The 474,041-nt window shown below is 35.3% G+C and overlaps 9 protein-coding genes and 1 long non-coding RNA gene across 12 annotated transcripts; 6 read left to right on the plus strand and 4 right to left on the minus strand.

Annotated features, from left to right (window-relative positions):
• Window positions 1-10,173: 10,173 nt before the first annotated feature.
• LOC120632479 (serine/arginine repetitive matrix protein 1) lies at window positions 10,174-256,721 on the minus strand. 2 transcript variants are annotated; one of them, XM_039902263.1, is made up of 8 exons: window positions 256,330-256,721; window positions 250,862-250,997; window positions 47,969-48,064; window positions 21,733-22,159; window positions 15,922-17,985; window positions 15,272-15,416; window positions 14,901-15,020; window positions 10,174-14,748 (listed from the first exon to the last, which is right to left on the minus strand). In XM_039902263.1, the coding sequence occupies exons 1-8, from the start codon at window positions 256,716-256,718 to the stop codon at window positions 14,562-14,564; spliced, it is 3,564 nt and encodes a 1,187-aa protein (XP_039758197.1). In that variant the 5' UTR covers window positions 256,719-256,721; the 3' UTR covers window positions 10,174-14,561. The 2 variants fall into 2 exon arrangements, with proteins under 2 accessions (XP_039758197.1, XP_039758198.1); XM_039902264.1 differs by lacking the exons at window positions 47,969-48,064; window positions 250,862-250,997; window positions 256,330-256,721 and adding an exon at window positions 31,214-31,559.
• Window positions 125,465-126,985, minus strand: LOC120632481. Its single transcript, XR_005659145.1, has 3 exons — window positions 126,790-126,985; window positions 125,799-125,853; window positions 125,465-125,521 (listed from the first exon to the last, which is right to left on the minus strand). It is a non-coding gene; the product is annotated as an uncharacterized LOC120632481 (long non-coding RNA).
• Window positions 213,972-219,709, plus strand: LOC120632480 (uncharacterized protein DDB_G0283357-like). The gene is made up of 5 exons (XM_039902265.1): window positions 213,972-213,980; window positions 214,464-214,680; window positions 214,813-215,338; window positions 216,742-216,954; window positions 219,445-219,709. Exons 1-5 carry the CDS (start codon window positions 213,972-213,974, stop codon window positions 219,707-219,709), a joined length of 1,230 nt encoding a protein of 409 aa, XP_039758199.1.
• A 3,567-nt stretch (window positions 256,722-260,288) lies between the features above and the next one.
• LOC120632636 lies at window positions 260,289-263,276 on the plus strand. Its single transcript, XM_039902583.1, has 2 exons — window positions 260,289-260,523; window positions 262,294-263,276. The coding sequence occupies exons 1-2, from the start codon at window positions 260,304-260,306 to the stop codon at window positions 262,806-262,808; spliced, it is 735 nt and encodes a 244-aa protein (XP_039758517.1). The 5' UTR covers window positions 260,289-260,303; the 3' UTR covers window positions 262,809-263,276.
• A 69-nt stretch (window positions 263,277-263,345) lies between these two features.
• Window positions 263,346-265,714, minus strand: LOC120632706 (tyrosine--tRNA ligase, cytoplasmic). Its single transcript, XM_039902680.1, has 2 exons — window positions 265,539-265,714; window positions 263,346-265,416 (listed from the first exon to the last, which is right to left on the minus strand). Exon 2 carries the CDS (start codon window positions 265,401-265,403, stop codon window positions 263,829-263,831), a length of 1,575 nt encoding a protein of 524 aa, XP_039758614.1. The 5' UTR covers window positions 265,404-265,416; window positions 265,539-265,714; the 3' UTR covers window positions 263,346-263,828.
• A 3,057-nt stretch (window positions 265,715-268,771) lies between these two features.
• On the plus strand, window positions 268,772-355,560 carry LOC120632751 (RNA polymerase II elongation factor ELL). The gene is made up of 13 exons (XM_039902741.1): window positions 268,772-269,110; window positions 295,530-295,577; window positions 323,506-323,604; window positions 327,014-327,165; window positions 327,894-328,448; window positions 331,935-332,005; window positions 332,878-333,034; window positions 334,288-334,520; window positions 338,946-339,065; window positions 342,592-342,682; window positions 343,619-343,790; window positions 346,602-346,739; window positions 347,410-355,560. The coding sequence occupies exons 1-13, from the start codon at window positions 268,976-268,978 to the stop codon at window positions 347,461-347,463; spliced, it is 2,025 nt and encodes a 674-aa protein (XP_039758675.1). The 5' UTR covers window positions 268,772-268,975; the 3' UTR covers window positions 347,464-355,560.
• Window positions 355,561-358,874: 3,314 nt separating this feature from the next.
• On the plus strand, window positions 358,875-370,611 carry LOC120632658 (SURP and G-patch domain-containing protein 1-like). 2 transcript variants are annotated; one of them, XM_039902606.1, is made up of 13 exons: window positions 358,875-359,155; window positions 360,813-361,073; window positions 361,158-362,326; window positions 363,434-363,584; window positions 364,323-364,511; window positions 365,370-365,560; window positions 366,173-366,330; window positions 366,743-366,849; window positions 367,629-367,739; window positions 368,042-368,130; window positions 368,433-368,517; window positions 369,381-369,510; window positions 370,470-370,611. In XM_039902606.1, exons 1-13 carry the CDS (start codon window positions 358,992-358,994, stop codon window positions 370,494-370,496), a joined length of 2,832 nt encoding a protein of 943 aa, XP_039758540.1. In that variant the 5' UTR covers window positions 358,875-358,991; the 3' UTR covers window positions 370,497-370,611. The 2 variants fall into 2 exon arrangements, with proteins under 2 accessions (XP_039758540.1, XP_039758541.1); XM_039902607.1 differs by having other exon boundaries at window positions 363,467-363,584.
• Window positions 370,612-374,266: 3,655 nt separating this feature from the next.
• Window positions 374,267-388,779, plus strand: LOC120632660. Its single transcript, XM_039902609.1, has 4 exons — window positions 374,267-374,502; window positions 376,305-376,429; window positions 378,460-378,553; window positions 388,668-388,779. The coding sequence occupies exons 1-4, from the start codon at window positions 374,375-374,377 to the stop codon at window positions 388,777-388,779; spliced, it is 459 nt and encodes a 152-aa protein (XP_039758543.1). The 5' UTR covers window positions 374,267-374,374.
• A 22,463-nt stretch (window positions 388,780-411,242) lies between these two features.
• Window positions 411,243-467,690, plus strand: LOC120632878 (membrane-anchored lipid-binding protein YSP2-like). The gene is made up of 10 exons (XM_039902917.1): window positions 411,243-411,552; window positions 411,739-411,799; window positions 433,206-433,316; window positions 451,557-451,717; window positions 453,857-453,960; window positions 460,570-460,767; window positions 462,152-462,284; window positions 462,898-463,058; window positions 464,013-464,132; window positions 465,017-467,690. Exons 1-10 carry the CDS (start codon window positions 411,243-411,245, stop codon window positions 465,116-465,118), a joined length of 1,461 nt encoding a protein of 486 aa, XP_039758851.1. The 3' UTR covers window positions 465,119-467,690.
• On the minus strand, window positions 424,845-427,549 carry LOC120632659. The gene is made up of 5 exons (XM_039902608.1): window positions 427,493-427,549; window positions 427,004-427,174; window positions 426,797-426,878; window positions 426,035-426,152; window positions 424,845-424,929 (listed from the first exon to the last, which is right to left on the minus strand). The coding sequence occupies exons 1-5, from the start codon at window positions 427,547-427,549 to the stop codon at window positions 424,890-424,892; spliced, it is 468 nt and encodes a 155-aa protein (XP_039758542.1). The 3' UTR covers window positions 424,845-424,889.
• Window positions 467,691-474,041: the final 6,351 nt, after the last annotated feature.

The raw sequence follows: 474,041 nt of genomic DNA on the forward strand, positions 1-474,041 counted from the left end.
ATATACCATTAGGTGAGATGCAGTCAAGGGCTAGCTTGTAGAGGAATAAAAAAAGGAGAGATGTATCATAAAACTTAAACTCCTCGCTAGTCAAATGTCAGTTGATAGGCTTTGAAGTTTCTTACTTAATAAGTCTTATTTAAGGCGGAATACTGTAGACACTATGGGTATATGTTTTAACGAAATTTATGCAAATATATGGAAGGCCCACGAAAAGAGGTTACGGAAATAAAACACCTTACCTGAACGAAGTAGGTCATACTTCGTTTGTTGGATCGATAGTTTTTACCAAACTTTGTCCGACCAGGGTAGTACTTACTATGATTAGCAATATCTACTTTATTTTACTTCAAGAGTGCTAATGCCAAACTTTTAGGCAAATAGAGAATGACCAAACGCGATTATATTATGATACTAGCTGACCCGCGCAACTTCGTCTGCACAAAAACATTTATTACAGGTTTTAATATCTTAAAAAGACCTAGAAACTAATTGCAGCGCTACTGACAAATTTTACCAGGTCCAGTTTTGTTTCCAAACTATATTCATCCATACATCCATCCTCACAAACTTTCGCATTTAAAATAGGTATTAGTAGGATGATACGCATGCCTTCGATCGTTGTCCCATATGCCTTGCCACTTGCTGTTATTTGTGAATCAATGTCCTTTAAATTCGACAATAGTCATCAGATCTTTATTAAAATTAGACGATAATTACATTCTTAAAAGTAGGTTTAGCGGAGCTATAAAGAAAAATTGATATTAAATTTCTTCCCATTTCCCGAAGGAAACTTATTGTTTATCGGGATAAAAAGTATCCTATATGTTGACCCGGAATATCAGCTACCACTATACCGAATTGTATATAAATCCCTTCAGTAGTTTTCACGTGATGCCCGAACAGACAGAAAGACAGACAGACAGACAAAAATTAAATAAAAATCTGTTTTGGACTCAGTATCCTTTATAAAGCAACCCCCGGTCAAAATTTTCAAAAAATATTAAATGTACAGAAATCTTCCAGTTACAGTTTTATTATAAGTATAGATATAATGATACGCAATTATATTTATAAATACTAGCTGTTGACTAAGAATTCATTTGCGTTTTTTTACATTAAAAAAAATCCTATGCAAGCAAGCTATCTAAAAAAAACTTAATGAAGAACGGTTTAGCTCTGAAGCCCCTGTACTGGTACTGTATTTTTCAGGATAAAAAGTTACATAATTGTGTCAATTTCCAGAAAACAAGTTATAAATGTGCCTATGTTCATCAAGTGAGGTGCAGTGGTTGCGCCGAACATGGATAACAAACAAACAAATAGACAAACACTCTTTTACGTTTTTTTTTTAATACTAGTAATTAAATACTACTTTTAATTACACCTGACTCGAAGTTAAAAAACACGAACGGCTTATTCTTCTCGACCCGGAGAATCTGGGTAAGACTGTCGCGCGTTGATGGTTTTTAAAGTAGGTCCAATGGAGTAAGTTCCAAAAATAATCACCAAAGTTGAACAAGATACCGGTTCATTATAAATATTTAAAATAATGTATTTTATGAACAAGTAGGGTTATAGATCGCGCAGTAGGTACTTCAGTAACTAATATATATATACAGCACGCAAATCTTACAAAAATTCAGTTCATTTTTATCTTGTACTTAATTAAAAATAGAAATGTGTGTATTGGTGAGTTAAGACTAAATACTCTGTTTGAAAGTTCCCTAAATTAAAGTCGGCCTTGCCTTGAGATTTTTTTTTTATAACTTACTTGTTTAATTGCACGAAATAAGATTACCTACATATTTGATAAATAATTTACAGATTCCAAATGAAAACTGTCTTGATGATTGATGCTTAATTTCCTCTTCAGAACGTGACTAAAGAGAGGTCTGCAGTCATTTCAACAAATTATTTCTTATGTAACTGAAACCACAACGGTACTATTGGTAGGTGTATTTTTGTATGGAAGCTAATGGTATAGCCAATCAAACCACGGAGGGGACGAAAAATTGCTTGTTAATAGAAAATGTTTTATTAAGGAATATAGACTTACTGCCTCGAGTTTAGAAAGATCGATGAAACTAATTAATAAGAGAGCTGATATAGAGGAACTAGTACTTGTTCGGTACAGACGCTTTTATAATAATATAATAATAATCTTTTTTTCAGGCATAGCCCATTAAACCACAAAAATTACAAAATTAGAAACAGAATTAACAAATTAGAATACAGGCTAATAACAAATTAAGATTAAAATACAATAGAATTAAGATGGCATGTTAAAATAAAATTAAAAATTAATACTTAAATATCAAATTTCAAATTTAAAATAAATCCTTCCCTGCAGATTTTTCTGCCGATTCCCGCCATTTTATTTCAAATATCTAATTCTATATTATGAATAGGAGCTGATAGCCTGTAACATTATGTCGGAACACTGAACTAAATGCGTTCGCCAGTGCCAGTCAAACTACTAATTTTTTCGATGCTCGGTCGACATACCTTCTATAAAATCTCTGAAACTTAAGACCAAAGCTGAAACATCCTATTACCACGTTATATCTCGATATACCCTTAACAAGCAAATAATATGGCATACATGCGCCAATGCAGACGATAAACAAAAGTACTCCGGAAACAAAAGCCAAGCCTATCAGGGCATTGTTATACGGCGAGGATTTTTATCCGCCCTGTATTTTATGTCATGTATTTCTACGTATGTTCTTGTTTCGCTGACTGTTTTAGGGAAGTATCCTTCTTACACGCACTTTTGGTGATTAATGAACTTATGTATCTCCTTTATGCAGTAAATTAAATAGCTATCTAGTCTAGGTAGCTATTTAATTTACTGCATAAAGGAGACAATCGTTTTGTATGGAGAATAGGCCCAACAATAATTATGACGTATATAAATGAATCTTATGTTGATTTGTTCTTTACGATCTCTTTATTACGATGGTATACCATACTTTTACCTCGTCTTACCGGAGTACTGAAAAATCAACACGAAAGAATTTGAACCTAAAACCTCACTAGAGATTTTATGGTAAATAGGTAATAGATTAATTAAAATAAAGCATTGTACTGCTGCAGCGTTGATCTATGCATTTTTATAAGATATTTCATATAAATACGTTAAAACATGCAAAATCATTGATTTCACATTTTACAATTTCTAAACAAACGTGAAGTTGGCCGTCTCATAAGTGTCAAGTGTCAGTGACATAGACAGACTTAACGTCGATTCCGTTTATGATTAATTCAATCTGTCTTATAATTGATGTTATAAATAGAATTAAAAACAATTTCTTGGATTCTATGGCATCTGCTTTTACGCATTTAAAGCCGATATTTTTCAACAATGACGTAAATAGCTAAATTAATTTTATTTTCAAATTGTACACGATACGATACACGTTTTTTTGCATATTTATATATGAAATTGACCGAATCAGAATAATAAGCGGCAAAACAATCAGTACTTTTGTGTATCATTTTACAAATAATCAATCTCAACTTATTTTTATTGCACTCATTTTTCAATGATCTGGGGAGTAAAATTAATTATTTCATATCATTTTCCGTCGGTTGAAAAATCAGCCCTTGAATAACTAATTTTATTTGCAAAATAATTTTGTTTGATTTTTGTTTGTTTGTTTAGATTTAAAAATACTCGTGTTAAGACTTTATCTAACAACTTCTTTTACGTAAAGACTTTATTATATTCCAATACACTACGTTATTCTTAACGAAATAAATTACATTATCTTACCTCTACCCGCATTTTAAGTCCGCTTTTAGGTTCCCACTTCTGAAATTAATTTTCATTTTTCCATTTTTGGACCCAAAATCAACCCTTACACTATCCTTACGTTATCCTACTCTTTATTATTGTTTATAAAACAAGCAACGTTAATTAACCTTCTTATGGTAAACATTTAAATTAAGCTTTAGCCGTGTAAGGATTAAACAAAATTTTTAACAAAACATGTGCATGAATTAAAATATTATCCACTTACCGAGGGTAGGATAACATAATGCTACAAATGGTTGGGAAGAGATTATGCTAACTAAAGAGTATGTAAGCTGGTTAACTTAATTTGGGATGTTAGGTAAATTAGTAGGTAAAGTTAGGCGGATTTCGCATTGACTATCCTTCAGTATATTTTTCATCTGATGTTAGGTTATTCGAGAAAATCATAGTACCTATGAAATTCACATTCATAGTTTTAACGACCTCACAGGAGCAATGATGAGTGATGTCTTTGGAGAGAAAAAAACATCATGGTTTAAAAAAAACCGTAATATCCACCCTCGTTACTTCAGAATATGTTAAAGCATTGGTCCCCGGTGGGATAAAGGAAAACAGAATAATAAAGTAAGGTAAGTTAAGTACGTATCAATAAAAACTGACATATAACCAACTAAGAAATATTTTATTCCTAACTTATCCCAGGCATAATTCGAACCCAAAATCTTTTAATTTTCACACCGCCTCGCTAGACAGTTCATCAAAGCTCGCAAACATTTCAGTACGTTTTAATAGGCTGAGCTAATTTTTTAAATGCCACTCGATTTTTAAAATACTCTTATAATTGTAAACGAGCCAGTAGATGATGTTCTCAGTATCAATGTTGTTATTACAATTTTGTTTTTAATGTGTTTTAAATTTTAACCCATTTCATACAAATTTCATTAAAATAATATTGAGCACACTACAAGCCACGATCTTTCGGTCACGTGGCAGGCGTCTTGTTCTGGCGTCTTTGTAAACCTATTGGGATAGGTTTACAAAGAACACAGTTCACAGTTTCAATGTATCCAATAATGAAACTAGAAATACGGGTAACGAAACCTTTCAAATCGAAAGCAAATTACCTAATCGAACAGCTATAGGTCAGAGCCAATTTCATTTAAACGGAGCCCTGTCAACAGATCGTGATGAGGGTTTTGTATGAAGGTGTTTTTTTGGTAAACAATTTTAATTAAACACAGAGGCTGGTGGATGATTCGATGTTAAAATCATGAGAATAAACGGTATGAAGGATCCATGTACTAGCGTTTATCCTTCAAAGCTGTTCAGAGACCCTAGTTACCTAATATTACTTTGGATTAACGTAAATCTGTTGTAAGAAGCTGTCATGTTTTGACGCTTCGAGAAAAGACGTACCGCCAAACTGTTTGGCGTTCCAGTATTATGCCGCATAAAAACCATCAAAAATCAGGATTCAATACCTTTCCATAATCTGCATCGTCTTGCCTACTCGAGATTGCAGCCAAGCGATAACATAAAAATGTTAATATAACTATAAATATACAAAAGAGAATTAATCCCTTTTGTTTTTCCGATTAATTAATAGAGTGTGCTTCTATTTGGCGCCGTAGATAAATAGAAAAGTTTTTCCGATGCACTCACTCATTGTAGACAATGGACGCTACAAATTGCGCTGTCACGTGGTTTCGCTCCCAATGAGTTTGTCGGTTAGTTAGTGAATTGAATTGAACCGCACTGAACATCTAGGGCGGAATTTCATTTACTAGAACATCTGTTCGAATTGCTGTGACCCTTGTACGTAGAAAGTGGTATTTATCAAACTCCGTACTTACGACAGCACGTTAAGCCCTCAGTCCTGGCTATTGTTCCTAAGCCGGATTTGACACGAAATTGAACGGAATAGTAATACATAATCAGGCGTTACTTTGCAGAATTCCATGATATATTATGAAAATAAAGCTTGATTTGCTATACCTACTCCTAGCAAGAGAATCTGTATGTTCTTATTTATAATTTCTTCAATTTTTACACTCCACACTAAACAGATCTTCGGCAATGTACCCTCTACTAACGTTTCGCTTCAAAACCAGAGCATTCTCAGGAAATGTTGATTTTCCAATGAATAATTGTTGTTTGACTTAACAAATTGAATAAATTATAAATTACACATACAACCATACAGATTCTCCTGCTTTTCGCGGAGCATAGCAGATTGAGCTTCATTTTCATCATACAAAATATACACAAAACATGTTTATTGTTTGTGACCGCAAAACTAAACACCAAATAAATGTTTTACAATAACTTACCTACTTAATTTACTGGTAAAAAAAGGGCAAAACTCTTTTGAAGTACTCATAAGCTCCTTTATATTCACTCTAGGCGTAATAGATAAATATGTTTTCGTCAAACTAACAGATGACATGGCATGACATGGTTTTATAAAGAAAGGTTATTATCATTATTAATACAACCGTCAACATTATAAATGATTTTTTTTAGTTTTTAATTAAATATAGTTTCCGGGGTAGAACCCTGAGGAAGTGAAGAAATCGTGGAAAATTAAACTGTGAAGATTTGTCTGCAATGAGTATTCACTGCTTAACCTAGGTCTATGTAATTTTCGCACACCGCCTGTGTCCAGCGGCGACTCTAAGCAAACTGCTTGATGTCGTATTTCCACCTAGTGGTACTCTAACTTAAGATTTTTTTTATTATAGATCATATAGCCTAACACTTTAAAAAATCATTTTAGCCCTATGTTGTTAGAGCTATATTTAGCAGGATTGGTGCAAAAAAATACGACTGAACGAGCTTCCGAATCAAATCTACTATACTAAGTCCTGTACAGACATCCATAAATTTTGTTAGCGATTCCAATTTATAACAGTTCGTTTCCGAAAGTTCAGAATTTTGCCTCATACGGATATTATATGCAAACATGGATTTTTGTAATAAAAGAGGAAATATCTGTGTTCAACAAATTCGGATTTCATCATATCCGAATACTGAAATCCGGGATTTGTATTGGTTTCAGCTTAACTAGCAACTTGTGTATGGAACGAGCGAATGTTGGAAACGTATCTCGAAAGCCATTTGACAGTTGTAACTTATTACAACTGTCAAATGGCTTTCGAGATACGCTTATAAGCTATAAGCTTTAAACCCACAGATTCCGGTGTGGAGCTGGACCGCAGGCGTTTATGTTTACCTTTATGCGTGTTATCATATTAGCCTAGAGCAGTCCACTACCCTCTCAAGGGGAGGGTTGCCCATTATCACCACACTGAGCAGACGGGTCGGTTGTTTCAGCCAGAGGACACTGCTGCCCAATCTCCGTTATATTATCTTAGTCGGCTCATACGTCACCTGCAACGCTTAAGGTGACTACTGTATTCTGATCTGCCATCATCACACCGTTTTAAGTCTAATATAGATTTTAACCCGAGATGCCAACTCATATGGGGCCTATAGAACGTCGAACTATGTTTTTCTATAAATACGAGCTATTGCCTGTGACTTGGCCCTCTATTTCCGTTGTTTAAAATTCTACTTCAACGGATCATCAGGATAATAGCACAGTCTCAATTAATCCTGGAACGTGGTCGAAGTCTCAGACCAAACAATAAGTAGAGAGAATTTGTAAGTTATCTACTAGTAGGTAATAAAGGTTTTTGAAACTCACTGTTACGTCCATAAGGATTTTAAGCCATGAGCGTTTCAAGCTTTGCCATTAAATAATTATTTTATAAAAACTTAAATATATATTTAAAAAAAAAACCACAATGTATGTTGCGTTAGCGTCATTTCTAACACGTTCCGCTTAATCAAAATGTAGCCTCCGTTCTGAATAGGAAACTGAACAAATTTTATTGGCGCCACTCATGCCCGTCTAAGCTACAACTGAAAAAAAACTCTGAACATAACAGAGGCACTCTGTTAACAGATTAAATTAAATTATTAACGCCATACCACAGGTAATAAATTGCCTTTCATTTTCCTAACCAAATCTTCGACTAACAGAGGAAGTTTATCTTCTTGATGTTTGACACCTCATGGAGCTGATCTAAGAGTTATTATAACTAATAAAACGAGGGAGTTTATTTCTATTTATTCCACAACTGCAGTCGATTATATCCAAATAAATAATTATTTAAAATCAAATAATTATGTTTGAGTGTTTTTATTTGATGTGTAATTCACAAAAACTCGCGACCTACTATTCAAGCATCATACATTATTCGCAAAATCAACTGCAGAAATGTGTTTTTCATCAGGTTAAACTACCTTTGTACAAAGGTATTATACATTTGTTCATTGCACCATTTTAATTTTAAAAACTGAAAGTAGACTATTATATAAAACTTTGCAATTGGGTTAAATTTAATTTCAGTTTTTTCTTTATACTAGGACCTTCTTATATCTTGATTAGAGGCACATCCGAATTTAAATACATAGCTATCTCCATCGCCCACTGTCAGTCAGTTTTTCTATGAAGCCCAATTTCACCGAGCATGTATCGGAGCCATATTCAATATATATATATATATTGAACTTTAAATTGAAACAATATATATATATGAATACCACTTTGCGCACTTTAGGTATATATAAGTTTAAGTAGACTTCAGGCACGGAACAATTTTGGGCTTATGTGAGCTAGATTCTGCGACCTTTTTCGAAATTGGACCTAATTCTAGCTAGCCACACACTTACAAAACGGTCAAAATAATTTTTAATAATAGGATTAAAAACAACTGAACTACTTTCATTTATTAATGTACTGTAAATCATTAGTTACGGTTGCAACTTATGCGCATGAGATGGATGAAAGCAGTTAAATAAACAATCCCATTGTTTATTTTACTAGCCCACTTCAAGGTACGGGTCTCTTCTCAGAATGAGAAGGGTTTAGGCCCTATTCCACCATGCTAGCCAACGGATTGGTAGACTTTTACGAAAGTTATAGACATCGATGGTTATGGAGAACTCTCAGCCACGGAGTTTTCCTCTCGATGTTTTCCTTCGCGGTTAAAACAAATCACGTCTCAGTTGTTTAAATTACAAGAAAGAAAATCTTTGGTCTTTGGAAATGCTTTATTAAATATAGGTAACTACGTAGAAAAAAAGAGTACTCCAGCAGTCTCGTATCAGTTTCGTATGATTTGCATTAAACATCACACAACTACATCTCACGGAAGCGGATCAAACTAACTTAAAATCGTGAGAAGCACCATCAGCGCATTCCGGATTTCAAGGCTGAGTCATGTTGCAAACCTACGTTTCCGTCTTAGTTCCGTGGGCAAGTGATAGATGGCGCTGACAACTTTTGTTTACTTCTTTGTACCTTCGGTATTATTAGGTCCATCTGTACCGATAAGATACAATTAAATAAAAAGCAATATGATACATTGTGTAAAGTAAATAAATAATAAATTTAATTATGAGCAGCGGATTATTATAAAGATACTAATAATTAATAAAATATGGTCGATTCTATATCATTATAATATCTTATTGACTTTGGATGTGTTGATACTAGATAGCATAAGCCTCCAGACAAAAGCATGGATCCGCCAAATTGCAGCAGGTTGCAATAGCGTTTTATTCCTACCTATTACGTTGTTATTTTTATTTATTCTTTGGACGCAACGGATATTGCTGGCTCTCTTGTTGCCTATAACTGTAACATGTCGATAAAGCTACACCGAGGTGTGTAAATATGCAAAAAAAGTCGCGTATAAGTTGCTATAATAAATAGTGTTTAAAAAAATGTTAATAAACTAACACACACATCGTAACACTCCGTTTAAAATTAAAAGATTTTAAGAAATAATCTTCTTTCGAGTACGTCTTTGTTTTTTTTTCCTTTAGATATTTAGATGCACTGCATCTTTAAAAATTGTGAATTCATAATATTATAATGTGGACATACATAAAACCTTAATTACTCGTAGTATTGTAAAGCGTTTCGTGATGTGTCGGATTGATGGAATCCACACACCTTTTGATAACATTATGGAAAACTCTCAGGTACCCCACGATGTTTTCCTTTACCGTTGAAGAAGCAAGTTATATTAATTACTTAAAACGAACTTAACTTAAAAAAGTTAAAGTTGCTGGATTCAAACTCGGCCCCCCGAAAGGTAAGACGAGCTCCTACCCACTAAGCTATCAGCGCTTCAGTCGTGTCGGGTATTTTGATGTTAATACCAATGCATGTTCGATATACTTCAGTATTGAATGAGACTCATACAACGCAAAGATACCTTACGGTGTCTCAGTCGTTATCACTATGTTATATCTTGCAGTCAGCGCCCAAGAGAGCACATTATTTTTAAAAGGGGTAAAGGGTAAGTCACATCATTCAAAATAAAATAAATATTTTTTTTTTAAGTTTTTTTTTTATTTCGTCATCCATTTCAAACTACACCTTCAAAAATTATAATTGATTATAACTACGATAAGCTATAATTTTACCTAACTTACGACTTCAACCTACGTCGTTTCTTGAAAAAATTTTGACACTTCAAAAACTTCCAACAGGAATTTATTATCCTACCTTCCATTATGCACTTACTACTTTAAATACATAGGTAGTTCATACACGAACAAGTTAAAGACAAATGAAAACTATCCACTTTCTTCGATTGTAACGTCTTATCAAAGTATTTTTTGCCGCCGCAAAATTCTTTAAGTGAGAATTAAATGTTCAAACTTTGATCCGGAGATTTTGTATTGCTAATGCCCGATGTTTATAATCAATATAATAGAAAATCTTCAGAGCAAAGGAAATTTGGTTTTTTATTACTTTATCCTGATAAGGATGGCTTTACCAACTTAATCAACTATTTGATCAAAAGATTTTTGATTAGATTGAATATTAACTTCAAGTCTTTGTCGTTTAATTTCGGGTGTTAATATTACAAAATATTACAATCTGAGTCCTAATCTTGTTCGTATACATACTACTCATACTTAGTGGTAAAACATTATATTAAATTATGTATTAAAAATTAGTTGCACGCTTGCTGAAGCTGCTCGCGGTGGTTTAGTACGTACAAGTAAAAGTCTCACATACAATGAAATTCGCTCGTTCCATACACAACTACGTTCATTATCCCTAATGTGTCTAAATAGTAACAAAATAAATCTGTCATTAAACATAATTTTAAGTCTCAAACATCGTTAGTTTTCAAAATCAGGTACAAATTAATCGAAATTAAGTCTAAGGTAACTGAAGCATCCAGGGGAAGAAATATGAGATCACGTTATATGGTGCTAATTTGATGTTAAACAAATCGCTAAATAGTTATTAGAGTAACGATATCTTCTTAAGTTAATAATTGGTTTCCACAGTGCGTTGACAAGATAGTACAACGCTCTTTCAATGCGTCAACTTGTTTCATTTTTATCAACTATTAGCAAGATTGTTTTTAATTTACCATTAATCTGGTTTGTCGCAATACTAATGGTAGAGTTAGTTGTTTTTAACTATTTATTCAGCTCCTGTTACGAATATAGCTTAGGAAACATAAATACGTCAAATATTGGCTCAAGTGCGCCGACTTTGGGGGTAGTATTTACTGTCACATTTTGCTATATCTACTACTGGTGGTGTCAAGTAGGAGCCCAGAGAAGGCCAATAAGTAATCTTAGTCAATCTTGTTTACAATATTCCTTGTAGCAAGACATTAAACTAGTTTTATAACGATTTAGAGATTTGAGTAGAGCCAAATTAGCACCATTTTCAACATTCAAGTGTCATCTGGATATACAATTTTTATCAATAAAGCGTTATTCCGCATAAGATTTCACAATTACATACTATAATTTTTGGCGTTTTTATTTCATATCAAACTAAATCACAGAAAAAACTATAAACATAAATAGCTGACAACCATCCACCTGCCACTTTATTTTAATACCTTAAATGCAATTATTATTGCCTAAAATTTACATGAATGAAATAAGATGCACTATCAGACGCAATAAACTAAAATAATTTACGCAAACATATTTTAGTTTGTTTAAAACTATTGCGTTGCTCGTTCTATTTAATATGAACGAAATGTATTCAACATTTCTTACTTATATACTTAACTGGCAATATCTTGAATTTTTTGCGGCCTTTTAATGAATGTTAGTTGTACATCTTAAGAAGATTTACCTAAACCCGCATTTACAAACATTACAGTGATAAGTGTCAGAATACGTGTCCCACGATCTTTCAATAATCATATTTGTGGAACCTTACTGTCAAACTTAATAGTGATTAATGTGAACACAAGTTACTTCGGCGTGTCATAAATGATATTGTCTGAAAAATGTAGAGGTTAAAAATTAAGTGACAGTGTTGGATAAAACTTATCTATGGATTAATTATAAATACCAGGGGTCCATAAACACTTTTTAATTCTACTTAATTCTAATATAACAAAAAATATAAATAAGTCAATGTGAATGTTACATAACATGTGCATTCTTTTTCTATGATCTTAATTATTTGCCGTGACATATTATAACATCGGTACCTACAATAAAGTTGAAGTGTTCTCTACGCTTTTACATAATATAAATACAGTATGAAAGCCGTATCAAAAAATGGTTTCCTAAGTAACTAATAAATATTTTCTAAGTCCCTTACTTATGACAAATTGTAAAATCGTTTTTGATATAAAACTTAAAGTGCAGGCCAAGACTGCATTTTCACGTGATAGTTGCTGTTACCAAGCAAGTGTTGCCTTATGGTTATGTATGAGATGAAATATCATAACCAACAAAAAAAATACATAGTTAATTATATAAATACGTATCAAAACTGACACAAAACTACTATCATACAATAATATGGCAATAACCCGCATCTTCTATGCCAATAATGGTTAGAGAAATGCATTTTGTAGCGTCAACTTTGAAGTCATAAATTACAATATTAAGTGTGCTACGATTGGAGCATCATAAGGGCGCCGAAATAAGTTTTGTACCTTCTATTTATTAAGTAAATTGAAATCGTTAACGTTTTACACCAAAAACGACTTTTAATTTTTATTACAGTTTGAAGAACAACTTTCAACTATTTCATAGACAATGTGGTTGTACTCTGTACTTACTCTAAGCTCAAGATTTAAAAATCTAACGTTTATCTATGGTGCGAAATGAAGTACATTCTTAATTCTATTGTAGCTATATGTAGAAAATACCTAAATAGAGAGACCATTTATATGGGAGTGCCACAATTCATGTCACCAGTTTGGTACCTATTTAAATCGATACAATTTTCGTGACTGAATTAGTCGATGAGTCATAATGGTGATGTAAAGGAAAATAAACTCTCACGCTACACAAATAAGGTCTATGTATTAACAGCCATTCGTGCGATATCGGTGTTCACTCACAAAATTGTTATATTTAACGTAACGAACATTTTTAGTACATTCGACCTCGTTCGTAAAGTAACATTAAATTTGTTATCGAAGTTCATTGCGGAGTTACGTCCTCTGAGAATTTATTTTCGGGTTTTATACAAAAGAAAATTATGGCGAATACCTGTCCATCTCATTACCTACCATTGTGACCCATTTATCTGGATAACGGCGAGATGCATTAAATTAAAATCATATCCAGACAAGACATATTATTTAAATAACCTAATATACTGGCATTACACATGTAGAAAGAACGGTTTTAAAATAAAAACTGTAAATAACCAAAGCGTTGTCTTTAGGCCATTAGAAATACAGCTGCTAAAATAAATAAACCTAACTTACATGTAAACGCGTTCTAATCGATATGGGTGCGTTTGGCGGACCGTATCGTGCTGATGACATAATAAAATGAACACGTTATCAATCATTAATCTGATTGGTCTATTACAAGTCTCCACTCCGGTCCACTCGTCCTCACTTCTGTGGAAACGCACTCAAATGCTGCCTTACTTTATCTAATTGGCCCTTTTGACCTTTCATATTTATTATGTATGTATCATATCGTCATTTGCGTCACTATCACTATATTAAGTATATTATTTACTGAATTAATTAGTCCATGATTAAATGAATGAGTAAACATAACTACTGTGATAGAAAAATCATGATTATTTTGAATAATAATATGATGCTTTAATTGAATAATGATCATTAATCACATACATTATTTACTATACATCAATAAAGGTGGCTGCGGTTTGGGACTAGCATAAATAATAGGGCAGACCCCAAAACTACATTTTAAAGAAGTCTCGGGAAAGATCTACATTCAAAGTAATGCTCATTTTTTTTTATGATATCTTGGTTTAACTTTCTTCCTTTCTTGCGGAGTGTTTTCACCTCATTATGCTTAACATATACTCCAGTCATTCTCCTGACTATCCTAATAAATTAAGGAGCCCGCCCTACGCGTTGCATGACGCAATCTTCTGAGCATACAATTTTTGCAAGCCCCGTAGCAAATAATTGCTACGTATACGTTTATTCTATAGCTCTTTGGTATTATTCACTGGTTACTAAATCTATACACATACGATAAATAACTGCTGCTATATTTACGCTTAAGTATCAAAGAAATTACTTGACACAAAACTTATAGTTGATTGTGTCTTAACTTATATACATTTCTCGATATACAAAAATTGATCTTATTGCACTGTACTAACAACCATTAGTACTATGAATGTATATCTCGATACACCGGCCCGAATGCCACGAAGCGCACAAAGCTTCGAAGCTAAAAGAACACGATCGGCTCTTAGATTTGTTCCAAATCATGGTGCCCGAAGTATTCAAAGCATCACAGCTGGCAGTGGTGTTGAGAGAGCCATGTGTTCCGCGCCGCGTACTGGGAGCCTCTGTGCGGTGACGTAATGTTTCATGAGAGCGGGTACTGTAGGAAAAGCGGTTGCTGCTCCTCCTAGTGTGTAGCCGTCGACTCCACGGCATACTCGCATGTGCATAAAGCCACGGGTAGATCTGAAAGAGGCGAAAATAATTTAAAGACACAAATAAGAATCTAATGTTTTAATTTAAAAAAATCAATACTTCTTACCATATTTTAAAAGAATAATAAAAAACAGCTACAATGCATCTAATGTTAAACATAATATTAATATCATATAACTCACTTCAAGCTAAGCGAGTAGTCGTGCTTCGCGGATTCGCTGTTTCTCACTAGAAATGCACCCTCTTCCGCATCTCTAAGTAAACCCTCAGCTTCCAAGCGCGTTAACGTTCCATGATACCACCTAAAATAAAAGAAAACTTAATTACAACTACGAATATTAATCAACAAAATGACTTAAAATATTTTTTTTAAGAATATATTAATTGTTAAAACGATAAATCATTATTTAATATGCACTAAGCTGTTTTTATGAAACAGCTTACCTCAAGAATCACAAATCTTTCCAAACAATATGTGTAAGCATACTCAATCATAAACTTCTACATCGCAGAAAGTTTGCAAAGTTAACAGAAGTTTTTAGTTATTACTTACCCTTGTCGGTCAAGTGGAAGGGAAGCATCAACCAAGTCCCGTGGCGGCGCGATAGGCCCTAAGTTCAAATGAAGTCCCTTGGCAGCACCGGAACCAATGTTGCCACCATCAAAATTCAAAGTCAATTTTTCACGATGTTTTGTACCTGTAAAGAACAAAAAATAATTTAAATCTCCACAAAATGTTTAAAACTTAGTTTATTTTCATAAAAAATCTGGTCGGGTAAAAATATTTTAGATCAGTCATGTTAAAGCCAATTAAATGTCAAGTTCTGTGATCTTCGTTTAACCCAATGGTACGGTTACAAATTGCTTGGCACATACGGGAAAAAGTTGCTACAAAAAGCACTCAAGCAAATTAAATATTAGGAGGGCGTCGGAACAGTTTACGTAGAGCAATCTGAAGTCATACGTCTTAATCGGCATAATTTGGTAGCAGTCACTTCGAATTCAAAGATTCGAAGAGACACACCCTCCGGAGATTTCTTTCTTATAAGATTGACATGTAAATCCTTTGGACATAATAGACTCTGACATAATTCTCTCAGGAGTAAACTGAACTGTGATTTTGATTCAAGTGTATTATAATTGCTTTTATATCATATATGTTTCTCTTAAGTTATTTAATCGTTAAAAAGTACGATCACTCACCTTGATTTAAATCTTGCACGCTTTGGCTCGAGGAAGCATTAGAAATAGCCTCTCCAAAATCTTTATTAAGTTGCAAGGATTGTCCACGTAATTTGCGTCGTAATTTAGGCATATCAAAAGGCAAAGATCTTAGATCTACTTCTGCCTCGGCCCGCCTCCTACGCAACTTTGGCATGTCAAATGGAAGATCAGATAGATCAACAGCATCATCTTTACGTTCTTCTTCTGCATTACTGTTTTTAAAATTAATAAACGCATTTCGCGAATCCACTCCCTCTCTAGAATGAATTGATATACCACTATCTGATCCTTGAATTTCAGTGTCACCTGGCGTTGAATGTCTAAATGTCAGATTTAGTAAATTTCTATTTTGTAAAGCGCGTCTTTTAGGTTTAGGCAAAATTTCAACCGTAGTTTGGATCGTGGTATTTCCAGTTTCCACATCTTCTGGAGATACTTTCTGAGAATTATTATTTTTGTTGTTATCAGATGTTTCCGAAGCTGGCTCTTGGGAAGATTTATCTGATATAGGGCTTAAAATATGTAGTTTAGTCGTATGATGTCCAAACCCCGACAACTGCATATGATGATGTGATTTAATAAATGGCACATTTCCGGAATCCGAGCTATGAGAACTTAACGATGACGAATGACGACTTTCTGAACTACTGCTACTTCTATCTCCTTCACTGTTACTGCTTCGTAGTGATTCCATACTGCCACCACTACTACTGGTCGCCATACTCTCAGTACTCGAATATTTACGTCGCGGGCGAGCGACGCCGGGCCTGCCTTTAAACTCCATTATAGGGCCGACCCCCTTGGGCCCCTTATACCGATTCATTTCAGGTGTATCAGAATCGGAAGTGGGTCGACCCTTAATCTCTAAAAAAATACCGTCCTTAGATTGTGCTCTTTCATCATCACCATCACGAGATTCGTGGCTAGAATCTCTTAAACGTTGTCCGACGTCAAGTTCAGTTGAAACCGAAGCTTTCACATCTGTCATGCTTGCATCGCTGCTAGTTGGCGTGTCGCGGGCCCGAAGCGATTTAACTGGAAGTCGCAAATCTTTCAGTCGGGGATGTGCCGGCTGTGTCTGAGGTAAATTTGGAGCACTTTTAATACTATTCATTGCCGATCCATCTTTTTGTTGAAATTTTGTTGGCAAAGGCGCTGTTGATGGTGGAGAAGGAGTGTAGCCACGTAATGGCAACTGAGACGTAGATGTTCTATCTTCTTCTTCAATATGCACTTTCTCTAACTCCTCAGATAACGCTGATGGATTAGTTTCATTTTCTTTCTTTTGGCGTATGGTAGGAATCTTAGAGCGCCGTACGCTATCAGTTTTCATAGTCACCTTACGGCGCCCTTTATAATCTGGTTCGCTACGTTCGACGGCCTCAAAGGCGGACGATGCGGAAGAGAAAGTCTTGCGTTCTTCAGCTTGTAATAAAGCTGGATGATTACTAACCCGATCAAAATCATCTAAGTCATCATCGGAACGGACAATTTTACAGTCAAAGGCCGTTTCGTATATCTGTCGCGTAGTCATTTCTTGTGGCCAGCGTGGCAGCGGCGCTGGCACGTAAAAGACGCTACGAGAAGATCTATGCTCCTCTACATCTTCGGGCGCGGCGCATGCGCAGCCGGCCGCGTCGCGCCCTCGGCGCCTTGGCGGCATCCACGCGCTCTCACCCGACGATGATGATGATCGCTCTAACTCACGAAAGCCATCTTCCGCCACTGAAAATCTTTTAGGCAGATTCGGTCTTGGTGCCACGTGAGGTGCGTCAAGGCTTGCCGATTTTCTATACCGAGGTCCGCGGGAAGAAGAAGTCGAGGAAACTGTCGGAGCCGATGGGGCTGGTGGAGGTGGAGCAGTTTTAAACAAGTCGCCGTAATAATATGGACTTGGATTCCTTCGAGGAGCGTTAGCGTATCGTGGATCGGAGCGACCACTATCTGGTGAATGTAAGGATGGCGCAGTTGCAAAGGGATCGAATTCCCCAAACTCGTCTTCCTCACCCTCAGTTGACGATGATCTGTCTTCTGATGATGTTTCTAGAACAAAAAGAACATTATAACTAAAATGTAGTACATTTTATTCGAAATGGTATCTATTATACGAGGCTGAATAAGAGTAATAAAATAATATACAACTAATATACTAAGATGTTTAAAGTGATACTAAGAATAATAAGCCGTCGAGGTATTATTGAAGGACTTTTAGAAGATAAAATGAAAGCAACGAGCTAGAAGCAGGTTCGCGACCGTTCCATAAGTCTGGGGTCGCAGTTAGTCTCAAGTGGCGTCGTTTAAACGAGCGTCCGGATTGTACTTTCACGATCCTTCAAGAACGAAGTCGATCGTAAAGAATGACGAAATCTTGCCCTATTATTTTTTTTTAAATGGCTAAGTATGAGCGATATATTTTTATTCAAGAACATCCTTCAAACTTTCCAGAGACAAACTCGTATTTGATTCGTTTTTAAATTGAAGTTCTCGTCTGTGGCGCAGGCGAATTTATTTCTCAAGGGATTTGGTTTGCCTTACGGTTTATCGTAAACTAAAATTTATACTTAGATAGCACCGAAGTATAAAAATGAATCATTGAGTAACTAAACTCCTAAAATTTGAATTGGAAATATTAAAACAGTTTGAAATGTACGAGTATTACATTTATGATAAAATAATTAAGGTTGCATTTATTAACTTTATCATGTTAACTGGAGTACCCTTACCACGGTAAGGTTAATGAATGCGATAAATCCCCTTTAACTTGCACATACGAAGGCAACACGAAGGCACGTAGAAATACCCTAATGAGAATTCCTTGCTTTGCACAACAAAGGCATCTTTCTGAATGCATGTTGAGCACAAAAAAGTCTGGTTTCAAAGTTCTCGAGTAGAAACAGATACGTATAAGCCTATGTTTAACAGCAATGACTATAATTTCGTCCTTGTCCAACGACCGCCGAGTAGCCTAGCCAAGTAATGTTTTAAATTAACTATTTGTTATAATCATCATTATTCCTTTAACTCCTAAATGTAGTCGCTTATTAACCTGGCAAGATAACTCCCGAGTCTCAATGGTTGATGCAAGGAGCTATGCTACGAGTACCTCTGTGCGATCAAATCATAAATGAGAAGAAGCGTAGCAGAACAGTTCCGGGCAATAGTTGCGAAGACAAGCAGACTGGGGTAATCAACAAAACAGCTCTATATTCAGCGGTTCCCATGGCATCTAGCATGTCTTAAGCGCTGGATGGCATTCATGCAGTCAGTTCATTCCTTAACGTTATTTAGACGTTTACAGTATCTCTTATATTCTTTAAGGTTTGCCTGGAAGAGATTGCTTTACGAATAAGTTCAAAGGCGGTCTTCTCGGCATTCCAATATTTGTATAAATTTTTTAAATGCTCATTTGTGTTGTTTCTTTTTTGTTTGCAATAAAGGATTTATTTATCGATCTATCTATCTTTCAACTGCCTATAAAAAAATCTAAACACCGTACATTAATACATAAAGACAAAAATAATGAGTTCGGCCTTAATTAACAATGTGCATACTGCAGTTAGGTACTTAGATTTATTGATTTCTTCGAATTTTAGTATGGATTATATCTAAAGGGTAACAATGGTGTGAACATTTAAAATAATTTAACGTTCATGTAACTCGAAACTGTAATCATACTTATAATTGTTCAGCAAGTACAAGAAGAGTGAAAATTGTCCATTAGCGCGGGGGTTGTAAAGTGACGTCATTAAGTGACGTAATTGCTTTTCCGCGTGGACGGACATGAGCCCCTACGAGTCGAATTTGTTGAATTGCCGCGATTAACGTGCTAAATGTCTTTCTAAAAACGTTTGAAGTAACGCGAGAGGTGATGGTTTAGAGCGAAGCATTTTTATAATCTAACAGACCACTATAAGATGTCAAAAGAAAATACAATAGCTCTATTACCGCAGTATTTAAGAGCAGGAGCAACCATGATATGTTTACAATTATTTCTAGCTCAATAAGTAAGAACTTAGTTGGCTATATAATATGGCTATATAATGTGATTATAGTATCAAATATTAGGTAAATTCAATAATTAGTCAAGAATCATAATATGCAAATTCATAATTTGTTAAATATTACCTAAAGTCGCGGTATATTGATATGCAATACAATTCAATTTCGTATTTTTATGTAAAGTTACATTAAAACCGTTTCCGTAGTTATTAAGACACGAACGTAATGTGTATGTATACTTATGAACACTGAAGTTGGTTGGAGCATATAAGTTAAGAAAGAAGGCTAAATTAACTAAAGAATGTACAACCATGAACTTACTCAATATCGGTATAACACAAAGCAATCAGTGTAAAATGTCAAAGTATCTCCATAGACAAACGCCATCGTTATCAAAAGCCTCTGCTTATAATGTCGGGACATTTTTTCCAGTCTAGACGGACGAACTAACGGAAAAAAGGCTGATTAAAATTTCCATTGTTGGTGAAGCCTAGCGCAGCTTTTATTAACTACTCTACAGCCTAATTGTGGACACTCGATATGATTCCTAGATCAAGTATGTTCTAGTCATTACCTACCTACTAGTTATTTATGTTCTCGAATGGATTTATTTAATAAAAGCGTTATAGTAAGACGAAGACAATCGAATCTTTAATCGAATAGTGCATAGGCATCAACTTTTAAATAAATGTGTTCTTCTAATCCATAAAATAATAGCAATATTAATTAATTATCTATGGGTTTGAGAGTTAAGTCTTAGTTTAAAATAAGAATCCTTGATAACAAGCTGACACTGTCAAATAAAATTTCAGATCAAAATATATTCTATAAACATACCATAAATAATATTATAAATAATATTATATTTAATAATATAATTAATATTATATTTAATAATATTATTTTTTTAATTTCAAATTTATTCCTGTATTCTGTTCAGCGACATTTCCCGAGTAGATAGTATCGAACAAGTGTACTGATAGCCTGTACTTGAAGTGAACTGAAATTGATAAGGCAAAGCCTATTTTTCTAAATTCGAATTACTTTATTATCATTATAGCGTTTTAATTCACAGTGAACGTCTATTATATGAGTAGTTGAAAGCCGCGCATGACATGGTTTACTTTTTTAAAAATAAAAACTTGAACGAGTTAATTAACCCGCCTCAAGAATGTGTGTAACGAGGAAAGGCGTACATGTTTTTTTCTTTTCATAGCCGTTGGAAACGGACAGGACTAGATACAGTATCTAGCGAGAACAATGCTTTAACAAGTCTCTCAGGCGATTGTTGTGGGAGAAAAGAGGCCTTGTGCGTACTTCGGAGATGAATCTCAACGATGTACTTAGGTCTAACGAAAGAGTAACGTAAACATAAAAACTAAGACGTTTCTTCTATGTCTTTCCGGTAAATTTTTCTGTTTGGCAAATAATTATATGCTCAGAAAGCTTATGATGAATTAAAAATCATAGTTGTAATAATCAACATTTCAACCTATGGACGTCCACTACTGGATATAGGTGTTTGGCAAAGACTTCTGCACTCCACGGCCCAGTGCCACATGTACCCAGCAACCTGCCATTCGTCTAATGTTGTCTGTCCATTTAGTAAGGGGTCTGCAACTTTTGGTACATCCATGGAGTTTTACAGAATTGAGTGCGAAGGAATCCAGCTGTGTAACACAAGAACGGTTCGATTCATTCTGCTGATATTTTATCATAGAATTGTTCGTTTTTACCCCTCATTGACATGAAAAGGGTATATATTAACCATAGACAATAGAAGTAACTTACCTGATTCGTAATAAGGTTGTGATCTGTGCCTGGATTGTCTCTCTTGCGGAAGAGGTGCAGAAGGAGCGGGCTCAGGCGGTGATTCAGCCGAGCCTTCAGGAGCACTCTCGGGGCTACGTCTGGATACTTCAGGGACGGATAAATCGAAGTCAGTCCGCCTCGCTGATTCGTAATCCGCACGTCGGCGTGCCGACTCCGCGTCAAATGCGGGTTTTCTTCCCGAGTCAGCGTCGTACTCTCGCCCAAAGTACCTTTTCGACTCGTATTCGTACGGACGTCTCGACTCAAAGTCGTAGTTCTGACGTCTTGACTCGTATCGCCATCTGGATGACTCAGGTGAACGTCTGGGCTCCCGCGAGCGGCGGTTGCGCTGTGGGGAGCGGCGGGCTGTGTCACGAGGTGTGCAATATGCCTCTATGAACTCAACCTGTAACAAAAAAACCTTATTATAGCTATGATGGAGAATATATACTGTAGAATAAGAAAACCATAGCTATTTGAAACAGAACTAATTAGTTAAACTTCATTTTATGTCTAACAGCTGGGCACACGCCCTATCTTTAATAGAGAAAGATTAAAGAGAGGAATTTAGAGTTAGACTTTCCATGATGCTCTAGTGTGGGTCGGTGGACTTTGAGAATATTATTATTAAGATTCTTCTAGACACGAGAATACATTAAATCCGATAAACTCTGGAATGCTGTACTTGAAATTTATATACCGAAGAACCCAGGAATTGAAAGCGCGGAAAATTAAAAGTTTTGAGTTATCTTAATGCAAAATTTCATGAGATTTGCTTAGCCGTGCATAGGTAACCAAGCCCTACTTTGGAATCCCCCGAAAACTTTGGTGATTTTTAATGTTAAAAACTATTATGTGTGGCAAGCTAACCGATGTACATGAGCTTTGGTAGATATACCAAATATTATATAGATCAGTCTAGTGTTAAAGCCGAACGTAGCAAACACACGGACATTAATAATAATTATTAGTATGGACATGAAACGAAATTCACTATAGCACAACGTTACAAGTTAGCCCTTGAATGCAATGTCACCTGGTAGTAAGTGATGATGCAGTCTAAGATGGTAGCGGCCTAACCTTTGAGGGAGTATGGTAGTCATATCCCTAATTGTTTTCCACGCGACATCGCACCGGAACGCTAAATCGCTTAGTGGCACGTCTTTGTCGGTATAAGCCACGGCCAAAGCCTAACACCAGACGAATCCAGAAGTTATTAATTTTCAAATTTTCCCTGCCGGGATCGAACCCGGGACCTCCTACTTAAACTCATAGTGCTCAAAATCATTCAAACTTAGTTAAAGCAAGCCCGGGTGCACGGTACAACGCGCATACGGAACAAGGGCTACCGCATACCAAACTAACTATTAGTATTAAATGTAAAAGAAGCCCTTCATCATGAAGGTCGATTATGTGGCAGAGTAAAGTGGTAATAAAATGCAGCGGTCACATATCCGGAGGCCGTAACGGTCGGTTAGGCGTTCTTTCCCCTCGGAGGGGTGTCATTACCGCGGACCGTTTCTGTTTATGAGGAAGGGCATAAAGAATATTATGAGATATTGTACTTGCATTGACGATGCGATGAGGTGATAACACTTCAAGGGACCCGCACAAATTTAGTTCGCAATGGCAATCTTTTATTGTCGGACGGGTTTATTCGTATGCTAAACTTTTTGACATTAAAACTCCACAGTACCCACTTTTATTCAAGCCACACGTATACAAGTAGGACTAAAAAAGTTGGACGGAATTTTAAGCGTGTTGTAATTAAAAGCCAGTAACTGAGGCCGCGTTTCTACTTTAAACTATAAAATAAACATCAACTTTTGTTTATTTTTTTTGGAGTTTACATTAATAATTAAGAACAACACATATACAATAAAAACAAGTTGAAACGTTATTATATTCAGGGTACGTATAAAAACCACAAAGCGGACGTTCATCCAGATCATTCCTACAAGTTCCATTAACATTCTAGAGATTTCTGTTTTTTTTTTCCTTTAAATGTTAACAAGCTACTACAACCCTCTCGAGCATAAACTCATCCATAATCAAGATCAGCGAAATGTGACACATATGTATATATTATGTATTTTTATCTTAAATAAACAGGTTTAATTTTTTTAGTGCGTAATAAATACTTACTATAGCCCAACGAACAAGCTACATTGCGGATAACCTTAATAAGATGAAGGTGGTTTCAGGCTATTAGAGACAGTGATGAGTTCCCACTTCCGCGCCTCCGGTCATAGAGGGTCCTAAGCTCTCATTAGGGGAATTTAAGATCCACGAGCATTCAATCTGTAGAGCTGTTTACGTAACTGCACAAGTTCAGTGAACGACATCGATGCGTAATCTGATTACAACACCATAAAAATACCTACTTTGTTACGACTTGCGTCGATACATTTTAAACGAATTCAAGAATTATTTAATGTATTGTTGTCTTAATAATTGATTGCAAGTTTCGCATTTGGCTACAAATCCTTTGTAACCAAAATAACCTTCGAGCACCAAATCGACAACAGCGACTCGATTTTAATTCAAATATCGATATTTTTATTTATACAACGTGTTACCGAATTACGAAATAAATTTGAAGGATGCATAAGTATATTTCATAAGAAATCACCCTGTAAAGCATATTTATTTTTCCAAAATAAAGGAATTCAAAATATTTTATGTGTTTACGTATGACAACCCTAATAAAGATAAAAGACCGACACGCACTTAATAACTACGCTACGAACTACAACTGTAGGAGTTGAATTCTCAAAAACTATTAGTTTTTCGGTTATATAGATAGTCTCAAAGATATTACATAATGTACCTTTCAAGCCTGTGAAATAATTTTTCATCTCAACGTTGTATAATGAGATAATATAAAGCAAAGTATTTTATTATTTTTGTGAAAATAGTAGATATAAAGCTCCATTCATCGTATGAACTATCAATAAACAATTGAATTAATGTCACATGATATAAAGTTCATATTTCAATACTTTACTTGAAGTTGAATCGTAACAAACCTTCAATTCAAAGCGGACCGTTTGAAATGTTCAACATATAAATGTATTAAATAAAAAAAAAAGGTCATTGATAAGCTACTAATCCTGATAACATTAACTTAAAGAAGTAGATTTATATACAGCACGCTACCTAGGAAGTATCTTAGTAGGTATATGACAATAGGGGACTACTACGGGACTATACTAACCGGTTTCTCTGCCGGCATCGTACCGTAACGCTAAATCGCTAGGCGAATCGGCATTGTCTATTTAGAAGGGTATAGCTGCTACTGAGTCTTCCATTCAAATAACTAACTGAGTCATGTTAGAATAAAAGAGCCAGCGTATCGAAGTCACGGATGGAACAAAACATAATAATGATATATTCCTAACTAGCAATGCTTGCGTGGCATGAAATAAGAACCAACTAAAAATGGGGGTTTTTCTAGATAAAAAGTATACTTAATATATATAAGTTTATAACAAAATTCGTTTAGCCGCTCATAATATTTATTTAACAAAATAACTCGTTCCTCTCACTCATTGGGGTTTAGGATATAAAGTAAACAATATTATACATACCTTCCGATTACAAGAAATAAGTAGGTATTAATAAAAATGTATCCCATACACCGATTTACCACCGATACTGATTGTTAACCGATTTTTTATAATCAATACTGAAGGAGGATTTCATTAATTTAGTATCATTAACATTAACAATGACGTGCGCAGCTGCCCAAACATACAATACATTTTTGAGACAAAATGTGTAACTTAACGCCTCAAACTAGTTCTGTGCAAAAGTCACGTTAATGCATTTTTTGTAACAAAATAAATAAATACAGGTTAGAGAATTAACAAAAGAACACTTCCGTTTTTGAATTAGATGCAATATACGAGTATATCATACTCTGGATATTTTTTTAAATTATACCAGACTGTAACTGGACCGCGATCGACTCTATAATATGCATCATCCCTTCGCGTAATGACGTCGAGAGGGTGACTTTATAAATAAAATAAAAGGATTGCAAACCGGTTTTGAAGCTGCCCCGGGGCCAGTCTTTATTCAAACTTTAACCATTTAGCTAGGGCTCACTCCGGGATAACCATCTATAAATATAACAAAGCAGGACACTAAAATAAATTTAGTATTTACACTATAGCAATGAAGTCACTGACTGAGCTAACATGATTTCATAAACTAGTACTCGTCCAATTTATTATTGCCACATCAAAGTTGCGCTTTACCTAAGGGATTCCCAGTGACAAATTGGTGTGCAACATTGTAGCATAAAATAGTAAGTAAACTTAAAAAACTATTTTGTGTAAAATAGTGATTATTTGTGAATGATTCACTTTAACGGTGCCAATTAAAAATGGAACTGCATCTTAACCTAAAATTATCAAATCAAGAATAGATTTTTATTTACGACTGTTGTCTTAATTGTAACGTAAAGCCGCCTACCGTGTACCGTGGTGAAATAAGTTACTAGAAAGCTAGTCTATTTCTATCGAAATAAAATAATAAAAGCAATATTCTGCTATCTACGCACGTATGGCAAGCATTAATCGTACCGGGGATGGTAGAGATATTTTGTTTTTACCCAATCATACAAAACGAGTGATAACAATATACAGATTCCAAGTTTTAGAAATCATCCCCAAGCCACTAGTTACGTTTGAATTTACGTTGTGTTAATTAAAAACTGGTCTATTTTGCCGCCTCCGGAACGGCCAATACACCATTTAAAGCAGGACTATTCTGGCCAAAGTAGAAAGATTGGTAACTCTATGTCAGCCTCATCTGGTGCATTGTTTAACGATTCCTTCCAACGCATGAAAATTTATTTACATAATTAAACATTGGCCGCGCCACCCTCGTTTTGATTTGCGATGTCTACGAGATTTTCTCTATTTGCATATTTTGTTTTGTCGCTTAATTAGAACCCTTTGTAAACCTTCCGTTCGGAAAATTATGAAAATTCTTTAATCGTTTATTTGGCTCGAAATTCTATCTCTTAATTTGAATGAACGGCATTGATTGCATCTTTTTATGCACCAAAAATAATAAAAAAAACAAATCGCTAAATTTTAAAACAATGCTATTAAGCTAGGTATCCTTAAGATTGTAAAAAATGTTTTAAAAGATAAGGTGTCCTTGTGTTCAATTTTTTGATACTAACTAAATATTATGTTTTATTTTTCGTAACTGATTCATCCACTTGATATATTATTTATCTTTCCTTATCTGTGGAGATATATAGATAAATCAATAAGTACATATGATAATCTTCTGTAACTTGAGTATCCCTAAATGAATTCTGAAATATTAATATATATATCAAACACGGCGTTTTTTTTCTTAACATTTTATTCTCCCTTCAATTATTCAAGACTTTTTTTATCTAAAACTAGCTGTCCCGGCGAACTTTGTACCGCGCATCATATTTTTTTTGATGAATGTTATTATTTTAATACTTATTATCCTATTCCGGTCTAAGAGGAATCCAAAAAATCAAATATCATAAAAATTGGTCCAGCCGTTCTTGAGTTATAAATGGTGTAACTGACTTTTTATATCAACTCAGACGGGAACGCTGTCGAACGGGATAAACAGTATCCTATGTCCGCCTCCTGGCTCTAAGCTACCCACCTAACAATTTTCAGCCATATCGGTACAGCCGTTCTTGAGTTATAAGTAGTGTAACTAACACGACTTTCTTTTATATATATAGATATAAAAGAATAGTTCTTAATTGTAATCCACGTTTACAACATTGATCGATGTATACTTATAACTTCATGAGTCGTCTAAAACCGATTATTTTTTATACTTAAAAGGGCTAAGGCTTAACATAGCTAAGCATATGCCATTTATATTTGTGTTTGCTGTACCATCCAACACTATGCTAAGCATAAGTCTGATATATTAATTATTATTCCTGTGGAAAGTTCGGTATTAAAGGATACATGAAAGTTCTTATAAAAAATGCAATTTAAGAGTTTTGTTTTAGTAATAACATCGGAAGCAAAAGAAGTGTTTCGGTTAAGTAACTCTACAACTATTAAGTAACTTTTTTTTTCAGCACGTTAATAGTACATTTTTTTAAATAATAGGTAAGAACACTGTATAAAATAATGTGTAATAATGTAAGAGTTACCTGTATATTTATTCGATACGTTTTATTAACGAATTCAAATCATTGACGCTATTGAATCGGAAGGGGGATAGTTGAAAAGGGGTCGGATTGAATCTGTTCAAGCACACATGTTCACTGCTGACCATTCATCAATTGTATGTAATAATGGGGGAATAAACAGCTTGCATAGAGTGCTAGTTAGGTTAGGTCAATGTAAATATAACTATAAAATAACTGTATTTTAATCGTATTTATAATTCCAACCTGTGAAATATTAATTATTTTTTTTTAAATATTTTATATAATGGTCAATAACTATAAGTTACTGGTGGGCACAGGCGTCGTACTAATAAAAAATGTGCAAGTGTGTTATTTGTTTGTTTGTCCTACCTTTACGCCCTAACTGATCAATCAATCATTATGATGTTTAGCATGGAGTTAGTTAAAAGGACGGAGAGTAACATATATACTACTTTTTATTCCAGGACAACAAACGGTTCCCTCGGGATTTGTTAAAAACCGTTATTAATGCGGACGAAGAACGCGGGCAACCGCTAGTTGACAACAATGATGATGGTACGGGGAAACGGATGCCAGTCTCATTTCTCCTGGATACTGAGAGATACCTACGTGAAGGAAAACAATAAGTGCAGCAACAGCAGAAAGCATGGTCGCTGTGCAATAGGTGCAGTGGACAGCGACCCTGCTTTCTGAGAACAATGCTGTGGGTTCGATTCCCACATCTAGAAAATGTTTGTGTGACGAATGTCAATATTTTTAGTGTCTGGATGTTTGCATAGTTTAAGTATTTATGTATATTATTCATAAAAAAAATTCATCATATGTCATCATCACTAAATAACATCATAGCAATGATGCATTCTAGTATTTCCTACTGTTCAAGGAATCTTGTGTACAAAAAACTTATTGATGAATCATCATCATTGTCCATATGAGATTTGTTTACAAACAAATTAGCGTTGATTAACAATATTTGGTGTTGCAAAAACTTGTTTTCAAAACATTCGCGTTATACTCAGTTAAGTTTTAAAAATCAACAATTGGCTAGGAGTTGTCCATTTCATAGAGCTTAAGGTATAGTTAAATTTCAAGATTCAATGTCTGTAGAAATAACTTGTGATGGTTTGTATCGTTTTTACCGTCCACAATTGCCGCAGTCGATCCTATATTGCGTACCTCTGTCTAGTCACGTTCTGCAAACCAGAGTTTGCAAACAGGTTCCATTCAACTGAGTTACTGTCTTTTATTTATTTTTACTTTCATAAGTCCAGTGGACGTGCTTTTCAATTATGACTCGTTCTTGGCTCGAACCACTAATATTTATTGTGTATTTTCCCAATGTATTCTACGTTTAACGACACACAATTTTATTGTGATATCTCATTGTAAAACTAGAAGTTCTAAATTATCATGAAGATGAACTTAGAAAAGTCCATTGAGTCGGCGAACTAACGTGGCTAAATTAGACGCAATTGTTGCAAATGACACAACAAGCGAGGAAGCGAAATAAGCTTAATTACTAAGTTGCCAGTCCAAATCGCCTTGAGGGCCGAGGGTCTTCTTAAGTAGATCCTTACAAATGTTTCAATGAAGGGAGCAATTATGGAATAAATTTTCGACGCTTTCTTCAAAAGGACATCGCACTCTAAATGTTAGTTGAATCATTATTACATTTTATTTGATTCACAAATCATTGCCATATTTATCCGAATGGAAATTTTATACGAAATTGTTTCTGCGGTTGCAATATCTAATATTATAACGTTCTTACAAAGAAAACAAAAACCATGCCTAAGTAAATAAGTACACAGGCATAGTTCAAGGAACATACACGAAACGGATATATAATGACAGAAACAGAGCTGTTCATAACGATTACTTAAAATAAAAGTACACTGTACAACAGCGATATTGAACTCTAAAAGAAAAAAAGCATACTTCGTAATACAGAGTTGATATTTTCAGACATTATGTTTTCCGTACTTTAAAAATTGTATGTGAAGATTCTTGAACTTTTATTGCCTTAGCCAAATGCAAACCAAATTTCTGTAAGTGCAGGGAACTCACTTTATTTTCCGTTTGAAAAGATTGCGTCTATTGAACGAGCAAACTTTGCTCTCTGAACTTGTAACTAAGTTAAGTCAACCTCGGGGATCGCTGGAGGCTCCTAATCAATATCTACTACCGTTTCGATTTAATCTTACACTTCTCCTGATACATAGCTAGTGGGTACAAAACACTGCATGAAATTCTCCAAACAATACCTAGCTATACTGCTATATATATGACTTGAAACTTGCTTATCTTCACTAGATTTTATTTACGTTTCATTACAATTGCATGATTTGCATTATTTCTATGAATGAGGAAAAATACAGATATGTTATTGAGTAATGCGAACTAGGTTGAATTCTGTGATACTTGTTCAATTGTTAGATTAACTTTGTATATTATCAGCTGCTAATATCATGATGCGCTAAACTAATCATCAAACTGTACCTATTCTAGATCTTAGTTTTACTAATTATTTTCGATTTAATATTTTGTTGACGATCAAACACTGATTAGTAAAACAAAACTTTGAATTAGGTAGCGTAGTCTAGGTTCTCTTACACAAATAATCTTGAAACAGCTATGTTTGTAAATGTATTATAATAAAGGTAACTATGGTTAGACGTATTGTATATTGGCATTCCCTGATGGCGTACCTACAGTACGAAGTACGATGGCGTACCTATATAGGAAAATTGTTGCACTGTAATGTCTCTAGAAAAACTCGAGCTGATTCTTGTTTTGTTCGAGGAATATAATATGCATTATAGATACCTTCTGTAGATAGTACCTAATTATACTTAATTTGTTTTTCTGTCATACTCATGTTGTGTGTAGAATTTTTTATTTTTTTTGAATGAGCGCTATCTGAGTTTTAATAACGAGTCTCTATATAGCTACTCCATATTGTTCGAATACCGTTGAGTGACCAAGGTAACATAAGTACCTGCCAAACGGTAGATACGTTTGCATAGATTTATGTTATGCAAATGCCATCACACTCAGCAAAATATTTGTGATTCATCATGATACACTGCAAAAGTACAAATCACTGTGTACATAGTCTGGCTTCCTCGTTTTAAATTTACCTATCCAAGTGGTTACATAAGTACTTTCTACGATAACTATCATCGTAATCGTAGTTAATATTGTTGTCCTTTTATTAAACTTCTTCCTTGAATTGAAACAACAATGAATTAGAGTAAGTAATTGATTTGTTTTTATTCAACTCACCACATGCACCACCAAAATCCATTGGGCAATTTGTTTCATTTTCGACATAAGTTTCTTGTTAGACGGCATTGTCACTATCACTTAGTGTAAAGGTATGTAAGGAATTCACAAATAGCACAGAACGATCATCAACTTTATCGACCGTTTCACTAGTGACACGCACACACACATAAACTAAACTAGGACTAAGTACACTTTCACACTAACTTGTTCTATACACACTTAATGTTTTTTGTAGTTCCTTATCCAATAAATTCTTGTTTATGTCTAGGCGTTTGGCAGTAAAAACCTGCGATATAAACGCCTAAAACGGAACGGTTGCCTACTCGACGAGTCCAACTGGAGACTGACAACACTGCTCAAACACTATACGCGAATGTGTAAAACGGTGACTCATCGCCCCGCATACTGTTTACCGAGGCTTGAGTCATCGCGCGGTGGAATAAACCATTTAGCGTTACAGCGCTGAGTGGGGCCATCGTTTCGAATACAAGGTAACATGTACATACTTTCTAAAGCGCTAGAGTGCTTTCTTGTTTGAACCCGACTCCATTAATACCTCGATTCCGCACGTGTCCTTAGGCGCATTACTCAACTGTAAACTTTATTTATAACGCACAAAGCCTAATTTAGAATGTTTTATATTTAGGTGGGTTCCAAACGTAAACTTTCGCGTTAAATTTTCGACTTGTTATGTTAGATTACGAGTTACGACTTCGACTAGGTCGAATGCCGTTTTGAGGTCGTTTACGCAGTAGAGACCGCAGTAACAGAACCTGAGAGATAAATGGAAACGCGATTAATATTGCTCGATGAGGAATGCCTTAGCCTTTGAATGCATAATTAAAATACCTATTTGCTAACCGGATTACAAATAGATCCTACAACAACGAGTTTCAAAAGTTTTTTTGTAGACTTGTATAACGCTACTGTTTAATACAAATAGTGCCCTAAAAGTTCAATACACATACAATATAGGTATTACTTCTTTGCTCTTATAGGCTCCCTTTTTTGAATTTTCTCAAAAACGGCTTTAAGTGGGTTTAAAATTCTATCTTTACAACTATGTTTAATATAATGAACTAGCCGTTCTTCGTACGCCTTTATAACGGTTTTTTACAACTCCCTTACGAAACGCTAATTTTCCTGGGATAAAAAGTAGCCTCTCCGCCTAATACCCTCCTTTTATTACTCTCCGTCCTTTGGTTTGGTCGTGGTTGTGTTAGTTAGGAAGTGAGGACCAACTATCATACCGGTTTATTAGATTAGTGCGATTTAAGGCTAGTTACCACCCTACCGACAAAGACGCGCCGCTAAACGATGTCGCGTAGAAACCAATGGGGAGTATGGGTTTAATTAAAACAACTGCCATATTCCTAACGTACAGCATCATTACTTAGGATGCAAACTATATCTGTGCCAAATTTCAGCGATTGAGCCGAGCATCATATCTAGTTAACAAATAAAAATACACACAGTATAGATTGGATATAAATATGTGGATACGCTTTATATATCTTGTTTACCTAACCTAAATAAAATATGGTTTCACTCCTAAAAGAACCACTACCCACTGATCTCTAAAAGAAGATAGTGGGCTGACGTTGGAGATGATCTGAGTCCCCGGGTGAATGCTCTTAAAATTTTACCGATGACGCCATTTTTTGACGAAAGAATACTACTAAGTATCTTTAGGTGCTAAACCGACAAAGTATAAGGTCTAGTGTTTAGTACGTATACTGTCGTATATTCACTGCATAGTAATTAAATGTACGGAGTGCTTCGAAATTAATTTAACTTAAATTAATTATAAATAAGTAAATGACAACAAATCGCTATCTAGCCCCAAAGTTATAATAGTAAGCTTAGTGTTATGGGTACTAAGATGACTGGTGAATAGTTTTATAAATAATATACATAAATACTTATAATATACAGATAAACACCGAGACACTGAAAAAAGATCATGCTCAACAGCTCAATAGTAGTAGATTAGTCTATACAAAGGAACAAATAAGAAATCATTGAGTTTTTACAATTTATTTGATATATTTTCCTGTTAGATCTCAATTCATTCGAAGGCAACGTCTACAACCACCAACTTCATATGAATCTTGGCTACATTTTTGTTTTTTATGCGATCCAATTAAAACGATTCAGTAAAATTTTATCCACAGAAGAAAAGTCAAAATTACGAGTACCTTATTATTATTATTCATGAAACATGATCGTTAACTATGGGCCTCATAAGAAGGCTCAGAGTCACTCAGCGGGCGATGGAGAGAGCTATGCTCGGAGTATCACTACCCGATCGAATCAGAAATGTGGAGATTCGTAGAAGTACCAGAGTTACCGACATAGCTCAACGAGTCGCGAAGCTGAAGTGGCAATGGGCCGGGCACATAGTTCGGAGAAAGGATGGACGGTGGGGTCCCAAGGTGCTGGAATGGCAGCCACGAACTGGTAAGCGCAGAGTTGGTCGACCCCCAACGAGGTGGACAGACGATATTAAGCGCGTCGCAGGTAGCCGCTGGATCCAAGCGGCACAGAACCGTGGAATTTGGAACTCCGTACAAAAGACCTATGTCCAGCAGTGGACGTCTATTGGTTGATATGATGATGATGATGATTTTAATTCAAAATTGCTTAAAAATATATACTTAGACATTACCTACTATGTGTTTGGTTATTTTAATTACAAATATAATAATACTGATATTCGATTACCAAGTGCGACCTAAATAAAGGACGACGTTCAATTTAACCCGTACTCTATCTTTGTCAACCTATTAGAATTTTCAATCAAACGCTTCTATAGCTGGACACTTCGTTGGGCTAAAAAAAATTCTACACATGACACGACAAACATGGGTGACCAAAAATCCAAAGTCTCCCACCTAATGAATGCTAGTTGATAAGAAAATAATTTAAACATTATCCAAAAAAATATATCATTCCCACAAATGTAAACATGGACAAGACACTGAGTCATGTACCTACTGCTTGCCTGTATTTATGTAACTACGCCGTTAGATATAAGTATCTACTTAATGAGTTGGTACTAGTTAAATACGTAGATTAAATTCAAAAATACAGTCACCACTGATAACAAACAATATGACACACACTTGATATCGTATTCATATTTAAAAAAACACTAACTACTTGTTAAATAGCAATATAGCAACTAAATTGATCTAAATGTAATATAAAACTCGACAGATATACTCGTACATCTGTCGAGTTTTATATTATATGTTTTACATTATATTTATTTATATATATTATCATTATCAACCGTCCCGCTATAGGATATGGGTCTCCCGGAATACGCTACCCAAATGTGGATTGGTAGACTTCACACGCCTTTGAGACCATTCTTTGGAACTCGCAGGCATGAAGGTTTGCTTACGCTGTTTTCCGATTACGTTAATGAGAGTGATGTTCAAATAACTTCAAGAAGTAAGAGGTGCTGGAGACCAAATTAGGTCCTCTTAAAAGGGTGGCTGGAGTGTTAACCAATAGATTCTCACTGCTCTGTATACGCTCTTATGTTATACCTACCTTATAATAACAGCAGTGCCGCCAACATGAACTGGTGAAGCATGGTAGGTCCAAGTTCTCAATCCCTCTCTCTTTTAAGAGAGCCTGAACGGCTAGAATGGGCAGGAGACCATTATCTCCCCGAGGAAAGGATAAAAATGTATCTTCTCCCACAGCTTTATCAACTGTCAGATCACTGGCGCCCGAGTGGAAATAATATCACAATAATATATGTGTAATAACAAACAGGAGTAAACGTCTCCTATTCCATGTTCTCGTGCTTTAACAGGTGGACACGTTAATTACATTCCTTTTCGGGGGATATAATCAGGGGATATATTTTTTATCTCCTGCCTATGCTAGCCCTACTGTGCCCAACAGTGTGATATTAATAGGCTTAAAGAGCGCGGGATTCTTTTCCCTATCCAAGACATACCAAAGGTTCCGCCTGGGCCATAAGTTCTGCGGGCGCCTTTGGGGTGAGCTGCGGTCGCTGATGCGAAAATAACTGCCTTGGAATCTCACACCGGCAAGGACAACTGCATCCTGAATGGACTCAGTGATTTAACAATACTTTCTCAAAATTTTCAAATAATGAAATTAATAATTATCCTACTAAACATACAAACATACATAATATTATAAATGTGAAAGTATGGATGTTTATTACTCAATCACGCAAAAACGGCTGAACGGGTTTGGTTGAAATTTGGCATGCATGTAGCCTTTGATATGAAAAAGAACATAGGCTACCTTTTATTCCGATTCCTTAAGTAGTTTCCGAGGGAAAATTGAAAATTGTTTACGAGCTGAGACTCGGGCAGTAAGCTTTGAAATTTAGTATGCATGTCACCTATGCTATGGGAAAGGACATGTACTTTATATACCGACCTCTCAAATAGTTGCCGTCATAAGATTAAAAATTGTTAGCGATAGAAGTTTAATTCCAAAGTCTACGCAGACGAAGTCGCGGACAGAAGCTAGTAAGCACATAAAATATGACAATGTGAGAAAACTACATCAAAATTAATAAAAATAAAAAGATATCCCACTAAGGTCACCTTGATATTATGTCTGGGCATAGACCGGAATACTAATCTAGAGAATTCAACAATTTGTACCTACCTAAAGTTCAAAAATGAGTCACACGCTCCTGTATTACCCGCTGGGTCATATGGGTGAACTCACGTGGAACAGTGACTCATTTTTGGGCGCAGGTGTTGTGTTTGACGTTATGTGAAACCGTAACGTCAAACAGCCAATGCTGTTAAGATAGGGGGATGCAAACTGGGTCCACAAGGATCAAAGAATAAACGTTATAAATAGAGGGTAGTTATTACACTTCACTCTTACAAAGGCCTTACAAAACTAATTTGCAAGTTTTATACAAAATCATGGGATTTTACTGTTTATATTATTTAACAATTTTTTGCTTAAAACTGTCAACACATCAGCTGGGTTTACATTTACGTTTAAATTTGGTCACCCGGTCTAACTATAACAGAAAAATTTTTTTTTTAGATTTTTTTTATTATGAAAAATAAAAAATGAAACGAAAATTAAAACAATCCATGAGATAGATAAAATAAAAGGCTATTAAAGGTTTATGACTGCGATAAAGGCTATACCATTATGAGTACCAATTAAAGCTGATATTTCAATTGTAATTTTCTTTTTTGAGGAATAACGACTTTTATCCACTGAAAAAAAATTTGCTCTTTATCTTACATAATACATTTTTTGAAGTATGATCTCCATTCAAGTTCAAAAGAACCAACATCCGCCTTTTTTAAACAATAAGTGAGTAAGTAATAATCATTCTTACGTGCTTTTAACGCCAATACAAAAGGGTTTATCTTGAAATTTCAAGAACAATACACAATAATTACACTAAAGGTGTTACTAAAACTAAAACCAGCTTAGAATTCGTATATTGTTCACTATAACGGAAACAACTTATCGGAAGCTAGTGTCAAGTTCAAAGGATTATACGAAAATACCATAAACCTTAAGGCATCATAAAAATATGCTCGTGGATGACGCATCATTTTTAAGTGATGCGAACTTGGTTAATGACGCACTATTTGCCAATGAATAGTAGGTATGGTTGTACCACTAAGCCTTGGCACAAATACAAGGGCTTTCCTTTAAATCATTGATGACTTGGAAACCGCAATAACTCATACTCTGAAGGTCAATAGTTCAATTAAATAGAAATGTATTGAAAACATGACGAATGGCCTTACTTAACACTAAAGGCACCTTTACACTTAAGATATACGAAGTTACTGGAGTTGCTGGTATAATTTAACGTGTAGCTGTGCAAGGAAAATGAAGAGCCAAGCTGTGCAGTTCGTTAGAAGTAGTAGTACGAGTAGCAGACCATAGAACAGTTTAACCGATGTGCGACTAGGAAGTAGTAATACTTTAATATGGTTGACGCTCTTGTTCTGGAAGTATAATCATTATTTTAAGAACGTCAAAGTAAGTAATGTGAAACTGTACACTTATTATATTAATGTCTTAAGTGGTAGTGGTGAAGGAGCGTTAGTTCAATGTTATTTTATCAAACAGGCCGCCTTTTAGTTTATCTCTACTTATAATTTGTTCTACTTTTGTGCAACAACAAAGCAACGTAATGACGGGATTTTTTTGGCGCCTTGCAAGCTGATATATTTGAACTTAGTGAAATGATTGTTCAATTAGTTCATGGAATAATGCACGGATTTTATGGGATAGATCTAAAGAACCATTATTTTAACACCTTTTGCATACTAACGGCTGAAGTAAATTTGATGAAATGTGGTATTATAAGATATTTTTGGTCATATTGCTTACGTACCTCATGTGACTGACAACCAAACCTTAACCAACCTTCAGACCGAGACACAGCAATGCTTGCTTGCTTGCTTGCAATGCAGAATGTTTTATAAAAAGTTCTACTACTGTTAAAACCGTCCGTATCGAGCGTTCCGGTCTGAAGGGCGTGATTGCCGGTTAACGTGTAGTTAGATACAGGCAAATAAGGCTTTGAGGCGAAGCGGTGATAGTTCAGTGGGTAGTACCTCGACTTCACTTTAGGGGGGGCGAGTTCGAATCGCAGCACGCACCTCTAACTTTTAAATAACTAAGTTGTTTGTGTTTTAAAACAATGAAAACACCACTTGCTTCAACGGTGAAGGAAAACATCGTGAGGAAACCTGCATACCTGAGAGTTCTCCATAATTTTCTCAAAGGTGTGTGAAGTCCACCAATCCTCACTGGGCCTGCGTGGAGACCCGTGCCCTGTAGTGGGCCAGTAGGGTTGATATGATCATGACGATAATGATGATATGAGGCTTCACAGTTACGCCTCAGGCTTATGGACACGATTGCGGCACGTAAAGTTCGTATTTCTGCATGCTCCGCGAAGTTTGCTCTGTTTATAAGTGATGATTTTCCATTTTCCATCAAACCTTGAATTATTACCTACTATAAAAAACTCAATGTTTTAGTTTTCTTTAATTATACAGTACCAGTGAAACTTGTCCAACTGTGACATATGCCTATATAAAAACAATGTTTACAAGCATTTATTGTTTAATAAACAAGTTCTAATAAATATGACACACCCCCTTGCATTGTTTTCGTATGACGCAGCTTGTCAGGGATGAAGCCTGAGTCACATCCTGACTCATTGGGGGGTCACACGTAATAATTTGATGATTAATTTCAATGACTTATTGCATTGTAATTGTTAATTGTGTAATGAGCCGTTAGAAATTATAAGTACGAATGACTTAAGCAAGTTCCAACTGAGATACACCCTCGTTAATGACTTTAAATAATTAAGTTGATTGAGCTGTTATAATATGATTCTTAAGATAATTTTACAAATGCATAAGTTTAAACAATATGTTAAAACGCATCTCATGCAGCGAGGTTACTAAACAATAAATGAATTTCTTAAAGACATGGTAGCTTAAAAGCATCCGACTCTGCTTTCATCAGTTACAAGATAGAAAAATGAATTATTTCATTTGTTGCTATTGGAAAAGAGCAACTGCAAAGTTTCTTGCCGGCTTCTCCTGCTGAATAAGCCTACTAAGACTTTTGAAGTTATTTTTTAGTTTGAAATGTTTTATACTGGACAATTTATGTAACATTATGTAAATTTAATTTGATATTTGTTGGTAGTGTACCTAAATTATGATTTAAGCCACACAGATATGTCATACCATACATCTTTTACGACCTAACTATTAGGGCTATGGTTTCAAAGTGGGAGGTCCCTAGTTCGATCATGTCATAGTCATGTCTGGTGTGAAGGCTTCCGCCGTCCTACCGTTAACGACGTGTCTGCCGACAAGTGCTTTTGTGTAGTGTATGGTGCCACATATAAAACAATTAATATAACCACCATTACAATTTCATTCGAATTTCATACAGAATATTCGGAAATAATACACGATACGGTTTTTTTTATTTTCTTCAACGAGCAACCATTTGCAATTCTTGAATATTTTTTTTATAAATAAATGCTTAACGACAGTTATAATGATAAGACAAATAGCAGAGAACAATAATCTATATTTATAAATTATAAAATAAATTATTTAGCAGGCTGGCATAATACTGTAATAGTCAGTTAGTCAATAACTTATTTCTTTTTAATTTCATTCTAATTTGGGTTTAACGGTGTATGGTCACCATTCCAGCACCATAGAATTAAATTACCGAAGCCTATTAATGTTTATGCATTTATAGAATAAATCCTATTACTATTAGTATTCTTAATCCATGATTATTTGAACATTGCCATAAATAGAGAATCTTCTATGAACACAATGACTTCGTGTGGCAGGACATGTATTGATGTCATTATAGGCAGCATTCTTAGATACTTAATGACTCAGAGAGTTTAAAAAGGATACGTTTAAGTCACTGTGAACGACTGACCGAGTTCGTTGCTCAGATAAATGTTCTTATAAGCATTAAGGGTGTGTTTACACGAATAACATCCGCAGCAAAATCAAAGGAAAAAAATATATGCATAGAAACATACGCTACGTACGCTCAATTAGTACCGTATTAAAAAGTTGACTCATTATGCTCGTTACACATATGCCACTGGTGTCCACTACGCATCAACTATATACTGCTCAACCCAACAATAATATAGATTCTAAAACGCGACAACGAAGGCGTTGTAGGTCAAAAGCAACGTTAAAAACTACTACTTGAATGTTACGTGTGTTATGTGTAATTTTTACCCGATTAAATGGACAATTAATATTATGCAGCCTAATAATTAGTGTAAACGTAGCAAATCCGAAAAATACTGACTATAGTACGCCGACTATTATGTAAAATATTAATGATGGTTTTAAGTCAGAATTCCCAGGTTCTATTTCCAGCAAGGGCAATTTGTCTAGTCTGCTGGGAAGCTTAGGTCGTGGCTACTTACCATCCAACTGACAAGTACTTGTGGCTAAGCGTATAAATTCGTGTACGATGTCGCGTAGAAACAGATTAGAGGCATGGGTTTAATATAACTGCCATACGCTCTAAATCTCGGTACCGTGTGGTGACGGCAGATCAGACATTCGTCACCAACCCTCCTCTTACCGTGGGTGTCGTGGGGAATATAAAAGGAACGGGTTGCAGCGTTCTCTGTGCTAATACTACCATCGACTCATGATCAACAATGCACCGTTTGCCCAGCATGGTAATTATGTTCAAACTCTTCTATTCCGAGAGGCCGTTAGTTCAGCAGTTGACGGTTATAGACTTTTGACGACTTCCTAACATCCTAACACCTAACATCTCCAATGTTAGACTAAACCATCACTTACTAAGCAGTTAAGGGCTAACTTGATGTGGAATAAAAAAAAAGTATTAGTAGGTATATTTATTGCCGTATTTTACTAGAATGCTTGTAGCATGTAGTAGTGGATCCAATCATTAATTTAATTTATTCAGAAAACAAATATCTTGACATCGTTCTTGAAATAAATTTACTTCTAACGTTAATACCTCTAACAGGGATGAAAATACGAAATGTATTTTTGATCTATAAGTAGAATTAAGTGAAAACTAATAAATTAATTATACTAGATTGATGAGTATTTAAGTAATGTTGCCATGAAGTTATAGGACTTCTTCACGGTTGATTTACTTTAATTGATATGCCCCTTCATTGAACTTAATTAGATGGAATTAAGAAATTTATCATTGTTATTTTGATATTCTTATTTCGTTAAGACAACGATCCAAGTTATGACTTCATGGCTTTGAAAACAAAAGTTGCTGCTTCTGCCTGCATGCTGATGCAAGCAATGTGAATGGTTTGTTTTTATAGAAAACCCTCGCCTATAACATGCCGGGAACATCCGAGGCATAGGTATTACGCCTCATTGTGAACTGTATGTGTCTGTAAATAAACTGTAACAATTAAACATTAACAAATATTGTAAGAGAAGAACACTGTCGCAGAATAATGGGTTGACCTTCGAATATGATCAATTTAGAAAAGAAAACAATTGTTTTTATATCACTAATACTCCAATCTCTTTATTTCTTAAATATCCTAATTATAATTATACTGAACAGCTAGTGACTCTTAAATGTAATTAGTTAGAAAGGTTAGTAGTTGTAACCAATTAGTAAAAAAATGCTTTATAATGGAAATAATTATGTATGTAGGAATTCAATAGACACTAATACAGTAATTTACCGTGTATGGAAAACAACAAATCCGCTTTCTCCATCTTTACCATCGTTCTATTTCTCCCCTTTTAATTAAGGCATAGTCATAATATATATTAGATATACAGGCACGTTTTTAGCGTATGATTGTATGATTGTTTGTCAATCATCATCTTCATCATGTCAACCAATCGACGTCCACTGCTGGACATAGGTCTTTTGTAGGGAGTTCCACAATACACGGTCCTGGGCAGCTTGCCTCCAGCGGCTCACAGCGTCTCGCCTGATGTCATCTGTCCACCTCGTTAGGAGCCGACCTGCGCTGCGCTTACCGGTGCGGGGTCGCCATTCCAGCACCTTAAGACCCCAACATCTATCGGTTCTCCGAGCTGTTTGTCAATAGGTGTGGTTAAGTACAAATTATTCGATGTCTGAAAGTGGATGAACATTGAGCAAGATTACATTCAATATATACAAACATACAAGACAAGGTAAATAAAAGCGTGATAAATACAGGATTGTACCTTATCTATACACAGCTATGCCAACATACTTAGATAGTATAATAGCTTACATAATAATTTATGTTAATTGTTTATTTTTCCACTAAAGTGTATCACTATCCTTACGCGAGTTGAATGACTCTGTGACTCATTCTTTAGCAACACTCCTATGTACGCTCTTAGAAAGGTCATCGCGAACCTTTTGAATGGACTTGGTACATCAATTTATCATATGTGAGCGCCGCACCAGCTTTAGCATCTTACTTTGCCCGCATTTAACTTTTTTTCCACAACTGCTCCTAGTCTTTAGTATATTTTTGAATTTGAACATGAAGCCAACTAGTACCTACCCAGTTCTTTATTAAAATTCATAGATTCGAACTTTTTTTTAAATATTTGTAATTGATGGAACAAGTAGATGGGCCACCTGATGGTAAATGGACAACTATCGCCGAAAAACGAAGCATTAGTAGGACATGCAGGCATCAACCTTAGGCCCGGTTGCCGGTATTATTATAGGTATCTGAGGCTTACCTCAGATACCGGTAATAAAACCGGCAATCGGGCCCTTCAAGCCGGAACACAGCATTGCAACAATGCTACTTAACGATAGATAAAAGCTCTGCTACTGCTCATAAACTATTAAATATCCCAATGCCAACATTTCCCAAATAAACATTGTAAAATCCTTTGAACCTCAAAGTAAATCTAAAGTCAAACCTAGTGGTGTGCTAAGAGTCTTACTTCCGACCAATAATACCGAGACACTTGCTCAAGACTCACAAACTAGCGCTTTATCGTCCTTGCCTTAAGAAGGTACGAGGACGAGAATTTTTAAGGAAAATCCTCACAAACAAACATATTGCTGTCCACGGTTTCGTTATAAGTATGAATTGCAATTTAATTAATCATTAAAAACATGTCAGTAAAACTGTGGGGCAACACGTTTCGAAAGAGCCTGCGAATACTTTGGCATTTATCTTCCATGGCACTTACAAAATGTGTTAATATAACTTGAGTGTTTTTGGTTTTGAAAAGGTCATGGATGGTCAATTTATTAATCTAAAGTCTCCTGATTGCCAAGTTATGGTATGGTCACATAAAATAGCCCATGTAGCCAACCTTAAGTCCTTCATCGTCATGCTGTTGGTGTCCCACCGCTAAGCACAGGCCTCCTGTCGCATAGGAGATAAAGATATATTAATATAACTTGAGTGTTTTGGTTTTTAAAGGTCATGGATGATCAATTTATTAAGCTAAAGTCTCCTCATTTATTATTGCCAAGTTATTGTATGGTGACATCAAATAGCACATGTAACCAGCCTAAATACCCCTCGTGTCTCATATAAGAGAGGGAATGAGAGCTTTGAATCTCCACAATTCTCCATGCCTTACATTGCATCTTTGAACATCCGTGTCACCCTTTTTAAGGAGTACATTTAAAAGAAACTCTTTCTCAGCAGATACAGTAAACCAAACCTACGTAATCAATGTTGATATCCCTAACTTCTAAAAACTGGGACCGATGTTCAGTTTTTTTACCCCTTTCCGGGTAGATTTTTGAACTAAAGTAGCCTATGTTGTGTGTATAATATTCTCTGTTTATAAAATCCCGTCAAAGTCAGTCTAACCCATTTGGACTTTAGCCGGAACCAACCCATACTAAATGTGATACATTTTTCCTTGTTATATACTTTCTTGAGCATTCAGTAAAAGCTGTTAATTTAAATTAGATAATTCTGGCTAGTGATGTGAGTACATTAAGCTTCTCAATTTTTCCTTTTCTCTCATATAGGCTTTAGGAAAAGAGCTTGGCAGGTAAATCGAACAATATAGCAAAGGCTACTTCTCTTTCACCAATATCGGTTTTAAAAAATGTTTTCAGTATTATGTGTGTTTGGCAAAATAGCTAAGAGGAAGACAGTGACTTCCCTTCACAAACGGAAATTACCCGATGATCATATCTATCGCCTAGTGGTTAAAACTCCGGCAATCTTTCCGAGGGACTAACTTTTCAGAGTTATGTATATATACTAGCGGACCCCAGCGCCATCTGTCGGGTTGATTTGTGAATCTAAACCATCCAGGGTGCCACCCAATTGCATACCAAAATATTCATTCAAATCGGTCCAGCCGTTTAGGGGGATTTCAGTGACATACACAGGCACACAAGAAATATATATAAAGAAGATATATATTATATAAAATAACCAAACACCGAAGGCAAGAGACCGAGTAATGGGTTGATAATGTTGATGCTGATGATGCCTATCTGTTTAAAAAAAACATCTATGTTCAATGAAATACGACAAATTTGTAAGTACAAAAAATATGAGTTATTTACGATCTTGACGTATTTCATTCTATCATTATTTTTATAGAGTGGTGTGTGTTTTATAAGAAGGTTATCATAATTGAACTTGGACCTTTGTTTTTATCTCCATGTACTCGTCGTTCAACGGGTGATGGAGTAAGCTGTGCTCTGAGTTTCTCTGCGTGATCAAATCAGAAATGAAAAGATCTGTGGAAGAACCGGAATAATCGAATAGCTCAACGAGTTGTTAAGCTGAAGCGGCAATGGGTGATACAGATTGTTCGTTTGGGTCCCAAGTGTAGTCCCAAGTACGCTTTCCAGTACAATCCTGTAAAGCGCGGCGTTAGTAGATATTCTTAGACAGAGAATTGCAGGAAACCGCTGAACACAGGTGGTATAATACCGTCGTGTGTCGAAATCACTCCAAGTTACCTATGTCTTACAATTGAACATGGAATTTTTCGGTCTCATCTCATCTTTATGCCAATATTTCAAGCTCACATGTCTTCTCCTCCAACTGACGAGTCAGCCCCCTATCTACTCCTGTACTCCATTTTTTTATTATTATAAAGATTCAGATCGTATAATATGTTATTTCCATACATACGTTTAAAAATTCAAGAAATATTTAACGGATTGATTGGAATTAAAGGTGTTTAAATAAAACGAAAGTCCAATAACTGAACTGCGGGACAGCTGCGGACTATATGTTTTTTTTTTTCCCACATTGGATTTATTGTGACGTCACATACCCCTAAAAACTTGGGTCGCAAAAAAATTTCACCCACAATAGTGAAAATTTTTTTATACAAACATACATACATGAACTGTTAAACACATAACCCACCTGTGGTGAGAAACAAACGGATGTACGAATGTTGGTTTCTTATAGCCTGCGAAGAACATCTAAATTACCCGGTCAATACAAACCATGTCATGAATTCCACGTGGAATTCGCGGATATTAAAAATATTCAGTCGAAATATTTCCGGTTAGTAATAATAGTTACTTATTTTATTTTTATATATATATTTAATGACGTCTTTGTGTTATTTAACTATATGAGTAGGTGTTTAGATTATAATTATTAATATCTTCAATCGTTTAATCAATTAAGTAGATAGCTGATAAGCCAAAGAAGTAAAAATAAAAGAAGTGTTTATTATCTAGATTAAGTTATTATTAAGGTAGGTAATAAAATAAGATTATTGGTAGTTTTAGAGTTTCGTGATATAAGATTGAAAAAAATATTTTGTCTATAGGAAACAAAATTGTAATTAATTGCAATCCTAAGATATATTACAAAGTACGTTTACTTCTTTGTTCTTCTTTCACGTCCTAACTGAGCAACTAAACAATATTATTGTTAGCAGTTTCTAGCATATCTTTTCCACTATAGAAATCCTCAAGGCTTTTTCATATTGTATATATAAGATAAGTATAATTTATACACAAACACTCGACTTACTAGAAATAGTCATGAACTAGTGAAAAATAAATAAACTGCATACCTATCGTCTGCAAAAGGCATAGAAGTAATTTATGGGGTTCAGGTTCATTTTGGACCTGCCAATGTATAATTTTAAAGAATGTTTTAAAACACATTTAATACAGCGAGGTTACTAAAATTCAATTGATGAATTTCCGAATGACAAGATTACTTGGAAGCACTCCTCTCCGCTTTCATCTCTTGCTAGTCAGAAAATGCTGATTTTGGACTTCTCCAATTGCCCTCTTTCTCCAAAAAATAAAATAGAAAAGAGAATTCCTCTCTCCAAAAGAGAATCCCTTGTTCTTCAGCAATTGAAAATACTTTAACTGAAATGAATTTTGAATTTAATGGGCATGTTAAATTACCTGACTACAGTTAGATCACTTTCTATGTCAGACAAACCTAACTATAACTACAGTCTAAACGTTCCATGTTCTAACGTAAGTATGTGTCATATTATACACTTTAACCGAGATAATGAAAGATAATGTATGATTCACATACTTATCAGTATCTATTGCAATATGATTGTAAAACCAATAAATCGGGCAACAGACAAGGTCAGTACTCTAAGTGCAATAAAACGAGAGCAAATTACAAAACGGAGTAAGTGCGATGTTTTATTGTAACCCTCGTACTTCGGAGGAAACAATTGATGGGAAAAATTAGCCCATATAATATGCTTAGATCTCGTTCAAATATTAAAAATATATATATATAATAAATGCTTTAATTTCAGGCCAAATATCCATACAATCGTGCCGTGTGTTGACAGAAAATCAGAATGTAGTTGTCACCCACCCATGCCCTCGCTCTTCGCACGTGCTCGAAAAATGGGCAACTCAGGGAATATAACGTCCTCCATGCTACTACTACCCGTCTGCCCAGCGTGGTGATTATGAAACAAATTCTCCCATTGGAGAAGGCCTCTACTCCAGTAGTGGACTGTTATAGGATGATGTCTGTCTATTATTTCTAATTTCATCACATATTATTTTTTTTCATGTAAACCTACCTACCCTCATTTTTATTTTTATTTCTTGTTATGGAAGAGCAGTGTCTTTTGACACAGGGGGAGTGATACTAGCCTTAAAAGAAGGCTCCAGCCATTAGCGTTGACAGTAATTTTATTTACCCAAACAAACTATTTTTATGATGACATTTAGGTCATCATAAAAATAGTTAGGCTTATAATAAAATTTTCGACTTCGTGACACAGTTTTCGTGACATTATATTCGATTTGGTGTTACATACATAGGGACGTTTCGGACGGACGGACGTACAAGATGGTATTTCAATCGATTTGAATTTATAATTAATTAATAACGAAAATACTACTTTTGTAGCACAGGACTATAAAAACCTTTGATTTTTATGGTTCCGTAGACGAGAAGGACCCTTTTCATTCGTCATTCAGTCCGTCCGTGGCTTAACTCAGAGACTCCTAGTTCTACTAGGCTGTAATTTGGAAATTAAACATATTTATCACGTTGACAAAGTACTAAAATAAAATATTGATAATTAAGTATTTAAGGTAACCGTAAAAATATTTTTTTATATTGTATGTGTGTTGTGGGTGTCTTTGAGTGGGTATTTCCATTGTAAGTTGCTTATAGATTTTTTTGATTCATTGATTCGTTTGCAAAAATATTAAGGTAAGCTAAAAGTTGTAATTTTAGTTTGGAAATTTGTTTAGTTTAAAAAGTCAAGCGTCCTGTTAGCTGAATGAGTTGTTTTCAATAAAGTATATTTAACAATTGTAAAATGAAATTTTGCTGTTTTAACGTAGGCTTAACCAGTTAACGAGTAATATATATTACTCGTTAACTTGTTATTTATTTGATCAACTTATAAATGTGCATGCGTGCGTGCTTAGACTGGTGGGCGGCTTTGGCCGTGGCTAGTTACCACCCTACTGACAAAGACGTGCCGCTAAGCGATTCAGCATTCCGGTGCGAGAGGTCGCGTAGAAACGCATTAGGGGTATGATTACCATACTCCCTAACAGCCCGCTACCATCGTATACTGCATCATCACTGACTACCACGTGAGATTGCAGTCAACGGCTAACGAGTACTGGAATAAAAAACGGTAAAGGCGTCTCTTATGTAATAACGTAGGTATTATGACGGGCAACTACGGAACCCTGCTCGGTGCGTAGCTTGTTACGCACTCGAACTGTTTTGTAATTAGATAGATAAAGGTGTATGCTTACTTTTGGTGCGGATATCTCGTGAAATGAACTAGGCCTGGGTGCCGGTCCAGCTGCCACGCAGTCGACTGGAACGCTGTAGTCTGCACAAAGGGCAGCCTGTAACAAGAAAAACCACTTATTAATATTAAAAATGTGAATGTTTGTATGATTGGACGTATAATACTCCTCCACGACACAATGTCCACAGTGTAGTTTTTTGTTGTTATTATTGTATTTATGATATGTTAAAGTATATATTAGTTTATTATTATTTATTTCTTTAATATTTATTATATTATGTATTATTTTATTTGTGTAATCTAGTTCATGTATTAGTATGTATTTTTTTATATGCACAACCTGCAGTCTGTTATCCTTTTGTTTTCCTTATCCTAAGGTTGCCTGGAAGAGATCGCTGGGAAGCAATAAGGCTGCCTTTTGTGTGTATGTTCCTGCTTTTGTCTGTTTTTTTTATTCTTCTTCTGTATTTTTTTTGTGTGCAAATAAAGAGTATAAATAAATAATAAAAACATGTCCAAACTGATTTAGCTGAAATTCGAAATGGACATATCTTATGTAAGTACCTTTAATAAACACATAGGTTACATTTCATCCCAGAAAATGTATAAGTTCCCGTCGGTAATGTATAACTATAACACGTAGTCGAACTAGCAGGCCGAAATTTGCATTTTTATATGCTAGAACGAATAATAGGTACTTATTAGTTAGTAACTGTAAATGTGCTGTTAACTAATCTTTTAATCTATGTCTAAATAAATATAAATCGCCTTGTTAGTCTATTCAAAGTCAAAGTCAAAAATATCTTTATTCAAGTATGGGCCATAGGTGGCACTTTTATTGGTTATCATTGTCGATTAAAGATTTCAATTTATTGTGTTTACTCCTTTATGTTCATAAAAATGCAATAGGTTTAACAAAGAAATCGTACACGAAACAATACAATTTAGAAGCAAGTAAACTGTCAGAGGCACAGACATTAGATCCCTGACAAATGTATCAAATAAACACGTCCATCCGTTCTATTTCCTGGCGTAATATATCACTGGAAAGGGACGCTGTAAATATCTGCAATAATTGGTTGCGAAGTACCGTCAGTATTCAATTTAAAGAGTAAAACAAACAAATCGAGTACGAGCATCGCTCGGAACCAATAAAAGCGTGGGGCATAAAGGGAATCGCCCCTGGTACAAGAAGTCGAAATTAATTGGGCGCAATTATCTTTTTGTTTTGCCCCAAAATTAAACTCTCTGCTATTAATTATACCCTGGTACCTAATTTAGTATTTAATAATTTCGCATTCCGACTTTTCACCAGTATCACCACTGCCCAGCATTCTTGCTTTTAGAAGAGAGGATATTAAAGCTTAGACCAACCACGCTGGTTCAATGCTGATGAGCACTCTTACCCGTAGACTGGAACTACGAATTTCTTTAAAAAAAAAAATCGACGTAAAAAAAATTTCCCTTAAACCTCGTGATTGCGATCAAGAAACTAACCAGGGATTCACTGCATTATTGATTTCTCGATTGGTGTGATGAGTGATTTAGAGATGAATAAAACTCACTCAAGCTCTGGATAAATACTGAATACTTATTGAATAAACTTTCCTTTATATATTTATTGGATTCTTAATACATCCTATAAGTAATAGGTCTTTTTCGTTCCTTTTTTCTGACTGCCATGACAATTTATGGTAAAAAGAGTATGATGAATGTAGTTATAATTGAAATTAAAAATAATTAACACCGACATTGACTTTTAACTAACACAGAGTCCTCTTATGGCACAAGTCAATATTTCAAGGGATTACTTTACCCTGCGCTATGGATTAATAGAGGTCTTTCTACCACCAAACCGCGAGGTATCGGAGGGGCCTGCAAAATTGCGATTAGGAAAACCACATTATTGCATATTAAAGAAGACGAATATTAAAAAGACAGTTCTGATATTTTTTATTTTATATAGTAGGTTCTAACGATTATATAGTTATTACACACTAATAACTATATAATCGTTAGAACCTACTATATAAAATAAACAATATCAGAACTTTATATATCCAAACTATAGAAAAAATAAAATATTATATTCGTTAGAAAAGTCTAATATAAGCTTATAGACGCTGGACACTAAAACAAGGCAAAGTCTTAAAAATAAAGTCGCATTAGCACCCGTGATTAAGTAAACAATGCCTAACAAGTTACATTGTTGATGTACCGAGTGCAGTCAACAGCCTATTACTCAAGATATTGAACACGTCACCTTCAACAGTTCAATGTACCATAAAGGTTCTGTACCACTGCTGCATACGAACATGGCACGCATGCGTAACTCAAGTTTAAGAAGTCATAATAAATTAACAGACAAACAAGTAAAGAAACCTGCCAAACTTAATAATATAGTCTTTTAGGAATCAGACACAATAGTTATTTTATTGTGTAAACGTCATCATCAGCATCATCACTTCAACCGATTGGCGTTCACTGTTAGACGTAGGTCTTTCGTAGGGAGTTCCAAAATCCGTGACCCTGGGCCGCTTGTTTCAAGTGTCTCCCAGCGATAGGTTTTATGTCGTTAGTCCACCTCGTTGACCGTCCTATTGGGAAAATTTAATTTTGATAATTTCGGTAAGAGTCAAACGAGTCGATTTCATATTTGGAATGAAATATGCTTAAATATGTTGGTGGGATAACCAGAAATAAGCTACGCACGAGTATGTGCTTCTGTGCCGCGTATAAATCAGCCGAATGCTACAGATTTTGCAACAATGGAACGGTGCCTTTACGCTTAAGTTTACCTGCTTAATTAGAATTGAATTAGTATCATTTGTGATGACGCGTAGCATATCTCAATATGATTTAGGACTCTAGTTGCTTGTATAAGGTCGGTTTAAATGAAGTGCTTGTAATTACATATTTTACTGCTTATTGACATTATCTTAAATAAAAGGCTGCTCAAACCGGCAGATGTCTACAATGAATCATCGAAATGCTAATAAAATATTAATACAATTCTTTTGTATGCTGCCAATTGTTCAATTAAACTACGACTTAAAAAATACTTGTATTACATATTTTATGCACTGTTTGTACTATGATATTCAACAGCAGAAGTTGACTTTATTTGTTTTATAAATTTTCCAAACGTGAACACCTGGAAACAATACCAAAATTATAATGTTATATTAAATATGAAAAAGTACAAATGTATACAACTTAAGTTTTATATACCACTGGTGGGTATCTCTAGGTAATATTTCAAATTTGATTGGTTTTAATACTCTAGCCATATAAAAATATAAATTTTAATACTGTATTGACACAGGCAATCGTATTAAGTACGTATTCGAGTATTTAGTGTGTTTTTCGAGTGAAGCAGTGATTAATTTCGTCGCCACCGCACCTATTCTCTCGCTCGCGCTATAAGGATGTTTCTTATATAACAAATTCACATTGTATAGCTATTTTAATATAACAATTTTTTTAAGCTCTTCACTGTTCATGAGTAAAATTAACTTAAGAAAAGCGAGTTTGAAAACACGTAGCGTTTCAAATCCTTTGAGACCGCCCCTGCATAGATTTTGTCAATATGGTGCAAGTCGATCGCTGATGTTATGAGAGCCGCATAGTTCTGATATTGAGTTATGCAGACGGGGTGCAGATGATGGCCTCACATATTAAACGTCTAGCCGTTTATAGTTTATTCTTAGTCACCGCCGATATTATCATAAGTATGTAATCACTGGCGGAAAATATCTTAGCTCGCAAAATTTATTGCAAAAATCATGCTCCAAATTACGCCTTTGTCAAGTTGCAGTACCTATATTATATGCATAGTTTAATACGAAAGATAATGTTTTTGTAAAAATTATCGTACCTATTGCAAATATTTTAACACTTTACAATAGGTTTTATAAAATCATCATTATCATCGGTCCATAATTCGCTACTGCTAGGCATATAGATGCCTCATTTTTCTTTGGAGAGACAGATCAAGATTTTAAACCTACCGAGCTTCTTTTTTAATTGCTATTTCTCCCTAAATTAGCCCCAAATAAATGCGAATGGTATCATCAGCGTCACTTCTGACACTGACGACTAATACAGTGTCCCGTCTCGTAATGTTAAGTAAATCAAATAAATAAGTTTCATCAAGTAAACCTAACAGCAACATTTGCCATCATGATTTAGCCCAATCAAATTACAGTCTAAATAATTGCAAAACAATTTTGAAATGGCTAAACAATTTTTATAAAGAATTCACAGATAAAGTGGGTAAATTGTACCTTACACTTTTCGTGGCAATACCAAAGATTGTGCCAAAATACATTTACGCTTTCTTTATAATACTTTTATAAATAAAAAAATATATTCACTTTGCGCCAAGTTTTCAAATAAATCATCCTTATTACGAACAAAATATAAAACTCGAGATCGCAGACTATAACAAGAGAAAACTTTGAGAGACGATGAAAGGAAGCCGCTCAAATCTCAGCAGCTGGAGCCTAATAAAGGCATTTAATAAGAACGAAAAAAAATCCCTTTATCTCCCAGTTATCATGTCTAAAGAACTTCGGTGTCTCCCAAGCAATTCTTCGAGATTTCTTTCATAGTAAATAATCAAGTTTTCCCCACAAAAGGCACGTATTCATGGTCCTTTATATCGGGCCTCCCCTACAATCAGATTATCATAAGTCACAGATCAACGGAGCGTGGAGATAAAATTAACGGTGACAAAGGGAACGTTAATTGTTTTATCAACTCTACAGTTCACTGCGTATGCGACGAGGTCTGTGTGTAATTTTTGATAGGTTGTGCTTGAATTTATCTTCAAAGGATGAGTCACAATAAAAATCTTCTTATCACGTTAAGATTTAAAGCTTTTGTTTCTGCAATTAATTTTCGTCTAATTTTTACATAAGTATATACGTTAACCAAAGTAAACAATGTACAGAAGTTGCGATTGTATATATGATAGATAATAAAAAACTTTTCTTACCGAACCTTCCTCTTGAGATCAAAACTTTTATTTTATTTATTTATTTATTTATTATTTATGTACCATAAATTGTGATTGTGAACATAAGATACATGAAGTGTACAAAGGAAAGCTTATCTCTATAAGAGATCTCTTCCAGCTACCCCAGGATGTGAGTAAGATGATTTAATTGTGGTATAGGTCAAATAAAGGCACAATATACTTCATAACTACTAAGTATATTTAATATATCTAAATAATAACAAAATTCTACATACTAATACAATAACATTTGAATATACTATATATACAAAATACATAAAAATAATATAATAAATATTTATATAATATAAATATAAATATATATCTATAATAAGTAAACAGTGATAAATATTATACTTTTATAGTATAGCAAAAGTTTAGTTGAATAAACAATTACATGGTGATTTAAGGTCAAATGTAGTCGTGAACTCGTAGCTACATATCGTACGATTAGTAAAAGATGGGAACGTTTTTGTAGGTTACGTTTATAATAACACTGACAGAGATAGCCCAGTAGGTAAAACTTCGGATCCCGTTTCAGAGAAGTCGAGTTCACTCCACGACATGCAAGAAACTTTTAAGCAGAGAGCCAGCCGATTCCGCTCGAGAAGTCGCTCCAGTGCGGTTATCATATCCCTTATTTATCTATTCAACACTCCACTGGAATCACATACGCCCATGAGAATACCAATGTTTGCACTGCACAAGTTGCTTAAATATCAAGGCATATGGTACTGGTTACCCTTTCCGCAACCTAGCTTAACAATCGTTGATACTGATAAGCCAATCTCTCTCTTAGAAAAAAATCTAGGGTATCTTTTTAGAAGATTTAATACAAAGAAGGTATTGCCAAGGCCAAGAATTTTCGAAATGACAGTTTGCGCCGAGTGGATTTAGGAATCATTAACCTTAATGTTCAATGTAACCCAGCGAACGTTGCAGCCCGATCGACTTCACAAAGTTAGTATTCACAAGTCTTATCGCTTTTTCCGCGCCATTATAACATCACAGCCACCCAGCCATAAATCAAAAAGCTGTCCGCGTCAGCCGCAGAGCTAAATCAATGACATCAAAGGTTATACGCCGAACAAAATATCACGGTCACTCATCTAGCTTTATGGTTCCCCGTGAAGAGCGTTTAAATAACCAAAGCCTTCTTACCTCAACAGCGGATCAGATAAGAATAATAGATTAAACGAGTATTACACGTGGATAACTTAACTGTTCCTAATGAGATTAGTATTATCTTTACAGTAATAAAAAAATGCACCTTTTATTCAACCGACTTTATAAAAGGAGGGTGTTCTCAATATGACTGTATGTGTTTTTTTGTATATTCGCTAAGCGATTATTCCGTCAGTTATAGTCGGTTTTTGACGCTTTTATTTTTTTGATATGTCATACCTGAGAGGTGGTCCCATTTTAATTTGGTAAAGATCAATTGGGGGGAACGTGGAGAAGTCGACGGAACTTATCAATTAATATGGGGCATATAACTATTTGAGTATTTTTTAATGTAAATTGAGCATTTTCTTTCCAAATCCGTTTCATCGTCCATTTGGTCACATGAAACTGATGATGTAGACCTCGGATGGCCACCGAAACTAAAGAATGCTAAGTATTACACAGGTTACGCTTCCTTTGCGGTATCAAATAGATAAGCAATTTATGCTTATAATAAAAACGAAGCTGATGATGAAGTGCCGGGAGAATTCCTCAAATGTAAATCACTGCCATAGTTTTTACTAACATCACACGCAAAATTAAAATCTTACGAATCCTGTCACTTTATTAGGTACGCGTCGCGTAGCGTACGTACTATGCGTGTGTCGGTCTTTCGTTTTCAATAGGATTTTCATAGGTAAACACTTTTAAATTAGTTTTTATAGAAAAATAAATATGGTTCTTTTGATTTAATATTTTTACAGAGTGATTCCTTATGAAATATACTCATGCATCCTTCAACTTTCGGTATTCGGTATATTTATATAATTATACATATTCGTATAATAGGGAACCGTATACAAAGTATATTTATAATTAGTAACTTTGTATAAAATATTTATTTCTTGGTTTTTATTGATTATAACTCCATTTTTTGGTGTAATTTTTTTTGTAGTTGTTGAAAGTGTACTTCACTTTTACGTTATGTGCCTCCTGGTTTCACCTTCGATAACTAAGCGGCTTAGTGAAATATTGTATTTGAGAATAAACTTCTTCAATGAACGTGCAATCTAACTCAAATGTATTTTTTTTAAATCGACTGATATGTCCTGGAAGAGAAAGGTAATTCAAGCATACAAATAAACGAACAAACTCTACATTGTTTTTATAATATTTAAAAAGTATAGAGGTTTTGTTTTATTTCACTACTGCAATTTGGACAAGTTGGACCTTTACTGCAATCTCCAGGTACCAGGATGGTAGCGGGCCGTTAGGTGTATGGAAGTTTATAAGCCATACGATCAATTTGTTTCCACTCGACATTGTACCGGAACACTTTGACCAGCACCATATCAGACCAAGGAAAAATCTAAATTTATAAATTCCCTGCTGTGGCTCGAACCCTGGACCTCCCACTTATAAGACCGCAGAGCACACCGCTGTACCAACAAGGAGGTCATCAAAAGTTTACAGTTTCATTTTAGAAAATAACATTAACTTTTACAACACCTAGGTCACTAACAAAGCTATTTTCCGAAACTAAAGCTTGATTGAAACATTCCCCAAACACACACCATCGTTAATCCAAAGCAACATAAGTCATGTCTGCACCCGTCGCCACGTGCCGCTAGCTTTGTTGTGTTTATCGTCTGTACAGTCTACATACCTGCTACGGAAACTTGCATATTCACAACAATAATTTATTTATTTCAAATAATTAGGCCTAATATGTATTTATTTATTCTTTAAAACAATTGTTTTATAAATATAACCTAAAATAAACTATTTAAAACTAAATAAAATCTAAAACGTCCTCGAAACCACCGCGGCGAGGCACAGTTCCTAAGATGCTGGCAGCATTGCCCCTTTGGATGGCCAAACTAATTCGTTGGTCAAGGTAACTGCCCGCTCTAGGATCACCGGTAGACTCGATAACCCTTTTCGATAATTCTTTAAAAAGGGCTCTTGCCTCCCCACGGTCCCAATGTTTGAAATAATTGTATGAATTTTCGATTCAATAGTATAGTATAGTCAATTGTGGATGAGTGAAAAAAAAAAATGGGGTTAACGTTTGACGGGACCAACAGAAATTCAGAGTTTTTTTTTTTAAATAGTTATAATAACCAAGCAGATGGTCCACTTGAAGGTGACTGAATAACCATCTCCTATAAACACAGAAAGAGTTTGCAGGGCATGAATGACATGCTAGACAATGCCACCATGGATTGGTGGACTCCACACGTCTTTGAGACCATCATAGTTAACTCTCAGGCATGCAGGTTTCCTCAAGATGTTTTCCTTCACCGTTAAAGTTTAAGTTATATTGTAATAGGTTAAAACGCACTAAGTTTCTACCTTATTTAGAAAACTTAATGGTCCTGGGATGCGAACTCGGCTTCCCAAAAATGAAACCGAAGTCCTAACCACTAGACTATCATAAAAACCTCTACTACTATTCAAAGCATTCAGTACTTTTCTTCATTACCAAGCAATAACCGTCAAAGTAAGACCTATGTAGATTCTATATTATAGTTGCTGTTATAGGTAGTAAAATATAACCCTTTGCACGCGGAAATTCCAATAAACGTCCACAAACTTGGGGATAAGCAAACACAGTGATATAAGCCCAGTTTCAACATAGATGTCATGTATAGGTACGTGTACACAGCGCTTAGTTTGTAGTCAGACGGCCTACGCCAAATGCTGTAGATGTGCCATCATATTGAAATGATTATATTTGTGACGGTTTTATGACATAATTTTCAATGTTGGAAATCGACAACTACAATAAAATTGATTAATATCAATAAATATGTGTTATTCCTTTTATTAGAAATAATCAAATAAGACTTAAACTGTAACTACAAAAACTAAATAGTAGTTTTATGGTATAAAAACTACCATTTTATGGTATAAAAACTACCATTTCGTTGGGTACCATAAATGGCTCAATAAAGAATATTACTATAATATAGGAAGAAGATGATGACGATGATGATACTAGTACATACATAGGTGTATTCAAAGTGCATTCAAACCAAAGGTTGCACTTGAAACATGTTTGCAACATGCACGCTCATTGTAGACCGCTTAACATTGTAATCCATTTAAAGCATTATTCAATCATGATCCGCAAAGATACGTTTGAATTTAGTAATTTCAATTCGAAAATAGGCTTTATTGACAAGGTGTTAAGTGTATTAAATGTCCAAAATAGGTGATTCTATGAGTTTTGTCCTTATGCGGTATGGTTTACATTATACGGAAATTGGGAGTGCTGCGGTCGGACCTTGGTTAGTATTATATTCGTGTAGCACATTACGCAAACGAAATTTAGATAAAGCTGTATATAAAATACTTTTTTTATAATCGGAGACCAGGGTCTTAGCCTTTTTCTGTTCAGAGACTTCCTATGACACGCTTAATTGATCCACCCTGTAATATATAACCAAAAATATATTCAACTGGAAAAATAACAATAATATAAAACTTTCTATATTATAAGTACCGCACCCTTATAATATCATTATATTATAAAGGTGCGATACTTTTAATATATATTTTAATTATATAACAAAAATTTAATCCATCGTGGCTACTATACGGATGGTGGATGAATTTTAATGACAAGGTTACTTGAAACAGGCCAAACAGCTTTCATCTCACAGCAAGATAGAAAAGTTATAGTTAAATTGTCAATTTCGTTGGCAAAAAGCAAGCGGTTGAGTCACTACATATAGATAGACTTGACAATTTATACGTGTCTATAAGGTAGGCCTACTTGAAACAAATTAATTTTTAATTTCAATGTATACACTTTCATCCTGGTTGCTTTTTGTACTGTCAAATTAACGTCGACACGGATGGTCGATGCATATATGTTTTGATTGTGAATACACCAGAGGAAAACTTAGAAGGTGGAAAAATCCGGCGTGGCGCTGGGATTAATTTGCTATAAAGAATGCGTTTTTAAAGGCTTGATGGCGGGAGATGAAAAAATTCATTGAGAATACAAACACTGCACAGCAAAATGTCTTAAATTTTGAAGAACATTGTCAGTCTGGCAGTGCTTGTATACTCATTTGCGAGTGAACAGGTCACAACATATCAATAAATATTATTGACAGTCTGTCAGACTGTAACTACCTCATAATTACATAGTGGGTTCAGGATATATCTACCTAATAGTTATCTAAATCTAATCTCCGTTAATGGAAGGGCGTCCAGTGTATCGGTAGGGCGGTTAATTAAATTTCAGAGCGTCTAGTATTCCAGCTATTCAACTCCACGTTTCAGATAACTACGTAGGTAGTCGTAACATTGTAGTGTGAAGGTATAAAATAATTTATACCTACGTACAAAAAGTTCATATGCGATCATCTAGTTAACACACAGGTTAAACTGACAAGGTAATTGCTGAAGTATCATTAGGCTGGTGTAAGCGCTAAAATTTTCATTAAGTAATAATTTGTAATAATAAAATAAAATGTATTATTTCAATATTTAAAAACAAAGCTTCATAAGTGAGAATAATATAGTGGCAAGAAAAATATTCACCTAACTGAAACCATTAGCTGGTTTTAGCAGATATTATGATGACGACTAAACTCGCATCGATCGCAGTTTTAGTCCTTGAATTATATACGTGGGTAGGTAGGTATACCAGAATTTTAGCAGCTGCTACCAAGGTCTGAAAAAACATTTTTTTCAGTCCTATATCTAAAAGATACATGATTAAAAAACTTTCACTCGAATATTTTCTAAGAGTATTACAATATGGTTAAAAATTTTATTCTTCTTTTTTAAATATTAAAAAATATGTAGCTACCTATGTGTTGAATGCCAATGAATAAAATATATGCATAGTGTAAAACCATTGTACCAAGCATAAGGCAAGAAGATCAACAGTAAAAATGGTAATGTAAATAAAATTTAACGATAAAAGTCACGACCCAATCTAAGCATTTATTATACACTTAAAGAGCTTTATTCAGGAGCTACAGTATGAATCAGAGACATGTCCAAAGGGTAACGAGTGGAAACAACTTTAATTTCCGTTAAATTAACATTTCGAATGTCGCCAAGGCAGGAAGCAGAGCGTCCTTTGCATTAATACAAAACCTTTGTGGAGTACCTTTACCAAACTTGGTTTACAATTGACACTGCTGAAATGTATCCGCATTACGGTTTTATATACTTGTTTATACTACAGAATGTTATGTTACAGTTGATACTGTTTTTGATTAGTGGTTAGCATGTTCGTATACGGATCGCAAGTTTGACAATTTTTGGATGTTATGATTTTCTGTTAATAAATTTTTAGTGTGTACGTTACGTTAAATTATCACTTACGAGTACATGTGATAATAAACGTGTTAGATCGTTAACTCCTTTTGGAGGACTGTCGTTGTTTTTGCTCTGAATCCTTCACTTCTATGAGAAAGGTGATCTTTGCTCTGCGGGGCCTCTATCCTGCCACCGCGTGCGTTTTTAGTATTTTGCCATAAGTTAGAATCTCTGCGGTTTTAAAATTAGTTTATGTTTCTCTCCAGCCCAAAAACAATGTTCATACAAAAAATGAAAAGAAACTACATAATATTTACTGTCATACATATATGTAAAATTAAAGATTTGTACTTCAATATTGACCCGCCAAACCGCACTGGGCCAGCGCGGTGGATTACAGCCGGAATACCTTCTCATTGTAGCTGTAGACTTGTAACTTGTATTGGGTTTGTAATGGGTTGATATGATGACGATGATGATGACATCAGTATTAATTAAAATGGGTGACAGAGATGGCTCAGTACGTATAGTAACAACCTAAAAAGCACAGCAATGGTTTTCAGCCAGTCCCCTTATCTTTACCAGCTTCGAACTACCGTGACTATAAAATAAAAACAAAGAAACTAAACGAACAATAACTCAGAAGCAAAAAAAAACAAAAGTGAGATAAACACTAACTCAAAAATCGCAAGTATCTTGGAAGGACATCATCAAACACTTCAAAAAGTCCCTCTGTTGTCGAGTGAAAGAAATACAAATCAACAGACACAACTGTACCCACATTCTTTTATACATCACAATAATGATTAATTTTTTCGTTTCAAATAAGTACACTAATGAGTTAGCAAATGAGCGTGTTTCTTGTTTAAAATAAATGTGCTACAAACGAAACTGACATGCGAACTCTATTTCAAATTCAATAGGTGTTCGTACTGTGACTCATAGTTATACGGTAAAAGGTGAGCTCTTTTTATGTTTTCCCGCTAATTAAAATAACGTAAGTTAATTAATTATTAAGTTCTCATTTATCAGGGTAAACTGAAAAGCAGAAAGGAAGAGCCTAAAGATTTTTATTAGATTAAACGTTTTAAAATAAAACTAATACCAGTTATATAGTGATATAATAGTGATGTAGATAATGTAATTAAATTTAAAAAAAACAGTTCATTCTGGTAAAGTATGAATTACTAGCCATACTTTTCTAGAATGTACCTGCTTAATTTTTTTCATCACACAACTCTCGATAAGACCAAAAAAAATAATGAGGAGCGTAAAATTTCTGTCATAACAGTCAACATAAATTTATAAACTCAGGTTAAACTACATAATACAATTTTTTATAGTTCAACTTAAAGTTATATTTACCTGATTAACAAATGTAATCTTAAGTTAATGAAATGAACTACTGTACAAATCAAAAGAAATTCTCTATTTTATGATTTCCATCAACGTGTCACAACAACACTCTGTCCGATTCATTTGTTTCACATTCATTTTAACTAAGAGACACGCTCATTTGCCAACTCATTAGCAACTTCTAAGTCTACATCGAACAAAAGTACGGAGCGTCCGTCTCATTTCTACTTATTTAATCGCACCGCATCGGGTATTCTGAACTCCCTTCACCGCAGACCACATTCAATCGAGTCGTGCGTAACCCTAACCTCAGACATCGGGAACCCTTCAGTAGGGTTGCTAAATATTTTGAGAGAATCTACATATCTTTAAACAGGAGCATGAAACATATTTATCTCATGCAATGCTATCCAGCGGTGATTGGGTAGGAGCTCGACTTCACTTTCGGGAGGCCAAGTTCGAATCCCAGCACGCACCTCTCAACTTTTCTAAATTGGAGTTTGAATATTGGAGTTGAATATTGGAGTTTTTTTAAGTAATTAAAATATCACTTGCTTCAATGGCGAACGAAAACATCGCGAGGAAACCTCTGCCTGAGAGTTCTACATAATGTTCTCAAAGGTATGTGGAGTCCACCAATTCGCATTGGGCCAGCGTGGTGGACTACGGCCGTAACCCTTTCTCATTGTGGGATGAGACGTGTTCTGTAGTGGGCCGGTAATGGGGTGAAGTGATGAACCAAGGCTTATTTTTAAAATAATTTACTACTCGCTATTTCTGATTTTATTTTGGTGGAGCCAAGTCAGTAACCCAGTTACAGACTCGGGAATTATGACTTTTTAGATCTGAATTAAATAAACTTTAAGCATTTAACCTCGGAAAACAAATTTTTTGTCCTAAATCTAGTTGATGACCGATTGGTGTTCCATTACAGGTACATTTTATTTTCTGGGAATGGAATTACTTTTACTTTTTGATACGTGGGTTGTTCCTGTTCTCATTTAAGCCGTCGATCCATAATTCCTGAATAGTTACTTCACATTCACTAATATCAGTTACCTAAGCCTGACAACTCGCATGAAAGCAGATCGGCCGGAGTAAGCTCTATATCTCATTTATTCAATAAGGAGGTTGTTACCAGCAAGTGATTTACGTGGAAGATAATAATAATAGCCTTGATTTTTTTTTCACTCTACAACGTAAAACTTGATCCAAAACCTTAATAAAATGAGTAAATAATCAATTTTGTAGAGGGGATAGATTGTTGGTATAAAAGTTAATACTGGTTTAATACACTTTTATAAAAGCGTATTTTGACTTCTATCTTTTGTACGTCGAAAAATTAAATTACATTTTAATGAGTTTCAAATACCAGGAACGCATAAAAAAAGAGTGTCATGAAAAAAAGCCCCGTTGATTGACAACCCTGCCGTTCAATCGAACAATCCGAATGGTTTTAATTTCGCAACTGCTGAGAACAGCACAATGTATTAAGGAGATAATACTGAATCTTTATAGTGTATTGTATGGAGTGCTTCCAACCGGCAGACATTCACTAAACGGGAAGTTATATTGTGCGGTGTTCAATAGAGGAAGTATCGATTTAAATTGCTGGCATGCTTCGATATAAGATATACCTTGTTTAGCTAGAGTGAATCATATTGAAAGTTAGTCTCCATATCTTGTTGCAAACTTATAAGAACTTATTTATGGTTCACGAAACAATTTATAAACATATTGGCAACCTTCCTGGGGCAGCGGTGGGCGCTGTGGTTTTAAGTGAAAGGTCCCGGGTTCATTGCCCGGCAGGGGTAATTTGGGAACTTATATTTTCCGGATCTTCTCTGGTCGGGTGGGAGGCTTAGGCCAAAGGACAAAGACGTGCTGCTTAGCGATTTAGCGTTCCGGTATTAGAGGTATGGGTTAAATATACTGCTTTACCACCTTACACGTAAGCCGGTCACCATCGTAGACTGCATCATTACTTTCCACCAGGTGAGATAAAAGAGGGTGACTAAAAATTACCTACCTTAAACCACTAAAGTAAAAGTAACAGTTCTTTCAAATTATGAATGTGTGTCATTACGGCTTAAAACTCAGGATAATTTCCAATATTTATTCAACAATGAAACTACCGATTTTGGGATTCAGCGCTAAATAACTTGAAACTTTGACAAGTCAATGGATTGACCGGTATTCTCTGCTGTCTTTCAAGCATCTCTAGCTGGAATTTGTAAACCTTGAACAATCTAAGTTGAAGAGTACATTACTTAGAGGGATGAATTCAAGTTAACATAATTCCAATAAGCATTATAACCTCTTTTGATTAGTAAACAGTTTTAATCGACCTGAAATTTGTTCTTCGACCATTGTACTAAATTGTCATTATTTATCTACTGTATTCAAATGGAAAATAATTTTAATGACCTTACTCAAAAGGTGTCATCTTTTGGTACTAGATTCTAGATTCTAGATACTATTATTATAAAAATAGTCAAAAACTTTATGACTCTACGAAGCGTAGGATTCAAATTCTAAAGGGTGAGATTGAGTCCAACGAACTCTCGTATTTCAGTCCACCCCTTATGCCTTTGATATTGAGGTTATTATATTTTGTATTTTTTTTTCATCCCTTAATACTTGTGGGAACCACTTACGCACTTCACTTCACTTTTGCAGATGAAGGAACGAGATAAACTGTGAAAAATTATCCACATCATCCGACGACTTAAAAGTACCACTGGTAGCTTTATATTTTTCATAGCTCCAAGCGATGGGGCTGTAAGGGGCTCGCGTTACATGCATTTATCAACTTGATGGGCCACTAGTCGATATCAGAGGTACTGATTTATTACTGTCAGTAAGTGCCCATCGCGCGTTTATGTGGTGTGAAATATGGCGTCAGATCTGCTGGTGTAGAAAAATATTGTACGAGCCAGCATTCATGTAGATATAATGGACGAATATTCGAGCGGAAAAAGCCGGGTTTTATTTCAATAAAATATTTTGTTTTGTAAAATAAATATACTAGGGCTTTACTGCAATCACACTGGAGTGTCTTGTCAATAAGAGGCACTCTATCGATTTCATACACAAATTACTTAACGTTAACGCGATCGAATAAGTAGATAAACGTAGGTAAGAAAATATCCCAGATGCATGATGACGCAGTCCATGGTAACGCACTACAAGTTTGCCTATAAATCTAGAAGATATGCAATCTTGTTTTGAAGATATTTGGTAGGTTAATTTTTAAAGGGCAACCGCTTGTAAGGAAGTGTAATAAAATAAAATCACCACGTACAACCACATATCACCGTAGTATATATATTACGATGGTTGTTCATGACAGGACCTTTGGACTGAATGCGTGTCACAGTCTGCTAAAGAAATCCATCATGACAGGGACTAAAGAAAACAAACATTAGAACAATCCGCGTCAAATTCACTCCATGCGTCGTGCATGGTGCGTTTCGTTTTTTTTCGCCATGCTTTATTTGAGCCCCATGCAGGGATCTCGTAAGCACCCCGTACGCAGTAGACTGTTAAGGTTAACCCTTCACCGTTTGTTGGCATACGAGTGCGCGTTGGTTATGCGTTTGGTATTTATTAGGCCCGCTCATGCCCTTTTATCAACTGGCAGGTAAACATTATAAATAGTATAAAAAAGCGGTTGAAGTACGCAAATCTCTTTTGATAAAAGGGTTAGGGGTCTTTTATTGGTTACAAAGGAACCTTCTTATACAGATGGGATTGAGTTTAAAAAAGTGTTCACCGGTCGTTTATATCGGACCGCATATTATGTTAAGGAAATAAATAAATTAAATTTTTTAATTATTAGATTGTTAGTTTGTGAGATAAATTTATTCAGCTAAGAGAGTCAATTTAAAGTTCGTCACTATCCACGGGCACATAGTACGGCACGTTCCTCTCAGAAAGAGATTGGTTAAAGTCATTGCACACCACACTGGTCCAATGCGCATTGGTAGACTTTGAGACCGTTATGGAGAACTCTCCGGCATGCAGGTTTCCTCACGATATTTTTCCTTTACTGTTAAAGTAAGATTTTTATGTTTATATTATAAACGTTCATAACCCTGAATATAACAAAACGGCCCCCCGTAAAGGGAGACCATGAAGCTTAAAGTAAAGAAACTAAATTTTTGTTTTTTTTTTTCATTGTAAAGTTTTTTAACATTTTCGAGTATTATTTATCGACGCTACGTCAACTGTTAGCGGGAAGTAAGATTTTGCGCGTTTCCGCCAACTATATATGAATGGCCTTCTTCTTAGAATCGCCTAGCTTCCAAACTGGTTTCACAGCATTGTGGCGATTTATGAGGCAGGCAAGTTTCTTCATAGTATCTTGACTCATACAACATCCGCATTTAAATTTAGTTATTTTGACTGAGGAATTTGCTAAAGGTTCTATCGCAGCTCGAACGTATATTTGAATTATTCGAGAATTATCGAAATAGAAAAGCTATTTACCCAAGCCAATATAAAAAAAAAACATATTAACTTGGCTTAGCAGTTTCAGCTCGTTCATATTGCTTACAAAAAAAAAAACGCTAATCGATTTCCAAAACCAATGTAGGTAATATCCTATTCTCTCTTTAACAAACTCAAGTCAAACTCAAATATTTCTTCTTCGCTTTTGCGTTTTTTTGCCTTCTACGAGTATGTCATACATAGGCACAAATTGTGTTGCCAAATTAGTTTTGTAGAGTAGCCTTATAAAGGGCGTATTTATTTCACAAATATGAAATCAAGTTCCCCTAATTGATTCAGATCAAAAGTTAAAAGATTTGCTTACTTCTGCTTAAACATGTATTTTTTCTTGTAGTTAAACATGTAGATTTCTTTTTGATAAACTTGTTTTCTTTTATTATGTGCAATTAATGTTTTTAAACTATCTTTGTTAGATAAAGTGTCATATTTCCGTATAACCATAGAACCATTTCAATTTAGACAAGAAGTTTGTTAAATTAAATATTTCAAGAAAAATAATATATCCCCAAAATTAATGGATGCAAAGCTGGGGTGTTAAGACGCTTCTGATGTAAAATGATGTAAACCCACAACTTCCGACTTTTCAAAAGTTATTTATGTTAACAGGCTAACAATGTAGCTAAATTAAGTTCTCCGAAGACGAACTTGATGTGACAGATTAAAAGCTACTTTTCGAGAGTGTTGGCGAAAAAAACCGAAGTGACAACAGGGACGTGACAATAGCAGTCAACGTCATTTCCAGGCATCCATTGTGGTGGCATGAAGAGCTGTAGATCACTGCGAGTTGAAAAGACTACAAACAAAGAGACTGACACCTTATACAAGCTTGTACACAGCTTCATTTGTAGATGTGACATCTGCGACATTGTCTTTTGGAACCGAGAAAAGTTCGCATTTCTATGATTAGAGCCTCTCTGTTGATCCTATGATTACCCTGATGGGATAGAAATGTGTTTGCGTCTGCATTTGACAGTATTATTCTCGTTGACGTATTTCATAGTAAAATTCTAATATCTGAATCAAAAGTGTTTTTTTTGAATCATTTTTAACTTGAATTAAAGTAAGTGACTTGTTAACATTTTAGCAGATTATTAATTTATTGGTCTGCCCGTACAGAGTTGCAGTACGGATACATTCATTTTTAGGGTTCCGTTACAAATATATTAATAATTAAAATTAGTGTATTACCTAGTCATAACACCATTTAACTTAGTTTTTTTGCACAATAGGCAGAATTCTAATTTTAAAATGGGGTTAATGGGATAATAATTCAAAAAGACTATGGATTATTCAATCCATAGTCTTGATATGAATGAAATAATATATATTTTTATTTAAAACCCAACGTGAAAAACTGAGAAATAACACCATCCGTTGTGTATAAGTACTTACATTACAGGCAAATTGTCAAAACGATATCTGTAACTAGTATAGTTTAAAAAACAGCAATAACTCTTAAGAAATAAAGTTTATTATTTAGTAGTTGGTTAGGTATTTTCGGTGGAGTTATTATTTAAATATCTATTTTTATGTTACCTTCAATGTACAGAACCTTCGGTGCTCGAACGCTACTCGCACTTGCCTGTTTTTAGTTATTAATTTGAGTTCGCCTGTCTGGGACTTTGTTAATCGCGTTACCCTTAATAGTGCAGCCACGATCGCGGTTGTTTTCATCATAAGATGAAATTATTTCTAACTTGCTTTCCTCATTCCTGGAATTAATTGTCGGGGGAATTGTTACGCAGTTGAAATGAAATTGCTTCTGATTCGGCAACTTTTCAACTCTACATTTCCTAATATAAACTGTGGGTAAAGTTCATTCATGAGAATGTGACGTTAAATATAATAAATATTAATGTTTATTCTACGACACGGCGACTTTCTGTTGTGTATTTCAAATAATTACGTAACAATTTTAATTATATTTACGTATTGCTTTCCTTATTTAAACTAAAATCTATTCGTATTTTCGTTAATTAACTCTTTTTGTTTATTCCACTACACGTTATATCTTGAGTGCAATCTTACCTGGTGGTAGTGATGATGCAGTCTAAGATGGTAACGGGCTAACCTGTTAGGAGTATAGAAGTGATATGAAACCTTCACCCCCAGTCAGTTTCTGCGGTATCGTACCGGAACGCTAAATAGCTTAGCGGCGCGTCTTTGCCGATAGGGTGGCAACTAACCACGGCCGAAGCCTCCCACCAGACTAGACCAGAGCAATCAGAAATTATAATTTCTTGAATTGTGCCTACAAGGAATCGAATACTAATTAAAAACCGTCTTAATGACGACCTGTGCGATGTTGCGTAGAAACCGATTAGGGGTATGGCTTCCATACTCCCTAACAGGTTAGCCCGTTACCATTTTAGACTGCATCATCACTACCACTAGGTGAGATTGCACTCAAGGGATAACTTGTAGTGGAATGAAAAAAAGTAGAAGTGTTCAAAGAACTCAATAATTGTTTACAGCTGCATACTTCACGATTTAAGAGTGATTTATACTAGACCGTGGCCTTAACGAGTACAGGACATAGTTCGTACAGGACGGATCTTGATACGGACGAGACACGGATCCAACATGTAAGGAACATTTTATATGAAGCGCTAGGTTATATTGTATGTGCAAGGTATGGCCGAGCCTAGCACTTGACGTGGACGCCGCACGGTGAAGCATAAACCGCGTAATATAAAGTATTCGCTTTGTTAGAGGTCCGTGTCTCGTCTATATCCCGTACTGGACACGGCTCGTTCAAGGCACGGTCTAGCATAAATCATCCTTTTCCAATCAACCATATTTATCTATTATATGGCGAATAATTGTATTCAATAAAAAAATCATTCAATATTCAATTATATTATAATTTGAGTCACACTAAATTAAACAAAAAGGATTTAATTATTGTAAATATTTATCATGTTTCAGTCACTATTCATACATATTTACATTAGCGATGACGCAAGTGGCCACTACGTACCTATAAGTTACCAAACGAACTATTCAGCATTTTCCAAATAGAATTTAAAAAAAGTATGTAATCCAAAACGAAGTTATATTAGTCAATGTAAATAAAATTGGTAAATAGTTCTTGATTGATGATTTGATGATTTTAGGACTTCGGGTTCAATTTCAGAGGGGCCCGAGTTCACACTCCGGCCTGGCATGAGAGGTGTTACCATAGGTACTACTTTTCCAAGTCACATGCGTTTTTAGAAATTAAATATCACTTGCTTTAACGGTGGAGGAAAACATCATGTGAAGTTCGCCTATGCATACTTGGCCAACGCTATGTATCGGACTGCGGCCCAAACCCTTTTCATTCTAGGAGGAGATCCGAACCCTGCAGCAGGCCAGTAATTGGTTGCTAATAAAAAAAACTAAGCGTATTTATCATTCACACAGTCATTAGGACTGCAATATATGTCTACAATAATATTTTTTTTTTCTCGTAATATAATTGTATGATAAAAAGAAAAAACCTTGCGAATGTGTACTTAAAAATAGGGTTAATACTTAAGCTAAAACCTAAAGAATGCTATTATATAAATGATCTTATCGTAGGAACAACCTAAAACCACGATTAGTACGAAGTTAAAAATGTATCAACAATGTTATTTTTTTTTTTTAATCTCTTTTAAAGATTTGTGTCACTTAAGTGACTATGTAGCTCTAGTGGGTCTACAATTACTACCTTACAAACTAACTTATTCTACATTAATCTTAAATCTATTATATAAATATTTCGCGGCCTCAGAATAGGGGTTTGAATCAACAATGTTTGTAATCACCGAGAAGTCTAGTTCCAAATAATAATGTAACATTTTAAGTCCTTAGGCGAAATAATAGCGCGTAAAGGTCTATTAAAGCAATTAGATTTTTGTCTCGTACGTACAGACTTTTGAATGGGATGCAGGAAAACGATTATGCTCAGACGAAAGTGGAAAGTGGGGAAACACTTATAGAGCCAATTGCACACATGTTGGTTCCCTGGCTACTCCTCCTTTTACTTAAATAGCTATGAAGATAATGCTTTTTTTCTGTACCCTTCATCGACCCTAAAGTTTTTTACAAAAGTTCTGCATTATGTCATTAAAACTGTATATCTATCCAATACGAGCACGAATTTGAGACATTTGGTACTCTATGAATTTACATCGATTATTCTAGTTTTATTTTATGAAGTAGACTGTTAATTGATATTGTGTCATGTACATTATACGTTACATTACATAGGCCTGTGTGTGTGTGTGTGTGTGTTACATTTACATTTTTTTTTAGATATTATGAAACTCTTTAAGAAAATTTAATCAATATCAATGAGATAAGCCAAAGTTATTGACATGATAAAATAAGTTTAATAAAATCCTTTTCAGCCATTGTTTTTATTACATGGAAATCTTGTTATAAACAGAGATTGCTTAAGTCAACAATTAGCCTGTAATGAGTTAGTCCTAGAGGAAGGGAGGTTGTCCCAAGCAGCAGTTGCCTTATAACAACATTTATATGTTCTTATAGCAAAAAGCATTTCCGCAATTAAAGCGTCCCGTATCGCGTGTGTTTTCCAAAAAAGCGTCGTCGGCAGTTGTTAACGGCGTCGGCTGGATTACGGAAAATAAAATATATTTCGCCGACTGTTCCACCAATTTGGCGGCGTGTAGCGGTGCCAGCCAATTCGCTCCTGTGTCGCCCCGTATGGGACAAGGTAGCGTTAATTGAAAACGTTTTTCGTGTAATACCACCTTCACGGCCCTATTGCTAATGAAACGATATATCACTGATAGCTTAGTGCTTCTGTGGTCCGTTTAATTTTTAGTTGGGAATATTCCACGTAAGTTTCGTAATTAGCAACCTCAAAGGAAATGGTCGTGTAAAGAGTTCAGTTTTATTTTGAATGATTCTGAAATACAATGGTTAAAGGTTGCCTCGCAGAGATCGCTACTAAACGATAAGGCCGCCTTTCGTATTGCTTCTGTCTGTGTTTTTTTTATTCCTCTTCCGTATTTTTGTGTGCAAATAAAGAGTATAAATAAATTAAAAAAAAATGGTTTTATTGTTTTACGTAACACTTATAATGTTATTATGGCATTGATAAAGTTATAGGACTTGACCAATTGTCATGGGAGGGGCCGTTTATCTTTGGTTTAACCCTATCACCGCGTATGTAGCAAGGCACATACGGGTTAAACCAAAGATAAGTGTTTTATTTATTATATCTTTTATTGGTTTACTTTTATTAATAAGGAATATTATTAGCACTAGCTATATGGTACGTATACTTAATTTGATGATGATTATGACCGCAAATATTACAATAGAGCTTGAAGCAGACTTAAATTCAAACCTCTTTTTGAAAGAGGACTTACAAACAAGAAATTAAATTTTATATATAGATCTAGAAATTAAAAGTTATATATTCTGCATCAATGATGAGCAGAATGCGCGGAAGCTCCAACAATATTTTGAAAATATTAACCAATGAATGGCAAAATCTTATGGAGCACTGGGTTGGTACACACTCACACACCAAGTGCTCAAGAGAGTATTTACCTTAGTTAGGAGATCCCTGTTTTGTTATTATTTATAGTTTGGCCAATTTAAGTTTATAATATCGCAAATAAGATAATTGTTATTGTTGTAGCTATGGATTTTTATCTGAATTAAACGTTATTATTATTATATATAAAAGTCTTTTATTAGTATAAAATTCCCATTGCTGGACATATGCCTCAAAATGTATAAGGATTGTGAGCATATACCACACTGCAACGCGAGTTGCCGCGACAACATATAACATAATTATAGTTACCGCGGAGAATGACTATTTAATGTCCTCTTTGAGACAAGGCGGTGGAACTACGTTTACTCCTAAGTCTAGGCAAGCTGAAAATTCCACAAGACAGAAAACTTCAATAAGTAACTTTACTTTTTGCGCTTGACCTCTAACTACTATATTTTTGCATATGTGCCTATATATACATTAATACTATATATATATATATTTAGTATATATATATATATAATACATATACCTATACAATGAATATCAATAATACATATATAATTAGGTATAACCAGTAAGCTAAATTTATTTATGTTATGCCAGATAATCCAAAGGCGTTTAGTGTTACGACACATTTTGATAGCAGCTTGTAACAGTGCTTGTATAACTAACCAAGCCTGTCACCTAAAGGTTTATACAAATACGATATTTTCATTGGATAACTTCCTTGGAAAGTTATTTTAGTTGTTGTTGAGTAGCTCTTGGGTTTATATTTGTAGTTATTGTACCAAGCCTTTGTGGTTTTACACTGTTAGAAATTAATATTAGAAAAGATTTTGTGATATGTTCTACATTTTTTTTTTAATTCTCAACAATATTATTATGGAAGTAGATTCACAAGTCTTATTTACTGTTAAAGGAAAATCTAGTTCAGAATTAAGCATTTCCCATAACTTATATTAATATACCATTGTTATTTTTAACACGTAATTCATTTATAAATAACTATTTACCTACAGATGAATCCAGCTTTACTATAAATCGTGTATTCAACTTTGGTACACCGCACGCAGAATATCGTTATAGGCAATTTGCCAGCGTGGGTGGATATTGTTAGGTACTCTTTCATCTTCTCTTCATCCGTTAGGCAATTTCTCGTATGTGAACGGAAAAATGGGCTATTTTACGCGCCGGCAATAAGGAATGCATACGTATGTCTGTATAGGAATGTTTGATCAGTTGGCTGATTAAGCGGATGACTGGCAAAATGTTTTCTATATGGTATTATTATATACGAGATTTACTATGTATGATTTACTATTACACGGAAACCGTACACTTTTCCGGACTTTAAAGTCTATCTGCATTTCTAGACTACAGTCTAGCTCTATTTCACCCGTATCCGTTTGACCGCTCTGGTGTGATTGAGTACCAAACATGGATCCATCCAAACTGTCGCATTGACAGTTTGGATGGATCCATGTTTGGCGACAGTTTGCGACTCTCTAATCTATATTTAATATTTTGAATGCATAATATTAAATATAGATAAGAGAGTATAGATTATTTTAGAGGTCGCCAAATTTCGTCAAATTATCTTAGTTCTTTCACATCTGTTTTATGTAAAAGAAAACCTCATACTAAAAATGCAAGTTTAATTTTTTAATATTATTCTAAGCTGCTCAAGGGCTAATTTCAGTGTTCGGTTTGGAATCCAAGATTTAAATAAACCAGATTTTTCTTTTAGTTCAATCTTTTGCGTAAACTATTTGGCGTGCTAGATTCGGTTGAGTTCCAATGGCCAAATCGGACCGCCGGTTAAGAGTTATAATGTATAGTCTAATGGCAACAACAATTTAAATAATTACCTCAAGTAAATGATTGTCAATTTATATTCTACTACAAGTTAGCCGTTGCCAGCAATATCACCTGCAATGATGCATACTACGATGGTAGCGGTAATATGTTAGGAGTATGGTAGTTATAAACCTATAGCCATCGATGATTAATTTAAAAAATACCGCCGCTACCGGGCACGGATCTCCTACCACAATGAAAAGGGGTTAAGGCCGTAGTCCAGCACGCCAGCGTAGTGCGAATTGAGAGCATAATGGAGAACTTTCAGGCATACAGGTTTCCTCACGATGTTTTCCTTCACCATTAAACCAAGTGATACAATTGCTTTAAAAGCGTATAACTTAGAAAAGTTAGAGGTACGTGATGGGTTTCGATCTCACCCTCCCCCAATTGAAGTTGAAGTTCTTTCTACCTACTGAGCTATCACACATTGTCCAATTCTCTGATTAATTATTTTATTAATAAGCTCACTGCTTCAATTAATCATATTTTTTATACAAATATAATCGTACATATTATTAATTAACAAATTAATCCAATAATAAATACAATTACTCCAATCAATGAAGATGATGGATGAATATAAACTCTAAACAACACAGATGAAGATGTTACGCTGGTCTGGGCGAGATTCAAAAATAGACAAGGTTAGAAACGATATCCGTGGAAGTTTTAAAGTAGCTAAAATACACGAAAAACTTATCAAAATCCGCTTACTCGGTACGGTCATATGATGAGGCGAGATGATGACCATGTGACTAAAAGAGTCAGAAATATACGGGAAGGAAAAACAGGCCGTAGACGTCAATCAATAACATGGCTAAAAACAATTAAAAATGACATAATCGCGAGCAACACAACAGAAGAGACAACCCACCACCGCACTGTGTGACGCAGGAATACTAGGAAGACTGACCCGAAATGAATTGGGATAATAGCCAGGAGAAAGAAGAAGAATATATATTTTTGGTGGTAAGTGTAGTCTAAGATGGTAGCGGGCTAACCTGTTTGTGTTTGGTAGTCATACCCCTAATCGGTTTTTACGCGAAATCGCATGGGAACACAAAAACGCTTAGCGGCACGTCTTTGTAGGCAAGGTGGTAAATAGCCACGGCCAAAGCCTCCCAGCAGACCAGACCCGAAAAACCTCTTGCTTAAATTCACAGCGCTCACCGTTGCGCCAGGAAGGTCGAGTATATATTAATCCAATGTACAAACAGTCGTAATTCCTTTGCTAGAAGTGGGTACAAGAGTATTTATAACGTAAATCTCCCCGAGATTAGGCCCAACGATCTCAAGGATTTAATTTCGTTCCTTAGACTATAAAAGCTTCAAAATATACTGCAGCTATCCAGACACAAGTCATTGAAATGCACGAGATATCTATGAAATGTACACATGTAAAGGCTCACATACGGTTAAGTGTTTTTCACGATCCAGACGCACTTGGCAGAAAATTGATATAAACCTGTACTGGGACCGTACTCGGTTTGTTCAGGTGACGAGTATCACTTTTTTACACGGATACCACTCTTATGATAATGGAGTAGAGTCGAAATTAGATTGACGAATAATAATAGCAGCCGGAAAAATCACCCTGCAGTAAAGCTTAAGGCCAGCTTCACACGCAAATTTACTTGAAATATACATATAATTTTTGAACAAGTGCGTGTTATGGAAATCTAAAGAAATATTTATAAAATAATGTTTTAAGGCAGCAAACTAAATTGAAAGTATTCGAAATATAAGCTATAAAAATCTTACTGGTGCTCTTCGTTGAAGAAGCATAACACTAAAGTAAACGCATGAATGGCCACTGTATTGAAAAAACTACAAAGGACCTATATTCAGCTGTAGACGTCAATCGGTGAAATTGCTGATGATTGTAAAGCTGTATTCAATATCATAAACAAATGGCGGACCATATAAAATTCTCGAACCTTTTAACCTAAGTTGTCATTGATTTCGTTAAGGATACCATTATGGCAAGTGTAAGCAAATTTTAAATTCTCAATAGTGTTTTAATATCATTTTCATAAACTATTTTTTTTGTATATAGTGGAGTGACCTATCAGTCCAAATATGACAACGTGAGTAAAATATACCATTGTTCACTCTTTTTGAATTCATCATCAAGATTTTAAAATATAGGTACAATAAGTAATAGTACTGAGTGTAAAAATATTATAAGACTAGCTGGTGCCTGCGTTCTTCGTCTGTATTTATAAAGGATTTTTAGGAATTCGTTTGATTTATTGAGATAAAAAGTAGCCTTGGTTACTCTTAACCGTTTTAATCAACTCTATGCCAAAAATAGAGTTAATTGGTTGCTATAAATTGTTGTTAGGAAATATAATAAAAAAACTAAGTCTGCTAAATATACTTGGTCAACACGTAGCCATGTGTATTTATTTGAATACCACGATAGACATTTGACAAGTTCAAAAAAAAAACAAAAAATAACAATTATTTCAAAACATTCATATTGTTTGACAAACAAAACAAGTTGTGTAACAGCCCTTATACTTGTAAGAAATGGTGTTTACTTGCATGCTTTAAATATTAAAGTAATGTCTGCTCAGACCACATTAATCAAGCAAGAAAGAAGAGAGAACATGTATGTAGGTACAAAATTATCATTTGCAACTCTTAATAGAAGCTGGAGTTTTGTTTTTTAGCTTGTAACTAACTTAGGTACTTCAAGTTCATTTCCAGATTAATTACGACTGCACTCGTTGGTCCTGTGTTAAGATCATTGATAACGGATCAATATAGATTTTATTTTTATTTTTATTTCAAGAAATTTGTAGTACTTGCTCGGGTGTTAGTAATAAGTGGGCATTCACTGAATTAGGATCGCCCTTTGTGTGAGTTCCGCTGGATTTTTGTTTAAATATATAGACAGGTGCTCAACAATCACACCTAATGGTAAGTAATGATGCAGCCTAAGATGAGGTGCGCTTGCCTAGAAGATGCCTATTCACTTTTGATTTGAAGGTACCCAGATTATAAGTATCGGGGAAGACGGAAGATGGGAGGGCATTTCAGGCCTTTGCGGTACGGATCAGAAAGGAAGAAGCAAGAAAGATATTAACACAGACAGAAACGAAGAAGGATATTATGGGTCATACAACAACAGCGCGGCTGCAGAGCTGAGGCGGGGCGCTTTATGAATTTAACAGAGCCGCGCTGCTATCACGAAGTGTATAAAGGCTAATTTGAGTGCACACTTACTCTTATTGCTTGACTAGTTGTACTCGTGTGTACGATATCCCTACATTCCTTCTAATGTTATAAATGTGGAAGTTGCTGCGTACATCTTTACTTACTTATCATAATTTATAATAATAGCAGACTATATGAGATAAAGAACATTAGGTAGGAATAAGAACATTCATATGAAATTAAAATCTAAATCGATTTAACAACTAATTTCTAGTTAGATGGGCTATATAAAAGTTTGTTTAATTTTTCTGAATGGATAACAACTATTATTATTTACGCAATAAATCCCGTCAATCTTATCCAAAACATTCCAAAACATTGAATTGACGTACAAAAATAATTATTTAAATCGGCTATAATTTGTCGGAGTTATAGTATAAATCGTCAAACACTTTCATCCCCTCTCCCAAAGGAACCGAGCTTAATATCGGGATAAAAAGTCTCCTATATTACTTCTGACACTTTCAAGAATATGTATACAAAGTTTCATGAGGATCGGTTAAGTAGTTTTTGCGTGAAAGCGTAACAAACAAACTAACATTCACATTTATGATATTAGTAAGGATAAGGATATGGATAGGGATAGCAGTACTAAATTCAATCTGCCATCTGAAGATTTTAGATAACGATTGATTATTAACATCGGACGGAAAAAAAGGAATAAACCGCAAACCTTTCGCGACTATATTATATCTAGTGGTCGCTCGCATTTTTTTTCCGCGTTTATGGTAGGTTTTTTTAATCCCGTGAAAACAGTTTGTTTAACTGGGATAAAAAGTAATCAATGTTACTCTCAGTCGTTTTAACTAACTTCACCAAAAATCAAGTTGATCGGTTGCTTAATTATGGTGTGAAGAAAGGACAAACAAACAAACAAACACACTCACACATTTATTACTTTATTAAGACTAAGTGATATGTATGGAAGTATGGATTAAGAAAAAGGATTACGATGCATTTATATGGATTTCAATTTGCCAACAACTGGGTACTATCTATTTCAAAACCCACAAAACAATTAATCCGGCTTGAAGGAGCATAATTGAATACGTATTCCCAAAGATCAGAATTCTGTACGCACGAAGAGAAACGTCCAAAGTAACGAAGACAAATCAAAGTCTCGGTGACCTGATGGGCACGGCACGGATGGACACCCTTCTAAGACACGAGACAGAAAGCCATTAAGTCGAGATAGTGGTATTTATCTTTGTGTCCCCCATCTAAGGTGAGGTGACGTAGATGTTTCCCATTAAGGGATAGTGGTCCTGTAAATAAATTTTGTTTTTAGCTATTCTACTGGAATGTGATTTTTGTTTTTTTTTGCTGTACTTCATTGATTTTTTTTTTTAAATTGATCCTAATCAGAACCAAGAAGCATAAAATTATATTTGCGAAATTTTGTTTAGCGAACGATAGAAATATTGATTGGGCGAATTTTTTACCAAGTGAGCGACTGTAAAATCCGAAGTGATAAATAAAGTTCTCCAAAAACGTGTACTTTCGTTGTTTCCGAGTGTTACTTATACTTGTATCTAATGTTAGGTAAGGTCAGGTTAGAATGTTAGAACATGGCCACAATATATTCCCTCACTTAGTATTTAAGTAAGCCATATTCAGTTATTGCGATACCATTAAAATACATTCATATTTGGTTGCCTACCTCAATGGTTACAACAATATCATCCATATATTATATTGAATCGTGCTACACCGATTCAAATATTATGTTTTATATGTAAAATAAATTATGTTAGGTCAGATTTCTTAACAATATGTATAACCCGATTCCTATGGTAACAACCTCTATCGATTATAATTATGCTATATGTATGTATTCCGGATGATCGCAATAGTTAGTAATAGTTATTTTCATACTAACATTTTTGTTTGTTGGGAAAAAGAAGTTTCATAAGACCTGGGAAACGTTTTCACGGTAAGGATCCTTATATAACAAGCAAGCGCTTTCCTTTCCTTCCCAGACGGTGTAACAACAAACATCTTACTTACGCGTAATTACTCCGCCTCATTGTCTACGGCTATGTGTTAATCATTGTTCTTGAAAAAGCCTTAACTAGCAACTGCTTACGCGTTGTTTTAAGTCATCATTCGTCTGGACTCATTTAAAGGCGCTTGTGAATTTCTTTGTACCTACCGATGTGACGAGTTTTAAACAGTTTGTAACCCCCATGAAAACATTGTAAAAGTTGAACGTGTCTGAGTGTGTGTGTGTGTGTGTGTCGTTTTTTTTTTCTTGAAAGGTGATTTAGTCCGAAATGCTATTTGTAATGCAAAACGGGCAAAGATGGCCGCCACCGCAAAATTGTGAAATTAAATTGAGAGTAGTAGACAATCCTATACTGATCACCTCTTACTTTTTAACGTTTAGTAATGTCTAACAGTTTACTTTTGGGTTAGTTTAAATAGAATAAAAAAAAAATTATTGCCATAGGGCAAGGACTTTATGATATTACTATCATAAAGTTATATATTAGTTAATCTGTATGCAAAATTCTTATTCATCGCTCTGTAATCATGATGCCTGTGGCGATAGCTTTGTTCCGCATTGTTCGGAAATGCGTTAGAGTAAAAAACCCGAACGGGGTCGAAACTAGTACGACAAACGAAGATCGCCTTACTAGTTTATATATATCACTAGCAAAAATGGCTCGATTGAAAATCAAACCCTTATAAGATGAGCTTTTGTATGTCTGGCTTTTGGTACGTTCGTGTCTCACCCCCTTTTTCATAGAATACCAGTTAATTTTAAGTCCAATGTGCAAACGTGAGTAATTTCCTAAAATAGTTAAGCCGCCAAGGTGCGTGCTAACTTCGCGTGTTTGGAACGCTAAATTCTACCCTAGGCCCTATTTCTTTTACTCAAGTGTATGCAAATGGCCGGGTGCTATTTATGAAAAACTACGCCATAGTGTTTCCAAGGAATTACTAGTAATCCTGATAAGGGATATGAATCACTGTGGTATTATTAATAGCCGTAAAAGGCAATCATAAGAACTTGGTAGGTAAATCGTTATTTATTTACTTTTTATTTATATGAATACTGCAAGGTAATGAAATTAGTGGTGAAAGTTTTGGTACAAGGAGGTATTGCATTTTTAGCTGTAGGTAAATGCTTCGATATTTTCAAAAAAGGCTATTCATTATTAAACTCATCTTACAAACTATTAAGTTTGCTCAGAACTTGGGCCTTAGAGAGAACGTTTAGCCGTGAGGTCCCAGGATTCATCAATTACAACTGGTCGTTTCATGCGAGTTCATTACCTAAGCCCACCGACATACATCAAAGCAGCGTGGTGAGTTTAAGTACTATATCTCTCTCCAATGAGCGGTGGGGCATAAATAGGCTGTTGATGATATTCAACTGCATGGATTATGACACAAAACTAAAATATCAGCTATAAAACCGAAATAAATGTTCCAAATTCAATACATGACTTCATGAGTCATCGCTGGAAACGACCTTCCAAGGTAAACGACGCCTTTTGCATAATATCGATCGTTCCCGCCAAGTATTTACTATCAAAGCCAGTATAATTTTAGAATGTACTATTAACTTTGATGACTTAGACGTGCCGCGTACACATATAACGAAAGATTTTTTGTGAATACAAGTTTATATATATTTATTAGGTACTCATTCAATTCAAATTCCGACATTCTTTAGTCATGTAGGCCAATGACAGGCGTTATAAAGCTTTCATACCTATTTATTAATATAAATACTACTATGTTATTTACTTTGATAAGTTCATTACTTTATGGGTATAAAGGATATAGGTTCATGACATTATTAAAAAATCAAATTTATTCTATTTTTATTTCAAGAAGGCCTAGTTTATAAGCACATTTGGAATGTCGGTCTGTTTGTAGTGACAGTACCTATGACAATACTCACTTAGCCATCTAGCCCCAAAGTAAGCCTAGCTTGTGTTATGATTACTAAGACGACTGATGAATGTTTTTATGAATAATATACATAAATAATTATAACATGAACACCAAGACACTGAAAAATATTCATTTTCATCACACAAGCATTTTCCAGTTGTGGGAATCGAACCCACATTCCTGTACTCAGAAAGCAGGGTAAATAGTTAGCGAACAAGCCAGCAGTAGAGTCAAGTAAAGTTATTACTTAGTGATGGTAACTTATTACTTTATTGCCGCCCATGAACGTCTACATTGCCAATGTGTTTCCGGCATTTAAGGATTTGATTATAACTCCATATTGAAATTGGAAAAACCGCAGATGAAAATGGTGCTTCATCGTCATCATCATTATAGCAAACCATTACCGGCCAACTACAGGGCACGGGTCTCCTTCAACATTGAGAAGGGGTTACGGCCGTAGTCCATCATTTGCTTGCTAAGATTTAAATAATTATAGTTACAATACAGAAAATGAACTCCTTATTTAACTTAAACATAGACCAACCATGTTGCATAGTAGGTTTGCAACATTATAAACACGAAACACAAACTGCAAACATCAAGTTGCAACCAGCAAACGGAATTCATAGTTTATGTGAACAGAATTAAGCTCCACGTTCTAGTTAACCGAGCAAACAATGTATTCAAAGCAACAAGACGTGATTCAACGACCTTCTGCAAGTTAAAAATGGTCAGGTTTGTATAAATGCTTCCAGCCCTTGAGTCATGCAACGAAGAATGAATAAGCGTATACAAGTGAGCTGCGGTTATAACCCTTACGACCTTGGTATATATTTCCTTGCATTTTATCGATACTTTCTCTCTTTAACCCCCGACGCAAAAACGACGTGGTGCTATAAGTTGGTCGTGTGTGTGTCGGTCTGTGGCATCGTATTTCCCTAACGGATTAACCGATTTTGATTTTGGTTTTTTTTTTTATTTTAAAGGTGAATTTGCCGAGAGCGTTCTTATTAGCTAAATTTGTTGAAAATCGGCGCAAGGTGGCCAATGGTAAATAAAGGCATCAAATTAAAACAGTGAACATTTTTAAATTTGTCACAAATTTCAATTACAAGATGACCGCGACCACAAAATGGTGAATTACATGTGTTTTTCTAAACTCCCTCCATATTGGTATCAAATGAAAGGACTTGACTAGTAGAGTAATGTGTACTAAAAAGAGAGTCAGGGGTTTTTATTCGAGACGCGCTACTCTGATTGTTGAACCGAGAAGGTCCTCGCCTCTTGGTCTGTTCTTGCCATTTCTTTATAAATCTGCTTGATTTTTATTCTGCTAGAAGAGGTTTATTTCTTTTGAAGGTTACGTCATAAAAACTGATAAAACCATGTGAAGTTAGCTAAAAGTAGCCACATCGCCGTGTCCAAGTCGGTCTTTCGGCTAAAGGTAATTCCATGGCCAGCTCTAAGTCGGACAGTTAAAAGACATTCGTCGGCAATCACTTAGGCATTTTGGACGAAAAGGTATAAAGGTACCAAGCTTCCCTAACGCTGCCTATCCGAGTTGGATTAGACAAGTTCAAAAGTGGCAAAAGGCCGTGGCATTTGGACATTCTTGCAAAATTCCAAAGCAGAACAGGTGTATAGCAGAGGACGTCCATCGGTTGTGATGATAATAATACTAGTTCAATTTGCTAGAATTTATCAGTAGTAATTGTTTTGACTTAATACAATATAATAATGAGAGTGTGCATTGAAAGCCGAAAATAAAAACTTTTTGCCTTTAAACCTACTTCAAAAGCTTTTCATTGTACAAAGTAGTTTTATCGCAAACTGCGAAGTTCATTTTCATTATTTTGTATAGACTAAGCTAGAATTTACGTTAATGTATGAGACAGGTTGCGGCATGACCTACAAAAGCCTTACTATTTTCCCCTTATATGCACTAATGAAGTTAATTAAGTCACCCATACGATTAAGTATACTACCACGCAACCATAGTCCCCCTGGATACTATCCCTGCTTCCCTACTTAATATTATAAATGTCAATGTAAGTTTGTTTGTTACGCTTTCACGCAAAAACTACTTAACCGATCCTCATGAAGTTGTAGAAGTAATATAGGATACTTTTTGTCCCGACATTAAGCTCGGTTCCTCTGGGAGAGGGGATGAAAGTGTTTGACGACTTTACACCATAACTCCGACAAATTATAACCGATTTAAATAATTATTTTTTTACTATAGAGGTTATAATATGTGTTTAATTTTGCCAAAACTTTGTGAAGATCTGATGAATGTGGTTGGAGATAGAGGACAGCAAGGCCTTGCTTAACAAAAGGTCTTGCCCAAAATCTTTTGTTAAGCAAGGCCTTATAAAAATACAATATTTATTTATTTCAAGAAATCCAATTTAAATGTATTGTTTATAATTCCTATTTATGAAAAACTTACATACAAAACCATTAACTGAAGTGTGAAAAAGTGGAAGTGGATATTTATTTAAACTTAACTCAACAAATAGCATTTGCCAAAAATGACCAAACATGACCAAGTGCCAGCATTACGAAGAACAAAGCTATGACACATCTTGACGGATGAACACAGATTTTTCTTCAATGAGTGTCATTATATGTAAATTCTTGAATCACGACACCGGATGCATCTTTAAAGAAGCGACTGCGTTAATATTCAGAAGGGTTCTAAGAAACACGCCCCAAAAAGAGTTCTAAGTAACTATGACTTTGATTTAACACGAAATGTATACTGATATATTTTAACGGAAACGTCGGTCCAACGGTTACCATACCGTCTGAGTCACTTACCAATGCTTCTGAGTCTGTACCTCCAAGCCCGGAATTAATCATAAACTAATACAGCTTGATCTCTAAGGAGTCTCTGCGTGAGAAACGTATCAATTGCCTAAAGCCCTTCGTACACCTTTACGAATTGACGCCAACTCCGCTCAAATTAGGGCATCGAAAAATGAGCGATAAATGTGAGCGTGTGGATGTTTGTTGCTCAATCACGCAAAAACTACTGACCGGATGGATAAAATTTGGCACGCATGTAGTTTTTGACATGGAAAAGAACATAGGCTTTTTTTATCCGGATTCCCGAGGAAAAATGAAATTTGTTAACGAGCGAAGCTTTAGCCCCAATTCTGAAGTCCACGCAGAAGAAGTACAAAATAAGACTATGCTCAGACAAAATGTATATTATTTTAATACCGGTTTGCGCAGAGCGTGCTTAACCCCTGTTTACAGAATTGCTCATATTTAACAAACGTAAGTATTTGCTTTTCGATATCTGATTAATGTTGGGTAAATATTTACAATCACTGTAATGAGTTTGTTGTACCGATTTACAATAACTACAATATTGGAAACTAGAAGCGCCCGTAGATACATTTGGAATTCCTTGTTTAACATCGAGATATTTAAGGAATAATTTGGTAATTTAATTTATTTTTATATTATTCCACTACAAGTTGGCCTTTGATTGCAATTTCACCTGGTTGTAAGCAATGAGTCTGCATAATCTTGTTTGTAGTTTACGCGGTATCGTACCGGATTTGATAATTGTTTGGCGGCTAGTCTTTGTAGGTAAGGGAAAATTACTGCGTTAGGCAGAAGCTGCTACTATAGGAATCAAAAGAACATTCAGAAATTATAAATTTACAAATTGTTTTCCCATGAATCGAACATGGTACCTCCTACTTATGAGATCACAGCGGTGATCGTTGTGGTCTCATAAGTGCGTGCACCAGGAATGTCCTCAGATATTACAGTATTCTTGTGTTTTTCTGTCAAGAAACTTCCAGTAGCTACTGGCCGCTGGTTAGGAAAGTAGCGTTATACAGCCACGTTCCTAAAAGAGCATGTAATTCCAGTAATTAGCACTAACTTGTAACAATAATCGTTAAAACCCGCATTGGTGAGTAACCCGTGTAAGGTCTGAACCTTAAACCCACTTCTTGAGAGAAAAATCTTTCCGAAATTTATTGTTCTAGTGTCTGTAGAGTACCACCAGTACGGAAGTCTTTGTATCCTCCGAAGGTTAAAACAAATCATTAAAAAATAGCATCGCATAACGTATAACGTAAATCTCAACAACGTATTGAAGGCTTAAATCACAAACAACTATATTGCTATCGCGCATTTACATATTTGATACCATATAGAAATAATTTACTCTGAACAAATACAGACGAGAGCGTATCATTTATCGTTCACGTTATCATTCTCGTGCTCACATACTTCACAAAAGAAAATAAATTAATTGTACGAGTAGCCTCGAAGCATTTCCCTACAGACAATACAAAAAAAAACACTTCATTTCGTGATCTCGGGATATAAATACGGCAAAAATTTCCCATTCATCATCTGTAAAATATTCTGATCCGCGGATTTATGAGCATTATTCCGTTTCAGTACAGTTTTGATAGCACACAAAATTCTGTGCAACTTCGTTGTTTAAAAGGTGTGTAAATAAATGAGTTTTTATACATATTTATAGCCCAGCTTCGCAATAAGTTCTTATGATATTCAGGTTAAGTTTCACCTTTGTTTTACAACAAACAATATCACTTTTGTACGGGTCCTCTGTACATTACGCTGATCGCTGACTAGGTACACTGCGTACTTTTATTGTACGTATATTTCGAAAATTAAATTTAACATTTTTCTACGAGTTCCACATATAGCATTTACAACTTTGAATCAAACAATTTACTAATCACATCTCTAGGATTAATAAATATTTTTTGATTTTATTATAATACAAGGCATAAATCAGTATAAGTCACTGTTTCAGTTTAAATATATAATATACTTCTTAGATTGAACATAAAATATTTAAGGCTTCATCTAAAATTCTTATGCAAGGTTTACGAGTTCACACTCGATAAAAATCCAGAACCGTAAACCCATTCCCTCCGAACAAGCGGGCGCGTCCATTGAAACTAATGCGATGTCACATCTATCCAATTATTTTATAAATGTGACGTCACCGATTTGCGCAGCTGAAAGAATACTCTAATGAGCAATACAACGGTAGTTTATAACTTAATTTTTTTTTTATTTCTTGCTGAAGTTTTTTTATGTGCAACATCTATTATATCGGCTTTGCAGTAAAATTGACACATATGCCGTCATGCTATGATGCTCTCTGATGACGTCATACCCCTGGCACGCTCTTGACTCCGTTTCATGTCTTCCGGCTGCTCCATGACTGCCAACTTTTTTTCACCACAGGTAAGCCCTTGATTGCAATTTCACCAAGTGAGCAGGGAGAATGATGACGCAATTTTTGACGGTAGCGGGCTAGCTGTTAGGGGTATAGCAGTTATATTACACCCCTAATCCTTTTCGGTTCTACGCGACATCGTACCGTAACGCAAAATAACTTGGCAGCACATCTTTGTCGTCATGGTGGTAAATAGCCAGGATAAAGTAGGCTTTATCCTGGCTTACCTATTGTCTGGTGGTAGGCCACCAGACAATAGGTCAGACAAAAGCTGAATCTCAAATTGTGAATATTCCATGTGACCTCGTGTCACATCGCGACTTTTGGGAAAAACCAATCAACTTGAATAATTACAAAAGCATCATCCGAAGGACGATTTGCGCACTTTTAGTCCTGCCTTCTCGATACCCACACTACACAATGTCACAATGTCGATAATAAATGTGGAGTGTCGAAAAAAATCCTAAATAAGGATGCTTTTTGATGAATATATTACTTAAAAGCTTATCGCTCCGTAAGAAAAACTCACTAACTAACTTTCCTGTGGGTTTTCTGTCTTCCAAAACAGTTGTAGAGTCACTACAACACGATTCTTAAGTGCTAACATCCTATAACTCTCCACTGACGGATTTAATTCCTTTCCCGGTGGAAGGGTTTGACCATAAACTCGACGCTGGGCAGACGGGTTGCTAATCTCAGTAGCAAGTGGTAATTAATACCTAGTAGCACAAAGGACGCTGTTATATTCTCTTAATTTATATTTTCTTTTTGTTAATTTTAAAACTAAAGATACACCAACCATAATATTATGTATTTATCGTTGACTTACCCAGGAACCAAATAACATCACACGCATATAAAACCGCTATCATTTTTATGAGTCCAACTTAAATCGGATCAAATTACTTCCACTCGGACAAAACACGGCAGTTCGCGTGTGGAACGATCCCGTCTTTAGTCCCGTGACCGCTGCCGGCCAGCTTCTCAGGGGAGTCCCCGGACCATCTTTAGATTGAGTCACGCAATATTAAGATATACCTACAGATAGATAGTCATCATTTCAAGTCCTGCTTCTGGTAAGATTGGAACTTTAGGGATTAGAATATTTTGAAAATATTAACCAATAAATGGGAAAATCCCTTTATGGAGCTCTGGGTTGGTACACACTCACACGACAAGTTCTGAAGAGGGTACTTACCTTAGTTAGGAGATTCCTAATTCCTATTTATTATTTAAAGGTTTGGCCAATTTTAGTTTATAATATAGAAAATAAGATAACTGTTATTCTTGTAGCAATGGATTTTTATCTGAATTAAAATGTATTATTATTAGACGGTTAAAGAGGCAAGGCAAGCAGGAAGAATGTTCTACGTAGCAAGCTAACAATCTTATTTCACGAACCACTCTGTAAAGAACACAAAAAAAAAATTAAAGCATGTTTTCATGCAACGATCATATTAAAATGTGTCCTAAATTTCGTCGTCATCATAATTATCAGTGTCATTAACATACCAGTATAAGAACCTTGTAAAATATTGAAGCTTCAGTAACCCGAAGCTCTGTAGGTTCAACGTAAATCTTAGAGATCGAAAGCTTATATAGGTAATATCACTATATGCGCAGCGCGATGCAGACCCAGCGTTAGACTCCTCTGCCATGCTCGCGCAGATTTTCTGTTATTTCCAGTGGAAAATGAACCAACTTAAACTTCTGCTTCTCGTATTCCTATTCAAATGGAGATTGAAATTATTTATGATATTTTTTTATTTTTTCTATCAGCTGATAAAATAGGACTGAGCACAAGCACCAAAGAGTCAGTGTACCATAAAGTGAGGGTCTAGGTGTATGCCCACCACACTGCTCCAATGTGGGTTAACGGGCTTTAACGGCTATAAGAATAACCTTGACCGACGGTTGAACAAATAAATTTCCTGCAACAGAGAATTTCTCAACAGATTCCTGGGTCGAGTCAAACCTAATCGTTTTGGCTCGACCCAGGAATCAAACTGAAGACCTCCTGACCTGTCAAATATGACCAACGACGCAGGCAATAGAATCAATTATTCATCATTCTCAGCCATGTAGTATCCCACTGGTGGGCACAGATCTCTCTCATAGTAGAAACGACTTCCTACGACTTCAATAATTATAAGTTCGATGCATACGAGAGAGCAGCTTCCAAGCTAAATGGTTTTAAATGTTTGGTATCTCAGATTAAATCAAAGTTATTCGTGTTTATATGTTTTGTTTGTGCGCTAGGTATTTAGTAGATACGACGCATTGAAGTATGTAGTTAGAAATAAAATATGCGAGATAAATAAATGCACCGGCGGCGTTTAAAAAATTACAACCGCAGTTGTATAGTTTAGCTGTATATTCGAGGCAATATAAGAGTGTGCTAATCTCGCCTTAGTCGAAATTCATTGTTTCAATTAGATAGATAGATAGATAAATTCATTATTGCACACAATTAAGGGATAAACTTATAGTTATTAGTTAGTTATAGTAATTAGGTATAGTTGTATAAGTTTCGCCCACAATCTGGTCCGCATTTGTTATTGTAGCTTATTCAAATGGGTACCTTTTGTTTTCTAGAAAATTCTTTGATCGTCTCCAGGATGCAAGCTCTCACCAGGTACGATATAGCTGTTAAGCCATGTGTAACAAAAGCTATTGTTTTAAATCCTGCGGTACACGGAACGTTACCTGCAGGGTTATCTTAACTAGCATCAGGGAAAAAAGTACCCTATGTCCATCTCCAGGATGCAAACTTGACCTATATATGTGCCAAATTTATTCAATACAAACAACAAGAATTCAAATTAAAAAAACATTTTTAGTCTGGATTAAAAATTCAATATCTACTAATAATAGTGAAAATTACTATGAATCCAAGAAACAAAACACTTACTTTTCCGTATATTGTATATTTTACAGTGCCATATATTTTAAAAACCAAAGGACTTTCCTCGCAAAACTTGCATCCATCCTAGATTACGAGTCAAATCGAAAGTTTAATAGAATAGAGTAATAAATTAGTTTTGAAACGAAAATTCCCGCCAAGTATTATCCGACTACTTAATCTACCACCAATTCCGTGTAATAAACGATCGCGTGAGATACCCCCGTTTCTCCATTCTTGCACTTGCAATGTAAGGGTCATCCCAAAATTGCAAGTTAATCGCCGTATATTACGTCTATAAATCATTAAGATGTTACCCGTAAGTAAGTTGTAAGATAAATAAGTGGAAAAGGAAATAGGACCGCATTTTATCGGCCGTGTGCAAATATGAATCATTACAAATAAATATAATCAATTACATACTTTCCAGAAGAGATTAATAATTTAATTATTTATTTGATTATCTCTAAAATATAATTTTTATTAATACATAACTATAACCTAAAATAAACTATTTAAAAACTAAATAAAATCTAAAACGTCCTCGAAACCACCGCAGCGAGGCACAGTTCCTAAGATGCTGGCAGCATTGCCCCTCTGGATGGCCAAACTAATTCGTTGATTAATAATTGTATTAGATGGGGAAAAATCTAACTGCTACAACTGGAATAGGTCCTGTATCAGTTCCGTAAATTTGATGTGCACGTTTGCAAGCTACGTTCGTGCCATTCTTCCAAATTCTTGTAAACCTTCTTTCAAATTTCAATAGCACACAGGTATTAAAGTTAAAGCTAAAAAAGGGGGGGCCATTAAAAAAGACATTTAATTATCAAAATAAATATTAAAACAATTTCTCCTAGTCTAGTTAAATCTTTTACTTTGTATCTCGCGTGGTTTGCGACTCCACAGACTAAAAATTTTAAAATTGCTCTCCAATATTTCAATATCGCTTCCGAAAAGTCTGCCAAGATCTTAAATTAACATCAGAGACGTCTGAACCAATTTCACAAAGACTTAGTGACTGGTACTTACGGAACAAAAAATAAAGCTGATGAGTCATTATGAACGGAGAATAAACATATCGAAAGCAAACATGAGTTGCTAAGTTTAGCGTATTTGCATAATAAAATTCCAGTGTCACATTTGCGTCAAGAGACGGACACGTGTTCGCCTGAAGAGTTTTCCACCAGTTCAGCTGAGTCACCGTCTTCGGTACAAGTGATAAGCAATTGGAGGATTTAAAAAGATTAAAATTGTGCTTCTGGGATCGGAATAACAAACTTCGCAATAGGTAACTTTTACTTAGATGGTTTCTGCATTTTCATAACTTTCCCCAGAATTTAATTTATCCACTTTTTCTTTTTTCTAAGATTTTCTCTTTCAAGTATATACTACATGCGTTTGTCTACGGAATGCGACGTTGCACCGTAAAGAAATAATCGTTCAAAATTATTTTGAATTGAAATTGTGTACAGTCTCTAAGGTTTCTCCAAAAGATATCAAACATTCATCTTGTTCTGATTTAAGGAACTAAGCTTCTAGCATATACTTATATGTGTTAACATTATTTAGTAGTTTTAAAATTAGATTATTTAAATTAGTTTCGGACGTAACTAACAATTGTTAAAAAATACGCTAATCAATAGGTACTTATTAGATTAACTGCGGACACTTGCGTCAAGAGACAGTCACGTAATCGCTCAAACAGTATTCCATCGGTTCATCTGAGTCATCGTATTACGTAGGTCAAAATTTCAAGCTTTTGCGGGTTTTTAACAAACTGATTTTATAACTAAAATGCCTGTGATGAGAAATACCAAAGTTCGATCCAACCATAGTGCATTTATCTTTTTTTGCCAAGCATTCTATTTTTAACCCTTATAGTGGAACTGCCTGCAGAAATTAATAGACAAATGTCAGCTTAGTGTACTTGCACTTTAAAAAAACTGTACTTATCTTAAAACAGTAAAAAATTTAATGAACTACTTCGATGTTTGGTAGCCCGCAGTTTCATCCTAATACATCGCCTAATCCGAATACATCGCCCGTGAGACGCACCTTGATGATTTATATCCAATAACATTCTGCAATAAACCTTCTATGTAAGGTAAAATAGAAGTAGTTACGCTAGGTTCATATTCCAGTGATAAGCTTGTTCACACATGTATCCAATCAATATTCTAAAAAACATTGTAGGTAAGCTATATTATATTTGTTTTTTGTACCATACACAAAAAAAAACAAAAAACTATTGTTGGTACCTACCAACAAATACTATAAATAAAAATGGAAGCAAGGATTTTTATCTGTATTTAAATCGATAGAAAACCGACTAATTATAAAAAGCAAGCACAATGGGAAGTCGTAAAAATTATCTTCTATAAATACATTTATCTCGGTTTGCCTGTCTACATTGGTAGATTGGCAGTATATATTCAAAGCCACTTTCATTAGCCCTAACCTACTATCTTTTCTATGCCCTAGCCACTAACTAGCATCGCTTAGAGGCACGTCGCGTCGTTGGCTCTCGCCACTTAGACATACTTCTACAACTGTAGCCTTGAACTCGCCTCGTCAAAATTACTACTAGACTTTGAAATGCCATCGTATAATAGACACACTGTAATTACATGCCTGAATTAGTAACTACAAGTTACGTAAATGCTTTCAGGCGGTTTTATTACAAAGCTTATTTGAATTGACTCTTGACCTATATTTAGTTGACACAAATTCTTAGAGAGGTAATTGCGAGGGGTAATTTGGTCTTAACTATTTTATTCGTATGAGTAGTAGCTTTACAGGTCAAGCTTCACTTCAGCTCAGTCTCATAACAATTCCAGTTCCCGTGGGAGCTAAGGGATAAAAAGTAGATACAAACACTTTCGTGGAAATGGAATATTATGTAAAAGTTAAAATCTTCACTTCGAGTAGGTTTTTAGTTATAAAAACAGTACGTACCTATACGTACGAAATCAGAATTTTTATATTTTATAATAATTCAATTTTATTCATAAAAACAAAAACTAACTAAAATATCCTATGAACCAAAATAAAACTAATTAAATCTTAAACGTTTTCGAAAATATCACAGCGAGGCATAGTGCCTAACCTGGCATTTTTAAATACCACATATTTCTTTATTTTAATAACTTAGTCTGAATCAGTTTTTTATGAATTTACTTATATAATTATTATCACCATTATCTCAACAACAGGACTAAAGTCCACTACTGGACGTAGGTTTAGTGGGGATTTCCAGCCGGTATGATTTTCTGCCACTTCTATTGAGAGAATCTCTGTGACTCATTTTATGAAATCTTATATGCTGCGTATTTAATAAGAAAAGTATGGACCAGCATGAATTTTATAAAATGTCAGTTTTAATGACATACATTTACGTCCATAAAATAAGGAGTACAAAATGATTCTGGAACAAAAGCGTCAACATCAACAACAAGTGTGACGGCCGATTGGGCAGCGACCCTGCTTTCTGAGTCCAAGGCCGTGAGTTTGATTCCCACAACTGGACAATATTTGTGTGATGAACATGAATGTTTTTCAGTGTCTGGGTGTTTATCTATATATTATAATGATTTTTGTTTATTATTATAATAAAAATATTTATGAGTTATTTTAGTACCCATAACACAAGCTACGCTTACTTTGGGACTAGATGGCGATGTGTGTATTGTTTTAGTATATTTGTTTATTTATATTTAACATTATCAAAATAATACTGCTTGTGTTGCTGTGCTTGTAATAAGTCCTCTAATTGAACTTGTCCACCCCTTGTATATTAATGTTCTTAATCATATCATTTATAATAACACAATTTAGCCAAACATTATTATTTATTTTCAGGTAACTTTTAACAACAATCATTGGATATCAACTACTTTTAATCCATACCACTTTTAAGTTTTTTGTTCTATTTATCAGCGGAAAAATTCAAGTCTATAAAATTTTATCTAATAGCCTGTCACAACTCCCGAATACATTATTTATAAGGATATGTGAATTTTGACTACTGGAAAGAAGATTCCCCAAGAATACTTTTATCTATCCACCACGCTCGTAATGCCTTTGTTTACTTAACTAAATTACTTGCATAAATCATATCTAAAAGTGACAAATACTCGCATCTTGTTCTTATACACATCTTAATAGACAACTTAAGATCCTCTAGCTCAGGAAATTAGGTGTATATTCGATTGAAGCTGTTGAAATTGCATTTTCGATGCGAGATTTTTCCAAAATGAACCCAATTTTAAACCACATATAGTTTATATTTGACACGCAATGAAAACGCAGCCTTATGTAAGCAGGGAGAAAAAGAAAATTTTGAAGTATAAGTAATAAGTATATTCAAAATTGACGGCCGTTTAACCTTTAAATGATTATTATCATTAAATTGAATCACTGAGCCGTTATAGTCGAGTGGATATGAAGGCGAAATCAATAACTCACTGACCCGGATCGAAAGCTAGGCTCTCGATAAATTTGGTATATAATTTAGGTCTAATTGAAAAATTTGATACAGAGATTTGCAGATACGATCATTTTTTGTGACGATGTTTTCAACATACATATTTTGTATCTTCAATTAGTGTCATATTAATAAACTTTCTATTATGTTCATATAGCTATCAAATGCGAGTTTTCTTAATTGCATGTTTTAGCTGCCAAAATTTAATATCAATAAATGAATCAATGCATGAGGACACTTTGATTGTACACCACTGAGAAAATTCACAGAGATACAAACACAATAGAGCATTTTTTTTTTTTATATTTAAGTAATGCTCTATCCACTTGAAGGTTGGATATAGATAAAGCTTTTTCCATTCTTTACTAATTATCTATTACATATAGTAAGTACTTCAACAGATTTTATATTCTTAATACTATTATTAATCTTAAGCTTTATAATATTGTGTTTAGTTATTAAGTCATAATTTTTGTACGTGGAGGACTACTACTGATTAAAAAACATAGCTGGGACACAGCTCTTTAAGTAACGATTTAATAAATATCTTGGACGCAAAATCGAGAATGACGAAATCCTATTAGGAACCCAAAGTACCTTATCTAATATGCAACGACAACGTTGATACCATTAATTTCAGATGTAAGAGTCGTTCAGTGCGAATTGGAAAGTTTATCGATATCAAGCAAGCTGTGTCTTCCCAGGGAAGTTCATAAAACATTCGTGGATGATTTACTCGCCCTTATCGTGAGTCCATTAAGATTAGGTATTCATGTTGAACACCTGATGCTTGAAACATTCGGCAATATTGCGTAAACAAGGAAGATTGAGGTTTTCAAAAACTTTGATTTTAACTTTTGATTGCTCCTCGAAGTTCGAATAAGTAAACCTAAAAAGTGGTTTCATCTTCAACGCCATTAATGCCAACCCAGTGAATTGCAACTTTCGTTCGTGTTTCCTCTTCTTGTTTAGGTGACCATCCAATTTTAAGCACACGTTTAAAAACACTACTACCAACAAACTGTTATACATTATCTAGTTGCTTAACCCTAGTAAGGAAGACATCGAGAACCATTAAAGCGAGTTCTCTTAACAAAGACACTAATTAGAACTTTGGTCTTATCATATTAATTTATATTAGTTATTACGAAATAATGTTGAAGGATGCATAAGTATATAATATTTGTTACAGATGTATATATATTAAATGAAAAGAAGTATATTTATTTTTACATACAAACAAATTTCAAACATTCTGTGGTTACCTTTGACAACCCTATTGGAGATAAAAGACCGAGACTCGCATAGTACCTACGCTATGTGACATGTACCTAATAAAGTGAAAGGCGTTACTTGATTTTAATTTTGCATGTGATGGTAGGGCTGTATCGATTTTGTTTCAGTAAAAACTATGGCAGTGGTTTACTCAAAAACTATTTGGTTTTCCGTTTCACAGATACTTAACAGAGACAGTACATAATGTACCTCAAACTTTTTTTTGTTTGTTTGTATCAATGCAGATTTTTACTGTTTTACTCTGCTATGAATACTCCGACGTGTTTTTTATTAAATATAGATTGTTATAATGCTCTTAGTCGCTTATAGCTAACAAGATGAAGTATGCAAACTGCTTACGTAAGTTATTGTAGATGGCCTCGAGTTGTAAGGGTTTTTTATAATCTAATTTCCTCACCCCATTATTACTGTAATATGTAGGCACAATGCTTTATAGTTAGCGGCCACCTATTGAGTACAATATGATTTACGATTCTTTCATGACACTTCCATTTTTATTTTTATCGTAATTTTTTGCCGTAATGGAACGTGGACCAAGCGGGCTTGAATAGGACTGTATTTATGTAGCTACGAGGTAGTTGTAAGAGTTTATTTTTAGTCAGCTCGATAAATGCTTGAAACGTTGTAATGATTTTTTCATAAAAATGCGTACGCAAAGTATTTTTTATAGTTTTTATGAGGTTTGTACTGCGAATAGTTAATAAAACAGTTGAATAATTGAAAAAACATCTAGAAAACACATTCCATGATTTTTTTCACAATAATTAATTCTATAAAAAACATAGAATAAAAATAATGTTAGTAAATTAAAGCGCAGTTTATACTTAAATGGTGTGTCGGATAGGCATTTAGTCTCCTGCAGAAGGATTCATCTCAACAGAAGGCCCTATCTCAACAGAAGGCCCTAATGCCACTGACACACTAGACCAACCTATCGTGTTGTAAGGCGTGATAAGGTATACATATATCAGAATTTATCAGATTTAAAAAGAGAAGAGTATCATATGAATTTGCTTTTGCCACATTGTGCATTGAACTTAGTTGGTGTGACGCGTTCCACACAGTTTCATACAATACAATTGTACAACTAATTATTGCTGCCAAGATCACGTGCTGCAAACGCGTTTTGTTTGCATTGCTCGGTACTTAGGTACGTAGCGCCAGCGCTCATCGCGTTCGTAGATATGCTTGCCTTCATTTGCCACGTGGAAGAGAGCTATTACCTCACTGAGGGGAGCTATCTAGGTACTCGGATACTCCGATTTTATCCGATCCAGAGTTACCGATATAGCTTACATTTTTGCATGCAGGCCAAAATAAATTGGGTCTTCATAAATTGGCGTAACGATACATCCTTTCTAAGGGCCCTGAAACCAGAAAAATAGTTGCAATAGATGTTCCCACTAGGTAAACCAGAGACATCAAGCGAAAGTTTTACCACACGAAACGATTCACATGTTAATATATATAAATCTCCTGTCACGATGTTTGTCCGCGATGGACTCCTAAGCTACTTAACCGATTTTAAATTAAATTGGCACACCGTGACCAGTCTGGTCCAACTTAAGAGACAGGATAGCTTAGATCTTTAATTATAGTCGCAATTTTATTTTATTGCAAATTATTCTGTAATTGATTGATAGTCACATGTTATATATAAAGTACTATACTCATTTAAGGCTTAGCGATACTGAATACGTTAAAAACAAAATCAAATGCAGACGAAGTCGCGGGCAACAGCTAGTAAATTCTATTAGTCGTTAACGCTAGCGCCATAAGAGCGCTACGTGTTACAGTTATACCATTCCTCTTGAAAGTTAATGGAGAACATAATATCTACGTGAAATATCTGCCATTCATCACATCGACATCGACATCGAGGACAAGTTTGCTTGGAAGCAAGCCGCTCCGATCTTATCTCACACAAGACAGAACAAGGATTGTTAAATTGTAAAATGATGTTGAAAAAGAGCTACTGCTGTGTTTCTCGCCCACTTCTTTTCAGTAGTATCTACCTTTCGAATAAGCAGACATACGAGTACATAATGTTTCAAAAGTGCTTATATTAGGCGTACTTGAAATAAATTAATTTTGATATTTTTTTCTTGACTGTTCTCCAGTATAACTTTCTCTTGCTTTATTTACAAATTTTCACTGAAAAATAAATAAGCAACCGCTTTGTGATGGTAAAACATAAGATCTAACATAATTCTAAAGATTAAAAAGTGTAAATATTTTTCTACAACACTCGCCACTTTCGCACTAAATGTAATCGAGGTATAAGAGGATCCCCTTTGTATCTTAGAAACGCCCTCGTAAAAATGTTCTCACCCATTCGTTTTCCTATAACGGTGTAGCAGCAGTTAGGGGTATCTTTATAGAATAAGTTTTAAGTCCAAATGTTACCTAATGCATCTTTTGAAGTGGATACAGGTAGAAAACAGAGTCATAACTTGTGATGTGATCGTAAACAGACTACAAGTGTCAACTAAAGTATTGTAGAGCAAAATAACAATTGGGGATTTATTATCTACTATACATTTTACAGTTTACTATTTAGTTGACTCGGCATTTTTTTCCGTTTTACGGCATGTTTTCCCGAGTTTAAAAGTATACCGAGCTTGTAAGATAGAATTGTGCCCGTCTTCAGGATACAATTTACACTATGGAAAATTTCGTAAAACTTGGTGTGGCTGTTAAAAGGCATGGTGTTGCACTTATATAGTTTTTCCAGTAGTTTGAATAATCCCGCATTTATTATAATTCTGCTTCCAGGATCCAAGTTACCTCCATGCAACGATTTCGCAAGATCAGGGAAGCAGAAGAAAACAAAAATAACCATTTATAAATAATATGAGCTATGTGCATTCGGCAGTTTACCACTGTAAGTAGATTTCTTAAAATAATTTCTTAGCAGATAAAATGGGAAAAATAAATTAAATATTAAGGTTTTAGGTTTAATAATTCCTGAGATTACATGAACTTATTTCACTGAATTTTCTTCCCGCTTTCATACAAAAAAGAGATTAAAAATTTTATTTATGGTAAGACAACCATAATTTCACTAAATATTTAAAAGGAGTTCATTATTTCGTTCCTTTCATCTACAACACGTAGAGTACCTACATTTAAAAATCTCATGCAAAAGGTATGTTATTCATACTTTTATTGCAGCATACGAAAATGTACACACCCTTCACGTTCACGTACTGAAAAGACTACGTGGATCAGAGAAATTTGTATTTTGCTAAATAAGTTGTAATGTTATGTGAGTGTATTAAAGTCTTATTTAGCTTAACACACCACGTGTATGTTATGTTATGTATGTATAACGCATTTCATTTACATACTTACCTCGGGTGTTAAAGTTGTAACGGTTTTTTTGTGGAAAATTTTGGAACCAAGGCAGCCAATTCTAAAAGTCTTTATCATTATCATAACCATCCCACTACCGGCCCACTACAGAGCCCATGGGTTTCAAGAACTAAAAGAGCCTAGTCCGTAGCCCACACGTTTGCCAACTGCGAATGGTAGACTATTAAGAATTACGTATATGTCGTATACGTTATGTATATGTTACTTTCACCGTGATATTTAATTGCATACATTTTTTTTCTACTACAATACACACAGCGCCATCTAGCCCCAATGTAAGCGTACTTTGTGTTATGGGTACTAAGATAAGAAAATGATGCGCAAACAAGTTGTGATGGCATTGAGACTGCGTGCTGGACATGTTCCTCTAAACAAATTTGGATATCTTATGAAAACGGTCAGTTCACCTAAATGTGAAACCGTGTGAAATTTGTAATATAGACGAAAATGTCTTGCATTTGTTGGGGGAGTGTGTTCAGAATAGGCCAATGAGTGACCAATGAATAAGTAAATTTAAAATGTGGGGATTTGGCAAAGTAACCTGGAGGCACCTCATTCAGAGGTAGCCAGAACGCTATTAGATTTTAAGTTAAGATAAGAGAAAGGAAGTATCAATTTTTGTAAAGGGAACGATGGGGCTGACATTCTTATTGTTAAGAAAAGTCCCGAATAAATAAAGAATTAAAAAAAAAAAATGGGCACTAAGATGACTGATGAATATTTTTGTGAACAATATACATAAACAATTATAATATACGACCCAGACTCTGAAACAAATTAATGTTAATGACACAAACATTTTCCAGTAGTGGAAATCAAACCCACTCTCATACGACAGGGTCGCTACCACACATACTTAACTCTATAAAGTTCGACGTGCGTGCCGGGGATCGATCTTGCTCCTTCCGAAAGGAAAGCCGATATAGTAAAGACTAGGCTATCACAGCTTACAATCATCATGACCCTATCAATTAGCTACAGGTCTCTTCTCTCATAGGAAATGGGGGTTAAGAGATAAAACCCTTCTCGCTAAAGATACTATGCTATGGCAAGTATCAGAAATGAAGAGATCCGTAGAAGAACCAGAGTTAACAACGTAGCTCAACGAGTCGCAAAGCTGAATTGGCAAAAGACGGGGGACATAGCTCGGAGAAGGCGCTAAATGGTGAGCTCGCACAGTTTAACTCAGCGTTGGTAGATTCCCAACCAGATGGACATACGGCATCAAGCTGTGGTCTAAGCACGGAGGTCCTGGTTTCGGTCCCCGGACCGGAGAAGTTTGGGAATATCTAAATTATCTCTTATCTCTTCTGGGTAAGGCCATAGGTAGTATCCACTGTACCAAATAAATCGTGCCGTCAAGCGATTTAGCATTAAGGTACGATTTCGAGTGGAAACCGAATTAGGTTGTGGGTCTTATGTTACTTACTCGTATACCCCTAATTGGTTAGGCTAACATCTTAGACTGCATCATAACTAACATATAAGATTGCATTGAACGGCTATATTAAATTTTGTTAAACCCACTATGGATTTAAGAAAAATCAAAGCCGAAACTTTCATTAATAAATTTGGCCTAGAGTAGGTACTTTGATACCACCATAATTATTTTACCATTGCACTGAGGGGTTACACGCTTTGTAAACTGTTTCGTTGGCCTTGTGGTCATCATATTCGAACTCGAACTATGAAGTTCTGGGTTCGATTCTCTAATTATAATAATTAGCGTTGGCGCGTTCTACTACGGATCACGAGTGGTATCAAATCTCAGGAGCGGTAAATACTAATTGTAAGGTACTTTTTCTGTAAAACAATTCACAAGTACCAGAACGGAGTAAAAAATTGTGTCTCTCAGAGTACGTTAAGCTGTCGATCACAGTTATAATCACTAACACATAATCATATTAAAGCCCGCCAATCCAAATTAATGCAGCATGATGGTTCTACACTTTCAAAACCTCTTTCCTATGAGAAAGATAGAATGCCTTTTCCTGCAGTGGAAAATTAATGGGCAAACAATGATGATTACGATGAATCGCTAAACCCTCATTGGAGCATCGTTAATGAAATATACAATCTATTTAATATGGAGGTACATTAAAAAGGTCCTGTAATCTGAAAATGATTATTTACTGGCCCACTGCCGGGCTAAGGGTCTCCCACGCATGAGTAGGGTTTAGGCCGTATTCCACCACGCAGGTCCAATGCGGATTGGTGGACTCCAAACAATTTTGAGAACATTATAGGAAACTCTTAGGCATGCAGCTTTCCTCGCGCTGTTTTCCTTCACCGTTGAAGCAAGTGATATACTTGAAATAAAGAATTTTACAATACAACTTAGAAAAGTTAGAGTTGCTTGTTGGAATTCTGTGCAATTACCCAAACGCACAGAGATTAGAAAAACTAGTGGTGCGGGCTGGGTTTCGAACTCGGCCCCCCGAATTATATAACGTAACATAATAATATGAACATTTCCGTGCCAGGTCTGTACTCGTTAGCGGAATGAGTAATTAATAAACCTAATTTCCAATAGCGTAGCAAAGCAACAATTCACCCAACGCGTAGACGCCATGTTTGAGCACATGTGCTACAACATCATTAAGCACCCCTGTGCGTCTACGTGTACAGTTTATTGATCTGAATAATGCTTCGATACGGACTATCGCTTAAAATTCTGTAGTTCGAGAAAAAAAACTGGACTCAGTCGGACTTGTGTAAAGATTTTTCCGTTCCTCGTCGCTATAATTGAACTTAGTATTCGTGCACAGTTTACTGATCTAAACTATCTGGTTGGAGATATTTCCATTTCCGGTCGGTATTTAAAAACTTAGGGCTTTACAAATAAACGTTGAAAATTTCGGAATAGTAATTATTGTTTGGTCACACTTTGACATTTGAAAAGTACTCTCCATTGAAGTGCGACAATTATTCGGACCTAACTTTTATTTGTAAGGCCGTTAGGCCTAAGAAGAAAGCGTACACTGCACTGACTTCAGTATAGCTAAAGGTTACTTTTTATTCTTATTTATTAATACTTGCAAGCTTGCAAAGCTTGTAATCCATACAGAATATAATTAACAAATTTAACCTTGATTTTACCAAATTAAATGAAGAACCGCTACTATTTTAAGAAGTTGTTAATCAGCTTATTCTTAGAAGCTTTTATTCAACTTTTTGATCAATAAGCATTTCTGATTTGTGAAAACAGTTCAAAATCTATAATGCTCTAGAAAACTAAACTTGCCAGTCAATCGTTTGTGGGCTAGTTTTTTTTTATAGACTTTGAATAACTTTATTACATTTCAACCCGTGACTTTGTAGCTATTTTTTTTTTATCCTGCCGGAACTGTTCGTTTTTCGAAATAAAATTATCGTATGTCTATCTACAGGATGCAAACTACTGTTATGCAAAAACTTTTGTTTATCTGTATAACATAGGGTTTTTATAAAAATCCCGGAAGAACGTTACCCCAATGCTTTCACGGGATTAAAAGTATACTATATCCTTCTCCAGGACTCAATATATATATATTTACCGAGTAGGTTGCAAGTAAACAAATTAACAAGCAGATACACTTTCCCATTCATTACATCCAGCGAGCTGTGGAGTCCCTAACTATAAAGTTGGATGACGTCACACGGATTTAATAAAACCGATTGGCTGCTCCTGTCCTATGCCAATGTCGCGGTCACCGTACATCGGTCCAAACATTGTGTAGTAGTTATAGGTTAGATTAAAATACCACTGTTGTTGTTAAACTAAAAGAATAATTTTGGTCAAATTTGGCTTTGTTTAACCCTCTGCTGCGGCTTATTTAACTCATTTGTAATATTGGTATGAATAAGTCATGCTTTAATATAAAACTCTCAAATAGGCAAAATTACGTTACACTACAAGGAACATCATAATTTACTTTACAATACATATTACGTTTGGGGACGGGGAAATAATAGTCAGAAGGGGCGAGATGTTGCCAAAACAACGCGGCACAGCGTCCGACTCCAGCGTGACCTCACGTTCCCTGCACATAAATATATCGTTACACCCGTTTGGTCGCGGGATAGCAAAAAATTACACGACACTTTTTGTTGAGCGCCGATCCATAAAAGTTTCGCAATCAAGAGCAGGAAAAATCGTGAAAAAACAAGCGATTTCATAGAACGTCAATTCTACGGAGACGAGCTGCATGAAAATGCTTTGTGGATATAACGAGCATTCGATTCGGTATTTGATGATGTTTTATTAGTTTTCGTACCCATTCACAAGCAAGAAAATCTGTTTTCTATGTGACTGCGATGGATATAATAAATCTAGAGTGATTATCATCAGTTTATTAATGATCTACTATAGAACAAAAGGTAAACTCATCGTTATTATATAGATCTGTAACCGTTAGTAACCGTTAGTTTAGTTAAGCTGATAAGTTTATGAAATAAAAATTAGGACAACCCATCTGCAGCGGTTCTATAAAAGAGTACATATTACTTGCGCAAGAAGCTAGATAAAAATTAAAGCTAATTCACTTCCATTGATTTAATATGTAACTATATTTATAAGCTATATATAATATATCCTTATTTTGGAATCGCAATATACTTTCAAAATTTTTATTTTATCCTACTAAGCCCTGGCAATCTCTGTATGTAGTCTACGATGGAAGCGGGCTATATAATAAAGATAGAAGCAAAATTTTATGCACGCATGCGTGATTTGTATTAGATTCTATGTAGGTTTAGCTATTTCTTCTTCCCTGTACATTTTATCTTTCTTCTCTGTTACATAACTATATGTGCTTCCGATGCCTCCTTGAATTATTTCTCTCAATTAAAGTCTGAGTTTCGCTATAGAAGTGTTAACTCAGAAAAAAATAACCAAGCATGATTTCGGACAAATCTTAAACGTTGGAAGTAATAAACCTACGGTAATTTTATGTATAAACACTGAAAATTTTAAGCTAAGTAAATGGAGTCTTATTATTTAACTCAAAAAGGTCCAAAGCCATTAAAGTGGGGCTATAATGTGATTTAAGCCCGAGGACAGACGTGCCACGTTAATCTTACATCCATTCCCCTGGGCGTCATTTCCGTGGTCACACTGCGGTACGTGATTCCTGCGATTTCTTTAAAAGAACATCACCGGTAAGGATATGCCCATTAGTGGAAAGAAAAGTATGCCGTTAAAAGGGCTCGAAAAGTACCTTCAACGATTTGCTAATAACTTGATCTATTGATAGGCACAGACAGCATCATATGTTTACACAAATTTATAAATGCGTAACTCTGGATGTATTTTTTGTTGCAAATAAATAGTTTATGAATCCGTGTTAAATATTTTTATCCCGAAAAATAAACAGGTTCTTATGGATGGAGCCAAGGGAAAATTATGTCATAAACTCCCCATGCTTATAATTACGCTTATGCATTAAAAATATTACTTGGGGTATAGGGACACAGACCGATTAAAAAACAGATTGATAAAAAAGTACACGGGGGTGAAAAACTTAGCCCGGTGTTCTTTTGCTATCCCCATTTCACAAGGTCATTTAAAAAACAACCTGGTAATATACTTTATACTATAATAGGACTGTTCTGTAAGCTTACTTTTAATACAAACTTAGAAGTTTTTATGTTGAGATAACGATGCCGATATAGAAATGGACGATTGACTCATACAATATGTTAAAACACAATTAAAACTGTTTAAAGTAATGGAAGGTAACCTAAAAGTATCATAATCCGCAATTCGTTATCACCACTTGTATCTTCCATAAAACCTCGCGTTAGCCATAACAGTAGAAGGGCGTAATAATATACCTGTGGAATTGGGTATTAGTGCCCAGAGGTAATGCGATAACAAAAGGTATCATTTTTTTTTTTACTTTATTACAAATGGTATGTTTTACAGATCGTAACCCGAAATCGTTTTGTACTGCATATCCTTAGTCTTTTTCAGCTATTATCCACGATAGAATAGTGAAAATGACGAGCATAATAGTCAAGCCACACTTTAAAAGTACTTCATATGAAAATCAAGTACTCGAGGTTGTGACGACCTAATCTAATTGATAACGGTTTGTAAGCATCACGATGGGTGTCCAACTTCCGAGTTCAAACGTTACCCTTTTCCAAACTCTAAGTAAGTAAATCCATAAGTCTGACAATCAATCAGTCTGGCATCACTATTTGTCATTATAATTTTGTTGTTCGTATAGTAAATATATATATCTTATTTTATTTATCTCTTTTAATAATTTATTATATTAGTTATTAGTAGCATGTACTTTAGTGTGTAAATTAATGTATTGTTTATTGTAATTGCGATTTCCCGTCTCTCATGTATTATTGTGTACTGTCGTTTAGGATACCTGGAAGAGATCACTTTTAGTGATAAAGTCGCCTTTTGCTTTTAATTTTTTTTAAGTATATTTTTAATTTCTCCTTTACTACGCAATAAAGATGTTTAAATAAATAAATAATTCAATTCTTATTAATAAGTATCGTGGATTTAAGCCCTTTATCCAGACCTCCATTCAGTAAGGGGTAATAAATTCAGTGACATAAGAGCATTAAAGAACAAGGACTGTAAAAGTACTGTTAAATCCACCATTTTGTTAAACAATGGCATATTTTTTATAGCTAAACGTGTCATAGCTCAGCTTTCGCGCATCGCTGGCTGATCGCTGGCAGATCCTTGATCAAAAGCTGCTTTTTATGGTAGGTCCCTTTCAGAACTATCTGTAACTATGATAGATGTTTCTTATCGCGTCCCATATCTTTTTAATGATAAGGCAAAGCTCGTGTTACCTAATAACCTAATATAATAACGGTTCACAATATACGAGCGTTGTAATAACGTCAAAGGTTAATGGTAACCCTTTGTCGGACACAGGTTCTCATCTTACACACACAAAGAACACCGTGTCACCAGAGTATGTCTAAAGTACCGCATTAATTATAATTTTGACGACGCATACTTTATACGAACCTAGCTGGAAAGGGATTTAAATTACCTCGTAACTCATCGCTTGTTCTAAGGTTTGTGGAAACACAGAAAACCAGGTGCATCGTTATGATCTTTATTGAATAAATTACAAGTTTAAATTTCTTATATACGTATTTCTTAACACGACTCTGAATCATATTGAAATCTTAAATGCGCACGAAGTGCATTTTGTGATGTAAATTTTGAAACCTCTTCATACTATTGCAAGGTTTTTGACGCCACAAACTTTGGTGATGAGTGCCCTACGATTTAAATGCATTAGACTTTAGAGAATCAGGGCCCAGGTATCTCATACATATGCAAATTTCATAGAGTGAATGCCACAAAGTTAAGTTTAAAGTTTCAAAGCATTTTAAAATTCCAAGTAAAATATAAAACGCTTGCAATTACATTAAAAATGCACGCAAACCTCTGAAAAGGAACAGTGAAAGTATTCCCTGATCGCATTATTAATTAACATTTCTTGAATCTGACTCAATTAGGTGTAAGACTATTCACAATAAGTAGACTTCGATACGAAGCGAGTTTAATTGTAAAGAAAGAAGGTTTTACCGCAAGCTGCAACTGAACACCCCACCTGAAAAAGGACAGACACTTCATGAATATTCTGAAACGCTTTTAGTTAAAGTTTATCAAAAGAATCGGGAACACATTTTACAAAATATAAAGGAGCTTCTACACTGAATACAAATGTGACAGTATTGCCTAGGGACTATTAATATAATTGTGAAATGTGCTTATTGGGTCTTCTATCATCTAGTAATTAAGTAATAAATGATGAAGATTGATGGCCTGAATGAAATTTTATACAATGCTTACACTGGATATACTTCTATATTGTTTGTGTAGTTGTAAGCTAGTTTAATACTATTTATTGCATGCGGTGTTTACCTGTAAGTAGGTTTACATTTTATCTTCATGCCGTATAAGCTAGTTTAAATTGTTTTTTTGAAATGTAAAGCTGTTGGTAAACTGAAAGTTTTGAGTCTTGAAAAAACAAAAGATTGCTAAATTATTATTTAAAACTACGTAATACCAGCTGTCTGTGGCTTATTTCCTAATAGACGAAAATACAATAGTCTTATCTTACATAATTGAACGATACTACGGCTACAAAAATACACATTGATTTAAAATTACTACTTACACACACCTATCGTATATATCGTGTGCGAATTAAGAACACCCAGATTTTTAAATTAATTTTTATCAAGTAGCCCATTCTGTCTGTCCATTTGTCGCTGCCACCGTTTCGTGACGCACATTCTGCCAAGAACATCACTTAAGATTTACCTACTTTGCACACCTTCATCTAAATAATTTGTTTTTACTATTGATTTTTGAATTTTTTTTTTTCTACTTTAGCGCTTATTGATACAATCGGACAGTGTATACGCTTCTTAGCGAAATAATCTTTGGAGCTTAGACGCGCTGTAAACTTTCCAGTCGAGTGATTTTCAAAGTGAACGGACTAAACAAACAGGTGAGAATAGATTTACTTTTGATGAACTGAAAGTATGCAAATTTTTCTTTCTTCATTTGCATATTTTACTTTAATGGTTTTGCATCTTAACTACCTTAAAAAAACTTTAAAAAAGTACTACAAAACGTTGGCCCTGATACTGTTTGACATTGAGATCTTAAAATAGCCTATTTGGTCTAGTGGCTAGGATACTTGAATATTTGCGGTTCATGATTATTCGATTATATACGAAGGGTATTTATTTACATTAAATTTTCAGTACCGGCTTAGAGCAACCCTCAGAAAGCACGCCAAAACTACGGTCCCGGTAATTAGCAATAATATAAAACAAATAATTGTTAGAGTTCTCCAATCCTCATTAAAGCAGCTTGGTGGGCTAGTGCGCTAATTCTCTCCTTGCCATGAGAGACCTCAATAGTCTGAAAATTATGAGAATTTAAAAATGTACCTAATTAATGCAAGGATTTGAAACTTAGGTCTAACCGATAGAACGATGACACGATGAGAAGGGTTTAGGTCGTAGTCCACCACGCGGGCCCAGTGCGAATTGGTGGACACCACACGCTTTTGGAACATTAAAGAGAACTCTCAGGCATGAAGATTCTTTCAAGATCATTTTCCTTCACCGTTAAAGCAAGTGATATTTCAATTACTTGAAATGCACGTAACTTAGTTAGATTCGAACTTCCCCCGAAAGAGAAACCGAAGTTCTAACCTAACTAAAAGCTCTATCTGGTCTATGACCGCTTCTAAATTCAAATTCAAATTCATTTATTTCAAGTAGGCCTACTTTATAAGCACTTTTGAAACGTCAAGTATGCATGTTTGTGTGACTCTACCACCGGTTCGGAAAGCAGATTCTACCGAGAAGAGCCGGCAAGAAACTCAGTAGTTGCTCTTTTCCAACATCAACATTTACAATCATTTTGCTATCTTGCGGGAGATGAGAGCGAGGCTGGCTGCTTCCATTCTACCTTGTCATTGAGGAATTCATCAAATGTATAGTAACCTCGCTGTACTAGATGCGTTTTTACACATTTTTTAAATGTATGCATTGGTAGGTCAAGAATTTCCTTAGGAATCATGTTGTAAAAGCGTATACTCAACCCAAGAAAGAAGTTCTGCACCTTTCGCAGACGATATGCAGATATCACCAATTTATGACCGTTTCTGGTAAGTCGATTGTTAATTTCAGCTTTTGATTTATAAAGAGTAATATTTTGCCTCACAAAGACTATATTACTATAAATGTATTGCGAAGCTACTGTAAGAATACCTATTTGTTTAAATTTTTCACGAAGCGATTCGCGTGATCCAAGTTTATATATTGATCGTACGGCTCTTTTCTGTAGTATAAATATACTTTCAATATCTGCAGCTTTTCCCCACAGCAAGATCCCATAGGACATAATACTGTGAAAGTATGCGAAATAAACAAGCCTAGCTGTTTCAACATCGGTAAGCTGTCTAATTTTCCTGATTGCATATGCAGCTGAGCTGAGTTTACTCGCTAGGCTTTCTATATGGGTACCCCACTGTAGCTTACAATCTAAGGTCACTCCTAGAAAAACAGTGGAGTTTTCTATTTCAAGTGTTTCTCCATTTATTATGATGTTTTTATCAATTTTTTTTACGTTAGGCAAAACAAATTCCAAACACTTAGTTTTTTTTGCATTTAAAAGTAAGTTATTAACAGTAAACCAGTCTGACACATGTGACAAAGCACGGTTTACATCGTCAAAATTATCTTTGTTTCTATCAGTCTTAAAAATGAGAGATGTATCATCTGCGAACAGTACAATCTCACAAGTGCCCCTGACATGGTGTGGCAGATCATTTATATACACCAGAAACAATAAGGGACCCAAAATTGAGCCTTGTGGGACACCCATTAAGGCAGATGATCCCTTAGACTTTATGTCTTTTACGCATACCCTTTGAACTCTATCACTTAGATAAGAGGCAATTAAATTGAGTGCAACGTTTTTGATGCCATAGTGGCTTAGTTTTAATAACAACGTTTTGTGTTCAACGCAATCGAATGCTTTGGACAGATCACAGAAAACACCAATGGCATTCTGCGAACGTTCCCAGGCATCGTAAATATGCTTTATGAGTCTTGCGCCTGCATCCGTTGTACTACGACCTTTAGTGAAGCCGTACTGCTCCGGATGAAGTAAGTTATTTACATTAAAATGATTTAAAAGTTGATAAAGTATAATTTTTTCAAAGACCTTACTAAGAGTTGGCAAGATTGAAATAGGCCTGTAATTGTTAAGGTCATTTTTCTGACCGGATTTAAAAAGGGGTATTAATTTACTACATTTCATTAGGTTCGGAAAAATACCCATATCAACACATTCATTAAAAATTACAGCTAGATAAGGGGCAATAACGTCAATAATGTTAGAAATGACCATCACCGACATACCCCACAGATCACCGGTTTTTTTCAACTTTAATAACCTGAAATTCTTTACAATATCTATTGCAGATATATGTTTAAAATTAAATAAAACATTGCACTCTTTAACATTATCTCTCAATATACGCTGAGCTGCTATTGGTGAAGAGCTTAGAGAATCTGTTAACAAAATGGGAACATTCTGAAAGAAGTTTTCGAAAGTATTAGCAACCTCCCTGTCAGACGTCACTTTATTGTTATCAACAATAAGTTCAAAATCCACATCACGAGATTTAGTTTTTCCTGACTCGTAATTAACTATTTTCCAGGTTGTTTGTATTTTGTTATCAGATTTCATTATACTATATTTAATGTGTAGCGATTTCGCATTAGTGCAAACATTCTTAAATATTTTAGAGTATTTTTTTACGTGTTCTACGAAAGTTGGAGTATGATTAAATTGTTTTTCATCATACAGCTCATACAACTTCTCCCTACTTTTATATATACCTACAGTAGCCCAGTCACTAAATTTTAATTTATTACTGACATTGATGTGCTTAAAGTTGAATACTCTATTAAATTCGTTGTTTATAGTATTAAATAGTGCACTATAAAGACTGTCCGGATGAAAATGTTCGCACGCAATACCAGGGATTTTCGCAGTAATTTCACGTTTGAATCGCATCTAATAATAGTAATTTACTTACCAAGAATAACTTACGTAATAATTCTCTTAAAAGGATCTTTTTGTAAATACCTCCTATTGACTTTATCCCATTAGTGTCTAACGCAATACGTCCACAATAAATAAATATGACTGGTGGAAAAATAATGAGGATTTATTGCACTTATATTTACTACGGGGATCTACGCTATACAAATATTGACTTCTCGTGACTATAATATGTAACTACTAGGGTACCTACTGTACAAATTTGTTGTTTGTAATATGGTAGTAACGCACGCAGTATGTTATGTAATATGGTTACTTGGTCATTGAAATATACCAATAACCGATGTGATAATCATATTTTACAGAAATCTTAATATATATAAATCTCCTGTCACGATGTTTGTCCGCGATAGACTCCTAAACTACTTAACCGATTTAAAATTAAATTGGTACACCGTGAGCAGTCTGGTCCAACTTAAGAGATAGGATAGCTTAGATCTTTAATTATAGTCGCAATTTTATTTTATTTCAAATTATTTGTCTATAATTAATTGGCAGTCACATGTTATATATATATACTACTATACTCATTTAAAGCTTAGCGATACTGAATACTTTAAAAACAAAATCAAACGCAGACGAAGTCGCGGGCAACAGCTAGTTAATTATATAAAAGCAAACATATCTATAACCGATGCAGAAACATTCATCATTTTATTTACTTACTTGTATTTATAATTTTACCTATTTACCATTTTATTTACAGAGTGTAATAAATCATATTTTAATTTATGGTATACTAATTTGATATTCGATGATTCATGATTATTTTGTTTCATTTTATGCGAATTAATTTGTATAAATTATGATTTGCATCTGACTTAAAAAATGTTATGTTATCCAAAATCATGGTTTATGTAAATATACTCATTGAATTAAAAGTAAAACTGGTAAAAGAATTCAGATATAGGATGTCCATCTAAAAATACGTCATGACTTTCTCGTACTTGCTCTATTTAGATGTTAGTCCAGTAAGAAAACTGACATCATAAAAAAGTCATTGAGACAGTTCGTACATACTTTCCCGAGTAGTTCACGACTAAGAGCTCTTAGTAATATAAGACATACTGAAACGGTCTTAACAAAGTGTCTTACTAACTAAAACTATTTCATTGAAACGCAGCAAATCGCGACCTCTGAATAATATATCATCTCAACGTAACGGCCTTTGGAATTATAACACATTAATTATAACAGTGACTGGCGCTAAAGGGCGCCTAAATTATGCCTAAAGTGTCTTCAGACGTGTTTAATCGGGCATCGAGTCTCTTCATCTTCATTTCATCATGACTCTTGTCCCTGAAATACTTGAGCGTATCAAGGAGCTTGTTATAAAATAATTTATTATAGAATACCTATTGAAAATACTTCAGTTTACCAGCTGTAAATTCTGGAGGACCAACTTAAAGGTTTTGGACGCCTGAGTTGGTAGTTTGAGTACCCTTACGGTTTTAGCAATTGATGAGTAAAACTATTTTTACTTTTGATCCCCGAAATAAAAAGAAAGTTATTTTAGAACAAGATTCTGTCTGCGTATTCTTCTGAGTGGAATTCGAATGTATTTATTCCTGTGGGAACTTTTGAATTTTCCAAAATAAATTTCCTGTGGGTACCTAAGTATTTAAGCTATCTTCATTCCAAATTTCAGTCAAATCTATTTGTCATTGCGACGTGAAGGAGTTACAAACATCCAACCATACAAACTTACTATAAATACAAAATAATGTATGTTTGTTTGCTTGAATATTAGTGGGAAATGAGTCGCTAGGTTCACTCAAATCTCGCACCAACACTCAAATGGATAAGTACATAGATTTTAATGTGTTAATTTACCGAAAATAAAAATTACTTAATTCCATGTCCTTAAATATGCCCAAGAGGAGGAGGTTTTCATTTTAGTTCAGTGAATTATTATTATTTTCTTAATATAAAGGTTCGTGTTTGACTGGATGTTTTATGCATTGAAGATATGCATAAACTAGTTCTTAGATATGTCCTATTGCGCTGAGGAAGATACTGTCGTGTATTTAAGTTTTCTAAGTATTATTGAAATAAATATTTATTCTTCTCCTTGTACCAACCTCCCATGACCTCCCACCTTTTGGTTACCTTACACAAAATCCCTGTAATATTTGGATCTAACCTGCCCTTGAAATGAATTTTATAATTAATTATGAAACCTCTTCATGTATTCCCATTAAAAAATCACATGTTAACAGCATATAACAGCACATAGTTAAGAGCATGTTGTTCTAATATAGAAACAGGGTCCGTAATACTGAAGATAAATATTTGCAGCTTTCGAACATCCGTTTACATTGGTGAAATATGTTTGACATTAATTTACCTAAATATCAGCAAATATTGTGTTCTTTCAGCTTCGATGACTTGGGATATGAGGAGGGGCTAATCCGACACAATGTTGTGCCAATATTGATATTAATTTGTTTTTATTATCTGTGCAGAGGCGGAGAGTAGTTTTAGCCAGTCATTATTTATTGGGGTGCTCTATTCATTGTTAAACTATTCGAGAGAACCTAATGCTTTCATAGCATTGAACTTTAACGGCAACTAAATATATATTTTACTTAAAATATTGCTGTTATAATAAACAAAACAAGCAGAGGTGCCCCGAAATAACATCCGTATTAGCTAAGGTTTGTAGCTAAATACTTTAAAGTCTCAATAAATAAGCCAACTAAAGCAAAATAAATAGCTGATACTCGTTAGAGTTAAAAATATTTGTGCATTCATATGTGCTTACAAAAATACAAACAATACACGGTGATTTATATTTCGTCATACAACCGTCACCCAGTTAATTTGGACAATGACTACTATTCAATCGTAAAATAAATTTTAAAAAAAGATAAGAAAATTAAAATTATTGTTTTGGTGTATTGGAAGAATCATAATTTAAATGTAAGTGGTATTAATGCAATCAATTGCAGCCGTTTCATACAGTAAAAAAAAAAATCAAATATGTACTTAATTGGATCAGCTGATTCCAAATGCAGATATTTTTTTGACTCGTGTAGTAAACTTCAATTATTCTTAATATCGCTTTGAGTAACTTCAGACGAATAAATAAATAAATAAATATACTACGACAATACACACATCGCCATCTAGCCCCAAAGTAAGCGTAGCTTGTGTTATGGGTACTAAGATAGCTGTTGAATGTTTTTAAGAATATTATACACATAAATACTTATAATATACAGATAAACACCCAGACACTGAAAAACAATCATGTTTATCACACAAACATTCTCCAGTTGTGGGAATCGAACCCACGGCCTAGGACTCAGAAAGCAGGGCCGCTGCCCACTGCGCCAGTTGGCCGTCAAATGTGTGGGTACCTGATTTATGGAACTAATCCATAAATCAGGTGAAAATATGTTAAAATAATTGGTATTTTAACATTGTTCACCTGATCAGCCAACCCCCAGACCGCAGCGATAGTTTAAATGCGGATGTAACTAAATGCCTTGGAGTACTTCCACGCCAGAAATTATAAATTCTCAATGTGACAGTGGACACCGCTGCGCCAGGGAGATAGTTAAACGGGAGGTTAGACGATTTATTTTCTCTGTTGTTTTGGCCATGGAACATGAATTGGAACCGCTGAGCTCGGAATATCAACCAAACACTCGTATATAGCCACAAAAATAATCTTTATGAAAATACACATTCTGGTACACTCATATTTTCAGTTCCATACCTGCGAGCACATAAAATAAAATGGCGCCGAAATTCAATTTGTCTGTAATTACGTGTCCTAAAAATGTCAGGGCGTAAAAAATCCTAACACAGAAATACTTCAGCGCAAAAATGTTCTGTAAAAATAACGAGACACATTTATATGCATATTTCGTTCATTCAATGAATAACTAATTCCTGTCTGCTGCTAACGATCATCGTCATCTGTGCGTAATTACGCACTTCGCAAAAAACTCCTAATTGTTTCACCACCACTTTCACGTAGCGTGGGTGGAAAGAATTGGACCTTGATGTTTTGTGATGCTTATAACGCGAATTATAACAGATAATAACGTATCTTAATTATATAGTCATCTTATTATAATAATCCTACTAATATTATAAATGTGTAAGTGGGGATGTTTGTTACACAATCACGTAAAAAAGTCTGAACGGATTTGGATGATATTTGGCAAGCATGTAGACTTTTACATGGAAAACAACATAGGCTACCTTTTATCCAGATTCCTTGAGTAGTTCCCGAGGGAAATCAGAAGTCCACGCAGACGAAGTCGTGGGCAGAAGCTAGTAATAACCAAAAAAAAGGTAGAAGTGCCTTCTTATACGTACATGCCGACCAGCTTTGTCCGTTTCTGGACGCGGTTAAAATACATACTCGTCATAGTTGACTCTATTACTAGGTACTAGTTGGTTTAAGTTACAAATAAATACAAAAACTAATCTTCATTTATAATTATATTTGAGAAGGTACTTTGAACGTTACATGTTATAAAAGTAATGTACCAGCGCCATCTTATACATTCTCGTTCACAGTTTGCTAGGTGACAGACATATTACCTACCTTGCTAATAAAATAATAATAATATTTTGGATAATATAAAATTTTTGGATAATATAAAATTCAGTAATATCCATCCAGTAGTTTTAATCTTTCATAACCCAATTTCTCACATTACTCACGTGAGTCAAACACCTGTCCCCAACACAAGTTAGTAAGTATCATAAAAATGCATTGATCCGTGGACTATGCACTGCGCATAATAAACGTTAAACTAGAGCAACGGGGTGGGCGTGTACAGTCCTAACTAATAATATTATAAATGCGCAACTCTGTTTGTTTGTTATTCCTTCCTTCGCGCCCTAATAAAGCTACCAATCGACTTGATTTTTGGCATAGATATCTCTATGCCAAAAATCAAGAGGATGGAGAGTAATATTAAACACTAATTTTAATCCTGACAAAATATGAAATTCCCAAGTAAGTCTGTACAACAAGTAATTTATATTTATTGCAATTACGTGTAGGTACCTATTATTCACCTCGTGGCGCACTTGTTTTTATAATTACAAGCTTAGCATGTATTAACCATGAAGCTGTTGTTAGGCGTATCGACAATAGGATCCCATTAGGATTATAAAAACATTTTATTAAATACCTATTATAATTGTCTTTTAATCATGTTCCAGCCAGTACGATTGACCAAAATCTCATACGACAAGTATCTCATAAATAAGTTAGAAAGGTCGATGTATTGTTATTGTCGTACTCATGATTCCCGTAGAAATGATCTCAGCAACATGCGTATACAAGCATTCATATGAAAAATTCTAATCAAACATGAGGTTGTGCTTTGCTTTGGAATACATCCGCTGCAGTTTTCCTCGCATATGCATGGAATAACGACAGATAACAAAGCATCCAATTCAATCCCATACGCTGTTTATAGAACAATAGTTGGCAACGCACTTTCCTAGTCTAATACCGTGATCCTGGTTTATTTGCCCAACGGTTTCTTTATTATGCCGCCACAAAGCGGGACGCAACAAAACCAGCTCATAACAGTGTCCTTTCGGTCCGGATGATATGCGCATTTTTATAAACATTACTACCAACGTGTGGACACACTGAGAGCGATCGCGGAAAAAATATTCACGTAAAATATAAGTAACTTTTTATGAATTCTTTTTTAGAAAAATGGACCTCAGTAATCTCTTAGTAGGTGCAATAGTCTCTTATCTGGTTCCCACAGTAATAATACAAAGTTTCTAGTAACGCGATTATTATCAAAAGCAATAAGGATCCCGAGGATCTACTTTCTTAATATTTGGTACGAAGGTAAGATTTTTGCCACATCATAAAATATTTTACTTATTTCTATTATTCCAATAAAATTTAGGGCTAACTAGTGGTAGATAAATTATGACGCAGTCTAACATTACCAGTCCAACATTACCATGTTAGAACACACTATAAATCAGGGCTTTAGCAGTTATATTAAAACCATACCTGTTATCGGTTTCTACGGGACATTGTACCGGGACGCTAAATCGCTTGCACGTCTTTGTTTTTAGAATCCAACAAAATAAAACATGATGCATGATTTCATGTCCCTTATTGAACGCAAATTAAATTTATTCTTAATTTAATCATTATGATTTATAACGCATACTGCCAAGTAAAGATTTTAAAGTTTGTATGGATGGATGGACCGATAGATGTTTGTTACTCTTTCACGCAAAAAATACAGAACCAATTAGACTTTATTTTAGAATGGAGATAGGTAATATATACCCTACATACATATACATTGTTAATCCCCCTGGATTAAGGAGTAAGTAAGGGAAAATGTAAGTATGGGTCCCGCAGGATTCACGAAAAACCAAAAAACCGCGTACGAAGCCGCTGGCTTCAGCTGGTATATTTTTCTTCTCTGACTAAGTACGAAGCTTATGCTAGGAGTGGATTCATGTCAACAGTTTCGACATAAACCAACCATAAAATAACCTTTTGGTTTTCAGTTTGCCTAAACCATTGTGGCTTAAAATTTTAACGCACTTCGAGCAGCGTCTTTTAGTTCTGACTTTAAAAATCGCTATCGCGATCGCTTTAACAACATAAGACTCCCCGAGAATTTCCTTCTATGAATAAGACCAAAGCCTTATCGGCTCAAAACGGATTTTCCTAAATCCGGATTATGTTCTCATCTTGATAAAATGTATTCTATATTTATCGTCGCTGACCGGACGTTTTTTTTTTTCAACAAAGGCCGATCCTCATTCGAGGAGATTGTGCATGACAGATTTAGGTTGTGCCTTTATAATCATTTCAGGTGGATGAGAATGGATTTTTTACATCCATCATCCGGGCAACTGAATGCCGAAAGAGTTCATTAAAAATTGGATAGGTACATGAGTTAATATATGATGAATATTCGCAAGTTAGTGTACTCTTCTGATTGTTTAAAAAAAAAACTTTTAGGTATATAGGGAGCTATTTCAATTAGGAATTATTAATCTATTTGTTACTACTTTTATAACTTGACTAGCTGTTAATAACGGTTTTTCACAAATACCGTCAGAACCGTTTATTTTCTTGGGATAAAATACTTTTTATCTTAACTTTTAACTTACTCTAATGTTACTCTCCGTCCTTTTTACTAACTCGATTTAAAATCGTGTTGTTTGGTTGCTTAGTTACGGCGTAAAGGAAAGACAAACAAACAAGCACACTTTCGCATTTAGGTTGAATATTGAGTAAGAATTTATTACATATTATAAGCTTAATAAGAGCGAGTAATTTTGAAATCCAAACCAGCATTTCAGGGCACGGGTCTCCTTTCACTATGAGAAGGGGTTAAGGCCGTAGTCCACCACGCTGGCACAGTGCCCTTTGATGGACTCCACACACATTTGAGAACATTATGGAGTGATATTTAAATTGCTTTAAATCATCTCATAACTTAGAAAAGTTAGAGGTGCGTAGTGGGATTCGAACTCGGCCCGACGAAAGTGAATTTGAAGTCCTACCCGCTGGGCTAATACCGCTTCAGTATATATAGTTACAAATATTCACGAATAGCCAAAGGGCGTAACCATCCCCAGCAGTTGACTGTACGAAATATCCTGATTGCAAATTAAACAAACAATAGCGCAAACGAACGGAACCGGAAGTGTGCCGGACGTTGTCGTCTATCGGGTGTCGTTTAAAGGCTTTGCATCGCTCCCTTTAGCGTTATTCCAAAGCCTATAGGAAATCTAGTTACCAGCAAATAATTTTGAGGATGATATTATTTGATTGTCAGTAAATAATATTGGTTCTGTCGAACCAGTACTATATTTGTTTCCTACCTCGGGATTTGTTTCATCATCATAATATCAATCCATTACCGGCCCACTACTTTGCACGGGTCGCCTACCACTATGGGAAGGGTCATAGACCACCACGCTGGCCCAGTGCGGATTGGTGGACTCCACATACTGTTGGGAACATCATCGTTGAAGCTAGTGATATTTTAATTGCTTAAAATGCACATAAGTTAGAATTGCGTGGTGGGATTCGAACTCGGTCCCCGTCAGTGAAATCGAAATCCTACCCATTGTTCTATCACCGCTTCAGTATTGGTTTATTAAATGTATAATCTATATTTTGTAGGTATGTCGTGTCGACGTGACCTTCGTAGGTTTTATGCAAAACGTATTCATCTATTTTATTTATTTGACATATTGTTTGCATTGATTTTATATGTTATCATCGCAGCAAGCTCACTGTATTTTGGTGTCATTTATTTCATGTATAATCGCCAACAGATCTCCCCTCAAAATTAGAAGAGTAAAGGCCGTAGTTCACCACACTGGCTAAATTATGTAAATAACGGTGTTCTCCTTCGATTTTAAAGCAAGTTTTATTTTAATTGCTTAAATTAAAAACGTACAAAACTCCATAAAGTTAAAGGTGCGTGCAGGGGATCAAATTCGGAGATCGAATTATTATGAAAATTAAGCTTAATTTTCATTATATATTATGGATTTCCGCAAAGTAACGCCTACTTCTATCCAATATTCGGAGATCGAACCCCGAAAAGAAAGCCATGGGCCTACCCACTAGGCTATCAGCACTATAAGTTTATTAACCCGGTTATTTCTAAATTGAAAATTTACTACATTACTTTTAAACTTCTGCCTAGAAAGATCTCATTCCTCATTCCAAGATAAATTTCCTTACTCGCGTTTTTCCTTTAGCTTCCCGCAAAAAATACAAAAACTAACTAAATAAATATACTCGTACCTACATGAATTCTACAATATTATCTATAGACCTAAAGTAAGTATTGTGTTGTTATTTGTAATTCCTAATATCTAAGATAAACTTTCCCGATTACTTGTTATCCTATGCAAAATATGCATTGTTCTTTGCTATAGAGGAACTTGGACCGCGAAATTGATTTTATCTTGATTAATATATTTTCCAGTTTGTTAACAATAGCTTCACTTTTAAAAATAATAAACGGAAGTTTTTAAAAGCAAGTTCTAAAATGGCAGATTACAACATCTTCAAAAATGCAAAAAGCAAAAAATCTTCACAACTACTTTAATAAAGACACTTTAAAATAATAGTAGGACATAATGTACGAGAATGATGGCAGAACTTTTTCCATTTGAATCGTAAAGTAACATGACGAAAAATGTTTCGGGTAATATAATATTTACACAAAATCAGATTTTAAACAGTAAGAGTTAAGAACTATAATATTTTGGGCGAGTACGCTCTAATATTGGCGTAGGTAAATCATGGAATGCATCACCCAACATTTACTTGCCACAAGAGTTTCGAAAGAGCAATCACTCAGTGCGTAATCTCTTAGGATTTCCTTCGAAGCGAACTGTCGTCACACCATCCACCCCCGGAACAGAGTACTCTCTGCCCTTTTGTTTTTTAAAACGCTGCATCTTATAGATAACGTGTGACTCCCCTTTGCTGTAGAAACGACATTTAAATTTCAACTGCACTATAATTCGACAGTACTAGTGAACTCTACAGAATTCCATCCCAAAACATATGGCGAAATCTCTATTTTACTTTGACGCTACAAGAGCTCTTGGTAGCTATCCTTGCAACAATACAAAGAAATTATAATCTTCACCGTTCGTAACTATCCACCATCAAAGCTACAATATCGTCCCTGCATTCTGAAGTACGCAAAATGACGGCGCTACCCCAGCTGCCATGTTACCATTTTGTTTTTGACACTTCACTTTAATCACTGTGTGAAAACATAAACAAGTGAAGTGAACATAAACAGTCGCGTTCTCATTTCGAAAAGAGCAATGTTTTCCCGCCAAAGGTGCGTTAAAAATATGCGATGCCTTTGTGTAAATGAACGAGAGAAATTGTTTTTCTTTTGTCGACACCTCCAATCTTAAAAAAAGTATTTTTGTTTTCGCTTTAAAAAAACAACGGCTTAAGTATTTATTACAGTTCCAAAATTCAATTATAACGTGTCAAAACTGTGCTATCTTTTTATATAGAGAGGGTCATAATTTAAAAGTCGGCACAGGATTGAAGATTTATATCCCGTTTTCCGCTATCGGACTCCGAAATTAAAATGGCCAGACGCGATTATTATCAGATTCGAATGGTAATCGGTGATGATTGAATCACGTATGGACGAAATGAATAGGCCCGATGTGAGCTTTTGTTTGATATGCTTTAATTTGACCGTGTATTGAATAGGTAATCGGTGTTTTACGGCTTCCCAACCCATTGAGGGTGCTGATTGGCTTTCACGACGTCCGTGTAATTTTACAGTTCATTATACAAACCAACAAACCGTCAAAAATTATTTGCAGGGGCTTCATACAAAGCAATAAGGATCACATAATCGGCTCACGTAGTTCATATATTAATGACGTCTATGTTTTATAATACTTTTATTTATCCGTAGTCCAGAATTTTTCCTATACTTTAATAAACAAACATTATCAGATCATGAAGAAAAAAATGCTGAAGAAGAAGTAAATTATAAGTTGAAATAAAAATAATAAATAGTTACTTGATAATAAAGAAATTTGTAAAGCATTTTAAGAAGTTTTAAAGCTTTCGTAACAAGGGATATACATCTTAAAATTTTCGTATTAATAATTGAGCCACGTCGTTATAAGGCTCTTACAGGGGTATCTTTACAAGATAAATAACCATTAGTTAATCCAAGGGCAGGCCCGCAGTATCTCAGCCGAGCAATATTGCTATCGTCCAACCGCCTTTAATGAAATAAAATTTGCATATTATCAAGATTTATGCGAGCCAAAACGTTTGGCATCGGAAAACAATGATGCTTGGGACAATTCGAAATGGGAGTTGTTGGTTTAATCGTAAGCTGTTGCTTGTTCGAAATAAATGTGCTTGAAATAAAAATTCCGTTTTAATTAAAAAGTGTTGTTCATTAATATTCATATTTTGGGGCGTCATCTGGACAGTAATATCGTCCAATATTGCAGTCCAGTGTTTGGACAAAATTGCACCGGACACCATACTGGCGGGCTTATTATTATTATAAGAATACGTAGATAACTCCGAATATATACGAACGGTATTTTCCTACATAGAACTTATATTTATTAATAATTTTTTATCTACTTATTTTTTTCTGGAAACGAAACTAAGTTCCTTACATTTGTTTCATCAAATTAAAATTTATAGTAAAACTACTTGCTTATAAAGTTATAACAATAGCCAGTTTTTTTCTGTTCTTTTGAAATTAGCCTAAATACAGTTAAAAACTTGTGGTAAAAGTAGGTACAATTTAAATAGACAGATTATAATCTCATAATTAAAAAGGAAACCCATAAATTATATTTATATAGGTATATTCGATTACATATATTACAACGATTAACGATAATTATTGTAAACAAATAGTACATAAGTACATATATATATACCATAAACTACATTTCGAATTTAGTTAATCCTAATATAAGCAAGCGGTTCATTTTCAATCAAGATTATTTATCTATCTGTAATAAATATTTGAGTTAATACAAGAAAATACATTATAAATATAATATATACTACGACAATACACATCGCCATCTAGCCCCAAAATAAGCGAAGCTTGTGTTATGGGTACTAGGATGACTAATGAATATTTTTATGAATATAATACACATAAAAACTTATAATATACAGATAAATACCCAGACACTGAAAAACATCCATGCACATCACACAAACACTTTTCAGTTGTGGAAATCGAACCCACGGCCTTGGACTCAGAAAGCGGGGTCGCTGCACACTGCGCCAACCGGCTGTCAGTTACAACATATTTTAATCGTTATATTAACCAATTAAATAAGTATAAAATCGCCTTGCTTCAACCCGCATTGGCGCAGCGTGATGGGTATATGCTCTTAAACCCTCTTCCTACAAAAAAGGAGGCCCAGTAGTTTGACGTTAATATGCTGAAGAGTCGTGTATCCGAATCGGTGTGAAACAACTTTACAAGAAAATCGCATTGAATTTGAAGTAAAAAGTCACAATTTTCAATGTACATGGTCAATGGATTACAAACAAAAAAACTTGAAATACAAGTCTTGTTCGGGATTTCTTTTGTAACTTCTGACTTACACTAATGAACCAATTTAAGTCTCAAAGAAAGCACTGCGACTCCGGCTTTATTTGGAAATGGAAGCTAAACAAACTGACAAATAAGGAAATCCTCGAGTCCCTTCATCAGATTTTATTCGATTTGCATCTTTGAAATTTTGGATCGTCTTAATCGTTGGGGAGCTTTGGGGAGGAAATAATAAAGGGATTTATTATCTGACGACTTAGTAATGTATGATACTTTATTATGAGTTCAAATTGAGATATTGTGGGACGTAATAACTTTATATTGTTCATTCAATCATTCTTTAAGAGCATATATAAATCGAATGAACTTTTAATACTTAACCAAGCAGCATTAAATAATGTTTGTGAAAAATTAACTGTACTACTAACAAAACCTTGAATAGAATAGAATAAATTAGCCAAATTTAATTATGCACTACGATACGTTCGTTTATATACCGTTCCATTATTTTTATTACCATTCCTTTAAATTTATGAGTTTGAAAGGGTTTAAATGTTTGAATTATCCCCATTTACCCTTATCAATATCCCACTTCTGAGCATAACTCTCATATGAGAGAGGGATTATATTATAGTGCATACTCACTAATCTGCTTGGCGGGTCTAGGTAACGTACTGAAACTCTTTGTTAGTGATAATGACCGGTACTAAAATGTGGAAAAATGTGGACCCTTAGGCTGATTTACACAGAAAATTGGCTCACCTGTATAGTTAAGGATGTGTAGAATATCTACCAAAAAATACCTTTCTGTCTTATTCAAAGCTTAGCAACACACTGTAAAAGCTTGAAATAAAAGCTATTTACGTAACTTTAAAGAGTTCTAATTTTTTTTTTTAAAGTTTTACCTCTTTATTTCCTTCATTTATGAACCGATTTGAATAAATGTTTTTTTTTTATTTGAATGGATATAAAATCTATAAGACTATTAAGTTCACCTTTGGTGGAGATTTTATCAAATTCGGTTTCGTAGTTTTGTTACCATATGGAATTGCATAAATTTGTATTCTATAGATGAACAGATCGCATCTCATGATATAATGAAATCAGTTATATATTCTTCAAAATCCGATTATTGTATAGAGAGATTCGGTTTCGTAGTTTTGTTACCATATGGAATTGCATAAATTTGTATTCTATAGATGAACAGATCTCATCTCATGATATAATGAAATCAGTTATATATTCTTAAAAATCCGATTATTGTATAGAGAGATTTGGTTTCGTAGTTTTGTTACCATATGGAATTGCATAAATTTGTATTCTATAGATGAACAGATCGCATCTCTACAATGAAATCAGTTATATATTCTTCAAAATCCGATTATTGTATAGAGAGATAAGTGTTAAGTTTGTGAGCTACGGATGGGAGCTAAGTACATATTAGCTGGAGATGCATTAGGGTGCGCTACTCAACTTAGCATTAAGCATGTATGGAAACGGTCGTGTAGTTTTGTAACCTTGCTTTGACCTCACTTCTTACTTAACTCCTGGTGGAAATAAAACTTTTAAGTTCACCTCACAACCAGTTATAGTTTACAACGCGTAGAAAAAAATATACGTGTACACGTATATTTTTTTTACTGAAGGTAAGAAATCTCAGACCTTCAGTTCTTAATTTTTTCGTCAAAGCAGTAGGTACAACGATAAAAAATTGTATTACATTTTAGAAAATAAAAGTAAGCGTGCACTGCTCATCTCCATGTTAATTCCTCGGAGGGTTTCTACATCTCGTTAGCCTAAGTGGTCTCAGGCAGGGAACAAAACCTAATCGCATTAAAGTGAACGTGCTTGGCTTGATTTTGTTTAACTTTCTATTTATATCAGTATTTTTAAGCGACTTATGCAGATATATACGTCAAAGATAAATAAAACACAAACATTTTGTGTACACATTTGTATGTTTTCGTCAAATATATTAATCCTTACTATCCAATAATACTATAAAAGTGTGTTTATTATGTGTTTTTTCGTGAATACTTTACGCCCTAAAGTTTATCCGTTGCTCTAAACCTATTCTTTGGAACCTACGTCAAAGTACTACGTAACTTTTTATCGGCAAAGGATTCTATAATAATTAATCTAGGCTACTTTTACCTTGAAAAACCACCCTTAAGTGAGCAAAGTTTAAAATTTAAAGTTTTATTAAACTCTTTTCTCTCTCGCTTTTATGCATTATCACTTCTAAAGCAGGTTTTAAGTCGTAGACCTGCACTAGAAAAGGTATTTAATAAAGTGCACCTTAAACTTAAATAGATGTGTAAAATTTGTATTCAATACTGTAGAAAGAAATAGATTTTTCAGTCGGGAGAAATTATATCGCGGTCAGTGTGCTGAAATTACATAACAACAAATGATTCATTCCATTACAAACAATACACTGACGTTCATTATCAAATGAAATCGATAAATCGATAACCTAAATTTTCAAATCGAAGTGAAGTTCTGGGAATACAACGTTAAAATAATATGTAGTCAGTTTAAAAACATTGTTTATAATATTTATTTAGAAAAGTGTGTTTTTAAAATATTAATAAAATACAATACAAACATACGTTAAATAGAAAATGCTTTTAAAAAAGATTCTATTCGTTCGTTATTTAGTATTTTTAATTCACATTTACAAAGTTTAAAAAGAACATTTTAACTTAATAAGACAAGTTAAAAATAAAAGTATTCACTATAACGCATTTACTTCGTAAACTATTCCTTTTAATACTGTTAAGCTGTGTTCAATTGTTCGTGAAATCGCAAATTATTAGGTCTCGCGGCTGTCCGCAGCATGGCCACCGAATTTACGATTTCAATGCATCGCGAAACCTATGAATATGAATGGCTTTATTTCATTGTTTTTCACAACCCACCGAACACACTTCTCAAGAATATATCCTTATGCGCTGACTATATTTAGAAGACATTACATAACCTAAAAAATAGAGTACCTACCTAGTTTTAGTAATATGAATACATAAAAATATTTGCCGATAGCTTTCCAAGAGTAGAGTAGGTATAGCTACCTACCATTCCCTTGTACCGTATGACGTATCCCGACTACCCATCAAAATTTATAAACGCGGAAGTTGCTGCGTGAAAGAACGAAGCTAACAAATAACATTCCCATTAAAAATGGGATAGAAGGTTTACGGAATTAATTAATCTATCCTATGTATTATTGCAAATTTGATAAAGGTACCGTTGTACCAAATTTTACCAAAATCCGTTCTGCCATTTTAATATTTAGAGATTATAACAGAGCTGTGGCAATAATTTAAGTCTGCATTCTCCCAGGATAGAAACTAGCACATAATATGAGACTCCTGGGCCTATAGGTGTGTCAATTTAAAACACAAAGAACACAGAGGTGGTAAAAAGAGGATTTATAAGCTAACCTCATTAACAAAAAATAACGCTTATTTTTAAAATAAACATTATAAGGGTTTAAGCTGCTAGCTTTCGTAGCATGACTTAACCCCTTTAGGTTGAAAGCTAACTATAGTTCATTCATCATAATTTGACGCGTGAACTGTATGGCGTGGCGTGGCCTGCTAAATATGATGAACGGGACTATAAGTACACATTCATCAACATGATGTACTAGTTGACCACACTTGAGAATTATTTAATAAACGTGCTGTCTCAATAGACGGGATATCGACATCGCATTGTAGTCTTATAAGTGGGAGGTCCCGGATACGAACCCCAGAAGGGGCAATTTGGAAATTAATATTTTCTGAGTTTTTTCTAAACTGGTCTAGAGGGTTCGGTCACCCTGCGTTTTACATTGCATTGTTAGCCTTGAAATACCAACGTATATCAGTCCACCGGGCTGTCAACTATTGCTACATATAACAACGGAACTTGTCGAAGTACGTTCGTAATCGTTCTACGTCATTTCTGATTTGATCACGTAAAGATACCGGTTTGACCTCTACGTGATCCAATCAGATCGAAATTCGGAAGCTCTCGACACTGCCTGCCTCTCTCATCTTTCTTATCAGGCTCTTAATTAACGACTGATATTTACTTTAAAGGTTAAGGAAAACATTGTGACGAAGCCTGAGACTTCTCCATAGTGTTCTGAAAGTCTACAAAGCCTCACATGGCCAGCGTGGTGAACTACGGTTTAAACCTTTCTGATTCTGAGAGGAGACTCATGCCCTATGGTGTATTCGAAAACTAACTTATCACAAATCATTAATACAATCTTAATGACTTTAAGTCAGCGATATCATTTCAGTTATAATTTCACCTTAAAGGGAGCGTTTCAAACAGAAAGTCATACAGACGCTTAATTGGACGATTACACTATTGTTCTATCAGGACCCTTCCAAATCACGGGCATAACTCATAGAGCCCCTTTAAGCAAGATCCTCCTTTCATTGAGAATTTAATTTCATTTTCACCCCTCTTAAGTCTAGTCGGTCTTTAAGAAAAGAATGACCGAATGACTTGGTAGGTTTAAGGGATAAGATGGATGAATAAAAAAATGGCAGCTTGATGGTGTAATATAGAGTTGATGACTCAATAGAAAGCGTGAAAGCTTTATAGTTTTATTTTATAGAGTATTTTCACTAACTATATCAGTGTATTTGACGGCCGATTGACGCAGTGGACGGCGATCCTGCTTTCTGAGTCCTCTGAAGCAGTGGGTTTGATTCCAACAACTGCAAAATGTTTGTGTGATGAACATGAATGTTCTTCATTGTCTGGTTGTTTATCTGTACATTATAAGTAATTATGTACATATTAAATTCATAAAATATTAGTGTCATAACACAAGCTCCGCCTATTTTAGGGGCTACATGGCGATGTGTGTATTGTCTTAGTGTATTTATGTATTTATTTACCAGTGTATTTTGATGCAGGTAAAAATGTCACAACAAAAAAGTACAAAAATAAAGTGTTACTAAAGGGAGTTCGTGCATCAAACGTCTTTCTTACCAACAATTTCAGTTTTTCGTTACAAGCCAAATGCATAGGTGTCTTAAAAACATTTCTGCAATTAACATTAAAATTATGTACTTAATATGTAGCGTGACTAACAACTATTTTAGCTAGCACTGTAAATAATTAATTGGTGACGCAAATTTGAAATACGTAGTCAAACGAATTACATAAATCGATTTAATTAAAAAACTTCGTGATAAAATGATGTGCTTTTCCAAGCACATTCTTCGCGTTTATTTGATAAAATCCTGCGACTTGACAATGTCTTATGTCCAAACCTTGCTGTGAAGTTTGGTTGGTCCGTGCTGGAAACCCTTTTTTATATCAAAGAGGAGGCCGTGGGATGTTGTATTATACATTAGTCATTTTACCAATAAACGTTGTTAAAAGGTTGCATAATTACGCATTGTCTTCTTATTTTGAATTTAAAATTTCTGATGACTGTGAAAAAGGTGTATACCTAATCACCAGCTATACAAAGTTGACTAGTGAAGCCCCAGTTATAATAAAGATATTCATCATCATCATCATCAACCGATTATCGGCCTTCAGGGTACGGTTCTCCTCTCAGAATGAGAAGGATTTAGGCCGTAGTCGACCACGCTGGCCAAGTGCGGATTGGTAGACGCCTTTGAGAACTTTATGGAGAGCTCTCAGGCATGCAGGTTTCCTCACGGTGTTTTCCTTCGACGTTTGAAACAAATGATATTTTAATTGCTTAAATTAAAAACGCACATAACTCCGGAAAAGTAAGTGGTGCGTGCCGGGGTCGAACTCGGTCTTCAAGAGAGGAAAGCCGAAGCCTTACCCACTACGCTATCACCACTTTTTAATAAATACATTAATTGTCATTTATTCATAAACTTTCATAAAACTGAATGTCCCTACGAATAATTGTATTAAAACCTCCCAGCTCTATTTAAAGCAGACTTTAACTGCCTCAAATAAGTAACTTCCTCTAACTCAATCTCTTTGTTTAACTTACTTGGAAAGTCTTCCGATGCTCCGTATTGTTACACCTACGCGTGTGACTTGAATACAAGTTGGAACCATACAGAGATAAGTTACGCTTGGTTTGAACTGTAAATAAAGTACAACGTCATTTGCTTGTATACCTAGAGGTCATTTCATATAAAGTCAATGGTGTAATTATGTTTTACACAAATACTAAAGTGTACCAAATAGACATTACTAAACAAGGAACAGTTAGATTTGATGGCATAATATACAATCGTAATAACAACAAAATGTATGTGGAAGGGTTTTGACAGTCTAGTCAATTATCAGTGCCAGCTCGTTTTTAGAAAATTTGCATATTCCACACACGTGTTCGGTAAAGTCGTTAAACCATCGGTTCTGACTTTTATTACTTTATGATAACGATTAGAAATAATCGGGAGACTGTCTTTCTATTATTGAACGTTTGCGTGTTTTTTTTTAATTATACTCGAACGCAGAGATTTAGTGTCTACGATTCAAATTAATCAATAAATTAGTGCAGACAGTTAATACACACACGAGCTTAATACCTGAGTTCGTCGCCACACAAAAGATCCAATCTAAATCTTCGCGAGACTAATCCAATCGAAGGCACAATAAGATAGAATTGCTCGGAGCCAACATCGCACGTTATTGCCACTAAATCTTTCACTACGGAATACACAACCCAAACACCCCGCGGCCATTGATTTAGGCCTTTTAGCGTTACATTAAAGGTCTTAGTACACCATATCGGCGTTGCCGATTCAACGCCAAGTTTCGATTCTACGCCAACTAGCTGTCAGCTCCGCTAGGCGGTAGATTGGGCGTTCACTTATACTCTACGGCTTTATACGCTAGTCATCGCCCGATAAAATATATGCAAGGATAGCACAACAGCACCGGTAGCCACTACCCGCTAAGCTAAGTATATTTCCATATATTCGAATTAGTCTTAAATTTGCTTTGCAGATCACCCATTGCGAACACGATAACGAGTGGATAATGAGTATTTAACAAGTCTATTAAATAATCAGCATCGACAAATACCAAGTCTTGGTTTTTAATTATATTCTGGCCAGAGCAAACCTGTTGAAGTATTTTTCATTACTAACGCGAGCTGTCACGCAACGATTTAGCTACGCAAATCCAAGCAAATGATAAACGAACTGTATCTGGTTACTGTACATCGTTACGACACATGGACAAAACGCGGTCTTCAGCGCGTCATAAAATAAACTCCGACTTTACTTTATGTCACATATGATATAAGGTTTAAATTGCAAAGCTTCCCTTTGAATCGAGTCGGTGTCGAGTTGGTAATATGGTATGTTACCCTTAGCAATGCTCTTTGGCAGTAGCGGGACGCTACAAATATTTATCTTTACCGGAAACTCTGGACTCTTTTATTGCGTTGTTAACAAATAGTTCAATGTTTGTATCCCAAATAACCTGTTTCAGATTTTCCTTTCCTTTTACTACGTTTAAGCTGTGTCTGCTTATATTATCGCTTGTTTTTGATTCCATTATTAAATCAGATAAAACTTAAATAATTATTTATACCTACCAATAAATTGTATCGATAGCAAATCTTTACAACCAAATATTTGTATTCCAGATATAAATATTTTGTACTTGCAAATTTTTCCATAATTTTTCTACTTCCCTATTAAGTAGTACTTAATTTTCGGGATTAAACGAAACGTATGTAGGGACAAAACTATATCTATGCCAAAACTATAACTGCTGTATATATCCATAACTTTCCTTTTTCTTCGTGTTTTAAACTGAACTTTTTTTGTTTTATTACTTGTTTATCGGCACATGAAAGTAAATCTTAAGTTCATCACTTGCACTCATAGTGTGTAGATATAATAATGCATATAATATTCAAATACCGATAAATAAATCAATGGTCAGATTAATAAATAGATTTTATTCACGCGACCACAAACTCGTGTTATAATAATGCAATGAATCAGCAAAATGATTACTTTGACTTTTAATTTTCTTCCGGTAATTCTTAAGGATATTTTACTTAGTCATAATTTCATACCAAGAAATCCTATGATCATTTGATCATTAAAGTTCTGATTATTACTAAGAGGATAACTCTTCCCTAAATATATAACGAAAACTTTATATATTTAAGCATTTATTACTATTTGACGTCAAATGTAGTCACTTTTGACGTCATCACTTTAAGTTTAGATATGAGAACCATCATTTAAAATGTAAAAATTGCATTATAACTTTAAAAATAGAACCATGAATTTCAAAATGGCGCCATATATATAAATGTTTATATATTTTAAATGAAGCCAGTATCACTCGAGATGAGGTTAAGGGATGTGTTTACGCGTTTAGAAGTTTTAAAATTGGTGTCATTCAAACCTATTATTAATGCGGATTTTATTTGTAACTTATGTTCGACTAACCCGCTGAACGTTTGATAGATTTGATGATTTGTGAGGCAAAGTATCAAAAATATAATTTTATATTTATGCATGGTATAAGGTCAAAATGAGAAGGGTTTAGGCAGTAGTCCGTTACGCTGTCCAAGTGCTTATGGTAGACTTTAGACACCCTTGAGAACATTATGGCGAACTCTCAAACATGCAGGCTCACAATTTTTTCGTTTACCGTTGAAAAAGGGATATAACAATCCAAAAAAAGAAAAAAGAAATAAAAAACCTATAATTGCTTGAATTAGAAACGCACATGACTCCAAAAACTGTGTGTGCGTGCCGAGAATCGAACTCGGCCCCCTGGAATCCCAGGCCGAAGCCCACACCACCAGGCTATCACCTCTATCTTTTCAATTGAATACTCTAAAATCAACAAGTTCACTATTACAGAAACATGTCAACTTTAACGCAGATGGTCGTGTCTTGGTATTTGATGGGCCACGGGCCAGAGCGCAAATAAATTCGCACCCACACTCATTCCAATCACGTACCGCCGAATTTGTCATATTGGATTTCGGAGGCGGACGCCAGTCATACGTCCTCCCTTCCTGTCACGACGCGAAAATGAAAACTTCTATTATTTTTTTCCATCCAACCATCGTAAAACCGACTGTAACTTTAAAGTAATAAGGTAAATTTTTTGTTGATAGCAAAAAATATATACCTAATTTCTTTAAAAACAGTTTGATAATGGAAACGAGAAATTTGTTATTTCTAACTTACGAGGACTCAGAAGTTTTTTCTTAGAATTCAATTACATATTCATTACTTGATACGGCATGATGTTTTTGTTTTGGATTTATCTTAATAAAAAATTGACTCACAGTTTGTGGTCTGATTTTGAAACTAGAAGATCACACCTGAACAATACCGAGGTCTTAGAGTAAACTTATTGAACTTACCTGCACTTGTCTATCCATTCGTCCGTTCGAGTAACTTTAATGTCCTCTATTTGTTTCTAACAATAAAGCAGAAAGTGTTTTTTGTTCTGGCGCTAATTTATCAGTTTGACTGATTTGACAGAATTTGACTGATTGCAGTCCTTTTCCTCATGATTGCGTTAAAGTTATCAGCGTGATTCAGAGGGGAGCTTAAAATCATTCACGTGGCTCCACTGCAGGATGACAGGCTTTAACGATTATAATCACATGTAGGTGCTTACTAACCGATTCTATGGATTAATCGTGAAAGCTGATTAGATTTTGGCCTAAATCTACCTTTCCGTCTTAAATACATACGTTAAGCATAATCCTGATCATTATTACGACCTCTCGTTGTAAAAAGTTACGAGAACTGCTAACCCAAAGTATATTCGAAACTCCTCTCTCTATCTTAAGAGAGTTGAGAGGCCGGTACCCAGCACTGAGAGATGAGTTAAAGCTTGTTTATTCCAAATCCGCTTATTTCTAACTTACTGGTAAACAAAAAAAAATATTCTAAATATTCTAAATTTGGGTCCTATAAAAATGTATTTTGTAGTTTTATAAATAGCCTTAATTATTCTATATTAATGATACGTTACTTAAGGTATAAATAATTCTAAATTAAACCAATACTATTTACTTTTAATTCCTTTTATCTTAAAATCTGAAAATATCCACATCGTCATACCTTTGAAGGGATTTCAAATAATTTACAAATGAATGTATGCATCATAGAAATAGCTGTGGGGAATTTTAAACACAATCAAGAAAAATCAAAATGCGGAAAAGGTAAGAAGGGTCTCAAACGGAGGGTTAAATTCGCGTTATCGATTATTTTTATGACTTGTGCTGACGTATCGACTCCTTAACCGATATATAGGCCGTATCACATTAATGTAAATAAATAAATTATTTCGTTACGTTTTAAAAAATATTTCGTTACTTTCCGATTTAATTAACTGTAATGGCGGATAATGAATGCGATCTGTGCGGTGCGATGAGCTGTGATGTGATCGAGGCACTTAGCTCAACGTTACATAACCAGCGCAAACATCTTATATACATGTTATTATTTATATATAAAATATATATATATAATAACATGTTGGTGTCGTACCACTCTGAACACCATGGAGTGAAAAACGAGTTAAACAAGTATCTACGAGTAGGTACGTAGTAAAAATAGGACGAATCCCAAACACCGCACGTATTATCTCATTTCACAAAATAACCTTCACTGATTTGTTATTTGTGATGAGGTAGTATTCTATCAATTCACCATACATCAAAATCCACTCATGTTCAGGCATTCAGAGGTTATGGTGAAATAAAAAACTCAAATATGTTCATTTATACATAACCCCTGAAGAAAGTAAATCTATATTTGGATAGTCGTGTAAAAATATAGCTTTGATATTCTATATTTTAGGTTTCAAATGCAAGCATTATAAATCGCGCATTTAGAACTTTTCAAAGACCAAAGCAGTGTAATAGATGCCTATACTCTATATATACTTTTATATAAATATTATAAAAGCATTGCCTTTTGTCTGTATTTTAATTAAAACATGCTAGCCTATTTTAAAAATACAGTCCAAAGCATACGATACTCCCGTATGACAATGGTACATGACATGCTCATGAAACCACAATCGCGCCGCAGTGTACAAACAAAACAGTCTTCAAAAGAGGCGAAAATCGCCCAACTAATCTATCAACCGATTGCTAAACCTGTGCACAAAATGCAAGTGCAGTTAGAGATAGGATAAACAAGTTACGGGATCTGTCCCCAATACTCATTATTAGGGTATTTTTTCGCTTGCTCACCCCTGATAAATTCCTACAGTGGAAGATATTGGAGGGGAGATGCAGGAGATAACAAGCACATTATCGAAATACCGATGTCGTATTAAAGCGTAAAAAATGCCTACCATAATTATTTTTTAAACAATCCCAGTTAACTATAACAAATTCGAAATGAATTCTGTAGGTAACACATGGGTATTTTTAATGTTTTTTTTTCTTGAGAATTTTGTTTTGCCCACAATGAATTTACCCTCTCAATATTTATAAAATCGCTAGCTTTTATTTTTATTTTACATCACAGTTTTATCGCCTTTTACCCATAAAATAAAGTCCAGACAGCTTTAATGACATTAGTTCAGTCAGACGCCGCACAATGGTCTTAAAATTGGAGCATATCCGTAAAATCTGGTGGAAGGCTTAAATATGAACGGCGATTAAAATTGCTTTCCAACTTTCATTATATCACGTAATTTATTACGAGGGACATTCCTACTAATACGGATTTCATCCCCTATATTAAAATTATACCCCGAAACATTGATCAGATTGCCTAATCGCGGAAAGGTAACGGCCTATCCGAAAATTATGGTCCCATTAAATAAACATATTGCGTACTGAGAATTCCTCATAAAAGACAACATATTGAACGGTATATTGCCGCTTAAAATTGGGGTTACGAAACTAGCGGAGATTATATGAATATAAAAAGAAAAAGGATTTATGAATTTTTTTAATAAAATATCGATACAGCATTCAAAGCCGACTGCGCGTATGCGTCTGTTTTTAATTAGTATCTCTTGCTACTTACGACATAAAATTAAACAGTAATTAAACAAGAACCATAAAAACAGTCAGATTGATTGTTTTAAGATCAAAAACCAGAAGCAAACCGAATCTGCTTGATTGCTTAAGCGCCGTAAATACTCCGTTATTTGTAATGACTACGTTTTGCAGCGCTTGAGACTCTGGGCCCATGGTCTTCGGACACGGAGAATTTTATTAACATCTCAAAAATGGGTCCTTACGTTTTGTGACCCAAGAGCTGGTGCTTAGTTAGCCTAACGGCTAAGTCTAGCAATTCAAAGGGGCAATAGCGCAAGCATTTTGGGTACCAAAACCATAAGTGAACAGTTCGACTACTTATATTTATTGTAAATATTAATTTTAGTTTGTAATTATATATTTCCCTAGAAAAAATATATTTGTTAGATCAAAAAACTCAATCCGAGATTGAACTATCATTATCTTCAGGTGCGAATTACACCGATCAATATCTATTATAAATTTCAGGCGTAAAGCTGCTACACAAAGACCAATATGTCAGTTTGGTTTCCATTGTGAATCTAGAGGAAAACAATAACCCCAGGTAATTTGGTAAATAGATCTGAGCAACGGAACTACTGGATACTACTATTTATGAATTAAATGATTTGCTGACACTGTAATTATGACTCTTTAATTACACAGTAGACATACATAATCGTGCCATAAGATTTTCATCTTTACACCATTCTGAATAGTTTCATACTTTTACTTTTATTGCTTTCACGGGTTTCTTACATTCCGCTTTCTCTTACTGTTTATACCATGACGGCTTCAGTTTTGGCCGTTATTGGGGAACTGGGTACCGATATTTCTTTCGGCATCTTTATTGAAATTCTGAGAGCGACAAAGTTTCCGATCTCTTAGACGGAATGCGAAAACTGGTAAATGAATGAGACTCTCGAGTGCTCTATTTGCTTTATTTGTAATATTGGTTTTTCGTCTCAGTTGATGTGAATTTAATTTGCTTTCTTGTGATATGCATTAACAAGATATCTATATATTTTTCACTGCCAAAGGAATAATAGATCACTTATATTTTTTGTCACTTCTTTGGAACAAAAAAACATGTATCCTATGCATTAGGACTGAAAATCATAGATAATATGGAAATAAGAATTTTAAATTTTTGTTAAATTGTTTTTACCTATACTTGGGGAAAATAACAAATATATTATTTTAAAATGCATATAAACATTTCGGATCTGGTGGGAATTGAACACGCATGTGTCTAGCAATGTCCTGAGTACTTTGCTAACCAAGCCATGTTCCTCGTTCCACTGATGCGACATCGAAATTATTGTGTGCCTTTTTATCAATCACCCTCATAGCGACTGTTAGCGCCATCTAGTAGAATTCTTTGAAATTACTATATACTTTTCCAAGGTCCATGCCACTCATTTGATGTCATCGGTTCACCTCGTTGGCGGTCGGCCAATACTGCGTTTACTGGTGCGAGTTCTTCATTCAAGCACCTTTAGACCCCAACATAAATCAGCTCTCCGAGGTATGTGCCCCGACCATTGCCCCCGGTAACTGAGGTTCTTTAGTTAAAGAACCTCAGTTCGTCGTGCCGGCTCGAGGCTCGTGCATACACTTATATACATATATATTTTTTTAATTATTTGCGACTATATAAGAAGCCATTACTGTACCTAAAAGCAACATAACATTTAATATAATGACACTTTAATGTAGCACCTACCTATAAACACACTAACCTTACAATACTAACAATATCCACTACAATCAAACTTTGAGGTACAAATCCCTTGACGCGGAGCAAGTCACTAAACCCCATCATGTCCCCCATCGGGCACCCTTAGTCCACATTGAAATTCTAAAGCGGACGCGTGTCACAACTCACAAGTAACATGCTTGACATCGATCTTTGTATATGTTCAATACGAACTTTACAAGTCTCACGAGGAAATTTAAAATGCGCACTCTAATGTGGAACTCTCTAGGGCTTTTGTGCTTCACAACCACGGAACTATTCTTGAAACTATTTTATTCATTTTAGCATTAAAATCTTTACAAAAAAAAATTGAGTCTTCAAATTGGGCCTTTTTTTGTTATTTTATGTGATAAAAGCATACTTACCTGAAATAAATAAATAGACGGGGTAAAAAAAGAGATATATTTCGTGCGGCACCACTGCACCCTTAGAATAACATTCGATAACCCGCATTCCTTAAAACGTTTTCGAGTATCAATATACTGAGACGACAGAGTAACATGGAACCTATCCACTTGTCTTAAAGCTCAAACTTTTCTACTGTAAGGGCTCTGGGGAACGGCTATGAAAAAAGAAGTATACACGATTTTCGACCCTAAAGCGAGCTTTTTTGGTCAATTTTACTTTGAGATGTTGTAAACGGCTCTACAATTGCCTACATTGCTTGTGCTAGAATCCTAGAATTATCGGTGAAAAATATTAAATCATTTAATTATTTTCACGATTTCGTATAACGAATGCGAATTCTTGAGTTTAATGCTAAGTTTAATTCATTCGTTTGATTAACATTTACCCTCGTGTTATGGAGTAACGTAGTAACTAGTGACCCGCCGCGGATTCGTTTGCACGTAGATAAAAATGTGAGGCAACATGAATTAAATCTAGCTCGTAGGGTTCAGCTAGTGCTCTATATATATTTGTTACGACATCACATTACAAATCTTTGAATTCCCTTACTTTTCCCTACTATAATATGCATGTTTAGGCATAAAAACCTTCCTCTTGAATCATTTTATCTATTGCTGCATTAAAATACGTTGCGAAGTTTAAAATATCTCAGCTTACAAACAGAGGAGCGACTTTGTTTGACTAATAATAAGTACGACGTTTACTATACCTACGTTTTAATCTACTAAATAATGCTAAACGTAAGTATATAAATACATTTCTGATAAAACAAAACACTTTACTTTAAAGAAAAAAAAAATAGTAAAACTATTTCGGTTTTCTCTAACTTTAGGCGACAATTAGAATGGCAACCGTCTGTGACCATAAGTGTTCGTTTCGCACTTCCACAGACCATTAAACTCAAGACGTCTGGTAAGAAGAAAAAAATATTAAAATTTTCTTCTTGTGTATTCAAAATTCAACTGTAAGATTTCAAAATATTCTTGAATGTTTTTAGCCGATGTTTAACCACTTCAGCTACGTAATTTGGAATGTTTAAAAATACATAGGCGTTATTAAAATGCCTCGTCAACGTCTCGGAAGGTTCAATGTCGAGTGTCCCTTAGCGGAGACTGCGCAAAGGGTTCTCAAGAGCTCAGAGGGAACCCTTTAGCCGTCGTCCATTTAAGGGGCATCAAGATAATATTTCGCAATTGCCTTTTAATATTCAATACCAAAAACAAGATAATATTCATTAGGTACTTTGACACCTTGTTAAATTAGTACCCATTTATACGAGTATATTAGTTTAATATATTTACGGTTAACGACATAGCAAGTGGTTTTTATACTTTATGCATCAGGAGATGAAGATGATAAAGTTGGTGATAGTTACGAACTTTTCATCTTCATCGTCCTCCTATGTACACCACGATGAACAACATGTGTCTACATGTTTAATGGGTAATCATTGCCATGTTCCTACTATTATACCAACGGTAAATTTCTTGACAGATAAACCGTACCATCCGTTTTGGCTGATCCAGGAATCGAACTTATTTTGTAGTATCATCATGAAAAACACTAAACCAATGGGGCAGGGGCAGTTATACTAACGCTCTTTACTAATACTGATACCCATTGTGACCCATAAAAAATTATTATGAATTGAAATTTCACAGTGCTTCCAAAAATAATTCAATTGATACGCTTTTGCAATGCAGCGAAAAAGTATTCGAATTTCGAAACCATTGAAAGGGTGCTCTGATTGTGTTTGATTGGTCTACAAGTGTCAGATGTCACGGGAACATTGATGAACGCGTGTTCTAATTTCAAATTGAAACCCCGTTCTTTTATATCCTTCTTTTGTTCAAGAATTAAAATTCGCACGTACAACACATAATGTGTTATTAATTAATACAGTTTTTTTTTTACTTAATGTTATGTTTACAAAGCACCTGTATTAATTACCAATAGGCATTAAAAGAAACTTGCGTTGAAGGTTTAATTTACATGATGTGTGTAATATTGCGATAAAAAAAAGATATAAAAGTTGCAGCTCACAGATTTGTTTGGCTTTTATCCTATTATTATAAGTTTATTACACGGTTGCTAATCTATGGGCGTGCTGCTAATGATATGGAAGTTTTTGAATCAATCAGTGGAAGATGGAAAAAGCAAGTCTTGGAGTCTAAGCGATTAAAAAAGAAGATCCGCTGAAAATCCATCGTAAAATGCCTAGCTCAACGAGTTTATATTTGCATGATAAAAGTTTTAACTTTTCTAATATGAATAGGTACTGAAGTATGTAGCCAAAACGTCACATTTCTTCGAGTTCAATTTAAATTATTTGTTCCAAGAAATCGCATTTGGTCCGTTATCAAGCAATTAAAAAGTTTAAGCACTAAACTTTAATTTTCCCCTCTTTCATCTGTCGTTACGGAAATTCCGCAGTAATTTTAAAATGAACTTCCTTAATCGGCGATTTGTTATGTCGCCAATAAACAGGTCAGAGGATTTTACAAACCAGTGAACAAGAAAAACATACTAGACATCTATATATATAAAAATGTTATGTTGGTTTGTACACAGCGCACGCTTCAAAAACTCAAAAAGTTCTGCACCGATCTACAAGTGTCAGATGTCACGGGAACATTGATGAACGCGTGTTCTAATTTCAAATTGAAACCCCGTTCTTTTATATCCTTCTTTTGTTCAAGAATTAAAATTCGCACGTACAACACATAATGTGTTATTAATTAATACAGTTTTTTTTTTACTTAATGTTATGTTTACAAAGCACCTGTATTAATTACCAATAGGCATTAAAAGAAACTTGCGTTGAAGGTTTAATTTACATGATGTGTGTAATATTGCGATAAAAAAAAGATATAAAAGTTGCAGCTCACAGATTTGTTTGGCTTTTATCCTATTATTATAAGTTTATTACACGGTTGCTAATCTATGGGCGTGCTGCTAATGATATGGAAGTTTTTGAATCAATCAGTGGAAGATGGAAAAAGCAAGTCTTGGAGTCTAAGCGATTAAAAAAGAAGATCCGCTGAAAATCCATCGTAAAATGCCTAGCTCAACGAGTTTATATTTGCATGATAAAAGTTTTAACTTTTCTAATATGAATAGGTACTGAAGTATGTAGCCAAAACGTCACATTTCTTCGAGTTCAATTTAAATTATTTGTTCCAAGAAATCGCATTTGGTCCGTTATCAAGCAATTAAAAAGTTTAAGCACTAAACTTTAATTTTCCCCTCTTTCATCTGTCGTTACGGAAATTCCGCAGTAATTTTAAAATGAACTTCCTTAATCGGCGATTTGTTATGTCGCCAATAAACAGGTCAGAGGATTTTACAAACCAGTGAACAAGAAAAACATACTAGACATCTATATATATAAAAATGTTATGTTGGTTTGTACACAGCGCACGCTTCAAAAACTCAAAAAGTTCTGCACCGATCGAGCTGAAATTTTAGCATGATATATAATACGCATCAAGGATTGTTTTTAGCTATTTTTCTCAGCCATTCAATCATAATGTGCCACAGCGAAGCGTGCCAGGATACAGCCAGTTTAATATAATATTTAAACTGATGTTTATACCTATTGACATTAATGTCATCATCGTTGGCCTATATCAGTTCATAGCTAGACTAAAGGCACTTCGCAACGGGAGGGTTTTCCCATAATTACCACGCTGGGCAGATAGACTGGTGATCGCAGCAAATGGTAGTAATAGCACGCAGGATGCTGCTCGTTCTCTGTTAGAATCCTTAGTCGCTTCATACCACAATCACGGGAAATGGGGGGGTGGTGACACCACACGGCGGTTAAGAATTTTGAATTGAATTTTGCAGTTGTCACTATAGGTTTATATTTATTAACATCATCATCATATCAACCCATTACTGGCCAAGGCCAAGGTTACAGGCCAAGGGTCTAACCCACAACGAAAAGACTTTGAAAACATTATGGACGAACCTCTTAGGCATGATTTCCTCACGATATTTTCCTTCACCGTCGAAGCAAGTGATATTTTTAATTTAAAAACGTAAAAGTAACTTGCGAAGTGCGTGCTGGGATTCGAACTCGGAAATGGATCCGTAGTCCTAACCACTAGGCTATCACCGCTTTTTTATTTATTATTAATTTTATCTGTCTGTCTTCTTGCTCATCACGCAGAAGCTACTGAACAAATAGAAATTCAACTTGATGTATTTATAGCTGATTCTACTCTAGCTTAACATTTAAACTAAATAAGAATAGGGTTCCTTGGGGCTGGGGGATGAAAGTTTACGTCGATTTTAAACTTTAATTTTGTAATATTTACACCTATTTTAATTACTATGTATGCCCAGCAACCTGTTTAGTAGTATTGTTAGGCCTCATGTACCTATTATAAATAAATAAAAAATAAATATACTACGACAATACACAAATGGCCATGAAGCCCCAAACTAAGGGTAGCTGGTGTACTAAGATAACTTATGAATATATTTTAAGAATAAAATGAATAAATACATTTAATACTGAGATAAACATCCTGGCCCTGGAAGACATTCATGTTCATCACAGAAACATTTTCCAGTTGTGGGAATAGAACCCACGGCCCTCGGAATCAGGGGACAGCAGGGTCGCTGTCCAATGCGCCAGTCGGCCGTCATTGTACTATTCGAGCTTTTTGTTAAAACACTCGCGGAAACAACTGTCATGGCTTGTGGCAAGTCTTACATGGAGCAAGTTTAACATGAACTCTATTTTAATCGTAAGCTACTTTGTTGCTTAAACGTGAAATTGGAATTTCCTTAACATTTCAAATATTTATTCAAATAATTTGTGGGTAGGTATTTTTAAACTAGGTAGTACATATTATCTATTAAACATGTTACAGCTGTTACGTTAACAAAGTTTATTGTAAGCCTTCTTCCCTCCAGTTATCTCGCAAAACCCTAAAACTTCCACTCAGCGTGTCTAAAACCGAAAGAGCTAACCGAAGTTCTCAATTCGCAACACCGGAGCTCGAACTAATTCTATCAGACTGACCGATCCTGTCTGGTACGTGATTCATACAAACTCAACCTTTGTAGTACACTAGTATCTAGTGCTAAGTATTGGACACAAAGTTAAACTTAAAACTTCGTAAGCAGTTAAAGGTTTGTTTTTGAATTCAGATCGACGCTAGAATGTTTAAATATTTTCATTGGCAACTAGCTAGCCAACGAATTAGCCCGCTTTGAATTCCAAATTTTAAAATCTCTAGAGATAACCGCATCGAAGTATACGAACTCCACAGTATAATATAAAATTAATATAATAGAGATTGTAATTATTACTTAACGACGAAAGAAAATGCCTGCCAACATGTTTTTGGAAATAGAAATACCGCCTTACAATAATATTATAGCAATGAGCACTCAAGAAAATATTGGTATGGATATTACCACGCTAATAACTAGGTATATCCACTTTCATGTGTAAAATCATTGATTTAAATTTGGAGCTGTAATCTAACATATTAATATACCAGAGTTTAATCAAGCGATTATCATAAAAACCTGTAAGCCTGAAAACTGACTGGAGATATTTAAAATTCGATTTAGGATTCCTAAAGTATATTTAGCATTAACAGTTGAAAATGTCATATGGTTTCCAACATTTTGAACAACCTAAAGCAACGTAAGACTGACGGCATTAGGTAAAACCAATGGCCACGATGTAACCTAAGCAAACTGAGTAGTTTAAACTTGCATGTGAAGTAGAAGTAACGAACCGGGAGTAAGTTCACTTACCAACTTTGTTCGTACTTCATACCTTATACATTGCAAAAGGAAGGTTATTGTGCACAAATCAGTAATTGCTCACCAAAAATTTTAGGCGTTTATCTTGTGTTGTTTGTAACATAGTTGTTACGAATGTTATGTACCTGTAACAAAATTTAACTGATTTAGTACACACTCAAAAAACATATTTTTTTTTCTCTTCATTTATACACCACAGCATTCAAAAAAAAAAAGAACAAACCCTTAAAGAATGTAGTAGGATACAAAAGGCAGCCTTATCGCAAAGTAGCGATCTCTGACAGGCAACCTTAGGATTAGGAAAACTAAAAAGAAAAACGAAAAAGAAATACATAAACCAGACTATACAAATACAACAATACTATTGATGAATTAAAAATAAATAGACTAATACATAGGTACTTTTACATACCATAAATACTTAAATATGAGTTAGAGTAGATAAATAAATAAAAGTCGTCTTTATTAAGCGAGAAAATGAGTCTTAACAGCATTTTTAAATATACCTAGTAACTTCGACTGTCGTATGTTCAACGGGAATATAAGTATTATGTATTGCACGTACAATTTAAGGAGAAAACCACCATTTATTAATCATAAAACTAACACAGTTGACTGTACACGTTCATACGAAATTTACCTTTCCGTATTATAAAGAAAGTTGTATTCTTAAAAAGTGTCTCAAGGGCTTCTCAGATTTCACGGGCAGGTGGAATAAATTTTAGCTCGGAATTACACGGCTAAGCAAGAGCAAGACAACAATAGAAATTAGAGTTGCCATTCATGAAAACCCTTAAAATGCGATCCAGGATTGTTCCCCCGGGAAATTATGGACTTAGCACCTGACAAGGCTCAAATTTTAATGTTACCGACGCCCTTCTATTCACGCTTCGGAATAAATTAACTTGTTTCTGTTGATTTCCACACATATATTTTTTTTAAATAAAATACGCTGCGTTTGAGTTGCATAAATTACAGAAATATAAGCAAATGTTAGAGCGAATGGTAGGGTTTTTGTCATGGGTATTGTTCTAGATGCAAAAAACCCATGACAAAAGCTTTATCCATACCATATCTATTTATAGTGTATTTGCTCGTTTGTTTTTCAAAAGATAAAATAATTATCTTTATTTACAGACATTACATCCATTTTTAAAAAGTAATATAGAATGAAAATTACAATAACCGAGACCAATAGTTTAACAATTTCCTAACCAAGAATTATTTTCAATAAAACCCAAATTCCTTAAAATCCCCTGGACCTCGTCATCCGTAGTTCAACTTTATAACCACTAATTTTACGAGGCAATATTTCCTTAATCAGCTAATAATACCAAAGCTAACTTAGACTTAAAATACAAGCATCAAATAAGAATATTAAAGCCCTAAGTCCTAATGGGACAGAAATGTAAGTCTACGAGCATACACGGAGTTCCCTTAGTTCTGAGTAGAAGCGCGTTGGTGCATACTAGTCCTCATTTAAATCCGCCACGGGCTAAGAGCGGCCCCATTTCGCCTCGCCATACAATTCCACATTGTGCAGCTGCAACCAAAATCGCTACTCGGGACATGCTTCTGCAGCTAATCCTCTCAAAAGTCTTTCCATTTTTTTTGTAGCTGTACGAACGAATAAGGACTTATTTAACTGCCATATGCACGTAAAAAAGTTATGAACGCAGAAACAAAACTTCCAGAATTATCTATAGATTTAAATGTCATATACACTTAATTTTATTGATATTTGTAATCGAATCAAATCCATCAATAATACTTTAATTGCACACATAAACTAAAATCTAATTAGAAAAAAATATACAATAAGTGCAAGTCAATTCCAACTTGTATAACAAAGGCGGCCTTATCACTTTAAAACAGTGATTCCTTACACATACACTTATATATATATATATGTATACTAGCAGACCCCAGCGGCTGATTTGTGAATTTGATTTGTGAAACCAGGGTCCATCCAGGGTGCCACCCAAACCCATTCCAAAAAATTTATTTAAATCGGTCCAGCCGTTTAGGAGGAGTTCAGTGACATACACACGCACAAAAGAAATATAAAAAAGATATTATTGGTATATATTTACCACAACAGAGAACGGGCAGCAGCATCCTCAGTGCTACTACTACCATCTACTGTGGACTGTTATAAATATAGGCTGATGAAGATATATTCACCACCTATCTCTTTTATGTGACTGTGAGAGTATTTCATGTAATTGGTTGAATGGAAGAGATCACTAATTAGCGATAAAGCCGCCTTTTTGTGTACGCTGTCGTGCTTAATTTTCTGTTAGCGTTCTTTATGTTTACACTGTGCTATAACCCAAAAACTGAAAGCTTTAAAAACACAATGATTGTGTAAATTCACCCTACAAATGTTTTATTCAGATATGCTTCCACAGGCTTTATTGAATCCGCCAATCAGTAGCTTTTAACCAAAGCCTATAAATAAAAAACTATTCGAAAGTAAATGTAGGTATGGTTTGAATAAATATCCATTCAATTATAAAGCATTCAATAAATTATAACATACAAAAGAACCGCAAAACATTACATACAGTATCCACTTGCACAAAAATAATATACGTACTAGTTTTGTAACCCTTATCTTGTCTGGACAGAGATGCTTAGCGTTACAAATTACTGTTCAGTCCCAAGGGACGCCTCACGTCTTACGGATACAACTTGAGGCAACTATCTGAATATTTACAAACTTCCTGAAATACCACTAGTTCCAGCTTGTTTGGGCTAAATTGTCGCCAGTTATGCGAGTTACATGCTTAGCGAATTGTGTCCGGTGCTTCAAATCTTGTGTTTATCCTTACAAAGTTCTAACGAGAGGATTACCGAAAACTTTATAAGCTTTCACTTATTTATATATATTTTCAATAATGATTAATGCTGCGTGAAAATTAATACCCAGTACCGATGGCGTTGAAATAATTTGATAAAAAATACGCTGCCTACTAAGCGATAAGGTCAACTTGTGTATTCTATTTCTATTTTTATATCAGTTCATCCTGTATTTCCCTAATTTGTAACTGTTCATTCTCTTCAGACCATAATAATATGCAAAATAAATAAATACTTAAGCTCTTTCTATTATTCTCAAAAGTGTTCTTGTTAATAAAATTGATATTTGATACTCCATTTTCAAGAGGTACTACTGTATGTTTGGCTAGTTAGCCAAGAAGTTCGTGGGGATATCTGAAATTTAGCGCAACTTCGTCTGCGCTAAATTTCAGATATCCCCTGGAAATTTAATCTAAAAGCAAATAATAGATATAAACTTTTGTAATTATACCTTCATCATCTATTTCATCAGATTTTTAAATATCATATATTTCATCAGATTTTTGAATAGTATTTTCAAAAACTTTGGAAAACATATTTTTTATTTTTTAACCACTATCCCAAACACAAAGTTTCATGGGTATGACTTGAAAAATGACAGACTAATTTATACTTTCTACTGTTTAACTGCCTAAAGCGTAATATTAAAACAAAAACCCTTTTTTAATTTACACTTAGAATCAAAGTAAAATTTGTCTCCAGTTCGGATATTGATTATCTGCCAGGTAGTCATGATAGTATTTTAAAAGTAGGTTAGGTAGGATAATGATGATGATACACAAATAAGAAAGATGAGAAAATACGCAGAATTCCGTGAAACTAAAATAAAGTTGTTGTGTTTTAAGAAGAATAAGTCTTCATTGCCTTTTGACGAAAACGTTTAAGAGGAAGTAATCCATAAATAACTTCTATCTAATTTAGCATTTAATTCTTTAAAATAAAAAATGTTGACTGATATTGTGATTCATTTTATCAAGCACCCATAACAAGTATAAGAGTATTATCATAACGGGATTTTTTCACAAAAAAAGGTGAAAATCGAGTGAACAGCAAATTTGTTTGTTAAACGTATAGCCACTTCAGCTATAACAAGGATTTTTTATAATAGGTGTATGTATACACGAACTTGAAAATTTCCATAGAAATTATTTGCTTCCAATATAAACAAGTTATAGTCAACACAACATAGTTAAGATTCTCATAATATTCGAGTACTTTTATATGGTTACTTCCGACTTCTACGCTCGAGCCTTCTAAGATCTTAGGAGAGATTTTAGATGCAAATATTATCACATGAAAATAACCAACTTACCATGTTAACCAGCTCTGAGAGCTTACTGTCAGTATTAATTATAAATTGCTGACGCTTTTTTTTAAACTATAATCTCCATTTTAAGTACAGCAAGGTACACCTTGTATATAAGTGAAATTTTAAAATAATACTGCTTAAAGCGAAGATAGTAAACCTACTGAGTCACAGGTAGTAGCGACGCTAATCGGTGCGAATGTTTTCTTGACACGAGAACCCAATAGATACATTATACCCGAACCAGGACCTCGTTGGCTGTGTATAGGTTAGCTACCATCTAGACTAAAAGATATTTGGAATATATAGAAAGTAAAAGTATAAAAATATAAATTTCAAACTAAGACTGAAAATCTTATATCACCCATCATGAACATCGTAAAGACGTTAACCTAAAAAGCGTTGAGGTTTTATATGCTTTTATTTGCACACTTTGTGCATTTTATAGCCATATGTGATACGGAGCAGAATAGTCCGTGTTTATGAATAAAATATGGCAGCATGTATGAAGGCGGTGCGGGGCCTTGCCAAGCATTTCGCTGTGGTGAGAGTCCGACACACTTCAAATCTCTGGGTGATAGCATGTTGAATTCTGAAGAAATCTTTTCTATCCCTACTATTATATAACAATAAAAAAGTGCGTTTTTGGTGTGCTGATTTGTTTTTCCTTCTTTCACGCAGCAATGGGTAGAAATGTGGCAACCTATTAATGAAACTTTTTGGATAGAGACCGGCCGTTTTATTCACGAACTGCACGATTCTTATACTCTAAATGGCAATCCTGTTTCATTCTTGCTGCTGCTTAACATATTTTGTTAAAATTCAGTTAGAGGATATCATAAGATTGGATATCATATCATCTCTCATATCTTTATAAAATACTTTTCATCCCGAGAAATTATTGAAAATGCAAAAGTGAAATTATGGATTGAGTATATTATACACTATGTAAAAAGTAGTTTTCCGTTTTGTTTTATTGTTAAGCATTTAGCTATTTTTTGACAGAGAGTGTAAATAGAGTAAAGTAGTAATTATCTGGCTTTAAGCAATGCCATACAACTGCAAGATGTGGCAGATGACGAGAAAAACGGGAATTAGAAATCTCTATGAAATGTGTTTTAAGAACACTTTTAATCCCAGTAAAAATCTCTGTATCCTACTTTCAGTCCACAAAAGCGAATTCAATAAATCCTTCCTAGATTCAATAACGTTTTTTTCTTTCAACTCAGTACGTAATCCCAAAATTAACAATATCGAACTAATCTCAAATCGAATCGCATTTTCATCAAAGCCAGCACTCGTGGTCCCTAGTCCCTAACAGGAATCCCCGCAACTAAATACTTATTACACCTACACTGCTACCAAGTTCAAATTAACATAGTCCTTAAACTGAGGGAAATAAGGTTGAAATTGCAATAGTAAATGGATCTCGAGTGTACCGCAGCAGCCGGTGTAGGAGAGGGTGCGGCTGCATCTCTATTAATATTTTATGAAACCAACGTGAACTGTTTAAACTGAATATCTTCAACACGGACCATGCTCAAATAAATTTACAATATGTTTTCCTTTTTTTCATCGCTATCTAAGCATCCAAGTATATTTTAAAAAAAATTGGTTGTCTGTAAAGTCGGCTTACTGACGATAGTTGAACGTGACAACGTCGTAAGAAAATACTGATGGAATGATTGCATTTTTCAAAAAAAAATTTAATTTTATTTGTTTGATAGATTCAATTGCTATAAACAATTGACACCACATTCACTGCACTTCATCCTTGCCGAAAACATGTAAGTGTATTATTGTATAGAAGCTGTCCACGCGGACGCATCGCTCACTCAAGTAGGAGAGAGACAGATGTCGAACGCGAAGGCCGACTGTGCCTCTTTGTCGCTCGTTCCGCGCTCTCGCTTGCACTTCAAGCCTTGAATGGAACGCCTCAGAGCGAGGTAACGCCGCACGCGTCATGTTTTCGTCAATAAAGGTACCTAATTATTAGGATTTTCGAAAAAACTTCGTACTGGATAGAGACAAGCGTTACTTTGCGGAAATCCATTATATACCAAAAATAGTATAGTATAAAAAACTTCGTGACAATTTCTCTTCCAAAATACCTCAGTACCAGTATAAATGGATCCAATTATATGAAATCGATGATTGTTTCCGTGATCAATTTCAGATCGTTTATTTTGGAAAAACCGCTATACCCTTAATAACTTTAAATTCGTTAGCGATGCCGTTATGGTTGTAACTCAATACATTTAACTGTTACGGCTTGAAGAGTAATGTCGTCGGCAAATGAGATATATTACCATAATAAGTATTTAACATCGATTTCATTATTTCGGCAACGTAAAAGCGAATAAATCCTTTTTCCTGGAATATTTGTTACTTTTTTATCTCTTGTCTTTTATGAGTACCTTATTGAATTTAATTATGCGCATTTTCAGATATATAATTACGATAAATTAAAAAAAAAATGTGCAGCAAATACATATAATCCGGGGCAAGAACTTGCGACTGTCAAAGGCATTGTCAACGAGAGTTAAAAATTTAAACACCTTAGGTGGCGTAAAATGCTAAATCGAAGAAAATATTATGAATGTTGTGTTATATAACGTCAGTGGTTATATTATATAAAATTTAAATAAAATCGGATTACTACTAAAAAAGCGGAAGAATTATATTTTGTTTGTTGGTACGCTTCAATCTTTACAATCAGGAACAAAAAATGTGTTTTGTGGCAACGCAACTCAGTCGGGTTACATTGTGAAAAAAAATAGAGGATAAAAGTTTGATACCAAAAAATATCAAAAGTTGCACGCGAAGTAAGTCACGGGGAATCACTAGTAAATTAATTATAGCGATATAATTGAAAATAAAATCGCTCGATGATCATGGTATATTTCTGGAACACATAATCGTCTTTAGCCTAATAGTAGATACTAAATTACTAGACACAAGCGTCCTTTCTCACAAGAGAGAGAAATTTAGAGCAAAAATTTAAAACAACCATGCTGTCCCAATTGAATAATGTGATTGATTTATGTACGTGTTTCGTACACTTAAATAAATCTAAGAATTTTTAGGCCAATGACTTTGTCTATGCACAATTTATTTTAAAAACAGCTGCTTTTTCCTTGAATATTACAATTTATGACATCTCGCCTCACAGCACCTTGATACGGGAGGATAGCACCCCTGGCACCCCAGGCGGTATCTACCCCCTTGTACGAAATTACGTAAGCTCTCGCAACAATTTTTCAATCGTACGTCGCCCCGAGCCAAAACGCTTCATTCATCCGATAAATTCAGAATATTTAGTAATAATTGCTGTGGTGATAGATCTAAGGAGAGTGACAAACCGTCAAAGTTTCGATAAAAAAAATAGAGAGAGCGTTACTCTTTAGTTTATGTAATCCTAGTTCTTTGGTGGAATGCAAAGGGTTTTAAAAATATTCAAATTTGGCAGATTGAATGCATATATATGAGACCGATAACGCAAATATTGGTACCAATACCAATATTCTCGTTCTCGTTCTTGTTATGCATAGTTCTAGTTCATATTAATTTAAATCTGGTATCTTCAACATACAGACTTTTTCTGAGTCTTTATCAGCAATCAGCCTTGATGGTAAATGACAATGTAGCCCAAAATGGCATTGCTGGCTACCAGGTGGCTATTTTACCCAGATTTGACTTATTTTTGGTGGGGAATAAAGTACCGGAACAGCATTCAAGACCTTTGAGTTGTGTATATTAGCAAAGTGGTTTGTATATGTCTCCATCGAATATTAACAACGAATGAAATAGATCCATTTTACCAATTCTATACCTGGGCAGGTGTCAAACTTCATACCCCGGTATGAAGTTTGACACCTGCCCAGGTATAGAATTGGTAAAATTGATCTATTTCCTTCGTTGTTGGACGAGGTCCAATTATCAGCTTCGCTGCGCTAACGCAATCATTCGCAAGATTGATGAACTAAACAACGCTAGTCGCTAACCTTGTTTATAAATATTTATCATCACGTAATTTGTAATGCAATCTGATCCAAGTAAAACACGACCCTATTTTCCTTAATTTGCACGGAGGTTGCATCTTTTAAAACAAATAATAATTATCATAATGGCCGTCCCATTTCTCAGTCTTAATTTTCCCTGGTCCCGGCAGCGTCACGCCTTGAGACAAAAGATTGATATATTCTTCCTTTTCATTACGTTAAAAGTGATAAATATTTTCGCACCCCATTCGCTGAGCTTTATGATGGTATTTTACTTCTAAAACGAAATAATTGTGTACCGCGTTTGAAGCGTTTTCACTGAGGAGATGCGCAAGCGTACACTTTTGTTATAGACACAGACACAATAACCTACAGGACACTGCGGTGGGCGCGTCCACTAACGCCAACTGAATGGTTACTTTTGGGCACTGCTAACAGTTGTACATCGTTTAAACTTATGCTTAGGTCATCAACTGAAAATATTTCATATCTAAAAACGTACAACGTTGAATTTTAATATTAAATTAGTAGTTTTCAGCAATTAAATATCACTTGTTACCGTAAAACGGTGAAGAAAAACATAGAGTGAGAAATTCTCCATAACGGAATAATCTTAATCTGATCGGAGACCCTGATGCAGTGAGGTGATGATGATGAATATCTTACACCGAACATTTTTTGATAGGCAACCTGCGTGTGACGTATGAAAGTAACTGGGCACCAATGGTGTCTAAATATTCAGTCTGCGCACATATGTTGATGACATATTGATTGCATGAAAATAAAGTTCCTTCTACACAACACAAGACACCAAAGTGTCTTTGTTTGAGCGGCAAATATTTATTTCGCGGGTGCGTTGTACATAGCAAAGATACACCACGTTCCTTTGTGTATAGTATATATAACTACCTTATAATGCAATTTGTTTATTTGATACAAAGGCTCTTTTAAATAGTTCAAAGTAGAAAATATAATATTTTACAAGATAGAGATTACTTTCCGACTTGCGGTGTATAGTCTATGAGAGAGTAGACTATTTTAAGGAGTGCTTGAAATATCTGAAAATTCGTAAGGTGTTTGTTTTGCGATAATGTATACTTTTAGTAAACTTCATCTAATATTTTTTTTGTTCCGTGGACTAAGGTGTTGGTGGTGGTGGTAACTCACGATTTATGTATTTCAGATGGCTCAGATACTTTTTATTCGCAAGTCATGGTATCCTAACTAGCAGGAATCATGTTTAACACTGACAATTAAAAGGCATTACAGCCTTTTATGTAGCGGTTATATAGTTTTAAAATTAATTGTAGTAATTTTTATTGCAGTTAAATATAAAAATAATTATAAGTAGGTGCAAGTGCAAATAGGTGGTTTATTGCAAAAACCATAGGTAATTTTGTCGGCATACGTTATTTTATAGAGGAACCTGTAGATGTACGAAGAATAAAATTCAGGGTAAAAATTCAGAACAAAATATAGTACAAGATTTTAAAATTGTCATTTAACCTAGCCAATATAAAACTCTTTTCAATTTAGCTCTGAAGCTAAATCTTTATAGATTTAGCAGTTAGGCCCTCGGACTGCGAAGTCTAAGTGCAAAAAAATCTTAGGCGACCTTAATTGCCTCCTCAGGTGATAAGGGGGCTGGCTCATTTTTGTGCTAAGAATTAGCTTAGCGATTCCGCGAATAAATGCAGCAGCTTTCTTGGATACTATTTGTACCTGAGCATGATTTTGATAAATTAATATATGGCTTAAAATATGAAGCTGGGTAAAGGCTACAAAATAGTGTTGATTAGACCACTGCAGGAAATATATTGTCGGTAACTATGAGTAGGTTTAAGGCCTTCGCTAATAATCTCAACGACTCAGTACCGTTCCAGCACGGTTTCAACTTTAACCTATTCCACAGTCAAGGTCAACCAGTCTACAGCTTGACATCGGCTTTTACTCTTAAGACGTCAGCTCACCGTCAACGTGGTGATGACAAGTTGCAGTTAGCAAGTGATAGTTGCAATGTAGTTATCGCAAACCTCTCTCGATGAGTAGTAGAAGTGAGTGATGGTAGACAAGAGGAATTCATCGACCCAATACCGGTTCAAAACTGCTTAAACACAGGTTGAACTACAACTTACGTTTCACAGTAAACGAGTAGTCCAAGAGACTAGTCGACGATGTATCGCGAATGAGTGTAAAACGTGTAGGTAGTCAACCAGTACAGCTCGGCAACAGCTATGACACCTAATACGTCAGCCCACGGTCAACGTTGAGACGAGTTAGCACGGAGTCATCAACGGGTTGGCATCGTGACATCGATGAATTGGCAACCCGATGTCGCTGTCGATGATGGAAAGTAGGATGTGGGTGGTTAGAAGCGTACGACAAGTGGGCAACTCCTGGTCAACTTATATACGGCTGTTTTCAAATTTTTTCAAACAATTAACTTTATGAAAGTGTCCTCAATGTTTTGCGTCACTAAGGTCACTTTTCCATACTTTTATTTAGAGATGTTGCTGCTTCTCGGTGCTAGACCGCTGACGCAGGAAAACTACTAAGTTGCCTGTTTGTCACTTGTTGCAAGATATGTGACAGGAATTCCAAAATCCTGTTCCTTGGTCGCCATACTACCACAGGACAGCGAAACACCAAGTAATGACGTTTTGTTGACATCCAATCAACTCGCACAAAAAGTTTTTTCTCGTTTCTCATACGAATCGCTGTGTGGAACGCCATTCCTGCATCTGTGTTTTCTGCCATGTATAACTTTAATCAAAATCAAGGCGACTTTGAATATGAATTTTCTCGGTAATCGCGCCCCAACAACCTAAAGCAATGATCATTTGGCAGCTTTGTAATGATTTGGCAATGTTGTCGCCAAGCACAAGCCGATATTTTAGTTATAAAAAGTTCCCGGGTGCGATAGGGCAGACAACAAAATAATTTTCAGCAAATTGATTTAGCTTCAAACGCTAGGTTCCACCGCCGCTTCTTGTTATCTTTCCACAGGTAAAACCTAACTGGCAAGTTACTTTTGGTGTCTGAATTAATTAAACTTTACCCCCTACCTCTTCCACGTTGTCTACCTATGCGATGTTACACTAAATAATAAGATTAAAATATAAAAGCAAGAAAGAGTTTTAGTATTTAACTTAATTCTAGAATAGGTGATGATGAAATTATTTGAATGACGATGATGATGAAATTATGATTAAAAAAATTACGCAGTGACAACAATATCAGCTGCGATTTGTCCTATGGCCAGCACGAAGAAGCCGTGGTGAGGTAACTTATCTACTTTTATCAGAACTAAAAATACTATATAGCTCTTTTTGTATGCATATCTGATACAAAAACTTAAGTATTAAACGATCAATATTAACACTATATAATGAATATCTAGTCGTAATTGCTTGCAAAAAAATTCTTGTATTCATAAAGTGACGAAACATTATTGATAAACACGAAAAAATGTATTATGTTTAAAGAAAGTAGAGTGTCATACTTAACTAAAGGTCTTAACAAAACTTATTATAAAATGCTTGATTATATCTACTCTGCTCAATACATATTTTTTTAAGTTTTCTGCTTAATTAATTATTCAAAGTCAAAGTCAAAGTCAAAAATATCTTTATTCAAGTAGGCCCATAGGTGGCACTTTTGATGCGTACATAAGAATTACACGATAGTGAGATGATGGCGATAACCACATTCGTAAACTTAAAACTAAAGCTACGAGGGTTCCAAACGCGTCCCGGTCTAAGAAGAAGCCCACAACAAACTTAGCCTGGTGTTTTTTTTTTTTTGTTATCACCATCTCACAATTTCATTTTAAATTATTAGAAGAGCAACCTGGTTAGAGCAATAATTTACACCCAAGCTTTTTTATCGTTTACGTAGTCCTTTATACTATGATAGGACTTTTCTATAAGCTTACGTTTAATACAAACTTTGAACTTTTTAAGAGACATCTCCAAGATGTCAATTGGTAGTTTATTGTAGAATTGTATGCAATTTCCTTTAAACGAATTATGAATTTTATGTAACCTAGTATATTGCACTGCAAGTTTATTCCTACTTCTAATGTTTAAATTATTGCAGTCACATTTTTTCTTAAATTTAGAAATGTTTTTATGAACGTACTTTAAATTTTCAAATATGTACTGACTATACACTGTCATTATTTTAAAATCTTTAAATTTATCTCTCAATGACTCTCTCGGACCCATTTTGTAGATAGAACGAACAGCCCTCTTCTGCAGCACAAAAATAGTGCTAATATCAGCAGAATTACCCCAAAGTAAAATTCCATATAACATAATGCTTCACAGCATTACAACAGTAACTAAAATATACCAGTCTAGCAGTTTCTACGTCGGTCATATGGCGTATCTTCTTTACCGCATAGGCAGCAGAACTAAGCCTGTTCGATAAATTATTTACATGAGGGCCCCATTGAAGTTTAGAATCTAACGTTATTCCTAGAAAAACTGCCGTATCCTCCAGTTTCAGTTCCTCATTATTAAGTAGTACAGTGGTTTTCACGTGTTTAACATTAGGTAAAGTGAATTTTATACACTTGGTTTTTTTTCCGTTAAGAACCAAATTATTAGCTTCAAACCACTGTACCACTTTAGCGAGAGAGTTGTTTACGTCGTCAAAAGCTAGTTCACGTCGATTTATTTTAAAAATCAGTGATGTATCATCGGCAAACAGAACTATCCCGTGTTTGTCCTTGATATTTAAATTTTTATATATTATTAAGAAATCACAAACTCCCTGACTATATTTATATTTATCCGGCCGAAATCAATTTTATAGTTCTTATAAATTATGAAGAACATTTGCATTCGCACGTTTCCAGCTTCGGTCAGATTATTAGACATAAAGCTGGATGGATAAAAATTTCAAATCCATCCATTAATTCAAATGCATTAATTAATTTATTGTTTTCCGAACGCAAACCTGTGGAAGCTAGATTCATATCAAATAGAAAAGTCGTAGCGTGAGCCAGTAATAGAAAAGTATCTAGAAAAGCTGCCATTAATGTTAATAAACAGCCGTAGGCAAAGAACAATCGTAGATTAATACGTACAAACCATCTGAGTGGTTTCTCATGTTACCCTTAAAAGGGGAAACACTAATGTAATCAATAATGGTTATTTTACTTCCTGAGATTCACTAATTAATTGGAAACATTGGCAGACAGTTTCAATGTCGGCGGAGAAAGTTTCAACTTCCAGTGTTTATTTTTGACTTAAAAGGTCTGTTAAAACGTAATTTTGAGGCCCCGGAAAGGTCCTATCAAAATATATACCATTATGCACTGTGTTGTGCACCTAAAATAGTAAATCGAAATTCTTGTAGGTAGTCAACGTACAGAGGTCATTAAAATAGTTTATGTTTTATAGATAAACATTTTATAATTTTCTAAAGTCAACTGTAATCATTTCCACTTTTTTTACGACGGTTATATCGTCTAGGAGTTTTCGTTTTGAAACGCTAAAAAAGACGCTAATGGGACGTAATAAAGAATATTCTGATTACTGTAACCTCTCATCTGTGCTCGAATGTACTGCGTAGAGAGATAAAACCGTAAATGTACGTTGGAAAATTTATCATATAGGTAACCTAACCTAAGCACCGTACATCTATACTAATACTAAATTGCTAAAGCTGAAGAATTTATTTAGTTGAACGAGATCTCTTTAACTACTGATTCAAATTTGCAAATCTTTTTGTATCGGATATTCCACCTAACGAGAAAGGCTTTAAGCTATATAACATAACGCTTTGCCTAATAAGAGCGAAGCATGTACAAAATGTTGCAGAAATGGCAAAATTATTCCTTTGCGAATTTGATGCGAATGTGTGAGATGCTTAAAAGGTTAAGTTACGCCAGAACAATAACAGAATTATTTATCTTTAAAAGTTCCACAAAAATGTCCGCGACAGCATATGTCTATCTATCTTTCGCGACGGACCGCTAGTTAATGTTATAATAATTATGATTTTAGGTGTTTTGTAAAACCTATGAGGCAAAGAGGATGGAAACACAATGTCAAAAGTTTAATATGATTAAAATACAACAAAATATTGCTTTTCATAAATTTTAAAATACAAAGCTAGACGAACTACTAATAATTTGTAACAAAATAAAGAAAGAATTCCCACACTATCCGTATCACATAAAATACTTTCCTTTGCTTCCTATTTTATAAGAGGTGCTTTGGAACGTTTCTGTGGATAAAGTAGCGGGCATCTGCTAGAAAGGTAATTTAAAAGAGGCAGTAGGTAATCACCATCAATCGGTAATCCCCTTTTAAGCGATGACCAACAAAAACGTAACAAGTTGCGATCCGATGGAGTCTTCACGTCGCGTCGTAACCATCTGGTGTAGTGCCAATCAAATTAAGACCGATTATCCTCGACGGCGATCTGCCGAATTGATAGGACGATCGATTGACCAATTTGCGTATATATTTTTTGGGACTTACCTACTTATTGGACTTTGGTAAGTCTCGTTCATCAATTATGTCCTATGTTTTCTCTACTTTAGTTACTTTAAACCCCCTTAGTTAAACATTGTAAAGCGTCGTTCATGGTGGTCCACTGTTTTGTCTCTTTCTTTCGAATGTCAAATTACTGATAACAGACACAGAGAAAAGATTGTGTATGAAGATTTTTTGATTATATTCATGTGATTTTGCATTTAAAACGTATTTGACCACTAGGTAAATTCTGTTTCAATTTTGGTGAGGGTTTTATAAAAAATATCGCAACATACATGAAGTTGAAGATGATAAGTAATACCAAGTAGTAAATTTTCAAAATATTTTTGCAATTGAATTAGGTTTTTTTTTAATCCTGTCATTAACATTTAAATTTCTCTTTTATTTAATAGCACTGATATCTAACCAGCTTCCACTTTCATCAACAGTTCAAGTATACTTATTGATACAGCAACGAAATTAAGTTCGGGTATACATTATCCCCTTAAAAGCCGAGGGTTAGCCAAATAATCCCCTAAGCCAATCAAAATCATTATTTACGAAAACAGTTTCGAGAACACTTTCCATTCCACTTTTTGTTCTTCTCAATATTCAAATGAGAGGTGCATGCGAGTAATGGTTAGTTAGACCAGAAATGGATTCGGTCTCGGTAGGAGGCATTAATACTCGAATGTATCGCATTACGTGGATGGTACAGAGTATCTAGTACGTGATCTTAATATTGATTCAAATTGGATGCGACTTCGTATTAGTTAGGAAAAGGGGTAACACGTCGTAGATAATGTTGCCTAGTAATCGTGTGAGTTTAATATAATTGAATCCTATGTATCTGTTTAGATGTAATGCGGTTTCTTATATAAAAAAAATAGATAGTATAATCACTATCTTAATACATATATAAGTATTATTATGTTATATGAAATTAAAGTCAGACATTTTTGTCAGTATGTAATCTTCTTAATAAAAAAAAGGCTTTATTATTATTCAATAGAAGGTACATTGCCGAGGATCTATTTGGTGTGGAGTATACGGATTGAAGTAATTATAAATTACATTATACAGTTTCTCCTGCTGTTCGCGTAGTATAGCAAATTAAGCTTAATTTTCATGGGCTTTATTGTTGTTAACAAATCACATAATGTTACTCAAGTTAAATCTCACATACTAGTGGAACAAGACAGTATAAAGGGCTATTAGCTGTACCTTTCTTTCGGTTGGGAAATCCTCATGGATACCTTGACGACCTCCATGGCGCAGCGGTGAGTTCTGTGGATTCAAGTAAGAGAACCCGGGTTCGATCCCCGGAAGGTGAAATTTGCGAATTAGTAATTTCTGAATTTTCTCTGTTCTGTTCTGGTGGGAGGTTTCTGCCGGGGCTATTTACCACCCAACCGATAAAGACGTGCCGCGATTTAGCGTTCTGGTACGATTTCGGGGTATGGATTTAAAATAACTGCCCAGTCCGCGTCACCTGCCCTTGCAGACCCTCCTCTGGGAGACCTGAGGGTCCGTTTACTGCATCAGTGACGTGCCGGAACACAAGGCATGCTACACACCATGAGGGTGTTTCTGCAAAGGTCTCGCGTGATGAGATGAACCTAAACTAACCATACCTAAACACCTAAACCCTTTATTGGTAACAAACCTCTGAATTGAAGTGCGCGGTATTCATATTTCATCCTACAGCAACTTAAACACCCACTTCGCCCCCAAAAATCAAAGTCTCGTGCAAAACTTCAGGTTCAAGAATCTAGACCCACGTAGGTATTTATTCAAGCTACGGGCTGTCAGTTGCAGTTGCTTTAAAGTTTGTAATTCTCAAGCACCAAGCTCAACTATGTACCTACTTACATGGCTCTTATTTTTTAAGACAATACCTTCAGTGAGTGACTTTCTACGTCTCGAGTTTTGCAGCCTTAGTAGTCATTACTGGCAATATGCGCCGTTCGATGACTACGGTCAACGGAAAATATGTAACATAGTTTTCAGAATACTCTCCATCCGAATTCGATTCTGTGGTAAACCTCTTTTCCGCAATTGGACCTAACCAAAACATATAAAAAAAATTGTATTCATGTAAAAGGTTTACATGAATATCACAGGCATTCATATATTTAACATGTTACCACTAATGTTAGGTAATAGTGATATCTGCATTCGTTAACTTAAAACTAAAGTTAGGATGTATATTTTATATCTACTTGTTTTACAATATAATCGTAATTAAACATACTTCCATATAGGATCGCAGCAACCAGGAGTTGCGAGGAACAAATTGACAGTACACGCCGGAGTCCTCAAAATTTACGTCGCGAAATTATTATTTTGTACGCAATTTAGATTTAAATGCCATAGAAAATCAGCACCCTCGATTTAAGCGTTCCTTTTACCGAAAATGAAAATATGGATCGACGAAAATCACTCTACCAAAGAGAAATTCAATATCTACTTGCTCTATTTTTGACGATCAGGCATAGCGATTTGTCTCCCGTCGTTACGGCTGTTGTGCTTATATTGTCACCACATAGGCGCGCATTATTGGTTATCCATTTACGTATGTAGCATTTTTTACTATTTACTATTTTTACACTTCTACTTTACTCATATATATATATCTATATATGTATAGGTACTCAATCTCTTGCAATACCCTTACGAAATAAGCCTCAAGCATTTTCGAGGTTATACTGCTTTTGAAGCGTTATGAAAATCTGATAAAATGGAGATTGAAATTGTGTTGTAAATTATTAAACGGTGTATAAATAAACATGATTTTAATTTGAATCCGTTATTAACCCTTTATTAATTGTATTTAATTTATTACTTTGGTTATATTATCGTTCTTTCTATTAAGTTATTTGACAACATTAAATTAAACATAAAATATATGTCGTCATCATCACGCCCAGTGCGAATTGGGCGACATAAATATACATAGAAATACCCAGACACTGAAAAACATTCATGTTCATCACACAAACATTTTCCACTTGCGTGAATCGAACCCACGGCCTTGGACTCAGAAAGCAGGGTCGCTATATGAAATATATGTAACTAAGCGAAAAAAATGTAAATGTGCTTTATGGTGACGGCATATTGGAATACAGAGAATATAACGGAGAACGGACAGCAGCATCTTCGGTACAACTACTATTTATTGCGATAAACAACCCATCTGCCCAGCGCAGTAATTATAGGCAAACCCTGCCGTTGGGAAAGGCCTTAAGTCTAGCTGTGACTATTAGTATGGGCAGTGGCGTGCACTTCATACATGCACAAAATCACTGCCTACCCTACAATTTTAAAATAACTCGTACAGGAGAAGATGATTGTCGTTGTATGCAATTATCCTGCTGTATGCATACCCTGGCAAGAAACCCAGTGCACGCCACTGAGCATGGGATGGTGATGATGATGATGAAGCGAATATAAATACCTACAGGCATTTTCTACCACCACCAGTAGAGAAGTGGACAGGATTGTAATTGTGAGTAGACAAAGATGATATAAAAATAACAAAATGTCATAGAAGATATATTTTAATCTTTTTTTTTATTCCACTACAAGTTAGCCCTTGACTGCAATCTCACCTGGTGGTAAGTGATGATGCAGTCTAAGATGGAAGCTGGCTAACCTGTTAGGTAGTATGGTAATCATATCCCTAATCGGTTCCTACGCGACATCGGACCGGAACACCAAATCGCTTAGCGGCACGTCTTTGTCAAGACCAGACCAGAGAAAATTCAGAAATTATAAATTCTCAAATTACCCCTGCTGGGAATCGAACCCAGGACTTCCTATTTAAATTCACAGCGCTCACCGTTACGCCAGGGAAGTCGCCATAATCTATAATATACATATGCCATAGAAGTTTACTTCTGACGTGGAAACAAGTAGGAATAGAGGCGTGCACTAGAAATCTTTGCGTTAACGATGCGTCGCCAATACAGCTGTACGCAGAAGTTATGCTTTTTATGCTCTGGACAGTTAAATATGTTTTCGTGAATTTAAATTCCATTTTATCACAGTAAAATAATCATAAAGTCGACGGTTCAAACGCTCACTTCAAAATTTTTATGATATAAAAATCAGTAGTACAAAATTTACGATTTCGTATTCACTACACGTATACGAGCAAATAAAAATATGAATAGAATCACTAAAACCTTCGCTCGATCACGCTAGTTGTGATATATTATGTACCTATACCTTCTATCAGGGAGCAGTGTAGCTCACCCAGCTGAATAAAGCAGCTTTTATATATTTTATTATATTAATAATCATCGAAATAATTGTGTATTAATACAGCAGCCCATGTCACAAAGTATAGCGTAACTAAAGAAAACGAAGTAAGCTTAATATTTCAACTAAAACAACCAAGTTAAAATATGTGGGAAACGTTGAACGGGAACCCATTTGATTTTTACGTTAGATGGTATGTTGCTTGATTGTAAAACTAAATATTTTTATTTCATTTCAAAAAAATTTGGAGTTTTTGGAAATCAAACACAACATAACCTAATTAATTATTATTTTTTTTTAATTTATGTCATAATTTCAGATCCGTATTGTGTGATTTTACCAGCTAAGCTCACGCTCAATATTTTTTATGCATTTTTATTAGTAAAGGGAACGGTTGTTTAAGTAAAAAAAGAAGATTCAAATGCTTCGTTAAATCTAAATCTTTAAAATATACTTTTACGTTCTTCGTTTAACTAACATCTTCGCGAAACATTCATATTGTGCTAACTTATTCTTATCATTTGGTAATCAAGAGACATAAACCAGTGTCAACTCTAAGATAAGTAAGTTTTAATTTTAAATAATGGAATAAACAAACACTTTCAACACTTCTCGAATATTTCTGAGAAGATCCACTTACATTTATAAAAGGGTATGTGCGTGTTTACGCATTTTATTTGATCCTAATACGTGTTTACTTTTATCCAGCTCACTCACAATAAAGTATTGTATTACGACTAACTCTGTAGATGATATCGCCAATTTTACTTTATCTTTTGTTTTTTTTTTATTGTTTAATGACAGTTAGTGATCCTCTCATATATGTCGCCGCGGAGGCTGAGCGGACGTTTATTTGAAGAACTTTATTTGTTAATTTTAACTCTCAACTTATTTTGTAACGTAAAACCTCATTTAATCAAGCCAAATGGTTTGATGTTGGCTTTGGTAATGTTATTTAAATAACTCTTACACTTTGTGAGATGGTTCTACGCTGTAACAACAGATGTCAATATCAGCGACAGTACAGGAGAGTATTTCGTAATGAATTTTATGTCTGATTGCCATTCAGATCTAACCTAAATTTTATCATCATTTTATTAATGATTTTTAATGTAATTTAATTAGATGGCGGCACTAGTTGTGTAATATTAATAACTCGATGTAAACCTTCACCGATATATATTATTATGGTTTTTGGCGCTAAGGTAACTTAAACTTGAAAAAACTTTCAAGTCATAAATACGGCACTTAAATCTAAATTTGACCCAGCCAGGAATAGTTCTCATAACCCCTAAACTTCAAAATAGGTTTTATCAGACATTACTGCACTAGAGTGGTCATCACACGTTAGAGTTATTTATCCTGGTTCTGCTACTATATTATTATATCAATGCATATTATCCTCATTTTTATTCAAATAAAATTAGTATAGGTAGTTACCCCGAAATGTTCTTAGCGTTGATTAAAATCTTCTAACAGAAAATGAATTCTTGAGATTTAAAAAAAGATTAAATTAAAGGCAGATTATGAAGAAAACTTTATTTAATGTTGAATACCTACGGCTAAATCTTGTCCTTTGCAAGGAAACAACTGAGATAAGTACTTTGAGTTACCTAAGTACGCAATAATGTTCCTCAGAGGCCATATCAAATGTGACCTTTTACACTTAGGTAGGGTTCAAGGAATCAGGCTGAGTTTATATATAAGATAATTTACAGTTTATTGAAATCAAATGAAAATTTACTTTGTTACACAAAACGTAAATAAAATAGGCGACCTTACGCTATCGTTTGCAATACCACGCGGCCCTAAAACAAACACAAATAAAACCTAAATAAACAAGGAACACTTCGAACAAGAAAATTAAACCTAGAAAAACGTTTTTACAGCGCTCATTTCCACGACAGCCTTTCATCTTTCAGCATTATCCGCAGCAGAGAAATAAATACAAAAAAAAAATCTCAACAGAGTCAAGTCTCATTTCGAAACACAGTAAACAACGTATATAAGGTTACCTTTATTCCTCCACGCGATGTTTCTTATAGTGGCATCATTCTGGCACTGATATAAGGAACACTGCGTTATCACTTGACTGTGTTTACCACGAACAGCACTGGTATAGTTATTGGAGCGATTGTTTTTGTGCTGCTTTTCAGGGAGCGCGAGCACCCTCCGGCCGCTACGGAGTGACTGTTAGTGAGACTCAGAGCTACGGGTTCACCCTGATGACGTCATCCTAGACCAATGGGGTGGTTTCCTCTACGCATGCGTGCCGTAGCAGCCGCCACGGCGCCGCTACCAAAGTCGAAAGCGGAAATTTATACAGCTGCGTATAATCCAGTGTACATTGCTGGTTTTCATTGACAGTGTTATCTGAGAAACTTTACACGGTAAGCAGGTTATACGTAGCACCGCAATAATGCGAATCTAGATGTCTATACTCATAGTGGCGTGTCCCCTGGCTGTGACAGCTTTGAGACCACCCCCGATGGGCTTTTCAAAGGACCAGCGCAGCGTCACCATTCTTTTTGCGTCTGTAGATATGCCGCGCTTTTAAAATAATTGAGATGGTATATGATTTAATTCGCCATTTCAAAGTCGAACATTTTCACCGTGCAAGGGTGAGATTTTATGGTTATAGAAAAAGTTTATTGCAGCGGAGCAATTATTTTTTTGTTTGCAGCAAAAAATCGATTCGCACAACTTGCAATGACAAAACTTGCATGGAGCGCAAATAAATAATTGTCTGGTTCTTCTTAATGTTTGTTTGTACGAAAACGAACCACAAGGAACCCGTTTTCAGTTCCTAGATGGAGCCAATAAATTACTAATTCTTAGTAATTGGGTTTTCTCTTAAGAAACACTGCTGGCTGGCAGTTTAGAAATTGGCATTCTCCTCCGCGCCTATGTTTTAGGAAGCATGAGAGGAGGATGAGTTATGTGAACATTTTTTAGAATATTGCGATAATTATCTTGTAAGTCCGCACACTCGAATGAGTGGACAATCCGAGACGTAAACTCTTTGTCCTACGACATCCTGTGCCCAGCAAAAACAATTTAGGCTAGATATTAAAAATACTAAATAAAAAAATATAGGTACTACGACAATACACACATTGCTATCTAGCCTTAAAGTAGGCGTAGCTTGTGTTATGGGTACTGAGATGACTGATAAAAAAATTTATGAATAATATACATAGATCGCTATTTAGAGATAAGGCCGCCAAATTGTACGTTCTACCTTATTGTGCTATTGTATTTGTATCTCTGTAAATTTTCTCTGTGGTGTACAATTAAAGTGTATTCATTCATTCATTCATTCATACAATCATTCATAAATTCTTATAATCTACATATAAACACCCAGACACTGAAAACATTCATGTTCATCACACAAACATTTTTCCAGTTGTGGGAATCGAACTCACGGCCTTGGGCTCGGAAAGCAGGGTCGTTGCATGCTGCGCCAATCGGCCGTCAATATTATATGATGAAAGATTATATTGGTCACGTAATGAAACTTATGTTAAATATGATGTGCAAGAACAAAGCAGTATAGTACCAAGCGAGTAGATTTGGACTAAAATTACTGAAAAGTGACATAACGTCGTAACGGCTACTGAGAGAAAGGAGATGATATGATAAACCGACCTTATTTTACGTGGACAAGGGGCAAGAAGAAGAAGAATAGTATGATGTAACATTTTTATATTCAGAGTAACAAGGTAACTTTTAATATTTTATTATGTACTACTATAATTGTATTAGCAACGAAGGATACCACACCTTGAGTTCTCACGTTGGTTTTAATCATGTATAGGTCGTGCTGATCGATAAGATACGAGTATTATTTTCCAAAAGAACCGTAGACTAAGTTTTAAGAAAGGAAATAATGAAAGAGAATTCTTGATGCAATTAATTTTATAATTACAAGTAACAGAATTCTAAATTCAAAGAAGCTACGAACAAATTAAACTTCTGCAGCGCATTTTGGTGACCAAAGACCTTAAATCCAACTATTTACACAAATAATAAAGCTGAAGGGTTTGCTTTTTTATGACAGCTAGAGCCTTATTAATAAATGTGAATAAATGTCGGGATAAATATGCAATATTTTCGTAGCGGTATAGTTACGGGCTGACATTTGAATGGTGCTCTCAGTTGAAGTGACGTAAAGCACTGCTTGTCTAATACGACGCTATGCCAGGGATTTTAAAGTATTTCGTAGAAACCCTTTAAGACATTTTTAGCCATGAAGAATACGCCCAGATATTTAATATTATATGATCTTAGATACCTGGGCGACTGAGCTTCACTGTGCGTTTTTTTTGTATACATAGGTACATAAATTGCTTGTTCTTTCAGGAAATACAGCTTTGTAGAAGTAGCAACGATATCTAACCTAAACGCGTGTTTAGATTATGATATCGTTTATATATTATTGAATGACATAGTGGTTCTAGGTCACAATATTTCTAGGACATTGTAGTAATAGGTTTATATTGACGGATAAAACGCAACATAATTTATTTAAAGCAAAAAAACTTTTTTTAAATTAATATTTACTACGTATGTCTTTGTTTTTTTTTTCAATTATTCGACTCATTGCAAGTGTACATAACCTGTAATGTCGTGGAACATTTCATATGTAACAAATAATAATCTAGAAACTTAGAAAGTCTAAACGTACCTATCATCTGTTAGTTGGTCTTTATAAATAAAAAAAAAGCATGTGAGAACGAAATCACAGATCCATTTACTTTTTTATATGTATAAGAGTCTAGCTAACGATTTAGATGTTTACCGTTATCGGATATAAACTCAACATGAAAGAGTTTCCGTTAAATTTCCAAGTGGCAGCTTTGATCGATAGCGAGCCATTCACAAGTAGGATTGTAGTCTGGCGCTTTTTCACACTCAATCACGAGAGCGAAGGTTTTAATTTGCCATCCACCTCGCAACAATGGCTGAAGCCGATGAAAAGCTGCAATCCCAGCCTTTATGTAAGCTCGAACTAAGATGCCTCAGAAATGCACGGACAAGAGATGTACTCTTATTTGTGCATTTCTTTGTTTTAAAATCGCAAAGGAAAATAATGTTCAGTCTTTAAATCCGCTATAATTACGAAGCGTTTGTCAAACTTTTTATACGTGCAGCTTGTGGGTGTCATATACTCCTGAAGCCCTACTCAGAGGGCCTGTAGCGACCTAAGTATACAGTACCATAATGGCTACAGAGTATTGATGCTGCTGTATGCATCAAAAATGTTTGCGGGGAATCACGTCGATGGATTTTACGCAATCATGAGAAAAAGGTTGGCTCAATGATGTGCAGAATGCGCGGAAGCTCCAACAGTATTTTGAAAATATTATGCAATAAATGGGATAATCCCTTTATGGAGCACTGGGTTGGTACACACTCATACACCAAGTGCTCAAAACGGTACTTACCTTAATTATTAATAAGGAGATATGTGTGGCCAATTTTAATTAATAAAATAGTTAATAAGATAATTGTTACAAGCTATGGAATTTTATCCGAAATACATGTTATTATTATTTTTATTAACATCCTCAGCTTTTATTTTACTAGAAAGAAAGAAAGAAATAACTCACTATAAGTCAGCCCTGTCAGTCAATCTTATCTGGTGGTAATGCAGTGTAAGATCGTAGAAGACTAGTCCGTGTAGGATATGGAAGTTAAATTAAACCTATATGCTTAATCGCTTTTTACTGGAACGCTAGATAGCTTGAAGCCACGACATTATCGGTAGGTACCCTAGGTATGGCAGGCCAAAGCCACTCATTAGACAAGACCAGAAACAATTCTGGCAGACATATCCCCTACCGAAGGTCGAACCAGGGATTACTAATTAGACACTGCGCCAGGGAGGTCAATAGGGAGGTGTAGAGTTAAGACCTCCCACTGCTTGTTAGTTTTAATGGTTATTATCACATATTTAAACGTGTTGGAATGGTGACTCCTTAATAATAAGCGGAGCATTGGTAGAACCCCTACTAGATGGCATCGCGAGTCTCAAGGAGCCACTGGATACAAAAGCAGCTGAAGCTCCCTACAAAAGTGAGAGTGGAGTGGATGATGTTAACGAAGCTAAGAAATTTGTTGTAAATCATCGTCATGGACTTCCACAAAACAACATCTTGTTCTATACGCTTAAATTAAATTTTGTAATACCACGTACCTAATAGCATAGAGTAAAAAAGAGGCAACTACGCTTTTGATTTCGTGGCTTACCATGATTATGCTACTAGATGCATTTATGCCGCCAGCGTTGTAATATGTACAGCAACCTTATTACTTAGGGCAGTAGGGACCAACCTTCCTCTAAACGCACCTATAGCACAATTGCGCTCTATTGCAATTGAATCTTATTCGCATTGCTCTAGAAGGTATTGTCGGACCTCTATATGACTATCCTTTGTTTCTGTGCTACGAGTAAATTTCACAGTAGATGTACCAACACTCAAGTTATCTGCTGAAGCATGAAATGAGCAAACACTTACTTATTCGCATTTTCTTGCGAAATTGAGCACTTTGTATAATATTGTTCCGAGCATTATCATAAAGAGAAATTCGGCGTAACTGAGTGTTTCTTGAAGGTTAACAGACAATTGCCTATTTCCATCTTCCAAGCTTACTTCGCAAACAACAGCTAGGCTGTTTCTCTGGATCGTTACCGATAATAGCTCCTTAAAGAAATTGTTTGTGATGAGCTTTATCGTTTATAACTGACTTCATATCTCATACCTTTAACAAAACAAAACTGTCACGGAATTCTTTAAGCGCGGCGCTTGCTGGAGGTTTAGAATTGTAGATTGTTCTAGATCATACAAAGTAGGACATATCTCTTAATTTTAAAACCTCCGGTACCAAAGAAATCACGTTTAATTCGGCAAACGTAGTTATCACCATCACCTCACAATTCTGTTAACATATATGTATGAACGATTCATAAGTGCCTGTGATAGGCCTGCATTAATAAAGAATTTTTGAATTTTAATTTGAATAACCATATGTTTATGTAAATTAGTTGTATTCTTATGTGTCTACCTATGCATGTTTATTTAGTTAACGTTATTCGGAGCCTTAAATGCATATCGAATCGGTCGGAATAACCTTTTGCTATGTCACTGCTGGGCAACGAGCTCTTCAATCTTAGAAGAGTCGGATTTAAAACTAAGACCCATCAAGCTGCTCCAATGCGGGTAGGTGGGCATATTATTTACAACTTTCTCATGATTTTTGTCACTTATTCTTTGCGCCTATCGTGAGGATTAAAAAAATACCGAGGTCTACTGGTAAATGCTTGAAGCTCGCCTTATTATTCTTTAATGTGCAATAAAGTTAAAAAAAACATATTTCATTTTAAAACAACTTACTTTTCTTAAAGTCATAACGTGCAGTCAAAACACAACAAACTTTGAATTTTTATATCAACCTGTTTATTCCCAACAAATCTTCGTAAGTACACAATCAATGTGATGGAATTTTAATAAACAAGCATTTCTAGAATAGTGGTGTGTTACTTCTTAAAGATACGAGTAAATACCGTACCGTGAGTTATTTTAGTCCCGGAAGAAAAAAGTAATACATTGAAACTAGCGACCGTGATTTTTAGCCCCAACCAAGACCTCATCAATTTTCATCAGGTGTTACTGTCGTCAAGCGCATATTACGTTAGGAAATAAAACTGTACCTACGAGAACCTGTAATGTGGCACTGATATAGTGGTGGACTATGGCAGGTGGATCAATTCATATCGTGTTAACCTCGTACTAATTAATTTATGTAAGAATACATAAATTAACGAGAATAATGAACAAAATTGACCAGTTTAAAAAATAGTGCTTTTCTACAGAGAACGCATCAAAATCTGTGTATGTCTATAAGAGTATATATAGAGATTTGTCTATAAGCAATAACGATCTAAAATTGACCAGTGTCGGTGTTTCAAAAAAATATCATGGAAATCTTGCGTTTTATTTATGGAATAGAATAATTTAGATTTTATTACTTTCATGAATTAAATCGGTCACAATAATAATGCTATTGTATGAACTAAAGTTATTAATATTATCCTTTATACTAACTTTTGTTGAATTTCATTGAATTCTATACAACGAAAATGCGCAACTTAAGAAACCAAACGTACTTATTACTCGTCGTCTTAGTAAACAATCCAAATAATTACGATTTTCTTACTCAAACGCACCTTTTTTATCTACCACACAAGTTCTTACAACTCTCGGCCTATTATAACAATTTTTTTTCCTTGTGTTAATTTCGAAAAGATTTTATTATTTACAGAGCGTGCAAATTTCGTTAGCTCATTCTGGTAAAGTGCCAAAAAATAAACACCTAACAACTCCAAATGAAATTAAGTCATTTTATTATTGCAACATTCAATAAAACCTGGCTCTACCTATTTACGTTGATTGTGGAATGTTGTCGTTTATATAAAGTGGACTACTGCCAAATAAGGGTTGAAAGTGGAACGCCAAAGCAACCTGGGGAGAGATCAGCAGAAAGTATGTAAGAAAGACTGCCAAATAAAAAGTTTACGATCTAATAAAGTGCCTGTCGAACTGATAGCGCGATTTCCGCAGGCAGTTTTATCTTTGTTTAAAGAAAACTACCGTTATAACTAGTGTTAGGACACACATGAGAATAACCGCCAGCGTTTATAATAATCTTTCCGGTTCTCTGATCATTCCATGTTATCCATCCAAAATTAGATGGATCCAACTTCCTTCTATGGTACTTATTTCCACAAGCTTTTAATATAGGATAATTCCAGGATGGATAAACCGAACCTCTCAAAAGTCGGCAATTCCTCTGGTTCGGTAAAGGTTCATTGGTGGTCACAATCACGTCCACCCACTTGCTCACTATATATTTATAAACCGTAATTTTTATATTGCCACGCTGTTGCGGTTCAGCGGTTTATATCGTCTCTGGTGCGGTCAGCACGCAGGTGTGTTCTTAGACTTATACAGAAACATCGTTTTCGTTATCGTTTATATCTTTATTTATTGATGGCAGTTTAGTTTTGATCTGGATGCGATACGACATTACAAAAGTTGTAGAGCAACGAGGAACGAAAACATCGTTCCATACCATCCATCCATGCATCCATCTTGGTCATAATTAGTTATTAATTAGTTTGACATTTTTTCTCGCACAGTTAAGCAACTTTGCTTGGCTTAAGATATTTACTCTGTTTACTTAAGATGACGATTACGATTCGAGATTACGTTCTCTTTAAGCCATATAAACAATCTTTTATTCATGTAGACCTTATCACAGGCACTTATGAAGCGTTCATACATTCAACATGTTCCACTAATGTGATGGTGTCAACTGCATTTGTTAACTTAAAACTAAAGCTAAGAGGGTTCCAAACGCGCCTTGGTCTAAGAAGAGCCCAGAACAAACTCAGCCAGGTTTTTTTTTTGTTATCACCATCTCACAGTCGAGTTAATGTTCTATAGGAAAAATAAAAAAAAATTGTACCTTCTATATCGGTTACCCGTTCAATTGGTACATAAAATCTACCAGCATGTATAACAATGGTACAAACGTTGGAGACTTGTAAAAATATTCTTACAGTTACAATATTTCTGGTCCTGCAATAATAAAAGATCTCTTTGATAACGGGATTTTTTTGGATAATAAGTACGTACATACAAACGTTCATTACTGTTGTGGAGGTAAAAGCGCAATGTGTACGTAATTTTCATTCCAGCAAGTCATTATTACGTGTAATCAAAACCACCAATAAAAATTTTACAACGGTATTATTGGTACCAGAAAAAACACTACGCAATCATTATCTTTATGTGAACACAATTTACTCTCCTCAACCGAAACTCCACTCATTTGGTGATAATCTATAAAGCGTAACTAGTTAATAAATCAAAACTGTTTGAAGAAGACTTATTGTGCTGACCTCACATAACGTGAGATAAAAGCACGAAGAACAAGCCAAGTTTCTATAGCTCAGTTGAGCTGTTATCTAGAACTTCCTAGATATTTCTTAACGAGTACGAATTAGTGAATCTACAATTTCTAGTGCTATAGCTCAGCTGAGGACTCAGTTTCTGGCTATGAAGGAGTACTAGGGCGACCCCTTGTAGCCATTCATTGTTTATGCAGATCGCAGTAGATGATAGTAGCGGCATAGAAGAAGCTTCTGCTCTGTCTACTTTACATACATAAGTATAACGATCGCGAGAAGAGAACAGGTGGTGTTAACCGTATTCTGATCTGCCGTCACCACAACGAGTTTTGTTAATTATGAATTGAATAATCCACTATTAACACAATAAAAACTTAAAATTGATGCCCTAAATATGTATTTTTCTAAAACAGGACTTTCTTCAACTCCGTAGTGACAGAATAAAAGCGTTGAGAGTACATTAGTATTCGCAATATTCAGCTGAGTCAGAACCTATTTGTTTGCGAAATACCTACATTATGTAGCAATTAAGAATTCGATTATAAGTTACTAAGTTTATCATATATTCCCTTTCACAAAATTCGACACAAAATCATCACAAAAGCACTCATGTCCAATTCATCAAAGAAAATTAAGCAATGAGAGGGACGATACAATTCTATGCTGAGAAACAAATTAATCAAACGATCAAATACAAATAAAAAGGTGCAATCGAATTCACAAAGGGAGAGAATAGGCTATGCTATGGGGAGCTAATCCTAGCGACAGGTAAGCTGAGCTAATTTATCATCCCGGAACAATAGGAGGGTAGACTTTACATAGGGTGCTATGTGGCGAAACTAGAGGGCTCAATAAACAACGAACGGCTAAATTATTGTTGCGCTCGCACGCTCTTTGTATGACTCAATACGCGAAGGGTTAACCATAAACCCGAAATGGTTGTCGCGATTCTACCGGACACGATGTTCATTTAATATCGAATCTGGACATGGTATATACCTAAGCGCAGTTTACTAAGCATACTAAGGTGTTTTGTATATACTAAATGTTATTTTCGGATCTCTTTTAATTATAGTAATAATTGACAGACCAATACAGACATGTTAAACCGTCTCTTATAAACACAGCAACCCTTCGCAGGGCATGCAATGAATAAATAAATAAATAAAATACAAAAGCCTTTTATTATTCCTTGATTGAAAATATCAACAAAAAAAAAACAATAAATATAAACATAGATAAGAATATAAGCTTTTGCAAATTTGTTACGTGAGATATTTTTTTTGTTTTTTGACAAATTGAGTTATGAAACCAAGGATCCCTTGTGGGTAAAGGCCTTCTCCATTTTCTCCTCTATGTAATGAATACGCCCTTTGAAATGTCGTTTTCAGTGTAAAGTATATTTAAAAAGAAAAAAAAACATACGTTAATGATGGAGATGTCTTTTTATTTTTTTGACTTTATTAATTAGAACACTTTTTTATTTTTTTAATATATACACTCGAAAGTATTATAAAGATTTTTAATATATTAAAACCAGTTAAAAAAGATGAATACTTAACTGGGCAAACGCAAAACGATTCCTGTATGATTGTAGTTACCTTTAACATAAAGAAAAAAGGTATCATATAAAGCTCAATACTATTATTTAATTTGATTACATTTAACAAAATAAAAGTCATACCTACTATAGGGCACTCCTCCCTCCCTCTCCTCCCACAATGAGAAGGGTTTAGGCCTTAGTCCACAACGCTGGCCAAGTGCGGGTTACTGGACTTCGCCCTTGAGAACATTATGGAGAACTCTCAGGCATGCAGGTTTCCTCACAATGTTTTCCTTCACATTACAGCCATTGCTTAAATGTATTGCATTTTTAAACGCATATAACTCCGAAAAGTTAGAGGTGCGGGCAGTGGCGTGCACTTCATACATGCACAAAAGCACTGCCTAGCCAAATTATTTTATATAACTCATATCATAGGGGAAATTTTCCATTTAATGCCATATTCCTGCTTTATGCAAACCCTGGTCGAAGACCTTGTGCACGCTATTGGGTGCGGGCTAGGACTCGGGCCCCGAAAGAGAAGCCGAAGCCTCTACCACTCGGCTATCACCGCTTCACCACTTAACGCTTCACAAAATAATAGTTTATGTAAGTAAGTAGTAATGTAAATAACAAACACTACATATTTTGAAAATACCTATTCCGCTTACTGTAGATTAGTAAAGCGGCTTTTACCAATAACATTAACCTGACCTAATTTATTATCAAGTTACCGAATACTATAAATCACTACGGACCAGAATCGTTACTGAGGTGTCCGCCCAAACCAAATGGACAATTAGTTGATATTTTTTCTCAAAAAAATTGCAAAAGAAATAAACATGTAAAAATTATAATACCTAATTATAATGTCATCATTTACGAGTCTTTAGATATATGCCTAATTTTGTTCATATCGATATCCTAATATAAATATTATGCTTCATGATATTTCTTGGAAATATTTTACTGCAAATTTAATCCTGGGATTAAAGGGACGGTAGTAAAGTTGTTTAATTTATACCTACCCTAAGAATAATTTACAAAAGACTTGTAACTTATGTATAAAAATGAAATATTTTATAGGAAAGAGGAAGAGCTTGTACCGAATTTTAACAGAAAAACTTTACGTTTTACACTACACTATAACGTTTCGCCAAAAAGTATGAGATTTTTCAACTTGTCATACAACACATAATATATAGGCAAAAGGAGGTATGGTCTTTAGAAAATAAATGGTGAATAAACATTCCACCATTCGTTTTCAATTCTTGCTCGCAAATGCAACCTAAAACCGTCCGCAATTATTGCGCAAAACTAATATCGCAGAGTTCCGCACACACAATTAAAAATCCCTTTCATTTCATTTCCGTATGTTTCATTTACAATTTCAACCCTTTTAAGGGCCGTGTATCAAAATGTATTGATGGCCGGATAAACCCCGGACGCGTATGAGCCTTTAGGCTTTAAGCGCTCCAAAGAGATCGACATGTAAGCCCATTTTATTGTTCCCCAGTAACCCGGGGCTTGCGTTAAAAGCTCATGCTGCTGTCTCCCGCTTTTCACTTCATATACTTCTCATATGTTACAACCAAGTAATTTTGTTTGAATACTCAGGTTACCAACCCGAAATCCTCTCTCCCATAAGAGGAAGCGTATGCCCAGAAGTCCGAATACCGTTTATTATGTTAATAAGAAAATTATAAGTAGTGATACAGTGGTTAGGAATAAATTCGATCGCCGACATACAAACTTTTTGGAATAATGTGCGTTTTATATCACTTGCTTTAACGGTAAAGAAAAACATCGTGAGGAAACTTGCATGCCTGAGAGTTCTCCATAATGTTTTTAAAGGCCGTGTAGTGAAACAATTCGCATTTTCCCAGAGTGGTATAACTAAGGCCTAAATCCTTCTCATTTCGAGGGAATTTCCGTGCCCTGTAGTGAGCTAGCGATGGAATAATGATATATTACACACAGGTATTTTTGTTTGAATATTTTGTTTGTGACCCCGCATCCTTTTCGTCGCAGAATTGAGAACATACGGAAACCGTGTACACAACTAATATTGAGGCATCAAAAACCACTCCATTTTAGTTGCGTTTCTCGAACAGGCAACCGCCTGTTCGAGAAGTCACTTCATTACATATAGCGGTTGATAGTAATTATTTTTCCTCTAATGTTCTAAACGTTTACCAGAAAATAGGGAAAATGAGACAAACTTTGTGAGCTAGCAACATTCCACGGTTCTGAAGTCACACCTGCGTGGGCGTTTTCACTGTTTCTGGATACAATGGCTGAATGAGGGTTCTGGATGTTATTAATTCTATGCGTCTCTGAAATTATGAGTTTGCCCAGCAAATGGACAGTAACAGACCGAGATAATAATGATGAATAAAAAATAACACGTTTGTTTATTAATGACGGCCGACTGGCGCAGTAGACAGCGACCCTGCTTTCTGTGTCCTAGGCCGTGGGTGTGTGGGTTCGATTAACCACAACTGGAAAATGTTTGATGAACATGATTGTTTTTTAGTGTCTGGTTGTTTATCTGTATATCATAAGTATTTATGTTTATATTCATAGAAATATTCAACAGCTATCTTAGTACCCATAACACAAGCTACGCTTACTTTGGGGCTAGATGGCGATGTGTGTATTGTCGTAGTATATATTTATTAAATTTTAAGTTTGGTTTGAATATTGTTATAGGCATGCTCCAATGACTGTTGATGGGCTTAACTGACATACTGCAACAGTTAGTTACGGTGTTAGTTTTAATACCCCGGGCCGACGGATTAATGTACCACGGAGGACAGGTTAAACCTGAATTCGAACGGTTTGTATAATATGGTATTCGTTAATGGTAAGATATGGCTAAATATGTTAAAACCCAACAAACCGCATTAGAGCACCAGTGTGGTGAGTTTAAGCTTCAAAACTCTCTCCCTTGTGATAGAGAAAGCCTGTAACTACGAGTAGCTGTAAGACGTTTATAGGCTGATAAGAATGTTTTACTCCGATTGTACCTATCGACCTCCAACTAAAAGTTAAGTTGAATAAAGATACTCTGACCCTAGTAGGTTAAAGAATATAGAATGTAGGCTAAAATTTGTAGGTTATATATACTTACTATAGAAGATAAACCAGATACAAAAACACATTTTATTACGACCTGAAACCTGTTGAGAAAAGTCATAAAGTACCGTATAAAAATTTAAGTCACTTAAAATAAACTTTATTGGGCCTTTATAATTTCATTAACATACTAAAATGTGTTCGGAAGAATAAGTAAGATCAAATATTTTTTATAATGATATGATTCTGCCTTTTGGCTTTTATGAATTAGCCAATCAGTTCATTTGCCGAAGGTAGTAAATGTATAAAATAATTATATTTTTATTCTACTTTTTTTTGGTTAAATATAATTTTATCTTTAACTTTTTTTAAACAAGTATATTATAGTTAATAGATATTAATGATTTTTAATAATAGTTTTTTCTGAGGTAATGCATTTCTATAGGTATGTGTTCGTTTTTGGCTCGTTTTAAGTTCAAACACAATAAAATTTGCTTCTTGTATGAGAGGTTTGAGGAGGTTCTTTTAGGGCTTTCGGATCTATCCTAAAATCTATCCTAAAATAACTACGTCTTCAGTGATTGTTTAAGTAAAACCCATGAGCATGATATTATGACAAGGTAATGTTGTGTACTTGTAAATAAGACCCAGAGACCATAAGGCCTTCCGGTCACAGCTGGGGCCATATTATTGCATTGACCTCCCCGACACAATGGTAAACCCTGTCTACGAGAGGAGCTCCCAGGTTTTTTTGTTTTTTATTCCACTACAACTTAGCCCTTGACTGCAATCTCACCTGGTGGTAAGTGATGATGCAGTTTAAGATGGTAGCGAGCTAACCTGTTAGGGAGCATGGTAGACGGTAGTCATACCCCTAATCGGTTTCTACGCGACATCGCACCGGAACACTGAAACGCTTAGCGGCACATCTTTTTCGGTAGGGTGGTAACTAGCCACTTTTACTTATAGTAAAATAATTGTGATAATATAAAAAAAAATCGACCAAATTGGAGTTTTATTATGATAGGACCAAATACGCCTCGCCCGATTCGTCCCTCCGTGAAGAAATTAATTATTTTCAAGCGCAGGAATTATAAAATGCATGAAGGTTATATCGATTCTTTATTACACTTCAGCGCCAAAGAAATATAACCGTGACTCATGGCATTCCATAAAAAGATCTCTACACACACACGATTTGAAATCTTGAACATTATCCAAATAATTAAAACACCATATCATTCTAATACTAGCAATAACCGCGGCTGCACCCGTAGATATCGTAATATAAAGCTGTATGATTAATAAAATTTTTAATTCTCGGATTTCTAAGAACTTTAATAAGTTTACGTTAAGATTGGTAAAGCGGTTGAGATACAGCTTGTACTAGAAAACAAATGTTGTTATGAATCCCGTAGGTACCCTTTTTCGACATACAAAGTATTCTTTCACTGCTCCGGGATGCTAGGTATATCTGTGCTAAATTTCATTAACATCAGTTCAGCGGTTGAGCCAAAGATGAGGAAACAAAAAACTAGTCACACTTTTAAATTAATAATACTATTATGGGGCATTAACATGACGCTATGTATCTGTGCCAAGCAGTCTTCTCCACTATTGGAGCCGTCATCTCGTCATATAATTTCTAGCCGTTTGCCCAACGGAAAAGTTCTATCGACGCTTCTTTTTCCCTTAATTTCCCCATCTTGATGGTCGGAGGGAGACGGTACAGGTCATGTGTAAGAACATGCCCCATAGACTGACCTATCTGCTTTTGAAGGTATCTAGTTATCGATGCATTGAAAGACTTGTAACAATATTCAAATTTCGTTTCTTTTTGCGATTATATCGTCATTACTTCCTATCTTACTTGTAGATAGTCAGAAATGACTTACTAGGGAAGTATTAATGTCGGTTTCCCATTGCCTTACAACATCTCAACTAGCCATCATTGGTTTAGGTATGTTTATATACTAGTTATGTTGATAATTTTAATATATTTGAGATATCTAAAAATGGTATGTATGTAAGTCTTCTTTTTTCCAAACGTTGGTTCCAAAATCTGTGTGTATATAGAAACCTGTTATTTTGTTGGTATGGTTTATGAAGATAGTCTGCATTCAAGCTTTGCCCTGCATCATTTTGTTAAGAGGTAATTTGAGACGGGTCATTACACATCTCTTGGTGGTGCCTAAGTAAAATAAATTTAGTTCAGAAATATATTAATTTAAATGCATATAAAAATTCGGAATTCCTCTCCAGCATCTTATGAGCTTTAACGTTGTAACACAATGACTTCAACTTATTTTGTTTGTTCAAATCTTATTGCTCTAAAGTATTCTGGGCAATATACAAAATGGTTTTAGATTTTACATAGTGAAAATAACTAACCATTGAATTAGTTACTTATATTAATTTCTCGTTACGTTGAATGGCCGCAGCAGTCATATACCGCCGCCGCGCCGCGCCTCTACACGTGCTTCAGGTTATTTCTAGTGCATCAACTTTAAATTGGTTCGTAGATTAGATCGGTTAGTAGATTATTATTATTAAACAATTTTATTGCGTGTAAATAAATAAAAGCTTAATTTGACTTTCTCATTAAGAGTATATATAGTATGGTATATAAAAAAAAATATATATTTATACTCACTAAGCCACTGTGTACAAAATATATGTTTACTAAATAAGATCTCACATAGTATCGAAGAATTCGGTAGCAAAAACAAAACTCAATCAGTTACTACGGCGTTCCGTGCAAAGAAATTGCAAACTTATTCATATTTCTAGTTTGCCTGCCGTATTGGCTCTGAATGGTGGGTATTGATTTCCTACATATGCTAAAGAGGGCGGGAAAGCGATGCCTAGTACAACACGACCCCATACAGACCCCTTTTCTTTCTAACTGTACTATTTTTTTTTTCTTTTCAATAAAGCCGTTGAGTGTGCACTATTTTTCTCTCCAGAAAGAGAGCTGTAAAGAAATTATTGATGACTGGGAGAAAGAAAGAAAGTATATTGTATTCTTTAACAATAACATAAAAACGACACATTGAAACAAAAGTTTGTTTACAGAAACAATATCTAAAATTATTTATATACTAATACAGCCCACTTACATATACATACATACATGCGTTGCAACTGGCTTGTTCGTTTAGGGGGTACAAGGTTTTACGAGATCCTGAGTTACATTTCCAGCAGGGTTAGCACAGGCAAAGGACAAATATTATATCCCCCGATTATATCCCCTGACAAATAATATAATTAACATGTCCATCTACTTAAGCACGGGAACATGGAATGGGAGAAGTTTACCCCCAATGATTATCACACATTGGATATTATTTCCACTTGGGCGCCAATACTCTGAGAGTTGGTAAAGCTGTGAAAAGTGTCCTTTCCCCATGGAGATAGTTGTCTCCTGCGCATGCTAGCCGTGCTGGTCAGACGAAAAAATATTACGCATTGAGTATATCTGTCAAGAAATTTTCAGTACAAGCTCGGTTTTAGGATTTCCACCGAAATCGTGCTAACCTTTTAAAGCGGATACCGTGTAAAAAAGATAACACTACTTCTAGACTTGTCAATTTAGTGCAGTTATGAGGATTGTGTACAACAAAATCGCGGCAGCGTATAAAAGTTAAAATTATCTTTCATAAAAAGCGTAGCATTGTAACGTTATGTGGTCCACTTTTACTACTCCTAAAGATAATACGTGGATAGTGCTTAGGATCGCATATTAACCCAATATTTTTATGTTATTGCAATAATATATACTCGTTGTAAAAATTAAAAAAAAACTCGAATGGTGTATCTACACATCAGCTTCAGTATAATTTTGAATCCTTTGCCCTTAAGCGATTTGTAAAAGCTTTTAACTTTTAGGAAAAATTGACACCTTTGCATCGTGAAGAATAGTACCTACACGAAGCTGAATGCCAACCATCGCTGATGGGGGAAAATAAGATTTCAATCTATGTCGTGTTGTGAATAAAGAAGGATAAAAATACTCTCATGTTTTCTTTGAAAATCTTCCATTTGTACACACTACTATGTACTTAGATAGATTAAAAGCACTTTAAGTGCAGCGATTTAAAAATCGAAGACTTCATGCCAGACGTGGAATGTGGACCAGTGCCCTTTGGCCATGATCAGCAAATCTCTACATCTGACATATACTTGTATAGTATAATACCGAGGTAGCGTCACTTTAGAACCTTGTCATATAAAGTTATCGTTCCAATCCTTTGAATGGTAAAACTAAATGGTTTTTTTTCACAAAAAGTTAGCCGTTTCTCTCACGCAGTCGCACTGGTGGTACCGAATTGATGATAAAGTTTAAGATGGTAGCAGGCTAACCTGCTAGGGGTATGGCAGTACCAGGTATGGTTCTGTAGGCCACGTGGCATCGTACCGGAATGCTAAATTCTAGGCTGACGTCTTTATTGGTAAGGTATTAACTAGTATTAGGGAAGCAGTGAAAGCTCAGTGGGTAGGGCTTCGACTTCGCTTTCGAGGGGCCAACTTCGAAACCCCGCACGCACGTTAAACTTTTCAAAGTTATGTGTGCTTTAAGCAATACAAGTATCACTTTCTTTAACGGTGAAGGAAAACATCGTGAGGAAATCTGCATGGCAGAGAGTTCTCCATAATGTTCTGAAACATGTGTGGAGTCCACCGATCCGCTCTGGGCCAGCGTACGGCCTTAACCTCTTCTCATTGTGGGAGAAGACCCGTGACCTGTATGAGGCAGGCCGGTAATAGGTTAATATGATGATGATGATGATGATTAACTAGACACGGCTAAAGCCTCCCACCAGGTTAGACCAAAAAAAAATTCCAAGACCCGACCAAAAACTCCAGAAAAAGACCAGAAACTCTTTAGTGTGTGTGTGTGATGTGTTCTAGTGTGTGTTTAAATAACCCCTGGATCGAAACTGGACCTCCACTTATAAGAATACTGCGCCAGGGAGGTGTTGAATAGTTATAAACTTTTTTATAAATTTAAAATGCATATAAAAATATTCGGAACGCTTTCACCAATTAAGCTACGGCTCTCCTACCGTCGCTGCCGAAAATTAGTATATGCCTTTCACATCAGTCTTATAGCGGCTGTGGCGTCATCTAGTAGGAAACGTTGCAGTTTCGATCTAATTTTTCAAAGATCCATATTACAATGAGACACGTTTGAAACAAGAGATGCTTTTTTATATTTTCATATTTTTTTATTAGTGTTTTTACCTACACTTGGAAGAATTATAAATTTTATAAATTTAAAATGCATATAAAAATTTTCGGAACCGACAGGATTTGAACCTGCGACTCTCGGGCAATCGCGGCCTGAGCGCTTTCACCAATTGAGCTACGGCTCTCCTACCGTCGCTATTACCGTCGCGTGTTATAAACTTTTCATACAAAATAAATGTGCATATTAACCGTTGACCGTTAATCGTCAATATCTGCATTCAGAAATTTTGCTTATTGATTTGGATTACGGTTCAAGTCCTTTCCTGACTTGCATTATCATTAAATATAATTTATCAATTTCAAAGTGACTCTTATACCCTGGGGCTTGTGTAAACATCTCGAGAGGTACATATGAAAAAATCTAATCAATTTTTAATATTTCAAGTGACGCGAGAGAGATTAATTGATGGGGTTTTTTTAGGTATCCATATAATATTATGGAATAATTTATATAGTGTATGGAATAAAATATTTAATGTATGGAATTTTAGCAAGTATCATTTCGATTACTAGGCTAGCTACCTGTCCATTGAGATTAATATACAACCTGATCGGGTCAAAAAAAAAATCTTATACTTGACAAATAGAATACTAGCATTCTTAGTTAAAAGATATATTAAGACAATTCCAAGCTTAAAATAAAGCTCAAAACAAAAAGTTCAATCAGGACCCTACACTTGCAGAATGGAGGTTTAATTTTAAAGCTTCCAAGTTCCCTGCAGAGAAACCAAGAAGTTACGAACAGGTAGGTACATTTCAACAACAAAACTAAGTTATAAAAACGCCGCATAAGGTTTTATATTCATAATTGTAAATCAATAAGATTTTAGGGCTTTAGACGTTTATAGCACGACCTGAAGATGAAGTTAACATTAATTTCAAAACATAAATTGGGTTAGTCATATTTCGTATTTTCGTAAATTGCATTAGGACGCCCTGACATAAGCAACTAAAATAACAATAACTTCGTGGAGCTTCATTCACTTGAACTTTATATGTTTTTAGCTTATACCTTAAAACGTTCATTAAATATACCATGTGAGAACAAATATGTGATATTAGGCTCTACTGAATTCTACGATATACCTACCTATGTTTCTTTAAAAATGACAAAAGAACCTTTTTACTCCCAAAAAAAAATCACCAAGACTAAGTTTATCTTTAAAAAAGAGTTGAACCGATAGTTATCGATTAAATTTCATAAACCGTTAAAATCATGAATTATTACATGAGGTACTATATCACGAATTAGTATATAGGGTATTATAGTAAAAAGTTTTTACCCGGTTCACTGAAAAAATACCTTATAAACTATTCCTAACAATACAATAGATGCTTAGATATGATAGGTAAGCGGGTTCCTAAGAGCACAACAGCAATGAAAATATTAAATTATCAACAGGTTATATTGCTTTCAAATACATAGGTAAATATCATTAATAACAAAGCAATAGTTAAATCGTAGTATTTTTAAGTTTGAGACACGTTACGTCCGTAAGCTATAAAGTGTTTTTTATTATAATACAATAAAGTCAATCCGATGCGCATTTCAAATTGCCTCCGTTAATAAAATGCCATAAAACGTACATGTATTAATGACAAAAAAGTTATCTTTAATGAGTCATGATGAACCAGGCGGGTTAGGTGTCTCGTTTTATGCTTGACTCGTTTTGTGAAGGCCAGGTGCATATAAGAATTAAGCACGTGGGACTTAAGCCTCAACCTTATTTTTAAGTCTCCTTTACGGAGTTTGGCTATAATATGGCTATCTTTATTTTTGATGCGGCCGCTCTGATAACGTTGTTCTCATCTAACACCACTTGCTTGGACCTGCAGTGGTTTTTACACCATCTTATAAATAATAAAAAATAATAAATAAAAATCATTTTATTTCAGGCCAGGGACCCATATTCAAAATTGAGAGATTAACATAAAATAAACATAAAAGACTTAAAAAAAAACAATAATTTGTTAAAATCTGAAATTAAAATAAGAAAAAATTAAATTACAATTGAAATTCAACTATTTTATAAGTTATGGTTGTATTATTTGTATTTGTTAATGTAAAATGTAAATTGTTGATATTGGAAAAGAGGAACTGCTGAGTTTCTTGCCGGCTTCTTCTCATTAGAATCTGCCTTCCGAACCGGTGGTAGAGTCACAACACACAGACAGACTTGGCGTTTCAAAAGTGCTTATATTAGGCCTACTTGAAAAAAATGAATTTAATTTTTTTTGAATTATGTTGTGATAGTTTATATTTCCTACATTTTATACTCTGTTGCGTAAAGCGAGTTGCAAAGCCAATTGGGTTTACAATCAAAGAACCGATAGTTTCTGGACTCTCAAGATCGGAAAGCGATCTCGCAATAGAAAACCTAGCTTTCGGATATCTACCAATAGGCATACGATATTAAGAATAACGATGATAACCGACCAAGCGAGAGGAGTATATCTAGATCCAGTTGGGCAAAACTTGCTACATTCTGTCAGTTTGTTCGTACACGTCGCATCTTAAAACCGATCTGGACGAAACTTGGTATAAAGGTTTTACGACATACGTAAAGGACTGTATATATTCGCCTCACGTGATCCGATTTTCTATTATAACTTTAAGTTGATCTCAAAAAAGTAATGCTCATGAGGTGTTCTAGTAATATGATAATATTACCCAAAAGCACATATTCTTAGTAAAAGCCTATTATTTATACCTTATCTGCGGTAGACACGTTAACAATTAGATTTATTGCTACGGTGGGTGTAATACCCAAAGTGACTTCAACACATAACATAATTTAATCCACACCACAGCCATAAGATATGTATTTTTTTGCTTGGGATATGAATAATGAGTGTTTTTAGTGATGTCCTGTTTCAATTTATTGCCTCCGATTCCGAAATCCGAGAGAATCCGGTACTCCGAAGCTCCAGAGTCTTAAAATGCTTATACCCACTAATAGTAATTTCTGATCAATATTGATCTGCGTTTGATTTTGTTTTTTTGATGTGGCATTCAATTTGGTTGTAGTTCTAAAAAAATTTAAAGTATTCAGTATCGCTAAGCCTTAAATGAGGGGTTTGCTGTTGTCCGCTGAGGAGTTCTGCCCTCTATATCCAACCACATTCATCAGATCTACACAAAGTTTGGACAAAATGAAACACATATTATAACCTCTATAGCACAAAAATAATTATTTAAATCGGTTATAATTTGTCGGTGTTATGGTGTAAAATCACTTCGTCAAACTCTTTCATTTCCTCTCCCAAAGGAACCGAGCTTATTGTCGGGATAAAAAGTATTCTATATCACTTCTAACACTTCAAAGAATATGTGTACAAAGTTTCATGAGGATCGGTTAAGTAGTTTTTGCGTGAAAGCGTAACAAACAAACTTACATTGACATTTATAATATTAGTAGGGATAGGGATAGGGATAGGGATTAGAGGATCATCTGGATCAAAACAAAATCATTTAATTTAAGGAGCACATTCAGATAACTGATGAATAATTTTTATGAATAATATACATAAATACTTATAATATATAGATAAACACCCAGACACTGAAAAACAATCATGTTTATCAGACAAATATTGTCCAGTTGTGGGAATCGAACCCACGGCCTTGTACTCAGAAAGCAGGGTGGCTGCCAACTGCGCCAATCTGCCATCATACAACAAATATGTTTTGTATTTACGTAAGATACTTTGTTAACATTAAGTATACAAAATATTTGCTTGCATTTTTACCCGAGTTTTCGCAGCTAGTTTAGCTGCAACCTTACATGATAATAATTAAAGGACTATGTTATAAACATTATCTTCACCCAAGGTACAAAGCTTCTTTGCTCCTATTTGGGGGGGATTCTGAGCTTTGAGCTTCCACAGTACTTCCACACGGGCTGTCGGGCTTTAACGACTATTGTCAGATTTTAATGATAATCGAATCGATTTTAATAATCATTAAAATCGATTAGGATTATAAAGGGCTCGTCAGTGGTTTGGAATTGAAAAAATTAAAAAAAAAAATTTTGGTAGAAAATCTGCATTTTAATATTAACTGAGGCTCAATTTTCAGCCTTACCCGGGAATTGAACACTGAACCTGTTAATTCACAGAAGAACATGGTTATCCAAAGATCATAAAAAAACCCAAAAAGATCCAAGTGAAGTACCGAAACCGAGAGCTCCCACTGAAAGGTCACTGCCAACATGCCGAGTTAAGAAGGTTATAAAATTTATAAAGAACCTAAGTATAAATATTATGTGATAACAGCCATTTAGCACTCAATAAATATTATCATACGAATCGAGACATAAAAATTCTTATATAAAGATATCACCTTTTGAAGTATGGGTAGGCGTAATCTAAACACATCATCTATACTGAACGTATAAATTAAAGTCAGCGCGCTACATCAGCTGGCTTAATGAATAACTAGATGCAAAGGAAGTGAAATTTTTTTCACTTCCCTGGTGCTGTGGTGTTATAAGTGGGAGGTTCCAGGTTCGATCCACAGCGGAGAAAATTTAGAAATCCATAATTTCCCTCTGTGTTTGTGGTAGGCTTTGGCCGCGGCTAGTTAACATCTATTGACAAAGAAGTGTGCCCTCAAGAGATTTGGCGTCCCGGTACGATGCCAAGTAGAAACCGATTGGATGGGTATGGTATAGAGAAAACAACGTAAAAAGCATGAAAGAAGACCAAAAACCTGGAAATTACCGATTAAATAAAACTCCCCATATGTATATAAAGTACGACATAAGCGGTATGAAAAAGCATTACCAGTACAAAAGTCAATAATGGCAGTAAAGTGCACATTTTAACTGAACCCTGCCATTTATTCCCCAAAAATAAACATAAAAGTGGACAGTGAGAGCTATACATGAGCCATAGCACTCGCGATACGTTCGCGATATCAAATTCAAGTTTTAAGGCCTTAACACATCACGTCGGCAATTAATATTATTGAGCCTTTTTACTACTTGACTGCGACAAGCAGTTATATATAATTTGAAGTTATATAAGTATAATAATTTCCAAAATTACATAATATGCTATGTCACTGTGTGCATATAAACTGTGTGGATTTAAAATGCATAAATCATTATTATTCTTAATTTTTTTATTAGTGTTTTTACTTGGAGCAATTATCAATTTTATAAATTAAAAATGCATATATAATAATTTTCGGAACCGACAGGATTTGAACCTGCGACTCTGGCAATCGCGGCCTGAAATATATAAAATTTAAATTTAAAAATTGAAAGTTATAAAATTGATAATTCCTCCAAGTGTAGGTAAAAGCACAAATATTTTATTTTTTTATAAGCAACGTGTCATCTCTTGTTTCAAATTATTATTCTTGATAAAAATTTAACTAACTTATTCAAATATTACCAAGCCTTTAGTGTACCATGGAATTCAAGAATTTAACGCTTAATTCTATCACCATATAAAGGTATCACATTCGAAGTATGAGATGCAAGGACAAGATCCCAGGGAAGTGATGACGCTTGCTTAACAGCATAACATAGTGTTAGGGTCAAGCTCTCCTTTATTTTGAAACAGTGAGATCTCAAAGTCAACCGGTACTCGATCTCCATTTTTAAAAAAAATTCAAAGGAGTGTTTGTTTTTGCATGGTGTGCTAAGGCCCTAAAATCCGACATCCGAACCAACAGACAATAGCCGCCAATGATAGATATGATAAAACCACAACGTCATGAATGCATGAATTGTGCATAGCTTTAAATCATGCAATGTTAAGCCAATTGTTTTTGTTGATTTATTTGTTACCAGCATAAACGCCAATGGCATAGATATATTGGATATTTATTTACGTGACACACTTTTTATCGGCGATTTGATTCCATATAGGATAAATCTATCTGTTAAATTAACTACCTCTTTAGTTTAGTAAGCAAAAAATTCAATATATCGCAATGCTTAAAAACTAAAATTTCTTACCGGAGTTTGTTTTAGAAAGCAAGATACCTTCTTCATCTGCCTGCTACTTAGACTAAAATGCCATCAGGGGCTACATGGGGGCTACATGAATGAGGCCAGATAAAGCAGTCTTATAATACCAATGTTACACTTATAAATGATGTGGAGTGTATATCAACCAATTTTTAGGGGAGAGGAATATGCTCCTGACTTACTATACCGAACACAAAAAGTCTCAAATACTCCGTCTACAATCACTTTTAGACCGATAATCTATATAATATTTTTTTTTTCATTAACAATTAATGAATGTAATTGTTTGTCTTAATTATTACGCTGAGATCTCCTTTTAAGCATATTATATACTTGTACCAGGAGGTCACGCTCTTCTTTACATTAATTGAGCAATTTTTTCTAATCCAACTGTATATTATTCTGAAATTAATTATTATAACATATATATACATTATTTTTTCCTGTTTCTGCAATGTTCCTACCGTTTTAAAGATTAGCCGCAGACAAAGAGAATGGCATAGATAATAGTTAATCTCTGTCAGTCATGCTCAAAAACCCTCGCTGCCATAACAGAGGAATCCTGCGTTCAGTGCAACATTATGAAGCTAAGTATGATGAAGGTTTTTTCGAAATTAAAAAAAGTTTACAAATTTTATTTATTTGTATACATTCTTTTCCCTTTATCTTTTTGTGCACTAGTTTAGCGGTGACGATGTACGATGTCGATAGGATGAGAGAAGTAGCAGGCATAGTTTTTAAAGCTATGGCACTTATAATAACTCTAAATCGCCGGGCGGAACATCTTTGTCAGTAGAAGTAACAGACCTCGCAGATAAAGCTTTCTACCAGACCAGCCGAGAGGAAATTGACCCTGCCAGGGGCAAATAAAAGCTGTATCAATGACATGTTTGATGAAACGAAATGAGCCTTGCAGTACATAGCCATATATGTTGGGTTGTACTATATCTCAGTTCTCAAATACATTTCGGTCTGTTTAATGCTAAGTTTAACCCCAGAGACCTTCGCTGTCACAGCACATAATGCACGTCAAAATTACGCCCATTTATGCCCATACCAATGTTGCGGCTTAAACTTTTTTATCTCTTTTGAGTGAACAAGCTCTTTTGAATATGTTTAACAAGTGTATTCACTAACTTTACGTCTCCATCTCGTAGTGCATCCATAAATCCAGTATGTAGGTCAAATCGCTATCTTACTTATTGTATATATAATACAGTATATATATCATCATCCCCAGTCTAATAACATCCTACAGCTGGGTAGCCTTCTCTCTCAAAGAGCATAGACCCACCGCGCTGCTCTAATGTGTTATGTCGGGCTTTAACAATATTTTAGAATGCTATTCGAAGAATTACTTGGACAAACGCATTAATGTAATTCCACAACGCCATTTTCCTAACTAAAGATTGTAATGGGAATTTCTTTACAGAAAAAACAATTACGAATTTTTAGTACGGCCCAGTCCAATCCAAGATCTTCGTTTACCAGTTGTTTTATATATCAACCACAAGCAATATAAAGCTGAAGCCTTCTTTTGTTAAGTCACTCTAATTTAAGGTACCAGTCGGACTTTTAAATATTATTTAAGCATTAGATAAAAAAGGTTTAAGTATAACATATGTGATACTTTAAACATTTGAATTCGAACCTAGTGGAACCTTGCGGTACTAGTATATAAAATCTTACTCTTTCCCACTGACTATCCTCTGAAATGACGTCAGTCGGTTTTATGGTCTATCCAGCAACGGTTCAGCCAAACTAGTTTCCCATTCGGAATTATTAGTCACAAGACCGCCATGCCACATTGCCGCGATGGTAACCTTAATATTTAGCATCATTTACCTGTATGCTAAAGCTACAGGTTTATTTTACTACTCAGGTTATTTATAATCGTTAGTTTTTTTAACATCCTCCACTTTAAGCGGGGGAAGTCAAACTTAAATAATTGGATGTGACTCCTACGCTTATAATGCAAAAGCGCAAAAGGGCAGGTGTCACAAACCTCGGACAACGCCTACATTAATTTGTATCATATATATATATATATATATATTATATATATATATGTGTATATTATAGCGACGTATGACACCTCTGCCCCCCATTGAATTATCTTGTACAGGTTTCGATTCAAATATGTTTCCACCCATGGAAAAGGACAGTTTCTTTCCATTTTCCTTTAAATCAAAATTTGTTCTAATCATCATTATTTTCAACCAATTACCAGTCCAATACATGGCACAAGTCTCCTCCCACAGTAAGAAGAGGTTAAGGCCGTAGTCCACCACGCAGGCCCATTGCGGATTGGTGGACTCCACACACCTTTGAGGACATTATGGAAATTTCTCAGGCATGCACGTTTCATCACGATGTTTTCCTTCACCGTTGAAGCAAGCGATATTTTAATTGCTTAAAACGCACATCACTTTGAAAAGATAGAGGCGCTTCCTAAGATTCGAACTCGGCCCCAGAAAGCGCAGTCCTGCCCACTGAGCTATCACCGCTTCCATCCATTTTCCTTTAAATCATAGTTTAATCTCATAATACTTAAAAGCACATCCGAACTTTGACGTCCTCCCTGGAGCAGCATTGAGCGCTGTGAATTTAAGTACGAGGTCTTGGATTCGATTCTCGGTAGCAGCAATATAGGAATTTATTATTTCTGAATTTTCTCTGTTCTGGTCGGGTGTGAGGCTTTGGCCGTGGCTAGTTACCATCCTACCGACAAAGACGTGCTGCTAAGCGATTTAGTGTTCCTGTACGATGTCGCGTGAAACCGATTAGGGGTATGACTACCATATCGCCTAACAGGTTAGCCCGCTACCATTTAAGACTGCATCACGCTTGCCATCAGATCTGGTGTATAAACTTGTAGTGGACAAAAAAAAAGTATTTGAAGGATATATATTTAAGCATTACGGGCGATGGAAACTGTCTTAATTTTGACTCGTAGTGCATCATCAGCTAGATTCACAGTATAACGTAATCTGTAAAACAAAATATGCAAACACGTCATTGTTTAACATGTTTTTTTTTTAACCTTAAATTTACGACTATGTGAATAAGGCTTCTGCCAAAATTTATAACAAATCACTCCAACCTTGATGGTTCTGCGTTATCAGATGTTAAAACGTACCTAACCAACCATAAAGGTAGCATACGTCGTCACTTTCAAGACCTTTGAAAAAGACCGATTAAAATATATCAAATATTACGTGCCTAGAATTAAAAAGTGTATATTATATTTTTAAAGTTTTTGTGATGTTTACATATTTTGTAGTTTACGCAAAATTGATGCACTGGCCTGACAAACGTATGTCCAGTAAGATATTATTTATTAGGCCATTCTTATAATTATTTGAAAGGTTGCCAAATAGTCGACTTCACACAAACGGGGGTGCCGATTAATTATGAATATCAAGTTTCTTTTCTCGGTTAAATTGAATAAGAAAATATGTTTTCAACTAAAATATTCTTTTTTTAAATGAATCGGTAGAATTTCACTAGTAAAAACCAGTGTATTAGAATTTCACTGGTAAATTAGTCAAATTCACGGATCGAATCAGTGAACAGAATAATCTCAATGTACGCGCATTTTAAGTCTTGTCCAATCCCTTAGGCCAAGTACCTACTCTAAATTTCGCAGAGGTTCCCGTTAAAACGTAGACAAGGAATAAGGCAGGACTTTTTCAGTAGACTGATAATTGGAATTTAAATTCGCGCTTTATAAGTAGTTGCCTTATTTCCGTAATTACGATTTAAGTAGACACTTAAGATGAAAAACTTTAAATGTAGGATGAATCTTGGCATGTGAATACTGGAGACATCGGAATTTTTTATGATGTCGCGGGATAGTGATCGAAAATATTATAAAATTAGTAATATTTTACTTATCATATTTACGCCACGACTAGACTCCCCTATTTGTAACGTACACCTACGCTAAAACTGCGCCATACATCTTATGATTTTCTAAAAAATATTTTCTAATTATTTTAACCAGAAATTAAATGTAATTTTGACGCGTGGTAGTCGCACCGCTAGAGAGCTGTCGATCATGTACAGCAATTATGGTGTCATTGTTTATTTTTAGGTATTTATCTGAGAGTTGAAGACGGTGGTATATCTGTCAAGCTGTCTGAATTCATTATAAAAAGCTTCAATACTCATCCAAAAAAAAAAATGGGTATAGTGTAGTATATATTATCATAGTAATTCATGTTCAGCCGAGTTTATAAATTATTTAGCAAAGCCCCAAAGACCTAGCAGATGAGCGTGTTGACCAAGAGGATCCTTTTCGAATAAATATTTTATTTACTCTGAATTCCCACATCAAATCGTAGACATTTTGAATTTCATAAATTACTATTGATGGAATGAAGATGTCACTATCGTTGGGCGATAGTGACATCTTCATTCCATCGGTTTTTTTCGATACGCAGTACGAAATTTCTTACGGCCACTAGAGTTTTAATAATCAAAATATTCATCCTAAATTTTTCACTACTTAATCTAATTATATTAAGCTTGTTCCTAAAATAGATTCTATAGAATTTGAATCAATGCTATATTCGATGTTCATATCACATTAGCTCAGAGATGAAGATAATACCACTTGGCTTTCGTCTGTCACAGGAAAAAAAAATATTGAGGAAAAGATCAACTGCTAAGTTCCATGCCGGCTTCTTCTCGATACAATCTGCCTTTTTTTCTAGCGCGGTGTTAGAGTCATGTCAAAAAGACTTGACATTTCAAAAGTTATTATGAAGTTAGCCTTGAATTAAGTAGGTAAATGAATTTCATAAGACCCTTGGAATCCATAGCACCTGCTTATTTATCATTAACTTTTATTGTTTATTTCTTTATTTTCAGTTGTTTATTAATATAGAAAAACAAATTGTTATTCAAAAAATTCAAAATTCATTTATTTCAAGTAGGCCTAATACAAGCACTTTTGAAACGTCAAGTCTGTCCGTGTGTAGTGACTCTACCACCGGTTCGGATGGCAGATTCTACCGAGAAGAAGCCGGCAAGAAACTCAGCAGTCGCTCTTTTCCAACATCAATAATTTATCAGCTAGTAGGCTTTGATCAGTAATAAACTAGATTCGTCGTCAAGTGTCTATGAAAAATGAGTTTATCACTTAAGATTTGAGAGCCCATTTTCGTTGTAATGAAAAACCCAGTTTTCATGCTCAATGTCCGGAAAAGCAATACAATACATAAATAACATATAAGTTTTGTTTAATATTTATAATACCAAGCAGATAACTATCGGTAAAGAACTTTTTCTACTAGATTTTGTGTTGGACTGCGTATATATAATGCACTAGATTAAATATTAAAGGGTGTAGGTGAAACATGCGTAAACGTTCGTGGCCAAGTCCCAGCAGTCGATTGCAGTAATTACGAATAAACGAGCACGTGACCTGGTTCGCGTTAAATATGAAACATTTCAGGCTTAACGTTGAAAATTAGTTCAGCTAAACATTACTTTCATTTATAATTAGATCACCAGAACTAAATATTACTTTCATTGAGCTTTAAAAAAATCTTCTTTTTTTTATTCCACGACAAATTAGCCCTTGACTGAAATCTTACCTGGAGGCTGGATGATGCAGTCTATGATAGGTAGGCTTATAAATTAATGATGACGATAATCATGTTAAAACGAAAAGTATGCCTTTTTAAAAATTATGAAACCTAGCTTAGAAATAGAAGATATAGAAACCCATTAATATTCCAGTCTACCCCACTTTACAGACTAACCCCATTTTCCAACCCCACTATTTTAGTTTTTTTTTTCAATTGGAGTGATTTGTTTTCAATGAAAATTAAAAATAGATTTTTCTGTTTGTGCTAATTATAGTTCCATAAGCATGGTATTAATAAGTTACAAATTAAAAAAAAAAAAAAAAATTGCATTATTTCAGTAGGCCTAATGTAAGCACTTTTGAAATGATAAGACAATGGTATTTTAATAACTGAAATAAACTGATTTGTGACAGACGGATAGACGTAGCAGTTGTACCATTTTGATAGCGGAACCTAATAAGGTTAAAAAGATGCAATTTAGCGGGCAGACGACATTAAACGACATTCCTTGCGAGAAAAATGTAAATTTCCGAGATAGCAAGTTCTAATTCGGCACAATTTTAACCAGACGGGTATGATTCATGACATAAAAACCAATAATATTATTATAATTAATTGGGCAAAAAATTATGTCGAGTTCATTAACCTCGGATCGATCGACCTTGGTTCACGTATTTGGAAAGTCAAGGTAATAAATATTTGCCATTTTTGTAACAGTACTCTTTCTTTTTGTGGGAACGTCCCGCCGTCGTTAGGGCTACATATTCCTTTTTTTTAAATATAGCAAGAGAGCAGACCGGTCAGAGATTAAAGCTGCGCAAAACGTCTACAGCAGAAAAATGTATTTACCGAACATTTATCATCATGATATCAACCCATTTCCGGCATTGAGTTCTCCTTTATGTGTGAGGAGGCCTTTGCCCAGCAATCGAATAGCAACAGCTGAGAATGATCAAGAATATGATGAATCTTAAAATACAGCTCAGAAGAAAACTGGTCCGACAATTCTTCTGTTATCGAGTTCTGCGATTCTTTAAGTTCCAAACTTGCTTATTACTTTGAGGTTGTAAACGAACTGCTTTGTTTTGTATCCGATCAAATAGAAATATTTGTTGTCGTAAGAGATGTAAACTTTTTAATAGTAGAAAATGTTTGGGCGTAAAGAGTCACTTAACTTTGTTTTGAGGCTAATTTAAGTTTACATTCGCGAAATTGGACTCTCGAAATGTTAACTACCAGAAACCCAATACTTTGGAATTTTATTTTGTAGTTTTAGCTCGCTAAGTAATTTATGAAATTAACTTATCCTCATTTATTTATCGTTTTACACGTTTATCGTGTCATCGTCTGTTATTTGTCTTCTAAACAGGACACGAGCCTCCCACAAATAAGCCGTATCAACTAACTGTGGATTGGTGGGCTTCTCACCGAAAGAGGAGCCGAAGTCCTAACTACCAGGCTAAGCAATGGCGTGCATAGAGGGTATGAACAGGGTCTGCAGATGATATAAAATGAAGAAAATCTCCAGTAATAGTTATAAAAAACTTAAGGATAGGCATTTATAACTCGCCCTGGAGCTTTTCTTTATTTTATATCATCGCATACCCTGTGTATACCCTCTGTGCACGCCACTGAGCATAAGGCTAATATATAACATATAAACAGAAAAGAGCAATATGCTATACAATACTAATACATACTAAGATCACGGATAAAGGAGAAAATTTGATATATTTACATTTTATAGTTTTTGGTAACACAAAACTTCTCTTCGTCTTTATAATCAAAAATTGGCTAAAACAATCGACTTATAGAAATTCATACGGCATTTCACTTGCATAAACGATACAATTAAGAATTTTCTTAATGACGCAGTTGTTTGGAAACCTACGGCTCCACTTTCACCAGCACATTAGATTTAAATATGATAATTATTGTCATTTAAAATATCGATCCTTTAAAGGAGTAATCGGCTTAAGCCAGAATTCAAACTGAATTCTGATCTTTAGACTCTATTATTCCAACCAGCCGTAGAGTCACTTAAGACGACATATGAAATATAGAAAAGCCTATAAAATTAAAAATTAAAAACAAGTAAGTACCTACATAAAAAAACTATTCTGCCGAACACTGTACGAATTTTCACATTTTAAAATGGCGTACTACAGCCGCCATATTGAATTTATATCAAAATAAATTACGATACTGTATTTGAAATAATGATGGGAAAAGAACTCGAATAATACTTACATATACAAAAAGCCTGTAATCATTATGAGTTATATTTCGAGTAGACTTGCTAAAAATAAGTCTAGTCAAAATTAAATTAGTATTTGCAATGGCTTTGCAAATTTATGATAAGTTTTTTTGACTTATAATGTGGAAACTATAAGACAATGATATGCATTCAAATGAATACGGGTTGGTGGACTCAAACAATCAACTTCGAAGATTTAGTAGCGATTTAATATGAGGTATAAAAGATTACAATCTAGACCCACGGCTCAACATACTCTGATGGAAGAAAGACAAAAAGTAAATTCCCATCCAGTTACCAATTTTAGTCAACGTTGCTTAACCCGTAAGCGTAAGTTTGAATCGTGATTGATTATACTTGTCAGACTTGCGCTTGACGACTATCGTGCCTGATGGAAAGCAATGATGAGAACTAAGTTGGAGCGAATTTTGCATACAAAATGCCACCTCACTCCTTGAAGGAATTCAGGTTGTACGGTGTTTCGGTCGAGGCAGGAAACACCGTAGCCGTATTTATGAAAAAATCATGTTACAAATAACAAAAGCATATACTGAGCCCCCCAAAGGTTTATTGCACTTTTCTAAGACAATTTACCTATTTATGTCCGTTTCTATATCGATTGATTATATCAACCTTTTTTTTATAAAAAGACTTACGTTTTGTTTTACAAAGATTATAAATTACCTGAGCACACTCGCCAAAATATATCCTATAAAAAACCGATACACAAGCAACATTTAAATTACGAGGTGATTTTTAAATATAATTCTAAATAATATTCTAATATATATAATATATCTAAATAACAATATTTTCCTAGCTTACCTAGAGCTAGAAAAGACTAAACAATCATTTAAATGTCACGCACACGTGAGATATTACTCATTTTTGCAAGTATCTAGTGGAAATACAGCTTAACGTAAAAAAGCGTCTACGTAATTAATTAAATAGTCTCGAATAACATTTATTGATAATAGAACACCAGCTATTTCCTGCGACTCCTTCTGCGTCCGTTTATTACGCTTTTCACGAAGAAACCGCCTGTTTTCCCTGAATAAAAATAATCCTATATCTTTATGCAGTTTATTACCAAGGTTGGTTTAGCTGTGAAGCACATGTGTATGCACGACCAGCAAAGGTTTTTTTTTTAAATTACACGTTATACTTTCCCAGATGAATTCCCGGAGTAAATAGTATTCTGTGATATCCAGGATTCGAGGTGTGTGTTTTTTATTCCACTACAAATAAGCCCTTCACTACAATCTCACCTGGTGGTAAGCAGTGGCGGCCACAGGATTTTTGACGAAGGTAGGCATAAAGGAGTGTGATTCCATTTATTGAAAAAATTCCCCTTCCATACGACTTATTTCAAATATTTCGGGTAAGCGTTGCTTTTATGCATATATAAAGTGCACATCACTGGTGGTGAGGTAAGTGACGATGGTAGCGGGCTGAGCTGTCAAGGGCATTTATGGTAAGCCCATACCCCAAATAGGTTTTCTACGCGGCATTATACCTGAACCCTAAATCGCTTATCATATCTTTGTCATTAGACAGGTGAGTTTTGGCGAGAGATGTTAAAAAATTCTAATTTTCCCCTGCCAGGGACTTTGCCACTTAGACCACAGAGCTCACAGTTGCGTAAGGTAGGTTGTCAGTAGCATCAAAATCATTGCCGTGTTTGAACCGAACTAAAGTAACACACAGACACACTATCGCATTTCTAATATTCGTACGAATGGATTTCATATTAATTATTTTTATTGATAGCTTCCATTTAATTAAATAAAGCCGCTAAATACATCACGTATTTTCTCTTTTATGAGTCGAACTCTAGCTGAGTTCGACTCATTAAACATTATTTACTCACTAGATCTCCACCCGAGACATCGTCCGCGTTTATTGTATTCCTACCTATTAACTACTTTCTTACCTTACTTAACTAAGTAAGGTAAGCGGTCGCACTATGTAACTCTAACTGCACCGATCTGGGTTCCATTCGACACATATGTAGCTATCTTCCTAAAGATGGGCATAGGTTTCTAGCCTAGAAAACACCCACTAGCAGGGCTGGCACAGGCAAGACACAAAAATTATATCCCCCGAGTATTTCCATTAGACACAGGAAATAATTAACGTGTCCATCTGCTAAGCACGGGAACAGCGAATAGGAGAACTTTACCGCCGTTTATTATTGCACATATATTATTTGGATATTATTTCCACTTATGCGCCAAGGATTAAAATTTTTCTTCTTCCACAGCTTAATCAACTTTTATGCTCTAAAAGTTGATTAAGCTGTGGAAGAAGAAAAATTTTAATCCTTTCCCCAGGGATATATTTGTCTCTTGAACATGCTAGCCGGGCTGGGAGATTTAAAAAAAAAAGGTGGTTCCTTTTTTTATAAATAAAAATTTAATTATTGACGGACAAATCAGATGGTCAACCTGGTGGTAAGTGGAAATACATAGCCTATAAACAGAGCTACTCTTGTATGCGAGAGACACGTCCTGAAAGGTGCAGCCCCGTGGCCATCAGTGTAGACCTCATGTGAATGTAATAACACTGGCAACCATACCTATTTGATCGGAACACACTGCTTCTTTGCAAAAATAAGCATGGCGGCAGTACCTACCCGACGAGGTCTGCCACGAAAATCTCTACCCATGCATGTGTATGGGAGCTATGGTGATACGCTCGACCGTAACAATAGGAAGATTTTTCTCCGAGCGGATGATCGTGCTCGGGCAACGAGGTCCGAACATTCATCTTTGAAAGTTGTACATATATAGTAAATTTTTGTGAACACTTCGCTAGCGCGATGCAGGATTTTTGTGGCGCCCTCTAGTTCGGTAATGTGGAGACCGCTACACATGGTTTTACAAGTAAATCAATTGGGATTATATATAATGAGATACGAACGACGAGAACGAAGTGATAAAAAAAAGAATTAATTTTTTAAATCGTACAATTTTATAGATCATATACAAAAAATCATTCACTCTATTGCTGGTTTAAAGAAGGACAAACCAACAAGCACACTCGCATTTATATTATTAGTTAGAATAGTGTGTCAGAAAGGAACTCGAATAAAGAAACAATATTTATACAAGATTGAATTTATACCGTAATATGTACATCTCGTATATACTATAAACAAACAAAAATATGTTTGTGAGTTTACAATAACAGCCTAAAAATTTAGCTGGTATACGATTATATAAAGGATAGCGTATTCCATCCATAACATAATAGTGTACAGGTACAATTTTGACGCCCGTTTAAAAATAAATACAACAGCTGTCATGTCAAAACATATCATGGTATCTACTATTTATGCCCGTTTACTTGCAGTTATTTATGCTTCTCTCTACCACGGAATAGACTGAATCAATTTTAACCACACTTTTTGAGATACATGCGAACATACTCGTAACTTCGAAAATATTATTATAATCTGCCAAGGGAAATGCTAAAGAAATTCTTAACGGATAAAGACACGAGTAACAGCTAGTAAAATAAAAACCACATGAAAGCGGATTTATCCCTGTTAAAGATGCTAATTTATCAAACATATGATAAAATTACCACAACATTGTCAAAATTTTATAATTATGGAAATAGCATATTAAAAATGATTTAATGAGCTTTTATATGCCAACTAACTGTTGCGACTGATAAAATTAAAAGCTTATTTGAGAGAATATCAATCAAACCGACCTCCCTTTGACGACCTCCCGCAGTCGAAGCGGTGAGTGCTGTGGTTTGTGTTAAGTGGGAGGTTCCGGATTGGTGCACCATCAACTGTCCGTTTAACTTATAGCTTCTTACGCTTGGGTTGCCTGTAAAAGATCAAAGACAAGGCCGCCTTTGCACCTTAACACTATGTACCTTATCTTTGTTTTTATTTCTATTGTTTCTTCGTGTTTTGTTGCAATAAAGTTATTTTGTTTATCTGTCTATCTATCCGATCCCTGTCAGCAGCAATTTAGGAGTGTATAATTTCGGAATTTTGCACTGGTCGGCCCTGAGGCTTCGGCAGTGGCTAGTTACCCTACCCTACCTCATCCTACCACTACGCGAAATCGCTGCCGCTAAGTATTTAGCGTTCCGGTACGATGGCGCGTAGCAACAGATTACGCATTGAATTACAGGTTAGCCAATAACCATCTTGTACTGCATCATCACCTAACAGCAGGTGAGTTCGCAGTCAAGGGCTAACCTATAGTAGAATAAAAAAAGGCATTTTTAAAATTGTGAACTGAATAACGATGATGATAGAGTAAACATGCCCACTGATTCATACGAGAGGTCAATAACTCGTGAAACCAGTTATACAAATGCTATAGTACAAAACACGATGATTCTCAACGTCATTCAAAAATATGGCAATGTTCCGCGAATCCAGTGAAACGCAAATTCTTGTAGAGCCATAAAAATGGGTCAAACGCGTAATTAAGGGTAATAAATCAGTAGAATTGGGATTTTTTCTCTGAGTATTTTTATTAAATACCATCCCCTAATAAAAATGTCTCATATGCCAAATTGCACGAGTTTTCAATATTCCACACAAATTCATTAAATATAATTATGTATGTAAATCTTAGAGTCACTCAGCGGGTGATGGAGAGAGCTATGTTAGGACTTGGGAGTATCTCTACGTGATAAAAAGTGACGAGATCCGTTGATGAACTAGAACCGCCATAACAAATGGAAATGGCCGGGGCACATAGCTTGCAGAACCGATGGACGTTGGGGTTCCAAGGTGCTGGAATGGCGACCCCGCACAGGTAAACGCAGCGTGGGTGGGCCCCCAACGTGGTAGACAAACGACATCAAACGAGTCACTGGGAGCTGCTGGAAACGAGCGACCCAGGACCGTGGATTTTGGAACTCCCCACAAAAGACTTTTGTCCAGCAGTGGACTTCAATCGAATGAAGTGATGATGATAATGATAATCCTTATTTTTCCTTCCTTCTCTTTCGGCACAGAATTAGTTAAAAGTAATATAAGCTACTTTTTATGAAGGTCAAAGTTTTAGGCTATTTGCACTTGGTAAATCAATCAATAATATTCTTCCTTGACTTTAGTATGTACCCATTCTAGGTGACGGCAGATCAGAATACAGTTGCCACCTAGCCTCCTCTTCCCGCAAGTCTCGTACGAGGCGACTAAGGGAATATAACGGAGAATGGGCAGCAGCATCCTCTGTGCTACTACTACCATCTATTGCGATCACCAACGTTAGTCTGCCCAGCGTGGTGATTAAGAGCAAACCCTCCCGATGGAGGCCTTTAATCCAACAGTGGACTGTTAAATTCTATGGATTAATGGATAACTTACTACCTACGAGTATGTGCAGAATACATACTTATTATTAGACAAAAAGTTGTGCGACATACTTCTAATAAATTAATTCCTATTTTTCACTAGTATTCCCAGAACGCGACTAATAATTACTTACCGTTTTAATACCATCAAGAAAATAGTACCTATGTATATACTAGTGTAATTACGATAACACCTTAATAATAACATCCAACCAATATTATTATTGCCTAATTAATTTTGTTTGTCCTTACACGCAGCAACAGAGAAACTGATTAGTAACGCAGTATTAATTCTTATTGAAATAAATAGTTTTATCATCAATCATCGATGGTATCTATATAGTAGTAAAATACTTTTTAATTCATTTCAATCGGACATTTAATTTAAAAGTTATCGAGAGTTTAGAAAAATTAAGGATTACACCTAAACAGTACAGTTCGTTTTAGACATACTCTTAACAACAAGGCTCCATAAAAGGCGTAGGTGTTAAGCCTCATGTGCCTCTCTAGCCACATGAGGATTAACCGGTTCACCGGCAATCGGGCCTTACAGACCGGAACAGATCAATGCTGTTTGGTGGCCGAAATATACATGGTTGTAGTACTTTTCCGGATAAGCTCTGTCACAAATACTAAAAACTAGTAGGGAAATATGATCGAGCGTGCAAAGCTTTAGGTAGCTAGAGATAATGATTGTTCGCATTGTAGTATACTATAGTATAGAAGATCAATAGAAATGACAAATTCAAACTTGCGAAGCTATAAGCAGATTTCATTATCTTTATTACAGCCTATTAATTGCTACAAGATAGCAATAATTTAGGAGATTTGACAAATTAAATATACTGCACCGAGCCACATATAAACCGCTTTGATTTTGAAATAACAAATGGATCCAAGCAAGCAACTATGCCACAAAAACACATTCTTGTCATATATTATGTTATGTCGAATAATATAACGCTACAAATATTCTTTATGTTTGTTCGCAATTCAAATGAATCTACCTGTCTTCATAAACAAGTCATTTCCAAACTTTGCATTAGTATTTAAATAAAATAGTTATAAATATATCAGCTAAGTTAATCTTTTTCCAAATGACATATTATTTTAAATAAAAAATACATACTTCCATACTATTAGTATAAATGCGAAAGTGTGTTTGTTTGTCTTTACTCTATGCCCAACAATCAAATTGATTTTAGGTTTAGATTAGTTGGAAGGATTGAGAGTAACATAGGCTACCATTTATTCCAAGAAAGCAAACGGTTCCCACAAAACGCGGACGAAGAACACGGGGAGAGCAAAAGTTCTATAATATCACAAAATATTTATATAAAAAATAATAAGTTTCGATTACTCTCAAAAATTATAGTCCAACCGCTTTCGGGGGCCGCACTAGCACGCACCTCTAACTTTTCTAAGTTATGTACGTTTTAAGTAATTAAAAATATCACTTGCTTCGACGGTGAAGGAAAACACCGTAAGGAAAACTGCATGCCCGAGAGTTTTACATAATGTTCTAAAGGTATGTGAAGTCCACCAACCGCCCAACTGGGCCAGCGTGGACTACGGCCTTAACCCCTTCTCATTGTGGGAGGAGACCAGTGCCCTGTAGTGAGCCAGTAACGGGTCGATATGATGAATGCTATTTATTGATTTAAATTACTAGAAGTTTTTACCGAGTTTCGTGTTAGGCATCAGAACTTGACATTTTTTTTATTCTTCTACAAGCTAGCCCTTGACTGCAATCTGACGTGATGGCAAGTGATGATGCAGTCTAAAATGGTAGCAGGCCGAACCTGTTAGGGATAAAGCAGTTATATTAAACCTAGAACCCAAATCGGTTTCCACATGGCGTAAGCCCAGAATACGAAAAACTAATAGGAACAGGTAAAAGTGAATGCAAGAGACAAATTTACAAACGAGGTGACAGAGTAACCCTAATCCTTAGTATTGACTCAACGGTAGCCCTTACAGCTCTTCAAACAAGGTACAAGTAATTTTGGGACGAAAGTAAACACTTCGTCAGGACACTAAAAGTCAAACGAGACCGTTATGGTCTCTTTTTTTCCGTCTAGCGAAACGCCCCGGCTTTGCATGGCTATTAGAAAAACAAACAGTGAAATCACTTCCATGTAGATTTATTTTTTACGGCGTTTAAAATATTTTGCAATCAGTATTTATTTTTTCTACTTACAAAAAAAACTTAATAATTCTTTAGCTGTACTTATATTATGAAGCTGAAGAATTTGTTTGTTTGAAAGCGCTAATCTTAGGTTCTAATTGAAAAAATATTTTTGGGTTGGATATTCCATTAATCGAGGAAGGCTATATAGGCTACAAATATAACATCACGCTACGACCAATAGAAGCGGAGCATCAGTGAAAGCAAAATAAAATATTCCTTTTGATTTCGATACCTAAACGATTAAAGTTAAAATAATGTATGAGGGAAATGTTCCTCTTCTAAAGTTCTAAAAAAAACTCAGCGCCAGCATATGTCTTTCTTATAAGGTTGACTTATAAGCGGACATAGTCACGAGGGACCGCTAATTGTATATGAAAACAATATGTCGAAACTGCATCGAAATCCGTTGCGTTAAACCACGCACGGAGTAGTTAGCGTAAAACAGACGGACACGGCAAGCGAATTTGGTTAATACTATGTAGAGATGACAACGTGATATGTGGTCCAACGGTAATAAAATCGTTAAAGTACTCAATACACGCCAACAACAATTAAAGGAATGTTTTTATGAACAAAATCTGTATAAATACCTTATTACCCATAAAAATCGTAACAAGCCAACGGTCCAAAGTTATGGGTACATGTTTTTAAAAAGAATCGAGGTCGAATTCAAAGTACAATAAACTACGATTCAACTTTAACAATAAAATAAATCGCTGATGTAAATGCTCATTGAAACAAAGTTTTTGGAGACACTACATGTGGCACATATCCAAGTCCTGAGATTCCAAGTTAAAACTAACTTTGGAAAAGTTTTGTTATATATCATCCTTTTTTTAGTAATAATTGATGGACCAATCAGGTGGCCCACGTGATGGAAAGATACCTATGAACGTAGCAAAACTTCACAGCGTATGCAAGGAGCACGTCCAAGGATTACATCGGCAACCACGCCCTTCAAGCAGAAACTGGTTCAAACCGGAACACAGCATTGCAACAATGCTGCTTAGCGCGTAAACAAAAATGGCTATAGTACTTGAGCTCTGTAACAAAAAGTCTATAATAGTATCTTCTGCTGGACTAAAGGCTTCTCCAAACTGAAGGGTTGGCCCATAGTCAGAATCCAAAATGGGCAGACGGTTTTCTGATCGCAGTAGATGGTAGATGATAGATCTCTGTTATATTCCCTAAGTCGACTCGTACGACATCCTCGCGAAGAGAAGGGTTAGTGACCACTCTAATCTGATCTGCCTTCACCATACGGCATTATACAACAAACAAAGAAGATAAAATATTTCTTAGTTTAAATATAAGTAAATAGTATTTGACAAATTAGTTGCTTTATTCAGCCGTTATAGTAACAAAATACTCAAAAACCTTAGCATGTTTAAAGTCATGTTTGCTAATTAATAAGCCATTCAGTAAAACATCCAAAAACCATTAGTTACATTTATATAATATATGATATGTTTAAATGCGATATCATAGAAGCGTTAATTTCCATCACAAATTGAATTTTACCCATCAACATGTAATATAATATGGAATACAAAAATTGCTTCTATAAAGCATTAAACTGTATGTTTTTGAGACAGAAAGCATACATCAGGGTTCGAATTTAACATATTTTAATATACATATGTTACTAAAAAAACGAAGGTTCTAAAATAAAGATAACTTTGACTGAGTACCTTTTGAATTTAAATTTTTGAGTTTGAATTTTTGAAGATATTCAAAAACGCCTTCCCATTTAACGAAGTTGTAATAGTACCTATTTAACATCCCATTCAATCGTATAATCAAGTAAATGATAAATTATTTTTGCCAAGAAACAGGTAAAAAGATACACTGAATAATGAACCACCTTTTTAGAAAGCCGGTTAAAACTGATCCAAGATGTTAATTTACAATCCATTTACCACTTCGCTGCCAAATTTATTTCAGCTCTTTGATAATTTAGGACATCAAAATAATAAATTACGCACACTTAGACATAACTCAATAAATATCCCAAGGACCCCACGCACATGCTGTCACAAGCTTTATTATACCTTCTCAGTTATATAGAAACCGCAGAAACATTCCAAGATAAAACCACTAACTCAATAATGTTTCAAGAAGATTCCCAACAAAAGGGACGATTTGTGACTCTCGGGAGAAATATTAATGAACTCGTACACGTACTGTAATCCATATTCCATACTCCTAATATAAATCTAAAATTAACTCAGTTTGTCTGTTACCTCCTCGCGTCTAAACCGATATGAATTGCTGATAGACAACTTTTTATACCATAAATTTGAAATATAACTCAATATAAAAACGGCCAACTACAGAGCACGGGTCTCCTTCCACAATGTTCTCATTGTGGAAGGAGACCCGTGCTCTGTACGGCTTGGGGCCGTAGTCCACCACGTTGGCCCAGTGCGGATTGGTGGATATAAAAACGTATACACCTGTGTTATATACATTATTTATTTATATATACAAAACACCTTCCTCTTCCTTTCCTTCACCACCTTCTTTACAGGGTATGGGTCTAGTCTCAGAATGAGAAAGGTTAAGGCCATAGTCCACCACGCTTGCCAAGTACGGATTGGTAGACTTCCCTTAGAATATTATGGAGAACTGTTAGGGAAGCCGGTTTCCTCGCGATGTTTTCCTATACCGTTAAAGCAAGTAATATTAATAACAATTAATGAGGTTTTTTTTTTGTTACAAATATTGTTGACCCGACGCAGAAAATAAACGATCATCAGAATAAAGAGAATGAGAATTCAGTGAAACTAAACTAAACCTAATCCACGCGGACGTACTCGCAGTCAACAGCTTGATTATTTACAAAATCACACTCAAATAATACAAATTATACGTAAAATGTATTTTTTTAAGAATTGTGAAATGAAATTGTGTTATGAATTTATTCTTTCCGAGTTCCATATGTTTGTCTTTATTCAATTTGAGATACTCTGTACGGTTTTACGTTATTTCATACAAAGCATATTTAAATTGTAATTAGGAACGTTACCGTCGCATTTATTTTGTAACAAAACTGTAATTGAAAATACACGAACCTATTCTATTTTACGTACGGAAAATTAAAAATGTCCATAGACTATTAATGTCCGATATTTAGAGCTAAGATCTTCCACGTACTTTCCACGTAGCATACGTACCGCAACGATGATACGCTAAGCGGCACCTCTTGGTAGGTAGATGAGCATTCCACAAGACCGGACCAGAAAAAAAACGATAGAGACATAGAGAGAGACTCCCTTCTAGGACAACAACACTCTTCGCTGCGGAGGGACGTTCTTATAGAGTATGCGTATAATTTAGAACCTCTTTCTTTATAATGTATGTGTTTATGGTTGTATATATGCACTAATTATAGTATTAAAAAACGGGAACTTAGGACCACCATCGTTGGGTCTATAAACTTTATGACAATTTTAAAATGCCCTTGTTTGATTTCGGAAAAATTTGGTTTATAACTGCCATACTATATTAATTGACCTGTCAAAGTATTAAAATCCCTACTCTTTACTAATATTATAAATAAGAATGTGTCTTTGTTGGTTTGTCTTTATTGCGTGCAATCATGGAACAATTAAAGTAATTTTTACGCAGATAGTGCGGAGAAGGACTTTATCTACTCTTTATCCCAAAAAATGTGTAGATTTTGCAGAGTACATTTGTGGTGTGGGCTATTATTACTTATTTTAACCGTTTGGGGCAAGCATTTTCAAAAAGTATGAAACGTATATATGTCATATTTTTTTTTTTTACCGAAAGTTCAAAAATCTAGGAATTTGAGTTTTTTTTAATAAAGGAAAATACATATGAAAAATGACTTACTTTTATAACAACTTTCTTCCCCCACTTAAGAGAATTATTCCCCTTTCATAAAAGGTAGAATTTACAAAAAAATACTTAATACCTCATTCTATCAAAAATTCGAATTTCTACGTTTGGGTAGTAGGTTTTCAGTTAGTAAGGAAAAGCTTTTCATAGTTATAGATTAGGCAATTAGGGACAAGTGCAATTAGTAAACACGAGAACAGCCGGGTGCAGTGCTTATAACACATAAAACCATTACGTTATTAATTTAATGGCATCAATCTGTTCCCACGGGGCTTGAGGCATGAACCGACCCGCAGATGAATTTGGAAGTGTCTCATATGCAAATTTTACAAATGCACTCGTCCTTGATATGAGATGTTGTTTTATTGTCAAGATATAAATCCACTTAGGGGTAAGATAAACATAAAATCGAATTAGGCCCTTCATTACAGAGTATTATATGCCATTGGCCTAGGGTTGTCAAATTTAGTCTGTCGCCGTGAGTGTTGCATTCTCAAGATGGAAGGGGCTTCCGTGTTACTGGTATGACGGTCACCACGTTACCAAACTAGATGGCGCCACACGAAGTTACATCGCGCGATTGTAGGTTTCGTTTTCGTTTTAAATCGAGTAGTTAAAATTTGGTCTCCGAGCACAACGCCAGCTCGGAGGAAGATCTTCTTATTCTTACGGGCGAGCGCATGACCATAGCTCCATTCTCGGACGCCCGCAAACGTTTTGGTCCTGCGTGGGGGGCCTGCGTGGTCCCAAAAAAGGGTCTGCGGTGGACGCCACTGTACTAGCCCACTGTTGTGCACCTCATAATGTTACGCGTAAGCGTACCCACAAATCGCCAGGCGACTAGTTGAAGTACTGTGAGTTTTAGTCTTTGGAAATTCAACTTTGGAACTTTGGAAAGTCTTTGGACACAATGTAACCATTGTGTCCATGCCTAATAAGGTTGTATGGCTTGCATATCTTTGTTGATACTCTCATAGCACGTTTAACATCATTAAACTATGAGTAAATACACTTCCTAAATAAAGTAAACGCACACTTTTACTTATTGCTATTGTAAATAAGATATTTAAACCTTCAAAGTCGTTCACCCATCCAGTTATCGAATTCAATCTACGTTGCTCTTTAGCGATGTTGTTAGATCCAACCGAAATCGGGATATTCTAACGGAAAATTTAATGATCGCACAGATCAATAAATCTAAAATTTGTATAAGAGGTATCAGCTACAGTTAGCTAAAACTTTTACCTAACCAAAATTAGATTGTAGAGTCCCACGCTTGTTATTTTATAAATATACTAGCGACCCATCCGGGCTTCGCACGGTCGTGTCGCAAAAAAGGCCGTCGCTTAGGAAGAGTTAGCGGATACGCAGATGCATACGGAAATGGACTTTGTTTAAACTATGCAACATTTTTTACGCTATTTCTATAGTAATATGTCACAGTTTATTTTTAGTAATTTTTTTTCATACTTAAGTAAAAATAAATAGTTTAAATAAAATGTGTGCTGCCACTATAGATAGCCACAGCAATATTAACAGAGTAGTGACCGAAGTCCGAACAGCATAGCCATAAGGAAGTGTAGACTTATAATTTTTTCAAAAATAAACATTTTTTACAGATATAGTCATCACCATAAATATAGAGCCGAAACTGCCCACAGATACGGGTCTCTTCGCAGAATTAAAAGAGTTTCAACTGTAGTCCACTATGCTGGCCATGTGCGGATCAGAAGAGTGCTTTTGACTACGTTATAAAGAACTTCCTAGCATGCAGGTTCCATGACAATGTTTTTCTTTATAGTTAAATATAATGATATTGAATTGCTTTAAAGAGATAAGGTGCTAACCCTAAAATCTACTCAAAGGATTAGGGATTTTTCGTCTAAATTAATGCACCATGTTAATATGAATCGTTTTATGAATATAATAAAGTGAAACGTGTCAGTGCTAACAAGATTAATTATTATCGCGAATTTGCAGCCACAATGGCGAATTTAACGCGCATTATAATATTTAATAGGAAATTAATACAATAATTTGGTAGGCAAGAGAGACGATAATTCATAACTCTGATTGGATTATCTTTAGTGTTTTAATATAACAACATGATATATGCCTTAGGAATATGTCAGTCAGCCAATAAAAGCGTTACATTTTTGTCACATTTAGATAAGGGAGGGGTAGGGCGTAGTTAAGGGCAACATAAACAGACAACCCGTTACAGCGATCGATTGCAAGCAGATCGTAGCAATACGTCAGTTGCAACATTAATTTCTAATATTAGAAAACGTTTTTAAATAAAAAATATTACTTTAGTACTTTTTGTCTGTAATGAACGACGGAATGACACCCAATTGTAAACGCAGACTGGTTGACTTTTTTCTGGGAGTATTTTTATTTTGGCATTTCTGATTAGTGCGTTCATCGGACAGCATCTAACCATATTGCGGTTTCCAACCAAAAAAGGTTTTCCTCAAGTTGTTTTACTTAACTGCACCTGATGTTTTACTTTACTTTATCACCTGCTATTCATTATGAGTTAGGGATAAAGATTCTTGGAAAAGCCTCGACAATCTTGTATCATACATTTAAAATACAGCTACTCTTTCAAAAGTTGACTGATTTATCCACCAAAGTACTTAAAATCATGTAGCAGAGATAAGTGAATCTGTTAAACTTTATTTCTATAAAGAATGGTTAAAAACTTGATACCTATCAACTTTGCACAAAAAAAAAATCTTTGTGGGAAGCCCGTGAATGCACCGCAGACATAGCAGATTTTTTTCTGTCGGGTCTATGGTGTCTTGAACACTTGACCCTGAGCTGTCTACAGCACTCGTTTTTTTTTCGATATATTAATTACCAAGCCTTTGTTCGTAATAAGAATGGAACCAACTTTAAAACACATCGCCTTTCCCAATGCCTCCTGACGTGGTAAACCAAGTAACATCGTGTCAGTATGGCGCGTTAAATTGTTCTGGATTCTTGGTTATACGTTTTTGTGCTATGTATTATCCATGAGAACCTGAAATTTCATTTCATTAGAAGATACTATGGAAATTCAGGTTCTACTACGTGTTGATACGAAACCTACTTAGCCAAGATATGGGTATAACTGTAACTAGATCAATCCATAGTAATGATTTCTTAAAATTCAAATTAAAATTCAAAAATGTTTTATTCATGTAGACCTTATTACAGGCACTTATGAAGCGTTCATACATTTAAATGTTACACTAATGTTAGTGATAACTGCATTCGTTAACTTAATAATAAAGCTAGGAGGAATCCAAACGCGCCCTGGTCTTCTAAGAGGAGCCCACTACGAACCTAGCCAGAGTTTTTTTATTTTTATTACTATCTCACAGTCTAGTTAATGTTAAGCTATGGAGTTAGAGCAATACATACCCAAGCTTTTTATCATACATGTAATCATATAATTTTCAATTATTTTTTTACACATCGCATGTACATACATACATTATACTATATTACAAATCTTAGACTAGCGATTCTATATTTATAAAAAAAACTTAGATTGTACTTAAAACACTCGACCTGCTGCAATTATCTGTCGATTGTACCAATTACAGATCCCACAATCTTACTTAACTTATACAATGCTATATTGAATTCATGAAAAATCTGCACATCCACCCGTGAAACATTTTCTGTTCGGCCAATTTGAATAGCGGGTAGTTTCTATAACTTGGTACTCGTATACCGATATTAAAAGAGCCAACGAAGGGTTTGCTAGAAAAATTAAATTAACTAAGCTAGACTAAGTTTTTATATTTTACAGGATATTTTATTTGGGCGCGCTAAAGAATTTTGTGCACCTGTCTACCACAGAACGCTTCTATTACGCACCGTTATAATTTGAAATTCCCGTCCGGCTTCCGTTTTCCCCGACTCCGTATCATCATCGATTTAATCTAGCTAACCTTCAAACCAATGGTATCAATAGGTATCCTCTTGGTATCTGTGCCCATTGTACGCTTAGCACACAGAATTATTAAGATATACAGAAACCGTGTACACGACTAATATTGTAGCTTCAAAAACCACTCCAATTTAGCAGTGTTTCTCGAACAGGCGGCCAGTAACTTCGTTCCATTTAGCATCATATCAACCCATCAACGGCCCACTACAGGGCACGAGTCTCCCACATGTTCCATTTAGCAATTGACTGTAATTATTTTACCTAATGTTCTAAACGTTTAAAATAAAATAGAGTAAATAGGAAAAGTTAGCTCACATCACATTCCGCGGGTGGGAAGTAAGACTTGCACGGGACGCTTTTACTGTTTTTGGACATAGTGTGCTGCAATAAAATTCAAATTCAAATTTCAAAATTCATTTATTTCAAGTAGGCCTAATTAATAAGCACTTTTGAAACGACAAGTCAGTCTGTTTGTAGTGACTCTACCACCGGTTCGGAAGGCAGATTCCACTGAGAAGAGCAATAATGGCTGAATGAGTGTTCTGTATTTTCTTAATTCTGTGGCTTAACGTCTACTTTTGGGTGTGATTGCACTCAAGTGCAAATTTTTAGCCCCTGACGCAAATATTATGGGTGTTATATGTTGTGTATAAGTGATTTCGATTTTGTTTTTTTTTTCGTTTGAAAGGTGAATTCGTCGGGAATGTTCTTAGCTATTTTGGATGAAAATTGGTCCTAATTCACCGCCATGGCATAACGGCTTTATCATATTTTTTTTTACGTCTCTCAATATGTGTATAAAATGAAAGACTAATAGAATACACTATAACAAATTTTAAATCCAAAATGGCCACCACCACAAAATGGGAACTATTTTATTTTTCACTACTCCCTTAATATGGGTATTAAATGAAAGGGCATTATATTGCGTTGAGGTTTTTTTAAAAAAAAATTATTATCTTTTTTTAATAATTACGAGAGCTACATAAACCGAAAGTAGGGGAATATTGTGAAAGCTGTGACATTTATTGATAAAAACTCAATTCATCGCTTCAGCATCAACGTTGAGTGTACGAGGAACTTGTTTTGCCGGCGGCTAAACTTATGTAAATTAAGTGATTACGATCTGCGGCATACTTTCAATGCCAGGGACATCGTCGAGATAGTAACATATTAAATCATTTTCGCCGAGCAATTACTAGTAAATATTGCATTATATCTTGTAATTACTCGTTAATATTGCATTGTGCTCACTCAAGAATATTGTCAAATACAATTTGTTTTTGTTGGCGTTGCTAAAGTTAAAGCCAAAGAGGATATAATCACTCTGTTATAATAGCTACTTCTTGGGCCTCCTTGCGACTAGCTTGATGTCGATGCAGTCTAAAATGGGAGCGGGCTAACCGTGGGAGGTGTATACGTTGCAACGTACCGGAACGCTAATTTTTGGCATCACGCATTTGTGGATTGGCATACAAACAACACAATACCGTAGTTATCCTTGTTGGATGATGTTATACAGGCAATGGACGTGCATAGATGAAATTATAGTAATAATGATAAAGTCGACCCATTACTGGTCGACTAAAGTACGGTTTCAGAATGAGAAGAGAACTTATTGTAGAATACAGACTTTTTCGTAATAAATCTAAGATGGTTTCACTTCTAAACTTGCTTTATACATCTCAGCCTAAAAAAAATAAAAATCACTAAGCTTTTAATACTCGTATGTACCGAAATTACAGATGGCAACACTATAAGTATTTTTTTCACAGTTTTTTAGTAACCTCACATAATATTGTTCACGGGTGACTCTGTTGTCGTGATACACTGTTTTTCCATTTGCATTTCGCTGTTAACTAAGATAGATGGTCTGACAAAAACTATACTTATATACAGATAGCGCACTATCCATACTTATATTATAAATGTGCGTGTCTGTTTGTTTATTTGCTTGTTACCTATATGTGGCTCAACCATTGTATCAATCTTGATGAAATTCGGCACATATTTAGCTTGGACATAGGATAATATATCTCCCGGAAAAGTTACTGTTAAGAGCAGTCCGTGTAAAATTTAAAAATTACATATAATACTACATGGCTTGACTGCTCAACTTGTCTTGTTGAAATTTTACATAAAATTAATTTGCATTCTGGCCATAGGATACATTTTATCCCGGGAAAATAAAGAATTAAGTTTTTAAGAACCCCAAATAAACGCGAACGAGGTCGCGCGTAACAGTTAGTAATAAACAAATACGACTGCTATTTTAAAGGCAACTTGGTTACTTAGGCAGGTGGAATACGAGAACGCTTTAAAAGATTTTAGCCTTAACACATGATTTGTTTGATGATTCACATAATAATCTCACACTTGCACAGACTGACAAAATATTTATTAAGCAAAAAGTTTTCATCTTCAATTTTATTTTAGGTGCCGTGTTATTTTTACGCTATGGTTTTTGCAAACTTCTTATTAGATTTTGAGTATAATTCTCTTACAATGTGTTATATGTAACAAGGTGTAAGATATAATTATCTTCATCATCATCCGTTAAAAAAAAAAAATTGACCCAACCTAATTTATATCTCCTAATATTTTTTTGAAAACAAAGAGCTGACTTTATTAAGCAACTAAAAACCTTGTATTTATATCTATTATAATAGGCAAGTATCAACTGCTCATTACCTTCTACAAAATATTGCTTTTCCCGATGTTGGGGCGTTAATGGTTGAGAAGCTCTCCCGGCAGTTCAACATCAGCTCCTTTATTGTGACGAGCATAAATTGCTACCGGTGTAAGACTTATTTTTGTAGTATCGGTGGCCTACCTTCGTCTACATCGTCAGTTACACGTGGTGAAATGGTATGGATGAGACGGCCGAGTGGCGCAGTGGGCAGCGACCCTGCTTTCTGAGTCCAAGACCGTGGGTTCGATTCCCACAACTGGAGAGTGTTTGTGTGATGAACATGAATGTTTTTCAGTGTCTGGGTGTCTATCTGTATATTATAAGTATGTATGTGTATTATATTCATAAAAAATATTCATCAGCTATCTCAGTACCCATAACACAAGCTACGCTTACTTTGGGGCTAGATGGCGATGTGTGTATTGTCGTAGTATATTTATTTATTTATTTTATTTATTTATTTATTTTGGTGAAAAACTCAAATCGCTATGGGTCTCCCTATTATTTGAAGATTTCCCTAGATTTTTCCGAAATCCCTCCAATAAATCTCCATTAAATTAAAATGGGACCACCTATGAGGTTAATCGAACAAAAAATAGAACCATCAAAATCAGTATAATTGGCAGAGTAATCGCGTAACAAATTTACAACAAAAAAACATACAGTTCAATTGAGAACCTCCGCCTTTTCTTAAGTCATTTGAAAAGTATGAAATAAATTTAGAAAACGCTTTTATTTTAAAGCGCCAAGTATACTATAATATCACATTCTATGAACGAATAACACAGTTCTACGCCATTCAAAAAAGTTGTAGGAGTTCTCCGCACTGTTTGCAATCCGCTTAGCAAGTTGCCTGATTCGTACTGTGTGAATTGGTCTAACAGAATTTAGAGGACTGTTTAATATGAAAGTGTGATTTATCGTTACTTATTTTTGATTGTTATGATGTTTACAAAGTAGCACTATTTTCAGGAGGCGTTGGCCGCTGACTGACTACACTATTTCACTAAGATCTTCATTTTTTAAATCCTTATCTTATGCCCCAGTACTAAGATATCTCTAACGTGCAGACTAATAATATGAATACTTTTTTCTGCCCTACCGCTGCACTGCTTTTTATAAAAATTGGCGAAGAGGTAGCTTGCATCCTGGAAACGGACGTAGGATACTTTATATCCCGGAAAAAAGAGTTCCTACGGAATTAATAATAACATTTGTTTTGTTTTATATGCTTACTTTTTGGCTTAACCGTTTAATCAATTTAACGTTATTTACCACTAGGTAAAATTACCGAACGTTATTATTCTTAGTTTAAAATATATATTCAACCGCATTTACATAAGCCTACACTTTATCCCTTGAAACTTTTATAAAAATAAATTTAGCGAACCTCATATGAATATAAATGTTTACAAAGCTTTGGAAATCTGGGTTAGATCTACTCAAAGACTATAAATATGCACACGTTACTTTTTACTCTTTTAATTTAAATATTAATTAATTACTTGTCTAGGACGTTCCAGCATATATAGCAGCGATAGGGATCCGTAGTCATGCCAGTAAAGATAAACAAAATAAACGTCAGGCACCAAAAAAAGAGCAAAAATTTACTAAACTACTAAATAGCCAATAGTTGGGAATCAGCCTCAAATAGCACACTCAATCGTTTTTCCTTTTATTTCATTTTTATAAATTTAATCAATTGTTTATAAATTTTAGTCTAAGGGGTGTTTAAATCACATTCATCATATCAACCCATTACCGGCCCACTACACGGCACGAGTCTCCTCCTACTATGAGAAGGGGTTAAGGCCATAGTCCACCACGCTGGCCCAGTACGGATTGGTGGACTCCACATACCTTTGAGAACATTATGTAGAACTTTCAGGTATGCAGGTTTCCTCACAATGTTTTCCTTCACCGTCGAAGCAAGGGATATTTTTAATTACTTAAAACGCACATAACTTAGAAAAGTTAGAGGTGCGTGCTGAGATTCGAACTCGGCCCCCGAAAGTTAAGTCAAGCTCCTACCCACAGCGTTACCACCGCTTCACATTTTTTGCAAATAGTTAACATATTTTCCTACTTTCATATTTACAAAAGATCTGGCTCCTGATTTCCTACGGAATTCTAAAATTAATTAGAATAATATATGTTGTTATGTGCCAAAGTTATGCTTTAACTTTTCTGATAATTTACATGCCGTAAAATAAACAGTAAGCTGTTAATTTTTTAGAAACTTTAAAATCTTTAACTTCTAAACTAACTTTTTCTCGGCTTGATATAGGTACCATATTAATCAGAATTATTTTTTTCACTTTGTGATAGATAACCCCTTAGTTATCTTCCCATTTCTTTGCATTAAATATAAGCGAGCGTTTCGACCATTCCGATTAATTTAAGATTTAAAACACATTTTTACCAGTGAGCTAAGTGCATGTTTCCTAAATCCGTATCTCTAATCACAAAAGTGAGGTCATTGAATACCGCGCTGAGATGCCGTGGATCGCTCACGCCGGAGGACGCAGGACATTTTTCCTATAAAAATGTGCCTCGACCCCTTGAAGCTACAGTTTCGACCAGAGCGCGGACTTGGAAGGACATCAAGATGAAGCTGGTGAGTCCTTGGAATTTTGTGAAGTGAAAATAACATGGAATGTGCTTGGGAGAGTGAATAAAATAACAATTGGACTCGCGCAGTTAAATAACAAAAAGACACACAAGGGGTTTTTATTAATTTCGCAGTAATGCGATTTTAAAGTGGTTCTGTGAACATGAAAGTGTACCTAAATTTAAAATTAAAATAAATTATTTGAATTAAAATTTAAATATTTTTTGCATACTAATATACTATGTTTCTATGTAAAGCGGTGTCTTCTAACACAGGGGTAGTTATACTACCCTTAAAAGAAGGTTCCAGCCATGTCTACAGTCATTTTATTTACCAAAGTAAACAATTTTTTTATTTGTTTATCAATATTTTGTTAGATTAAGAAAATATAGAAAAAGCCTCTTTACCATTGAAATTCAAATAAGACGGTCAAGAAGCTCTGATTGATAATAAACGTAATAGTTGAAACAAAATAACTTTCTTTTACAGCTATTCATTCTCGCCGTCACTCTAGCGTTTGCGCTAGCAGACGAATTTGAAATGGAAGAAGAGCCACTGGATGATCTGCAGGCGGCTGCTTCTATGGAGCTTCAAAAGTCTGAGCGACGGAGTCCACCTTACTTTCCACAAAAACCGTGGAATCCCCCATCAAATAATTATTATAACACAGTAATTCCCCCTGTCCCATCCGTCGCACCGACACCGGCGGTTCCCTCTCGTCCAATTTCCCAAAGTGGTTATGCACCTTCTCCCGCAATTTCCCAAAGTGGTTATGCACCTTCTCCCGCAATTTCCCAAAGCGGTTATGCACCTTCTCCTCCAATTTCCCAAAGCGGTTATGCACCTTCACCTCCAGCTTCCCAAAGTGGTTACTTCTCAACTCAAAATGATCCTCCGCAAAATTCTTATTACCCACAAAATAATTACAACAACCAACCCTCCAACACATGGGAGAACCAAAATACGTGGAGCAATAACCAAAATCAAAACACGTGGAACAATCCTCAGAATTCGGGGACCCAGAAGCCTCAAAACTCATGGACCGAGAAACCTCAGAATACTTGGACACAGAAACCTCAGAACTCCTGGACTCAGAAGCCTCAAAATTCATGGACTGAGAAACCTCAGAATTCTTGGACACAGAAACCTCAAAATTCCTGGACCCAGAACAATTGGAACAATCAGCAAACTACCAGTTCACCAAACCAACCCCAGAATACCGGTTCGCAAAATTGGAACAATCAAAACACAAACAATTGGAACAACTGGAATCAAACGCCATCGTCCACAACCTCAACTACAACTCCTACTTCAGTAATAAAGAACGAACAAACTATCGGAGACAATGGCAGCTACAAATATGAGTGAGTATTCATCTTACTGTTCATCATTTGCTCGGAACATTCAGTTTTTTATAAAGTAAATAACCGTAAACTTCATACATTCGATTGTCAATTTTACAAACAATAAAACAAAAATCTCCTTTCGTTCCTCACATACGTACATAAATAGACCGAATAGCATAAAAAATCTTAACAATTGTGAGAAAAAGGAAACTTAAATAAACTTTTTGAGTCACAAAACTTAAGGAAGATTTATAGCTCACATAAATCTGAAGCAGAATTTATATTTAGAATCCCGAATTTTTACCTGGGCTATATTGTTCAAGGCTAAATTATACTACAGCCAGTATTAAATACCGTCCGATACAAATAACTATACACGCATGTATAAGTTAACAAGATGGTTGGCCCTTCCCGTGCTAATTTATCGTCAGTCCTTTCAAATCAAGAAAAGGGTAACCAAAAGGCATTTAACTAAATTCGTTATTTCAATCTGATACCCATATCAATAAGTTTATATATTTACACAAGACTTCCCTAAATCGGCAATTTAAGTCCAAGGATTGCCGATAATTTGATCTGATTTTAATCTCCTTTTTATATTAAAATTTTATGATAGCCGGGAAGTGACTAATAAAAGAGATCTCCAACCATCAAACGATCAATAACTTATGCATATTTGGTATGCAAATATCCTCAATGTTTTTTTGTGTATCCTCTCAATATAAGACACTAACGGTCTTTACACTATTGTAAAAATTTTACGTAGATGTGACTAAAAACCTGTTATTTTATCACCAATATAACTGTGAAACATTTCTTTCGTATAATTTATATAGTATGTCCTAAAATAAAACGTTTACAGCTAAGTCCCACGTAATTTGCTATAATGGACTGGGTTGGTACCAAAGTCTCTCATTTTATTAACCTTTTCAGGAACGGAATGGCTTCGTAACTTTCTTTCAAGAACCGCTATCTTAATTCTATATGCTTTTAGTTACAGAATAAGCCATTTAATCATTAATAATATTGAGTGTTCTCGTTTGTCTAAACGAAATGCTTGTGTTTGGAATGCGTAAAATATTATTTCAATCAAATCGTGAAATCTTGAAAAATACTATAAGTGTTTTAAATGACTTTACTCAATACTTTACTAACTTACTACTTAAGATACAAATACTTACACCTAGTATGTGATAATATTTAAGTAAAGCAATTTAAACATCCCATTAACTGTGACGGGCATCGTGAGGAAACCTGCATGCCTGAGGGTTCTCCATAACGTTTTCAAAGTCGTGTGAAGTTTACCAGTCCGCACTTGACCAGAGTGGTGGACTACGGCCTAAACCCTTCTCATCCTAAGAGACCAGTGCAGTGGGCTGTTGATTATAATGATCATGTGATAATAATTATAACCTCAACAGATACGAGTTGGCCGACGGAACGCACGTAGCTGAACAAGGCTATGCCCTAAACCCTAACACCGCTGAAGAAAGCATTGTGAAGAAAGGCTTCTACTCCTTCACTGGTGGGGACGGCAAAGTTTACACCGTCACCTATTGGGCCGATGATACCGGCTTCCACGCAATTGGTGACCATCTGCCTACACCACCACCGGTCCCGGCAGCGATTCAAGCGTAAGTAACACATTTGTTTTCGTTTTTCTAGCCTCCAAATGCCTCATTGGTCTAGTGGTTAGCATTTTCACTTGAAGCGATGATAGCAAGTGGGTAGGAGCTCGACTTTACTTTCGGGGGGCCGAGTTCGAATCCCAAACCGCACCTCTAACTTTTTAAAGTTATGTGCGTTTTATGTAATAAAAAATAACACTTGCTACGACGGTGCAGGAAAACGTCGTGAGGACGCCTGCATGCCTGAGAGTTCTACATAATGTTCTCAAACTCCAGGCTGATAGCTGGGAAAATCCGAAAAAAATTAACCCAGGACTTTCATTATCCGTAGAAAGACTGACTTGCAATTAATTAGGGCTTAAATGAGTTAATAGCAGTTTTGCAGACCAATTAAAATCCTAATTGTATTGCCTAATCTAGGGATCAATTTAAATTGTTCACAATACTTTCTAATTTTGACCAAGTAAAAGAATGAATGAAAGAATGAATGAATACGCTTTTATTGTACACGGAACGGAATACGGAACGGTACGGAATCAATATCAGAAAAGTACTCGTAGGCACCTATCCGACATACCTGCTTTATGTTGATGAGTAAGGATAAATAGTTAAGCAGTCAACTTCACTACCTGTTCACTACCTGGGGCAGTAAATGAATAATGATTTTATAATGACAACTTCTCAAAACAGATTCGTGTTTCTTTTGGTACACGTATTAATAACATTTACATCAGTATAATGACTTCTAAACACATAAATTATTCATGAATGAAACATTGATTTAAGTAAACATTCGTTTCAAACTCCTACTCGATTCGTCTTCTCGTATCTAAATCTAACAGTATCCAATGAATAGAGGATTAAATAAGTTGTAAAAGTGTGTATATTAAGTGGTGACATAAATAACACTTGACGCATATTGGATAAAAAAAGGCCAAGACATATGGCCACTTTCACTTAATATTTGTAAATACATAAAGTATGTTTATTAATCTAACTATTCCATGAAGAACACACAGGTTCAGATTTTATTAAAAGAAAAAATATATTTAGATTTACCTAAATTATTATGTTCTAGTTTTTATGTAATTATAAACCCTTTCCTTTGAATGATTTTACCTTTATTATTTACCAACACTATCCATCCATGCTACAAAACGATTATAGAAAATTTCATTTCATTCTTTATATGTAGTAACTTACGCAAAGAATTTGTTTTTTTCACTGTTACGACAATTGTAGGACGCGATGCAGTATTTTACTTGGAGGAGGTGTCATATTGTTTTAAACCTGGATGGCTTAACAAATATAAATTAACAGACTGATTACCCACGTTGATTATGGCTTCAATGAACGCAATATCGGTATTTTATTTCCTGAGATTAGCGCGTTCAAACATCATAAACTATTCAGCTTTACTTGAAAAAAGCATAAATTATTTACAAGTGGAAAATGATTTGACATAGATTTTTTTTTTATTTCAAACCAAAAATTTTAATTTTAAAAGGTATGAAAAACGATCTTCAATTTTTTTTCCTATCAAGAAAGTTTAACTGAATCGTGTAAAGCGGTTAACCATTGAATCTGAAATATAGTCAAGAACCTATTTATCTTTTTATTGCAGTGAAAGATTATTAATAGTTTAAGTTCTTTTAACCTCATTTAGCAGCATTCAGCACTAACTTAACCTTAATGTTATTTGTATTAAGCCAATTGGCGCAGTAAGCACCCTGCTTTCTAAGTCCACGGCCATGGGTTCGATTCCCACAACTGAAAAATATTTGTGTGATGAACATGAATGGTTTTTCAGTGTCTGGGTGTTTATCTGTTATTATTCTTTAAAATGTTCATAAGTCATCTTAGCACCCAAAACACAAGCTACGCTTACTTTGGGGCTAGTATATTTACTTTGGTCGTAGTATATTTATATTATTTTATATTTATCCCACAACTGGAAAAATATTTGTGTGATGAACATGAATGGTTTTTCAGTGTCTGGGTGTTTATCTGTTATTATTCTTTAAAATGTTCATAAGTCATCTTAGCACCCAAAACACAAGCTACGCTTACTTTGGGGCTAGTATATTTACTTTGGTCGTAGTATATTTATATTATTTTATATTTATCCCACAACTGGAAAAATATTTGTGTGATGAACATGAATGGTTTTTCAGTGTCTGGGTGTTTATCTGTTATTATTCTTTAAAATGTTCATAAGTCATCTTAGCACCCAAAACACAAGCTACGCTTACTTTGGGGCTAGTATATTTACTTTGGTCGTAGTATATTTATATTATTTTATATTTATCCCACAACTGGAAAAATATTTGTGTGATGAACATGAATGGTTTTTCAGTGTCTGGGTGTTTATCTGTTATTATTCTTTAAAATGTTCATAAGTCATCTTAGCACCCAAAACACAAGCTACGCTTACTTTCGGGCTAGTATATTTACTTTGGTCGTAGTATATTAATATTATTTAATATTTATTTACAGAGCGATCGACCAAAACGCCAAAGAAGAAGCGGCGAAAGCTGAAGCCGAGAAGAATAAACAACAACAGCAACAGCAACAGGGTGGCTACTATCCCCAAGGTCAAGAGACACCGAAGCCGATACAGCCGGCGCAACCTACCCCGGCTCAGCCCCAACAGCCAGTACAATCTCAATACCCCCAACAGACTTATTACCCCCCTCAGCAGCAACAAACCTACTATCCACCTACAAACTACTACCCTCCTCAGGCTGGATATGGTCGGTAACTTAAGAGACGGATTGCTTTAAGGTTAAATGCTACATTGACAAATAAGAAGATATCATTTTCTGGCTACATTATAAATAAACACCAGCTTGGAGTTTATAATTTTTTTCGGGAATAACACAGCTCATTTTTGTTTCAATATATCTTTTTCGCGGTATACTGTCAAGCAATCGCCCTGAGTACAGCGTCCAGGCTTCCTACGAGACATTTCAAGAAGAGACCCACCACGTTACTCGAATGCGGGTTGACGGGCGAATAGCCGTATTCGTTTGTGTAGTTAGCGACGTCAAAAGTAGCTTTAGCCTTAAGGAGATCAAACAAATGGCATAGGATTTAAAACGTATCAAATTACCTCACCTTAAGATATTCCTCTGATATTTCAGTCATCTCGGTCACGATTATAATTGTGAACCTGATCACTGACCGAGGTTAGCAGTTTGTGATAAAACTCTCGCCAGTGATAGATGTGATGTATTCATAATTATTTTTATAATAAATTTTTAAGTAATCATTTATGTTCTTTTTAATACATACCATTTAATAATAACAACCTGAGCTGAAATTTACCTGAAAAGAAACATTTTATTATTATTACTTTATTAAAAGAATACTTTAGAAATTTTCCTGTAAAGAGGTAGATTATAATACCATAGTGATAGAATAATAATAAACCTGACTTCATAAGAATGCTTTGAAAATATAGCATTATTTCAGTTTCAACTACCGATTCATACATCCAATGACAAAAATGTTATATCTAGACCGTATATATGCCTGCCTTCAGAACAGGTGGAAGAGTCACTACGAACCGATATACTTGACATTTCAAACTATTTATATTAGGCCTACTTGAAATAAATGATTTTTTCATTTTGAATTTTGAATGATCTGGATTCCATCCAGATCCAATCGATAGTAAAATGACTCCTTCAAGAAATTTTCTGTATAAATATATACAGAAAAGTGTCATAATGAAATGAAATGAAAACTCCCTGTATGATAAACATGAAATATAGTACGACAAGACAAAGTAAGGTGCAATAAGTCGCTAAAAAGCAATCTCTACCAGGTTACTGGGTAAAATACAGGTGACGTTCGTAAAATCGGGTCCAGAGCAGCGTTTCGCAACCTCTAGTCCTGACTTCTTATCATCATATATCATCGAATACGATCATGATATACGTGATATGATAGGGTGACCGGAATGCGTAATGTCGATCGAATTTGTGAGGGCGTGGAGGAAGAACAAACCAACTAACATACACACTTTCTAAATGCGAAAGTAAAGGATAGTAATGACGGTTTCATCAGCGAAACAAATGTTAGCTAAAAACTTTTTTTTGTCTTCATGTTTTTTGATTACCTACGTAGAAACATCCAAATTCCTCTCCAATCTATACAGTTTTAAAAAATATTATAAATATAACGAATGCAGCTCAACACCGCAGCAAAAACATGTACTAGTACAAATATTACTAGTTCGAAGAATTTATACAAAGACTTAGATTTATTAGTACTTTTTCTTAAAACAGTACATTGTGACAAAAAATGCGCTTAACATGAAAGACTATAATATGTATATTCTAACTCAGCACTTGAGCCACGAAACTAAAACCGGTTCTGTAAGGTCATTGACACTCACCATTACGAAAATTGCATCATTTTTCTTCAAGAAATGCTTCTCCAAATGACCATAACATATGTTATTTATTGAGCCATCGATCGTCCTTCCGTGAAAGGTTTGCATTGATCCTTACATAAAAAATCAATATAATCCGACGAATATTTGAAAACTCGATCTTCTTCGTTAACATAAATATAAAAAAATCGGCTAAGTGCGAGATGGATTTCTGTGTAAGTTCCGTACTGAGATGCCGTATGAAACACTACTAACATTATTCAGATCAAGCAAGAAACACCCAAAATACGTTTCGGACATAGCGGGAATAGAAATACAGATACTGTAAAAAAAATTTACTCTTTACCTATTACCGTGCATTATAGATACAGCGTGCTGACAGACAAACAAACGGAAGAACAAACGGGCGGAAGGACAGACGGACGGAAAGACGACCAGCGTATGCTTGGAAGTAAGATACTACGTCACCTTTCCGGTGCGGTGCCCGAAAAATCATTCTTATTAAAAGGTATTTTTTACCTACCCTTAGAAAGACAGATTAATATTACACCTACTACCAATTCAAGACTTAACGTTTGTTATCACATGGTCATAATAATGTCCTTCTGATAGATAGCATAAGATAGTCACAAATTCAATGTATCATGTATACGAAATATATTAAACTATATAAAGATACTTCGTGATAGTGAGATAAAGATGATTTCGATAATGCGCAGTTATAAACCTATCTTACGAGACAAGAGAAAACAACATCACTAGAGCGATATTTTCACGAATGCCTGGCCACAGGCTTGCGTGTGTATAAATGTATGCGGAATTCATTTTCATTACCAGTTTATTTTCCATTGGTGTACAGAAGTGACGTTAATTCAGTGAAAGAAAATTAAAGCTGTTAAGCTTCAAAAATGAAGCTGGTGAGTGAAAGTGATACAGTGAATATTGGATTTTTGCAACTGTAAGTTTCACGAAATTACTAACCATATCAAAATATTCTTTGCAGATAATATTGAAAACGTTACTAATATACTTAGCTGCTACGGTATGTGGTCAAAAGTTTCAGCAAGACCAATTTCCATTCCCACCTCAGTTCCAAACGCCAAGCTCGGCATTTACTTCAGATAGCTCAATTTATTTACAACCGGAATCACATACGCCGGTTCCCTATTTCTCTGTGAATAATTTAAATAAGCTTCCCTTTCAATTTTTACCACCGACCGGAACAAAAGCGCCTTCTATGTTTTCCACACCACTACCTATGTACCTCTCTACTATGAGATTTGACGATGATGAAAACGATGAAAATAATCACGACGATAAAAGAAATACTCAAGCAACAACTCCAAACAGAAATCCTCAAAGTTATTCAATACATGCAAACAACAATACGGTAAAACATGTATTAGAGAGAAAAGATAACATCTTTAGCGCCAGAATGACCAATCAACAACCGCAAATCCACCAAACAAATCAGTTTATACCGTCAAAATTTGAAGTCCAACCACCTAGTTACGTGACCATTGGACCAAAAGAAAGAGCTCAAACAAACCCTCAAAATCCAGCTGCTCGAAGAATGATAGTAACTAGTGAAATACAAAGAGCTGATCAAAGCCCAGATCAAACAAAAGCGTCTTCGTATCAAACTCCTCAATACATTCAAGCACCCGGTGTTTTTATCTCATCTACAACAGAACCTGCGATACCAATACTTCGGTTATCTAATGAAATGGATCTGGATGGAAGTTTTAGTTATGAGTAAGTTAACATTACTAACAAAAAAATATTGTTCTTGCACCTACTAAATAAAAATTGACATATATTTTTAAATTATTATAAGTATATATTTTGTATTTGATGTAGGTTTTACTAAATAATCTTTATAATATTTTCATAACCTTTATATTTATTTTAGAGCTCTGGGTGCAGATCAAACCCATTACGTGCAACACAGTCGCATGGAAAACATGGGATCTGATAAAGAAGAACAAGTAGTTGAAGGCTCGTACTCTTATATAGGCGATGATGGACGTACATACACAGTCCATTACATTGCTGATTCTAATGGTTTCAGAGCTACAGGTGACCACTTGCCAGTACCACCTCCTGTGCCGGAGATTATACAAAGGTAATAGGCAGTTTTCATTATCTGCTTTAATTATCAGATATACGCTAATCAAGTATTCTTTTTTTAGGGCAGTTCAATATAACTTAGCTGAAGAGGCTAAGAAGCCACCACATCTTAGATCTTCTTGGGAAAATGATGATAAAGAATATGAAAATAACGATTCAATTTATTACAATAATTCGCCACAACGAAGTCTCTTTACTGGAAAAACTCCGGAAGCATTCTCTTTCGGATTTCCGCACGGTCTGAATACCCAAAATAATTTAATAACAGCAGCAAATATTCAAGTCCCTACTAAAACAAATTATGAAATGGACCAATCTAAGCTTAAAGTTAGCCCAATGCCAACACCACAAATAACATTTTTAGCGTCTCAAGGTGCCCATAATCCTAATACACAAGCGCAGCTTGCTACTAAACCAGCTAATTCTGAAAAATCACCATTACCACAACTGATGAACTATGAAGCTGAAATTAAAGATTCAGATCAAGAAGCTAATAAAGCCTTATGGCGATGGCAGTACGGCCTACACACTAATACAAACGAAGATGTGAAAAAATCGATTTCTCGTTCATTTGCCGAAGGAGACGATGTAGTAATAAATTTTAGTGACATGACACCTGATCAGTACACACGTATGATAAATACTGAAATATTATCTCAAAATGCTGTAACATCTAATAATGTTGACTACAACAGCAACAGGTATCAGTCACCTTATCCAAACCTTAACATTAACAAAACTTCAGAACAATTGCATGTGTCAACTGAAATAATAAATCTCTTGAATCAGCAGACAAATGATATTGCGAGGAAGCAAAATATAAACAACGATTTTGAGGAACAAATAAATAAACTAGATGACAGGACTTTGATGAAGAAAGAAAATTCAGGAGTTCATCCTGAAATAATCAGTCGTCAAAACTTTATACCACCGAGTCAAACTGCAACTCAGTCATATACTATTGACGATGCATCATTTGAACCCTCAAAAATTACTATACCAAACGGAAATACCGCTGTGAATTTACAAACAAAACAAAAACCATCTGAAAATGGTCAACAACCAGATTATTATGGACGAATTACTACTTTAGAGCCATTATCAAAAACCACCACGAATTATCAATATATAAACACAGAAAACAGCAGTTTTAGACCAATAAGATACAACAGTGGAATAGAAATTAAACAAGAAACAACAACAACGGAAGTTCCGATGAGTAAAATGATAAGAGAAAATATTTTCTTGAGAAATTTCTTAAAACCTCAAAATAATGAAGAAAATGCTACTAAAAAGCCTGTTGTAGAAAATATTAAACAAATAAATAACGAACATACGGAATATCATGAAATAAAATCAGATAAAGAATCCAACTATTTTGAAAAACAAGAAAACACTCAAAATGAAATAAAAATTAAACCAAAGCCTTTAGAAATCGACAATATACTTAACTTTGTTGTACTAAAAAATCATTTTGAATCTATTAAAACCAAACCAAAAAACAAACCTGTGCAGCATTATATCCAAAATACACTCGTAAAAGATAAACCAACACAATACATCCCAATTAAAGAAAGCACCAGCTACTACCTAGAACCGAATACTGATGACATACAGAAGCAAGACAATGACTTTAGAACATTGAATCACCAACAACAACAAGAATTGCAAGGTCTTATTAAAAATTATAAAGTACTCCAACGACATAAGAGTGCTAACCAACGAAGCCAACCTCTTCCAGAACCTCAGAGGCATATTAAAGCATTCCATACGCAGCACCTACCACCGTTGGGTAGAGCTGGGCCTTCAATGAAAAGTTACCTTCCCCCAACATATTTGTAGGTAACAAATCTGCTGTGATTCATTTTAGATTATTTTTTGTAAATAATTTTCCACGTTGCATTTATTAGTATTATTAAATAACTGTTAGTCAATACTTCGTTTTACTATGTACCTGAAAACAAACATTATTGAACTCTCGCAGTTATATTAATTCGATTTTCTAAGAAGTATAAGAATAAACACGAGAACAACAATGAAATTTCCACCAGTAATGGTGCTCAAATTTTTGAATCATTAAGATTATTATTCGAAATGCAAAAAAAAATCGACCGTAGACAGGAAGGCGCTGTCTGACATCACAAACAGAGGAAATGGGGGTTTTGTGAAAAGACAGCGTAACTAAAATAAAATCTTTAAAACACTCATCATTGTTAAAGCTATCCAATTATTTTTTCACGTCTAGTCAATGGCATCCTTATTTTAAAACACACTAGGCATATACTCTTCCTAATAGCTGTATAAAAAAAGGAAACATTTTTTAAAAATCAGTATACAGTAGAGTTAATGTACTGTTCGTAAAATAGAAATCCTCTCAACAGTCACAGAAAAAGATCGCGTGATTGAAAATCTTACTATCCGCATTGAAAGCGTGACCAAATGAAAATTATGTGGATGCTTCGCATACTATTTTAATTATTAGTCTCATTTTTATCTCTAAATTTTAATGCACTTTCTTTTTCAATAAAATTTACCTTGTGAGACAGGTTGTCAGTAGTAGTGAATAAAGAAATAGACTGTTAATTTACGATTATGTAATTTTAGAAATAAGGAAAAACTAATGTTTTACTAGTTTCAACAAGATTAGAAAAAAATGTGATCAGAAAGTTCAATAACCACTTTAAAAAAAGTTACCCAATTAAACCGTACTTGACGGCCGATTGGCGCAGTTTGGAGCGACCCTGCTTTCGGAGCAGGCCCAGGCCAAGGCCGTGGGTTCGATTAGTGGAAAATGTTTGTGTGGCATAATTAATGTCCTTGTTATAGTCGCAGACCTTGAATGTAATAAAAAGATGGAGAAATACGTGGGACTATTGATTTTGATTATCATTATTGATAACTAACGGTTTATTTTCAACTTTTTTGCCGTAAATAACGCTTAATGCACTCTCCAAAGAGCAAAGAAACTGTAAAGGGGAAATTCAGACATTCATAGTAGCACAAACCCAACATTTTCTGACTTAGGACAACGCTTTTTAAACCATATCAGACTTATTTGTATACTAGGCAACACCAGAAGAATCTCAATACATAGATATAGTGAGAAAAAGTAAAGTATTATAAAAAAAACAATTCTTTTTTACTTTCTTTTGTTTTTGAGTTTGAATTGAGGAATAAAATGAATGTAAAACTAAAGTAAACACAAAGACTTTTTATTTCTATGGTCCAAAGTTTTAAGACGAACGCAAATTAAGCCAATTGAACATAATAATAAACAACAAATCTAAATTTCTTCACAAAAAATAAACTATGCGATATAAGGAAAAAAGAAGCAAAATAATAAAAAAACTATAAGTCACTGGAGACTGAAAGAAAATAGAACGCATCTTTACATTTGAGATCAGATTTATTCATAGAGTATCGCCGATGCATAAAATGCAATGCTCATTGGCTTTGGAATGAATAAATTACATGGTCTGGAATAAAAATATTATCTAGGAATTGAAAAATATATAATATTTTTTGTTTTATACCTCTACCTGATGAAATAGTAAAACTATACTGAAGGTCCGTCCTAACCGTACATAATCTTAAAAAAGTAAAAAAAAGTACTAAACGGGAATTCGATCGCATTTTCGAAAGATCAAACTGATTTTGACTTAACCCTTTTTTCTTTCGTTAGAAGAGTCAAGGAGAGAAAAACTGCAAAAACATAGACGTCGCGGATCAGTAATAACTAAGGCTCGGTCGAAAAACCTGGGTATTTTCAAGCCTAACCCTCAATTGACCTAAGCTCAGGAATACTTTGTTGTAAGACCACTCTAGTAGTTAACTTTTTATTACGATGCTGTGTAAATGCTGATCGTTTAAAACTATAATTAATAAAAAAATATTATTGGCCACGTTGCCTGCTATAAAAGTTACCAAGTTAGACTACTATTTCTTAGAAATACATATTACTAAGTGTATCCCGCGACTTCGTCCGCGTTTGTTTTTGTCTTTAAAGCATCCCGTAGAACAGTTTATTTGAGAGATGTGTGACATTCAATCAATGTGTAGTTCTACAGTTATTTTCAAATCGGGTGTAGTTTTACAAAGAACATTTTGAATTATTAGGTGTATCTCTAAAAATTGGTAACTATTTTGTTTGGGTAGTCCTTAACTACTTATATATAACTATAACATCTAAATTAAATGTCTAATTGGAATGAATTTAAAAGTATTTAACTACAATTTAAATACCCTTGATGGTGTAACTATTTATTTTAATAAGAATTAATAGTACAAACAAATGTTACCCATCTTTCCATCGGTAATTTAATAAAATTTTAGACCACAATAGCTCGTCGCAATTACTTAACTATGATAGTTAGATATGCTCTCTCGTGGATTTTTTGTTGGTATGTATCATCAATAGTTTTCTTAGCGCACGCCAAGTAATTAGTTTTCATAGGCAAAATTTTGCTACTTTGGGTTACATTGCTGCAATTTTTCCTAAAGATCTCAATTTTTTTTTACGTTACTTCGAGATGGTTTAGCTATCTTTTGGCAAAGAGATGGTTAAAATCGGTTCAGTATTTTTGGAGCCTTTTTGGTACAAACAAAGAAACAAAAAATCTTTCTTCTTTGTAATATAAGTATTAAGTATAAAGTTATATAGATAGCGTAGAGTTTGGAAAGTTCCCTTATTTCATGTACAACAATTTCCGAAAAGATAACAACGTAATGCAACTAATCGATACGAGATTTACCACATGAAGTTGACGCAGAAGAGGAAATAGGGGATACCCGCCATTGACAAGGTGAAAAAGTAAGTCGGTACCTCAGATATGCGCAAGAGTCAAAAATAACCAAATAAATACCAACATGATATTCTTAATGTCGTCGGGTATGAAAATGTGACCCTGAAACAATATAGTAAGCTAAGTAAAAGAATGAGTAAAGAAAAGAGCAAGGGAAAGAATTAGAGCGGAAAAGCGAAAGTAAAACTAGTTTAGTGATAAATGATAAAATCTAGCGCGTGTAGACGGTAGAACTACGTTTAATACCTAATGCTCGTGAAATTTAATAATCACGTGTGTCTCTATAGAACTATGCAATCTTACTATCTCTTTAGTATATAATATTGTGTGTGATGAACATGAAAGTTTTTCAGTGTCTGGGTGTTTATCTGTATATTATAAGTATTTTATGTATATTATTTATAAAAATATTCATCAGTTATCTTAGTACCCATAACACAAGCTACGCTTACTTTGGGGCTAGATTGCGATGTGTGTATTGTCGTAGTATATTTATTTATTTATTTATTGAATATTATAGGAGCAGTTTTAACCATGGATGCTATACTTCCGATACCAACAAAATATATTATTGTTGCAACTTAGATAAAGTTGCAACAATAATATATTTTGTTGAAGTTGTTACAAATTCACAATACACGCGACTGATTGCGTCGCGACGCTAGACTGCGTAAATTGCCTGAGCAAATCTCATTTGTGAGTTTGACATCGCCTCTAATCATGGACAGACTAATATACAGGATTATAGTAAAATACATTTTCTTTAGGCTTTCTTACAGATAGAATTTCTGGCCTTGAACAAAACAAAATAATATAAACTTTATATTGTTTAAGTTAGAAATCTAGATTTCGAAGCAAATCCTTGAGGTTTAAAACTGGATAATTTTCAGCTCATAAGATAAGTTTCATTTGTACTTAACGTAATAGACAGTCCACTATTCGATGGCCGAATGGCGTAGTTTGCAGACCCTGCATTCTGAGTCCAAGGCCGTGGGTTCGATTCCCACTACTGGAAAATGTTTGTGTGATGAGCATGAATGTTTTCCAGTGTCTGGGTGTTTATATGTACATTCTATTTATTTATAAAAAAATCCAAAAAATATTCATCAGTCATCTTAACACTCATAACAGCTACGCTTACTTTGGGGCTAGGTGGCGATGTGTGTATCGTCGTAGTATATTTATTTATTTATTTATTTATTTACTTTCTCTCCCTTAGGGAGGATTTCCCCATTATCACTACGTTGCTGGTCACAATCGATGGTTATAGTAGGTCAGAGGGCTCTGCTGTCCTTTCTCCGTTATATTCCTTTAGTCGCCTAGTACGACACCCGTGAGAAGGGGAGGGGTGGTAAAAACTATATTCTCACAAGAAGATCATTTAAAATATATTAATAAGTATACATATGTAATTTATGTCTCGTACAACCTTACTGATGGTTGCGATGATGGGCTAACTTGTAGAGGTGTAAAGTAAAAGTAGCTATATCAACAATGTTTTTGTAACCGAATTGCTTCTACCCTGAAATTGACAAGCTTAGACTACGCTTTCCGTCAACAAACAAATCGGTAACAAAACACCGTGTTCAACAAATAACCACCGGTTATTGTATTCGCTGAAATATTCTAATATTTCTCGCACTCGCAAAACAAAGGCAACACCACAAACTGAGTTACGCCCGTGTCGCTTTGAGATAAACAACTTTCAACAGCCGATCGATTTCCACTGAATACAAACCACATTGAAAACAACATCAAAGTGGAAACAAACACGGAGAGAAAATATGTAAATTTTAATGCAACCGATGGCAAGATCAAAGTCAATGCACGGCGGAGAGCGGGCTGATTTTCGCTTTGGTCTTTTTCTTTTATTGCCCCAGTACGATTATGGTTGTTCCTTCATGTATTACTAACTTTTGTATGCAAAGTGCACAGCGTGGTTTCACTTATTCAAATTTAAAATGAAGTCCTATAAGAATAGCAACCAGAAAAAAGTACCTACCTATGAACTCTATCGACGTTTGAATTTCCACTTTCCTGCCACGTTTTTTTTTCTTTTCGCGCTTGAATACACTCTCACCTTGTAAGTAAGTGATGATACAATCCAAAGATAGCAGCGAGTCTATCTTCAGGGGTATGAAAATTATATTAAATCCATACCCCTATCTTTACTACAGCTGACGTTGGAAAGAGCTATGTTGGGATTATCTCTACGTGATCAAATCAGAAATTAGGAGATCCGTAGAGGTTACCAGAGTTACCGAAATAGCTCATCGAGTCGCAAAGCTGAAGTGGAAATTGGTGGAGCACAAGGTTCGGAGAACTGATGGACGTAGGGGTTCCAACGTGCTGGAATGGTGACCCAGCACAGGTATCCGCAGCGTTAGTCGGCCCCCAAAGAGGTGGACAACGTCAAACGAGTCGCCGGGAGCCGCTGGAAACAAGCGGACCGGTACCGTGGATTTTGGAACTCCTTATAAAAGACCTATGTCCAGCAGTGGACTTCAATCGGTTGAAGTGATGATAATATTCGCGGCATCTTACCCGAACTCTAAATCGCTTAGCAGTTGGCGACACTCCTTTTTTGGAAGGTTGGAAACTTGCCACGGCCAAAGCCTCCCAGCAAATCAGACAAGAGGAAATTCAGAAATTAGAAATTCCCAAATTTAAATAAATGGGCTGTTTTAAAAAAACAGAGAGAGATTAAGAAATAGAGATTTATGATAAAAAACGTTCTTTTATCTGCATTTTTAGGAGTCCTAATCATTATCATCATATTATAGTTCTAGATATAATTTGTTCTTATCTTCACTGCACTGTAGTGTTTATATTCTCTTTGATCTTCACATTTAGTTACCACTAATAGTAGTAAAGTACAGGTACATAGGAGAAGATCTCTCTCTGAAAACACCTTAACATTAAACAAAGATAGCTATAGCAATAAATCCTTTATATTAGGCTACTCAATATTATGGAGTGTTTATCATTAAACAGAGAATGCCGCAATGCCTCATAACCGCAAATGACCAAAGTTGGGCTATTAACGATATATTTATAGTTAAGGTAACGTAACCGCCCTAAGGGTCAAACACGAGGCTTTTATGATTTTAAAAGAATGATGTTAATTCTGTAGAACACAAGTCTTTAAACGAGACTTAATTAACTAGGTCTGATAAAAGTGGTATTTTTTATAATTTTCCTTATCGAAGAAGAAACAATTCAAAATTCATTTATTTCAAATAAGCATTTTTGAAACGTTCATCTGTCTATTTGTAGTGAGTCTACCACGGATTCGGAAAGACTCTACCCAGAAGAATCGGACACGAAATTCAGCAGCTCTCGTCTCATCTCTTTTCCATCATCAACAATTTGCAACTTAACATGAATTTTTCCATCTTGTAATTTTTCTAACTATTTTTAAAGCGGAGCCGGATGCTTCCAAGCAACCTTGTCATTAAGAAATTCATCTGGTTCCATTAGTGTAAAAAAAAGATAAATCGTCTTTATTGTCACACATTTGTGTAGAATGTTACATTTGAATCATAACTTTGGTAAAATCAAAAAAAAATATGTTACAAAGGAGCTGGCTCAGTATAGCTGCATACTAAAAAGCGCAGCACTGGTTTTCAGCCAGCCCCGTTATCATCGTCGTCACTGAATCCTCGCGACTAAACAATAACAAAATAATCATAAAAAAGGACTATAACATAGAATATAATATGTAAACAAACGAATATTAACCCCTGAAAGACATCATAAAATACAAAATCATCACAATCTAAGAAAGAGGTAAATTATAAAAATAAAACCACAATGAAAAGAAAAAAAAATGAAGAGTATGTGTAGTAGAGATATGTGCACAACACAATTATTTTATCCAATATCTAACCAAAGTCTAAAGGTTATTTCAAGGAAGAAACTTGGTAAAAATACTTTAGAATATGAACTATAATAGAGACAAAGTATTTGTTATTGTTCTTCGGTCTAAGTCACTTAAAAGTTTTACAATATAAGCCAATCTGCAAAACTCTACTAATCTCTGTAAATGAGAATACGCCGGTTTTTCGTTTTCGTGACATTCGCCCCTTTGCATTGGTCTTAGCGAGATTTACTGTAACTATTTGTTCCAAACTTTACCAATATCGGGGAAAACATTTTACACGTTATTTATTTAGCGAGTCGGGAAAAGTTTGTAGGCACAATGAGGTGGCGTCAAAATAGAAAACTTTACCGAGCTGGAATAATAATACTATAATGTATATTATGTATGCTAAATTTTCTATCTTTTTTAATGACTTAGACATTTATGCCTGAAACATCAGCTTTTTGTATGGTATAGACATTTATGGTCTTTATTCATTCATTTATACCTTGAGAATATTGAAAAGAACTCCCTGACTCATGTAGAATCCCTTGTTATGTTTTACTTCACAGTTGAATCAAGTGATATTTAATACGGAAATAACTCCGAAAAGTTAGAATTACGTGCTGGGCATCGACTTGGTTCCCCGAAAGGTAAATATAAATAACTAAATACCCAAAATCTTTGCTTCTTTATATATTATATAGTAGAGCTGTCCTTTCTTACTCTTCCGTGATATTTATAGGATTTTCCTAGTAACTCTGTTATTTGATCTAAAGGTTTAAATCAATAATTAATAACTTTGAGTGCTAATCAATTAAGATAACTTTAATGCTCGAATAGCTTTTCATCATTCGATAATACACGTAGACACAAACATTAATAGCTGTGTACGAATACCTATTGCTGGAAGACGGTCCCTTTGGCAAAACATTATAATATAAACTGGCGTAAATGTCGGTTGTGAGCACAAAGCTCTATACAAAGGTCTAATGATACACTCAAAATTATAGTTATTGTAACAAAGTTGTTACAAGATAGGTACTAGAACTAAGAGATTAGTTTTAAAATGTAATATTTGTTAGCTATCATTTTGAAGCATTTCTGTTGAGAGTTGAAGAAATAAAAGTGACTGCTAATTTATCATTTTTTTTTTTGTGCTGACTAAACATAGTTAATCCGTACAAAAAATAATCTTTTAATTATTAAGACAATCAAGTTAACTTTAACATTGCCCTTTAGTATTTATTTGGGCGCGGTTAGTATTTTGATATATTTTTTTTTATATTTTTAAAATTTTATTACTACGGGACATTCAGGAGGGGACTATGAGTAAGGTGAGTGTTATTATTATCGACTTCTAGTAAGCCCTTGACTGCAATCTCATCTGGCGGTAAGTGATGATGCAGTCTAAGATGACAGCGGGCCAACCTTTTAGAGGCATGGCAGTTATATTTTCATCACACAAACATTTTCTAGTTGTGGGAATCGAACCCACGGCCTCGGTGTCAGAAAGCAGGGTCGCTGCCCACTGCATCATAAAGCTAAATCTCTCACGGCGGCACCTCCTTAAATGTATGGTGGTAACTTTTAATCAACGTTATTAGATATGTCAAGAAACCCACATTTGTTTAAGTTAGATAATCCGATGATTTTCCTTATTTTTTAACAAGAAGGCCTGTGGCTGTGTGAAGTGATCTTGACCCAAGATTCCTTCTCAAGATAACAATACTGTAGCAAAACAAAAGAGTGCGATAATATCTCAACGAACATCTGCAAGATTTAAGGTCACTCCACAATATAGCGACCGGTCGTGAAAGTATAGCTTTAATGGTAAAGCCTGTAGTTACTCCAAACTGAAGTTTAATTTAGGAAATCACAAGCTGTGATAGCCTTATAATGTGTAAGACATCTTCAGCCTCCCTCTCTATCTAATTCTTGTGCTTTGTTGAGAAGTACATCGAAATGTATATATCTATGTGTTGTTATTATTAATATAAATAAGAATTATTCTTACAAAACGATGCTGAGCTGCAGATGTGTAAGACGCCTATGATAAAAGTTGTATTTCGCTCAAAAAAGTTACTGATCAGTAACGACATGAACTACTTGTTTTTTTCTAATGTAACTAATTTTGGAGATTATTCTAGAGTACAATAACCTCCACAGGCAATTTGTTACATACGTTTTTACGTTGTTTTAAATCCATTCCTTCTTTAAACTAAATTGATGTGTTCCTGCCGCAATTCAGGATAAAACTCTACCGCTAGATTGTTCAATGTTTCAATATAAACATAAGCTATGATCAACAATGGTTTTATAATCTTGCAGCAAAAAAAAAAGAGCAGAATGTAATCAATACTTTATAAATCTTAAGTCAATTACAAGGTATGTCTGTCACATACACACTATGAATGTTGGTATAAAAGTGTTCAGTACGCTTAGCATAAGGTTTGCATGCTCGCAATCGTAGAGTCGTTTTCGCGTAACGAAACACTGTTACTTCAAAGCAACACCAACCTAATTTTACTCGTTTCACTGTCGCAAATTCTGTAATCCCTTTATTGTGTCAAGAACGCTTACTGTAGAATTGTAAATAAATTTGAGCTTTAAAACAAGGTAATTGAACAACAACCTTTTAATACGATGCTTAACATTATTAACAGTCTTAGATTAGGATAAATTATAACTACTAGGGGTAATGGAGTGGAGACTGTGTATTGGTTCGCGTTAGCTCACTGGATCTATGAAAAGGTGACTGGAAGCGCCATGAAAAAAAAAAGATTTCAGTATTTCCTGATGCGGACGCTTCTAGGTTGTCTGTAGAATAATAACACTAATTTACACAGAATACTACTTTAAAGCAAAAAATATTAGGTCCATTTTTCCCTGCCGTTAATAATGTCTCTGGAGATAATATTTCGTCACTTGAACGCCGTTGATTTAAATAAACCTAACTAACGTAAATACATCTAAGACTGTATTACTTAGCATTACATATGATCAATCAATTAAATATCTGTCTATGATAACAATAAGCATTAAGCATACATAGAGGAACAATAGTGGGCCTTAATATGATTGATCTATTTCTTATATTAAATAATCTTTTTATTTGTCTTAACTTTACTACCTATTAATATGTAAGTATATTGCATTCACTCTCACGTAAATATCTATTGTATGTTAAAGTTTTTATGTGTTGTTATTATTAATATATATATATATATATATATATATATATTAGTTTATTTTTTTATTTATTAAATTTATTATGTTTGATGTATTTCTGTAATCTAGTTTATGTATTTTAAAAAATTTGTGTCATCAGCAGCCTATTCTCCTATTCTTTTTTCCTAATTTTAAAGTTGCCTGGCAAAGATCGCTATTATTAGAGCCACAAAAAAAAATCATAATACAGCTAGGTGACAGATGGACAGTCGGGCAAACGAACGGACAGCGGAGTCTCAGTAATAGAGTCCCGTTTTACCCTTTGTGTGCGGAACCTTAAAAAACAATTTTAAATAGCAGATACGTTACTGCAGAACCTATTGCGCCACTCAACTCCGTGATGTGTCTCTTACCATTAATGACATGCTTAGTAGACTTGAGTAGATATAACTTGCACCTAGGGGACAGGGGACAAATATCGTCACAGTGATTAATTAGTGGAAAATGAACATCGCACCGTTCGACATTTTCAATTACAGCTATCCGAAACAGAACTTGATTACAGAACGGCCGGAGGGAATAGCCGGGCTTAATATGGCAGTAATAAAGTTAAAAACTACGCGCAGGTATGATTCAGAACGGGATCGTGTTCCGCTGCGTCATTAAAAGAGTTCTTTGTCAGGATACTCGTTTTTGGGAATAATTAAAATGGGGGGTTAGCGATACTGTGCACTGCGCAAGGAGAGCGAAAATCATTATTGTAATAGTATCAGGAAGCAGTGATAGCCTAGTGGTTAGAACATCGACACTTCGGGACCGAGTTCGATCCGCGGCACAACATACCAAATTTTATGACGTTTTTTTTAAATTATAATTGACGAATCAAGCATATATATAGATATAGATATAAATAGCCTAGCTAATGGTAATTGGCAGCCCATCGTCTATAAACAGATAACCACTTCGCAGGATATGCGTCAAAGCCGTCAACGCATCGGTGGCTCCTCTGGTGCTGCAGATGTTTATGGGCGGCGGTGATCACATAACATCAGGTGACCCACCTGCTAGTTTGCCCACTATTAATATTAAAAAAAAAAAAAAGAACATACAGAACCCCATTCAGCCATTACTGCATTGTGTCCAAAAACAGTGAAAACGCCCTGTGCACTTCACACCCGCTTAATGTTGCTAGCTAACAAACTTTTCCCATAATAAAATAAATACTTTCAACTGCTAAACGGAGTGAAGTGACTAACCGCCTGTTAAAAAAACCCTACTAAAGTTGAGTGGTTTTTGATGCTTCAGTATTAGTCGTGTACACGGGTTGCTGTATGACCTTGTGCGTCTACCCACGCATCCTTAAGACCAAACACTTTAATGCTACTTGGTGACAGCAACCCTGCTTTGGGGTAGAACTAAGGATCACAGTAGTACTACCCTGGACGAGGTATGTCACGAAAAGCTCTGCTAATACTAAAAAGTGTCATTCGTTACAAGCAATTGATTGACAGTTTGTAGCGACCCTGCTTACTGTGCCCAAGGCCGTGTGTTATATTCCCATAACTGCAAAATGTTCGTGTGATGAGCATGAATGTTTTTCAGTGTCTGGGTTTTAATATGTATATTATTCATAAAAATATTCATCAGTCATCTTAGTACCCATACCACAAGCTACGCTTACTTTGGGGCTAGATGGCGATGTGTGTTTTGTCGTACTATATAAAAAAAAAAAATTAAATAAAACTTGCTTTAACGCTGAAGGAAAACGTCATGAGCAAATCTGCATGCTTAAGGCCTCTCAATGATATCTCAAAGGCGTGTAAAGTCCGCGACATCCGCACTTGACTAGCGAGGTGGACCATGTCCTAAACCTCATTCTGAAAGGTGCCCCGTGCCCTCTAGAGGCCCAGCCCGGTGGTTTGATATTAATGAATATCATTAAGAATGATGGCTCTCTGGGAGGTAAAATAATACTCTGATATAATTTGAATACTCCTTTATAAAATACATATACCTATGTTGCTTTACACAGTTTCTAAGGTGTCGATTCTGCATAGATATTATAATAGTACCTATAAGACTCTAAAATGTTTTTACATTTCATTTATTTTTAGATCTTTCGTTATTCTGTCCAATTAAAAAGAAACATCTGAATAGAGATGTATTGTGTGGTCGTAGTGTTTGTGTTTGTATACTCATTGGTGTGGTCGTCTGCATTTCAAATGTCAAGGTTTCGAAATAATGATCAAAGAGCCTAAGAGGATACAAACAACGATAATGATAGGCAAACTGAACCATAAAAAGTAGAATTAGTATCTGTATCTCAGATTTGTATGGTAATTCTAGCATTAGACCGCGTCATTGACATGATAGCAAACTGCCAATCCTGCTGGACTGGATTGTTCAATGAATTCATTAATTTGGATCGCTAGACTGAAATGCTTCCAGAATTATGTAAATGGCTATTAGCGTGAATATAGGTCGTCAATAGGCGTCACATTAACAAAGAAAGTAAAATATTGTATTTATGTACATGTAGTATGAAAAACGTATTATTATTTATATTCTAAGCGAGATTGGTTATATTTTAATAACCAACTCTGCAAAATCTTTCGATCCGCCATGACCGGTGAAACCCCGAATGACGTCACGTCAACGTTACAATGAAAACCAAAATACTACTTCACAGGCTCGAATTCGGCCCCCCAAATGTGCAGTCGAGCTGAATGCGCTATCATCGATTCAATTTAGTTCAGTTATATTATACTAGCTACTAGCTTATTTCCTTTGGCATATAGCACACCTGTAGTCATTGACCTATAATTGAGCAAAAACTATATTGATACATATTATGATGGTTCAAGCTCTCGGACCCACGGCCAAGCCAATTAATCGATTCCAATCACAGTTATGACACGTCATTAATTTTACTGATCCGAATCAGGAATTTAGCCGGTCGGGCTACTGATTTATTTTTTACAATGATCAGAAATAGGTTTGTCTACTTTACTATTGTTTGATCCATTTTTTATTTAACTTTGACGTCTATAATCGGATAACTCGACTCATATTTTTAAATAGGTATGCTAAAGCCTGTTTGTTTGTCCATCTACCATCAAGTAGCGACAAGCATCGGATTGACCTGATTTATTGCATATATATAAAGATATACAATACAACGTGTACGATGCATGAGTATATTTCATAAGGAATCACCCTGTAAAAATATTAAATCAAACGAAGCATACCATATAATATTAAAACAAACGAATTCAAAACATTCTAAGAGTTTACTTGTGACAACCCTATTGAAGGTAAAAGACCGACACGCACATAGTGACAGGAGTCACATGATTTTAATTTTGCTTGTGATGTTAGGGCTTTTTCTGATTTTTTTCAGCAAAAACTATGGCAGTGTTTTACTCAAAAACTATTTATTAGATTTTCAGTTTCCAAGATAAGTCTCAGAGACAGTACACAATGTACCTCTAAAGCCTGTGAAGTATTATTTCGGTTGTCATTTACACTTTGTATAGTTTCCTATGGGATAGGCAAAGTGTAATTTTAATATTTCTTTTAATACCATAATGCCTGAATGGATTTTCATGAAATAAAGTATTACTACTAGATCTCGAAATAAATCACACAGGATAGTTTTTATCCGACAAAGGCTTGCGGCTAAAAACTTCTAATTGGACAAAAAAAAAACAGAAAATACCGTAAAATTGCTATTCCTAAAAATTAGTAATACGATAAATGCAAAAATGAATTTGTTCGTTTGATGTCAAGATTTCACGCAGCGACATCGCATTTATAAAATATATAGGAAAATAAGGCTGCGGGTAGAGCTAATTATAATGTTAATAAAAGCCTACATTCTAAAGGTTTTGATACTGACCATCGTCTTTTCGTATTTTCGCATAGGTACATGTTAACAATTGCAAGAATCACATATCATGTTCTACCTAAAAGAAAGACCGATTTAAAATTGAAGATAACTGGCATAGAACAGAAATTATCGTTTGGCTCGAATTAAACTTAACAACGAAACAAAATTTTACTGTTTTGTTTTTTAGGCCGTTACATTTTAACACGGCGATTGTCAGCCTAAGTTAGATACCTACCTATACAGGTATATTTTTTACCAATCCGCAAATTGTTTTTTGTGGTTCTGTAACACTTTACAGAATGTTCCTTATTTTTATTCAAGTACTTTTATGCTTCGTTGAGACAGTGGTTAGTGGGTGGTTATTACGGATCACAAGGTCCGGGGCTCGATTACCGGGTCACGTCAAAGTTTTTCTATTAAAGAATTTTCATTACCAGCTTGGAGTGAAATAGGTGGTGACAACGGTTATCATCACTGCATTGCGATAATAGTCGTTGAGCCCACCAATCCACATTGGAGCAGCGTGGTGGGCCTATGCTTTAGAACCGTCTCTCCTATGAGGCCCGTGCCCAATAGTGGGGCGCTAATAGGCTGCGTATGATTAACTAGCTCTCCGTCGACGCTCTGGGGCGACATTGTTAGCCGCAGTTTTACATCTGACAGCTGTCGTATTATAATAAAAATCTGTATCGATATTTAGTTAAATTATTGTAGTGGTAGAGCTTTTTTGAAACCAAGCCGCCAAGTAGCATTGTTGCATTGCTGTGTTCCAGTCTGAAGGACGTGCCCTGTTTACAGGCTTCTGGCGCGACCAGCTTTCTGAGTCCAAGACTGTGGATTCGATTCCCACAACTGGAGAATATTTGTGTGATAAACATGAATGTTTTTCAGTGGCTTGGCGTTTATCTGTATGTCTTTATATATATATTTCTTGTGTGCGTGTGTATGCCACTGAACTCCTTCTAGACGGCTGGACCGATTTGAATGAATTTTTTGATATACGTTTGGGTGGTACCCTGGATGGTTTCGATTCACAAATTAGCGCGACAGATGGCGCTGGAGTCCGCTAGTTTTATATATATTTGACGGCCGAGTGGCGCAGTGGGCAGTGACCCTGCTTTCTGAGTCCAAGGCCGTGGGTTCGATTTCCACAACTGGAAAGTGTTTGTGTGATGAACATGAATGTTTTTCAGTGTTCATCCGTATATTATAAGTATTTATGTGTATTATATTAATAAAAAAAAATTCATCAGCTATCTTAGTACCCATAACACAAGCTACGCTTACTTTGGGGCTAGACGGCGATGTGTGTATTGTCGTAGTATATTTATTTATTATTATAAGTATTTATGTTTATTATTTACAGAATTAAGAAGATACGGAATCCTCATCCAGCGTTATTTCAAGCAGTGCATTGTGTCCATAAACAGAGAAAACGAGTACGACTAACTTCACAACCGTGGAATGTTGCTAGCTCGAAAAAAACCCTTTTCCCATTTTATGGTTACGGTTATAACATTAGAGGCAAAATAATTACTGTCAACTACTAAATTAATGAAGTGACTAACCGCCTGTTCCAGAAACACTACTAAAGTGGAGTGGTTTTTGATGCTTTAATATTAGTCGAGTACACGGTTTCTGAATATTCTTAATTCTGTAGTCGTAGAATATTTATTTTATTTATTTATTTACTTAACATCAGGAAGTCCTTCTATTATTACAAAAAAAAATATATGTAACAGTATTATCACATTCATTATTTTGGAGAATACGCCTGGATGGACGCCGTTTTACGCTAGGAATTTCCAAAATTCTTACGAATGTCTTTTTCCACAGTTTATTTTTAAATTTTGTGTTTTATCCTCCTAAGCATCAAGATAAGTTAAGTTGTTCGGCAACTCGAATCGACCCGTTTTAGGATCAGTGCGTGGGATTTGGAAACAGAGTTATGTTACATTGACTGCCGCGTCGGTATTTTGGGTAGCAAGTTCGACACGATCATGTATCACCAGGTTCTGGGTTCAATTCTCGAATCGATTTTATATAAATAAATAAATAAATATACTACGACAATACACACATCGCTATCTAGCCGCAAAGTGAACGTAGCTTGTGTTATGAGTACTAAGATCTCATGAATATTTTTTTGAATAATATACATACCTACTATACTATATATTATACTTATAATATACGAATAAACACCCAGACACTGATAAACTTTATGTTCATCACACAAACATTTTCCAGTTGTGGAAATCAAACCCTTGGACCTTGGACTACGCCAATCGGCCGACAATTTTTACCTATTAAACTTTCTATAAAAAAATTTAGTAGTACTTACCAGCTCGAAATAAGCAAATAAGCGGTGTTCATCCCCGTCACTTAGCGAATCTATGGATACCAGGTATTACAAACATGTGAAAAACGTTAAAGTCCATTAACCTCTAATGGCGCAGCGTGTTGGGTCTAAGCCCTGTGTGAGAAGGATTGTCTGTGCCCAGCTGTGGGACTTTAATAGGGAAATAAAATATTTTTTCAACGCTATGCAATTCAGTCAGTCAGCCCTAGCTTAATAAACGATAATAAGTCTATTAGTGTTCCACTCCAATCCCTATTCAGTAACTTTTCTTACAGTTGCTATCTGTTAGAAATTACTAAGCTCCTTACAAAATTCACGATATATATACAACTGTCGCTGAGCAATTATGCGTTTTGATTCGAAGACTATCATTTGGCAAAGTTAGAAAAGTTGCTAAATCGGGAATTTGGACATAAGTCTCCTCACGTTCATCTTTAATCCATTACCGGCCTTCTATAAGGCAAAGGAGTCACAACATAAGAAATGGTTTAGGCCATACTGGCCCATACATGGTCTACCAACTGCCGTTTTGCGGATGTAAAGGTTGTAAGCAAAGGTATGGTCACGGAAAGTCACGGAAAAAGGTTTCGGCCACAGTCTACCAACTGCCGTTAGGCAGATAAAAAAGGTTGTGCCAGTCCGTATACAGTGAAGGAAGATAAGTCAGATTAAACGATGTCATCGATACATTTGTATAGAGACAAGATTTACTACAAGATTCGCGTGCACACAATCGAGAAGTCGTTTTCGAGTATGAAATACTTTAACATCAGAGTAAAATAAATCTTATGTCGGTGCGTTAATTAATAATAATAATAATAATAATTTGCCTACAATTCGTTAGCTCTGTCTTTTGACAGAACGTTTGTAAAAGTTTTGACAGAACGTTTAATGACTTTAAACGTTCTGTCAAAACTTTTACAAACGTTCTGTCAAAAGCCAGTGCTTAGTTTTAGGCCTTAACACGCCTTTGGAAACATTATGAAGGACTTTCAGGCACACAAGTTTCCTCACGAATTTTTCGTCACCGTACAAGCAAGTGATTTTCTATTAATAAAAGTTGTAGAAATCGTGCCTGGGATCAAAATCGGATCATCCAGAATGGTGGCAGCATGGTGGTCATAAATATTGACCATAGTGAAAAATCATGTCGTTACTGTTCAGACAAATGAAGCTGAATCGAATTCACTAAGCTCTGAAAGTGCGGAAGCCTTTTTTGTTTGTACTGCCTATTCTTAATATTAGTAGGAAAGTGAAGGCGAACCGCGTCTTCAGTAAACTAAAATGAGCTGTTGACAAACATAACATATTAATTATTGCATATTCGAAGGTGAGCTTGGAATTTACTGTCATAATTTACAATTATTTCCATTGTGCGCTAACCCGGAACAGCTGTTGTCAATAAATGATTGCGGAATAAAATAATAATATGCCTTAAATAGTAGCATATCAAGAATCAAATTATTATAACTGCAGCTCATCACTCATCAGACTATTTTTCCTCTATTAAAATACTTAAAAAGTAATAAAGAATTTGATAACACATGTTGAATTCGATAACTGGGAAAACACACAGTGATTTTTTTCTTCGTAAAACTGTAACCGGGTTAATCTGTCGAATATCTCCTATTAAATAATAATAATAAAAAAAGCAAATTATATTAATATTTTGGTGTCTAAGAAGCATTAATATCTACTTTTAGGCAAGTTTTACTGTGGTCTAACATTCCGAACCTATCATTGTTTCAAATTGCATTCTACCATTGCATAGAACTTTTAAAGCTTTTATTGAAATTAACTTGGGTCACGACTCACCCGCGTATACCTACTAATCGATTTTATTCGCAAATATTTACATTTAATAATTATTTATAATAGTATAGTATTTGTGAGCCAAAATATTACTCTTTATAAATAAAAAACTGATATTACCAACCAGCTTACCAGAAACCGACATAAATTAGCTATAGATATAGCTAATTTATGTCGGCATATCGTCTGCGAAAGGTACAGAGTTCCTTTGTGGGGTTGAGTATACGCTTTTACAACATGATTCCTAAGGTAATTCTGGACCTACCGTTGCATACATTTAAAAAATGTGTAAAAACACATCTAGTACAGCGAGGTTACTATACATTTGATGAATTTCTTAATGAAAAGGTAGAAGAAGGTAGAAGAAGAATAAAAAATCTTTATTGCACATACAATAAGAAAGCAAGGTTAACAAAAAAAACAAAAACGATAGTATACAAGGGCACAAAGGCGGCCTTATCGCTTGAAGCGATCTCCTCTAGACAACCTTTGGTTGAAGAAACATATTATAGAAAGATAGAATGATAGATTAGAAGCAGCCAGCTTCGCTCTCATAAAAAAATGATTGTAGATGTTGATGTTGGAAAAGAGTTTCTTGTCGGCTCTTCTCGGTAGAATTGCTTTCCGAACCTATTCACGCAACCTCAATGCCCCTGTTTATTAAGTGCTTGTGACTATGTTTTGAAAGTAGTACCTAATTCCTATAAAGCTGGGCTTTGGTGATCGCAGTAGAAATTAAACCTAGCAGAGGATGCTTCTGCACGTTATTCTCTTATACTCTTAGTGGCCGCGGGAAGAGGGGTGGTGACAAATATACTCTGATCTGCCGTCTCGACACGGCCGAAGCACTAAGCAATATGTATATTTAGCTTAACACGTGTCTTGATTTGCGTAATAATGTCAATGATTAAACTATACGTTTTAAAGGTTTACTCAATATTCATTAATAGTAGATTCTACTCTAAACTTTTATGTTTCATGTCTGCAGAGCGTCCCATGACAGCAAACGTTTTGATAAAATGCGAATATTGCTGCTTAATTTTGATTATTTATTTATTTGTGTACCTTCTTCATCATTCAAGACGTGCTTACCTTCAACTTAATTACCTATACCTTAACATTAAACAAGTAGGAACATTCAAATCAGTAGGATTATTCTAATATTAGGTACATATTAGAATTATTCTGCTATAGATCATAGCAATAGGAATCGTGCATTTCTAATAAAAAGTAGTATATTAGAAAAAGTAGACTATACCAACGACTTCAAGTGTTTGGGTGTTTATATGTATATTATAAGTATTTATGTATATTATTCATAAAATTATTCATGAGTTATCTTAGTACCCATAGCACAAGCTAACGCTTACGGGACTAGAGGGCGATGTGTGTATTGTCGTAGTATATTTATTTATTTTATTTATTTGTTTATTTATAATATCAATGTCCATGATACTCTTCAGCCCATTAACTGTCCTCGTGCAAAACAACAACGTCATATATTGCTTGTAATTAGTTTAAGCGAACAAACACAGTTTACCATTTATAATATAAGTAAGGATGAAGCACTCTTCGCGCTCGCGCCAAACTTTACAAAGTAGATGCTACAAAAAATCCAGGGAACAAAGAACTCTCAATATGAAAGTATTAAATGGCTATATCAGTCTAGCCGGGTTTCATTAGGCAGGAACATCTGCCGCGACGCATTAGTATGTTGATGAGGCAATCGCGATCAGTCGGGATATAACGTGATTTATATAGGGTGTGAGGGCTGCCAGAGAAATTGAATAAACTAATAACGTTTGAACTTTTTATGAAGGTTTTTAGCTTGAATAGGTACCTACTGATTGGTTGCTTAACTTATAATACCACTCAGCTTTTTAGTATAGAGACACAAAAGCACTTTCTCTCTATCTCTTCCACTTTTTACTTAAAAACTGCAAAATTGAAAACGCAGTTTTTCAGGGTTTTCAACTTTGCTCAGCTCAATTTTAAGAACGGCATCGAAGACAAAATATATCTAGACAATACATAGATAATATTATTTTATGAAAACGTGCCAGGAAGCTACTCTGTTTGATTTTTAAGGCCTCTATTGTTATATATGTAGCCGGGCATCGCATCCACACAGCCCCGGAGAGGTCATCGACACGTCATCATCCGACGGGTAGCGAAAGGTTTCATTATTATTTTGGGACTACAGGTTTAAATTGGTAATGAATGAAAGTAAAACGAAAAAAATTAAGTTTATCCTATTCATCCATTTTTCCTATTCTCATGTCCTGTCAACATTCATACGATATAAACGGCATTGTTGTTAAAATCATAAAATATTTAAATATTTTCAATCTTAGAAACATTTGAGAGTTTACTTAACACCCGTTTATAATTGTTTTCACTATTCACTGACTGTATTATGGAAATTAAGCTTAATTTGCTTTACTCCGCGAAAAATGTCTTTTGGCGGAATACCTAAATCAATTAATTTATCATGGAATTCCGCAAAGTTACGCCTTCTTCTATCCAATATACTGTTCACCATTTTGAACAGTGAACTAGGGCTCTAAGACAGTACAGTAGCTGTCTATGCGCTCAGAGTGACTCAGTAAGCAATGGAGGCAGCTATGCTCGGAGCAATCTCTACGTCATAAAATTATAAGGATATCAACGAGTTGCGACTCTAAAGTGGCAATGGGTGGGGCCGCATAGAAAGGAGGATCGATGGACGTTGTGCAGAAGTTGGGTTCCCAAGATGCTACAGTCTCCACTCCAGCATCTTGGGACCCACAGGCGATCCCGCACCGGAAAGCGCAGTCTTGGTAGATCCCCCTCTGTGTTTACACGACGTTACGCGAGTCGCAGGGATCGCTGGCAACAAGACCGTGGAATGTAGAAGTACTCAGACCGTATGAACTAATTCAATATAATCATCCTGCTATGGACAACTAGGGAGAAAAATATGCAAAAGCGACATCTCGATTGGCACCCGAACGTTACGGCATTCGATGTGCGCCATCTATCGGTGTAAGTCTTACGTAGCGGCACTTTACCACACCGCACAGTGTTTATACGAAGACACGCCCAGGCTAGCACGTCGTCATCATATGCAACTAGATGGCGTTACTAGTTCCAAAAATTAATTTTCCTGAAAAGATGTAGTTGTTTTAAATACCTACTTGTTGTTCTTTTATACTCATGCTAATGCCATGATGAGTTCCGTTATAACACAATTTATCATGTTAATCTATGCTTTCAAACATATTATGTAAGTTTATAATAATATAATAGTTTCAATGTTTCACATTCTCCTTCATTTCACTTCATTTTATGAAACAAAGATTAATGATTATTAAAGATATTTTATCGAAGTTACTATATTTTTGTCCACGACTTCAAGCGTGTTTTTTTCAGTTTCTTGGCCGAATTTTATATTTTCGTTTTACTGCTGTTTTAAAACATAAAACTTTTATTACTTAACGAACGTAGGTACTAACTACTAAGGTGCAAGATTTAACCCAAAGACTAAAACAGCCCTTATGTTTTTCCTAACATAAAAATTGTTTTAATATATGTAAATAGGACCCAATTTTTAATATTATTACTTACAGTCCTTGATTATATAGCTAATACCTGTAGCTTTGTCACTGCTTTCCAACAACTTTGTGTTTATGCTCTGGTGGTAAAGACCAGTGCCTGATCCAAGCGCGGAGCCCGTAGCAAATTATTTAAAAGAGCCCTTGATCTGCTATGGGTTCCTAAGTATAAAGTGGTAAAAATACAATTCAATACTCAATATGTATCTTAAATGCAATACGTATTTGCTATCTATAGGTTATAATTTTGTGGGTAGTTAATAATGTAGTAATTTATATATGCGTGGGTGTGTACGTGGGTGTGTGCTTGTGCGTGTGCGTGTGCGTGTCTGTCAGTCAGTCACTCAGTCAGGCAGAGATGAGTGCTTTTAAATATGCGGGGCTCTCTTTCGCGTGGGGCCCATAGCAATTGCTACTCTTGCTACGTGGTTAATCCGGCACTGGTAAGGACTTCAGTCTCCCTTTCGGAGAGAACCGTGACGATCCCCAGCACTGAATTTCAGCAATTTAAAAAGATATGTGCGTTTTCAGCAATAAAATAGAACTCCTAGGTGAAGTGAACAAGACCTAAATCCTTATTATTCCGTACCCAACCCCTGCAGTTGGCCGGTAATTTGGATAATTAGGTACACCAGCAGATAAGCCATTCTAAATATTAATTTCCTCGAAAACAATTTAAAGATCCTTCTGCAGTGTGTTATAATATAAAAATGACACGGAAATCTTGAGGCTAGCAGAGCACAAAACGGATTATTTATTAGTGAGATGGCTCATCAAGATGAGTAGCGCTTTCATAGAGCTGAGAGTCGCAGGAGGACAGCACTTCACTAGTAGGGGCTTTCTAAGAAGCTTAATTTAATTTGGAGTTGTTTTGAAATAATGGTTATGTGGGGATAATAAGACATCATGCTAGTTGATCTGAATAATTAAACCTAAAACTTTTCTTATTTTACAATCAAATGCATGTTCTTAAAACCATGTTTACCATGCTAGATTACTAGGATAGCATGTGCGACTTCATTTAAGAACCGATTTAAAGAATCGACCATGGATCATTCAGACAAATAATTGTAGGTTATATTATGATTCTAATCGCAGTCCGTACTTTTAATATAAATGCGAATGTTAGTCTCATCGTTTGATTGTTTGTATTTTCATCTATCGAAATTAGCTTATAGACTATAGACCTATAGCTAATAATAATAAATAGATTGCGTCCTAGAGATGAACCAAAAATAAATTTAATCCTGGCAAATCTCCAGGAAATAATACCTTTTTTTGTCACTACAAGACCATATAAATGATGATGCAGTCTAAGTTGGTAGCGGGTTAATCTGTTAGGGAGCGTGGTAGTCATACTCGGTTTCTACGCGACATCGCACCGGACGACTAAATCTCTTAGCGGCACATCTTTGTCGGTAGGGTACCTACGCTTTGTTACGGCTACACAGCTCGATTGTGCATGTATATAGCTTGCAAAAAGTAGCGGTTCTTGCGGAATTTATAAATATTATACATATCCATACTAATATTATAAATGCGAAAGTAACTCAGTGTGTTTGTTTGTCTGTCTGTCTGTCTGTTTGTTATCTTTTCACGACTGAACGTTCTGAAATAATCCTATGTTTTTAAAGCTAATACATGGAAAACGGCATTTAGGTTATCAGCTTTAAATAACTTAGCTTTAACAACCAAAAAACTGTATAATTTATTTTGAACAGAATGAACGTTTCTACTGATTCTTTTTATTACTAAGTCGACAAAACTGAACCAAAAAATAGGTTTATTTTAAAGTATATACATCAGAGAGAAACCAAAATTCACATTTAGATCAATAATTATGAATGGGATAATAATACAGGGATGCGTATGTACAATTGATCAGAAGTGTGAATCGTGGAAACTGGCCCAGTAGAAGAAGGAAAAATGAGGGATATGAATTAAGGTGGTCAAAGTAGGACTGCAGCATATGGAATGAACGAATGCTTTGAAACTTCGGTAATACTAAACATCCTATAATTCAAAAATTCTAAATTCAGAATTGAAAAATGTTTTATTCATGTAGACCTTAATATATGAACTTACTACTACTTTAACTTGTGCCACAGGCACCTATGAAGCGTTCATAAATTTAACATGTTACACTAATGTTAGTGATGGTGATAACTGCAGTGGTGAACTTAAAATTGAAGCTAGGAGGGTTCTAAGTGCGCCCTGGTCTAAGAACAGCCCACAACAAAACATAAATAAACGCCACATTAAACATATTAAAGTAGTATGGAAACAGACAGACGGCAGACAGGCAGACAGACAGGGCAGTCAGACAGACAGGGCAGGCAGACAGGGCAGTCAGACAGACAGGGCAGACAGACGGGGCAGATAGGCCAGGTCAGACAGACATGGCAGACAGCCAGACAAGGCAGACAGACAGGGCAGACAGACAGGGCATGCAGACAGGGCAGACATACTGACAGGGCAGACAGACATGACAGACAGACAGGGCACACAGATAGGGCAGACATACAAACAGGCGGAAGGACAGTTTTACCCTTTGGTTACGGAACCCTAAAAACAAAACCAATGCGGATAAAGTTAGTGAGAATATAAATACTACGAAGAATATAATACGTTATCATACCGATATTTGTTTACAACAACTTTCCGTAGCTTATATTTGTTCTCCTGCAGAATCTTAAGGCGAGCACAGACTGAAATGAACCCTTTGTTACTCGTCACTGAGATGAGTCATCTAGATAAGTAGGTAAAGCTTTCAGTGAACTACATCCTCAAAGAAGGACACTTCGTGGACGCGAGTTTTCTAAAGAGCTCTCTATGGTTTTAAATTCCTGTAGCTATTTGACATAACTACCTACCGCTATTTGTTAATGTAAAGCCTTTATGTTTTATTTATCAAAAGCTTTAGGGGGATGGGTGATATACGCCTGATATTTAAAAAAAAGAGTGGGTGATTGATGTTGCAGTCTCTAACGCTACGTAACTAGTTAACCTGTAATTCAATTCAAAAATAACTCAATATTCCCTGTTGACAAGAATGGCAGTAAATATTGAGTTAAGCCAGCACGAATGATTTAATCTACGATCCGAAGATTTTGGATTTGATTGATTTTTTATTAACATCGAAAAATAGTTCATTCACAATATTGTGTCTACGCATAAAGAGATGTGTTAAGAGTGGAACTGATTTTTTGAGGGAAGTTGATTTTTTTATACTTTTCAGTGACCCGTGATTATATCCATGTCCATGTCAAAATCGACGGTTAATTTAACTTCTTTAACTTAAGAGCTAAGGCTTTATCGGTCAAGCCCTCTCCAAACTTTTTTTTACATGGCCCTTTCTTTCACATCTGACTTCTCTATAAGTCCCTAACCCAACCTTTCGTCCCAGTCTTTGTCGTCCTCTATTTTTCCCTCAATTATACTTTTAAATACTTACGTATTAACCCTAGGGCCAAAAGGGTCATGGCCCGACACATGACAGCAGAAGTTAGACGATGTACTTTTTATCCCGGAAAATGTTTTAGTTCCTATGCGATAGAGCTTTACCGTGATTCAAATAATAAATATAAACTCTCCGCGCCTAAACATATACTTTTGCATTTATAACATTAGTGGGGCAATAGGGATACAGTCAATACGAAAAAGTACAGCGGACGAAGTCGTCTGCAATTCTAGTATTGAATAGATGTTTCAGTTTCCTGCTTCGTAGCCTAAAAGCCTGTTTAGTTTCTTCATTCATTATCATCATTCGAATCCATAAACTGCTGGATTTTTTTTTTCATTTATGGGGCGGCAAATCTTACTGGCCCAGGGCGCTGAGTCTTTTATTAATATTTATGGGTTTCGTTTAAATATTTAGAGTGACTATTACCTACCTGTGATCCGGTGCTGAACTCGTCAGTAGGCGGTTCCCGGGCGAATCTCTCGAACTTGAAGCTGTTCGAGCGATACAACTCGTTGTCCTCTCGGGAACGGCGACCGCGGCAGAAGCGCCGGGTGATTGAGGTGTGTCTGTAATTTTAAGGAAGATTGTTTGTTAATCAAGGTTTAAAAGCTAGCGAATGTACGCCGGTGCATATTATACCTACCTATACGACACTTATACGAGGACACACCAAAAACCAAGTATGTGAAGGCAAACTAAATTTTCGCCAAGGAAAATGTTTACGAAAACGTAACGTTACGTGACATCTTTAATCTTTACGCTCCCAACCAAACTTGTAATTAAAATTATAAAGTCACCATCTCTTGAGGATGCTCCGATGTCGGAGCAAAACTAACGTACATTGCCTGATCTGTTATTTGTAGCGCATTGTATTCAGGCTTGATTCATACGATCTATTTACTTATTAGGTGGGTAGGTAAAAAATATTTCAGAAGTCGGTTTTATGGTTAAATTTTTTTCTATCTGGTGTGACTCTGAATGAGAGCAGACCCGTTTCCTGTAATGGTTTGATGATGAGGATTATATTATTCTTTTGCCTAATTTACTTGGCATCTGACCTCCGTAAACTAAATTAGAGCATGAGAGACGACGTCATGGGTAAGTCGCCTTTTCGTACAAGCGATCACTGACAAAATCTTAAGACGCCGTTTGGTTTCTGGCTTAACGTGATTTTGACCTAACTAAATTATGTAGTAGGTACTTACTAGTTGTTGACCGGCGAATGTGAATCGAACAATAGGCTTATGACAAGCGTAAATCTTGCGATATTTGCTATCAAGCGTCACTTTTTTATTGTAACCGAAAGCTACGTTTGCCAGCAGTGATCGCAAAATTTACGCCTGTCTAAGCATATCGTAAGATACGTCATCACCCAGCTGGTCAAAAATTAGTACTACTAATTAATCGGATTTGAAAAATCTTGCAATTTCATAGCCGAAATCTTGAACTTGTTCGAAAGCATAAACAAAATGTTCTTAAACTTTTTTCATTATGACTGTTAGAGCGGGTGAATTGATTTTAATGCGCCTTTTGCAAGCAGATAGAACCGAACAGAGGAGTTTCAACTCTAAGGTAACAACGTGAGATTTTTACCTACTTATTCGATCGCGAGGAATTAACTACGATTTATATGGTATAGAATTCGTTACAATACTGGGAAACCATACTTGTCACTAGATAGCGCTCTTTCTAAATCGTTCCTTATAAATAATAAATAAATGTAAATGTACTACGACAATACACACATCGCCATCTAGCCCCAAAGTAAGCGTAGCTTGTGTTATGGGTACTAAGAGGACTGATGAATATTATTATGAATAATATACATAAATACTTAGAATATACATATAAACACCCAGACACTGAAAAACATTCATGCTCATCACACAAATAATTTCCAGTAGTGGGAATCGAACCCACGGCCTCCGGCTCAGAAAGCAGGGTCGCTGCAAACTGCGCCAATCGGCTGTCAAATCGCAGTTAACTTTCACGCGATCGAATACGAGTAAGTAAACGTAGTACGTAAGGCAAAAAATCTCACCCTTGGCACTCTTAACAACAGCTAGTATGGTGACATAAATCAATGAATTGATCTGGACTGCTATCTATTAAAATATCTTATAATAATAATAATTGACAATGGAATAGTCATTATATCCAATCAGTGATCTGCATTTTGCAATCGCATTGGGTTGATTGGCAGCGCACAGCGCAGATTGCATATTATATAAAGCAGCTTTTACAAATACAAACTTTTTCAGTGTCTATTCGAACAGTATTTTCCATTGAGGCAAATAATGACGAAAGGATATTATCGACGATAGTCCGATTAATGAGTGTCGTACTTATACAAGCAAAGTAGTTTTGCGACTATCTAGAGCTATCAATGTCGACATTCAAATCTCGAGAACTGAAAGATGCTAGGGTCCAATGTGCCTCGCACCGGAAACAAAACACTTCACAAAAACCATCCACTATAAACAGAGCAACACTTTGCAGGTCATGCTAGGAATAGTTACGTCCAACAAAGTACCGCAATAAACCTCAGGCGTTAAGCCTCATGTGACTGTTATAACTCCAGCAATCAAGCCCTTCAGACAGGAACACAGCAATCTTGCTTGGCGGCAACAATGAGCATGCCGACTTTCCCAGGACGAACTCTGTTACAAAAAGCTTATACTACTACGACGGTGATGCAACGTAAAAATGGCATTGCGACGCCGCAACGTAGACGCAGCGCCGCAGCGTCGTAACGATGACAATTTTTTTCAGGAAGACCAGATGCAAGAAATAGCCTTTTGGGCAACACATCTTGTGGACACGCCGTTACTTAGTAGTCCATCAAATTAAGTGGATAAAACAAATCTCAAAGAGTCGCCTCCACAACACCGTAGAATTTGTAAATCGTAGGGATTATAAATAACCCATTTTCAATACTTGACCTATTTTCAATAGTCAGTCAAAAGCTGGTCTTTATGATGTTTTTTTTTCTTATTAAAGAGTTTGTTCAACAGTGAACATGGACTCATTCATAACTAAGTTCACATACACATTATTCTCTTCATAGTTATATATATATCATTTTGTATAGCCAAAGTACAGCAATCTAGTTTCCTTGAAAGCGGAGAACCAAAACGCTGTTAAAAATACCAACATGTATGACTGTTGATGTTTGGCAATTGCTAATCTGTCGGGACCAAAGGATGGATTGTCGAATGACAGAGATAATATGTGCCCTGCCCTTCGCGACTTAAGCTTTGCAATTTTCTGCACTATTTCACTCACACTGGTTCTTCTCAAATTCTACTTATATCATAAATGCGACAGTTCGTAAGGATGGGCGGATGGATGTGGGATACTGTTTCCCGCAAAAACTACTAAACCAATTTAACAAAAATTGACTGTTCTCATGTAAAGCCAAAAGACGACGACTAAGCCGCGAGCAACAGCTAGTCATATAGGTAAATCTCCTCATTCCTAATTTGATCAGGTGGAGATACTCCAAGCATAGTTCTGTCGAACCCCCGCAGAGTAACTGTCTAGTTTTTCTTAACAAGCAACCATATTTTAAGTACATTATTATGATCGAAAGCCTTAGTAGGTGACACAGGCGCCTTCCCTCATAGGATACGGGATTTTTGACTGACCTTTTTGAAGACCCTGCTCCAATGCGGGTTGGCGGGCTGGCAGTGCTTAACTTGCTGCATCACAAATATTTTGCGAGTACAAAATTTGCAGCGACACGTTCGTGTAGCCGACCCTTGCGTCAAGTGGAAATTTTCGCGCAGTCTACCGTAATTTTTATCCCTACCGCAAACAGGTAACAAAATAGGGCACTGTTTGCGATGCATATAAGTGTGATTCATGGGATATATTGTACATTACACTAACATAGACAGAAAATCTAACAGACACTTCCATAGACATCGGAGTTCGATAGTTAAAAGATGAGATATTTATAAAATCCTCAGAACAATTAATATTTTTAATAATTTCTTAATACGGCAAAGTTTCATACAATTGATGAATTATTGCTTATTTGCTGGTTTGTTTGGGTAGGTCACCACAAACCTCCTACAATCTGACAAAATTGTCGTTACAAAATACCTTTAAACAATTAGTGTAAGATTGTCATTGAAAAGTGTAATACAGTCTTTGAAAGTGTACAACGATTCGACTGAAATAGAGAATAAGGAGCCTGTTAGCCCCACACTGACGAGCTGCAGCCACAGATTTGAATGAGAGCTTTGTACTCGTAATTATGCAACTCAGACGTCCAATTACTTTACGAAGTTAGATAGGAAGGTACCGTCAAGGGATTTCATCCTCGGATTTGATACCGTGTATAGGCCTTGTACTATTATGTCTAGTCTAACATCTGATATATTTTATACCATAAAATGAGCTGTAAATTTTTAGTTTATTTATACTCTTTTTTGCACACTACAAGTTAAAAAAAAACAGAAGAAGAATAAAAAAAAAAACACAGAAGCACTATAAAAAAGCAGGGCTCAGGCTAGGTTCGCTTAGTAGCGAACCTCTGCCAGGCAATCTTAGAATAAGGAAAACATGAGGATAAAATACTGCAGGTTGTGCATAATTAAAAAAAAAAAGTACATACGAATAACTACGTACCTACTAGGTAATACTTGAACTAGATAACACAAATAGAATCATACATAAAATAATAAATATTAAAAAAACTAATATATACTTTAACATATAATAAAAACATAAAGAACAGTAAATACTAATACGAGTCGTCTCTAATGTTTAACTATAGTGATTTTGACAGCTTTAGTTTATCACATGCGTCGTCTAATCGTTCGAAACGTAGGGTTAGACTGACGTCAACGACCTCAAATTTTTTAGTATGACAGCACCAATGTGACTATTGCAATGCTTTCTTGATCGGCTAAAACTGTTTATTTACAAGCTAAAATAGTTTTTTGTTTTTTTATATAAAGATATGAACTATGCGTGCTTAATCGATCTAGAAGGATTACACCATAAATTCAGCTAATAACGCGAACGTCAATTGCAATCATTCTAATCACAATTTTTTCAACCGACCTCTGGTTTCATCATCAGATGCGAAAGATTGACGAAATTCTTCGTTCTAAGATCGTGTATAATTGATTACGATACACAAAGGTCTAAAATATTTTTAAAGGACCTAACAGCTGAAGTAAAAGAAAATTGTGCTTCATGTATTTTGAAATCGGATGGGCATACTACATTATTCTTGATTCAAGTGGTTTATTGCCCATGTTGCACTATGCTGGCAATAATACAGGCGTTATTCCTATGATCAAGCTGGTTAAAATATTGATAAACCTAATTTTCTTGAATCTTTTCATAAGCTTCCTATAAATAAACAATTTTTTGTCATACAATATATAATTATATTAACCACTCCTACTTAAGACGATTACCGCGAAAAATAGGAGAATCTGTATTGTGTAATTTCAATCTTAATACTCCACACCAAACAGATCTTCGACAATGGAGTCCAATCCTCAGTTGATGTTGACTTCACAATGAATCATTGTTAAGACAATTAATTAACTAACAATTATCAATACTTCTTATTGACTTAAAATTTACTATATTATTATACTTAAAATTTAGTATATCACCAGGATTACTGATTACACTGTAATAATATCATGGTAACCTTCACCTAATGGGCAAATCGTGTCTCTCCTAATACCGAAATCTTTGACAACTTATAGCAGAACTGTCGTGTTAGGTTAGGACTTTCGATGCATTAATTTGATACTGACAAAAATATCTAGTTATGTTCAGGTCGAGGAGTAGTCGAAGAACAAAGGTATTCACAGGTTGATTACATAGTATATCATATGAAATTGAATTTAAATAGGAAAAAGCACTTACCTAGAATCACTGGAATGTAACGGCCATTGAATCCCAAATATCTTTAACTTAGCTGGGGGTCGACGTTTCTGCTCTGTCCGAGCGTTGTCCTCCACAGGTGGAGTATGGTGCCTTCCACCTGATGATGCCCTGGTACCACTCCTCCGACGTCGGCGTCGCCTCCTCTCGACCAAGATAAAGTTATCCCCGTTGCGTATAATATACGAGGAACGAAGCGTCGAGTTCTCCTCCCCTTGTCTCTGTCTTATCAAGTCAGCTGTTCTTAACGTATGGATATTTTGGTACTCAGCCTCTGGCGGAGCAGACGTGGTCACTTCTCGGCTAGTCCCACTTCCATCCCGTTTCTTGCGGGAGGAATGGAGGCCGACTCGACGCCAAACCTTTTCCATGAATCCGTATTTCCTGTCATCCCATTATATTTTGTCCCCGCCTAATTGCACTCAACACAAGTGCTTCACACAAACTCTGTCATTAACAATTAACGTTGAATCAACACATAAGTCCGATAATAAAATTGATACAGCTATTCCTGTTCACGTCAATAGAAATGATAAACGCAATAAATCACTTAGGGTTCACCCACTCATTGTCATTGTTCACAAGATAAACGTCTCTCCAAACTGCACTCCCTGTGGATATTTGCGGTTAGAACGTTTATAAAGCATATCACCGGCGTTTTACAGAAATCAGGGCGTTAATCATTAATCGCTTTTATTAAGACGTACTAGGTTAGTGGATTGAGGGGAGCGAATAACTTGTTTTTTGACATCACATTTGGTAAGGTCCCGGCCCTATAGACAGGGTGCGGGTGCACGGTTTACGCATGCGCAGTCCCCCTCGCCTATATCCCTCGCCCGAGAGAAGTTCCAAAATGGCGGACCACCAACCCCCCTTCCTGTTATTGAATATCTAATTTTATCCGTGCATTTGATGTAGCTATACGGGAACTGAGGTGCGTTTAATCTGGACTACTTATAGTAAACTCTTTCGATCGTTATGTGGGTTAATACTATTCAATACCCGGGGGGCGGTCGCGTAGCAGCATTTTCATTGCGACACGTGTCTCCTGTTGCCGGCTACTTATCTTACACACGGAATAGTTAGAAGCTGACTGACTATACAATAAATACACAACCAAAACACTTCAGCTCTTCAAATAGGATTTACTTGAGTTGGTTGTCTTGAAATAAATAATGGCTTAGTTATCTAGCTTAAACTAGAATTTTTCTCTAAATCCATCAGTGCCCAGCTGTGGGACAAATAAGAATAATGATGATTATGTAATATTAATTTTAAGTTAGGATGAAATCAAATAGTCCCCATTTTATTTGTGCTTAGTGATGAATTGACCGTAGCCATCAAGATATTAGGAACACCTACTTGCATTTTAAATAAATGGTATTTAATAATCAAATTAGCAGACCCGCATTAAACTCGCGAATAGGTACGAGTAGGTAAGCATAGGAATAAGGAGAACACAAAAATAATACATTTATAATTATTGTATAAATGTACAAAATATAATGGAATTACTCTTAAAACCTACCTTAAAATTAAAACTCAAAAAAAAATGTATCTATAAACAAAATAATAGTAACAGTTTATGGCTGAAGCAGCTGTTTTAAAAGTAGTATTGCAACCCAAGCGTCAAACCGCAAACCGCTCTGGTTAAAGACCGCCAAAACTTCTTTAACCAGCATGGTGGGTCATCAATCAATATCCTATAACTGTCCACTGCTGGACTAAGGGCCTCTCCCAACGGGAGGGTTTGCCCATTATCATCACTCTTGGCCGACGGGTTGATGATCGCAATAGATGGTAGGTAGTAGTAGTACAGAGGACGCTGCTGCCCGTTCTCTTGGCGTAGTATATTGTGTAGAATACTTATCTTACCAAAAGGATAAGATAAGAATTTTACACAATCAAAGGAAAGGTGGGGCCTGCAGTCTGTTATCCTCTTGTTTTCCTTATCCTAAGGTTGCCTGTGAGAAATCGCTACTAAGCGATAAGGCCGCCTTTTGTATGCTTCTGTATGTGTTTTTTTATTCTTCTTCTGTTTATTTTCAGTGCAAATAAACAGCATAGATAAATAAGGGTTTGGCTTGTGCAGCTGCGGAATACTTTAACGAGGACATAGAATCGCTACTAAGCGATAAGGCTGCCTTTGGTGTCCTACAACTTTATGTATCTGATTGATTAAATAATGAAATAAAAATAATGTCTGGAAATGAATGAACGCTGAAACCCTTATATAAATTGTCGTAAAAATAGACCGTCTCGTTCGTCAAAACTTACATAGCAGAAGGCTGTAACATGGTTAAAAAAGATTTGATTCAGGTACCGCCGATCCCGAATTCAAAGTTTGAAAAAAAAACAGCTATGTAATGAAAGCCTAACTACCACCCCCTAGTGCCGGTGGGCCCCCCTTCGTGCCCGGTGGAAACACCCTTACTCTTCAGACTCCGCCGCACCCTGTACAGTGTACTAGAACTATCCTATAATTTGTATCGCAGGCAGGACGAATTTATGAGGCATATTGTAGCTTGCGCGTACTCGTCTGCTTTGCTAATGTTTGCGGAAATGTTCTTTTTATGTTAAAATAAAGTAGATACCTAATATCTACCGTGGCTATCTTTATATAAAACATAAATATACTTACTACGATAACACACACGTCGCCGCCATATAGTAAGCGTAGGGTTGTGTTATGGGTACTGAGATAGCTGATACATATTTTGAGAATACAATACACATATAACTATCTACTTATAATATACAGATAAATACCCAGACACTGAAAAACATTAAATTTTTCCAGTTCTGGGAATCGAACCCACGGCCTTGGACGCAGAAAGCCGGGTCGCTGCCCACTGTGCCAACTGGTGGTAAGTGATGATGCAGGCTTAGATGATAACCTTTAAGGGCCCTAAGGCCCTAAGGGTATGGCAGGTAAATTAAATATACCAATATTATATAACTATGACTGCCTAGTGGCGCAGTGGGCAGCGACCCTGCTTTGCTTGAGTCCAAGGTCGTGGGTTCGATTCCCACAACTGGAAAATGTTTGTGTGATGAACATGAATGTTGTCAGTGTCTGGGTGTTTATCTGTATATTATAAGTATTTAGATGTATTATATTCATAAAAAAAAAATATATTCATCAGCTATCTCAGTACCCATAACACAAGCTACGCTTACTTTGGGGCTAGATGGCGATGTGTGTATTGTCGTAGTATTTTTATCTATTTATTTATTTATTTAAAACTTTTCTTTTCGACACCATTCAATATTAATGAGGGTGAGGAAAGTACATAAGAATCGAACGTAGTGAATTATTTATTAAATAATAGCTAATTTTATTGTAGGTATATGTGTTACAAAACAAATCTTAATAATACACTAATTTCACCGAAGGTAAGTCACCTAAACAATGACTAGGAAATGTAAAAGTAATTACTTTAAAATATCATATTTACACGTTGGTACCTACCTATATTTGTGTTCGTGTGAATCTGTGTAAATTTTATCTAGAACCTTATTTTTTCCATAGTTATCCGTTACCCCATCAGACCTTGTATGCCAACACATCAGACTTTATGGTTGACAACGCGTATATTTCATAGCTAAAATATTTGTACAGTTAGTTCATATACTATGGCCGTTTCCATAATTATTTGATTATTTTAGTGTTGTCTGGAGGAGATCGCTTAAAGTGATAAGATCGCCTTTACACATTTTTAATTCTGCATTTTTAGTTCCCATATTGATTGTTTTGTGTTTAATTTGTGTGCAATAAAGAATGTCTATCTATCTATCTTCTGTAATGCCCCGTCGGAAAATTACCGAGAGCCATGTATCTATGCATACCTACGCAGTTTATCATAATTATTAAAAAGATAACAAAATGGGCAATATGTCGCGCGACAAACATTGTAACTGTGGCGTCGTTGTACGCTGACTGGCAACATAGCGACATGTTCCAGTCTGGCTGCGAGCATTGTTTCGCTACGTCGCGTCGCTTAGCGCGTCGCTCCTCGTGTCAAATTGCCAACATGGATATGGATAAAAACTTGCTGCTAGTCAAAATGGTTGAAAAATTTCCCTGCCTTTACAAATCCGATACTATTGAGTACTCAACGAGAAATTGTACGGAAAGGGCTTGGCGTGAAGTTAGTAAGGAGATCAAATTATCGGGTTAGTACCTACCTACGTTGTTACTTATAGCCAACTTGCTTACTCTTCAAGCACTTTGATTCACAACTCTGTTCATTGCGGTCGAATGACGTAATTGGTTAGATATTCACTAACATATAACTAACAAATAAACTTAGCATATGTAAAGCCAATTTCTACTGGCTTCCTTGACCATTAGCGCTGTGGAATGGAACGCTCTCCCTGATGAAATTCGGCGACAATCATTAGCGGTTTTTATATCGCGTGTAAGGAAATATTATATTACCTTTCGCTAAACATTTTTTAACATAGTCCATATATATAGTATATTGTATAGATATATATAAGATAAATACATAACGGCAATATACAAAAAAGAGCTGTGATGACCTAATGGTAAACTCAAACCTACCTGGGCGGGGAACGAGTTCGATCCCAGACACTCACCTCTAACTTTTCAGAGTAAAGTGCGTTTTAAGCAATAAAAACTGGAGGAAAATATGGAAATGAGAACATTATGGAGAACTCTCAGCAGTTAATACAGAGGACAAGTCTCAAGTCAAGTATACCAGTCAAGACTAGTTGATAATAACGATGATGATAACAATTGCTTACCAAGCCACATTAGAGCACCGTAATAGTTCAATGCTCTAATTCCCTCTCTTATATGAGAGGGAGGAAGCATTTATCCAGCAGTCAGATATTCATTTTCTGAGGATGGTCAGTGGCGTGCATAGAGGGTATGCACAGAGTATGCAGATAATATAAAATTTAGAAAATCTCCACTACGAGTTATAAATACTTAAGCGTAGGCTTTTTTACCCTCTTAGAATGCCTATCCTTAAGTTTTTTTTTCATTTTATATCATCTGCATACCCTGTGCATACCCTCTATGCACGCCGGCGAGGATGGTGATATTATTATGCATCTACTATGTATATTTAAGAGGGGAACTACTACGTTACTGCCACCTACGTTTAGAGAGAACATCTTTTTTACATAAGTTTTAGATTTTTTACATTATTATATAACTTTCCTATTAAGTCTCCCTATTTGTGTGTTGATTGTATACAACAGTTACGGTATTGACTAAGCTTATTCAGTTCGCTTCTATTGGGTAGCTATTTTCTATACCAGGGGTTCCCAACCTTTCTGAGCTCGCCTTTCTAAAATTGCAAGTGCGCTTACAAAGTTAGACTTTTGTCACGGCCGAACATTAACCTAGCTAGTTGAAATCTAGGCAAATATGCGCAAAAAATGAAGATCCACATTAGGAAACTAGCCAATAAATGCGATGGCTGATCTCCACAAATAATTCAAAACGTGGAACAAGCTGTGGCACCGCTGCACAGATTATTTGATAATTTTTTTTTTAAGTAAAGAAGACGTCTCGCGGCGCACTTCTGTACTGTCTATGGTGCCGAGGTTAGGAAGCCCTGATTGATTTTCCTGACGGTGATTTTCCTGTTTGTAAATATATTTTTTATTCTCACTCATCGTGATTATCTACTTTTCGCGCGTGCCGTAACCGAACCTCCTCCAAAAACCACATCGAGCAAAGCCAGTCTTTGTGGTTATTTTATCTTCTTCTTCCTGCACCTATCCTAAGTTGAAGTCGCCACATGTTTTCGCCTAACTGACAGATGTCCTTGTTGCAAAGAGATTTGGCATTTTTATAGCCGAAAACTGTCTATCTTAACCAACTAAACTCATATATGAAGTAAAAGTACCTATCCTACGTACTTACTTTGGTACTTAGACTTTACTAACATTAATGTTAATGTTTTGCAGATATCGAATGCAGAGAGAAGTGGAGAAACCTGAGGTATGGATTACTGCGAAGTTTAAGGCCTACCAGAGATGGCGCTGCGAAGAAGAAGTATTACTTGCACGACGAAATGGAGTTCCTTATTCCCTACGTTCGAATACCCGCAAAAAAGTCAAAGAAGAGGGTAATAAATTACATCGAAGAAATGGAAGACTTTAATAAAGACGAACTCGAAGATACTTTTGAGAATGATGGGTTTAACATGTCCCACGATGTAGACAGTTACAATTTTGATGACGAAGACCCTTTAAGAAAGAAAGCTAAAACATACGAAACAAAAAACAGCTATTGTGAACCAGACAGAAGTAACGTTAATTTAGAGGACCCAAGAAAAATGTTCCTTCTCAGCTTGTTACCTGAAATCGCAGATTTTTCTGAGAATCAGATGAAAACGTTCAGAAGAAGAATCTTTGGACTGGTAGATGAAATAAATGAAATGGAAACAAACTCTATAACTATGAAATCGGAACCTCTATGAACTATTCATGCCCCATGGCAACTGACAAAATGTTATTAATTTCCCTTTTATTTGTTAAATTTTGAAATTAATAGCTAGTCAGTTATTATTGCAATACGGGTTTTACTTACTAGCATTCAGTTTTAAATTTTTACATTATTCTACATTTTTGGAAAGATTCTGTATGAATTTTGTGATTTTAATGTCTGACACAGAAATTGCAACAGTCACAATCGCTTTGAAATCTGCCAAAAGTAGTTTTACCTTACTTTTACCAAATACTACACAGTGTTGAAGATCAGAAAGATCAAAGTTTAATAAATTAATATTCTCTGTTTAGGTGCAAATTCTTAAAAAATTAACAAGCCTTTAAAAAATATTATAATTTATTTATAAATTATAGTATAATTTGCTGCAATAGATGCAATAGCATAAATAACTTTTTTCAAATCTTTGGAAAAATACAAAATAAATACGCTTCAGACAGTTGTAAAACTAAAAATATTTAAATAATTTTACTTCAAAATTTGTTCCTAAACACAATCCTTTTACATTTTATGCCATTGCATGTTTTTGTATGAAATATTATAATAACCATTTTGAGATTACTTTATTAATAACTGTACCAAAACAATGTAAATAATAGTTAAGTATAAACTTTTTTAATGTCAATAAATATTTTAAAACATATTATTCTTAAAATAAGAATTGAATACAAGAACAACTCTGTTTTTTTACCTAAACAGCAAAAGTTAAAATAACTGTTTTTTAAACTATTTCACTGAGTGAGGGCCATTTTTGACTTTTGTACTCTACAAAGTTCCATCCTCTATCAAAGTTTTGATCACATCTTCACTCATGTGAAATGGAATCAATTAATTGTACTTCCTTTCTAGTTAAAAATACATTAAAACAGAAAAAAAACATTACATATATGGTTTTCAAAGTATTAGTGAAAACTTATTTTCAAAGTCTGTAAAAAAGCATTTCTAGACATGTAAAGGCAAAGCAGTTAGAAACATGCAACTTAAAATTATAAATTCACTTGATTGGAGCATTTTTCATAGTCTTAGTGGTAACTTGGTTACCATTAACTTTGCTAATCAATTTGTTTCCCTGCCATGCAGCAAAAAGGTCCTCAGTTGTTTTCAAGTCAACCTGCAGTTTCTCCCAAACTTTTTTCTTGGGATTCAGCACATCATCTGGCTCACCAGTTTCGTAACTTTCAATAACAATTCTATCACCGGGTTTACTATCTTTTGGTGGGGTTAGAGGTTCTACTTGTTTAGGGTCATCTACAGATGCACAAAGAACCATGCCCTTTGACTCAACACCTCTCATTTTGGCAGGCTTCAAGTTGCACAAGACTACTACATCTCTATTCTGCATTTCCTCTATAGGTACAAAGTTAACAAGCCCTGATACAATGGTTCTAGGTTCATCATCACCCACATCAATCTTTTCAACATAAAGGGCATCAGCATCAGGATGTCTTGACACCTCAACAATACGACCAACTCTAATATCCAGTTTGCTTGGTGTTATCTCATCAGTTCCAGCATTAACATTTCCTTTTACTTTTAATGGTGGTGGGTAAGCTTTCTTGGTCAACTCAACTAATTTAGGATCCTTGAATATCTCTTGTATAGGTGCCAAGAGTTTGTTTATAGCTAGTTCTACTGAGACTTTCAAATCTCCGGGATGAATTTCTTCTTTTGCAAATGCAGTTTCTAAGTCTTCAAAATTAGAATACTGTACATTTCCACCATGTTCTTCAGCTCTACTTATCAGAAATTTATCATCATTTTTCATTAATGGAAATATAACATATTTAGTAAATGATAGAATTCCATTTTCAGTTATATTGCCTGGCTCACAAAAAGCCTTCTTGAGCTTCTTCTTGACTGCAGATGGGTTATCTAACAAATCAATTTTGCTGTCTTCTTCAGAGGCTGACATTTTTCCTCCAGTGAGACCAGGCACCATTGGGTTCATGAAATGTACCCTTTTCGCATAGCCCAATTGAGGTAAGTATTTCTCAGCCAATGTAAATATCTTTCTCTGATCTACACCGCCAAACTGGGCATCAACTTTCAAATACTCTTCATCAAGAGCTTGAAGACCAGGATACAGCAGCCCACTAAGTAATGGATGTTCAACTTGTTTTACAACTTCTGCACCAGCTTTTTTAGCATCATGTTCAGTAATAACTGATGACATACGGTATACATCCAAAGTGTATTCTTTACTCAGCTGATACTCAGTGCCTCTAACAAACTTTAATTTTTCTAGTGAGACCCCGATAGACGTTAGCATAGCTTTGATTGCTGCCTCATAATACTGAGTTCGTAGTACTAACAAATCCCAGGGTGCCTTCATATTATCCAAGTACGCATGTAAATCGGCAAACAAGATTGTTACTTCACATCCTGCTTTTAAAAAGTCAGCAATTTTGGACATGGGGACGAAATAGGCTACATGCGGTCGTCCAGTTGTGGCCGTACCCCAATAGAGACTCAGGTCACGTTGCTTAAGAATTTCATTGAGTCGTTCGTCACCCAAGACTTCCTGCAAGTTGCGAGTAATAATACGTTTTTTTTCTTGCCAACTTTCCATTGCTGAATCTTTTCTGGAAATTGAATTAAAGTACTTAAATAAAATATTATAGTATAACACGTATACACAAAACATAAAGAACACTTGAATATGATCAGGAACTTGTTTAATGTTAAATATTTTTCGAATAAGTACCTAAATTGTTCTTTAAATAATATAATACGTCTCCCGTATAGCTGGACTTAGTCAAAATTTGTATTATTTCTAACTCAATTATCTGTTTTATTTCTAACCTAACATCTTGGAATTGGATAAAATTGAAATTCGTAACCAAAATCCTGCGACAGAATTGACAAGTGACATTGACATAAAATTAACAACAAAACTTATTTAATCTTATGTGGCGAACACAGACGAAAACTCTTAATCATTGCGGAGTTTCTCAGATCATTATTAGCACATTGTGAATACCATAGATTCAATACATACTAAAGATCGGCAATGAAACAAAGCAAGAAAGAACGTATTACCACCATAGCTAGAAAGAGATAGATAGACTAGGTCAATATCAGAAACCGTATGGACCTGTAACTCGATGCGTTAGCAGAGATTAAATTAAATCTCACTAATATTTTAAAACGCAGTTTTAAAAGCACTATTTGGTATTTTTCTTGACTCGAGTAATTATGGTTACGAGTGCAGTGCCTAAATAATCCAACTCATAAAAAGAACCGCTCTAAAATGCCAACTTCCACGTTTATGTTCCATTGCAATATTTTAGAACTGCTACAAGAATTTTTTGTGAGAATTGAAACTTAATATTTGCTTTTTACAACTTTTGTAGAGATTGACGCAAACGATAATAACATTTGCTATCCTAGCAAGAAGCTAATCGTCTGATATTTTTCAATCAATTTTGTACCATAAGAACATTTCTTGTTAATTAATTTTTCAAGGTCGTAAGTATGTAACCTTCTTTAGTTCTAAAAAGGAGATTCTCATTGTACTTTTTATTTATGTGAGTAAAATTGATTTATGATTTTAGTGTCACGCCAACCGCGCGCGCACCGTCGCGTCGGCGCTGATGGCTGAGATGTATAGACTTTCAGGAAGCGGTTTTGAAAGACGCGTAGCTATAGTGTACCGGAAGCACGCGTAGCGCGTCAGCTCCGACAGCTGTACAGGGGTACAGCTGTCGGCGCTGACCATTCCAAGAGTGCCTCCTGAGTGTGTATACAAAAAACGGTCTCATCAAACCTTTTTGGTTATTATACGATTTTTTTAAATTTTATTTGTTTATTTAAATTCATAAAATCTATTGTGACAATAAAATGTTCATAACATGAAATATTGGACCATAATTTCATTTTGTGAACATTCTATTTATATTATTGAAATTACTGTCCGGTTGCCTATTGTCATGGGGATACCAACATAAAAAGTATGGAGGGTAGAGGTAAGGAGAGTCATCTTATATGGGAGAAAAGTTGAAGAAGTGTCCAGTTGTTGCGCTAAATACAGTTCAAAAATCCTCCACAATGGCGCTGGTGGATGCACAGGGTATGGTATGAATGTAGCAATCGTAGATGAATTTAAGTATGCCGAGTTAAAAAATTTAATGTCATTATCGACTAAAGTAGTTAATTATTGAGAATTTCAACAACTTACGTTGTACAAAATATTGTGGTAAATATACCCTTACTTCCTTGTATCTCTATACTTCCTTGTTTATTTTTCAAGCCTACTCTAACAATATTTATATTTGGCGCTTCTTTTAAGAGTAACCCTGATGCAAATGTGGCGCCATCCTAATTTAATACATTTTGACGACACTTTTTCATATACACAGATGACTCTCCTTAACTCTACCCTCCATAATAAAAAGCGTTCGTAATAGTATTCTGTGATGAAGTGTTTGTATCTTCTCTGTCTACGGTTTGTATACTCTGTCATAAAATCTCGGAAAAAACATGATTCAACCGTGGCAGATTATAAAACGTAGTACCTACTCAATTAGTCTATACCAGAGCTAATCATATTGTTATCTAAAGAGCATAGAAACATTACGTTGGTACTATAAGAGTTAGGAATTATGCCTACTGTACTTTTGAAAGTTGAATACTAAATGTATTCAACTTTCGAAAGTAGTTTCTTCATAAATAGTAACATATTAAATCATTGTACTCAACGCTGTGTAGCTAAGAATTTAAAACTTTAACTACTGTTGCTATCCCTGTTAAAAATTAAAAATATTTAATATGGTGCTTCGAGTGCTTAACGCATTTTAATTTCATTTAACATCGATTTTGTTAAGATTCGTATGTTTAGGTTTTCAATGCTTCCGTTTATAACCACTAACATCTAAACATGAAAACATTAACTTACAGAGTTCGTTAAAATATTTAACAATTGAATGTTAATTATTAGCATTATTTTTGTTAACTTACATTTTATAAATGTGGTATAGCAGCACTAAGACTATTAGGGTAACCAAGTTATTATTCTGAACCATTTCATGCTCTGATCTCTATTATAAATTGTATAATTTGAAATAAATTTTATTATTAATAATAGAGCTCCGTCATTGCATTTCAAGTTGCAAGACTTGCGCAAGTTTTATGCACCATGTATAAGCACCGCGTTTTGTATTCTGCTTTACAAACAAGTGAAAAAAATGTTTACCAAGAATAAACTTTTATTTAGAAATTATAAACTGTGATTATTGGAATTTTACTTACCTGTTAACCGGATTTTAAAATATTGTACTATAATATAATACTATTTAACTATAAGCTAATAAATAAACTTGAAGATATATCAAATAGTTCTGTATAACTGTAAACAATATTTTCATGAATAAAGTTATTCATTCATTGATTTTAACTTTCCAGAGCTGTTTTTTACTTTCAAAACATACTTTTCCTACCCTAACAAATATTGAGGAGACTGTATGGTTACGAAAAAAAAGAATATGTTATACCATGCGATTACGCTATAAAGTTTTAAAAATTACTATGTCTGATTTTGAAACAATAAAGACTGAAAATGCAGTTTTTAAGAGATAACTGTAAGAGGTAACACTAATATTTATGTACCTTTTATTTTCGTATTTATAAAATAACTTGAGGTGATAATATTAAAGTTAAGTTAAATTTAAACTACACATACACAAAAATTACTATTCGTTTTTTTCATGAACTGTCATAATAATTGTGCTAGGTTAATCATTTCGGTCTAAAATAGAATAAGTCACTCGAGTATTTGATAGTAATACTGAGTAATAGCAAGGAAAATTAAAATATACTATCACTAATACTTACTTTTTCGAGTAAACCAAATTAAATTTGAATTTGGCGCTACTATTGCAGTGAATGCTTGCGTTTCCTGTCAAAAGCGCCATTGCGCATGACAGTCAGTGCGGCCTTGCAGACTGAAGAGCGCTGCCAACAAAGGCCGAGTCGATGGGGTTACAAAAAATTGTTAATTTGGACATATAAAACCCTTTTGTTATTGTAATTATAATTTTATATAGGTTGTGAATCTGTGATTACGTTAAGAAATGTGTGAATGATATGAATCGTGACGACTAGCAAAGGAGTCAGCTGGTCCTCAGTGCGAATAGTGAATAAGAAATGGCGGCCTTGCCAGCAGGTGTTCAGTATGCATTATCATCAGAGTCTAGTTATAAAGAAAACAAGGAACTAGTGTTTGTGAAATTAACGGATTCAGCACTAAAAGCTATAGAAGACTTCATTAGAAATAATAGGGTAAGTACAACGCCATATTGTAACATCAAAACAGGCCAACTATGTCCGGCGCCATACTTAAATTACAAGTAATCAAAATGAAACTGCGAAATTGTAATAAGTTTGCAAATTCTAAAGTTTTGACCTCACACTTACGAAGTCCTGGGCTAGATTCTCTAAATATGCTCCCTACAGATTTGTTCTCTACAATGTCAAGCCACGTCAACAAGTAGAAATTTGCTATGTTATTTTCACAGATTTACATTTCAAATGGCTATAATTAGAGTATACAGGTCTTATTGTCACTGATTTCGGCGATAGTTAGGAATAACTCTTCCAGATAAAGTTACGTTTTAATGACTGTCGTGAGGGAATATTAGTTTTAGAGGCGATCAAAACAATATATTTTATCCAATAGTTAACCACACTTTTAAATAGTTCACGGCAAGTTTTTCTTTATTGTACTTTGGAAAGTTAACGCTAAAGTTTATCTATACTTGCTACTTATGTAATAAACGCCAATGTTTTCTTGATAAATTTAATCTTTGACCTGTAATATTAAGTTACTACTGACAGGTAAGGATATAAATAAAACTTAAAAATCACTCGAAAATTTTAACCTGTTTTATTACAAGCCAAGTGGAAGGCTTTAGAAGAATGTCTTTGATGGAATTGTTTCTGAAGATTTTTGTAGATAAGAATTAGGTAATTTAATGCATTAATTTAGAAATATAATGTTTGGGTAAGAGTTCTGCAAGTATTTTTTTTTTAATTTTAAAAATTATGTTACTTGCTTTGGTATCATTATAAATAAACAGCCCTATAAATTTATAACTATATCTACTGTAATATTCAATATTAAAGTTTTACTAAACCAGTTGGTGTTGTAAATATCTACTCTTAATTAAACTTTCACTAGTTAGAGAAAAGGGAATATGGCATTTCTTAAAAACTTTCTTATTTTTTTTTATACTAATTAAATAACATTTTAAAAAGTAAGTCTGCTTTTTTATGTGTTCTTAACATAATCTTTTAGTCTTCACCTGTGTTTAGTAGTCAAAAAGATAAAATGAAATGTAAGTCATATTAATTGTAGGATTAATAAAAGTCCCTGGTGTTAAAATTACACTAGTGTTCAGTATTGAGAACGTTTATGTTCAATCATGGTTATTTACCATTACTAAGAGAACAGAACAGTGACAATCTACAGCTTAGGCCTTCCTTTTTTGGCATTCATCCTCCTTGGTCTAATTTTATGAACCTATGTTGAGGAATTTTAAATATGACTTGCTTTAAACTCCCCCGTTGTTCACCAGAAGGAAAACATTGTAAAGAAACCTGCATGCCTAAGAGTTATCCATAATGTTCTTAAAGGTTTGTGAAGTCCAAACTTGGTCTAAGCCCTTCTTATTCTGAGATGATACCTTACCTGTAGTGCGCCTGTAATGTTTTGATAATAATGATGAATGTCGCTGAAACTAAATTATTCTTATCAATTTATACAAATATCCCATGTCCTATTAAAATGAAGGTTTTTGTTATTAATATTGATAGAATTTATATTTGATTATTCATGATACAAATGTTTTCTTGTCTCCTGAAAACTTTGGTTTTTGCAGTGTTGTAATCTAAGCAACAATATTTATCATGGAAATTATTTTATACAATGGTAACACATTAATCATTTGTATTAATAAGAATAAGTAGCAATGAGGAGAAAACAAACCAATCAAAGTCTTAGTTGAACTGACTGCAGCATCTTATGAATCTGCTGAAGTTACAGTTTTGCCATCCTGATAACATTTTATAGTCCCTGACATTGCCTTTAACAATATAAAATACATAGATCTTAAATTGAAAAGGCTGGACACAATTAAATTTATTTACAGATTAAAAGAAAATTAAAAAGTACCTAGTACCAAATCCAGTCTGTTAAGTAAAGCAAGAAGTTTAGAAATTTTAACTAAATTTTATTCAGTTATCTATAAGTGTACAGTGTCCAGAACATAATGATTGCATAAGGTTATACAATAAAAAAAAATTTAGTAACAAAATCCATAATGGTTTCCTAAAAAAATGGCTACCAACAGAGTTGTTAGAAATGTCAACCAGCCCCCCTGCAACCTGAGGTGGCCTGCTAAGTTAAGCCCAGTGGTGAGCCTTAGAATAAGTGGGTCCGCATAGCGCAGTTGGTTTCCTCTGATTATGTATGACAGACATATGAAACAGAAATAAAGAAGCCCAGCGTTTCACATTAAATGTTTGCTGCAGTCACCTTTGTATGCATAAGAAATTATTATAAAGCTACCTGTGAAACCAGCTTTAAAAATACTAATCTTTAAGTAACTTATAAAGTAAAACAATCAATTACAAATGCAATCATTTGTGTGCTTTCATAAGTGAGTCACACAACCACCATTATTTATGCATTGATATTGTTTTCTAATGCTTCATTTTGGAGGTTTTAAGTAATTTTAAAATATAACTTGACTATTACTGATTGCCTGTCATGATAATTAAAAACATTGCTTTGTTAATTTATCTGCAAATTTAATAACTTAAAGTTATATACTTGTGAATCACAATTTTTAGCTTCATATTACAACTTGAAAAGTGACAGACCCAAACAGAATATATTTTTAGATAGTCCAAAATCATTGGCATACTTATTGACTAGCATGTTTTTATCACTAAATATGCAAGTGATTGAATTTGTTTGAAATAAATAACTGATAAAAACAAGGTTCAAGAGTTATGCATCAAAATTATATCCATACCATTACCATGGACATGATAATATAAAACTGACATTGGCAGAATATTTGAGTTCTTTGAACAAGTAGTTAAAGACAATATTATTACAATATTATTACAATATTATTAAAGACAATGCATGTAATTGCATGGGATGTCCATAATTCCCCAATACTATTAAGAACGTTTATGCTGGGCCCATCCTGTTGACAAAAAAGGTGCTTTTCAAGATTCTGTTTTTAGATTTCTGAGATGGCTGAAAAACTAGAGTTAATAACCCTGCAGTACTGTGGTACTGGTCAAGACTATATTCCAACTCAAACTAGAGATTTCAATTTGAATTGAAAAATGACTACAGAATTCAACAAAAAAAGTCTGGACATTCTTATTTACTCTTGACTCTGATGAGAGAGATATGAGATTACAGAAGATAGCAACATAGCAAGTGGAGCTCAAATGTGCCTCAAATAGTTGCCTATCTGGTGGACCTAGCTGATGTGACATTATAAGGTATAACTTTCTCTGAACGCTTTTGTAAGTAAAATGAAAATGCACTTAATTTGGAATCTACTACCACCTATGAAAAAGCTTTTATGATATAATCCTCCAGTAGCCATTTGCCACTGCTATAGAAGACATGTTTTAGCTTCTGGATTGAGTCAAAGGATCAACATCAACAGCAAGAACATCATAATTAACTTACAGTTTATAAATTATGTAACATTTAATAAAGCGGAGACTGAAAATCTTCAAAACAATACTTGATTACATAAAAAGATTTTCTCAACTCAAAATAATAACTTAATAGTAGTTATTTAGTAAAGCGACGTATGGCGATAGCTAGAACTGCGATGGACAGGCTGAAGAAAATATGGAAAAACAGGAACATAACAAAAGCTACTAAGATCCGGCTTGTTCAAACACTTGTTTTCCCCATATTTTTATACGCTGCAGAGACGTGGACTTTGAGACTAGTTGAGAAGAAGAAAATTGATGCTCTGGAGATGTGGTGCTGGAGACGAATGCTGGGAGTGTCATGGACCGAATTTCGTACCAACATCTCTATACTCCAAGAAATCGGCATTAAAAAACGTCTTTCGGCGTTAGTACAGAGTCGCATCTTAAAATTCTTCGGGCACGTCTCCCGGCGTGAGAGTGACTCCATAGGGCGTCTTGTCGTGCAGGGCAAGGTGGAGGGCACTAGAGGTGGAGGAAGGTCACCCATGCGATGGACCGATCAGATTAAGTCTGCTGTGGGTGGCCCTTTGCACGAGTGCACCAGGCTTTCGGCCAGCCGAGAGAAGTGGCGGATGCTCGTGGGGCGTGTGACATCTGCCCTCAAAGACGCTTCATGATGACCACGACCACTCTGCCAAGAGTGTAACGACAAAGAAGAGTTATTTACCATGGACCTCATTAAAAATCAGCCCGAGGATATTAAGGAGTGACTATCTTTGTGACCAAATCTGAAATGAGAAAATCCATACTCAATGAGAAGATCCACAATAATAAAAATAGTTAAAAAAGATTTTATCTGTTGAGGGATTTTCCCATCTGACCAATTGATGTTTGAGGTTAGATAGGGTGCTAGAACGGACAACTCCAGTCAGAATGCTTAGTGTTGATGGGTCAGTAGAAAGACACACAAAAAATATGGATAAACCAGTAGCCGGAAGCCACTGGACCCATTTGTTACTGGACTGTCAAGTTTATTACCATGCCTAGCAGTGGACCTGGATGATAAATGAGCAAAGACTTCATCAATATAAGTCTATAGATATAATAACTGACTATGTTATTGTACAAAAAACAACCAAATTAAGAACAAATTGTTGTATTATATCTTAAGACTTGTTAAACAGAGTAACTAGGGTATCAGCATTTCTCTTTAAATCTATGCCAGATTTTATAGATCAATCAATATCACAGATATGTTTAACATTTAAACAACTTAAAATGAAACTAGTATTAAACAGATTTGACTGATGTTAGCGAACCTATAGCTTTTAAAAAACTTGGCATGATTAGTAGAGCTAAGCTGTACTACATACCCCAGCACCATCTCCTCCTGTAGAAACTTCAAGTTTAGCCATACAGAGAGTAGAGTTTGCTTTCACCTTTGGGCCAAAGTACCTCAATATACATCATTGATCCCTTTCTATTTGAACAGATACCAAAATGTTAAACTTGTCTGGTTGAAAATCCTGGTAGAGACTTCCTGTGTTTTTACCACTGCTATAGTGGTCTGTGTTCTTTTTAAAACGAATACCTTCATCTGTATTCTCTAGTCTTACCATGCATCATAGAAATTTTTTTGGATGCTCCATATTTCTTGAATATCTGTTTTTCGGACATTGTTTTGACACACATGCATAATGTGGAACTAGCTCCTCTTTGAACTGTAGATGTTCATGGGTGGCACCCAACACTTAAAAGCAGGTGCTTGCTGCCTTATCTATAATAGAACTGTTCTTAACTTGATGTTAGTTTATTAACATGAAAATGTCAAGAATAGAGACCTTAATATCATTTTCAGAAGCAGGCTTCTAATTCTAATTATAATACAAATAATAATAATCTGATACTTGTAAGTTGCTGAAATTAAGAAAATTCATCAAATGAATTAATTGAATAAGCTATTAAAAAATCGAGTAGATAAGTATGTATACAAAGTGTATAGGTTGGAAATAATGTGGCAAAAACATTTGTGGCAGTTGTTTTGTTTTATCAGTATACAATTCAGAAATCTTGCAAAATAATTATAATACCTAGTAGCTTTATAATATTGCATGGCAGGTTTATTGAACTGATCCTCCAAACATTTGTATATTTAATTATGTAACTGTTATTTTTGAATATGTCATTGTATGTGTAAAGTATATACATATTTAAATTTATATAGGAAAAAATTTACAGTTCTTCACTGTTGTAATTTAGTTTCAGAATTTGTCTGGTTTATATTGGTGATATGTTACTGCCCATAGATTTGGGCCCTCTTTGGTTTTACACAACCTAAATGGAAAATGTTGCCTGCTTCTGAAATTACGATAGTGATTATTCATATATATTTTAAGGATATTAAAAAAAGTACAGGGATCTCATTATCTAAATTGCACTTAAGTGACAGCAAAACTTAGCTGGGTTCAGCTTATCTATACAATAGTAGTTAGTACTTTTTTAAGCGCAAGTTCTGGTCAAAAATCTCTTAAATAATATAAAAATTCCCGGTAAAAACGTGTTAATTATTTTTGATAATTTTACCTCTTTTGTGTTTCTAACTTGCATGATGCCCTCAAGTTCTTATCTTGCATCTCTTCAAATCTTTTGCAATAATTATGCAACTCATTAACATGATAACACTGTACAAATTGGTAAATAAATCATATCAATTTGTCTAATCTTTTGTATCTAATTAAAGGTGCAGAAATTTAAAATATACTTATGATATAAAAACAATAGGTACATACCCCTACCTGTGGAAATCACTATTAAAGACCTAATGTTATGTCCAGTTTTGGACTTGCCTTGGATGAATTTATAATGATGTTGGTAATTAAAGATTATTATTTTACGAACATTATTACTTATTGTATTATAAACGGCAGAAACAGTGTGCAGAATCTACATCTCAACCTAGCTTTTTTTGGGATTCAATTAAAATTTAAAAAAAAATAACTAGGATATTTTGTGGACCTATTGAATTTGGTTTAAAGATTTAAATCAATTATCTCTGAAAAGTTGTGAGCATTATCGCCAGGTAGTGGACTTCATAGATGAGTTGGTAGTATGGGTACTGGTTAGTAACTAATCTGACCGGTTTGATAAAATATACTTATGAATTACTGGTTTTTTAAAAATTCTTTGAAGAGTTTATACTTTAATATTACTTTCACCGCGACCAACAATGGGGCAATCGCCTAATTCGCTTACCCAATATATCTACCTGAGTTGCGAAACTCAACACGACACACGTGGAATACCAACTGCTTGGTGAAGATAGATTTTTGCAAGAAAGCAATAATTCGGGACCTATCGGTTTGTCGAAGACTAACGTTAATGCTTGCCTGCCTAGTAACAATTTAAAAGAGTAGTGATCGGACATTTATTACCCCTTTGCGAGTTCTTTTTTTTTATTTTAGAGAGATACTTTATTCCACGTTTATTTTTAAGGTCTTCAATTTCATTTTCCTTACTATCCCTAGATATCAATAATCCACTTACATTTTATGCTTGACAATCTTCTAGGATGTTCCAAAGTCTTCGTTACTCAATTTGTTGTATCCAATTAATTCCATACACTCTTAGGGTGAAGTGTGGTTGAGTTATGTAAGGACTATTTATTTGACACGCCATGTAAACTTTTTTCATTCTGCACCTAACTTACCTATTGTACGAATTAGGAACCGTCGCGACCTCTTGGTATAGATAGATCCACTTGCTCTAACCGCTGACCGTTAGGTAGGTGTCTATCTAAAACTGTCCGTTACTTTTCTGGTGTGATATATATTTTTTATCTTATTGTTAATTTAAAAATTATAGTATCTTCAGACACTTAAATCAATGATTTATTTATTTAAATAACGTAGCGTTAAATATCCATGAGGGAAAATATATTTATTCTATGTACTTAGTAGTTTTTACATTTCTTTCTAACTAAAGAACAGACAAAAATATGAGTTTTTAAGAAGTTGGCCAAAAATCCCTACCCCTTCTTATTTCCTTAATAAATATTCAATTAAAAACATTTCGTAAATATAGAATTAAAAAATATCTGCAAAGGAAAAGAAACAAATTGTGATAATAATAAGCATTCTACTTTATTCCTACAAAATTACTTTTCATAAGTCTTTGTATGAAGGCAGCATTCATTATATTTTTGTTTCACAGGCCGTTGTTATAGTTGCTTTAAAAGTTTAGACTAAAAGATAAGAGCTGTTGTATTGAAAACAGGTATATCTACATATATATCTATATATATATAAAATCAGATAGAGCGCAAGACCTTCGTAAGAAATTTGCTAGAATGAAATTATGATATCGTCATGAAAACTTGATAAGATTAAATTTAATATATTAAAGTGATCGAACTTAGCATAGGTATTTTATGTTCGGTGCCTGCAGATAATAAGCTTCATAAACTTGTCAGTGCTCTGGATTACAACATATTTTATAGCCCTACCTACCATCGCTAACCTTGTCCTTTGAAGATTCAACATAAATGTTTTTTCTGGAATGATACGTAATAAGTATACCCGAATAAATTGAACTCTTTAATACTAACTACGTGAAAATTTCCTTTCCTCAAAAATTAATCATTTCAGTATATACATTACGGTTACATCAATAAAATTTATTTTGGGTGTGTTTCTTGAATGTTCTGAAATATTTAAGCTTTTTCCGATTAGTTAAAACGGAAGTTGGTATATTAATACCTTTGTAACAATGCATATCAGGTATAACATTGTATTATGAGATTGTACCTGCGCAAGCAGATGTTACTCGATGCGAAATCATCGAAAAAATCAAATCCGCAAAGTTGCCAACATAAACAATTTATTTTGTAACACGAGTCTGTAAAACGGGCCGGCGCGGCGCGGCCACCTGACTGGTGCTTGCTGCACGCACGTGTTTTTACCACGATATATTCTCTGCCTATAGATTACGGACATATTCTCCTCTCTTATCTTGCTATTCAATTTTGACCCTTTCCATCCCTGGAGTCAAGAGCGAAAGTCCTCTCAACATATACGCAATAAAGATTGACAAACGTTTTTTTTGAAACCTTTCTGTGAACGGTGCCACCTGGTCTTTTTTCCTGGGCATAACGCTCATTGAAATGTCGTGAATCACTTTTGTTAAAATATCCACCCAACGGTTTTGTTAGACGCACATTTCTTTAATTTTAAACAGCCGAAAAGCTACTGTTTTAATCTCAAATTTTAGATTATAGTGTATCAAGTTAAATAGAGGTAGCTATTTAATACGTTTAAACTTTGTATAAAACTTCTTAAGAATGAAGAGGTTTTTTTGAACTAACTAGGTATATAATAGAAAGTTTAATTCAATCAGTAATTTCTAAAGACCGACATGTTACTCACACACACCGAATTTAGCAGGAGCCAATAAAAACTGCTTCAATTCAATTCATGACGCAGTGCTTAACATATTAATTTTTAGTTAATTTAGAAAATAAATAGTTTAAAAAAATATCCATAATTTAAAGTATTTAAAATAGATACAGTATACATCACATGGGATTTTAGAAATTACCTCTACAATTAGGTATTTGTTACATTCGTTTTATCTACACAACATAAGATGAGTAGAAAATCAAGTAATTGGGCGATTTGGGTGATCACTTCTAAAGCATGGGTAGTTTACGTCAGAGTTAAAACTATGAAATGGTGTCCATCCTTGACAATTCCCGTAGCTATTAATGTTGCAAACATACCTATATAAAACTAGATAAAAAACATTCATTACGAAATAATTTTCTTGGGCCTATATAATATAACCTTCAAATATCTAAAAACTTGCTCCGTGGCGATGCTTGTGTGCTTCAAAACCGCATGAGAATCGTACCAATGTATTTTTTTAAATCTTATTTTGATACAGCAATTTTTGTAGTTTACATTTCTGCTTGCCTGCACTTGTTTACCCATTGACCAAGTTACCAATACGAGTTTAGAGTTTGGGGCTCCTCTCAAAGGGAGAAAGGTTTAGGCCGTCGTCCACCATGGTGCCCTATGGCAGATTGGAAGACTTCATGCAGGTTTCCTCAACATGTTTTTCGTTCATTGTTAAAGCAAGTGATTTTTAATTGCTTAAAACGAACATAACTCCGATCTATTAGTCGGTTGCGCCGGGGGTCGACCTCGGTCCACTCTTTTATCCTATCACACTTGTCGAATATCCTATGCTAAACCACTGCTTGACTCCTACGTAAAACATATATATATGAACTTGCTCTTATTTATATTAGCACTTATGTTACCGCACGTAATGCTAGGAACCTCATTCGTATCAGTCAGTTTGTTTTACAAGTACTATTACAAATACTCACATACAGACATACAAAGCGTTCGAACTTATAGAACTGCTTTTTTAGCGGCGGGGCTTATTAACCTTGATTGTCACCTGAGAGGCCAACGAATACTTGAGTGAAGCTCAAATAAATGTCACTAGTTGCTCCGTTTAGTAATTTATTCAATAATTATCCGTATAAAAAAAATCAAAAAATACTATATTTTATATTCAATAAAATAATTGTTTTTAAGGTAAGACCTTCAAAAAGTATTGAAATCTTAGATTAATATAATAACTAGCTTCTGAAAATAACTAACTCAAGTACGTAGGTAATAAAATCTACTAAGGTTATAGTAAAAAGACTCGTGTAAAATAATTTATTCTATATATTCGATAATTACTAAATTTTGATTGTTTTGACGATGACTTTCCTCAAATTTAAATAAGGCTATCTAAGACTTAACTCATAGTTCTCTCCTATGAGTTCGGTCTGAAAGGTCTTAGGATATAACGTTTTAGACCCACCATCCATATTCGGGTGGGCAGGCGGGCAAATTACAATAGTTTGAAACATTTAATGAAAATGCTGTTGCGTTATGTATTACGGGTCTGGTTTTTAAATCCCTGTAAATTTAAATTTGCATAAATTGGTGCACGAAAGTTATCGGTATACATAAATAATTCATTTGCCAAGGGCAGGCTTGGCTAGCTTTTTTATCTTATCGGATTATAAGTCGTATCTTTGCTGTTGTGGATCAGAACCGTGGAGTTTTTCTACCGTTAAAGAAAAAACTAAAAAAGAAACACGATGGACAAAGTGACTTGTTCCTTCGACCTACCAATACTATAAGAACCTTCCACAGCACTTTTTTAAATCTCAGCTTAAAAAAGCAAAAGATAGCGAAACTGACGATAAGACACTAAATGCGAAAGTGTTTTTATTTGTTTATGCATCATCATTTACACATCAACAGAAAAGTCGATTGACGTGTTATTTTTGCATAGTGACAGTTTTTTGGTGTCTAGTGTAGGAATGACAGGGCTACCTACTTTTTATCCTGGAAAAATGTTAATAAGGGATCAATCTAAACTTCAACTTCAGCAATTCTGTTATTACATTTTCATCTAAGAATGCCTGTATATAATAGCATATTTACAATTCCAATCTATAAACTATCTCTGTAAATTTCACCCAGATCCGTTTAGTTATTTTGGTTTAATTGTACAAAAAACACTCATCCAAACTTTCGCAGTTACAATATCAGTATAGATTAATAAAAAAGTACAACACGCGAATATTCCTAGGCAAGCCCATTACTAATTTATCTTTGTGAAAAGTCAATCACATACCACCGCATTAGAAAACTGTTTGATTTCTAAGCTCGTATTTTATTCTGACTTCGACTCTTACTAGTTGACTAGAGGGTTAAAATTAGTCTGGGGAATGATACGCCCATCGCATGATAGGGTCCGGGGTCGTCGCACCCTCTGTCCCCTCAAACCTTGGCACCTGGTTTGTCCCTTGTGAACAGATGTTTAGTCTCACAAGTAATCCCTTCATTACTTAGTTCTATTTTTACAGCCCCACACTTTGTTTTTCATTTATGATTACTTAAAAATTTTAATATAAAGATTTTTAGAAGACTCTATGTAGTTTCATTTCATTTTATTGATTTTTATTTCTTACTAGCTGTTGCCCGCGACTTCGTCTGTGGTTGATTTTGTTTTTTGATGTGGCATTAAATTTAGTTTTAGTTCTAAAATAATTTAAAGTATTCAGTATCGCTAAGCCTTCAAGGAGGGGTTTGCTGCTGTCCGCTGAGGAGTTCTCTCCTCTATCTCCAACCAAAGTTTGGGCAAAATTAAACACATTATATATAACCTCTATAGTACAAAAATAATTATTGAAATCGGTTATAATTTGTCAGAGTTATGGTGTAAAATCGTCAAACACTTTCATCCCCTCTCCCAAAGGAACCGAGCTTAACGTCGGGATAAAAAGTATCCTATATTTCTTCTAACACTTCCAAGAATATGTGGACAAAGTTTCATAAGGATCGGTTAAGAACTTTTTTGCGTGAAAGCGTAACAAACAAATTTACATTAAAATTTATAATATTATTAGGGAAGTAGGGATTGTTGTTATATATTCTTTGATTCTTTATGGCGGGAATGAAGAATAATTTCAAGTTTAAAAATACGAAAGTTCTTGTAAACCGCCCCTAGGACTTGGTTTTTCACGCTCAGAAGTAGTCTATTCTACTTCACGTCCTTTCAAATTTCAACTTACTCTATGCCGAACTAACTCTATTTTTTATGCCGAAAATCACTTCAACCATTTGCTTCGTAAGGGCGTGAAAGAAGGAAAAATAATAAAATAAATTAACACACTAGGTTTATAATACTAGCTAATCCTAAATAAAAGTTAAGTATGTTTTAATTTACCAATGCAGTTTCCTCAAACACGCTAGTTTATATTATTGTATCTTTGAAACACCTGTGTTTCTATCTCGCGTCTAAAATGCGTAGTTTAATCGAACAGGTTTTGCGAAATGCCAGACAACGCTTGCACTGTGCCGGGGTACTGCGCTCGCGCAAGTTTACGTAATTCGGGTTTATAGGGCTCTTAAATGTCGATCCGAATCACTAATTTTTAGTAATGTGTTTCACTCGCGTTAAATTTAAAAACTAATGTAAAATGTAGTCTGCATTGATTTCTTAAATTAAAAAGATTTTGGCTACTATATTTATTCAATATAATTATATATTTATTCAATTAAAAAACAGAAGAAATACAATTTTGTACTAGTCCAGGCTTTGTAATTTTTTTTGTAGGTACATGTATACCATTGTTGATCTTAGTTTGGACTCTTACCGGCTAAACCACACGGAATTCCAAAATCCACCTGATAACATATTCGCGTAGACGCTTCCGCGATCGCAATAGGCTTTCAAGTCTAAATATAGCTGTGTAAAATATTATTAAAGTGCATAATATAATGCTAGCATCATCTTTATCGTTAATTTCTGGGTAATGTAAATAAATTAAAAGCCTATACATATATTGTCCACTTCTGAGTTGAGCAAGGTCACAGGGCTGTATTGTTTCGTAAGAAATTAACATTATCACACGTCCGTTGCGCATTTCGTTTAGTTAAATGTAAAAGAAAGTGTTTCTTTGCGGTATTTTAAAAATACTGAGAATTGCGGTTGTGGCGGCTGTATCCGATAGTATTATGGACTTTTTCGCCCTTTTATTCACATTGCCCGGGAAGTATGAATAATAGCTCATTAATTACTTGCCAACATAATATACAACTATGTGTGAATAATGGTGACAGAATTGAGAAATGATTTATTTTAGATAGTACTGAATGTAAAATGATTAGTATATAATATAGACGGGGACGGAAGGGTTCTCGGTTTAACTACAGTACCCTAAAAAGCGAATCATCTTATTTACGATCACCAGGAATGTCGAGCAAAGACAAAAATCCGCCTGTAAGGAACAAACGATTCGAAAGGGAGGTTAAGGGACGCCCGACCCTAGTTTATGCCACCTCTTTAATATGTATGTAGCAAGGAAATGGTATGTCATTAGTTTTTTTATAGCTGTGTGTCTATTATAAATACGCTCTCAACTGACGATAATTCGTTGGAATAGAAGTAAATGAAATGTCAGTAATTTAAGTAGATGCCTATAGTTAATATTTAAAAAAAAAAACTACATACTTTTAAAGTATTTTTCGTTTTTTAAGAAGATTTGAAAATTAGTTGCAAGAAACGACGCGACGCGACGGAACTTCGATAGCTCCACTCTTGCAGTGGCATATGCGCAAAATTATTCTTCTATCTCGATACTTTAAGCTTAGTAAGCATTGGATATGTATTTAAATTTACTTAGGCTTATCCTTCAATAAGGGAAGAAGCAACATGGAGCCAAAAGGGTCCAAGGATTTGTTTAAAGTTTGACTGAGTCTTATCTATGTGCGTGTCTTTGTCATTGTCACCCTTAAAAGATTTGAATGCGTTTCTATACAGGCGCAAAGATAATATGTATTTTCACAAATAGGAAGAGTCTGTAGAGTAGTGTATATTCATAGGTAAGGGTTTTGCTTATTTATTGCACTTGAGTAGGTACTTTTTTGGAGAAATTACCGACTTTAAGACGCCAAATGGACTTTGCTCAACATATATCACACATTAACTTGGTTTATTTTAAGCATTTGAAGTGAGATTTTCGTTGACAACGAGACATAAAACATAATAGCACGGAACATAAAGCTCACATTTGACTGGTTTCATTGAAGTTTTGTAGTTGTAGTAGTAGTAGTAGTTTGTTGTCGAGTTGATATGGTATGCGTGCCGCCATTTTTTACCGTAGGTTTGCCGTAGGTGGTGATTTGAAAAGAAATGACGATTTACAATAGCAAGCAATCGCCCTAATGTAATAATAATTTCGCTGTATTAATAATTTTTCTCCCCTTAAAATATTAATTAATAATAAAACAAACATAGGTTAAAATAAACCTACCTCATTTGATTAACACGCTTGTTATTTTTTTTTTTTTAATTACTATAGAGAAACAGGTTATATTAGAAAAAATTGGTATAAAATATAAGTTTTACGGGCTCTAGGTTACAAGGGTAAGTTGCGATCCTGTTCTTAATATTTTACATAATACTGAAAAACCTTTCATGATTTATACTTCCACTACCTATGAAAAGCCTGATAAAAAAGTTAAACATATTTCCTAGTATTAACACTCAGTAATATAAGTAGGTAAGAAGCGAAAAGTTTCACTACTTTTCGATAGTTAACAAAAAAGGTAATATAATTATTTATTGACATTGAATTCCGATGACAGTATTGCAAAACTAAAGGCGAGGACGACTGCTTTCGGTTCTTTAACACTGGTTAAAGTAGCTATTGGAATATGCATGACCATGTTATGGCTATTATAGGTTGCAGAAAATTGGTTCACTCAGCTTGATTCTATTTACTTACCCACTCTGCCTTGGATCTCCTCAAAAGATAAAATATAGCTTATCATACATGATACTTTCACTTTATGTAGTAGAAAAATGTATCTGGTTAAGGTTTTTAAATCCTTATTAACTTACTAGCTGTTGCCCGCGACTTCGTCTGCGTTTGATTTTGTTTTTAAAGTATTGAGTATTGCTAAGCCTTAAATGAGTATAGTAGTATATGTATAACATGGGACTGTCAATTAATTATAGACAAATAATTTGCAATAAAATAAAATTGCGACTATAATTAAAGACCTAAGCTATCCTATCTCTTAAGTTGGACCAGACTGCTCACGGTGTGCAAATTTAATTTAAAATCGGTTAAGTAGTTTAGGAGTCCATCGCGGACAAACATCGTGACAGGAGATTTATATATATTAAGATTAATAAAACAATTACGTTTGTGACAGTACGTAAGTACCTAGGTATGTTCTTATTTATGTCAATGAATTTTGCTTCCTGTAAAGTTATTTATAACAGACCAAACACCACAGTAATAGTAGTATGTATGCTAAGTAAGTTTCAAAATAATTTATTTATCACAACTTGTGAAACTATTCTGTTTACATTTGGTTGACTCAGATACCTCGAGGTACGAGTATAAGTATGTCGGACAGGTAACCAGATATACGAAGTGCGTCCTTTTGAGCCAGACGAAGGTTCGGATAGTTAGAGGATAGGCAATTGTTAAGGTTTAATATTACAGAAAAATCCAACACCTAGGTTTCTTGGCCTATCCTACAATACGAACCGCTTAAACGACGAGTATACGAACATAGGACACAAAGAAATATCTACAATCGAGATCGTTTCGATGATCGAGAATATATAAAACTACGTATAAACTGATTTATTTTTACAGAACAACGCACTTAATATAAGTAGATATAAATAAAATGCTTTTGAAAGTGCAATATTCTTTCGAATTCTTGTGGCGTAACGTAATCCTTATACTGATTTATTCTCTACTTTCACAGATGGATAAAAATAACAATTGTACTGGTTTTATCGGAAGTGGCGTTGTTCGCAAAGAATGTATGTCGCCGGGCCCATACACTGGCTGTGATTTGAGCTACTCTGTGGGGCCCTACTCAAACCTTGAAACTTTCTTATGTCTTAAAACTGGACCTTCCCAATATTGTAATATTGTTAAGTTCTAAAAGTGAATCCACCTATTCTGAGCAGCCTCTTTAAAATCTAAAGTTATTTAGATAAACCAAAAAAATTACTATGCTAAAGTGATCTTTATTGGTACTCATAATTTTACTTGTTTCACGCATATTAAATGTATCTATTCCGAAAATCCCGAGATTCATTAAATTCGATCACGAAAATTTCGGAACGAAAATATGACCGGACTCCCGGGATCCCGTATCGAATCCTCTGCCTGTGAGTAAAGACATCGCTATTTTCCGTAAACAATTTAACTATATTAACAACCAGAACAGAATAAAGCTCAACGCCGAAAGTATACACAATGTATATGTATTTTATTGAGTAAAGAGTGTTGACGAGTGAGACGGCGAGAGCGAGTCGCGAGCGCTACTTCCTGCTTGTGTGTGTGTTTTGTGTATGTAAGTAAACGGTTTTGTGGTTAATTAGAACTTAAAATCTTGCTCGTCGTTACACTAAATAAAATGCTAATTCTAGTACAACACTCGTGTAATAGAGGAATGTGATGTTAACTCTGAAAAATCTCCCGCTCGGGGCCCGGACTTCGTAGTTTCTTACAAATTTAACTCAACAATAGTTTATTTTCAGAAGCATACTTTAATGTTAAACTTTCCGTATATTAGTGGTAGGTTTCCGCTTAGTATTTCCTACGCTTGCAGGATAAAAAAACATGACCTATGTGATAGGACACGGGTGATCGCGAACGGGCATCCAAACATTACATACTTTTCATTGTATAAAATTTTATGACATTGGTACATAACACCTTTTATTTAATAGTTAATACAGAACTTCTTAAATTTATATATGGTTACCTATACGTTTTAAATTCATTGTAGAAACTTACTGCTTTTCATTTTTCGATCATAAATGCCTCTGTAGCTCGAGGGCTTTATTTCACAATCTTATTTCGGTTTGATTTTGCAGACTTATCTTCACAAGATTGGGTGAAAGTCTGCGTTTAAGTAGGATGACGTAATATGTGTATTCATCGTAAAGAATGCTTATGAAATAGAAATTCATTGCATTACAAAAACATATTTGCTACTTAGTTAATAAGAAACTTACTTAAACTCCAGTGGCAAAAGGAGTTATATTCCTCTCATACCAGTGTACACGGATGATTTATTTTTTAATTTATTTTGAATGGCCATTTAGTGAAACTGAAACAAAGTTAAATAAATTGTCATGATATATTCTAGTTGATATACGATTTAATTAATTAAGGAGGCTACTTACCGTACGATTAAACCTATAGAGGGAGAGCACTTCATGAACGCACTAAAGCAAAATTTTAATAACTCTTATTGTTTTTCAATTTTATGCCGCCATCTTTTTGCTTTGTGCCTCCCCTGGTAAACCCCCCTGGCACCCGGAGAGAGATTTTATATATTATATAATCGTAACTTTTTGAAATGATGATGATTTATCCGATTTGTTTGATTTATGTTCCTCCACTAAACAAAAAAAGAGAGTTCCAAGATCTACATATTATAGCTGTAGTAGGAGTTACAAGTTTCTAACAAATTTAGTTTGGCATATAAAATAGACTTGTAAAAGCTTCTTTTTGCTATGCAGTAAAAGGTCACCGGCTTATTCCGCTAAGGTCACTTTGTGCGCGTATTTATTGCCTCACTATACAACGGAGCAATTCAACACAAGGTCGGAATTACTTTTGTATTTTTTTTTATTGATCAAGTACCTATGAGCAATAATAACAAGTACGGGCAGATAAAGTTTTCTCTATAACTCATCTAATATTTATTAATTTTACCTCTTAACAATAATTTTGGGATTCCATACTCGAAGCCATATAAGTCGTGTGTTTGTCCGTCGCTCTATCTGGTCAAGGTTATGCTTCTATATAACATTTGAGTTAAAACTTACATTGATTTCATGGATAAGAACTACAGAATTATCTATATCTATATATATATATAAAAGGCAAAGGTGACTGACTGACTGATCTATCAAGGCACAGCTCTAACCACTTGACGGATCGGGCTGAAGTTTTGCACACAGATTGTTATTACAACGTAGGCATCCGCTAAGAAAGGATTTTCCAACCCTACGAGGGTTAAATAGGGGATGAAAGTTTGTATAAAATCCTTCATCTATCATTTGCTTTTCAAATTATATGTACATCCATGAATCATGGATTTTATATTTTCGATTAAAAATAACAAAAAAACAAAAACGTGTTTAGTGGTAAAAATTTATATGAAAGTTTCTGATTTTTACGTTCATATTTTTCTTTTAGCAGCAAGACATTTTTTTTAAACGTTTGTAGTTAAATTTACCACATTATACCAAAAAATTTAACTTAACGTGCGCGAAGCCGCGGGCAAAAGCTAGTCTTTAATATTCTTTTCTTCTATGTATCTTCTTTATAATATAACAATGAATTTCCGTGTATACCGCGTCTCGTAATGCCTCAATTGTTGGTTTAAAAAAAATAGGAAAACACCAGGGAAAACCCGAAAAATCTAATAAAATAATTGTCAGTTCGGATTACTCTCAACATAGGTCGTTGATTATAGGTGGTGGTGGTACCCAGGTGGTACGAATATTACATAGTATGTTAGCATTGTGGATGCACTACGAAACTTTTAGTTATATCATAAAACTGTCATAATATAAAATATTAGTGTGTTAGGCCCACTGAACTCTTAAGTTGATAACATGACAACCGCACGAATTTCATCAAAATTCTTCCTCATTGTTTAATATTTAACATTATAATATCAAGAAGAATCAAATAGCAACAGGTGTTAATAAGAACAACTGAGCAAATAAAACTGAAATAAAGCTGAGCTCAAACCAATGTACTGCTATCCATGTTTTTATTATTATTTTTGTCTGATTATCTGATTCCCTTGATTTATATATCCGATGTATTGTATTAAAAATGCCTGGTTTTTATACTTTATTAGAATACACTTGTCACTGCCCCTCCTGTTCCCCCGATTGTCTAAGGGAAAATAACAAAGAACGCGCATCAGCGTCCTCCATGCTACTACTACCATGTACTGCGATCATCCATACCCTGCCCAGCGTGATTGTTATTGGACGGTTGCTATTGATAAAATAATATTGAATTCATACTAATTATAAATCTTCCTTATTTTTTCTAAAAAAATTTTAACCAAGTTTCTTAACTTAATTATACGAAATTTATGAAACTGACAGCTTCCGTTTCATCCCCGTCAATATATAATAAATAAATCCCCGTTTCGCCCCGTAAGTCTGCAATTTTTGTACCAATAATTTAAAGTATGTAAATAATAGTTAATATATATAAATTATTGACTGACTAAACTGTATTTTTGAACGCGCTTATGTCTAGAACTATTTGAAACCTCTTAGCAATCGTTATTGATATTTATTACCCTAGTTGGCAACTGTGTAAATAAATAAAGTTGATAGTAGACCGCCGCAAAATGCGAAAGCCCCAAGGTCATCTGCAATTTGACATTTAGCGCGTACAATGAAGTTTACGTGTGCGCCTGGCGTCATTCGCAGTTTCATTAGTTAAACGTTTCTCTTACGGCAAAGTTTAATCATCATTAGGTTATATAGATTCGCGAAATTACACATTACACTGAACATTAATTTTAATTTGTTAGGTTAGCTAATCTGCGAATAGTAGACAAATCTGTACGATGTGATTTATAATTTACCAGCTGTTCCCCGCATCTCGTCCGCGTTCAGTTTTTAAAAATCCCACTATTTCTATACAATAATTTACCACGATCAAACCGTAGCTTATGGCAATAAATGCTGTTTTTTTAAATCCCGCGGCTAACTTTTATCAGCTTATTTTCCGGGATAAATATCCTATGTCCAACTCCACTATGCAAGCTACATAATATGTGTGTATATCGGTACCATGATTTTTGTAAACGAGTAAACATACACACTTACGTAGTTATAATTTTAATCTTTAATACAGCTTCCGAACTTTTAGCGCACGTAACAACGTATTTTTATCATATTATACAATAACTAGTAGACTGTTCTAAGTTTAGCTAAAAATCTATAAAAAAAATGCTACGATTTTATCGACCACATTTTTCTTTTAGCTATAATTCTGACTTCATTGGAACATGCGTAAATTATTTGACCGGTAGTAGGTATATATATGTTTAATTTAAACAGTTAAGTAATAAGAACTAAATAAATTGTATTGCAAGTCAATTAAAGGCTTCCGCTTGAAAAAATTTTTTTTTCGTTGGTCCGTCGCGTCGTCACTTGTCATCGTCCAAGTGAAAGTGTGCAGCATTATGATGTTATGCGTATTACTCTAAACACCTTGTTATTAATTTTATAAACTTTCTCATGTTCGCTTAGTACACTACGGCTAGCATGGGCAGCATGATTTGGAGACTCCTTTTTTACTCCCCAGGGAAGACAAAATACTTTCTTCCCCCACAGTGTTATTAAGTCTTCCAGCATTAACGCTCAGGTGAAAATAATTTAAGTGTAGTTATTGTCCGCGACCTCGTCCGCGCTTATTTTGTTTTTTTTTCTTTCTTAATTTTGGGATGCCGAATCATTAAATATTTGGGGCTGGGTCACCTAATCATAAAAGGGTTGAAAAAATACATTACGACTGAGCCAAGAAAAGAATTCAGAAGAATCGTCACGCAGTTACGGATGAGTGTGTCCCCGACCGCTATGTCACAAGAATTTTATACGTATTCGTTAATAAACCTAAAACATCTCTTATATATATCTTATATCTTAATATATAAAAATCTCCTGTCACGATGTTTGTCCGCGATGGACTCCTAAACTACTTAACCGATTTTAAATTAAATTGGCACACCGTGAGCAGTCTGGTCCAACTTAAGAGATAGGATAGCTTAGATCTTTAATTATAGTCACAATTTTATTTTATTGCAAATTATTTGTCTATCATTAATTGACAGTCACATGTTATATATATATATATACACTACTATACTCATTTAAGGCTAAGCGATACTGAATACTTTAAAAACAAAATCAAACGCAGACGAAGTCGCGGGCAACAGCTAGTAATATATATATTCCTTGTTGCCGGGGATATAATGTTTATCTCCTCAGTCAATGCTAGTGCTGCTTTTTCGAACAAAATTAGATTACCCTTGCAGTTTTTTTTGGATATTCATTTGGAATTGGTAACGCTGTACCTTGTGGTGACGGCAGATGGTGATCTGCCGCCACCCGTCCTCTTACTCTTCGCGGGTGTCGTACAAGGCAACTAAAGGAATATAACGATAAACCGGCAGCAACGTGTGTGCTACTACTGACTTCGACTGCGATCACTAATCCGCCTGTTCTTAGACCCTCTGGTATGAGACAGCAGATCTGTGCCGAGTAGTGGAACGTTAATAGGCGGTTGATGAATAGCATCTGCAAGTTTAACATTTTCTTTAACTTATCTATTTTTATTTACAAGGCTATTCATTACAAAATAATTAAAAGATCTGTCCTAATAAATCTTGATTAGTGAATAGTGTAATGCTGTATTTTATAGATTAAATTGTAATGAAATGAGAACAGCTAACATAATGGGTGCCAACCTACTCTACCAATTATAAAATAGTTGGTGTGAATAGTTCTTTTGCATGCGTTTTTTGACTTAGTGAAAGCTTCCTAATTATTTTATTAAGTAAAGAGTTATGTAAATATAAATAGCGCTCAAACCTGACGATGTTTAGCTAGGGGCTATGTTTTATCATTTGGTATATGATTCTGCATATTATTTAAAGATTAAATGAGATTCAAAACACAATTGAAATATTCTCGTTCAATTCGACCTTGCCTTGTTGAAACTGGTTTGGCACTCGCGGTTCCAATTATTACAATTTTTTAGTTAGGCAAAACCCACTGTTCACGTATCGGTATTCAGAATACACAATAAACCTTTTTAAATTAAAAGATTTTCTATTTCACTTTGTGGGTTTTGTTTGGTTCTCGCTAGCAGAACCGGTTAATAAAGTACCTAGTGTAAGTTTGATTAAAAGTGAATAGGCAAATTTTAGGAAAGCGCGTTGCACTTTAGGCATCCTCCTAACCATCAGGTCTCATTGCATAAAATTGTTAGGTCTATATTCTTATGATAAAAAAGGTTTCCAACTTTTTCTGTGCCTTACTCGTATCTGCCCTAAAAAATTAAACTATTTTTTACTTTCATTGAATATATTTTGTACACAATTTATCAATTTAAAAGCTAGAAGTAATTGGGGCCCGTTAGGAACCTACGGTGTAAATGAGAAATTGGAAGCACATAAGATGCTCTAAAATACAACGAGTGTCCTTTATTCAATGGAAACATTTCGCAAGAATACCAAAAAAAAAATCTATTTAAGCGGCAAGAATATCGACGATCCTAACGTGTTGTCAGACGGAAACCAACCTAATTAGAGTCAGGTTCATACATTAGTTCCGGGTCATCCCCACCCGGCATCTAGACCGCGATGCAACTTAAATTTCACATCGAGCTCGGTTAAGTAAGTAACTAAAGCAATTTTTAAGTTTACATCATCGGCGCTGCGGCCCAGCCTAGTTATGTTTCTCGCGTTCGACCATCGCTGGTTGTGCAACGCCGCAACTTGCCGACACTTACTTATTGTGGCCAGCCCGACTGGTTGCCCAACTAGTTTGACTTTTTGTCATCTAATTACAATGTTTCATTAGGTCAATTGCTTCGTTGGTCTAGTGGTTAGCATGTTTAATTACGGACCACGAAACGCTGAATTCGAGACCCGGGTCGGGTCAAAAGCTGTTAGTTATTGAGTTTTTTTGTCAATAAAATCTCAGTACTGGAATCAGCAAATGGGCGTAGACTTAGAGAAAGATTCCTTCGGCCCCGCTTATAATCCGCGTATAAATGTTTTCGGTGTCTTGAGTTAGTAATATTTATTCATTAGTTATCTTGGTACCCATAACACAAGCTACGCTTACTTTGACGCTAGGTGGCGATGGGTATTGCTATAGTATAATTATTAATCAGAATACAATTATCGTTCAAACCGTCCAACCTATATTGGATCAGCGTGGAGGGCACAAGCTCTAGATTCCTCTAGAGCACTCTAGAACGTATGGAACATTTTGATAAATCTGAGTTTCTGATGTTTCCTGCATCTGCAAAAGGAGCTCTACTAACGTATCTTACTCGTTTTTCTGTCTCTACGTTTCCGAAAAAAACGATAAAATTAAGATACCCCTTTGAACGCTTTCTGATGGCTAACGGGTTTACACTATTGGCTAAAATACGCAATTAGATGTATGTAGTACGTAAATTAAATTGCGACAATCGCAATGTAAGTGTAGACAAATTATTATTAATTATTATTATTATAAATTATTTAATTTGACATCACCCAATGTGTTCATGACAAATAAAAATCACTGTCCAACGTTGACTCACAACACTGATACACTGTTACCTATTGAGTATTGATACATACAAATACTTTTCTCAATACTACCTTAATGTTATCATTCAATAAATAGACGGGAATTGTGTTGCCATATGCTAATATAGATCGTATAGAATACAGATGCTCGATAATTCTTGGCAATGTTAAGTTACTCGTAGATAGGTACTTTTCCGTGTTTACGCCATCGCGAGATAGCGCAAAGTCCCACGCCGCTACTGTGTCTTTTTAGTCGCTGGACTTAAAATCGTATCGAAAGTATAATGATAAGAAGATAAGCGAGATTTCTGGTGTGCATAAATCTGTAAATTAAACTAAATTGACAGGTATATAATAGCACCTTTTTCAAGGAAAACATTCTGAAAAGGATAGGACTACTTAAAAGCCTGTCAATTTAGTTCGGTTTAGAAATTTGTGTGCAACAGAATTGGTACTAGTATCTCCGGAAGATTTCGTTGATTATATTTTTAGTAAATATTACTAATAAGCTGCGAAAAATGACATTTAACAGCAGTTTTCTCGATCTTACTAACGAGCGTTTATGTTTTTTTTAGCAAAATGATTTCATAAATTATAACGTATTTATAGTAGCTACTAAAACAATCTACGAACACATGACCGAGAAAAACATCATTTGCGCATTTTGTCAAAAGTCTTCACTGTATGTCATTCAATTTAGTGCCAGTAACGTGATCTAGATTGTTAAATAATTTCAATGTTTCAAAATTAGATTTAATTGAATATGGATGGCGAAATTTCATAGTTTCTAAGGTAATTTCACATCATCGACGTACAGAATGAGACTACGGGAGGGCCAGCTTGTTTGTAAATAAACGTAAACGTCATCATGACATTTGCACACTATATAACTGTTGTTTACTGTACCTATAATTCATTTCATTTGTATGTTTCAATACTTATTAGCATTTCAAGCCACTTCCAAAAGACTCTTCCTTTTGTTTACTAAACGTGATATTTTTGTAGAAATATTCGCGCTCCTACGTAACCCGCACAAACCTCCAAACAATATAAAAATTTAAGCGATGGTATCACACTAAGCCGAGTCAGATAAGTTTTAATGGACAATAACTATTGAATTTCCTTAATTCACACTGGGTTATGAAAAGAAGCATGATCAGTAGTAGTAGCCTTAGTACAAGATTTGTTTTCTCATAATCGAAGAGTCGATTTCGAGTATGGAAATATTTGAAAATGGAGTAAAATGGATCATATGTTGATTGTGTTAAAGCTCACATTTGTCTACAATTGTTGAGCTCCGGCAACAAAATAACATAAATCGGAAGTAAAAGATTTGCGACTCTATATAAATGAAACTAGTTCCATTCTCCTCCATAACGAGCGAGCAAATCTTGCAGTAAGGCTACAGAACCTTAATGATTCATAGTTCGCGGTACGAGTAAATGAAAATTATTGTTCAGCATTGTAATATGGCACTGTCAGGATGCTATAAGCGAACCGTTCGAGTTGCCTTATTGAAGTCTCCGCATGATTGCGTCAGCGTGTTTTCCACGGTATATCACCTAAAAAACTAGGTACAATTGCATAATATTGCTTATGTTATTTTTATTATATAGAGAAACCAACTATATTTCAACTTTACAAACGCTCTCTTTACTGAAAATCGCAACTCTTTACTAAATTTCGCATGTATTTCTTTGTTTTCATATTACGTCAGTGTTATAGTCCGACCTCATGCGATACGGTGAAAACCCCAATGAAATCGGTTAAGGTTCCAAGAAAATTCTTCTTGAATGTCTAGTTATAAAATTAGCCTTAAATACATCCATGTAGGAATCGCCAAAAAATTAGCAGAATGAGGAAAATAGCCGTGTCTAAATTTAATAAAGGAAAGAAATAAATTAAAATTTTATACATAAAGATTAAATATTTAATACATTACTGAGTTAGTTAGAAATTATGTACACTAAATATTATAATACTTTTGATTTCTGTCTCTGTTGCAAAAATATAATTACATTGAAAAGAGCATCTTATTCGTAAATTGTCTGTTTAGACGTGGATACCCTTCCATTTTATGGTTTAAACTGTATTGTATAGACAAATTGTGTTCGAGAATAAGGGCATTGGTTATATTTGTATCAAATTGATTTTTTAGCTAAATCACGAGTCCTTTACTCCCAAAAGTACTCCTTTACTTGCATCAAGTACAAACATACTAAGCTATTAATCGAAGCGGCAAAACCGCAAGCGTAAGGTTGTTCATACGATTTATGAGAATTAGGTTGGTACAATAAAACGCATAAAACTGTTTTCAAGTGTGTCCATCTGTGTAATGTAGGCAGACGTATTTGTTGTAAATAATTGATTATGGCCTCTTTATATGTTATCAGAAGTCAATATTGTTTTGCTGTGAGATTTTGCAATGTTTACCTCTCGTGCGCTATGTAGTCAGGAGCTAAGGAGATTTAATTTAATTCAATAAGCGTTTATTATTACTACTGGCCATACCGTGCTGCTAGCAGTGTTGCCAAACTCTAGACTGAATTCGAAAGCCTGCTTGTCTATGAAATTTTTAAATGAAATGTTCAAAATATTTCAAGCCTTATTTACTGTTAATAATAATAATAATTTCTTATTTCAGGCAAAGCCCATATTAATACATACTATTGACAAGCACAATCTTCTTTTTTTTTACTGCAAGGAAAACTATGTGATTATAAAGAATACGAGACAATTTTGTTCTACCATTATATTATTTAATGATAATGTGGGACATACATTTCACTTTTTGGCCTATATCATCTTTCTCTGTACTTACCTATTTTGTAAGAGAAAAATGAGAAAAATATATAAACAGACTACAGAGTCAGTAGAATAGAAAGTAGAATCTTGAAAAATTCGTCAACTATAAGAAATGTAACATATTACATTCTTAAGCTTGGAGAGCCATGATTTAAAAACAGATACATTTTTAATTGTTCAATCACTTATTAGATATTGCCTATCGCCTGAATATTAATTTACTAACAAGTTTCTTTTTGTTTCAGGACAAATTGGCAAAACCTAAAATACAGTTCCTACCCAATAATGAGGGGGTAAGTCTATGCCATAATTTATTACTTATTTGCCTACAATTAAGGTTTAGCGTTTTAAACGCCTACTTGTTAACAAGAGGAACTGGGTTCGATTCCCGGCTAGAGAATAATTATAAAATAAAATTGCCCAACCACCATCTTAATGGATGGCCAATCGATTGGTTACAGATTTTTTATGTTATTTTATCACGGATCTTTATATCGCTAAATTAATAAATCGTTAATTCAATCGGCTATAAATGCACTGGCGACAACGATTGAAAATACCGATTTCACTACATACGGCCTCCTCTGCTGAAATGAAGGCTGAAAGGAAAAATATTACTGCACAATCCGTGCGGTAATATTTGCTCAATACCGTAATTTAACAATAGTGAAATATAGTCACTTAACAAACAAATGCTTTAACAAAAAATAACCTGCTTTACGAAATACATCTATGAGTATTGCGCTATACCGAATTATACATCATCAGAAGACCTTTACTTCTCTTTTGATATGATTTATTACACAATAACAGCACGTACTTATCCATGCAGTTTACATAACAATATAACCTTATCAATTTAACTTTATTAGGAAAGATGGTCATTACGAAATCAATATAAGCCCCTTTTACCCGTGCCACAGTAATTTTTTTAAGATTAACGTTAAACTTAGAAGAAATCTAAAGGTATATAAGGTATACCTAATTTCTTTAACTTTTATGCATCAATTTTCTACAGTTAATTCAAAGGTACGATTAACATTACTCGATAGAAGTGCTACCGTGGCAGTAACCGTCAGTGCATGAGTCATGAGTTAGACGCGCTTATCGACCGTGAAACTATTGTCAAGTATTGTAAGTCTGAGATAGGTGGGTAGTCTGAAACGAATGCCAAATGCAATACTTAGACTAGGTGAGAGCAGGTGGATGCCCCGAAGCATAAAACCAAATAGCAGACAAAAAAAATATGGATGGCATATGCAGACCTAAGGCGGATTGTTAGAATGCATAAAATGGAAAACAGTCGCGGAAAATAAAAAAAAAATTGTAGAGGCCGGGAGTCACAAAAGTCTGAAACATTGCAGAATTATTTGATTTGTAAATAAATCATTACTGAAAAACGTATAACAAAAGTAATGTTAAGCACCAACATGTCAACTTTTCCTGCAGGGAATCTAGCTCTATCTAATCTAATCAGTAGCTTTCTAGTAGGGGTTGGTCAAATCAAACAATATTTTTTTGGTTGCAAGTAACATATCATGAAATCGTTTCGCATGGCCTATTATGCAATCGCATTTAATTTAAAAGTGTAAACACCGAGTAGAATATGGCAAGTTATAATTTTTTTTAGTGCGGGTTGCCGTAAGACGTTAAAAGATCCGTTATAACCATTTATTATGTGGTTGCTTTAACAACTCTTGGTTTATAGCTTCTTTTTCACTAATTTGGCTTTTTATTTAATAAACAACTAATTAATTAGGTATACTACTCAGTCACTTATTAAATCCTTTTAAGCATCATGCAGAAATTTACTAAAATGTTAGCCCTTTTGAGGCAAATTAATTTATTCAATATTTCTTTACAATCCGTTCGTTCAAGTGTTCGTAACTTTATAACCGACTTCCTACATTATGATACCTCTGACAATTCTAAAACATCAGACAAATATAGTACGACAAGGTTATCAGGAATAACGTGAACAATATGAGAAGATAAAAACAAATTGAAGATTGTCAATAATAATAATTGTAAATGTTGTTACATCATCGTAACATAATCTATTTAGAATATAATATGTGGATATTTGTGCACCTGTTAAGACGCCATAATGATGAAAATCTCTGCTACAAGCGAAGAGACAGGTTGTTTTTTCGAAAATGCATGATCAAACTATTTTAAAGCGTCTAATAACCGTTTTTTGTAAGATTTCAAATAACGACGCTGGGCTGTTCTACACAAGTATTTTTAGGGTCCATCATAAAGGAGATGACCTGAATATTGGGTGCAGACATAGCCCAAAGAAATTTTCGTAACCTCCAGAGAACGGACGGTATGCCATCAGGTCTTTTAACGTCACTACGCACCAAACCATTACGTTTTATTACAGCTGGCACGGTAGCATAGCTGGTAAGAATTGCTGTTAAAACGTTGATATTCAATTTTTCTCTATATTTTACCACCCACTCAATTCTTACCGTATTATGTTAACGTAGCTATCAACACAAATCAAATGTTTCTATATTCTTGCATCACTTACACAAACAAATGATTTGCCCCCCGTTATCTATTTTCCTCATATTTCCCACTCTTGTTTCCTCTATAAGGTATTGTTTAATTTCAACCAGTATTTATTAACGTTTACAAGAAGGCTCCAAGAAGCAGGAGAGGTAGACGTCGTCGACGAGGGCCTTGACTCGCCTTAGGCGTACCAGTTAACGCTTGCAGCACTCGATACGCTTGCGAAATTATATGATGACCCACTTAACCGATTTCGTTTTGCCGCTTGTCGTTGCGGTTGCTCTATAAAAGTTTTTACCCTAAAATTGTTTCGAAAAGTAAATTAGCCGCGCTTCATTGGTTAATTGTAGAGACAAAATTTGATTATCGAAGACATTTTTGTTTGTATTTAAAGTGTTTTGTTTCTCTTTTTAACCACCTGAAAAAGATGCGAGAATTTGAAGCGACTACTGGTATGTCTAAATTTTATTACTGTTTCCTCTTGCTATTAGATCGGTTTCCGATCTTGCGAACTTTTTTTTGTGTATTGTGCGTCGCTGGATATTCAACTCATTCCATCTATGGTATTTCTGTTCTGACATGACTATCAAGTCGTTTTGAAATGGCGAGTCTGAAACAATTAACCAATAATTACAATTTTCTTTATGAACTTACAAAAGATTACTTAAAAAATCCACGTTGATTGTAGATAGGTACGTGAGTGATCATTATAATAATTTGTGCAAATATGCATTTCTCATATCTGAATATTCTTAATTAATAAATATTAGAATGCCGCGTTAAAAGACGCGAAGCCTCGTAACGCATAACGAAGTTTCGCATATATTTCACGGCAACGTACTGCAATAATAAAAACCCGTCTATCCCGCTACATCAGATAAATGCCGCTTTTGTAAATGGCTACATACTTATATCGATTAACTAAATGCTGTAACTCTAGGTAATGAGAGGGTTTTTGTTAGTCAGCTCTTTAAAGGTCTTACCTAAATAAAAATTACCTAGGTCTATTCGGCCCAACCTGCTTTCTAATATTATTAAGACCGCGAAGGACATACAGGATGTTTTATCAGTATTTATTACCAATCCTGGAGGTGAAACACAACTAAATCAAAGCGCAATCGCTACCAGCTCACACCCCCTTAAACAGTGCTATATATAGTATTATTTTGCCGGTAACAAAAAAAAGTAACCTAACTCAACATTATTTACAAGGTGAAAGTCCTGGGGCTATCCTATATGGACCCTTAAATAATGCATAGCGGTATGTATCACTACCAGGTGACAGTACTGTAAGTCCTATTAACCAGTTTCAAAACAAGACTCAACTCTTTACAAGGTAATCCTCGGGTTATTTTGTATAGAGCTTTAACTCATGTGAGAGTGAGATGTAGCTACCAACTCGCAGCTCCCATCGGTCAGTGTTGTGTGCTGTCTTTACCTGCCTGTAACGAAAAACGTATTAAACACTGCATAAAACTGATAGTCCTCGGGCTATCCTGTATGGAGGCGTAACTAATACAATACGCAATCGCTACCAGCTCAAACCTCCCATCGGTCAGTGCCGTAAGTTGTATTAATATGGCTGTAACAAAAAACGTAACGCAACACTGTTTACAAGGTGATAATCCTCGGGCTATCCTGTGCCGACGCGGACCGGCGGGCGGCGCCGTGGACCGGTTCTGTTAGCCACCGTCGCCCGCTCGCCGGTTTGACGTGATCTCCTCTCTGTTGCTCTTTCTCACTTGTCCATGTCGTATGTAAATGACCTCAATTGTCCTCATTATTTTTATTTTCGTACACGAATACCATCGCGGCATTACATAAAATCTATTCTAACGTATCGTACGAGCAGGCACCTCAACCTGTCTCACGCAGAGGTGTGAGCGCTCGCATCGGCTAATGGGTTCGGAGCAGGGTTTATTAATTTGCCAAATACTTTGTATTTCATTTTAGCAACTTTACGCGAGGCATACTAAGGATCTATACCGTTAGATTGTTGATGTCCCATGGTACGAGGCGTTTTGAGTTCTTGTTTGTAAATGCAACTTCTATAAGAACCTTCATCTGGCTGCAATATCAATTTACCATCAGGTATGTGTGCATTCAAAAACTAATGTAGGATTAAAAACCATGAAGGTACATTTAGAAATGTTTTATTGGCATTCGGTTGCTACGCGATATCTATTCATAATGAAAGTATTTCAACAATTTTATAAAATAAAATCTGACGTCGAAGAGACTGACCAAAACCGAAAACTAAACATTCACAGAGAAAACAATTTTTTTTATAATATAGATAATACAGCCTTGACTTTGTTTAAAAGAAAAAAAAACTTACTCAGAAATAGTCCCGATATAATTTTCAGTGAACCACTTAACCGTCATCTTAATATAATTCTTCGAATATCTCGGTATCGGTGATGTTAGGTCTGACTCGCTGGCACATATCCAACATGCACATAATAACTACAATTCAATGAGTGGCGGACCAGAATAGTAAATAAGTTTGTGGAGGGTGTAAAAATAGATACGGTTCCAGTTGCCTAGCGATTGCACCTCCCAGGTGCGTCGACCGATGTCCCCAACCATTGCTAGCGTACGCGGCGCAAACTCATTTACACAACCAGTCTTTAACCGTATTCTTTAACTTCTCTGACAGTTGCTAACCGTCCTGCCAAATCTATACAAAATTTGCAATATACATCTGGCGCAGTTAAATAATGTGTTTATATTAAATTGATTATAAAATTAGGATCCCTACTTATTTTTATAGTCGGCAACTGGTCAGAAACAGAAACTGAATATAAAATTCTAGATACTGGGTGTAATCAGTATTTTTTTTTTGAATCAGTGTTGGTTTTGAAATCTCAACGCTTAATAATATAATCTGAGCATTTATTAACGCTTATAACTGCAATTTGTCGAAAATTTAAAGTCCATGTGTTATTTGTCAATATTTACGTACAGAAAACTTTATTAATTTAGATGATTTAACGCCATAGATAATCGTGAGATATTATTCGAATCATTTCTTACTATTTCGTGAATATGTTTTTTGTTGGAGAGGGCTATATTTAACTTTAAAGTTTAAACTACTTTAGACATATAGAACACTGACTTAAGTAATACAAAAAAACTTAATGCATTCCTATTTCGTAATAGTATATATTACCACTTCGTATTAGAAATTGCAAAACATTATTTTATGGAATGCATGTAACATAATTTAAATTCTTTTTATACAGTTTTGTAACGAAATAGTGCAATGTACTCACCATATTATTGATAATAATAAATACATAAATCGTCGTTTCTCTCGCGATTCACACATTTTCTTAATTTCCCGCGAAAATAAGGTGAAGGGAAGGTAAATAAGGTTTTTTTAATACTATACCATCTATCTTCTTGACTGCAATCTCACCTTATGGTACCGTATTCTACGCATCTGTACCAAACGCTAAATAGCTTCACGGTACGTTTTTGTTGGTAGGATGGTTGAAGCGGCCCACCAGACGTAGGTGTATGTCAGTAAACTCTTGCAACAAAGTCTTCCACATTAAATTAGCGGCAGCTTTAGCAGATGCTTGCAGAGACGGTTTTTTTTAATAGAGGAATATTCGGTTTTCTAGGGACGAGGAGTTCCAATCCCAGCACGCACTTCTAACTTTTCTAAGTTATGTGTGTTTTTAACAATTAAGATATCACTAGCTCTAAAGGTGAAGGTAAACATCTTGATGAAACTTGCATGCCTGAGAGTTCTCCATAATGTTCTCAAAGGTTTGTGGAGTTTTGCAATCCTCACTGTGTTAAAGTTGATGGATGATGTACAGATGTTTTGTTGGGTAGGGATACTAAAACCTCAGTAATTTTGAGAGTATCTGCATATCGATTTGCGAACAGTCTGGTTACTTCATATTTTTAACATTACATTAGCGAGTCTGTGTACTCCCACTAAGAAGATGAATCTCTTTCTGACAACTCTTCTCAGTCTCCGTTTCTCAGTCTACCGTTTTAGTAATAGGCTAGTTAAGTTAAGCTGATTTGAGGCAGCGTAGTGGGTTTTGACAGGTTCAGGAAAGAAACGTACATTTCAGGGAAGCAGGGGAAACTTATTAGTAGGACACAAATAGTAGTTTGAATTTTACCGTACTAACCCTGTAAACAGCTTTCAATATAATGAAACAGGCATTAATTGTATTTGTTATTAGCTTTGGTATAAAATTCACAAACAAGAGGCGATAATTATTTCTATTAAATGTTTAGGCTAGGCAAGTTTAATTAATTTAATTTTAAAATTCTATTATGTTCCTACCAAATAAACTACTCGTATATTGAAGAAAAACGTATTGCGTAAGAATACGTCTCTGTTATAGCATGTTCGCATTAAATTTGGCGTTAAAGTTGTTACATTTTGGCGACATCCCTGGTGCAACGGTGAGCGCTGTGAATTTAAGTAGGAGCTCCCGGGTTCTATTCCCGGCAGGGCAACTTGGGAACTTATAATTTCTAAATTTTCTCTGGTCCGGTCTGGTAGGAGGCTTTGGACGTGGCTAGTTACCACCCTACCCTACAAAGACGTGCCGTTAAGCGATTTAGTGTTCCGGTGCGATGACGCGCAAAAACCGATTCCCCTAATCGGTTTTTGCGCGTCATATTGCGCGTATGACTACCATACTCCCTAACAGGTTAGCTCGTTACCATTTTAGACTGCCTCATTACTTACCACCAGGTGAGATTGCAGTCAAGGTATAACTTGTAATGGAATAAAAGAAACATATTAACCGCTAGTACTTAACTAATTGAAGTCATCTTCAATTGTTTTAAACCTATTTTTCTTCGCGATGGTAAGACGTTACTCGTTCTATGTACAAAGGTAACTTAATCACATAAGGTATATCGCTAACACTAAAGCGTGTAACATCAAAACAATTGCATCGAACGATTTCCTTTAGTATCATATGTCAGCAATATCGGATACTATCTATGCCATCAGTTCTAATGAATCACCGAGTAATCTATGTACAATGAACTCAATGTAGTAATGCAAAATTGTGTATTGTATTATTTATTAACGTAGTTAGGTAGGTACCTAAGTTGAATACCATTTGATCCGCCGCGGGTCGTCGCCCTCCCGAGTCACTTTATTTACACCATCGCCTTTCGAGCCCGTTATTGCGAACCTTGAAAACAGGATTTCGCTTTATTATGCACATGAGCACTTCTTTATCTTAGGCGTATGTTACACGCTTTGTTAATTCATCTTTTTTTTTTTCAAACGTCATCATGTGATTGACGTCCACCAGGATCTTAATCTAGGGGCTTTAGCATTAAAAGCAATTTTCAAAAATCCCCATATCTGAAACAACAAATTAAGACTATCTATTTTTAAGACAGGTACTTAAATACCCTTAACGCATGGTCCAAACTTAAACTAGCGTTCAATTTAAGCTGATCTAAATTCTATACCACCAAGTCACCAGTCAAGAAATATCTGAAGTCTAAAATCCCTTAGTGCCGGAAGCCCGTTTTATTCGAACAATCTGTATTCCCAGTGATGACTTATGGCTCGGGTTGTACGTGATAAACAATTATTTGCATAGATCAAACAGTATTAGAGCTCTAATTGGTATGTTAATTTGATCGCGGAATATAACTCTGGCAAATTGCAAACGTTTGTATATATTGCCCGAGCATTGAGAAGCGAGTTGTGTAGAAAATTCCGTCTTCTGCTTCAGCAGCTATTATGGGCTATAGGCTGAACTCTCGTTGGCTCTGGCGTCGATTTTACTATTGAGCACCTGAGTACACGTAGAGAGACACCACAGACAACATACACAGAGAATACACCACAACAACCCCTCTAAATAATCTTCTTCTTCTATATATATAAAAGGAAGTTGTGTTAGTTACACCATTTATAATTCAAGAAGGGTTGGACCAATTTTTATGATATTTGATTTTTTGAATTTCCCTTAGTCCGGAATAGGATTATAAGTACTAAAATAAAACGTAAAAAAAAAAAGATCCGCGGTACTAAGTTCGCCGGGACATCTAGTATATTATATATTAATATTTAAGAATCTTTAATTTGAATGCAAGAATGCTTTTATTTGTTGGTTTGTTATGCTTCCTTGACGCAGCTACAAATTGAGCCATGCATTCTATGTACATGTAGAACTTTACTAAAATCGCCTACATGATAATATTATCTTTAACGAAAATCGTTTAAAGAATAAAATTTTGAATATTTATTAACAAACTTAATTGTAAACAAACAGATATAATAAAAACTATGATTTCAGCACCTACAACCTACTTATTTAGTAAAATTACTATGTTACTTCTTCGAGTTGCTCTAAAATCATCACCAAAACATAGTTATATTTCGGATCTTGTTGCAAATTCTCATGATACAAACACCATCACGGCTAAAACTGCCTTTATCGAATTATAAAAGACCCAGCCACGTGATCAAACAATGGTGTTTACATTCGCCACAAGGACAGCTTGTTGAATGAATGAAAGTCCAGATTAACGAAACCTAGGATTTTTTTATTACCTCTTAGTTCACAAGATTAATAGTTAGATTTAGAGACTCACGTAACTTAACGAACTTAATGAACTACTTACTAATCTATACTAAGTTGTATGAATAAAAAATAACTTTTCAAAAAACCGACAACGTTTTACTTTAATAGTGGTTGTGATAGCCCGGTGATAGGTAGTTTTTTTTTTAAATATGTTGGAGTTACAGTTCTCATTGCATTCTGTTATTTTGCAAAAAAAATATGTTTTTTTTTTCACTATTAAAAACACTGCTTTTGTGGGAACTAAAATCTAACTTAATTAAAGTCAACAAAATTTAATTCGTCTCCATTCCTAAATTTCCCTTGTTGATAAAAATATGCCAATCAGTCCAGAAATGACGACATCTGTGCTCTTTAAATGAAAACAATAACTCACTGAATTCGAGAAACTATCTTTATATACCTTTTATGAAAGTCAGTTCAAAATAGATAAAAGGCTTAATAGCTTATAAGTAGTTTCCGGTATTTTAAAATTTATCTTTATTACGTAGAATGAGGAAGTAGGTACAAAAAAATGGCATAAATACTTCGAGAGATAAATAATAAGTAATTTTTGGAAATCCTTCGCTAAGTTTACGAATTATCAATTGATGTTTTAAGTAAACTTATTAATATATCTTGTGACTACGAATCTAAAAAAAAAGTGAAATATCTCAAATCAAAAATGCAATAATATATATTTTTAACGTTATTTGTCTTATCTTTTTGGTTGAAATAAATGAGACAATAAATTTATTCAATACAATTTAGTATATTGGTTTGTGTTGACATAATGAACAGTAGAAGAGAAAGCTTGCAACAATTAAAATTTCTAGTTTATAACCGCGACTCCGTCCGTATGGAAACTCTGTTAACTGTGCGGAACTAAAATGTTTGCCAAATATAAAGTTATCCGTTGTGATGAATGAGAATCCAGCAGTACATGATAAATCTGTGTACCAAATTTAAGTCAAATCTATTGATCATCATCAGACTTAATTAAAGGACCACTACGGGGTACTTGCCTTTTCTCTCATGGGCTCAGTTGAGGATAATTGAAAGATATAATGTTTGGTAGATGTCTAAACTAATCCATTTCATAGTGGAAATACAAAAACTGTGATTATTTTATGCTAATATTAAAAATACGAAAGTGTATTTTATTTTGTCCTTAATTTACATTCTCACTAAGCAACCATACGACTTTACTTATGGCATAGTTAGTTGAAAGAAAGGAAAGTAACATAGGCTACTTTGAATCCCAGGAAAACAAGCGGTTCACGCGGGATTTTTAAAAAACCTTAATTAACACAGACGAAGTTGCGGGCAACAGCTTGTAGATAATGAATTTAATGCTTAATATTTACCTACTTTGTCAGTTATTTACCCTATTAGGTAGTTCGGTATTGCATTCATTCTTCACTTGCGTATTTATGACGTAAGATCGCGTTAAATGACGTATCTAATAACAGCGTAAAAATAAATTATATTTAATAACTTGTGCAATAATAAATTATATTTAATATAAATACACAGGAAAATCGATTATAAATGCAAGAATATAAGTTTTTATCTTTTAAAATAAATCTTATTTTTTTACCTACCATTTGTTACCGCTACCGTTGAGTGAAGCTTGATTAAACGTTGAAACTCTTAAATTAGGTATAAATTTAATTACCTAAATAGTATCTAGGCACTTTAATCCTAAGTGCTCTATACAATTGGATATTGGAGTGCAAAATGTTAATTCAAATACTAAACCTAATATGGAACTTTTAGTACTTTATAATAACATTTTGGATGAAGATTTTTTAACGAATATATACATATTTAAAAAATATAATTATACCGAACAGTTAATGATAAAAATTACCCATGTATTAAGCTTTGTATATAGAGATCTCATTTTTGACATTTCTGTCATATACAATGAACGATTAGCTTATTTTCCGCTACACGGTGTAATTTTTATTTTTTATAAGCAACAACGGAATGATCCTATGAAACACACTCTCTACGCACGTTTCGCTCCGACAGCAGAACATTCTCAGTAGCTTCGTTGACTTCACAATAATAACTTGCAATTTAACTCAAGTCAACTTTGTTAATTGATCTTTCTTAAATTGCGAATACGTGATATTATGTAGTAGTAATAGATTTCAAGTCGAGGGAGTGGTTTTCTTGTATTTAACTCTGTTATCGTCAAAGTCAAATGGACCTAGTGGCGAATGCTTTAGAGTCGCAAATCCTGTACTACTTTGTTTTTGTTTTACTAACGTATACTGTCGTATAAAGCCCGAGCTAAAGAATTGTGGGCAAATTTGAGCTTTAATACAATGGTCATAAGTAACATATTACTCCAATGTTCAAGTATTTCTAACTCGAAAACGACCCCATGATAGCGAACGAGCTAAACTTGTTGAGGGTACTGTGGCCTTAGTACAAGATTTGCTCGAGGAGTCGGCTTCTAGTATGAAAATATTTAAACATTGTAGTAAAATGGATCTTTTTACGACTCGAAAACGACTCCTCCTCGATATTGAGCGAGCCAATCTTATATTAAGGCTACTAATTTATTAAGCGTGGGGGCACAGCCGCGAATGCGACATGATCTAATAAGTACGAATCGTGTTTATGAAGTTGCTGGGAGCGGCGGAACCGTTCTGATTTCCTCGTGGTAATTGCGGAGGCATGCGGACGGTGGTGTCTTATTCGGAGTACGGGCCGTACGTGCGCGCTGTTCACTTTCACTTTGCAGCGCGCACAGTAGCGCACTTTACTATTGGATACCACCGGACGATAGATTACACCCAGGCATATCACGAGGTAGAATTCAACAAAGGTCTCGCGGACGCAATCTTAAACGTTCCCCATTGTTTTGGGCTGCACCTCATTCGAATCATAAATGCCTAGTCATTTGTTACTCGCAGTTTGAAAATGGGCGTAACAATGTGTTATAGCTACCATGCTTTGCTTATATAATCACTAACGGGTAAAGGAAGAAAAATTATACTTATATTATTTTTTTATTTAGAAGATATCTCTTCAAAATAAACACTACCATTTCCAAGCGCGCTTATTTAAGTCATGTGTGTAATCTTAAGCTGACACTCATTTGCAAACACTTTATAATAATAATTGTTTTGGCTATAGATGCAAAGTATGTCACTATGCCATGCGTAATATATTGTTACAATAATTAATGGCCTGACCATAAACAGTGCACTCCAAAATGACAACAAGGTGAATTTTAACTATAACCCGACCACACATACCACTACGGTATAAGGTATAACGGTTAGTTTTGACCTATTTAATTAGCAGTAGCAGCCATCTTCTTGTGTACTACATTTAATACTACGCAAGTACTAGAATTTCTAAATTCTGATTTCATCGGCAAAATGGTCTCCGCAATAGAAGGTTCAAGCATACGCTAAATTTTATTTTAGAAGGATATGATCTTAGGTATATGTTAGAAGGATACAATGATACGCCATACGCTTTCGTTTTGCCCACTTCGGATCTGTGTAAGTGGGTTTGCAAGAATCACGTTAGAAAAATACATAAAATACGGTTAATTATCTTATACTAATTAAAATAATTAGGCAACGGAATAACCAACATATAAACAAATATATAAACAAATACGTATTGTTACAGTCCTAGGCAAAAATACTTTGTCCTAAACCGTAGCCCGTAAATTGGCACTTTTCATACAGACGTATACGTTGTAATCATGTTTGCCATTGCTGGTACACAATCATTTCATGTACCTACGCATTAACGTTGACCCAGAGTCGATTTCGTAAATATGCCCGCGCTAAATATTTATAATAATAAACCTACTTTAGCCATGCTTTTGCTAGCAAAGTATAGTTTAACGTTTCAAAAAAAATAGACAGGTGATTCGAAACCCACTTAACTTTCACTTTTAATACACCAATCTGCGCGCGAAAGATTCGCCGAATAACATTAAATATATATATGTATGGTTAATTCGCTTTGAACGAATCAAGAAATAAAGAGAAGTTAAATTTTACATATTATAAAGGTTCTGAGCAAAACGACCCCGTTTGCCAAAGATGCAAATTATTGAACGATATAAAGGGGACCGGGCATTGGAGAAACTAGATGATAATATGAAATTTTCGCATGCTGAACGCCAAAGTTCGAATGAAAGGTGCGCACGATAATGATGGTGGTGGTGAAACCAATAGATATGTTTAAAACCAGCGACCTTAATCCGAACACCGTTCGACCTTTGGGGACACAGCTACGCGACCGACGACGACGGTCACAAGATAATGCTTGAATCGCCCCTCGCTATGATCTATTAGTTATAAATATTTTTTAAAGTGCTGCATGTCGTGGGACTATAAATATCGAAATCAACTAGGTGTTCCTTGATCAATACAATAAAGTTTATGAACTATGAAGTGGAACATTTTAAAATACGTATACGTTAAAAGTAGATTTAGTAGTTTTTTTCGACAAAGGCTTTCTGTAAATTAAGACCGTATATATAATTTCATTGTTCGAAAAGAATAACACAAGTTACTCAAAATAAAAGAGTGCCCTCTATTCTCTGGATTTTAAAATGACAAAGTTGACCTTTCCGTTTTCTTGATTAATTGTCAAAGCTAACATTGAGTATTTAAACTAGTTTTACCCTTTAGCATAAACCAGAGCGTTTCAAAATATGTCACATAATGTTATCTTTCTTGTTTTTCGCCATTTTGAGCAAGTCTCAAGGCAATGGATAGAAAATGAATAATCATTGGCAAATTTTTGGTGCGAATCCAGACCTGGCAAATCTGTTTCATGAGTTAGCATTCCAGAACTTCTACGTCCACGAGGACAGAGTCATTAACCTAACGAATATTGTGTACCTACTTATACTTGATTGAATGATGTTGCGTCGGTATTTCCCCTAGAACGTTCACCAACAATTGTGGTTCTCGGTTTGTGTAAGGCGTTACTCTAATCATATCGGGGATTCATTTATTTTCTCAACATTTTAATGCAGGGGAACTTCCCTGGAGATTGGTTATTTGCGGCAAAAACAAGTTTAACATAAATTATTATGAAAATATAAATGAAAACATGTTTTTACGCCAAATTGACACATTTATTGTGGGAAGTACACCACCTAACTCGTTACTTGTGATAATATCTTCTTGCTAAAAACCACTGTAAAGCTAGGTGTTCTTTATATTAATTAATGTATACTTTTAGTAAACTTTGTGTCTTAGTAACGATTTCAAATGCAGGTTTAGGATGAGTTGGCATTAAATTCTTTACCAAATAAATGACCTTTTGTTCTGTATGTATCTCTATCATATATCATTAAAAGCCATAAATATATGAAATGTTTCTTATATTCGATCGGTTAAATCGAATGCTTTCAAGATCCTCCTTTTTCCCAAAGATTGCGGAAAACAACTGCATCAGAAGATTGACCGTAAGGCGGTTGACATAATGCTGTTTTTCCATTAGAGAAGGGAAAGTTGCCTTGTTTGAGAATGCGTGCACATCACACTCAGCTAATACCGCTTTCAATGCCCACGTAGGAAGTGCGATTATCTTTATTTACAGATGGTTTATATAAAAGAACGTACTAGAGACTACATGCTTAAGACTTGGAACATATTATTCAGTAGACTGCCATACCGTCCATTGAAATTTTTTAAGCCATGAACAATATACTAGTAGCATTATTAGTGTGCGATCGTGGCTTAAACAGGTTGTGTAAATGATTTATTTTCAAATTAAGTAAAATTTGTTTCTTAATTAGTTAGTAGGTATTAGTTTACTATTCTATCCTTAGTTTCAATCAACCGTCATAGGTTGATTGAAACTTGTTACGTAAAAATACCGGTCAGCCCGCGTATTATTATAAGTCATGCGAATGAGTGCGTTTTGCTTATCGTTTTATTTTGTTATATTATATCATATATACATTAACTAATAAAAACGCATTTAGTATAACGTCGATGTATAAACTGTCAATAGCCTACTTCAGAGCCCTATTTACTTGACGACCTACGATTGTTTCCGTCATCAATGTAACAATTGGGCACAACTTTTTTTTTTAGTTATATGCGCTGAGCAAGAAACCTTCTCTTATCTCAAATACCAAGTTTAAACTATTCTAGGAAGTAGATTTAGTACAGTTGCTAATTGAAACCTTGATTAAAAAATTGTATAAAAACCAATTTAAAACCTCTCAGATAGATAAAATATATAAATATATGACGACTTGGGTGCTGTACAATTCCCGAACCAAGTATAAAAACGAACTGTATAATACACCACGATCCTATTATATAAAATTAATAAAATAGATTATGTTCACATAGTTTACGATTAACAAAGAATGACTTTAACGAACTCTTATATTATTTATTCTAAGTCAAGTGTACGGACGCCATTAAATTGATGGCGTTCGATTGATATATGTAGTTACTTCTGATGAAATCCCAAGAAATACTTTTGGTATCTAATAAGCTCAATTTTCTATAATTCACAAAAAAAACAGGTATATCTGTATGGTGAAATATATAATTTCTATAATCTTTTTACTCCACGACTTTATACTCGTAAAATTATTCGATAACTTTCATTTCTCTTTTCATCGTGGCACAATAATTCAATATACATATAATACACTAATATATAATCTGCTCTTTAATAACAATATCAATAAATAGTGCACAGCAACCACTTGAAATCGCAATAAAACCGTAGAGCTGATAACACGTTTTAATTTAGCCGGTTGCCTGTCCGTTATTTCGTGTGCTTTGCAGAAAGCATTTATTTTATTTAACATTATTATTCAACTATCTATACCACTCTTTTTACTTTAACATTTCGGTGAAAATATCATGGACATTTAAAACTAGCCAAATAGTGGTGACTTACTGATACTACTACACTTCACTACTTAGCAGAGAAAGTTGCAAAAATAGCTGTTTAGTTATTTCCATGTTGTTGATCGTTTATGGTTCTACTATCTTTTACCAACTGCTTCATTCACGGTTATTTAGCTTTAGGCAATTGTTTCGGGTACTTTACTAAGTTATATTTTGTCACTCCTCGGGACTAGTACTTTTTTTCTGTATTAAAAGTGCCCTAGTACTACTGTGACTTCGTGTATGTTAAATTGCATGGTGATTTGATTAGTAGTTAGGATGTGAAACCCTTATAAACAATACCGAGTTAATTTTACAAGCACATTTACAATATTGGTTAGGATTACTTTATTGCGCGAATCCTTTCTCTCTCTCCACTCAATCTTATTTAAATTTTAGAGAGGATGGTCACAACATTTTGGACTCCTATAAAACACATTAGTATTCATATAAAATATATCCATTCTAATACTCATCAAAAGCCTTAAAGCCTCTTCCAACGGGAGGGTTTGCCCATAATAACCAGACGGGGTTTGGTAATCGCCATGCCAGTAGAATATAACAGAGGACGCTGCTGCTCGCTCTCCTCTATATTCCCTTAGTCGCAGTCGCGTGCACTTCATACATGCACAAAAGCACTGCCTACCCTCAAATTGATATATAGCTCGTACAGAAGGAGGATTATTGCCATTTGATGCAATCTTCTTGCTGTACGCATACACTGCTAAATAACTCAGTGCACGCCACTGTTTAGTCTCCTTATACAACACCCGCGGAAAGATGAAGGAAGCTGAAAAACTTTTATCACCACACATCACAATACAGCTTCATAATATAACGATATATATTATAATATTCTTCTTCTCTTCTAGTATGTACAGACCGATACGCGATATCATTTCATGTCATGTGTCATTGAGAAACTGCTTATACAAGAGTACGTACATTGTAGCTTTTTAATTGCTCGCTGACACTGGATTTAAGTAATTAGTTTATCGCAATTAAAACAGTCATATCTACACATACAACGCACCAAGTTAATAACAATGAGTTGATAACATGAAGTTGTGATTAATGAACTTAATTTTTTCGCAATAGTAACATAATCAATCGATAGGAGTTTAAACTATGATATGACTACTTATCTTTTAAAACAACACCTCAGAGAAAGGTTTCAATTTAAACTATGAAACCTTTTATTTGACACTAAATACATTTGTTTTAATTTTATTTTCTTCACATATTTTTCCTCTCATGCCTATCCGCCATATTAGATTCGCCGTGAAGGAGAATTAAATTTAATCACTCCCGTTAAACATAGGTACTATTTGATTTTAGGAATCTGTGGTAATAGATACTTAGTCCGGCATATCTAGTAATGCTCGCAATAGACTTTTACAATACAAGAAGCGAAAACTGATTGCCAGTTTTGGAAGGGACCTATCGTGTTATGATTCAAAAAAATTCACCCAGCCCATTTTGTTACGTTTAGGACTTCCACTTAAATTCAGAGAACACACTTTACGTATTTGCTAGAAATCTCAAGGTAGTCATAATTTAAACCATACACAATGAGAATAACGCTGTATTAAATACGATCACAATGTACACAACCCCGTGAGTGTTACTTATCGAAACTGAAACCACTGCAGACAAAAGTAATCAAATGATTTAACAAAGTAAAATGTAAAGGAACAATATCAGTTTTTAGACACGTAACTAAAAGTAAAGATTGTTTTTCATTTCTATAGGGTGAACAAAACTGTGCAAGATGTACATATATTTGATGGGTTACTCATAATTTATCCGCTCAGCATCTCCGATGGCTAGACAAATGCAATATCTAAATAGAGCCAGCTTAGATATTACGAAAGCTCACTATGTAGTCGATAATAAATTACACCTGGCCATCTTACGTAAGTCAGGTAAAAGTTACCGCTCGCCCGCAACTATTTTGAACTTCAGATTGCGAGAAAACTAAATTGCAACCTAAACACAATAATGTGAACGTCCAATGTCTATATTTACATATGAAATGTAATTAAGTACAATGATTGATTCATTCCCCAGCTTCAATAGTCCAATACGTATGCAACACTCAAAGCAGCCTTCGCCTCAAAACGTATTTTAGGTCGAATTGACACGATCGCCATTTGTGAGTAATCTTAAATAGTAGCTCAAGGCATATCCAGTAATGATGGAACCCATTAAGCTAATTTGTAACATTTTTTTTTACAATACAACTAAGCCATCTTCCGTTACGGACCTTTGCGGCTTGCACTCAGTGTTTCCTGGTTATAAAGAATTTACATCTCCTAAAATTACTACTTAATTACCTTGATTTAATTATATGTAATTTTACTTCACTTTAATTTACAAATAGGGTTGCTTACCGAAAACAATGTTTAAAATGTAACAAAAACTTAACAAATTCTCAACATTCTTGGCTGGAGTACCTTGATCTTTTGTAATTTTGTTTTAATTCTGTCTTGCTGGTAAAACAAGATATTTATTTCAGGATATATTTTTCTTCCAATCTCTTTTATACAAATTAAATTAGTCAGGAACCGGTCTTGCTCACAATTGTTTTCGCCCTAGTAGCCGCTTGCGTCGTAACAACTATTATACAACAAATCTTATTAGCTGAACTACAGACTAACAGTTACGTGGCATCTATACTACACCCGACGTGGTCAATTTCCTATGGCGCATATCTAATTGCTGTACATAATTTTTCTTTATTCATCTAACTGAGCGTGGTAGATTTAAAGGAAAGATAATTTCCACTGCTAGTGCTAGTGTTTCAGTTAGATTCGCAGGTTTCAAATAATTAACAGTCTTATCATTTCCAAATGAAAATCACATACAAAGTAAAGTATCAGTAATTCCCAATAAGCAGACCAACACTCATAATAAATACTATCTTGGAAATTCAAAAAACCGAAAGAAGTATTTGTCGAAAGTGAAATTTTTTACAGCTTGGTGTAAATTAAGTAAACGGTGACATTTGTGTTCATTGAGATGATAAATTTCCGCGCAACGTTTTTAGGGATCCGTGATGCTCATAAAACATGGAAACTTAGAAAAGCGACAGTCGATAAAATATACTAATCCCAGATACAAGCGAATTTTCTAGTAATGATCCTCGCTTAACAGATACATTAACATCATTGTAAAGGTTCTATGAAAGATTAATAAAAATACTCACGTTATCTATGTGAACTTTATAGAAATACCACAATAAAATGTACTTTCAAATCAAATATTTTATCGAGTAGAATAATCTATCAAGCTGATTGTATTGGATCTATTAGCACCAAACTATAGTATTGGATAGAAGCAGGCCTTACTTTGCGGAACTAAGCTTAAATTGCTACAACCCGCGAAAAGCAGGAGTATCTGTATGGTGCAATTTATAATTTTTTTTTAATCTGTTCACCAAACCGATCTTTGGCAATGTACTCTCTACGCACGTTTAGCTCCGACACCGGAGCATCCTCGAGAGATGATGACTTTACAATGAATAATTGTTACGAGTAAGTTGAACAACTACGCTAGTTACATGTTACGTGTTACTATTTATGTGTGTGGTACAAAGTATTGACTTAACTACGGAGCCCAATCTTGTGCATGCTCTGATGCGCACTTGGCCGGGTGTTATTGATCACGTATTACATGGCAAATGCGTATATCTTCGAGTTTTTAATGGTTTATTACATTTATTTGAAACATAATTACTAACTTGTCTCCTGTGTCATGTTTAAAGTCAATAAATTACTTGTTACTGAGCAATTTTTTGTGGTAATGTTTTCGATTTGGAGCTTCAAATAAATAATCTTTTAAACAAAATATGACAGTCACGCTAAAATATGTACATATTTTATTAATTTTATTTTCATATACACCAATAAGGGGTAAAGTTTTATCAAGATGTGAGGTTTATATGAAAAGTTTTAAACAATTTACATATAGATTTTCTTATGTACATAAGAAAATCTATATGTAAATCGTTTTTAAATCCGCTTTTGGACAATACGGCACGCCTACTCAGCCCTGTCGTATTGAATTTACCAACGCGCAAGCGGTTTCGCAGTCAATTTGTCGCCTCTATTGTGTATTACAACGAACAACAGCGTTCGTCGTTGTTTAAAAATATCATCATTCAAAATATTTTTGGCCACATTCCCAATTGTAAGGTTAATTTGAAATATTTCGCAAAAACCAGGCAAATCTGCACAGTGCTGTTAATAATTTGTTCTATCTTCGCAGCCCACTGCCGCCGCCGAAGACCGTGTGTGGTGTCACAAACAGATCTTCCAAAATGCCTTCTCTAAGCACGTGATGCTCGGAAGCACCCTCAGGAGATATTGACTTTATAACTTTACACCATGCACAATTGCTGAGACTCAATTATAGAGAATGCATTTTGAGTGGTCTGTGTTGTGTGTTGTAAAATGATTGAAGATATTATAAATTGCACCTTACAGATTTACCTGGTTTCGCGGATTATAGCAAATATAATCCGCGTAATATTAATTGTAAATCATGGAATTCCGCATAGTATCGCCTGCTTGTATCCACTAGCATTAGTCGGTTAATTTTCTTTATTAGCAGCCCCGGTTTTGCGACATTATACGTATTTCATTTTTGCACTTTTCACTTTGTCGTTCCTATTTTCAAATATTTTTTTTATCATCCAAAACGACTTATCATTCTACTTTTTCTAGAAAACATAATTATTAATCTTTCAGCATACCGCATGAAATACTAGTTTTCATTTGCTATTTAAGTTTCGTTTCTAAATTTTTGATGTAAGAACCCACCCACCCGAACTAAAACGAAAATTGGCAACGTTTTATTTCAGTAGTAAATAATTGTTTTGTAACTTGAGACGTTGCACGATGATTGTGTAGGTATGTAATGCGTAGCAATGGAGTACGTAATGTTTGTAAATCATCAACATCAGCTCCACAAGTAACCCATATACTATAGATCTCCCAGACGGGGGCGTGGCTGTCGTCACGGCGCGTCGGCGCCGCGTCTCTAAAAGATTGTTCTAGATACAAATTTCCCATCCATCTTTCCCCGCACTGAACAACGTAAAAATTAGTTTTCTTTAACCTTTAAATGACAATACTTGCATAAGAAAGCAAGCAAGCAAGCAATTCATGCAAGATTTTTTTCTGATTATTCAGAAAAAAATTAAAACAAGATATAATATCGACAATTAATTATTGGATATCTATTCCTGAACTATAAATCATTAATTTATGCTCGAGCCTATGCTTGCGTTTATGTAGATTTTGTCAATCTTTTGTTTAATGTATGCCCCTTTCTGTTTTCCTGACAACGGAACAAAAATGATATATAATAATAATCGGTTGGTAAGGTAAGCCGTAACAAACATGAACTAACTCACATTCGCAATTTTTATAAGGAAGTAAGGATTTTTTTAATACGGAAGAAAGAACATCGATTTTGATCCGGACAGATATAGATTTGATTAGGCCTTTAGAGCATATTATGCTTGGCGATGTCACCATAGGGCGCAGAAGGTTGTTTTCGCGGCTATAAAAAAAAATGAATTTAGTAGCTAGAACAAAATTAAAATTGCTTTATAATTTATTCTTAACACGCTTGTATAATTAAAAACAGGCAATTGAATATTCTATTAAGTAATCATGTCATTAAAACATTTATATGCTTCTTGAATGAATGCGTGATTCGTCGTCAAAAAATCCTCGGTTTCAATTTCGATTCTCGAGGCGCGTTTCGCACCTTGATCTAAATACTTGCGACATTGTGTAGACATCGCGTAGTGCGTTTGTAAGACTATTAATCTATGATTTTTCAACTGATTCCTCACGTAATTTATGACCGTTAAAAGTAAGTATAGACTTATGAAACATTCTTGCGCAACCAGCGCAAACACCTAAATGTTTTAATAAGTTCTATAAATTTTGCTAGTCCCTTTCACCGACTCTATTGCCTCCACAAGAACACCAATATAGGTTTATGTAGCTTTGATTTCAATTTCATTTTCACAAATGTTTCTAGGGTTTTTATGTAACTACATAAATTGATTGATAAGTTGTTATTACACAATAGAATCAAAATTCTTTATTCGTCTAGTAAAAGTAACTCTGAAATGAATAAGTGCACAGTAAAGTCGGTCGTCTACTGAGAATACATACCTGCCTTTTACTTACCCATTGTTTTCGAAATCTCGCTAAAAAGAGAATTCGCATGTATACTCGGAGTTGATCTCAACATTCAATTTCAAGCTAAGATCACTTAAATGCAACAATAAAACATGACGAGTTGGTTTATAAAATATGAATAATGTTCGGATCATAAACGAGATAGATCTATGTGGACAGTATTTGTTACGCAAAGTGTTCACGTGAAGTATTAGTGATTTTAATATGCAGGTAATTCAGCTATTTTATAATGGAGACATCGACGGAACTTCTATCGGGCATTGGGTAACCGCTGGAAAGAGCTTGGTTACGTAGAGGTTTCGATACAGCCTCGCGTCGTAAGGCCGTGGTTGCAGTCACGTTGTCGGTGAGAGGCGCCCCTCCGTTGTCGGAAGGTCGCGAGCAGATATCGCGAGGAGAACGGCATGGAATGAATCCTTTAAAGACACGCCCAAACGCCGATTTGTTGCAATTTAATATATTTATTTTTCACTGCAATGCTCTTAAGGTTCTTTTATATACTTAGTATAATCGGACGAAAAGCCTTTATATGCTTTTGTTTTTTTATGTGTTCATAGAAATCTGATGACAAAACAAAATATACAATTGGTATGGTGTTTTTTTAATTGGCTTCCATTAACTTTGCACTAGAATATGGGCAGTATAGGTACAAGGGAGTATTGCTTTTAAGAATAAAAACAAAATGACAATGGATACATTTAGTTGCAATTACACTTGTTGTTTTTTCGCAATCAAAGCGAAATGCACTGTTTATAACTAGTTCTTTTATGCACTTGTTGTAGAATGTACAACAAGTGCTTAAAACAACCCATTATATGAACGAGTTGTAGGTAGTAAACTACTGTCGCTATTGGACGATATATTTGAAGCACTGATTTACGCCATTATTATTTGAATACAAAATTGATCTAGATACCTACCTTTTGCAAATTACAATCATGAAGATTGACGCGTTCATCCGTTCTTATCGTAAAGTGATAACAAATTACACGTTCAAGTGAGCTGCGCGTTATTAATCTAATCAGCAGCATACGAAAAATAATTAACATGGAATAGTTCATTCACCGTAATGTAAAATGTTTAGAATCAATTGTTTTCAATTTCTAAGTATACGTTATGCGATGGTCTTTAAAATTTTTGCAAACGCAGAGAATGCAACGTTTGTAATTAAATTGTTCGGTGAGCGTGATAGTTTTCCTTGGTTCAGTAGTCTGCTAGAACCGTAATCGAATGTAGAATTGTTAAACCGCCGTAAATACTTTTTAAAGAAACGTGGGATAACGTCGAAACTGCTATGCAGTGTTTTACTTACTTAAACCGACAGCCCCTTTCAAATGTTAGAAAATGAAAAAACATCGCATAACTATTCAGACTTTCTGCCACGCTTATTGATCCCTAATATGCCCATATGATTAAAATTTACTTAATGGCATTGGAGGACATTTTTAAAAGGTTAGTTAAGTGTTTTCAAAATACGTAGTTAGCTAGTTCAGTGACAACAAAACGCGAGACTTGAATATCGTATTTTTCACGTATGTCGGACATATAATTAAATGAATTGATGTTACCTCACCACTGCCAACGATTGCGACAAGACGGCCGTATCGTCCATTAGAAAGTCGGTGAATATGCAAATAGTATTGTAGAAACCTCACGAATAACTGGCCACTCACTTTGCCTTTAAATGTGTCTGCGATGAAAGTGACGACTACCGTTAGTAATTGTTAGAACAATTTCTTCCGCGGGCGTCTCCGAAATTTCAAGTGTTAAATTTGATCTGGTATCGAATAAAAGATCTCGTCAATTTGGGTGCGATAACCTGTGTATATCTCAACGTCTTCCTTATTGGATTTAGTTAACAAGTACGTACCTATATTATGTTGTTTATCAACTCGTCGGTTTCTCTGACGTTTATTTGTTTGTTTATAAGAAGTATTTATTATGCTTAACCTTTACAAATTAGATATCAACGATTATCCGATTAAGAGTTATTATTTTATAATGTACCTTTTTAAGTTTGTTTTAAAAAGTGTTTTTACTACAAGATTATTGTCTGAGAAAAACCTTCCCCGTACATTATTTTAGTATAATGATCTCAGTAATCATGAAGAATTCATCAGCTATACATCGTTTGCTTTTAAATACAAAATGCCGTTCATAGTTCAAACAAGGTTACTGTCATTTGTGGCGGAAAAAAAACCACAATCTCGTACCTATCATAAAAGGCATTAAGGTGACGAGAGAAGCGATAAGAATAAAATCGAAATGGGCGTTGTAAACTGACTAATGATTAAATGATAAAAAGTTATCTTATGGACGTAATTTTACCTCAGTCTTGATAAACCAGATAGAGGCTACGTTTTTAAATAATATGGCTTTAGTTATAATTTTTGTTAACAAATAATATCTTGTGTATATAGAAAATAAGATAAGAAGTCGGTAAGCAATTAACGTGGGGCCGATCACAACCCAGCTGCGTGGATTTCCCGCTACGCTGCGTGTTGAGAACTATTTATTATCGTTCACTGCTGACGTGCGCCAGTTTTAACGTAGCGTATTATGTATTTAATATCTTTGCCACTAAAGTCGATATTGTATTATACGACCCGTACCACCTCCACAACGTTACGTCAATAAAATACAACACGTTAACTGGCTCGGTTGGGGCGAACGGCTGCTGGCTGCCTGATTCGCGTCCGGGTTTGTCACATACAATCTATTATAGCCAATCTCTCGAAACTTTGAACGGAACTTAATGCTACCTATTCTCTCATGCCTAGTTAATAAAACAACTCTGAGGCAGCAAAACAAGCTAAGGCTATTTTGTACGTATGTCTCTTGTTCGAGCACACCGAACCGGTTCGGTCGGCCTCTCACTTTGCAACTCCGTGTACCGCTTGCTGAGAAATTAGGTAAGCAACAAAAGCCTTGGTCGCTGTGCACGACGAATAAAATACGATAAACAATTACTTCGAACTACAAAACGATATCAGTTGCATAGTCTACGGGTTGCATAGTCTAGAATGATGTAACAACACTGAATGATCATAACCGACAAAGTCATCATTGTCCATGTGGATAAGGCGCGAAAAAACGAAACGTCCGAACAGTATTCTAGCAATGCCTTGAAAAGCGGATGATGAATTTCCTCGTATTTTCCGGTCCAACCGAGGCGTAGACTCGAACGACCTTCGCTAAAAGACAAACAATGAAACTAACAACCTTGACATGATACGAACAGCAGCTGATGCATTGGACTCATTACCTACAAATTGATATCTAATCATATTACATTTATTAATTCGCCTTAAAAGTCTGTAAAACAACAACAATACAATGAAACAATAACAGATATTCAGGAGTCTGCAAATGTAGCGGGCTGGGCGGCTGTTAACCGAATGCCGACGAATCCATCGCGACGAGCTCTTTATATCGGCCGAGGTTGCTACCGCAGAGAAAGCCGCGCCCCGCACTCCCCCGCTATGCCTTCGCACTCGTCTCGTAGCGGGTTTTTTCCTCATCAGCTCTATAATTGTATGTAGTATATCTCACCTTGGGTTCATCACTCCGCGATATGCTTTCTGAACCTTTGTCAAGAGTTAGTTACTTCTACATATTGACTGTTTTTATTTTTTAATAACCAAATAAATAGAAAGAAAACAAAATTCTGTTCTGTTCGCAACAAATTCATCGCGTTTCTTGTTCGTTAAGTAAAACATCACCTCTTAGATTTCTTTTGTTTATCGTGATGGCTGATCCATTATTTACGAGTTTTTGTCGTATCGCGTCAAAGGTGTGACTTCTCGGGACGAATTTAGACCTCATTTTAAAGGGTTAATTGCCTGGCATTGTGGTGCTGGCAAACGTCGTCAGTCCGCGGCCCACGACCTTAAAAGCGGCTCGGGGCCACGCATGTAGTGACGTGCGTCGCGCGATGTTCGGACACTTTAAGCCATCTTATCATAATTCTCTATTGATAACGCGTACCATAATATTGGGTTAGGGATTATTTAGTGTTCTTTTTATAGCCAAGGTTTGTCATTTCTCACCTTCGTTATGACGATTCAAATTGAAACGATGTAATACGATACCTGACCAGCAATACAGTCATATTTATTGCGTTGGAAACTAGTTCTAGCAAAAGCAAAATGTCTATACGATCAAATTACAATTGCACATTACGTTCTCGTGCAAATTCATTAAACATCGCGTGCGAAGCGTCTACTTGGTGGCGAAACGGTACGTTGCGCTGAGCGGCTGAGTGTTGCCATTCGCCGCGACGTTGCCATTCCAGGCGATGAAAGTCAAATGTTACTCATTACTAGACTACCCTAAATAGCCCTCGCATTTATTTATAGCGATTCCCCGCGCTTTCATCAGTGTACAACTTCTGATAAGTAATTTTTCCAATACAAACTTTCATTCAGTATTCTATTCTACCTGAACCAACAGGTTGCATAGCCCGCCCGCATCATCGCCGTAAGAGTTAAGATGACACGTAAGTCATCTTAACTCTTTCTGTTTTTCAAAGGTTTGGGCGCCTAAGGGTCGTAGCTTGATGTTAAATATTCCGATACCTTCCTTAAAAAATTGTCTGTCACTAGCAAAAGAAGAATTTTCAAATTCTACTGCTTCCATAGGTTAGCGCATTCAAAGCAATAAACAAACATTATTTTAAAACTTTATATTTTTATCGAAAAATTTGATTTTCAAATTACATATTATGATGAATTATTTTTATTCGTCGTTAGGCTCTAGAAAGATTTCCTAGCGATTTTGTCGCCTAGCGATTACGTCATTTCGTCAACATAATAACACAGATTGTAAAATTGTGTTAAACTAAGTGAATTCATGATTTTTTTCTAACTGCAGTTCATATGTATCTTATATACTCTTGTATCTCGGGAAAGGCTCTAACAATGGGGATGAACATTTATATTTAGTTTACGTTATAATTTTCTATTCTATTTTAACTCGTAAGAAATGGTTAAAGGTGTATTGCAGACATGTCATTTACAAACGTGTCAAAGATGGCAAGAGATTGCAAGTTATTACCACGTAAATTATTTAAGAAATTGCAGTAGTTACTAAAAAAAAACTTATATTTTCTAAAAGTAATAAATAATTACGCTAGAGCTCGCGTTCTGTTGCGTCAGCCTTGTTTTCTTCTTTGCTAACATATTGTGTATGCATTCAGCTGTTCAGATTTGACACAAAAATAATAAAAACTTTCCAGTTTTTATAAATGGAACCCTTCAAAAGTCGGTCGGAAACTCATAATCTACTTAGAGATCTTCGTTTTAGGAACCGGTGGTTCTTGTTAAATAAATTATTTTTACCTAATAAAAATTAAATATAAATCATTCATATACGATATCTTTAAGTACGTACCTAATTATTTATCTGAATTGGTTAAATTATCTTTATGCTCGGAAAATTTTACGCTTTGTGGCTTGTGTCATCAAGATCTGATAATCCAAAGAGTCGATCGACTTACATGTAAAATTATTAAGGCCTTAGAGTGATCTTAAAATATTAAAGTTATTTTTTGCTTCTGTGATTCTATCCATCCTATTCCATCGTATTCATAACTCGGTTGCCAGAGTTCGTAGGCGCTCGACAGGACTTATCAACATCCACAGATATACTGCATTTAATGTCAATTATCATAGCCTTTCGGATAGACTGGTAAACTTTGAAAATTGTAATTTATACTTCTTTCCAATATGCCTTGTATTACAAACACAGTATTGAAACCATTTTAATTTTAAATTATTGCTCATATCAAAACCTTAATGGCAATGATATTGTAAAATACAGAAAACATCTTAAGTAACCATCAGAAAAGTGTAGGCTAAAGTTTGGTCAGGCTAAATACACGTATAATTCAACTCATCAGGCTAATAAACGGAGTAAATCTAGCGTGTGGTAGGTTTTTTTGTGGTTACTCTAATAAGATCAATTTATACGTTTTCTTTTATCTTATGTTTGTTTTTTTTGTTACAGAAAATCTCCATTCCGGCTCCGACGAGTGGCAACGGGTCACCAAGCGAGTCCACATTTAAATTCAGTATCAATAGCAATGCAGAAATGGAGGGTCCACAGGTAAAATGTTTGATTGTTTTCTTGTTAGAGGCTTGGTAATTAGAGCATGCAAATTAAAATAATTGCATAGGTATAAACCTTAAACATTACGATTATCAGATTGAAATTGAATATAAAACCTTTGAGAGGTGAGACGCTTTTTTTCGCTTTAAATGATCAAACAATTTTTTGGCCAAAGTGGCTACAAATTTTGGAGACCACTCCCTGTAGACTATAAAATGAATGGATAACATTAAAATTTTTTTACCAAGAAGAAAGAGACCATCGAGATCTTAATTTTAAACCCTCCTGGCTAAAACGTCACCGCGGCTAGCAGCTTATTTGAATAAAATTGTTATTTAATAATAATTGCTGTATTACTGAATAATAATGGGTAGCTACCATTATTAAAAAAGCTAGAAGTAATAATTTACGGTACATAATTTTTATGAAATTTAAAAAAGATGCACTCAGTATTTTAAGAAGATGTCAATTGTCTATTTCGGTGTCAATTTGTTAAAATATGAGTGTAATGGAATTATTATGAAACAAAGTAATTATTGTTTATTGAAACGTAGAAACCAATGTCGCCGATAAAATGATAATACACCAAAGGTCAATTTCCCATATCATAAATATGTATAATTAATTAGCTTCTCCCATATTAATCTCCCCCCGGTTAATAATTTTATATGAATTTTTGGACATAATTATAATAATACATTTTTCGACAAGTCTTCATCATAATGCATCAAAGTACGATAAATGACTCGGTCAACGCTGCACTTTGTAAGCTAGTACAGGTACTTTCGAATAATAAGCTTAATTTTAGTACGGACAATAGATCTTCTTGCTTACGATCAAAGCGCTGTCAAAATAGAGACAGCTTATTATGTCGTCAGATCGCTGAGTAAAAATCGCAGTTTTATGACATCAAGTTTTTATGACAAAATTCTTCGTCTTGTCGGTAGGCACCTGAGGAAGGATTTTATTGTTTTCTGCATACTTGTAGACTCACAGCACAGTTGCAATACCATCGAAACCACCAATTTCGACACTTTCTTACCACGTAGGAAACAAAATTGTGTTGAAAAAGTATGTATTTTTTTATACGACTTTATTTTTAACGTGCTACTTACCTACATGTCTTTATAATTTAAAGTTATCCATGTTATATATAGCCTGGGAGAAATATTGAGAATTAATGGCGGAAACCATCCCAAACTTATAAAAATAGCACCTGATACCTAACAAATTTGGGGTTCTAATTATTTCGGTGGATGGATGCGGGCAGACCGCTTCAATTTCGATAGAAACAATAACAATACCTAGCAGCATTGATACTTAGTGTTAGTTAATCACCATGGAAGACAATAAAAGATCTAGACTTTTTTTGCCAAGTTTAGAAAGATACGAAGCTGAAAGCAAGCCCGATTGAGCTATTTAAAATTTATTATTTGTATGTAACTTTTGTGACCATTCAATAATATCGAAATCATATAAATGGATGATGGAATTGGAAGTTGCCCTTGCAACTGTTTCTGTGCTCAATTTGAACGAGTTATTTTGTAAATTCATGTTTTTACCCAACTGGTTTCCCTTCGTGAAGGAAACGGAAGATTTGAGATACAATTGTACAAGGAAACGCTTTGTTAAACCTATCAGCTGATATTCTAAAAAAATAAAACTTAACTCTACACCACCTCGTCGATAAGGTGTGCTCGATTCTTTTTGTAGGTCGCTGAGCGGTTGTTGCCATAATTTGTGACCGACAAATTCGTCAAGTATTTTCCTTCACGTATTAACTTGAATAGTAACTCTATATATTTGTGTCCTTCTTTATCACCTTTTCTTTTCTAATTCTGCAAAGATTAAACTGACTTAGCCAGGGAATTTTGATAAAACAATCAATAAATTTAAAATTAAAATGAAATGAGATATTCCACTATCATTTTAAATTAATTCGCTCCAATCGATTCAGAAGTTTGCCGAATTTAAATTAGTGTAAGCTTTAGTAACGTTAATTTCCCTTAGTGTGACTTAATTTAAACTATTGGAATCTTTAATCGTAAACTAACGATGTTATGGTGAAGTGAACTATCTCTAGACGAATGTCAGGTTTTAGAGAGCTAATTCGGTTGATTTCCTAGATGTTAAAGCACTAGATGTTAAGCACCCAAGTATAAAGGTTAAAATGTACGTAAAAATGCAAATTACGAGATGCGAGATCTGTCGCGGTCGGATCAATGGCTTGGCAATAAAATTTGTATAGTCGCGGGGTGTGTATAGTCGCGGGTCGCGATAGTTTGTATTGCAATATGGGAACAATCCAGGAGGGAGTTAATTCGAAATCAAATACAGGCAATTTTATTAATTTGTTTAATTATTATAGATTCTTTATAATATGCTCATATCCCTGTCACAAGGTTATTACGGTCTGATATAATTAGTCGTACAAATGTATTTTTGAGAACAAGTTTGAAAACAAGATTGGGCACGTAGGAAGCAATTAATCGAATGTCTTCGCCTAAGTGAGTTGTTAGATTGAGGTATTATTACTGACTACGGACGGGTTATGAATTTGATTTTTACTTATGAGTTTGTATGTTGGCCCATCCGTTGTTTTTTATTTCCCATTACAGTTTAAAATTCCCTAGTTATATTCTGATAACTAAAGAAAGAATAGTTGTGTGCAAAAATACCAAGCATCTGGTTATTCGAATAACGAGGGAGCTTTTTTTTATCAATTAAATTTTTGCTTGCACACTTGCTTCCAATAGTTAAAAAGTCAAAAGGCCCTAACCAATAGGGAATGCCTTCCTTAGATGAAATGCCAACTATAAGGAAACGGGCAATTTTTTCCCCGGGAATGGTAGTTTAGTGTAGTTAATTTAGTGAATATCAACAAAATCAATTCAGCCGCTAAGATGTTTTGTTTCGTACTGAGATAGCTAATGGGTACGCGCTTGACGACAATCTTGCCTGGTGAAAAACAATGTCGAAGGTAACAATGAAACAAACAGACACTCTTAGTTATAATACGGTTTTACCAATAAAAATATAAAGAGGTCGACATTTCGTATTCCCCTGTTTTCTCATCTCAAACTGTCCCGATTCAATTATTTTTAGCATAGAAATTGTGAGACAGATCATGTCTACGTTTCTCTTACTTTCTTTCATGTTATTTTATTTTCCAATTTTTACTTCGAGCGCTCGTTAAAAAATGAGAAATATTCATGGTATTATGGTCATTTTAGAGAGTCCGATTTTCTAAAGTATTTGTGAAGAAGGAGAAATGTTTGGGGCATCTCTACACTTGTCTTTGATTTAAAGAAAATGCTCTAGAGCCCTAGAGGCATTATCCAGCGAGGGAGAAGGGGAATACATTTGTATGGAGAATCCCTTCTATACTTTCCTCTTAATATTGCAGGGTTCGTTTGAGTGCGTTAGGGGTGGAGGAGCTCGGCGTTTGGAGTCGTGTGGGCCGCTGCCACGGAGGATGCGCGTGCAAGCCAACGACGATTCCTATGAAGCCACCAAGGATCGCATGTCCAGAACTATCGCCGCGGAGCAAAGCAAATGGTACGGGTTATTTTATTCAGTTCTTGGGCCTGTCACCGTGCTCAAACAGCCGAAATCATTCGTGTGACGTGTACGTAAGGCTGCTGATGCCGATCTTTTCTGGGTCGCTTCAGCCGGCTGAGCTCACTCTAATCGCTTAGCGAGACGCCAATGTCGCAGAGTCGTTCTGGGAAGACGCGCTGTTCGAATACTCTTTTGCTTTGCACTTTAGCACTTAAATTATGGGATGTGCCTTCAGCCTCCATGCATGTTCTGCACAGAGGAGAAATATATACGATTGTTATCGACATCGGTATATCTCATAATTAAAAAAAAAAATGGGAAGGGGAATATGGCGAAGCGTCATGTTTACTGACAATTTAGTTTCTTACTTACACAAATTTGGTAAATTAATTTTGAAATTTGTCTTGAGGCCTATGTTTCTTGAGTCCACCAAGAAAGTTTAACTACCAATTAAGATACAGTAACTAAAGTAAGTGTATTATCAATTGTTTGGAAAGTTGACCTAAGTTGTTCTGTACAGCGTTACAGCGTTACAGCGTTAACATAACAGCGTTTCGTGAAGTAATTGTTCCTATTCATTTTCCACCTGGGCTCTAAAACGATTCCTGTAATCGCATAGTTTAAGATTTCCTTGTCGTCACCTTCTGATTTTGAATATAGGTACTTTGTACACGTTCAAATGATTCATGTTAAAATTCCACTAAGTAGTACTTTTGTTATTTCAGCACACGCGTCATAAAACCTAACCAAAATGATATAGGGCGGCGAGTCAAAGTTCGCTCGACACATCCAGCGTATTCGAATGGACCGGCAACTCAGGCGGAACGGCTCGAAAGGGCCGAGCGGTCTGAAAGACCTGAGCGGCCTGAACGACCTGAGCGGCCTGAACGACCTGAGCGGCCTGAACGACCTGAGCGGCCTGAGCGGCCTGAACGGCCCGAAAGGCCAGAACGGTCCGAACGGCCCGAACGGCCTGAACGACCTGACCGATCAGAACGGCCCGAACGCCCCGAGCGGTCAGAAAGGACTGAGCGACCTGAACGGCAAGACCGTCCAGAGCGACCAGAACGGCAGGAGCGCCCGGAGCGGTCCGATAGACCCGACCGGACGGAGAGAGCTGAACGAGTAGAAAGGCCGGCGGTCATTCCGCCAGCTACCCGCCCGCCAGCCGTCGCGCCCTCGCTCCCACTCACACAGCCCCCTCAGCAGCACCCGCAACCACATCCTCACCAGGCGCAACGGCCTCCCCCCAACCCAGACCTCACCAGGCGGCCTATAAAGTGAGTATGAAACACATTATTAAACATATAACAGAATGTTCAAACTCTGTTTTAACGACGTTATGAAAAAGCGCGTTGTAATTTAGGACTGCGAAGCGCAATAATTACAGTATCTTTTTTTACTTTTAGAGCACCACAAATGAGAAAGTTCAGAAAGAATAACTCCGTTAATTTCAATTAAAATTTACTGCATTAGTTGAATAGGAAAATAATCTGGGGTTTAAAAAAAAACATGACAAATTCTCACATATGGGGTTTGATAACAATAATTAATGAAATTGAATAAACATAGAATAAGGTTCATAGTTTAAAAGCTTGGAGTACTGACACAATCTTTATTCTTATTTATTCTTTATTGTAAATATAACATTAATAATAACTATTACTTATCTCCAAATTAATAAAAACTTTTTCAATGTCACATATTTAACCTGCCTAAGAATAATCCTTTGTCTGATAATAGTCTTGATTGTTTAAATCTTTGTTCAAATTATAGTCCGGGAGGACGTAGGAAATGTGAGAGAGGGTGTTTAAAGAAAACTGCAAATAACGGGCACCTCCCCAAAGTGCCTTCGCAAGTACAATTTTTAAAATGGAATAGTGATATATATATGGATAAGAAAATTTTATTATTATGAAGTATACTGAGGATATAAATAAATAATAAATATCCAGAGATTTTTTATAGGACAAAAAGGGGATTTAAAGTTAGTTTAGGCTTACTTAGAAAATACGTAACCTGACAGTTCCAACTAAATACCCTAAATAGTGAAACAATCTTAACACCTCCTAAAATCATATTGAGATTACCTTAAAGGGCCACCTTCTTAAAGTTAAACACCCCGCGAAAATAGCTCGTGCCCTCTTAGAATAAAATACGTTTGTGCAAAAAATATTGACTTCCAACTTATCAGTTCTCTTATATAAACAACTGAATCAATATATTGACGTGACGTGTTGTGTTCTTACGTTTATTGTCATATTGACTTTTAATAACGTTATCATATGATACTAACAAATTCCCGTGGTTTTACCCTTTAGTAGGAAATAGTATAATAACCACTTTCGTGAATGTTGGATATATAATCTTTTGTGGTAGTTATCTTTTGTAGTTCAATATAAAATAATTAATTTTATATTTTTATTAAATCTAAGAATTATATAGTAACTACGAGATTCTTAATATTAATGTTTTATTTGCATAATATAGAACGTTTAGACACAATATATATTGAAAATAAAATGATAAACTTTATTACGTTATCTCATTATCAATAAGAGTATTTTTGATAATATGTGGCTTTTATGAACAGGATGTGGCTTCTAGTTTGATTCAGTGACCAAATTATTTCACATTCTAGCAACAAAATCGAACATTTTAATTCTATAAGGCAATGTAGGAAAATGCTGAATTATTTATTTTTATTTTGTCATACCAACAGTTTACGACTCCTCAGCACCGAGATTAGAATTTAAAAAATAATCACTACGTACGTAGATTAGTAGAGTATTTATCTTATGTTCTGCCTGAACTTTAATATTATAGAATATAATAGAACTAGAAATATGATATAAAAATCAGAATCATTTACTTTCTAGTTTTCTTTCATTTATGTTTATAATTGTAAAAGTAAATAGCTCAAACAATCGTATCTACTGGTGTAGTTTTTTTGTGTGTTTAATGAATTGAACCTAGAAAACTTTACATTTATAAAGTCACAGAAAATTACAAGCTCTTTTTGAAATGTTTTCTTGCATTAAATATCCCCTTTTAACGGCTATATATATATTTTATAATTAACTTTGACGTTATCTTTATTCATAGTGGTACTTATTTGTGGTTGCTGCTATTCTGATGTATGGATCTGCCAAAACAATGCTAGGCCGGAGAATTTTGTGGTCATGATTTCGCCATGTTACCGGCAAGTAAAATGGCGTCTCACTTTCCAATATTGATTTTGTAATACAAACCTAACTTAACATGGCGATTAGTCCTCGCGACGAACTGAGTCATGCCACAACCAAGGTTGTGTACAAATTATTAAGTTGAAACAACTCAAGGCAATAATTCAATAGTCGTGATTTCTTTGCGCCTCGGCGTGTTCGCGAATAGCTTCTTCTCGTATTTAACTAATTAACTCCAATTAGTTAACTACCAATTTATACTAATTTGTTATTGTTGGTAATAAAACGGTTGATGGCAGGTTAGTAGGTATGGCTTAGATTGCGACATAGCGATTGAATAACATAAAATGCACCATCATCCTTAACATACCACCCTTTCTATTAGAGAGAAAGCTCTTGCAAATACCTTAGTTGGCGGGCTCCTGTAACAATGCTAATCGGCGGCCTTTAGTTATATTCGTTAGTTGAACTATAAGGCTCTATTCCACCCTGAAGAAGTAGTCTTCGAACATATAGGGTCTTACAAATTAATGCGGCATAGCTTCGCAATAGTTATGCACGAAACACAGAATATAGTTGTCACCAACCATCTTTTTCCCGCGGAGGTCGTACGTGGCGACTAAGACAGCATAACGCCCAGCTTTATAATTATGGGCAAACTCTCCCGTAGGGGGACTCTCCGTCGCCTTTAGTCCAGCAGTGGGCAGTAAAAGTGTCATAAAACACTGATTAACTATTGCAATGATATGCCAAATATGATTAAAAGCCCCTAAATATCTCAAAAGTACCTTGATGTGGGCTGGATCATTTCCGTTTTACAATGTCCAATTATTAAAAGTCTGTGATAATAACCGGCTACTGGTTCAACGTGTTAAGTGCTCATCGAGGGGATTGGACAATCCAAAATTTACTGTCAGAAAACCTAACGATTTTGGCCCCCTTGAAGACACCATAAGTATGTCTACCCATTTTGTCGTCTTATCACATAGAAATGGGACTCGTTAATGGTAGACATAATTATCTAGTAACGAGTTTATGCCCTACAGGGCTTCCTGATCCGTAGACGAACCTACTTACCACTAGACCATCAAGGCATACTTATTATGCAGTATGTAATTTGAGTCCTTAGTTGAATCAGTGAAGCTTAGTAATTATTTTGCTGTCTACTTTAAACTTGGTTAGTGCTAGTAGGTACACTCACATGCTAATCAAGTTACGTCTTTTGTGTTGATATACCTGTAGGGCGAACATGCGTGCCACGAGACAATTATCTCTACCTGTTACTCGTATTTTTTGTATAGAGATGGACGAGATAATGTGCAGGCATAATATAATAACTTTCTCGTGGCGCGCATGCTAGACCTACTGGTTTATCAATCACAAATTTATTTGAAGAAGGATTATTAAAATAAATTTACGGATTTTTAATCCACCTTGATACGAACCAACAAAAAACAAACTCTTCTGCTTTATTATTGTTAGTATCTACAGATTGATGTGCCATCTTTAACCGATAGTCAATCCATTCCTTATGTTCAGTCAGACACAAACTAAATGAAACCTTTTCTTTTTTATTTTCAGAGAAAGACTTATACAATTATTAGCACTGAAACCTTTCAAGAAGCCCGAACTGTATGCGAGACTCGGCAGCGGTAAGCCATATATCTACTACAATACCTATATATCGTCGTCTGAGCTATCAAACCTCGTTATGTGCTTAAGAGCGTTTTGACATGAATAAAAACAAATATAATACATAACGAAATACTTTTAAGTCTAATGTAAAATCCAGAAGTTACTCTTGTTTCAACATAATTTTTTTGGTTTGGAAATACTAATATACATAGTTATTTATTTTTGAACAAAGAAAATAGTAACTAATTTCTGAACACACAACTTAATTGGGATTATTGAGACGTTCCTATCAAATTACCTGTAATTTTCGTCTGAAAATCGATTAAGGAGATCTTCATGTTCAGCTGACACTATTTAAGGGGAAACAAAATTTAAATTAGTACCCTATTAATAAAATATATAAAGTACCACAATAAATATGAACCTACTTCATAAAATTGATAAATAATCAACATTTTATGATCACCAAATAATATTAAATTATTTACTTCATTTACAATAAATTAAAGCTAAATTCGGTAAGAAGGATGCAAGGCCTTGACGTTATTATTTATTCTTTGACCAAAAAATATTCACAATCCCGTTACGCTTCCACTTTTTGGTAAATTTGACGATTACATAGTTTTTGTATTGTAAGTCTTTAAGTCGTTAAGTCAATATTTTGACCTTAAATTAAAGTTTTTTGGGCGATTTAGAAACAGGCCAGACAGAAAAGAGTGAGTGAGTTTAGCTAACATTCTTTATCTATTTTGAAGTTGGTGAGCATTTATCTGTCTATGCAGAGATTTGTTTGTGTTTACAGTTTTGATAATCGTTTAAATATAAGCCTCATACAAATTTTCTTATTACATTCTCGAAGTGAACTGATAACCATTTAAATTATTTGCAGAGGGATTCAAAGACAAGGAGCGTATGATGGTAAACAAAATTCTGCCAGAGATTGGCACGCTCAAGGACAATTGTTACCACTTACGTAGGCACATATGGAATGATGTCAATGAAGATTGGCCTTTCTATACAGAGGAAGAAAAACGTATGCTCAAGAGGTGTGTTAATCATGTATTTAAAATACAAAATTCCTTGAAAGACATTAAAAAATCTTATAAAATCAGCATTAATTATAAATTAGTTTTTAAAAGTGCGCCCATCCCAAATGTGACGTTATAATGTTTCGATCCTCGGAAACGAAGACTCGGTAGTAAAGATAATAAATAACAACTGGTATGCACTGGATGTAGGATCGGGGTAGGCTTTAAGAAGGCTCACGACATATTTTGTAAATTCTCCAATACGAGCCATTAAGAAATGATTTGTGGTATGTATGGTCATTCAAATAATTATTTCTGTGGAAAATTTCTGAAAATTACCACGTTTAAAGAATTCGCCTTTGATCTCGCGGTAAATGCCGACATAGTGTATGGCCCTTTCCTCGCCCCACACACATGATGACATTGCGTCAGAAAGCTCCGTCAGACCTCTGTATGATTATCTTTACCCTGTGTTTTTACCATATTTATAGTAAGTTGATTTTGTATACTCATTGAAAGTACCAGCGCGCAAGTAAAGCTGAGCTGGTCTACCGCGGTCGTCGCGGAAAGAGAGGGTACTGCACTCCCCACACCGCGCCCATTCGTTGCCCTGTTGGGCAGCGGAGTTGTATCACTGTGTACTGATTACACAAGCTATTACCACAGTAGGAATAAGAGACACTGAAGTATGACGCTTTTGATCTCGTGCTGAATTCCGACGTTGTTTAAACAGCGTAACGGCATCGGCGAGGCCAAGATCCTCACAGTGGCACCCGTAGTATGGGACCTCACCTTGTCCCGCACTTGCGCTTACGGCACGATTTTGTCGTCTAGACGGCTTATTCGGCCCTCTTTATAATCTACAGTGCCTTCCGATCCTTACTCTGTGCTATAACCATTGTTCCGATGGTATTTGCAACATGTATTTATTCTGTTATCAAGTTTTTTTATATAATCTTGTGTTAGATTTCCATATAAATCATCTACTTTCCTTCCTACCCTAGTAGAATGCCGTTTGCTAGCTATTGTTATTTATAATTGTATAGTAATAATTGACAATAAGTACATGGTGAATAATTGACTATAAGCAAAGCAACATTCATAAGAAACGCGTCCTACAAAGTGCTGCCTTGCATTCATGAACCTTAAGAGTGTGTTAAGCTACATGTGCCTGTACAACCAAGGAACATAGCAATGCTTCTTGGCGGCACTAATAAACATTGTGGTAATAGAAGACACGTAATGACATTGGAACTGTTATCACTCCCCAGGCGGAAACCTCAAAACCTCACACCACCCTTAAGCAGCGACTCTGCCAACTCGCTGTCGCCGCGCGCTTCCCCCAGCGCCAACAAGCGCGGCAGTAGTGCGGGTGCGGACGACGCGCCCGCCGCGAAGAAACGCATCTCCCACTACAGGAGGCCCTCGCCGCCCTCCTCCGGCTATGCGACCACCTCCTCCGGCGAGCGGCACGCGTCTGACAACGAAGACGACCGGACAGCGGGTGAGTCCTAAACCCTGCCCACTACTCAAAGACCCACTACAGCACGGCTAGCATGAGCGGGAGGCAATCTGTCTTCTCCCATAGCGTTTGGAACATCGTCGCTAGGGTTGCCGAAATACCGAAAGGCAGTATTCTTTAGGATATATTTCGGAGAGTGTGCTCAAGAACTATTTGATATAGTTGCCCTCTCGCCTTTTTACCATCGAACCGCGAGGCACCGTAAGGATCTGCATCCCTACGAGGGCAATATACCGCGGACGTGTACGAAGCGCTTCGCATCTTCGTTTCTAATACGCACCGCTAGGATCATGAATGCTCTTCCAGCTTCGATTTTCCCCAGTTCATACAATATGAGTACCTTCAAATCAAGAGTGAATAGGCATCTTCTAGGCAAGCGCGCTCCACCTTAGGCTGCATCATCGCTTACCATCTGGTGTGATTGCAGACAAGCGCTCGTCTATAAACAAATAAAAAAAAGCTGTATCAACTCTGACTGCCGATTCGCGCAGTGGGCAAAAGAAGGGTCGCTTCTTTCTGAGTCCTTGATTTGAAAGCTATTTCGATTTCCGCACCTGGAAAATGTTTTTGTGATGAACATTAATGTTTTTCAGTGTCTGGATGTTTATCTGCATTTTATAAGTATTTTTTGTATATTATTCTTAACAAAATAGCTACGCTTACTTTTTTTGGGCTAGATGGCGATGTGTCTACTGTCAAAGTATAATTATTAATATGTATATATTATGTATTCATTTTAATATTAACTCTTCGAGCATTGGCGCTTAGGTGGAAATAATATACAAATTATGTATGTGTTATAATAAAATGGGGTGAACTGCTCCTGTTGACGTGCTAAGTCAGGTTGACACGTTAATTTTATCCCCTGACAAGGGATTATTACTTTTTTATGTTCCCCATAGGGCACGGTTCTCCTCTGGGAATTTTCCAAAAAGAGCCAGATAAACTTTCGTTTCGAAAGTTTTCTTGTCTAAGTAAGACACATAATAATTGGTCTATCAAATGCAAAAGATTTCTCAATTCTGAATCGTAGATAGATCAGCGATAAATAAAAAAAACCTTTATTATTAGTTTTGGTTATATGTAAATAAAAAAAATTTTGTAAGACGCGATTGCTGAGCGATCTGTATCATCGTGTTGTGGCCCTAGGCCCGTTCCATGTAATTCAAACACCCCGAGCCTTGTTTGTCTTTAAGGACAGGCCTACCCTGTCTATGGGAGCTCGGGACCTCTTTGGTAAGCAGACGTGTGCGCTTTAGCACTACAATCATGACGTAAATCAAACGGAGATATGCAAGAGTGAGGTTGAAATAGGCAATCTACCCACAGGATCATATTCAAAAATTCCTCTCTCTCTCTCTCTCTATCTCTCTCTCTCTCTGCCCCCCCCCCCCCCCCCCCCCTCTCTACATGCATTGGGGTCCACTTAGCCTCTGGTTTTGGCAGGTCTACAAATTTAAAATGTAAGTACATCCGCTAGTGGAATTTTAACCTCGATACAACCGGCAGGTTGGCACGAAAGTTGGCAACCTTGATTCGCCGACTTTCTCTCCGATGTAAAAAAAATTCAGAGTAAGCAGATCGCATGCAAGCATAAAACAAACTAACTGCCGAAATGTTAATTTAGCTGGTAATAGGAGACTGATGAATTCAAAATATGTTTATCCTGCTATTTGTATTGAAATGAATCATAGGATATAATAGTTGTTTATTAAATTAGTAATAATGCCATTTAATGTCTTGAATTTTAATAATTGCAATATGTCACACGTTAAACTAAATAATTTCTGAGTTTGATGGATTCATTGTCAATTAATCTTATGTATCCCACGCGATTCGACTAAGCCAAGGAGCCAATTTCAATGAGTAATTTACAAATAAATTATGATTAATTCCATCAGTAAATGTAGTAAAATAGTTTTTTAATAGCGCAGTTTAATTGCGATTTGTTGCTCGCTATTAAGTCTTACTAATATTATGAATGCAAAAACGTGTTTGTTTGTTTGTCCTTTCTTCACACCCTAACTTGGCAACCAATCAACTTTATTTTAGGCATGGAGTTGGTTAAAAGGACGGAGAGTAACATAGGCTGCTTTTTATCCCAGGAAAACAAACTTTTCCCTCTGGATTTGTTAAAACCGTAATAAACGCGGACGGAAACCCCGGGGAACAGCTTGGTATCAAATAACTGTTACTTATGTACCTCCCACGATGAAAAGGGGTTAAGGCCGTAGTCCACCACTTGTAACTTAGGTTTTGTTTGATTTTTCTTTTATATCCTAACGTGACTTGTCGCGTGACGTCTGACGTTTAAATAGTAGTATATTTTTTTATTTATATTGGAAGCTGCTATCATCTGTCAAGTCCTTCATATCCCATTATTAAATTGGATATTTGCTACTGTTTTGTTTTAAAAAAAAAAGTAAATTTGATGTTAGCAGCATCGATGTTGTTTTCTATTGTGTTTGCATTTAGCGTTGTCACATAAAATCTTTATTTAGTTTTCCACCTGCTATGTTTAAGTGCTTGACACTTTGACACCTTATTTTTCCGCTATTTGTCATTTTACTTTCGATTTTTGGATCATAACGATACTGGAATAATACCAAGAGAAAGTCAAACGAAACCTCAAGGTCTACTCAGTGATTAATCTCGAGGCCTCGTCTTGTTATTAAATTCTCGGCAGTGCATTGCTCGGGTCGTCCAAAATTTTACCTTAACCTTAAAGGGGCTAAAATGAAAATTATATGCAGTGAAATTAGTTACCATTTCCGTAGTTAATTCGTCCCGGGACCTTGTAGCATTTTGCATTCATCAGATTGTCGAAAAGTCAAGGCTCCAGTTGAAATTTAAATAAATGGTGCTTATTAAATTTTTGCTTATCAAGAAACAAAATGCATAAGGGTTAAAATAAATAACTATGAGATTGAGGGAATAGATAGTGCACCTGTATATTATGAAAATTAAGCTTAATTTGCTTTAATAACTTCCGCGTAGTTGTTATGTCTCTCCAGAGATTGAACATCGTGGCGGAATCAAATCGGAATCGGAATAAAATCTCCTCCCACAATGTAAGGTTAAGGCCGTCGTAGTCCACCACATACGTTTGAGAACATTATGTAGGACTCTCAGACATGCATGCAAACCCCCATTATTTTTACAAGTGGTTGTCCAGAAAATATTTAGAATCTGTGATGATCAATAAAATGATTGAGGAAGAGTTTTAAGTGATAATAATGGAAATTTTAATGTATAGGAAAAATAGTTTCCAATCGTGTTTGTAGGTCCTAGAGAATCAAAAATAAACATCCAGAAACACATTTTAAATATCAGTCATTATCTTTATTTTTTACAAGTAGTGGGTTACGATATGTAGGACGAATAAATAATGCGTACCCTTAATGCAACAAAAAAGCATGTTGAAGGTCACATAATGTGTATTACAAAGTTTTTATTTATGCGAAGAATTTTCCTGGTGCTCGTATATGTAATACGAAAATTAGATCAATGCTGTTACAACGTAATTTGCACACAAATAGATGTGTTTACAAGCGAAGCTGATAACACCATGCTTAGTTGGACTTTACGCGTTAATTTGTTATTGACTCTATTCCATACATTACTGCCGCAGTAATACTTGGACCATTATCTAATACATTCCATGCAATATTATAACTTAAAGGATATAATGAAACTGTTGTTTTGTATCACTCGATAGGTATTTATAGAGGAAACCATAATCCATTAATTGTAACGAATACTACTTTATTAATGGGTAGAAAAAAAAATTACACTTGTTCTAATAAAGCGATCACTGACTTAATTTATTTTTATTACACTTTTATTAACTTGACAAATAGGGCAACTGATAGGCAGATGTGTTAAATAAAAACTGGATAGAAAATATGCAATAAAGTATGGCTTACTAGTTGTTGCTCGCGATTTAATTCACGTGGTAATTTTTGTGTGTTGGTGTTGTTTTCTGAAAACAATGAAAAAAAAAACATGTCTATATTTTGGTCTGTGGCACAAGAAACAAATCACATTAGTACATTTTCCGGGATAAAAGTAGCCTATCTTCTATTCTAGGCTATAATCTATTTCTGTGCTAAATTTCATTCATATCTGTTTTGCCGTTCTGGTGTGAATGATTAACAAACATCCATATTTTTTTTTATAATTTAGAATATATTATTGGAAAAGAAAATAGAATAATCCAAAACATAATGTCCAAATTTTTATAGATAAATTGTTTTTTATTTAAGCTTGACTTTACACTAACTCTGATTTTACGTAAAATCAACCGATTTAGTAAAATATATTATCTTTTGTACCGGGTAATGGACATTAGAACATTTTAATCTTTCTAGGAAGATAATTTATATATTTCTTTCTTTTTGTTTCTAGTTAAAAAGGACAACGGCTACACACTCAACTTCACTACGGTTAAGGATCTCTGCCCCAGTCCTGTGAAGGCGAACGGCTTTAGTAGAAGTAGTCCTCCTGTAGAGCAAACTAGTATTACAGGTAATATATTATTATAAATCCCTTTTCAAGTGCAAGGATCATTATTAAACTCTCTCCCTATTCAATAACTATGAAAGCACTGGCGATATCTTTTGCGATTAGTATACAACAGCTGTCGGTGTCGAATTATGAGTTTTGTATGAAGACCGGTTGGCCACTTCTTGGTCAAGTTCATTGAGTTGGGGGGCTGAATTCCGGATTATACTGCGTCACTAACGATGATAAACAAGTACTAACAATAACTGATAATAATCTCCTCTTTCTAAGTACTGATAATAATCCTATCTTCCTTCGAGTGTCTTACGAGACGACTAATGGTTATAGTTGAGATCGGACAGCAGCGCCCTCTGTGCTGTGCTCAACTGCCATCTACTGCGATCACCAAACCATTTGCCCAGCGTGGTGGTTTAGGCCAACCCTACTCTTTGGAGGGGCCAATCTAGGACCTTTTGAACAATGCCGCGTAACGGATTTTGTTAAAAAGAAACGTACGTTTTCATTGCATTTAAAATATGTGCTAAATGTGTTTGTATCAAAATTAGTTTTCTGCCCCTTTTGTTAAATTAGCAAAAGTGTCATGATCATGAAACCATTACAGACCCATTACGGGCATGGGTCTCCTCTTAGAATGAGAAGGATTCAGACCTTGAGCCTCTTAGTTAGCGTGATAACGCTGGCCATATGCGAATTGGTAGATTTCACCTTTGAGAACGTAATGGAGAATGTCCAGCTGGTTTCCTCATTATATTTCCTTTGAACGTTAAAGCGAGTTATATTTTAATTGCTTAAATTGTAGAAATAGTGTCCTAAAGCTGTATTGTGAGTATGGTAGTTACGTAAATTGGCACTATTCGAGACGATATGAAACATCCTTTCACACTCCATGCGACATTAGTTAGTAGAAAGACTGGTGTGAAAAGGCATATACTAATTTCGGCATCGAGGGTAGGAGAGCCGTAGCTTAATTAGAAATAGCGCTCAGGCCGCGATTGCCAAACAGTCGCAGGTTCAAATCCTGTCGGACCCGAAAATGGTATATGCTTTTTAAATTTATAAAATTAATAAGACGTTAGTTAGGTATATCAAAAGTAGTTTTAAACCAAACCCAAAACCGTAACTTAATATTCGGCGTCTAATTAATTTGTTCCGGCCGAAACCGTTACGGAAACTGAAACTAATGTATTATTAAAGGCTATTATAATTGAGTGGCATTATTATCACTAGCATTTTAAACAGATAATTCGATAAGATAAAATACAAGACTTCAATTTTATTAGACAATCGCTATATCTTGCAATGAAATTTAGCTACAAAATTAATAATTATATCGAAAGGATAAAAGTACAAGTTTTCATCGACAGCCTATTACAGTCCGCCGCTGGACCAAAAGCCTCTCCCAAAGGGAGTATTTGCCCATAATCACCACGCTGGGCAGGTGGGTTGGTGAACGCAGTAGATGGTAGCAGTAGAACAGAGGACGCTGCTGCCCGCTCTCCGTTATATTCCCTTAGTCGCCTCGTACGACAAGGGAAATCGTACGAGGCGACTAAGGGAGAAATCCCCGGGAAGAAGAGGGGTGGTGACAACACCAAACTAACTAACTTAAAACTAACTCATAAGAGTTATAAAATTTTAAAAGCATTACCTACCAGTGGTGGTGTAGGCAATGTTTTTGTGCATGTATGAAGTGCAAGCCACTGTGTATACTATATTATTTGGGTTTACCATTTTATTCAAAATTTTAATTCTCATAAAAGTTATAAAATATTGCCTACCCTAAAAAAATTGTAACTCGTAAGAGTTATATTATTTTTTTGGGTAGGCAGTGCTTTTGTGCATGTATGAAGTGCACCCCACTGTGTATACTATATCAGTGTTATAAAACTGAAGAGTTTGTTTGGTTGAACACGCTAATCTTACGATCTACTTGTTCGAATTGGAAAAATATTTTTGCGTTGGATAGTCCATTTTAAGAAGAAGGTTATAAGCACTATAACATCACACAGTCTACCAATAGATTTGGGTAATAAATAAAAAATGCTACAAAACCAGCAAAGATTTCGATGCGTTCTCTGCGTAAACAGTTAGGGGTGGTGGTGTATTCTAGTCTGCCGTCACCACACGGCAAAGTTATATAAATTTTAAAAAATACTATCATGTTGGTCGCCTAACGTATCAATAGTAGTCAAGATTTTAGTGGCAGAGCTCGTCCAGGAAATTCTACCAAACAGAATTGCTGTGTTCGGGTTTGAAGGGCATGGTTGGGTTTATCGCTTACGTCTCAGTTCGATGGAAACAGGGCGGCACTTTGTACGATAGGCGATGAAATTCCTTTTACCGTCAGGAAGGCTATACTTGGTCCGTCGTTAAACTAAATTAATTATATTTAAAAGTAAAACTTCAATCTGCACAGAACGTCGAATTAACCCCTGTTTAACACCCGGTTAACATGTCAAGTGTTAAATAAAAACAAAACCCGCAAGCTGATTTTACTAATCACTTGACACGTTCACTTGGCACCTATACTTGATATTTAACAAAGTGTAAATCAGGCGTTAATCCAGTACTCTAAGCGTAGGTCGTAAAGGGATATATTATGGTATCCAAATTCGACTCTCCATAAAATTTTGTATAAAAATTCCTAAACTAGTAAAATGTATTTGCCTTAAAAATAGTTAATATGTAATCCAATAAAAGTAGTAGAAGCACAATTTGTGACAGAGCTCGTCCGGGGAAAAAATTACCGCTATACTTATTTCTGCTGTGTGCCGGTCTGAAGGCTTAACATATATGCTTCGGGTTGATGGACACCTGTTGACAATTGAGCTTTAATGGAATAAAAATCATCACAAGACTTCCGCTGCTGGAAATAGGTTTTGTAAGGATTTCCAGATTCATATTCTCTGGTCTGGTCTGATGTAATGCTTCGGCCGTGGCTTGTTTAGCGGTCCGGTACGATTGCGTTTAGAAACTAATGAGTAAAAAATCGTGCGCAGAAGCCCATGGATTTATCCCGGCCAATAAGTAGTCCACATGTTGAACCAGAGTACAATCCTGCTACTCAGTACTATATCTATATATAGTATGTTTGGGAAGGCACTGGCCCCTAAGATATGGGATTTCCTAGTTTAGGGGTCAGGATTCCAAAGATTTATTGTACTGAGTTTATTGTAATAAATATTTTCTATTTCTATTTGTATCTTTTCTCAACCTCGGTTGGTCGAAAAACATTGGATAGAAGCAGGCGTTACGTTGCGAAAATCCATGATATATTATGAAAATTAAGCTTAATTTGCTATACTCCGCGAAAAGCAGGAGAATCTCTATGGTGTAGTTTATAATTTCTCAATGTACGCACGATTCGCTCCGAAACCGGAGCATCCTCAGGAGATGTTGACTTTAAAATGAATAATTGTTAAGTATAGCTTGTTAAGCTTCATTTTAATAATGGTCTAACAATATTGCGCTTTTTCTGAAAACTAAAATAAATTATTACCTACTTTAAGCATTAATTTTATTGTTTCAGTAAAAGACATCACAAATACGGAACATTTAGATAGTACAGCTTTAACGTCTGTGCCTGATGATAACCCGACTGAATCGGTAGACATTGAAAGGTAAGCGGAATGCCTATTTAACTTATAATATATATTTATTAATAATTATTGTATTTTGCTGAAATAATTAAGTAAAAGCAGAAATTACTTCGCTAAAATCCATGGTACATCCATTAATTGGTATAGCATAGCATAAAAATAAAATTATAATACACTGTTAATAACAATTCTTAATTTATACACTACGATTTCAAGTTTACAAAACAAACGTTGTAGAATCACGAAGTAAGGATACTAACACAGAAGTCGACGAAGCTATCGTTCGGTAAGTTTAAAGGATCCTTATTGGTTCCAATGTTAAGGGACCTGCATGGCTCTTATACACTCTCGCGACACGGTCTAGACTTTTATAAATAAACTAAACTAAAAGGTAGAAATTAGGGTTTTCCATACCAAGCTTATTTTTAAAGTTAAAGATTATTTATTAATAAACATTGATTGTTGATGTTGGAAAAGAGCAACTGCTGAGTTTCTTGCCGGCTTCTTGGTAGAATCTGCCATCCGAACCGGTGGTAGAGCCACTACAAACAGATAGACTTGACGTTTCAAAAGTTTGTTTCAAAAGGCTTATATTAGGCCTATTTGAAATAAATGAATTTTGAAATTTTTGAATTGATTACGGACGATTGATTTGGATGGCAGAATGGCGCAGTGGGCAGCGACCCCGCTCTCTGAGTCCAAGGCCGTGGGTTCGATTTCCACAACTGGATAATGTTTGCGAGATGAGCGTGAATGTTTTTCAGTGTCTGGGTGTTTATCTGTATATTATACGTATTCATTTGTCTTATATTGATAAAGTATTCAGCAATCATCTAAGTACCCATAACCCAAGCTACGCTTACTTTGGGGCCATTTGGCGATGTGTTTATTTTCGTGGCATATTTGTTGATTTATTGATTACAGGAATAAAGGTCTTAAAATACAAATGTCTTGCAGGCAATACCCCCCAATTACGAGTTCGAGCACGCGGCGAGCGTACAAGAACGAGTTTGCGACGCTGTACACGGAGTACCAGTCGCTGTATGCGCGCGTTGCACAGGTTGCCGCGCTGTTCACACAGCTTGAGCAGCAGCTAAAGAGGGCCGAGCCCAAGTCGCCGCAACACCGGGTGAGCTATTACTCAACAGTTTATCTCATGTGGGAGGCTTCGGCCGTGGCTAGTTACCACCTTACCGACATTGACGCTATCGAATTAGCGATGACGCCTAGAAACGTATTAGGGGTATGGGTTAAATATAACTGCCACGCCTCTAACAGGTTAGCTCGATACCATCTGTGATTGCATCATCACTTACCAGCATGTGAGATTGCAGCAAAGGGCGTAATTGTACAGAAATTCCGCTAAGCGATTAAGCGTCTTTACAATGTCCAGTTGCACCGATTGGGGTCGATTTAACGTTTTATTTAAACATCATCCTTATCATTTATCATCGTCATCATCAATCTATTACCCGCCCTCTACAGGGCACGGGTCTGCTCTGACAATGAGAAGGTGTTAATTAGGCCGTAGTCCACCACGCTGGCCCAGTGCGGATTGGTGGACTCCTTACACCTTTGAGAACCTTATAGAGAACTGTGAGGCATGCAGGTATTCTCATGATGTTTTTCTTCGCCGTTGAAGCAAGTGATATTAAAATAACTTAAAACGCACGTAACTTTGGAAAGTTAAAGGTGCGTGCGTGCTTGGATTCGAACCCCCGAAAGTAAAGTCGAGCTCCTACCCACTGGGCCGTTACGTTCCACTTCTGGACACAGGGCTCTCCTAGGAAAGTAATTTAGCAATACAATGCGTCTGGGTGGGTTTTGACGATTATTAACACATGTTACTCATTGGTGTAAAAAAAAACAATATTAGCTTTTTGGTTAAGAGTTGGCCTCCATTTCGGAGGTACAGAGTACGGTCCCCGCCAAGCACCTCTCACTTTTCGGAGTTATGTACGTTAAAAGCTATTAAATATCACTCCGTAACGGTCAAGAAAACATCGTGAGGCCTGAGAGTTCTCCATAATGTTCTGAAATGCTTGTAAAGTCTACCAATCAGTTATTAGCCCAGCTAGGTGGACTGCAGTTTCCTAATTTGTTCTACGTTTAGTAATTAGGAATGGAAACATTTAGTTTTAATAAAAAAAGACAAATTGCAGGTTTTTCCGAAATCCTATTTTACCACAAACGAACAATTTAATTGCAATAATTATTTCAAGATACAAACAAACTAAACTATCGTTCGTTGATTGACATACCATGAGGAATATTTTTGTCTCGTTAATGTTGTAAAATATTTGTATCATAAAAAATAGCAGTAACACTCTCTCTCGACACAATCTCGTAAGCCTCGTAAAAAGCAAGGCCAACGTCTTGAGTCTTTAAAAGGTTACGCAGCGAGCACCAAGGTCTTATGAATAAACCAACTAACTAAATACGTAATGATATTTTTTTCTTTTTCAATTAGACAAGTTGGTAGGTATGTTTTAATTATACGTGTGAAAAAAAAGAAACAAAAATGTCTACGTGATTTACGCGGCATTTGCCAATTTGTTATCAAATTTTATTGAATGCATTGTTAGTTTTTTTCATGTTGCAGTAATGTTTCAATAGTTCTTTTTCCTCATTGGTTTACGAAGTTTTATCTGTAATCGTGATTAACCAACTATGCATTGCAAGACAAAGGAAATTTGCTTGATACGGAAACTGCCGTGTCTTTGTTCTTGGAATGTTTTACTCAGTTATTCTGACGAATTGAGTATTATTTTTGGCTTCCGGCCAAAAACCTTTGGGTGTAACAAATCTCAAAATATTTTCTGTTTTCTGAGATTATGATAGCAATTCTATTGTACACAATTATCTTGACATGTCTTAAAAGATTGCTGACCTTTTTTAAGTATTTTCCAATGACTCGAGCAGTGCTGAGCTTAAAACAATATTTAACATTTGATACTTTATTTTTATTTTAAAGTCTGATCAAAGAACAGTGTAGTAAAAAAAACCTTGCGTGTATGTAAACAGATACGTGTGCTTCACCACCCACTTTATGAACACCTAAGAAATTTAACCCCTTTCAATCATGGCTTCAGATGTTACTGTACTTTACTTTAATCGCTTATTTCCATTACATGGGTCGTTGCTGCCAAAAGAATTATCCAAAATAAATTGGTTTGTTTTATTTATTGTAATGTTTTAATTTAACATCTACCTCATCAATCTCAGCTTATGAATGTCCCACTATTGGGCACAGGTCTCTCATAGAAGAGAGGAATTTAGAGCATCGTCTCCGCGCTCCTCCTATTCGAGGTGATGCGCTTTAAAGATTATTGTCACATAAATTACTTACTGGTGTCAAAAAGCAATGATAGCTTAGTAGTAAGAACTTCGGCCTCTGTTTCGAAGGGGACCGAGTTCGATCCGTTTGTTCAGAGTTCTATCGAAAAACTATAAAAATCCCAAAGAATAATTCTATGGGAATTGCCACTACGGATAACTTGAAATATTCTTTCGCGTTTCTACAGTGGTATGAAGTTTACCTGGTCATCTAGTGTTACATATTTATTTGTACATATTAACATTTTTAATCATATCATCATCATCATCAACCCATTACCGGGCCACGACAGAACACAAGTCCCCTCTGAGAATGAGAAGTGTAGGCCACAATCTACCATACAGGCCCCGGATTCGTGGACTCCTCACACCTTTGAGAACCTTATGGAGAACTCTCAGGCATGCAGGTTTCCTCACGATGTTTTCCTTCACCGTTTAAAGCAATAGCTATTAAAATTGCTGAAACTTAAAACGCACATAACTCCGAAAAGTCAGTGGTGCGTGCCGAGGCTCGAACTCTGTCTTCACGATAGGAAAGCCGATGCCTTACCCTAGGCTATCACCGAATCTGTTAATCATGTTAACATGTTTTATATATTTACAGAAAATAGAGCTCCACATAGTCGAGGAGTATCATCGTATGCGCAACGACGTGGAGTACCAGCGGGAGAGGCGGCGGGTCAACTACCTTCACCGTAAGCTAAACCATATCAAGCGGATGGTGCATCAGTACGACCAGCTGGTGAGTATGAACGAGACAAAAAATATATCTTTACATTGTATAAAATACAGTCGCTCCACCTGTTTGTACGCTTGAATCTTTTTAACTACGCAACGGGTTTTAATGCAGTTTTCTTCATTAGTATACATTCACATTAAAATTAAAAAAAAAACACTCCAAACTGCCTCACGTGCAGTATTGCAACCGTGCAAGGTTTTTAATAAATATAATAATAATAATATAATAAATATAATTTTATAATACTAGTTTTCAATAAATTTGCTCAAATGGTTTTAAATAAAATATATTTTTAAAAATTATTATTTTACTTTATAATCAGCCATCACGAATAAACAAAGCATTTAATAAAATGCTCAAAATTTCTATCAATCTTTAAGTTTGACCAGTCTAGTCGCATTTTTCTGTATATTAATATAAGTTAACATATTGTTGGCTTACAATTTAAACTATTCGATTTTATTTGTACCCGTAACATTTAACCTAATTAGATTTAATGGCATATCAGTACTAAGATAACCTTAGACTTCTCAAGCCTTTGAAAAATTATAGTACCTATACAAATTATATATAGCCAAATTCCACAAAGTTTTATTATATATAATAGAAGAAAGTATATAATATGCAAGTAGAAAGGAGATAACATAGCATTAATGAATGTATTGTATTGCAGCGCAACCTGAAGCCGGAGCGAGTGTCGACCGCTAGCACGACGCAGGCGTACTGACACTCGCGTTACGCGCCGCCCGTTCGATGCCTCTAGTACACTAACACGCATCACCAAGCATCGCAGCAGTTAAGTTGGACAATTTACGTAACGTAACGTACCTAGGAACTACGAGTGTCTCCCTCTAGTGGCACGTACCGCTAACTCGGCCCAAACGTGTTGAATGTTCAGTGCGAGCCAAATTGCAGTATTGTAAATGTGTGTAATTAAAAAATAATAAAAACGACGGTAGTTTTAAGCTATCCGTTATCGAGATTCCTATTGATGCTGCCTTAATTCGGTCTGAACTCAAAATATACAGTTTAAAGTAAATGAAAAAAAAGACTTTGGAAGTTGTATATTGTGCGGATTGGACGACGATGCACGGTTTTGTATATGAAGATGATGTATTTACAATTTGTACACACATAGGCTTTCTGCTAATTTGGTAAATGTTATATTGTTTGGTCGGAAGTGTTTAGTTAAAATAAAAAAAGAATATTGTTATATTGCAGCAAAATACGTTTAGTTTTATGGTTCTTCCATTATTTTTATAGAACGTAACGGTTAATTGATGTGATCGATCAAGACACCAATGGGAGGTTAGGTCTTCGCGTTATACCGGATATGAGGGCCCATATTGAATTTTTAAGAAAACATTTATAAACCTAGCTAATTATATTATTACGTATTTTCGGACATTAAACTATATTTAATGTAATATCAAACTTTATTTTTTTACCGGGGACTTGTGTATTTCTGTTTTGATTACATCCAATATGTGTCAATGGATGTTAACGTTTACATGTTCTCAAAGCAGAAAGACACAAAGGTTAATATTGTAACATAATGTTATTTGCTATTGTTAGTAGTGATGGGATCTTGAGCAAGCGACTAATCAACATTGTTGGATCCTGTATTTGTTTTTATCAATCGGTTTTTATAATGTAAATAACTGAAAATATTTTATATTTTATAATATCAAATAGTACATAATAGTCCAATAGTAGAATATTTGTTCGTCCACATTTTATTCCGCTCGAATAATATTGCCGTCTGAAATTATTGTTGTCCAAATGAATTTCGCTTCTAGATATTGCCCTTCGATATAATTTCGCAGTATAACGATCGATTATGGAATACTGCACTTAAATGATATGGTTTAAAATAAAACGAAACCGACTTTATGAGCTAATATAATATTACAAGTACGGTAGTTACTAAACTACTGCACTAATTTGCGAGTGATTTAGTTTCTTCTGGCGGTCCTTAAGACATACACTATCCAATACAAGAAAAAATATTCATATTGGTCTTTCTACAAAAGTTATGCGTGAACATCGACGAAATTACATGCCAGATACGGGCCATATTGATAACTTTCTTCGTTTGAAGTCTGTTTAAAATTGTAATGGCAAAAGTCCAATTATAAGAATGACTTTTAGATATTCACCAAAATACAAAATAAGATTGTTCAAATTGGCCGACTCAATAGCTAGGCGTGAATATCAATGAAACGTATACATACAGACCTAGTTTAGAATTATCTCTTGACTTTGCAGTCGGTTTAAAAGTATCCTTGACGGATGAACGGCCTTTTTAAAATGATATGACATCATCTTATACTGTTTAGCGCAATATCGTCCCTTTCGCTTCGATGCAATCCATCCATTTTTTAACGTTGGACGTTCATTTTGTATGCGTCTTGCCCAGCTTGCATGTTGTATATAGTAATATTATATATAGAAAAGATTTATCATGTTCTTGTTAAATTTTTACTGTGGGTAGTGGAATATTTTCAGTTAATGTCCTCCGCCCACTATATCGACGCCAATCCGACTCGACTAAAAGCATTGGAACGTGAGCGTTATGTTATGTGACACAAAGTCATAATTTTCAGCCTTTTAACATCTCGCGGCTGGCCACAGATCTCATCTCTCACAGTAGTGAGTGTTTTACAGCATGGGTCCACCACAGTGTGTGTTAGTGGACTAGAACGATTATTATCACATGTTAGTGATAATTAACGAGACCGACGTCACAGGGGATGCACCGGCAATTTCCCAACTCCGGGCTGGTACTTAGAATTTTTAACAGAAAGACCCAATACCTAACAATTGCTATGCTAATGGGTATGCTAATCACGAGCCGTAACATTGCAGTCACGTAAAGTTTACTTTTTAAAATGTTTGCCAAAGCGTCCTGCATTACCAATAATGCCCTACGTCTCATGATATAAAGCTGACATTTCAATAGTTTAAATAGAGTCGAGTCGGTGTCGAGTTGATATGATGTGCGAAGGTCAATATTCATCTTCGTGAATAATGTAATCAATTTATTACACATATTATATTATTGTCCATATCAAATTCGTTCCATGAACTCTTGGCGTGTTATTGCCGCGCATATGAAGATCTTGTCAATATCTCAGCAGCTTTAATAACCATTCATTGATGTCACAAAAAATATACTCTCAAATGAGATCAATATTAGTATTAAAAAAAGACTAGCGGCTGTAACACGGCAGACCATGGAATACGTAAACGTCGCTTAGGTAACGAACCGAAATAATACGTTACGTTCTAGTGTTCGAGGATTAAGCTTAAGAACACCTTTAGATGAGACTTTAATCAGTTTCTCAGTCCAAGGTTTCAAAACACTTCCAATCACAGATTAATCGTAATCCAGAATGGTAGGCGAAGTCACTAAGTATTGTTCACTTGTTTTACTTGAAAGTTGCTTCGCCTTTTCGCCCCTTATTTATGGTTTAGAATCTTCTTCACACGGAAATCGTTAACAACGGCAATCCTCTAGATAATTTTGATTAATAAATATTTCAGATTAGTTCTTAAGTTCCAGAAGTCTTTAATAAACATAATTTATTTCTTATTAAGGTTTCTCTAAAAAAGTTAAAAAAAACCGGTTTCAGACACGCGTCGGTCAGTCAGTGTCAAAGTTTTATTATATTAGCTAATAAATTATATTTTCTTGGTCTCGTATGAATTTGTTGAAAGGGTCGTAATGTAGTTGATTTACCTAAGCGACGTAATTTAGTAGATTTTGCCAAAATTATAAATACATTTTTATATTTAATTAGTTTTAAATTGCTATAACGTCTCAGAGCTAGCAACAACCGGCCAGTGTTGAACATCCACTAGAAGTAAGGATATATTCTGGTCCCCTTCGGAATTACCCTCCAGATACAACAATAAAAAGTAGTTATTTTTAGTCTGCATTTAGGGCCTTTGGACTTCGTACATAATGCCGGGCGGCTACTTCAAATTATACAAATAACGTTTACAAATTTTTTACCACCCATGTCAGAATGGAAGCAATCTTTTGGTTACTTTTTAGTTAAAAGTATGTGTCAAAATATAAAGAAGTGTGTTACAATAAAAAAAAAAACAAAAAACAAATTGTTTGTGATGTTCCTTTTTTTTTTAAAGCATACTTTAAAGTATTAAGTAATAAAATGATTGTTCTCATTTTCACTACAATGGGCCTTTTTGGATTGTAAAAAGTTTGTGATACTTTGTTTGGCCTGAATGTCTTAGTTAACCAGCATTATTACATTAGATTGAGGGCAGATTATACAGTTGCTAAATAACCTTACTGAGGAATAAATTTAACCAGTATCCTATAGAACAACTGGCAAAACGTAAATTTATCCCCAGAAGATTATTCAGCATTTGAAAAATCTACCCTTACTTTAATGTAACCCACAGTTGTGCGTTGTATTATTTTTAATTTATTAGTAATTTATGCCCTCCCGGAAACTCAAAATCTTGTTAAGGATTAAAAGTTTAAAAAAGAAATTATTAAACCTTTAGAATTTATGCCGTAAATACTTTATTTTGAAATTTAAAATACTCAGTCTCTGGCCCAAGTGCAAGAAAAGCCGTCTTTCGTATTTTGTCCTAAAACTAACGTCCATATTTTTAAAATGATTTAGCATTAAGTAATTCTGATTTCTTCTCTGAATAAAAAACTAGATTTTTGTGAGTTCACTTGTTTAAAAAACCTTACTTGGCTGCAAATTAACTGAAAATGGCAAGTTGATAGAAATGCGTTTTTAGTTTCAAATTATTTAAGCATTTTTACTTTTATAGACATTATAATATAATAGACAATAAAACTAATAACTTGAATCGTTTTTAACCAAGTAGTGTACAGTCAGTAAGATTTGTTTACAAAATTCTAGTTTAAGCTACCTGTCCACCAGGAATTTACAATTATAACTTTGTGGGTTACAATTTCTACTAATGCTGATATGAGCGTTATAAAAACGAGCCATCCTGTAAGTGGAGGCAGCTTTATGAACTATGTTCTGACTTGAATTTTTTTTAAATTTATTACCACATGACATTTCAACAACTTGCCATTATTGTAGCCTATCAAAGTAAAAATATCCATTGATATAAATCTTAAATGATTATCAAATTGAGTTTAATGCACAATTTGTTTCTTGGTTTTTGGTAAAAGATTTTTACGCTAATATTCGCTTACCATCAATTATAATTAGTATAAAGTAACATTTCTTTTTTAAATACTCGCGTAACATATCTATTGAAAATTTTGAGATAGATTTACGTAATCTTGTTAATTGATGCTGTTATTTCAGTTCATTTTTGTCAATTAGTATGTCAAATGACGTTGCTATTTCCTTATTTCCATTGAGAAAGTCAATTGTTTGTACGTAACGACACACCCAGTGTCAAGTAATCGGTCAATTCATACGAAAGTGCCCTTTGTTTGCTCACACCATTTGTTATGATTTCAATTTACTCATTAAAATGCTCAATATTGTGGTCTTGATATTAGATAATTAAACTTTGCTTTTAAATCTTTATTTATTTTTCTTTTCTATTTATTTTTATCATTATAAACAAAAAAACACTCGAAATTCTACGTGTCCATGATTTCTTTATGCCTACTTGCCCCACGCTCGCGAACGTGTCGAGTACATCACAAACATTCACTCTTAACGTAAGAAACATAATTTGGTATGATAAGATCAAATCCGTTAATAGTTATATATATATATAATTAACATGTGTTTTAAATTGGTAATTAAGTTCGACGCGCAGATTTTAAATGCAAATCTTAAAAGCGCCGAGTGTTTAATTGACAATGCACACATCTATGCTAATACGTTTTCAATACATTAGTAAGTAAAAGCCATCAGAATTTTTAAAACTAATGAAACGAACATTCAAAATACTACAGCGTGATCTGCCATAATAATCTACTTTAAAGTTTTGAAAACGGTGAAATAAGAGTCAATTTACGAGCAAATGTATTGAAAAAAAAATGTTATTGTTACCAGTAGTTTAAGCGTCGATTGTTTTATTATAATATATTATTACTATAAATTATTATTGATCATTTGTTTCTTAAGAGGAGGTAATGTTTTCCTGTATAAAAGTCAAAAACCGTTATGATTGAAGTGGACATTGTGACAATGCATTCCATTTTTCTGAACCTTTAGCACTGTTCATTGATGCACTAGGATTCGGAACACATCTAACCGAAGATACGTTGCTAGCTGAAATTGTTATAATCAAGTTCCGATAAATTATCTTTTATTTTAAACAAGTCCCACGAAAGTAGACAATTAATGAAAACGAACTAACGTTATTTGCATGGCAGAAACAAGAATATTAGTATTTGTGTATTTTCTCTCGCAAGTTTAAAGTTATCATTCTTATCTCCTCGTTGGCGTTTGTTGCGTTGTTCGTGTATGCATTTTTTGTGAATCTATATTAATTTGTAGCGTTTTTCTTAGTGATTTTAAACAAATTTCTCTATGTGCAAAATTTCTGGCCCCAGAATACTAAACATCTGTTTTTCTATTTTACATTTATTTGGTTACTTACACACGTTAAAATAACTTACTGAACTATCACTTTCAGGCATTTCCTTTCAAAATATAAATAATGATATAAATATTAAACTGTGACAGTGCCAATACTGATGGTACAAAAATCTTAAACTTACCAGACGGGAACAATAAGCTATCAATTTCCTACTATTCTCTGTTGTGATAAAATGGCACTATTTTTAGAGTATCAATCGAATAAGCATTATATGAAAAGGGAGTATTTAATATTCGCGTCAAGAGTTAAGTGAGCGAAAATTTTTGTACATATCTTAAAATATGTCTACTCTATAATGTCACCGATAATACGTGACGTTACTTCGATTAGATGTATCCCATGCCTTATCTCTATTAATATCGGCTGTCATCTCGTTAGATATATTTCTATTTATTACTTTTAGCTATATAATAATGCCAACTTCTATGGCGTGTACGGTGTGATCTACTATATATTTAAATAAAAGTGCATCAATTAATATACGACATACAATGTGCAGACCACTTAAAAATTATAACAAATTTTATATAGAAAGTTGATCTTATTAATGCCTTTCTTATTAAATTGATATCTGATATACTGTCGCAAAGGGAGTTATGAAATGTCGAACCGTTGCTCGATTGTTACCGAATAAGTTATTAGGAGGTCGGACAGAAATATTTGTATTTTGTCATATTTATACAGATGATAATATCTCAATGTAATATCATAGTCCATTGTACAGTGTAGGCGATATTTAGAATAACAAGTAACATCAACATTTTTCTTATATCCTAGTTAGAGATATATTAGTAATACTAATTCCCAAATGTATATTGAACTTTGTCGCGTGACAAATACGGCACTTATGTTATCCCTCGTGTGTTAAACATTTTTGCCACGTTCTTTAGTATGATAAGTAGGTCTCAAAGTCAAACAGGTTGTGTTAACCCCATACACGTATTATGAATTATGATCATTACAATGAATTTTGGCCTATTTAATTTATACTATATTTATATATGTATACGTTTTAGCCTAAGTCGCATTTGTCACGCGCGAAATCTAACACATTATACTTAACATAGCTGATATTATAACGGCTTAAGGCGGGCGTACGTGAAGATCCTTACCTTACATAATTTGTTTAGATGTAGATGTTTGAGTTTGCGTATTCTGATCAAATGTTATTGTAAATTTGCTGTACAGTAATCAGAAAATGGCCGCCGACTAACTTCGGGCCGACGCGACTGCGATCTCGCAAGACTGTCGATTAACCGAACAACTTAAATACTATGTATTATGTCGATGTAAATAGAGTACGAATTAGACATTTAGACGCGTTAAGGGATATAATCGTAGTGTTTTTTACTTTGTACGGATCGCTGTAAAGTTTATAGAGGGAGAAATGTAATATGGAGATTGATCGCGGTGAGTGTCGGTACTGGCCGAAGGCTTGACGGCGGCTGCAACGTTGCTGCGATATTCCTTGTGCCCCATGAAATATCAGTGCATTATAATAATATATGAGTCAAAGATGTATAGACGATGCGGTAGTGTTATTGTGTATAGAAGTGTTTATACAAGCTCGAGTCAGGCGGAGACCGATCCTTGCCAGCCGGTTCGAGCGAACGACGACTAGCTATGAATCCTGACATCGGCTCACGTTAATTAGCTTTTAAATATTTCATCAAAATATAAAATACACAAAAAAAAAATGGATATAAATTTCTCGACCAAGTGCTGGTTGTTTTTAAATTATTAAAATGTAAAAAAAATTAGATTATAAAACAAAGTATAGGTACAATTTATGAATTATACTTTTCTTTTTGGCATTTCGTGTAACAGTGGAAGGGACTTAGCTTTTTTTGCTACTCAGAAATCAACTATATACTTAATTATGTACAGTTGTTTTCAAGTTCTGATAATTTGTTGAAGCTACAAAATAATGGATGTTCCTTTTGTGATTTATTTTGCTCACGTCCTCTTCCATTGCTTAAGTTTTTTGTTTTGTCAACTGTCTAATTGTATAATTTGTTAAGGCAGGGTAATGCAGATATGAGAAGAGGTACTTTTTTATTTTAAACAAGATTGATAATTTGTTTGAATGTTTCAATTGAGTTGATTTAATCCATACAATGGAATTTGTATTGTTATGAAAGGAGCAAGAGTTTGTTGTTTTTTTTTAATTAAGTCATTTTGAATTTTTGAAGAATAATGAGGCAGCGATTAGTTACTTATGTTTGTCAAGTTACCACAAAAACAATAGTCAGGTTTGGGCTCTCTTTGGCTGTGTCAATTTTATTAAGTGCAGATGAACAGAGACTGCGTTCAGTAAGAATAAAGTCAATACATCACACAGTACATAAGTTGAAGAGAGATTGGGAAGAGTATTGTTATAAAAGGTACCTATTCAAAATCTGGATACACAGACTAACTTCTTACTTACCCTAGAGTCAAGCTGTATTGCTACAATGTGCATTTATGCCAACTTCATTTAAGTTTGTATTATGGGATCAGTGCCAAAATTTTCTCCCTTCTTGTTTAGCTCAAAAATATGCAATTGTTAGCATGCTTGAAGAAACAACTGAGTTAATTGTTTAGTTAGTCTGCCATTTTGTGAATATTTTGTTTTGATAGTAATATGTAAATCTTTTATAATATATTTGTTTACAATAAATAAGTAAATGACAACATTATGAATAAATGAAATTGTATTTTCCATTTAAACTGAAGAAAAAAATATAAAAAGAATAATATGCAATGATGTTGGATGTTTTATTTATGCATTTCATGCATTTTTAAAGTGACAAAGCTCTGCAAAGGTACATTATATTTGGACTTAGCAATAAGGATAAATCCAAATTTCTTTTATATGGCTATAAAACGTAGTTCACACAGCTTGAAATATCTCGTTTTATTATGTCTGCGAAATTTTGGAAATATGTCTTTTATCCGAGAAACTTGATAGATTATGGACATATGCTTGTTTACCTATTTCTACCGTTAAAGTAAAATGCCATCGACCTGTTTGAGAAAGTGCCATCGAAGTTGGTCAACCCATTTCAACGATTAGCCATATGTGCTATGATTTTATGACTATTTATTCCCTAACCTTACGAAAGTAAAACTGAGTAATTTATGTAGACCAAGACATCTAACTTAACTATCTGAAAGTTTAAAGTTTGTTCACATCGCAATCGACGATATACGATTCCAGTTTTGAACCTACTACGTAACATTGGTAGATAAGTAGTACCCACTGACCTTTAATATAGTATAAGAGAGGTCAGTGGTAGTAGTATAATCAAAATTAGGTAGATAAGTAGGACTCACTGACCTGTAATTTAGTATAAGAGAGGTCAGTGGTAGTAGTATAATAAAAATTAGGTAGATAAGTAGTAGTCACTGACCTGTTATATAGTATAAAAGAGGTCAGTGGTAGTAGTATAATCAAAATTTGGTAGATAAGTAGTAGTCACTGACCTGTTGTATAGTATAAAAGAGATCAGTGGCAGTAGTAGTATAATCAAAATCAAATTACTAAAGACATAGGGCAGCTAAGTTGCCATAGCCAAAATTGTTAAAACTAACTAAAACTCGTTACCTACCTATAACTAGTAGCTTAATTCCATTTACCCGCCATTTTTGTCTTCCTCAGAATTATGGAGAGTAGAGGTAAGGAGAGTCATCTTATATGGGAGAAAAGTTGAAAAAGTGTCCAGTGTATGCGCTAAATAACAGTTCAAAAATCCTCCACAATGGCGCTGGTGGATGCACAGGGTATGGTATGAATGTAGCAATCGTAGATGAATTGAAGTATGCCGAGTTAAAAAATTTAATGTCATTATCGACTAAAGTAGTTAATTATTGAGAATTTCAACAACTTACGTTGTACAAAATATTGTGGTAAATATAACCTTACTTCCTTGTATCTCCATACTTCCTTGTTTATTTTTCAAGCCTACTCTAACAATATTTATATTTGGCGCTTCTTTTAAGAGTTACCCTGATGCAAATGTGGCGCCATCCTAATTTAATACATTTTGACGACACTTTTTCATATACACAGATGACTCTCCTTACCTCTACCCTCCATACTCAGAATGTAATCAAAATCCGTAGAGCATAGACTCTCCTCCCTCAAAGATATAAGACTACAAAGGAACGTAGACCACGGACTAAAATCCGAAAGATCTGGAGCCCCAGACTAAATACGAATAAGAACTGCAGCAGACTATAGTCGTAAAAAAGTAATAGCGGGCCTATTTGACATTTGTCATCGCGACGTAACTAGTTATGGAACCATAAGACTCGTTACTCGATACTCACGATAAATCAATTCAAGTTTGTATCAGTACTTGATTGATATGATTATGTATTGTAAAGTGTTCGTTCGTTCAAAGCATTCCTTTAACTTCACAACCAATTCGCGTGACTGGCTGATGATGATGGCTGATTATACGTCCACTTTTTAACATGTTGAAACAGAGTTGGTACTATATAACAACAAACACAAAAATCGAGTCAAATCACTATGTTTAAATCAATATCCAAAGTAGAAGAGCCAAAGTTAACGTAATAGTAAACAGTATATATCGATCTTAAACGAGCGCACAGTCAACTTTACAAGATGGAGAACGAAAAACTGCGCACTGCGCGCGGGGACGCTTCAGTCATGTGCCGCTTGGTCAGATACATCAACTCAGACTCATTATTTAGAACCCAGTGTCGTCAATACAAAATTTTATTTGCGGCTTTGAGAACCAAGCGCGGCGGCTTTCGATATTCAGTTAAAAAATTGGTTGTCTGTAGTCGGCTTACTGACGATAGTTGAACGTGAAAACGTCGTAAGAAAATACTGATGGTTGCATTTTTCAAAATAAAATTTAAATTTTATTTGTTTGATAGATATTATCGTTGCTATAAACAATTGACACCACATTCATTTTTCACTGCACTTCATCCTTGCCGAAAACATGTAAATGTATTATTGTATAGAAGCTGTCCACGCGGATGCATCGCTCACTCAAGTAGGAGAGAGACAGATGTCAAACGCGGAGGGCGACTGTGCCTCTTTGTCGCTCGTTCCGCGCTCTCGCTTGCACTTCAAGCCTTGAATGGAACGCCTCAGAGCGAGGTAACGCCGCATACGTCATGTTTTTTCGTGCGTGCAGCCTGCTCCATCGAATTATAAGACGTTGTCGCGTCAAAAATGGTTACAACTCTAGAATAAAAAAAAAGGACTGAGAACATAGCTGTTTTCGAAACGTTTCCAACAATTATGCAGGCTAACGCAGATTTTTAGTTAGCAGATATTAGTGTTTTATCTATGAATTTATTTAAATATTAAATTCATGGTGGATCTGACTATAGTAGTCATTGAATATTTTTGCATTTATTTTGTTACTATATTGTAGTCTTTCCTGTGAACTCTGAAAGTGCAGGGGAGTATTATTACGATTACAATCCTTGTTGGTCACAGCTACCAGAGCTGAAAAATAAACTCAGATAACGGACTTAAATAAATATTATCTGTGAATTTTTACTTTTTTTCGGTGACTTTTCGGTTTCTCTATGGATTGTATCAAATCACGGATTAGTGGAATTGTGCATATTTTCAGATTGATTTAATTTAAATGAAAAAAGATAATAATCAGTAAAAACTTAATAGTGATTCCAATAACAAGGAACATGATTCATTTCAAGGATACTAAAAACAAATCAGCCCTTAGTACAAGATGGGCACAAATGTCGAAACAAGAACAAATCATCGAGAAAAAGAAGATTGAAATACAAGCAAAGTTAGAGGCTCAGAAACAGGCGGCAGCTCTCGCGGCTCAAGCAAAGCTATCTAAGTATATGATCTACTAATATTTACAAGAGATATCCTCATCTATGTTATAGTACACTATGTCGTGCTAGCCGTTTTCTCTTCCTACTAAATTTCAAGGGAACAATTGTATCTCTTTTTTTTAGAATAAGCACGCGACAGTATATAAGACTTGGTGCAGTACTTTTTAAAGAGCTTAAGTATATTCTGAGGGAAGAGTTCATTCGTTGAAAAGCAAAGTGTAGCATAGTTTTAAAAACTAGGTATTAATTAATTTGTAAAACTGGAATTTTTGGATCATCGTTCTGCTGATTATGATTCTAATCATTACTAAATTTCTAAATTTCTAGACAATACATTTTCTGGATTGACTGACTGGACCAAGCACAAACACATGTGCATAAATGTTCGCACAACTGAAAATTTCTGTAAATAAAATGTCTCAACTGTGCTTAAAGGTATCATTTATTCAGACTGAAGGATACCTTACTATCTAGAGGGGGGCAATATTGCACATACTATCTTATTGAGCATCCTGAAATTCTGTAGAGTTAATGTTTATTTCTATTATTTTAAGTCAGTTTGTAACCTGTACTAAACAGTCTTGAATAAAATTAGTACTTTGTGAGATGTGTTTAAAAAAATTTTCCTTTTCAAAAGCCATTTTAAAATTGTTATCTACTGTTGAATGTGGTGTTAAGGAGTCTAGAATACTTGTAAAGACTACTACTTAAGACAAAGGCAAAAATATCTTTATTCAAGTAGGCCCATAGGTGGCACTTTTGATGCGTACATAAGAATTACATGGTAGTGAGATGATGGCAATAACCACATTTGTAAACTTAAAACTAAAGCTACGAGGGTTCCAAACGCATCCTGGTCTAAGAAGAAGCCCACAAAAAACTTAGTCGGGTGTTTTTTTTTTGCTATCACCATCCATGTTAAAATTATTAGAAGAGCAAACTGACCAGCAAACCAAAATCACACCCAAGCTTTTTTAACGATTACGTAATACTATATACCATATATACCATAATAGGACTTTTCTGTAAGCTTACGTTTAATTCAAACATAACTTTTTAAGAGACATCTTCAAGATGTCAATGGGTAGTTTATTGTAGAATTGTATGCAATTTCCTTAAACGAATTATGAATTTTATGTAACCTAGTATATTTCACTGTAAGTTTATTCTTACTTCTAATGTTTAAATTATTGCAGTCACATTTTTTCTTAAATTTAGAAATGTTTTTATGAACGTACATTAAATTTTCAAATATGTGCTGACTATACACTGTCATTATTTTAAAATCTTTAAATTTATCACTCAATGGCTTTAAAGTTAACTCTTACACTCAGTTACATTAAAATGTATTCTTTCCTGTGGTTAAAACAGCCTAGATTACTCCTAAAGACTCCTTATTTACATACTAAAGATTAAAGTAAAGTACTTGTGTAGTATCAAAATGGCCACCTAAGGGCCTACTTGAATAAAGATATTTTTGACTATTTTGACTTGCCTCAAATTCCCTTAAAAATAAGTTTAGATGTGCCATGGTGTGAAATTTTAAAAAATATGTATTTTTGTTTGGATTATGCTATTTTTCAAATAATCTTAACACAGACTAGATAAGAAGCAGTTATATCAAATCTCATATTGTTACAAGTTACTCTTTCTTTACAGCCCCACTGCTAAAGAAGAAACAGGTTCACCAAATATATTCTCTAATGATGGTAGTTTTATGAGTCAATATAAAACTCTTATTGATAAGCAAAATAGAGAAAGGCAAGAAAAAGAGGCCAAAGAAAGGCAAGAATGTGATGAAATAAAAAGAATAAAAAATGAGTGTAAACCCAAACCAGTTATAGCCGCAAAGAAAGAGATTCATGAAGTGATTGAACCTTACAACCAGGCCCTAGAGAGTAAGCCTGACAGGGGTTCTAGGTATTAAAGCAATCACTCTGCAACTATTGTTTGCACTAAATTGAATTTAAACTATGTTTGTTTTAATATGCTATGTTATTTCAGAGACAGGCATAATAGACGGTGGAATGATAGGGGCAGAAACAGACCTCACAGTCCTATGACTCCAATTGTAGAAGACAGGAAAAAGTCAAACGATAATACAAATATACCATCATTGATGCAGCTCAGTGTTAGACACCCAGATGATGGCTCTCCCCCTCCTGGTGCACATAATCAATGGAATAGCCATGATGGCACCTCATCCAATGATGACTATGACTATGATAGACAACAGGATGACTCTTATGATGGCCAAGGATCCGATACAGCACCAAATGGTGGGCAGGGAATTGCTGATCCTATCAGAGTAATGGGTCCAGGACCGATGGGACAGGGACCTGGGAACATGGGAGGTGGACCAATGGGACATGGACCAATGGGTCATGGGCCCATGGGGCCTGGATCAATGCCGCCAGGGCCTATGGGACCTGGATTAATGGGACATGGGCCGATGGGGCCCTTACCAATGGGTTTTGGCCCAATGGGTCCTGGTCCAATGGGACCAGGTCCAATGGGTCCAGGGCCGATGGGACCAGGGCCGATGGGTCCTGGTCCTGCCCCACCAGGTTCTATGGGACCACCAGGGACTGGTCCAGGACCGAATATAGGGCCTGGTCCTATGATGGGGCCTGGTCCCAACATGCCCCCTGGACCACCATTTATAGGTGGACCTCCAAACTTCCCAATGCCTCCCAATTTCATGGGGCCTAATGGACCTGGTGGTCCATGTGGCCCTGGTCCAATGCATCCCAGCATGTGTGGTCCAGATGTCCGTGGGCCTGGACCAAATGGGCCTATGCCCCCATTTTTCCCTTCATTTCCTAACTCAGGCCCACCAAATTCAATGTGTTTGCCAAATGCTATGAATCCATCAATTGGGCCCAATGGATCAAACTTTGGCCCACGGGCTCCCTTCGGGCCTGGTGGTCCCAATTTCGGACCAAACGGCCCACCTAATATGTGCAGACCTAACATGCCCTTTATGCCACCTGGCCAAATGGGTCCAAATTCTTTACCACCCAATACATTAGATGCAAAACCATTAGATAACATCCCTCCACCTGAGCCAATGAAACTACAAAACATACCACCGCCAATGCCAATGCCACTCAACCATATCCCAAAACCAAAGGATATGGAACCAGGGAATATACCGGCTCCACCCAGACAAGGTAAAGTTAACAGATTAGTTAATGTTGTATCTGCCTTTGCACTAGTACATAATAGTTTTTAATTTTAAAAGTACAAAGGCTACGAGAATAATAAAATATGAATCAGATCATCAAGTTCTGGGATGGTATGAAATTTAAAACTAGCTATCATCGACTAATTTTTCATTCTGCGACAATGTCTTCATATTTGTGTCTGTATTTTGCTTAACTTATTTGTCAAGGAATAAGATTTACCATCGCAGAATTTGTATGTTGTATGAAAAGCTCAGTACACTGTTTTTAAGTTTTCAATTCAGAATTTTAAATTTATCTGTCATATATAGAGTAAAGAACCAGAACATTTTTCAACAACATTTTTCTTTTAGACAAATGTACTGAGCTTCGAAAGTGGGCTAGTTATAACCAAACTTTTATGCCAATCTGAAGTTAGTGCATGGTGTAAAAATGCAAAATCAACATCGCCTTTGCTACTTTATATTTGCGTATGTGAGTGATATTTCACTAAGTCGCAGAGTCTTCAAAGATTCTCATGTGGGGACATCCAGAAATAAAAACAGTTTTAAACTTAAGACAACAAAAAATCATCACAATTACTTGCTGCGCTTTATCATCTGTAGGGTTAAATATTTTTGTAAGTTAGTAAAATAACTTTAAAATATTTCATAATATTCTAAGTAATGTTAAAAGAATTAAATTTTATTTACTTACATGACATATTTTTGATTTCTATTTGATGAAATTTTTCAAAATCTGTTTTTCATCATTAGACGGAGTTCTGCTGTAGTAAACAAAAAAAATCATCCAAAATGCAAACCTCCTCTTTTCGAACTCTATTAAAAAAGAGAGAAACATCATAAATTTCCCTTTCCAGGGATAGAACCTGGGATCTCCCAAAAGTAGTTGTTTTTTTTACTTTAAACAAAGTAAAGTTGCGGATTTTGGAAACAGTACAGTTGATAACTTGTGGCAATACTTCAATTAATTTCTTCACACTTACCGCCCACAATCAAAGTGCAATAACACCATTGGTTTTCCCATGTGAGAATGGACTCTGGCTAGTTTTGAAGTGGCTTCAAAGTTTGGTGGTGGCTATACCCTCGCTTGCAGCCGGTCGACACAATGCTGACCCGTGGTGTGCAGTTCTCTCTGCAGATACGTGCCCGCCGCCAGTGCATCGCGCCGCCGCAGAGGTCGCGGCCAACGGCGACCACTGGGAAAATGTGCTGAAAGCTATACACTCACAAGACCAAAATTTGTGGTAATGCCACTTAAGGCCCGATTTGATTACCTGAAGGGAGGATACGTGCTGTATTAATTTTTATATTACTCGTTAATAACGAAAACAAAATACCAAACATCCAGAGTGGAATAGTGTTGAGTTATTGTGGTGTTTTAATTCATACAAAATAATAAATCTGCCAATTCTGTAGTGCACAAATCTCTTAACTAGTTACTTATTTGACAAGTCTAAAAACATTGCTATCGTTTCAAATGGAAATATTGTGAAAAAAATCTTAATGGCTGCACTTATAGACCTGTCAATTTAGTTTAGTTTAGAAAGTTTTATATTACATAATTTCCAGCACAAAATGTATCATTTTGTATGTTATTTCATACAAAATAATACATACTTGGCACCAATGCCCTTTCTGTTTTATACAACTTTATAAACTAAATTAAATAGATAGACTAGAGATAGTGAAAAGGATTGCACTGCATTTAGATCTGTCATTTTAGTGTTTACAGTTTAGTGTACAACAGAATCGGCCCCATTAGATTTACATCCATTAATTGGTAATTCTTTGGCTATAACAGACTTACTCACTTCAGTGAAATATAATTTGCAAAACTGGTTTATGATTTTAATTGAGTCTGCGATTTATTATCAAAATCAACACTGTTTCATATATATTTCCAGGTTAAATGAACTAAATCGAACACATCCTTTATTATTATTTCCAGTTGACAATTCATTAATTATTGGTTGCAATTCCAGGTTTCTTCATAATACTAACTCGCACGAGTACAGGGCGTATAGGAATCTTGTAGCTAAAATACGGAACGATGGTTCCTTTGATAGGAAACCTGAGGTGAAACCAGAAGATAAATATGAGCCTGAGTTCTCTCTGGAGGATGACGATAGCAATGATTACACAACTATGAAGGAGGAGGAAAGTAATAACAGGCAAGTACATTTATCAATGTAAATTGAGACCACAGAAAAAAACAACGAATGTCACTTTTTTGCGAAACTGTCCTGTCCTTAATACTATCTTTTTTGTTTATAAAACCGAGCGTGATTTTGAGTAGACAAAGAGTATGTTATCTCTTTATACTCTTTATTTGCACCCCACTACAAGTTAAGGAAAAAAAAAATAAAAAAAGAAACAAAATCAAAAGCAGAATACAAAAGGCGGCTTCATGGCTTAGTAGCGATGATAATTATAGTGAAAACATTTTTTTTTTAAAATAAAAGTATAAACAAATTTAAAACTAACCTTTCATGGATAAAAAGTGTGTATCCCTAATTAATAATTTTTGACATTCCTTTTTTTTCTAAGGAGTATTCAAGAGAGTCCTTGTTATTAGGTTTTAAATACCAATATTGAAATGGCTTTTAATACTGGTGCCATTTGAAGCTTTTTGGTATAACAGAGACTTAATGGTCTTTTTAGGTGAAGTGAACAGAAGAAGTTCACTTACACTCGTCATGTATTACATCATAACAACCCATTCCCGACCCATTACAAGGCACAGGAGTCCTCCCACAATGAGAAAGGTTTAGGTCGTAGTCCACCAGGTAGGCCTTAGAGAAAATTATGAAGAACACTCAGGCATGCAGGTTTCTGACGATGTTTTCCTTTACCATTGAAGCAAGTTAAATTTAAATTGCCTTAATAACTTAGAAAGGTTAAAGGTTTAAAACTTGACACATCCGAAAGTTAAGTCGAAGTCCTAACCATTAGGATATCACCGCAGATATTATGAATTATGTGAAATATTTAATAATTTTTTTTCATCACAATTGCTTTGTAACTTTCAGCATGCAAGAATCGTTTTACAACCAGTATCACAATAGTATTATGAAGCGTGAACAGGCCAGCTCCCAAAGCGACGATGAATTTGACAATAGAAGAGAGAGAAAAAAGAGAAAGAAGTCGCGTTGGGGAGATGATCCACCTGTTGACATCAAACCGCCTGGAATTGTTGCACCTTTGCCTAATAATATGCCAGGTATTTTTGAGAACTCTTCGAGGCACAGAACCTATATATGTAGACATTACTGAATATTTAAGTTGGTATAAAAAAAAATAATATTGCATACTGAAATTGATTTTGATCATGTCACACAGTGGCGTGCATAGAGGATATGCACAGGGTATGCACATGATATAAAATGAAGAAAATCTCGATTACGAGATATAAATACATAAGGGTAGGCTTTGTATACCTTATAATGCATATCCTTAAGATTTTTAAAACTCGTATTGGAGATTTTCTTCATTTTATATCATCTGCATACCCTGTGCATACCCTTTATGCACGCCACTGATGTCACACTTCATATGTTTTCTTAGGCACTCGGAATCAACAACATCAATTTCTTACTCATAGATTAAGGAAAACAAGAAGGTCTTGTCAGAAAAACCCTATAACAATTTTTGTTTGAGCAAGTGCTAACTTTCCAAGAAAACAAATACCTCATTCAGACATACAAACACACACACTTTTCTTCTTTGTAACATTAAGTTTTGATTCATCTAACCCAACAAGAGGGTTTGCCGCTGGGCAGATAGGGTGGTGATCACGTTGGACCCAAGTAAAGATTATTTTATACTATTCAAGGTACAATACCACCAGAAGGAGGCCTGAAGCTCACCAACATCAATCGTAACAACCATGCGCTCATGCAGTATGCTATGACAAACTATGGTACTACAAATTTAAATCCCGAGGACTGGAAAAAATGCGAAGATAACTTCAAACTCAACCTACTGTACCAGGTTGGTATTGTAGTTAGTAATAATAAATCAAACAGCGACTTATGAACGTTGCGGACCGAAGTTACCGCATTGGAATGACGAAATCCCTGCCGCAGTGGTGAGCGCTTTGGCTTTGTGAGTAGATGTCATCAGGTTTGATCCTCGGAAATTTTTATTTTTCTGAATTTTCTCCGGCCTGGTTTAGTGACTTATGACATATGTATAAGCGATTATGATAAAGTGATCAATATGTCATAATTTATAGATTTTAAAATAAATAAATAAAATTGGAACCTTCAGGATTTCAACCTGTGACTCTGGCGATTGCGGCCTAAGCACTACCAATAAGCTATGGTTCTATTACATATAAGGAATAAATATATGCCCTTTATATCACTCTGTAAAAAGTAAAAATTATGTCACAATGTTACAGGATATGTTGAAAAAGAGACAAGAAGTGGAACGATTGGCCTACGCCGGGAAACACAAGTATGAGTATGACAGCGACGAAGACACAGCCGAAGGGACTTGGGAACATAAGTATAAACTTTGTATTAATGCCCTAGATTTTGATGAATTTATGAGCTCAATTTATTTATTCGTATTTATTTATTTATACACACACTTTATCTGTACTACAAATAGATAAAAAAACAATGGACACAACAAGAAGAAACTTAAAAAGTAGGATACAAATGGCGGCCTTATGGCTTAGTAGCGATATCTTCCAGGCAATCTTAGGATTAGGAAAATCAAGGGAAGCCGATTTTTTGGGTGTATTATTGTAATATACATACTTGCGAACAAGTAGACACTAATACTTATTTGTTGAATAAGCTTAAAAAACAATATTATAAAATTTCGCTTAAATAACATAATGTAAAAACTTTATTTTATTTCTCGTGTATATTTTTATTTTTGTTTACTATAAAGTACCGACCGATCGATGGCACAGAAGATAAATAAAAACGAAATTCGAATTTGCCTAACTACTACCACTTTTAATACTGATAATAAGATCTTGGGTTTTATTATGACGTTATATTTTGCGATTGCTATTTACAGCTATAAAACATTTGCCACCTCTTAAAAGTTATAATTATAGAAATCTTTAATTTATTTTTATCTATACCGCTATTTTTAAATAAATCAGATCATCAAATTGACTTTTCTAGAGGATTGATTTGAAACAGATGTTTTAAAATGAGCTACCCTTTTTATCAAATCTCAAAATATTCAAATATACCTCATTCAGACATACAGAGTTTTTTTACTACATTTTTAGTAAATTGTTTATAAATTTAAAAACAAAATTGTAGATTGCGTGCCAAAGAGATGAACGCCACAGAAATATGGGCGACCGAGTTGACGAAGCAAGCCGCAGGTAAACATCATATCGGTGACTTTCTTCCGCCCGAGGAACTGAAAAAGTAAGAAAATATACAAAATAAACAATATTATCAAAACATATTTTACATTTTACCAAAAAATAACTGTTAATGACGTGAATTCACGTGTTTTAGATAAAGCTTTAAAAAGGTAACACCAGCTTCTGTAAGTATTTAAAAATGAGAAAATAGATTACACCTTTCTGCTCTAACAAATATGTTCGATTTATACCATAAAGTCGTAGTACTTGTTCCTAGTTTACGCATTAGGCGCTGGATGTGTGTTTTGTTACTTACGTATGATTCCGTGCGTGTGCGCGTGTTATAACAAGTTTTTTTTTTAGATTTATGGAAAAATATTCAGCGTTCAAAAGCGGAAAAGAACCGGATTTAAGCGACTACAAGGAATATAAGCTTAAAGAGGATAACGTTGGTAAGACCCAAGTTTTAACATATTATCGTTCCACAATTTAGTTTTAGTTACAACTTTGCCTTACGACTTTTCTTGAGATTTGATTTTCAACCTTATGGATTTCTTGGACTTTTTAACGTTTATAACTATGACCTTTTTGGATTTTTAACTCACTCACTCCTTCGACCGTAATTGGGCAGCTGGTTCTTAATTTTCCAAAAGACCAGAACGTGTATTATATACCTCGCTACAAGAAAGACAACTCAGCACCATTCGTTTTTCCTAAACGATTTGTTAAATCTATGATGGTGAATTATTTTCAGGTTTCAAGATGCTACAGAAACTCGGGTGGAACGAAGGGCAGGGTCTAGGAGCGGAGGGTACCGGCATTGTTGACCCTATAAACAAGTGAGAGACTTTTATCGTTTACAGCTTTTAACATCATTAAAAAAGCAGAAGATTTGAAATATATGTTACTACCGTTCACATTTTGTTATCAAGCCATAATTGTATCTCATCAGTTCATCACTCATGAAAGAGCAATTAAATATATTATTTTATGTATAATAATAATTAAACACAAATAACACTGTGGTAGGGTATTAAAAGTTGTCTGATTTGGGCATTTTAAACATATTACACAAATCATAAAAGAACCATTCCGATTGCCTGACAACTTGGCCCCCAAGTCTACTAGTTGAATTATGTGTCAGTGATCGGTCTAATACAAAAAGCACTAATGGCAGATTTTTTTGTATTAAAAAACTTTTATTCATATTTAAGATAAAGATGAAAACCCACTAATTGGTACCCACACTTTGCCAACCTAGGCACGTTGTGTTTACTTATCGCTCGGTTAGATTAATGTTTTTACAATCATTAATAAACAAAAAAAAAAAAAACGCACTGCTCTTCGGAACCATTAAAAAACCTTCTTTGACTATTATTAATGCAACTAATGTTTTAATAATAATAAAGAATTCTTATTTTTTTTTTTCATTATTACTTTTTGTCTTTTATTGACCACTGAGACAAAATTGCAATAGACTCCCAACTGTGTTAAAATGTTTAGTTTAATCACTGTATTTTAAGCTCTTATGTTGTTATTTAGTTCTTAATAATAAGTTTTGAGTTTAAATGTTTTGCAATTTTGAATGGGCTGCCAACTAATAAAAATGTTTTAAGATATATGGTTGTACATAACTGAGATGTCTTTGAGATACTATAAGTCATAGGTTTAATAAATTTCTGTTGATGAATGTATTTTTTAGGGCGAATCAGCCCGTAGCGAACTTGGGTTTGGGCGCGTCAACGTCAGACCATGTCTCTGCTGATGATGACGAGTTCGATGCGTACCGCAAACGTATGATGCTCGCGTACCGCTTCAGACCCAACCCATTAGTGAGTACTAAGCTTTTTTTTTCATTTAATTTAAATATCTTAATATATAAAAATCTCCTGTCACGATGTTTGTCCGCGATGGACTCCTAAACTACTTAAGCGATTTTAAATTAAATTGGCACACCGTGAGCAGTCTGGTCCAACTTAAGAGATAGGATAGCTTAGATCTTTAATTATAGTCGCAATTTTTCTTTTATTGCAAATTATTTGTCTTTAATTAATTAATTAACATGTTATATATATATATACTACTATGATCATTTAAGGCTTAGCTATACTGAATACTTTAAAAACAAAATCAAACGCAGACGAAGTCGCGGGCAACAGCTAGTTAACTATAAATTATTGAGATGTATAACATTTATAGGTTCTAGCTATTTGGTAGGTACATCACAATGCAGTTTGCGTTACGACTATCTAGTAAAATACGAATTTAATAAAAAAAATACCTGACTGAGCAATGCTTTCATTCAGATAATGCCTTTTTTGTTATAATAGATCATCCGCAATAAGAGCGGTTTCCTGACTATACTGTGTCCTTCTTATGTTTTAGAAATTAATTAATTAATTAATTTTAAATGGCTGTTAATTAAATTTATTTTAAATCTTGTCTTATAAATGGAACATTAAATTAAATTTATTAAATCACGCCTCATAACTTAAAAGCGTCATATCCTCTCCATACGATTAGTTTTCAACCTTATTGCAATGGTTGTAGTTTACAGGATAGCAAATATATTTTTTTCACAGGTTATTATTTACGATATTGGCCATTGATAATAACTGTTATGCTGTAGTTTTAGTAACTATTTTTTTAAATCTAGTTTTAGAAACTTGTTATTTATGTCTTGGTCTGTTTTTTCAATAAATTATAATCATATCTAGATGCTAGTATCAACAAAAGTTGAAGAAATGGAGTGTACGTGCATAAATTCATAATTCTTTTTTTTTATTTTCAGAACAACCCCCGTCGGCCGTATTATTAAGATAAATACTAAATTTCCAGAAATTTGAAATAATCAAAAATAAATTACCCTTCCATGGATTTTTTCCCTTCGATCAATTTAATAAATAATAATTATAATTATTAAAGACTATTGCAATGGCAAAAATATATTATTTGCAATTTGCAAAATTAATGTTTAAAATTTTAAATTAATTAAATATATTTATTTAAATGTATATCTAATATGTTTTATGTATTACATCGCACTTGTATCATATTATAAAGAAATGTAAATTTACCTAATTGATTTATTAAGGCTAGTTAGATATAACGTACAATGCCGGAGGAGTGTTACATTATTAGTTGAAATAAAACGTATGTTTAACTTTTTTCTGGGTTTAATACTTTTAGAGGAATAACTGTATATAGTCATAAATACGCAGTGACAACCATAACATCAACGGCTTTTAACATATTATCGTGATAGTCTAGAGTCTAGCCTCCAGGTCTCATCGGCCTTTCTTTCGGGAGAACTGAGTTCGATCCTCTGAACAAACGTCTAACTTTCCGGGAGCTATGCGCGTTTTTAATTTAAGGCCATATTTTTTTCTTGCTTTAACTGTGAAGGAAAACATCGTGAGGAAAGCTGCAAGCCTAAGACTTCTCCAGAACGTCATCAAAGGCGTGTGAAGTTTACCAATTCGCACCATAGCAGCGTGGTGTACTACGGCCTAATCCCTTCTAATTCTGAGAGGAGACCCTGTAGTTGGCCGGTAACGGGTTGATAATGATAACTGAAGTATAAGTTAGTGATTTCAATAAAGCGAGTCTTGATAGTAGTAAAGTAGGTACCTACGTACCTACTTTTCTACGATGCTGTCCTAGTACCTCTTTTCTAGCTGAGTGAGTGTATTTGTAACAAACTTTATAACGCTCTGAAGTGCGCTGCAATTGCAATCTGACGCGTTTACTTCAATAGACGAGCGACAGGGTGACTACATTAATTTTATTGTTGTTTTTCAAAATAAAATTAATGTGATTTAAATTATTAAACTATATTATGGTTGTATGTCATTGAATTTAATATTATTTTATTATTATTTAGGGGCCGGTTTTTCAATTATATAATAATCTCTTTCTATCAAGAACTAGCGGAACCGGCAGACAATGTCCTGTCCAGTAAAGCAGCGCCACCTATGTTTTTGAATTAATCAGGAACCCATTGATATATCTAGACTTTACCGACGAATAAGCGTAAACGACAAATCAAAAGAAAGTCATAAGAAAGGTTTATTTAAATATTTTTAAGACCTTTTGGAAAATGTTTGATCAGTCGGTTACGCTAATTCGGCGGTAAAGGCTTGATATACGCACAATTACATCAAAATCGGTCTAGCTGTTTAGGGACCAGAACACGTACAGAAGAATTAAATGTATATTTGTCCTTTTTAATAGCATTTATTTCACCGTATAAACCTTCCCAAGAGTTGTACTAATATTTTAAGACTTAGCCAAATCGGTTTTGCCGTTCCAGAGTTTTATTGAGACTAATGACTTCGTTTTTATATATATAGATGAATGCGACGTTACGACAGTTGTTGTGTTGTTATTATGTTGAACTCTCAAATAAGGTTATGTACAGATTGAAATATCAGCTCTCATAATGGATAGTTATTATTGTAAGACGGTTCCAAATTATTATGTAGGCCAACTTAGAGTTATATGAAATACTTCCTCCTTTTTTTGTATTACTCATAGTGTAAAATACAAAGTACAGTTATGTATCTACTCATATTGTTTAAATAAAAACTGAAAAGCGTCGAGTTTTGTCTTATTTGCCCGCATACTAATACAAATAAATGTTTCTCATGTAAATATACGCCTTCATCCACTATTCTATACAATTTTCACAGACTCACCGCGTCGCATTACCTATTATTATTATTTCCCGCGTAATTACTGTATTTGCTAAGCTTCTAAGGGTCAAAGCTGCTCAATAGCCCTAATTTCGTTATAAACTTCCTTGAGAATGGAGGCCTTTCCTGATTAAAAAAATGAGATAAGTTGGTTGGTTGGTTGGATAAGTAGAACTATATCAACCGTACTATAGTCCATTTTTTCCGTTTTACACATAAAGGTAAGTATATCGATGCAAGTCTTTAGGTACTCTTTTTATCCCAACTTGTTCTTATAATCAATCTTTTTCTTACGTCTACTAAGTTATTGCGATTATTATTCCGATTTTTTTAAAACACGACGATAAGAAGAAATGAAAAGATTTAGATATTAATGTAAAAACTGTTACGTCAAAGGAGAAAATTAAAGAAAAACGTTTAATTTTTTTTAGTATAATTATTGACGGATCAATCCGATTGCTTACCAAGTTGTCAAGTGAAAAACCATTGATACGGAGCAATACTCCACACGGATTGAGAACATTATGGAGAACTCTCAAGCATGCAGGTTTCCTCACGATGTTTTCTTTCAAGCTATATTTTAATTGCTTAAAATGCATATTGGTTTCATGTTGCGTGCTAGGATTCGAATTCCGCCCCCCGAAAATGAAGTCGGAGTCTTAACCACTAGGCCATCACCGTTGTTTAGCCTCGTAATCAAACCCATTACCGGTCCACAACAGGGCAAGGGTCTCTTTTCAGAATGAAAAGGGTTTAAGCCGCAGTCAACCACGCTGGCCAAGTGCAGATTGCTAGACTTCACACACCCTTGAAAATGTTATGTAGAACTCTCAGGTATGCAGGTTTCCTCACGATGTTTTCGTTCACCGCAAGTGATATTTTAATGTCTTTAATTAAAAACGCACATAACTCCGAAAAGTCAATGGTGCGTGTCGGGGCTCGTATCTGTCTCCACGAAACGAAAGCCGAAGTCTTATCTTCTAGGCTATCACCGCTTATATGTGCCTGTAATTACACTGGCATTTCTCGCCAATCGGAACAGACCAAATCTGCTTATTGGCGGCAGAAATAAGCTCGGCGTTAGTAGGTACTTTCCCGGACGAGCTCTGTCAGAAAAAGCTCTTCAAGGTACTACACGGATGAGTATGTTTCGGGATCTATGCATTATTTCAAGCGCTAATATACCACATCGGTATTAAGATTTCATAAAAATTGGTTTAGCCATTTTATCGAGAAGAGTAAATATCGCATATGAATCCCGAATTTTTTCGGGGAAAAAAATGGCCCTATGCAATAAAACATACCTACTTCTAACCGTTTCTGAGTGGAAGAATGACAAACAAACAAACGAAATTAAAATTTAAAGTAGGGTAGGGAGAAAGGTGCATATTTATTTGTACGAAAATATCTAGGTAATCTAAACAGCTGAACTGGCAAGTCTAAACGTATTGCTATTCTTTTGCATACTGTTTCCGATTGTAAAGGAATGGAGTCTTTAGATAGGTACGCCAAGAAGTATCTGGGTATAATAAATTTCTGCCTTTAATGATCAACAGCGTTTTTAAATGATCCATCATTTATGAGATTAGTTAATTTATTAATGATCTTAATGTTAGAATATTCCTGAAAATTCACGATCTGTTTCATATCTTAAGTAAACCTATTGAAGATGATGAACTACTTGAATGATTTGATTGTAAAGTTACGCGGAACAATTTCGAAGAATAATTTATTCTGTAAATTCAGAGAACCGAATTGGTACGGCGAACCGATAATTTTTCAATCTGATCTAATTGTTGATGACTCAAGTCTCAAGCGCGACGTGGACGCGCTTACGTTTCAGCATCAAAACTAATTTTAGAATTCAGTGACAAATTTCATACTGTTTTCCCACTAGAACATTATCTTAGTTTCCGAGTGAATTTCGTTCTGTTACTTAGTTTATTTCGGAAAACATTTAATTTTCCTTCGTAAGTGTATGATTTGATGCACGTGTGTGGAAATGTCGCAACGCAATACTCGCAGTGTCAGTACTAGCTTTGAAGTGTACCGTGACGTGAATTCCAGCAGTAGTGGCTCCTCTACATCGTCCAGCAGTTCATCTAAAAGCTCAGATACACCACTCTGGAGGTAAATCCTCTATAACCCACCAGCTTATACTACACTTTGGTGAATGACTTATTACATCTTGTGATCCCCTATGGCCTATAAAGTAACTTTTCTTACAGTTGCTAACGTGGTACCTATACAAAGATTGCAATAAGTAGGTACTACTAGTACTACAGTAGGTAGGTATACTAGAACTATAATTTTTTTTTTATAGTTTAGTATAAATTTTATTAACAGCGACTTTATGAACAGACAATACCAATACAAAATTATACTTACTTAAAATAATAGTGTGGATGCAACAGTAGGTACCTACCTATTAGCTTTTGATGCCTTCAATTGTTCACTGGTTTGGGAGTCACACAGCTTGGGATTTCCTTTGGTGATTAGATATTCCAATTAGTTTTTCCGACGGAATGTCATTGTTTAGGCCTTTCATAATTATTATCATTGGGTTAATTTTTCTAGAAGGCTCTGCGGTTATCTTGTCTGACGCTTTGATCCAAAGAAGCGCATCATCCTGCTGGGTAGGTATCTCGAACTCAACTCTAAGTTTGTTATTTGAAAAGGGTTGCACTTGACTGGGAATTAGAATGCCTAAAACTAATCTTATCGCGCAAAGCTGCGATAGCCTCCTGCCTAATCTTGTATGCGTCGTAACGATTATCGCTGGTTTTTGAACTGTCCCAGCTGCACGGTTGCGTACCTGAGTGCTCGCCGTCTGCGCGTATGTCCTCGCGGTGGCGTCGCCCGTCGTCACAGCAAGGTCGCCACTTAGTTTCTAAATCTCGTACAGGCATGAGTTTATTCCTTGTTTGAGTTCTTCGTTGGTGATGGACGGGGATGTGGTAGAGGTGGTGGCCACTTAGACCGTAGCGGTGCGCCCAAAGCTGGAAAACATTGGCCCGGCCGGAGCAGCGGCCATCTTCATTGGGGCGACCGTTGCTGAAACACACCTCCATCGTTAAACACCTTCATCGCCTTTCTCGTCTCGTCCAGCCATCCAGCCTCTTGATGTTTGCTGTGCAATTCTTTCATTCCTGTATTGCCTTGTCTATTAAGGAAGAGACGATCGCAACTACTTTAAAAAAAAACCCCCGCGTCAGTCACCTCACTTGATAAAGCTGGAAGACCACGTAGGCCTTCAGAAGGCCGTTGGGGGATGCGTTGCACTCGCTTAGAAGTTCGTATTTGCTGCGGCTGCGAATCCTGGGAAAGCTGGGAAACTTAAGTGTCACCCATATTGGCGGCTGCGTCCTCCTCAGTGGAGTCCCTATCCTTGTTTTCATTACGCTGATTCGGTGGGTAAGCTATTTTGGGCGGGGTATTTCAAAGGACGGAAGGTGTGGAGTTGTTTATATCATAGTGTCATTTTCCCTATAAATCACGGTGTGTTCATTCGGGGCCCCTTATGAGGTTATCCAATGTATCAATTAGTTAATATAAGCAATGCATTCCTCGGTCCTTTTCTGGTACCTACTACTGCTACTTCAGCACTCAACAACGGACGGAAAAGACGAGCCAAACCGATCATCATCATCATCATCAATTCAACCAATTGACGTCCACTGCTGGACATAGGTCTTTTGTAGGGAGTTCCACAATCCACGATCCTAGGCCGACTGCCTCCAGCGCCTCCTAGCTACTTGCCTGATGTTTTCTGTCCAGCTCGTTGGGGGATCGGATAGGAGCTTAAAGTAAGATAAGCACACAACGCACACCTCGGCAGACGACATCAATGAATCGTGTAAAGGAGGAATAACTTAGAATATATATATTATTAAACAATTTACAAAAAATCTATTCTCTTGATTTTTTTTTAGGTTTAACCGGTTGCTTCGCACGTCGGTGGCATGGCACTGGGGCTTCTTCCGGAGGAATCAGCTGAGTTTGAAGAGTCGCGGCAGATCTGTATCAGATGCGGGCCTTTGTACGATTGCAGATAATGGTAAGGATAGACAAATGTTTGTGAATTCATTCCTTAAAATCGTTCTTATAACAAAGAATATATATAGGTTCCCATCATTCCCATCCCATATAACAGACATGGGCGTTAGGTACCTACCTATTCGGTTTTACAGTTTTCTGTACCAGCCCGGAATTGGAATTACTTTGTTGTATCTCGTAGAACGTCCTAGTTGTAATCTCTTACATCATCATTATTAACCCGCACTAAGTAGTAACTAATGGGTACCAGTATGTGAGGGGCCACCACGCTGGATAAGTACGGATTGGTGGACTTCACATCCATTAAGAACATTATGGGAAACTCTCAGGCATGCAGGTTTCCTCGCAATGTTCACCGTTAAAGCAAATTATATTTATTTGCTTCGAACGGGCATAACTTAGAAAGTGAGAGGTGCGTGCTGGGTTGCAAACTCAGTCCCCCGAAAGTGAAGCTGAAGTCCTAGACACTAGACTATCACCGCTTCATGTCTTTTGCATGTGATAATAATTGCTTAAACCCACCCACCTGCAATGTCGCAGCATGTTGGGTCTAAGTGCTCAATCCCGCTCTACTAACAGGATGAGGCCTTTGCACAATAATGGGAAACTAATATTTGACGATAAATATTTAATTATCTGGTAAATAGTGTGGTACTTTGAAAAATGTATACAGCTTATTAAATACCTACCGACCTTACCAAGCCCAAGTGCTACGTAATAAACTTTTACGATTTCAATTCAGTTAGTAGGTACCTCGTGCAGATTTTTTTTTATCGAACTTTAATTAATTTCAAAGTCCGAGTCATTAATTTCTTTAAACAAATGTACCCGTCGATGGCACGTTTGATGGGTAGGTTCATTACATAACTGATTTGTAGTACATAGTCGTTTTTTTTTTCGGATTGTGTGTAAGCTGATTAACCCTAATTATTTTAACAGCGTAACGCGGGCTTGTTGGCGAGCCTCGGAATGGGGCTCTGCCAGGAAGAGTTTGAACCCTAGGGCTCGAAGAAGCGAAGGGATCGTCGGCCTTAGGGCGCCTCATGTGAGGCCAAACCACGGCTCAGGCGACGATTGGAGTGAAAGGGTTACGGACGGTGATTAGTCCGCACGCTTCCGAGAACTTAATGCGAGCCGGCCGGATGCCGTTAGAAGTCGGAGACTTCGTCTTCGCCGGCGAAGACGCTGTGTAGAGGTTGATTGTGTGCTCTGATAGGGAGCATTGTCAGTAGGTATCTGATCGTCAGGGTCGTGAAGGATATGTTTAGGCCTCCTCTTGTTGAGAATGGCGCAAAGTTTGGGTGAGTAAAAAGAAGCCGCAATTATGAGAGGGTTGGGATGTCGGATAGAGTACATGGTAGGGATTTGCAGTGATTTGGGTTGCAACTATTTTACAGCCTAATGCTACGGGTGTTTCAAACGCGCCCTGGCCTAAAAATAAGACTTAAACAATCTAAGAAGTGTGTTTTTTCGTTATCACATCTCAAAAAGAGCAGCGTACCTAGGTAGGCAATCATGTTATTACGAATGAAAGTTATCGTGGTGTTTTTCCTCTTCTTGCACAGATAGGTAATAGTTAAACCTAGTTAATAAATAATGTATTTCAATGGAAGAAACCTTTGGATATCATATGAATGTATAAGTAGGTAATTATTGACAAGTCTGGTATTGGTTTAGCTTAATGGAGGAGAAGATCTTGCATTTTTCATAAGTCCGTAAACTTAGCTTAGACGGACTAAATTACTAACCTAATACTCACTACAGTTCATGGGTCTTCCTTCGGAATGAGAAGGTTTTTAGCCGTAGTTAACCACGCTGGCCAAGTGCGTAGTAAGACTTTACCCGACTTTGAGAAAATTTTGGAGACCTAGACATGCAGGTTTGCTCACGATGTTTTCCTTTACCGTAAGAACAAGTAATATATGCCTAAAGCGCATGTAACACCTGTCGCGTGCCGGGGATTGAATTCGGTTCCATGAATTTCTATATCAATCTACCGTAAACGCCTATAAAATTGTTAATTTTCTTTAGATTTGTACTTCCTGGATATTCCTGTATCACCACGACGCTCCTTACAAGTTTTTAACAGCGCCTCAGCTGGAGCCATACCAGAGCTTTCTAAAACGTAAGTATTTATTTTAAGTGTTTAATTTAAGTATTTTTTTCGCTTTGCAACTATTTTTAACCTTTAACTGTATAAAAGTAGCAAAGCTTCTATAGCAGCGGGCCAAAATGACGATCACACGTGTGATCGTACTGAGATTTCGGGAAGCGAATGAAACAGGATCGTCAGCGGTCCAACTGTACATTCTTAGCTGCCTATCACTGGAAGGTACATAGAAGCAGGAGACGCTACGCCGTTCTTTAGTAATTCATCATCTTCATAAAATCGACTCATGACCGGCCCAGTACAGAGCACGGGTCTCCTCCCATAATGAGAAGGGGTTAAGGCCGTAATCACGTAGCCACCACCGGCCCAGTGCGGGATTGGTGGACTCCACACACCTTTGAGAACATAATGTAGGTCCCTCAGGCATGAAGGTTTCCTCACGATGTTTTCCTTCACCGTTGAAGCAAGTAATATTTTAGGTAGGAGCTTACGTTAATAACTTAGAAATGTTAGAGTTGCGTGCTGGAATTCCATCTCGCCCTCCCGAAAACGAAGTCGAGGTCCTACCCAACACGCTATCACCGCTTCTCGGACTTATGGGTCTCCGGTCTATAATAATTATAAACGTTCAATGATTGAACCTGGGTCCGGGGTACCCAGAACCACAGGTTAAATTTATGGATAACTAATGGATTGAAGCATGCGCTACTTTACAGATATACCTATGCGAGTCTATGATATACCTATTCTATATATACAAAGTTTTCGGAAGTAGGTACTGCCGCTCTGGCGCCAAGCAGCATTGCGGGGATTCGGTCTGAAGCGTGTGGTTGCTGGTGCAACTACAGGCACATACCTAAGGTTTAAACCTGCGCCTCAGACAGATGGACAATACGCAGCACGTTGTAAGACCTGGTCCTTGCATATTCTGCGAAGTGTTTCTCTGTCTTTAGGCGATGGTTTTCCAGTTAGTTATATCCGTTGGGTATAATTTTTAAATTTATAAGTTTCTTAACAAACACCACCCAAATCTTTTAGAATACATTTTACACTTAGTATCTTATTTACAGTACTTACACTTAGTGTATTACTTTACTACGCAAGTTTCTTACAATTTTATTCTTTAAACACCATGAAATATTATAAAAATTAATGAAAAAATATGCTCCTACTGTTCGCGGAGTATAGCAAATTAAGCTTCATTTTCATAATAGATATATTATGGATTTCCGCAATGTAACGCCTGCTTCTAACCAATACTCTGAACACCATACAAATCCATCGGGCTGTTCGTATTAAAGAAAGTTAACCTTAATATTCAATGTAGGTATGCCCCTAAGTAAAAAATTAAATTGCCGCCATTTCTCCTATCATACATATGATTGCAATCAATATTATGCGCAATGCACCATTGCGCATGTTTCTATCCCTATGAAAATTCCTTACGCCAACTTACGCTTTATCATTTCCACCTTAAAGAGCATTATTCTATAATAACAATAGCCAGCCCAGATGACAGCTCCCTTGGTTGTTGGGGATCGGTACCAGTGTCGAAGTGATTGGTACAGTGAATTAAAGGGGAATAGAGTAAAAATATTACGTTTCACTGTAAAATTGTTCAATGAAATAACCAAACAAGTTGAAAGTGATGTGATAATGTTTATCGAAATTACTTACCTACTCCGTTATTTCAGAAAAGTGCTGCGTACCTCGGTTTTTCAGAAGTGATTGATGTTTAATATACAAATTCAGTTTAATAATTATATTACTATATTTGCAGTTGGGTTAACTGGCATTTTAATTTACCAGACATATATTATATGTCGTTTGTTTTCCGTATTTTCCAATGTTTATTTGTGTACCTAGCTAAAATACTATACTACCAAAATAAAATATGGAAATTTTGATTAAGTTTCTACTTATAGATATTATCTGATCAAATTTAGTTGCAATAACCCCAAGTATTGTAGAAATTCAATTCTATGATTTGACCGATCTCACAAAAAAATATCCACGGTTTATATTTTTTTATAAAAAAATAAAGTGTTGATTCGTTGTAGACGATAGGTAATTTTCACCAGTTATTTGACGTTCAAAATACTTAATGGATGAGAGTGAGTTCGAAAACACAATCTTTTGTTTCACTTAACAACTCTGTTTTGAATAGATATAAATAAATGGTAATATTAGGAAAGTGTTAGGTAGGTGTATAGGTATATTTAGAAACCGTGATAAGATTATAAATGTTTCTCCCTTCGTATAATCCAATGAAATTGTAAGTCATCGTAATGTTGTAACGCATAGTCTTTTCTTGCCTAGGTTACCGTTTGCGGCATATATTTTATAAAACCAACACTAACCGTCGTTAACACGGAAAACACCTCAAACAATTTTTTTTTTAAAAAACATCAAAGTAAATTTAATGATGTGATTAATTCTCTCAGGAAACTTATGCAAGTTTAAGACGACGCACATACCAATTAAAAAGTAATGGACACTTATTCGTTACATGTATCGGTAATTTCAAAATAATTAAATAAATAATAATTATTACGTAAAACCATGAAGATTTGCTGTGTCTTTGCGTTCTTATGAAGTGATAAATTTTTTTTAAAGTAAACTGAGTTAATAAAACTAAAGTGTACATAAAATATCAAGTCATTAGTCGCTTGAAGAGAATTTTTCGGTAAGTTATAACATATAATAAATGAATAGTATTATACCCTTATCGTTAGATATTAATAAATTATTGGTACCTACTTAGACCTACCCTGACCCTGATTTTTAAAATATATCGAAAGCTTATGAGAAAAAAATGATTAACAATCATTTTTTCTAATATAAGATAAGAATCGCTTCATTCCAAAAAGCGCCTTTAAATTCCAATTATCGCTCCGAATTATTTGAAGAGTCTAGTAATAATATACATATTAGAATAATATACGCGACTAATGTGCAACGCCATCGGCAAACACCCATCCAATTCAGTCCAGTGTCCAGTAGCTTATATCGATGATGTTAAAAAAGCACGTCCCTAATTCTTATTTCAAAATCCCTTCTAAGTTACGAGTATATCATTATCGAAAACCCATAACACTTCCAGTTGGAATAAAGGCCTGTTTCAACAGGATAGTGTTCCTCGAATCATAATACCTACTCTGGACAGACGGCTTCGTGATGGCAGTAGATGGTAGCTCAAAGGACGTTGCCTGTTCTCCGTTTTACGTCTATAGTAGACGGAAACAGTTCTAAGCTTTCGTTATATTTTTGTAATGAAAATTAATGTGACTTAGGTCTTAGAGGTAACGCAGTGAGTTAAGATAGAATTACAGTAAAAACTGATAAACTACTTTAAAATGTGGAAACGCCGCCGTCGAATCACAGGCAAAGGATTTAATTTTTTTCACTTCAAGTTAGCCGTGGACAGCAATTTTACCTAGTGTTAAATTATAATGCAGTTTAAGATCAGTGATAATTTCATCAGATTAGACAGGCCATCAGAGAAAATTCAGAAACTATGAATTCCCAAATTGCTCCTGCTAGGGTTCTAACTCGGTTATAAGACCACACTACGCCTATAGAAAACCATTTAAAAAAAATCATGTTTGTAAACGTTATTTGAACCTAGATGTATATTATGTTGGGCAATAAATTGCCCCTTTATCTTACCGATGTTCACTTCTCACTTATCTACTGTTTCTAAACTGCAGTTGTACAACTAAAATGCTAACTAGGATTTTATTAGTTTCATTTGTACATAGCATTCAATTAAAAGTTGTAAAGCCAAATAACAGAGTAGGGCGTAGAACAATCCCGCTGCAAATTGAATGTTGGTAACGAATCTTCTGTTATATCTCTGTACACGACAAATGAGTTATCGTGGCAAACAATACCGCGATAGAATAACATTAGATGACAGTAAAAACTGTCGTTGTTCTTTTTGAGCTTTCTAGCGAAATAGTTCATTGCGTTCGTATGAGTGGGATTTAGCGTACCGGTGCGATGTGTATTGGTGGAGAAAATGATTTTTGCGTCTTCGAAAAGTTATGCTAATATACACGGAAATGTTGACTTAGCGAATAAATAAGTATATTTTTGAACACTGCTTTACCTCGTTTAAAACTGGAATTAACTTATTTAACATCTTAGTTTAAAATACACGGGGCCGTAATTAGGATTCGGACAATTTTGCGCCCTGACATAATGAGTAATAATGTATTAATTACGACGTCTCAAAGCAAGTTGTTACGCTACGCTTTGTGGGCATGACTGTTGGTGTTGACTGCTGAGTTACAATATTGGTCGCCTTGTTGTAACTTTAATTATACTTTAACCTCCTTAAATTGTTGGATTTTACTATTAAAGTTTGTGTTAATAGACATAAAGGGAAAAAAAAATACACTGGAGGTTACTTTTAAATTTTATGGGAGTAGATATAAAAACTACAACTGTGGGCCGCATTTTGAGGTCCTTTGAGATATTTTTAATTTAACCAAAGCATAATACCAAATTGTAATGTGGAATGTAAATTTACGACCAATTACAAGTCTTGTGATTGGTCGCAAGTAGGACACGAATTGGCATGCCACTGCGATCGTGCCATAGAATGTTACAATTTTCCTTGCACGGGCCCCTGGTCTCCTAGTGCCCCTGTGCCCCTGGTCCTACTTACGGCTCTGGACATACATAAGGCTCGAGATCAGCTTTGTGCCTTATTTCTAGGTGAACAGCATGGCGTGTGTCGAGTTCATAGCTCACCTAGGTCCCGACCATTAGTTCCTGCTTGCAGCTTTTTGAGGGCTTATAATGCCAAGGTATAATATTTGCATGTGCACGCAACATTACTTGGTGTATTTATGTGTTTACTTATTTTTACTCTGTTTTATTTCGCTATGGAATTGTTATTGAGCATTAATTTAATTTTGTATCGTTAATTGCACTGTTTTTCCTCTTTTCTATATATTTTAGATACGTAATGGTTAAGATTTAAGCTATGGTCTATGTCTTTCTGTCTATCTGGTTAACTGTTGTCCTCTGCCATAATATCATTTATTATACCGGTTTTGTTGATTTAAGCTAATAAGATGTATGTCGTCAAACCAAATCCAACACGGCGTGCCTACTACAGTATACCTAAGTACGAGTAAGTATTTAAAAATACCCAAAAAAAAAAGAAAACATTTGCGGTATCAAATGTAATATTTGTTTGAATTAGGAAAACAAAAACATTTTTGAATTTTCAAATATACATATATTATATTTTGTACTCCATCTTGTATGAGCGGTCCAATTTTTGTTTTTTTTTCGATCGATATAAAAGTTACGCCGGTTACTGTTTTTATTAGGTTCTCTTTATTCATGAGCTTGTTCCTTCCACGGAACGATAGGTAGGTACACGAATTTCAAATGGGTATTAAAAATCTGCATGATTTGAGCAGGGCGTTCTCACGTCCAATCATGCAATATTGACAATAAAGCTACCCAATTGAAATACAAAGTGCAAAGATGGTAAACATGATATATCACCCTATTTGTCCACATGCTTTTTGTTAGATATAATATATCTTATAAAACATATTATGTTTTGCATACAATTGTAAGCGATTTTGTGGGCAAATATAAAATATAAATAAATAAAGAATCCTTGCGTTAGTCAAGTTAGTCAATCCTGCAATCTATGAAAAAATTATAAGACCGATATCGATAACGCAATGTTTCCAGAAACAAGGTATACAACCGACTTCTCATCATCATCATCCAGAATAGGACAGGAACAGGAACCTTGGTCAGCAGGTGTACGGACTAATCCCAGTCTAGGAAAACCATTTTTCTTAACGTCAACTCCTATACTAAGTTGAGGTTTGAGGATCTCAGGACGTACCTATAAGTTCTTGTATAAGACTATGGCAAAGCTTTGCGCTCGCTACATCTCCCCAGTCTCACTACACGTCACGATTAATGACGTCCTGTGTCCATAAACCTGAAGAGCAGGTGTTAAGCCTTAGTTGCCTGTAATTACACCGGTAACCATGCCCTTCAGACCGGAGCACAACAATGTTGCTTGGTGATAGACGTAGTGGGTGCTTTCCCAGAGGACAAGTATATTTAGAGTATAGTTACATAAAAAAATAATTCAAAATTAAAAAAACACACTACATTACATTACACTACTAAACGATCCCTTTCATTTCCCTCATTGAGGGAGTTGTGAAAAATTATGTAGTCCGTAATTTGGTAGTGGGGGCCATCTTGGACCGATTTCCATCAAAAAAAGCTAAGCAAAACTCCTGAATGAATTCACCTTTTAAAAAAAAAAGTGTTCAAAATAGATTCACACACACACACCCACACACACAAACACACACACACACGCACTAACACACGCTCAACATACACGCACACACACAAACATACTCATACGCATGCAAACATACATAGACACACATACACACACACATATATATCACCCATCATGTTTGCGTCGGGGGTAAAAATGGCAGTAGGTCTAGGTATGTTAGGGGAAATGGAAAATTCTCGCAGTCACCCATGGCCTTTCTTTCATTTACTTCAATCTAAATGCATCGTACGTGTACAACACATTGCAACGCAAGCGATATGTCAACTCTATAACGCAATGTGTTTATGAATGACCTTAGAAGTAGCATTTATAGTTATTTTTTATACAAGGCTTATATTAAAGGCTGGGCAAGCGAAGGATTCAAAGGCACGAGTCGCAAATAATTCATATTACTTTAACGAGGATAATGGAAATGGTATAGCAAGAAATACAGTTCAAATATTATGTACTCAACTAATTCAAATAATAATAGCTATATGTTTAGGTAGAATGGAACATTAATAATTTATAAGTGTTCCTATTTTAAACTGATTACAAAACAAAGTATTTACGGATACCTAAACCAAAATGATGCAAGATTTTATATTCTGTCAAATTCCGTTTGACGATTTTGTAGATTTACTGTTATATAAATTTATATTCTGCCGGCTAAGTATTCTAAGGGCAATATATCAATGAAGGTTAAACGAATATTTTTTTTAACGCTAGGATACGAAATTTTGTTTTGTGCGCTCATTTCAAACAACACAGAAACTTTCCAAGATAGTGACTCGAAAGAATAATTATAGCGCAATGTACGCACACGCATACATTTGATAATGACGCAAAATATTAATAGTAAGAACACGCTTCCATTTACTTTACTTGTAGTAAGCGTCGCTTTCTAGACAAGCAATCGCTTTTCCCACTTGGATAACTTAATTTCGAGGATTTGAGTTCCAAGAGTGCTTACGTAATTTTGAGAAGGTGCTTGGTAAAAACTGAAAGTTTTCTACTTTGTGGGTGCCAACATGAAATCATTATTTGTTCATTAAACTGCCAAGTTATTTATCTCTTAGTTTGAATTTCTTCGAAATAATATATTGGCTGGCATGGCTGAAAGGTGCTGCCACTTACAAAAACATATGACTTAATCTTTTAACTCCCATTTCACCCTCAAATGTAATAAAAATAAAATCCTATTCTACTCCTTATAAGATTATATCTTCTCATTAAAACGAGTTCAGCTGTTCCAAAGGTAGAAAGGCAAGGAAACATACAGACTCTATTTAGAATTTATTAAGCACCCACTAGAAATAGCCTACGCCCTCTCGACATTTAAAATCGTTTCAGCACATTTCCTTTTCTCAAGAAAACTCTGCAGGTACGTACTTAGTAGGTAAATATTTCCACTGTAAGATTTTCTTGCTATATCATTGGCCAACCTCTTGTGTTGTAGTGTAGTAAACGAACTCTTACATATTTAAATATGTAACACAATAAACATCGGCTATTTCTTTTTTATCTTCTTACTCGTACTCGTATGACGCCAGACACGACCACTCTGGCTGTGTCTGGCTTCTTTACTTTTGGCAGTTGGTATAAACAACTGACTTACTCGAAATGTACATAAATTAGTGACATCTGTATAGTCTGCGAAGAGTACAGAAATCATATTTTGTGGGACTGAGTATAGGCTTTTTTAAGAATTACTAAAGTAATTTTGGACCTACCATTGAATCATTTGAACTTCTAAATAACAAGGTTGCTCGGAAGCTTCCGACTGTTAAATAGCAAGTTTTTAATTTTGGAGAAGGGAAACTGTAGAGATTCTTGCTGGCCCCTTCTCGATAAAGCCTCCCGAACCAGTGATAGAGTCATAAAAAACAGAAAAACTTGACGTTTCAAAAGTGCTTAAAGAGTAAGTCTACCTACTTGATATAAATTCATTTAGATTTTTGGTAGCTTTGCGGTAGCACTCCACCGCAGTGGTTCGGGTTAACGATTTACCGTATCAGTCCATCGAGTAGGTGACCGCAATTCGTTTCCTTCAACCTGAACTTGCACCACCTTCAACCAATCGACCCTTCATTCCTTAAGTAGTGGCAAAACTCTCCTGTATTTGTAATTGCACCGACGAAGAAAGTATTTCCCTTCCATATCTTACTTTTAGTTTTTTTTAAACGGACATGTTGTTTGTGTTTGAACTCGTCCGGGGAAGTACTCACACGACGCTTATATCAGCATTGTGTCCATGCTGCGTTCCGGTCTGAAGGGCGTGGTTGCTCATGCAGAATGCAGTCGAACGGATCTTTCAAAGACTTCTTCCAATCTAAGGCCATCAATTTCTCGATGGTCTTGTATTCTCAGTGGCCAAGTCTCAGTGACAAAATATTGGAAAGATAAAGAACCTCATTATTCGAATCTTAGTTATTGGTATATCTCTAATCTTTCCATATCTTATTTAGTTTTTCTACTGCAGATCTAGTAATTCACTTTCTTTTATTGGTTATCTAAAGTTCCCTAGTATATTTTGTAGTTTTCAGCGTAACCTTATTTGGTAACGCGCTGTAATTTATAATTATCTTTATAAAAAAATCTTTATTCCCTTTTTGAACCACGCTGGCTCACCTTTCTTATTAACTTTCGACCTTTAAGGCTTTACACTGCTTTCAGAATAACGCAGCTAATATTAGAATGCTTTTATTTTCTCAAGAAAACACTGTGCTTAGATAATTACTTTTAAGTTCAACAATTAATTACTATTTTGTTTATTTTATACCGAGGAACGGAGCTTTCAAGCTCCTGAAATAGAACCATAGAGCAAAACAACTTGCCAATTAGTAGATGTAGAAGGCAACTTAAGTGGAAACCTTTTTCAAATAATAAATATCTTTCATTAAATTCGAAGGCGAATTAAACGTAAGCTCAGTGAAATGTTCTTATTATAATTGATTTGAAGGTGATCAAAGAGATTATTATCTGTAAATGAATTTCTGAAATCACTAATTGGCATAAACGTGGCAATGTTCTCCATCGTATCGACCTATGTCTAGCATTGGGCTACTGGACGTCGTTCACTGTATGGTTGACTCGTTGGTCAATTGGCTAGCATATTAAACTACTGATTGCGAAGTCCTGGGTTCAATTCCCGGGTCGTGCTTTAAATAGGTATTCGGTTTTATGTTTGAATTTATTGTAAATGTTAATGTTGGAAAAGAGCAATTATAAATTATAAATATTCTCGGTAGAATATGCTTTTCGAACCGATGGTAGAGTTACTACAAACAGACATAATTACTTGACGTTTCTAAAGTGCTTGTAAAGTAGGCATACTTGAAATAAATAAATTTTGAATTTTGAATTTTTCGTCCCACCCGCCCCGTCGCGTCGGTCCCATTATCATCATACAATGGTCACCACCCGTCCTATTTCCGAGGCTGTCGTACGAAGCGATTAAGCATATATATTGGAGAACGGACCGAAGCGTCCTAGTTGGTATTTCTACCATCTACTTCGATCATCAACCTGTCTGCCCAGCGTGATGATTATGGGCAAACCCTCTCGTTGGGAAAGGCCTTTAATCCAGCAGAAGTGTGTTATAGGATATTGATGAATCAACATTCGAGCAGCGTTACGGATCTATGCTCTAAAACAATCTCTTATGAAGGAGGCCTGTACCCAATACCACTGTACCAATAGGCTGAGGATACTGATTTTAGATGCTGAGTTTTTAAGTATATCCCTTCATAATGTAAAGATTTTCAATTTAGTAAAGGAAGCGGTTTGCAGGTCGGTTGGAGGGAGCAGTGCGGTTGGGCTCGAGGAGGCCAGCGACGGCAGTGACGCCGAACGTTCCAGGCGACACCTGCGGGTACCCACACCTACCTACTTGAGCCAGTAAGTCCTAAATCACTCATAATTATAAGTACGGATTTTAATTAAAGGATTTATCTTGGAATCGAAATGATCCAATTATGAATTTGACAGCAGTGTCAAATTGGAGGACTGTATTGGTATCGAAATGGGAATCATCATTAAACAAGGCAAAGGTTGATACCTATAAAGCCTATATATACTATAACGCCATAACCATCTGAAGCACAGTAAATATATAAGGTAAAGGAGTATTAAAACTAGAGCACAGTAAATATGTAAGCTATAGCAGTATGTAAACTATAACTCAGATGCACATAACTCTGATCAGGCTCCTAACACAGAACGTTTATTCGTAGTTTCAATGCTACTTTAATATATTTTCTCTTTAGATCTGAAATGTGAGAGTGTGAATAACTTCTTAAAGATATGAACTTATTAACGATTTTGTTTGAAAAAATAATTATAAAATGGCGTAAATTATATAAGTATTGTAACAGTGTGTTTACATATGTATGAACAAAGCGAATTTGTGATTTATTTGCGAAACTTTCCAATGCCGTATGCCATTATAAACAACCTCTTGATTTACAATATGACAGCACTTAGCAATTTTATACGTATTCTAAGTTTGAATCAATCAAGGTTTTCCAGCTTACCTTGTAACGTTTGGCATTCACTGGGATTGGAGTGAGATTATGAAATTACATGCTCTTTGAGTGGAATTGTGTTCAGTCATGTTAATAAGACTTGAGTGTCTTCGCTTTAGCGCTCTAGAAAGTTAAAGCAATACGGGAAAATACTTTTACCTTCTTATTTTCCCGAGTCATAAAAATATCAGTATATACAACGTGTAACCGAGTAACAAAACACTGTTTAAGGGTGCTTAAGGATATTTCAGAAGGAATCAGCCTGAATAATATGAAATCAAAAGAAGCATATTTATTTGTCCATACATACTAATTCAAAACATTCTGAGTGTTTACTTATGACAGCCCTATTGAAGGTAAAATACTGACACGCGCATAGAACGCGCTACGCAACGCGTACCTAATAAATTGACAGGAGTCACTCGATATTAATTTTGCGTGTGATGTCAGGGCTGTGTATTTCTGTCAGTAAAAGCTATGGCGGTGGTTAACTCAAAACTATAAGCGTTTCGGTTTCACAGATAAGCCTTAGAGGCGGTAAATAATGTACCTACGGCGTATGGTATCTATAGATTGACAGTATCTTTTTATGCAATTTCATATCAGAGTATTTTCATAAACGTCTCTCTACTTTTTCCCCTAACCTAACTAATACAAAAAATTATATAAAATATGCAAATATAGGTAATGTCACGGCTACGATTCGATTCAAATCGTGATTCGTTGTACGTACCTAACTATGTAGTTAATTTTGCATTGGATTAGAAACCTTACAACTTGCATGAGGACGGTCTACTACATCAACCTTAAGGATTTGTATTAGAAACATTAAATGGCTTTTATCTCGAATAAAACTTACACATTGATGAGTATATCATTGTTACTTACTGCTTTTTGCTGAATGATTTAAGTACGATTTACGGTTGCTCGGCAAAGGTCGCTTTTTAGCGATAAGGCTGCCCATTGTACCTATTTGTTATATTTAGTGTTTTTTTGTATATAATTTCATTCCGTTAGGTGTACAGTAAAATGTATTTTCATTACATTTTCATTTCATTGTACGAATAGAGCTTATGTTGTCTAAAGGACAGTTGCGGTGCATACCGCGTATACAACGTGTAACGGAATTACGAAATACTGTTGAAAGGTTGGCAAGTTTATTTCATAAGGAATCACCCTGTAAAAATATTAAATCAAAAGAAGCATAATTTTTTTCCATACAAACAAATTCAAAATATTCTAATTGTATGTATACTTATGACAACCCTATTCAAGATAAAAGACCGATACGTGCATAGTAACTACGCACGCGACGCGTACCGTACGCGTAATAAAATGACAGTAGTCATTTTATTTTACTTTTGCGCGTGATGTTAGGGTTGTATCTGATTTCTTTCAGTAAAAACTATGCCAATGGTTCACTCAAAAACTATTAGCGTTTCGGTTTCACGGATAAATCTCAGAGACAGCAAATGATATACCTCTAAAGCCTCTGAAATATTATTTCGGTTTTCAATTACACGTTGTATACAGGGTATGCACTTAGCGAACAGATGATATGATTAAACTTAGGGGCAGCTATAGTACGAGTAATAAAAAACCTACTTTTAAGTTTTTATAACTCGTACTAAACATTTTCAGCATTATATCCGAATGCTGTGATACAGATTTTCATCAAACATATCTAAGAACACTCCCGAATAATTCACCTTAAAACACACACACGCACACACACACACACACACACACACACACACACACACACACACACACACATATATATACACACACGCACACGCAAACACGCATACACAAACACGCGCACACGTAGGTACACGTCAAAATTATAACATCCCGTTTGCGTCGGAGCTTAAAAAGTAGCCTAGATTATACTTTATAATGTACTCGACCTACCTAGCTTCCTGTCCAGTCATCATCTGTATCAAGATTTATGTTCTCGTATGTTATTGATATATTGTTCGTTCGTGGTATGTTCTACGATACATTAAAAGGATATTACAATTTCGATATATGATTTAATAAGATAGAAGGAAGAAGTACATCCAATACCATTGTTTTTTATCACACGATTTTTATTTTTTTATTAATATTGATTTAATGTGTTACTATCGCTAACGAATAAAGCGATTCCTTAGTCATGATCAAAATATATAATCGAGATAGGTACCTAGGCACCGCTCGCTAGCTTCACAAAGTGTTTTCACGTCAAGTGATCCAAAATGTTTCTGACAAGCTGCATGATGCATCGTCTGGCATCCCAATTGAAGAGTTGGCTCGCGTCGGGACTGCAGTAGGCTAAAGATGCCTCTACCTACAATATGATTACCTAACAGCATATTATATCAAATAATAATTGGATCTGACCACTTTACACTACTGCAGTTCTTGAAGTGCACTAGTGTAAAGTGGTCAGATCCAACCCCTATTTAATTATACTGCGGTTTTCATATTTTAATAAAACAAAACGAATTGTATATTTTATGTAACAGTTTAAAGCAGAGGTCCCCGAACTTTTTTTTCTCGAAAACAGAAAAAGTTGCCAAGATCACATGCCACGCTTTTGGTTTTGAATGAATTTATGTTTTTTTAATCTCATTTTTTCTGCCGCTAAGCAGCAATGTTGTGTTCCGGTTTGAAGGGCGTTGTTGGCGGTGTAATCACAGGCACATGGGCTAACACCTACGCCTCAATCTGATTTACACTGATGCACTCTGTTTATTGGCGATCGTTTTCAATTTACCATCAGTTAAATAAAAATCGAACTGACCTATTTAAATTTTTGAAAATCCGTTAGGTTCCTAATCATAGCTGATATCCAATGAATAACTGCGTTAAAGAGTATAATCGATTTAGTTTAAATGAAACCTTACATGTATGGTACAACTGTTGGTTTACGTCACATATAGGTTAAACTGCGATCAACTCCGTTTCAAAGGGCAAGTATCTGATTTGATACGAAGAGGTAAGTATAAAAGTTGGGTGACAATCATTTTTGTTAAATAATTAACGAGGTTTAGCGCTTGTAGTTGGTGACGATGCAGTATATGATTTTAGCGGGCTTATCTGTTAGGTGTATCTGTGGCAGTTATATAAACCCAACGCTTAATCGTTGGGCGGGACGTTTTGTCGGTAGTGAAGGAACTAGCCACGGCCAAAGCCTCACACCAGACTTAACCAGAGACAATTTCCACTGCGGGGGTCGAACACAGGACCTCCACCTTATTCCAAAGACCACAACGCTCACCACAGCGCCAGAGTTGTTTATTTTTTCACCAAAAATATCAATATCATAAATCAAGATTTTAGAAGACGCAAGTAAATCAAGCATCTATTTACACCGTGAATATTATCTTTGAGTAAATAAGAACTAAAGAGATCAGTGATAACAACTGTTTCAAGTTAAACGTAGTTTCAGTGCTGCATTGGGATTTTCAACGTGCAGTGTCAAACGGGAAATGTTATCTAATGTGTAGACTCTGGTTATAATAAAATTGGCTGAGTAAAAAACACACTTTTGAAATTATTTTTTCATGTATTCTGTATTCTAGTGGAAACTACAGTGGCCAGTGCTCTTCCCGCTTTGTAGGGAACTGCAACAGAATTAAATTAAACCTACCTTTGTCGTTTTACCTCAGCAAAATCATTTGTAAGCGAACGGAAGAAATCGGGCTATATGGAATTGCTGTTTACACAAAAACTTAATCGAAGAGTCGAAAAAGTAGAAAATTTAATTCGTATTAAAAAATAATAGCTTATTAATTGTAAGGTAACAATGATTTAAAGTGATTTTTGGTAGTTATATTGTAGGTTCTAGATATCGTTATTTAAGTAGAATACCATACCATTTTTTTTTTTACTCTTTTACAACCAAAAAAAACTGTTTCCAAAAACCGGCCTTACTGCTTAAGCGATTTCGTCAGTTTAGTGATCTGTGTTAGTGCTTTATGATACTCGATGTCAAATATAAACTGGCAGTCCGTGGTCAGTGCTACAGTTTTTGCGGTCAAATGGAAAAGGCGAATGGAAAGTGAAAAGGAATTGCTGAAAACGGTGACCGGCTCGAAGGTGCGATGGGCGCTCAGAAGGGATAGTCTCCCTTTAGCAACTATCAGGAAAGCTTGGCTTAAAAGCCGAAAGATCCTTTCAGTAGATACTCAAGTATGGAGGAGAGGGTGAGTACCAAAACAGCTTTTTTGGGTAAATCAAACTTGATGAACTACTGTAAAAATCAAATTTAAAAGTAGCGAGTTTGCTTTATACCTCTTAAATACGCCTGCTTTATAAGCACTTTTGAAACGTCAAGTCTGTCCGTTCGTAGTGACTCTCAATCGGTACGCAACGCAGATGCTACAGAGTACCTACAGGCAAGGAACCTGCTTGACATAAGAACTACCGAATGAAGGTATAGTTATACCGAACGTAAGTTCACTTGTAGTGGTATAATATGTTACTAGTATAAACAACGACTTTTTTGTCGTACTTAGATAGCCAGTTATTCTTTCCAGTACCTACTATGCATTGATAAAAATATTAAACTAAAAAATTAAGAAACTCAAATTAATATTGAGGTGTTTAAGAAGCATCCTGTACAGAGTGTTAGCGTTCAGTTTCGTTCGGCATTCAATCAATTGTGTTCCTTTCATAAAGCACAAAAATAAATTGAGTACTACTTAATTTGTGTTTTGATTTTATATCACTGTTGTGAATATTGCTATATTTATATCTACTGTAGATCGGACAAATGAAAGGGGCTGTCGATGTTCAAATATTTAAATTCACTGTTTTGGTATAATGTATAGTTACGTCGGTAATTATTACTCGAAAAAAAAACAATTAAGTATGAACAGGGAGAACCGCCCGACAAAACTTTATTCAATTGAATTTGGGATGGTAGGTTCCGTAAGTTTTCTTTATAAACATAAACTTATGCGGTTCTAAAATGTTCTTGACCAAAATATATCCTAAGTCATTATCAGGAAAATCAGTAAATGAATGAATCATTAAAGTTCCTCATTATTGTTAACTTGTTCACTATTATACAATGCTACATTCTGGGTCATTATTCACATAATATGTATGATATTTTACCCTACCTACCTATTTTGCACATGTTTGTTTATGTGGAATGGGCATGCAATTACCAAACGCAAATGGCTGTGATTTTATCCCTCGAAGCTTAATTGCCCATTTCCTTTTGTAGTAACATTACTAAGGAATTATAAAGACCACATATTGTGTAGGTATATAATATACTTATAAATAATTTTTTTATTACAGTTTAGAAATTTTCATAACTGAGTACGATTTTGAAGTTTTTAATTTTGATTCGTAAAAAAAGAAATTCAGAGATCTCCTCCAAATGAATTTTTTCAACATTCAAAAAAATAACCTATCCCCATGACGTCTATTTTTTGCTCGCCGATGCCATCTTTATTTGTTGCAATCTATTGTTTGAACCTCGTGCTATGCTCTGTCTATCGTCACATAATCCAAAAAGAAATGATATGCATAAATCCGTCGAGAGACCAGAGTTGCCGAAATAGCGCAGCGCGTTGTTGAACTGAAAATGGGCGGAGAACCGATGGCCATTGCGGTGTCCCAAGGTGCTGGAATAATGACTAGTAAGGAAAACACAGCTTTGGTTACTAGACCAACCACTGACTACATTAAATTAGTAGATTTAGTCACTGGTTTAAACTCCCTAGCGGTGGAAATCCCTACAAAAGACTTGTGTGGATACGATGATGAAGAATACATGATCATTGGTATGTTATTGTCAGAGCAAGCAAGCAACTATGTCGTATTTTATAATTTATCCGTACGGCCTCCCTGTTTTTTGACGACCTCACTGGCGCAACGGTTAGCGCTGTGAATTTAAGTAGTCCGGTATCGAATCCGGTCAGGTTCGATTCCTGGCAGAAGAAATTTGGGAATTTATAATTTCAGAATTTTCTCTGGTCCCGTCTGGTGGGAGACTTTGGTCGTGGCTAGTTACCACCCTGCCGACAAAGACGTGCCGTTAAGCGATTTAGTGTTCCGGTGCGATGTCGCGTAGAAACTGATTATGACTACCGCTTAAAGCGATAAGACCGCCTTTGCGCATTTTTATTCTTCTTATATTTATGTTTTCAATTTATATTATAAATTGTGTGCAATAAAGAATTTATCTATCTATCTATCTATCTATCTACTCCCTAACAGGTTAGGTGATCACTTCATCGCACTTCATCACATCACTTACCACCAGGTGAGATTGCAGTCAAGGGATAACTTGTAGTGGAATGAAAAAAACATATAAAGTTTTGCATAATTATCGCAACAACATGAAGTGGAATCCGAGTTATATAATACGTTGATATCAGTTCTATTTATTTGAGTGTTCCTTTATGCAAAATAGGTAAGTGATGCAAATTAGCAACATGCATTTATGTTTCTTATCAGTATCACAAGCCATATATATGCAGGCATTCTTGATGTCGCCTGAATTAATAGGTAGACTACATTGTTTTAGACACAAATAGCGGTTGCATCATGCATGTGACCTCTCGCGTAATTTCTGATATAAGTTAGTTAATTTTTTTTTATGTGAACTATCATCTCTTATTCTACAGCATTAAGGATAGTTTTTTAAATTATCGCTTAAAATATTTAGAATTATTTTATTTAAAATAATTAATACAAGCTGACCCGTGCAACTTCGTTGCACCAAATCGGTTATTACCGGAAAACACAAATAATATGACATTTTCTAAAAATGAATCATAGGTAGATCGATTTATCGCCCCCGATAAATCGATCTATCTATGATTATCTACCTGTATACTAAATTTCATGAAAATCTTTGAAGCCGATTCCGAGATTCCAATTATATATATGTTATATTATGTACGACAATTGCTCGTTCAAAGATATAAATAACTTTCTATTAATTTTGCGGCTGCCTGTTACCTCAGCAATTTGTTTGCGTGCAATTTTTGCATAAATTATTTTTTCCCGTAATGGGCCGGAAATGGGTCGATAAACATTATGACGATGATGAGAGAAAAGTCTAGCAGGCTATTTTTATGAAACGACAAAACAACTTGTTATTTTCCACCGCACTTCCCTCTTCTTCTGTACGCAAATACCTAAACATTAACGTAACGTTGAAATGGGTGTTTCTAAAAGTGGGTCGCCTTATCAAAGAGGTGTTTTGTTTAATGTCCCCATTCGCAACGGAGCATGGACCAACACCAATGAAATGACGCTTCGCTGAATACGGTCTTCATTCATGGATGATTGAATCGGTTGAATGTTCGTGTGTTGGATATTAACTGACCCACGTACTCCATGAAGATATACAAGTAACTAGTTTAGAAAATAAAACATACATTACATAAAGTTTCTACGTACTAAATTATAATAATGAATAATTTTTTTAATCTGTACCTACTTAGATTAGATATAAATAGATATATATTATATATTAACCTATTTTGTTCTAATATATCTATATATATAATAGAAAGTTGTGTTAGTTACACCAATTATAACTCAAGAACGGCTGGACCAATTTCTTGAAATATAGCATTCATCAAAAAATAAAGATCCGTGGTACGAAGTTCGCCGGGACAGCTAGTTTTTAAATATTTCTTGAAACTATTGAACAAAATTATCAATACATTTGTAAATTAAAAAAAAAAGATATATCATGTTATAGCAATAAAAAGTTTTATTATTTATCCAGTTATAACTAATAAATAGCTGTTTCCCTTCGGTTTACTCGGTTACGAAATGTTATTATTAAATAAATAAATAAATAGATATACTACGACAATTCACACATCGCCATCTAACCCCAAAGTAAGCGTAGCTTGTGTTTTGGGTACCTACTAAGATACATGATGAATATTTTTATGAATAATATACATAAATATTACCAAAACAATTTTTGACCAGGGTATGCATAAAGAAGGAAGATGGCATAAAATTGAAAAATCCTTCCCCTTTTAGTAATACAAAATTTTTTGGGTATGCAGTGCTTTTGTGCATGTATGAAGTGCACGCCACTGAGCATGATATATTCATTTCTCTGTACATGTAACATTTTATATCCCATTGACGTGAAACAAATTCCAGAATCCCAGGGCAATGTGTTTCTCTTTGCCTAAAACTCATATATTCCCAGTAGGCAACCAGTAGATAATTAAACTCAATAATGCCCCGATTTATTTACGGAAATTCGTGAGTTATACGTGTTACGACCACACCTAGCTACCCTTTTTTTTGGCGTGGTGGAAAAGCTTTATTGCTACCTCCAACCCTTGGGCAGGACGGAGGCTAAGTGGGAATCCCCCCACTAAAAACCACCACGGCATGCCCTTCTTGTTGGCTTTGTTAGACGCCTAGCCTGGGGAATACGCCTAGCTACCCAACTTTTTAACGAATAAGTAAAGTTAGGCGCCATCTAAAGATACGACACCCATTCGGCGGTGCGCAATGTTTAGTGAACTCGTACCTAAACATTGCGCACTCTACTGACATTTAGTAGATGAAACAAATAAGTATAATTTCTTTTTTTTTTATTAATCTTATACCTTGACCAATAGTGAAAAATATGATAGTAAGTGAAAAATATGATAGTACAAACACAAAGTATTATCGTATTTTTCACTTGTGGCAAAAATTATAGACAAGTTAGGTTATATGAGTTGCCTAGTGAAAATCTATTTGTTAAAGGTAAATCTATGCCTAGGATTCTTCTATGTATAAATATCAATAGACTCTTACCACTGCTCGCTTTTTTTGTCATACCTTGTGCATAGCTACCCTCTATGCACGCCACTACGCACCTGTAAGGCTGTAATAGGTATGATCAGACCGTGCACTTCATGCATGCACAAAAGCAATGCCTACCCTAAAATTTAAAAATAATTCGTATAAGAGGAGGATTTTTGCCAATTTTCCTGCTCAATGCATACCCTGGTAAGAAACCCAGTGCACGCCAGACGCCACTGCCTATTAAAGTTAGCTGTTGGATATCTTGCCTGATTTTAGCTAATTATGCAGCCAAGGCGCAGAATAAAGGACATGCAGAAAAAGCGTACCGACTTTATATTGAAGCATCATAAACCACTTTAGAAGTTCCATGTAGTAGATGACAGTAAGTTTTTATTCTACCTCTAGTGTTCTTAACGTTTACTATAAAATGGGGAAAATGGATTTTTTTTCTGAGTTAGCAACATTTACCAACAACCGTTTTTGCATAGAATGCAATACATGCAATAATGGCTGAATGAGGGTTCTTAGTCTTATTAATTCTGTGGTAGTGGGCTAACTTTTTGTAAGCAGTTATAAACCATGCCATATCACTGATCACAGTTTCTATCCGACATCGTACAGGAACGCTTTGCGGTACTTATTTGTTTGTAGAGTGGTAACTTGCCACGGCCTAAGAGCCTTCCACTAGACCAGAGAAAATTCAAAAATACTAAATTCCTAGATTTCCCCTGTCGGAAACAAACCCACCCCTCCCACTAACAAGAACCACAGCGCCTACCACTGCGTCAAAACAGACATTAGTTACAGAGCTTGACTTTACTAATTCTGTATTCTTAGCTTACAAATTGCAATGTAGGGAGCATTACAACTCGCAATTTCGTAAATGTATTTCGTTCTAAGTTAGAATATCAATATTCCTGGCCTGGCCTATTATTAAAGTTTGTATTGAAAAATGCATGTTTTTTTCGACAAGAGTACTTCTTTATACCTATTTTCACGGCCTATCAACAATGTAGGTTGCACCCGCAAGAGCAATAGATCTTTAAAATTTAGTAACTTTATTAATATTTTTCCAACTATGTTTTATTAAGTTCTATGTAAGTAGCCTTACGTTTTTAAGTTCTTCAACTTAAGTATTTTAATAATTAACTATCGGACCCGCGCGACTTCGTCCGCGAATGAGTCGACTTCAAAAAATAATGTTGTCGCGGACTGTTTTATAGAACTTTAAAGAAACAACAATTCCGACAATTCCGATATACTTACTACATACTTTCGTCGTTCCGCTTAACGTTTACCGTTCACGCATTGCACGCATCAGAATCTCTCAAAAAGGATATTTTTTGTAGTTTTTGCAACATTTCTCTATAATAATAGTAACCATTGGTCGTAGCGTGATGTCATAATTGTTACTACCAATCCAAAAAAAACGAAACAGCATTTTCTGAGATTAGCGCGTTCAACCAACATACAGTTTTATTATAAGTACAGATTGCATATTAGATATGAGTAAGTAAATTGACTTTCTGACGCAATAGGTACCCAGCAAAGATGAAGTGATACACCGAACTAAACCTCATTAGGTTACAATGTTTTCGAGTTTTATGTTGACTAAGCGCTTCTGCTGCGAGGGGTTAATATGACCCTTTGAAAATATTTGCATTACATCGTTTTAGCATAAATATTCACCGACACATTGCTTTTATGTACAAGACTTTGCTGTGCCAATTACTTGGCAGTTTTACTCGTAAGTACACTCTGTGTGTTCGTCTTTCAGGTGCAGGTGCCCATTCCAGCACCTTAGGACGCCGACCTTCATCGTTTCTCAAAATTAGGTACTTAAATAGGATGAAAATCATTTGTAGGTATCCTACCTTTTGTTTTCTCAAAGATAAGAACTAAACACTAGACAATGTTATTAAAACTGCGGGCTTATTGCCAAACGTTTGTATCTAAATCCGCCACGCCCTCGGTTAAAAAGATCATACGTCGCGTCGCCATACTCGCCAACGCCATAACTGACGTCATTTGGCCTTTATTTTAATGTCTCATAGTAATATAGACTCTGGGTTGAATGAAAACACTTTTACGCACTTCTCATTCTTACGTAAACGGTAGGTGGAATAGAGCCAGATTCATGATTTTTCCGAGCCTAGCAAGGAATTTATATTGGTGCTTCAGTGCCGCAACACAATACAAATACTAAATTCAACAAATCTAATTATTAAGATTGGATAATCGAGCGGTCGTTTTGAGGACGATTTCGATTTTATTTCTTTTTATTTCATTCATAAATATATACTCCCATACTTAAAGAAAAAAATGATTGGATAACACTTTAAAAAAGACTTCAAAACACGTGGACCCAGTGGACCTACTGGTTGATATTTTCTGCATGCGCTTCTATGTAAAATCAACTTAAGATGCGTTCCAATAATTAAATAAAAAAATATCTATATTAATATTATCACAAGTAATTATAGATACTTGTGATAATATTAATATATACTTAGAGGAAAGATTTGTTTTAATGGACAAACTCTGAACAAACTGAGATTAGATGATGTTAGTTTTTGCTACATTGCAATGGCCAAACTTTGGTGTCATAACTTAACACACACTTTTGCAAATAATATATCAAGAACGATTTTTGTTAATGTACCTAAGACAACTTCCCTACAAGATTAAAATAATATATTAAAATAATGGGTTTTGCTGGATACTTTTTCAAAATTCAAAATTCATTTATTTCAAGTAGGCCTTATATAAGCACTTTTGAAACGTCAAGTCTGTCTGTTTGTAGTGACTCTACCACCGGTTCGGAAGACAGATTCTACCGAGAAGAAGCCGGCAAGAAACTCAGTTGCTCTTTTCCAACATCAAAAATTTACATTTTACATTTTAATATTCATTTTTCTATCTTGTGATAGATGAAAGCGGAGCCGGATGCTTCCAAGCAACTTTGTCATTAAGAAATTCATCAATTGTATAATAACCTCGCTGTAATAAATGTGTTTTAACACATTCTTAAAAGTTATGCATTGGTAGGTCCAAAATTACCTTAGGAATCATTTTATAAAAGCTCAATCCCACAAACGACTTCTGTACCTTTCGCAGACGATATGCAGATGTCACTGATTTATGACCATTTCTTGTAAGTCGACTGTTTATATCCACTTTTTGTTTGTAAAGACTAACATGTTGTCTTACAAATACTATATTATTATAAATATATTGTGAAGTTACAGTAAGTATACCTATTTCTTTAAACTTCTCACGGAGGGATTTGCGTGATTTAAGTTTATATATTGATCGTACAGCTCTTTTCTGCAATATAAATATAGTTTTGATATCAGCAGTTTTTTTTATGTAAGGACTACCTTAGTTGAGAAGACTGACTACTGTAGTTTTTTTGCAGCATCACCTTACTATTTCCATATTATTGAGGTGTCATTATGATTATGTAAAGAATTTAAAATTGATTATACAAGTAGAAGTGATAATATAAATACCAATGATTGTAACGTACATTTTTCTAATCTAAGGCATAATTTGTTATTTGATTGGGCCCGATTGTTGTCGTCACCACTAATTAACATACTAAAGTATTAATGGAGCATACTGAAATCGGTGATAGCCAAGTGGTTAGGACTCCGGCTTTTCTTTCGGGAGATCGAGTTCGAATCCCAGCAGACACCACTGTAGTGTATGATAAGTGAGGGTGGATAAATAAATCAGTTAGCAACCGACCGCTGTGTTTAATTGACGTATACTACATTGGCGACGAGTCGGGATTTGTAATTACGCGTGCAAAATAAGTTTGTATTTAAAAATGCCTGTTGGAAAAATTGAACCGTTCGATTTGTTTTCCGGGAAGTGGTCGTTATATGTTCGCCGGGTGGAACAATTTATGTTTCTCAATGAAATTAAAAGTACACATAAAGTTGCCACGTTGGTGACATTAGTTGGGGAACGCACGTATAACTTAATGTGTGATTTGTGTGCACCTAAGAAACCGGAAGATAAAACATTTGAAGAATTGGTAGAAATAGTAAAAACCCACTTGGAACCACAACGTTCAGTATACCTGGAGCGAGAAATATTTCGTCAGCGGAAACAAAAGTCTGGCGAATCCATTCTAGAATTTCTCCAACAGTTAAAACATTTAGCGACCGACTGCAATTTTGGCCAAAACCTCGAAGAAAATCTGTGTGAACAGCTGCTCACCGGATTATGGAATACAGAGATTAAAGCTAGATTGCTAGTCGAGGCAAAATTAAATTACAAGAAGGCGGTGGAGCTAGCTTTAGGACTAGAGGCTGCGGAAAAACATGTGGACAGGGTCAGCGGCCGCAATAGCATAGGCGGTGCATATTCTGGAAACTTCGGCGGCAAGGAAGCCGCAGGCGTAGGCGCAGGGAGCGCGGCGGGCTCGAGCGGGGCGACCGGCTCGAGCGGCGGCGGCAGCGGCGAGGCGGGCGGCGATGGCCTGCACGCGCTGCGCAGCACAGCCGGCGGCCGCGCGGCGCGAGCGGGCTCGGCGGCGCAGTGCTGGCGCTGCGGGAAACTACATCGTGCAGATAAGTGTCGCTTTAAGCAGTATAACTGTGATCTGTGCCATGTTCGGGGACATTTAAAGGTTATGTGCAAGGCGGCAAACAAATCTGCCGAAAAGAGGCATAATTTTATAAGTGATGATTCGGATAGTGAAATGTTTAATATACGAGCGATTTCAAAAGGAGACAAGCCGTATTTTATTGATGTTAGAATAGGGGACATTAAACTTAAATGTGAACTAGATACGGGTAGCAAAATTTCGGCTATTAGTGAAAAATGTTATAATAGTTTGTTTTCCAATTATTTAATTCGTAAGGATGAAATGAAACTCTGTTCATACTCAGGCTCGCGAATTGAACCGGTCGGGTTTATATTAGTAGACGCATATATCGATAACAACTTTCAAAAAGATTTACAATTGTACGTAATAAAAAACGGGGGCCGACCCTTGTTAGGTAGAAGTTGGATTCAAAAATTTAATATAAATGAATTATGTATTAACAATATCTCTGATGTTACGGACGATGAATATCGCAATCGGTTCATAGGCGAGTTAAAAAGAGAATATTCTTCTGTGTTTACGGACAAATTAGGCCAATGTAAGAAACAAATTCGTTTACAACTCACAGATAATAAACCGATTTTTTTACGCGCTCGGCCGGTGCCGCTAGCTTTGCGAGCCGCAGTGGAGAGAGAAATTAATCGTTTACAAGAGGAAGGATCGATTTATCCGGTTGAACATTCGGACTATGGAACACCAATAGTTCCGGTTATTAAGCCTTCAGGGGAGATCAGGTTATGTGGGGACTACAAATCAACTATTAACCCAAAATTGAAAATGGACCACTATCCTCTCCCGCGTATCGATGAGTTATTCGCAGCTTTGAGCGGGGGTCAGGAATATTCAAAAATTGACCTGACGACCGCATATATGCAAGTACCTCTCCACCCCGATTCGCAAGCATGTACGGCCATTTCGACGCACGTAGGTACCTATGCTTTCAGACGTACACCGTATGGGTTGAGCTGTGTACCTCAAAAATTTCAAAAAATTATGGAAGAGACTCTTAGAGGCTTACCAAACACAGTTGTTTTTTTGGATGATATATGTGTAACAGGAAAAGATCGCGAAACACATAAAAATAATCTGAGAGCTGTAATCGAAAGATTGGCCGCAATGGGCCTTACGGTTAAAATAAATAAATGTATTTTCTTACAAAAGAGTGTGTCTTACCTAGGTTTTATTATTGATAAGCATGGTTTACATCCGGACATGACGAAAGTGGAGGCGATTGTAAAAGCTCCAAAACCGGTAAACGTGACTCAATTGAAAGCTTTTCTAGGCTTAATAAATTACTACGGGAAGTTTGTTCCTAATTTAAGCTCGTTACTGCACCCATTATATGCTCTTTTAAAAAAAAATCAGGCATGGTACTGGGATATAAATTGTGAAAATGCATTTACAAATATAAAAAATATTTTAGCCAGTGACAGAGTGTTATGTCATTACGACGCTTCGCTTTCGTTAGTTCTAGCAGTAGATAGTAGCGCGTACGGTATAGGGGCAGTTCTCGCGCACGCATTTCCCGATGGCACGGAGCGCCCGATCAGCTGTGCGTCAAGGACACTCGGGGACGCGGAGAAGAACTATAGTCAACTAGACAAGGAGGCACTGGCTATAATGTACGGGATACAAAAACATCACCAATACCTGTTTGGTAGAAAATTTATTTTAAAAACAGACCATAAGCCTCTGGTGTATATTTTCGGCCCAAAAGGGGGCATTCCACAAACGGCAGCAAGTCGACTACAACGATGGGCGGCTAAACTGGCTGCGTACGATTTTGAAATTAATTATGTGAAGTCAAAATGCAACAGTAATGCGGACGCTCTATCTCGCTTACCATTGGTAGGTGGAGAAGACGACGGACAAGTGAAAGTCGAGAAACATTATTTATTGTATGTAGATGAAACGTTACCGGTGAGTTACAAAGAAATTGCTATAGAAATTAAAAAAGATAAGTTGTTAAGTCGAATTTATGGATATATTATGTTCGGATGGCCAGAAAAGACTAAAGAAGATGAGGAGGCGTTTTATGTACGGCGTGCAGAGCTTTATATGGATCATGGTTGTATTCTGTATAAATACCGATTAGTAATTCCACGAAATTTACAAGAACGGGTTTTAAAAGAGATTCATTCAGGACATTTAGGGATCGTCAAAATGAAGTCAATTGCCAGAAATTACGTGTATTGGCCGTCCATAGATAAAGATATCGAAGCAATTGGACAGAAGTGTGAAGCATGTCTCAATGTGCGGGATGCCCCCCCTAGAACCACTTTACATCCATGGGAATTGCCAGCGGGACCCTGGAAACGACTACATGCGGACTTTGCACAGGTACATGGTAAATACTATATTATCGTAGTTGATGCGTACAGTAAGTGGTTAGAGGCTGAGCAAATACGCAGTATCTCGACATACGATACAATTAAGTTTTTCAGGAGTCTATTTTCTAGATTTGGACTAATTGAACAGCTAGTAACGGATAATGGTCCTCCGTTCCAGAGCGCAGAATTCAAAGAATTTTGCAATAAGAACATAATACGACATATTACATCTTCACCATACAGACCCCAAGGAAATGGGGCAGCAGAAAATTCGGTTAAAACAATAAAAAAAACGATTAAAAAGGCAGTGTTGGAAGGTGAAGACATACATGCAAGTTTATGTAGATTTTTATTACAATATAGGAACTGTCCTCATGCAACGACAGGAGTCGAACCGGCAGTGGCTCTGTTAGGGAGGCGGTTGAAAAATAGACTAGACGCGATGCGTCCGTGTACGTCGAAGATAGTGGCGGATGTCCAGAGCAAACAAATAGAAAACTCACGCGGAGTCGTCCGTAATTTTGATATTGGAGATAAAGTAATAACAAGGAACTATTCAACCAAAGAAAATAAGTGGATTGAGGGAGATATAGTAGAAAAAACGGGGCCAGTATCATATAAAGTGTTGCTAAATAAAGGAAATATTTGTCGTAGACATACTGATCAAATGTTGCCAATGAGAAATAGTCGGTTCTCATGGAGCTTAGCAACAGAACCTGATCCATCTTCAGAGATAAGCATTAACGATCAATATGTTAACACGAAACCTCGAAAACGGAATAATAAAATTGAAGAGTGGCATTCACCAGGCAACGATGCAGAGGCAACCGCAGTTCAGCTGGAGTCTCAGAAAACCGATGAGCAAACAATGACGGTCACACCCCCCCAACCTTTGCGGCTATTTTCACCTACTTTACCGCCAGACACCGATGGTCTAGCACCATTACTAGAATCAACGGCGGATATAACGGAAAGACCTAAAAGAGCTTGCCGTCTGCGTAAAAAGGAGGATAATTAGGGAACAAATTAATCTACCGATTAATTTGTTAATATTTTTTTTGCGCATTGAATAATAATATAGAAGAGTTCAATTGAGACAGGTTCATTTAGTTATTAGTTTGGTTATTATTAAGTTACTGATTGTAGTATTACATTCATTTTTGTGTAGTTAAAAGTGGTTTATAGTACTGATTATAAGATAATTAAAATAAGGCTATTTTAAAATTAACGTGAAGGGAAGGAAAAGAGTATACCTAAGTGATAGATTAAGAACAACCTGTTTCCTGAATTATATTAATTAAGAACTTTTTATAGGAAAGAGATGTGTAGTGTATGATAAGTGAGGGTGGATAAATAAATCAGTTAGCAACCGACCGCTGTGTTTAATTGACGTATACTACAACCACAACCATTTCTAAGTTATGTGCGTTTTAAGTAAATAAAATATCACATGTCTCAACGGAGACGGAAAACATCGTGAGGAAACCTGCACTGGACAGTTCTCCATAATGTTTTCAAAGTCGTGTTGAGTTCACTAATCCGAAGTGGGCCGTGGTGGACTACGGATTTACTACGGAGTTAGTTGAACGGATTCTTCGCCATTTCTCTTTACCTCTAAGAATATCTAAAATAGAATAAATCTTTTATTTTAGGAAATATGCTAAGTAAAAAGTTGCAATGTGCTAAGTCTAAACTGTATGGCAAATGCGTCATCAGTTCCACATTACGAACTTCAAATACTTACGTCGCGTTATCGTGTTTAATAGACATTTCACCGGGAAAGCTTTTTGCAAACTTTTTCCATAACCAAATTGCTTATTTATTTGTTTATATGTAACGTACCCAATTCCAAACACTTTCAGTATCACCATCCCCGTCATATCAACCCATTGCCGGCCCATTACAGAGCACGGGTCTTCTCCTGCAATGATAAGGGGTTAAGGCCGTAGTCCACCACGCAGGCCCAGTGCGGATTGGTGGACTCCACACACCTTTGAGAAAATTACGTAGAATTCACAGGCATGCAGGGTTCCTCACGATGTTTTCCCTTCATCGTAGAAACAAGTGATATAAAAAAAAAAGTCCGCGACAGCATCCCTACTTCCCTACTAATATTATAAATGTCAATGTAAGTTCGTTTATTACGCTTAAACGCGAAAACTACTTAACCGATCCTCATGAAACTGTGTACATATATTCTTGGAAGTGTTAGAAGTAATATAGGATACTTTTTATCCCGAATATAAGCTCGGTTCCTTTTGAAGAGGGGATTTGTGTTTGACGATTTTACACCAAACTCCGACTAATTATAACCGATTTAAATAATTATTTTTGTACTATAGAGATCATAATATGTGTTTAATTTTGCCCAAACTGTGGTTGGAGATAGAGGGCATTTAATTTTTTTTAGATCTACACTTAAATTTAATGCCACATCAAAAAACAAAATCAAACGCAGACGAAGGCGCGGGCAACAGCTAGTAGGTCTATATTTTAAGGTTACGCGAGGGACCGCTAGTTAAAGATCATCATCATCTGTCTGCGCCTTTTCCCATCATCTGGGGTCGGCTCTCCTTGTCCGTTTCCTCCATTCAAGACGGTTTTGAGCAGTTTCCGCGTTGATATCATTTAGCTTCAGATAAAGATAACATTTAAATAAAAAAATTACAAATATTTTATTGAATACATATAAATATTATGAAAAGGTATAATATTATATCAAATATGAAATTGAAATTCAAAACATTTTAGCGTAAGTAAGCACAGTTGTTTCGATCCTCTTTGGAAAGAATGCACATCCGCACCTTAGCTTAGCTTATTAAGACGGTATAATAACTATCTATCTACCATAGCTAACAACATTGTGACTGCCTAGTTTGAGCTTTGACCTCCATATCGGAGGGACCGAGTTCGATCCCCAGAACGTACTTGTGACCTCCCAAAGTTATGTGAGGAAACTGGTAGTTTAGTTAGTAGTTACTTGGACTCGTAAAGAATCCAATGAGGAAGTTCTGCGACGCGTCAACCGACGACGCGAACTTTTCCACACCATCGAGATCAGAAAAGTTGTATATCTGTGGCACGCAGTGGCATGCATAGGGGTTTCCACAGGGTATGCAGATGATATAAAATGAAGAAAACATCCAGTACGAGTTATAAAAAACTTTAGTATAGGGCATAAAAAGCCTACCCATAAGTAGTATAAATCGTACTGGGGATTTTTATATCATCTGCATAAAACTGGTGGCACGTGCTAAGGCACGAGAGATATGAGCTCCCTCAACTTTTTATGATGGGAGAAGTTCTAGGAAGAAGAGGCGTTGGTCGCAGAAAAAAGCCCTGGCTTCGTAACATCAGAGAGTGGACTGGAATCGCGAGTGCAGCTGAATTATTGGCCTCGCCAAAAATAGACAAGAATTTACGAAGCTAACTGCCAACCTTCGCTAGTCGGAGAGGCACGGCAAGAAGAAGAAGAAGTGAGGAAACTGCACACCTGAGAGTTCTTCATAATGTTTTAAAAGGCGTGTGAAACCTTCCTTTCTTGGGCAGCGTGCCTGGGAACGGTCAAATGCGTTCTCACAGTGAGAGGTATCCCTACCTTGTTGTGGACTGGTATTGGTTTGATTGATGATAGCAAAAACTTCAGCAGTTATTTTCTGACAGAGCTTGCAACCTACCATTGCAATATGCAAATAGATATTGAATTATCGATTCTGCTTGATCAGGGATTTCTATTGCATGTGCGGCATAAATCTACATTACCTATCTAAGCCATTTTGATCGTGCTTCCACTAAATTTGAATCGGGAGAACTCTGCCCATTTGAATTTCAAACCTTTTATTTCGACGCAATTATAATGACTGCGTATTCTTCTTCCCTATTTCCCTAGTCGATGCGTGAAAGAAGCAAAATATTAAACTGATGACACTTTCACATATAATATAGTACCTACTTAATTACTATTAATAAGTTTATCACCCATAAGTACCACTTGCTCAAGATGTCAGATACCTTAAAAGCTATTTAATCAGATACAAGTTTGCTCGCCCAAATAGGTTACAGTATTCAGGCTATTTTGGAAAATATTTGAAAGTAAATAAATAAGTAGGTTACATATTATTGAAGCATTTTTTATTATATGATATATTGATACCACTTTGTTTCTTACCGATTTTTTTTAATTTTTTTATTTAGTATTTAAAAGAAATTACATTTTATTATTACTTTACTGAAACAACGGAAAATATAATATAAATATATATATTATATCAAAATATTATAAATATAATTAATCTGAGTCTTCCGAATCGTGACGCAACAATAACATTGATGGGGTTTATATACGCGAACGTAGTCGCGAGCAAACGTTAGTTTTATCTCACTACTATTAAAAATACGAACTTTTGTGTCTCAATACAGAACAGCTGGACAGATCTGGATGAAAATTGACACAGAGATAGATTTTTAGTTGAAAATTTAAATAGTACAAAGGCTTCTTTTTATCCCGGGAAAACTAACGGTTCCTATTTAATTAAAAAATAACATAATAAACGTAGTCGCGGGCAAGTGACAACAGTTAGTTTAATATTCTTATTTTAGTATCTACGCCGCATCATTTTTATACTGAAAATATGTTAATATTTCTTTCAGGAATATAAATATTATGAAGCATGACGGTTACCCAGATTTCCTGGAAAACAACACACTTTGATGTTCGATCTTTTATGAGGAAGCGTATTGTTGCTTTCAATTAATATAAACTGTTCAAAGTAGGTACTAATCGAATAACTATCAGTTGCCCGCGACTTCCGTCCGCATAAAATGTTCTTTCACAAATAAACTTTCATACAGCAGCAGCTGTAGGTACCAAGCTTTTTGTGACAGAAGAGCACTTACCTACTACCGCCATGCTTATTACTGCCGAGTGCTGGACATAGGCCGGTACTTTGTAAGAAGTGTTTCTTAAATGCCTTGAAGTGTCACTCTATTTATAAGCGGTGGTTTTCGAAGAATAATGCACAGTAAATATACTCGTATAAACTAAATAGGTACTGTGAAGTGATTTGTTGCGAAAGTGTACCCTACCTGATGAGTATGCAACTATATACTTACTTATTATTTAGGTTGCGATAGGTAATCATTATTTTAAGCTTCTCATTTTAACAATAGGTTGTTTCGTATATATGCATTCAATTATTGCTAAAGGTTACTGAAAAATATATTTAGTTAACTTTTCATAGTGCCTACACGCTACGTGGATTGAAATTTAATGTAGTTTAGGTGTCCGTCAGTGGCTACACCCTTGCTTTAAATCCATGTAACCCTGGTGATCCCACCTATAAACTTGAGTTTCCCGTTAATATTGATCGAAATAGGCACGCGATACTGTTTACTAAACGAGCCGGTAGGTAAATCGGACTTGTGGTAACTTACCATTGTCAGTTCTTCCGTAGGTATCGGTAAGAGTTTTGACTGGCAAATATAAATATTAGTTAATTGCTAATTAAAATGGTTTTAATTAAATGGGTATGAAGTGCGTGGGTATTTTAATATTTAACACACGCGTGTAACATTTCCTTTCTCCGCGTTTACTTTGACGAATGCCGCGTCCGTCAGTCTACGCTGGACCCAATAGGAGCAGGGCGGGGGCAAACGCGTGCTAGCCGGCTCCGCACCGTTCTGCTCGTAGATTAGTCCTTTAGTATTCGTCAACAGCTGTACAAAGTTGTACGGATAACGGGCGTTTATAAACGAAACTTATTTTGTCAATACAAATTCCCGAACGTACTAAAAATGTCATTTTAATTAAACGTCAAATTCGTTTGGCGGCTGGGACGATTTTACGAATTATCTATTACAATTTATTAAAACTTTGATGTGAAAAAGGATTTCGATTTGCGTTGCTTTATTATATTTTAAAGATATGTTTAGTCGATTAAATCCCTTTAAATACCGCCTCAATCAGAGAAGTGACGTCAAATTAAAGCATTAGTGCAGTGTTTTAGAAAGTTTCACTCGCGAGGTGGTTTTATTGAATGACGAAAGTCTAGTGTTTACTGTGTGGCCTCATCGAACAAGTTTTTTGGGTTGAAAAGTGGGCATGACCTTCTAAATGAAGGAATCATATCCTGATGACATTATGCTCTGTTTTGTACAAGGATTCAGTGATCGTGATAGTGGATATAATAAAAGTCGGGAGGGAGAAAATTTCGTCGCTTCTGACAGTGCTAATTTAGGAAAGAAAAAGCGCAGTAAATCTTCTTTTAGAAACTCCTTGAACGGTGAAGCAAGTGGGAAAAATGAAGTTGTATTGCATAGGAAGGACAACATTATCGCAAAGTCATTTAGGGATACTAGTAACAAGGTTCAAGTTGAAGTGAAGAGGAGCTTTAGTGACAGATTTTCAGTTATTAACGATGCAGGTGGACGGAAGGTGCCAAAAGGATTTTTGACCATACGCAAAACTTGGTAATTAGTCTGTTTATTTAAAATTTCTGCTCACATTTAAAATAGTATAACTTTATTCCAAGTAGACAAGAAAATACTCTCTTTGCTAATACACTATCTTAGTTATTACACTTATTTATAAGACTGTCTCATACAATCAGTTATTAACGATGCAGGTGGACGGAAGGTGCCAAAAGGATTTTTGACCATACGCAAAACTTGGTAATTAGTCTGTTTATTTAAAATTTCTGCTCACACATTTAAAATAGTATAACTTTATTCCAAGTAGACAAGAAAATACTCTCTTTGATAATACACTATCTTAGTTATTACACTTATTTATAAGACTGTCTCATACAATGATGGATAGGGTTATTTCTAAATAATGTGCTGCTTGTATGAAAACATTGAATACAGCATTAGTACAACATTTAGAGTTATAGGTGATTTCTATATCTTCATCATCAACATATTACTGGCCCACTGCAAGGCACTTGTCTTCTCTCAATGCAGATTCGTTGGTAAAAGTTCTGGAGAACAGGTTTCCACACTGTTTTTTTTTATATATTCCGGTTGTGTTTCCCTTATATTTGGTCTCCTCCGAAAGGAAGGCTGAAACCCTAACTACTAAGCTATATATATTTTTTATGTCTATATAGCAAAATCAAAACAAGTTATAATTATAGCAGTTTTACTAGCATTGTTACTTATGGATGATTGTCTTACAATATAAAAAAAGTTTGGTTTAGTATGGTGAGGATTTGTCTGACATACAGGAAAACAACTACTTTATTTGCTCAGTTTGTGAGAGCGTAAAAGTTGCATGTACGTCACCCGCCCCATGCTATAATGTGAAAATGGACACATTAAACTGTCGGATGTTGTATGTGATAAGTCAATTTTTCTCTACTAAGACCTTAAACTGCTATCAATTACAAAATATATTTTATTACCATAAATTTGGACACTTTACACATTTACCTTCGTAGTTATTTTTGGAAAAATAATTCCACATGTCAAACTGTAATGTTTCATTGACCCTTTCTGATAAATTATCTATACTCTATACTTAAAACAAAGCTAAAGAGTTTTTTGTTTGTTTGCACTAATCTGTATAATCTTTGCATTTCATAGCACAATTCTCAAGGAAAGTACAGGCTATTTAAAATGGGGCTATGACCCGTAGTCACAATGTAATAGTGCAGACAGTTCTGGTTATACTAAGTACAATTTTGTATTACTAAGTACAAAATTGTACTTATTAGAAGTAGTACAAGGACAAAGTTGTGGGAAACCGCTAGTTATATATGACAAAATACACAAAAAAATTACTGAAAAATGGATGGGAAGAAGATGCTATTTGTAGTTTACAATAGTAGCAAGAATTTTTAATTCCATGCAATCCCTCCCATTATATATAAATTATGTTTCACATTCCTTATTACAATAAAAATAGATGTTTCTTGCATTTTTTTTATTATGAGCATGTTTATACTATTAGCTAGCTTTCATTGAGTGTAATACTATAGATATTCTATTTAAGGTTAAACCTAAGTCTATGCTCACATCATATAGCTTGTTTAAATGTTTTCATTTTGTATATGCTCAGGAACTGCCCAGTCCAACTATTTTTTATTTAGCAGATGTGGAGGTTATAGGCTAAACAACATCTTGCTACAACTTTAAGCAAATGCAGTTGAAGCTAAAGATTACAGCTTGTAACCAAATGCTACGAGAAATATTAGTAGGTACTTAACCATAATTGTCATAGAATAACTGTGGATATATTATAACGGCAATACCAAATTAATATTGGTCAAAGTTTGGACGAAAGCATGATAAATTTGGCCAATGACAAGAATTGCAATAATTGTTATGTGATAATCAAAAGATTTGCAAAAAAAAGCACATAATTTTTTTTATACCTAAGTAAGCAAAAGTGATCTTCTTGTTGCATTTTTTTTTACATAGCATAGCGATTTTATATAATATACATACTTTCATAAGAATATATATTTATCAATATATATGTATAGTAGCTATGTATTGATAAATATATAAATTCTGTGACAATAATTTTATCATGCGACATGACAATGCTGCAGTAACACCTGCTTATTATATCTTATCTGCTACATAGATTATAACTCAGAATAATACCTATCTCATATTGAAAATATAACTCCCAAGTCCCACTCTGGTACTTCTGCTATAACATCCATGCATCAGCTTGTACACTAATCTATACTTATCATTAAACTGTAACCAGATCAATTCTGTGTAATTAATTTACTATTGGGAAATTTCGTGGGGAATATAATATCCCTAGAGAATACAAAACAGTTTTTGAACGCAAAACAGTTTATTATATATTTTTGTCCGTCTGTTCGCGCATCACGTAATAACGACAAACGGATAAGAATGCAAAATGACATATATTTCCAGTTGATACTCTGGTTTAACGTATAGGATATTGTTATCTCCAAAGATAGTAGATAATCGTTTCAACTTTTCTGAACATTTGGTAATTATTATTGGAAACGGAGGACAGAAATACTTAATTGCTAAATGCAAAGCTGCAACATATATGAAGACCGCACTGAATAAAATAATGGTAGGAATTTCCTTGGTTAACCCTCTGCGTACGAGGCAATTAAGGATACGATTTTGACTATTACTTTAACAATTAATATTCATGGCGTGTTATATAAAATGCGATAGACGGACACAAAACCCTCCTGCGAACCTACAAAGTTGGTCATTTGCCGGCTTTGATCACCGTTGGTTCCCCGCGCAATCGAATGAAATTTAATGATGCTGCCTGATCAATCTCTCGACCATTTGCATGAATTATGATAGGGAACGAAATGTGTAAAGGTTAAGCTGTAGTAGATCCTCAAATGGTCATTTGCGATAAGCAATGTTTACGTGAAATAATGGCGATTGAAGCTCCAATAGCTGAATATGATTTGACAATGAAAACCTAACACAAAATTATTGGCACGCCCCATGATCGAAAATCGAACACAGTAGGTAAATACTTCGTAGTTGAACCTGAGGCAGTTATATTTACTTAATTATAACTTTATTACAAGATACACTTAATTAACTTAATTAACCTGCTTAATAGTGAACATTATAGCAAAATTCAAGTAAGGTCTTGTGTTTAATCTGTAGATACAACATATAACCTTGGGTGTCGTGTTTCACGAAATGCGTGGTGGCTTATGTCGCAACAGCTCCGATGATAGATTCCTAGCATATGCTACTGACCTACTTTACGTTGAACTGTACTACCAAAATAACTGTTACGTTGTTAAGGCCAACATATTTTTGTCTCTGTTCTGAGATTTTTTTTTGTTAAATACGGTAGTGTTTAAGTTACCTGATTCTTTGTTCCGGAATTTACAATTTACATGGTCTTAAAAGCGGCAATTTTAAGATAGTTTCACTTATATAATTATGTAACTCAAATACCAATATCAATAGATATTTTCAGATAGATCTCCATACTTATTATTATTAGTAAGTGTCAGTTGGGTTAACTTGGTTCGGTTCCCTAATCGAGAAAACGATTGGATTGGATGGGTTGGGTTTTTCTTCATTAGAACAGTGCGGAGAGTGTGACCTCTAAAACCCTCTCTTCTATGAAAAAGCAGGCATATACTAAGAGTGACCAAAAATTTTCTAGGCAAGCGTGCCCCAACTTACACCGCATTATTGTTTTTCATCAGACGTGATAGTTGTCAAGCGCAAGCCTATCTAGAATTTAAAAAAAAAACATGCCTAACGGTGGGGCAGTAACATGTTGTGGAATGAAGTTTTTTGTTATTTCTCTACATTAAAACCTTGACTAGAATCTCAGCTACTTACCACTTACCGCCCGGGTAAGTAATGATGAGATGGTAGCGGGGTAATCCACAGTCACCACTGCACCATGAAAGTCGACAACAATAATGATGACCAGTTTAAAGCAATCTAGAATCGATAAATATAATTACGATCAGGGCATCTCAGATTTTAGATCCTTAGTTAGTAGGAGCCTACTAAAATAACTCTAGGACGATTTTAAAATATTTTTCAAGACGTGTCGCCCCAGTTATTTTAGTATTGTTTAAAGCTCAAGAATGCGTATCATCACAAAGTCACGCCCCGTGTATTGAGTTAATGACTAGGTGATACTAACTTCACGGTGATACAATCTGTTAGGACAACTACTTTTAAATTACGTGTAGGTGTATTTCTCAAGAAATTGTGTACAGACATTAGCCTTTATCAAGGCCTTCGCACAGAATATCGATTCAAGAGAAGCTCGACTAAAATTTAAGCAGTTATTGTGACATTATATAAGTATATAAATGGCATAATATGGCATAGGTATTGCGGGAAAATTTGCTAATCGGGATATCAGAAATTCTACTGATAAAAAGTCGCTGGCATCCGCTAGTGTAGTTTAATTTAGTTCTTACACTTTCAAAGGGCAACTCCTATCTCTACTTGTTTCTCGTTTCTCACCTGCTGGCTGTCCACAGAGCATGTGGTGTGCCCACGACCTTTCCCTTCATCGAGGTCGATAGACGCCACTGTGGCCGCTTTTGTATGCCGATTGTCGCCAAGCAGACATTCCAAGTGTCAAGTACACGCCTAATTAAACAAACCTACTTTTTTTGCGCTTTAAGCTGCTGGTCCACGACACGTACCACTAGTGCATAAGTATCTAACAGAATATACGTACAGTAGGTAAGGTACCTATCGATTAAATAACGCGAAGATCTTTATAAGGCCGAATGCAAGGCAAATTATGATATGTAATCTTTTGTACGAGTTCATTTTTGTGATCGAATCCAGCGAACGAATAGATTTGAGTGTGGTTAGTGTGCATAATTCCGGGAAAGAATTATATATTTATAATTATAAGATTTTAATTATTAAAAGCAAAGTTCACAGCTGATATAAATACGAGTATGTAACACCTCTCTAGCTTTATTTATTTATTTATTCATAAGACACACCAGCAATTAATTGTAACTACATTCATAAAAAAAAAAAAATTATGTGTTAGAATTACAAATTAGTTACAAGCTTTGAATAACAGTAGATTAATTGTCAGAAGTTTTCAACTATTCGGAGAGTACAGAATGATTTTCGCATTAAAGCTGCGGATCGTATTACGTAGATGTCGAAAAGGTTTTTCTTGGGGCTATTTTATAATAGAACCCCTTTGATTTGAAGTTTTGAACCAAATCAAAAGTGGTGTTGAGCCACGATTTCAATTTGATTTGGAGATTTGGAGATTTGAGATAGTTTGCCTTCTAGGGACCGAGAAAGAATAATTTTAAGTTAGAGAAAACTAACATAACAAAGAAGCAGCTAACAGCGTGTGTAATATAAAACCTAACACTAGGAGTATTATAAACCCTAGGCCCCGCAGTCTAACTCTACAATGTCCCCGCCGCCACGCCGCCTCTGCTCTATTACGAAACTTCCAATAAATATTCATAGCTCTGTAACCGAGGCACAGCAAGGTTACATACTTATGCTTAGGCACGTATTGCTCTATGACGTATTATAAATAGACGGGTCATACGCTAAGCTTATTGAACCTAATACAACATTGCATACGTTCGCTCCGGCGTATTTTTGAACGTTGCTTGTTGTCAGTGATGACTGATGACTTACGGCACCGAGACATTTTATAAGAAAGGTCTGCGCCGCTCGGATATACGTTCGGAGGTCCATACTTACCGACATAGCACAACGAACTGCCAAGATGTAAAGCCAAAGTAGCAATAGGCGGGGCAGGTAACATCTGTCAGACTTTCGTTGGAGACAAGAGCGTTGGTGAAGATTTTATCAAAGGAGTAGCAGCAAACCGTTGTACATAAGTAGTACACGACTGTACAATCTGGTTATTCCTGTACTAAGCATATTGGATTGCCGCTGTTAATATTCTTTAGGGGCTCTGGCTTTCCTTTCTCCCTCCATACAAAGAGTCGCGATGCTGAAGTGGCAAAGGGCGGGGCAAATAGCTCGGAGAACCGTTGGACGTTGAGGTGCTGGAATGGCGACCCCGCACTGGTAAACGCAGCGCAGGTCGGACCCCAACGAGGTGGACAGATGACATCAGGCGAGTAACTGGGAGCCGCTTGAGGCAAGCGGCCCAGGACCGTGTATTGTGGAACTAAAAATACCTATGTCCAGCAATGAACGTCGATTTGTTGAGGTGATGACGATGATGAATATTCTTTATCTGACTTTTGCACAATTTGGAACTACACATCACATAAGCACAAATTTTCTTATTTTTACAGTAGCAGTATATTCCGTTTATAGTCTTCAGACATAGGAAACAATATTTTACTGCAAAATGTGGGACGGTGAGCCACTAAACGAATTCCGGGTAGTTACCTAGTTTTCATAGATCCAGTATTCGTATGATGCACAGTTTGTTTAGTTAAGAAAACGTTAGAAAACTGTCGCATATAGTGGGATATTTTATACTGAATTAAGTCCCTACTATAAAATCCTGAAATAACGAGCACAGCTTTACTCTGTAGTTTAGGTAGATCCCAGGTTATAATCGGCTAGACAGATGAATGTTGCAATTTATAAATGTAGAGCTATACAGATTTTATCGTATTATGATAAAACGAGGCACCGCGCATCGTCGTCGCGTAGGAGTATCGGCGTCATTGCCGTCTACACACCTACCCTTGATGCCGGAGTCGATATATTGAACGTTTTACGTATGTTGCTACGTCAAATGATCAAAGCGTCCCCCGTGGATATTTTACGCAGTAAACATTTAACGTACGTTATTATTTTCACAATATGAGTAAAGTCTCCCATGTTGAATGAATAAAGTGTTACAGTATTTTTTTAAAGTGGAACAACTAAACTGTTGATAACTATAAATTCATATTGGCCAGATATTTTATTAAATTGATGAGGTTGTTAACAAATACGCTATTATTTAATTATAAATAGTTTTCAAGAAACAATTAAAAATTATATTTGATTAACAACCAATGTTCATGACATTGAGTTGGTGGGTATTTCGAAATATATACGACTGCATTATCGTTACACTCCAGTCCTACATGGACTCGAACGATGGAAAGATACCTCCCGGTGTCTTAGTCGTTTCTCAATAGTTTTTGTTTTTTCTAGTAATAATTGACGTACTAAGCAGATGTCCCACCTGATGGTAAGTGGAAACCATCGCCTATAAACTGAGGAACACTTCACAGGGCATGCAAAGAAAGTCAAAGTCCTGCAATATGTCGCATTGTGTCCATCAATTTGAGGCATAGGTTAAGCCTCATGTGCCTTTAATCCGGCAAAAACACAGCATTGCAGAATGCTGCTTACCGGCAGAAATAAGCATAGCGATTGGCGCAGTGGGCAGTGATCCTGCTTTCTGAGTCCAAGGCTGTGGGTACGATTCCCACAACTAGAAAATGTTTTTGTGATGAACACGAATGGTTTTGGAAGTGTCCGAGTGCTTAGCTAAATCCTACTAACATTATAAATGCGAAAGTTTGTATGGATGGTCTGTTACTCTTTCACGCAAAAAATACTGAACCAAATTGTCAGAGGTTTAGAATGGAGGTATAATCTACATACCTTGGATTAACACATAGGCTGCTTTTTATCCTGCGACGGTTTCCGTAGACTTTTTCCGTTTAGTTAAATAAACTAGTATATAAAATTCGATTCCATAGATAGAATATAAAGTTCGAAGGACGGAGGAGGAGCGTAACAGAGGCCTTTTATCCCAGGAAAACTAACTGTTCCCACGGGATTTGTAAAGCACCGTGATAGACGCGTCAAAAGAGCGCGGGCGACAGCTAGTTTTGTATTTATGTATATTATTCACAAAATTATTCATCAGTCACGCTTATTGTAGGGCTCTATGGCGATGTGTGTATTGTCATAGTATATTGTTGTCGACGGCCGACTGGCGCAGTGGGCAGCGAACCTGCTTTCTGAGTCCAAGGCCGTGGGTTCGATTCCCACTACTAAAAATGTTTGTGTGATGAACGCAAATGTTTTCAGTGTCTGGGTGTTTATATGTATATTATAAGTATTTATGTATATTATTCATAAAAATATTCATCAGTCATCTTAGTGCCCGTAACACAAGCTACGCTTACTTTGGGGCTAGATGGCGATGTTTATATTGTCGTAGTATATTTATAGTAGTATATTTACTTATTTTTACTTTCCCGGACAAAGTCTGTCACTAAAAGCTAGACTAATACTTTGGTGAATTTAAATTAGAACAAAATTGGTTGGTATTCTTCCCGTTTTAGAAGATCCGCTGCGCGTAAGGAAGTTGGCGGTTTGCCAACGTGTTCAGTTTGGCCGGTGATGTATTCGATACATATGGTAGGCCGAGAACAGTAACTGGATAGTTTTATTTCATTCTATTGATCTTATGTCATCGCTTTAGCTGTTTAATTCAGAAATAGGTTGATGGACTGGAATAAAGGAGCAATGGAACATACAGTAGAATTTCGCAACAAGTGGCTATCTGGAATGTGAATACTAGATATATGTATATAAATAAGGCTTTATTTTAAGGGGTTAGGTTCTAAACCGATGGGGTATTGCAGTATTTATAATAATGAAAATGCCTCGTTGGTTAGCATGTTTGAATATGGATCTCGAGGTTCTCGGTTCAAATCCCAGGTCGGGTCGGGAATAACTGTTAGGTATTGTGTATTTTCTTGCTAAAGGAGTTAGGAAATTAGGGGTTTCAAACTCTGTTCTTCGGAGAGGACGTAAAGCTGTCACTCACTTATGATAATATTTCTTAAAGCCCACCAACCCACATTGGAGCAGCGTGGTGGTGCTCAGAGCATGAAACGTTAAGCAGCAGCAGTGGGACGTTACTATTAACGTAGGCTTACGTAGGCTAACGTAGGCTAGGGATGATAAATATTTAAAAACTTTTGTTTTAATACTTTTTCCTATATATCAGTATACCTACTGTACCTACCAAGGTATCATAAAAAGATAACGCAGTTACAAACAACAAGTGTGTTTACATTAAGGTCAAATGGGGTCACAAATTTATATAGCATCGGAAGAAGGAGGTCCTAGACAGGTAGATAAAATAAAAACATACACCTACGTTTTAATGTCATTTCAAGTTACTACAATTAGGTAGGGTTGTATTTTTTTAAGTCGTTTTTAAACGCACGTTATTTGAAATTAGAACCATTTCCATCTTTGAAAGTGTGCCCTTAATAACAATATTATAATGAAGAATGATTTGTTTTTATTATTCTCTGGAAGTACTGATCTGGAATCTAATTGTGGCGCCTTTTGCTGTTGCTAGGTATATAAAATTTAGAAAGCATAAATTCCGTTTTACGATCTAAGATCGAAGATTCCTATCTAATTTTTATCGCTCACATTTAGCCTGAACAAAATTTGTAGTTGTACCTGTTTTGTATCCTATCAATGCTGCTAAAAATGCTACCCAATACCGGGTACCGGACGTCAATGATGGCGAATTAGTTATCGTTTTTTTTTCAGTTTCATTACCAATACCGATCCATGAGCAAGCCTGATAAATTAAATTCCAACAAAGAAGACGAGAATATACGACGAGGGTTCTCGTTTATAATAAACTAATATGACGCATGGAGAAATCCATTTGCATTGTTTACGTGTCAAATTTAATTTATTCCATACGAAGAAGATAAATAATTAATGTTACCCGGATGGCGCGTACGATTAATTGATCGGAAAGTTCCGTCTAATTTTGCAAAACTGTATAACCTGTGCTTTCAGTGCACAGGTATTAATTTGTTTTGTTAAGCCATTCGTAAATTACAATTAAAAAAACTATAAAATATCGTCATCTAAAAACAATCAATATTAATTTTGTAACCTTAGTTGCCAACCCAGATAAACTCATAGAAACTGTTACTCAGTTGACAATTTAGGTTACGGAATGTGAAAAGCTATGATTTTATGGCAACTTTTCAAAGTGTCCAACTTAATTCATATAACTGGGATACTGAATAGACCTGTTAGTCTGGTTTTGCAGCAAACTTGTAACTTGTAACAGACCCGTTGTATAATCATCATCGTCAAAATCAACCCATTACCGGCGTAGTCCACCACGCTGGCCAAGTGCGGATTGGTAGACTTCACACGCCCTTGAGAACGTCATGGAGAACTCTCAGGCATGCAAGTTTTCTCACGATGTTTTCCTTCACCGTTTAAAGCATGATATTTAAAGTGCTTAAAAAATGTTTTAAAATATGTTAAATAATAATATGCCGTAATTACTTGTTATTTATACGAACGTTGGTGACAACTACTTAAATAACAATAGGTAAATAACAATAGGTAAATAACAATAGGTAAATAACAATAGGTAAATAACGCTAACACCATTGTACCTAACCACTCGGACTAGCTTTTTTCTTTAATTTAATTAGGCACGTAGGTATATTTGTCAAACGGTAGTTATTGGGGACATCAATGTATGGAAGTGTAATTTTCCTAAATGTAATTGTATAATACTTAAAAACATGACATGATACACCCTGTAGCGAGTGCGAGCGAAGCGATGCCGCACCGGTATCATTAGTCTGGTAAAAAATATCCGAATAATTAAATTGTATTATATACTCGTATATCAGTTGTGTGATACTGTATCAAACTAAGTGCATTTTGAATCATTCCAATAGTACTTTCATTAGTCTGCGTGTATAGATAAATATCAAGAAAATATCAGCGGCTTAAGACAATCGCCTAAAGCACTTTCATTTTGTTATTTAGAACGTAAAAGTATGTGATATGTAATGGGCATATAAATACCCTAAGCAATAAAGCACCCAACTTAAAACCAGAGATTCAGGGGGCGAACTGAAACTCCCGATAAGTTGATGTGTGCCGATTCGACCCGGCGCACTAATATCTCCTACCACAGGCACTATGCTACCACAGGCACACTAGTCATAGCGGAAAATGCCTTTTTATTCTTCATAAAAAATAAACGTTACAAAGTAACTGATTGACGTTTGTAACTATGTAACTATACTCGTATGGAAGAATTTCGTAGTCGTGCTGTTTACCTTGAAATCAGTGAGTGGGCGGAGCATTCATCTCCTTTATTGTCATCGGATACACTTCAATCGTGCAAGGTATGAAGATTAGGTTAGGTGTGAGTAAATTCAATACAAATCTAGAAAAATACGGTGATAGGACTTTGGCTTAACATGCGGGGGCAGAGTTAGATCGAATAATTAGTCTATCAAATCATACTCTACTGTTAGAACAAGTTTCATTAATAAAAGAAGTCATAAGCTAATACAAAATATGGTCAATTGTATCAGCTTTATGCTGTGCATAGCCAACTGTGCTAAGCCAGCTCGTCGTTCGTATTTTAGGAATATTATAATTAGTGTTTGAAAATCGAATGATACCAAACCCATAACGTCTAGTTCCCACGAAACTTGTTTAATCGTTGAATTATTGATAAAGCGTCATGTGAATCGGCATCTGCGAACTCATATTCCATAAGCTCGTGAAGTTGATACGGTGAAGTTGGAAATTGTCCATGCTTTTGATAAGCATAAATGGATAATATTATATTCGTTAAGAACCGATCAAGGTTTTGTAGAGCACAGTTGTCAAGGTCTCTCGACTTAAAAAAATAATGTTGATTATCAAAGCGTACCTACCTATACCTTTGTGTATACTTAGGTTCTATATCGGTCTTGTCAGTTATTTTTTGACGACCTTTTTGGCGCAGTGTTCTTTTAGGTGAGAGGTCCCATAATTTAGGAATTAATAAATATATAATTTAGGAATAAATTCTGTTCTTTTTTCTGGTTTGGTTCGAGGCTTCGGCCGTGGCTAGTTACCACCCTACCGATGCCGCGAAGAAACCGACTAAAAATATTTGCGTATTTCTATTTTATTTGGCATGCTATTATTAAATTAAGGAGATGTCAATGCAAAAACACGGTAAATCCGACTTAACTTGTTTGTTTACTATACCTACATTCGAGGTCACTTCCAAGTTCTTATTACGCAGAACATGTTCAATCAGGTGCAGTGTTTGTTTGGCTTCCTCCATTATGTTCCCCGAGGATTCTTGGCAAAACCATCTGGCATATGGATGGTTTTGGCTTGTTATTATATTTCTTGTAATGAATAACTTTAGTTCTTTCCTTTTAAGAAGGCTTATTAAATACATATAGTAGATTATGAAAGGTAGATAGTATTATGACAACAATAAATTAAAATAAATGTGAGATCTCTGATAAAAAATGGTTAAAGAAAAAAGAATTCGGGGAATTAAAGCAATTAAAATATCACTTGTGAAAAATAATATCTTGAGGAAACGTGCATGCCTGCGAGTACACGAAAGTGTTCCTAAAGGCGTGTGGAGTCTGTAAATTCGCACTTGGCCAGCGTCGTGGACTACCAATCTCATTTTAAGAGATCCGTGCCCAGAAGTGGGCCGATAATGGGTTTGATAATGTTGATTAATGCAATGATACGGATTTCTGCGAAGTCCGGTACTTAGAATTTTTTACATAGCATTGCTGTCCAATCACTTTTACCTTATCCAAGCCTTTTTAGAGGCATACTGTATTGACCCTGAATTCTTAAATAAGTGTTACGCGGGTAACCGGTTTAAAAAAAAATGTTTAAATTATCCGAAACCGGAACTGTCAGCTTGATGTTACAGATAGTTTAATAGGTATTGCCTATTATTACCCAGATATTTAGGTATAGACACAGCACGGCTAAAATGGGTAGGAGACAATTTGCTCCCCAGAGAAACGATAAAAATGCAGCTTTATGAACTCTCTCTGCATTGGCGCACAATTGGAAACGACGCGATGTTCAAATAATATACGTGTAATAATAAACGGGGTTAAAATCCCTGTCGTGCTTTGTCTGGTCGACTCGTTAATTTTATCCCCTATCAGGGGATATAATCGGGGATGTATTTTTTGGATCCTTACTATAATAGCCGTGCAGCACAACTGTATCAACTCTCAGAGCACTGGCGCACAAGTAGAAATAATATCCAAATAATATGTGTAAACGGGGCTAAACTTCTACTATTCCATATTCCCGTGCTTTATCAGGTGGACACATTAATTATATCCCCTGTCAGGGGATATAATCGAGAAGGGTAAATAAAACATTATTTACAGATTATCACACTTTTTTGATTATTATAAACAGAAAATCATTATCTATATAATGCTGCCTGTATCAGTATATAAGTTTGGAGAATTTACCTGAAGAATACCTTATTTTAGCTAAGTTACCAAGCGTGCGGGATCGGTGGCACTTCTTTATAATACCTGCAAACAAGAAATTAAATATATATTAGGTATATACTATAGGAAAATTCAGAGATACATATGTAATAAAGTCGGCATTTCGCCAGAGTAATAAAGATAAAAATCTGAAATTGTGAATGATTTATGTTTATTGTTTAGGAATGCCTATCGCATAAATAATTTGTTAATAGTATCACATCTGCAAAGTTATAAGAAAGTATTTTTAAACTTAAACTTAGTAAAGATATATCCTATTCGAATTCAGAAGCGATTAAAAAGCTTCGGTATGACTTAATATGCTGTAAGTAGGTTGCTAGCTAGAGTACTTGGTTTTATACGTGCCACTTTAAAAATAATTTGGTTGTTGTAAAGTTAAGTTGGTTGAGGGACCCGTGTAAAGCTTTATTTTAAGTTATTAATTGCTTAAGAAAATCCCTCAAAACATTTGTTTGAACTGTGAAGTACTAATACACTTACGTATAATATTAAAAAAAAAACATCCTGTTTATATATTTTTTTTAAATATTATATTCAAAAAAAAAAATTATATACAGGATTAAATAAAAAATTCCAGAAAGCTCTCGCCCTTTAGTTGTTTTCATTAAAAGTTACAACATTTGTTCTACCACTTTTTTTGACTTAAATTTTCAATATCTAAATAGATACACTACTTGTGACTACTCTGTAATGTAAATTCGACTTGAGTACGCGACGTTCTGTAATTACATATTGTATTTGCTTCCACAGTGTAATGTCACTTTTCAGAAATAACATCATTATATTTTTTTTTTATGAAATAAATAAATATTGAATTTTGAAATAGCGTGCAAAAAGGCTGTTAGTTTTAATGATAGTTAATTTAACTCTTTATCACCATCATCATATAAACCCATTACCGGCCCACTACAGGGCACGGGTCTCCCACAGTGAGTAGGGATTAAGGCCGTAGTCCACCTCGCTGTCCCGTTGCGATTTGGTGGACTCCACACACCTTTGAGAACATTATGCAGAACTTTCAGCCATGCAGGTTTCCTCACAATGTTTTCTTTAACCGTTGAAGCAAGTGATATTTTGATTGCTTAACCCTGTATAGACTGATAATATTAATATTAACACATATCCTTACCTGACGAACCCTCCTAGAGGCGAGAATGCTTTGTCATTTAGTGGCATTAGGACAGATGGTGACTTCAAACTCTGCGGTAGCTTTATGAAGTATTTCACGCTGCTCGGAATTAGTATGCCTAAAAATAAATAATATACATTACCGAACAATGAAAAAAGGACCACAAGGCAATGATATTTTGTACTTTCTTCTCTGGTTTGTGTTTTTTTTCTGGGCTAAAAGAATCCCCTGTCCATTTCTAGAATATAAAATATCGCTATGAAATATTGTGTTGAGATTGATTTAGACCTCCCCTGCGCAGCGATAAGTGCTGTGGTTTTAAGTTGGAGGTGCTGGGCTCGATTTCCGGCAGAGTAATACGGTAATTTATAACTTCTTAATGCCACCAGGCCCGAACACAGGCTTGGTGGGAGGCTTCGTCAGCCGTGGCTAGTTACCACCCTACCGACAAAGACGTGCCGCTAAGCGATTTAGCTTTCCGGTACGATGTCGTGTAGGAACCGATTAGGGATATGTGTTAAATAAAACTGCTATACTTAGACTGCATCATCACATACCATCAGGTGATTGCAGTCATGCGCTAACTTGTAGTGAAAAAGTGCTTACTTAGGATATGAAATATCCAGGTTTCAAGGATGCAAGTTTCTGGTCCCCTCGAGATCCGAGTTGAGCCCTAGCATAAGCAACAAACGAAGCAGACATACGTGCATTTAAATAATATTGGTTTGATATTTGTATTAAAGTATGGATGGATTCTCTTACCATTTGCGTCATATTTGTACTTCCTCAATAGCGACTGCATCGACGGGTTTTGAATATTAGATAGCACTACTATCGCGCACGGCTGTAAAATTAAAATGAGATAATCAATATTGTGAAATTATACTGTATATAATTATGGTGTAGTGGTAATATGAAATATGAAAGCTTAGCGCCTGAAGGGCTAGTATAATAACAATAATCTCTTACCTTTTTTTGAATTACATTGTTTGCTTTCATTTGTTCCAGCTCAAATTCCTCATCATCAAATGTTTTGGGAATTATCGCCTTTTCCTTCGAGCCGTCATTTGTAACGGGATCTGTTACGGAATCACTATCGGTTATAGGGGCCTCAGTTTCGTAGTAAATAGGAAGCATTCTCTGAAATGTAAACACTATAGGTCATCATCAATTCAACCAATTGCCAAAAAAATAAGTCTTTTGTACGGAGTTCCAAAATTCACGGTTCTCGGCCGCTTGTTCATAGCGGCTCTCGCTTGATGTCATCTGTCCCTCTCGTTGTGGGCTGACCTATGATGCGTTTACGGTTGAGGGGTCGCCATCCCATCACCTTAGGACCCCAACGTTCATCAGTTCTCCGAGTTGTGTGCTCAGCTTCGCGACTCGCTGAACAATGTCGCTATAGGTAATGAACGTAAATGAAATTATTTTAAAAATTAAAACAGTGCGCATGCCTACATTTTCAATCTCCAGAACGTTGGAATATAAAAGAAATAAAATTACGATCAACCTCATTGTGAACCAGTCAAAATAACTTCCTCGACTGAAGGCGAATTAGTTCATCATATAACTTCTAGTTTTGTAAATACTCTCATATATCGTTAATTCGAGTACTACATAAACATGGATTTTGTTGTTGTAAAACCACTGCAACATTCCGGTAATATTCAACTTTTTCTTTAAGTTGCTTTATATCCGCATATTGCACAGGTTTGTCTTATATAGGTATTGTAAAGGACCTAATACAAGACACTGCTACTTCATTTATAAATAGTAACAGACAAATAATAGGCATTTCAAAATTAGACGATACTTCTTATTTTATTCTGTTAGTATATACTTATTCATTATGTGTTTTAATTGTTTTGTATCGATTTATCGATATTGTTTGCGGTGTTTTTGCTTCTAATTCCTTAAATAACAGCTCTTTTGATTTACGGGTATGCTTATAAGTCAAAAATCTCTCTTTATAATAATTCAAAAATAAAATTGATCATAGTTTAACTTGTTTTTCTTTAAACTTTGTTTTAGCAAAATAATCAGTCTCTCAGTCTCTGATAATCAGTTTGCGCTAGCCCTAAATCACCCAGTAAGTTTTTTTTGATCCATTAAACGTTATGCTGGAAACAAGTTTTGAAATGTTTTATATGATTACGTAAAGCTTATTGCTCAAACTCACAGGTAGATTCCTCGATGTATAAATATTTTGCGTTTCATTATCTTATTGTTTTCCTTCTAGGAAGTAGAGCAACGATTTTATACAAGTAGTTTTTCCAAGCAAACAATTTTATGGAAAACAAAGCGTTGTTTACATCTGTTTCGTCTACACTGTTTAATGTTTATGCCTTCTCTAGTTAATGCCAATCGATAGAATATAATCTTCAGATTTTATGCTTTCAAACAACTTTCTGAATCTAATAGTTTCTGTTACCTGTTTGTGAAATCATTATTTTCGCTATTGGATATTTTTAATATACGAATGTGACATACGTAAGCTTATGGAAGTTAACAAGACAGAGTTGATACAAAAAAGTTGCTAAGCGACACAACTTTTTCGCGAGACCAATACTTTTAATAAAATAACAACGTCTCACCAAAATACGCCATGACAACCATGATACCACCTTGATATAATACACGAGTATAGATATGTTTTGGAATCATTACAATTAGGCCCCGCAGATACCTTACTCATAGACCACTCCAAACTATGCTATCCTGTCCAAACTATCCTATCTCCTAAACTATGCTATCAAGTTACATCATAAAAGACTGTTAGAAATATCTATAATTATTATCTCTATATATATTTAAAACTTCAGCATATTTATATTGATTAAAACAGTTTTAAGTCGCATTAATCGCAGATTTCTGGGCACGTTTTCCTTTGCCAAGAAAATTTCACTACGCTTCCAAGTCCACTCGAGTTGGGTAAATCATCATAACTCATCGTAACCAAGTTCTTTAATCGAAAAAAAATCATCATTTCATACCTTTTGTAGCGAATTTGACGATTGATCAAAAAAATACCAAATATTACTAATCCTCGAAATTCAATGATGAGAACCAAAAGGGTTGTTAGACTTGTAATAATAATAGAAGAATTGTAAATTTTTGTGTTAAGCTATTATCTTATGCTATTTTCTTACGCATTGGGCGGTCAAGTTATTTTCCAGAAAACGATGTTAAACTAAAATTTCTATATATAATTTTAAAATGGTGATAAAATTACGATTTTTGATTATTAAATGTGTGAAAACCCTATACATCGTAATTTTTGTGTTTATTTACATAAAATTCCATATCAAGTTCGTCTATAGTATAGATTACGGTAGCATTCTTATTAAAATCGGCTCAGTAGTTGGTTGTAATAAATACATAAACAACTCTTTACTCTTTTTATATTTTTAACTTTAATATCAATTTTTATCAAACTCAGTATTTTTTTTGCAATAAAGCTACCATCAAATTTTACTCTCTTGATATGTATTTATATCTCTGTAACTACTTTTTTTTTCTTTGGTGTACAATAAAAGTGTATTCATTCAGTCATTCATTCAAACATCAGATGTTATATAATTATTGGATGACTAATTTGATTATACTCGTACCTATTTTACGTGTACATAATATAATTATTTATTTTTTCCTTGGTCAATTGGATGTTGACATATAAAGTACCGAACTTTGAATGTTTTCCCATAAAACTCGATACGAACCAAGGAAGGAAAGAAAAATATTTTACTGTTTTTCCTTTCCTCGAAATACTTTTACATATTTATTAGGAATCCTTGATTGCCCTTGACGAATCGTATGGATGACCTCGATGCTTCTACTTAAACGTTTTAGCAACGGAATTACTTCGGTATAAAGCGTAACGGAAACCAATTTCCTTAACAAAAAAAATAATTAAATTTGGTCTTTTTGTTCGTAACTTTCCCGGGATGGAAATAACCAAAGTTGATATTTTTAATTTATAAAAAAGAATCTGGAATATCTGCAGAAAATGTCTCTAAACTGCAATCTCACCTGGTGGGAAGTACTGATGCAGTCTTTGATGGTACCGGGCTAACCTGCAGTTGCTGTGGTATGGTACTCCCAATCTCTTCTACAGTCGAAGCCTCCCACCAGACCAGACCAAAGAAAATTCGGAAATTATAAATTGTCAAATTGTCCCTACAGGGGATCAACGCGGGGCCTCCACTTACTTATAAGTCGACATCGCTTAACACTTTGCTAGGGAGGTTGGTTTGGAAAGGACCACATTTGAATTGTTTAGACGAAATATTTTAAACTTAGAAATCTTTGTTGTAAACAGAAGCACCTATATGAATTTCCTGATGCATATTTTAACACCACTAATGGTTTTGATGATTGATAGCCGGTCGATCTGAGATTTTGCATTTCTAAGTGTGTCTATTTAGCTGCTGCATCTAGTGTTCTGTTGAATTTAACATTGTCTGAAATAATCTTATTTATCCCGTGTCCTTCACACAAGGTTAGGCAATGAGTAAAGAACACGGTAAACTGTGTGGCAAGACTTGGTCAGGCGGAACATATGCGTTAGTTACAAAGGTACCCAAAAGGGTTGGTTCTTGGAAGGGTTAAATATTAACCACAGATTGTAAACTATGATTTATGTCATAATCACGTATTTATTATTTAAACCAACAGTTTAAATAATCAGTAGGTATGTTAAAACCTTTAGATTGCACTTAAATGTTGCCAATCGATCCATTAGTATTGCTATCCTTTTCCTACACTACGACTGCTAGAATAAAAGCGGACTCTCAACGGTATGGTATGCCCTTACTAACCACGCAGACGGGTTGGTTTAGAGGACGCTGCTGCCCGTTGTCGTATTTTCTTTGTCGCCTTGTAGGACACCAGCGGGAAGAAGAGGTGGCAATTACTGTATTCTTTTCTGCCTATATGGCACCGGTAGATAAAGGTATCACTATGAAATTTAATATGCCACTTTTAGACCGGTTTAGATTCATTATTAACTAATTGATGGCCATCAGTGTGTACATACTGAAGTTGAAAAAATGTTATCGTTGCGCCTCTATATCGTTATCAGAATTAGCAATTAGATCATTAGAGCTAACAATCATCACATAAAACATTCTGATTTCAACTGAAACATTAGTTTTAATGGATTGGTGTGGCTGAGATTCTAAATAGAGATAATTTCAATGAGATTTTCAATGAATGCAAAATCACCGTCTACATCTTTGACCTTTTTTATGAGAGTCGCTGTGTTAACAGGTTAAATTGACGTTCAATTATATTTAATTAGCTGCTGCTCTTTGGCCTTTAGATATGACATATAGCTATATTGCTAGATTTTCAATACGGATATTCCATCTTAGCTTTTCTAGTCCACAGTATTCCAGAATAACTTTAATGTTTAATCGTTATTCCCCAGATATTACTAGAATTTGAAAAATGAAATGTTATAGTTGCTATCACAACATTGGTAAAGATCAAAAACTCAAAAATCGACAACAAATCAAAATCTTCAAAATTTTATAAAACACAATTAACATTTTCGCACTACGTAATTCGTTTGAGTTATAGTTTAAACTTTAGTTTAAAGTAAGTTAATATAGTACTTACATTTATATAGTATTTCATCTGGATCAATAATTAAGGTGAAGAGTTCGTTTTTTATTAGAACGCGCCAATCTTAGAAAATCTGTGTCCAAATTAAAAAGCTTCCTTACATTTGGTAGTCCAATTATTGAAGAATACAGTGAGAGTTTTCTGATTCTTTTGGTCACGGGGGTTGGGGGACGGTTGGGGGGATACATCTTTTAAGAGAGTTTAAACTGTTCTGCGAGATTTCCAGAGGGGTGCAGCTACGCCATGATAACGTAAGAAAGTATAGACTAACAGAAGTTTAACGCGGCCCAAGTAGCAGAAAATTTTTAGTTTAACATGTGACGTTACAAAGCTTATGACTCCCTCCCTCTTATTGTGTGACGTAAATTGTGGATGACCTCTTGTTAGAAAAAACTACGTTATTGTTAAACAAATGACATTTTAATATTTCATGTATCCAATTTTAAGGATTAATGTTTTAACCTTGGTGCTGTTTTTGTTATGCTATTGTGCTGTAGATTTCGTACCGACTCAATCTGTTGTTATAATATTACTCGCACTTATCTGGCCGACTCCTTGTTTGTTATCTTTTCTTCTCTGTATTATTTGCCATGTGGTTTAGTTTAAGTATTATAAGGTTTTCGTGTTTGTGAAGATCTAACTTCTGCTTCAGTTTTTTTGCTACCGAATCAACGGACGTTATGAGGGTCTTCAATGTGACGTAATTATCATTTAACGAAAACTTAGCGATAAATAGATTCTAATTTCACCTTCTAAAGTTTGTTTTCTCCAATGAATTATAAATGTTTCATTGTTTGTATGCATGCATATATGACCTTTGTGGAAGCCATGATAAAGCATGTTTCTTACGCGTTTTCACGATACTAACCAGCGAGTTGTTAATCTTTTTATTAAACTGTATTTTTCCTTGTTTACTCCCACTGTCGACTTCTTTTGATTTTTATAAAGTGCAAAAAATGCGTTATATGAAACTTTGTACCAGCCGACCACCACAAATATTTCAGCGTGGATTTAATTTCTTATAAAAAAGTAACCTACAACAAAACTTTAAGAAACTTAACTTCTAGCAACGTTAATGACTAGATATCACATATTTTTGTTTTAATATTATCTTGGACTTTATTAACCGGCAAACTTACCTTAGCGTGAAAAATGGATTGGCTCTTATAATGAGCAGGGTGTAGACCACGTTTGAGGCGCAATGGTAAGACTTCGCAAGCCTCTGAGAACAATATGGAGAACTGTTAGGCATTCAGGCCTTGTATGTCAGTATTACCGTGTGATGACAGCATATCAAAATACAGTTGTCCCCACCCCTTCTCTTCCCGCAGTCGTCATACGAGGCGACTAAGGAAATGTGACGGAGAACGGGCAGTATCGTCTATTGCGCTTCTACTACCATCTGTTGTGGCCACCAAACCGACTGCCCAGGTTGCTGATTATGGGCAAACCCTCCTGTTCGGAGAGGGTTTTTGTCCAGCAATGAAATGCTTAAGGCTATTGATGTGATTATATCAGAGCTTAATATGTGTATTTCTTGTTCCAGGTCAACCGGGAACTTCGCGGCGGGCGCGGCGGGTGGCGGGTGCGGGGCGCCTCGCTCCGCCCCCGCCACCCCGCTTCAGCTCGAGCCCCATTCACGATCTAAACATGACAAGTGAGTACTTCTTTGTTTTGTGCTAAATCGATGCTAGTACCTACTCTCGTTAGACTGGCACGTTTGTTAAGTGACTGTCTATCTGGTTTAGTGGTTAGAATGTTCAACTACGTATCAAGAGGTCCTCTGTTCGGATCCCAGGTCGGGCCAAAAATTATTAGGTACTAAGTATATTCTGTTAAAGAATTTTCAGTACGACCATGGAGTTTGAAAAATTGGCAGTGCCAACTAGCGTTCGGAGAGCAAGTAAAGCCTTCGTTCCGGTTATTATCACTTGCTTGATAACAGTCGTTGAAAAGCCCACCAACCCCGATTGGAGCAGCGTGGTGGGTCTATGCTTTAAAACCTACGAGAGGCGAGGCCTGTGCCCAGCAGTGGGATGCTAATAAGCTGTGATGACTTTCGTTATAAACGTTTCAGTTTCTTTTTTGTAATTTTGTTGTATGATTTGTATGTATGCGATGCCGTTGCCGATGAGTGCGTTCCGATGCGTCGTCGCAGCGTCGACACTCCTCTGTTTTCCATATATTTTAAATTTGGCTTAGCTTCGTGCGCTGTTTTTTTTGGTTTTTCATACATCCCTCGGGAACTGTAATTTTTTTCGGAATAAAATACAGCGTATCTGTTAATCCAGGATGTAATCTATCTCCATTCCTTATTTTAGTCAAAATGGTTCAGTAGTTATTGTGTGAAAGACTAACAAACATCCATCCATGCGAACTTCGCGTTTGTAATATTAAGTAAAATAAAATGCCATAAAAAAGCATTGCATTACTGCAACGCAGGTGTGGCTGCTATGCGTTGATTCGCCGATGTGGCTACAATGCGAAAGCATATTGAGGCATCGCCCTTACTTCTTATATTTTATGCAACTGCCTCGATGGCCCAGTTGTTAGGATCTTTATACTGAGGATCATGAAGTCCGGGGCTCGACACCCGTGTCGGTATAAAAATCATCTGAATATCAGCATGTAGTAAGAACATGAGTGTTGTCAATCTAGAGCACGCTGAGCTGTCGATCCATGGCTTCTTATATTTTATGCAAATGCCTCGATGGTCCAGTTGTTGTTATATTTATGAGGATCATGACATCCGCGGCTCGACTCCCGTGTCGGTTATTAAAATCATCTTAGTATCAGCATGGAGTTGGGAAATGAGGGGTGTCAACCTATCTGCCCCAGAGAGCACGCTAAACCGTCGATCTCGGTTATTTATACTTTCTTATATCAACAACTTGGCTTGACTTTGATAGGGGCATAAGTAAGGTGCTAATATTTCACCATAGAAAAACAAATCTACCGTACTGACTCCACTGCGCTCTAACGGCTATTTCGAGAAAGGTGCCCTTCTGTTTTAAACGGAACTGTCTTTGGAACAGTAAAAAACAGTTATGCAATTGTTTTTAGTTTTTCCACTATCCAAGTAAAGTATTTATGATCCATGAGTGTTTTGTATGAATCTATTCTCCAATAGATATTACAAAAGTTTAGTGCCGTCCTGTACGTATGTCTCATACGAAATTCCTCAAAATTACTTTGTATGACAGCGATGACTTATGGCAACACGCACTGTTTGAAAATTTCGGACGTTATCACGATGATGTTTATTGAATGCCGCCTCTGGTGACTACTGTGTAAGCAAATTTTGTATCCTACAACTCTTTGTACATTCAGTGTAACTCCGCAGTGTCCCACAGGTGGCGACGTTAACAGGTCGCGCGCGTGCTTAATAAATATATACGAACGAACGTGACGAAATTGAGTTAGGACGACTTAAGGAGCTTGATGCTAAACGCAATGAGCCAAAGGCCCGACCACCAGCGGCCTTATCATATAACTATATTGCCGGTGTGTTGACGTGTGGCGAATGCAGCCGCACGTTTAGCACAAAATCAGGTTATGCGAGTCATCTACGAGCTTACCAGCGACGCTCTCAGCCGAAATCCGAAGAAGTCGCTGTGACCGAACACGGTTAGGATTGTTTAAAATATATACGCGTTTATAGTATTTAATTTAATTCCAACTGGTCACCCTTATTTATCTCTATGTCAGTTTACAATGGCAGAGAAAAAATTCACATTGGTAACACTCAAGGGCCAGAGCTAGAGAAAGACTACACTGCCTGTTCAGACTATGATCATGCGCTTAACCCTAACAATAGGAATATATTCCTCTGAGCTTAGGGAGCGGAGTCCGGACATTTAATTTTTTTTGAATTTTATTTAACTTAAAATGTTATGTATATATTGCAATCTTGTGTGAAAACTACGATAGCGCGATAAGGACAACCGTTGGGACAACATCGGTGAAGTAATGATTCCTCGCGAATCCATTCCAGGCAAGAAGCCTTAAGGTACTCTCCGAATAAATCCGATGAAGACCCACTGCGAGTTTGATATAAATTAAGATATTATATATTTCCAAACTGACCCAATCTGCCCAAAATTCGTTCCCACGACCTCCGAATAAATACTACATCCCACATCAATGCTTTGCCGTAACAAACATATATATACAAATCAATATTAATACTACGGTAAATTCAAATGTCCATTATAGTAACATATTCATAGTTCCAATTTAACGTCACGGTCAGAAGTATCATTCCTTGAAGGCATACATTAATCCGAGGACAAAGCAAGATGTACCTACGGAAAAAACCAATGAAGACGTAGTAAACATTTTTAAGAATAAATTTCGTGATGTAAACCAGTTATTTATCAGTTTCTTGCGTTAATCGTTCTTCAGTATAGTTTGAAAAATACACAAAAACCAGTTCTGAAAACAAATGAACCGAAAAATTTATTATTTATTATTCATTGCGTTGGTTTACGTACGGACCTACAACGAATACAATAACGATCGACAAAGAAAGGCGAAGTAAGAAATAATTAAATACGCTGAAATTTCTTATTGCAGAAAATTTCAATATCTTAAACAAGCTGTGCCCAGCGCACTGGGTCGTAAAAAGATTACCCTTAATAATAAACCTTGTAAAGTGGGCGTATGCGCAATCTTTTGTCTTCTTCGTTCTAATGTCAAATCTCTGATGAAAGAAAGAGATAAATTATTGCATAACTAAACGCAAGCTGATCTCTTTCCGGTCATGACGCCAAAGGTGCCGTCCAATCGGACTTTGAGAGTGAGGGAATAGTGTACCTGTGTGCACTATATTACCTCACGTTTAGTTGTAAAATCTCTGCAGATTGACCATCGTTTTTTTGACCTCCTCGCTGGCGGCACAATGGTGACGGTTGTAGTTTTTAGTTGGAGGACGCTGGTTCTATTCCACAACTTGGGGATTAATAATTTCTGAATTTTCTCTGGCCTGGTCTGGTGCGAGGCTTCGGCCGTGGCTAGTTACCACCAAACCGAAAAATACGTGCCGCTAAGTGATTTAGCGTTCCGATTAGAAACCTATTAGGAGTATAGGTTTAATATAATTGTCATACTAACAGCTAAGCCCGCTACCATCTTAGACTGCATGCGGTCGAAGTCGGTCAGGGCAACTGTTGTTGTGTGATTCTGCTATTAAGAAATGTCAATCATAATTGAATGGGAGATCTAGATTTATTACAATGTATCTCTGAGGCACTTAAGATAGATACACATTGACGTCATTTTACGGCCTGATGTTATAATAATATAGCATAATTCATAGCTGTTTGCCTTAGTGCACGGATAATGTGTTGTTGGATAACCCGTGTTAGATCGTCTTTTAATGGAAATGACCTAGGTAATCATCAATAGCCTATAACAGTCCAGTACTGGAAAGGCCTCACCAAATGGGAGGGTTCGCCCATAATCACAGAGCTGCGAAGACGGTTCGGTGATCTCATTAGATGGTAGTTGTAGAACGGAGGACACCCTTATTCGCCTCGTAAAACACCCGCCAGAATAGGAGGGGTGGCGTGTTGGTAGGAATTTTTTGCATGTAAAAATTAAAAAAAATCGAAATTATTTTATTTCAATTAGGCCAAATATAAGCACTTTTGAAACGTCAAGTATGTCTGTTTATCGTGACTCTACCACCGGTTATGAAGGTAGGTTCTACCGAGAAGAAGCCGGCAAGAAACTCAACAATTTCTCTTTTCCGAATTCATCTCACAATTTAACAATTATTTTATCTTGTGTGGATGAAAGCGGAGCGGCTTGTTTGCAAGCAACCTTGTCACTGAGAAATTCATCAATAGTATAGGTAGGAACATCGATGAATTAAATGTGTTTTTATACACGTTTAATACATCAAGGTACATACATTGATGCAATGTAATGGTGCAAATGCCGTTGTAAATGTTACACTAAAACTAAACTAAATTGATACCAGGTCAACGTCCGCCCGACTTTGCTATTCCGCTCCGGTAGGCGTAATTTCGGTCTTTTTTTTCGCTCCTTGACTCTTAAGGGTCTAATACACCTTTTCACTAAACCTATGTAACGCCTTAATCGAATGCTTATTATTTAGGCGATGTCTATAGAAAAAAAAACGATTCACCAACTTTAAGGTGATACCTATTGGTGGACGGTTGACGTAGGTATGCTTAGGAGTCTACTTAGATTAGGCGTTACTTATTTACTTATTTATAAACCTACATTCAAATTACTACATAAGAACACGTAATGAAAAATTGCACAAATAAGACAAATATGAAATGAATATAAACATAAAAGTAATATATATTAAGTATCTATAAATACTAGAAAATATATATATATATATTATTTATTTATATATTATTATAAATCAACGACAAAAACCAGTGGTCATGATCAATATAACAAGATTTTACCGCGTTTTTAAATAAATCAAGTGATATGCCTGATGGCAGTAACAAAGAACCGCTAAAATATTGAATTTATCTAATCATTATATAAATGATGAGATAAATATTTTAATATATTTATATTAGTAAAACGTATTTTTATTTTTATTCGAAGTTAGTTTGGTATTTTTTTTCAATAAATAAAACTGAAAAATCAAGCGATGCGCCATGACAGTTGAAAACGCCGAATTCAATCGACGTCGTTGTGACGTCACTTCTATATAAACATAATACTTTACCCCTTGAAAATCTCTGCATATATCAAGTATTTAGAAATTTTAAACTATCAGTTACAATTTATATTAACAAAACCTTTAATTTCTGTAAAAAATAAGATATTTTTATATATATATAGTAGATACTTCCGAACATCTTAGGACAGTTATTCAAAATTAGTCATCGTGCGTATTCGACAGCTTGCACTGTGAGGAAAGCTTATAAAACTTGTGCATCGAACCTGAGATCATGTCGGCATACGACATGATTTCAGGTTCGATGGCATGGATATTTGATTTCATAGCAATATTCTAGTTATTCAATATTACTTTAAATAATTCTACACTACTGGTCTCGTTGTTTTCACAAATAGCAGTTTTTTTAAATTATTTGAAGCAGTGAAAGCCCAGTTTTTAGGACTTCGACTTCACTTTCGGGGGGTCGAGACCGTATCCTAGCACGAACCTCTAACTGTTCGAAGTTATGTGCGTTCTAAGCAATTAAAATATCACTTGCTTCAACGGTGAAGTTAAACATGGATAGGTAACCTGCATGCCTGAGAGTTCTCCATAATGTTCTCAGAGGTGTGTGGATTCCACCAATCCGCACTAAGCCATCGTGGTGGACTACGGCATTAACCTCTTCTCACTGTGGGAGGAGCCAAATAGAGGCCCAATAGAGGGCCGGTAATGGTTTGATGATGATAATGATTTCATTATTTTATTGTATAGTTCCGCTCGGTATAGTAAAGTGCATTTTCATAACCATCCCAAAACAGGAAAACGGTACGTTATTTATAATGAAGGTAACCTATCTCTTTCGAATAAAGAGTTAATTAGTCGTCAGTGTAACGTTCGTTTTAATTAATCTCAATCATCCTGTAACTGAATAGGTAGTACGTCACGTGTACAGCGAGAGCGCAGAGTACTGCTCAATAAGAGTACATCGGACTCGAGTTGTATCCATTTGTTCAATCAACACAGATAATGTTGATGTTCCCGACCCTCTCTATTCACAATTTGGTAGCGATGGCAAAAATAGCCGACACAAATATACTATTACATATAAAAATGAACAAAACATTTTGTCAGGTAGGAGCCCTCGGCCTTTTTTTTATATAAGTAGTAATTGACGAACCAAGCGGCGTACATAAAGGGTTTTATTCAGGTTAGGCATAAAGCAGTAAGATCGCATAAAATTTAAAAAATTCCCGTCTATAGAAGTTGTATGAAATTTTCATGGTAGGCAGTGCATTTATGCATATATGAAGTGCACGCCACTGCCAAGCGGGCTATCTGCTTTTGTTAAGTGGAACGCCAATCGCTTATAAACTGAATTAAACTTGGCAGGGCATGCTAGAAACACGTTCTTATACGCGCGGTATCTATCAACCAGAGCCGTACATGTTAGGTCTTCATCATTATCAACCCATGACCTTCCTACAAAAGATCACTCCGTCAGTCCGTAGTTTACCACGCTGGCCGAACGCGGGTTGGTAGACTAGTTCGGCCTTATATGCCTGTAGTTACACTGCGAACGACGCCCTTCAGAACGGAACAACATGAGTACCTTCAAATTAAGAGTGAAAAGATGCCTAATCTTTTAGGCAAGCACGCTCCACCTTGTCGGCATCATCGCTTACCATCAGGTGTGATTGCAGTCAAGCGCTCGTCTATAAACATAAAAAAAACACAGCAATGCTGCTTTGCAGCCGAAATAATCATGGCTTCCCGGACCAACTCTGTCACAAAAAGCTCTACAACTGAAACTAAATAACCAGCATTCCCAATCAAAGGTTGGTCGGCTATCGTGTAACTTCAGAGTAAAATCGAATTTTAAGCAAGCGCACTTGGCGCAAATTAAAATCAAAATGACAGAATTAGCGGCTTCAAATGGAGTAAGATAAGGCTAATTTTTGGCGTGCCTGGTTTTCACGCTATAGACTACTAGATTGTGAACGTGCAAGAATACTACGTGTACATGTACCACCTCGAAAAAGACGTACCACCCTGAGTAAGACGTGCCATCAACGAGTAAAACCGAACGTGCCGTCTTTACGTCTTTACTCTCTCCTAAGAGAGGTTAACCTCTCTGCTGGTATATTGACTGGTGGAAACCGATTTGAAATGTGGGTTTAATGTAACTGCCACACTCTAAATTTCACTCTCAGCCCGCTATCATCTAAGACTGCATTTCTTACCACCAGGTGAGATTGGAATCAAGGGTCAGCTTGTAAATTAAAAGATGTATTGAAAATCTGAAAATTTACGTTAACGTCTGCCTCTCACTACACTACATGATTATTATTAGAAGCTATAACTATATTAATTTATCCAATCAAACGTTTCTATGAAAACTTAGTTAGCCTACATGTTAATCTTAATTGTCTGAATTTGACGTAAAGACGAATAAACGAAGAAACATCATCATCAACTCATTACCGGCCCACTACAGAGCACGGGTCTACAATGAGAAGGGGTTATGGCCATTGTCCACCACGCTGAGCCAGTCCGGATTGGTGGACTCCACAAACCTGTAAGATCATTATATAAAAACATATAGATCAAATATATACATTCATAGATTTCTAATTTGCAAATAACGTAACACACAACTTCGCTATTTTTTCAAACTTCTTTTATGACGTAGCTGCAAGAAAGATTGTGGAAAATTAAATTTTACGCAATAATATTTAGATGTCAAAACTATAATGATTCACATTTCACCTCTTTACTACAAAACCATAATGAAACGTGACTCACTTGGAATATTTATCTTATACTGTCACATCAAAAGATAACATACAGTTATTGTGATCACCTGTGTAGATAAAGTATAAAAATTGTAGAGAAACATCAAGGCCGATTCTATCAAAGTTTTTCAAAGATAATAGCAACGTATATCTTTAATAATTACTGTAAGTATATTATATAAAAAAAATACTATTTTAAAATTATCTGTAAAAGGAATTTGCTCTCAGTTGCAAAAATTGGATTGTAACACAGATTTTTTTATATGGCCGGATTGTTTTGCCATTTTAGCCACAGTTTTTTTTAACGGTTGGCGGGATTTAGTTGGCATCGACGGCAGGAGGTTTGTTGATATTAAGAATTATGGGATTTGGAATCTCGCCGATTCTGTCTTTTTTATGAAAAATATTTAGATATTTAATGAGCCTACTTATAAATAAGTATTTTTTAAGGCATTTACATAATGAATACTTGTTTTGCACCTTCTTTGTTCCGCTTGTCTGTACTCTGTGTTTATAAACGACCTCTTTACTCGTTACAAACATTGCATGTACCGATTGCAAGCTGCAGTCCACGTCCGCCTAGCAATCATCTTGTACCGTTGTTAAGCGGTTATCCGAAGGTGAATGCCGATTCAGACGATTTGAGTCTTTCACCAATCGTATGATTTTTATTCCCACTCTTTCATGCTCTCTATATTGTCTTCGTTGTCAAATGAGCTCCAGTCCGCGGCACCTTTCCTATCGCACTCGGTTCTAAGTCAGCGAGGCGTTATAAGTTCGATGAACCCGTTTCCGGAAAGGTCATCTGTTTCGTATGTTTAGTTCCTGAATACGTCTCAAATTTTCCGACGATATTCCGATGCGTGTAATGTCGCTACGGTTATGTTAGCCTTTCGCTATCTTATCGTTCGTGGCGATAAATTACGGCGTATTCGATATACAATCAATACGCGCTACACATAACCATTCTATCAACAGTTGTTCTCTCGGCGCGGACGGAACGCAACCTCTGTCGAAGTTTGTGATTTCAAGCGTATTATTTTAAACACCATATTTCTTTTCTCAAAAATAGATTGAACCGTTCGTTTTGCGTATCAATGTGGAAGAGAAATATTTGGAATACCAACATTGGAATTTTCAATAGAGTTCATGTTTTCAATTATATGTAGACCGTCGACTCATTGACGGTTTACAGTTTTTGTATTTGCATCACCGAGCTTTTTACCTTATAATTAATGAATTATGTAATAGCAGATTTTGACTTTACTTGGATTCCGGAATCGTTGGCATGTTTGTTTTATTAATCTTATCGCCGATGATTGATGGCCGCAATTTGGGGTCAACTAGTTTATTTGCAATCGTCATTCGAAGAGTACGTACCCGTGGGTATCATTAATTCACATTCATTCATAATACACCGGCCGCGGGGCTCGACGTTATCATTCGAAATATCTAATATTTCTGCTCCTGTTAGAGAAAAATGTGTTTAAAATGTGGTGAAGAATGTTTCTGTGCCTTCACGTGCTTTGTCAAATGCAAAGGAGGGACACGTGTTTCAATGGTGAAAGGTACATTATACAGTGTGTGTTTTGCATTTTGATTGATAATGTGATACGGAACAATGGTTGATAATGCCTCTTTCGAGTATTCCGACGAGTCCAGTCTCGAAGGCAGCGTAAGAAACTCGGAGAATTACGGGTATGTGCGAATTAAATATAGCCTTATGCCGTTGCAATTCTTGATCTTGCCATTAAATATGTCGTGTTTTTCCTGGTATGACTTAATCTTATATTTTTTTATTATTTATAAGAACTCTGCAAATCCTAGTGGCCTTGTTTATAGATCAACACCATGAAGAAAAGACTCCTCAATGACTGAGTAAAATAATGGATGCATTAATTTCGACTATCGGCTTGCAATGTTTGTGTTTAAGATATATTTAGGTGTACTTAGGCTAGTCGCGCTGTGGAGGTCAGATCGCAATCGCTTTCTGCAAAAAACTAGTAACCTCTAAAATCGCTTCATAATAAAGAGACCGTGGATAGATTCCGGCGAATTATTTAAGAAATAAACAGCTTATTTCTCTTAGCGCTGAATTGCTTCTGGATAGTCAACGTCTCAACCAAAGTATGTCCAATGATGGACATAGGTCTCTTATAGTGATTTCCTCATGCAACAGACCGCGTAATATTATACTGCGCGTATCCAGTAGCTCCTTTCAATTTGCTTGAAACCACCAGGATCTAGATGAGATCTGATCAGACTACAAACAAATTCTAGCTAAGCCACTTTATTATCATAATATTATAATATCAGTGCTGTTTCTGTTTAATTTACTACGTTCCTTCAAGTTTAAGGGTTACACAAACAAATAACTTACGAGTATAAAGTCACTAAATAATATCTGAGACGTGGTCGCTAACTATAGGCCTCATAAGAAGGCTCAGTCACTGAGTGGGCGATGGAGTGAGCTATGCTAGGAGTATGGGTAGAAATGAGGAGATCCTTAGGAGAACTAGAGTTACCAACATAGCTCAGCGAGTCGCGAAGCTGAAGTGGCAATGGGCAGGGCACATAGCTCGGAGAACCGATGGACGTTGGGGTCTTAAGGTGCTGGAATGGCGACCCCACACCGGTAAACGCAGCGAAGTTCGGCCCCCAACACGGTGGACAGATGACATCAGGCGAGTTGCTGGGAGCCGCTGGAGGCAAGCGGCCTAGGACCGTGGATTGTGGAACTCCCCACAAAAGACCTATGTCCAGCAGTGGACGTCCATTGGTTCAAATGATGATGATATAATATAATATAAGAGTTTCATAAAATCGGGTAGACCTTTACCCGCAAGAGGTTGTTTACGAATGCTGTTTAATTAAACAGTGTAAATGTTGTTTGTATTGAATTGTATACTCACCTTCTTATAATTTCTTATACTCACCTTCTTCTTGCCTCATAAGAAGGCTCAGAGTCACTCAGCGGAGGTAGTCGGAGCTACGCTAGGGTATCCATATGAAATCAGAAATGAGGAGATCCGTAAAAAAACTAGTGTAACTGACATAGCTGAATGAGTCGTGAAACTGAAATGGCAATGGGTGGGCCCGGAGAACTGATGGACGTCGGGGTCCCAAGGTGCTGGAATGACGAACCCGCACCGGTAAACGCAGGGTTGGTCGACCTCCAACAAAATAGAAAGACACCAAACGAATCGCTGGGTGTCGCTGGAAACTGAATTATAACACTCCTTACAAAATACCTATATCCAGCAGTTGACGTCTACGATTGATGTGATGATGATGATATGTACTTTGAAGCACCGAGTCTTTGAGTGCTTAATTGACTCAGCTCCTAAGGGTGGTAGCTTGTCGATAATTGCCTGTAATCTTTCTTGATAATTGGGCTATTCAATGCAAAAAAGATTTTTCTAATCATACTGGTAGTTCCAGAGATAAGCGCGTTCAAATTAAAAACATTGAATTAAGCTTTATTATTATAATTATTATATGACGAAATTTATGATAATTTTCAAACAAAAAAACGGCCAAGTGCGAGTTGGACTCGTACACGAAGGATTCCATACCATTATCTATCATTTTTTGTTATAGTGGCAACAGAAATACATCATCTGTCAAAATCTCAAATGTAAAACTATCACGGGTATACAGACAGACGTAATATGGTCCTGTTTCCCCTTTGTGTACGGAACCCTAAAAAAAACCTTGGAGCTGGTGATATCGAACGAATTTACCTCAACAGATTTTTTCCATTTACCTAAACGTTGAACTGGATAAACACTTCTCCGATGTATGTTATATTAAAATGCAATAACTTGCGTAGGTCTGACCGTCACGCATGTTTTATTTATCTGGATCAACGGTCGCCTTGCCTTTTATCCCTTGCTTATAAGGTTTATTTTCGCTTGGCCATTCTGATGTTTTCACGTCGGGAACCTCATTCGGTATGGATGCATAAAACCTGGAACAAACACGGTTCTTTGGTCAGTTGTGCTCATTCGGATCTTGAAGACGCAGTTTCCACGGGAAACAAGTTTCCTCGAACATTTATCAAAAATGGGCGTATTCGTCCTAAAAAAGTATGTACCTACCTATTTCTATAATTTATTACTAAATCGCTTATGAAAGTAGATAGTACTTTCACCTTTGAAGTGTTGCCTGGTTTATTTAGATCGCTTAGTATCTATTTTGAAGTGTTGCCTGGTTTATTTAGAATTTCAATAAAATATTTACAGGTTGTGATTAGTTACCTTCTTCTTTAATACAGTACTTTACATTTAATCTAATATTTTTTTATAGGCTTATACCACAGAATTAAGAACATACAGAATGGTTTCTGTACACGACTAATATTGAAGCGTCAAAAAGCACTACACTTTATTAGTGTTTCTCGAACAGGAGCCGGTTAGAAACTTCATTCCATTTAGAAGTTGACAGTAATTATTTTACCTCTAATGTCCTAAACGTTTACCTTAAAATGGGGAAAATGAGAAAAAGTTTGTGAGCTAGGTACATTCTGCGGGGTCAAAGCCACACAAGCGCGGGGCGTTTTCACTGTTTTTGGACACAATGCACTTCATGCAATACAGGATGAATGGGAGTTCTTATATATAGTTTTTTGAACGCAGAACTGTATACCTTATCGATTCAATAAGAGAATGTGGAAAGATAGCAAGATATCATTCATTCAATTATAAATAATAACTTTGATCTTTTAATTGGCTAAGGAAATCTCATTCGTGGAGTATTAACTTATTTAGTATCATACGATGACCGAGTTACAGCTTACAGATGCAGTTTTAAATACAATTAAGGCAGGCAAGATGTTCAATATTTATAGTAATACAAATAAGAGCCTTGCAATAGTGTCATAAAGAATCTGTAGAAAATATTCGTACGGAAAAAGTTAGCTACAGTTACGGGATCTTTATTTTTAAAAGTCTGCCGTTTTAGAGATATTTGCGAAAACTTAATTTAGATCCCGGATCTTTGCAGTGCGTATTTGAAAAGTGTAGGTAACTTATTGTTAGTAACATATTATTTAACGGGCTTCAGAAAATTGCAGGTTCTGTTTGGCTACAGGTATATATTTTTAACACTGATGTTTCAGTCAGTTGTGAACTGATTTTGAAAACTCTGACTAAGTTAGGGCATCATCATCATCATTCATCATCACAGAAATTCTCTAATTTTATAGTTTTGTGATACTCTCTCAAATCAAAATAAATAAATTATTGGAAGTCTTATGGTTATTAAAATCTGTTGTTTTTTTTAAGTATCTTAATTTGTAACTTCTGTATCTATGGTAGCGGCTTAAAAATATTTTTGTGAAGGAAAAAGATTTCTATTCTTCAAACCACTCTACAATTAAGTCGTTGGCACAAAGAATGGACGAATTGAGATTTCAAGGAAGGTACAGTTTGAATACTTCCTTATTATATTGCATTGCTTGACCCGCTCAACTTTGTCTGCACCAAATCAGTTATGACCGGTTCTAATATCTTTAAATAAACCTAGAACCTGTTTGCAGCGTCGCGTACCAGGTCAATTTGAATAATGTAAAGAGAAATTTATAGGCAGTACATAATCAATCTTAAATATAAAACTATTTATTTGGATAAGGATTTTAATTGAAATGTCACCATCTGCTTAAACCTGTGTTTTGACAAAAATTATAACAAAAGCGGTTATTGTGACTTAATTATAACAGTCAGACATAATATAGCCTCAAGGACTTTTTTGTAGGTAATAATGATTACTTTAAACATGTAATATTATTTCTATGTTTCATCAATAATTTTCGCGGCGCAAGCCAATAAAGATACAAATCCATTCCCTCTTTAGCTTTGCGACTCGTTGAGCTATGTCGGTAACTCTGGTCTCATCTACGGATCTCCTCATTCCTGATTTGATCACGTATAGATTTGCCCAACATTGCCCTCTCCATCGCCCGCTGAGTGATTCTGAAAACACGTACAATTATTAATCCTACCTTTAAGGAGTCGTTGGAAACAGAGCAATTATATAGGCATTATTTACGTTGAACATCCATTTATCGTGAACAGACTTCGCGTGACGTTATTAACTTATTATTCACCATCTGTCTGCGGCTCTGAGCGCGCTGTAACGGTCGACTGCGATTACCATCACTAATATTTGAATTTAATCGGCGACGTCAGGTGCCCGTGACTTTGCCTGTCTATATTTACACAGATCGTTGTGCGTAAAACCCTATTGTTGTGTTAAGTGCGCTTCGAAAAAAGCCTTAACTAAAAGTAGCAGCCTTGTAGTTAAGGCTTCGGCTTGATTGTGGTATTAATTAAAATAAATTAAATATCACTTGCTCTGAAGGCAAACATCGCGGGGAAACCTGCATGCCTGAGAGTTTTCATTGCGTTCTCAAAGGCGTGTAAAGTCTACTAATCCGCGCTTGGCCAGTATGGTGGACTATGGCTTAGACTCTTCTTATTCTGACAGGAGATCCTTGCCGTGTAGTGGGCCGGTAATTAGTAGATAATGATGTTGAAGTACGGTTCAAAGACAATAATTGTATCTTCTTCTGCCTTCTTCTTTTTGCCTTTATCACTTTACACATTATGATACAACTTGTATTCTTCAAACTTAACGACTCATTTCTTGTATTTTGGTGTATTTTTTAACGACAAATCGCATGACCAACGTCAACCCTCATTGGGGATTGTTTGTTGATGGAATAACCACATTTTGGTTTAAATATCCTTTAGCAATCGGAAAGACAGTCAGTCTCCCTGAATTTACATATTATATTAATTCCTGGTGTACTGACTATAACGTCGTAGATTAATATTAGAAGAAGAAGAAGAAATATTTTATGGCACGTAAACACTCCGGAAAATAAACATTAAGGAGTATACAGTAAACAACGTAGGCATGCAAAGGCGGCCTTATTGCTGCACGCAATCTCTTACAGACAACCTTTGTAGAAAGGACTTACAGCAAGAGAACGGGATAGTGCCAAGAGTGTTTTAATATATACATAAATACCAAAAATTATACTGTATACAAATACATAGATAATTTAACTATAAAATATACATAATATATATAAATATATAACATACATAATATAGAAACAATAATAAAGCAATAACTTCAAATGCCATCGCACAAAGAGAGGTAGTAGTCCTTCAGATGACTCTTAAATATAGAAAGGGAGTTACTTCCACGGATTTCAGCAGGCAGATTGTTCCATAGCATAATTGCCTATATACTAATAATATTACTACTTTAGTAGTAGTAAAGTGGGTTGGAACATCTATCTATGGAACATGTATAGGAATACATAAACCGCAATAAAAATTAACTTAAAAGGTGATTTGATTTTCTGGCTAACTTTTAGACTCTAGCACCCGGAAGCAAATTCTACTTACTTGGTTGAATCTGCTTTCGGATCTGTTACCGGTAGTTAAGTCAATACGAACATACATGTTACCTGATTTTTTATCGTGATTGTGAATTTGGCCTACTTTAAACGGTATTTCCTTAATTGTATTCCAAAATCCTAAATAGGTAACTATTGCGAGATTCGGAATAAAGAAACGCTCGAAACGCGAAATCAAAACGTTTTTTTTTTTATAAAATGCCCCCAATTTAAAAAAAAAGGTTTTTCGTTTTGATCGAATTGTAACAAATTATACACACATCTGAAGGCCAAAGTGTGAAGCCGTTAATACATAATGTACTGTGAAGTTAAAGTAGCACGTTAAGATAATGTCTCCTTCATAGAAGCTGTAAAAGAGACGATTGATCTTTGTGTGGCCAACGGACGTGTCAGCGACACTAAACAAGGCCAGAATAATTCATATCTAGGAAAAATATGCCAATTATAAGCACGTCACACATAAACAATAATATAGTAGGTAGTACTATTTATTCTTAGCTACGGCTAAGTCATATTAAAAACCTCTCCAGTAGGTTGTAGGGATTTGTATAATTAACATTTAAAAAGCGATTAATGGAATGGAAATTAGGTATAACAATTTCGCTCATAATATAACTTATTAGCCTGACTCATAAAACCATTTCTTTTTTTTTCGTGGGGAAATCTTCATGGATACCACCGCACCACGGGGAAGCACAGTGTTTTTGTCGGACTCGTACCGACTAAAACCCCACGGTGTTCCAACAAGTCGCCTGGTTGCAGGGCCACCAGAACGCTTTCGCACACAACCGCGACGAAATTTTCGGAACAGGATCTGAACCTGCGACACTCTGGCAATCGCGGCCTGACAGCTTTCCCAATTAAGCTACGCCTCGCCCTGACTCATGAAACCTAACCTAAAGATAAATTGCTACTAAGTATGGCGAAGGGAAAAAATAATTACAAAATAATGAGGTAAAAGTCTCCAGCTTCTCTTTGGGGGGGGATAGAGTTCGATCCAACGCGGAGACACAAGATCGTGGGGAAACCTGCATGGCTAACAGTCCTTTACAATATTCTCAAGAACATATACGCATTTAACGACGTGGACGGCCTAAAGCCCTAGACCTATCTCATTCTGAGAGGAGACCTGTGTCCTGTAGTGGACCGATAGAGGGTTGATAATAATGATGATGATAAAGGCGCATGTAAACCAGAAATAGATTAGCTACTGAGATATCTGATAAACTATTGGAAATTAAATAAATATATTAACACACTACACACATCGCTATCTAACCCCAGAGTAAGCGTAGCTTGTGCTATCTTAGATAACTATTGAATATTTATGAATAATACTCATACACACTTACAATATGGGTAGGTTTTTTTTTTTTTTTTTTATTAACGATAGGCCAGCGTTTGACGACAATCATGCCCGTTAGAGAGCAATGATGAGGTCTAGGTTGGAGCACGCTTGCCTAGAAAAAGCCTATTCACTCTAGCCTTGAAGGTACTTAAATTATACGTGGCAGGAAACACAGTTACCGGGAGGGCGTTCCACATCTTAGCGGCACGTATCAGAAACGTGGATAAAAAACGTTTCGTGCGTGTTGATGGGATATCAACCACATAAGGTTGCCACCGCTCTCGGTGTCTCGCTGTTCTGTGGTAAAACGGGGAAGGGGGAACAAGATTGTGAAGTTCCTGAGCACACTCACCGAAGTATATCCGGTAAAAAACCGATAAACAGGCAACATTGCGTCGGTGCTGGAGACTATGTAGTTTCGTTTAGCTACAGATAAAAACCGTCATATTTATGACACCCGATGGAACCCACAGTCTTTGACTTGAGTGAGAGAGTCGAAAGCAGGGCACTGCCCAATGCGCCAATCAGCCGTCAAATCAATTCGCGATATTTTTTTGTATTGCTGCAAAATTCGAGGATTTCAGTAGGTACGACCTTGACCACCATGATTATGCTATTATTTGTTAGTAAAACTTTAACATAAATTAATAATTGTAAGAATAACCAATGTCAACGCTTTCAAACTACGGCTTTTCGATTACCGAACCAATCAGTAATACCTAATCGTACATAGTAAAACAATCACTTACCGGTTTTGGTATTTTTTCCGTCACTTTCAGCATTAGGCGTGACTGTTTACATTTCTGAAATTGCTTAACTGCTAACACTTTGTTATACGGCATTGTTTATAGCGTTGTGTAATCGTTATTGGTATACTTTCGTCATTTCAGCCGACAGATTTCCACTACTAAACGTATATCTTTTGTAAGGACTTCCTTACTCCACGATCTTGTGCCGCACGTATACAGATACTCACTTTATGTGGTTTTTTTTCACCTAGGGGTTATACCCCTTTTGTCCTCCCTTGACAGACTATTGGTAGGCGCTTTCCAATGCGGGGTCCAGTAACATGGGAAATCAATGTCCATTGTTCTTCCTTGATATTTCTGCTTAAGAAGACTTATAAATAAATTATAATTAAATTATGTATCAAAATCTACTTATATATATTATGGTTGTTATATGTTTATATATATTATGTATATGTGTCTTTATATTTTGATATTTATGTATAACTATCAACACAATACCGTTCTCTTGCTGTAAGTCCTATCTACAAAGGTTGCCTTTAAGAGATTGCTTGCAGCAATAAGGCCGCCTTTGCATGTCTACATTGTGTACTGTATACTCCTTACTGTTTCTTTTCCTGTATGTTATACGTTCAATAAAGTGTTTTTTCTTCTTCTTATAGTAATTTATTAATAGTCGCAGTTTGTAATTTGTGCTGTTTTATGACGGACGATATTCGGCTTCACAGATAAGTCTTAGAGACTATATAATGTATCTCTAAAGCCTGCGTAGTATTTATGTACATACACAAGCACCCGAATTTGTGTATTTATTATAAATAAATACTATATTATATACCTACCAAAAGACCAATAGATGTAAGTTTTATATTCTATGAAATCCTACTAATAAATATTAATTACTATTATTGTCATTGTACTCAGAAATGCAGTTAAGCCGTTGTCCGGATCAGCGCCGTCAGTACGCGTATCAGGGTTGGCGTCAGGCGACGAGGCGACCGATGGAAAGCAGCCTAGCAAATCCCGACAGAAGAAGTTCCAGAGGCATTTCCCGCAGGTCGGGCCCGAAGAGAGAGTTCTGAACTGTAAGTAACCTCTTCTTTATTTCTTGCAGTACCGTTTCCTATCGGACAGGAGGTCGTATTTGCTCGTATCGTTCTCATATAATTACCCCAAAGTAAAGACTAATTAGGTCTATAACTTCGACCGTTTAATTGTGTTAAGGATTTCTAGATCTCTGCCTAGTAATACTGTCGTGTTTTTTTAACCAATTCTCAAAACCCGAGGCGTATTTATAGATATTGGTAAAATAACGCGTCGCTTACGCGAGATATACCCGTGAGATATTTATTAATAAAAAATAATAATAGACCAAAACAAATAGGTAGTTAAACGAAAATAAATCACCAAATTTTGATGTACTGTTTTCCCCGTTAATATGCAATTAAGATGTTAAAGTAAAAAAATGTTAGTTTGTAGATTAGTCTTTCGTTCACGCGGAGTGTGATCATAACTGCATGTAGTATTTACTCACGAATGTACTCGTAACACGTATGCGAAACCGGGACCAGAGCTAGTTCTGTAAGTACATTCGAATGTGACCCTATTTTCAATTGTTTCAATATTCTGATTTATTTGTTAATGTTTTTCGGCGAGGTCGGACGTTTAAACCTTCCGATTTAGTTTCAAGACTGCGCCCGGTGTTAATATCATATTGATTAACATTTTATTCTTATTACGCAATAGAGAGGCATTCGCTTTAGATTGAATAGGTTATAACTTTGTTTATAATAAGTAATATGATTGAGTTATTTTGTGAAAATGGTGTTATAAACGTTGCGAGCTTAGTAACGATACGATAGTTCCATATACTCGTATCTAGTTTACAAAACAATTTTTTCTTTTATTGAACCAATCATTTTAGTACCGGATATAAAACTTTGATAGTATAAAAAATAAACGCTGCTCGGAATTCTTGAAATAATTGGGATTGAAACTCAAATTTTAAGTAGGTAATTGGCGTATAAAAAATCTTAAAACGAAGAACTTAGTAATGGAGTTTAGGAAAGGTGTTTTTGTCTCCTACCCGCAGACTGAGGAACTTTTCCGGTGCATGTCAATTATCGAGTACCTAACTAACTAACACGTGTTGGTTTCCTTTTGTATACTAAAGAAGTTATTCTGTCGATTCGACCAAGCATTTTAGCACTGGAATAGCTCAAATTGAGTAACAAATAACCAACGCTGTTTGAAATAATAATTTAATATTGTAAGCTTTATAAACGATCGTTTGGAATTTACTTATAATGATTAATGAAAGTGTTTTTATTAACTAACCCTCAAAAAAGGTAACCATTTGGGCCTGACATTTTATATGGACAAACTGTGAATTTAACTTAAAAATAGTTTAAAAGTCTTGAATCTTCTTGTTTAATCTTCTTTAGGTAAGTAAGTATTTTTTTATAACTACACGAAACCAGTTTCACGATTGTTGCATAGCTTTAATGGATCTTACAAGTTAAATACGTGGTTGGTACTAAAAAAGTGTTTTGTAATTAATCTACAGCAATAATTCAAATTATACATAAATATTAGATGCGTACAATGATATGTATGTATATGTATAAGTTTAGGGCCTCGGCTTTTTATACAGGGGGACCGAGTTTGATTTCGCACATTTCGAAGTTATGCACGGGTACGGGTACCTTTTAGAAAATGAGGTTTCAATGCCCATTCGAATTTCATATTGCACGTAAACAAAATGGAGTATAATTAGTGGCTATAGTTTGACAACATGTGTAGTGTGGTGTCTGCAGATTAGAATTCAGTTGTACCATTCTTAACGCGATTGTCGGGCGAGGCTACTAAGGAGTTATAACGGACAGCGGCATACTCTGGTGATGCAAACCGGCTCGTTGGTAGATGCAGATGCCTTTAGCACAGCAGTGGACTGTCCTGTGATACTTATGATGTTTGATACAATAGTAATCAATACTTTCTGGTATTATAAATGTGAAAGTGTATTTTTAATGTATTAGTTTGTTTGTCCTTCCTTTACGCCCTACCTAAGAAAACAATCAACTTGATTTTTGGCATAGAGTTAGTTGAAAGGATGGAGAGTTACGGAGGCGGTATCCACGGGATTTGTTAGAAACCATGATAAACGCGGACGAAGAAAGCGGGCAACATCTAGTGTGTTAATAAATGTGGTAATTGTGTTTCAGACTACTCGTGCGCTTTAGTCGGTGACTTACTACTCCAGGGGCATCTGTACATAACGAAAAACTACTTCGCCTTCTACTCAAACGTTTTCGGCTATGTAACTAAGGTAAGTTTACTGTAATTTAATTTTACGTCCTCCCTGGCTGATGCGATGTCGCGTATACGTCTCATACCCCTAACAGGTTAGCCCGTTACCATCTTAGACTGCATCATCACTTACAAGCAGGTAAGATTGCAGTCAAGGGCTAACTTGTAGTGGAATAAAAAAAAAACAAAGATGCTCATTTCAATTTCTGAATTTTCTATGATCTGGTGAAAGGTTTCGGCCGTGGCTACTTACCCCACCAACAACGTTGTGCCACCAAGCGATTTAGTGTCCCGTTGTTTGGGCATCAAACGTCGTAATCAACTTCAAATGCATAAAAAAACGATGAATTGAGAAGAACTTCCTTATTTCAAATTGGTTAAAAATTTGTTTTTCAATGGTCTCGCAAAACTTCTAAATAGTTGGACTGAATTGCATTATTCTTTTTTTTTATTGGTTCCTTCAATACAGGGGTGGTTTAAAAATAATACTTAAAAACCCGAAGGAACAGTGAAAAAAGCGAATTAGAACGAAGTTCACCGGTTTGTCATAGCAAGTTTACAAATATAAATAGGTATGGTTACAAACATTAACCTTTGACCTCGGTTTATTTCGAAGCGTTTTGCTAAACGTTAGATGTAATTGCGGAAATCTAAAGTATAATATACAATCTAAATATTATAAATCTGACAGAGTTTGTTTTGTTGTACGCGTAAATCTTAATAATAATAATAATTTATTGTAAAATAATAATACAGCAGTTAAAAGAAAAATAATAGGATACGACACAAAAAGTAAAACAATTTCACATAATTTGATAAAAAATTTGTAATGCGTAATGCACATTATATTGACATTAGACTCTTATAACCTGTGGACCCCGCACTAGGCGACCTGTAGTGTACCTGTAGTGACCTGTTTGTATCGTGGGGCCCAGTTAATAGATTGCCAAAATTGATTGCTCGGTCAGAAAAGAGAAATTGATGAAGGTGACAATTTTAAAAACAATAAAATAAATAAATACAGGTAGAAAACGAATAATTGAAACAACTAAGTGTATATAGTATAGTAAGTAATAATAATAATAATAATTTAATAGCAGTGCATTGCTCTACTGGGATCGAACGATTATCACTGACAGGTATATTACAGCTAATAGACCTGATATAGTACTAGTCGATCGATCAGTGCGCCGTGCAATAATTGTTGACATAACTATAATAGCAGTACATTGCTCTACTGGGATCGAACGATTATCACTGACAGGTATATTACAGCTAATAGACCTGATATAGTGCTAGTCGATCGATCAGTGCGCCGTGCAATAATTGTTGACATAACTATTCCACATGACGATAATCTGGTGAAAGCTGAAAAGGAAAAAGTATCTAAATACTTGGACCTTGCTCACGAGATTACCGCCATGTGGAGTGTTGAGTCGACCGTTGTTGTTCCGATAGTCGTTTCAGTCAATGCTCTTCTCGCGAAAAGCTTCGACCAACATCTCAAGAAGCTTACGCTTGGTTGTTGGATCAAGGGTCGGATACAGAAGGCAGTAGTCCTTGAAACGGCGCGTATTGTGAGGAGGATTCTCACTCTGGAGCCCTGACCACCGGTTGCTTGGGCATTCAAAAGCCCCGCAAGCGGAGGGTGGAAGTTTTTTTTTTTTATATTTTTTTAATAGTGTTTTTTAATTTATTCTTAAGCATTGTTAGTAATTAGAAAAAAAAAAAAAAATGATAGATAAATAATTATTCATACATATATAAAGTAAATAAAATATTTAAAATTTTACTTTTCCTTAGCCTTCTTAGGAACTACTGTTTCGACTTGGAAAATTTAGTTTTGTATTTTGAGGAAGGTTATAGCCTAAAAATATAATATACGTATTGATCGTAGCGTGATATTTAATTTTAAGCGGAGAATCAATAAAAGTGTTGCAAAAATAGGGATAATTATTATTCCTTTTGAGAGATTTTGCGTTCGATACGTAAACGGTTAAAGTTACGCCAAAACAATGCACGACGGATTTCTTCCTCTTTAAAAGTGCTAAGAAATAGTCCGCGACAGCATATTATGTCTTTTAAAGTGGACGAACAAGAAGTTATACGCAGTAGTAAGTAGGTACATACTAAGATGTAATATAAATTTGCTAACACGACAATTTGCAACATTTTATTACAAGTCAAAATGTTAATTATACGTAGTAAAAAATGTCATATTTATTCTTTGATATAATTACATGAGTTGTTAGTTTCCAAAGAGCGGTTCATAAGCAGAAATGGCAAGTAGTGAGAATATGTCGCGGACATATTATTAGGTTCCTACAAACTGCGCTATCACTTTTATGCGGATAAAAGTGAAGCGGTGATAGCGCAGTTTGTAGGAGCTCGACTATACTTTCTAGTTCGAATCCAAGCACGCACCTCTACATTTTCTTAGTTATGTAGTTATAATAATAATAATAATAATAATAATAAATCTTTATTTGGAACAGTTACAAATACTAGCAAGGGTGGCACTGCAATAGTAAAAACTGTGCTGCATGTACCACCGCCCACCTCCGAGTTATAGTACAGCAATTATACAAATGTTCCGTTAGATTTAGTGTGTGTGTGTGTGGGCGTGTGTGTGTGTGGGCGTGTGTGTGTGTGTGTGTGTGTGTGTGTGTGTGTGTGTGTGTGCGTGCGTGCGTGTGCGTGTATATTATAGATACTCGTACGTACTACAGGATGGCTATATTTGATAGAATGAACTCTTCCGTTTGATCATAGCTCATTTGCAGTAGTCATAGGATAGATATTTAATTTTTTATTGATCTTGTTATATATATAGGGAGCTAAGAATGAATGTTGGTGTTTAAAGAAGGATGTTCGAGGCTTGTAAATGATACGACAAACAATGTCGCTTCTGCGTTTGTTAGCGGGGAATGTGGGGTCAAATGTAAGGGATGAATGTATCTTGAGGGTAATTGGACAACAAGAATAGTTGACGTACTGTAAGGACTTTATAGGATTCATACAGTAGGTGAGTTGGAAAACGGTAGGATTTATGACCCATGACTTTAAGAACCGATCGCTGGGCCCGTTCAAGATGAATTATATGCGCTTTTCCGATCCCTCCCCACACAGATATGCAGTATGAGAGGATGGATTGGCAAAGGGCAAAATAGATTGTTTTCAATAATTCCGGCTTAATTATGTTCCTTAATTTCTTAAAATGTGCGGTTTAAGTAATTACAAATGTTACTTGCTGCGACGGTGAAGAAAAACATCGTGAGGAAACCTACGGCCTACGGCCTTAACCCCTTCTCATTGTGAATGGAGACCCGTGCCCTGTAGTGGGTCGCAAATGGGTTGATACGATGATGATGATATAAGTACTTTTCCAAGTAGATATACCTACTCACACAGGATAGGCGCGGAAAATTACCGTTTCACAAGAAATCAATGAAGTGGGAAGTGCTGGATTCGTTCCTTGACAGGCGCGACTTGGAAATTAATAATTTCTGCATTTTCTCTGGTTCTGTTGGGTACCTACTGGTAACTCTATCAGTATAGATCCGCCGCCAAGCAATTTAGCATCCCGGTACGATGCCTGTATGCTGTGCCCATGAAAAAGGTGACTTTATGACATTTGAGTGAGTTTACTCCTTTAGCCAATGCAAAACAAAAAAATTAAAATTTCGCCCCTTTCATTACCACGGTAGTACGCGGCAATGGACGGGGGTTTAATATTACTGCCATACCCATGATCCAGATCCTCCAGATGAACCCCGCTGCAATCACACCTGCCGGTAAGTGGCAGTCGACGGTGGTAACGGGCTGAGCTATTACGACTACTACAGTTATTTTAAACCTATAGCCCTCTTCAGTTTTCACACGACATTGTACCGCTAAATCGCTTTGTGGCAATTTTAAATTCAATAAGCCCAGCCGGGGAACGAACAACTCGGGTCCTCCCACTTCAAACTACAGCGCTCACCACTGCGCCAGGGAGGTTATCAAACTTTTAGAATAAAAAAAACTTATACTTGATATATTTTATTCATACGATAGCAAATAAGAGTGCACGCTGCACTCCAGTACCTATTCTCAGGTCAGATTCCAAGGTAAACGGGGTGCATTAATTATATCTACGCCATTCATACGGGTGTATCTACCGTATAGCGAGAGAATTTGCTAATCTTACCGTTAATTAACACTGCCATATCCCTTGTAAGAGACAGACCCGTATAATACCAACCAACACTTAATTTATTTATTTATTTATTATTATTAGTTACACAAAACAGGTAATAACTAAAAGTAGATGTAAATATAAGTAATTACAAATTTTGTTCTAAGCTACAACCCAAAGTATGTGTACACAACTAGTCAGGTTACGTGTAAAAATTTTGCTACTTTGGGTTACATCAAATTTTTTGGAAAATAAATTGAAGGCTATGTTACACAGTGATAGTTTAGCTTTTTTATGCGAAGAAATGGTAAAAATCAGTCCAGTTTTTTCGGAGCCTATTGGTACAAAGAAATAAACAAACAAACAAAAAAATCCTTTATCTTCATTGTAATAGTACCTACAGATTTGAATCCAGCGAACGAAGTCGCGGGCAAAAAGTATTAATATATCTTTAAAGCCCAGCAATTTGCATTATAGCAGCCTGGTAGATCAACATACGAAATCCCCCTCTCCTACAAAGAGTTAGACTACACTAGCATGCTCGCCAAGAGATAATTAGATATCTGAAATAGAACAAGAATATTTGAAACTGAAGAAGTGAAATAGATCTATGCAGCGATAATGCCGCCTTTTGTATTCTAAATCTTTCTTCAGGTTTCTTTCTTTTCTTAAATATATACTTGACGTGGTGAAGGTGGCAGAAGTAAGAAGTTAATTATTTGATGATCAAAACCTGCTCTTGCGCAATGATACCGGGTTCCCCTGGTTCGCGCGCAACTTCCAACTCCACAGAGATCTTGAACTCGCTACTTACCTCTCAATATTTCAAAAAACTCACCAAAATTTACTTCCAGAAGTCCATCCGACATCCCAACCCTCTCATAGTGGCGGCTTGTTTTTACTCACCCAACCTTAGCGCCACTCTCAACAAGGTGATTTCATTAGGTACTACAGAAAATACCCTATCAGGACACACGGTCAACCTTTGCGCAGCGTCTTCGCCGGCAAAGACGAGGTCCTCGACTTTTGACGTCATCCGGACCACCAACTACTGGTCCGATTTGAAAAAGTCTTTCAGTGTTTCATAGCCCATTTATCGAGGAAGGTTTAAGGCTATATATCATAACGCTAAGTCCAATAAGAATGTTTAAGAATCAGTCGATTGGATGGGTACTATTAACACGTTATAATGAAGACAAAGTTTTTCAATTAATTGAATCAAAAGCTTTTGTAGACGGCGAAAATAATAAAACAAACAACAGCGAGACGGGAGACTAGGGAGCGTGGGAGGTAGAAAAGACTAAACACTCTGTGAAAAAGACAGCTCTAATGAAAATTAGAATAGCTTCTAATTGGTTCTTAAAGTAAATAATAAAATCGTGCTTATTATGCTTTATTAACCGACTAGTTGTTACCGTTTTTTATAGATTAATTATTATTAGATTATACAACGTGTACCGGAATTACGAAATACTGTAGAAGGGTGCATACGTATATTTAATAAGGAATCACACTGTAAAAATATTAAATCAAAGGAAGTATGTTTATTTTTCCATACAAATTAATCCAAAACAATCTAAATGTTTACTTTTGACAACCCTATTGAAGATAAAGGAGCGACATGTGCATAGTACCTGCGCTTCGCGATGCGTAGCTAATAAAGTTATAGGGATAACTTTATTTTACTTTTGCATTTGATGTTAGGGCTGTATCTAAGTACTTTCAGTAAAAACTATGCCAATGGTTTACTCAAAAACTATTAGCGTTTCGGTTTCACAGAAAAGTCTCACAGACAGTCATTAATGTACCGCTATAGCCTCTGAAGCATTACTTTGGTTTTCATTTACACATTGTATATTACCATACTGCGTGCTGTGTGGTAGACCAGAATACAGTTGTCATCAGGGTCCTCTTCCCGCGAGTGTCGTGCAAGGCGATTATGGCAACGACAACAGAGTCCTCTGTGCTATTACTACCAACTTACATAATACGTACGAGTATTTGCAGTTATATGAAATCCATACCCCCTAATCGGTTTCCACGTGACATGGTACCGAAACGCTAAATCGCTTAGCGTAACGTCATTCTCCGCAAAGTGGTAACAAGCCACGGCTAAAGCCTCACGCCGGAGAAAATTTAGAAATTATAAATTTAAACTTTCAACTTAATATATAAAACACAATACTTGTAACTAAGGACTAATAAATAAATAAGTAACTACAAATATATATATATATATATATATATACATATATATATATATATAATATAAAAATGATAATAACTTAAAAATAAATTTCTATTGAGTAAATGCTTCTAGTATTTAGAAGATACGCGAGATGTTTTTAATAATGTAAAAAATTTAATTCAAGCTTCGAATAAGTGTTTTATACTGTGTTACGCTTGTTTTCGCTTGGGAAGTTATTTAATTTTTGATTTATCTTGTTCCAGCTGTTAATACCGACGACGTCCGTCCTTCGCATAACGAAAGAGAAGGTGGCGCGTATAATACCAAACGCGGTGGGCGTATGCACGCGCGACGAGCGTCACGTGTTCGGCTCGTTGCTGTCGCGCGACTCCACCTACAAGCTGATGATGCACGTGTGGAAGTCGACCCGGGTGCCCGAGCTAGCTGTGCCCGAACCACCGGTACGTAGCTCTCTCTTAGACTTGGACTACGCTGCAAAAAAAAAACACAACGGCACTTGCAATTTAAAATTCGCGCGTTAAAAAAAAAACGAGTGTGCTTTAGACCACACGACCGAAGTAAAACTTCTTTAGCTCCTATATGTAGTACATACATTTATGAAAAATATACAGTAATATACCAAATGAATTTTATATCTCTATCTCAAATTCTGTTCGCCTTGCCCGATCACAGTTTTTGTAACTCTCTTGCCCAGCTTACTCCCCAAGTCAAGCGTGTAAAGAAGTTCTACTTCAAAAACTTGTTTGATAGAATTTCACGTGGTGCGGTGCGGATTAAATATTTGGTTGTCCTTTGGAAGAGCTCTTTACATAACTTATCTTACTTGAGCGATTAAAAAAAAAATGGTTTTATAAAATTTTATGTGGTATGGTGCGGATTGAATTCGCGCGTATATTATATATTATAATTTTAGAAGAGAGGGCAGGGCACCTATGCCGTGAACACCTTATCTAAATGCAATCAATGTGTACGGACAAGGTGTAAGTCATCTTACTCGCGTGATAAGAAAATCTGTGGTTTGATAATATTTAACTTAGGTAGTGTTATGCGGATGAAACTCAAGCGAATATTTTGGAGCCTTAAATTCCATAAGTACTGCTAAAAACAACGAGATATTTACCTCGTTATTTTTGCAGAGCGTCATAGGTGGAAATTTGTTTTTTGCAATCCTGAAATACAAATCTATAGATGCACTCACAATTCATTATTCGCACGATACAAAAATCTAGATACAATAAATGTCTACCTAAAAAAACAAGCAATGTATAACTTATCCTATCTTTTTACGATATCGTGTAAATTTATTGTCGAGCCAACGTTAAAAAATAGATATAAAAACACATGGCCTCGATTTTCCTTCTAGTAGGAGATTATACTTTAGCGATGATTTAATAATAAATAATTATGTTATGAACATGTGAGTGAACGGATTCACTTACGAGTAAGTTTAATTTTAGATAATTAGATCTAAGCCAAGGTTTTATTATTGAATTTTTAATGTTTCAATTTGCACGTCCTTAAATCAGTTTTTATTTTAGACAGGGAGTTAGACGAGGTTCTGTATGACCTATACGCTTTTTTGATTACGAGCCCTTTCTACAGAAGTGCGGACAAATTTGAGCTTTAAATCCAAGGTCGTACCTTGTACAACTACAATGTACAAGGTACGACCTTAACTTGTTGCTTTTCAAGTTTCTTTAGAAGATTTATATATGGTTGATGATGACGATGAATGTTAGTATAAATGTTGTGGTCCCTGATAAAGGTGCAAAAGTATTATTTATATCCTCTATGCATACGCTTACCACTGGTATAAATTTCCAGGATCTCGGAAGGAGTTCGGAAGTAGAAGCGTCGGAATACTCTCCGGAGGACGACAGCAGTTCTGGCGGAGCGGACCACATCGACGCGCCCACGGCACCCGTCAGACCAGAGCCCGATGCTATTATAGCAGCTGGTAAGTTTTTTTATAGACTAGAGAATTTAAGAAAATTTGTAATCAATAGTCCAAAATGGCGGCCGTGCAGTCGCCATTTTGAATTATTTTCAAAAACTTATAGCCCGTGTCACTCGGAATTATGTAAGCATTACATACAAATCTGTCAACGTGTTTGAAGTAAAGGTGAATAGAGAAATTCCCATGCATGACTGCATATTTATGGGAATTTCTTCTGCAGTTCAGCTACAAAGTGTTCTACAGTGCGCGGTGTTGGTCAGAGGTGTACGATAATGATATTAATAATAGTCCGAGCACATTTAGGCCGTGTGGTAGACGGCAGATCAGAATACAGTTGTCACCACCCCCTCCTCTTTACGTACGAGGCGACTAAATGAATATAACGGGGATTGGGCCACGGCTTCTTCTGTACCATCTACTGCGATCACCAACCCGTCTGTCCACGCGGTTATTATGGGCTAACCCTCCCATCGAGAGAGGCCTCAGTCCAGCTGTGGACAGTTATAGGCTATGAATGTGTTTAATGATAGTTAGAGCACTTGTAATCAGTTAGTTTTTGTATGGGCTGTATAGGGAGTACATTACTGACCACGTGTGCTTTGTTTCGCTACAGCGAGCGCGGCAGTGATCCAACCCGCGTTGCTGACGGGTTCGGCACCGCCTCGCCGCGCGCCACGATGTACACACGCACTGCTTCTGGCGTTCGTCGTGTTACTCACCTGTTCCGCGGCGTACTTCGCGTACCGACTGTTCCATTGCTGCGATACTCATTCGGTGAGTGACATATTATTATGATAGGGGGCGCGGCATCGATCCAGCCAGCATTGCAGAAGATACCATTGTCTCGCTGTATAACGCACGTTACTTCTTGCGTTCTTCCTATTACTCAACTGTTCTGTCACGTACTTCGCGTACCGATACGCAATCGGTGAGTGACATAAACTCACTATAGCAAATGACTGGAAATAATGCGTGCCTTTATAGCAGCGCCACATATTATCGCTTGATAAGTAACGTTGAACCAAGTCCGTAAATGGATGAGTGCTCGACTTTGGAATATAGAAAGAGGATTTGGTATCCATCAGTCTCGGCTCCTATAACTAACAAAGATGAGTAATCGTTAAAGGGAGAAAGAAATCGCATTGTTACATCCGTCAGCTGTAAATTTCTAACATATTTTAGCAATAAAGTCCTCATAAATGTGGCAACACTTTGTATATTCAGTATCGTTTAAGGGGTTCGCTTTCCTCCGCTGAGGAGGTCTTCTATCTCGAATATTATTCTTCAGACCTACACGAAATATGTGCACCAAAACTGATACTATAACATATCCAGTCCAAAAATAATAATTTAAAATTGTTTTACATTTGACGGGGAGTTATGGTGTAAAATCGCAAACTTAACACCCTTCTCCCAAAGGAACTGTGCACACGCACATATAAAAAACAATTGTCTTTTCGCGATAGTAAGTAACCTTTGTTAACCTATGATCGTAGTATGAACTCAAATCATGCCGTTTCATTTGAATTTATTCAGTCATTTCAGCGTGATGCGCGACAAAGAAACAGACAGACAGACAAAAATAAAAATAGTACAGTTTTGGCTTTTGTACTGAAGCAAAAAAAAAAACTCAATTTATCTTTAATGTGCAGAATTCGATCTGTTACATTTATATTATTACAATAGATATAGATTTGAATTATTTGAATAGAACGTTTGTATCCTCAGAGTTCTGCGTCCGGTGAGGAGTTGTACTCAGAGTTAGTACGGTGGCGTGCTAGGTTGCACGGTCGAGCCGCTTCCGAACTGCACGCCTTCCTCTCCACCAACCTGTTGCTACTCACCAAGGTATTACAAGTTTTTTTTTCTCTGTATTGCACAACCATAAAGTCGCTTACGACAGGCAGACGTAATGCTAAAACATTTTCTTCACTTTAGGTCTGTGGGTAATAAAAAAAATATTATGACAAAAAAAAATGTATTCTAATAATTTGAAGTATGCGGTAAATACATGTTATCCCAGGGCTTATAGCCGTGTACACTGTACAACCACATTTACTATCAAAGTTAATAGAGTTTGCAAATTTTCGGCGACTTGTACCAAGCTAGATTTCATCACCATCACATCAATCCATTACCGGCCCACAACAGAGCGCAGGTCTTCTCCTACAATGAGAAGGGGTTAAAGTCGTAGTCCACCACGCTGGCCCACTGCGGATTTGTGGACTCTAAACACCTTTGAGAACATTATGTAGAACTCTCAGACATGCAGATTTCCTCACGATGTTTTCCTTCACCGTTGTAGCAATTGATATTTAAATTACTTAAAAAAAACGCACATCTATATATATATTAAAGAAAGTTGTGTTAGTTACACCATTTATAACTCAAGAACGGCTGGACCAATTTTTATGATATCTGATTTCTTGGATTATTCTTAGTCCGGAATAGGATAAAAAGTATTAAATTATAGAATTCATACAAAAAATTGTTTGGCGGTACAAAGTTCGCCGGGACAGCTAGTAACTTATAAAAGTTAGAGGTGCAAGCTGGGATTCGAACTCGGCCCCTGGAAATTTAAGTAAAGTTCCTACCCAATGCGCTATCACCGTTTCCAGCTAGATTTGTACAACGCAATATTAACTTTTTAGTTAACATTTATTGCAGAAGTCGGTTTTTTTTTTCTAAAAAAAAATCTATGTTGTATTATAAAACCTCACTTTTATTCCCAGGTGAGACAGTCACTAGAAGCACTGTCTGGCGTGATACTAACAGACATGGCGCAGGGAGCCGACATCAACATAGACGTGCCCAACGACACGGTCTTTAGTTAACGCGCTCTCACGCAAGTGAAGTGAGAGAGAAGTGAGAGTGAAGTGAACGACTGAGTGCGTTGAACAGTGAGTGGAGTGAACGGACCAGTGATATTTAACTAGTGCATTTTTAGTTTCTCTGTGATTATGTTTTAATGGCATTTTTTTACGAAAACATCCGAGTTAGTACCTGCTTCGTACGTCGCTCTAGTTTGTTCTTTCTGTCACAGTTTAGTTAGCATACAGTTGGACATCGAATGTTTGAAACTGTCTGGCTGGGTAACATACAATGGAATATGTAATCGACCTGCCTGGCATTCCCAGGTATAGCAGGCATTTAGTAAGTTAAAAGCATTAACTTAGGCAGCTAAGCAATGCGAGAGGCTTAAGTTAAGGTCTGAAACAATGTTCAATTGAAACTATATCTGGTTAGGTAAATGAATTTACCTAACCAGATATAGTTCTGTCCTTCTCGCAATGTTTCGTTTCCCAAAGCAAGCTAAACTGAGAAACAATTTGTCCTTTTCCTAAGGCATAAGCTGCCAGCTGATGCATCCTTTTACAAAACCAATCGTACTTTTGTTAGAAATACATAAATGCCGTCGTTAGCGAATTAAGTCTTAAACAAGGCTTTTTCCAACTGTATGATTGTTAAATTGTACTTCTATCCTCGCGGTTTGCGTACTGTGATTATTATATGTTGAGTTAGTACTTTATATTCTAAAGCTTTGGGTTTTATATTCATATTATCTTTTCTGTACAAATAACATTACATGCAACACACATTTTATACGAGAAAAAATGCGATACTAATTTCAGACGCTTTATTCAAGAAATTAATATTCTAACCCACTATAATAACCCACGAACCGGCATTAGACCAGCGTGTTGGGTTGTATATCCGGTATATCCGGTATCCGATCCTCTTAAGACAGTTGTGCCCCAGGAGTGAGGCGTTTAATATATCTCTCACGCTTATGAGGTTTATCATTTTTATTGATTATTTCTTTCATAATAATAACAGAAGATTATACTCTATGAATTTAGCGTACTGAAATATTCCAAAGATTTATTGTGAAAACAAAAAAAAAGAAATTGATATAGATTTGGTTTTTAAAACAACTGCTTCAAAATGATTTAAATTATATTCATTCATTCATTCATTCATTCATTCAATTTCATATAAATATTCCATATTAATATGTTGTACCGAAAAGCTACTGTGAGGGTTCACCCGAAGGTTTATAAAGTTAATTTAGTGTTTATCCAAAGAAAACTCTGATTTAAATTGTGATTTTGTATATAAGAGCAAGTCGAAACCATTTAAAGAGCCTATAAGGCGACGCTAGGTCTTATTGAATGTGTAAAACACGATAGGTTAAGGGAGACAGACCGATAGGTTCTGAGGATAGAATTGTATGTATTGAATTTGGCCCAAATACGTATACAATGAAGAAAGTTACCTATTTAAGTTTTTCGTTTTTTTTTCTAGCGCTTACATATTACCTAAAAACCTGCAAATTTGATTTCAAATCGGTTATGAAGCATTTATTTTGTGTTTCGATAATCGAAAACGATTTTAGGATTGACTACTGTATTTATTCTATGTCTGTGGCATTTGTGGTTTAAACATAAGCAAATAAAAAGAAATGGTAAAAATGTAAGCAATTTGCGTGTTTAAAGTAAAGAACACTTGGTCTGTCTATACCGTCTCTTTTCTCTTGCTTATATTAATTATCTCTTTTTTGGCATTTGTCTATATACAGTGTAACTTAGGTGAGAAAATCAGGTCAGGTCAATTGAGATATAGATCAAACAAAAACCGTAGTAGCGGTGACAGGATTAAATTAAGCAGCATGTTTATAGTTAGACACTTTTAATATGTGTTTGAAACATTCCTAAAAAAATTCATAGTAAGCTGGTTTAGAGCCTATAAAATAAAAACTACTCCAAATCCTATAATAGCTTTTCCAAAGTGGTTATTTGGAAATATCATACCTTTTTGGTTTTCAAATTACCCAAAAACCTCATAATTTTTAATAAAAAATGCGACAATACGATTTTAATTATTAAGAGAAAAAAAAAAACAATGCTCTGAGTCTATGGTTTTATAATGATAACAGATAACTCGAGATTTAATATCGATTGTATCTTGCCAATACAATGTAGTATAGGATAACACGCAACATAGATCCAAGAGTAGGTGCAAATGTTGGTGCCAATTTACTTGTACACAAACCCTATATTTAATTCGACTTAATATATTGCTGTCCTTTTTAAACTATAACCGTTAAAAAAGGACAGCGCTTCTAAGATCTTAGTTAAGGGTTTGTGTGCGATATAATTTAGGGCAGTTGTAGTGCTGTTATTAGTACATTTACTTTTAAGTATCCAAACGAAGTTAAGGTGAGCATTTGAATAGAGAGTTACGTGTCTTTTCTTTATATGAATGTGTCCAATTTAAATTGTATCCTTAATTAAAAAAATATATATATTTGTAGCTGCACTTCATGATATAAAATTATAATGTACTGGAATACTAATGGTACAATGCATAAAACTACATATTTCCAACAGTAAACTCTTAACATCGGAAAAAAAAATTGATTGATAGCATATCATCTAAGTCCTGTCCATTCTGTATTTAATATTATAATATAATTTCGTATATTCGAATATTTTATACCATTTTATCGTAATTGATTGAAACTCTAACCATAATGTCGGCCGACTGGCGCAGTGGGTAGCGACCCTGATTTCTGAGTCCTAGGCCGTGGGTTCGATTCCCACAACTGGAAAATGTTCGTGTGATGAACATGATTGTTTTCAGTGTCTGGGTGTTTATCTGTATATTATAAGTATTATATTAATTAAAATATTCAACAGATATCTTAGTACCCATAACACAAGCTACGCAAAAGCTTACTTTGGGGCTAGATGGCGTAGTATATTTATTTATTTATTTAATCTTAAAAGAAGTTAAGGATACAATATAAATTCGGGCCCCATAGTACTTGTTAACTTTTGCTGTATATGTTATAGATAAAATAATTTATAATCTAGTCTTTAGTAAAGCTCAACTAGTATGTTTTTGGTACTATTACAATATAATTATTATGTACTTACACTCATTATTAATTAACGGCTACATTTATATATATGCTTACAGCAAAGTCGTTTTCGTTGTGTAATTCTCATAATAAAATACATTTATCATTTGTAGGTTATCAAAATGTTATAAAGCAAAACATCGTTCAACGTAAAATAACATTTTGGATTTTATTAGATGCCGGCCAATCAATAAAACTTATCTATCATATAAATGTATATGTACGTAGATACTATACTTAATTTAGGTTTAAAGTAAAAATAAAGAACTAAAATATTTGAATTGAAAAAAACTAAAATATTAAAACTAGAAACAACAACTTGACTCTCTGAAAATTATGTGAGAACTTTGAAGTAAAAAAACCGTATCAAAAAATATTTAGTAGATTTTTCTGATGGCCAGCAAAGAAAAACTCGTTTGTGCTTTTTTTTGGTTTGAATGATGAAATCTAGAAAATGCGGAAAAAAACATGTAGTTGTTCATTAAATCCAGGAATTAAACAGTTAAAACTATTTATTTATTAAGAGTTAAATTATTTATATTAAAAAATCTTAAATTAAAAGCTGTATTAGATTAGGTATATACATGTAATATTTAATCACAAATTATCAGGAAAATTTATTTAAACAAATGTTATTTATTTCGTTTTATTTACAAATCGTTTTAAAGGCCTATAGAACTTTTCGCTTTGGCATAGCATAAACATTACTGTTTGAGCAATAAATATTAAAGTAAGAATAAATATAATGATAATTATTATTAAAAAAAAAACAAAAGAATTGTTGCATCATTAGTTTCATAACTATACGGAAGGCTTAAACAATAATGATTTAACTTTGAAAGGCATTTTAATACTGATTTTAAGATTTTTTTTTCCTGCTCTTTCTGAAGATGTCCTTGTCAAAGTTAAGTTACCGCTAGTGTGTCAAAGTGTCACTTTAGGCTCTGCGCAAACACAGATACTTTTCATTTTGGAACGAAAGAAAAAGATGACAGGTTGGCAACCAGGTAGTAACTGCTATAAACTAACTTCATAGTATGAAGATAATGGGTTTGCAATCGAGCGGTAATTGTAACTACAACCGCGGTTTCCAGTTTCGGTATGAAAAGCGTCTATGCGCAGAGCCTTGTTCTTTAGAGCCTGCTATATCAAAACTTTCCAAGTTTCCGATTTATTCGTAGCAAATAAATCAGGAATCAAACGTTATTGCCAAAGACTACGCTAGAATAATTCCGATATTGTAGTTAGGTTAGTTGTTTGTTTGTACATTACAACGTAGTTAGGATTATGTGGAATTTTTAATATATTAATTAGTTAGCTTAGTTTTGGCTTAATGGGAAAGCTCGTTATGTTAAAATATTTTACGTAAATACAAAGTATTATAGTTTATATGCTTTGGTGAGAGGTTCGTGTAATATCGCCTGTCTATGACTTCGTAGCTCTTTAACAAGTGATTTATGACAAGTATATATTTTCTTTGAGAGCAGAGTTGTCATGCATGCACATTGTCTGCCTTTGTTTACTTATTCGATCACGTGACAGTTAAATACGATTAATGTGGTATCGAAAGAGCGCCATCTAGTGACAGTACGTACGTACACATAAGAGACGTACGTTACGATTGTAACTAGATGGCGTTCCTTGCCACTCTGGTTAGCGTTAGTTTGATACACAATAACGTATATTACACCCCAAATAAGTAACTACATTACGAAAAGAAAACGTATGGGGTCGGGGCACTTCCGTCAGGAACGTACTTCTTTCTACTCTGATCATCGTTTAACCATAGGTAATGTAAACAAAGGTTTGATGATGGAGACAAATCTTGGTCCGAGTTATTCCACGCTGGTTTACTGTAGATTGAATGATCTCAATAATGATATAATATAAATGTATGATTTTATGTAGCAATGATATTATTGTGTCCCCAAAACTCATGATATCATGAGTATCATGAGTTGTGGGGCTACATTATTATATATGTTTTACGAAATAGTCCTGTATGGTTGCTGGTCTTCACAGAATTTTTATTCTATTTGGCTCAAACAGTTTTAAATAATTTGTTTCTGCATAGAAAGAAGTTCATAACCGTAATCGCCAGACATTTGTCATCTACTTTCGTCAAAATGGCTGGGATAAATGTAACACGCAGATATGGTGAACTACAAACTGACAGACGTTTCAAAAGTGTAAAGTACCACATGAAATTAATTAATTATGGTTTTTTTTTTTAATACTCAATCGATTTATCGTAATGAAACATTTATTACGGTAAATCTATTCGAGTTTTGTTATAAGTTCGGGTTATAGGCAGGCGGTTAAAAGTGCAATCTAATGTAATCGGTGATTAAAGGTATCTTCTAGAAGTTGTTAAGGTTTTTTGTTATGCGGTCATTTTGTATATATGATTGGAATTTGTTTGTTATTTTATGTAAATAATAGATAAAGGACTTTATTGAACATAAATGGTTGTTTTATTGCATTTTAGTAATAGTAAATTTTAGTGGCAGAGCTTGTCCAGGAAAGTATTATCGCCATGCTTATGGCTGCTACCAAGAAGCATTGCTATATTTGAGCGTAGTTCTAGTTGCCGGTGTAATTACAGGCTTATGAGGTCAATCCGCAATAGGATAGCTTGGTTGACTACGGCCTTAACTCCTCATTGTAGGAGGAGACCCGTGCCCCGTTGTGGGCCAGTAATGTGTTGATATGATGATGATGAGGACACATACACCTACGCTTACAAATTATTTCCTATTTCATTTTTACCGCCGTTTAATTAGGCGATTCAAAATAGATATATTTACAAAAGATCCAATGTCTATTGAGTAGGTGTTACTTTTGGATAATAATGCCATAGGTAGGAGGTACAAGAGTTATTGTTTTAAATATGCCGATATTCAAACCTTTGAGATTCAAAAGTATCAACCGTTACGATCTATCGATACGATATACGTACCAAACGCAGTGTTTGTATTTCTGAGAATTAAATTGTTTTTGTCTCACTTAGAGGAGAGAAATTTGGAAGGTAGGTATCGAAAGAGCGCCATCTAGTGACAATACGTACGTGACGTAGATGACGTATTGTAACTAGATGGCGTTCCTTGCCACTCTGGTTAGTGTTAGTTTAATAAACAATGACGTATATTATACCCCTAATAACCTTGTTCATATTTTAGAGGCACTGAAAGGAGAATAGAGGATGACCAGAATAAATATTATAGGATCCCTTGATAGTACATAGAGTTCTGTTTAATGTGGAAAACAGGTAATAGGTAGTTGCAGAAACGCGTCAAACCTAACAATATAGCAAAATGGTAAGTGAGACATAGTGGGAGAAAAACAATGAATTACATACCGAGCACGGGCTGTTGTCACGTAATTTTGGTGCTGCAGTAGTTTTTCTCGGAATTTTGTATTAAAAAACCTCTTAGCGCCTGAAATAAACTATGTAGCATAGACACCTAAATAATGATTAACAGAAAATAAAACAGCAGTGTTCGTAACTATAATTTAATATTTAAATACAAATACATCATATTGTAAAGTTATAATAAATCAACAAGATGGTTACAAATTCGAAACATGCTTACCTACACATTTTTTTGTTTTTACATATTAATTATTATAACAACATAACGTAGGTACCGACTCCTTTTTTTAGTAGTTTTACATTTGTAAGGAAGAACATACTAGCGTCGACTATAAGTTAGTTGCAATAAGTTTGTATGTTACGTGCTGGCCACGGGACGCGCGATGCGACCGGCCAAAACTTAAATAAATTCATGGAAATAAACCATGCCGTGGGGCAGCGGTGACAGGCGACGTTGCTACCCATACACTTATTCAAATCGCACAAAAGTTTTCCCGCGAAGCGATTTTTCCCGTGGCCAGCACGTCAATGGTAAGCGCACATGCGAAAATTCTCCCAGCATTAATCATAACCGCAACGTTAATCATAATTTAGTAGTTACCTGTAGGTGTTCCGTGAACCTTCAGGATGTGCGTTTACAAAATTATAAATTAAAAAAATTAGATACACTTAAATAATTTAACTCATCTCGGATGAGACGTAAAGCTAAGTGCTGATATTTATCATTTACGCTATTCGATCAACATATCCGTAATTCAAGGAACCGTATGACCATATTAGCATTCAACGTACCGTATAAAACTTCATATTTCATTGTAGACTTTGAGTTTACACCATAGCATTAAATTTAAATTAATTAAAAAAAACTAATTCTGTGTTATTTTTCCTTTGATGATAGAACCAAAGCCGATTCGCCATGGAATAGGCCGTATCGCGTATCATACAAGAGCGGCATTTCGAGATCGCATATCACTGACTGTGTATCATCAGCCATCTACACATTATACTCGTACGACCATGGTCCTGTCGGCGATAATGATACGATGATCGGATCGCCCAAATGATACATTCAAGGGTAGGTTTTCTTATATAGATACGATTCCATCTCGCCCAGTAGGTATCGACAATAAACTATAAAGTTAAATTAATATTAACCTAATGAAACTCGTTTGAGAACAGTGTATTACATATCCAGATTTATTTAAACAATTCAGGCTTATTTCAGAATTGATCTTCACAAATAAAATAATAATCAAATAAAATAATGTCAAAACAATGACGTTTTACTGCCAAAAATAGTAAATTATTGCAATACTGAAAACCCCATATTAATTTGAAATTACAACAGATCATTTTACTTAATGCTATCGTAAAGAAAATGAATCTTCGAACTAATCATTACTGATTCAAAAATTGTAAATGACTTCCAAAATTGTAATCACATTTTTTATATATTAAGAGAGTACCTATCTACCCAATAGAACTAATGAAAAATTATATTAACCTAACCTTACCTATATTTTGGCAAATATAGTACTTGTCAAACAAGATTTGGTGACCATATAGGTACTAATTTTTCTTGTCATTCACTATTTTTAGGTAGGTGTACGAACATATTTGTTGGGTTCAAAGGTTTTTTTTGGTGGTCCTTATATATAATTCCAATAATTTATAGCCATATTATACTTACAACTTTTAAAGAGTTTACTAAAAAGCTACTCGTAGTATTACATCACAATCTGATTTAATGAAATTCTTTTAGAATCCACTTGAATTTAATTTAGGTATCTTAAGTAAAGTATGAACTAGTTATGAAGGCTCTTGGCATCAGAATTTACCAAAATTTCTCTTTGCTTATTAGGTACGCCTGAGTATTTCTTAATGTCACGCACGTATCGAACCTTAACGTCTATTTTTGTACCTAGGATATAAATTGAGGCATCGCGTGTAGGACAAGTTGGGGTAAGACCTTGAACAATTCACGCCAGCGACTACGTCACGTTAAAAGGTTACGTTATGACGATATTTTCCCCTTGTCTGTAGAATACATACCGATTTTGAAACGAAAAGGTTGGAGGGTCTGAATTTGATACGTACTTTTATCGAAGAGATAAAGAATAAATGGTAACTGGAGGATACGACAGTTTTTCTAGGAATAACGTTAGATTCTAAACTTCAATGGGGCCCTCATGTAAATAATTTATCGAACAGGCTTAGTTCTGCTGCCTATGCGGTAAAGAAGATACGCCATATGACCGACGTAGAAACTGCTAGACTGGTATATTTTAGTTACTTTCACAGCATTATGTCATATGGAATTTTACTTTGGGGTAATGCTGCTGGTATTAGCATTATTTTCGTGCTGCAGAAGGGGGCTGTTCGTTCGATCTACAAAATGGGTCCGAAAGAGTCATTGAGAGATAAATTTAAAGATTTTAAAATAATGACAGTGTATAGTCAG

The sequence above is a fragment of the Pararge aegeria genome, chromosome 20 (assembly GCF_905163445.1).
Source record: "Pararge aegeria chromosome 20, ilParAegt1.1, whole genome shotgun sequence".
Classification (NCBI taxonomy): Eukaryota; Metazoa; Arthropoda; class Insecta; order Lepidoptera; family Nymphalidae; genus Pararge; species Pararge aegeria.

Bases quoted from the DNA above. Each gene is read 5' to 3' on its own strand.
- LOC120632480 (XM_039902265.1), top strand. The intron at 214,681-214,812 runs CGGTTCCCTCTC...CCCAAAGCGGTT, and splicing joins ATCCGTCGCACCGACACCGG to ATGCACCTTCACCTCCAGCT. The intron at 216,955-219,444 runs GTAAGTAACACA...ATTTATTTACAG, and splicing joins GTCCCGGCAGCGATTCAAGC to AGCGATCGACCAAAACGCCA.
- LOC120632479 (XM_039902263.1), bottom strand. From the start codon at position 256,718: ATGGAAAAGGTTTGGCGTCGAGTCGGCCTCCATTCCTCCCGCAAGAAA. The intron at 22,160-47,968 runs GTAAGCATACAC...TTTTTGTTACAG, and splicing joins ACGAGATATCCGCACCAAAA to GTTGAGTTCATAGAGGCATA. The intron at 15,021-15,271 runs GTAAGTAATAAC...CTTTTATTTTAG, and splicing joins CTTCCACTTGACCGACAAGG to GTGGTATCATGGAACGTTAA.
- LOC120632636 (XM_039902583.1), top strand. From the start codon at position 260,304: ATGTTCCAGTCTGGCTGCGAGCATTGTTTCGCTACGTCGCGTCGCTTA. The intron at 260,524-262,293 runs GTTAGTACCTAC...AATGTTTTGCAG, and splicing joins TAAGGAGATCAAATTATCGG to ATATCGAATGCAGAGAGAAG.
- LOC120632706 (XM_039902680.1), bottom strand. From the start codon at position 265,403: ATGGAAAGTTGGCAAGAAAAAAAACGTATTATTACTCGCAACTTGCAG.
- LOC120632751 (XM_039902741.1), top strand. From the start codon at position 268,976: ATGGCGGCCTTGCCAGCAGGTGTTCAGTATGCATTATCATCAGAGTCT. The intron at 334,521-338,945 runs GTGAGTCCTAAA...TTTTGTTTCTAG, and splicing joins CGAAGACGACCGGACAGCGG to TTAAAAAGGACAACGGCTAC. The intron at 346,740-347,409 runs GTGAGTATGAAC...ATTGTATTGCAG, and splicing joins TGCATCAGTACGACCAGCTG to CGCAACCTGAAGCCGGAGCG.
- LOC120632658 (XM_039902606.1), top strand. From the start codon at position 358,992: ATGATTCATTTCAAGGATACTAAAAACAAATCAGCCCTTAGTACAAGA. The intron at 366,331-366,742 runs GTTGGTATTGTA...ACAATGTTACAG, and splicing joins AACTCAACCTACTGTACCAG to GATATGTTGAAAAAGAGACA. The intron at 368,131-368,432 runs GTAAGACCCAAG...AATTATTTTCAG, and splicing joins GCTTAAAGAGGATAACGTTG to GTTTCAAGATGCTACAGAAA.
- LOC120632660 (XM_039902609.1), top strand. From the start codon at position 374,375: ATGTCGCAACGCAATACTCGCAGTGTCAGTACTAGCTTTGAAGTGTAC. The intron at 376,430-378,459 runs GTAAGGATAGAC...AATTTTCTTTAG, and splicing joins TTGTACGATTGCAGATAATG to ATTTGTACTTCCTGGATATT. The intron at 378,554-388,667 runs GTAAGTATTTAT...AGCGGTTTGCAG, and splicing joins ATACCAGAGCTTTCTAAAAC to GTCGGTTGGAGGGAGCAGTG.
- LOC120632878 (XM_039902917.1), top strand. From the start codon at position 411,243: ATGAAGGAATCATATCCTGATGACATTATGCTCTGTTTTGTACAAGGA. The intron at 433,317-451,556 runs GTGAGTACTTCT...CATTGTACTCAG, and splicing joins TCACGATCTAAACATGACAA to AAATGCAGTTAAGCCGTTGT. The intron at 453,961-460,569 runs GTAAGTTTACTG...ATCTTGTTCCAG, and splicing joins TTTTCGGCTATGTAACTAAG to CTGTTAATACCGACGACGTC.
- LOC120632659 (XM_039902608.1), bottom strand. From the start codon at position 427,549: ATGAGGTTGATCGTAATTTTATTTCTTTTATATTCCAACGTTCTGGAG. The intron at 426,879-427,003 runs GTAAGAGATTAT...TTAATTTTACAG, and splicing joins ACAATGTAATTCAAAAAAAG to CCGTGCGCGATAGTAGTGCT. The intron at 426,153-426,796 runs GTAAGAGAATCC...ATTTATTTTTAG, and splicing joins GTACAAATATGACGCAAATG to GCATACTAATTCCGAGCAGC.